This window comes from Podarcis vaucheri (assembly GCF_965113315.1).
Source record: "Podarcis vaucheri genome assembly, chromosome: 6".
Lineage (NCBI taxonomy): Eukaryota > Metazoa > Chordata > Lepidosauria > Squamata > Lacertidae > Podarcis > Podarcis vaucheri.
In genome coordinates, this window is record NC_138764.1 from 45,895,987 (window position 1) to 46,472,702 (window position 576,716).

Sequence of the window (576,716 nt, forward strand, 5' to 3'; positions counted from 1 at the left end):
ATGCATCTTGTATTGGGTGGGATTGCACTCTCTCTCAAAACTCAGGATCACGGTTATTCTCTTCGATTCATCTCGATGTTTAGGTCATGGCTCTAGCCAAGAACACTTTCCCCAAGCGTAGGCTAGTTTGCCAGCTGCTCCCATTCCTTAAGAAGAACGACCTGGCCATTGTAATTAATGCCCCAGATTAGATGTCTGCAATGTATTCTATGCAGGCCTGCCTTTGAAGGGTGTCCAGAAACTATAATTAGAGCAGAATGTCGCTGCCAACAAGGTCAGCTGGTTTGGAACACATATAACACCAGTCCTTCAACAACTGCATTGGCTGAGCAAAGTATTGGATAACTAGCACATATAACATTGTTATCTCTTGTGTAGTTTACAGAAGCAAGAGGTAATCAAGACCACAACAATGAGAAATGGCATCTAACCACTTTTTGCTCAGATGAAACATGTGCTTTCCTATGCTTCTAGCGACTGATTTCCCCATTACAAATTGTTTCCAATTTTCTGGTACCCACCAGAGGCACCCATAATGCATACACTATAACGAAAGTAAACTATCCATTGTCTCTTAAAGTGCTAGATTAATTTCCATCCACTAGGGTGGTCAAAATGGGGTATATATGTGTCATTATTTATTTCCATTGAAGCTTCTACTCAGATGTCATTCACAGAACTTTAAGTGTCAGCTATATTTTCATTTGCAGGAACAATAACACATAGGCAAAAGTCATTTAACAGTCACCACTTGCCCTCTTGTTGATTCTTCTGAACCAATTTAAAAGGCACCAAAAAGCAGGACACTTCGGGAAGTATCCTACAGTCTCCGTGAGTTAGTGAACTTTAATAGATACTTGATGAGCAATTAAGATATTTCATTGAAGCTTTCTGATACCGTGAAAAAGTAGAGTAGAGTAGAATCCTATAGTGGCCTTCAAATCACTTTTTTTAAAAAAAGCAGTCCCTTCCCACAGGCTTTCAATATAACAATACACGACAGAAAAGAAAAATGGACTGGGAGGGAGGTTGAAGAAAGCAAACTCAGGTTCAAGTTCTTAGTTCCAAGCTGCTCTAATGACAAGCTCCCCATGCTCCCTTCTCATCCCTCCTGTGCTGCCACTGATGGAATATATGTCCCAAGTATACGGAGGCTGCTTGCAATTGCTTTGTAATAACCATGTGTTAATACTTTATACATGGGCAGTGACACTGTTGCTGCTCGAATAACCAGGTGAATAAGTAAATAACTATTCAAGCAAATGGGAAAATAAAAAAAGAAGATGCCACTACCTTCAGACTCTAGGCACTACTATATTCCAGATGACATGGAACCTTACGCTTTTGCTGAACAGGATCTTCTCATGAGCTACCAATGGCAAAAAAGTCATGCATTCAACCCTCAATACCTGAAGTGCTTTGCGATTTCCAATACTGAAGGACTATTCTTTTTGCTGTTAGCATGGCTCTACAAAAGCATCCCTTCTGCTCTTCAGACAACCACCATTTAGTAGGTACATGTCCTAACATTGAATGGGCACACTCTGAACACCTCCCCAGGCCCAAACTAATTCAGATTTGAACTTCCCTCCAAAATTGTTTCATTAGGACTGTCAGCAGCAGCTGGCCAGGTTGGGCACTGAAAACTGCATTGTTTAGACAGGCCTTTGCAATATTAATTTCTCTATTAACCAAACAGTATTTACTGGCATTTTAAATCAAGTTTTCATGGATGCTTTTATTTTGTTATATTTTGTAAGCTGCATGCTGCCTTGATATGCTTTTATGCAAGTGTGGATTATAAACCTTTCAATAAGTAAATAAATCATATCATAGCCAGGGTGTGTGGATTCCATTATCTTGCAATCCTTTGTGCAGAATTGTGTACTAGTTGCAGAACTTAGTATCTTCATAGCCTCTGCTTCATCCTTTTAAATAGCAGGTTTATAGTCCAAAAAGCTGTGAAAATAGGCTTGTAACCCTATGGATCTCTCAGAAACCAGAGGGAAACCTTTCCAAGGGTCATCCTTTTACTGTCCTGCATACCTATTTACCCATCTTCATAATTAAACAGGAACAGAACCACTGCATATGTAAATTGCCATAAATGACTTGGGCTGCAGAACTGAGAATCAGTTTTCCTTGGTTCAATTTTTTTTCAGTGCCAAGTATGTAGCAATGATGATACTGATCACTGGCATCAGGATGGTATTACTCACATCCAAATGAACATTGACACCTTGCAGAGAAAGCTTTTGTCCATTGTAAATTACACCACCAAGTTTAATTTGCTCCCTAAATCAAGCAGTGTATTAATCCTCCATAGAAAACATGTTTCAGTTGCACAAACAATATTTAAATGCTATGATAGAGACATCTTTTATAAGCATTTGTAACAAGTTCTGCAGAAACTAATGCACGGAGCTATAATTAATAGAAACACCAAGTGCCAGCTAAAGCAGAAAAACTCAAACATCATAAATCTGTCCTCAGCCCTCCTGCATATACTGATGGATGGTTACTCTGTGCTTACATATTTCACAATCAATAATTCAAATACAGGTCCTACCCTATTAAATTTGTCATGTTTATAAATAAATACAATATTTAGCTGACTTTCACATAAAACTCTCGTATACTTCATTCAGTAACCAAAATATGCCATTTTTTGAAAGAGAACCCCCCCCCTTCCCAGGAACACCATATTTAGCATCTGGGGTGTGTGTGGGGGGGGGGGTGAGGATCACACAAATCAAGGCTGCCTATTGAAAATACTTCATATCATTTCCCCCCGTATAGCTGACATGCAAATCTACCCCAAACCAATCTCTTTTAATGTACAGTAAGCACACTTAAGGCTAAGGATACCTAGAGTTTATCAAAACCAGATTGGCAGCTGGGCAGATGAAATCGAACACAATATTGAATGAAATGGTGAATTATTTACACTGAGTTCTGTAGCTCTTTGTGCCACTCAGCAAGATCACATCTCTCATTGTTATTCAAGCCCCCTTTTTTCTCCTGTGAGAAAAAGGAGTACATGGGAGAGAGGTCCCTGGCTACTGGCCTTGGGAAGCTTCCCTTCTTGGTTTAATTATGCATTAAGAATATTACTATTGGAATTTAACCATTTTAATTAAATATACACACAAAGAAAATAAATAATGGTGAACTGTGATTGATTCTCCCTCCCAGTTTACCTTCTGCTTTCACCTTTTGATTATTTGACTTTGTAAAGTGTGAAAAGTTAAGAGAGTACCAAATTGGCTTGACTGTTGTCAGGGGCTTCTACTTATTTGATATTTTCTTCAGAGCTCTGTTGTTTTGGAAAGTGGATGAAGACGATTCCTGTGATTATTTGTCCATTTGTAATTTAGGATTTCTCCAATTACAGTTGAAACAGTTTCAAAACCTAAAAACCCAGATTGCCAGATAATTGCAACAGCAATTTGCTATAGTACAAAAGCCCAGATGCTCCTGATATTCTCTGGCTTTTTGCATCTTCACACTGCTGAACAAAGCCAAGGGAACTATTCTTGGCAAGAAGAAATCCCCGCCAGACAGGTAGCTGTCTTTATTCTGCTAGAACTTTTTGCTCACCAAGTTTGGGTGGGGCAACAGGGAGGGTATTCAAACCTTAACAGGAGGCCCAAGTTGACTCAGTGACACAGAAGGCCTATGCCCAGCTCCAGTTCATTTGACACGTATAGCCAATTTTGGACCAAGATAACCTAGCTACAGTAACCCATTCTCTGACGGCTTCCTGGCTGGAGTACTGCAATGTGCTCTATGTGGGATTGTCTGTGAAGATGCTCCAGAAGCTGCAGCCAGCGCAGAATGCCACTACCTGCTTGCTATCTGCAACAGTAAGGTACAGGTTCATGATACACTGAACCTGAAAGCACAGCTCCAGTTTAAGGTGATGTTTAAGGTGATGGTACTAGCATACAAAACTCTTTAGTACTCAAGTATCTAAAGGAATGACCAGCCCTATTGTTTGTGTTTTTGTTTTTCCAACCTGTGTGTGTGTGTGTGTGTGTGTGTACATAAATTGTTATTGCCTTTTCAAAAGAATAAGGTACCCCTGCCCGTACGGGCCAGTCTTGCCAGACTCTAGGGTTGTGCGCCCATCTCACTTAAGAGGCCAGGGGCCAGCGCTGTCCGGAGATACTTCCGGGTCATGTGGCCAGCGTGACAAAGCTGCATCTGGCGAGCCAGCGCAGCACACGGAAACACTGTTTACCTTCCCGCTATAAAGCGGTACCTATTTATCTACAGTGGTACCTCGCAAGACGAATGCCTCGGAAGACAAAAAACTCGCAAGACGAAAGAGTTTTTCGTTTTTTGAGTTGCTTCGCAAGACGAATTTCCCTATGGGCTTGCTTCACAAGACGAAAACGTCTTGCAAGTCTGTTTCCTTTTTCTTAAAACCGCTTGAAGAGGTACAGTTGCGACTTGACCGTGCTTCGCAAGAAGAAGAAGAAGAAGAAGAGTTTGGATTTGATATCCCGCCTTTCACTCCCCTTCAGGAGTCTCAAAGCGGCTAACATTCTCCTTTCCCTTCCTCCCCCACAACAAACACTCTGTGAGGTGAGTGGGGCTGAGAGACTTCACAGAAGTGTGACTGGCCCAAGGTCACCCAGCAGCTGCATGTGGAGGAGCGGAGACACGAACCCGGTTTTCCCAGATTACATGACTGCCACTCTTAACCACCACACCACATTTCGTCTTGCGAGGCACCACTGTACTTGCACTTAGGGGTGCTTTCGAACTGCTAGGTGGGCAGGAGCTGGGACCGGAAGACGGGAGCTCACCCTGCCGCGGGGATTTCAAAAGAATACACACACTCTATTCAAAACGATAATTTCAAAACACAAATCACATGGATTTGTGAACTTATTAGGAATGACATAATAAAATATGTAAATCCAAATTAATAAAATAAAAGTTTTTTTAAGTGAATTTCATTTTCATTTTAACACAATATGTACGGGTCAATGCTCTGCATTGTAAGCATCCACCAGCTGAGGAGTCATCAGGTGAGACTGGGGTACAGAAAAGAGACTAACAAATTAGGTAAAATTTATGGAGTCTCTCCAAAGTCTACAGAGAGCCACTTCCGCCCTTGAAGGAGGTGGAGTTGCGGGCTTCACGACCCCACCACGCGCGGGGTGGCTGGAGCCCAGCCCTGCGTGATTGGGGGGATTCCCGGCCGCGTCACCCCCCAGCCAGCCGGGGGCGTGGCCTGCCCTACTTAAGGAAGGATGCGGCCGGGGATTTCCCTCTTTCCCCTCCTGCTTTTCCCACCCTCCCGCCCTATAAGGTTTTCGTTCCTTGACCCTGCTATGGACCTTGGTTGGTTGCCATTGAGGGGCCTGGTAGGAATTTTTCCACTTGGTAAATTGGCACCAGCTACTTGGTTTTTGCCTACCTCATAGCAAATCGTCACAACTTTCCTGGTATTGGCAGTTAGGCATTGGTATTGTTCTATAGTTGGAAGAGGGGAGGAAGCACCATCACCTGCCCTGCATATTGAAGGGTAGTTCAATAAAGGATTCCGGGGGGCGTGGCCCTGTCCGAAACCTATGGAGGTGAGGGCCTAAGGCACGCCCCCGAGTGGTGACCCCGGGGGAGTTCCTAGTTGATGTGCATCAGCAGGACTCCTCCTACTGGTGGTTAACCCTTCCCGGACTTCAAGCGGATAGGCTGAAGTCGGATATAGTCGGTTAGGACCAATGCCTAAGCCAATACCGCTCATCACCTGTAACCAATAAAGTTGTGGCCTTATTTAGCTCATTAACCTTAATAATTGTGTCATGTCTCTTTATTTCCACTTGGGGGGCGCGGGAACTCGCCACGCAAATCATCCCTGGTGAGTACAGTTCTTGGAGCTATCACATGAAGCTATCATGGAGCTATCACCTTCTCTGTGGCGGGACACCAACAATGGAATTTCTTTCCTGTAGAGATCTATTTATCACCACTTTGTTCACATTTAGGTGACATCTGGAAGCATAACTGCTTTTGCAGGCCTTTGATTGGGAGCCGCCCAGAGTGGCTGGGGAATCTCAGCCAGATGGGCGGGGTATAAATAATAATAATAATAATAATAATAATAATAATAATAATAATAATTCAGGACATAGTGCATGCAGTCACATTCACATTGTCGTCTATCATTGTGCATTTTAATTGTATTTTATTACGTAGTGAGGTGTTACTTTTGTTTTTAGCGTTGGATCTTTTTATTGTTGTAAGCCACTCTGGCCTCTTGCAAGAATAAATGAGTAGTGGTAGTCAAAGGTAAAAGGTAAAGGACTCCTGGATGGTTAAGTCCAGTCAAAGGTGACTATGGGGTTGTGGTGCTCATCTCACTTTCAAGCCAAGGGAGCTGACGTTTGTCCACAGACAGCTTTCCAGGTCATGTGGCCAGCATGACTAAACTGCTATTGGTGCACAGAGGACCGTGACGAGTGACAGAGTGCACGGAAACGCCGTTTACCATCCCGCGGCAGCGGTACCTATTTATCTACTTGCACTGGCATGCTTTCTAACTGCTAGGTTGGCAGGAGCTGGGACAGAGCAACAGGAGCTCACTCTGTCACGGGGATTCGAACCGCTGACCTTCCAATCAGCAAGCCCAAGAGACTCAGTGGTTTACACCATAGCGCCACCTGTGTCCCTATTATTATTATTAGTATTATGTTTACATGTAATCTCACTTCTTGTCACATGGAAATTATAGAACCTGCCTAGGTTTGTACATGAGATGTTCCCTAAATTATGAAGTAAGAGAAACCAAGGGATACATATTGTATAGTGCCCCCAAAGTTAACTTAGTCCCCAGATGCAACTTCATTCCAATTCAAATATTTACAGAATAAGGCTTATCTAACCAAGAAGAGAAAGCCAAGCATGTATGAATGTAGCCAATTTGAACATAATGCTGCTTACTTACATTATGAGTTTCCTGAGTTTCCTAAAGTAGCAGTGACTAGTACCTGTCACTGTCAGGGCAACCTGATGCATGTTTATTCTGTTTCAATGGGACTTCCCCCCCAGTAAGTGTGTTTAGGATTATCATCAGCTTCTTTCTCTTCCCCCCGCCCTTCCATGCATGACATTTGGAGAGAGCACATTGGCTACTTCTGTCTTAAATTTCATCTGTCCTCTAGAAATACTAGTTTGTTGGAGGAGCAGGGACGAATCCACATGGACTTTTTGCAAATACGGCCACTATTCATTATCTGGCAGTTCATAGCTCACACTAGTTTACTGTAACGTGCGGTAAGAATGCATCCCTGCAAAAAGTCCTGCACCTTGTCTGTTAGCTAGCATGTCAGCTTGACTTGCATTTCTGCAACAAGCGGGAAAACATTAGGTGGATTAAGCCCCACGTAACAGGGTCACTGAAAGAGTACCTTTCTTTCCAATAGGTCACAATAATGCAATATGTGGGCAGGTGCTATAATAAGAAATACATTTATAGGGCCACTTTTTCAATTTTGTTGCTGCCTAAGGCTGTTAGCTGTCATTCATTTCTTTCCGGAGATGAATCACTGGTCAGAAAAAAAAGGCTGATTAAGGGAACTTATTCATGAAGGCCTTTAAAGGCTTGGCTAGCGTGACTTCTGTGCAATGAAACAAATATCCCTACTTTGAAGGTTTAGGCCCTAACTTTAGGGTGTTCTATATTTAACTCTCACCCCCTCCCATCTTTTTTCACAGGAGTACGATGACATGTATAGTTAGTACCTGTCTAAGTTGTGAGTAAACAGCTGCTTTGACTTTATGCCTGTGTGGAGTTAAGCCTGCTGAAAGCCCCACTTCTACACAACTGTTAAAGGTGCAGGATTCCTGTCCCCTTCCCTAGCTGGCCACCTTGGTTCTTATCAGAGTTGGGGTTAGAGTTAGAAGAATAGTTAGCATCAAGACATTCTGTTGGGGATAACTGCTCTGCAGCAAATGTGCACAGTGGGAAAAATTGCTGACAAGTATGAGAAATTTGCATGATATTATATTATTATTATTATTATTATTATTATTATTATTATTATTACAAACTGGGGTGGGGGAATGTGAATAACTTTAGACTGGAAAAGTTAGAAAAGGACAGAGACCTAAATTAACAAGATTCAACGCTTCCTAAAAATATATGACAAAATGCAAAATAGAGAATATGGACTATAGGGTCCATATTTGCAATTACGCCAAAGCATAATTGCAGCCAAGTTTGTCTTGGGGGTAGCAACTGGCTAAAGCAAAGGGGAGCTGGGAAGAGAAGGGCGAGTGCTTAGGGAGAAGCCTAGTGTGAAGGAATCCTTAAAAATATGGCTTTTGTTCTAAGTAAGTGAGAAGGAAGATTGCACTGAAGTTATCATGCAGCCTCATCTTAGTGTGCCTACTGAGCAGAATTTGAGTTATGATTACATAAATCTCCATTTCAAATTTATTGCCATAATTTATCAGCTCATGTTGCTGAATGGCCAAGTAGTTAATTTTAAAATGAAGTGGTGCTATTTTCATTAATACCCTTGTGCTAACTACCTATCAAAACACTCAGAGGCAATTAATACCATGTTGCCGAAGTACTGAACCAATAAATATCTCCAGTACTGGCTTGTCTCTGGCAGATAAAAGGCATTAGACTAACCTACTCCCTTAATAATGCTTTTCCATTCCCTTTCTTCCCATGTCCCTAGAAACATTTTACACTTTAAGGAAGAGATTAAATAGCCCAATAAGCTAATAACATGAATTTAAAAGGCTGGTATTTTCTTTCTCATACCCACGACATCCAAGAGAATTCTTCAGGCTGTCTCTGCAGTATTAATAAGTTTGAAAGGTGATGCAAAATCCTGAAGGTTATATATCTCCAAAACTAAACATATTTAGCTCAAACAAGGGACCTTGTAATGTCTTTATTTGTTAATTTTCAAGGAGTTAAAATATACTAGGGAATTGAAATTTCTTGTTTGCACACTATCTCCTGCTTCTTTCCCAGCCGTTCTCTGGCTATGAATGGACTCAGGACTCAAGAAAGCAAGAACCATGCAGCAAGAAAGCAAGAACCATGCAAAGGATATTTGCTCCACTGTTCCACCAGTAGAGCTGCATCAGTAGGAAAAGCATGTCTGAGAGCTACCAGACTAGATTACTGTACTGAACCAACAGAGTTGCGGAGACTGTGCAGAGACTGTAACAGGAGTCTTGAATTGGCTCCAGAAAACAAATCTTATGTTTTCCCCTTATGTATTCAGGCTATCACCATGCAAAGGGGTTGGGGGTAGGGGAGGCTGCTGTTTCAGTGCTGGAAGGTTTCTAAACATATTCCAGAAGCATAACTGATGAGAAGATTAAAAAAATTCCTTCCAGTAGCACCTTAAAGACCAACTAAGTTAGTTCTTGGTATGAGCTTTCGTGTGCATGCACACTTCTTCAGATACACTGAAACAGAAGTTGCCAGATCCTTCTATATAGTGAGAAGGTGGGGAGGGGTATTCTCACTATATAGAAGGATCTGGCAACTTCTGTTTCAGTGTATCTGAAGAAGTGTGCATGCACACGAAAGCTCATACCAAGAACTAACTTAGTTGGTCTTTAAGGTGCTACTGGAAGGAATTTTTTTATTTTGACTATGGCAGACCAACACGGCTACCTATCTGTGATGAGAAGATTGACACTGAGGGAGTCCAGTTGAACCTCTTGACCTTCATTACAAGAGTGGATTACAGAAAACTCTTGACCAGATGGTTCCTGCTCTTGGATTAGGATACTCCTCCAGGTTGGTGCTTTTTGATGTCCATGACAAAAGGCTGTGAGGATGGAAGGTGAAGTTTTGTTTGTGTGGATAAGAGTGGTCTAAAGATGACTGATGCATTGTTCGAAACCAGGCAGACAAGATTTGAAGACAAAAGGAAAAATGGGATACTGTGTTATCAGGGTTTCTGATAGTGATGAGGTTTCTAAGTGAACATACTTAGCAACCTTCTTCAGACCAACCCATTCAATATGAGAAGGTCAGGAGTGGGGAGCAGATGCAGGGGACCTTGGGGGCATATTTAGCCCTTGTGTAATCAGGCTGAATGTGTTAAAAGAGGCTTTTGTCAGAAAATAATCATGCCCAGAGGATGACCTGGCACCTGAGCTTAAAACCATGACTAGTGTCCCAACCCAGGGCTTTGTTATCAACAACATCATGGATCCAACAGTCTCTGCATCAGTGGAAGAGACCTGCCAGCCAGATTAAAAATGAAATAGCGAAAATTAGTTGAGATGGCTCTCTCTCGCTCCCTCTCTCTCTTTCCCCAACAGCTATGGATGGTATTGTTCAGGCAGGAAGGAGTAAGTCTCATTTCTTACACAGGATAAACATAAACATCATAAACACTCTCTGGGCTGGGAAGACAATGAGACATTCTGTACTGGAAACTTTTCTGTAGGCATTCTGTTAAAGGATTTATAGCCGGGATAGAGATTTGAATCTCAATGCTGCTACCGTTACTCTATGATGAAAAATTTTGGGATCAGTCATTTCTCATGCAGTGATTGAGCCATTTTAGGCTTTAAAATGTGAATGTCTGTTTTGTTTTGTTTTGTTTTTTAAATTTCCATTAATTGACCCCTGGAAGTGGGACTTCAACTTTCCTTGAAGTCTGGCAGAACACTTTGCCTGCTGGTGTTAGGCCCTAACAGCTAGGAACCAAAACCTCATTCCTGGAAATGCAGCATAGTTCCCTGGGGTTTGGGAATAATGCTGCAACTGCAAACCATAGTCCTTCAAGGCAGGTTTCTGTACCTACTGAAGCTGCATCACGGCAAGTTGCGGAAAAAGTGCTAACTTCTAAGTCAAGGATCAGATGTAATAGCTGGCGTTTCTTTGTTATTGTAGTGTATATGCAGCATATATACATATAGCCAGTTTCCTTACAAAGGGAGAAGTTTCCCCTCCCAAGTTTCCAGAACTAACCATTGGCAAAAAATGTGGGTGGGAGAGAGAGAAATAAAATACGAGATATCCCAGTAAACATTAGTGATGTAGCAGAAGACTCCATGGCCCCTAAATGGACAGCCATATTACTACCAAACAGGAACAAACCCAAAAGAGGATGCCTTCACCTCAGCATGGTTCCCCTTTATTACAACAACATAAACCCCCACAACCCCCTACAACTCAAGATGGCTAATCTGACCTCTACCCACCCTCTCTCTCACACACAAACAAAATCACTGCAATCAACTAAATGCAACCAACTCTGGGCTTTCCAACCTCTCGCACCACCAACAAAAACAAACAGATAAATAAAAACCTATCCTGGCAGCGCCGACACAAAAGCTCCACACAAAAATGAAAAGTCACTACCTGCCCCTTCTCCCCCCGCTTCCGCCAACCTCACAATCTCTATGACAGCAGTGTCCTCACAGCGAATGAAACTGACCTGTAGAAAGGCCTCTATGAATTGAAAACTGCATGTACCCTTGTTAATTATGAACCTTCTTTAATAAAAACAACTAAAAAGAAAAAGGAAACAGCAAAAGCAGGGACAAGCAAACCTGCCAATTTCAGTCTTTTACCTCCCCTGCCCCTCTTACCTTCGGTTCTCCGCATTTCCAGCTTGCAATTTTTGAAAACCCATATACATGTTTCCCTTAAGATACAACATGTCTCTTTGTAGCCTAATAGAGTTTTCTGCTCTTTGTAGTGGAGGTTGGGGGTCTAACTGCTGCCTGAGTGACTGCAGCTGTGGGGCTGGGGTTTGGCCAGGGCCTGCCTTACTATAACAGCAGGTTCTGCCGTGGGGTGGGATCAACTGTGGCTGGGTTGGCCCCATGGAGACGCAGGGATGGCCTGTGTTTTCAGTCGGGCTATAGAAGCGTAGGCCAGGCACTGTGTGAGACAGGCCTGTGGCCTTCAAGCAGGGTGAGAGCCTGGTTGAGGGGAAGTTTGGTTTGGTTGCATTCCCCCTGAGAGGCAGGTGGAGGTGAATAGCTAGGGCTTTTGACCAGGCCCATGCAGAAGGGGGCAGCAGCCAGGTACCCTTGCCCCTGGCCTCAGGGGGTCCTGGAAAGGGCCTGCTGGACTTCCCCTGTCGTGCCAAGAAGGCCCTGTGCCTCCCAGCCAATCACTTGAGGCGCTTTTAATAGTTCAGCACGCCAGCGCTGCGGAACTGACCCAGGAATAGATTTGGCCAGATGGAGGAAAGTATCCCAGTACGGACTCTTTCCAAGCTTTAGAGATATTTGATCATCTTTTACTGTATTCAGCAGAGGTGGTGTTCCTCTTTCACCAACACGAAAGTCACTGCTGCAAACACATTTCTGCTGGAGAATAAAGGAGAGAGGGGCACGTTTAGCTATTTCCCCTCATTTGCAGGGAAGGATGAAGTAGAGCGTATTACTTACCTTGAGACAATGCAGGACAGGAGGGAAGGCATTCCTCCGCTATCCTCTTTTGCCAGGAACTGGGGGAACTGGAACTGAGTTGATCCTGTTTGAGGTACAGCAAGATGAAACCGCCCAGGTTTCTAATGTGTTACATAGAGTTTTGCTGTATGTTTGATATGAAACCATATCTGATCTTTATCTTTTCCTTGAGAGTGCATTCTTCAGCCCACTATAACTCTGCAGCTATTTGTATTAATAAAAATAGGAATTGTACTCATATGAAGCAGCAAGAAGGTTGGGCTGTAGCGTATTAAAGGCCCAGTTCCGTTCTGTAGTTCAAAAGGAAGCAGCTCCCAATGAACAGCAACTGAAAACCGAAGTACTGTATTTCTGTTTGCTGCAGGGGCTGGAGCTTGAAGGAAGCTACCTGACAGGGCAGAGGTAAAAATTCAGTGCCAGGCCCCTTCATCACCACAGCACTAAATGTTGAGGAAGTTCCTGGTTTATAGCTCATATGACTGGGCCACTGCAATTTGAGCCTGTGTGTTTGTGTGAAAGAGAGAGAGATGCCCCTGACTGGAAGCAGCAATAAAATGAAACTGACCTCTGTCAGTATTTTGTAACAAAAGGAGGGTTGTTTTAAACCATTATTCAAGCTTTGCACCTAGGTTACTGAAGCCCATGAGCATTCCTTGTGCTTGAAGCATTAGCATTTATTTCTGTGGCATTTGTTTAGGCTCTCCAGCGGCTGGCAATTTCCTACCCAAGAAGAGCATATTAATACAGTGAAAATTAGGCCATCCCGGCCAAGCTGTGCCAATGTTAGAATCTGGAAGCCACCCAGATACTGATTAAAATAGCCAGTTAACAGAAGTCCCACCACTCTGCTCTGCCTGAGGTGTACGGCTCTCTGCCTGCTAGGCCAAGTCGGCCAAATTCTGTGCTCAGTGTAGAGCATGCAAATGCAGCAGGTTTGCCCGATTAATAAAATGTATTCAAGCTGCAAATCATTTGTGTGTGCATGTGGGGGGGGGGAGTTGGAGGAAATGCAAAGCTCAGAAAGGGGTAAGTGAGAAGTGATGGGAAGGCATGAAAGCCGATTGCCAGGAAAAAGTGAAATCCCTTGTTAGAGTAGATACCACCCCACAAGGGTTTCATTCTTTTATAGAATAAATATAAAGCCTAGGGTATTTATTCTTACTCTCTACAAATTTTACATTTATGGGTGAAAGGCAACACCTCTGCAAAATACGCATCTTATTAAAAGCTGAATATACCATGACTCAATGTAGGGAACTTGTATGAGTGCAGGAGCTCCAATGTGCACATAATGTTCCTGGGCACATGAGATTCACCAGTCATTACTATGAAGGAGATATTTGCATACATAGCCTTGGCCAAACAGATTTGTTCCCTCCATGAGGATCAATGGAGAAACCCTCACAATTAAGCTATCCTTCATAGCCTTCTGGGTCAGGGCAAACAAATAGCATCTGGAATGAAATGGAAACTGGGTATTTTAAACTGTAATGTGTTATTTTTCAGTATGCTTCAACAGAGGGAGCTTCAGAAATACAGAAGTAAGATGCTTGAAGTTGGATCCACTAGGGCTACAAAATTATTATTTCCAATGGTTTTCTTCTGGCAGGTCTCCCCAGTGAGGCCTGCCTGGTATTGTTTCAGCAGCAGGTAAAAATTAATCTCTCTCCCCCCCCCCACTCCAGACTGTTGACAGATAAGGACGATGTCTTTGCTGCAAGTTCTCTTCTAAAGCTTTTTGTGATGGTTATCCTTCATATATGTTTTCGTATGAATGTGTTAAAATAATAATGATAATAATAAATATATACATGTACAACTGGATGCCGTTGCTGAAAAGTACATACCACCTCATGATACAGATGCTGTAGGCCTTTTACCCACTGCCTTGTGCGACATTTCATTGTCTCTCAAGACAGACGGATGCCAACAACAACAAAGTTCTTATGAAGAGCAAGATTCAGATTATACCCCAGTTGTGAGCACTGCTTCAATCTCACCCTTTTGAGAAGGACATGCAGGAGGGGGCTCCACCTTAGACTGTGCTTGACATTGGCAAACTCCCCAAGCCCCAACTGCAATCTGATCCTGGTCTTGCATGCCTTCCAGTTGGCCCAAGAAACAATGTTCTGACAAAATTTAAGAAACCTGACATGTTCTTTCTGTTCTTAAACTTATATATCCTCCCACCCAGCAACCAGAACAGTTTAACTAGATCCTTATTGCAGGTCTGTGTGATCACCTCCTAATCTCCTCATCCTCTTTAAAAGCCTAATATACTTAGGCGCCTCCCTGCTGGCTTCTTGAATTTTCTTATCTTGGAAACCTAGTATAGCTGCTGTGGATGAGTTCTGACCATGTTTGTATATAACCCCGAACACTCTGGGGGCTTTTTTTGGTGTGTGTCTGACAGAACCGAAGAGATGTTTGGTCAGAAGGCCTCCCATTTTGGTGAAAGAACAAGGGATGCAGCATGTGACTATCATTCTCACATCAAGGGCAGAAGCAACAAACCATTTCTACAGCCAGAGGCTTCAAATGAAAGGAAAGCGCTACTGTTGTCTTGTCCTGCTTTCTTGTCCTGTTTTTGGGCTTCCCAATGGCACCTAGTTGCCTACTCTGTGAAACAGAATGCTGAACTAGACAGATTTTTTTGTGTAGTCCAATAAGGTTCTTACGTGCCTGTGGAATTTGAGAAGGGCCTTTTAAATAACCTGAATGTTAAATCCTCCCCCATTCATGCATTTCTTTGCCTATGTGACGCTGCTCTGTTACAACATTGGAGCGGGCAGCAAGTAAGCATGAAACTGCGCCCAGAGCAATGGGTGATCAGGCCAGAACTCAGCTGTGGGTATTGCAGCGCTTGTCCTGCAAATTTGTAAGCTGCCAGTCCAGTTGGCTTCTGAATGTGGAGTGTGGAGTGTGGGGCAGCACAGATAGCCAAACTTCTTGGGACAGATCTACATTTACGATGGGATACTGAGATGGCAGTGCCTTGCACTGAGTGCTTGAAGATTTGTCTGACAGTTGTAGAAAGGAGGGATCTTGTTAAATTTCATAACAGGTTAAACAAAGTGTGTGAGAATTGATATGAGGCAATAATGAGGCCATTCAAAACTCTTAATGTTGTAGGTAGGATCTCTGGGAACCCTAGTATAGACTGAATATTTAGATAAGAGAACCCAAAATGCTCTCCTGAACATTTTCACTGGGCTACCTCGTTGAAACAAAATACTAATATATGGTGTTTCAACAAGGTAAAGGTAAAGGGACCCCTGATCATTAGATCAAGGTAACCCAGTGTAAATTTCAGTGGAGCATCCTGGGTTCTGTATCAAGCCGTCATACAATGATCTCAACATGTCTTGTTTCACTATATCACCTAAAAACTGTGCTCCCACTACAGTGAGTTTAAGAGATACAAAAAGATACTTGCATACACACTGTAAAGAATGAGAAGTCTTGTTAGCATTAGCAATTTTTTATTTTCCTTTTTTGTTGCATAGGAAATGCAGTACTTGCTTCCAGTAATCGTATTGTAATGTGAGAGGGTGGTAGCACTAATGGTTGAATACAAGAGTTAAACTAATCCACACCAGCTCAAAAACCTGCAGAGATTTAGTTGAAAAAAGAATGGATGCCCACAGTGATTCTCAACCAATTGCAAATTTTCACAGAACATAATAAAACTAAAATGATAACTCTGAGAGTCAATACAAGGATACTAGAGGCACAAGGGACCCGATTCATTAAAAAAGTAGAGACACAGGGGTATTAACACAGGGCTGAGGTGATTTTGCAGCAGATCTCTCACATGTCCATTTTGTTACACCAAAATGAAAAAGAATTTCTCAATATTTGAACAGAAGAAGAGCCTGCTGGATCAGGCCCAGTGGCCCATCTAGTCCAGCCTCCTGTTCCCACAGTGGCCAGCCAGAGGCCTGTGGCAAACCAGCAAGCAGGATTCGAGCAGAAGATCATTCTCCCCTCCTGTGGTTTCCAGCAACTGGTATTCAGAAGCCCTGCTGCCTCCAAATGCCGAATCAGAGTATAGTCATCATGGACCTTTGACAGCCCCCTCCTCCATGAATTCGCCTAATCCTCTTTTAAAGCCACCTAGGTTGGTGGCCATCACTGCCTCCAGTGGGAGCGAGTTGCACTGTGTCCATAAGTACTTTTGATTGGCAGAACTGAGCAAGTGAGCCGGTGACTGTCTAATTGTGCAAAGAAGCCAACAGCAGGTCAGTTGTGGGTATTCTCATTTGCTGAATGTTCCCACTAACACATTTTGCAAGCCTGCAAAGTGGCTGCAGAATCAGTTTCCTGCCTTCTTACAGTAGCAACAAAAGTGAAGGTACAGGTGGGAGACTGTCCACTCAGACACTTTGCTCTAGTCAATATTTGTGCCCTCCAAGATCAGATTAGTAGAATGCCTTCTCTACATGGAATTGCCAAGGTCTTTTTCAGCTCTTGCATTTATACTACAGATCATGATGATTCCTGGCTTCATCCTTTCTATCTTAGGGTAGTGGTGGGAGTTCACTGATTTGAGGCATTGCTGTAAATGAGGATGCAGGAATGAGTACATGAAATCTAGTGAAATACTGAATTAGAAGTATTCGCTCTAACATTGCTTTGCACTCAGAAAGATTATGAAGTGAAGTACAAAACCTCTGCACAAAGTCTAGCAGATTATGCTATGGCCAAGAGAAGTATCTTTTTGTTTAGCAGGACAGTAAAAATCCCTTATCTGTGCAAAGTGCAGAATAAGGATGCTCTCATCAACTTATTATCTTCTAGGGATCCTTCCCCTTGTCAAATGATGTGTATATTGAAGGTGTTCTGCCTCCTGATGGACATGAAATCAGGTGAACTCTTGGTAACAATAACGTGCTAAAATTTGTTCTTGTCATGGGGACAGAGGAGGGGGACCTCAAATTTGGGGTAAGAATCATACAACAAAATCCTATGTTAATGCCTAGTGACTATTTATGAATCGGGCCCAAAGTTTATACAGACTTTTGAAGGAAAAAATTGCAACGGTGCATGAAACTAAATAGCCACATGAGGTTGGGTTTTTAAAAAGGTTCTTAAAAGTTTGTTTTAATATGAGGAGGTCTGATGTGAAGAAGGGTCAAGCATGGGTACCTGGTTTAAACACTGTCAACGAAGAAACCACTTTCAATGTCAGTTCCAAGTTGGAGAATTGTTCCTTACATTGAAATGATGTCTTATTTTTCTTCTGAGATAAGCTCTTAAGAGTTCTTATGGATGCTTCTAAGCAAAGGAAAAAATACCACCAGGCATGGATTTCTGATTTCAAACCCTATGCCTGCCCTTATTAATAAAAAAAGTTGCCCCCAACAAATAATACTGAATTTTAAGTTAAATGTATATATCCAAAATACTGAAAACACCCAAAATCAAGGAGAGAAAAAAACAGAATTTGTGTTCTCAGTGAAATATCTTTAAACCTATCTGACAAGAACCAAGTCAGAAAAAAAGACTAACATAACTTTGAGTAATATTCATACAGCTCACTAAGCATTATGGAATAGCATGCATTAATATTGTACGGTTATTTTACATCACCTATATCAGAAGGTTCTGACAGACAGCGAAGGCTACTGGTGTAGAAAAAATCTTACTTCAGAAGAGCAATATAATACAGATTTCACAGGCACTACATTTTTAATATATCAGGTATTATGCTGGTTTTCTTATATTTCTTTCTGTCCTAAAGCTGGCATTTATAATAATGACCAAAAAGGCAAGGATTGAAGTAAACGGAAACTAGATACCAAAGTTGATATATTTCTTTTTTCAGATTTATATTAGTGCATAGTTCTCATGCAGATAAACACTGCTATGCATTTACATTGTTGGAAAGCAGAGTGAATTGAGCCCCAAGTTGTCACATTTTTGTAAATCATTTTGCCAGCCTGTAATAGCACCATGTAATGGATTTGCATTAAACATTAAATTGATTTCAGAATTGGTGACACAGTATTCACTACAGTTAAGTGCTATGGAATAGCTTCAATGTTACCTGCTATATATCAAAGCAATTTTCATCCCACTGCTTTTTTATTGGAAAAAATAAAAGGAAAATGTACTCGATACTAATTAGACTATTGCACAGCCTTGGACTTGATGGTGGCATAGCCGGGTTTTACTGTCAAACAGTAATACATGCATTGACTTCAAGACAAAATTGGCTTTGTAAGCTTGATTTAATGGAAACCTTGCCTGGTAGGCAGAGTTCACTTCATGAGACGTCCCACAATAGATCTCATGAAAGATGAGTTTCTTTTAGGTGCCATTGAAGCTCTCCTTACATTTTCATGCCGGTCGTGGTTTGCAATGTTTGTTCTATGGAGGCCTTCTACCAAAGTAAAATCATTTTTTTTAAAAAAAGAAAGATATTTCCAGAGACACAATGTAAAGTATAATATTAAGTGACATTTTGTTTAAAAAGAAAAAAAAACACAAGGAAAAATACCTGTTTTATGCCACGTATCTTGGTTTTTTTGTCTTTTGTTTTGTGTGTGTATGTATGTATGTGTACAGTAAATGTTAACACTGTTACTACAAAGCTGCAAAATATATGGAACAAAAAGAAAACTGTGAAAGAAAACTAGGTAGAGGAATTTTACATATTCCTGTGGGCTGACTGAATACTGTGGGGAAAAAGGGTTCTATTCCTTCACTTTTCAACTCTTAAGAGAAGAGGGAGAGATCACCAAACAGCCAAGGTATACTCCCGGTGACTGACGTTGGATATCACTATATAACATGATTAATAAATACTTTATTGCAGGGGTGTGCAGAATGACAACAAGCTAAAGTCCTATTTTGAAAAGTGGTCGAAAGAATAGGAAACTACTAGTGGAGTCAATTCACAGAGAGCAGTGTTATTTTGCAGGGGGCGGACTGAGGCGGAAAATGGGAGCGGGAGCCGGTGTTGTGCATCTGGCGGTTTTAAAAGAAAGGATCAGAAAGAAAAGTTGTTTGCACAAAGAATAAAAAGCAATTTTGAAATGGGGAATGGACATGTGAATCTGATTCTGAAGTGTGACCCAGGATTATTTCTCTATTGTAGACTGCACACCCCATGCAGTTGTCTCTCCTCAGATCTCCATTCTCTGCTCTACTTTGAGGAATAAAACTCTGTTTGTTCTCCACACCTGAACAGATCTGAACTGCTGTGTTTCTGCATGACAATAAGATGAACCAAAATTTAATTTAGTGTCTTTAATACTTTACAACCCCTGTTGGTAAACACCCTTGACCGCCTACCTAATGTTTAAAGCCTTTAAAACAATTTGTTTTATGAGATTCCGATCAGAATTCCCTAACTTTACCATCTTCAAACTTAATACGATAAAACACCTTCAAAAATACAGCATATCTGCAATGTCCATTTACAATGGTTCTTCAGTAGCCTATACTTCTCAAGCATAGGAATATGCTATACTATTGAGATAAGGAGAGAGGGGGGAAAAATAACTGTATTTAAATACATACAAAAAGGAAACAGGAAAGTTTTCAACTTAAATCCAGTTCCCAGAGGGGGGAAAAGCAATTCTATGAATGCTGCCTTTATAACGAACAATCAGAAATTCCACTAAGCTAATTTGACAGAAATTTTCCTCATTTAAACAACATTACAAAAGTCCTGCATTATAAAATAGGGTAGAATAAATCAGTGTAATCAATAAAACTATACAACATACAAATTACATCGCTTCTGAGTGGGCAGATTTGATTCTCTCTCTCTTTGCGGCCATGACTACGGCATGCTCACTAAAAACAACTAACTGCCCAAACTATTGCTTAGTTTGCTTTGTTTTTGTTTTTTTAAAAAAGGGTGCAATTTCGTTGTATATACAACCAATTTACTGGTTATACCTTGGCTTATAGCAAGGTTCTGACAAAATGTTTGTCTAGGCTTTTTTTCCCTTCACTGTGAAGCACTGAAAGCTGCTAATTTTTTTATTTTTTATTTTTTTTTAGTGCACATATGTTTTAATAAAGTAATGCCCTGCTAAGTGCTATAGGGAAGGCAAAGGATGCTGGCTAGTGGATGTGATACCATAACACTAACAATCACACAATACAACGGAGCAAATGACTACTCAACCACTTATTTGACATATATGAAAATCCAAAACATTTTTTCCTTAAATAGAGAATAACCAGTAAACAATTTTCAGAACTTGGAAGTTTTAAAAACGTGCATATAAAAATGGGCATTATATACTTTTTATTGAATGTGGATTGATTGCAATCTGCTAATAAAAATGGGTGTGGGATTTGAAGAAAAAGGGAGGTTTTTTTTTTAAGGCTTGCTTGTGAAAGGAACAGTTGTAAAACAAAAATTGCTTGAAGCAGGGTTCAGCTTAGTGCTTCACAGTTTGACTGCTTCTCTAAGAAGAGCCCTTCCTGCGTGTGCATTCAAAAATCACAAAAAAGTACAAAGACAAACATCTAAAATACACTGCGTCAAGTGCAGCACCGACTTTGGTCAAATAAAAAAAAATTAAAGAAAAATTAAGAATTGCTAAGCTTTTCTTCTACATGATATAAGCAGGTATTGCATATTTTCATATATCTGGGAAAAAACAAAAAAACAAACAAAAGGAAGACTCCAAATAAAATGTAAAATGCAGCAACATCAAAAATACTGATAATCTAGCATCTACAGATCTCAGAATAGCACTGCCACTGACCGTACAGGACAAGAAAACACTACCGCTATCTGTGGAACAACTAACATCCTACTGAATTCTAAGATGCTGAAATTGACAATGGCTGACATAAAAGTCACATTTACAAAAAAGTGTCTCCAAATGCTTGACTAGGGAAAAAACCCCTTTCAATATAGGAACATGTGCAACAATTCCACAAATAATCGCTATCCAGGGCAAGGCACATTGATATGGAATTTGTTTTTGTTTTTGTTTCGTGCAAATCAATAAAACAAAACAAAACAAAAAATTAGTTTCAGGGAAAAGATGAGGAGCAAAGTGTCTTCCCAAGAAATTCAGTTTACTTGATTGTATAGGACAGTAGTAGAAACCCTTCTGAAGGGCCGAACAAACATAGTTTAAAGGCAAGTGCCTGGATTAGGGATTACAATATTGTGTCTTAATGCACTCTACTTTACCCTACATTAACTATATAAAAATTAGTTACTAACACTAGAACATGCAGAGAATTTCTCTGATTAGCGAGACTCGCCAACCAGAACGTATATATATGTATAATATAGGAAACCTTCTTAAAGTTGCATGGGAAGCAAAGGGGTGCTCCGCTGTCTGGTAGGAAAAAAAAAACCACTTGCATTTTTTTCCTGTTTTTTTTTCCTTTTTCTTTTTTTTGTACATAAGATCAGGACATTTTGGGTCCAAACTTTTTTTCTTCTTCTCAGCAAGTGTCCTTGCTTTGAACTGGTATAAGATGTAGAATCAGCATTTTGCTTCTGTTTTGTTGCCTTTGCAGTTCAGAAAAAAACCAACGCCAGTTCAGGGACACAAAGGCGTTTTATTTTCTGGACAGCTTTCTCTTATTAGCTCAAGGGCCACAGTCCAACTCAGAGTGAAGCATACTTAAGGACATTTGTTTCAATGGGCTTAAGCACACCTACCTCCGTGTCTGTTTGTGGCCAAAGTATTTTGAGAAGTGATATACCCTATATTGCCGGAAACACATACGATTTTATCAGAATTGGCATAATCTATTATAGTGACTTTTAGCTTATAAAATTAACAGATATTATGATTTAATTTTAATTATGTGCTTTGATAACAGAAAATGATTAATTAGCATTTAATGTAGATAACATATTGTGGTAAAAGCACCATTAAATTTTGTATTTCTTTTTAAATTTCCTTCAGTTTTAAAGGGATACAAGTTTAACAATAAAAAACATAAAAAGCAAAAATAGCTCCCCCCTTTTTTTTCTTGCAAGGCTGTTTTTTACCCCGATAATTTAGAGTCCTGGGGTGGTAGGACTTGGAAAACAAAAATAGAATTTTCAACAATCTCTATCTTACAAAGATATTTAGCTATCCAATGAAATTGCACTTTTCTCAATTCAAAATTCGATTGTTTTGATTGATTCCTGTCAGTTTCTATCAAAACAGACCAACTTCCCCATTTCCGTGTGGATTTTATATCATGTTGAAAATCATAAAAAATGTTTCATGTAAGTGCAGCATTTAAACCCTTTTTTTCTTTTTCATGTGAACAGCAGTAGGTTGATATTTTATATTTCTCTGCAACTTGAGTGGAAATCAACCTGTTGATAATGCTCTTATGATTCATGTCACATATCTAACTGCCGACTGCAAAATTAAAAACAAAACAAAACACCTGATATGTTACAGAAAAAAACATGCCCCATGTCTGTCCTGTAAGTTCTATATTGCAGAATTCAGCTACTACAAAAGTTATCATGTATGTGTGTTCCTCATGATCTCTCAAGAAGTCCCACACCTATATGGGAAATTAATCAGTGAAAATACTGTAAAACAGCTAGGCGCCATGTGGAAAGTGTTATAACAGCAAGTCAGTAAGCAGCCAGCAGGCTAGCTCTACTACCCAGTGTCCCTAATGCTTACACTACCAGTTGAAACACTTCAAAAATTATGAAGCCCAAACATTTCCAGCACCATATGAGAAATTACATCGGTCACTAAGGTGTTCTTTTGTTTTAAAAAAATCCCCTCCTCCCGCCCCCCCAAACAATGTTACGGCCCTTGTCAATCAACCATAACTTTTGCCGTTTCTGAATGCGAGCAGTTGCTTGCTGTCAATATCTGTTCATCTCCCCTTCCATGGATGCGAAGTAACTGCACTGTGTTGCTGCTGCTTCCATGTTACAGAGTTGGGAAGGGGTCGGGTGGTCTGTCTGGTGGGTGGTGGGAAGCTGTGAGTTTTATCCCAGGTACCAGGACTGCAAGAAGGAAACAAAAAAGAAAGGAAAGATTGATTTATTTTTAGTATTTATGCAATGCTTTCAGCAGAATCCCTGGCATGTTCATGGCTATGTGTAAAGAAACCCAGGAATTAACAGTGAATCATTTGGCTATTTCTTGTGCCAAGGTACTAAACCAGTGAAATCACATGACATTGCACCTCTTCTTATTCTTTTTACATAGAGATGACTGAACACTAAATAAGAAAATTGCAAATCATTACATAGATGTGACGGATGTGTGTATATTTGAACATATGGAAGAGACACAAGTTGTCATGAGTGCTGCTCTATCCATGAACTGTCACTTAAATAATAAACCTGTAGGGCAGAGATTCTCAACATTTTTGGGTCCATGGCTCCCTTGACCAACTCCATTCTTTCCATGGTACCCCTATGGGGCTCAGGAGCCCAGTTATGTCACCCCTTGTCTGCAGAGCTGGCAGGCCCTCACAGCTTTTCGAACACCCTCCCTTGTGGAGTGTTCCCTCAGCCTCCTCTCCTCTCCCCTCTCCTTGGGAGTCCTCTGGGCAGCCATTGCCGCTTGTCTCTGAGCTGCCTCTTCACACTGCCCCAAAGTGGCCTGGGAAGCACCTCCTGGTCAGCCCCAGAGGCACCATTTGCCTTGGAAGCTTGTAGCCAGAGCTGCTGCAACAAACAGCTGTGCAAGCCTTTGGGAGGCAGAGACGTGAGAGGGAATCAGAAGAGGAAGGAAAGAGGGCCAGAGGCCAGTGTTGCCCATGTTGCTACTGCACACTGGTTGAAAACCACCGCTGTAGGGAGCCCAAAAGTAGGTTTAGGCAGTTGAGGAGGGAGGATAAAGCAGCTGTACAAGAAGCGTGTGGCTTTCTGCTACATAAAGATTTCAGGAGCTGCTTGGAACTTTAGAAATTCTGGCAATACAATGAGTATTATGAGCTACATATTCCATGAAACCATTAAGACCACCTTGAATTAAAGTAATCTGAAGGTTGTGGCTAAACTTAGTTTACCTATACATTTCCCACAACTGAACCACACCCCTGGATTCCATTCATATGTGTCCAAACACAGTTGGATTTTTTTTTTATTTTTTTTTGCTGTATCAGTCTCGGACCATGTGAAAATATTGTGCCATATACACGAAGGTCCAATTGCTAAAATGGAAAAAAGCTAAGATCTATGTTTTAAAATTGCCACATCAAGGCTGCCTCTCTATTGTCAGTTCTGAATTGTGGCTATAACATGTAAAATGGATAACTGTCCTCACTGTCAGTTGCTATGAGGAACACAGCAGATGAACCCTGAAATAAGAGGCAATTGGATCAGCAAAAGTGCTGATACTTCTCTCTCTGGCCAAGTCTATGTTTGTAAATAAAGGTTAAACCTGGATAAAAGCTGTCTTCCATGAAATTAAACTAAAACGTATCATAGCACTCCATAAAATACAAAGCAATGGGCATAGATGTCTGTCATGACAGACTGAGGTGAACCACAGCAGGAAAGGGGCTGGAAAGGTGAATTGCTTTATTTCCAATAGATTCAGAATACTGTTGCACACCACCCCAATCTCGGAGCGGTGCGAGCGGGTTCCAGGTGCTTACTCAGGGTTTGGTTACCTCAGAATGATGGACAGTAGAGTTGTGGTACCTTTATGACGTATGGTGTATTTGCAACATATATACAGTACAGCTTGAACCTACGATGGAGGTGACTCATACCATTAACACCCCAAGAGGGTCTCCCATAGCCACTAGCCACAGCCTGGATTCCAGCAGAAATCAAGCATGGTTCTGTCTCTCGGGATTCCCATCCTGCATTCTCCTGCTTCTATATACCTCAACACTGGCCATTGTCTTTCTAATTACTAGCCAGCTGAGGGAGAAGGACCCACCCATTTTTTCTCTGGCACAGAGTCACTTCCTTTGTTACCTTCATGACCAATACATAAGCTATTACCAAGAACATGAACAACTAAATCCTCTATTAGATTTTAACCCTGGCTGGATGCAGGCTTTAGAAGGACCTCAGGCATATGGCCAAGCCCCCACCCCCAAACTTACAACAATACATGTTGTGTTCTTCAGGCCTGATGGTTTACCTCAGAAAAGCCACCAAATCAATGAAGGCGTGAGAAGAATCAAAACCCAATAAAAAGTTATTTGATTTTGAACCCTGGTAGTGTGAAGTAACTAGATAAGGCCTTGTTACGTTCAGCTGAACAAGCAGACACAACACTAAAGGCCACCGTGAGTTCAGTTATACACAACTGTGACGTCTGTTATCCGTTTAAGCCATCCCTCCACGATCTTTCAGATACTATGATTCAAACATCCATGTGCTCATTTGAAGGTTGCCCAAACTTCTTACATATGGAAGCAGGCTTGTGTTCACTGTTTGTCTCAGAAGTCAGCCCAACTGTGAAGAACATCTCAGTGCCATTGCTGTGTGTACTTAGTGGAAATTGGCACTGGTGCGGAGGAGGAGTGGGGCTGAATCACGCTGGTGTAATGCCTGAAACTAACTTTTGATTCTGTTTTTTAATATTGTTACCATTACCTATTACAATAGTATCCTCTCATTCCTCTATGGAGTTCTGAGTGGCTTACACAGAGGCTTTCCATTTTATCTTTACAACCAGTTCTTTTTTTCCTTAAAAAAATGTTTATGGGTACCCTCATTTTCCTATCCCTATTTCCTATTGTAATACTGCCCCTCAATGAGGCCAAACTTAGATTCACAAAATGTTTAGGGGTGTGTGTCCCTCCCAAGAAAAAGCACTGTTTACAACCACCCTGTGAGGAAGGCTAGGCCATGATTAGGCCAGGATCACTGAAGTCTAACACCGCATACACTATATGTAAAGATTTTCTGGCTGTCCAGCTTTAATAATTTGCACCTTTTTTTCCTTTCTTTCTTTGGCAGAAACAAAACACATTGCCCTTGCATCACTGGATTTTATGAGTGACATAATAAATAAAAAAATTTCAGCTAGGTGACACAAATCAAAGTGGTGCTTTTACTGTCCCTGTCATTTCTCAGACAAAATGAGCTTACACCAAAATACCCAGTATTATTAATATTTAAATTGCATAATAACAAAGAAAAGCAAAAATCCTGCTGGCTTTAAGATTACATGATTTTTAGCTTTGGCAGTATGTCATGGAGGCAAGTTAAATAAATATTGCTTTATTTAAAAATAAGTTGGCAAGAGAAACACAGTCAATTCAGATGACGAGTTTCCTTTTTCATCCCACTGGCTAATTCTTTGGGTTTTTTTCATCTCTATCTCTCTCTCTCTCTCTCTCTCTCTCTCTCTCTCACACACACACACACACACACACACTTTCACCACCTTTCTTTTCTGATTTTATGAGTCGGAGCTAGACTGTTAGTAATTAAATGAAATAGTTTTTATATGTAACTTTTGTTCAAAAGGTTTTCCTGAAGGTTATGGTGCCTAGGCTCATTATTTTATAAGCAGTGCTATTCACCAGATTAATATAGATTGGCTTTGATAAAATTACTCAAGTGAGTAAAGAATGGTACATTATTTACACAACTGAACTGAGTAAACAGTTGTCATTAGGGCCACTAAGATGAGTGTTTACTAATAGTGCACTGATTCAAACACATAAATTCTATATATATTGACGAACTCCTTGTATTCATTTCAATAAAATTTGCTCTCACATTAAACCACAGAGCCTAGGGCTTGCCGATCAGAAGGTCGGCGGTTCGAATCCCTGCGTTGCTCGGTCCCTGCTCCTGCCAACCTAGCAGTTCGAAAGCACATCAGAGTGCAAGTAGATAAATAGGCACTGCTCTGGTGTTTCCGTGCACTGTTCTGGTTCACCAGAAGCAGCTTAGTCATGTTGGCCACATGACCCGGAAGCTGTACACCGGCTCCCTCGGCCAGTAAACCGAGAAGAGCGCCGCAACCCCAGAGTCGTCTGTGACTGGACCTAACGGTCAGGGGTCCCTTTACCTTTAAGTGTTATTACAGAACAGTAAAGCTTGGATGGTGCGAAACATTACCCTGCACAGCAGACATTCGCACAGCACCCAAGTTTAGAATCATGATTCTAGGAGTAGCTAGCAAGAAGCCACATGTTTTAAATTGAGAGAAAGACCATTTGTCCCTAGTTGTTAGAGAAGCTATCACCAGGACCTGCCTATCAAGTTGATAAAGGCTTCCAATCCAACTTGGTAACACACCTAACATGACTGTTATTTTAAAAGCATTAAAAGTAGCATTCCTGTTACAGATTTACTGATTTATTGAAATGAGTCCCATGTAAAGTATGCATCTGACAGAGGCAAATGAGAAGTGTTAGGCTGAACTAATTTTTAAAGTAGTGATCAAGAACGATATCTAGGTCTTAATTTATAGCGTTTTGTTGTTGCTGCTGTTCTTCTGGTTGATGTTAACTGTCAGTTAGTAACCATCCCAAAATTACAGGGATTTGATTCAGACAGTCTGGATGCCTAGATGGCCTGTTTCACTTTGGGACATGTAGTAAAACGCTTGAAACTATTTGCATTTTTTTTCAGAATGCATGGTATTTCTTTTAATAATACTCAGTGCACATTTTGGACAGCAGGGGGTGCACTTTTCCATGCCACTTCTTTCCTTTGCTACTCACTGCACAGGTTTTTTTTTTTGGGGGGGGGGAATCTGCAGTGCTTCTGAACTCCTCTCAAAACGGGGTGGGTGGGTGGGGAAGTTTCTTCACCCATCTTACTATTCAGTGTGTGCCTTGCAGACAAGGTTACCCCGGAGCAGCTCTGTAATCCTTCACTGAAATAGGCTTTATTGATTGCTCTGGTCTATTGTTCCCTTTTCAAGTCCCCCAAGTTCAAGTTCATCCTGGTGTTACATCATGTCTGGTTGCTACGAGCAACCAGACAGACCCAGACGTGACTATCATTAGCAAGAAACACTCTGCTCTCCTCCCACCAACCTTCCAGTGGCTCTGACGTAGCAGGGCCACTGCAAACACATTGAAGTATTTATTCAGCCTAATTTATGACCTACCCAGCAAGCGAGACCCCCACTCCAAAACCCAATGCTGTTGTATATTTAATTAATCAGCCTCTCTCTGGCACTTGGGAAAGTTAGACAAAGGGCTAATTATTGTGTTGCACTCCCCACACTTTTTTTTTTTTACTGGGGTGGGATAGGGGGAGAAAGAGTTGAATATTTGCATGGGAAAGAAAACTTATACGAGGCTCATGCCAGTCGCACCCTCTCCCCATAAACACCTCTCTCCCACTCTCCTGCCCTGCTGACATTTCATGAAATACTTTAGCTGCTTAAGGGAATTAGAAAAAAAAAATCTGATGTGAATGTAACTCCTTCAGAGTTGGTATTCAGTAACACAAATCAACTCATGACATGTTTAAATTTAAATGCTAACCACACACTCTGAGAGTTACTTTAAAGGTTAGTTTTTAATCAATAGAAGTTGCTGACTCCGGAGTTTTGAGCTGCGCACTGCAGCTCTTGTGCCTTTGTCTAAGCCTTAAGGGTTTCAAACTTTTTTTTTTTTAAAGATGATTTTAGCAATGATTTGCAGACAGTGCTGTTGTGTTCTTGAGGAGCAACATGTCAATAAAGGAATAGAGTTACCCTGCACTGGGGGTGTCAATATGACTCCTGGAGGCACCACTCATGTCTGACACAATGGAAAGCCGATTAACTCTTTCCTGGCCAAACTGGACACTAAAAAATCATTTGCAGAGATGTTCGACACTCAACTGACTACCAACTGACTTTTTCCGGAATAAGATGCCCCAATACACTGTTTACAAAGTCAGAGGTCTGCCTCAACCCCCCCAAACATGCAACCACACTTGATTATTATTTGTTTGCATTTCAAAGGCATTAAAGAGCATGTGCATTTACAACAAATTCATAATGTCTCACAGAAAAAAAAGTCCATAGGCAGTGGTTCTACTGTGGCAGTGTTTTAAACTTCACTTTCCCTATTTCCACCACTCTGGGTGTGAGGGTAAAATATTTTGGATTGTGTTCGAATAGCAGCTAAACTATCTTTTCGACAAACTTTCAGCCTTACAAATTGAAAGAAAATGTAAGCTTCAAAATAAAGGGGGTGTTTAAATGCACTTACACGTGATTCCACAAATATGCTCACATTTGGTCTGCAATTCACAGATCCGTCTAAGTAGTAAAAACAAGAATTTGTGCTGGAAGAACTTTTTGGCATGTTGGGTAATATGCAATCAGAAATGCATTCAATATTTCAATTTTTTAAATATCTGGTCTTATATGGGATTCCCAGTGGTCTCTAGTGCAAGGAACTACTCAGGTCCACATCTGAACAGCTTCAGAAAATCTGCAGCATCAGAAATGCCCAGACTTCTCTCTTTTTTTGCCCATACCTGGGGCTACTACAATTCTGTGTTGTCCTAAAATGGATTTTACTGTCCTTCCCCCCCCCCCATGCTCAAGGTGAAACATCAAGAAGAATTCTGCAGTCCAGTACAAGATCTTCACTTTCCTTTCTCCAGTCAAATGAAGAAGTAATCTCATCAGGTTGAAAAGTGCTGACTAAGGATTTAATAAAGTGCCTGCAGATGTGTGTCATCTCTAAGGTATTCAACTCATGTAATGCAAAACAGTTCCACACTGAATGTGCTTATAAAATTCCATTTAACCATTGCTGAGCTCTGTTTTAATGTCCTCAGAGGAGTATTATCACACTCCCCCCTCCCTAATTTACAGCACTATGAAAGTTGAGGCTCTATACTGCCAGTGTCCTAAAATCCTCACAGTAGTAAGGTTTTATGAACCATAAACAATATCTACTTGACTGAATCCTAAACAGGAAGTCTGAAATGGCAATTACATTGCTTTGAGAATGTCAGCCTATATCCAGGGCTGGCTGCGGAAGGGGACTTAAAAAAGAAAAGAAAAGAAACCTCCTGGCAAGTCTTTCTTTGGGATTCAAAGAACATTGAAAAAACACCAGTCCTGGAGTTCAGAATATTTCAAAGAGAACAGAAACATTTATTCTCTAGTACACGTTTTGACTGTGCTAGCAGCACAGAAATAGGCCAAAAGGTTATTCAAATAATCTTTAAAACGCCTGTCTTTTTATTTTTGGCTCTGAAAATTTATATTTTCAAACCCAAACTAGCCCAGTTCCAAAGATTTCTATCTGTGCATCCCCCTAAATAATGACATATTAGACAAAACAAACAGAAGTGGTAACTGAAGGATAGAAGAAAGTAAAAAGAAGTCCTCAAGGGCAAAGTTTAATGCTGCGGAAGGAGGTTGTTAATGTGGAATCCAGAACTGGGTGTGACAAGTTGGCTTGCTTCTCAAAGCAAAATGGGTTATTTAAGGACATTAATACATTCAGAATGTTCTCAGACAAACTCCATAGGCTAGATTTTATTTCCCCCAAATGCATTCATAACTAAGGCCTTTTATTGATTTACAAAAAATTCCCTTCTCTTCCAAAGAGATTGGGTGGCGTACAGGGCATGTACAACTCCCCCCCTCACCAACACAATTTCCCTTACAATAATTCTATGAAGTAGGTTAGGCTGAAATACAAAGATTAGGCCAGGTCTCATTACTATTATTAACTGTATTTATAGACAACCTTTTCTCCAAGAAGTTCAAGGTGGCACACATAGTTCTCCCCATTTTATCCTCACAGCAATGTTGTGAGGGAGGTTTGGCTGATAGGCAGTGACTGGCCCTAAGTCACTCTGTGGTCTTCATGGCTGAATGGGAACTCACAACCCAGGTCTTAGTCCAGTAATATAACCTCTACTCCACATTGGCTTTAGGTTACCAGGGCCTAAGTTGAAGTGTTGACTTTAAAACATAAGGCTCTGAATGACTTGGAACTCAGGTACTTGAAGTAGAACCTCTTCCTATATAAACCTGCCCATGTATCAAGATTGACAGTGGAGGTCCTTCCTGGGGTCCCACCCAAACTAAGGTACATTGTGTGATAAACCAGGCCAGGGTCTTTCTGTGGTAGTGCACTGGCTGTGGATTTGATTGGTGCCATTGGGGGCTATCATTCTCTAGGACAGGAACAAAGAACCTCTGATCCAGGGCCAAATGAAGCCCTCTGGGCCTCTCGGTCTGATCCTCCATATTCTAGCCCAGGCAATATCCCTTCCCACCCACCCTCTAACCAGGCTACAATCATCACAGGCTCTGCTTCACACTTTCCTTGAGTGTCTTTGCCCGACTGAAATGTGTCTTTTAACACCATAATGTTTGTTGCTTGCATGGATGGAGGAAAGAAAGAAAGAAAGAGAGTGATGTGTGAGTGTGAAGAAACTAGCGTACTGTACAAAAGGTACAGTTCACATTTGTCGTGCTGCCTATCTTTGCCTTTGGCTCTATGCATTACTGACATGTAAGCCTTCAAAGGTTGCCCATAAGGGAACATGACCTTTCGGTGAAAAAAGGCTCACCACCAGTGCCATAGAGGGAACTCTCTGGGACTGAATAGCCTGCAGAGTTCAGAGGACTGGAACACTTAAGTCTGTGTGAGTCTACCCTGTTCTTTTTGATGGCCACAACAACATTAATATAGTTGTTTAGAATGCTCATTTTTTTAAGTATTAAAATATATCAGTACTATTAGAAGATACATCAGTATTATTGTCCCGACATTGCAGCTGAGATGCTAAGGCTATGAGGCAATAGCCTATGTAAGCCTTGAGGGTCTTTCAAAGCAACCGCTTCCTGGTTGTGAAATACCATCACAACAGAGGTGAAGCTGGCGCCAACCTTAGTTATAAGGTCATCTTCTTCATTTATGGTGGAGATGACATTTGAAAAGGGGGGCCTTGTGGCACACCACAGCATAACCCTCACTTGTTCCAGGGAAACCATGACATCCCATTTTTTTCACGCGAAAGCATGGTGGCGTTTTGGGGCACCGTGATCTCGCCTCGAAAAAGTGCTTTTATCAAGGCCACATTTTGGGCTGCTATGCTCTCATGCAATAGTTGTGATCTTGCATGGGAATGCAACCCCAAAACATAGCGTCCCATTTTTTTCACCTCAACATGTTGCTCTGATGAAGGACAACTTCACAGTGGTACCTGCCATCTCTAAGAAGATTGGGCCGGCACTGATTGGGAGCATAGGAAAGTTAGGCTAAATCAAAATAAGTTGGCCTCAGCTTCTTTCCAGGCTTGAAGGACACATGCATTCATATTATATTGTTGTCTTCTTATATGATTTTATGCTATTTTGATATATTGCTGATTTAAAGCTGTTGATATTTTATTGTTTTGTTTTATTTTGAAAGTTGACTCTGAATCTAACTTTGCTAGAAGGGAATGGTATGAATCTTTGAACACATTCATACATAGGTTTAAGCTGTGCTCAGGCATTCAGCTGAGTATGTGAGCTGCAAAACCAGGGATGGGGTAGGTACACACATTGCAAGTCCCACACCCAACAACTCCAGGTGTGAAGACAAAGGTATGAAAATGGGCTTTAAGGATGTTCGATTGAACACAATGACAAATGTTTAATTTTCATGGAGGATAAGGCTATCAATGGCTACCAATGCCAATGGTTATTTCTTCCTCCACTGCTGGAAGAAGTATGCTTCTGAACACCAGTTTCTGGAAACAGCAGATGGGGAGAATGCCCCTGGTTGGGCACTGTGAGAACAGGATGCTGGACTAGATGGATGAATGGCCAGATCCAGCAAAAAGGGATGGAAGACCCCCATTTCCCTAAATAGCAATCTTGGTAATATACAGTTGTGTACTTTGAACATCTTAAAAGAAAGAGGTGAAAATTTCCCCAAAGGCACAAAATTTTCAAAGCAAAATATACACAAATTTTTGAAGGAAACTAAATGTAGTGAACTGTACTGAACTTCATCCTATAGCTCTATAACAGGACTTCCTTCCAACAACTAAGGTTGAAAGCATATATAAATATAGAAAGAGAGTGCACTACACTGGAAACCGGTTGTGAGCTCAGTTTTTATATTAACATGTCTTTAGCACACCACTTCACTGGTAACACTAATGCTGCCTTTCCCTTTTTTTCTGAATGGGAAGCGAAGTACCCCATTTCCAAGAGACTGAAGTGGCGCAACTTCTTCCTGTTTCAGGTGCCCCGCAATGGGGAGCTGTGTTTCTCAGTGGCAGCAGTCATGGAAAGCAGGTGCCCTCCAAAAACCTAGCACAAAATTTATCATGCAGCAATTCTTGCTGCTGGTTCCTAATCTACTGAGTAGTCCAGAAAGTTTCCTTTGTAACAATGCGTAAATCCAAGTCAAGGATCTCCTGTGTCTGAATTATGAAAAATGAATTAAAGGTTGGTTGAACTGCAACACAGTTGCCTTTAGTCTGAATATAATACATAGAACCATCAGAGGGAAAGGCTCTGAATGTAATCCAAGCAAGCAAGACCGAGTGTCACTTTGAATACGGTGTATACATTACGCAAAGTAATTTATGATATAAATTAGAGCTATGGGAAGAAAACTTTCACCTTTTTGCTATGAAAGAAAATGATCAAACATTATACTTTTAAGATAAAGATTCTTATGAGGAAAATCTCACATGCTTCTGCAGAAGGAAAGGAATAGTTGTGTTTATTGCCAAGTTTACTTTAAATTAATGGCCCAAACTTTCATGTCACACGTTCAAAGCCAGTCACAGTAATAGTTAACTTCAGATTTTTCAGGCGGAGGTGGCGAGAAGGAGGAAAAGAAAAAGAAAAAGTAGTCAAGCAAACAAGAGAAAGAAACAATCCTATTCTGGTTTTGTTATAGGACGGCATACTACATAGATCAGAGGCTTTGGGGAAAAAAATACAAACCCCCACTGTACACAAAGCACAGGAAAATGTGAGGGGGGAAAGGGAAAAACTAAAAGCAGCTTAGGATGTGTTAACTCTGCCATTCTGTCAGCTTAAAGAGTATTTTATGCTTGATCAACAGCTCCCTTTTATTATGCTTTTCTTTCATTCATTCAAGACATCAAAGAAGTGAACCACCAGTGTACCTGATCTGCGGGAAGAACTAGTAAGGGTGTTCTAAAGAAACTGGGATATTGGGAGCCAGACACCCCTGCGGACAAGCTAGTTCAAAGGGAATATTTCAACAATGATTACATTTTGTAAATCTTTCCTCCTCCCCACGAAAGACAGCTTATTTCCTGCTTTGTCATGAAAAATAGATTGTACCCATTAAAGTGAGCCTGCACTATCAAAGTTACTTGAGAACTCAAGTACAGCAGCAAGGGGATTAAGTGGAAAGCAAGATGAAATCTTTCAGAGACTTCCAAAGTGTTGCTTACGAGCTGTTGTTAGTCATAAGGTTTTTCTTACTGGAATACAAGCACTCTGCTTCCATCTACTTGCAGGACGCTCTAAAACACAGATGAAAAGTCGGGATATGCTGGCATTCTAAATGGTATGAGGTTAATGCACTAAAAATCTCATGCCCTTAATTTAAACTACAGAACCGCAGACTGAGTCTTTTCAGAGCCTCCACTTAATTGGCAAACTATACAGGGATTCGATGCAGGTGCACAGGCCCTGGCAAGGGACACACACGCACACTTTTTTCTTCTTCACCCGCTACATAGAAAGTTTAATGGCAAGCTCTTGTTTGATGAAGAGCATAAGTTTAAAAGTAATAAGAAAAGGTCTCCCTGAAATAGAGGCGCCTTCTGTGTGCATTGTTGAATGGTGCATAGCGCTCCTCTGAATGCCCTGGTGGTATAGGACCAGCACGCCTATGTATGGTGAACTAGATAATCATATATAAAGGACCACTGATCTGGGCTGTGCCAAGTGTCAATCTGTCATATGACTCTCAGCCTGCAACTGCGCTCCTTTTCAATATGGTAAGATTAGTAGTAACCAAGACTTGCTTTGAATTGCAGTACTGAGAGCACATGTCAGTGCACAGTACGTTCCTTCACTGTAAGAGTTCAGTCATACTGTACATGGCAGTTTTGTTTTGCCATATATATACATACATCCACACACATGCTTTGGTTACATGCCAGGGAATCCTGGTCAAATGCGCCTCCCCCTCTCCAGCCCATCACCTCTTTCCGAGTGTTTGGAAATGTGTCTCCTCTTCACACTTTGTGTGTTTTTATGGAAGTCTGGGATATAAAACTAACCCCCCCCCCTCACTGGCTCTGTTAATAACCTATTTTGCAAGGAGGCTGTACTCGGAGCAAAATGGTTTCCCGCTGCACCCAGCAATACTTTCTGTCCAGTTCCATTGGAATGCATTTAAAAGTTCAAGTTCAAATTTAAACTAAATAAAATGCTCCTTGGGAGCCTAGAGCCAGCCTTCATTTACATGTGATCCCTCTGAACTTCTCTTGTGCTAGCTTGCTCTGTTTCCAGGGCCCACCAAAGGAATGTTCTGCAGTTACAGCCTGCAGTGCTTTCTCAGGCATTTGAGACCCAGAGGCACAAATTTCAAGCTCCAGTATTAAAAGTTTCCACATAACCAAGAGAAGAGGAAGGAAGGAGGTAGAACAATATATCCTTAATTATTTGCATATAGCATTGCAGTTAAAATATTACACTTTTTTAAAAAGGAACATAACTTATCCTAACAGCCCCAGTGTTATAACAACCAGCTTGTACTTTAACCACAGTCTAACCCTTTGTTCTTCATTGCACTTTCTGCTTTTGTTAGTTTTGCAAAATCCTTTGTTAGCAAGCTCTCAAGACTGTACTTGCAGTTTTATTCAGTTTGAACCAAAGGCTGGACTCCCAAAGCAAGTTATCTACAAACAGACTTTTTTTAAAAAAAACCCACTATGCATCTTAGGAGTACAACAAGGAAAAAATGTCTAAATACAGCTATTATTCTTTCACAAACAACTGGTCAGTACACATCAATAGACTATCGTGTTTAGACATGTGATGAGACATATCAGAATGTTGCCTATTTTTCTTTAGTTCTGTACCCATGAATAGGAAAAAATCCTCAAGGCCCATTTTTTGGACCCAAGGGAGAGTTGAAGTATAAGAGAAAACAAACAGCAGTTCTCAAAATAGACGTTTTTGCAAAAAAAATTAAAAATCTAGCATTTTGTCAAAATCAGCAGTTTTGCTGTAGGTACAGAATAAGGGTTATCACCTTCACTGAAGGTAGGAAATGGTGTTATACCCAAGATGACATTGATGTGGAGCTATGTAGATTTAATTGGATGTGATAGCAAACATACATATCACACACACACACACACACACACACACACACACACACACACAACCCTGAAGCATGGAAGTGTCCTAATACTTGTAGCATTGACACCAAAGAGTCTGTTTTGAAGACTGGACTCAATAGTTTCTAATGATTTCTAGTACAAGATGAGCGTTATGAAAATGTAAGAAAGTACAGTGTCCCTCTCAAAGAAATAGGCAGTCAACGTGATGCACCAATGACTAAGTGGCTAAAGCCTGTCATTTTTAGCTATACTACCTAAAATGCTTTAGAGCTTCCGAAACGGTGGTCCATGGACCATCAGTGATCCATAAGCTTCATTCAGCTGGTCTGCAGCATGTCCATATTAAAAATTCATATTGATTTTTAATTGCTTCATTATGATTATGATTATTACACACCACCACCACCACCACCCATCTTCCAACATAGTGCATTACAACTGCTGCAACAGGCAGAAAAAATAATTAAGTGAACTGCCAAGACTCTTACTGCTTGGTAACACATTTCCATGGTAGAAGGGGCAAAGTGTGTGCATCGTGTTAATGGAGCAACTGCTTGTGTTAAATAATGTTAAATGTGCATGCGAAAGGGTGGAATTCAGACTATAATTCCCTTTGAAGCACACCCTGCCCCTATAAAGCTACTTCTGCTTTATTTGACTGCTTCTAGTTGGACCAAGGACATGATATTAGTCCAATCTTGTACAGTTTCTGGGTGTAACTCCCCCCCCCTTAGGTCTGCCTAGATAGCGGCAATATGCAGAGCTTTCAGGGTCAAAGGAAGCCACATCTCACATTACACTGCAGTGACTTTCTGGTCTGGATAGAAATGTCTAGAGGAGTCCACCACAGCTGTCCTTGGTTATCAAAGGACACTGTGTAGTGAAGATCCTGGAACAACATGAAAAACGTAGGCAGTATTGAGGGGCAGGATCTGGAGAGTCATCCATAAAGGACAATTAAAGTCAAGGGCAATTCATAACAGACATTTAACTGAACACGCCCCCCCCCCCAAGTTAAGACTGACCATTGTCCATTATTAGAGCTGTCATACAATTAAAGAAATCTTAGGATATTTAATGGGTTAAGCTTCACTCAGTTAATGATTAATCTATGAAATCTGCATATTAATAAAGTAAACAGTCTGGGGAGGAGAAGCAGCATCCATTTCTCTGCTTTTAGGTGATACACACACAACATCCTATTAGCTGCAAATCTTTTAAATAATTTCACAGAAAGCACTAAACTATTTTTAAAAATAAAACCCGCTGCAAAATAAATCAGTCCAAAGGTTTTTAACTGATAACTGACTAAACATTGCAGTTCTAGTTATTGTTTATTTATTAATTGAAAACTTTGGAACAGTGGGACATGGTGTTGGGTTCAGGGTGAATAATTATTCTGTAAATGGAAGGAGGCCGTATTTCAACATAAGGTGAAGTCTGCATCAAACCTATCAGTCATCACACGGGGTAAAGTCAAACTATTTATTAGCATTAAGTCAAGACTAATTATTAGTGCTGTGTTTTAACAGTATGAAGCATACCAAGTAAATTGAATTAATAGTTATTGTTATGACAGTAATCATAATTATACTCTTTGAAGGGATCAACACACACATTTCCACTTCCAGCATCTATTAATGGTCACATCTCATGATTTTGAAACACTTCATTAGCTTATATCAGATGTTTGAAATTCAAGATCTTGCTGTCAATTCAGTCAGTTGCAAGTTTGGACAAAAATGACCTGTCCACTTATAGTGGCATGGGGTAAATCACAATCCCACTAATTGGCTTCAACCAAGTGCATACTTAAAGCCCTAAATTTTAAGAAATGGGGCTTGGTCACAAGAAACTGAGTGCAATATTTTAGGAACTGGGCGCTAACTAGAGAAATTAGACAAGGCCAAATCCCAACTGAAATTAGACAACTTAAGCACTTCCAGAATTTAAGCATGTACTATTTCCTCTGCGTATTGCCTACAATTTTTAGCTGAGCAAACACAGCTTGCAATCAGCTGGCTTTCTATATGTTTCCAAAGTTATTTCTGATTGCAGAGGGAGAGGAGAACCTGGCATGCTACTTATTAAGTGAGGAAAACTGTTCTGGAATCCTTGAAAAATAATACATTATGGTGTGCCACAATACTGTTTTTACGGGGATGGTTTTTAGACTATAACTGTACTTGTGGTTATTGCCTGCCAGGAAAATGGGTATTCTGACCTTTGTCCTTACTTCACTGAAAGATGGAAATTACTCAGTTTTCTTTGTACATTTATTTTCAAGCAGAATCTAAGCGCTGAATTTTTTTTTTAAAGGAAAAGAATTTGTTGCAAAAATGAACCAACTGTATTTGTGGAATTTAATAAAAACACACCCACTGACTTTACAGTGCAACTTAAAATTTCCAGTAACTTTTCATATCCCAAATACACCAGAGATCCTAGTAAATGTATAAAAAATACTGCACAGATTAGTACATTAAAAAAAAGAAATTAGCTAAAGAAATAAAAATATTGTTTAGCTTGTACATTTATAGGTAATAATTCATGTATCTGGTTTGCTTTGCAATCATCTATTTTATCAGTTGCATAGCCTGAGAAATCTTTACGAAGGCTGCTGGTGACCTGATAAGAAGTGTTCCGTACAAAAACCTAACATTCATATTTATTAGAATATGAATATTATTGACTGCAAGCTGCATATTTCTATCACCAGAAGACAGTTTGAACAACAGCTTAATTCTGCTGGTTGTTTGTTATTTTTTCCAGTCTGTTTTTCCATACATTTGTTTTAATGTACATTGGATTTTAAGGCAACCAGCTCATGGAGTGCTTTGGTAAAGAAGAGTGGTCTTGTGAAAATCTTCACAACACACATTCCAGTCTAAAAAATGGGAATAATTGTGACCAACTGAACAAAGGTATCTTTGCTACATAAAATCTGTTCTACCTCATACTCACAGGACTGTAATTTCAGTCATCTTAATTCATTCTAGAACAATGATGTATATACAGTGGTACCTCGGGTTACAGACACTTCAGGTTTCAGACGCTTCAGGTTACAGACTCCGCTAACCCAGAAATAGTACCTCAGGTTAAGAACTTTGCTTCAGGATGAGAACAGAAATCATGCGGCGGCAGCGGGAGGCCCCATTAGCTAAGGTGGTACCTCAAGTTAAGAACAGTTTCAGGTTAAGAACGGACCTCCAGAACTACCGAATTTTTTGCTCTATAAGACTCACTTTTTCCCTCCTAAAAAATAAGGGGAAATGTGTGTGCGTCTTATGGAGCGAATGTAGGCTGCGCTGCTATCCCAAAAGCCAGAACAGCAAGAGGGATCGCTGCTTTTGCTGCACAGCGATCCCTCTTGCTGTTCTGGCTTCTGGGATTCAGAATATTTTTTTTTCTTGTTTTCCTCCTCCAAAAACTAGGGGTGTCTTATGGTCTGGTGCGTCTTATAGAGCGAAAAATACGGTAATTAAGTTCTTAACCCGAGGTACCACTGTATTTTAATAGCATTATCTTAATATTATTATTTAACATTGCTATCCCTCTCTTCTGAGCACTCAGATTTTAATTGTGAGCTTTTAAATTACCACAAACTCTGGTGGAGCTCTTTTTAAGGCCAAATGATAGTCTACACGCATGCATGCATGTGTGTGTACACACACACACACACACACACACACAACACAACACACTCTTGATACATGCTTTCTTTTTTTAAAAAAAAAATATCTCGGTTCACACCTCTTGACTCTCTTTAAATACAGTGGTACCTCGGGTTAAGAACGTAATTCGTTCTGGAGGTCCGTACTTAACCTGAAACTGTTCTTAACCTGAAGCACCACTTTAGCTAATGGGGCCTCCTGCTGCTGCTGCGCCGCCGAAACACGATTCCTGTTCTCATCCTGAAGCAAAGTTCTTAACCAGAGGTACTAATTCTGGGTTAGCGGAGTCTGTAACCTGAAGCGTATATAACCTGAAGCGTATGTAACCCGAGGTATAGCCATTCATTTTGAAGCCCAAACAAGACATGATGATAACTGTGAATGTTTAAATTTAATCTGCTGTGGGGTGGAATATAGAGTCAGGAACGAGGTGTGGCACGTGGGGCCGGAGGGTAGCTCTCCCCCTGTATCCCAAGGTCTTTATGAAAATTCCCTAAAGGTTCTATTCACCCCAGATACAAGCATGTTTCTGTTTTGTTTCTGTTTTATTATGTATTTTGTATTCCCATTTTGTAATTTTATGTTGTGAACTGCCCTGGGATGTTCAGATAAAGGTGGTATACAATTGTAATAAAGAAGAAGAAGAAGAAGAAGAAGAAGAAGAAGAAGAAGAAGAAGCTTCCAGTGGAGCAACGTCATAGGAGTGGGTGTTTCCAACTACCCAACCCCTTTGCCCTTGAAACCTTACAAGAAACTGCTGCAGGAGACTGACTGTGAGCAGCATCATGGAAGGGGTGTTTTTAGGATGAAGGTGAAATGGTGAAGCTCACATGTTATTTTTGCTGTTGCGATGCTGCTTGTTTAAGTAATCTTGTTATATTTATAGTATTGGATGTTTTGTATTGTAAGTTATTGTATAGTATTGTATGTTATTATATTTTTGTTTCGCTATGTTATTACTAAATGTTATTTGTTTGAAATGCTTCCCTGTTTTTTTGTGGCAAGTTGCTTTGGGAATGATTTTGTGTGTGTGGAAAAGTGGCATACAAATAAAATGAATGAATGAACGATTGATTGATTGATTGATTGATTGAATGAATGAATGAATGAATGGTGCCAATGGAATCTTCACTCCCAGATGATTTCACTGGAACTGCTACATGGGCGAATGCATTAATAACCCTTGTCAAGTGCTTGGTTTCTTAAAGTCTAATCCTGGCAAAATTGTATGCCGGGGAAAGCGTTATAATTTTTCCTACGACCAAGGTGTATCCTGTGCTGACTAACCTGGCACTAAATCCCATTTAATTCATTGCGTCTCATTTCTGAATAAACATGCAGTTTGCCAGCGGCTTTCTCCTCTGAGCAATAGCAAAAGCGAATTTTTAGGATTCCTAAAGTATGGCATTTGATATATCTTCTTATTTATGTGCAGTTTAATGAAAGCTTCATTTGTATCTGCAATAATAAAAAATAGAATGTGCCAGCATAACATTATGATCTATGGCTGGTGTGGGCTGATCCCAGGACATCACATTACGTTAAAGCAGAAAAACAGTTCTTTGGCAAAAAAGGTTAAAAAAAAGAAAAGAAAAAAGATTATGGATGATTCATATTCAACAAAGCCTAAACACATTTCAGCTATCATAGGGCTAGAACTGTAACAGGATTGTGATGAACACACAGCACAGGGTGATAGGTCTGTTCTACTAACAACAGTGCAGGTTGTCATTGTACCAACACAGCTGCAAGCTGCTACATGGCCCATTGCAGTTATACAAACATAGGACTGGGGTTTCAGTCTCTTTATTGCCATTTTATTGGGATTCACTATTTTATGCAGTTCCAAGATCTTTCATATTGAAAACCTAATGCTAGCAAGGAAATGTGATTCAGTGATACCCTGACACAACCATCAGAGAAGCTGGTCCCCCCCAAAAAAAAAACCTACTAAAATGCACCCCAGTAGAGCGAGATCAATGTTTTCAATAATATGTTTGTAATCATGTAGCACCCCAACTGTCACAATTAATAATGTAGAAGTAATGGGTTAATTTAAGTGGTCTCTTGTTGCGTATACACATAAAGATCTATAGTGTAAGGAAAAAGAGGAAGGTAAAGAAAGAACAAACTGTCATTTTTATTTTTTATGTGGACATGTTCTTGCTTTCCATTCTGCTCTTGTAACAATTACTGTACTAGCCTCTCTGACAGAGTCAATAAATTGATCGGGATCTGATGCAGCAGCAAGGAAGGCTAATCCAATACACCATTATCTGCAGTGGAGGTTGGTGGGGGAGGTGAAAGTGGAGAGCAGAAAATCAAAAAGGAAAAGGAAAAAAATGTAGCCGAGAATGCATAGCTGCAGTTCGACTCTCTCATGTATGTTCGGCAGGACAATGGAGGTATATGGCAAAAAGAAATTGCAGCTGCGTAAGAGACGATTTTATGCAGAAATCAGAGAATCTATAAACTCTGTAGTACTTTAGCTGGCCACAACAATCAAACACCAAACAGACAGTTCAGGGTGGATTTCTAGCCCCATTAATCATTAACCTGCACGGCTGACAAACCAATACCTTTCATAAAGAAAGTGCTATGAAGTTTAGAACTTCCTTAGAGATACAGTGCTAACTTGTTTTAAAGCTGCTTTGATCACCCATACAGTGTTTATTTTTATTTTTAAAGCTTTATTGATTTGACAATAAATCAGTATTTCTAACAATCGACTGGGAAGTTCTTCCTTGCAATTAATGAATATTCACAGAAGGACTAACAGTAGATTGTGCCATTAGTTACCACTTTCTTGGGAAGAGAAATGCCTTGCACTTAATCATGTCCTTCTTGACGGGTGCTCTCTAGAATAATGATTCTTTACAATATTTATGGGAAAATCCACTGGGCTAGAACTTAAATACCAGAGATTCCGGACAGAACCACCATTTAGACTTCTTGGCTGGGCAGTAAACAACCGATTATATTCACTACTAATACCACAGGCACAATTTAAGATATGAAAGAAAACAGAAAACAAAAGAATACAGAAAGGCTACCCATTACTTCCTTATAAATCTGACTTTAGTGCTATAGGAACAAAGGGACACCAGAAGCTGCCTGATGTGGCTAGATGAGTACGGTCTACACTGACAGACAGCTGCCTTCTAGGATTTCAGACAGGGAATATATCCAGTCCTACAGATGCCAGGGATCAAACTTTGGACTCTGTATAGAAAGCCAATGCACCAGCACTGAGCCACAGCCCTTCCCAATGTTATTCCACATTTATCCCTGATAGGGTCTCTTTCCTTAAATGCTTCATCATCCTCAGGACTTTTTCAAGCCAGAACTCACCAGAACTGAGCTCTGGCATCTTTGATGCGTTTTGGCAGCTTTTGAGGTTGGGGCTGTGCAGAGCCATGATTGTGTTGGTGTCACGGTTGTGGCTGTGTAGGTGGAGGCTGGCAGAAGGTGGGTGCTCAACAACTTTGGCTGCTCCTTCCCCCCCCCCAAAGCTCAACTTTGGGTGGGTGCTCAGCAAATTCCCCCACCTCTTTTTCTAGGGGGGAAAAACCCTGATCATCATTCATATCCTGCACCATCATTTTTGGGGTTTGGTCTGTGTCTCTGAATCTCCATGAACCAATGGCAAATTCTGTGTCCTTTGGCAATTTAACTATTGGTTTACCTTGCCCAGTAGGGACTGGCTGTGACTCTCAAGGCTTTCATATAGGGGTGTTTCTGAGCCCTACCTGGAGACCCTTTCCAAGCACATTGCAGGCTCTATAACCAAGATCTAGCTGTCCCCGTGTGTTGCTGTGGTAAGGGGGCTGTTGGCTCTGAAGGCAAACACTAAAGTAAGTTTCTTATCTACTTGAAACTGTGGATTCACACAGTGTCTGGGAGTCACTATGCTACTCTCACACAGCTGTTTTTCCTTTTCATCTTCTTCAGGTGAGGCAGTGGATGTACTTAAATTAGTGCTCGGTTATGATAGTGGACTGAATGGTGGCCAATAAATTGAAACGGAGATGTCGTTAGTGGGTGGTTCCTCTGTCTAGCTGGGTGCTATGTGACCTGCTTTAGATGGGAGTCAGTCACTCTGAAATTCTTAGTTTGGAGGTTCTTCTGGATCCACTTCTGTCACTTGAGGCAGTGGTGGGCTTGGTACTGTGGAGAGTTCTCCACTAGCTTAGGCTGGTGTCCCAAGCTATGACCCTATCTGGGCAGAGATCATTTGACTTTAGTCATCTATGCTCTGGTAAGCTCAGAACTGGACTGTGCTTTATGTGGGACTGCCTTTGAAAATGGTTTGGAAGCTTCAGTTAGTGCAGAACACAGCTTGCCCAACTGTGTTATAATAAAACAGATAATAAAGCATCCATTCTATTCCAGTTACACTATTCCAGTTCAATTTTGCTGATTTTGACCTTTAAAGCTCCTCGTGGCTCAGCACTGGATTTAGGTCAGTGCTGGTGGTCGTCCTCCACCCCCGGGTGCTGAGATGAGTGGGCACAAAAAAAGGAGTTATTGCAAAAATAAGATATATTCAAAGGGAGGGGTCCTTGCTCAGGACACCATATTAACGAAGTCTGTCCCTGCAATAACTTCTGGAATGCTTCTCCCAATATTAACCTACCTGGACCCTTAGATCTTCATCTGAAGCCCCTTTCAGATCCATCCTCTCAGGATAATAAGGGACAGGGCCTTCTCTGTTGTGGCTCCTCATCTGTGGAATGCTCTGCCTGGCATCTTTACTGATATCTCTGTATTGTATCAGGTAAAGATTTACCTTTTGCCCAGGCCCTTGCTTGACTAAGTTGATTCTGTTTTAGTGTTAGTGTGCTGCCCAAGCTCCTATGGATTTATGGTTTTAAAAATAAGTCACTTAGGGACATGTGACTATTAAGTTTTAATAATAATAGTAATTTATTTTCGGGGCTGCTAGTGATACCTGCGTCTATGTGCAGTTAAATCAAGTTCTTATCCTGCACAAAGCTTTGACAAATACCTGAGTATTTGCCACATATTAACAATACAAAACTGAGTGCGATGTTTGTAAAAATAATAGTTTAGTTAAGAGAGGTTTAGGCTGCCTAAGGAGAATTACTATGGAAGAAATTGGTCCATTCATTATATCTGCTCATTTCCAACCTTCACAATCATTGAATATAGGTTGGAATATAGAGTTGGAAGGATCATCAAGTCCAACCCCCTGCAATGCAAGAATATGCAGATGGACCATATGGAAACAGAATCCACAACCTCGGCGTTATCAGCACTACACCCTAACCAACTGAGGTAACACACAATAAATCAGACAGAAGTTTATTGTTCCTAATTTGCTATACAAATAAATGTCTGCAGTAACCAAAAAAGGGAAAAAGGGGGGGGGGGGAGGAAAAGCTGCTTGAAAAACATAAAGCCAGCTTAGAAACATGAGCGTAGCCAGGGTTTTTGTTGGGGGGGGGGCGGAAGCGAGACTTTGCTGGATGGGGCAGGATCTTTGTTGGGGGGGCAGAACCAATGTGATTGGTCAGTTAAGTAATTATATTGTTTTACTTGATCGGGGGCGGTGCGGTGCTCCCCCTTGGCTACGCCCATGCTTTGGGGTAGGGGGAAGACTCTTCGAGTTTAATTATATAGGAGGCTAACAGAATCCGGTTTCAAATCAAGTGCCTTACTCTAACATATATTTTTAAAAATATTTTATAGGCACATTACCAACCAAACAGAGTGGGAAGGTGAATGGGGCAATAATAAAGAAAACTTGAATAGTTTAACTGTTGGCAATTAAGCTGGCTCCAATCAAGAAAAAAGGTGATGAGTGTTGCTCTGAAAGAATAACGCTTGCCCATAAAATTAATCCCAAGTGTTATTATTTTAAAAGATATTTGTGGCATATATCTTCCCTGCACCTTCTATATATAGACTAAGTTCATATTCTTCCCATTTCCAAAGTGTTGGCTGCAAACTCCATAGTGGTATCAAACTTCCTTTAGTAGCTTCCCCAAGGTGAGAAAAATGTCTAAGCCCTCACAGACCAAGCTAGACAGAAACATCAGCTCCAGAAGTACTTATTCTTGTGCTGGAATTTAGAAAGGATAGATGCATGTGATGCATCGTATGTTCCTAATCTCATGGTGAGATAGAAACCAAGGAAGGAAGCGATAGAAAACGTGGGGATTTTTCAGTGTCTTGTTGACTGTCCATGCAGCTGCTCCTGATGGCCTGGTGGAGAAGGACCACATAAATCACTATTCCATATGAACATGTTGTGGGAGGGGGGCAGTCAAGGTAGAGTCTGTAGTTTAGGACTCAGTAACTGGAGAGTCTGCCATTTCCGCTTGACTTTCTATAAAGGAGTTGCAACACTTCCAATATCACTTGGGTTGCATGTGGTACATTCCTTGGTATTAGATGTCAGGGGAAAGTGGACTGAATATTTTCAGTGGATGACTATCTACATGGGATAGTATTTCCTTTACAAATAAGACAGCTCTCTCTCTCCCCCCTCCTCTCTCTCACACATACAATTTCTCTCACACATCCCTTAATTGAAATCTGCAGCAACCCCAGCCCCTCAATTATTTGGAAGGTTTGGAAGAAAGAGAACATCTCCATTTTGAATTTAGATGTTGTACTATAAGGAAATATCTGGTATAATTTAAAACTCAAGATAAACTGCTTGCAGGTTTTCGTTTTACCCCAAATTTCAGAATTAAATTATTTAAATCTTAACCAAAACAATTAATCATACCAAGGTTATCTAGTCAATAGAAATATGCACTATTGATTACTATCATGATCATAATTGTGTTAATTCTGCGTCAGTTTGTTTACAATTGCAGCCATTAGTGCTCAAACACTTAGTGTCTTGCTCTTTGAAGGCAAATTTACAATGAGTTGTTAAAATCGGACCAATGGAAATACGGTTTGTCTTGTCTACCCCTAAACAGTAAGAACAAATATGAAAATTATAGCATCCTAAGCAGTCTGATCTGGAAGCCCCATATAATCAAAGGGACTTACGTCTGTTTAAACAGAATCAAATTCAATGGGGCTTATTTCAAAGTAAGTGCGCACAGGGCTGCTGAAGTATTGAATAACTGAGCACAGGACTGTAGGTTCAAACAGCTTGCTTTAAAATACCTCTCTGCTTAAAGTTATGAGGCCACAAAATAAACATTACAATTTAAATGTAAAAGCATGTGAAAACTTTTCTTGTACATCTGTTAAATAGGAGGTACTTGAAGGGAGGCTGCGCGGGGGAAAAGCAGACAGCCAAGCGGCTTTCTACTGCCTAACCAATAAAAACAGACCCTGAAGAGTTAAAATATTCTCCGAGTTGCTGGTGTACTTTCTGTGACCTTGTTCAATGCGGAGAAGGCTTGAAATCCAACACAGTTTAACCACTTCTATCCATGTAGCTATAAAGGAGAGCCCTTACCAAACAGTGCAAATGGAGAAGTCAGCAAGAAAGCAGACAGTGCTCTCACAGTCTGAGTCCTGGAATATATCGATTTCATTACTGAGGGTAAGTTCACATGCTTTGTGAACATGATACAACTTGCAGTTTTCTGTGTGATGAACTGCAGCTACTGTTTGCTTGCTTGTGAAAAGCCATTTCTCAAACAGACCATCTTTAACCTCTTGTATCAACTCACCTCAAGCTGGGGGAACGATAAGGTCCACTCATCCATGAGAGCAGTCCCGTTATGACACCTTCCACACCAGCAAGTTATACCCCAATAGAGGGGTGGCAAACCTGGGGCCCTCTAGACATTGTTGAACTGCTACAGGCCCTTTTTAAATTTTATTTAACGAAGTCTGTATACTGCTTACTCAATTAAAACAAACCTCTAAGGGGACTACAAAGGGAAATTTAAAATATTCATTGAAAGTACCAATAAAAACAAACCAAGTCAATATATATACATTTTTCAAAAATGAATTAAAATCAGTAATCCTAAAACCATTATCTTTAATAAAATTACATGCTTGGGGCAGCTTGCGGAAACAAAAAGGTTTCTAGCAGGTGCCAAAACCAACACAGCAAAGGGGCCAGCCTAGCATTGGGAAGGGAGCCCCCCAAAGTAGGGTGCTATCACATTGAAGTATTGTATCACCTCTGACTTTTGGCTCTGTTGGCTGAGGCTGATGGGAGATTAAGTCCAACAACATATGGAAGACTCAGATTAGCCACCACTGCTCTAATAGCTATAGTTTGTAACATGAGATGTGGTAGGCTCAGAGTGCAGTAAGCTTATGGTGGTGAATTTGTTGCAAGGGCCACAATTAAGGTTAGTTTCTGCAGGCTACTCTCCATACAAGTATGTTGCTACATGTCACAATTTGCTATTGTGGTTTTGGTAATTGTCACCAGACCTGCAAACCGGGAAAGGGAGGGGGTGTTTCGCAGTGAAATGGTGAATATCGGCACAACTCAGTGGTAAGCTGCTTCCCACAAACTACTTTCCACACTAAGCTAAGCAACAGTTGAACTGTCATCTTACCAGAAAATGGTATTTAAGACCATTGGACACAGGCTGTATTCCATGTGTGAAAATGGCAACAGAATAAAAACATTGTAGTAGGTGCTATTAGGTCCATGTTGTATGTTTCAATTTTATGGAGGAAGAACAGAATTGCCGTTTGTCATAGGTCTTCATGCTAAATGATTATATTTGAAATTTCAATTGTCAAATGAAACCAAATGCTTCTTGCTCTTGACCTTTAAAACATTGTACGGTAACCATTACAACATTCTAAATAAAAGCTATGGTTGTCCTAAACACAAATTCCTCTTGTTAATTCTTCCCTTCCTCATGATTATGGGATATTAAGTACAGCCTTAATATTTTTCAACATCTGGCTCAAATTAGTCGCTAACAAAACTGCCAACAACTATTTTCGTAATTGACAATTGGGAATTTGAAATGGCCCAGAAAAAGCACATTCAGTGTCCTTGTCTAAGATTAGTCTTTAAAAAATGGTCAAGCTTCTGATTCAGCTATAAAAAATGCCTTCGTAGGGTAGGGTTATTCCAACTTCACTGGGGTCAAACTAGTGTTGGCTGAATTCTTGATGCTCTTGGTGGTTTTTCACTTTTATGTTCCACTTGACATTGGAAACAAAATCTTTAAAGACATTTCTTTGACCTCCACAGTATCTTTGAGGTAACTTTGTGTTCTGTTAGCCACTCCTATGATCCCAGTCTCATAAATAATTTTTCTCCCACCTGTAGAAATCAGATGTATTCCAAAATTCTTTCCTCAGTTCCTTTGTTAAAGTTCTGAATATACTCCGTATGCATCAATATGTTACACTGAGCAGCACTGAGGTTTTTGTGAAACTTTTTACTCCCTAAATACATATACTGAATATCAGTATAGCAAACCAGTTGGGTAAAAATATCCAGGGAATCTTGGGTCAAGTTATCTCCTGTAAAACACACACATACACACACGAGAGTATGTAGGTATTTTATAACGGGGCTTCTCTAATTTGATGAAGTAGCCAAACCTTCCTCTTCTTTGGGTGAAATTAGAAAATACCAGAAATGACTCTTTGGGAGGGATGTGTGTGTGTATAAGGAACTGCTTGTGGAATTTTTATTGCTGTGCAAGTGCCACAGCAGCTGCAATGAAGATGCTTGGTCTGATAATTTATGGGTTTTCTGTGCAGTCGAGAAATCATGAATCTTGGCGAAAGCACCAGAACGCAGAATCATTATCTTCCATCTCAACCTAGATTCTGTGCTCTGTTTCCTCTAATGAATTCCTGATCCACTGGGTCAGGACTGTCAAAGGCAACATCACTTCCATATGTAATAAAGCCTTTAGAAACTGCTCTGAGTATCACCTGGCCTAACTGACGAGGTGCTGGAACAAGCTCAAACTCCCAAGTACATTTAAGTATATTTAATCAGACGTATGTTTCAATTATCTGGACATATTTCCAAAGTACGTATGCTTATAGCTAGCCTTAGGCTAGTTTTTAGAAATGTTAATAATGTTGTTTTGGGCACTATCCATCACTCCTATTCCACTGGAGCAAGAGGTTTGAACCTCTTCTCCTTGGCAGCCCCAAACATGTCTTCAAAACCAGCTCCAGAGCAGAAGGAGACAAAACTGAAGTAGGGCTGTAACAGTGGAACTCCATTCACACTACTTTGGATACAACCATATATGTCTCAGTTTGAGGGCTTTAAAAACAATTTAAAAAATAATCTGTAAATTTGGGTTAACACAGCATATGATGCATGAAGCAGCTGCTTTTAAAATATGGCTATTAATTTAAATGATCTAATAAATTCAGCTGCTGACTGTCATGTTTATCAAAGAGAAAAAATGGCCCTGGGGTTCTTCTCTTGAAGATACAAAGTCCCTCTTGCACAAGAAAACAGTGGGCATGGTATAGCTCAGAAAGAGGGGAAAGATTAGTGTTTGAACACGTATAATGGCATGTGATGTACCGGTAAGTGTAGAAAACGGGGCATTCTATACATTTTGATTTCCCTTATGGAAATGACCACAAGTGACCAGTGTCTTGGCTTGCCATAAAAGACCCTGAAAAAGTTGGCTGCAGGAGAAAAAAAACAATTCTGTGTGTCAGAAAGAAAATTGTGAGTGTCAGAAAGACAGAATTAAAGTTTATAAGATTGAATTTGATTATAGCATTGTTGCCACAAGATTTTTTTGGAAAAACAAAACATACAAACAAATACTGGCAATGACATTTCACTGTTACTCAGACCATGAAGATGAACTGACTGGTGGAGAGACACACGTCACTTTCCGTAGCAACACCAAAGTGCACCAAAGAGTTAACAAGCAGCACAGCAAACAAAGCAGAAGTCGAAAGCTTCCCACCTGTGTCTGTTGAGGGATATTTACAAAGCTTGGATCCCGTGGTCCAACAGTGACGAATCGGTTTGCAGGGGAGGTGCTGGGTGTCGAGTAGGCTGTGAAGGGAAGGGACACATGCGTTCAGGAAGCAGCACTAGATCACAGACAGACAACACCAAAAACAACACCGGTCTTGGAGCCACCTAAACAAATGCTGAACACAGAAATGAGCTCATGTTGGAGGGGTCAAGAATCTGACTTGGGGAAACTGGGTTTTGAATGATGGCAATATAAATATGGACATAATTGGGCAATAAGAAACAGTATTTCTTATCAACACAAAATGGCATGGTAAAAAAAAATCTGGAGTAAGACACACAAACTTTAGTGAAATAATTATGAAAAACAAACAATTTAAAAGAAGGGAAACCATTCATTCTATGGAGACCAAGCCCTTAGTTACATCACTTTCTTCTAATATAATTGTTGATATTAACAAGATGGTGCCCATAGCTTTCAAAGTAACAGGCACAGGGTGCAATCCTGTGTTCTCACTTGAGAGAAAGCCCCATTGTGCATAACGGCACTTACGTCTGAGTAAACACACCAAGGATTGTGCTGTAAGCCTTACAGAAGGTTAGTTAAGTCATCCAAAGATGCAGTGTGATTAAGCAGCCAATATACAGTCGTTGGAGAACTGCCATGATTTTGTGTGAGCTTTTCATCAGAGTACTATTGGACAGATGGCCAACTGTTCATATCCCATTAAACAATAAATTTCAATGGAACTACTTTTTTTTTTTAAAAAAAAGCATTAGCACAAGAATTAGACACACATGATGTCTGATAACGCACATAGTATGTTGTGTGTACAGTATCAATCTAGCTTCCTTATGCAATGTGAAAGTTCTGCTTAAAATCAGAGAACCACTGCCAACCAGAGTAGACTTCCCGTCCCAAGGTCAGGAGGACTGTGAATCTGGCCAGCATCAGGAAAAACAACAACAATGGGACATGGTAGAACGGAAGGCACTATGATCTACCAGCAGAATGCTGTACTATGGTATATTCTACACTGTTCTATTAAGGTACATTATCCCACCTCAATCAACTGCAAAGCATCCCCTTGCAATGGAACAGAAGAGCTGGTTGAGAACAGGGCAAAATCTTATTTGCAGTGCTCAAATGCTCTTCAGGAGTCAATGTTTAGAAGGGGCTTTATTGTCTCCTGACCACAGGTGCTGTAAGTCACATTTTTATATAAGTTTCCAAATATTTATTGCATCTATAACAATAAGTTTATAGCAAATTTTGAAGTCAAATCTTAATTATTTCTTTTTAGAAACTCTTTTTCTATTTCTGAATGTGTTTAGCAGCCATACTGTAAACATCGTCTATCGCATTAGGCTCTTTGTAAAGAAAAAGTAAATGTAGAGCAAATGGTCTCAGACCATTTACACAGCAGCAATTCATTTTGGCCCATCTGAAGAAAGCTTCTGAAATGAAGATATTTTTAACATTACACTTGGAGATCAAAGTCACAAACTTTTTTCACCCTCAGGATCATGCTTCAAAAGGCATGATTATTAGAAAAACAGGAATAAAAAGACACAAGACAAAAGGAAATGTAATTTACAGGCTTTACCATTTCCAAACCTTCCCATCGCCAAAGTGTCTCCTACACCATTCAGGTAACAAAGGAATTACTGACTTCAGACTTCAGGTAATTACCGACCTCACAAGTCAATGAAGTCAACAATACTGATCTGCACTAAGTCTTTGAAGGTTAAGTATATTTTGCCTTCTAAGCTGTGTGAGATGATCGATAGACACATAGCTCTAGTGCTGCTGTGATGCAATAGAAATACCTGTTTTTTCTGTTTTTATTAGGAGTATATGACCCATATTTCCTTTTGCTATGCAATAGGGAGAAGCCATAGCTCAGTGGAACAGCATCTGTTTTATGCATATAATATCAAGTGCAACGGATGACATTCCTAGCTGAATTATCCCACGTAGCAGAACTAGGAAGGATCTTTGCCTCAGGCCTTCTAGAGTTATTACCTATCAGAGTCTGCAATATCAAACTTGAAGTCTGAACTCAGTATATAGAAAGGTGCAAGTCACAAGCAACTTCTTCAGTATGAATTACTTTTAATTTTCTGTGGTGTGAAGGGTAGTCTTCAAATTCCTTACTTTTCTGGGAGAATGATTACTGTCAAAGAACTGGAGAGTCAACAAGGATAAATGCTGGCAAAGCAGAATTCCAGGCAGCAGTAATCTAATACAGCGTGCAGCTTCTTCCTCACAAGAAGGAAGGTATGTATGATATGAATAGCTACACTATTCTGATATGACTGGTGCTAACACTTAACTCCCTTCAAACACTTTTTTTTACTAAGATGCAAACAACAGAACTTGACAGGACACATCTGAAAGACCACAATTTTGCACTAGATCAACACCTTCTACCATAAAGCATGCTGCAAACATAAGAAAATGGGCTTGTGCCAGGAACGTGCTTTAAGTACCAAGGCCCCTGCATAAAGGAAATGAAAGATCAGCAGCATTTTACAGTTGTGGAAGAAGACCATATTCTTCTAAGAGACAAAGGGCAAGTGTCTGGTAAACAGATCTGCTGGCCTTGGGGGCAGATTCTATCCGCTCACCTGATTTTAATTTTCCTCTTCTGCATGATACATCTACTATGTCCAATGTTAATTTATTACTGGTTTGTGATTATGGGAAATTCCCACCTGCAGCTCGCAGGAAGATTCTCAGGAGGTAAATGTGGAGCAGCCTGTATCCTTGCATCAGACTCTACAGCTGTTCAACTATGGAAATTGGTCTGGACTATAGAATTCAGCATCCTGGGAATCATTTATTTATTTATTTAAAACCTGAGTTTCTTGCTCATAACGGCAATGAAGACACGTCTGGAAATTTGCATGGTGAAATTCAAGAAGCTCAAAGGGAACTAATAAGGACTACAAAGAGTGGGATTTCAGGTCTTGCATAGCTTCATGCCTAAACAACTAGCAGAAGCTGAAATAAATTATGGACAATGTGAAAACAGGCTGAATTTATGCAGGTCACAAAACTGTGCTATTAGGTATTTTGTAAATTGGGTCTATTTTACATACGCACATGTGAAAACCCACTTCTCCAGGCCTATGCATAAAACAGAGCAAAATAAAACTCTTGTATCAAGAAAACCCAAGCTATGCATAAAGAAAAGATATATTCTGATGGTTTTGCAAGTGGCTGCTTCACACAAATGTTTCACCACAGGCAGGCACAATAATATTTCAAGCAGATTATTATGTACCCAGGATTCACCCACATTAGCCCAGTATGGAAAAACCCTTCAGCTAGATAAACTTTTACTAGATAGCCCTAGGAAGACATGATCCTCATCTTCCTGCCTGCCAAAGTAGGTGCTTATCTCAGTTTAAATAGTGTTTTTTAAATCTTCCTGTTGTTAGTATACGATTAACAGTTTACACCCACTTGGAGAGGAAAATAAAAATAAAGCCAACATGCGGGAATTCTTTATTTACTCATATGGACCTAGACACTTTTGAGAGCCAATGTGTTACACTGCAAAGAACATTGGGCTTCAATGAAGAGGCTGTGGTTTATCCTTTCTTTGCTCAGCTAACAACTTGACTGTTAGACCTGGATGACACATAGTTTCTTATGCTGATTCCAGACTGCAGCTATATAAGAGATATCGCTCAGTTGGTAGAGAATGAGAGTGTTAATCTCAGGGTTGGATACTGAGATTCAGCTATGAGGCTCTTCTGGCAGTTCCCTCATTGTGAGAAGTGAGGTTACAGGGAAGCAGGCAGAGGGCTTTCTCGGTAGTGGCACCCACCCTGTGGAATGCCCTCAGATGTCAAGGAAAGAAACAACTATCTGACTTTTAGAAGACATCTGAAGGCAGCCCTGTTTAGGGAAGTTTTTAATGTGCTACAATTTTTTATAGAGGCTGTAAGCTGCCCAGAGTGGCTGGGGAAACCTAGCCAGATGGGTGGGGCATAAATACTGTATTTACTTGAGTCTAGTGCTCCATTGAATCTAATGCACACCTTAATTTTCAGAACCTTGAAACCAAAAAAAGTATTTGCTGGTGAATGCAAATGTGCCATTGAATCTAATGCACACCTTAATTTTCACAACGTAATTTGGCCCAAAAAAGGTGAGCATTAGATTCAAGTAAATACGGTAATAAAATAATAATAAAAATAATTAGGGGTTTGGGCTAAAAGATTCCTGCATTGCACGAGTTTGGACTAGATGTCCCTTGTGGTACCTTCCGACTCTACAATTCTATGATTCTTTAGTGCTGCAGTAATGTTACTTTTGCTCAATAGGGTGAAAACAGAATTCCATCTGTGGGTCCACACATCCCCTAAGAAGTGTGCAACTTCACAGCAGTCTCATAATTTTGCAGCACCATGGCAAGGCTAAAGTTGCTGCTCCCTTACTGAGTAGCAAAGGGAGATTTTAAACTTCTTTACACAGAAGTGAGTCCTATTCTGTTTTCTAAGGACCATTCAGAATTGCAGCCTTCACTCAGTGAAGAGTTTTCCTTTGTGGATTAAAGCAGCTCCTGCTTTTCTGCAACAGAATATCCTTGGAATTAAATAGTGAACATGTGTAATGCATCAAAGCTGCTTCTAGAAGCAAATATTACTCTACTGTATTGACCACTGCTGTAGAACAGAAGAGCCCACTATCACTGCTACCTGTATGAATGATTTAGATCATGCTTAGATCTCTGCTGCAAGGTAACTAAAACCAATGATAATGGTGATGGAGGTGGTGGTGCTGATGGTGGTGCTGATGATGATAAAGAATTTTACATAAAGAATACTGTCAAAAAGTTTTTTAAATCAACATAACCAAAAATCCACAAATTATCAAACAAAATCCCCAAAACCCAGGTTAACCATGTCTCAAGATTCTTGACTATATCATGTTTCTGTGTGACAATTAATATAATAAAGAATTAATAGCAAGGGGAAAAGAAACACAGAAAACAAGGCATTAAATTCATCTGCTGTTATTTTTAAACACACTCCAAAGCCGTGCTGTATCTTCGTGAGGCACAGGATATTATAAAACATTTACCAAAGCAAAAAAACCGTTTTGGGAATCTATCTTACTTCTGTCCAGAAGGAATTAATGTTTGCTTTTTGTTGCTGTTGTGGCCTTAATGTGTGCTCTTAGTGTGCACTAAGTAGGTGAGTTTAATGGCAGGAATGTTGTTACTACATTTTTGATTCCCTTTCCAGAACAAATGGATAATGAAGCTGCAATTATAGTAGTCAGCCCTTTCCTTTCCTCCTTGCAGCTGTACTTACTTGGTGAAGTGGGAGAGGCGGCACCTCCTTCTGTCGACGTGGTTGGAGGCTTTGTGTCTGGCACTGGCAGAGGCACAGGCCTGGCCATTGGTGGAGGAGGTGGCGGCGGCAACATTGGGGTAGGAAGGAATGGATTGTGCACCTTGCCTTGACTGCTACCATTGGGCTGCCAAAAACATAAGAAAAGAAAAAAAATGATTAGCTGCCTCTTGTCCCAAGAGAACAGTTGATCAGTGGTAAAGAAAAACACAAACAGGTAGCTGAAATTGAAATGGATCTTTTTATAAATGTCCTTTCTATAAATGGAAGAAGCTATACATTTATGAAGAAGAACATTCACCCCTTCTCCTCCCCTCTTCAGCCCCCTGAAAATCTATTCCCAAGATTTGGGTGGCCCTTGGGAACAGCATTGGATATGGTGCAGGGAACTGCAGATGGACAATCAAGTTTATGGAAGCCACTTCTTTGTTAACTGAAAAAAGGAGAAACTTATCAACTCCCCCACCCCCTTTTCCTTATATGAAAACTGAAGGCATCAGGCAGATTTGGACATATGAGCCTCAGAAAGGCTTGGGCTTGTGTGCTCCCCTCTCCTCCTATGCTGTGGCTTCAAGAGCAGTAAGGAAACTTTTGCTTCCATTTTAGGCTGACCTTAGTTTAGTATGTTGTCCAAACCCTATACTTGGGGTGATTTCAATTATGGCAACTCGAAACAATACAGTTTCATAAACTATGGTTTGAAACTGGTTTGTTTTAGCTAACCACAGTTAACTTTAACCACCATTTTCTAGATTTGGACAACAGACAAATGGCAGTTATTCTAAAATAGAAGTTTGAGTTTCCAAAATAGCAGTGGGAGTTTCTATTCTTCTCCTCACTCCCATGCCAGAGGAGAAAGAGGTGCATGAACCGAAAATGTGTTGCAGCTCAAACCTCCTTGGTTTGGCATTACTTGCAAACAAGGTCATTGCCTTCTATTATTTTCCTGGAAGTTTGTATCTTATGCACAAGAGCAGATCCCTGAACCGATTATAATAAAAAACCTTAAGCTGCATCATCTTTGCAGTGACAATATTCTTATAGCTCTACTGTTGTTAATCTTCACTAGGACCTTGGATTTGCCTCTAAGAGCTGGGGCAACCTCCATACCAAGGTTTCAAATGGACTTAGGCCGCAATCTTCCAAATTACTGAAATCAATTCTGGGTTTAAGACTGCAACCTTACATTATACATTATTTTTACTAAGAAAATAAAACTGACATCACATTTTGAAATAATCCCAACTATTCTTTTAATAATTAGCCATCGTTGATCCTCATAAGAGCTGTACAGCTCAGAGTTTCAATTTTTTAATATCATTCTGTTAGAAAACACAATCTGCTTTGTTTTAAATATTTAATATCATATGATGGTACAAATATGCACCATGACACAGCTGAATGAGAACAAACTGTGAATGAATCAGGTGGTTTGATTTTGTGAAAAATGCTGACAATATTCTTTAGTATTCTGTAACTGGATGAAGATTAAAAACTCTTTCTTTAAATGTAGAGAATATGCATAGTGGAAATGTTTAGTTCCAGGATGCTGCAGAATGCATATTTCACATGGGATCTGAAGCTTAAAACATGCTAAATCCATTTAATTCCTTTGAGAGGCTTTGTTGACTTCAAGGAATGCTATTACTCACAAGTTTGCAAGGCTATGATACTGTTCCGAAGTGACTCATAAGAAATAATAAGTCATAAGTTCAGCCAATTTTTGTGGCGTTAGGTGCTTAAAGAAGTGGTGTAGCCAGCATCATACCAGACCACTTTGACTTCCTGTATCCAGTGAATGAAATCTCCTGAGTAGAGTGAAGTCAATCATCTGATTAATAATGACTTAAAGAATATAGCTCTACTGCTTATAAGCAATGGGTGGTATCCAATTGATTCTCCTTGTGCTACTCCTGGAAGAGTCATCTGGTGGAAGAGGAGAACAATTTTTTTGAGGATTACCCTTCTCTACTGCAGTCCTTAGTATCTCCCACTCTGATCTGGGCAACCAGAAGTCCCTCAAAGTAGATTGTGGGAAGAGAAAGCAGTAGAAGTTCCTCTAAATTGGGTTTTACTTTCTAGTAAATGTGTAGTCCAAACTTCAATATGTTTTTCCACTTTTGCCATATCTTGTGTAATCTCCTGCCCAAGCAGAGACATGAAAACTGCTACAGAAGAACCTACTTATTATAACACTGCATGCACTCTTAAATATTTGCAGAACTGCTTTAGTGGATATTGTTTTTCTGCTTATGGCTTTTAGATCCAGCATTATAGTTTGGATCCAAAGCAATGCTGTTGTTGTTTTATCAGGTTCAGGTAACAAACTGGGTGCTAAAAGCAACTGTTTACACTGTATTATACATATTGGAAATGTAAAGGATAAAAACAACTGGGGAAATCATTACTCTTCAGTTGTGCCCTACTGTTCGCAAGAAAGCCAAGAATTATTTTAGATAAGGTTGTACACAGAGTTAATCATTTCTGCATACAAATGGAGTGTTATTCCAATAACCTGAAGATAATTACTAAGTTTGACAAAAAACAACAACCTGAGATTGCTCAACCAAAAATCTTGGAGCACTATTTAATTTTTCAGAGAGATAAGGAGAAAAGATAACAATTCTCAGGAATAACAAACTATAAGAATCTGTACTTTTATCTTCTTGAGTTCAAGTACTGGTCAGCTTAATCTAAAGTGCTATAAGAAAGTCATTTTTTAAAAGAAAGTGAATGTGGCTGATCTGAAACAGCTGTTCCTTACTCTCCTGTCTAAAGAAATAATTAATAAAAATTACAAGGTATTTTGTTAACCTTGGAAGTGCTGAAGTCAGAAAGCATGAAGCTGAATCTTTGGGACCACGGCAGGTGAAAGTCTTCCTAAAGGATGAATTAGAAGTTCAGTTCACACAAAATGCTGTTATACTGGATGTTGGGTTGGGATGCCACCAATTACTGTCATTTTATTCTCAATTACGGTAATGCACTCGAAAATGTGGCTGCCTGTAGACTTGATCCAGAAGCTAGTCCAGAACATGACTGCTTGGCTGCCAACTGGAAGAACCTATTGCCTGTACTGAGGGCACTACATAGCTGCCAATATACTACTAGGTCAGATTTAAGTATTGGTCTAAACGGTCCTTAATAAATTGGGGTTCGGGTTCCTGAGGACTACCTTACTTTCTCTATATTGGTATGGTCACTGTGCTCATGAGGGTAGGTTCTTTTTGAAGTGCTACATGCCACTGAGGTCACCTATGTGGTGACATAGGTGCAGAGCTTTAGTATAGCAGCCCCTATATTTTTATTTTACCAGACCTTCCTAGAAGGACAATCCAGGTCATTGCTAATTTTGAAATAGGTTTTTATCAGATTACCAATAAATTGTATTATATTGCTTTCTCTTTTTGTACATCACTTTAAGATTCAATATAAAGCAATTGAGAAAATTTCTAAATAAGTGAAATATGGCCTAGCTTTATGTGACCAAATCTCAGAGCTAATGTGATTTCCCCTCTCTTCTTTTCTGAAGTGGATGCTAAGAGATTAGAAGCTTTTGCATACATTATCAATTAATTGCAATTTAGAATTATATCCAGGCCCTAAATTGTTGTTCATCTTAATCATGGTTTATTGAAACAATGGTTTCATAAACAATGGTTTGCGTAAACCATGGTTAAGTCTAACCTCAATTTGCCTTGATTAGGACATAACACCAAGCTGCTGTTAGTCAAAAGAAGCAGCAGCAATACCTTCTCTGAGCAATCCCATTATAAAAAGGTAGTGGCTGCTGCCAGCATTATATCCTGGGTTAACACACAATATTCTATGATATGATATTTTGCCTGGAAAGCTACAGTTGCACTAACGACCAACATGGCAACGATCTGCTAATACATCTGGCTACAAGTCAGAAAGTTTAGCATGTAAAAATAAAGCAGTTTAAAAACACATTAACTGAACTTCAGTCACATTCAGTGGGACCTGAACATGCATATCTTTGGCTGGATCACTCTTCATAGTCAGTTTGTAGCAGTGAAAAATTAAGGCCCTGTTTTTATGTATGTAAAAAACACTTGTTAGCATAATTTCATGGTTATTTGGCACAGAAACAAAAGCATCTGAAGAAATAAAATGGCTTCCTTACATTTAGGAACCCCACCTGTCCAGCCTGCTGACCAGCGTCGGGACAGACAAGTTGGACAAACTCTTTCAGAGTCTCCTGAGGATGATAGCGGATTGCTGGGTGTGAGAAGTATGGCCCAGGCTGCTGAATAATGGGTGATGTTGGAAAATGAAGAGTCGATGGTGTTGCATGTGGACTTGCTATAAGAAAGAAAAGAAGGCGTTATAAGTGATTGGTTTTTGGACTTAGATAAACACAGTTAAAATTTATAAATTTATTTATATATAAACTTCAATTATTTTAATATAGCTCTTTATTTTTAAAAAGAAAAAAATCCTCCCCACTCAAAAAAAAAAAAGTCTTCCCAAAATCTATACATCCCAGAGTATGTGCCTGATGTTCTAGGTACTGATTTTTATAATACATCAAGTCATATTGAGTTCTGTAGCACTTCAAATATAAAGGCAGAGCTTAAATGCAGCCAGATTTTAAAATGTCTTTTCTGCATTTTTAGTGGTCATCATTTATAAAGGAGCCAGAAGTCCTTGGTAAAAGTGACGACTATTCATTACCTTAAGAGCCTTTCTAATGAATCGAGCAATAAAAAATGTATTTGGGAGATTACAGTTGATTTAATTGACATTCTGCATAATTCTGGTTTCCACATAGGGACCAGTTTTATTTTGGGCTATAAATGGGCAATAATATAATGATGATGCTCTTGCAGCCCTTGTGCATGTCACTTTTTCGGCTCAATGGAGAAATATGATTTCTAAGTCATTTGCTTTCATGTAAACTAACATTTTCATTTTGTCCTTTCTAAGTGAAACTGGTCATTCAAATATGACTCCAGGGCAATTTTAGGAATCTAAGATAGTGAATTCACATGCAATGGATTAAAATTATGTATAGACTGGCTCTCAGTAACCCCTACAACAATACTACAAGCAGAATTTTTGTATTAGGGAAGGTAAAGGAGGCTGAAACTAAGATACAGTGGTTTGACTACTACCTTTCCGTGAGTAACACGATATTCCTGTACAGTGGTGCCCCGCAAGACGAATGCCTTGCAAGACGGAAAACTCGCTAGACGAAAGAGTTTTCCGTTTTGGAGGTGCTTCGCAAAACGAATTTCCTATGGGCTTGCTTCGCAAGACGACAATGTCTTGCGAGTTCCTGCTGGGTTTTCCCCCTCCCCCCCTTTTTCTAAGCCGCTAAGCCGCTTATAAGCTGATCCGATCAGCAGATAAGCCGCTAAAAGCCGCTAATAGCGCTAATCCGTCAATGGGCTTGCTTCGCAAGATGAAAAAACCGCTAGACGAAGAGAATCACAGAACGGATTCTTTTCGTCTTGCGAGGCAGCACTGTATGCCTCTCGTATGCATCTCATATTTCTCCACACTGAACAGGAATCAACCCCTGCACACCAATTCCTCCAAAATGGGCAAGTTTATTCACTCCTCCATAATTAATGGCAGGAGACATGGGCGGCACACGGAACAATGAAATATGCATGGATACTCAAGTGACAATGATAGTAATTATAGAAGAAAATGTGGCAAAGACTCAGATATTTTCTTCTATGGTACCATGCAGTTAAATAGCCCTATGGTACAGATAACAGTTTTAAATTTTATTTGCTGTGTCTACCGAGTAGATCTATACTCTGTTACCTTCTTCATGAATAGGGCACTATCCAGGTGGTTTTCCAAGTAACTCACACAAACCTATTGAAGACAGCACTCCAAAATGCATCTGCTGGGAGTGGGATGTACATTTACCCAGCAACAATAATATTGGAATTAGAATACTGGGGAAATGTCATATGTTCACATTTACCGTATTTTTTGCACCATAACACTCACTTTTTTCCTCCTAGAAAGTAAGGGGAAATGTCTGTGCGTGTTATGGAGGAAATGCCTACGGGTGGCATACCTACGGATTTTCCTCCTCTAAAAACTACGTGTGTGTTATGGTCGGGTGCGTGTTCTAGAGCGAAAAATACGGTATTCCTCTATAAGCCAATGTATCTGGCATTTTTTTGAATTTTGCTGATTTTCTTCCACTTCACCACACTGCATCACAGAAGTCCATTGGGGTTGTATGCTATCGCTCCTCTCACATTAGGGTTTATTTCTGACCAAGTATATAGACATCCTCTCTCAACCAGCACTATTAAACTTTTATGTCTTTCTATGCCTATGCACTGCATTTGTAAACCACAAAGAACTGCTTCAATAAAAGTTTTGAAAGTCACTACGTGAACAGGAGAATAGACTGCATTAGTCTGGAAGAATGCTTAATACGTTGGGTGTATATACAACTTGGCAGTACAAAGCAATAGTTGAATGAAGATTAAACCAAAATAAAGTAGCAGCATTTTGCATTGGTGTTTCACTGACATTAGACAGATTGTAACAAAGATTTCTCTTTTTAGCAAAATGAAACAAATCATTTCATACTAGTTGGGCTACAGGCGGGGGTGACTTGAATAAAATATTGAGGGGGGGGCAGGTAAGTAAGCCCTGCCCCGCATAATCGATCATGTAACACGGTGCACACACAGCATTTGAATGACAATGCCCATCAATTTGGGGGGTGGCCCTATCAAATATTTTTATGGGGGGCCCAAATGGTCCTCAGCCCCTAGGAGTTGGCTCCTATGTTGCGCTATGAGTGGTATTCAACTAAGTTTTACTCATGGCAGATCTATTGAAATTAATGGACTTATCTTAGTTGTGTATACATTCACTTTAATTTTAATTAAGTAAAACTTATATACTCCCCTATATTTATTTTCCCCATGAAGAAATAGCTCATAATATCTGCTACAACACACCCAGTAGTGACAGAAATCCAGCTACGTATTTGGAGCCCAGATTATCATAGAAGTAGATAACTAAACCTGCATGGTCACTGAGGGTACATACCTTTTCCACCTCCAGAAAAGAGCTGTCAAGTTGCTAAACATGACTTTGTCCCAAAATACATTCACTTTGTATTTTGTCAGCCAGTAGTAGCTATTCTGTTTATATAAGTATCTTACAGTCATCCTAAAACATCACTTCTGAATAGCTAGAACAAAAGGAAGGTGCCTTCTGCATATCTCATCTACCACATTGAGCATCTAGCTGCTCAGACATGTTCCCGTGTTAAAATCTTACCCTACTATTATTTCAGACTACATAACTGCTTCATTTCCAGACTCCGTACAACTCTCCAAACTCACCTGGGCACCATCTATTCTTTAGTTTCAAGCTGTGCTAAACCCTGCTTCTTGCTCTGATTCTGACAAGCCCATCCAACTATATCAGTTTCCTTTTCCACTCCACTTTCCTTCTGTTTCTATAAATCCAGCTCAACTACAAATTGGAACACCAGTTGCAAACTAAAGGGACTGGGCCATGACTTTGGCTAGGCCCTTTCATTTGGTAATTGTGCAGACTGTTAATTGTGACTATAAGAACTGTCTTGATCATAGGCTTCATAGCCAAGTGCAACATATCCAAGCCACATCCTGAGAATAGTTTGGTTTCTATTTGTATGTGTTCAAACAGCAAATGCTAAAACAACACTTCCTCTACCCACACTGTTGAATGGTAATAAGCCTTGCAGTATTTCTTCTTTTTTCCTTTTCCTTTTCCTGGAACTGAATTGAGTATGTTCTACAGTCCTCATCATATGTTACCAAATAATAATTTCTTCTACTGAGAAACTGTAATTTTCATTACTAGATGAAATGTTTATCACTGCCACACTCAGAACTCAGAGTTGTAGTCATCTAAGTTCTACTTAGAGTACAATTGCTGAAATTAATGGACACAAGTTAGTCGTGCTTATTAAATTCACTATGTCTACTTCAAGTTGGACTAGCACTCGCTACAACCCTAAAATCCCACAAATTATCACCCCATGTTTGCATGTTGCAGCTTAAAGATCTGTCAGAAGAATATTGATACACATGAAACGATGTGTCCAAAGATGTTGCATTAATCAGGAGAAAAATCATAAAATTGTAATGCCTTTAAGCCATTGTGTAACATGTGCCGTTCTCACTTTAACCACCCCCCCCCCCGCTTTCCTAGTTTTTCACTACCTCTATATACAAGTATGGTGAGAAAGACAGGGTGGGTGCAGTTAATATATTTTTGTGATTTGTCAATTGTTCCACAACAGAAGAATCCTATGATTTATTGCACAATTTTTTATCATCATAAAAAATAATTCACAGTAAGTGGCTTACGGTACCAGGGTATGCTGGTCATAAGTCATTAAAAATAATTACCAAGGATACCCTAACAATAAAGCTCAATATTGTAAGAAGGGGGTAGTGATGTCAAATAATAAAATATGTGTTGGAATGTATCTAAATTAAAATGTAAAGATTTGTAAACGGTAAAACTGGAGCATTATCATTACAAAGTAACCTTAAAAGGTTGCTCTGAATCTGTTTCTCTCTAAATAAAGAATTAACTTTCACTCTGATATACTTAACATAAACAGTTCTATACTAACATTTTGTCGACTTCTCTGATTTCCTACTGTAACTCTGCATAACACAGTGTAAGAATTCTATTAATATGAATTCCTTGAACTGGCCTAATATGCTCAGACTCCAGGGCTGACTAATTTGGTGCCAAGTTTGCTTTGCAACAATGCTGCAGGATGATGTCTGTTTAGTCAAGTACTGTTTACACTCACTGACAGCCGCTCTGCAGGGTTTCAGGTAGGGGACATTCCCGGCCCTACCTGGGACCTTCGGCATGTGAAGCAGATGCTCTGCTACTGCTGGTCAATTTCCAGGCTTCTGTAATATTACACAGTGCACCTCCCTTTACTGAGACCCTCCCACCATAAAGACTAGGAAGGATTTGATGCTCTCTCTCACACACATGCACAGACATTTTTGGTCTATGTAAGCTGCAAGCCACCTAGCACAAGAAGAAGATAGCACAGTGTAGCCTATATTTTACAAAATATTGCAGTATGTCAGAAATGATGCAGCAGCAACAGCTGGAATTCCCAACAGCTATATTTGTGCTACTAACAAAAAGTGACAATCGCTTGTCCTTGGTATCCTGTTAAACGGGACATGAAGTGAACAGCTGCATATGAACTTTCAGGAAGTGACATTTACAAGGAAAGCTATTACCAGTTCAAACATTTATGAAACCTCTCCACCTGCTAAAGGCATCATTATTGACTAGAGATGCTGAAGCACTGGAGAACATGCAGGGCACTATAGCTCTAGATGTACCTGCAGCATGCACCTGTAACGTGTGACTGAGGATAATAGGCTAAGTAAAAGGTAAAAAGGTAAAGGAACCCTGGATGGTTAAGTCTAGTCAAAGGCGACTATGGGGTGTGGCACTCATGTTCGCTTTTCAGGCCAGGAGAGCTGGCGTTTGTCCACAGACAGCTTTCTGGGTCACGTGGCCAGCATGACTAAACTGCTTCTGGTGCAACAGGACACCGTGTTGAGTGCCAGAGTGCAGGGAAACACCGTTTACCATCCTGCCGCAGTGGTACCTATTTATCTACTCGCATTGGTATGCTTTCAAACTGCTAGGTTGGCAGAAGCTGGGACAGAGCAACGGGAGCTCACCCCGTCACACTGATTCGAACCACCGACCTTCCGATTGGCAAGCCCAAGAGGCTCAGTGGTAAAACATTTCAGTTCAATCTTATGCTTCCTCTTTGGTAACCAGTGTAACCATAATACTGACATTTATGGAAACATTAATAAATTTTATTGTTTAAATATTGCAGCATGTTTTTATTCAGTAATTTTGCATCATAGGAAACAGGGATGTTTGTCCCTCCAACCTAACTTCCACCCAGCAAATGCTCAGAAAGCCACACCCATAATTTTAAACCAGTTTTGATGAAAGAGGGAGAGAAAGTAACAGAAGCAGCATTTTCTGGAAATACCCCTCACTATTTGACTCCAGTGTACCAACCCTCTGCCTTTTGCCTTCACTGGAACTGTATCTGCCATCACAACCAGTCATAGAAAATGCCACCCTGCCTCTTCCTCTGCAGCCTAATCTCCTCCTCTACTGTACATCTGCTTGGTGGAAGATGGGGAGATTAAAGGAAGCTGGACAGGAGTGGCTGCCAGGAAGCAGAGGTAGGGGCAAGCAATGTGTTCTGGAGACATCTTCATGGTTTCAGTCCATTTCTGATACCCAAACCCCTGAATCATGACTCCTGAACTCCATATCTGCTGCTGAGCCTGTACTGTCACTTGCCCTGAACAAATATCCCTTTCTGACTTACACCTAAGAGCCTCTTTCTGCATGTGTTAGGTGGGAATCAGGACACCTTCCCCACATGGCAGTGCTTGTCTTTCAAAACCTCCTAACATACCAAAACAAGTGAGGTTTCCTCAATCTCTGTTTCCCCAACTTCTCAACCAGAACACTCCTTTCAGCTGTCTTCTTTTCTACTATTCAAAGGTGGTTCCCCTTGGTTCCAAAAAGCTGGAAACTGCAAATTTCAGTCTATACACACTTTGGCAACAGTGCTCTTTATTTAAATTGGTTGGGAAGGAGGTGATAGGGCAAGAGAATGGCCTACCAAGGACTCCTATGTAATATCCCAGTCCTTAAGATTATTTAGTCATTGTGTGGAGTGTGGTGGTGATGAGGGCCAGAGACTGCCTTTGGGGCTTTCAAACGTCAGATCAGGTCCCTGTTTAACACTATGGTTACTTCATACACATTTGTAATCCTTATAAGTACTCTGTACGGAAGGCCAGTATTTTACCTTTCCAATACTGCAGACAGAGCTTCAAACTGACAGCCAAAGTTGATGTGACAGATGGATGCAGTGTGTTTAAACCCAAATCTATCCTGGTTACATAGAAAGAAAATGATGGAGGGATCTAATGCCAACAGGAATATGGATGCACAGGTGAGGAGTACATGCACACCTCCATTTGCCCCCTCTCATGAAGCATCTTTTATCCAAGGTCAGTTCTACAGTCAGAACCTCAATGAGGACAGGTGTGCAGATGATATAAAATATTCAGTGTTGTTGGTTCCCCCCTCCCAAAAAGAGATATTGTGAGGAGCTCCACAATGATCTCTCCAAAGTGAGTGAATGAGCAATAAAATGGCAAATGCGATGCAACGTAACCAAGTGCATAAAATTATACATGGCATGAAGAAAGTGGATACAGAAATGGTTTCTCTCTCTCTCTCTCTCTCTCTCTCTCTCTCTCTCTCTCTCATAAAAGCCAAAGAACCTGAATGCTGGAAGATTCAGGACAGACTGAAAAAAGTACTGAGCGGTGAATAGCTAAACTATGCGACCCGCTCACATGGGAGGCAGTGATGGTCACCAACTTGGATGGCTTTAAATGTGTTAGGCAAATGAATGGAGGACAAGGCCATCAACGGCTACTAGCCATTATGACTATTGTCCTACCTCCACTGTCAGAAGCAGTGTTCCTGCGAATGCTAATTGCTGGTGGGCAGAGTGCTGTTGTGCTCATGTCTTGCTTGCAGGTTTCCACAGGCACATGAAGATATACAGGTCAAATTTCAGACCCCCATTGGAAATAACCCTGTTGTCAGGCCTTCCTTCTATTGTATTATATTCCAGTATTCAATAACTATGGGAGCTGCATGGGATAGAATGGAAGCATGAGCAATTCCCATGTTATGATGACAGAATAATTCCCTGGGATGCTTTGTTTTATTGGTTTTAGAGGTACAAGATAAAAGCAATGCAGAGAAATATATCTAAGTTTATTAACAAATTCATTAAAACATGAATTCCTCTTTCTAAAAATAGCAACAGCTAAGTCACAATGAAGCATGAGAATGTACCATCAGCTCCTTTTTTTATAAAAAAGACCTAATTAGCCTCATTACAATTGAAAAGTATTTGTTAAAAGGCATTAAAGTGGAAACATTGTTGTAGTTCGTTTCCTTAGATACTTCCTTTTCAATCTTTTTGAGATGCTTTAGCTCACTGTGATCTGCAACCTCTCTCATAACATTAAAGCAAAGCAAGTGCCAGTTCAAATTATGTAAGATGTATCCCACCCTTTCTACCCTGAAAGTACTTGTTTTCAAAAATGACCGTATTAGAGTACTAATTGGCTAAGCCACCATGCTGGCTGATGTGAAATGCTTTGAAACGCTCTGCAACAGCTGTGTTGATCAGAAATAAGAAGAGTGACTTTTTAATAAGGAAAGCTGGCAAAAGGCCAGGAGTTTTGAAGGGAACTTGAACTTCCATATATATAATGCAATTCAAGAGGTGCAGAACAGAAGTATGAACCAACAGCTTGAAAAAATCAAAGCTTTTGGGCACAATCCAGCTCCATTAATCAATGGTAGTTTTGCCACCGACTGATATGGGAGGTGGATCACAACTGGCTTCCCGACTCTTCCTACATTCTACCAATCTAAGATTAAAAGAAGCACCAAGTAACAACAAGGCACCTCTGAAGAACTGAGGTTTTAAAGATTGTTCTAGCTTATTCTTATTCAAATGTGCTTAAATAAAATGTTTACATCTAACTCTTTCAGCAGTCCTAAAAAGCCCTGCAGCCTTACACTTTCTGTTCATTGAATGTAACTTTATATACACATAATTCAGATGAGCAACTAGCGGTAAATAAAAGGCATAGGGTATGCTACTATTTTCTGATTTATGTGGAAACCGACCTAAATGAAGACTGTGCACAGAATGATGTTAGGATCTTATTCATTTATTTATTTCATTACATTTCTATCCCACTTTCCTCAGGAGCTCTCAGTGTGGCATACCCGTATTTCCTCCACCCCATTTTATACTCACAACAACCTTGTGAAAAGGGTTAGGCTGAAAGAGAAGGACTAGCTGGTTAACTCACGTTTTCTGAGGGTGTGTGCTTTGGGGATAAGCATCTCTCTCTCTGCCAGGACTTCCTCAGTCAGTCCATTTCTCCTCTACATGTCTATCTCTGTCATAACCTTGCTAAACTGCTCTCTTAACCCTAAACGACATGCAAATGAGGATGGCCTAATTCTCCCCACAGAGGCAGAAGCTTGTGCAAACAGTCTGTCTCTCCAGACTTTTAACTCTCCTCCCATTCCCAGGTTTTTCTCCATGCAACCATGTTTAAATGAGGGAGGAGGCCTGTGTGGGCTAGGATTTGGAGGCTGGTGCCCTCTTGTGCCTAGCATGCACTCCTTTAGATAGAAGGGGCAGCAGGGAACAGCAGAGGTTGACTTCTAAAGGGAAGCCGAAGATCTAACTAAGGAGCTGGTATTACTGAAGCAAAGAGGTCTGCTAAGATGAGAGCAAAGTTCTATGGTAGCCTTCAACAAAGAACTTTTGCCAAGTGATAATTGTTTCTTCAGCTTTAAAGAAACCAGCTACTTTGGGCCCAGGTTGAAGATGATCAGACAATTTTCACTCAGTGGGGCACTCACTGGGCAACCTTTGACTATCTGTCAGCCAAATCCAACCCACAGAGGCTAGAGTAGTTGTGTAGGCAAGAACCATTAATGCCACCCAGAGCTTCTGGAGGAAGGATGGGATAAAAATGTAACAAACTCTGCTGAAAAGATGGAAACTGCTATGCATTGCCAAATGAATTGTTCAGATATTTGGGTGAGCTCAATGGACTCCTGACTACCTCTTGAATAAAGAACATGATAGATTAAGGCCTGCTGCTGCTGCAATTGTTTGTTTAGCAAAATTCTACTCTTTCTACTTATAGCTGTCACGAGGAACCTGTGGCTTCCCATATGTTCCTGGTCTCCAACTCCCATTAGCCCTAACCAGCATGACTAATGTTCAGGGACGACGGGTGTCACCATCAAAAAGATCAGGTTCGTTATGCCTGATGTACTGAATACAGAAATATTTGTGTAGACCCCCAGAATTCAATGGGACCTAAGTTAGTCATGGCTTGTTTTCAATGAGTCTGCACTAAGCATGACTAAGTCTAAATCCAACCAAATATCTTATGTACTGTAGGCTCGTATTCAGACTGTCTGTACTGGGTTTCATTAGTCGCTTCAACGAAAAAAATTCAAAAAATAATTTCTTTCACACTTGAATGCAGTGTATTAAATAAAAACTTGTAAAATAATGTCATATTTTGTTTGTGCAATGATAGAATTCTGCTTTGATACTAAAATGGGTATATTAGTGGAACCAATGAATCCAGAGTGATAGATTGCTGCTAAGTTATTAGGACTCCTAGTCCCATTTTGAGTATCAGTGTTTCTCCTCACTTCCATTCTGCAGATGGTAAGCTGATACTACATAAACATTGTTAAAGCTATAGTTGCATGGTACAGTAATTCACTTAACTTTAATGTGATTTATGGTTCTGTCAATACGAGAGGTTGGAAATCCTGAGCTCTGGTGCTTAAACATGGGTTCTGGATTTAAATATAATAATGGACTTTGGTGTGTGAATGTCTGAGCAGGATGGAAAATTTAGCATAAAAGGAAATTTAGCATAAAATACTACAGTTCAATACTCTGTTCAAAGCATACAGTTTAACTCCATGGACAGATCAAAGAAAAGCAACGAAACTGAATATGTAATCAGCAAAAGAGCAGGCTAAATACTGTGGTCTAAGAGTATTCAATTTTTATGTTATTATTTTAGATATGCATGAAATCCTATTACTGTGTTCAAAAAAAAATGCCTCCCCGCTCTTCCTGCCCTCCCCACTTCCCTTATATAGGCGGAATCGAGTCTCTTTTGTCAGGGTAACTTTAAATCTAGGTCCAATTTGTTAATCACCCCCATTCTTCTCCCTGCCACTTTCCTCTCAGGGCATTTTTGCCTCTTTAAAAGATTAAGGGACCAAGTCATCTTGTTGCTCTAACATGTCCTCAGTGGAACAACATATTAACACAATTCCTCACTAAAAAGGCCATCTCTAGAAGTTTGCTGCAGGGATGACAAATTAACCCAGCATGGTGTCCCACACATCTATCTTTGCGCAAATTATTAGTGTAATAGAGCTTTTAGTTATGCATTTATCTAGCATTTTATTGAATGGTTGCATATAATGAAGCTAAGCAATCAGGATCCTTTACGAGGCAATCTCAGTGGGTGGCCTTATAGTTAATTTAGGGTAGTAGTCCTCTAAGCTGTTCACTCACATACAAATCAGTTAAATAAGCTACTCATCTAAATATTTCCTATGTCACAGGGCAACTCTTTAAAATCCAATAAAGGTAGAGTTTTAATTACACGGTTCTTGACTTTTATTTAGGTCTAGGTTTAACTATTTGCCAGCGTCTTGCTTGCAGAGTGGAATCTAAGAGCACAAATACTGTAAGTCAGAACAGGGAAGAGTTTCTAATCAAATCCTATAGCAATATCTTCCCCAGCAGCTGTCATAATATTTAATTCAGTAGTCTTCAAACTTTTCACATCTGAGACACAGTTAAACATAAGTTATGTCCTGGGAACTCCAGGTTTGAGGGGGGACACTAGAAAAGTGGGTCCCCTCCTACGTTGGTGGAACTCCTGTCCCTATCCCATGAGCAGGTAGCAGTTACATCCCACAAGGCACTGGGGTAATGCTTCTTCAGGCATTCTGGGGAATTGTGGGAAATTTAAGATAGGGAGCTGACAGAGGGGGCACCTGTACTGAGGTTGCCCAGCAGCTACTTGAGTGTGGGTGCTGGTGGTGAGCTCAATACCCATTTATATCAGGGGCTTTGCACAGTGTTTTTCTTTGTCAGTTTCTCACCCTCTCTCCCTACAATTGCCTCTTATCTTCAAAAAACAAGCGAAGAGAAGAAAAAATAATGTTGATGGCTCAATTTAGGTTGAGCCTCAGGGCGCCACCAGTCGAAGACAATAGTAGATGGAGCAACCACATATGGTAACCATGCACTGTTTACTCTCCAATGACATTTTATTTGTTGATGGTTCTGAAAGTGGTAGGCACAGTTTCAGCTGGGCATGTGCTGATGATACACTATGGATATGGATGACAATTTAGGAGAACAGCATCAACTGTAGCTCATCAATTTTTAAAAAGTCAACAATATACTGCAAATTCATTTAGTCCTTCAGCTTCCCACAGTCCAACTGAAGGCAACTTATTTTTTGCCACCTGAAAGCACAAGATGCCAACAGGTCTATGACAGCAGATTCTGCAACAAGCTGCTTCCTAGAGCTCTGACAAGATAACCACACGTTTACTAAGGTGGCCACATGCAATGCCAAAAAAGAGGAAAGGCATCTCCCCAAAAAACTGTTTACCATTCACAGCAAGATTTTTGTGCTCATCTGAGAGTCCACAGAGTGGCAAGGCAAAGCCCAAACAAGATGTAAGACAAGGCAAGGTGGGACAAGGTTCAGATATGAATACAAGGCAGAGTTCAGGATGTGCTGTGGGTAATATAATGCTCAGAAGTTCCTCCAGCAAGAAACAGGGCTTAAACGGAATCCTTATATAGCAGTAGCAGCAGGAAGTGCAGCCCAATTGTCAGCCCCACTTGTGCTGCAAGATGCTGCTTTCCTTAAGGGAACCAGGCTTCTCCGGTAATCTCCTACAGCAATGGAGAAGGGAATCTTCAAGTTTTCCTGGGTCTTCTGCAGTGGAGTCCTTCTCAGAGGAGAGCAGTGTCACATCTTCACACCAGGCGCAACTGGCCCTACAGGTTCATCTGAGAGCTCTGCCTGTAGTTGAGGAATCTGACTCCAGGGCCATGATACTGAATATGATTAGAAACCCACTTCATATTTTGGTGCAATGTGCACAAAGACTCAAAGGATGACCTTCATATTGGGAAATGTTTTTTGGGGGGTGATTTTGGTTTGTGCCCCCAAGCCCATCTTCCTTTTAACATCTCAGATATTCAGAGCCAGTGAGAATTCAGATCTCAATACCCAGGCAGGAGAAAGTGGCCTGGCCCCAGCTCACAGACATCAGGGATCAAAGAGAATGCAATTCTGGTTCCTGATGTCAGTGATTTCAACCAGCTAAAGTTATTAGTGGAAGAAGTCAGCAGGACAGAATAAGATTTTTCAGGGCACTGGATGTTACATCCAGGAATGTTTCAAATCAGCACCTTTCTCTTTAAAGATTTATTATTGGGAGGAAAATGGCATCTGGTGGAATTTGGTGCAGCTAAGCTATTGCTGCTGGTATCTCTGAGTTCCCTGAATGAACCCTGTGAGTTAGAATAAGCTGAAAGATAGTGACTGCCTCGCAATGATACAGTAAGCTTCATAGTTGAGTGAAGAAGGCACAAGACTAAATGCGCCCCCCTCAAGAGGAACATAAAAGGGTTAAAATGCATGAGAAGAGCTTTAGTCAATGAAAGGCTCCAGCTCTGTTGGACTAGTGCTTATATTTCTGCTGGAAATTAGAGATTCACACAAGCTAGAAGTACAGAGGTCTGTTTGAAACTATCTACCTCCTGCATGTGTGAAAGGATTGACATTTTGCTGTTGGAGCAGAAAATCGTGGCTATCCATTCCATTCCTAAATCGAACGCTATTATGATGCCTCATCTGCCTGGGATAAGTACAGACAAAGCAGGCAATAAAACACCAGGACTAGTGCATACTGCTCAGCTGATACTTTTGATAGCCAAACCCACACTCTCTTTCAGATGGCTACATCACAGCTGCGATGAATAATCGAGAGGAGCACTGCCATGGGGCTCAGCTTCCCACATGCAGCTCTCTATAGCACAGGTGTTTGCTGGAGTCTCTGCCTTGCTCCTTTCTGTATGAGAGCCATGGCTTTCCTGCTGTTTCATTCAGCAACCCTTTGTAGCAGCAAGATCGTATTGTGGAGCCATGTTCATGCATCTGGTGCTTTGCAAATAAAAGTGTTTTAGAATTTAAGAAAACTGGACTGCCAGGTAATTTTGTCCAGGCTTAAGAAATGTTCACAGAAAGTGTTCGCATATATGCATCAAATGAAGTCCCATATGTAATGTTTTAGGCTAAATCCACAGGCTAATTCAGGCTGGATTCTACATTATTATTAAGATGCCTTCAGTACACAAGTGCTTTAGGGAGTAACAAAAACAAAAAGAATACAGGTCTCTGCCCCAAGAGGATTACAAGCTATATTTCAACATTTGGTAAGGAAAGAAAATATGAAAAGTCTAGAAAAAGGTGGACAGTGAAAAGGTCACACAAAAAGGGATACATGAGATAATAGGGAAAGGGGACAAATGCAAGTAGGAATTAAAGTTACAAGTGCTTAGGCTTTGTTTCAGTTGTTGAAAATATCCATACACCCTCTTTCTCTTATCTAATAATATATGAAACATTCACACACATACTTTATGAGAATATCCACAGTACAGGATGAATCTAAGTAATGATACATGGAGATATTAATTTCTAGGAAGTCTCCATCCGACATGGAACAACAAACCCAAATAGCTTCATGTTTGGGCAGAAGGTGTTGGTCTATGACCGATCTTCAGTCACATACATGTTGACATACACTAGGTTCTCAGTGTAGATATGCCATGTCTTGCCAAGAGATGTAGCTTCGATAACTCTATTTACATCTATACACTTCTATAACTTTTATGGCCATTACATGTTCTCCAGTTTGTCAGCTCTACCTTTGGCTGAGATTTTTATCTCCACATGCCTGGGGCTATTATCTTGTAGGGAACAGGGTTCCTTTGAGAGGAAGGAGGGGAGAATTAATAAATAACAAACATTAAAAGTGTACTGTATTGAGCAAATGCAAAACTAGTCCAGAAAGTTGCATGATTATTGGCAGCGAGCAATTTAATGGAGCCTCTTGAAATCTGAACAGGTGAGCATGAAATCCAGGGATAAGAATGCATAAATCCTCCTTAGGCTGAAATTGCTGTTGAAGGTTCCAAGATGGTTTGAGCCCATTGATGTTGAACAATGACACTTACTTGCTAAATCAGGGTCAAACTACATGTTATGCTTAATGTGTAGCATGCATTTATGTCTCAAATTTTTCTTTTACCTTATCAGTAGGGGTGGTGAAGGGATGTGGTGTGGTGAAGGGCTGTTATCTCTTCCCTACCCAGCTGTGACCCCTGCTGATAATTACCACCCCAGGTTAAGAGAGTTGGTGCCTATGGAATCATTTTCTCTTTCTTTCTGATCCATGTTGCTGCAGGGGGAAGTGGAGTGTCTGATCCTACCCCCACTTCTAATTAAGTTTAAAAGAACACCCAGAAACCTCGCTAGATGCCACCAGATTTTTCTGACGGAAGCAACAGACAGCGAATACGTGAGAATATGCAGTGGGAACCTCCATTTCAGGGGCAGAAAACAGTAGATGCCCCTTCTGACCAATACACCTTCAAAATATAGAACTTTTTCAGAGAAAATGCTCTCTGAAGAAATACAGAAAGATTTTCTAGATTTCTTCTATAGCTGTTCAAGATTTTTATTGAAAATACCTTGATAAGGGGTTTATAATTGAGAAATCCATAAAATAGGTGGGCGTGATACATATTTGCTTTCTTTCCCCCCCACTCTGCAGGAGTTTATTTTTTGGTTTACTTTTTGATATAACCTTGGTACTTTCTATTATTTGCACACATAAGAATTAGAACTCTGGGGTTGCTGCCAATTACCAGGATGCTGTCAATTACGGGCTGAGGTTGTGCAGACACACTGGTGGGAGTGCAGTATTGATTCCAGTGGTGCATCTACACAACACTGGCCTGGCCACCTCGATTAAGTGGCAATGAGACCACCCCAAGGCTATTGGCGAGGTTCTGCCCCACTGAGTAATCAGTTGGTTTAACTAAGAACTTGCCACTGTGCATCTGAAAGACAAAATGTCTACAAAAGCCCTAAGTTATGCCTTGCTGCAGATGATCAAGGACTAGACTCTAGGGGGCATCTTGCCCCTTACTTCTGTTCAGGAAATTCCAGGGCAGGATGAAACGTCTAAAAGTTGTAAGAAAGTATAAAGTGTGGCACCTATACCCACTTAGCACTGGATCCTAAGGTCCCTAGAAGTGGCTCTATCCTTTAGCCTGGACAAATGTTTGCAAAGCCAAAACACTGTAACTGCTTGAAAGCTTTTTCTGGACCAGCAGCACTCAGACGGACCATCGCCACCATCTTAAGCCTGCCTATGCCACTTTAGCTATGGCACTGCAATACTCTGGTGCAGCCGGGACTAGGCTGCCCTTGAGTTTCAGAGTCAGCTGGTGTACAGCTGAATACGCTGTTAATGTAACTTTGATCCTACGAATACCTTTCTATTTTCACCAATTATCAGGAGCATTTTTAAAATGCATGCTTGCCTCCCAGCAACCTCCTACCTAATTAACTGCAAATAATTCCATTCTGCTCTGTCTGAATAATTTTGAAAGCCATGCAAAGTTTCAGAGTGGTGGCATCTTGCACACCAGTGCTATTTGGTGGGCTCTGAGTTTATACTAAAGGTCTTGGAGACACCTGATATCTGTGTAGCACCTTAAAAGCCTTCTTTGAAAGCAGGGGTGGTTCACCTGGTTGCATGGAGGCACAGCAATAACCTTTCAGCAGTGAAGTCACTGCTACTTATCAGGAGAAAGTGAAGAGGAAGCAAGGGCAGGGCAGGGCAGATACATTGGCGGACAGACCTGACCTCACTGCTGCTTCAGCCCTCATATTGGCTGTGATTCTGCAGCCTTCAGCTTCCCCTTTTATTTACAAATTTTTCCAAGTTCTGAAGAACTCTAAAGCTTACACACTATTTTATGATGCTTTGGTTGGCCTACATATAGATTTATACTAGTGCAATTTACAGGACAATAAGGCTGTACTCTTATACCTACCTATCTGGAAGTAAGCTCTATTGAACCCAGTGGGGCTTACTTCTGAGTAGACATGTCTAATATGAACATATTGTTTATCAAAAACATACCAAGAAGCGTTATATGTGTAACAGGTTAGTATGTCCAATAAACCAAAATGCTGCAGGAAGAAGCATAATTCTATCACAACTGGCCATTTTATTTTGTGATCGTCTGGGATAAAAGCTATTAAGAGCAAAAGTTTATTTATGAATGCCACTAAGCAGGGAATAAGGTATTTTTTTAAGTTCCTAGGTGCAAGTTCCTCAAATTTTGGATGACTCAGAAACCAAGTGATTTTCCTCACCTTGTTACTAAGCACAGACGTGGTCTTTGTGAATTAACTATGCAGCATTCCTCATTTTCTGTTTCAATCTGAAGATCTATTTCTAACCAATTATTCACCCCTTGGAAACTGAGTGGTCAAGTGCTTTATTTTAAGTCACCCACAAATACACTGGTGAAAACTAACTAAGCTGCTAAAAGTCATCTAAAACCTTAAAAGACGATGGTGATGAGGGCCTGTGGACTGGAACAATGACTCCTACAAACTAAATACAAAATGTCACACAATGCAAAACCAGGATTGTTGAAAGATTAAAATGATGAAGCAATAGAATGCATAGCTCCGTGCTGAATGAGACACAGTGAACACTTAAGACTTATACCCCAAACTATTAAAATATAATTCACTCTGAATCAAAACACAGCCACACTCCTTCTTCAGATTGACTCCTAGGCAATCAAAACCACTTTAGATCAGACTAAGGTAGCTAATCTTCGTTTACTCTCTATCCAAAACCTTCAGGCACTTGAAACAGCAACTCTATCCATATAGCACACCCTGATGGCTAGGGGCACCATGGTTAAAGTCCAAGCCCATTGGTGCACTTTCGTAAGGCCTCACCTCTGGGTCCTGTAATGACAGGTCGATGATGCTGTGTGAATGCCGTTCCAAGGGAGGAGGTCTGCGAAGGCGAGGGACTGCTGAAACCAGACTTCTCTGACTTCTTTAATGGAGTTGGCGATGGCATTCCTGGCAAGAATGATTGATAAGTGCAATTTAATAATGCTAGGTCATGGAACAACAGCCTATGCATTGTGAAAGGGGGTGCGAAAGCAGATAGAAAAACTTAAAGGACAAATTAAATTGCATACAACAGCAAGCTTGAAGGTTCACTTTTATTTATGATTGTCTTTGGGGGCAAAGGGTGGCCATCACTGGCGTGAAAAAATATATATTAAGATGCATCCAAATATATATATTTTTAAATCTCTGAGGGAAACTTGCTGACATGTTATTAATTAGCATTCTTATTAGGCCCTATTCTTTACATTTTTTCAAACTACAGTAGCTGCAATGCTTAGATTTTATATATACATTTTTTATATACATTTTAAATAGATTGTTATGGCTTATGGACAGGTGTTGAATATGTCTCATAAACTGCCCAGAGTTTTGAAACCACAGAGGCTGAACACCAAGAGTAGATCTGCCTCCTGCCCACAGGTTCCTGCTTCTGTTAAACACTTGAGTGAGAGTGAGGTGAAATGTACATGTATCCTGGCGGCAAGGGCAGGAAAGTTCTGGGGATATGCGCAAAACTGAGACAGTGTTTTGGGAACTGGGTGGGTGGACTGGATGAATGCCTTGAAGAGTTCCAGATGTTTCTGAGTTACAAACAGCATCCATTTCCCATTGTGTGGGAGATTTTTTATTTATAAAATTTAAAGAGCCTTTTAGTGTTGCACAACCTGAATGGTATTTTATAATATTGAAATTGTTCGTTTGTTTTATAACTAACCACTAATAGAGGCTTTCACTGGAAAAAAGATCTTTCACAGAAGTGAAGATCTTCTTCTGACATTGTATCATCAGGTTCGATGCTAATAGGAGAATAGGAAACTACACTATGCCAGGACAGATTATTTGTCCATTCATCTCAGAATTGCCTCCTTTTAACTGGAGAGGTGAGGGGCTGAACCTTAGACTTCCTGCATGCAAAATATGTGCTCTGCTCATATAAATGATATGACTGATGGGGTTCTAGTCAATGCTGATGTCCTGCTACTTGCACAATGGAAGCTCTCTCTTCCAGCCCCATCCCATACACCCTCAAAATCTGCTCCAGAGGGTTTGGGGACCATCCCCCGAGCAGATTTTAGGTGTGCATGGGGAAAGGAGAGGAAGGGAAGTTCCACTCACCGAGTGTTGGATACAAAACATTAATTTTTATGTTGGTTTAATATCAAGTCTGTAGTCTGTACTTCGTGCATACAATTTATCCATAATAAATGAATGTTCCGTTTAAAAGATCTTTGATAAACAGAGGCTACAGACAATGCACTTTTCTCATCTTTGGTGTCTGTATGCACAAGCATGTAGATATGCAAAAAGAGAGAGGCAGCATTATTAGAACAGAAAATCAGTGAGGTAATTTAAAAAGTAGACTCCTTCGAAGCAATGAGAATCCTGTATTATTACTGTATTCTTTATAATACACATGCTGCTGGGATGAACTGGGATTAAGTCCCAGATAAACAGGATTGCAGCATGTATATTATAACAAATACATTAAAAGGACAGGATTCTCATTGCTTCAAGGGACTTTACTTCTGAGTAGACATGAATAGGATTGTGTCGTTAATACCTTTTATGGTTTTCCTTTCAAACTGTTGGCATTTCCTAACTCTACTACTATATTAACTGATGTGTTGGATTTTATTGCTTTAAATTACTAAGCAATACAAATCTGATTGTTATAGTTTAGATAACAGCATTTTTACAATGGGCAGCTACAGAGATCTGTACAAACAGTGTAAAGTTCATAGTCAAAATTTGACAGAACAGAAGCGCACTGGGTCAAAAGGTTATAAGGCCATAGTTGCTCTACCTCACACAAGGCAATTCTAATCACGACCTATGTAGTGACAGAAAATATCAACTGTTCTCCTTGTGGTTGCTAATTGGCCATATTAGCTACGTTTTAACAGTGTCATCCTATGCAGTGCATGTTTACTTGGAAGTAAGACACAGTGTTCAAAGAGGCTTGCTTTCTAGTAAGTGTGTTCAGGATTACAGTCTAAATGTGGTCAAGAAGAGCAATTCATATTGAGATTACTGAATTACAGAAACATGAGGTTGAGTGTTCATGGCCAAAAATTTCTGAGGGGCAGCAGACTGGGGAAAACTTCTTTGAATGATAGCTGGTATAGCACAGTGGCTAAAATATAATCCTATGCACATTTACCTGAGATTAAGCTCAAATGAACAGAGTGGGACTTCCTTTGGAGGAGGGGCATGCAGAGAATTGTGTTGCATGAATACTTATCAAGAAGTCGCTTTCAAATGCCACCACAGTTCAGTAGGGGGTCTCAGCCCCTGGGTACTTTATTGGAGATGATGCTTTTTTTCTGAGTTGTAAGAGCTGCTAAGATAATGTATGTGACATGATAAGTATTTAATACTGAATATTCCAAATTACACGCACATTGGTCCAAATCCAGAGGAAGCTAGTTTCATTGCAATGATGGACATAAATTAGTTGCCCAGTTGATTTCAATGACATTTAAGCACAACAAACTTATTCTGAATTTGAACTACTAATATAATTTAGTGCAGGATTTTAAAGTAAAGTATAAATGTGCAAACTGAAATCTCTTACAACCATCTCATAATAATATGTATTAAATGAGGTGGCTTTTTAAAAAAGTGTTTGACAGCTTGTATGACATACTTGACTTTAGGAATAATCTATTAATTAAATGTAAGTGGTGGCACCCATTAGATCCAAAAATATGACTGCTTCATCATTCAGAAGAACATGAAGAACATAAATTTTGAGAATTTAATTTAAATGTTTTGAGGGACTGAACAAGAACTGCTAATTTCTAAAAGCATATTTTAGGGCCTAGTGAATGGTCTTTAGCAGAATCTGATGCTGCTGTATTACTGCAGCTAAGGAATTGTGGAGCTAATAATTTCTCTGGATAAGAGATCACTGAAAGTACCAAGTGTGTACAGTATATAAACAACATCATTATTATCAATAATAATAATAAATATTTTGTCCTTTAAGAGGGGAAAGGTATGGAAGACAAGTTAGATGTTGCAAAGCAAATAGCATCATTCACATTTTATGGTGCATGAGCATGGTGCTCTGTCTAAGCAGCAGAACTGAAACATTCTCTGAATGGGTTAATAAAAGCAGGAAAAGAGCTTGCATGCAAGTAGAAAAGTTCTAGGAACAAGCCAAAATAAACCTAGTTTTTTCTAAAATGATCACAGCCACATGACATTATTCTTAAGACAGCAAAGATTGTCAGTATTTGCAATTAAAAAATAAACTTAAAACTAAAATGCTAGTTTAGCACATCTTATGCTAATGTTCCTGATATCATGTGGTATCTGACTAATACGCAGAGTAAACTGAATGGAATCAATGGACATAACTTAGTCTTGACTAACTTAAGTCCATTTTATCCAATGGACTCTGACTATGACTAAGTCAGGTAACTCCCACAGCCTGCATATTTCTGAGAATATCCTCTTTCATTTAGTTATAGTGGCAATTTATAAATGTACTTGAGTTCCTGTACTAGTCTACATCAAATTAAAGGTAAAGGTAAAGGTACCCCTGCCCGAACGGGCCAGTCTTGACAGACTCTGGGGTTTGTGCGCCCATCTCACATCTATAGGCCGGGGGCCAGCGCTGTCCGGAGACACTTCCGGGTCACGTGGCCAGCGTGACAAAGCTGCATCTGGCGAGCCAGCGCAGCACACGGAACGCCGTTTACCTTCCCGCTGGTAAGCGGTACCTATTTATCTACTTGCACCCGGGGGTGCTTTCAAACTGCTAGGTTGGCAGGCACTGGGACCGAGCGACGGGAGCGCACCCCTCCGCGGGGATTCGAACCGCCGACCTTTCGATCGGCAAGCCCTAGGCGCTGAGGCTTTTACCCACAGCGCCACCCGCGTCCCCATCAAATTAAGCATCCATTATTCTTTGGGATGCATATTGCAGTGGCAACTACAGGGCATTGGATTCACAAATGGATTAGCATTGTTTGGAGGCGGCTACATGCCTTTGCAACTCATCTAGTCCTGAAGCATATGGGGGCACCAGAATATTAGCTCAATGGGCACCCAATGGTTTTCTTGTAAAGCAATCTAATGGTACAACCCATGCCTACAGTGCTTTAATGTAACAATTTAAGAAGAGTACATATGAATGTTAAAGCACTTTCAGCCACTTACAGTGTTCTAACTGCCCTAGTGTGAAGGTACCTTAGGAGCATTTGGACTCCCATGGTTTTATCTTCTGTCAATATTTAGTGGTAGAAGTAATGGGAAACACACTTCACTAATGTAAAATGAAAGTTATGTGTTTTTAAAACAAATTCAACAGCTGGAACTTTGGGTTGCTGTGTTTTTTAATTCTGCTTTTTCATTGAAATGCACAACAATTTGTCAATATCAGTTCTCACTTGATCTAAATTAAACTAGCTATGTTTCTCAGGCTCACAATGGCAATAAAAAGAACAAAATAATTTTATTTCAAGAAAACAATGCGTTCCTTACTCTATTTTTAGTTAATAGTTTAAATATAAAAGGTAAGGTAAAGGTACCCCTGCCCGAACGGGCCAGTCTTGACAGACTGTGGGGTTTGTGCGCCCAAATTGATATGTGTACACCCATCAAGATCAGTATTGTCTAAATTTTCTTTTTATTGTATACTATAGTTTAAATATAGTATACAATAAAAAGAAAATTTAGACAATACTGATCTTGATGGGTGTACACATATCAATTTTGTATTACTATAAGTTGGAGCAATTTTTCCAAATTAAAGCTGTCTAAATTTTCATTCATGTGTCATTTTCCTAAGTATAAAGCTATTTTGTTCATTCCAACTCATGCATGTCATGTCCATCCACCAAATGCACAAATGCAAGCAAAAATGGAATCATAGGTTAGTGGAGTCATGGAATAGATGATGAAGTCTCCCAGGAAGGCCTTTCAGAATTCTGCAGTTCGCAAACCTCCAACCCAACTTAGTAGTGTGGGTGCAGGAATATTTCATATTCATCGTCTTCTATGGATCAGTAGAGCAGCACAATAGTTTAAAATCCTGAACCTTCTTGTATTCGCTAGTCAGGAAATATCAATGCTTCCTATTACATAATAGGAAAAGATCCATGGGCATTCTCCAAATACGGTAAATGACAGAAAGCTGTATATTAATTCTGTTCACAATATCTGTCTGCTCAGTGGATACCTTTACACATTTTCCCAAGCTGAAGAACAGTTCTGCTAAGGGTAAATCATCCATCACTACCAAAAATGACAACGTCACAATTTCTATTCTCTTCCCAAAAGTAATACAAAGATTGGGGGTGGGGGGTGAAATTCAGTGTACTTCTAGATGCTAAATCCAGTGTCACTCTAGAACTATTATTTTTATCATTTATTAAATTTCTATACCACCCTTTATCCAAAGATCACAGGGAAGTGTACAATATAAAAACACAAAAATGCATACCATAATAACAACCAAAAACAACACCTCTCCGGTTTAAAATGCCATAGATTGATTAATTAACCACCTCAGAATACCTTTCTAATCATGATACAGCACAGTTCCATGTTTGCTATATGAATGAAAGTTACTGACTACTCATGTCAACATAAATAAGGGTATTGATAGGTCTATCAACAGGAGAAATATATGCAAGAGATGAAGGCATGTAGCCTAAACTAATGGTTCTCAACTTTCTTGAGTATGAAGAGCCCCTTTTTAACCCTTCGTCCAAATTTTGCTGAGCCCCTGCTCCTGTTTGACCCTCTAGAGACACAACAGGAGTAGAGTGAGATGGGTCTCTCTTAAAGCTCTTTGAAAAAAGTGGTTCTTTAAACACATCTCATTTAAAGGAGGGGAGAAGCTACTCCAATGGGACTTAAAGCGCCTGCCTTTTGAAGAAGCCTCCCCCCTCCCTTAAATGAGCGGACCCTCTAAGGGGCAGGTGCCCCCAGCTTGGGAACCATTGGCCTCTATACTATATCAATTATAGAGGGGCTCTCTAAACAAGAAAACCTATCTGCACGAGAAAAATGGAATGCCGTAAAAGAAAGAACAAAATAAAAATAAATTTCAAAAACAATGCCATATGCTAACATAAAGTTAATTTAATTATTAGTTAAGCAAAATCTATCAATTATGAGGTGGGCCTTACTGGCATAAGATAGGTGTGATTGTTAGAAAATTTTTAACAGATGTCTGTCCAGCTTCTGCTTGAATGTGCATATGAATCAGCAATAGAAAGTTGCGTGGAGGATTGTTTTGACCCATACATTCTTGGGCTCTTAACTTATTACTTTTATCTACCATATTAACATTACAATAACCATTGTGCAATGAAAGTTAAAAATAGTAACCAAACCTATTACACCATTTATTCAACTATACACATCAACCAAAATGTTGAACCTTCTTTTTCTTTCTTAAAACACCTAATCTATTTACCGGGCTCTAACAGCGGTTAACAACTATCTCAGCACCCAACTGATGCCACTATGCATGATAACTGAATTCATCATAATCATTATTTTAAGAAACATAAAGTTGAATAATTAAAACATGCAAATGGCATATAAAAGAGAAATTAAATGGTTTTCTAGTTCTCTTAAAAAAACACCTGGGCATGTTAGCAGCTTCCTTTTGGAGCAGCTACTGAAACACCTTTTCAAGAAGCATCAGCATTCTTACTAGCCTTCTCCCCCACCGTTCCTGGGTATTACTACAAAACATGAAATGTCTTTCATTCATTCATTGAGAGCTTCTCCTCCTGCATTTACAACCATTTTGCTTCATTTTTATTAAAGCTAAACAATCTAAGGTTGGTGGAACCTTCTGTACCCCTCCCCCTCACATACCCCCATCTAATTTTATGTCATTAACATTTTCTTCAGATGCTATAGTACCACAACACTTTGTGCCATTATATTTTACAGTTCCTTTTCCTCAGATGTCTTACTGTTAAATTTCTGGGTGTCTCCCAAAGCCATTTCTGCAACCATGATTGTACTCTACTGGATAGATTACATACAGCAGTAAGAACAAATCATGGCTATTCAGAATACACTGGTTTATGGAAGCCTTGCAGGTGGAAAATACAATGACAGGCAAATGATACAATCATAAATTCAAACACCAAGTCTTTGCCTATTATTGCAGCTGAGGCATGAAACTTTTGGAAATCAGTGATCAAAAATAGGCTTATGTTTCAGCCACATCCTCACAAGATGCAAATGGAGTGTAAACTGCAAGTGAATGAAAGGATTTGAATATGATTCTCTTCTCTATTATTTCAGATACTGAACTTTTAGAGGATTAAAAATGTTGCAACAATTTCTGCTATACTAATAAGGACAGATAACCTAAACAAATTCAAGTTTATTTAGAACTACAGCTTTCATTATAGCAACATTTTAAACACATTTTACTTTAGCAAGGAGTCTAGGATAAAAACATCTGGAGAATTTGTTGTTATGTGAAGCTATTTAATATACATTTTGATTAATGAATGTGTTATATCTCAACAGGATTAAACATAAATCATAATTGTTCAAAATTAATCTTATCAGCACAGAGATGCACTGTCGGTTGACATGATTTACCAATACTCTTGAGGAATGGAGAAAAGGGAACCAGAAAAAAGAGCAAGTTAGGAGAGAACTACCCAACTGAATCTGCATTAATCCAGGAACCACAAACATGACTGAATTCCTTACTCCATTTGCATAGTTTTCGTATTGACTGACTACACAATCAATAGTTCTGTTATGATGCCAGATCACAAATGGACACATAACTTCTAGTTGTCCCCTTCCTTTCACCATACTCTCTGAAACCACTTATTGGAAACAACTCTGTGTTGCCTTACTTTAATCCTTTCCCTAGTACAGTGATACCTCGGGTTACATACACTTCAGGTTACAGACTCCGCTAACCCAGAAATAGTACCTTGCGTTAAGAACTTTGCTTCAGGATGAGAACAGAAATCGTGCAGTGATGGTGCGGCAGCAGTGAGAGGCCCCATCAGCTAAAGTGGTGCTTCAGGTTAAGAACAGTTTCAGGTTAAGTACGGACCTCCGGAACAAATTAAGTACTTAACCCGAGGTACTACTGTACCATTTTTTCAAATGAAAGTAGCACTGCCCCCTCCATTAAATCCTTCCCTTTTCAGCACTGTGATTCTGATCTGAACCTTACCTAGGTGGCCATAAGACAACAAGATTCTAAGTTAGTATAAAAGGGGTTGGGAAGTTTCTCTATTTTCAGATAGCGCCTGAAAATAGTGCTTAGGCGATCGTGTTTCCTAGGTTCCCAACTGCAAGGACTACTGTACCCAAGACCTTCTGAAGTATTGCTCCTTGATCTACCACTTCCCCCTTTCGAACAGTGTGCGTTAAGCCACATCAGGTACAGTAACTTCATCCCAAAAGGTGCACTCCTCCATTGTCTCCTAAGACAGATGGACGGCAACAAGTGTGCCTTCTAGCTTGCAAAATTCTTGCCTTGCACACCTCTCTGACTGCTCATGGTTCTGTCCCTATATAGTTTGAGTAGTTTGCTCTTCCTGCTTGCAGCCTTGATCTATTACTTCTGCTCATTCTTGCATCCCCCCAGATAATTTTGCCGTGGCTTGTCCTGAGCCACCTGTCCTGTTCATTTGGAATGGTTTTGACTCCCGTCTCTCCCTAGAACAGGAATGGGGAACCTGTGGCCCTCCAGATGTTTGGGGGCACAACTGCCATCAGCCTCAACTAGCATAGTCAGGGATGATGGGAGCTGTTTTCCAACATCTGGAAGGCCACAGGTTTCTCATCCCTGCTCTACAACAATGCTTCCCAAACTTCAGAAGGTTTGCATTTATCACAGCACAGTAGCAATATTATTGTAGCACATTTTTGTGTACTGATGAGTTATTTCAGTTTCCCTATCCTACATAGGTAAAATGTTGCATGGGTTGGTGACTTTGTCTGTTGCATCCCTTCTTAGAGGACCACTTTTGTATGTATACTTCTATCAGGTGCCCAAAAAGTGTAGAGAGGGGCCCAGCCAGAATGTGATTTTTTTTTTTTTTTTACAGAACATTAACTGGTATTACTGCATAGAGGTATGGAGGAATTTTCAAATGAATCACTAAGAGTAACATAAACTGTCACAGGAAGAAAAGAAACAACACAACTTTCTAACAGCTCACCTCAGTTTCTTGTACAGTGATTATATATTGACTTTACGGAAACTTAAAAAGTGGAACTGTGTTTGATAGTGGACCCCAATAACTTTATTTAAAGCAAAAATTAGAAAGCGATCAAAACGTTTTATAGAGGAGACCAAGAATATAATGCTAAGCCTCTTAAAATTGCCTGAACTGTGAAATCAAGTAATGAACACTAGAAAAGGTTCTGTCAGCTGGAATCAAAACTTAGGCCAGTCAGCATTTTCACCTAAACTCTTATTACAGAAGGGCATTTGATTTTTCATCTCTACATTCTGTTCTGCCCAACAAATAAACCAACTTGACCTCTACCTGTTACTTTGAGAAGTCTGCCTATCATCTTTTAACTCGATCCTTTCCCCTCAAAGCCTTCTGAGCTACTCAGAATGAAAGGAGATGTCAAACCAGACGTGACTTTGATCATGTTTTTGGATCTGATGCTTGAGTCCTGTGTTTCCTTTACAAAAAGCAGCTGTTGGGGGCCCTGATCTGGTTGGAGAGTGGAACAAGGGAAATTTAGCTCTTTCCCCCATGCCATTTTCCATCTGAGAAGCACCGCACCTAAAGCAACTATTTGCTGCAATTTTTAAAATTAAGGTTTGAACAAAGAGTATCTATTCCCCCTTACCCATGCCACTTCCACATTGTTCTGGAAGGAAAGCAGATTTTTTCCCACAGTGTGTGAAAAGGGTTGCAGGGAGGAGAGGGAATCAGCAAAAGCTGCCTTCCTTCCCTTCCATGAGAATAACTCAACTCACTGGATCTCTGCATCCGATCCAATGCCATTTAAAATAAGAAAATCAGGGCAAATGAAAGCCCCAGGTGTGTGTGTGGGGGGGGGTAGGGAAAACAAAGATTAACCCCTCATGGCCCCAAATCTACCTGGAGACCCCCCCACTGCCATTGCCCCCACTTGTAACTAACAGAACGATAAATATATAAACAACCTGATGTAATACAGTGATTTTTTTAACCTAATATATCACGCAGCCACACAAATAAGTGACAATATGAAAAAATAAGAATGCTTTTCTCATATTAAATGGTCCATCATACAAACCCAAAGAACTGTAGCTGTCATTACTACAAGTACGGTGTCCTGACAAAAGAAGTGTAAGCAGCTTTCTAACACAAAGGCATATCAGGAAAAGCTCTTTTCTGTAAAGTTGGAGTTTTCCTTCTGATTAATGCTACATTCAACAAAAGAGACACTGTCTGCCTAATTACGTTAAATACTTATCTTCAGGGGATTAGCAAGGTGTTTCTGCTCAATGTCACTCTTCCTGACAACCTAATGATAGATCTGTTTACTTAAGAGAGCAATTAGTAATTTTTTTTACTGTTTTCTTAACTGCCTTCATATCATGAAAATATTTGATTAACACACTCCAGCTTATCTTACACTGAGAGCAACATATTCCACATACTTCTTGCTCTTTCTTCAAAAGGAGCATGACTGCAGCTTACAGTTATCTTCCAACACCCTCACATTCCACTTCACAAAGCCTAATGAAACCAATGCTGTATTTGTGTTTTAATCATTTTACTCTACGTCACAAAAAACTATTAAGTAAAGTAAGAAACTAAAACACAAAAACAAGGAGAAATTCAGACTTCTTAAATAGCTCTAAAAAGACAATTGATGCCCCTGTTATTCAACAGGGTTAGCAGGATGTGTCCCAAACATGCAAACTACATCTTTTAAAAGGCACAGAATAAAAAAGAAGAGGTGCTTTATATTTTAAAAAGTGATTTATTTATCAAAACAAGACCTGCCCTGTAAATCTTGAGTGTGTATGACGAAGTCAATCTATGGGTAGAGTTCTTTTTATTGTGAGATTGTATTTTATAATACTGACGTGGTGCTTAAATTTTATTTTCATGATTGTTGGCTGCCTTTGAGGGCCTGTTGGGCTAGAAAAGTCAGCTAAAAACATTTTGACAATTGTACAAATAAATAGTGTAACTATGAGAAGTCTTACAATAAAAAAGAAATTTAAATATAGGAGAATTCTGCTGCCAACACAGCTGATCTGAAAAGACAAGTCATTGGGGTTCTATTGTACACTGTTTCTTGCTAATTATGAGAGAACATTCTATATAAGCCCCAGGATGAAATTTGGGATTGTATTTAAAACCACTTGCCTCAGCAACAATCTAAGAAAAAATAGTGACTGTTTTTACTTTGGGATACTAAATTCAGCATTTTGAAGTGTAGCAAAGGGCAAACAAGAAAGTATTTCAGATATCAGAGGCAGTATTCTTCAGCAATTTGCTGTCCTAAAATAAAGATGTACTTACATTCTGCTCTACCTATAAGTTTTTCAATTGGTTTTCAAGGGTACCTGCATTGCAGTATTCCAGTGTGGAGCCCACAAGGGCAGCAGTGATTGTGACACAAGAACTGCATCAGCAAAAAGGGTCATAGACATTCAGCTAAATTTGTACTTCCAGGGAGGAGGCATGAGTAACTTTTTCCATCTCTTTCACAGCTGGCATTGAAATAGGTTACAAAAGCAGCATCTCTTTGGACCGGCCATATGGATAGTTGTATGTTAAAGGTTTGATGGAACAAGGACACCTAGGCTATTACGCTCAGCTGAAACGTGGCAATAAATCACAACACCATAATGAGGTTTAATTATTTCAATGGATTATAATACATGCTGGACTATCTTGAAATATATCTATACCTAGGGCTTTTTTTCAGGGGAAACTCACAGGTAGTCAGTTCTGGCACCTCTCAGGTGGGTGCCAGTGTCATTCTAAGAGAACGAGGGAGGCGTTCATGGGTAAGTTCCAGCACCTCTTTTTCTAGAAAAACAGCACTGTCTATAACTGTTTATTAAATTCATTACTTTTTTTAATGGTAAAGGAGTACGTAAGCAACTATGGAGCCAGGTGTGCAGGAAAATAAAAGTTAAAATGAAATGTTATTATGGAACATAGGTTGTTACGGGCACATTTAAAAATATTGAAGACAAAAGAAAATACTTCTATGTTTTCTTATTGCAAATCTTGTACTACATTGAAGAGGTGGGAACTTTATTGCAATTGGTCACAAAACAGAAAATTTGTGCCAAGTTTCTTCCCAGCCCTACACTTCCTCCATTATTAAAACCCTTTTCTTTTTCTACTCTAGGGGTGTGGAACTTCAGGCCTGGAGCGGGGGGATTGCGACCCACCAGGCCTTGGCCTCTGTCCCTCGGACGTCTCCCTACACCCCACCCCACACTGGCCCTGCTTTTACCCCCAAGTGTTTACGCATGCCTGGAATGTGTCCCTGAACTCTGATAACGCCTCTTGCTCACCTGATAGAGAATAAAATTAAGCACTGTGTGAAATTAAGCTACTGTACAATTGTAGAGTTTACATTTGTTGCTCCACCCACTTTTGCCCCTGGCCCCACCCACCACTCATGTGACCATCAGAAGGTTGTTCTGAAGGGAATGTGGTCTGAAAAAGGTTCCTCAGCCATGTTCTACTGAACTGGAGCTGTTGCAAGTATGCTTCCATTTAATTTCTTTTCTAATGTCAGTTTCCTGGCTACTTAATCATCCTGGAACCCAGATTCTTCCTGATCCCCTTCTGAGAAGACAAACTTTACAGCACATGATACGTAATACACTGGATTGTGCAAGGGACCAATTGTAGCATTATTATGGCTGCTATCTTTGACTCCAAGCCCACAAATCTGCCCCAATCCAGCTGTAAAGAAATCTATGATTGGGGGGGGGATACATCTCTTTCTGGATCATGTAAAGGTAAAGGGATGCCTGACCATTAGGTCCAGTCGTGACCGACTCTGGGGCTCCGGTGCTCATCTCGCTTTATTGGCCGAGGGAGCCGGCATACAGCTTCCGGGTCATGTGGCCAGCATGACTAAGCCACTTCTGGCAAACCAGAGCAGTGCACGGAAACGCTGTTTACCTTCCCGCTGGAGTGGTACCTATTTATCTACATGAACTTTGACGTGCTTTCAAACTGCTAGGTTGGCAGGAGCTGGGACCAAACAACAGGAGCTCACCCCGTTGCGGGGATTCGAACTGTCGACCTTCTGATCGGCAAGTCCTAGGCTCTGTGGTTTAACCCACAGCGCCACCCGCATCCCTTCTGAATCGTGAACCTCACCCAAATGTGTATCTGCTTATTTGGGTGTGGATGCTATCTGTCTATACTGCATTGCACCCAATGGGATGAGTATTTTAATGTTCTGTTGCAACAGTTCATGTGTTGCATTTTACTAGAACTCAAACCAATACATTCAAGTTACAGAAAAGGAGATTCTGACTAAACATCAGGAAGAAATTTCTGACAGTTAAAAGCTGTTTGGCAGTGGAACAGACGCTTTTGGAAGAAGGTAGACTCTCCTTCCTTGGAGGTTTTTAAGCAGAGGATGGAAAGCCATCTGTCATGGATGCTTTAGTTGCAGGGGGTTGGAGTAGATGATCCTCAGGATCCCTTCCAACTCTACAATTCTATGAACATCTGGTAGGTTCTTTATTTGGGAATCACAAAAGGTCTCTCTGAGAGGCCAGTGTTGCCTCGGAGCCAACAGCAACCTAGCTTTGACGATTAAAAGAAAATAGACAAATTTAAATAAGGTAGGGTGTTATCAATGGACAAATGTCCAATAACAGAGGTAGTATACCACTTTCCATTGTGGTATTTGTTCCAGGGTCAGGCCATAGGCCTTCTAGTCCTGTATTCAGTGTGCAACAACTGCATGCTATATAGCTTACAAGCATAGTCCCAAGCTGACAAGGAATCTATGAGTGTCCTCTAATGCCCACGGCATTTTGTATTCAAATACCACAATGGAAAGAAAGTTTCTGCAGCACTGCTCTGATAAAGTGAGAAGCTGGCAATGCATCTATCTTTACAACAGGTCCATACTGCCCTGGTAGTTTGGGCAATGCTAGCATGGGAAGGTGACGTATGGAAGTGAGAGCTGGACCATAAAGAAAGCTGACTGCCAAAAAATTGATGCTTTTGAATTATGGTGCTGGAGGAGACTCTTCAGAGTCCCATGGACTGCAAGATGATCAAACCTATCCATTCTTAAGGAAATCAGCCCTGAGTGCTCACTGGAAGGACAGATCCAGAAGCTGAGGCTCCAATACTTTGGACACCTCATGAGAAGAGAAGACTCCTTGGAAAAGACCCTGATGTTGGGAAAGATTGAAGGCACAAAGAGAAGGGGACGACAGAGGATGAGATGGTTGGACAGTGTTCTTGAAGCTACCAGCATGAGTTTGACCAAACTGCGGGAGGCAGTGCAAGACAGGAGTGCCTGGCATGCTCTGGTCCATGGAGTCATGAAGAGTCAGACATGCCTAAACAACTAAACAATGACAACAAAGCATGGGAAGGAGCCACTGCATGGACTCCTCCTACAGGACTAGGGACTTCCAATGTCACTGGGGTGGTATGGGAAGGACACATGCTAGAACGAGTGTCATACTACTAAGGTAATAATGGAAGAGACCCAAAGATTGAGGAAAGCCAAGAAGACACTGTCCAATATAATAATAAAAAAAGATGGATGCAATTTTCAGACAGTTCTTCCCTCTATAACTTTTGTGGTACTAAGGCAATAATGTCAATGAAACAGATTATTGTCACAGATAATGGTCACCAGCTCCTTCATAAATTGCAGAAGAAAGAGAGACATATTGATCCAACGGTCACTTTCTGTCATCGTGTCTACGTCTATTACAGCAAATGAAGGGTATTTAATTATTTTACTTAATGGCTACAATGGAGAAAGACTATGATTGTGTCTCAAGTACCTCTATTGACCTGCTGCATTTTTTGTAGCATCATATTCATTAATAGATTTTTGTTGGCTGCAGCCTGTTGGATATAACAGAAGTGAGGCTCTGTAAAAGTAGACAGTGTACAAAAAGAAATACATCATCATGGATTTCAGCAATGATTCTCTAAGCTCTGTATAATATATCTGACTAAAGTCAGCTCAACTAGTGCTTCTAGTAGCTACCAGTTGGACACAGAAAGAAACAGAAAAAAGTTAACACGGTAGTCAGGAATATATGGCGGAAGAACTCTGGGCTCCTCCTGTTCCTGTGCAGATACCAACACCCACTCCAGAGGGTGAAGAAAACAGTACAGCTCAGCAGAGTTTATTACATGTTAGTGTATATCCATTATGCAAGCCCCTTCATCAGCCTACAATGGTTTTGTGAGGATGGTGTGGTGGTGGCTTGTTTTTTTCAAGATATGTACATTTTGGAGTGCCATGACTACCGTTTTATAAACTCTTTTCTACACAGCAATTGATATAGATCAGGGGTGTGCAATTGGTCAAGGGTGAAGGTCCACAGCTTTGGTAACCTCCCCCTAAAAGAAGCTCATCAACTTTGACCTGGACTCCTAAAAATACCTCAACAACTTAGATTATCTTCCTACGAAATTTTCTAACTGTTTTCAAAAACTAGCTATACTGATCGCAGTAAGCAAAGACCCTATGTTGGTGAGTTACACAGAGGAAATATAAGCATAGGGGGGAATTGTTGTTTTTCAACATGCTCTGTGCTTTTATCATTGCTTGCATCCCAATTCTTGCAAGTAAAAAACATTGGCTCTGATAACCGACCACTGGGTCCTCTCCCCATCAGCTGGCATTCCAGCAGGCTACTTTAGTGGGGGAGATGGACAGCAGGGCTCATACAATCAGATCTGCTGCAAGATGAGGCTCCTCCTGTCACTAACTGTTTCCATTCCAGCTAACCATTACAGGAGCTACTATATAACTGGTGTATGCTTGCCATTTTCCTCTTCCATTCCCACCCCCCTTTCCTTTTGTGTTGTGCCTTTTATATTGTAAGCTTGCAGACAAGGGACTATAGTATTTCAGTTGGTTTGGCAGCCTTTTTTGGCTGAAGAATGGGGTAAAAATTATCTAGATAAATAAATAAATACATGTTTGTGCTGTATTGATGACAAATCCAATAGCAGTGCAGCATTCTGAGATTGTAGATAAGAAACAAATCACTCAAGAGTGTGAAAAAGAGATCTTTAATGTGCTAACACAGCTATCCTCTTTCATGTAGTAGCAGTTGAGACTAATGCATTGTGATCTCAAGGTCCTAGTGAGCTTGCTCTTGAAAATGCATTAAATGTTTAGTAGCAAAGTATCCACGTTGCCTCCACACTGGACATTTACTGTGGAATAGCTAGGCTTTCCACTCACTTTTTACATGCTCCTCCCATGTTTTCCCTGTTCAGCTTCTCTTCTCCTCCTTCCCTGCCACCAAGTGCAGAATATGTGATTATTACAGTGGTGTGAGAAATGTGTAAGGCAGTTTGAGGAAAAGAAAGGAGAAACAATCCAGAACAACACATTTGATAAAGCGTGTTCTCCTTCATGGTGTTGCAGTGGGGTCTAGCTGGGTGGGACCATTTAGATGGCCAAGCTTGTGATTGGGCTATGTTGGGTTGTTGGGGAAATTTTGATGTTGCCAATTTGTGGGATGGACCAAGGGTTTTATATACTGAGCACACAGCATTGAGCGTTCTCTTTCGCTGTGTGCACCGGATCACCCGCCCACCTTCCCTAATTTAGGGCTTTTGTATTTGACCTTACTATGCCTGTCATGGGGTCATCTGCTTTTGGGGCAGGAGCCTGGTAAGAATTTTGTCCATTTGGCTGATTGGCTGGTACCATTTGGTTTTTCCCTACTGCATAGCAAATTGTCACAAGTTGTAAGGTTGCGTTTGGCATTGGTTAAAAAATTGGTTGGTGGAGGGGTAAGGGTTGGCTGTGCCTGCCCTTCCAATGCTGCTGCTGCAAGGGAATTCCGTTAAAGGAATCCAGGGGCTCACCATGCTTTCGTCCGAATCCCTGGTGTGGGGCTTGGGCAGCGCAATCCCCTGGGAGCATGCGGGGAGAGGTGAGGGTCTGGTGCCCAGCTCCATTTTCTCCCCAAAATGTTTTCCCTTACAGGCTTTCGCAGGGTTGCGGAAGTCAGTTCTGTCCCTGGGCGGGGTCAGATAGTCGTAACCAGTGCCTAAGCAACCACTCACATTTATGTATATTAATAAAGTTGTGGCCAAAATTATGCCAAAAACTTTAAACAAAAATTCTGTGTGAATTGTGCTTTATTTTGGGGGATGGCTTGGGGACCTCGACACGCAATGGGTATCTATCATGAATTCTTATTTCATCTTTGGAATTCCATCCCAGTTTCATGAGCCTTGTATCACAGTCTCTTTTATATCCACTGCTGCTCATCTGGGGACCAGAGCCTAACAGAATTTAAAACAACTTTCTTCCCATCAGGTTCAAAGCTTGAAATTCAAAAATAAACTGGGGGGAAATGTTAAGAGAGTGGGAGGCCAGGTAACTCAACCAGTTATACCCTTGTGCTGCTATCAAATAACAAAGGGTTTTAAATATATATATTATTATTTTTTAAAAAAACCATAATTTTAATCAGCACTGTCAGCTCACTATTTTGTGGGCTTAAAGCCTCACAAAAATATTAATCTGTGGTGAGAAATAGTGAGAGAAGATTATTAATTCTAAAGTTAAATATCTAGCAGCCCGTTTGACCTATATATCAATTTAAAGATATCTAGAGAAGCCAGTACCTTACAGTATATGTCAGCCTTCAAAAGGGCCACATAAGTTAAAAAGGACATCACATCTGTGTTGGATTACAGAATGCAGTTGGAAAGAGAAAGCGAGAGAGAAAGAAAAGGAAAGGGGAAAGCAGAATGTTTTATATCATTCAGCTTCACGGAGTGCATTTGATCATGGCAGATTAAAATAAAACAAAATCCCGAAGCCAAGAGCTTTTAGGTGTATTTATGGCTATATAACAGTTTATACTAGTTTAAAAATGGAGCCTATGCGGAATTGCACCATAGTACAAACTCAAGCCTGACGCCGCTTGATTTCCTTACCAAGTATCCTCATTATCTCCTCTTTCCTTCGTTCTCCGTTAGCAAGAGTTATGTGATGAAAGTGCTGAGATAAAGTAATGGTAAGGAGGATACCGCAAGTGGTATTTGAAAAGCAGGAATAATTTACTACGTGTCGGCTTTGTTTTACTTCCCTGTGTCTTCCTGTGGTGAAAGGAAATTCATCTTTTCTGGCAGACTCCAGCCTTTTTAGGCCTGAGAGCTCCCCAAGCACACTGGAGTGCAGGTAAATGGATGTGAGTCTCCATGAGTACAGTATTAGGAGCAAGGATTTAATGCTGTGTTTTGCTTGGTCTATCATGCCCAAACTACAAATAAGGCAACACACACTTGTTTGCAAAAATTGCATCAGATGTAGCAGTAACCATAGGGCAGAACCCTTCCTTATGGGCATTTTGCCTGGAAGTTTACAGATGCATAATGCTTCAGCAGAGAAAAATGCAGTGATTGGAGTGTGAAACTTTGATTCTAACAGTGTTACTGCATGTGACATGGAGATAGGGGCTGAATGTGTAGATACATGAACAGGAATTGCTGGTAGTCATGTTGATCTTCTCAGCATGGTGCCATCTACATAATTTCTCCAGTATTATGCATGTACCGTATTTGCTACAGGTTACAGCTCTGTGGTTTTGAGGTAGCCTTGAATATAAGTATGTTGGCCATTGGATCAGAGCCAAAACACTAGCTTCCTGGCAGTAGCATGTCTGCCATTTATAGGAAAGGAAACCAATGAGGCTAGGTGGTGGAAATCAGGGCTATGTGGGCAAACCAGTGGAAATGCGAGGTTGGGTCTGCCGGTGTGCCTGTACAGCCCCTAAGGTCCGGGCTACCTCCACCACCCATAAGCAACACCTGTGGGAGTTCCCCCTAGAATGCAGTTTCCATCATCCCAAACCATTGGTCATGTTGGCTGGGGAGTTCAACAGTATCCAGAAGTTCCCCATTCCAGCCTAGAATATGAAACTGAAATAATCTTAAAACATATATGACTTGGTGAAAAGCAGGCTGCCTGAGAATGAATGGGATTTTTAACTTCCTTTCTAAGAGAAACTGGGAAAGCACTTTAGCTTATCCAATATTTTATATGGTTTTGTTAAAGTAAGTGGAAACTTTTTCATACCTGTGAACTCTGCCTGCCCAAGAAAACAGCTGTAAATGTCTTACGTTGCTTTTGCCAAAGTGAGGATGGGGGCTGGGTGACTTCTGCTAAATCATTTTTGCCAAACTGAGCAGTTAGTTTAGATTTCATCACTCTTCTAGAATGCATCCTACCATCTCTACATGCTAAAACTTCTGATACTCTTTTGTATCATTAGCTCTTCCCTTCTTTTACCCCTTTTTCAGCAACCCCACTTTCATGACTAGAAATTTGCCAAGTCACTTTATTCCGGCACCCCATTTCACCTTATTATTTTCTTTCCCCCTGAATTATGAAACAAAGGCACTACAGTGGTACCTCAGGTTACATACGCTTCAGGTTACAGACGCTTCATGTTACAGACTCCGCTAACCCAGAAATAGTACCTCGGGTTAAGAACTTTGCTTCAGGATGAGAACAGAAATTGAGCTCCGGCAGTGCGGCGGCAGCAGGAGGCCCCATTAGCTAAAGTGGTGCTTCAGGTTAAGAACAGTTTCAGGTTAAGAATGGACCTCCGGAACGAATTAAGTTCTTAACCCAAGGTACCACTGTATAGTATTCCTTCCTATTCTTCTAAACAACAGTGCTCTTCCTTAAGCCCAACCACTCATCCTTACATTCCCTCCATCTTTTACTATTAACACATTATTATTATTTTTATTACTACTACTACTAGTAATACTTTGAATTACCCGCCCTTCACCCCATGTTTTCAGAGAGGGTAACAGCAATTTAAGAACTTAGACCTTGCCACAATACATGGCAAGATCTAAGTTCTTTAGTTCTCTCCGTATTGTTGGCCTAAGAGTTTGCAACTGCTTCATGAGAATGGAGCAGCACCAGAAGTGATAATGGGATCACCAATATTTGTGAGTCCATTGGCACATTTACAAACAGCAGAAACTGTTGTGGACACCACATACACACACCACAATCAAGAACACAATGCTACCTAGCCTATTGGCTACAACAGAATACTTCTCCTGAGTCTAAATTCAGTTGGGGAGGGGACTCTGCGGGCACAAAGGAAGGCCTCTTTGGCTGCACATGCACCCATGGATACCATATTAGCAAGCCCTGGTTTAATACAATGGACTGCTTTGACAAGTATTTATTAGAATGACTGTCTTTTAGCTTGCTTGCTCACAAATTCAAAATCAACATATTTATTTCAGAATTGTGTGCAAATTAGAAATAACAATAACAAAAGAATCACTTAGATCAAAAATCAAGGGGCCTTTTGTCCATAAGCTGCAATTATACTTTAAAAAGTAATAATATAATTTTCTTTAAGAGGCAAAAGATTTTGTGACAAGTGGTAAGATATTTATGTAGCAGGAGACACCAGAAAAGTTAAGCCAAAAGGATGACTTGAAAAGTAACTAACAAATCCAGAAGTGGAACAACAGTATCAATGGTATGTAGAAAGACTTCATTCAAACTTTCCAACATTTAAATCGACAAAACAACCTCTCCTGCAATGCCATTAAAAAGCCATTACAGAATAAAATCAATTCACGTTAACAATAGTTTGAAAGGGTCTCCCACCTGTCATTTTACAACATAATATAAATTGCAGGATGCCACTCTTTGGGGGCAAGCCAACCTAATTCTCAGTAATATTTTGGAATAAAGAAGCCTTGAGAGTCACGGAAACCATAATGCAACACTACAAATGCTTGCCTAAAATACTGGAATGAATATTATCAAAATATTTACAGCTGCAGAAGCACTCAACTTCTGTAATCTAACACACACTACCTCATACATTAAATCTGAAATGCAGTCTAATAATTTTTAAATAAATACATACATGGAAGATAGCTTTGAAATCCTAAAAAGCCACCTGAGTGACTCTATTTACCTGGCTCCACTTCATGCCATCCACTTGACTGGCTACCACTTCCTGGAGACCGCCCTTGGCTTGTATAAAATGGCTCTTCACCAGGACTGTCCATTTCATCCTCTACAGATTTGAGGCGCTTTGTAGAGCTGGAATTGAAGGAAACACACACACACAGAGACATTAATGCAAGAACTAAAGTGAGACAAAATGTCAGGCTGCATTTTAGAGTTGGAGCTCTGGAGAACTTCCTTGCTCTGAAGCAGAGGTGATGGCAACTACTCTGCTTCTTCTGCCCTGTTAATCTTCTGTCTCCCTTGAGTGCTTTGCTCCACTCTTCCAGTCCTGTGTTTTGGAACAAAAGTCAACTCCTGCTTTCTAATAGCAAGATGTGTTCAGAGGCCTGTAGAGGCCTGGGAGAGAAGGTAAGGTATACTGGCTGAAGACTTGCTGGTGTTTTCAGTTCCGTTTGCCATTTGGTGGCATGCGGAAACTCCGGGCCAACAATCCCACTTCCTCTACAGTCTAGTCCATAATCCATCATATTTATTTTGGAGACGGCCAACAAAGAAATGTAAGAGGATGAGAGCTTAAGCATGTGGGCGTATATGTGCAAGTGTGTTTCCCTATAGTTTGTCACACCAGAGCCTAAGTGAACAGGGTTTCAGACATAGTATTCAATCTGTAAAGGCCAACAGTACAGATGCTCAGTGTGTGAAACGGGACACTATGCATGTACATGCCTGTGGAGCTCATCCATGTAAGGTGGGGATCCTGATTGCCACAAGATCTCCTCTTGCATAGAGGAACTGTATGTATGTATGTATGTATGTATGTATGTATGTATGTTGGTATGTACATAGAACTCCTCACGAGAGGATGGAGGATGTGGCCACAGGGTGCAGGAGGTGGGTTGCCTGAACTCTGCTTATGTGACTTCCAGCTGCAAAGGTAAAGTGTTTTAGAGCAGGTTGCATAGTCCAACCATTTCCATCCTTCTTAAGAATTCAGCTTTAGCAATAACTTGTTTGCACGGTGGCCCCATTTTCATTTTTACAAAGCTTCAGTGGTATGGGAGGAGGAGGATTGTTCTGACATTTATTCCATGAAGAAGTTTAATTTCATAGCAACTCTGTAAAAGCACCATGCACAAAGTGTTGCAGGTTGGAGTGTTCTCCTTTAGGGTTCCAGCCAGCCAACCAGCTATTTCCTCTTCACCCCATTTCATTTCTTTCCCACTCCTCTAGCCTCGTTTCCATTCCTGTCTGCCCCAAAGTCAGTTAAGCTGCCCATAGCAAGCTCAGTCCTCATTGAACTACCGGTATGTAGCCCCGGCCCCAAAATGCCTTGAGTCTGCAGGCACTTCCCTCTTGTCTGTTGCTGGTGTGAATTTCAGTACGTAAGGATCCACTTATGAGGTTACTGTTAGTCTATGCAACAACTATAACTACAACAACTATAACAGCAGGAACTACTACAATTACAGCAGCAGCAGCAGCAGCTACAAGTAAGATGCTGCTACAAGTAAGATTTTCCATTCCATTTTAACATGGACTGGTCTTTTACGTGGAACAAAGTCATTACGTGATCATTATGAGTAAGGTTTTATAGTTCTCCCCCTCTTTCACATTAACAAACCATCACAGAATAGAACTGGATAAGCAAAGCAAATTCTGTGGGAAAGGAGGAAAAGATTGAGAGAACAAATTTGACATAAAGGCAGCTTCTTTGGGGAGCCAGAAAAGTGCTTTGAGGATTTTGCTAAATAGTGTGGCTAGGCAAGGAAATCTCTCTCTCTCTCTCTCTCTCTCTCTCTCTCTTAGCAATTCCGAATTCACTTCATAAGCCAAAAAGATTTTTAACTTGAGCGATGCAGAGGTGAAACGCAGAAAGACTGTTACTCATCACTTGCCACATACATTCCTCCCTCATGTAACATTCAAGCAAAGCCTGAAAGGAAAGATAACCCTTATGCTGAGCTCTGAAGGTCAGTCGACTCGGACTCTGGCAGAGTAATGTGGAGAATTGCAGAGCCAGGAGCCCTCGACTTCTTGAGCTATAGTATGAGGAACAGACTGCGGCTGGGAGGAAAAATGTCCTATTGAATTCACTTTCCAAGACAGGGTCAGCAGATATTACATCTATTGTCAGCTTTATAGAGTCTATTGCACATTTCTATGTACAAAGGAAGCAGAAACTCCCAAGGGTAAGCTACCTGACTAAACGCCCTATTCAGTGAGCCAGAGAAGGCTGTTTTCTGTATCAGAGATCTATTGCATTTGGATGGTGGTGGTAATAAACTGCCATAATTCCTCTCAGGCGGAAGTCTTTATAGAGATAATTCACACTGAGTCTTCTTGGATTTTGCCACAGTAAGGATTTTCTTATTTGACGTTTGAAGCAAGATCTCTGTGGTATCAGAAGATACTAGAACTTGTATCTGAGAATAAAGTTTGCCTCTTCATTGTGCCTCCTATTTTAGACCCTTTGTTTACTGATACCCATGGAAGTCTATCCATGTATGAAAAGTAGCTACAGTGTGTCTGGACAGGATCATAAACCATGGGTTATTGTGATGGGAATGAATTAATGCATGCCTCACGCTCACACATGCCCTGTCTCCATCCACTATGGATGAGCGGGGGCAATAAGACACTTTTCTATTAATTTTAGATTATCCAAACCTGAAAATGTGTGGTTGCTACCAATCTGTTCCTGGTCACCATGCCAGAGAAGGAGGGAAGAATAAGCCTTGCAAAGGGTTTGTTCACACTGTTATGAACAGCTGAGGTGCAGGAGAGTGGGGGAGGGGTCAATCCTGCTCAATTTGGGTACATGGGAGAGTTCCCAAACCCAGCCCTAAGCAGGTTGGAAACTGCTTCCTTGAGACTTCATAGCACTGAATCATCTGATGTCATTGTGATGCCAGGTGACTGACACGTAGGGGGCCCTACCCACTTGCTAAATTTGACTCATGATAAGGATCTGGCCCATGGAGCCAACAAGGTTCCCCACTGCTTTGGAACTAACAATTTATCATTACTCCCAAATGCAATAAACTAAGCTCATGAGGGCCAGACACTTATTTTTCAAAACATTAAAATCAAGATTCTTAATATTCTGCCCATAATCCAGGAATGCAAAAAATAATTTAAAAAAATTGTCGGAACCTGATCAAGGCATTTTAAATGTCGACACAATTCATTTTTGCCTATAACACGGTCCTTGCCTTGATAATCTTCCCAGCACTATAGTCTTAAGCTTATGTACTTACAAGTAAATATTAGCAAAATCAATCAGAACATACTTTCATATAAAAATGTTTAGCTGTAAATAGCAAAGCTGTAAGTGGTAAGACATTTAAGGAGAAGTAACCTATGTGAGAGAAAAACCCAAATATATTGTGCAGTTATTAACTACTGGTGTTGTTTATAATTAGCTTCTTATCTGTGTAAGGTATTTGTAGAAGCATACAAGAGTGACAACTGAGTTTTACTTTTAAGTACCATTAATAACCTGTCTATTCCTGTAATGGAAATAAGTATAGCCTGATAAATGAATGATAATTGCCCAGTGCATTCACAAAAATGCCAAATTTGCAAATAAATATGCTGATTACTGCTATATAATAATTAGTTTATTTGCCAACTTTCAGAATTTTGACTAAGTAAATAGTATATTCTCTTAGTCATCGCAAGTTATTAACCATACAGAGGTGTATTTGTAGAAAGTAAGCACAAACTCTTCATATTAGCTTCAGGTGTCAATATATTTTTAAAAATCTGACTGCAGCTGAACAGAACCAAGGCTACTTCACACTACATTATTTTGCATATCAATTCCGTGTAGGAGCAACTGGGTGCTCTGTCATGTGTAAACAATCCACATGCTTATCTCTGCTGAGTGTAACACATAGTGGGAAGATGCAGTAAGCCAGAGTAACCTATGTGAATAACTATATAAGCACATGTGTATTTAATATACTTTATCAGCTTGCACACATTACCTAACAGTGAAGTACTATCTTCGAAGGAAATGATCAAAAGTGGCAAGAACCATGGTAAAGAGAGGCATGTTTGCTAAGGTTCTGAAGGAAAGAGCTGGCCAAGGTCTAATGGAGAGCTGGCAATCACTTGACTAAGGCCCAGATCATGCAAGGTGCAGAATTTGCACTGGCATTGTTGAAATTACCAAAGTTGTACGGGAAATTGCCTCCAACAAAAAGCCAACTCCATGAAACTGCCTCTGCACTGTTGTGTTTCAAGCATCAGTCACACTGCTATTAGCACGTCTAAATTAAATTGGGTCTAATCCAGGAATACTCAGTTTGTGAACAACTGCTCAAGTGGCTGGTTGGGTGAGAACACGTCTAATGGAACTGAGAAGGCCATGCAAATGCATAGCAGACAGCCGTTTGGTTACAAACCTATTCAAGGGATCTGGTGGACTTTTATCATTCTTTTTTATGTACAAAAATGAGCCCAACAGAGTAGTCATGACTTTCATTGACAAACCATGTAACATTATCATGTGGAATGTCACTCCACTATCTGAGCCCTGGAGAACTGTTATAAGTAATATCACAGCATAATGTTTGGTTATTGCAGCAAGCGGACCCTTCTGAAGTAAACTGGTACTAGAAAATATAATTAATGATCAGTCTGTGAGTGCTTAGAAAAAGATACTCTGATTATTAGGACACCAGATTGGGATAGGAAGCCAATGCTGCTGAAGATTTGGGATTCAATAATACTTTAACAGATTGGAGAACTGGGCCAAGACTAACAAAATGAATTTCAACAGGGATAAATTTGAGGTTCTACACTTACGCAGGAAGAACTAGTTGCACCAATACAAGATGGGGGACATCTGGCTTACCAGTAGTACATGTGAAAAAGGTATATAGATGTCATGATAGACCACAAGCTTAACATGAGTCAACAGTGTGATGCAACAACGACAACAAAAAGCAAATGCTATTCTAGACTGCATCAACAAAAGTATAGTGTCCCGCTGTATGTTGCCTTGATCAGACCACGCCTGTAATACTGTCCCCAGTTCTGGGCACCATAATTTAAAAAGGATATTTGTTCTAACACTGTTTGGGGAAACTGACTGGACCTGAGGGATAGCTCAGTTAGTAGAGCATAAGACTTCTAATTTTAGGACTGTGGGTTCGAGAGCCATATTGGGTGAAAGATTCCTGTATTGCAGGAGGTCGGACTAGATGACCCTAGTGGTATCTTCCAACTCTACAAGTCTGTGATTCTACTTTTAATGAAAGGACTGGTGCTGAACTGTTTTTATTGTAACTATTTGTATGGTTTTAATTGATGTTTAGTATATGTGTGTGTGCATAGATGGAAGGATGGATGGATGGATAGACAGATAGACAGACAGACAGACAGACAGACAGATAGATAGATAGATAGATAGATAGACAGATAGACAGGCAGGCAGGCAGGCAGACAGACAGATATAGTTATAATTCTATCAATGTGTAATTATTTTTTTCTACATTTTTAGCTTTTAAAAAATCTGTAGGCCACCTTAAGTCCCTGTCAGGGATAAAGGCATGGTATAACAAACAAACAAACAAACAAACAAACAAACAAACAAACAAACCAACCAACCAACCAACAAACAAACAAACTGTAAAGATATATTACTTCTTAGACAACAGGTTGCATTACGTTGCAAGAAAGGAGATTGAACAGCAGGATCCAGATAAATCTGTAAGGGCATTAACAGAGAGACCAATGCAAGTTTGAGGAATTGCCCTTTAGAAATCAACTTACAGACACAGCTTTAGGAATTTAGTGACTTAACCAAGCAGGTGATTTTTTTAGTCTGGGTTCCTATAAGTCTTGATTTTGAGGCTTAGATGCTAATTTGCAGCAAGGATATTTTTTATTTCATACTGTGGTCCTTTTCTTAAGCATCCATGAGATTGGATTTACAAGTACGCCCAAGCCTGTTGCCATTTTGAATGATATTAATGATCCAGATTGATTTTTTTCTTTCAGCTAAAGTGGATCAGTCATTTGCCAGGCATGATAAGAAATGGCTCCTTATTTACATCAACATTAAGCAGAAGAAAAATCTATTGTATAACTCTGCAAAGCGCCAGAGTGTATATGGGTGCCACTTTATTTTTACAAAGGATCAGTATCTCAGGCAGAATATGTCAGGCAACATAAGCACTAAATGACAGCATTACTCATTTTGAAATGTCCATGTAGTCAGGGGGATTGAACCATAACCCAATATCATGCACAGATCAAATTACCTGGTAGAGGAAGTGCTTGGTAGGGATCTCCTCATTGCTCCTGGGCTCATGCTATAGTATGAGGAACTTTCCAAATCTGAGAGTGAGAAATTAGGCCCTGTTCCGGCAGCTATCGGTGCTGGGAAAACAAAGGGAAGTAAGTAAGTAAGTGATGTGGAAAAGGAAGAATTACATTTCAAACATTCACTTTCACCTTAATGACCTACCAGCATGTAGGTAGTAAGGTATGAGTTAATTGGCACTGTAATCAGCAAGATTAAAAGTTCATTATGCAACTTTATGATTAAGGTCTTCTTTGAAGGTCTTTTACTGATGGCAAAGTCTGATTTTGTACCATCATGTATTTCAATGGCTTCAGAAACTGTAGGAATGCTTCTTCTTCTTATATCTGTTTCCTCATGTCTGGCATTACTGAGCACCTTAGCAATGTTCTCCCAAGCATTTCTCAGTGTTTGCTGTCCTGTGCACATGATAAGGTCTTCCTTTGTTACATTTTTCTCTTGACTTTTACAAATGTGTGTAATGAGCTAGTTTTTCACAAAGATATTACGAAGTCCTTTCTCTGCAGTGTTAAAAACAGAAGGTCATGAATCTCTTGCCATCAATAATATGGATCTGGTATCATCCACATAAGAAGTTGCTAAAGGCCTTTCTAGAGATTTTTTTATTACGCAATAAATATGCAGCTGTTACTTGGTTGTTGAGGGGGATCCAAAGCCTTCTCTCACCTGTTGTAGAGAAACAGCATCCCCCCAACACTTAAACAACAATTATTATTTTTTTGCTGCCATTATATGAACAGCTAGTGCAATAGTGAAACTGTAGAATCCTGTAATCCTGAACTCAGACTAGAATGAAGGGGAAGACACACTTCAATCTTGACATGAGTTCGGGATAACAGGCAGAGAGGCAGCAGCTTCATCCTCTGCAATTCAGCAACTGCCTCCATTGCTAGGAGGAATCACCAGGCAATCCCCAGCCAGGCAATAAACAGACAAGGCCAGGATGCGCCAGCTGGTGTTACCACAGTTCACCCTCAACAGTAACTTTATGTATATTTTCTGTGCCAGTTATGGATTGATCTGGGAGAAAAACAGACAGCTCCTCTCCTCCCTTTCCAGGGGCTCCAGGAGTCCGTTAACTGCTTCATGACATCCTGTGGCATAAAATCAGAGCCATTCCCAAGAATTTATTACATGACAGCAGACCACATATCAGTTTTCAAAGTGTTATTTTATTTAAATCTCCATTTCCTCCAGGAGTTAAAAGCAATGTGTGCAATCTCCCCGTTTTTATCTTCGCTACCAGTGAGTTAGGTTAGGGTAAGATGCAATGATTGGCTCAAGCCCATCAAGTCACCAATGGGTGTGAGTGTGTGCCATATACTTGTTTACCCAGCGTGCAAAATGTCTTGGGCCACTGAACGGAGGCAAGTCATGTTGGGTGGAATAGCCAAACCATAGTTAGGGCATTAGATCTAAGCCAGATTCCCAATTCTGGTTTCAAGGGCAAGTGGAAACTATAGTTTGCTAATTTGGATCTAACAATGACCTAAGGTCTGCCAAACAAGGAAATCAGGGTTTGAATCAGGTGGAGGAAGCATGCAAGCCTAAGAATAGCCAAACCAATGGTTTGACACTGTGTATGAAGCAACTCATTGCCTGCATAAATGATTTGCATATGTGAAATATCAATGTACTACAGTTCTCATACATCTAATACATTCAGCAAGTGGTAAGCAATCAAGGTTGATTTACATGTTCCTTTAGCGTGTCCATGGCCAACAAGGGCCGTCTCTGTAGCTAATTGAGAAGAACTGGTTGGAGGACTGTCTTTAGCATATGCACCACTGGCGTGCAAAGATCCGCCTAGCGCCCCCAAATTTAGTTTAGTCGTTCCCAATTTTTTTAGGGGCGGTGAACTCAAAGTTGTTGAACTTTTTCTGGGAGTGGGAAAGCCAAAGTTGTTGACTTTTGGGGGGTGGGGAGGAAAATTGCTCACCTGTAACAATGACACAGCGGAAATACAGTGGTACCTCGAGTTAAGTACTTAATTCATTCTGGAGGTCCATTCTTAACCTGAAACTTTTCTTAACCTGAAGCACCACTTTAGCTAATGGGGCCTCCTGCTGCCGCTGCACCGCCGGAACACGATTTCTGTTCTCATCCTGAAGCAAAGTTCTTAACCTGAGGCACTATTTTTGGGTTAGCAGAGTCTGTAACCTGAAGCGTATGTAACCCGAGGTACCACTGTAACTGCTTTTGTTTCCTTACTCATTGGGAATATTTGACACTACGGAGTAACAGAGCAAAGGGTGGGGGGACTTTCTCTCCATTGCTTTTCACTACCGCCGATCAAGAGGGACAGTAGGTATACACTTGGTGCCCCCCCAGAGTACATTTGGTGCCCCCCAGAATCCGGTGCCTGGGTGCCCCACACCTCTTGCACCCCTGGGTAAAGACGGCCCTGACGGGTTGCCTCCTGTACAACTGTGACCGGGGCAGGAAACCTGGTGTCCTGTCGATGTTCTGAACCTCAATTCCCATCATCCCTGCTGAATGGCCACATGGGCTGGGCTGATGGGAGTTACAGAACAGTATAGTTGGAGGACATCAGGTTGCCAACCACCGCCTCTGTGCAATGCCACTTTAGCTGCATATGCACAAATGTCTGTTTTCAGTGCTAGGATTAAAGTGGTGCTATAAACATAACATTGCCTTATAGCAAGTCCATCCAGCCCAGTTGACAGTGTTTACTGGCAGAGGCTTTCTGGGGTCTTGGGCAGAGGTGCTTTCCAGCATTTATCAACTGAGAGCTTTCCACATGTAGAGTATGCAATATGCTAAACTGCAATCTTCAGCTGAGGAGCAACTATGTACTTAGTGTTTTACAGACTGCAGCTGAAGTACAAGAATAATGGGCAATACAAAGAACAAAATCCTCACACAGCTTACTTATATAGTTCTCATGTAAACTATGGCGTACTCTCAGCCGTGGTTTAAGGACAGCCACTGAACTGAGATGCATTGATAGCAATGCATTTTTAAAAGCACAGGATGGAAGGAGTGCAATGATATTAAAATGGGAGCCAGCCTTTAATGATCTTTGGAAGAAATTAACTTGGGAAATAATTTACAAGAATACTCTAGACTCATTTGCTGTCTTCCTTTAACTACAATATGCTTCCTGTGCAACGGGTGAATGAAACTTTAAAAAAAACCCAACCATTGTAAAATTAACTCATTTTATCAATTTGTGCTGTCTGCTAGAGTTTCCTGACAGCAGAGACAAGAGGCTGTAAAACTGATGAATTTGCATGGAAAAAGAAACCAGTGTAAGTAATTTGTGTAAAAGGTAACACGGACATGGACTGCTATAATTCAGACACCCTGCGGATAGCAAACTGCTGCAGTGTGAGCAGTTATGGGTTAGAAAAATGACCACACTGCAGTCAGTCTGACTTGAATGGAAATCAATCATAAAGGTACACTCTGCAGCATCCACTCTACAGTTTTAGCAGTCTTGGCCAAACTTATTTCTGCTTTTAAAAGCCTTTGCTTGATAAATTTTCATTCACACAAGACCTATGGAAGTCCAAACTGAAAGGTTAATAATGTCCTTTCGAAGCAGGTACATAGAAATCTTGCTCCCAAGCCACTATAATATTTATTAAACAGGATTATTGAAGACAGAAAATGTGTGGAGGGGGGAATGATACACAGCCCAAGTCTATGCATGTGTACTCAGAAGTAAGTCCTACTATATTCCTATGGTATTACTTTATTAATTTACTCCAATCAGCATCTGTTTCTCTGTGTTCTCATTTTACTAGGCTTAGCTCTCTTAAATCTAATTGTTCCTCATGAAGAAAATACTTTTGGAGATATGCAGATATCAAGGGAGGCAGGCGGAGAAATAGGTCTGCATGAACTTAGCCGAATACAATGTGAGAAAGAGTAAGGACATGATAGGGAATAGCAACTCATGCTATAGGTAGTATTTGTATTTGTTACTTTACTAAATTTATGACAATTATATTTGTATCCAACCTTTCCTCCAAGGAGCTCAAGGTGGTGTACATAGTTCTCCACCCCATTTTTCCTCACAACAATCCTGTGAGCTAGTCTAGGCTGAGGGTGAGTGACTATTCCCAGGGGAACTGAAGGAGGCGGTGGTGCGTCCGCTCTTAAAGAAAACATCATTAGATCCCTCAGATCTATCCAATTACCGCCCGGTCTCGAATCTTCCATTCCTGGGTAAGGTGATTGAGAGAGCGGTTGCTGAACAGCTTGGTAGGTTTCTGGATGAAACATCTGCTCTGGATCCATTCCAGTCCGGCTTCCACGCTGGTCATGGGACCGAGACGGCTCTGGTCGCCCTAACAGATGATCTCCGCAGGCAGCTGGATCGAGGCGGGTCGGGGCTGCTGATTCTTCTAGATCTGTCAGCAGCCTTTGACATGGTCGATCACGAACTCCTGGACCACCGCCTTGCCGACGTGGGGATCCAGGGCACAGCCCTTCAATGGCTGCGCTCGTTTCTCTCTGGTCGGGGACAGAGGGTGGCGCTTGGGGGGGAATTGTCATCACGCCACTCCTTGGTGTGTGGAGTGCCTCAGGGTGCAATTCTCTCCCCGATGCTTTTTAACATCTTTATGCGCCCCCTCGCCCAGCTTGTCCGGAGTTTTGGGCTGGGTTGCCATCAGTATGCTGATGACACCCAACTCTATCTGTTGATGGATGGCCATCCTGACTCGGCCCCAGATACACTGACCAGATGTCTGGAAGCTGTGGCTGGATGGTTACGTGGGAGCCGGTTGAAGTTAAATCCTTCGAAGACAGAGGTCCTCTGGCTGGGGCGGGACGATATGGGATCGAGGGGGCAACTCCCATCTCTTGCAGGGGTGCAATTAGTGCCAGCACCGGCCGTTAAGAGTTTGGGTGTAATCTTCGATACCTCCCTCTCTATGGAGGCGCAGATTACAGCTATAACAAAGGCGACATTTTTTCATCTCCGCCAACGACGTGGCCCAGGGAGAGAGGGGAAAATAGTGGAAAAATAGTGGAAGTGAACAGCTGGCTTCGCAAATGGTGTAAACAGGAACGGTTTGGATTCTTAGATCACGGACTGCAGTTTCTTGAAGATGGACTTCTGGCAAGTGATGGGCTGCACCTCACAACGGTTGGGAGAAATGTTTTTGCAAAAAATCTCAGAAACCTCATCAGGAGGGCTTTAAACTGACTAATGTGGGGGAGGGAAACAGTGCTCCTGAAGGTAGGAGTCTATCAATTAATGAAGATGATCATCCAAATGTCATAGACCAAATGGAGCAAACAGCACGCGGACCTAGTGGTGGGAGGAAAAAATCCTTAAATAAGAGACACGGGGGAATGATTAATGGACTTCAATGTCTGTACACTAATGCGCAAAGCATGGGAAATAAACAAGATGAGCTTGAGCTCTTGGTACAGCAAACTAAATATGACATAATAGGCATCACTGAAACCTGGTGGGATAAGTCCCACGATTGGAATGTAATAATGGGGGGATACAATCTAATTCAGAGAAACAGACCAGACAAGAAAGGAGGAGGAGTGGCGTTATATGTCAGGGATGTGTATACCTGTGAAGAGATCCAAGATTTAGATCCTCAAAGCCAAAGTGAGAGCATTTGGGTCAAAATTAAGGGAGAGAAGAATAACAGAGACCTCATTGTGGGAGTTTACTATAGATCCCCAAGCCAAACGGAGGACATAGATGATGCCTTCCTGGTACAGATGGCCAAGCATGCAAAAGGAAGGGAGATAGTAGTAATGGGGGACTTCAATTACCCAGATATTTGTTGGACGTCAAACTCAGCCAAGAGCATAAGGTCAAACAGATTCCTCACTGGCCTTGCAGACAACTTCATTGTCCAGAAAGTGGGAGAAGCAACAAGAGGAACAGCCATTTTAGATCTGGTCCTAACCAATGTTGATGACCTGGTTAGTGGGGTAGAAGTGGAAGGATCATTAGGCGCGAGTGATCATGCTCTTCTGAAGTTTACTATACAGCGGAAAGGAGTAGCCAAGCATACTAGGACTCAATTTCTTGACTTTAAGAAAGCCGACTTCATAAAACTTAGGGAAGTGCTGGGTGAGATCCCATGGACAACAATACTAAAAGGAAAGGGAGTTCATGATGGCTGGGAGTTTGTTAAGAGGGAGATACTAAAAGCACAACGTCAGGCAATACCAATGAGACGGAAACATGGAAGGTGCCTAAAGAAGCCAGGGTGGCTATCTAAAGAACTTTTAACTGAATTAAGATTAAAAAAGGATGTGTACAAAAAATGGAAAAGGGGGGAAACCACCAAAGAGGAATTCAAACAAATAGCCAGCACGTGTAGACACAAAGTTAGAAAAGCTAAAGCACAGAATGAACTCAGGCTTGCTAGAGAGGTTAAAAGCAACAAAAAAGGCTTTTATGGGTATGTTCGTAGCAAAAGGAAGAACAAAGAAATAATGGGGTCACTCAGAGGAGAAGATGGTGAAATGCAAACAGGTGACACAGAAAGGGCTGAACTTCTCAATGCCTTCTTTGCCTCAGTCTTCTCCGATAAAGAAAACAATGCCCGACCTGAAGAATTTGGAGCAAATGATTCAGCAAAGGAAACACAGCCCAGAATAACTAAGGAGATAGTACAAGAATATTTGGCTAGTTTAGATGTATTCAAGTCTCCAGGGCCAGATGAACTGCATCCAAGAGTATTAAAAGAACTGGCAGATGTGATCTCAGAACCACTGGCAGTCATCTTTGAGAATTCCTGGAGAACAGGCGAAGTCCCGGCAGACTGGAGGAGGGCAAATGTTGTCCCTATTTTCAAAAAGGGGAAAAGAGAGGACCCAAATAATTACCGCCCAGTCAGTCTGACATCAATAGCAGGGAAGATTCTGGAGCAGATCATTAAGCAAACAGTCTGTGAGCACCTAGAAAGGAATGCTGTGATCACCAATAGTCAGCATGGATTTCTGAAAAATAAGTCATGTCAGACTAACCTGATCTCGTTTTTTGACAGAATTACAAGCCTGGTAGATGAAGGGAACGCAGTGGATGTAGCCTACCTTGATTTCAGCAAGGCATTTGACAAGGTGCCCCATGATATTCTTGTAAAGAAGCTGGTAAAATGTGGTCTTGACTATGCTACCACTCAGTGGATTTGTAACTGGCTGACTGACCGAACCCAAAGGGTGCTCATCAATGGTTCCTCTTCATCCTGGAGAAGAGTGACTAGTGGGGTGCCACAGGGTTCTGTCTTGGGCCCGGTCTTATTCAACATCTTTATCAACGACTTGGATGATGGACTCAAGGGCATCCTGATCAAATTTGCAGATGACACCAAACTGGGAGGGGTGGCTAACACCCCAGAGGACAGGATCACACTTCAAAATGACCTTGACAAATTAGAGAACTGGGCCAAAACAAACAAGATGAATTTTAACAGGGAGAAATGTAAAGTATTGCACTTGGGCAAAAAAAATGAGAGGCACAAATACAAGATGGGGGACACCTGGCTTGAGAGCAGTACATGTGAAAAGGATCTAGGAGTCTTGGTTGACCACAAACTTGACATGAGCCAACAGTGTGACGCAGCAGCTAAAAAAGCCAATGCAATTCTGGGCTGCATCAATAGGAGTATAGCATCTAGATCAAGGGAAGTAATAGTGCCACTGTATTCTGCTCTGGTCAGACCTCACCTGGAGTACTGTGTCCAGTTCTGGGCACCACAGTTCAAGAAGGACACTGACAAACTGGAACGTGTCCAGAGGAGGGCAACCAAAATGGTCAAAGGCCTGGAAACGATGCCTTATGAGGAACGGCTAAGGGAGCTGGGCATGTTTAGCCTGGAGAAGAGGAGGTTAAGGGGTGATATGATAGCCATGTTCAAATATATAAAAGGATGTCACATAGAGGAGGGAGAAAGGTTGTTTTCTGCTGCTCCGGAGAAGCGGACACGGAGCAATGGATCCAAACTACAAGAAAGAAGATTCCACCTAAACATTAGGAAGAACTTCCTGACAGTAAGAGCTGTTCGACAGTGGAATTTGCTGCCAAGGAGTGTGGTGGAGTCTCCTACTTTGGAGGTCTTTAAGCAGAGGCTTGACAACCATATGTCAGGAGTGCTCTGATGGTGTTTCCTGCTTGGCAGGGGGTTGGACTCGATGGCCCTTGTGGTCTCTTCCAACTCTATGATTCTATGATTCTAAGCTAAGCAGTTGGCCCCTTATCTCTCTCGTCCTGACCTAGCCACTGTGATCCATGCGACGGTCACCTCCAGACTGGATTATTGTAACTCGCTCTACGTGGGGCTGCCCTTGAGACTGACCCAGAAACTCCAGCGGGTGCAGAATGCCGCGGCGAGACTCCTTATGGGGTCTTCGCTGCGAGAGCACATTCATCCAGTATTATACCAGCTGCACTGGCTCCTGGTGGAGTACAGGATCAGGTTTAAGGTGCTGGTTTTAACCTTTAAAGCCCTATACGGCCTAGGACCCTCGTACCTACGGGACCGCCTCTCCTGGTATGCCCCACAGAGAAACCTACGGTCTGCAAACAATAACATCCTCAAGGTCCCAGGCCTCAGAGAGGTTAGGCTGGCCTCAACTAGAGCCAGGGCCTTCTCGGCTGCGGCTCCAAACTGGTGGAATGCTCTGTCACAAGAGACTAGGGCCCTGCGGGACCTGACATCTTTCCGCAGGGCCTGCAAGACAGAGTTGTTCCGCCAGGCCTTTGGTCAGGGCGCAGCCTGACTCCCTCCTCTGGCAACCTGCACAGAATTTTGCTTAATTGGTTGCCATCAATTTGATTTAATTAATTTTTATAATGAAATATTTTTAGATTTTGTGATCATTTGACTGATTATTTGATTGTTGTTAGCCGCCCTGAGCCCGGCTTCGGCTGGGGAGGGCGGGATATAAATAAAATTTATTATTATTATTATTATTAACCCAATGTCATCCAGTGAGTTTCATGTGGGAATAGGAATTGGAAACCTGGTCTCTCCGGTCCTAGTCCAACACACTTTACACTACACTACACTACACTACACTACACTACACTACACTACACTACACTGTAACTTACTTGGAATTTAAGCACTTAAGTGCAACTTTTATTACATAGTACTAGACTCTTTTTGAAGAGATAGATGGGATTGAATATTTTTTCAACTGGCTCGTCTGGTTTTTCAGTTTTCAGAAATAACAATAATAGTATTAATTCTATCCTAACCTTCCCCGCAAAGGAGTCCAGGGTGCAAACACCAAAGTGGTAAAAGATAACAACAACAACAACAACAACAACAACACAACAACAACACCCATACAGCATATGCAAAGGTCAGGGTTTATGGGAGCCCAACAACACTTGGAGTGGACACAGGTTTTCTACTACTGCCCCAGATGAACAGAACCTTTTCTATGGGTTCTGTCCTTTTCCCCTCTTGACCCCATCAGGCTCCAACCAGGGGCTCAAAGAGTCACAGCTTCTCTTAAGAAACCTTGGAAAATCGGGATAGAAAATTCTTCATTTGTAGGTTCCTAAGCACCTCACTTAATTTTTGTGGTAAAAGACACATAACCTGCTTCATACTGTAGCATATGTGGAGAAGGTAAGACTTCTGAAAGCAAAATAAATACATTAATCAGAAGCTTCTTTTTATAGTTAAAATGTGGGTCCTTGCCATACAGAGAACTAAGAATTAAAGCTTTTCCTATTATGCAATAAAATGGTCCAGAATGTGCACATTTAAAAGGTTCTACAGAATTTTTAATAAGTGAAGCAGGATCATGGTAGGAGCAACCCAACGTCATAAAAGTTAGTAGCACTAGGAGAATTGTTTATTGATGGAATGAAATAGCTTCTCTCCTCTGTATTTGTGTGTTTAACTGGCAATAAAGGGCTTTGTGTGCCCATTTTCAAGTTACTTATCTTTGTAAGCACCATTTTTCAACTAATCATGTAAGGGACAAGGGAAGCCTGTATCCAGGATGTGTTTAGAACTTGGTTAACTTTTCTCCATTCCCTGGGAAGAAAGGAGGCTGAAACTGCAAAGATGTGTGTTTTAACTCTGAGGCTGAAATACACAGTTGTCTGCTTTACCTTTTTGTGTTAAAGCTTACAAGGACAGACAAAATATCATGGTAGAAAAGGAGGCAAGGACGCTGGCCTTCTGCCATCGTAAGTCCATCTGCCAAATATGTCTATAGACCCATTATAGCTAGAAGGACTCAGCAGTTTCTTTTGCAGAAATGCTTCATTCTGGTTGCCCCCAAGGTGCAACTGAAATCTCTGGCTCAACTGAGCTAATCCCTCTTCCAGAGTGCAGAGGTTTTCCACATGCTAGAGGTGGAAGGTACAAATAGCCATATGAAGAACTGGACCATTAAGTCGGCAATGATAATCTTCAGTGATCCCACCATTTATTTATTTATTGTAGCCAGCATATAAACTGGCAGCTATATTTCAAAACTAGGAATCCCAATTTTCATTCTTTGGAATATATTTTTGAAAGAGAAGGCTTGTAGGCTTTGTAGTTTTAGGGACATTTGAAAGAATGAAAGCAGTGTCCACAAAAGATTCTAGGAATGGCTGTATGTTCTGTGACATGCATTAGTATCTGTCTCAAAAGCTTGGCTTAAAAAATCCTCTCCTTCGCTTTATGATGTGAACCCTGGAGAACCTATTTTAATTATGCTCCTTTTACAAAGGAAGAATTCTGTTTTTAAAATCTAGTTTCTTTACTAAGTGGCATTTAGGGTAAGGAAGCTACACAGAAGATGTTATACCATGGGACCATACTAAAATTCCATGTGTTCTCCAGCACAAAGACTCCAGAAACAACCATTGTCAAGATTAAGAAAGGATACTGAAATCTAGGGAGATATCTCTAAATGTTTTGCATCGATTCCAACCCAATGAATAGCCCACCTGTACAAAGATCCCATTTGAAATGGATATCTGAACACACAGTAAGGTAGCTTTACTGAAGACTTAGTCTCTCCTTCAAGCTCTCCTTTGATTGATGTGTGTAAAGTTTGTCTAACTGAACTAATGCTGCCTTGGGATCCAGTTTCAGCTGACTAGGTGGTCTGGTCACAAACCTTCCCTACACATGGGATACATTTCAATCACTGGGAGTGCCATATGAATCTGCCTGAGTCACCCCAGTCCAAAGGTTCCAAAAAATATGCTACTATCAGTACTATTAAATCTTTGCCATTTTATTAATAAAAATCATTGATATATGCAAATAAAGAATTGGAAAAAAATAGTTTGAGTATTTGTCTAATGTGATGCAATGATCAGAGGGAAGAACAAGACAAGCTCAGGTTCAAGTCCCCATTCAGCCAAGGAGCTGAATAAATGCTGGCCACTTGTCCTACTCACAGGTTTGTTCTGAGGATCTGCATTTGAGTAGGAGACCCAAAGATATCTACCTGGAGCCATTTCTTTTGGAAATTTTTTTTTTAACCCAACCAGTATTTATTAATTCTTTAAATTATGTTTCATGGGGAACCATGTAGCTTTTATTTTTATACACAGTATTCCACCTTGTTATTTTTTACAGATTTTTTCTAGATTTTTTTATAGGCTTTGTATAATAATTACAAAAATGTCACTAATTCTGTCTATTCCTTCTCTGCTGCATCCTACTCAGCACCAACAGTTAGACCCCTATGGCCCTGGCCCTCCTGGGATGATGCTTTCATTTTATTTTTTAACCAGTTAGAATGTTCATAAGCATTTCCATAACACTTCAGCACCTGAGACAATGGCATCGGAGGGCTAATTTAAATCAGATGAAGTCAGATCTCTTACAGTTAGCAGCTCAGGAGGTTTTAAAGGAAGGAGGCGTGTTTATATCAGTTTTGCTGTTGTTGTATTTACCTGTTTCACTGTGGCAAGTTGGCAAAAGCACCCTTTTCTGGAAATCAACATGATCTGTGCTCTAATTAGGCACTTACTTAATCTCTTTAAAAGTGTGAAGATTAGCCAAAGAAGGGTTTGACTTCACAAATAGATATATATTTTGATAACTACAGCAGCAAAGTGATGGTGTCTCTAGGGTTAAATGGAGGTAAACCTGAGGAACAAGCGTGCCTTTTAACCAGCTAGCCTTTTCATAAACTGATTAGTAAGCATGAAAGGAAGAAGTTGTGGGAAATGTGGCTGAAATCTGTGGCTAGGCCTTTATCTGCTGTAGACTGTTATGTTAGCTTTTGTAACAAAGCCTTGTAGAATATCACAGATATTAAATTTGTGGTGCTCATTTCAACATTACTAGTGCAGTATGTTATTGACCAGCTAATTATGCTGAATTCCATTTATAAACATAGCTAACCACTAAGTTTATGGAGACTTTTTGTGCTGCTTTAATAGGATATTGATTGAGAGCAAGGTTTGAGTGGGCGGCCATTGAATTGTGTAATGGCATACAAAAGGCAAGGTCACTGCAACGGTTGATTCTAAGCCTGCCGCCTATTTTGTATTATATTTTTTCTTTTTTCGCGTCTGCCTTTTCATAGCCAAACTCGGGTTGTAGCCTGTGGGCAATGGTGCTTTGCTATTGAATATGAACTTAGCTTCTTTAGCGTTTAGTTTCATGCTGCTGATTTTTAACTACTCCTCTTACAATATTGATTAGCACAGCGGAAAACTCAAAGCCTTGTGCAAGGAGAAACAGTGTAGCTATCTTGCAGCAGAATATAAGAGATACAACCCTTCAAAATACTGGCTGGTCAATCATCTTTCATTCAGCACTTCTCATACAAAATCAGCTCCTAGCTGAGATTGCGTTTGTATGAACAATCCTGAACACCGCTTAAATTGAAATGAAGTCAGTGACAGTTGAGAAGGTTGCATAATTTCCACCAAATTATTCAATATAATACAACAAGTGAACCCTTTCCACTAGTGGTTAACTAGTTAAAGAGGGGGAATTGCATAACCACAGGCACTCTATCATGATTTTATTTATTCCAAGCACAGTAAGAGGTTCTGAGCCAAACCACAAAGGTCCCTGGCTAAGGTCATACCCTGTTTGCCATTTCTACCTAAAAGTGCTCTGGCACTCATATTTATTGACTAGTGACTAATTGCCGGTAGCCATTCTACATTTTCAGGTTTCAGCTATTGAGAAAACTGCTGCTGCTCTGGATCCAGGGATCTGTTGCAACAGGCTGCATGATCCTAAGGTCTGCTTAAATCACTCTATACACACAGGTCTGGTTCACGGAACACAGTAACCCAACCTTACCATGTGGATGTTGCAGGTATCCAAAGGCGAACGCGTCACTCTGCTCCTCCCTGACCTTTGCATGCTGTACTGAGCTAATCCAAGATTTCACTTAGCATGTTGTCCAAACCCAGGCCCATGATTAAGCTCTCTCCTCGCTAACCATAAGCTGTAGTCAAAACCAAACCATGGTTAGAGCTTGTGGTTAGTCTGGACAGAACTTAACCACAAGCCTGCATTTGGATGACATGCCAACTTGCTCAGTGCAGCAAGCAAATAAAAAAGATCAGGGAAGAGCAAAGTGCTCCAAGTTCCTTTCTGCAAGCCCACATATTTGTGTGGTCCTGGTAAACCAAAAAAACAAACTGTGCCTTTCCTGCCAGCTTTCAGCAGTGTGAATAATTCAGGGCATGATTCAGTTAATGAGTTCCGTCAATGGAAGCCTGAGCAATGACTTTCACCTGTGCAATGGAGCTTTCCCATCTCTCCTTCCTCAGTATGCCCCACACCCCTGAAATTGGCTTGGGGGCGATCAAGAAAACCCCCAGAACAGTGCATGAGTGGAGGGGAGGAGAGAATCATTCCATATGACAAGCTGAAATGCTTGCACTGGCAAAACAATTGACACAGTATGATGTTGAATCCCTCTCATTGTTTCTTGCTTAAACAGAAATGACCATGTTAAATCCCTGTGTATGTTAATTTCACAACAACATTACATTCTAGTCAGCAGGCTTAGGTGCCTCAAACTAGATTTGTTGGATTTTTTGTAGAATCAAATATCTTAAGCCAGAGATAAACTGTGTCAACTTCCATACTGACCACTTTATAGCAGACTGGGATCAATGATGATGATGATATTACCCTATACTTGCTGGTCTCAGGACAGTTCACAGGATAAAATCAGAATATAAAACTACATAATCAAAATAAAAACAACAACAACCCAATAACCCCCCTCCCAAGGTTCTACCAAGTTCAAAACTGCAATGGCAGTAGTCACAATGTACCACCAGTTCACTGGGACCTCTTTGTTGCAATACCTTTTGCTCCCTCCCATCCTGCACTTTCAGCCTCTGTGATACAGCCCAAAACAAGAAATCTGTCTAGCCTTACAAAATCTTCAGGTCAAAAGGTGATATAAGAGGAGGTTTGACCTCCCAAGGTGATTGTGGGGAGTCATGCTGTATATGAGAGCTCGCTGCTTTATTGCTTTTTAAGCAATAATGATTCATGCTGTACAGTAGTTGAATTATTGCAAGTTTCAAACACTAGGGTGCCACCTTATGCCAATCTAAAACATAAATTCCATTTTAGTTTCCTATTGCCAGAGATGCTACATACAATTCACCTGTTTGTGTGACAGTGAAACAGATTGTTCTCTGTTGCTATAATGGAAGAGTCTAACCAAAGGCTGCACACCTAGACAGTCAAATGCCAGGCAGCAGTACCACAAGATTCACTTTTTCCTAGGTTTTCTAGTTGCAATAAATTATATCATCCTTGTCGTGTTTGGTTTACTGTTTGAATAGACTGATTTATAAAGTAAGATATTGACTAGAAGTTTAATAACTAGAGCAGGTGAAAAATAAGCTTATTAATTTGATGTGTGGATATGAGTAGTGTGGATGCGTGTGTTTGAGTGGGGAGGATCCCCCTGTCAGTACTTTAAAATTATTGCATCAACACGAGCATCTAAGTGTGACCAGATGGGCATATAGATCTCTTATGTACACAGAGATCTCCATTTAGTTTAATGGGATAGTGATCCATATGTGTAATAAACTATGCATATAGATTGGCACCTTCCACTGAAATGAATATGGACATTTCTCTGAATATGTGTTGGAGCAAATGAAAAATTAACACCCCCCCCCCCCGCAGAATTAGAGAAAAGTCTGGCAAAAGCATTCCTAAAATGGCAGTAATAATTAACTGGCGTTAGATTATGATTTAAATGTAGTTTTTCACTGGAGATGAAAATCAGCAAAGCACTAACTTCTTGAGCCCTGGGACAATGGAGTCCATTTCTCCTTGGACTGTCTGGATTATGTCATAGTAAAATACAATCAAGGAACCTTTGATCAATTGAACAGGGTGGTGACAGGTACTCCTAATTCACTGTTGTTAGTGAATATTGACAAACTGGTAATGATCATACTGCAGAATGTCATTCAGATCAAGAATATTAGCATTCTTTAAAGGTCAAAAGCAATAGCTTCATAGAGACAGAATTCCATACAATTCCAGCATCAGATACTTCACATTCTACATAGAACGACCGTATATTTCAGCACAAGAATCATTATTTTCAAAAAGACTGGGCATGACCCCATATTTGTGCATGAATCTGTATTTAAAGGTTGCTAAACCACTGGTTGTATAAATCATCAGTGTTACATCAAACAGATATTGCACATGCATGTACACAGGTGGTGCAAATGCAAAGCCTATGCTATTGTGCATTAAAAGACCGACTGTTTAAAGTTTGGTTAAACATTAATGTTCTAATTTCAAAAATGTAGAAATGGGCTCTGAAAATATTTGCAATGTGACGCAACTGTTCTCCAACTGTGGGTCCTGACACATCGGTGAGTTCCGACCTGTTCCTAGGTGTACTGAACAATCAGCATTTGTTTCCCCTCTATTCTGAGGGCAAATGGATAAGAGCCAGCCATTTATATCTTCTTCCACTAAGCCTGTCAATTCTCGAGCACATTCTACACAGAAACATATATGCAAAGTTATGCCAACTTTCTAGCCCTCAGGGTTCCTCGTAGTTGGTCACCCAGCTCCTCTCTGCTTCAAGTCACAGTGTAGAAGTGTTTTTGTGTGTGTGTGATAACACCTTTATTGTGCTTTATGTAAATGGCTTAGGCAGGCATGGCCAAACTTGGCCCTCCAGCTGTTTTGGGACTACAATTCCCATCATCCCTAACACCTAGTCCTGTTAGCTAGGGATGATGGGAGTTGTAGTCCCAAAACAACTGGAGGCCCAAGTTTGGCCATGCCTGAGCTTAGGAATTCTGCATATTATTATTATTATTAATTATTATATTGTTATAAATAAATAGCAAACAACAGTGGCACACAATAGCAATGCAGAAACACAACAGCAGCTCCCTCCCATCGATTGGGACGAGCAGGACAGAGCAACCCAATCAGTTGCAGTTTCTTCTAGAGTGCCGTTCGGTGGCCATATATGTCCTTAATCAGTGTAACATCACAAATTGCATCAGGCTAGAGTCTGCATGCATGCTTTGCTTTTCTACTACAGCAATTTGTAGGACAGCAGGTTTCAGAATGAACAACGTCCTTTTGTAAAATCAGGACCCTATGACTATAATATGATACATCCGACCTAATTAGAAATATAGCATGATTTACTTGATGTAAGGCATGGTGAACCGGAGAATGAATGATCAGTTTCATAAAACGTTTTGCATAGTAATCATGAGGGATGGAGGAATCAGAGAAAGAAATATGTCAAAGTAAGATATTCTAATGTAACTACAAATTATACTTACTTTGTGAGACCCTTACTAGCTCAGTCACACTGAAAACGCCTGATGTGACAAAACTGTCTTGGAAGCCCAAATGTCCTACAAAACACAAGAAAATTATAGATGTGATTAATTTTAAGCACTTAATGACAGTATTCTTAAATACTTCACTATCTGTTTAATGTGAATGAAATTGAATATTTAATTTTCCACTTATCACTAATTGCTGTTTAGGTAGGCAGATATATGGTTAGAGTTTAGGAAAGTTAACATGACAGATTAACAGGGAGAATTGTATATATTAAAGCATCACAGCTGGAAATCTGAAACAAAAGAAGCTCATTTTAATAAACAGTTACCTCAGATGACCCTAAAGACTTAACAATTGAAATTAAAATACTGTACCTAGGAATCAGATGGGACAGCTAAGTTCTTTAATCGTTTTAAACATTATTCTCTAAAGAAACATCTGATCAGGATTATCTACTCATTCATTCAAACAAAACAAGATTTAAAGACGTACTCTTCTTTTCTGAGGTTACATTAGGGAAATCTTAAAATAGCAGCTGTTAAAAAATCTTGAAAATGAATGCTTTTCACATAAAAAGAAAAAAAAACTCTTTAAAATGAGCTTTTCAAAACAGAAACCAAATCTTTGCATAAGAAAGCTTTAACTCTAATCCTCTGAATTTCTTTAAGAGACAAGGCGTATGCTTGCTTGCCGGTTTCATTTGTGTAAGGGATATTTTATATCAAAATGTTATTACACTTCCCATAACAGTATTTCCCTTTTTCTATGAAAACATGTCTATCACCAAATGTTAATTTAATTTTCTGGGTATAATCAATTACAAAACAAGAAGCCTTCAAACTGCAAATCGGGTAACAAGGAATTCTGCTGAACCAGATACTATAGTTCATACAGTACATATCAGGACTTCAATTAGAGGTCTGTGGCTGATAGGGCAGCCTGACCTATTGCTTTTGAAATCAGGGTCAAAGAAATCTGAGGATAAAGGGATTATTAAAAGAACTGTAAAGTTGTTCTTGTCCATAGGATAAGTGGCATACATTTTAAGGTTGTTCTAATTAAGATTACCAAGTCTAACACACACACACACACGTATATTATTTAATGTAATATGAAGCTTTGCTATGCCCAGACATACTAAATTCCTTCAGCTTCAGTTTCATTGATTTCATTTCCAAATTACCGAAAATACTTTTTATTTATTTAAGTTCTTGCATAATATAACTCCCCCCACAAAAAAACCCATATGCACACAATTTTATATTTATTTTGCCTGCAAGGTTTAATTGAACTCGAATGATTTATTTTGATTTATCAAAAATTAAAATTGCAGGTCCATTACTGTTAAAGTGTTTCAGTATTGATATAGCATTATTAGAAGCAGCCTTTGTACATTCTCCATTCAAGCAACACATTCAAGCTGATTTCCCAATAAATAATGTAGGGCTGGAAGCACATTTCTTCAGCCCACTGGCACCAGCAGAATCCTGAATCTGCCAGCATTATTTTCATTTCTATAACCCAGGTTTATAGCGTTTGAGCAAACAGTAAAGACCAGGTGTTATTAGCTAACATTTCTCCTAGATAGGTACCCAGCTAACCTGAATGGCAGAGTATCAAGCTCAGAAGACAAAATCAATGCAGGCTTTACAGTTGTGAACCGCATTCACAAATACATAAATTACTTCCCAGTGTAAGCCATGTGCATGCTCACAAACTCATAGGAAATGTTTGCATCCACAAGCACTACTGAATGTAAGCCTTACGTATATTCTCATCAATAAGGATTATAGGAAATTGTATAGAATAGCCATGGAAAGATGTGCATAATAACCAGCAATTATGCACATTCACCATGGTCATTCTGCACATTCTCTACAGCAGGGGTAGGCAACCTAAGGCCTGTGGGCTGGATGCGGTCCAATTGCCTTCTCAATCCGGCCCATGGACGGTCCGGGAATCAGCATGTTTTTACATGAGTAGAATGTGTCCTTTTATTTAAAATGCATCTCTGGGTTATTTGTGGGGCCTGCCTGGTGTTTTTACATGAGTAGAATGTGTGCTCTCTGGGTTATTTGTGGGGCATAGGAATTCATTCATTTCCCCCCCCCCAAATATAGCCCAGCCCACCACATGGTCTGAGGGATGGTGGACCGGCCCACGGCTGAAAAAGGTTGCTGACCCCTGCTCTACAGTTTAGCTATTTAGAGTAAAAGGTATAGTGTGCTGTCCTTTTAATGAAGACGCTCAAAGCTGCTAACAAAACATACAAAACAAGATAAGAAGAAGCCAATCATTAAAAACAGGTTCATACATAAGAACCACAGCAGCCCAAAACAGCATTAAAATGCAAGCACACACACACACAGAGAGAAACTGACTTGATGAATAAACTCTTACAAAATGAGACTTTTAATATTTGTTGCACAAGTTGTAAATACTGCTTTTCTGTACTGGAAAGTAATGCCAGCATTGAAAATCCTTGCCATGTAGAGTATCTTACTTTACAGAGACATCTTAAAATAGTAGTGATCAATTAGAACTTCAAGCCTATTATCTTAACCAAATGCCTGATTAGAAAGAAAAGCCTTCCCTACTCTAATTGCAACTTGATTCCTCTTGGTTTCATCCCCTACCTAGATAATCCTCTGTTTCACAAACAATGTCAAGCAAGTAACTTCTAATAATACTTACAAAATAGGTGTCTATGATACTTGTTACAGGGGCACCTGAAAAAGTTGCTGAAAAGATTTCTGATCTGTCAAGCAGTACACCTACTAACTTAAGTATTAGCCATATGTTTTGATGTGACAGTGAAGCTGGAAAAGATTTGAAATGCAATGAAATGATTAAATTTGGATAATGATGTATGAAGTACATGTCTGGTGTCTTTCAGATTATACATTGTAAACTATCAATCGAAGGGGATACATTCTGGGACTTTATGCTGATGATGTTGCTTTATGTACACAGACCCAGTTGATGCTGGAAGGTTACTGAGTATAGAATCGGAGACCTTTTTCAATGTCTCTGGACAAAAATGGGAAGTATTGTTATTTCATACTTCCCCACAATTTTCCAAAATATTACAAATCCCAGTAACTAGAAAAAGCTCCAGATACTGCAACTAAACTAATGCTTGTTTCAAAATTATTATTTTTATTTCAGATGTTACAAGCATTAGTTTAGTTTGGATCCCACCTGCCCATATGTTCCGGTGGGGAAGAAAACAAACTCTTATTTCAGACAGACAGACAGACCATGCATTTAAAAATATTTGCTGTACCTTCACCCAACTGTTGGAGGATGGGGGCTCCAAAATCTAAACAGCTATTACAATGCATGTCAACTCAGCAACATGACAGACCTAATGTCTGGCAACAAAGAAACTCAATGGAACATTTGAAAACTTAGAAATAGATGGTGTTCCTCTAAAAGTAATACCTTTTAAAAAAAAATCCTCTCTTTGCACTGGCTTACAAATCTGTTCACACTTACAACTTTGAAAATTTGGACAAAATAGGCGAAGGTTCTGGTTTTAGGCCTCTCACCTATTATTTCATTACAATTCCACTCTGTTTTCAAAAATAAATATAGTGTCTATACTACAGATATATGGAAATAAAAATGTTTTTATTGGAATTTATATTTACAAAGATGAATGACTGCTTACCTTTAATAAGATGCAATTTAAATAGGAAAATATTGAAATAATAATGGCTATTAGGCTACCAATTAAGGTCATTTTTCACATATTCCCAGATTTTTAAAAAAGCCACAAGACAATTAATAACAGGTGAAGAAATAATAGTCAAAAAAATATAATAGCAAATATATTAACATCATCTTTGTATAAATATATTACAGAGATTGAGTTTTGTCCTCAGCAAAATTTGACAAGGTTGTAGGAACTGAATTAAGATTTAGAAGTTGAAATAGAGGCATGGAACAGAAAGTGGACAAAAGTGCCATACAAATCCATTTTGGCAACAATGAAAGAAAGAGCCCTTAACCAGAGAAAGAGCCCTAGACGCCTAGCCTATATAAAACTGGACAGTTCTCCTATGTGTTGTAGAGGATCTCCCACTATAAGGACATATCAGCACATGTGGTGGGAGTGTCCAAAACAGAAAAGCTCTGGGAAAACATATTTACATAAATATATTTGATTATAAGGCAGGCAGTCCTCATGACCCCAGGAAGGGCTATACTTAACTCGCATGTTGCAAATTAGAAACGAAGAACTTATAACATAGCTATTAACTGCTGCAAGAACTATTATTAACTATGAACCAATGGGTATAATGCAATTTGCCAAACAACATTATTGTAAAAACTGACACAAAAATTAAAAGTAGCAAGAGGTGAAAAGAAACACGACAATTTTCATGCAATCTGGTGTGACTTTATTGACTACACACTTAATGAGGCATATGGTAGAAGAGTACCCCTAGTTTACACTTCTGGTGTAGGCATTGAACAGATCCCAACATATTTAAGTTTCCTCAAAGGTTAAGTGAAATAAGCCACTATCTGCACTTGAAACAGAACTGTCAGATGTTTCTGAAGTCACTAGAATTGTAATTCACTGTATTTAAATTGAATTTGCGGCAGGCTAGAAAAGATTTCAACTGTCTTTACGCTTAATAAAAGGTGAAAGCTGTGAAAGCGACGTATCCCTCTGTGGAATTCCGACTATTCACTCACATGCTCCTATGTGATGGTGACAATCAGCATGCTGTGAATTATATTCTTCCCATGCCAGTCTATTTAAAAGTTTCACAGTTTGATCAATGCATATTTGCAGTGTGTGCTTGTGTGTGTTTAATAAAGACATTTAAGTATGGACTTATTATCCAAATATCTCAGCGTTAAAATAAAGTTAGATGAAATGAAGGCTTTAAAAATAACGGGCCAATTGCTATTCCTAAGAAATCACTTTAGCTGTACTGCATGGGTTTCCCCTCTATTGCTCTTGCTACCATCATTTGCTGACAGTTGCTTTTCATATCAGTTCAGCATCACACTAATAACTAACTAACGGCCACTTCGTTAGCCATTCATATGAAGCATTTCCTTCCAAATAACCACTAAGCCACTGGGTTCACATGCCCATATTATCCGAAGCTTGCTTGCACATATGGCTTTAGAAAAGTTTTTAAGAACCACCAACACATTCTTTGAGGCATATAGCAGGAAAAAAATTAGACTATCTGGGATAAATCATGTTAGCACAATGGATGGACACCTTAAAGACTTTAAAGTCATGTAATACAATCCTAGGCTGGATCTTTCTTGTTGAAAAAGGCAGAATACAAGTGGCCGAGAGAAAAAAGAGCCAATATTTGACAACACAAATCAGCATAACCTTTTAACTGCAGCAGTCATGGATGACTGCCCTTTGACCTGGAGAGATTATGTGGGATTTCAATGACAACAGCTGGAAGTGAGCATGTGTGAATAGAGAACAGAAGATCTTAGGCCTAACACAAAAGCCTGTCCAGATCAGAGCATTGATTAGAAATTGTTTCCTGGTCCCAGTTTAATAGAGTGTAATAATGAAAGTTTTGTTAACTTCATAGCATGCACAAAATTAGTTGGAACTTGTTCTTTGTAGTATTCTCATAAATTTCACAAATTCATCTCGTAAGAGAGATCATTTCAGAATAATTGCAAATGGAGATAATTGTCTAAGAATTCTTTGGACTGCACATTGAAATAAGAGCAACATCATGTAAAATATAATAATCTTGGCTTCAAAGGACACTGTGAAATTCTACACCTGGAATAAATATAAATAAAGCTAAAATGAAATACTCCCATTTATCCCTGTTTTGTCTCTTACAATGCATGATAACATGGAATAATAGAAAATTATCACTGAACCAAAACTTTATATCTAGGGTACTAAACTGATTTCACAACATTCAAATGAGAGATTCTTAAGTGGGTCATGTGGAACTTGTTAACATGAGTAGTCATAATATTTACAATAATTATTGGAACAATATGACGCATAATCCTAAGAAGAAGAGGGATTGCAGCAGGGCGACATCAGGCTAGTTCTCAAAGGGGGAGAAACCTGTGGTGAGCTGTACTTCTTGATACTGCACATGAAAGCTCAGATGTATATATAAAACTAGATGTCAAAAAAAGAGATTTCTAATGTAGCCTTCTCCCGAAGAGCTAGTTTTCCATGTGCAGGAATTCTATTTTGTATCGAGAAGAACTCCACCATATAAATCCTCACCTGCTGTCGCAAGTGGCATAGTCCAATTGGTTTGCCATCTCACTGAGTTGGCCAGTACAGATGTGAGAAAGAAAGGGCAAGGAGGAGTCCATTATGGCAGACCTTAGGAAAGGTGGCTTATAGTGAGTTAGACCAGTGGTAGGTACATCTAGTACAGTAGTACTCTTCAACATTTCAGGCAAAGGTCTATACTAGGTGCTACCTGACATGCCTTAATTGAAGATAGCAGAGATACCTGAAGGAGCGTCTCCACGCCCATTGTTCAGCCCAGACACTGAGGTCCAGCGACGAGGGCCTTCTGGCAGTTCCCTTGCTGTGAGAAGTGAGGTTACAGGGAACTAGCCAGAGGGCCTTCTTGGTAGTGGCACCCGCCCTGTGGAATGCCCTCCCATCAGATGTCAAGAAAATAAACAACTATCTGACTTTTAGAAGACACCTGAAGGCAGCCCTGTTACAGAATTTTTTTTAAAATGTTTGATGCTTTATTGTGTTTTTAATATTCTGTTGTAAGCCACCCAGAGTGGTTGGGGCAACCCAGTCAGATGGGTGGTGTCAGGGAACTGACATCGGAGCAGAGGGGAGAGGCGTGCTTCCCTCTTCTGCAGAAGAGGGGACGAGTAAGGGTAGAGAGAGAACGTCATCTGGGGAAGAATGTCCAGGTGACACCAGGAAGAAGGAAGAGGGAGAAAGCATCTCGGAGGAGAGGCTCCGAGACTCTGGCAGTGAAGAGAGTGGAGGGGCACCACTGGGCACGCCTACTCTGCGCAGAAGGGTTACGCACAGAGAGGCGAGGCGAAGGTTGTCCGTCAAGGAGCTTTTATGCTGGAGGAAATTTAGGAGACGCCCACTCATGGATTCGTCAAGCGACTGAGCAGCAGCAGCACCCAGGCTGCTCAGTCAGGGAAAGACACAACCGCCCCTAAGCAGTTTGGAACAGCTAGAGGTTTACACACAAGCAACCCCAATTCCCGTGACAGGTGGCATACAAATAGAAGAAGAAGAAGAAGAAGAAGTAGAAGAAGAAGAAGAAGAAGAAGAAGAAGTGGAGGAGACCGTCTTAATGCAGAGGCACAGTCTACTATTGAGCTCTGGTCTCCCACAACAGGGTAAGGATTTGCTACATTTTGAGTTGTTAGCAATACTTCTGACAGCCTTAGATCACTGCTGGTGGCCTGACCCACCCAAGGGTGATCCCAACATGGCTGAAACCTGGAACTCCCAATTCGTTTGGACTTTGGCTGAATCTGGCACACAGCACTAGTCAATGCACATGCCCACACTATAAGTCAGAGTTTCTTTTCTGTTCATTCTATCTAATATCAAGGTATATGATTAAAGCTGGAGCCTTAAAATGTTAAAATAATGACATGAAAGTTAAGTAAGCTAATGTTATGTTAAAAGTCAACCAATATTTTTGTGAAATAAAAATTAATAACCTTTTTGTTAGAAAAATCAACAGCATAGATACTGTTTGGACAACCACATCTCTGAAAACAACAGATGTCTTCGCATTTTTTATAGCTTTTTCTTATTTCCAATGCAAAAAGGAAATGTTAAAAGGGGAAACATAATTATAAATAGACATATTCATTTTGTAGATTAGTTTACCACACATTCCTCAAAACCCTTTCAAAGCAAACGAGATGGAATCTATAGAAAGTTAATCATTTTGGAACATGTATGGCCTCTGAAAAGACTGTAATAAAAAGAAAAGCCACCTTTAGAAAATAATGAAAAGGAGTTGTTTATCTTCTTTTTCCTATCACTACTGCCATAATTTCTTTTACTGATCGCAACAAACAACATAACTGAAATCTCTGGAATTGCTGTAGTGACTTAAAATTCAGGTTTAGAGCTCAGTGATCAAGTCAATAAATAAATGAACAGTAAGTTAACATTAGGAGTGCAGACAATCCTGACTGCTCAGTAATGGAACTGATTCCACAGGATGCTGGATATAGGCTTAGGGCCTTTCCACACTTTGGTCTCATTTGGATACAAAGCTGAACTACTGTTATGTACCAGCCGAGGAGTCATGTGCTGCTCCACTCACCTCTTCTTCTTCAGAATGTTCTTTTCCATTTTTAACTAATCACAATTTAGTGTTATATCTGAAGCCGAATAAACTGTGATGATTCTTAATTACAGTTTACCTTGGCTTACAAAAGTTGCTTGTTTCAATAAACCATAGTTAAGCTTAACCATGGTGTAGGGTTTGGTCATAACACCAAAATTTCAATATTAAACTTTGGTTAATCAAAAATGGAAGTGAAAGTTTCTGATTTTCCCCAGGGACATCTCAACTTTAAGCTTTCTCAGGCATGTTTTTGAAACACTAAACTAGGCCAGTATGTCCTAGTTCTCTCAAGGGTTTATCTGTATGATATACCTGTATTCAAATACATGTTGTCTCCTTCACACATTATGTTTCACACACAACACACATACACACACACACACAGAGAGAGAGAGAGAGAGAGAGAGAGTTTAAAAACAACCAAAGCAAACTGGACCTGCAAATATGTTTCAATAGCCATTGAATAGCCATAAGCGTGCTCATATGTTTTTAACTTGGCTAGATATTGCAAACATTAATCTGCTTCAATGCTCCCTGTTTATAATAGTTCATTCTGATTTTGACAAATGTGAATTTTTGGACTGATCTTAATCTGCAGCAATGTTATGTCCAGAAAGTTCCCAATTGCAAAACTCTGTTTGTGAGTGTTGGATAGATAATGTAACTAGAACAACTCTCATTAAGCTAAATTTTGTTAGTTTACTCAGTATGTGTAACTGTTACTTCTAAAGCATATAAAACCGCAAGAAGGAATGGGTAACTCGCTAATTCCTTATTTTGCTCAAAGAAACATAAATTTAAAGTCATTTTAATTTTTTGCACTATTTACATATTCAAACCAATCAAGAGCTGAAATAATCACATTTGTTTCAGCGCCTTGTTTATTGCTGCCCAGCCCCTCCCTCCTTTAAATCTTTCCCTTAGCCAGAGTGATTTTTATTGAATACCTGTCATTTCTGCAGCGGCTTGTGCCAAGAGCAGCTTACCAATGCCAGTCTTACTGAAACCCCTTCTGTTTCATATTCTCTAAGGGGCTTCCTTAGATCAGCTGCTCCCCATACCCAATACACAGAGACCTATAAATTTGCAAGCGCTGCAGTCAACGTCCTTAACAGCAAGTGGTACCCATTTTGCCCAGTGTGGCAGACTCTTGAAGGGACAGAAGAGATACCACATGGTGAGCAGCATTCCTCACCATGTGTAAACTGTCAATTTGATTTGAAATTAAAATTTTTGATTAACATGAGCGTTTCTGAGCCTCCCACTGGCAGCAGCCTAGTTACTGAAAAGTGACATGATTTGTGACATGCATGCTGTACAGAAAGCCCCATGCCAGGAACTGAAGACCAGTTTTCATTTTGTTTAAATATTGACACTGGGGTGTTTTTGTGTTTTTTAAGGGGGTGGGAAATGAACTTTTGTATTTTGGACAACACCAAACAGGATGTCGATAGTGAGTGGTATCCTGTTGTTTTTAAAAAGTGCCCCATGAGTATTAAAAGATGAGAACTCTGTGCGTGGTTGTATTTGTGGGGTCTACACTTTAAAATGTCAGCATCAGGGCCTCTTCCACTGGGTGAAGGAAAATAAGGTATTAAAAACATGTTAGCTTGATAAATATTTCACACATGACAAGAAATGCTAGGCAACCCACCCCCAGGGGCTGTGATGAGCTACACGGGTACCCTTTTAATCTAATCTGTTCATGAACACCTACTGGCAACCTGTAGGAAGCCAATGAGATGCAGTCTTCAAATAATCTACAGTGGTACCTCAGGTTAAGTATTTAATTCGTTCCGGAGGTCTGTTCTTAACCTGAAACTGTTCTTAACCTGAAGCACCACTTTAGCCAATGGGGCCTCCTGCTGCCGCCACGCCGCCAGAGAACGATTTCTGTTCTTATCATGAAGCAAAGTTCTTAACCTGAAGCACTATTTCTGGGTTAACGGAGTCTGTAACCTGAAGCATATGTAACCTGAAGCGTATGTAACCTGAGGTACCACTGTATCTTTGCTGAAAATTGGGCACCTAATTACAGCCCTATTTGACATCTATCAGCAAGCTATATTGTATCATTTCCTAGGGCTTAGCTGTTCCAAAATGCTAGTCTTTCTGGCAGGAAGACTTCATTAAGGAAAATGGTTCTCTGATTCAATCTGTCATAGTTTGTAGAAAGTGAAAAGAACATTTCACTTGGGCCCAATTCAGGGGTGGCTAGCCTATGGTCCTCTAGATATGGTTAAAAAACTACAATTCCCATCCTCTCTGGCTGGGGCTGATGGGAGTTGAAGTCCAACAATGTTTGCAGGGTCACAGGTTGCCCCATCCCTGACAGAGCTCACAAGTTCAGACTCTCCTGTGTGAGTGTCTGAGGGCCCTGCTCCTTCCTGCCACTCACCACCTGGCCCAGGGCGGGGCCTGAAGCCTCACAAGGACTGCTGCGCTCTGCTGCCCAGGAGGACTCTCCTGTGTGAGTGTCTGAGGGCCCTGCTCTTGCCGCTTATCACTTGGCCCGGGGCGGGGCCTGAAGTCTCACAAGGACTGCTGTGCTCTGCTGCCCAAGAGGACTCCCCTGTGTGAGTGCCTGAGGGCCCTGCTCCTGGCACTCACCACCTGGCCCAGGGTGGGGCCTGACAGGCCTCACAGGGACAGTTGCTGTCACTACTGCGGCGGCCCAGGGAGATCCGGAGGGGTGCAGAGTTCTTTTTAAAATGTTTTAAAATTTTCCTTTTCCTTTTTTTTTTTTGTATATGCTGGGACGGGGATGGGGGTGGGATGGGTGTTTAGTTGGGAATTTGTTTGAATTTGATGGATTTGTAATTTTTACAGTTTTTTATTTGTATTGTTTTTTGTTTTCTGTTTTTTTGTTTTTGTTTTGTTTTTATTGTTTTAAGGTCTTATTTTGTTCTTAAGGGGAGGGGTCAGGGCTGCCGGGGAGTGGGTCCCAGCCAACAAAATGGTTGGGGCATGTTCCACAGAGGGGGATGCGCTGGGAAAACCAATCTCAGTGATCATGCGTCGAAGGAGGAGTTACGCTAAGACCAGACCATGTCATTACAGAGGAGGCAGGTTTAGTCGTTGTCTGAGGACTATCCCTGCCTCCGGGTCTGGTCCTGACTGGACGGATACTAGAATCAGCAAGGGATACCCACATGACCTGAAGGTGCTGCTGTGCAATGCCAGGTCAATGATTCATAAGACCACTGCCATCCATGACTTGATCATGACTTTTGATTTTAATTAATTCTTATGATGTTTTTATAATGTTGCACTATTTTAGTGTTGTTAGCCCGGCTTCGGCTGGGGAGGGCGGGATATAAATAAAATTTTTTTAAATTATTATTATTATTATTTGACCTGGCATGTGTAACAGAGACTTGGTTGGATGAGGCAGATGGGCCTGTCCTTGCCGCTGCTTGTCCACCAGGTTTCTCTTACGCACAGCAACCCAGGCCTTGTGGGCGGGGAAGGGGGGTTGCAGTGATTTTTAGGAAGCCATTAGTTTGCACCAGGCGTCCTATTGGGAAGACCCAGTTCTCTGAGTGCATGTTCTGGAAGTTGGGCAATAGGGGCAGTACAGGATTCCTTTTGGTGTACCGACCTCCCCGCTGCACCAAGGATTCCCTGCCCGAGCTGCTTCAGGTCGTGGCGGATGTTCTCCTGGAGACACCTTGTTTGGTTGTCCTATGGCAGTGTTTCCCAACCGGTGTTCCGCGGCACACTACTGTGCCGTGAGACATTGGCTGGTGTGCCGTGGGAGGGAGGCGGGCGAGTCGGGCGGTGAGAGGCGGCGGCGAGGATCCGCGTAGAGCCGGGGGCGGCTCCACGGTGGTGGTGCCGAGCGGCGGGGCAGCGCGTGCAAAAGGGAGGGGCGCGAGACAGCGGAGGAGGAGGAGGCCGGCATGTCCAGGCAGCAGCAGCAACAACAGCAGCAGCAACTCCCGGCGACGGCTCCTCAAGCCCCGCCGCCGCCCCCTCCTCCGCCCACTATCGCCGCCACCACCACAACAGCCGCCGCCGCCTCAGTTGCCGCCGTCCCTCAGTCCCTCGCTCTGCTGCCTCCTCCCACCCCCAAAGCTTGGAGGTTCCCCGGCAAGGGGGAGGGAAAAAACTTTCACTTTCGTGCGTCCCTCCCGGCGTGACGCTGCGTGCTGACGTCACGGGGCGGGGCTTTAATGGTGGTGTGCTGCGAGATTTTTTTTCAGTAAACAGGTGTGCCGTTGCCCAAAAAAGTTTGGGAAACACTGTCCTATGGGATTCTTTTTTTAAAAAAATATTTTATTAAGGATTTTCTTGTTTTACAGAAGTGTAGTGCCTCGTATTTTTTTTTTCATGTAACATTTTTACAAATCCGTTTCATTTGTTGTGGCATTAGGGGGAGAATAAAAAAGAAAGAAAAAAGAAAGGGGGTGGAGAGAGGGAAAATGGATGGGGGTGGGGTGGGGTGGCGGTGTTTCTCTTATGTTTAATGTATGTAGAGTTTGGTGTCAGCATTGCTTGTGTTGTTCACTTGTGTTCCTTTGGTGGTGAGAGAGGTTGGGGTTGGCCTAGGGTGTGGTTGTTTGCTTGTGATTGGCTGTGGTGATCTTTGTTTTTGTGTGTGAGTGAGGTGGGTGGGTGTTTTGGATCAGGTTAGCCATATTGATTTGTATGCTGTTGGTGGATTAGTCCTATGGGATTTTAATATCCATGCCGACACGACCTTACAAGGGGCCGCTCGGGACTTCGTGGAAAGCATGGCCTCCATGGGGCTGTCCCTGAATAAGTTTGGCCCAACCCATAGCCGCGGACATGCCTTGGACCTGGTGTTTACCTCTATGGATGTTGGTGATCTGACACTAAGTAAAAGCAAAACGAAAGAAGTGCCATGGTCAGACCACTTCCTGGTGCAACTTGACTTCTCCGCGACCCTTCCCCTCTGCAGGGAGGTGGGACCGATTCGGATGGTCTGCCCCCGCCACTTAATGGATCCAAATGGTTTCCAGAGAGTGGTAGGGGATGCTTTATCCCATGTTGATGGCCTTTCAGCTGATTCCCTGGTGGCCCGCTGGAATGTGGAGTTAACCAGGGCTATTGACTGTTTGGCTCCAAAGCGCCCTCTCCGATTGCATGGAGCCCGGACAGCCCCGTGGTTTTCCACGGATCTGAGGGCAATGAAACAATCGTTGAGACGGCTAGAGCGCCGGTGGCGGATGACTCATTCTGAAGCTGACCGGACACAGGTTAGAGCTCAGTGTCGAGCCTACCAAGTGGCGGTAGCGACGGCGAAGAAGACTTTTTTCACCGCCTCTATTGCATCTGCAGAAAACAGCAGCAGGAGACTTTTTCAGGTGGTCCGGAATTTAGCGGAACCACCTGCTACATCGGGGCCCAGTACGGGCCACATGATCTCCTGCAATGATTTTGCAAAGTTTTTTGCAGATAAAGTCACTCAGATTCGAGAAGAGGTAGACGCCACCGTGGGAGCAGGGCCAGGGAGGGAGAGTGCTAGAGTCCTGTCTAGTCAAATTGCGTGGGATCAATTCCAATCTGTTACCTCCGAGGATGTGGACAGGCTGCTTGGACGAGTGAAACCAACCACCTGTCTCCTTGATCCCTGCCCATCCTGGCTTATAAAAGGTAGCCGGGAAGGGCTGGGCGATGGGCTTCGTGGGGTGGTGAATGCTTCCCTCCGTGAGGGAGCCTTCCCAGACCCGCTGAAAGAGGCAGTTATTAAACCGCTTCTTAAAAAACCATCTTTGGATGCGGCCACGATGGCCAACTATCGCCCAGTCTCAAATCTTCCATTCTTGGGCAAGGTGATTGAGTGAGTGGTTGCTGAACAACTCCAGGCACGCCTGGAAGAAGCGGAACATTAGGATCCCTTCCAGTCGGGATTCAGGCCTCATCACAGGACTGAAACTGCCTTGGTTGCACTGGTTGATGATCTCCGGTGGGCTAGGGACAAAGGTGAGAGCTGTTTCCTAGTTCTGCTGGATCTCTCAGCGGCGTTTGATACCATCGACCATAACATCCTTCTGGACCGTCTTGAGGGGCTGGGAGCTGGGGGCACTGTCATACAGTGGTTCCGCTCCTTCCTCCTGGGCCGTGTTCAGAAAGTGGTGGTGGGGGATGAGTGTTCAGACCCCTGGGCTCTCACTTGTGGGGTGCCTCAGGGTTTTGTCCTCTCCCCAATGATTTTCAACATCTACATGCAGCCGCTGGGAGAGATCATCAGGGGGTTTGGGCTGGGTGTTCATCAGTATGCGGATGATACCCAGCTCTACCTCTCTTTCAAATCAGAATCAGTGAAGGCGGTGACGGTCCTGTGTGAGTGTCTTGAGGCGGTTGGAGGATGGATGGCGGCTAACAGATTGAGATTGAATCCTGACAAGACAGAAGTACTGTTTCTGGGGGACAGGAGGCGGGCAGGTGTGGAGGATTCCCTGGTCCTGAATGGGGTAACTGTGCCCCAGAAGGACCAGGTGCGCAGCCTGGGAGTCATTTTGGACTCACAGCTGTCCATGGAGGCACAGGTCAAATCTGTATCCAGGGCAGCTGTTTACCAGCTCCATCTGGTACGCAGGCTGAGACCCTATCTGCCTGCGGACTGCCTCGCCAGAGTGGTGCATGCTCTGGTTATCTCCCGCTTGGACTACTGCAATGCGCTCTACGTGGGGCTACCTTTGAAGGTGACCCGGAAACCACAACTAATCCAGAATGCAGCAGCCAGACTGGTGACTGGGAGTGGCCGCCGAGACCATATAACACCGGTCTTGAAAGATCTACATTGGCTCCCAGTACGTTTCCGAGCACAATTCAAAGTGTTGGTGCTGACCTTTAAAGCCCTAAATGGCCTCGGTCCAGTATACCTGAAGGAGCGTCTCCACCCCCATCGTTCTACCCAGACACTGAGGTCCAGCACCGAGGGCCTTCTGGCGGTTCCCTCATTGCGAGAAGCCAAGTTACAGGGAACCAGGCAGAGGGCCTTCTCGGTAGTGGTGCCTTCCCTGTGGACCGCCCTCCCACCAGATGTCAAAGAGAACAACAACTACCAGACTTTTAGAAGACATTTGAAGGCAGCCCTGTTTAGGGAAGCTTTTAATGTTTGATATATCACAGTATTTTTTTGGAAGCCGCCCAGAGTGGCTGGGAAAACCCAGCAAGATGGGCGGGGTATAAATAATAAATTATTATTATTATTAATACAACTAGTTCAAGCATTTTGGAATAATGGCATCACAGCAAGGGACCCACAGAGTCAGGAAAAATACATTTAAAGAAGCCTTAATTTGTTTTTTAAACAAATTTTTAAACATTAAAGAAAAGACGCAGGAGAGTTTCCAAAATCTCTTGGGGCAGCTGCAACCCAGAGCCTGCAGGTTAGCCACCCTGTTTATATGCCCTTCTGAAAATATCTACACATGGAATGGCATGGGAGAGGAAGGAATGACTGCTCTCTTTAAATGGCACCCCATGTTTAGCCCAAAGGCAGTGTTTAAAGTGGGGAGGTCTTAAAAAGCCAGTGTTGGTGTTTATTATTGCTTCGCAATGCCCACACCTTACTGAGCACCAGTTCTCCTCACAAAGGAGGAAAAGAAGGGGCAACCTTTCCTATTACGGCTTGCTTGTGTTCATCGTGCTAATTTGAATGCTTACCTTTATTCCTGGCACACAGTTTTAACCTAAGACATAAAAGGTTGTAAAAGTCATGTACTGTACTGCCAGGCTACCCTTGTGTTCCTGTCCATCATCCTGTTCAGACACGGAAAGGGCTAATGATCTGTCAGCTAGGTAAATTCATTACCCAGGAGAGAATAGCGCGCCACTGCTTTTGCCCATTCACAGCAAGGATTTCTTTCGGCATGATGCTGCATCTTCCGAGTCTCACGGGAACAGTTTATGGTTGGCAGAATAGCACTAATAACAACAATTTACATTTATGTGGTTCAGGGCATGCTCTATATTTCTACTCCTAGATTGTTCATACTCCCACTGGCAGATTCATCAGTCAGCATGGAGGAGATGCTGCCCTCCTACTCTCAGGACCAGGTTTCCCCTAGTTTTTCTTTAATGAAAATGGGTCAAGAAAGCTACAATTTGAAAGGAAGGGAAAAGGGGGGTAGTGAAATAGAGCAGTGATAACCAGCTGCTGCCTTGAAGAAAATAATCTTCCAAGAGCCAGTTCCAATGAAACATTTTCTTCTATTCGTGGAAGGAAGAATTTTAAACAAGCTGGGCTGTGTCCAAAAGGTTCCCTAACTTTGACTCACTACGTCAGAGAAAAAAACCCTACCACTGCCAGGAGGGAACCTTTGAAGCCAGCTCCTTATTTGCTGATTTGATTTATTGTGTGACCCCCCTCAAATACTTGGGATGGATAAAAGAAAAGTTAAAGCGTATAAAACACAAAATGTGATGTAACCCTTCTACTACCTTGCCTTAGGTTACAAAAAGTCAACTGAAATAAATAAATGAGTACTTAAGTTCCAATTTCCAAAGTTAGATTCTGGCTGTTTCCTGGTAGAGATCATTTGAGAAGCAGCCAATAAGGCCTCTTTGTGCATATTTGCAGTCCTTACATAATATTTGTAAGAGGGCATTTTCACTTGATGTGGTTTTTATGGATTGTGATGGAACATAAAATTGGAAACACTGGTTCACTTTCATATGCCACTGCATATGCCATAAGCAGCATCCTGAAATATGTTGGAAGGTGGACCCACACGGGAGTTTGCAGCAGTGATCTATAAGTATTTTCTGAAATTCCTGTTCTGCTGCTGCTTTCAGATTTTTGAGGAAAAATCCACGATCTTTTGAATTTTGATGTCTGCTGAGATCTGAAGGGGAACCTAGCTGTACTAGTATTCAGGAGCCCTATGGCGGGTGCCTTCTCTGCCGACTTTTAAACAAGTGCAGAAAACTTTTCTGTTCTGCTAGCCCTTCACAGGCAGTTAAGATTACATCCCCCACAATGGTCTATTGATGTTTATTTTATTTTAACTTTTTAAAAACTTTTTATGATTTTATTGTTTGGTTTTATGTTTTATATTGTTGTAAACCACTGTGATATATCTTTATGACACAGTGGTATACAAATAAATAATAAACTATATTGTGATCATTTCTAGATGGCTTGATTCATAAGTTTGCCCAGTAAGTTTTCCAGATCACAAATGAGAAACCTAGGTACTGTCAGAAACTTATTTCATAGTTTTCTACAAAGTCCTCCTTCAACCACTGAGAACCACATATTTAAAGTACGGTAAGTGACAACTGCTAAGGTTGATGTAGAGGTGGGATGGAGTGAATAAAACCAATGTTCCGTTAGAAAATGGGCTAGTTGCAATAAGGACCTGCTCTATAAGAATTAAACTTTGAGAGTATAAAAAAATGCATTTGTTTTGCTACTGAGATAAACAGGACACTGGACTAGATGAATCTTTCCCCTGATTCATATTGAGTGAATTGTGTTTTTATATATTGACTTTACTTGGTGTTTTACTATTTCTGCTTCATTAAGCACTATTGGTATATTTTGCATTTTATACTTTTGCATTGTTGTTGTAGTTTTGAAATTTTATCATGTAAGCTGTCTTAAGAGAGACTTTTACTGAGAACGGCAGACTATAATCATTTTAAATAAATAAACCAATCAAGCAGGGCTATTTCTTATAGCCGCGCATTACAGTGCTCCGTTTTCTCTACCAGTACTGCTTCCCACAGCATAAAACACACACAAATGAAACAAATCAGGAGCAGGAAGGATTTCCTGTCCAGAACTGACATTATTAAGTAGCAGGGAAACAATTCATTGGTGCAACAGTAAGATCAACAACCGAAAATAAAGTTAGTTACAGATTAAACTGTGTTAAAAGCATTAAAAAGAAATGAAAAGGGAGATCTGTAGCTCGAATCACTACCTCTTTATTATAAATGACTCCAAGGTTTATTCTAACAAGTCACAGGAGCAACCTTTCTTTGTGAATTCAATCTCCCAATCTTGCTTTTTTGGTACTTTCTGAGAAACACACACAGTAGCTTAGAGTTGTGCTTCCCATCTACTTCTAAGACTCCTGACTAAACTGCCTGGAGGTGATTGTAAGAACTTGCTCAAGAATCATTTGACAAATCACTTGGCATCATTTAGATGAGACGGAGGAGGAGAAAGAAGTGGCATACTGTATTTCATTGCATGCATTCAGCAAAATTTCTTAGTTGTCAAACACCCACATCTTCTAGGAATACTATAGTATGTAACACATGCAAACAAACACAGGAAATGTGATGGACGTGATTACCAGCATACATGCAGCTAAACGCTACAGTGCTGCTTTGGCTGCTGCAACACAAGGAGACACTTCTGCCACTGCAGCTAAAGTGATAAATTACGCTATGCAGTCTGCCTTACGTTACATTTGAATACTTGGAAACTTTACACTCTCCCTTATTACAATGGCATGCCACAACCGGGGAACCAAGTGACCCTGACCCTATTCTATTTTATCTGTTTCCTTTTGTTGTCTTTGCACTCAATTTTTCTGCCAGTATAAGTGACCATACTCTGTTATATCATGCATCTGTTGATAGATCTTGCAAATTCTTCCAGCATCTCACAACTAATAAGCGTGCTGCTATAAACAAAATGATAAGCATTTCCTCATATGGAATTCTGACATTTTGGCCACTAAAGATTGATAACATTAATTTTGGATCCATCTGTATTTCCTTCTTATCTATATGACTTACTCCAGTTTGGGGCTTCCCAGGAAAGTGCAAGAAAGCATCTGATGTGGCATAATGGTGTCTTTACATTGTACAGGGCTGCTGCACATGCCTTGCTAAGTTTAGCTACCATCCTGGGCTCTGTTTTGAAGCCTGCAATGGACTTCAGAATCCATACAGGGTGGAGGAATTTAAATAAAAAATAAAAAATTAATTTTTTTTATTATAAAAAATGGTTCAACAAGACATTTGAGCAAAACAGTTCCATTTATTGCTATCCCCATCATAACCCCAAACTGTGCTCTCATTCACTAAAACCAGATTTCAGTTCCCTTTTAGGGTTGTTTTAGTACCCAGTTTGCAGACATTTAACATGTAGAAGTCCAGTATACACACTGACGTAGCCTGGCCTCGCTTTCAGCACGCCACTACTAGCTCACATTTTTAGGCGACTTGTAGAGAACTGGCGAAGCCCTAACACAGCCACTTGACACAGGATGAAGTGGCATCTGTTAGGCTTTCCCTGTGACTGCTAAAGCTGAATGTGAGCAAACTTTAAATCCTCTCTAAGTCAAAACAGAAATTCCCTTCCTTCTTTCTCTTTCCCCTCATTTTGGCTCTTCATGTGCAGAGGTATAAGAGGAAGAGTCTAATGTAAAATTCCTCACAAGATGACAGGCCTGCTCATGAGACAATAACCTCTCAGCACCTCTAAAGTCAATGGATAAGCTTTTTATAAGAGGAAGTATAAAAATGGATGAGGAAGGAAGAAACCTATAAAACTTTTACACATACCTCTGTCTCAGAACTCTTCCTTAATTACGACCAAGTAATGAATACTTCTATTAACTGACTGATTTTTAGAGTGCACTTTTATCTACAGGTTCTATATTTACAGTGCAAGCCCTTTCAATTAATACACGAAACAGGAAATAAGTGGCTAATTACTGTATTTCACTGCAAGTAACAGGTCTTTCATTGGACCTGTTAAAGGAGGGAGTTAAAAAAGAAGCTATGGTATGCAAATTGAGGACAAGGGTTACTGGGTTGACAGCAAAAGATACACTAATTTGTAGCACAGCTTGAGACATTTTTAAGGAAGAAACTTTTTGGGCTAACTGTTTTGGGAGTCTACTGCTGTAGAATCATATTACATATGATGTAAGATTTAGAACTCAGTTTCATATCTGCACAACCATTTTGAACTACAGTCACAGTAAAAAAACGAAAACAAAAACAAACAAACAATAACTTATGTTTATATTATCCTCCTTGGAATTCTTGCTGAACAAGTACAGTGATACCTCGAGTTACAAACGCCTCAGATTACAAACGCTTCAGGTTACAAACTCTGCTAACCTGGAAGAGTTACCTCAAGTTGAGAACTTTGCCCCAGGATGAGAACGGAAATCATGTGCCGGCAGCGCAGCGGCAGCAAGAGGCCCCATTGGTGAAAGCATGCCTCTAGTTAAGAACAGTTTCAGGTTAAGAGCGGACATCCAGAACGAATTTAGTTCGTAACCAGAGGTACCACTGTACAATTTTTCTGATTAAATCTTCTTTATTACCTGCCTACAGCATTTTCTCCTGCAGGTACCCACTTCTGGAATGGCCCTAACACCCAGCTATCTTCCTGTGTGGGTACAGGACTGTTCTCAAACTCTCCTTCCTTCCATCATTTATTCACTTACAAAGATTTATACCTTGTCTTTTGATAAGTGCCTGCAAACAAAATCCATATCAGAAACATAATAAATAATAAATTGGATTAAAACACCAATAAAGCCTACAATAGATAAACACAATAAACATTCAGCAAGATAAAAATAGAAACTAAACCAATTAAAAGGTCATCTCTAAAAGAACATGAAAACTGAGCACACGTCTCTCAGTGCAATGAAGCAACCATCAGCCATGCCTAGGAGGAAAGTTCCAGAGTTTGTTTGGCACATGAGAAAAAGCATGTTCTCTGGTAGTCACTCACCTAATTTCCAAGGAGGAGCCACACTTAGAGAAGATTATCTTAACTGATGGACAGGCTATAAGGAATAAATATGTGTTCTAAATGCCTTGACCCCAGTTGGTTTTGAACAAAACCTGCACTTTGAGTAAGTTGAGAAGCAAACTGAAACAGCATGGAGGTGTCCTACTGGATATGTAATAAGTGATTCTTGGATTGTGACTACATATATATTCATGTGTGTGTGTGTCCTCTCCTGTCTTGAGAAACCAGATACTTCTTTTTGCTACATTGCCTATTCCTTCACAGAGACTGCTAACTTCAAAGTGCAATGAGTATGTCATGTCCTTCAGGCACCATGTGGTCAGGCCACAAACATTTGCTTCATGCTATCAGTACTTTGTGTCAGTATTTGCTTGGATGATTTCTTTTTTATCAGAATGTGTTTCTTGCGGAGGTTAATGGTTAACAGCTGTGACATCCAAAGTGCTCTGTCAATTTGCAGCTCTTGCAACCTGTAGGTCACTGGTGAGGCAGCCTTCATGATTGGCCTGAACATTGTCTTGAGAATTGACCTTGAGTGACTCCCCCATATGACGTTGGATTGACAGCCAACTTGCACAGGAGCTCTACAGCAGAATAGCAGTGATGCCAACAGCCAGACTATGGTTAGAATCCTGTGCACACTTATGCCAGGGAAAGTCTTGCTGAAGTCAATGGGAGTTATGTTACCAGTAAACCTGCACAATATTTATGATCAGGGGGAGTAACTGTATAAGACTGACTATAACACAAAAGACCTTTGCAAATAATTGCATACTTCTGACTTTAATACGAAAACACACTAAATATGCAATAGCATATCCAAGCTATCTGCATTTTTTAAAATATACAGTACAGTGGTACCTCGTTTTAAGAACAGTCCTGTTTATTAATGATTTGGTTTACGAACTCCGCAAAACCGGATTTTTTAAAAGAATTTCAGCTTGGTCTAAGAACAGAATCCAAATGGTGGAAGGGCACCAGTGGCAAGAGGCCTCATATGGGAAAGCACGCCTCGGTTTAAGAACAGTTTCGGTTTAAGAACGGACTTCCAGAAAGGATCAAGTTCGTAAACCGAGGTACCACTGTATGGTAATTTTCACAAATAGCCAATATACAAAAGTACTTATACAGCAGGGGAAAAGTTGCTCAGTAGTTTTTCCAACAGTTTTCTATGTAGTTACCTCCCCCTGTCCTTCAAAGTTCTAGAAATAGGATTAACAACTTCAGAATTTGGGATTAGAAGCAATAAAGGAAGGGAAACACTTTATTATGGCTGGGTTATGCATGAAGTAAAGAGTGTTTGCTGTTCTTGTGAACAATGCTACCATGGTAAGCAGATTGTGGCATAGTGCATTGGTGGGCGCCAGTGACCTCTGTACCAGACAAGAATCAGTAAGGGTGCAAATCTAGGGAGAACATACTCTTTGCACAGAGGTGGTTTTATGGTTCATGTTGGAACTGATCTTCACCTAGTACATTTATCTTATCAATTCAGTTCTGGTGCTTTATCAGTGAGAAGCCACTTGAAACCACAATAAAGGTGAACAGATAGCCAACTATTGGTTATGTTAGAGATGAATCATAAGAGCAGGAAATTGATTTATACAAAACCAAGAGTCAAAGTTTTTAATCTCCACTCCTCATGCATGAAGGACAAGAGGAAAGGAGGAGCGAGCAACCACAAGGCTTATAGTGGAAGTCTTACAATGGGAAACCATGGTTTCCTGTTAGATTTGTAATGAATAAATCTCTATATCCATAATTCAGCTCTATTTCTGAGTCATGTGACTGGGCACCCTTTCTGCCTACTTTACTTGTTATTAACTCTTTCCTCCTACTAATTTATCTTAAAGGAATAGCTACTCCAGAACTTGTAGTCCTCAAACTGCAATTTAAATGATATTATAAGCCAAACTGTTTGCTTCCATATTGTGATAAATATGGCAGCTTTGAGCAAAACCTTCTCCTGAACCGTATTCAGAAGCATGGGTATAAAGATGAGGTTCTGTAAGAATGTTAGCAAGATGACACGAACCACTTTTTAACTGCATTACTTATCATTTCAACATGCATTCAATTGAATTATGGCAATGTAGTATGAGACTGGGTTCAACATGCAAATGCCAGGAGAGTCATCCTCTGATTTCATCAAAGTCTCTTTGAGATATTGATCTATCTTCTACAATGAAGGGGCAGCCTTAGGAAAGACAGTCATGCATAGCAATGACATTATTGTAAGGTTAGGGCCAATTTATACATGATACACAACTGCATCTCTCTCTCTCTCTCTCTCTCTCTCTCTCTCTCTCTCTCTCTCTCTTAAGAATGCAAAGCAGGAATGGAAGTTGAGGGTGGGAAGGAGCTATTTAACACTTTCTGTTTGGGCTATTTTTCTGCTGCAAAGCCAGTCCCTCCAATGTATCTCCCAGTGAAGAGCAGCTTCAGAGTGGTTTTTAGAGGGGAAATAGTATGAGGGGAAAGGATTAAGCTCTCTGTTTCAGCACACCTTTCTCAGGCATAAAATTGGGACATTACCTTGAAAAGTATTTGCATATCCTTCTGGGTTCCATCAGTCATATGGTCTGCATCCTGACTTTCTTAGGAAAGGCAGGATGGTCTTCTAGTATCTTTGTTTGCCATGATCACAAAAGTATCTACAGCCATAATGTCTTTGATGTCCAATAGGTTTTTTTGGACCACCATTCAGCCAAAGTTTAACAAATTTAAAGTCCCATTGCTTCTAATGGGAAGGTTTGAAGTGCCCTCTTACTGATTTAAACCTGCTTAAATCTCATGCATGCGCATCCCTATCTAAATAAATAAGTGGGTGGATGAATTCTTAGGCCACCTTTATAAATTCAATACTATTATCACAAGGGTTTACGAACTACGGTAGTTCCATGAGTAGCTGCATGCCATTATTTAGCACTTTTTACTGTTAGGAAGAACAAGGTGCCTTTCCTTTACTGAGGTACAGTTAAGGAATTGCAACTCAAAGCACAAAGAAAGCACTGGAATTACAATTAGTATCAATTTAGATGCTAAATAACTTTTTTTGGGGGGGATCTAAAATCTCTACATTTGTTTAATGAGCAATTAATTCAGTAAACATTGGTACACAGCTGCACTAATGTATACTGTCCTGTTTGCATTTACGTATAAAAGCAGCCAATTCCTTGAAAAAAACCCAACTTTTAAATTTACGATTCAAACTTGTACTATCAATTTCTGTCTGTCAAATGACAGTTACGCATGATGATTAAGAGCTTTGCTGGACTTGAACTCCTGTCATTTTCTATTTCACTATCCCAGCACTAATCTTTGCAGAGTTCTATAAATAGCATCTCCCTCCTCCTTCAAGAGGGCTTGACTTCTTTTCAAAATGCTGAAGTTTGAAAGGCATACCATGTCCCCATACACATTCTAATAAATTTGATGCAGTTTGATGGGGGAAATTATGAATCATCAAGTTTATCTTCTTCTTCTTCTTCTTCTTCTTCTTTAAAAAAGACAATGTTAACAAAATGTTTAGACAAAAGCATTCAATGGCATGAATTCACCATGGAGGAAAAACAGTTCTGCTAAGAGAGGGGCCCAGGAAGCAGGATGACACAGATCTATCAAGGATGAACACGGGTTAAATAATGTCTCCTGATACATTTTCATTGCTGTCTTCTGCTTTTGTTTGTTTATGCTTTTTAATCTAAAAGAAGTAATAGGAAATCAGGATTTCAAACAACTTCTTTTTGCTGCTTTTTTTTTTAAGGACTCGAGCTCCTGCGTTCTGTCCGAGTCCTTGCATGAGAAACACAATTTCCACTTGTGCAGTGGAACATTCCATTCCTTCCCCTTGCTTCCCAATCTGTTCTTCAGAAGATTTAGGAGGGGTTTGGGAGGGGGCTTCCAATGCACTAGTGGGATTCATTCCGCTTGCACAAGGACTTCCTGGGATTCAATCCTCTTTGACTTGAAATGGCGCCCAGCTCTTCAAAGATTGCGTGTGTTTTGCTGCTGCTTTTACTCTCCTGTGGCACATTCAAGGAATAGCTGGTGCAGTTTGCATCTTACTGATTTGTGTTGCAGAAGCTACTCACCCACAGTATTCTATACATTACGAGGAATGCTGAACCTGTTCTTAATGAAGATCTAAAGAAAATCTGCTGACCGGGAAAAGCTATGTTCAAAATGGCACATGCTTAAGTCTCTTGAGGGACACGGGTGGCGCTGTGGGTAAAACCTCAGTGCCTAGGACTTGCCGATCGCATGGTCGGCGGTTCGAATCCCTGCGGCAGGGTGCGCTCCCGTCGTTTGGTCCCAGTGCCTGCCAACCTAGCAGTTCGAAAGCACCCTCGGGTGCAAGTAGATAAATAGGGACCGCTTACCAGCAGGAAGGTAAACGGCGTTCCGTGTGCTGCGCTGGCTCGCCAGATGCAGCTTGTCACGCTGGCCATGTGACCCGGAAGTGTCTGCGGACAGCGCTGGCTCCCGGCCTATAGAGTGAGATGAGCGCACAACCCTAGAGTCTGACAAGACTGGCCCGTACAGGCAGGGGTACCTTTACCTTTAAAGCAAATCTGCTGACCGGGAAAGGCTATGTTCAAAATGGCACATGCTTAAGTCTCAGCGAGGAAAGTAACAAAGTGTCATCACCCACCTGACTCCCCCCCCCCAAATCAACTGAGCTGCTCAAGTGCTTAAGTCAGGTTTTTTTTTTGAGTGTTCATCTTCAACACTCGAACAGTACAGTTCTTACATGTCCCATTCAGTTCTTGCATGTCCCAGCCAGCTGATCCCCTTCCTCAAGAAAAAAATAAATACTCTTATATTGGACGGGTGGTGGTAACTAGCGGTGAAGGGTGTGTGTGTGATCAGTAGGTGGGGATTGTTGGGCTCTGCCGACCCTGCTAATGACAACCAACTCCACACAGCTCAGCTGAGGCACTTGCTGATAAGAGACAGTACAAGTCTAATTTTCCCTGGGGAAAACCCAAAGAGATATGGACTAAAAGAATCTAAGGCAGCAACAGGTACATACTTACCATTTTCTGGCTGGTCCTTGATATCAGCTTCACTTGGCTGGCTTGGACTTTCAGACTGACTTGAATCTAAAAAACATAAAAATGACCAAAAATTATAGGAATCGGTTGTGGAAATAAGATTTCCAAGTTCCAGACTTTAGATGATATATATTGCAATCTCTCTATATTTCCATCCGATAGAATATACAGTATTATATTTTCACTGAACTTTAATGGAGTAATCAGATTACATTACATAGTTTTCCATTAATCAAACTTTGTTGTAGAATAAATTCTACAAAATCTGAAACCAAAATTCGTAATTATAGAAAACTTTGAAAAACCATGCCGTTAGGCAAAGAATTTGGCTTTGTAATCCAGTGTGGGTTTGGGGCATGTGAGATTCCCTAATACTGCAATGTCATTATTTTTCAATAGCCTAACAACTTGTTGTTGAGACATTAACCTTTTCATGTTTGTATTATTAACTACCTTTGTATGAAAGTGCAGGCTTAATCAGCTGCTTTAATTCATAGAAGCTTCTGAATGAATTTCAGCCTGAATAAAGAGCTATGCCTGTTCCTAAACCCTAGAAACCTCTCTGTTTCATGATGCCAATGCCCCAGGTTCCCAGAGCTGCAATTCCCAGGGTTGGCAGACCTCGAAACTTCAGAAAAGCTGGGGATCACACCTGCTATTTTCCTTTCTTCTCTTAACCTAGATAGTGTGTGAAGCTGGGGAGGATGAAAACTGGGGGGAAAGACAGCTGGTGGAAGAGCTTCCCATACCTGTGCCTTTCTGAGAGTTAGCCAAAAATGCTCAGAAAAGCCATCTATTGCTCTCTTTAAGTGGTGAACTCAAGTGGTGAATGGTGATAGATTCTGGTACTAAAACAGGACCTTGGTGCCAAAGAAGAGCCAATGAGAAACAAGAAGGAATTATCAGCAATGCTCTGGGAAACCTTGAGGTTTCCAGAAGTACAAGGGACATTGAAAATATCTGAAGTGGGCAATCCCACGAAAAAGAAATGGACCAATGTCATCTGAGCATGCTCAGTGCTCAGTAGTCATGACTGCTGAGTGTCAGCTGGAAGAGAAAACCAGGAAATTGTATGTGTGCGCCTACAGAAGGAATGAAATGCCCTGCTTCAGCCCCCTGCAACGTATAATATCATGGAAGAAAGCATGGCTGGCTGAAACTAGCATTTTGTTACAGATCCCCCTTCTGTCTAATTGGCATTGATAGAGAGAAGCTTATGCTTGTGGCAACCCTTGAGTTGACTTCACCTTGAATTTCCAAGGTGCAGTGAAAAAGTCTGAAATTTGACCACATTTTAGAGAGAACTCCACACAAGATCAAAAGGTCATAACACCATACTGTGATTAAATTGAAAATCTTACTTCTATTGCTATGAAGTGATAACACCGCCCTTGAGGTATTAACAGCATGAAAGAAGAAGTACTGCTGATGACTTTGGGTCAAACTATGATAACGTATTATTTTTTGAAAAGCGTGCTAGCTTTTAAGCTAATGAATATTTTAATTATCAGACTACCATAAAGAAACTTTTGATACTCCATATGGATCCCCCCCCCTCCGCACCTCCTGTCAATATGCATTTGTTATACAATGGTACCTCGGGTTAAGAACTTAATTCATTCCGGAGGTCCATTCTTAACCTGAAACTGTTCTTAACCTGAGGTACCATTTTAGCTAATGGGGCCTCCCACTCCTGCTGCCCGATTTCTGTTCTCATCCTGAAGCAAAGTTCTCAACCCAAGGTACTATTTCTGGGTTAGCGGAGTCTATAACCTGAAGCGTCTGTAACCTGAAGTGTCTGTAACCCGAGGTACCACTGTAGAGTAAAATCGGCAAGCCCGTATCAACTAAGAAACTATAGCTAATTAAAGTACACGAAACAATGTGTGTATTTACAATTGTACATCTAAACATCTAAAATAAGTTTCATTCAAATGCATTTTTTCAATGTGTGTTCTGTTCAACCAAACTGTTGGTGACATAGTGGATTTCAGAATTAGTGTCTTTATTGCCAAACATTAACAAATAATTTTTCCTTGATTTTTCTAAAGGAAACGAAAATGATTAAAAAAATAAACAACTCATCTAGCACTGTGCCAAATTTCAGTGTTGTGAGATAGTATTATTATACTGTCATTTAAGATGAAATGGCTTGCACGTTAAAATTCTAATTCTGTAATCCTATGCACCCCTACTTAGGAATAACCCACATGCGACCTACATCTGAGTAAATGTGTTTATGACTGGGCTGCAGGAGTTGCTAACTATTTGTATGCTATTCTTTTAAAGGATGTTCATGCTATTGGGTCACACTGTTTTGTTCTGTTTTTAAATTTACATATAATTGTATACCACTTTTGCCATGGAAGGCTTAGAGGACACACTAGTCAGGAAACAAGACAAGAACCTTATCATTTTTCTTAAACAAGAACAGAACAGCAACATGTTATAAGGTTGCAATAAGATGTGTGGTTTTCCCACCTGACTACAGCATCATTATGCTTTTTCAGATCTACAGACGTATTTATTTTCTCAGTTGTCTTGATATCTGGGACCAATGGTTCATACTACAATACTTCCTATTATTGCATTCCTCCATCCTTTCCAGCTTAATTTCCATTTTGGGGGGAGAAGGGTATGGAGATTCTGCCTGCTCTCCGTATGATTCATGCTTTGGTGTCAGGTATTAAAACAAAGTCCACAGGATCAATGTCCCAAAACATTCTTTCTGTTTCTCCAACTCTCCATAGTGCCATTTCGACAACTACTGCATGATTTAGGAGATTATCCAGGTTATGACTTCTGAGCTCTTTGATGGAAGCAAGTCCTCCCATAAACTACATTTCTCTTGTGGATGAAATGGGCATCAAAATTGGTTAGAACAGTCTCATAGTTGTGTTTAAGGCCTACTTCAGCAAAGATGAAAGATTTGTAAGCACTGCAGAGTTTTGTGGGTGACATGGTATTTCTATTCAAATCAAGCCATTACAGGATTATTAAAGCGAATGTGTCTGCTGCAGAAAATGGTGCTAATTTTCTTTGTCAGAAATTGGTGCATTTAAAACTTTACCTTCCATACCATGGCATGGAGCACTTAGAGGAAACAGCTAGGAAGCTAGACAATATTTATTGCCCCTCAAAACAAAAACAGCAGCAACAAGAAACACCCAACTATACTGGAGTTCAGTGCCTTCTAGGGTCTAAAATATATAATACTGATTGACATGTACAATTACAATAATATCAGAATGAAGTATTATATATAAACAAGTACTGTAAAAGGATATTATGATATTATGTTGCAAACAAGGAATATAAAATTATACTATGTCGTTCTCGGCTTTGAAATACAATAAAGCTTGGATGTCACAAATTTATCCCAGTGTTTATACTTTTTCTGACCTTCTTTTTTCATCCTGGCTATCTTTAAATTTATTCTGTTTTTGAAAAGACCCTTCAGTCTTTTCGGCTACCATCAGGATTAAACATGGGAACTATGGCTCTGAAGAAAGCAAACTACCAAAATGTTTCAAAACAAAATATAATTCTGTTTCCTTGATTTTTATTCAGATACTGAAGATGATTTGACACAGTCAAGAGTTTCAGTGTTTGGTTATTAAAGAGGAAATTCACAGAGCAGTCCTAAAAATGCAAAGTACACAGCAGAGGATTTTCATTTGGTTCACACACCACGGCCCTATTCAATAGTATGCTGACTGTAACGTCCCTATTTTGGATTGCTAAAAAGATAACTCAAAATCCAGCTTTTACAGTATATTACACACTTTGTGTTCTGATGCACACAAAACATATCCAGTGAAATCAATGTGCAGAGTAGATAACATTTAATTTATGTAAATGAAAGAAATTTTCATCTACATTTGATTTAAATTAATATTACTTAATATTATTACTTAATATAAATTCAGGTTAGCCATTCATTTATTTATTTTCTCCCTCCACACACACACTCATATACACAAACACACAAATGCAGAGTTATATTCCACCACCTACATAAATTAAGAATCATGCAAAAATGCATAACCATATACATACTAAATTGGTGTTCCCCTCAAAGCAGGTTTTATTGCTGTTAGGGCAGGTAAGAAATAATTATAAAATTATTATGAAAACAGGGCAGTTCTGATCCAACTAAACATAATAATTTTAAAATCTCATTAACGTCAATGGAAGAAAGTTAAACATATACATAACTCTGCCGCTGAAATCAATGGGATTTAAAAGCAGATTGTGCCCGGTATTATTAAAGTGAGACTTTAATTTATTACAGATGGAGATAGAGCCATTATAGTGAAGTAAATTATTAGTCACACACATCCAGTAATCTAGTTTGAGGAAACGTTTGCTGGTGGATTCCAACAAATCATAAACATCACAGTATTGGAAGGTGAAAAAAGCCTATAGATAAGCTTTTCCGGGGCTGTATCAGCTAGTTATATGGCGCTGCTCCCAAGGAATTATACTGTGGAGTCTCTAAGTGGACTTTCTCTTCTCCATTCTCCTTTCCATTGTCAATGGTGGCAGCAACAGGGGGATCTTGGGATGCATTGCAAGGGGAGAGTTTTGGACAAACTGAGAGGGAACTGGGTTGGCAATGGCTTGGGAGGGGTTGGTAGGTAGGCTGGGATGGTGAAGGAGAAGGGGATGGTGAAGGAGATGGTGGGATGGTGAAGGAGAAGTGAAGTGGGTTGGAGGGAGTTGTGAGGGGATAGGGCTTGGGGCAAGGTGTAAAGGGAGGGAATTAGCAAGGGGGGGATGGGTAGGTGGGCAACAACAGAAAGGAAGACAGCCCCTAGTAATCACATATATTTCCTCTACTTTTGATGAATATACTGTGTCTAATGAGAGAAATGGCATGACAGACGAGCCAAACTTTCTTCTTCTGATGCAGCATCTGATTTCATGATCAGGTTTTCTGAGACTTTTTAGCCTTTAGACAGGATTTCTTGACTTTCACAGGCACAGTAATATTATATCAAAATCCTAACTCGGATCCTGAAACTTTATCAGTCTCTAAAAACCACAGAAAGCTGCAGCCTCTTTCTCTAACATAGAAAAAGCCTTTTGACCTTTTTGATTCAAAGAATTCTACTCTCTATTTTTCCCCTGACAACTTGGGGATAAACCTATAAACCCATTAACAATTGGAACTGAGAAGATGGCAGGTGATCCAAACCCAAAAAGTCATTATTCGTAATGAATAATAATGACATTTATAAATAAACATGTGCAGAAGACTATGAGTAGAAGATTGAAGGAAAATAATACTATGGGCTAGTTTATGGCTACAGATCACATATTCATTGAGCAAAGTATGTCAAATATCTCCATTGAAATTATTTTGGGGGGAAGAGGAATATATACTATCTCTGATCTTTGCCCAAATGTGGCTTTTCTTTCACGCATGGAAATTGCTTTTACTGTCATGAGTTGCAATATTGAACATATACATGGTGAAGGAACTCTCAGTGAACCCAACAGCACCCAACTATGTATGAATAAACATGTTTAGGACTAGGTTATACATATTTTAGTTTCATGGAGTCAAAGAACGATGCTATGGGACAACATTCATGTCTCTTAACATCTAAAAACCCAATACTGTAGGTAGCACATTTGTATAGTTTTCTGAGAGTAGTAGTCACTGGGAGTGTCAATTGGGAGCCTGATTTGAATAACAGGCAGAACTTTGTGGGATGGCTTATTTCCCCCATGAATGCTTTTCAGAAAATGGAGGTGTGATCCCTTGCTACGTATATAACCAAAGGACTCAGAAAGAAGTATGGCGAGGACAGGCATTTCCAGTTTCAGTGATGTGGATGGAGAGGACAGAGCCATTAATGGCAAGAAAATGAAGCTTTACACCGTGGAGGAAACTCTGAGATAAGTCTGTGCGCTTTCTTGGGTAAGTATAAAGAGATGCAGGACTGCCTGAGGGTACTCCAACAGTGTTCCCTAACACCCCCCCCCCGCAAATCCCCATCCCTAGCCTAAGGTGGGCATTTGGGAAAAAAAATAATTAGGTGGATTTGCTTACCACCTGCAACTTACATCAGCTTCCAATTTTCCCTCAGCAGTATAGATACAGGTACAGTATATTCAACTTGTTGCTCAAGTGCTCTTCACTGCTCTACCCTACCCCTTAACTTCAAAGTCCTTTCCTTTTCAGCAACTCTATTTACCTAAGTTGTATCCCATTAACTCCTGAGAAAAAAGGTTCCACACAGTGGTAAAATCACAGCAACCCTAGCCTCATTTTTGTGAGAGGACTCTTAATTCCCATACACTGGGAAAGAGATTATCTTTGATAATAGAAATGTAAATCAAAGCTTGCTGTTGTTTATTCCAGACAGACATTTCTGTGTTAAGTCTGTTTATCAGGCAACACTCTGTCTAAGCCAGGAAGCAGTCAGCCTTTGTGAGAAGATGTCTGCAAGTATATTTCCCAGGAGCCCTTGCGGCAAACTTTTGTGGCCAATCCCCCCAACCTCCCACTCCTTGTTACCATACCAGAAAATTGTACTAAGACAGCCCATAAGTAGATGAGCAAAAACAACTAGCTAGACTATGCTGATGAGCATGAATGAAACCAAAACATGTGCGCACAGTCTGCTGCCCTTTATTCTAAGCAGACTTTGTGTATTACATCTGTTTAGCAAGCAACACTTTGTCTGAGTTGTTGCGCTTTGTAAAAAGGAGTTCCCAGAAACTCCAAGGTGACTTTTTTGGGGGGGGGAGGGGGCTGCACAAAAGATCCTTATTGCAGGCTATATCTCAAGAACTGTATATATAATATGATTATGATATTTACAAGACTCAAAAAAATATAGAATTTGGCTTCCGTTTAAGTTATTCTATTTTTTTGCACGAACAATGTACTGGTATGGAGTGATAGGCAACAGAGTTTCAGAGGGGAGGGGGAATTTGTTACTAGTTTTTAATACACTTATAAATGTTTGCTTTTTTAGAGGTTTGCTCCCTTTGTTTATTACTAGACCATATTTCTTTTGTAGCAGCATACATTAACTTTTGACTTAATTCATACTGTCATAAAAGGCTTCCGGCTTTATGAAAATATTCTTAAAACACTGCACAACTACGCTAAAAAAGAACAACACAGGAGGAGAAAATCTGTTGCCCAAAGGAATTAAAACCCAAATTTTCAGGCTTCCCCTCCCCCGAAGACAAAATAAACTTAACTTGTTTGTATTCTCCTCAGTCGTGTTGTATGCATCAGCAACTAAAAACAAAGAAACTTTTAGCTGCTCAGACAAAATGCAGAAGCTCCCCAAACGACAAAGCAAGTGGGGTGGGAGGAGGGGGGGGTAGCTGGGAAGCATTCAAAAAGTCTGACAGTCCATTCAATATACGGATGATGGCCATAATGCATCCAGGGTCCCCTTGCTAATTAAATATGCATTGGCACAGTTTTGATCGATGCAAGCCATGGATCAGATGACACACCTGCAAAATCGTGAGCCCAGAGCTCCCAGGGAAAAAAAGGGGGAAAATACAGCCTGTCTCCTTATCTTTGTTTTCAAAGGCTCTCAATTTCTGTGCTTAGATATCTAATTTAATTCTCTCACCCCTCAGCAAACTGGATTAGGAAAGTCAATACTGCCTTTGTGCATCGACAGGAACACACAGCTTTCCTTTTATTCAATTTAGCCGTGACCTTTAGACAAAGATAATGACAACTGTCTAAAAGAAAGGTACAGCTTCAAGGAAGGAGCTCTTGAGGGGCCTCCTGCAGTTCCACCACTCTGGATTTGCCTGCAAGACGTGAGCCAAGATTGGGAGTGAACCCTTAAAAAAACCCAAAAAGAAAAACCCCTCTTATACGCAACCAACATTAACCTGAACCTTAAAGCACTTCATAAAGAACTTTTTGTTCAGCACCCAGTCTTGCGACTTGCACTCACTTCCTAACTGGTTGCCAAGGAAAGTAACAATGGCTCCAATGGTATACTGATTAGGGGTTGGCAGTTTAGAAAAAGGAGATGAAGCAAATTCCAAAGGGGGGGGGAGAGAAGAGTTGAATTAGCGTAGGTATGAGTACTTATACCTTTGCAGCAATAGGTGGAGCTGAATAAAAGTAGTGAAGATTCTACAACCAAAAATTCACCATGAAAACATTCCAAATTTGAGATCATTTATGGCTCTCTCAAAAGAGTTGGAATTAACCTCATTTCCTATTGGTGTTCCTGCTATCACTGGTTAGTACCAAAGTGTTCATTGGTGCTGGCACGTTTATCATTTCTTCATAATACTTGGACTGGCTCTTCATTCTTCTATGGCAATAAGTTATCACCATTGTGTAGCATATGCAAAGTTTCTAGGCTGCTTTTACTTTATGGTAAAATATGTTTTGTGGCTAGTCATAGGCTCCTATTATCTGAGTCATGACAAAGGTATTATGCTGGAAGGAGGTAGGGTGATAACAACACAACCCTTGTAATACAGAAAAAAGTATTAATGGAAAATTGCATTCCTGAGCATCCACAATATGAAAAAATAAAGAACAACACGGATCAACAATTGATGTCCTCCTTATCTTAGAGAATTTAAGATCACATTTCATCATTATAAACTCCAAACTGAAAATATATATCTATTCAAATTAGAGTCTCCGTCCTCTTATCCATTTCCTAACCTGCCCTTACGACTGATTTACATTATCCACTTCTATGAATTCTAACGTGATTTAAATTTATTGGGCCATTTAAAATTTTAGAGAGCTTCCAATTGGATCTGTATGGCTTTCTAGACATATGCAGAGTTCAGTTATTTAAAATTAATTGCAGTACAATAATTTTAAATTACTTCACACTGTACTAATCTCAAGTGCTTTGAAATATCTGAACTGCCCTATTTAGAGCCATCATAGTTCTGCTGCATATGTGCACCACAGAGCAGTTTAAAATGCTGATTGGACCTGTGATGATTTATGCCAACAAGCAGGCAGACATGGTGTTAATTATGGTGTCCAAATTTTAAAAATTATTCCAGATCATTTTTTACTCTAGATCTTTCCCTTAAACCTGTCATCTCGGTGTAATCTGAAAAGTGGCTGTAAAATAGTCACAATATTAACTGTATTATGACAAAGATAGATTCTAAAATATGTAGGGAGAAATTCAACACTGAGCTAGTGATTTCATCATGGCAAACTTTTCAGCTTGCCAGATAGAACAATCCGTCCTCTTTGCACCCAGCAGACTGTTCTGTGTGTTCTCCCAATCCCTCTCCCAAGCGGGGCTTCTCCTGATGAGAATGAAATTGCAATAGCGTTTTTACACTAGAAGGACATAATATAAATGTCTTACTAAGTAAATAATAAAACAGTTGACCAAATGTGAGGGAAAGGGCCAACAAGATTCTTACCTCTGAGATGAATTATCTCACTGCTACTCCAGGAGTATAGGATATGCTTCACTGTTCAGGATAGAAAGTGTACTGGTATCAGTACACGGCCTTGGCCCAGTATATCTGAAGGAGCGTCTCCACCCCATCGTTCAGCCTGGACACCGAGGTCCAGTGCCGAGGGCCTTCTGGCGGTTCCCTCACTGCGAGTTGTGAGGTTGCAGGGAACCAGGCAGAGGGCCTTCTCGGTAGTGGCGCCTGCCCTGCGGAACGCCCTCCCATCAGATGACAAAGAAATAAACAATTATCTGACTTTTAGAAGACATCTGAAGGCAGCCCTGTTTAGGGAAGTTTCTAATGATTGATGTCTTTTTAATATTCTGTTGGAAGCAACCAAAAGTGGCTGGGGAAACCCAGCCAGATGGGCAGGGTATAAATAATACAGTGGAACCTCGGGTTGCGGACGTAATCCATGACGGAGGCATGTCTGCAACCCACAGCGTTCACATCCTGAAGCACTGTGTGTGTGCAGGCGCCGGTGCAATTTGGCGTTTCTGCGCATGCACGAGCCGCGAAACCCGGAAGTAAACTGTTCTGGTACTTCTGGGTTTCCCGCAGTCCGTAACCCGAAAACACGTAACCTGAAGCGTCCATAACATGAGGTATGACTGTAAATTATCATCATCATCATCATCATCATCATCATCATCAAAGACTGCCTCAGCGACCCTTTCCTGTGGTTTCTCTGTCAATAACTTCCCAAGCAGCAAGCAAGAAACAGCACTTCAAAAATCTCAAAAAATATAAACCAAAACTGCAGCGTCAAAACCAAAGTTTAGGAACAGGGAAGACATTTTCATTCCCCTTCAATGTAGCAGTTTTCTTTCCTCAAGGCTATACAAATCTCAGAAACTACACTAAGATATTTTCCAGCTTTGTTTTCTCTTTTGGTTTATATATACACACACATTCTTTGTTCTTAGAGGGACAACCAACAGTGGCAGCAGATATGGCTGAAGATCAACTAATAGGGAAGAACCACTTGGCTCTTCTTTAAGTTATATCTGTTGTCACTCCAGGTGAATGGGGTGTACCAAAGCAGTACAACCCCACAACGTAGTGTGTGCCACTGGGCAGTAAAGAAAGGGTATACTCCAAATAAAGTGAACACTAACTCTCCTGTTAAGAAGAAAGAATTAGTCTAGGATAGCCTGAAGTACTGTATGCCCAAACACAGCATTTGCAGATGAAAGTGTCTCAATTCTGTAATATCTTACAAAGAGATATGAAGCTTATCTACACGCCTCCAGGGACACTCCAGATTGCAGGACACAGCAAGATGCTGGTCCCTCTTGCAAATGAGATATGACATATAATGCAGAGGAAGTCCCATGGTTCTTTTTTCTTTTTCAAAGTTTCTAAAAAAGCAGGGCTTGAGCAACTTTGCAATGGAGGAAGTAAACACCTTCATACTCCTATTAACATGTCACAGTTATGAAAAAGAGAAATCTACCAGGAAATGTGTTGTACTGAAGAAAAATACCTTGAGGGCATTTTGTACATAAGGGGAATCCCTACCTTTTCCCAATAATAAATAAGACCAGAAAAGAGAGAAAGAGAACCATGTCAGTTCTTGCCAACAGTAAAAAAAAAAAAGGCACCAGCCTATGTCTTCTTCACACAAATAGATTGGTTCTTCACCTCCAACTAGAATTTAAGACTGACAGCCAAATTGGACAGAATGGGGACACAATATGCACTTTTCTGTCAGCCCAACTCTGATAGCAGTTTGGGGTGAAAAGTGTCAAAAGCAATGGAAGAGGTTGGGGAGGAGCCAATATCAACCTTGTGCTTCTTTTGTTGTAAAAATCAGACCCAACCCTCCACTTTGTATGTGAATGGTGTGCAGAAACAGAAGGGGCTGGCCAATCATGTCTTAAAGCCTGGATTGAGGTGAAGAACCATTGCGACATATGAAAGGCATACTCGCTCACATGGAACCCAGCTCCAACACCCTCCTGGCGGAAGAGATAAGGAATGATATTTTCAATGCATAATAAATAACACAATACTGTGCATAATGTATCAAAGGAAGTCTTGAATATAGGTTCTAAAAAGAGAACAGCACTTACCCTTAAAAATCTTAATATATGAAGAAGTCTGGAAATTATGCTCTCTAGGACTTCAAGGTGTCTCTTTACAGTATTCAGTTTGAGAACCTCATCCTGACAATCTTGCAAGAAATCTCAAACCTTGACTTTAGCAGGTTGGGTACCAAGTGAATGACACCATGGTATGAGAATTTTTCCTTTCAGAAGAAAGTCGGCAATCTACAAATATGCCTCCTTGTCAGAATAACCTTGAATGCTTCCTGCTCAGCTCCTGGGTGGATTTATGGATTGGGATGGACCAATGTACTTTATCATAAAATGTTCATCTGTGACCTTAGCAGGGTGACTGACTACACTCAGGTCCAACAATCTTGGGAAGCAAGGGCTGAAAGGCTAATGTGGAATGTTAATGCTTATTTGAGTTTCCTCCACCTTGTTCTCCTTGATAGCCCATTTGTTGGAGTCCAGTTCTGATTACTTAGCTAGCCCATCTGATAGTTTAGAAGACTTCTGATGTGGACAACTGCAACCAGTTAGGCCCAGGAGATCTGCTGCTGGCTCTTCACTTCTTCAGTCTCATGTTGTACAACTGGACAAGGAAATTTCTTCCCTGTGCTTTGCAGCTAAATGACAGAAGGCTTACTGTATCACTCTGAGTTCTGGCATACATAATAAAAAATACTCTTCCACATGGGACTACCTACTCTGAATCCAATGTGAAACCAGAGTGGCTTCCTTCAAATTCAGACTGGTATCAATATTTACCAAAACCCCTATCTGGTTCTACAAGTGATATCCTTAAACCAGTAGAGAAACCAACAGTCAATTAAAATCAGTACTATCAACCCTAACTGGGGCTGTCTGTCTGGTGTCTCTTAAGAAGAGGTCTTTCTAAGACCCATTTTCTGAAATATTTTTAATATTGGAAGTCTGAGGACCCACACAGGGTATTCTAATTGGGCAAAAGATATGCAATCCATTGGGTTAAGTTATCTTCATTTTTAATAACAAACTCCACCATAATGAATGAGAGGAACCTCATCTGTTCCAATATGCCAGAATACTTAAGGATAAAAAAGACACCAAACAACAACAACCCACACTCACTGTTCAGGTTTGTTGGGGTGGGAGGTCAATCTTTATTTGATCAATTCTTAGCAGCCCAATAAATCAGTGAGAAAAACATGACTCTAGCAAAGTTATTTTTAAATGATAGGTTCCTGTAGTGGCTGAAATATTTATATTTGCTAGAGTATGAACCTAACACCTTTTGATACAGCTTCTACGTCAGTTTGGCTAAATTAATATTCAGTTGCAGTAGCCAAAAGCATTTCCCTCCCCCCCTAATGACTTGCCATTTCTTGGTCTTTATTTCAAACAATGTGCTTCTTTTTCAAGTGTTTTTAAAGACCTTTTTGGGGGGAACAAACTATTTGAAAATATACTGAACTACAGAAAACAGATTTGAGCACAATTTCTAAGTTCCTAATTTTGCCAGTCTTACACAATTGCACTGTTTCTTATATCTGTCTCATACCCAAACCAACACTTTTTCTTTTAATCAACTGAGACCAGAGTAGCATATTTGTCCTCCTAGGGCGGCTGCAGCCTAGGCCCTTGGTATATAGTAAAACAAAAGGTCGTGTCAAGTTCATATGGTGTTCATGCGTGCATAAATTTCCCCCTACACCTTTGCATACCCATACAGGTAATAGTCAAATACACAAACATCCTTATTTCACACAGAATCAGAGGGAGTTGCTTACAAGAAAACTGAATTGGAATTTAGAAACAAACCCAAATGTCATGATATTAAGGGTGCATTATAGTTGCATCTGTATCATTACAGGCATTCCTAAAACAGATTTGTTGTGCCGTGATAAAGTTCCCTCCCCCTTTTAATCTGATAGCTTGTCGGTAAGTTGCTCACGAAGATGCTAGAGTTAAAAACTTGGAAAGATAATAGTATCCCGCAGATTCAATATGCTGCAGTAGATTGTGCCAAAGCTCAAAGTACTAGGTTATATGTTAAGAAACTCGCCATTTTAAAAATAACTTCTCATTGGAAGGGCAGCAGATGCTCACCAATGTGAGTGAAGTAGAGAAAACTATGCTACTCTCTTTTTAATATAAAGCATATGGGATGGAGAGAAAGCTTTAAAATGTTGCACTCAAAATATTAAGTAAAGGCTATTTTTCACTTGATGTCGTGCTCAGCAACTGCAGCTTGGAAGGGAAATTAAAAATAGCAAAGCTTTAAGAGACCAATTTAAAGATTGGTCATGATACTGGCAGAGAGCATCACTTTCTACTTCTGTTTCAGAATGAAAATATGTAGCATTGAAAACTACAACCAGGGAATGCTTCTGCAGGCTTCAAAAATGAGCAGAAGTGCAACTCCCCACCTCTACTAAGTTACCATTGCCCACTTTCTGAATAACTGAAACTTTACTAAGAGAACTAATTTATTGCATTAGGAAAGTCACTAATTAGTTTTGTTGATTTTCATTATTATAACTGATGTTATTTAAGCTCCTTGTTTAAATCCTTACACTGAAGTAAAAGAACAACGCCATTTTGTTCATCTGGCTGTATCATCTATAACTCCTGATAATATTTCCACAATAAGCTCTGTTTTACTTCTATTTTTCCTTTACAATTCTATATCTTTAATAAATTAAAAATCTGTAAATCCTATGCCATGCTGAGACTAAAGAGACAGAATACAGTTCAAACATATGAAGTCTTAAAAATCATTGAAAAAAAAATCAAAGGAAAGAAGATAATTTTGAAGGCAGTTTGGCTGAAATCTATATTCCTTTGAATTACACAAGTGTTTTATACTGTTAAACACACAAAAGAGCAAATATTGGATGTAGAAGAATGATAAGTGTCAGTTATATACCTAAAACTAATTTGGGATACTGTGGCCCTGTAAATGATAACCAACAGAACCAACAGTTCTTAATACATGCAACAATGATTAAGGGCAGCATTTTAACAGTTTAGGAATTGTAAGGGGTTTTCTCAATGTTTCCACAGCCCAATGTTGCATATTTATAAAGTCCCAAAATGAGGCTTTCTGTGGGTAGGGAGGTGATGAGGCTGAATTGGCCCAGGATCCACTGTATTGGCCTTCCTGCTGTTACATGACAGCACTGAGGCAGACCAGGGCCAGACTGCTGTGGCAGCTCCAGGCTCACATAGCAACCTGTCTGTACCCCACCTTCCACCCTGGCTGTCGTGTGTTCCCTTTTCTGCTGCTCCCTTTTCTGCAAGAGCTCAAGCAGAGAGGAAAGTGTCTCAGCCAACTTGTGTCCCTTATCAATATGCCAAATGTACACTTCACAATTGCATGCAATAAATTTGCTGGGTGCAACTGCATTTTAAAGCTTTAAATAGCCGTAAAGAGGGATTGCATTTCTGCTGTGCACTGACCTTATTTGTATTCTTTCACAAAGAACACATAGGATTAAATATACATTTCTATGGAAAATTTGTTTCTTTGTGCAACTGGAATGTGGCCCCCAACAGTTTTCCATTGGACAACGTGGCCCTCAGGCCCCAAAATGTTCTCTACCTCCATTTTAGTCCCAGGGGTGGCAAATAGAGGAGGAAGGAGATGCCCACACAAACAAATTAATTGTGCTGAGGGCTATCCACCAATGTAATGGGAAAAACACATACAAGATCAATGTGCAAAAGCCAGTACAGAGAGTTTGTGCCTTGGTAGCAAATTGTTGGTACATTCTATACACTTGGGTCACCGCAGGGACAAAGAACCAACAAAGTATGCACAGGAAGTTAACCTCTCTGTGGTATACAATAGAAGGGAATAAAATGTTTGCAGATCCATTGGACAATTAAATCTACAGTTCTGTAAACTGAAGTATCTGTTGGGCAATGCTGTGGATAAATAGATTAATAAAGACACATTGTATCTGTTCACTTCAAATCATCATAGCAGTTGTACCTTTCAGAATAAGAACACAAAACAACAGAATAAATAGCCATGCTATGTCTGAACGATGGTCCATTGAAATCAGTATTTCATCTTTGACTGTAGCTATCTGGATGCTCATGGGAAGGTCACATGCACAGCAAGATGGAGAAACCTATTCTGCATTTGACCCTGCATATCAGAGCTGAGATTTTCACTGCATGCGTAGGATGCATTTCTAGATATTATGCCTAGCAGCTTCAGACAGTCCTATATTTCTTTTAAAAGTTCTTTAAAATGTACTGTACTGTAATGGTAATTATGGCAATGGTATCCTGTAGACATTTATTTATTTCTTCTTCACATTATACTTGCTACCTCTTATTAGACACTTTCCATTTTATTTTTTTGATTTAGTTGCTAATAAATCTTAAACCATGCACTGGCCATTTCTACGATGGAGCACACTAAAGCTAATGTTTTCAGCAAACTCTACAGATTCTTGTGAACACCAAGGCCTAACACTATGAAACAATGATACAACAAAAAGTATCTATTTATCTATACAGTATCATGCCATGTTTAGCAACTTCATTAATCAACCTACTAACAAAAAGACACTAACAAGGGTCTTTTTGTATATATAGGCTTACAGTATGTATGGACCACGTTTGCTTGTCTTCTTTTTCCTTTAGATATATGTAAATGATTAGCAGTGCACAATTTTGCCTTGCAGAAGTCATGCTGAGATTGCTACTTGGACAGGAATATTTATATCCATTTAAATAAACAAAGCCTTAAAAATAAATCCTTTGCAGGTTTACTCAGAAGAAAGTTCCACTGAATTCAACGCTGCTTGCATTAAGAGGAGTGTGTTTAATAATGCTTTCTACCAATCTACCAAGGACAAATATTTCAAGGATTACACACACATCGATCTTGGATTTTTTCCTTGTATGTTTTTGTTGGGAGACGTCAGACTGAATTGTATCACACCCACGGATACCCACACCCCAGTCTGCTTTATTTATCAGGGGAAATGGAACTTACAATTTTAATTCTTTTTTCCCCAATAGTAAAAAATAAATAAATGCATGTGCAGAGCACCAGTTCTGGAAAAAGTTTAATTCTCTTCTGATCTATGTATCTTATAAAGCTCTGTGACTTTGTACCACAGGAATGGCTGGACAGTAAAGAAAAAGCATCTGAGGTCCCTTGACTGCTCCTTTGCAAACAATACAAAGCATAAGATTCAGGACATATTGCTGACACAGCAACATCCCTGCCTCAAAGAAACTGTGGGAAATGTCAGATTTATGGTCCTATGGGTGATGGGTGGAAGGTTGTTTTTTCCCCCTTCAACAAGCCTCTGTCAGAAACAGAGCCTCTAGAAAGTTTTTGGCTATATCCCAGCAAAGCAGAAGGAAGCTGTATTCCTCATTTCCCCTGGGACCCAATGAAATATACAGCCTCTAGGCTTCTTTCAATTTGGTCTTTCAGATTGCTAAACCAGTGAAAAAAGGATCCTAGCTGTTAGGGACATCACATGTTGGGGGTCACCTGCTGCTCAGGGGTTCTCATGCCAGTTGTTGATATAATAAGCACCCCTTATACTTTAATTACAATTCACAGTGTGCAAACTCTGCAATCTGTTTTTTAAGCCAACTGAAGTTGTTGTTGTTGTTTTTAAAAAAGCACCACAGTGAGCTCAGAAATGGGGTCTGTGTCTAGGTAACCAAATAACTTCTTTAAAGTACTTGGGAGGAAAGCAGGCAATATCTATTCTGTACAAGTGCAACTATACTTCAGATCAGGTGATCAAGCAATAACTGTGTGAACTAAGAGTTTTCAACTGATGGGTGCGTCTGATAAATGACTCCCCTATGAAAACTTATCAGGACCTTCTCTTCTCAGCAACAAAATAAAAGCACCTTTGTGTTTACTGTATCTTTGAATGTTCATAAGCTCGTAAAAGGCAGGCACTTCTGACATATCTATATACACACACATTATTATATGGGTAATGGAATTTGAACCATTCCATTTCCCTCGTGACCAGTGGGGTTTCAGCCCCTTTACCTATTTTTCTGGAATATACTCCACTCACCTGCCTCCTGATCTTCCTCAAAGTAGATATAATGATAAGGGCAGATTCTGGAAAAGATCTACAGCACCAACACATGGTCTCTGGTAACGAAAGACAGGATTCTGCTCATCGTACACTATTTACTTCTCTCTTCTAGGTTTTCTAGTCAATATCCACTGGGGACACCAGGGTTTCCTGGTTTTAGATTTGATTTGAAGTTTTGGGTATTTAGTCCATTCAACAAGTTGTGAGGTGAAGGGAGTTAACTCTTATACAAAGGAGCAAGGAAGGGAGACCAACAGACTGTTTTCCATAGGATCAGGTGAGCAACAGCTCTCTCTGCCATTTCAAACTTTTAATCAACCTTTTCCCAGCACATTCTGCCAGTCTCAGCATTTCTCTCTTTTTGACTGAGAGACAAGGTGTGTCCGGACAAAGACCTCTCACACAACAGCGGGGTGAGTGGGGGTCATACTCAACAGCCATGTCTCCCTGACCTCTGCCATAGCCAGTGGTGAAAATTAGGTCTAGTCTGTACAGCTTTATGATTCCACCACACATTATTTGAACATGGGAGGAGATTTGTCTGAACAGTGACCAAAAAGGGGACACCAAGAGAGGAATGATGAATTTATTTTAAATGCATAGCTGGAAGGACACAAGAATACTGAATTCAAGCTTAGTTACAAAAAGAACATTGAGAGCTCTTTTTACACAATCAATAGGTGCTGTTAAACTCCATGAATCTACATTCCTGCCCAGTTTCAGGAAGCTGACAACCTTCACCCCCTACTCTTCCTTTCCTCAGATCTGCAGGCAGAACCAAACTTATACACCCTGGATCCAGAGTATCTAAGGTACTGGTTCTTTTCCTCATCCATATGGCTTTAATGTTTATTCATCTTCACTAACTGTAGATACTGCTTACTTTGACAGAAAATCCCTAAGTGGTTTACATACTGTAGTCTGGCCACATCTTCCCATCCTTCAGAACAGATGAATATTCCAAAATCACTATTGCATTTCCTTGCAGGTATCAGTTCAGATGGGACTAACATGATATGAATATTTTGACTGGGGAGCAAACTGAAGCCCCGATTCCTCATACACTTCAGTGCAGCCAGATCTCAAAACAGTTGCTTGGGACTTGGTGCACAGCACCTGGCCCGTTTTTCCACCATGTTGTTGCAACCTGACAGGTGAAGCTGGGAAAGCTGCTTCCACTGGAATAACTGGAGTACCACAAAACTTCAAGGGTTGCCCATGCTACTACTTTGCTGCAGATTAAGTATTATTTATTTTTAAAAACTTCTATCAAACTTTTTCCCAAAACCCAAACTCGACACAGCTTATGACAATAAAATATGCATTGTCAAAGACAATTCAAAATAAAACAAAAATGGGAACGCATAACCACGATTGCCCCCAAAATCCCCAAAGTGAAGATACAGAAATAGGAAATCAGCCTTATCATATTAATAATGAAAATATCCAAGTTCTCCAGCATACTTGTACTGACAGATAAATATCACTGCAGGCCCTAAATTATTGCAGTTAAGACAACCCAGGATTGAAATGTGGCCAAATTAAACACCATCCACTTAAAGCACTATATCACATTACTAACAGACACTTCACATTATCCCTAGGCATCTGCCATCACATTTGTAGTTCATTGTATCCTAGCACCTAGCTCATCTGCTCCTCATCTGGTACAAAATGAGAACTGAAGACCCAGGAGAACCAATTTTTCACTGTTCCCACCTTTTGTCATTGGCCAATCCCTAGGCACTGACTAGTTGTTCCAAAATAAACCAATCCATACAGACAAAGAACATGGAAAAGAACATATATATTAGCTGTGGGACTAAGAAAGGAAGCAATCAATACAGCACAAATATGTTCATCTCTGGACCAAACTACATTAAATGAACCTAGGATTGCCAAGCTATGTAGACACACCCTTAGCATTACTTCTTGGTGATTTTATTTACTGTGTACTGAAGTTGTAATGTTATATTTTCAATTGCCCATGGAATATTTCTTAGGTGACCAAATAAATTTAATAAACAGAATAAGTAAAAACAGTTATTTTCTGTGGTTGCAATCCTAACCCTGAGCTGTGCTGCTGGAGGCAATTAGGATCTGGCAGAAGTCCCCATCTGCTTGCCTCTGCCACCACGAATGATCCTGTTGCCACCATGGTGGATGGTGGAAACAACACCAATGCCAGAAGTGGGCCCTGAAATTGGGCATTCGGGCTGGGGCAGCCATGGGTCTTCTGGATTCTAAGCCAGTCCAGCTTCCTGGAAGGTTGCCATATTTTGAAGAGCAAAAAAGAGGACACATCTGCCAACTTCTACTTTTAACTATGGATCACTATGAAAACTCTCATTTTAGGAAAGAGGACGTGTCCTGGAAAAAGATAGCAACCCTCTGCATATAGCAACCCTCTGCAGCCCTATTTGAATCTCTCTACTGTGCCAGTCACTAACTGGTGCAGCATAAAATTCCCATATATTGATACAGAGAGAAAATACCATAGCTATTTTTAGCAGAATGCAATTGCAGTTTGTGAGTAAAAAATCTGTCTCTGTGACCCCAGGGTAATTGTTTAATTTGCCTTAACGGTGTAGGAGTAATTCATGGAAATGTACTATGCATTTGGTGGACTAGCTGAGATGTGTTATCACTGTAGGATAAAGCATGATGACATGAAGTATGGAAACGTAGTTCAATGGCATGAGTTCACAACATCTTTCATGTAAGTAATCCTGGCAACAGGCATTAGCATTACTATGAAATGGCCTCAGTGTAGGATGGAGAATAAAACTCTTTTGCTTTCCCTTCCCAAAGGCTCAAGTCTCAATCACATAAACAGACATAGGCAATATGTGGTCCACATGCTCAAAAGAGCCCATACAGGCATCTTGGCTGCTGTCTTCCTTAAAAGTCAAGGTGCAGCAAAGGGTTCTTTAGCTCTATCAAAGTATGAAACAAGTAGACAGGTAGGCACTTTAACTGTGGCCCACATCATGTCTGTTTTGGTCCTTAGACTGCCATTAAAGCAGTGGATACCATGGTCCAGACTGAGTATTTCAGGGACTGGTCTGACACAGTGCTTATAAAAAACACACACAAAAAAACTATCTTGAAAACTTAAGGACAGCAGGCTGCATAAGCAAAAAGAACACAAACTCACTGTTACATATAAAGTCTCTCTCCCCCTCCGACAGTGTTAGTGGGGGTGTACAGTACACAGCGTGTTTGGTTAAACCATTTCATGTTCAAAAGGAAATGAAACCAAAGAATAAGTTATTAAAAGGAGTCTTTGAAGCCAAAAGCAGTGATGTGTGAAAGGCATAACCAGAAGAGTTTATTTAAACACAGAGCTGAGAAAACAGGGGGAAACAGGAATTAGGAAATCAGAGGCACAGTCATCATGGCACCCAGCAGCCCTTTCTTGGTACTAGAAATTTGTATATCTATGAATATTTGATCCAGATTCCAAATACCTTTTTCAAGTTTTCCATATCAAAATCCCAGACTCCTTCTTCAATAAATTTAGAAACGCGTCTCCCAAATTTATCAGGCCTGGTGGATGATGCACAATTAGTTGCATATGGCCATGACAAGTAAAGCTTCAGGAAGTCTTGTGCCCTTCTGTTTTCATGCATTTTTTTTAAACCATTCAGCAGAACAATAATTAAATCTGCAATGGATGGGCTTCGTGTTTATTTCACACCAAAAGGAAAAGAGGGAAGAAGAAATGAAAGAGAAGAGAATATAACCATATCATTCCTTTCCTATTAGGCTTTGACACACTTTCCCTCAAATATTTTAAAATGTGCTTCTTGTCCAGAATCAATTACTATAGGAAAAGATACCAAGTAAGTAATAATCAATGTGCAGTGTTTGTTCTTCCCAAGAAAAAAACAAAGAAATCATCTTTATTGGACCAGACCAAATACTGGTCATCCCAACACTCTGATTTCAAGAGTAATCTAGGTATTATAGATGATGTCCTTTATTTTTACATATATTATAGCCACTCTACTTTTAACCTGCCTTTCCTCAGTTAAGATTACAGGGTAGTTTCTAATAAAATAACTAAAGCAATAAAAATAAACAAAAAATACATTTATTAAACTCATAATTAAAACCATCATATCAATACATGCCTGTGCATTATATAAACAGATACATTACAAAGGCCTTATCTGTTACATCAACCAAATCGATTTCTCCCAAAGTCATGAGTGAAAGGGTGTTATCTTTAGGTGGTACTGAGAACCCAGCAAACACAGTACCATATACACAAAAGGAGGGAGTTCCATAAATGGAGTGACACTGTAAAAATGGTCCTATCCTGGGCAGCCTGATATAGGGAGACGTGCTTCTTGAAGTATTTTTGTTCCAAGTCATTTAAAGCTTTATAAGCTAACAACAGCACCTTTAAATGGACCTGGTGGTATGTTGGAAACCAGTGTAGAACCTGCAGGATTGATGCTATACAATTCTGATTAGATGCATTCCTCATAAATCTGGCAGTCACATAATGCACTAGCTGCAGCTCCAGACCATCTTAAACAATAGTCCTATGTAGAGTGCATTACAGTAATCTAACGGAGAGGTTACCAGGGAGTGCATTATTGTGGCAAGGCTCTTTCACAGCAGGAACAGCTGGAGCTGACAAACCAGCTGCAACTGGAAACAAGCACTTCTAACCACTGACTCCACCTAGTCCTCCTGAAATAATGCTGGATCCAGGAGTACCTCCAAGCTATATTCACGGGGAATGGGCCTGATCTAGAACACTCTGTCCTCGCTTCCCAACAGAAGTATGAGGACAAGATGAAACTCCTGATACTGATGATATGGAGACTTAGGTCATCTGCATGTTGATATTAGCGAAGTCCACATTAACTGAACAATCCAAATCCATTAAATTATCTGCCATCAAACTGCACGGTCAAACTTTTTAATTAAACATTTTCACATGTGTACTGCAGCACCAAGCACCATCCCTAGTCACACACTTGATGCATGGCTTTATTCCAGAACTGGACCAAGTAAGGCTTCAGTGTTCAAACAAGGCTACTTGTATTAAACTGCAGCAGTTCTACTGCTCTGCTGAAAAACCTGCTCTATCAGGCCTCTTCACCTGGTAGTAGTCATTCCCTTAGACTGCCTCAGTGGTAAAAATAAGAAGCAGAAACATTCCACAGAAACATTCCAACAGCTTTCCCCAAAGGCCAGCTCCATCAGGCGCCTCTTGGGCCCAAGTCGTTTTTTTCACCAGCTGGTCATCATAAGAGATGTTAGAGTTGGTGCTTGAGTTTGCTTTTTTCATCTTCCCTCCCTGTCCATTTTCCTTGTGCGCTGTAATTAAGCCTACAGGCCTCTTTTCTTTTCTTTTCTTTTCTTTTAATTTATTGTATGTAAGCCATCCAGAGTGACATTTAGACTGAAGAGTGGGATATAAATGATCTAAATAAATAATAACAGCATCACAGATCTTAACAGATTTGACAATTTATTAATATAAACTCATACTACATAGTAGTATTTGTCTCTCTCTCCCCCCCTCCCCCCTTCTACTTCTCTCTTCTTCAGGAGCAAGGTACTGAAGATTTTAATGGGATTTCACCCACGCTTGAGCCATTCCTGCAAAGGCTAGAAAAGCAGATACACAGCCCACAGAAAGCAGGTTATTCAAGGGTACAAGTTCAGCACATCCTGTGAACTTCAACAGCTTTAGCACACCATGATTTTGACAAAGAAAGAGATTCTACAAATATTTTCTAATTAATCAGATGCAAGATCCTGATGAAATGTTCTTTCCCTTTCTTTTATCCCTTTCTGTTATCAATTGTGCACTTCCATGAGAATTTCATTGTACAATTATTTTATTACTTGTTATGCTGGAAAAAAATATATTTGTGAATGGCTCTATTATCTGGATAATCAGCCTTCTGGAGACCAGAAAGAAACTTTCTGAACAGCCATTCACTGAGCCTGTTGTACTCTTTTACATTCTGTGGTTAGGCACATAGGAAGAAAAGGCCTCTATTTTTTTTTCTTTCTTTCAGTGTTTCTAATTTCAATAGGATTTTTTTTTTTTTAAAGTAGCTTCTACTGTATTTATACCATATCAAATGAATGAGCGTAACTTCCAACAATGCAGTCCATTTCTAAAGGAGGGCTCTTATGGAATGCTGCATCTAATAACATTCTTCCGGATTTTGAATTTTCTTCCACAATATATTAAAAAATGCCCCTTTTAATTAAATAATTTGTTCAGATGATGAACACAAATCAATAATATTCTGCTTCTATTAAAACAACACTCCATTTACATTAATTTGGTGCAAAAGCTGATTATACTTTATAATACACCAATGGCTCTTTGCCCTATCCCTATGTTGCAAAAAAGAAAACAGGAAAAGAAACAGTGGCAGTGGCAGAAATAATCAGTAGAATCATAGTAGAACCAGTAGGATTATCAGGAGGGGAAATAATTGAATTACATTGGTCCAGCACAGAATGAGGCTAAAACAAGTAAGAAAAGTAATCCTAAACTTAAAACTAAGTTAAATTAATTTGGGGGAGCTCTCAAAGCCAAAACAAAGAGAGGTGTTTTCAAATAGCGATCAGAAGAGAATTGAGTGAAAAAACACCTGACCACCCTTTGAGGCATGAGCACAATGCAAGAATTTCTCCATTGAAAAGTTCTAAAAAGCTCTGGAAGTTTTGGAGGTGTTGCTCTGAACAGGTGCAGATCCCATGTGTGTGACTGCACGGAGGCAATGAAGAAGATAGAATAAAAACAGAATTGTGGACCATTTGAACTGCTGTCCCTTAAATGCAGGTTTCCACGAGCCTAATGCCAAAGAATAACAATAAAATATTGGTAGATGGATTCTAAAATGTAAAAACTGGGGATACCATATCTCACAAACTATTATTCACCCTCCCCACAAAATTAATGCACATGAACAAAATGTTTATAAATGTACAAAAATGAACATGGGGTCATGGGGTCTGCTTCATAACCCCTCATAATCTGTTGAAGGCTCTACTGCCACTTCTCTATATCTTTGCTTATAAACCTTCAGTTCCAGGAGTATTACTAGTTTACTAGGACTGCCTGAAATGGGAGTAGGATACAATTTTGGTTGGGTTTTTTTGGGTGTACTTAAGGTCTTCTGCTAGTTGTCAATTTTATCAATGTTCTTTAAATTGTCACCCTCTCTGTTTCAGAGGTCCAAACATATGTCACTATACCTGAAGATACCAGTAGCTTACTGTCAGGGTTACTTCCAGATCCTAGCTCACAGAGGATCACGCTAGCCAGCGATCGTTAAATAAAAGTCTTTATTGAGTTACAGTCTCCATTCTCGAGCTGCTGCGTGCAACCCTACGTCTTATGCTTAGATCGGCGAAGCTCCGTCTGAGTCTCCGCCCCTTGCGCACCAACTTAATATCCTAGCCCTGCTCCACCTTTTCCGCCTGACAGTTCTCCTCTGGGTCCCTCTGCCCCCCGGGTCTCTTCCTTCCGGGATTCTTCTGACGCTGACCCCCCTGACTCTCCTGTCTCCTTGCGCCGGGCTTTAGGACCTGGCTCCCTTTCCGGGCTGCCTACTGCACCACCTTCCTGTGCATTTGAACTTGGCGCGCGCGCCCAACCTTCCACTTTCCGTCTAACCGTCACTTCGCTCCCCGATGAAGGTGTGGCCACTCCTGACTCGTGCCCTCCCTCCTGTTGCGAGCTGCCAGCGCTTGCTCCCTGGCGCTCTTCCTCTTTCCTACTCTCTGGCGGTGACGTTGGTCCCGATCTCCAACTGCTCCCCTCTGAGTCCCCTCTGGCTCTTTCTTCCTGGGGTGTCCCCCTAGTCTCCCCCCTTGCCCTGGCCACTGGTGCTCCTTTTTGTGAATCTTCTGATTCACTGGAAAGACTCGGAGATCTCGGGTCGTCGTCATCACTCATCCTTTCTTCTGCCTCCTCCCCCTCGCTCTCTGTTTCCTCCCTTGCCCTCGCCTCTGCTCCTGAACCCCTGACATCCATCCCCCCTCGAAGCCCCCTCTTCCCCCCTCCCCTCCTTCCGGTGCGGGAACTGGGTGCTGCAGTGTCAAGGGGACGAATGTCGGGTACAGTTCGCTTCCCGTGGCGGGCCTCCATCCGAAGTCTTCCGGTTCTTCCTCCCTGCTCTCGTCGACGACGGTCTCCTCTGCTTCCATCTCTGTGCCGCCGTGCTCGAGACCCTGGTCGTCCCCGAAAACGTCCATGTCCGTCTCTCCCTCGCTTCCTTCTGGAGGCGTTGCTCGTCCTGGACCCTCCAGCCACTTCCTGCGCCACTGCTCCTCTGGTCGATCATCCCACCAATACGAGGGTTCTGAAGCAGATCCCGAGGGCGACCCCTCCGGGGAACGGGCGTCTCGTGTCGGTTCCTCATCCGAGTCGAACCCCCGGAACGTGCTGGCTGAAAGCGTGGGCGTGAAAAGCCAGTCGTCGAAAAAGTCCGCTGGCATTGGCCTATGGGGGAAGAGGGCATGAAACTCTTCCTTGAGCAGAGGTTCATCTAAAGCGTAGCCCGGCACCCAGCTGTTGGCACTGGCCGGGGTGCCCTCCTTAGCGAGAAGGTATTCTACCCCCTCTTCCCCCCATCTGGAGTCCAAAATCTCCGTGACTTCGTTGAGGCGCACCTCCTGTGCCACTCCCCGTTGCCTGGTTCCCTCTCGGAGCGGACTCGGCGCCGTTCCGGGTTCCTGAAACCTGTGCGGTGCCTTGTAGGGAGTGAGCACCGATCTGTGGAACACCGGATGCATTCTGGAACCCTCCGGAAGCACCAGCCTGAAGGCCACCGGGTTGACCTGCTCTTTGACTTGGTAGGGCCCCAGTTGCTTATGCCCTAGTTTCTTCTTGGCCAACGACCTGGCCGGCACTGCGTGGGCTGCTAACCAGACCCAGTCTCCCACATGGATCTCTTCGACAACCCTTCTGTGTTTGTCTGCCTGCACCTTGTATGCGTGTTTGGCCAACTCCAGGTGCCGCCGCAGCTGATCGTGGACCTCCTGCAACTCCGACGCGAACGCATCTGCTGTCTGCGGCTCCCCCTCCACCAGTCTTTCCAGTCCCGGGAAGGTTCTGGGGTGCCTCCCGTTGTTGGCGAAGAACGGCGTGACCCCCGTGGACACGTGCTTCGTGTTGTTGTAGGCGAACTCGGCGAGCGGCAGGTAATCCACCCACGTCCAGGCTGTTGATTCGCATAGCATCTCAGGTACTGCTGCATGATGGCATTGACCCGCTCCGCTTGCCCGTTGGTCTGCGGGTGTCTCGCCGACGCCAGGTTGATCTTGACGTTTAGGAAGCCCATCAGCTTCTGCCAGAAATTCGAGATGAACTGCCGCCCGCGGTCGGACAGAATAGACCGTGGCAGACCGTGAACCTTGAACACGTGGTCTATGAACAGTTTGGCGGTTTGTTCCGCCGTGGCCACCTTCGCACACGGGATGAAATGTGCCATCTTGGAGAACAAGTCCACCACCACCAGCACGGCCGTCTTGCCCCTCGAGCTGGGCAGATCCGTGACGAAGTCCAGGGCGACTCTCTCCCATGGCTCGACCGGAGTTTGCAGCGGTTCCAACAGTCCGGCCGGCGGTCTGTGCACTGGTTTGGCCCTCTGGCAGGTGTCGCACCTCGCCACGTAGTCCGCGACCTCCCCTCTCATTCCGGGCCACCAGAAATCCCTGGCGACTAATTCCACCGTCTTCTCCTTGCCAAAGTGCCCGGCAGTGGGCGCGTCGTGCAGCTGATGCAGTACCTTGGCGTGAAGTTCGTCTCCCGGCACGTAGATGGCCCCTTTGCGGATGAGCAATCCATCTCTCAGCTGGAACCCGTCGGTCGCTGCCGTGCCCCTTTGCATCTCTGCCATCTTTGCTTGCGCGAAGGAGTCATTCTGCAACGCTCGTCGCACCGCCTCCAGGTCCACTGTCGCCGCAGCGCACGCCCACACTGTTGGTGCGAAGATGTGCATGGCGGCCGCTGGCGTGGCGTCCTCCAGATACTGTGGCTTACGGGAGAGCGCGTCCGCCATGATGTTGGTGTCCCCCGGGACATACTCTATTCGGAAGTCGAAGTTCGCAAAGAACTCAGCCCAACGTATCTGCCTCTGGTTCAGGAACTGTGCCGTGCGCCAGTGCTCCAGATTCTTGTGGTCCGTGCAGACCTGCACCGTGTGCTTGGCTCCAATCAGGAAGTGCCTCCATGCTTTGAACGCTGCATGAATAGCCAGCAACTCCCTGTCCCAGATGGTGTAGTTCTGTTCGGACTTGCTGAGCTTCCTGGAGTAAAACGCTCCGGGCCTCCAAACCCCCTGCGGGTCCTTCTGCAGCAGGACTGCTCCGACGGCCCTGTCCGAGGCGTCTGTTTCAACTCTCATCGGCCTGCTGGGGTCGACATGAAGCAGCTGTTCCTCCGACGCGAAAAGACGCTTGAGTGCCTGAAAGGACTGCTCCGCCTGCGCTGTCCAGATGAACTTCTTTTTCTTGGAACTGAGCGTGTCCGTGATGGCCGCTGTCTGCATAGCGAAGCCTTTGATGAACTTGCGATAGAAGTTCGCGAAGCCGACAAACCGTTGGACCTCCTTCCGGTTGCGTGGGCTTTTCCAATCCAACACCGCTCGAACCTTGGCGCTGTCCATGGCGAGCCCCTTGTCAGACAACTTGTAGCCCAGGAAATCCACCTCCGTCACGTCGAATTGGCACTTCTCCAGCTTGGCGTAAAGCCTATGTTGCTGGAGCCTGCTCAGCACTTCCCTGACGTGTCTGTCATGCTCCTGCTGCGATTCCGAAAAGATCAGGATGTCATCCAAGAAACAGACGCACGTCTTGTAGAGGAGCCCCGCCAACACGTGATGCATGAAAGCTTGAAAAACGTGGGAGCCATTTTGCAATCCAAAAGGCATAACTCTATATTCGTAGGTGCCCAGGGGCGTGAACATGGCTGTCTTCCACTCATCTCCTTCCCGCATGCGAATGAGGTTGTACGCCCCTCGCAGGTCCAACTTGGTGAACACGCTGCCCTTGCGTACTTTTGCGAGGAGGTCGTCGATTCGGGGCATGGGGAAGTCCGATGGCTTGGTGACACTGTTCAAAATGCGGTAGTCCACTACGAGTCTTTTTTGGGGCGTGTCTCGCTTCTTCACAAAGAATACAGGACTGCCCCCCGCTGCCTGGGACTCTCGGATGAAACCGCGCTTCAAATTATGATCTATGAACTCTTTGAGTTCCTGCAGTTCGTCTTCAGACATGGAATACAGCTTCCCTTTGGGCAGCGCCGCCCCCGGCAGCAGGTCAATTTTGCAGTCATATGGTCTGTGGGGGGGTAGCTTGTCTGCCTCCTTCTCGCAGAAAACCTCCAAAAATTCTGCGTACTTGTGGGGAATCGCTTGCAGCGTGCCTAGCAGCAGCTGTGACTCCTCTTGCTCCCCTTCCTGCTGGGGCATGATGCAGTGTTCAGCACAAAAGGAAGAGCCGAAGGTCAGCTGCCTCTGGTACCAAGCCAGCGTCGGGCTGTGCTTGTCCAGCCAACTCATGCCCAATACAATAGGCGTGTCCGAGAGTTGAGTGACGTTGAAGCTGATGATTTCCCTGTGATTTCCAAGCCGCAGCACCATAGGTGGCGTCTGCTTCACCACTCGCCCCCCTAACAGCTCCCTGCCATCCACCGTGACAACCTGCAGGGGCAGCGTGGCAGGCAGCAACTGTATGGCGTGCCGGTCGACAAAGTCCTGCCCTATGAAGTCTGCATTGCTTCCCGAGTCGACGGTGATTGGCACGTCCATGGTGATTCCATTGGGTAGCTGGAGCGATGCGGTGAGCCTCACTACTGGCTTGGGCGGGAGGGGGTCCATGGGCGGTAAAATCTCTGGGGACTGCTTCACTGACACGTCTGGCTGGGCCCCAGTGCCTCTTCCTCCAGCCAGACATCGTCGTTTCCCTGCTGTGGTTCTCCGTGCTGCGTTGCTGCAGTCACCATTGCTGAGGCTGCAGTGTGCTTGTGGAGCCTCCGGGGACACTCTTTCGCCATATGCCCTGGATCCTCGCAGATATAACACTACCTGTTCCCTCTAGGAGGCTTCGCTTTCACTGCTGCCGGTGCTAGGGCTCTGGCTGCTGACTGAGCCCTTGCACTCCCAACCTCCATCGGTTCCACCCCTCCCCCTGTTGGAGGCATGGATTGCGCACGCGCTGCTTCTCTGGGAAGGAAGGAGGAGCCCCTGGCTGGTTCGCGCCCGCTGCGCCCTTCGTCCCTGCTCCACGGACGTTCTTCCAGCCGCACCCCCACCGCCAGCGCCCTCTGAACGATCTCCTGCGTGGTCCGGGGTCTCTCCCCCCTCGCAATCTCATCTTTAACCGAGTTGTGCAAGCCCTCCCAAAAAAGGTCTCTGACAGGAGCCGAATCTCTGTCCCATTCCAGGGCACTGACCAAAGCGAAAAAGCGGGCATGATACTGCCTTACGCTGGCCCTCCCTTGCCTTAGTCCATGCACCTCCTTTCGGGCAATATCCACGTCAATGCTTGATAAAAAACAGCCATCCATCGCTTTAATAAAGGCGTCCGCATTTTGGAGCGCAGGATCCTTATCTCTCCACAAATTGCGCAGCCATGCTTTTGCGTCTCCATGCAAATGGGACATGATGAACCCCACTTTCTCTTGTTCATCTCTAAAGTCTTTGTGCAGTAGTTGCAGTGCACACATTACGTCTGCTCTAAAGTTGGGGTACTGTTGCAAATTCCCATCGAAGTGAGAGACCAGACTGCCTGTGCGTCTCCCCAACCCAATCCCCTCTGATTTGGGTGTCTGTTGCCCTTGCTTCGTAAGCACGTCCAACCTGACCTGGAGATCCCTGTAGGCGGCAGCTGCTTCCTCCTCTCTCTTCCTGGACGCCAGCGCCTCGGCATTCAGTCGTGAAACTGCTTCTCTGAGTTCCGTTATTTGCTGTTCGGCCGTCATATTGTTTGCCGTTCGTGAGCTCTCTTGTAGGCACCCGCTTTCCCTCCTCTCCGCGAGGCCGTGGATGCCCACAATTTGATGAGAAGGAGCTTACTGTCAGGGTTACTTCCAGATCCTAGCTCACAGAGGATCACGCTAGCCAGCGATCGTTAAATAAAAGTCTTTATTGAGTTACAGTCTCCATTCTCGAGCTGCTGCGTGCAACCCTACGTCTTATGCTTAGATCAGCGAAGCTCCGTCTGAGTCTCCGCCCCTTGCGCACCAACTTAATATCCTAGCCCTGCTCCACCTTTTCCGCCTGACAGTTCTCCTCTGGGTCCCTCTGCCCCCCTGGGTCTCTTCCTTCCGGGATTCTTCTGACGCTGACCCCCCTGACTCTCCTGTCTCCTTGCGCCGGGCTTTAGGACCTGGCTCCCTTTCCGGGCTGCCTACTGCACCACCTTCCTGTGCATTTGAACTTGGCGCGCGCGCCCAACCTTCCACTTTCCGTCTAACCGTCACTTCGCTCCCCGATGAAGGTGTGGCCACTCCTGACTCGTGCCCTCCCTCCTGTTGCGAGCTGCCAGCGCTTGCTCCCTGGCGCTCTTCCTCTTTCCTACTCTCTGGCGGTGACGTTGGTCCCGATCTCCAACTGCTCCCCTCTGAGTCCCCTCTGGCTCTTTCTTCCTGGGGTGTCCCCCTAGTCTCCCCCCTTGCCCTGGCCACTGGTGCTCCTTTTTGTGAATCTTCTGATTCACTGGAAAGACTCGGAGATCTCGGGTCGTCGTCATCACTCATCTTTTCTTCTGCCTCCTCCCCCTCGCTCTCTGTTTCCTCCCTTGCCCTCGCCTCTGCTCCTGAACCCCTGACACTTACACATAAAACAGATTATTATTGAGGAGACAATGTGATACCTTTCAAGTTGCATGACATAACTTTGAGAAACCTCTCTATATTGGCTGTAGCTATCTTTTTAAATTAATCATAATTTGGATTCTTTTCTTTTTTGCAGTAGCTAATACAACGGTTAAATAAAATCACTAGGACTTAAGCTGAGCCTAGCAATGGCATTTGGAGAGTTCGTCACACTCTCTCACCTATGCTGGCAAACACATAGGTCTGGCTGTGAAGAAAACCACAATGTGGGAAGGAAAGCCTACAAAAGAACGAAAACAGAAAGTGTCTAAGGCCTTGGCAGAAGGACACTAAATAAAATAGAGAGCGGTGACTCATTCTGGCAGGGAATCCACCTCAACCCCTTCAAAGGTTTTGGCAACAGTCCTCGGAGGAGACCCTCGGCTTTTGCCAAGCCACAAAACACCACAATTATTATCGCAGCAGTCATCAACAAAACAGATTTTGTAAACTGACTTGCTGGCACATAGATTAAAGAAGCTATAAAAAGGAATAACAGCTGTTCGGGCTACCCTGCACTGAAACTCACTCTACAAAAAGTATGTTCTGCATGAGCCATGGGCATACATGTATGTTAGCGCACTATGTGCATGCAGGCAACCATAAGCATTCACTACATCAAAACTAGTTTAAAAATAAAGAGGATAACATTGGAAGCCATAATGTCGACTGCTGCCAGTTCAAAAATAGTTCAGTTACAATTACATTGAAGGGAAACGGGCAAAGTCTATTTCCACAGACTCAAAACTGAAGTGACTGCAGCTCAAATGTTAAGGGCAGCAAGACTGCCCTCCTTCTTATAATGGTGTAAGTGAAGGAATATTAGTAGGTGAAGCTTGTCATTCAGGGGTATGAAAAGCAATGGCAGCTAAAATTCCGATGCCACAACTATTAATGGTAAAGAAGTTCTTTCCGTGTCCAAACTTCTGTGTCTTACTGATCCAGTTTACTGACCTCCAGCTCTGACACTGGCTTGGTAATGCTGAATGTGAGCCTGTTTTGTTCAGTTTACACTGTTTCTGTTGGTAGCCTTGTCCCACAAAAGGTATGTATACTCAGTGATTGTCCTCTGCACCTGGTTACCCATTGGTATGGGCAGCCCTGAGAGCACAATGTCCAATATAGTAGCCAGAAGGTCAGGAACCAGAAAATGAAATAATGTTGTATCAAAGAGATATGGCAGTAGTTCATCGAATGTATGCATGGTGGCCACAATTCCAATCTGCACTAGAACAAAGAAAGATATGCAGAGGGCTGGAAGCAGGATAGAAACCGAGCTTAGGAGGTCCAAGAGCAAAGCATTCAGGCAATAATGCAAAATTCAAAATGAAATACGGAGTTACTTCTATGGAAAATAGTCAGTGAGAAGGAAAGTTGGAGGGTTGGGAAAATGCCTTCTTAGAGAGACAAGGCACCACTTTTGCCTGTTTTGGTTTGGTGGGAGAAATAAGTCAATTGGGAAGCCAGGAATTTACAACTGATGTGGGTATCCTTCAACTTGACGAGCATGAAGGAGCTTACAGTTGCAATCCTACACACACTTATCTGAGTGTATCTAAACATAATGGGACTCATGCCTAAGTAAACATACACAGGGCTGCTCTCTATGAGATATTAAAACTGTATTTAACAACCAACTCATTCTTCAAGAAGATGGGTGTAGGGAACACCCCCATATAAAGCACTCCATGTAAAACAAACATTTCTTTTGTTAAAACTTATACAAAACTTTATACATTCCAGAGCATATGTGCACATGCAACCCCCATATAAGACATTCAAAAATCTGTGAATACATCCTACACTTTACTAAATATACTTCAGATATTTTACCCAATGGTGTATTTAAAGCTTGTCTTTTAGAGAAGCGTTTAGACAACAATGCTTAAGATTTAAATACATTCCAGCTTTTCAGTGTTCTTAGGGACCAATATGTTGCATTATCTTATTCCTTTTCTTCCTTCTTTACAGCTTCCAAGGAACCATATAGCATATTATTCAACTACATAATTAACCAGCACACTAGCAGAAGTAGCTAAGTTCTACCTCTCCAAGTCTTTATAAAAGCATTCAAGTACACACTGTCTTCTCTATAGCCCAGAGATCCCTGTTGAGTCTTTGCCAAGTCCGGAAAAGTTGGACACAACATCCGGTATTTACACTAAGCTAAAATTCTAATCAGCACGAACAGCAGTGTGTTTTAATTCAACCTTATGATTTTATTTCAATCTGCTAAGTAGTTCTACTGCCAGAATGCAACTTGCTATAAATGTAAGTAAACAAATGCAGCAACTAAAATACGTTTGAAGCTTGCAGTATATATAAAGTTTGCATTTCTTTAGATGCATGTAACAAAAGAAAACAGTCTGAAATATCATTGATGGCTGCTTACTTCTGAGTTCTTTGAAAATAATACAGCCTTCCAGTTCATGCTTGGTATACTGTAGCCAAGGAAAGAAAGCTCTTAACGTTATTTTACACTAGCTAGTTCACCTCACGTCATCCCTTAAACAGCTTTCTGCCAAGTACTGTGAAAGAAGAACACAGTTACTACTCGGATCTCTGGATGACTCTATAAATTGTAGTGCCAAGAGACTGGTGCCAAGTTCAGCATCTTCGTTGCCTGGGCGGGGGGGATACAGGAAAATTTTGTGAAGTTGGTCACCATCTTGGACCTGTTCTATGTATTCAGTCCTTGGCAGCCATCTTATAGCTTGGCAACCATTTTGAGAATTTGTCTGGCATTCATTCAGAAGTCGCAGACACTATTTAAACAGAATGGTGGTTAAATATAGTCCAAATTAACCAATGTAGTGTGATATCGAGGGACGCGGGTGGCGCTGTGGGTTAAAGCCTCAGCGCCTAGGGCTTGCCGATCGAAAGGTCGGCAGTTCGAATCCCCGCGGCGGGGTGCGCTCCCGCTGCTCGGTCCCAGCGCCTGCCAACCTAGCAGTTCGAAAGCACCCCCGGGTGCAAGTAGATAAATAGGTACCGCTTACCAGCGGGAAGGTAAACGGCGTTCCGTGTGCTGCGCTGGCTCGCCAGATGCAGCTTTGTCACGCTGGCCACGTGACCCGGAAGTGTCTCCGGACAGCGCTGGCCCCCGGCCTATAGATGTGAGATGGGCGCACAAACCCCAGAGTCTGTCAAGACTGGCCCGTTCGGGCAGGGGTACCTTTACCTTTACCTAGTGTGATATCAGGTAAAACGGTTCTTTGTAATATCAAACAAAACAGCGTTTTTTTAAAAAATGAGGGTTATTCTGATTTCCTAGAACACATGTTTTATTTAGGAAATTCAAGCTGCATGGTCCTTAACCCTTTAATGTTTTCTTTTGCTGCAATACAAAACACACACACACACACACAGAGAGAGAGAGAGAGAGAGAGAGAGAGAGAGATACAAAGAGGAAACAAAAACATGCTGAATGGTTATGATCTCAGATAAGGTACCCAGATCGCAGGTATAGCGTCCAAGTACTACTGACATGTACATATACTCTGCTATCCAGCTATTACGGATATACAATAAAAAAGTGACAGATCAAGAATTACAAAATGCAGAATGCACCTTCCCTTTTGTTAATGTTTAATGAGGCCATCGAAACTCTAGCTGGAGTCAAAGTACAGGATCATTCTTTCTTTGTATACATTTAAGATCACATGAAGAGAGGAAAAGATTTTAACTAGGTTATTTAAGAAAAGAGCAAGTGAAAGTTAACTATTTAAAAGAGGCACTTCCCTGAAAGAGAACATTGTGTTTTTCATTAGCTACTTTAGATATTTCCCAAGTGTCAATGAAAGGGGAAGTACTCTCATCAGTTAATTATCTGAAATCACTATTTTTTATTAGGAAACTCAAAGTTTCTTCTTACTCATAAACAGGATTCTACCCCAATTTCCTCCCAATTTATAAAAAAGGATTATATGGCTACTGCACGCAATCCTCTTCCAAAAAACAAATTCTAGCACAATCTTCGCCAAGCTGATGCCCCCTATATGTTTGGAACCACAACTGCTGGCCCCAGCATGATTCTCTACAATCAGCTAGAAGCAGAATCAAATCAGAGCTTCCACACAACACTTAATACAGTATAATATTAACCAGCAAGGTCCTTCACCATGGCATCTACTCACAATAAAGTTCCATTCACCAAAGATACTTTCTAACATTAATTTTAAAACTCCCTATTTGCAAGTTTAGTCTGTTTTATTGCTTCCCTTGTGTTAGGAGAGTGTGTGTTGAATTGCCCCTTAGTTGCCCCATATTTAGTCAACTTTTGTTGCCAGCACCAGTGGGGTATATTAAATCATTGGTTTCATTCCATTATCTTTTCTTCTTTCTTTCCAATGTAGCCTGCTCGAGAAAACAGTATCTAATTTTTGAGTGATAATTTCAGTTTCAAACATATTGTGAAAATCAGTAGGCCCCTGCAACAAAATGTTGTCATATGGAGTGCTTCTGTTCAAGGTTGGCAAATACAGAATTATCTGAACTGGGTCAGTGCTGCCAGAAACTTCCCCCCTTCCTGCATTTCATCTATTGCCACATCTGCACTATGCATTTATAGCATTATTATATCACTTTAAGCAGTCATGGGCTCCCCCAAAGTATCCTGGGAACTGTACTTTGTTAAGGGTGCTGAGAGTTGTTATAAAATTCATAGTGCAGATGTCTATCTCACTGGGGAATAAGTTGCTTGGGAGCTGCCTGGACTAGACGTTGCTTGAATAGCAGCAAAGTGGCAAATACTGTCCTGGCACAAATATGGAATTCCACCATTTTCAAAACTGCAAATTTCAAGGCTAAAACCAAACCAAACGAAACCGCTGATTTCAAACAAAAAAATCACTTACTATAGACAATGGTATCATATTATCAAAGTTTACAAAGTTAGACTGCAACCCTAACACTCCGATGGTGACAGTAGCATTCTCAATGCCTGAATTAGACCAAATTCCAAAATTTAAACTATTTGGGATTTTTACAATCTTGCAGCACAAAATACTTCATTTTTACCCTTATTAAAAATACATTTTAGCAATTGGAATATAAACTGTCTAAATTAAGTATAATTTCATAGTGAATACTAATTACAGTACTTATGAAAATATTAAATAAAGAGAAAAAGATGGAAATAACATCCGGGTTGTAGGATATCTTTAGATTGAGGGATAGTATCTGCAGTTGCATGACGTCAACTGCGCTACACAAGTTTGGAATGCATTGATAAATTGCTCCATCGATTCTGTTCTGCTTCACTTACCATAATTATAGCACAGTAATGGATGGCATGAGTGATATATTCTTACTTTAAAGGAAAGCCAGGAGTTTGCCTGTTTCTTTATGAGATTAGACCAAATCCTTTCAATTAATACAGCATGATTGATATCTGAAAGTGTAGTGGGTTAAGATACTTGCTTTAAGTGTGCATACTTGAAGTTTATTTGTATAAGTATTCACTTGAAGATATATACCATGTTTGAAATATTTAGAAAGTCACACTGTGACAATTTCCCAGTCTCTTCCAAAGCTTAAATCCAAAAGCTGATTTTGCAGTTATTGTTGGCATGCTGTTTGCATAGTTAGGCATAACACAGGAAGCTCATGTATTTGGGACTACCCCTCTACTGTGATCTTGACATTTGCTAGGCTCATCGCTTCAGGCTGGCCTTTAATAGCATCCAGTGCCTTGGTAAATATTTTATGTATTTCCCATTTCTTCTGCTGTCAGATACAAATAAGTCCACAGCTGAGCACAGTTATTCTTGACTGTCTAACAAACTTTATTTGGACCATCTGAATGGAGCCTGTGGTCCACCGAGATTTAAGAACCTCTGCTGTAGGCTCTTTGGACCTTCAAAGAAAAATTCTGTTTGGAATATGATGTGTGCAATAAAGATGGAAATATAACAGAGATTGAACTTGCAAAACGTCTCATTGCTCATATAGTCATTCTCAACTAGATCCAAGTGAAGAGGGGCAAAGTGATAAATAAGTGAGTCTGTAGAAATAAGTGAGTCTTAGATGGAAAGAGAAGATACTTACATGTTGCTGCTGGACCTGTAAGCACCATGTCTAATAATTAATTGTTGAATTAACTATTTGAGCCCTATCCTTATGTTGCTTATAAATGGCGAGCACTCTATGCAGCAATTCCCATGCATTCAATATGTAACAATTCTATTACTTTGTCATGCAATCATTTTAGTGGAAAAGAGCTTCGAATGCATAAAGTAGAATGGAAATAATATACCGTAAACAGTTTCAGCGCTACAGTATTTCTTCTGCAGCAAGCAGAACCATATTCTGAGTTATTTCCCCAATAAGTCAGGAACTGAAGTCATTTGATGCTGAACTCAGCACCCCTGTGCCAACCAGAGTGGAACCAAAAGAAGACCCCAGAGAAACAAGAGGGAGGTACACTCAACTTTGCTTAGCTAAAAAAACACACCAAAAAAACCCTTAAAAGTTTTTCCCCTCACCAGATCAACAGCTAATGCATTACCTTAGCTGCTGCTCCACAGCCTCAAAGGACCTGGTGGCAAAGGCCATGGAAAGGGGCAGAACTGGGGAAACCAGGGTCCTGTCAAACACAATATTCACCTTCCACACTTCTTGGAAGTCTTGAGAGGACTGCCAGAAGGCAGAAGAAGGTAGGCTGAGACCTAGTGGTCTCAGGAGGCCTCTGAAGAATTCACAATAAGTCATCAAGCCTTAAAGGGATGCTATTTAATCCACAAAACATTTTGTCAGAGGTTCCCACTTGGGTTTATCTACAAAACAAGATTGTCTGAAGCTGGTACTCAGTGTTCCTATTTATCCAGAATTAATGTTTCCATATCAGCTACTCAGTGTGTAAATGAAGCAACTGTTTTAATAGATATTTCCCTTTATCCAAGTGTTGCTGGTTTTTGCTTCGCTAAAATGTTTACGTTATGCTGAAATGGGTGGGTGAAGGAAATGGAGAAAATCACATCACCTTTGAATTAAATGTACGTTCAACTGTTTAAACAGAACTGGCTTCTCAAAAAATTTGCTCCTCAGCTATTGCAGTAGTGTAAAATTGATCTGTACTTAGAAATGTTGAATTTCTTCCCTTCTCATCTTACAAAGCCTGTCACTGGAAATAAAATGTAATCTGGGATGACTATAGCAGCTATCAAAGCTCCTTTGACACATTATAATGTCTGAAACCCAGACACTCACCGTTTACATCTGAAATACTTCAGCATGTCGTGAACAACTCAAAACCAACCATTGATCATATATATTGATTTTTACAAGGGAAACCAAGAAGGAAAAGGCCCCAGAAAAGATAGGATTTCTTTTCCCCACCCTTGTCTCTAACTTATTGGCTGCCAAACCCAGGTCTTCTCAGGCTAAAGGCATCAGAAGTTTGCACTGCAGCTAGCCAGGATGTCTGCACAAGATAATTCAAGCTGAAGGCAGATATTCTGTAGTGGGGAATGATTAGCCAGTGAATTCCACTGTGATCTGTCGAGATCCCAAAACAAGCTCCCTTACCGTAGGTAGGTGGACTTCCAAACAATACAAATAACCTATTTGTGTTTCAGTGGTATTTGAATATAACTGACTTTTCTAAGTCAGTAGTTAAAATATTTCTAAGAAACAAATGTGAATCCTAGTCTTCAAGAAGGTTTAAACAACAGGCTTAAATCAAACTGCTACCATTAAAACAAGAGAGAAACTGGTGAAGTTAAGAACAACAAAGACTAATGATGCCCATGTCACTGTGTTCAATGGGATTGTATAGGACTGCAGCCTGAAATTTCAAACAGTTCTTTGGGACATTTACAGGGATGGATAGGAGACTGACAAGACTGGCTCAGAGGGACACTTAATCCTATAGTTCTGATGGTGGACATTGCCCAGCTCCAACATTGGTGCAGCAGTGACAGCTGGGGAAGATTGGGTAGGTGGGCACTCAGCAATCCCCTACAAGGGTGGCTCAGGATTCATTCCATGGGTGCAGCCATTCCCTCCTCTTTCTTTATAAAAAGTAAGTGGCTGGGAGTGGGTTTTAAATGGAAAAGGAGGCAGAGCTGTAGGGTTAATAATTATATACAAATATTTATGAAAGCTTAACTAAGGCATCCTTCCATCAAAAGATCAGAGAGACAACGAGAAATAAAATACTGCTGATCTTTATTCCTTCATAATTCAAGAACAAATTAAAATGCATTTGTATCCTAATGTTTTGATATCTGATTTTGAAACAGCTTGGCCAGTGTTCAAAATCCAGGAAAGATTCAGAGTCCTATGCTACACCACTAGAGAAACATTCCCCCCTCCATTTCTACAGAGTATGGTGTGAGTGTAAATCCTTGTACATATTTTATACACTGTTAGCACAGCATTTTGAGGAAACCTAAACAGATAACCTTTTGAATAAGTATTTCTAACAAAAAATACGTTGAAGCATCAGAATTGTAACAATAACATGCTAGATTTTGTTTGTTAGCAAACCCTGAACTTAAATAATGCCATTATTCTAGTGCACAAAAACGCTCAAAACCACTTACTTGGCTGAAATCTTCCTCAATAGCTACACTGTGTTGTTGCTCTCTTTCTATAACTCATATTTCAAGTTCCTACTATTCTACATATTAATTGTATAACAAAATGCTCAGTTCTGGGAAACAATTATTTCAAATGCAATATAGACCTGTGTATCACACATGGGGAGGGCTGCAAGTTTTCTACACTAAATATTGCAGAAAATTTGTTGTTAATTGACACAACGACAAGTTGAAGCTGTAATGATATACATGGTGTTATGTGCTAATGCTTGCTACTGGTGAATTGCATTCTTGAAGTATGGGAAGCAAGACAGAGGTGATAGGCTCTGTTTGGCCTTTTTTGACACCCCACCACCACCAATTTATGAAGTAATTTTTAGCCAAAACACAGTGATGCATTTAGATGTCTGGAAACACACAATTAGAAAATGCAGAAGGAAAGAAAAGCAGTTTCAAGAGCTGATTTGAAGTGTAGCAGTGGACATGTGAAGGGTTCAGTAACCTTTAGCTGACATTTCTATGTTATAAATTGGCCCCTTCCTAAAGTGGATTTTAATTTCAAAACTCTGCTATTATGTGCTTGTGTGTAACCATTGTACGATTCTCTGAATCAAGTTACAAAGTTTTAAAACTAATTCAAAGTTAACTGAAGCAAACCTAGGTGACATAGTTAGCAGTTTATCTAATTTTCAAATCTGGAAATCAAGTTATTAAGACTAAAGCCCAGTCCCTATCTGCAGCTGGAGAGACATGTAAAATGGAGAGCTACCTAACCCACAATACAAATGAAAGCAATCTGGAAGCCCAAAACTAATGCCAGCAGAGCCACTACTTTAACTGACCATTTGTGTACTTTAAATATAAAATGTATATCAATGCACACAGAAATGAATCCTTAGGTTAAAGCAGAGAAAATCTGGCTGAAGACAACTCATAATTTTTAAAAGAATTTTTTGCATTACTTAATACTCACTAGTGAATTGACCCCAAAGTAAAATCAGAATTGGTTTCTTCATCAATCTGTTTGTCAAACTGTGCCATATGTTTAGAGCACAGCTAACCAGCTTCATTTTCAAAAATTCCCTGATATAACAACCTGAATATCATACCTACACACACACACACACAGAGAGAGAGAGAGAGAGAGAGAGAGAGCGCACCTTTTCTGTGTGTTCCACTTGATAGTATTCTGAAAAAGGAAATCACATCCCTTGTCCCTGCTTATACTGGGAGAGTTACATTGTACATAATTTTGACAGAGACAATTGGTGGGACTCTGGATGAATATTGGTGCACCATTAACTGGCTGAAATGAAACAGACACTGAGTGAAAAATGTCCATTTCACAGCAAACAGAATACTGAGAAAAGGAAAAGGTTAATTACGAGCTACAGGAAAAGAGATTTACAAATTTAACATTTGCTGGTTTATGACAAAATGCACCTTTTATTAGGGAGAGAGAGGGAACCTACCCATCCCTATCAGGTTGACAAGTATATCAAAACTGCATGCATTTATTTCAAAAGTACAGGGGCAAAACAAAATTATTTGCTAGGGTCTACTTGCAAAATGCTTTATTAATTCTGCAGCAGGACATGACAACTAACCTTGAGTTGTCATTTTTGAATGGACAGAAGCTCATTGAACTACTGTGCAGAAATCAACAGTCAGAGTTTCCTCCAGCAGTGGCGAGCCAATGATGAGGAAACTGTTATCTATAGTATTCTAGTGCTGATATTCTAGTGCTGAGGCTCCAATACTTTGGCCACCTCATGAGAAGAGAAGAGTCCCTGGAAAAGACCGTGATGTTGGGAAAGATGGAGGGCACAAGGAGAAGGGAACGACAGAGGACAAGATGGTTGGATAGTGTTCTCAAGCTACCAGCATGAGTTTGACCAAACTGTGGGAGGCAGGAGTGCCTGGTGTGCTCTGAACCATGGGGTCACAAAGAGTCGGACACGACTAAACGACTAAACAACAACAACAAGTGCTGATATTAAAGCCCTCTTCACGTGTTTTGTATGTAAAGGAAGTACAGTGGTACCTCTAGTTACGAACTTCGTACCGGAGGTCCGTTCTTAACCTGAAACTCTTCTTAACTTAGAGGCGTGCTTTCACTAAAGAGGCCTCTTGCTGCCGCTCCACCGCCAGCACACGATTTCTGTTCTCATCCTGAAGCAAAGTTCTCAACTCGAGGTTAGCGGAGTTTGTAACCCGACGCATTTGTAACTTGAGGTACCACTGCAAGTGTAGCAAAAGGGGCTGTGAGGCCATGTAGTAGACCCCACCCCAAAGTTTTGCATCTCCTCTGCCTCCGCCGTTGCCGTGTTTGTCATAATTTCTGAAGTAGGAGCCTGATCTATGCATGCAGGCTCCCCACATGATATAGAAAGACCCAAGAGGCCTACATTGTGCAGGGACCACCAATGTGTAAAGCAATCTTCCTGCTGCAGAAATTATGGAAAAGAAGGTGATGGCAGGAACAGGAGAAGCTGTGTGCCTCTGGGAGGTTGAGCCTCACAGCTCCTGTATCTATGCTTACCCTCTTCATGCAAGAAATGTGAGAATATGGCTTAAAATACACTGACACTTCTCTGTCCATAAAAAAGTGACAACCTACTTCCAGCTACGTATATATACAAGACTCCAATAATCTTGTGCACATTAGCCATCTTTTCTCATGAGAGAGATAAAAGGTAAAGGGACCCCTGGCTATTAGGCCCAGTTGCGGACGACTCTGGGGTTGCGGCGCTCATCTCACTTTACTGGCCGAGGGAGCTGGTGTACTGCTTCCGGGTCATGTGGCCAGCATGACTAAACCGCTTCTGGCGAACCAGAGCAGTAAAAATGCCGTTTACCTTCCCGCCGGAGTGGTACCTATTTATCTACTTGCACTTTGATGTGCTTTCGAACTGCTGGGTTGGCAGGAGCTGGGACCGAGCAACAGGAGCTCACCCCATCGCGGGAATTCGAACCGCCGACCTTCTGATCGGCAAGCCCTAGGCTCTGTGGTTTAACCCACAGCGCCACCCGCATCCCATTCATGAGGGAGGAGTGGACCATAATTACTTTGGTATGATTGTAAAAGCATACGGGTGAGTCAGGCATTAGTGAGAGAGTGGCAGGACATTCTGTGTCATGCAAACACTGATTGGTGCTTTCATCCTAAAACCGCAAATTCAAGCAATGTTACTAACTTTTTGTCTAGCCTTTTTAGGTGTGCCTTTAAAAGCAGATTCATCCATGCATATTAGCAGGTCATGATTCTTATCTCCACAGTGTGAAAAGCTTCAGCTGATGATTTCAGCATTTCAAGCTGCTGTTAAAGGCACATAAGCAAGCCAGGCCCAGTTTTTGTGGTAAATTGCTCACCTCAAGCCTCAGGGCAATTGTTTACAAAAGGAAGCATAACCTGTAAAGTCATTCATTCAGTAGGTACTTATGTGATGATTACTGCTATTGGGGAGAAACTCCATGGCTCCATTTCTGTTTGTCTTACAGTTAAGGACCATAAATTAAGACACCCTTAGAAAGAGAAAACCCACCTAAGATTTTGTTTATTGTTAGGGAAAGAGTGAGTTGGACTCTGGAGATGCAGGGGAAATCCCAGATGAGCAAAAAATTTACTACCTGACAACACATACCGGTAAGTGTGCTCCCAACATTCAACTTCCATTTCCCATCAACAAAATGGGTAAAAGTGATCTTATTTCATGGCACTGCTTCCGGGATTAGAAAGATACAGTCTACAAATTATTTTGCAGAGTTGCATTATGTAACTTCCTACACAACGATAACTATTACTCCTACTTGTTTCAACATTAATCATAGCTGCATTTTATCAAATAATTGCTGAACTGGATTTTTCTCTCAGTCCCTTTATTGGTCTCCTAAAGTATCTCACCGTGTAATTCAAAAATAAATGCCAAAAAGTTAGCATCAATAAGGCATCCATGCATAAAAACCTAAGCTACATCTAACTAGTTTAGTACTTGCAGAACATGCATGCAAATGCTCTATAATAAAAGAGGCAAACAAAAATGTTTGATAGGATCTACTTACAAAATAGAGTCCCTACAGTCTTGGGAATAACACAGTGGCATATGGGTAAAGGTTTCAGTCTGCTATCCCCACACTCATATTATGGCCCTGGTTCAACACGACTGAACTGCTCTCCAGACAAAAGAAACACATTCAGAATGGGTGCTGAGAGCTGTCTGGCTAGTATAAACTACAGAGCCTGTCTGTGCACAAACTACTGGCAGTGGAGATGTGGGATGCAATGAGGAGGTCTTTAGAGCTTTCTAAGAGCTAAAAAAAAGAAAGCTGCCTGAAGGTTAAAGCTGGCTAGTCAGAGCGGCATACTTGGCTGCGCATATAGCCAGGTGGCTTAGGCATATTGGCAAACTGCCCAATACATATGGCTTGGATTGTTTTGCTCTTCCCAAGAAGCTTTCCTAGACTCTTGAGCAGGCATTTCATTCAGAGAATTAGGCATACAGGTTTTAAAAGAAACTTTCCCCTAAAATATGAATGATTTTGCTCTTTTATTTTTCCTCAAAAAGAAATGCTGAAATATTTCACAGAGTTTAAAAAAATTATTTTTTTGCTCCTCGGGTCACCACCCTTTCTCCAGTTTACTCACTTTATTCAACGTTAGGCTCCATAACAGGAATTTTACATTAAAGCCAAAAACAAACCAATTCTGAAGACACTGGGACTGCATCTACATCAATTTTTTTTTTTAATGACAGGGTTTGTAATCAACTTTTCAGCTGAATATTCTCAAAGCAGAAAATAAAAAGCAGTAAATCAAGAACAATGTATTTATTAAAAAAAACAATAAAAGTCCAGCAGGGAAAATTGATATATGACATCACAGATGACAAAAGTAAATTAATAGACTATAATAAAAAGAAGTCTTAATGGCACACCTGGCCGGCCAAAGCTCTTAAGATTCAGCAAATCTCAGGATGAGTCAATAAAGTTCTATTAAACAATCATGCCGACAACACAAGCAGCACCTGCAAGAAAACCATATTGATGCATTTAGCACATGAAGTAGTACATATGGCAAAAGGCACTCACATATGGCATTCACTCTGGTAATCTAGACCAAATCTATATAGGGTTTTAAGAGGTAAGAACTAGCACCTTGAATGTGTTCTCAAAATGTTGATTCATTCTTAAGCTTTCCGCATTAGAAATCAAGGTGGCTTACAACAGTACAAAAACAGATCCTCAGAAGACTAAATTAAAAACACTACATAGAATACAGTACAAGAGCATATAAAACCAATCCGGTATAACAGAACAAGAAAACAGAGCAACAGTCTGCCGTATGTCCGGATTTTCCCAGACACTATTGAGATTGCAATGGTGGAATTGATGTCTGGTTTGGAATTTCCGAAAGGCGGCATATTGTCCTGGATCTTAGGCAAGTAAAGACATTTTAAAACAAAGAAAGGTCTTTGACCATTGGCAGAAGTTCATTAATGAAGGGGCTAGATGGGTTTCTCTAAAAACGACATTTCAGGCAAGTAACAGACACTGGAAAGGCAGAAATAAGGAGTTTCCTGGAAACCAGACAGGTTCGTATAGGAGAAGGGAGTTATTTAGCTACATTGATCCTCAGCTATTTAAGGTTTTAATCAGCACCTTCAACTGTGCCTAGAAATGGACTGGTGAAAATGTTTTAATGGTGGTAGGTGGGGCAGGTAGGTAGTATGTTTCTAACAGCTGACTCCAGTGTGGCTGTAGCATGTTTAACCAGCTGAAGTTTCTGAACACTTTTCAGAGACAGCTCCACATATGAAACAAGATGGAACTAAGGCATTATCACCACCAGATCTAACACGTCCAGAATGAACAGAGTTGGCACACAAACCTCAGCCACACAAAGATCTGGTAACCCCTGCCACCTAGATATCTGGTCCCATCGTTGGATCCATCCAAACCGCAAATCTGAGCCTTCAAGGGAAGCACAAACCGATTACAAATAGGTTGAAGCACTATTCCCAGGTCTGGGAATTCTTAACCAGTGGGGTTCTGGCAAGATTAGTATTATATGCTCCCACTGACTAAATCCAGAGAAGGGCTTGATCCAGCTGCACTGCCAAACACCAAACCTGCACTTGTGAGAAGGATGTGATACGACCCCAATCAATCATTTATACTGCTTCCCAAGTCTAGTAACATTCGCCGTGTGTTATTTGAATTGGATATCAATTCATTCACTCTCATCCAGGTCATTATTGACCTCAGGCGGTCATTTAAACCCATTACACCTAGTTTAAAAGTAAAGGAAAATAGTCTGCATAAGAATGAGCAATTCACTGCTAAATTCTAAACAGCTGGCCAACAAATTATCTAAACTCCCCCCCCCTTTTTTTTACTAGCTGTGATAAATGATGTGAAGCGGGCATGTCGTGGCATGAACTAACCCAACCATTCTACCCACAGGATGTTTTTCTTCCTATTCTCTACTCAACCCTTCTTTGTCCCAATAAGTTCCCACAGTGGTATTTCTGGGCTTTCATTCCACATTGCAAGAGACACGTGAAAAATGTGTGAGAAAGGGCTCTGGTTAAGTGGCAGGATAGGTTTACTCGTCAGACGATTTACTTGTCAGGAGGACTCCTACCCACCGCAACAGGCAAGCTGTTTCTGTGCAGTGCTAAGGAGTGCAAGTATTAAAGAAGCATGGCTCTGTTCATTTTTAGATTCAGTTCCTCTTGAACCACATCCGGGGAACCATTCCTCAGTGGGCATTTTTGTTTTCTGTTCAGAGGTTGCACAGCCTTTTCCATTCAAGAAAATATGGTATTTGTGCCAAATAGACCACAGGAATATCTGAACATCCTGATGTAAACTAAACCTATAAAATTATTATAAAATCAACATGTACTCAAAAAAGAGTGGGCAGTTCCTGCCCCCCCCAAGAAAAACACTTTTAAAGAAGCTTAGTGAAATTTTACCAGTCCAGTCATATTTTCTTGGAAGTAAATCTACTGGTATAGAAAGTATCACAAAAGCTGCAGCTTTAATCTGTTAGCATCTCTGAATTATAAATCTTTGGTCATGTCCAGCTGCACAGATAACTGGCAGCATACTTAGAGGCCAGTTCTTCTTCTGGCCCTCATTTTGTATATTATCATGATTAGGATAGATCAGGCAGATCTATCCTCTGCTCCCACTTTCCCTTTCCGTACATTGGCTGAGTTCCCACTATACCTTCCGTTCTATGGGTTGCATTTGCATACCGCACTAAATGATGTGATGAACACAAGCTGAAGCAAATCTTGCATGCTCTCCACGCCTTCCGCCTACATGATGGAAAGGAGGACTTTGAAACTTGTGGCTTGCTGTTTTATCCAAACTGGGGGTCATGGTTTACAAGAACTATGGTTAGTTTAAAGAAGAAAACTTCATAAATAATGGTTTGAAGTGGACAGTTAAAACATGATACACTGTTCGGACTACAAGCCATGTTTCAGGGAAACAGAATAAAAGTTTTCGACGTCCTCCTCTCAACCATGCAAGAGTAGGAAAGTGGAGCAGAGTACACACAGTGGCTTGTGCACGTCACACTAAATCCTGGTTTCATATTATGTGAAAATGTAGGTGTGCTCAGGAGAAATTCCCTCATTTTTTGCAGGATCTTTGTTAATACCTAGGTATTCATCTTAAAGCAAGAAATATAATATTATTTGCTCTTCCCCCCAGCCAAAAACTCCACAACTCTTGCCACATCAAACCATGTATGGTGGCCTGTCAGGTGCATAACTTACCCGACTATTTTTATGGCTGCAAAACCAGGAGGTCTATTGAGCCTCCTGTTGGCTAGTATATATGCTGGAAAAGGCGAAATTTGCCTGTTAAGATATACAGACCTGGCCTAGCCCATGTCTCGAGCCAAAGGAAGCTCTCAACTTCTTTAAAAAATGCATTTGGTGAATACAATGTGGTACATTATTTCAAGATGCCTACTGTAAGAGAAGTAGGGTACCTTGCTTTATGTGTTGGTGAATAAACCACATAAGGTAAAGGTACCCCTGCCCGTACGGGCCAGTCGTGTCCGACTCTAGGGTTGCGTGCTCATCTCGCTCTAGAGGCCGTGAGCCGGCACCGTCCGAGGACACTTCCGGGTCACGTGGTCAGCGTGACGAAGCTGCAGCTGGCAAGCCAGCACCAGCGCAGCACACGGAAACGCCGTTTACCTTCCTGCTATAAAGCGGTACCTATTTATCTACTTGCACTTAAGAGTGCTTTCGAACTGCTAGGTGGGCAGGAGCTGGGACCGAACGGCGGGAGCTCACCCCGCCGCGGGGATTCGAACCGCCGAACATACGATCGGCAAGTCCTAGGCACTGAGGTTTTACCCACAGCGCCACCCGGATATCTTGTGCCAAATTTATACCAGCTAAAACCACAATCTTTTTGAAACTGAACGTGTACATTAGTATATTTATTATTAATCTACAAGATCTAGCCCAGTAAGCAGAGATGTGAACCATGTGCATCCAAAAATAATATTACTGTAAACCTTCTGGTACTTGCAAATAGAAAAATCTGTTCAAAATGGGAGGAATCCTTTAGTTTTGAAGTATTTTTATTTACTGTAAATACTGGATCAATGTATTTTGAAAAATTAAGTATCCTCAAAGAATAACAGTTAGGAATGCAATTCCATTGTTTTTGTGAGGTACAAAACACAACAAAAATAAGATCTGGAACTGTTTATTTATGCTATTGGACAAAATAAATGTAAACATGTTTGAGCAAATATAAACTTCATAAGGAGCTAATTATTGTCACAGAATTAACCCAATTATATTGAGTGGGAGTTTTTTTTTTAACTCTCTACTTCCAAGCTGTGCCATCTAAACAGAAAAAAGGTTATCTAAAGGAATTAAATGTGTGGGGTATCTGTCCAAATCTGCACCAGGCTTGACAAATCCAATGCTAGTTGAAACCAGCGTGTGTTTGTTACTTAAGAAAACAGAATGTATCCCTAAATTTTTGCCATTGGCTCTGAAATTAAATAAGGTTGCAGAGGCCAAGGTTCTTGGTAACATTCCCAAACATATGAAAAGCCGTGAAACTATATTTAACTTATGTTTAAAGAAAGAAAGCTCAACTTCACTAATGAAGAACAAAGACAACATCTATAATCCAGCTGTAGGGTTCTTTATAGGATTCATGATGTCCTTGGGGATATATGCAAATTAGTCCACTTATTTGCAATATGATAGTCTCTATTGTATATTCAATATTGTAGATCATGGTTAACACTGTTTTTTTTAAAGACACTGTGTAATGTTTAAAGTTCATGACTATCATGCGCAGAATGGGAAAATACAAACTAAGAGGCCATGTCCAAACTTTATGTGTCACCCTATTCTTGGTATAAGTCTCAGATAAATGTTGTCTGCCTTTATATTTAAACTTTTTAGAGCAAAATGTTTCCATGTAAGTTTTGCAAGTTCCTGAAACCCAAAGACCCAACTGTTCAGTTTTTCAGACTAACAATGTCTGCTCATTTTGTCCCAATCTTTCCAGCTTAAATATTCACAATGTGCCATTATTATGGAATCATTATCTGCCTTTAGTTCTGACAACAGCATCATATGGGCTATGAAAGGCTTCTTTCTTCTCATGATTAGTCTCTAAAACATTTCCTCATCTTACAGTGCTTTTCAGCTTCCCAGAATGCACTGCTCAATTACAGTGCTGAAATTAACTGTATGCCACTCTTATTTATCGATAAAAGAATAATCAAGTGCCCCAGCCCATATCCTGCTTTAGCCATAATTTATATATCAAGTTCCAAGTAATGCATTTAACTCTTTCCAAGTCTGAAATTTTCTAACATTTACCACATTTAGCATTGGATTTTCTTGCTCCTGTGTCAAAAAAATTATTACAATTTGGCTCTGTGTTTTAATACATCAACTCTGAAACACAAAGATGTCAGACCACCCACCTACCCAACATGCACCAGTTCCTTCTGCTTTGAACGTGGTGGCCGGAGGTTTAGATACAGAAACGCAAGTGGTAGGATGGAGCTGGCAACCTAGTTTGCATCTGCAAGGGAATCCACAGTGGCTGTCTAGACTAGCGTAGTTCTCCTACGTCCAATGGAACTTCAAGAACGAAGGATGTTGACAAGCTAAGGATGTTCACAAGTTACAAGAAAGGAGGTTCTGACTAAACATCAGGAAGAACTTTCTGAGAGCTGTTCAGCCGTGGAACGGACTCCCTCTCCTTCCTTGGAGGTTTTTAAGCAAAGGTTGAACGGCCATCTGTCATAGATGCTCTAGCTGAGATTCCTGCATTGCAGGGGTTGGACTAGATGACCCTTGGGATCCCTTCCAACTCTATGATTCTATGACTCTAAGTTGCTGAAAGGAAATCACACTCCTCAACCATTGTGTCTTAACATCTGTACCATAAATCAAACATATAGGCATATTAGTGTACAAACGGTTATGATGCATGTAAATGGTTTTATATTTTGCATTCCTAAAGTATAAATATGTTTATTGGTATTCAAGAATGTCAGCCACTAAATACAAGACTTGTATATACTGTTTATTTTATTTAGTTCAGGGCATTTGTGCACTGTCCTTCTTCCTAAAGGGAACCCAGGGTGGCACCCAAATATATCACTAGAACAGCAGAAAATATATCAACAACCCACTTAATATGCCAATAAAAACATACAAAAAAGTGATAATAAAATAGAACCTAAAGGAAATAGAAGGAATGTAAGTGGAAAAATTATTACACCACAAAGGCCTGGCAGAATAAAGAAAGTTTTGATGGTGCTAGTAATTAGTCAAAGTGGGGAATAACCAAACAGATATTGAGACCAATAATCTATGGCCCAATACTAATAATGCCTATTCCTTGTCACCTCTCAGCTACCAAAAACTACTGGTGGGACAGTGAAAAATGCAGTCTCTGCTGTTAATAGCCCAGTCCTATGAATCCCCACTTTGATCTGCTCATCCTTGCTGAAATCACAGATACCCAGTTACAAAATATATGCTTCTTTTGTCATTTGTACAGAACACACACATGCATTAATTGTGGTTTTGTTTATTCTTATTAGGTTGTCCCATTTATTCTAAACTGGAAAGCAGCTATTTACACACGTTTCCACTTGTTAAGTGATATACCTGTGTGCTGGGATATTTATACCCAAGCCCCAAATGAGTTCTTGTGCAGCACCTATTTATTTTAATGTCTTGCTCAGGACGACTTCATGATAGATTGTGACCTAACTGTTGATGCACTTAAATAATAATTCAAACAACATCAGCATGTTTTCAGGACACACAAATGAAGAAAGGGGGAGTGAAGGTGCATAATTTCAGGAGATTAGAATCAAGCCATACGTGCAAGTGTACTTTACGGAACGGGAAGCAACTTCCTTATGCTATCTAAAGGTCACCATTTAATCACGGCATGTCCCTTGGCCAACGAAAGAATGGGAAAAAAGAGAAAACACTCTTTAAACCTCAATGATACTTGCTAACCCATGCCTACATTAATCATTTATACCACATGATTATTGCTCAGCATTTGTGCAACAACACAGGGGAGGGGGCAGGGGTTATTGTGGGTTTTAGCAAACCACATTCTATTTAGGCAAAGCCAACTATTAAACAAAGGACTAACTTGCCAAACCAAGATAAATACATGCCATTATTATGATGACATAAAACCCACTGCTCTCAGCATTACATTTTCTCTTTATAATTTGCACCATTACAATTAAATGAATGCATATGTTTATGGTTTGTCTTTGAATGGTAAAGTGATTTAGCAATGATGGCGTCTCTAATTTCTTTTAACTGTACTGGCAGACTTCACTTAATCAGTGGTATAAATACCACACTGCCGCAATAAATTGGTTAATCATCTAGTAAAGTCGGTGTTGCTGTCGAGCTTAAATACACCATGATGTAAAAGCTGGTTGCCATTTAGTATGCACTCTGAGAAATGCACACTTACATTCATTCTGGATAACCAAGAAAACTACAAAGATCTTAGAAAAATCATAAACTAATATTATGATTCTATGACTAGATGTAGGGTTACTTAGGTGTATCTGCATATACAGTCATACCTCTTGTTGTGTTCGCTTCATTTTGCGAATTTTCAGGTTGCAAACGCGGCAAACCCGGAAGTGTATACTTCTGGGTTTTGCAGCATGCGCACACTTTGCGCATGTGCAGAAGCATTCAGTGCGCTTTGCACATGTGCAGAAACGCTCTGTGCTTGCGCAGAAGCACCGCTCTAGTTGCAGACTTTTCAGGGTGCGAACGGCACCCCGGAATGGATCATGTCCGCAACTAGAGGTACCACTGTACTTCTTGCCTGAACTAAAGGGAGTATTAAAATCTATGAAACCTTAAAGCTTCCCACACTTTCTACCTAACCAAGCTAACTTAGCACTAGGTATCATCAGAACAATTTTGGATTCTGCTTGTATTTGAGACTAGCAGAAAATCACTTTCTTCTTCTTCTTCTTCTTCTTCTTCTTCATTAAAATTATTATTACAATTTCTATACCACGCTTCATCCAAAAATCATAGGGCAGTTTTAAATATAAAACCCCCAGAATATATAACATTATAACAAACAATAACCTGCCTCCCCAGTTTAAAAAGCCATGGATTGTTTAATTAGCCAAAGGCCAAGGAGAAGAGGAATGTTTTTGCCTGGTACCTAAAGATATGTAATGAAGGGGGCAGGTGAGCCTCCCCAGGGAGAGCAGTCCACAAAAAAGGCTTGTTCTCGTGTTGCCACCCTCCAGACCTTTCCTGGAGGAGGCACACAAAGAAGGGCCTCAGGTGATAATTGAAAAGCCTGGGTTGGTTCATATGGGGAGAGGCAGTCCAAATACATAGCAAGCAGTAGCATTTCATGAGAGATGTCATGTAATAATAAAGAAGCCGCATTGTTTTGTCAAAACCTACTGGTGCATGTAAAACTATCGAGAATTATACTGGAGACCAATAGTCAGTTACAGAGTGGAACAACCCTCAGAAATAAATTGCCTTGAGAGCTTGCTTTATGGGGCATATACCAAATTAAACAAACATACAAACAAACAAATCCCACACATAAATGCCAAGCACTTTTGTCTAGCCACGATTTCAACCCAACCCCAACCCTATCATGGCACAAGGGGTGGTGGTGGTTGTATTGCTCTGTCCCTTAGAATTAACTCAATGAAATTTACTTTTGAGTAGACATGCTTAGGATTGCACTGTAAGGCATATATCACTCCAGCAACATCTTCTTTCTATAGAAGCAACCCTATTATTCAAAGAAAATGCAGCCTCATGCAAAACAGATTGGACCCCTGGCAGGAGCACTTCTGCCTTGTCTGAAGGAAGCTTCCATTTGTTAAGCCACAACCAGTTCTTTACTGAGTTTATACATTGGTTCGGAACCATTACTGCCTGTCTAGAATATCTGGGCTTTAAATTTTTTTTCCCTGTGTGTTGTTCCATAAATAGGAGCTTTTAGATGCTTTGCTACATTTTATAAATGCAAGGCATTACTGTGGTTTCCTGTTTTAATGTGCATTTGTAAAGTAAAGCAGCCTAGAAACATTTTAAATATCTTCTTCTAGAGCTGACCAAACAGTACAATTGGATTGCAAATTAAATCATGACAGTCACCTTAGTTTTACAGTCTTGGGAGTCTGAACTAGCATAAGATAGCCAAGTTGAAGAAACCACAGATATTTTTACTTTGGTCCAAGACTCTCATTTTCACATGAAAGCCTGAAGTTGCTAAACTAAAGTAACAAACGAATGAGCCAGCAGGGGAAAGGGGCACAGGGAGAGATAAAAGCAGCTATGGTGACTTCAGTGTTGTACAGTGGTACCTCAGGATACAAATACCTCAGGTTACAAACACTTCGGTTTACAGACTACACTAACCTGGAAGTAGTACCTTGGGTTATGAACTTTACCTCAGGATGAGAACAGAAATCACACAGCGGCAGCGGGAGGCCCCATTAGCTAAAGTGGTACCTCAGGCTAAGAATGGTTTCAGGTTAAGAACGGACCTCCGGAACGAATTAATTTTGTAACCAGAGGTACCACTGTATATGCCTGTAATCCATGGTCGCATATCAACATATAAATAGGTAAATGGTTCAAATAAGAAGCTGAACATACCTTTGACTTTGAAAATTTTTGCTACGATTTCATTAAATGGAATTCTTCAAATGAAGACATCAACTAAACTTGCTAACAATTTTAAATAATAATTTCTAGTATGCACTACTTTTTCAAGGAAATATAAACAAAGATATAACCAGTTCCAACTGATATCAGTAACACCAATATTTTTCCTTTGGTAGAAGATTTGCCTGTGCATTTGAAGCCATCATAAACCTTATACTGGAATGGCTCCCCCCTGCCTTTAATCGGAGAACTGCAGCTGAAGACAATATCTGCAATGTCTAGATCAAGGATCAGCAAACTTTTTCAGCAGACCTTGTGGGGGGCAGGAGTAGATTTCGGGGAGGGGGGTGAACAAATTCCTGTGCCCCATAAATAACCCAGAGATGCATTTTAAATAAAAGGACACATTCTACTCATGTAAAAACACGCAGATTCTCGGATCGTCTGCGGGCCGGATTTAGAAGGCAATTGGGCCGCATCCAGCCCCCGGGCCTTAGTTTGCCTACCCATGGTTTAGATCCACCTATCCCCAACCTCCGTTACAGCTGGGAAAATCTGTCTTTGGGAACATTAACACATAATTAGCAGCTAGCAAAAAAGCACATATTTGATAATCATTCTATGCAAAGAAAAGAAGACTAGCAGTGAGCCCCAAATATTCTATATACTATAGCAAAGGCTGGTACAAAGGTTGTTATGAACAGAAACAGGTGCAAAGCTTGGGCGTTCAGTTCCCTGCTTCTCTTCCTACCTCCTTAATGCATAAAGTATAGTTCATTCTCAAACCAAGGATCTGTGTGCTTACAATTGCACATGCATGGTTTGTTGTTATATCAAAATTTGGCCCAAAGGTCACTACTGGAATGAGAAGTGACGGTATGTGAAATCATAAATACACATTGTAATACAGTTAATAGTATCAAACAGCCATAACCATTTGGTAATCAAATTCAACTATGTATAGTTTTACACGCCAAATTCCAATGACTTACATAATGGATGGATGACCAGTATAAAACACCATTTTCTAATTATAATCTTAAGAATAGCATAGGTCAGAAAAGGAAAGGCCTTGAAAAATCAAAATATATCCCATACTAATTAAAGTATGTACTTCTTGACAAACCAACTCATACAATCTGTATTTGTTTGGTAGTGCCTCTCGAAGGAGACTCTTCCTAGACCTTAATTGGCAAGCTGACAACACTGCTGCTTAAAAAGTTGAGGGTTGTTGTTGTTTTCAGAGAGTAAATCAGTAATTTTGTAATGCCATTAGATTTTAGTAAGAAAACAGTTTATGAAGTTGCCATATTTGTCAAAATACCCAAGATATTTTGTGACAAGAAGCCCCGCATACAAAATAGCAAATACATTTCTGCAATTAATATTCTGCCCATCGTGGAAGCTATAAGGCAACAAATATTGCCTGTTTGTCATTAATTATTTCTTATGCTCAACAGATGTTAAATCACTAAATGTTGTGTGTGTGAGGGAGACAAGATGACTCTCCATAACCTAAATCAATAATGTTAAAATGATATATTAAATATACAGTATACTATTCATGAGCACTGTACAAAGATATTTTCATGCAGTTCTGGTTGTACATCTGAGGCAAAACGAACTATTTTATTTTTTTTTAAAGTGGGGTAGCAGGTGAAATAGGGCTCAGAAACTAATGGTACAGTGTTTGAATAGGTTAATTCACATTGGTACTTGGGACACATGGACACACAGCTCTATACATGCAGACTCTCTAAAGTGGCAAGTCACACTGTGACAAATGAGGCTTACTCCCATGTTAATGTGCAAAGAATGTTAGCCATAGCAAAAATGCTAAGGAACACATAGTTAATTCAGCTGTGGAAATGTAAAGTGGGAAATCTTTTAGTTTTCTTCCGCTACTAAATTTAAAAGTTGCCTGTACACACAAAACTCAATAGCATATGCTTATGTTGTATTTTTTGTGGCATAATATCCAAACCATGTCCCCAGTACCCAAGAAGCAAGTTAGTGGCTGATGTCCAAGAATGAATCAAAGCAAGACTTCATGAAACTTGTTGTTTAAATTTCTTATTAACTGATGTCATTACTTTCTAATGTTTTATGATTACAAGGTGATGTTGTATGCCTAGTAGGATATGCTTTATACAGAGAAACTAAATTTTTAATAGCATTACTTGACATTTTCAGAAGATAAAATAAAAAAAGGTTTTCTGAGAGCAGTTTATATGCTTTTTAATCAAATGTAGATTTGCCAAGCTAAATGCTGTCTAATCACAAAAGCAATAGTGGATTTGAATTCCTCACACCCCAAAACCTATTTTTAAGACCCCTCACTGAACAAATCTGCAAAAATTACCATAATTTTTACCCCCAATGTCCTAGTGCCTCACCTACATAATATGTCATCCTGGCTCCAACAACAACTCCAAGCTCCTGTACATTATAGCCTATATTTCTGGATTCACACACCTAGAATAATCACCATCAGCTTCATCTGTACTCATAGATTAAATATGTTAAATGTGTGTATGTCCTGAATGTGCCATTTTCATTTAAAAATAATAGCTGCTAGAGCTTTGACCAAGATTGGGACTGTTGTAGTATGCAGAATTTAGCCCTTTCTCCTGAGTAACTACTCCACATTAAGTTGTTACAGTGGTACCTCAGGTTACAGATGCTTCAGCTTACAGACGCTTCAGGTTACAGACGCCGCTAACCCAGAAATAGTACCTTGGGTTAAGCATTTTGCTTCAGGATGAGAACAGAAATCACACGGCGGCAGTGGGAGGCCCCATTAGCTAAAGTGGCACCTCAGGTTAAGAACAGTTTCAGGTTAAGAATGGACCTCTAGAATGAATTAAGTTCTTAACCTGAGGTACCACTGTATTTGCTCTGGGAAGTTGGCCTACAATTATGCTCACATTAACATTAAAAGTGAGAGGAAAACATAGCCTTTACCCAGATTGTGTGCTCAGAACCATTTCAAGTTTGTAAATGGTGTGTATTAAGAGATTCTGTAAATGGGCCCCACTGGGGAACCTTAACATGGAGTAAATTAATTGTATCTTTTATTGTTTTCCTCTTTCCTGAATATGATACACTTTGGCAACAAAAATGATGGTTTTATTTTTTGTATGGTGTTTAGCAATTTAGTTTTTAGATATCTGAAGTGCAGGCAGATAGAACTTTGAAACGATTGTGCATAATAACAACTACAATCTCAATAATACTCTGTAGTCAATTATTAGCTGGCTTCATACAATGTTTGTCAGTGTGGTGTAGTGGTTAGAGGGTTGAACCAGGACCTGGGAAACGAAGGTCTGAATCCTCTCTTGGCCATGAAGCTTACTGGGTATCTTTGGGACACTCACTGGCTCTTAGCCTAGCTTACCTCACAGGGTTGTTGTAGGGAATTAAAAGGATGAGGGGAAGAAGGAGAACTGAATTTGTAAGTGACAAACTACAGTAACTAGAATTTCTTTAAGGAAATGGTACTAGTTTTATCCAGTGATGATCAAGGTTTCTACTAGTAGAAAAGTACACCAATAGTCCATTGGCTGTGCCTCATCTGAACTGTCTTCATTGCCGTAAGAGTAGCTGCTGCTTATCTGTTGAGCTTCAGTTCTATTATGACTTGCTGCGGCTTCCTACTTTGCAGTTCCAAGTAAAAGGGAAATCCCTGTGGCACTCAGCCACTGTCTCTCTGGCTAAAAAGCACAAGGCATCTAGGCCAGGAGGAAGATCCCACTGCCCTGGCATTCCTGGGCTGATAGAACAGTCCCTTGAGGCTACTGGCAGGCAGAGAATATTAGGTCAGCCACTCTGAGTCTGACAGTACTGAAAGTGGGTATTGAAGCCTCCAGCATAGCAAGTAGAGAACAAAGAAGGGTTTCTGTTTTTGTTTTCTGCTGTTCCCAAAATAAAGGAGCTATGCAACTGGACATGAAATCAACAGCCAGATATTTTAAAGTCAAATGAAAAGAACATACACACACACACACTAAACAGATCAGGATAGGAAAGAGCCATAAATGAGCACTAGCTAAGATGCTTAAGGAAAAAGATAAAAATGTTTAATTCAACTTTTGCTTGAAGCTGGATATGAATGACTGGCAATCGATCATCCAAGCATTTGCATCCCCAGGCCCAATAGAGCTATGACCTGAAATGGGATATTAGGACTAGGTGGACTAGGAAAATGTTCTGTGAAAATTATCACATGCTTAAATTACAGTCAAATAAATATTCAACAGGAAATAAGTTCAAAGAAATACCCTATTTTAAAAGATACTGTGAATTGTGGTAACCTGCTGCCATCCACATTTAACATCCATGGAGATGTATGCCAAAAATAAAACTTTACATATCCGTTTAGTATTGTGCTTTGTTTTCAGATTGTATGGATGACCATGATTTCAATGACTGGGAGAAACATATTAAAATCTTTCTATGGCTAATAGTAACTAGGTAGAGTTCTTCTTTTCCCAACAGCTCTACCACTTATTTATCATTCTCTCCTTCCACAAACACAGCATTTGTTTTCAGGAATGTTGTATAAATGACCGTGTGCCTGACTCCTTGCCATATCCAATTTTTAAAGCACACTCGTAATCAAAGGCTAACTATTCATCAATCAAACAAGGCTCATTGTTTTAAATTATGTGTATCTCTGTTCCCAGCAAATAGTTCAAACCCCTAGATGAAACACTCCTGAAAGCACTGACTAGTGGGGTTTACAGATAACAGATGAACAATTTCTTAACATCTGTTCTTAACAACACTTTGCCAATTGTCTTGGAAAAGTCACAGATGTACAGAGGACAAAGGGCAGAATAAACCATTATGTGAACAGATATAAATTGCTGTTGGTGTGTGAGCGCCTCCCAAACCAAAACCGCATCCAGTAATATTGCTGTTCGTACAGTACAGACCGATAGTTCATGTAAGGTCAAATCTGATTTGCCTCTTGTGGTCTTGTATCGTTAACCCAAAAAGCTCCTATCTGATAATATCTGAATAGAAGGAGATTTGTGTACTTTAAAGCATCCTGGACTGCTAAGGGCAGATCTACTGCCTATGTACAACCTGAGAATAGAACCAGAGGCTGAATTTACTCCAGAAAAATAAGCTTGTTCTATTGCTGGGAAGAAAAGAAAGCAACTTTAGAAAAAAAATCCTTTGCCTAGAAGAATCTTCACATGTGCATAAGGCACTTGCCTATATCTCCACTTTTTCTTTCCAGAGAAAATGTCTAATTTAAAAACATATTATGATATTTCTTTTTACAACCATTATGGTTAGATTAAGTCATAATCTTTACATATCTGGTTTTGCTGACAGACCTAACTACAGTATTAACTACTGCAAGATGTTCAGCTGCTACTTAGCCTAGAATTCTATGGCATCCACCTGTCTTCTACCTTCTCAAGCCTACAGAAGTAATACTGGAATCAGCACAACACTGGACCAGGACATGAGCCCAAAGTATAGCATATATAGCTTTACTATGTAATTTATTTGAGGTTTCTTCCCCCACCTAGCAAGTCATATTGTTTTATCCCTTTGCATGACAGGAAGTCCAGGAAGCAGCTGAAAGAATTATTTGAAATGAACTCAGAACACTCTGTGAAAGAAATATGCACACACAAAAAACCTTGTTAAGCAAATAACAGGGTATCTGTTCGCTGGCTGGCTTTTAGAATTTAACCCCTTCAGGTTATATTCTGAGTTTTCTGTGTGAATTACAGGACTACCCTTCGCTTCCCGCTTTGGAGGACATTAGCTGCCAGAATGCTATCCAGAACTAACAACTGACTGTGGCTAAAACTTCCCAGAGAAATCCCATATTTGCTGTTCTGCAAGGGAACATTGAATGAGTATACAAGTATTTCAGCAGCAATAGATTAAGGTCAGGGAAAGCATAAAACTTTTGTAACGTTTATATCACTCTTATGACTAGTCAGGCATTTAATCACAGGAACAACAGAAACTGATGATGCCTAAGTTCTATCAGCAGCAAAAAGCAAACTATGAGTTACTGGGACAGTCAAAGCCAAAAAGGCTATACTGGAGAATTCCACAGATGTAAGGACAAAAACATTGCACTAAGAGAATTACATCATCACAGGAAAATGGGCAAAACTGGGTAGGTGGAGGGAGCTTTGCAAAACATATGTTCCATATAGCACAAAGAAAAGGGATTATGCATGAAGGTACAACTGTGTGTACAAGTTTCAGAGCTCACCCAAATTTATTAGAAGGTCAACATCAAATCTACCATGAAGAGGACAAGTGCTTTCCTTAAATGTCACATCAAGGCATGACATCAAGCAGCATTCTGCAATTGGCAGTGCAATCATATACATGCCTACTAGGAAGCAAGGCTCACTGAGTTCAATATGGCTTATTTGCTGGTAAATGTACACAGGATGGTAGCCATAAGCACTTAGTAATCTTCATTAAGGTAAAGGTAAAGGGGACCCCTAACCATTAGGTCCAGTTGTGGCCGACTCTGGGGTTGCCGCACTCATCTCGCTTTATCGGCTGAGGGAGTCGGCATACAGCTTCCGCGTCATGTAGCCAGCATGACTAGGCCGCTTCTGGCGAACCAGAGCAGCGCACGGAAACACTGTTTACCTTCCCGCCGGAGCGGTACCTATTTATCTACTTGCACTTTGAGGTGCTTTTGAACTGCTAGGTTGGCAGGAGCAGGGACCGAGCAACGGGAGCTCACCCTGTCGCGGGGATTCGAACCGCCGGCCTTCTGATCGGCAAGTCCTAGGCTCTGTGGTTTAACCCACAGCGCCACCCACGGAAGAGCCAAATTCAAATATACAGCGGGCTCTGTATTTTATTTATTTATTAAATTTATTTATTGCATTTCACAGAATCATAGAAATGTAGGAAGGGAACCTGAGGATCATCTAGTCCAACACCCACCACACTCTAGCCAACTGAGCTATCTTTCCTTTTCTCCAAAGAGCACAAGGTGGGGTTCAATTGTTTTCCCCCTATCCATTTAAATACCTACAACGACCCTGTGAGATAGCTTAGGCTGTGAGGCTGTGAATGGCCCAAGGTCACCCAGGAAGCTTCATGGCTGAGTAGGGTAGAAACAATATTGGCCCTTTAATTTGAAGGAACAGTTTTCTGTCTATGGAAAGATACTGGCTAGTAAGGTAAGTCTTACAAAGATGGAATCTAAACCCATGATCTTTTCTTGTAAATGCAGTGCAAGTTTTGTAGTGCAAGCTCAGGATTTCGGATTACTGATTAATAGGAAGCATGGGAACAATGGCAGTAATAGCAATGTTTGTGATGTGCCAGTAGCCAATGAAACAAACTCAACAAAAAGTAGAATTGGAGCTCCCAGCTCTGCCTGTCATGGTGGATTTACACCACAACTTTTGGTTTTCAATTTGGAGGTTAGATTGGCCTATGAGGGCCAGAAACCTCTCAATCTCTTCCCCAGAAATTGTTCATTGTTGATGCCTTTTAGTTCTAATTTATCTTGTGGCTACAGTTGCATATTCTATTTGAATACTTTTGTTGTTTTGATGGTAAACTGCCTTGAAATGTGATTTACAAATTTAGTGGGTAAGTTAATAAAAAAGGAAAAATAAATAAATAAGACAATTTACCTGTAACAATCTGTTGCAAGAACTGGAGATAGAAGTCTCTTATTTTGATTTAGGAACAGGATGGTTGCATGAACTTTACCGAGTAAACATGGAATGCAGAAAGAACTAGGAGTTCTTAAAAAACAACAACCCTGCTTTCATTGCTTTCAAAGCAGTGTGTAAGTGTTATAGCCTTAGACCAGACCTAGTAAGAAAATGGTCTCTATGTTTCTTTGCTTAGCACAGTTATATAAAAGATTTATATACATAATTCAATGTAGAATAACCCTTCTCTTAACCTGCACTTTTAGAGAGTTCCATTGGGTTTCTGTGGCTGCAGTTCTGGCTCCACTGAAATCAATGGCTATGCTCTCTGACTTTGGTACAGGCAGTATTTTTTCTTTAGCACATAGCTTGGGGTGTGGGGGGGAAATATACTTGGCTTAAAACAACTAACAGTGAATTGCAAAATAAATTATGCACTCTACACATATACACACACAACAAAAGAAACATTGAGATTAATTTTGTTTTTCAGTAATCAAGTTTCTTTATGTCCATGTTAAAACGGCAGGTCTGTAAATCTGATTCTCATAGACTGGTATTCTTTGGGGAATACTTCCAGTTTTCTCTGAAGTGGATCCATTAAAAAGCAGTGATAATACCAGTGCCTTTTATTTGTATTGAATTGCAGAGCTAGAGTTTGGCTGTCAAGAACGGACATGGCCTCATTGAATTCCCTGAGAAATCAGACCTGACACAACATTATTTTATTTGCATTGGTATTGATCTGTCCTGAAATATTAAAAACCTTGCCACCGATGACCCATGATGTCCAATGCACTCCTAGTTTATATGTAGTACAGCTATTAATAACAAAGAGAGAAGAAAATAAATGAATATGTAGTTCCTAGTGTGAATTATAATATATTTTTGCTTAGACAATCTTTGGTAGTATGGGAGTTCTGCCACACAATAATTTGAAAATATACTTATTACTGTGCATCTGATGCTGTTTTCATTCTGTTATGGCTTTTCTCTTAGGACAGTTTGAATGCTGAGGTGGCAAAGTGGTTGAATATGTTTTTTTTTAAAAAAATAAAATTTATAATGACCCATTTTAGTGAACTACTGAAGTAAATGGCTATAAACTAAATAGCTTCTTCAGGCATACCTAGTGGTGCACAAGTGATGTTCCACTTTTGCAACAAAGCTTCTCCTCCTCCCCCTGCAAACTCCCAAAATCTGCTCCAGAAGGTCCCTCAGCTCTGGAGCAGATATTGAGTGTGTGGAAATACAGATGGGGGAAAGTTTCATTGTGCAAGCAGAACAGCCGCATTGGATGCACCCAGGGCGTTTTTTCAAGGAGAACTCACAGGAACTCCGTTCCGGCACCTCTCAGGTGGTCACCATTGCCATTCTAAGAGAACGAAGGAGGTGTTCATTGTGAGTTCCAGCACCTCTTTTTTCTAGAAAAATAGCACTGGATGCACCCCAAGTTTGGATGCCCAAACTATTTTCAGAAGGTCCTTCAATTTCAGACTCGCCTAGTGTCATGGTAGTCTATCATTCAAGAAACACAGACTCAAAGCCTTTTAGGGAGCACAGAGCTAGTAGCTAGCTGAATGTTCCTTTGGATCTCAGTGATAGATTTCAACACCTCAGCATTCAATTCATGACTATCAAAAAAGGAGGGGGGAAGGACTGCTCCTGGAAAAAGAATGTTTCTTTCTTTTTCTTCTTTTAAAAACTTATCCTTTATTTTGAGAGAAAAGGGTGATCTGGAATTATTTTTGAGGACAGTTATGTACTTCCTTGGCCTATCAGTAGGTCCCTTAGCATGAAAAATTAAAAAGTCCCCAACATCCTGTCTGTGCATATCAAAGGCATCAAAATGTTTTGATGCTCAAAAGCACTAACTTAGTGTCCTAGGTAAGCAGGAAAAATAGAAAAGATAGACAGGCAGTCTTTATTTTACTGTTCTGTTTGTCTTGGTCTGTGCCATTGCTGTGGCTGAAGCAATTAATAAAGAAGAGGATAAAACAAACCCAATCCTTAACAGCCATGCCTCTACGAAAGGCTCACTCATATAAAACAGAAACAGTTCACTTGGTTGTACAAGTGAATAGATTGTGCTCGGAAATACAAGTCTGTATTCCTCTCCTGATCAAGAACTCAGAATTGCTACCATATTGTCAAATTTGTTAATGATGACAAACGTCTTCTCTCAGCAACATCAAAGCCAATAGAAGCCTGACGAGGATTTTGAAATGGAAAGCTTGCTAAAAACTTTGGTGCAACGCCTATAATTACACCCTCAATCATATTGCTCCAGCAGAAGCATCTCTGTAGAGAATGAATAGGATTGGCAGTGAAGAGATTTCTTGTTACACAATGGGTTAAGATCCATTTGTGTGGATGGAAGAATGGACGTTATTTTTTTTTAAAAAAAGAATCAGGACAGCATATGTTCTTGACATATGGCAACGCACTGCCATCTGGGTTCAGAAGCAGACCTGGGTTCCCAAGCTGTTGCTGGCCAAAGCCAAGAACATTGCTAGGTGCTAGGTCAGATTGGCTGGGGAGGGTTCTGTTAAAAGGGGAATGGGAGGAAATCCCTTGGATGTGTTATTTCCATCATTAAAGCAAGCTGCCTCCTTGCCCTTAAAGGTGAAGGTCTATGCAAAACAAAAGGAACCATTCAGAGCAAAAGCAAAAAGCTGTTAAGCTGAAGTAACCATTTATCTTTCAAGCTTCACAGATATATACCCAATGAGTTATATCATACAAAAAGCAACAATTTGGAAAGCAGGAGATGGCAAGGAAACAAGAATCATTCAAATGGCCTACCTGATTGCTACTCAGCCTGTCCTGTCTTACACTCAGTTATCAACCAGCCACAAAGAGAAAGAAGAAGAGCAAAGTCCTTTCTAATGTCCTATTTTGACTCACTTGTTATTTTAACTTTCCCTTGTTACCTGAGCTGGGTTGTTTGGTTGAAGAACTGGAGGAAATAAATAAAATGTGGGCTCACAGCAACGATGATTGGTGAGAGTACTTTCTAAAGGTTCACATCAAAAACAAAGCATTTGCATCTTAGCATTCAACTGTTTCCCGGCTTCTGAGGGAAACCACCTCTCAGCAGAGACATATGCATATTACTGCAGCTGCCATTTAATTTGGGAACAATTAAATAACTGTAAGATGACCTTATGACAGATCTACTGAGTTGAAACTAAATGCTCCAATTTGCACATTAACTGCAAGTGTATTCTGATTCACACTGGACTTGGGATTTTGAGAAACTGGGAACCGATTATGACTTTCGTCCCTATGAATCTACAGCGGTCAGAATATTTGTCCATGATACTCCCATCTTAACTTGTTCTAGGAAATATCAGGCAGGAAGTGTTGGGCACTGTGAACATTCCAGGGTAAGAGCAGGGTAGGAAAAAGCAAATTGACTTAGAAGACTTAGAAGATAAAAGACTCAGAAGATAAAAGGTACAGAAGAGACAGTTTCACCTTAAAATAGCAAAATATTTTCTCTCTCTTTTTGGCCACCCAGACATCAGACTTTGCACGTACCAGTGGGTGAAATACTGTTGTCTACTATCGGGCAAGATTTTTATCTTACGAACTTAGTCTAAAGTAAATCCTCCAAAAGTATACTAGCATCCTCTCCTTTAAATGTTTTTGCCAATTTTGGAGACAAATTGGAACAGAGCAACCATTTACATTTCTGTTTCATCTGTTCTGGTGCAGAGAAAAGGGAGACAGCAAATTTATGTGCCCTACACAGTGGCAGGTCCTTTAAGGGATCTAAATTCCAGAGTCTTTACTCATTGTCAATCCTACCAATTAATCGGACGCCAAATTTTAATCTGCTATTAAAGCTTCACTTGATTAATCGCATTGATTAAAGCTTGCAGTCCTATTTAAAATGTTTTCAAATACTCTACAGTCAGTTCAAGAGGATAAGCAGAAGTTACAATAAGCACCAAAGTGGGAAATTCTGAGACCAAGAATGCAATTAACAGATGATGTATTTGAATGTTCATATTCTTTCATACCAGGGATCTTGTTTGGCTTTTTAAGTTCCATTGAGTAGCTTGCTATATAGACTAGATGTTGCCTATTGCTTTCGATTACACATTTTAAAATGAATGGATTTACATCACATTTTATTTTGTTTCAAGTTAATTTTTGGAAAGCCACAAAACAAAATGGAGATTAGCATCAGTTATCCCAGACTTCAGAAACATTACTGCAAGCTGGGAAATATAGATATTACAGTTTTATGCTCAACAGTTACACAGCCGTTAGCTTGGCTGGATAGCAAAAACATATTTAGTACATGCACTCCTTAAATGAACCATCAGTTATATGTGTGCCTACATAAAATCTACAGTGCATCTCTATTAGACATTAATTTAAATAAGATGGCGAACACTATTGCCAGGACAACTAGATAGTAAATAAACATTTCAATCTCGCCAACCCACACATCCAATTATTTGTTGTGTTAATGTAACACAATATGAAACAGAACCCATATCCCTGGAACATATCATAAACATTTTCATTATCCCTTTTTGTATTACTATGAGGCCCTGATGTAACACATAAAATCATCACCTAAATGTGTCACTATAAAGCCACATGGACAACAATCCACAAAAGGATTTTCTATTATCACTTATTTTAAATTATTGTTCCATACTTTAGAAATCCCTTAAATCAGGTTCATTCATATCTCATTCACAATGAATATACAGTGGTACCTCGCAAGACGAACGCCTCGCAAGACGGAAAACCCGCTAGACGAAAGGGTTTTCCGTTTTGGAGGCGCTTCGCAAGACGAATTTCCCTATGGGCTTGCTTCGCAAGACGACAGCCCATAGGGAAATATCCGGGACAGCGGGGAAGCGCAGCGCGTCTTCCCCACTGTCCTCGGACCTCCTCCGAAGCCGGGCGGTGGGGCGGGAACGCCTCCTCCCGCCGCCGCCGGGCTTCGGAACGATGCTCCGAAGCCGGGCGGCGGGGCGGGAACGCCTCCTCCCGCCGCCGCCGGGCTTCGGAACGCTGCTCTGAAGCCGGGCGGCGGGGCGGGAACGCCTCCTCCCGCCGCCGCCGGGCTTCGGAACGCTGCTCCGAAGCCGGGCGGCGGGGCGGGAACACCTTCTGAAGGCGGGCGGGGGGCAAAAGTCTTTGTCCCCCCTGCCTGCCTTCCCAGGGGCTTTTAAATCGCCCCGGACAGCGGAGAAGTCCTCCGCTGTCCCGGGGCGATTTTAAAATGCCGCCCACCAGCATTTTAAGATCGCCCGGACAGCGGAGAAGTTTTTTAAAATGCTGGGGGTGGAAAGAAAAGCCCTTGTCCCCCCCCCAGCCTTCAGAAGAGGTCCGGGGACAGACTGTCCCCGGACCTGGTCTGAAGGCGGTTTCCCTAGGAACGCATTAATTGATTTTCAATGCATTCCTATGGGAAACCGTGCATCGCAAGACGAAAAACTCGCAAGACGAAGAGACTTGCGGAACGAATTAATTTCGTCTTGCGAGGCACCACTGTATATTAACATAACTAGGGAAATGTTTTTCTGTTTGTGTGGATTATGATCACCAAATGAGGATGTAATTTAGAAATAGCTCCAAGATGGAATCAGATTCACCTTCTGCTCCTTTTAAATGGGCCCACTGGGACCAGAGGTATGCCCCCCTCCCCAAAGCTCTCTGCCACTGAACTCCAATGACTTGACTTCAAAATCCTCAGAAGACCAGAGAAGTCCCAAGAGGTCCTTGCAACTTGAAACCCCACTGCCTAGAAGTATCCAACAACTACATAAAAAGGCACCAGCCTTTTAACTGGCCATTTGAAGCATTCTAAGAGTAGGGTTTCAGTTTTGACTCCATAGCTCAAACTATAAAGTTCTGCTAGTTGCTCCAAGGCAGTGCTCAAGCAACTTGGTTCTTCTGTCTCAGCTGCAGGATTGCTAACTGTGGTCCTGCCCTCTAGCTACTGAACTCTGAATTGGCATCTCTGTTCCTGTCCAAGGTCCTGACCTTGCCTCCGTGCCGTTAACTCCTGAGCCTCAGGTCTACTTGCCTCCATCTTGTGTAGGCTGTTGCCTCTTCTTAGTAGCAGAAATTGTGATGGACCGGGACAGCCCAGGTAGCCTCGGTGCAAGGGTAGCCAACCTTTTCAGATCAGCTGGTACATTTTGAATTAAAGAAGTGATTTTCATGTCTGCTAAAGAGGCCTGGCATAACACATGGCTGCCATGGGGAGTAGGACATAGTATAACACAAAATTAGAGAGAGTGTCATTGTTACTGCTTCCCCCTGTGTCCACCCGACAATCTCATGCTTGCCAGTGGAAGTCACCTACAACCTGCTGGTCCTAGCTGTGAAAATCACACAATAATGATGACACACATAGTGCTGCTGTTGTCTAATAACAGCAGGGAATATTGCTAAGTACCAAGAAAAACATGCGAAGTGAACACACCATACACTTTTTCTTGTACAAAAACAGAACACACACTCACTGCACACATAAAGAACACAGGCACACACGAATCTCTCTCACACACATACACACACTTCACAAATACACAACCACACACATATCTCTCCCTCTCTCTATCCAAGTCCATCTCCCTCAATCTCCCCCCCCCACAGTATACTTGAGCACCCTCCTGCCCCCCTCCAATTTCAGAAAAGCTACTCCATGGGCGAAGGAAGTGCCTGCCATTTCCCAAAAATATAAATAAATAAATAAATAAATAAATAAATAAATAAATAAATGAGGGTCATGAACCTGGCACTCATGGGTGTGATCCATGCCTTAGTAGCCCACTTCCTACCTCAGATGGTGCCCCAGTCATGACCCATTCCTGGACACGCACTGCCTTGCCACCGTAGTCCAAACTTGGGTGACCTCACAATTGGACTACTCCAATGTGTTGTATGCAGAGCTAACTTTGCATCTGATTTGGAAACTGCAGTTAGTGCAAATTGCAGCTACTAGGATGCTGAGTGGGACACCCAGCTTTATGCATATCACACTAGTGTTGAAAAATTGGCACTGTCAAGCAATTTTCAATGTTTTGTTGCTGACATTTAAAGCCTTAAACAACTTGGCACCCTGCTCAGTTTTATTTGTGACATGCAAGTTCCTTTTGTTTTTAGGAAAGGTTATTGAATATTGTTGTGTTTCTTAGACCTATTTCAAAAGAGAACTGGTTTGGGCACTGAAACAGCGTTGGTCAGCCTAAGGGATGACCTCCGTCAGGAAAGAAATGTTGGACAGACATCCTATTCATTCCCCTTTAACTTTTAGCATGGTTGTGCATATCTTGCCATTAAAAAAACAACAACAAAACTTCATTGGCTGCTTATCACTTCTGGGCTGAATTCAGGATGCTGGTAATTGCCTTTACACGAAGAAGTGTATCTTCCCACATTAATTTACCCATGTTTTAAGATCTTCTAAGGCACTTCTCAAGGTGTCACCATAGCACAGGTATGCTACTGAACAATAAAGGAAAGGGTTTTTTTCAGCAGTAGTGCCATGATTGTGCAATGCCTTTCCCAAAGATACTTGATTTGTGTCTATGCTGCAATCTTTTCAGTACCAGGCAAAAAGTTTATGGTACACCCAAGCATGTTAACTTCTTATAGTTTTAATTATTTTAAGGCTCTTATATGATGTTTTATCATTGTGATAAAATTAGTTGTATATCACTCTGAAATCTGGAATGGCATCAAGGGCAGTATACAAATGTTTTAAATGAATAAATGAGACTCTGAAGCATACTGTGTTGGGGAAACGGATGCCAAAGATGCCATGTGGGCTGCATTACTCCACTATTTATCACACAGGCCATAGAAACGTGGTGCTGTAACCACACTGACCCACTGAGCTGGCAACAGTTCAGAGTGGATGATATTTTATATATAAAAAACCATTTATCTCAGAGTAGGTGGTTTACAGAAATAAAAGACTCCTCTCAAAAACCTGTTATTATTCCCCAGGAGCTTCCAACAAATATAATCAAAGCCCATAAGTATCAGTTACTAAAACACAGACAAATCATCTCTCTCCCCAGCTATTCACACTGCTTCTTATCCACTTCTCTTTCCTAACCTTCTGTCTACCTTTCTATCAACCTCTCTCTCTTTCCTCCTCTCTCCTCCTGTTCCTCTCTCCTCCCTCCTACAGCTATTTCTTAACCTTCAGGTACTCATTTAAGCAACCCACCAACCAGCAATAATGATCACATATAGTTACTAGATTGCTATGTAATCACCTTGCCTGCTGCGTTAATGTCAGTTGTCTTTTGCTTATGTACATGACATTTCTTTATCCTTCCCGTATGTTAAACGTGAATTACTGTTTGTTTGGTATCAGCTATTCTTAACTGCACCTGGGCTCATTTTCAATCCTTAAAATAAAACAAAATTACCAAGGCGCATTAACATATAAAAAAACAGAAGAAGAATAAAATGTCTACTTTCATCCTTCTATCACCTCAGTGTGATCTACAGGGTAATAACACGTAGGCAAATACAAACCTACTTCCCTTCCCTGACTAATAGAAAATACTATCATTATTCTTAGAGTTCATTCTGATAGGTTCTTTTATTCTCAGTCGGATGATGTGTAAACTTGAAAAGACTCTACCTGCAGCCCAAGTCCAAATGCCTAACTCCCACAAAGTGCTGCAGCTGTAAGAATCCTCAATAAATGAGAGATGTGGGCAACCAATACTGCTTATATGATAACACTGGTGGAAGAAATGTCACATTTCTCAAACCTGGTGCCCTTCAAATGTTCCTGATTACAACTCCCGTTGCCTCTATCCATTGCTAAAGCTGTCCATGGCTGTTGGAATCAAACATTATCTGGAGGACACCAGAATGGAGAAAGGTTATTCTAGGATTGAGAGGCAGCAAGTTCTAGCACTCAGGAAGGGGAGAGGAGTCTAATATTGTATGCTAAAATACTATCAGAATTATGAAGTAATTAATGTGTCCCACTGACAGTCTACTACCAGGAGTCTTACAGTACCGAGTGACTAAGATTTATTATGGCATAAACTTTAGTGAACACAAAAGCTTATACCATAATCAATTTGTTAAGTGCCATAAGACTCCTTGTTGGTTTTGCTGCATCAGACTAAAATGGTTACCCCTCTGGAAGTCGCTGCTGACATCCTAGTGTGTTGAAAGGACAAAGTGTGAATCATATATTTGGCAATATATAAAATTAAGACATAACTTTGAGTGAAAGCCAGACATAGAATAATAGAGTTGGAAGGGACCCCAAGCCATCTAGTTGAACCCCCTGCAGTGCAGGAATCTCAACAAAGGCATCCATGACAGGTGGCCATCCAACCTCCATTTAAAAACCTCCAAGAAAGGAGAGTCCACCACCTTTCGTAGAAGTCCATTCCACTGCCTAACAGCTCTTAATGTCAGAAAGTTGTTCCTGATGTTTAGTCAGAATCTCCTTTCTTGTAACTTGAAGGCACTGGTTCGGGTCCTAGGCCCTGGAGCAGGAAAAAACAACTTTCTTCCCTCTTCTGTGTGACAGCCCTTTAGATATCTGAAGATGGCTATCATATCTCTCCCCAGTTGTCTCTTTCCGAGGGTAAACATACCCAACTCCCTCAACCATTCCTCATATAAAAATGGGAGTTAGTTTCAGGCTAAAGCATGCTTCAACCCACCCTATCCTTATGCCACTTGATGCACATATAATATAATGTTCGATCTCTTATTCAACAGCCCCCTGCCCAGACTGAAAGGTATGGTGGATTCCCTTTTCCATCCACCTTGGCATCTGCCCATATGACTAGATTCTTCCAGAAGAGCATGACAGAACTGCAACATTACTAATGATAAAAGAAACCCTTTACCTTACTGTTCCAGAACAGAAAGATTTTTGAGATTGATGTTTGTATGTTGTTTGAAGTTGTAGAAAGGAAAAAATGTGGAAAGGGAAGGTTGGCAACAACACCCACTGAGGCTGCACCATGACAACCCCTCTGTGGCTCCATATTGCCCTCTGGTTCTAAGATAATACAAACTTAATTTAGAGCACTAAAGTGGAATTCAATGTGGAATATAAATAAATGCTTGAGTACAAATTTAGAACTCTGAAAGTGAATGGAAAGGGTTAACATGGACGAGCACAGAGCAAAACCCTCGCAAAACTAATTTCAGCTCCACTCTTCCTTCCTCCTCCCCCTCCTCCCCTTCCCTCCTGCTTTATGTTAGAAACTGTATGATTTTATTCATCCTGTACATCACAGTTATATTTCATCCCTTGTTCCTCTGAAATAACATTTTAAAAGTGCCAGTTCAAGCTTCTGTTATAAAAAAGAAAGAAAGAAAGAAGCACTGGCGTTCAGTTCCTGTGAGCTTTTGCTCACTTTGAGTACTGTTCCTATTACACAATAATGTGTTATTTTGTTGAATTCTGGCATCTATCTCACTTGTCTGGTCAAGAGCCAAAAAATTAGAGTGTGTCAGTCCACCAGTTCCTCTGCAGAGAAGCTCTCTTCTCGCCCAGCGAGTGTTCTGTGCTCTTGGATTGAGGCCAGGAGGGGAAATCCATTTTACATAAAGAATGCACACAGCTCAAGTGCTCGGAGACTTTTTACCTACTAAAATAACTTTGTGGACAAACGCCAGCCTGCTAGACACGTTCGGCGAAGAACATTTGGCATCAAAAACAAGGTAAAGTAATCTGTAGAGGTAACAAAGTTTTTAGAAACAAGGAAATGACTGTAAGTGCATTCGTGGCATGTCACATGATTTGGCACAGACTGTTCGATTGGCCGGAATTGAAGTAAATACAGCCGCCATGTAAGGAGTCTGAAAGCTTCGCCCTTTGCTGAATTCTTAAAATGGCGGACTCACTGCGCTCCATGAGAGGCAAAACGAGAGCCAGTCTCAGATATTTCTCCCCCTCTTTCTGCCTCTCTGCTGAAGTTTTTATAAACCTTACAGATTTGAGTAGAAACAGATTTCTCACAACTTGCTCTGCTTCTCAGTTTCACAGTTCAGCATACACTCAGGCTCTGTCAAAAGCTTGACAGCGTTCCAGGGAAAATATTAACTGTAAACTTTCCAACAGGAATTAAAGGAACAGAGCTCACATCAGGATGTCCCTTTTTAAAAAATACATATATGACTAATGTTTATACAAATTTGTAAAGTTTATGCTACAGAATATAAAGTTAACACTGAAACAGACTCAAATGTGGTTCCACTTCACCGTGTCACGAATGCAATTAAAAAGGACACACATCCTCTTTGGTTAAGAAAGCCCACAGTCCTCTCCCTCGTTCCTGCAGGCCTGACCAGTTGAACACTGCATGCTCTGATGTATAAATATTTGCCTCTGGCTAAAGTTCAAGCAGCCCAGTGTGGCTGCCAGACACAACAGAAAACCAACTTCCAAGGGAAAGTGTTTACTGCAGCACTGGCCAACGAAGCCACTGCCAGCAAACAATCAAGTCTGATTGGCCCAGTCCTGCAAGTGCTTATCATAAAGTACCTGGCCAGCTGCCACGGTGGGACTCCCACCCCTTTTATTAATGGCTGATTTATCTAACACGGCTTTGCCACAGTTAATACATTTATTAACTAATGACGACCCAGTCTTGTCAGTTCTGGGAGGTAGGATGAGTCACTTTCAACATCTGTCCTGCCTCCTCACCTTCAGTGCACTTTTTGAAATTAACCCTTTGTTCACTGGAGGGGAGGTGCACTTCAATTCTGCCTCGAAGAATTCAGCGGCTAAAATTAACAGGAGGCTAGCAGTACCAGCGATACATATAATGACAACAAGTTTCTTGGAGGCTATTTTTGCACAATTATTCAACTCAACCTTGCATGTAAGCAGCAACCTAGTAGCCACAGGTGACCAGGGATTCCATACAGGAAGTGAGTGGGTTGGCAGAGGAGCCTTTGAATGTTTTGCCCTTTCTGTGCTTCCAGCATAAAAATATCCATGCTGTTGAGGGAGGGAAGTCCCCCTCCTCCCTGCGCAGAAATGTGGCTATTCGTTCTCCTCTTCTGCCAGCTCACAACAGGCTTGTATAAATAAATAAATAAATAAGGCAGTACCTTTTGGGTGTTTACCCACAAAACTGCTTTGACTTGTTGGACTCTTCTATTTTGCTTGCCTGATGAATCTGAATTTGAGAAAGGCACTAAAAGGATTAAAAGGGTCTCTGGAAAACTGAGGCAGTTCTCATCTCAGTTTTTTGTTTAGGAATCGGTGGTGCTTCACGCGGCACCGCGATCAGCCATGTGAAGAGGTAGCAGACCATAATGGCTGAAGAAACCCTCTGCCTGAAAGCAGAAGATAAGGAAGATGTTTTTGGTAACAGTCCCAAAATTAAGCTTTTAAGTACATGTGCTGAGTAAAGCTGAGAGGAAACAAAGTGCACTTAAAGCCACTGTGGTGCAGTGGTGAGACTGAATGTCAGATGAGGACCAGAAGACCAGGCTGAAGCCGCCACTCAGCAGCACAGATTGCTGTGTGACTTTAGGCCAGTCACCAATTCTCGGTCTAAACGTCCTCACATGATTGCTGTGAGGACAAAATAAAGAATATGTTCATGTACGCCACCTTGAGCGAACAGGAGGAGAGGTGGGCTGTGCATTAAATAAATAAGCAAGTCCCACTGCAATCAATGGGTTGGTCTAGAGAGCAGAATAAATTATGTGAGCCTGTTCCTCAAACTATTGCATGTGACTTCCTACAACAAATACTTAGCACAGTCACGTATGTTGAAGCCTTGAGCAGGTGCTTGTGCAACATCTTGCACTAATGAAGAAAACTATTAGATTTCAATTCTCTATTCTTGCACAAGGATCTTGCAATAAGTTGAAAATGGTTCCAACCTCATGTGACTTAAGTCTACTGGCTGAGTATTTTAAGTAAGCTACATTAAAAATACCTGGTGGGAACAGAGGGAAAGATAGGAAGCAGGACTGCTCCATTGGTTTGGCTCACAAGTCCAGTTTAATACAGCCCCAGCTCTTCTCCCTCAGATGCTTCCATTCAAGCTGATCCTTCTAACAACTTTATAACTTTAAGAACCTGCATCTGAGTTTGTTTGCTTCTTCTTCATACCTCCCAACCCCCTTCTCCATGTGTATAGTGTCTTTTAGACTTTAAGCCTGCAGCAGGGATGGCCATGTTGGTTATCGACTTTATATAAGCCACTCTGGGAAACTTTCTGAGCCAAAGAGTGGAATAAAAATGCTAAAAAATAATAAATCCCATCACACTGAATTGACATGGAACTTGAGGAGCCTTGCAAATAAGACCATAATATGTTTGACCCATCTATGCACACATGCCAACATGGTCTACTATTTGTGATCTAAATGAGAGAGAAAATGAAATTTCCTTGCCTGAAGGCAAGATCCTATTCTCAAGACTAAACTTAAGGCAAGTTTAACTTTCTCCAGATTGTGTCCAGTGTGTAAACAAATCCTGCCTCCTCCAATTGCAAAACAACCAGGAAAAGAAAGTAGGCATGCCTCAAGTCTCAGAAGAATTGTTCAACCTCCCACATCTGAACATGTAAAGTATTCAGATAATCAGATACTTAGCTCAGCATAAGCACTTTCTACATACAGTCACACTTTCCAGAAGCTTCAAGAAATATATATACACTGGTTTGTGTAGCTATGTATTTCAAATAAACAAGACTCAGTCAGGGGGTTTTCTACTGTATTTTAATATCTCCTCTACTCACTGGCAACATAATCCTTCAATAAATAATGCAATGCTCCATGCTTCCCCCCCCCCCCGCTTTTTCAATCTCTCTTCGCTATCAGTATTATTCTAAGTCAATGATGTAAATAAATAAATTTTAATGGGGCACGGGCACGTCCCCTGCTTATTTATTCCTCCTCCCCTCCACTGCCCAGTGCCCCAGAATGTATTTTCCTTATCTGTCCTTTTGCTCCCCCACTTTCCAAGGGTTTTTAGTCTGTAGCTATGTTCCCTTGCTTTCTCTTCTGCTACAGAATTTAAATGGCCGATATCTCTTTAAAGCCTCAAGTGAGGCTGTGCAAACACTACTGTAGCAATTCCTGTAAATGAAGCCACGCTCCAAATTCTATTAATTGTAGATGCCCGGCTATCCTTAGTAAGGAACAGTTCATTTTATGTGGTGGCCCTGTTCTGTGGAACTCTTCCTGATTGGATGCTTGACAAGAACACTTCTCCTCCCTTTTTAGAGTACCGTGGTACCTCGGATTAAGAACTTAATTTGTTCTGGAGGTCCGTTCTTAATCTGAAACTCTTCTTAACCTGAGGTGCCACTTTAGCTAATGGGGCCTCCCGCTGCTGCGCAATTTCTGTTCACATCCTGAAGCAAAATTCTTAACCCGAGGTGCTATTTCTGGGTTAGTGGAGTCTGTAACCTGAAGCGTCTGTAACCTGAAGCATCTGTAACCTGAGGTATCACTGAATAAGGAAAGCTTTCCCACCATGCCTTCAGCGCTTAGATGAAGCAATTCATTGGTGCTGCTGCTTTGCTTATTCTGGTACAGTGGTACCTTGGGTTAAGTACTTAATTCATTCCGGAGGTCTGTTCTTAACCTGAAACTGTTCTTAACCCGAAGCACCACTTTAGCTAATGGGGCCTCCTGCTGCTGCCGTGCCACCGGAGTATGATTTCTGTTCTTATCCTGAAGGAAAGTTCTTAACCTGAAGCACTATTTCTGGGTTAGCGGAGTGTGTAACCTGAAGCGTATGTCACCCGAGGTAACCACTGTATTGCATATTGGTTGTTCTGACTTTTTCTTTTTTGCTCCCTAGATTTATTTTTAGATGCCGAATTGTTGGGTGTTTCTTTAATAGCACACTGCCTTGGAAGCCATTATGGCTGCAAGGAACTATATAAATATATTAAATAAAGAATTAAATGAACACTTCTGTAGCAATTCTCTGGCTAAAGAGATCATCTGAAACGGCAGTAGCACCCAAAGAAAATGCAAGGTGGGCACAACAGCGGCCAGAGAAACAGGTGTGGTAGTCATCATAAGCAGTGGGAAAGTCAGGGAGGAGGATGTGGGAAGGACAGGGTGCTAGTCTAGAGGCAGCGTTGTTTGTTAAAAACTTACCTCGGTCAAGAAGACAAGTGGGAAATTATCAGAGTTATAACAGAAATTATCTCAGAAGTGATTGATTCCAAGCTGATATCATCAGGAGTGATACTCCTCTGCCTTTTACCGTCCCCTATAACTACACTCCCTTGCTCACCAGCTAGGGTCACTTTCAGGTCAATGTGTACATAAAGCCTTTTTTTAAAAAAAAAAACCCTGCTTCATTGCAATGACAAGATAATGACTGCTCTAGTGTTGATGAGGAAAGGTACTCTAAGATGAACCAAAGGGCAAGAAGAGCATTCTTAATAACCCACTGGACCTTAAGCCAATCAGGAACGGCTGGACCTGCTTCATCATTGATAAATAATTGTGAAACTAAACAGAAGGCAAGCAAATAAAAACTGTTGTACTGTACTTTTGGATTCCAGAGGTAGAACAAGACACGAGTGTTAAAAACAAGTGTAAACTGAAGAATCACTCCTACAAAACTTGGTGACATCCTATAGACAGATTTGCAACAATTTCTTGGTATTTATTTACTGTCAGTTTGAAAATACAGCAACATTTATTGTGTTGCATCAGAAAGAAACAGAGTATAGTATACACTTCCAAGTTTGTTTGTTTTCTGACTGAAAGAGATTCAAGTAATTTAAGGCAATTTAACTTTCATCCAGTCTTCCTATATCAAAATTTTTTTCTTGGAAATAAATATAGCTTCTCATATTGCTGTTGGAATTGTTTAAATAAAATTATATATGCTGAAATACTGGTTGCCGTTTTATGTGTTGTCATCTCTTAACTGGTACCAAATATAGCCTAATAAAGGATTTCATCATCAGGTTATTTAAATCAGGTTGTTAAGTTCATTGAAATCTCTTGTTTCTTTCTTAAATATGTGCTTAAGTAGATGAAAATGAAAACTGTAAAAAATGCAAAAAAACACTCTACTATTTAATCCCATTTTCTACTGTTTCCTTAATATGAGTCTTAACAACTCCACTTGCCTGGTTCAATCTGTCTCTAAACCACAAATGGTCTGTGATGTCACTACTGTCGATCTACTTTAGATCTAAGTATCCCAGCACTAATAGTATCAAGAGTGGCTTCCAGGAGGCCTGAGTGAATCATGTGAAAGAGGATCACAGAGGAATGTTCTGTTCCCACTGAGAACAAGACAGAATTAACTCTGAGAGATGCATCCTTCTGTTGCTCTGTTTGTCAGAAAGGTCAAGATGATTAGCTCTTGTATACTCAGTACCAGACATCAAAACAAAATATATGTAAAACCCTAATCTATTTTAAACAGACCAGGAATACACACTGGGAAAGGTAACCTAAGTTATGTGTACAGAGGGACAGCTTAAAATGAAATAGCTCTATTTAATAGGTGGCCTACAAGATCAAAAAGATGCTCACCTCTTACAATTTCAAACACCACAGAGAGAAAAAGTTTAATCCTCTGGTGCAGATTATCTATTAATCAAATTACATACACATCCCAATTTTAAATCATAACTTATTTAATACAAGTAGAATCTGGGTCCTTTCTTTTTTATCAGTAGTATCATGTGCAGTGCAATCCTGTCCTCATCTACTCAGAAATAAGCCCCATAGTCTCTAGTAAGCATGTTCAAAACTGCAGCTTCTGAATTGCAGAATTTACTTAACAAATAACCATATAGTTTAAAAGCACACTATAAACTGTCCTCCTGTTGAATAAGCATACTGAAATGATCAAAACAGTACATGGGTGTTGCCAGGATTTATGTTAGGGAGGGGCAGACTTTATGTTGGGGGGGCAGAACTTCAGTTAGTTAAGTTTTGTTATTTTTACCGTTTTTTTCGCTCTATAAGACGCACCAGACCACAAGACGGAGGAGGAAAACAAGAAAAAAAATATTCTGACTCTCAGAAGCCAGAACAGCAAGAGGGATTGCTGTGCAGTGAAAGCAGCGATCCCTCTTGTTGTTCTGGCTTCTGGGATAGCTGCGCAGCCTGCATTCGCTCCATAAGATGCACACACATTTCCCCTTACTTTTTAGGAGGGAAAAAGTGAGTCTTATAGAGCAAAAAATACGGTACTTGATGGGGGGGCAGTTGCCCCTGTCCCCACCTTGGCTATGCCTATAAAACTTTATAAAATGCATTGGTGGAGAACTCAGATCTGACTGCAGAGGTGTTTCTCAAATCTTAAATGGAAATGGTTGTGATCAGACCTTGAAAAAATATATTTTAAATTCATAAGCACCAGAATCAAATGACCACGATCTAAAGCAACAATGCATGTAGGAATTTTCCAATTCTACATACAATGCACCAAGTACATGTGGATTGGAAGAAAGAACAAGAGATTGATCAGCAGAACGGAGACTGCAGAAGGAAAAGGAGTGGCTTGTGCAGCAAAACTGGTCTCTCAGCAGCTGTTACTGCTTCTTACCTGGTGGGCCAAGTTGGTAGTAAGGTTGAAGTTGCCCAGCCCTGCCCCTGCAGTGACACCATTGCCAGGGCGCTGGCTCTGCGATGGCAGCTCCCCATACTGGCTGCTTTGGGGCAGAAAACTAAGGATAGCAGGATGTTATATCCCCTGCCTCTGAGAAAGAATATCACAGCGAGGAGAAGACTCCCTAGTCCCAGAGCAATTGGAAGAAGCATGCTTTCTCCTTCCCTGCCAAGAAGTACACTCTAAAGTACAGACCTAGAGAGAAAACACTCTATGGCCCCATTCATCAGCCAGAGGACTAAAGAGAGCTGTCAGTGTATGGTGTGTTTGTTTTTGTACTGTTGCAATCTGTTCTAAGTCACCTTGAGAATCATTCAATCAAAATCTTCTAAATAAATAAATATGTATGGATTTTTTAAAAGATGGAAAGTTGCTCAGAAGCAATAATTGGTAGACTGAATGGTCCTAGTCTATAAATCCAGAGTTTGAGAGATTTCTCAGTGGATATATATAGCTGGGATGAGGAGCTGATGTCCTCCAGATGTGGTTGGAGTCCAGCTCCCATCAGCCTCAGCTTTCATGGTCAAGTCTGATGGAAGGGGTGGTCCAATGCTATCTGGAGGGCCATGGTTCCCATGCCTATGTAGAGTTTCATAATAGCAAGGACTCCCCCATTGACTGTGATGAGGTACGAAATGGTCATGTACACATATAAATGTCCCAAGTATTGCTTTGCATAGGAAAACCTTTGAATGTGTAGGAATGCCCCATATGCATTTGGGCTCCTGAGCCCACAGGGATCCTCTAGATTGGGACTTTTATTTTATTTTTGAATCACTGAAACAGCATATGCAGCAAATGGATACAAAATATGATACTGCATAAAATCCTACAACATGTGCACCTAAAGGGTACTTTAAAATGCTCAAACAATAATCAAATAAAACTAACAGCATCAATATTCTATCCAATTGTGTTTTTCTTCATTGTGCATTAGTGTAAATATAGACAGAAGTAATCAAAATGCCAGAAATATAAATATTCGCTTTAATGCCACAGAATCCATCATTTTACTAGGAAAAGGCTTAGCTATGTTATTTGCAATTCCCTCACTGCACAACAATGTACATTACTGTCTGTAAGCTCTAATTTGGCATAGCGCATCATTAATGACCTGAATGGTGGCTGTTTCACACATACATATTTAATTACAACAGCTGAACAAATTACATATTTATGCTTTATAAAGGGGATTGCCAGTCTAATTCATTTGCTATGCATGCAGGTACAGGGCTCCATCTGCAACAGCATCTGCACAACAAGAGCTAACAATTATCCATTGTACAGTGAGTGTATCTGGTGAAACCTGTAAGAGATGCAATCGCATTAACCACTCCACTACATACATGTCATTATTTTTCTCAATGGTCCCAAATATTTTAAATAATGGATTATTAACCATAATGATGCCTTGCATGTCTCTCAGCCATGTTCCCCAAAGCACTTTACAAACAATAATGAACAAAACCTTGGAAAAAGCCCCTTGGAGGGTGGGGGGTGGGACCTCAGTGCCACTCTCCTTTATGGGCGAGGAAAAAACGCAGAGATGACATGACACCAAGGTGGCATGGAAAGAGAAAGGGCAAGAAAACAGTCACATGTTTCTGCTTCTCAAACTATTAAGAATAGCAGCCATGTTAATCTGTTGCAACAAAAACAACTAGGAATCTTCTTGTGACATCTTAAATACTAAGTTTTAACTAAGAACCACACCAGCATAAATTTCCAGCCAGATACTTTGGCCTGCCAGGTGCTTGAAAACCCAGTTTTTGCAGTTCTAGTAAGGCAGATAAAAACAGACAGATGTATGGGAGACATGGTGAGCCAGAATGCATAGCCGGTGGGGTGCTAGATCAATCATTTATATGCTTCACTGACACTTCTATGAACCTTGACATCTTGCTTACTTTCATTAGAAAAATAGGTGGCATAACCTAAGGGACTGCTTCACATCCATTCACTGAAACGAACAGTGAAATAACATTATGGTTCTTGGCCATAGAGAACTCTGCCAATGCAAGCTTAAGGGTGCAATCCTATGCAAACTTTCAGCCTCAGTCATTTAAAGCACTTTGAAGATTATGGAATCACAAAATATAGGCATCATGCTTTGATTTCAAATATCAAATGAGCTGGTGCCTTCCTTTGAGCCAGATATTTTGACACAGTTTCAATAATATGTTTACTTTTGTGGGCATCTGTAATGTGGCACAGAATTTTCAAGGTGGAAGGGATTTTGGAGGCCGCCTAATTAAACCAATGCAGTATCCCTGACAGGTGACTATCCATATTCTGCTTAAATACCCCCAGAGAAAGAAAGCTCAGCACCTCCTAAATTGATCTGTTTCACTCTAAAACAGTTCTCACCATTAGGAGGTTTCTCCTGATGCTTAGCCAAAATTTGCTTCCTTGCCACTTCCAGCCATTAGTTCTAGTCCAGCCCTCAGGAACAACATCTCAACATCTTCATGCATACTTTGTTTCTGCCTGATTCATACTATGTTAAGAGGAATGTGAGCTAAGAACTTTGTAGGATCCAATCCACTGTATTTAATAGAACTTTATTTAGGTAATACCAAATAGTAATTTCATGAGTTGGGTAGGTATGGCTAATGTGGATTAAAGGTGGGAAGGGGGAAATGATGTAAAAATGTAAGTCCTATCTTTCTTCTTCAGCATTCTCATTCATTTAATGGTACAAAAAACTTTATCATGAATTTAAACTGGTATATTGTATAAGCCAAGGGATACAGAGAATAATAATGTGAGAAATGTGAAAAGGTATCCAAAAAGCAAATTACTTTTAAACAAGGAGCTGGAACAATGGAAAAGCAAATCAAGAATAAGGTGAAAAATTAGAAAGTAACAAGGCCCAAACAGATTACAAACTAGGGGGAAATGATACATTCTTATGATTCAATATGGTATCAAAGGTCAATGCAATTTCTGCACAAGAACTACAACAAACCAGAAAAACCATCATTTGATCTAGTTGATTTTCTAAAATATTTTTCTTAAAACCCATATGATATTGTTGTCAATCCACATACAATTGTATATGCAGAGTGACTAACAGAGGGCCTCCTGTACTCCTTCATGTACTCTTCTCCTGCTTTCCTCGCCTCAAGCAGAAGGGAATGGTCCTGTATTCATTTGAAACCAGGAGAAATGCCCACTTTCTAGGAAAGGGTGGGAGAGCAGTATGGATATCAGGAGACATAGGCATGCAGACTGTGTAAACAAGTACATCAAAACAAAACCACAAGGAGCACCACCAGGTGTTTAAGATACACCTGTCTACTCCACTGACATGTGGTCTTTTCTTTCCACTGATCTATTTAACAATCAACCTACACAAATACTGAAAATTCCTAATCCTTCAGCTGATGCTCAGTGTTGTAGCCCAGTACGCAAAGTATCAAAGAACAGCCACCAAACTAATTAGGGGACTAGAGAAATGGATTAAATGATGAACACTTCAAAGAGCTAAACGTTTACAGCTTGATTATACAATAACATCAGAGAAGACTCTAAATATTTAATAGTATAAACATCAAGAAGAGTAATACGGGATGATAAAACTAAGAACTAAGTGATTAAATTAAGAAAGGAAAAATTATTGTGGAGATTTAGAAAACTGTCCTTGCAATAAGATAGACTGGGCTGCAGAAGAATCTCCCAAGGGAAGTGGTTAAAAACTAAGCCGGACAGTCAATACACAGAGTAAATATGCTGTAGGGAGCAATCATGTAATAGCAGGACACAATGACCTATTAGATCTAAATTCCATGGCTGTATGAGAATATTAAATAGCACTAGAACATTCATATAGTCCATTTAATAAATTCAGTGTGTAGCATGAGAATGTTCCTTCAACAAAAAAAAAGAAAGGAAAGGAAAACATGCAGCAAATGAATCAAATTGTTTCTCATTATCAATTAAAGGCAGTCTTTAGAAACAAATAGCTTTAAATAGCCTTTTTCTGCTGGGTTAGCTGTAGGTCAACATTTTGCTATCATTGCCTTAAATGTGCACGTGCTCATTAATTAAGGGTGAATTTGAAAGTATCACTCAGTCTTCTTGTTCTGGTGGTCATTCAGAGAAAGCAAGGGCATTCTCCCTGAGGATCCAGCGATGCTGATGCTGCTCTGAATCCCCACTGGGAAGTGCACTATGCTCTACAAAACAAAATATCAGCTGTCCTAGAATAGATGGTTCATGTGGAAGAGCCTGTCTATCAAATCATCAGTTGTAGAATTCTTTTGAGGAGGGCACCATCGTTTCTGGTTATTCTCCTTTGGTAGTTCCAATGACAGTGACCCACTTGGTCGACAAAGCAAAAATCCCTCCTGCAGTTAGAGTAAACTGCATTCAATGCTTTTACTTCCCTTGGTTGCAGATACTAACAAGTCCTCAGTCATAATCAATGCGCCAGAGAAATCCCACCAAGGAACATACAGGAGGGACCATGGTCTTGCTGTATCAAAAACCTTCCCACTTCTCTAAAGTAATTATACATAAAGGCTTTGCCAAGGAAACCTGGATTCTGTTCTCAAAGTTATCCCAACCTACATACATTGTTTACCTTCCAAAATTAATGCTATGAATGTTATCTTTCGAATCTATAGAGCTGGTTCTGAGGATAATAAGTGGATTAGAAGAAACAGGAAGGGTCTGGAATTTGATAAGAGTTCCACAGATTTTGGAGGAGTCTGGCTGAACATTTCAGATTCATGAGGGCTAGAAACTTACATTTTGAATGTGTTTAAAAACACAGAGAGATCTTTTCAAGAAACCAAACACCGATTTCCCTATTCCAATTTCACTACTATATTTTAGGAGTACTCTAAATACAGACCACAATAACACAAAAGTCTTTTACATCTTGCTGTTCATTACTAAGCAACAGAACTAATTCATTGGAGCATTCAAGTATTTAAATTTGCTGAATAAAAATCATTATATAATGTAAAATAGAGACAAGTGTGCTGAGACGTAATTGTTTAAAAAGAAATGGCTTTATCTGCGAAAATCAAAATCAAAACTAATTTCTCCAACATAATCCAGATTAACACTGCATAAGATCATCTTCTTTTACCTACATGCCCTGTTTCAATACCTCAAGTAACCTTCTCAACTCTCTAACCAGTTCACTTAAGGAAGGGGAGTGCATTCTACAGCTGCTGAACTGAGACAGGGAGGATTGTTAGTTAAGTGTATAAGAATAATTAAATCAGCCTCTTACGTTGTCTTATATAAAGGACTTTGAGAAATCCAAAAGAACTGACAAATGAACCCTTGTTAAAGAATAGCACATCTCAAACTAAGGTCACCTGCAAACTGGGATTAAGAGGGAATACTTAACAAAGCTTTCTGAGAAGCTAGCATGAGGTCAATGCTTTTTCAAATGTCTGTTTGCCTGAAATATGCAGTAAATCAAGTTTAGACAGTGTTCCTTCCACTAAATGCTGAACAATCTGTGGGGCTATGCTTCAAAAAACCTGATTTTAATTTTCCAGATAAAAGCAGGCTCAGAATTGTACACACTCACAGCTGGAACATAAACTAATTCACTATTTAGATTATCTCCCAAATCAGATGTACATTATATTATATGTCAACTTCACACTACAGTATGTTAATGGTATCAGGAAGCAAACCAAGTATCTTTTTAAAAGTATAGTTATGCCCGACTACATTATGCTATCAGCAGGTTTAGGATTCTCTGTATAAGATTTCTAAATACCCACTTATCCATTCTGGAATACTCAGAAAATTCCTTCTATTTATAGAAATAATTCTATCTACAGAACATTTCTTCTGCCCCTCATTCACTGAAATTGCTAAGAACACCTGCATAACTAAAAACAAGAAGGTGGAGGACATCTTGAATGAATTCAGGTGTTCCAGGTTTTGTCTATTTTAAGAAATCATCTTACTCTTACTTATTGCATAGATGCATAGGACCATTCACAAACTGGGGTCTACTTGATGTGATAAAACAGAGACATACTATTTTGTTAGACATATCCTACCCTTCTTTCTAACAAGTAACAGGTAAATCTACAGTGCAACCCTATACATGTGCTTTGGGTGGGGCACTCCAGAAGTTTCAACTAGTTCAAAATGGTGCTGCCAATATTTTTACCACAACCAGAAGACTGGATCATATTGTAGCACTGTAGAAAGTATGCAGATTACCAATTTGTGGAACCTTTCATATGCCAAACCTGTGCTCTATCACTAAACTATGGCCCCTTCCAAAAAGCAACTTGTTCATAGACAAGTTGGAACTTTTGAAGATGCGTTTCCTTGTTCCATACTTTAGAGAAGCTATCGACTCCAAGACACACTGCATTCATTTTTCCCCCTTCCAGAAACAATCTAGTGAAGGTTCCAAATGGAACCACAAGGGTCACAGGCCAGAATGTCATCACACACTAGTAGACAATTGACAGTAACTCCTCATAGCATATACATTGGACCTCAAATAAATTGCAATGGAAAACACTATCTAAAATAATAGGAAGAATTGATCCTAACCCCTTTACAATGCAATGGATTATTTGCTTCAAATCACAAATAATACAAAGGTTCTTCTTAATTCAAGCTCCTTTGCATACTCCTGATTAAGCATTAAAGCTAAACTTCCATTAACCCAAGGCCTATTCTGTGAATTAATTTAAAGGCATATATGTATCCAATTCCCCAAGTTCTTTAATGATCTTTTCAGATAAACCAATTAGGCTAAAATGGATAAATGTATTTTATTTGTAGAATAAAAGAAAAATGTACACCCTATGGATATAAATGGAGATGGTATTAGCACAATGGTTGATCGAGACAAGCAATGTCAAGCTTACCATCTTAATAGGATATGCATCCCTAGAATCTTTGAGTTAATGAATCTGGTTGGGATCTTTTACCTAAAAAGCAGGTGTACCAGCTTGGAACTACAGAATAATATTGGACTTGGACTCTGCTTGTGAACTCTAGAAGAAGCATTAATGATAGTAAACTAAATGTTTTATATTGGACAAAACTGGAATTTTTCCTTCAGCATGTTACACGACAGATATGGCAGTCACAGTTTATCAATTTTATTGAATATATTGTGAGTGATGCATTGCAATAAATTGTCTGGAATGTAAACAGAGTACCTATTAATTGTTAAAGGAATTTGTGTTTCTACTTGTATATGGAATAAGATCTAAGGTTGTACCTTCTGTCCCTTTTATGTACAGAGGGTATCCTAAAGAAAAAACGAATTCCCATAGACTAAAGTCTTTTGGACAAGCCTGATACAAATACATTAACAAGTACTGAGTACTTTATTGACATGAGGTAATACTTGTAAAAAATAATAAATAAATTGTCATTTTGAATGAAATTCTAAACATGTACATGAAAAAACATATACATGAAATAATAACTAAGGGCCAAGTCCTGTCAGTTGGAGTACTCCAACAAAACTCCTTCATTAAACTGATTTATTCAGGTTGTAAAATCTGCCCTGAACCCCCCTCCCTGTTTTTGATGTGTTGCTTTCCTGCTTTGGATTTGTTCGCATTTGAATGCTTCACTTCCCCGCCCCACACTAAACAATATGATAACTGAGGCATTGTTTTTTAAATAAACGGACAGCTCCCCATCAGCGAGCCAGCCATGCAAAAGGAAACTGATAACTGACTTTAAAAGAAAGATTCTCGACTACCGGCCACAATTAACATCTTTTTTTAATGAACCGAAAATGCACACACAGTGGAGATATTGCTGTGGCAAATGCCACCAGGCCTTCTGCTATATGGTTGCCCAGAGTTAACTGGGTAAACCAAGCCTCTTCTAATCTTTCTGAGAAATACAGTATGCCTGAGGTTTCTGCGTTTCTGGGCAATGACTACTATTTTAACAGACAGCCTCCAAAGAAAATGAGCAAGAATACCGCTAAATACGTTTACTTGAACACAGTTTATTGCTGTTGTTGTTTTGCAAAGTAAAGCCTAGCCTGCAGTTTTTGCTATTGTTGCTTATAGGTCCCCCCCCCCTAAATCTAGCGCCTGTTACTTAAACGTGACCAAATCACAACACTTAGCAAGATTTACATTGATTATATTAGACATTATGATATCATCACTCGTTCTGTGCTTTCATTTAGTTAGTTAGGATGTATGTGAGCAAGACGTTTGGGAGTGAAGGAGCATCAAATTGGTAATAGCCCAGATACTTCTTGTGAACAGTTATATTCTGGACAGCTACTTTTTATAGGCTTCTTCTCTATAAAGAAGTGCTTTTTTGTGACAGTACTCACTGGTTCAGAGTACCATCACCTATTTCTTCGCTGCCTATGACAGCCATTTTGTGTTGGCACCTACAGGCACTTTTATCAATATATGAGTACCAGCACCTCCCCCCCCCCAAAAAAAAATCCCCCACTGCTATAAAGAAATAATGACAGCAAGTGTGATGCAGTGTAATGATGCCAGTTAGTGTAATGCAGTAATAACAGTGCTAGGAGTTAGACCTCAGATACCCAAGTTCAAATGTTCACTAGCAACTTTAAGCGGGTCACTTCTCAGCTTGACCTACTTCACAGTTTTGAAGTTAAAAATGGAAGAAACCCATGTATGTTGTCTTTAGCTTCTTGGGGAAATTGTGAGATACAATGGTAATAAATAAGCTACCTACTTCATGTATAATTCCCTCCAATGGAGAGAACTATCTGGGCCCCATCTGGACCTATCTGATCATTAGTTCTTTCCCCTTCCAGCTGACAGTACATTACCCAATAGCAAGTTTGATTTCATTATTTACTCATGGATGGTTTGTCAATGAACTGTAAATATTCCATTATTGAAACTAAGTGTGGTCACCAGGATTTCCAAGCTTTGAGTATCTAAATAAATGATAAAAGGGGTGGATCAATAACTAATAAACATCCACAATTTGTGGAATAATGCATTTTGTGGCTGAAGTCAAAAGGAGAGCTAGGTACAACACACCCTGATTGGAGGGGGGGGGAGGAGAAAACTCTAATACTAAACCTAACGCCAGTAACCAGGCACCATCTAAATCTAAGACACCTTAGCTGATATTGCAACTAAGGAGAGAAATAAACTTGCCTTCAAGACGCTCACATGCTAAAACTGTTCTCAGTACCACAGTGAGTGAATGGCTCTAGGCCAGAGAGCTGGAGTGAACCTGTTGGTGCTTTGTTCATGCTACCCACTATGAACCACTGCAAGATCTGTTTCACCTCTCAACTCCACCATAGGGTAATGTTAATCAGATCACCACTTTTTATTTATTAGTTAATTTTCTTCACAGAGACTGTTAGGATTAAATTTCAATAAATCTGTGAACTCCCCCTCCCCCAAATTTAATCCCAACAGTCTCCATGAAGAAAAGTAAATTTTAAAAAATGTGCAAAGTATTATTGATTGGGATATCCTCTCAATCTACAGCTTACTTTAAGAGCCACATACTCCCTTGTGAATCTCTTAAATTACATTTATTTATTTCATTTATGAATAATTTCATGTGAGGCATCCCAAAGTGATTTACAGTATAAATTCAGAGGGCCTGCTGCTTTGCAAGGTTAGACAGATGGGGGTGAGAGTCAGGGCCATCTTGGCCATGGTTCCAAAGGTGTAGATTGCATTCTTTTTTAGGGTTTGCTAGATTTCCTCTTTTTTGTGTTTGAATGCTCCAACAGGCCTTCAGTGTGTGATTTTAAATAAGCAGCTTTAAAGGTTTTATATGTGCTATTTTGAATGCATTATGCTACGATGCTCTCTGTATGTGTTTACTTGAAATTGTTTAAACTGGAAATTTTATTGAATGATGTTTTAGAAACAATGGTAAATAAACAGATGTAGAATGGAGTCATAGTGCATTCATGGATGTACACAGACTGCTGGGATTGAATTTATGAAACTTGTATAAACAAAACAAAGCTTTAAAACACCCTGCAATCATCAACTTTTGTATTAGAGGGAGTAGGCTTTCTGACATGACTTTTTGTGCGACAGTTGACTGAAGTGTGAAGCATTGTCCCTATTTAACTCATCACAAATTTCAGTAAGGTGACAACATGTTATTCTGTGCCTAAAATGGTTCCATATGTTGTCAAAGCAGATGATACAGATGAAGGGCAGATGCATAATGTAAATTAATACAGCTGAAGCTGGGCAGATGAAAGTTTCAGATACTTTAAATCAGAGTTTACCTGCAGCAGACACCTGGTACATGCCTTCTCTTAATGGAAGCTTGATATAAAGAATAGGGATAATGGGTAAAAGTAAAACAGCTAAATGTGGAGACAAATTTGAGAAATGTGTTTAAGACACATTCAGAAAAGCAGGAGAAATGGTGAGCCCCTAATGCTTTATAAATGCAATCAAAGTGACAGCCTTGCTGCTTATTTCTACTAAAATCCCTTTCAAGCTGGTTTTCCTAATGAATATAAGAAATATTGATTTTAAGCTATGTACATTCCCAGAGACAATACAGACGAACTTAATTATAATCAATAAAATTTACAGACAGTGATGCAACCCAGCAGAAATGTTCTTATCCAAAATAACAGCAAGCATATTGTTCCACATGTGGGTTTTTTCTACTGCACTACAGTTCTATGACCTTAATAAATATTTTATGGTATATAGTGAATAACCAAGTATCAAGATGGCATATTTTAATGGCTAGGAAACAATAGCCTGAAAGAGTTTACTAAAGAAAATACATCTGTTCATGCTAAGTGACTTCTTGCCTCTTTACAGTTCTGAGTACAGCCTAAGCATCTGCAAAATCTGCACAACCAGTAGCAAAGGAGTTTTTAATCCTTCCCATTTTGTCCCATGATTGTTCCGAGTGCTTTCTAGAATAGTAATGTAAAGGATACCCTTCCACCTTCCCTAATGTGGAAAGATAGTAAGTTCCTGTGTACTGAAGTAAAGCTAATTCACTGTTATTTTTCATGACATGGGACCTTGAAATTTTAACATTTGGAAACAATTTAACACGTGAATCTTGAGAGGAAAATCACTTTGTGATTAACTCTTCCAGCGAATATAAGATAAAGACTATATATACTATATATCCTAGCACCTGGTAGTTCATTATTATTACCATAGTAATAGCTACTTAGATTAGAACACCCAACACTCTTCTCGCACCCCCACCACAAAAGGCCACACAAGTCTCTTATTACTGGATATAAGATAATTCCTTTATGTTTTCTTCCTCATACACCCATGCAGTAAAGGAAATAATTTGGCCTCATCCTAATTGCCTTGATTACTGCTATTGGTAATTCTATCAAAGTCAATGGACTACTGTATAGAATCTTACAAAGTGAAACTTCAGAGAAGACAGTGATCAATGGATTCAATTTGTTACTGTATAATTCCTCAGCAGTGAAAAAAGATCAAGATGCAATGGAGGTCTTCCAGGGCAGCAAAAACAAATTAAGAGAAAGCTTTCCTCATTTCTTTCTACTTCCTGTGCTACCAAAGCACATGTGAACAAAGAGCAAGCAAGTAAGGATAATCTAGAAACTCTCCCTATCAGAAGGAAACTGTTCTACAGGTGGAGATATTTATGTATTATTAATTGACTACAAATATAATAGGACTACATAATTACGATACACAAGAAGCATTATGTATTTAGAAATATTGTAACAACAATATACAAAAACTGCACATGTCATGCCTGGTCAGGACTGCACTATATTTATCAAATGGACAAATGGTTTCAATTTATAAAACTGTTATATTTCAATATTTTCAGAATATGTGTTACTAAATATTTGCAATGGTTATGATAGTAACTACATGATTACAGTGGTACCTCGGGTTACAGACGCTTCAGGTTACAGACTCCGCTAACCCAGAAATTGTACCTCGGGTTAAGAACTTTGATTCAGGGTGAGAACAGAAATTGTGTGGCGGCGGCACAGCAGCAGCAGGAGGCCCCATTAGCTAAAGTAGTACCTAAGGTTAAGAACAGTTTCAGGTTAAGAACGGACCTCCGGAATGAATTAAGTTCTTAACCCGAGGTACCACTGTATAATGATCATGTGCCACTCCAAGTACATTTAGTTCTGGGATGAATATGGTTAAATATCAGCTGATTCAAATCCAAAACTGTTTCACAGAATTATAAAACAGGACTTGAATGCAAAAATCAATTAGCATACTCGAACGGCTTGGTTCCTAAACAAATCAGCTCCCAAACGCCACAAACCCAGAAGTGAGTGTTCCAGTTTACGAACATTTTTCAGAAGCTGAACATCTAACATGGCTTCCGCGGCTTCTGGTTGAGTGCAGGAAGCTCCTGCAGCCAATCAGAAGCCACACCTTGGTTTTTGAAAGGTTTCGGGAGTCAAATGGACTCCTCGAACAGATTAAGTTCAAGAACATGTAATGCTTAAAAATAAAAATATGAGACATCAAAGGAATAGGCCTGTTTTCATGTAAGAAAATAGCATTAGGGGATGGGCTGCAGCTCAGTCATAGAGCATCTGCTTTGCATGCAGAAGGGCCAAGGTTCAACCCCAGGAATCTCTAGGTAGGGCAAGGAGAGTCCCATGTCTGAAACTATGGGCAGCCACTGCCACTCAGCACACACAGCACTGAGACAGATGTACCAACAGTCTGACTCAGTCTACAGCAGCTTACTATGTTCTTATATACTTCAGGAGGTATGATTTGCTTGCAAACATAAGAACAGTCTGTTGGATCAGGCCAATGGTACCATCAAGCCAAGCATCCTGTTCTCACATTGGCCAGCCACATGCCTGTGAGAAACACACAAGCTCCATCTGAACAAAGCAGCACTCTCCACCCACTGTGGTTTCCAGCAATGGATATTCAAGAAGCATTGCTGCCTCCAATTGTGGAGGCAGAACACAGCCATCATAGCTAGTAGCCACTGATAGTCCTCACCTCCAGGAATTTGTCTATCTTTTAAAGCCATCTAGGTTGTTGTTGTTGTTGTTGTTGTTTTACCCCACCCATCTGGCCGGGTTTCCCCAGCCACTCTGGGCGGCTTCCAACAAAATATTTAAAATACAATAAAATAAATAAAATCAAATATCTCACACATGGAAATATGTGATGTCACAATTACATATAAAAGCACACACACTGTCAATTTTTAGAAGAGCTGGTGAATAAGGAAATTTGGACAAATGACTAGTAAATTCAATTATTCAATAAATTCTTAATCTTATTAGTCACATAGAATAAAGGGCTCTGTTCTATTAAGAGTTGGCTTTGCCTGTTTCATTAAGCATAACTATAGTCTATCAGCCAGTCAAGATCTGCCAACTGCCTAGAGTGTTCAAGGCATATTTTTTATGTTTCCTATCCCTCCAGCAAGTAGCACAAAGCTATTAGTGGTTTGCCCTGCTAAAAGCTCAGCAGTGGGCGTAAACGAATTTAAGATGCAATTTAGAAAAGCCTGGAACACAATGTAATGCAAACTTGTACTTGTTTCAAGATGTCTAAACTCTGACCACACCGTCAATCTGGCAAGAAGGCAGGGAGGGAAAAAATCCATATAAAAAGTTCTCACACCCTGTTGGCTTAAGAGACAGTGGGTATTAATCCTAGCCTTGCCATGCCTAACTTCCTTTTTGTGGTCAGCAGAGAAGCTGTGTGGTTGGTCTGAAGGAGTCCAGCTTCCCCTCCCCCGCTTCTGTGTTAAAACAAGAGAAAGTTGGTCTGTTATACAGCAAAGGAAAAACCACAGCCAACCCTTTTCTGCTGTTGCTTTCCCTCAAAATGTGGCCTGCAGCTATTCTGCTTTCCAAAAAAAGGTTTAATTTAAACCATACACAGTACTATGAGAGCTGCCACGTTTCCAAACGGCACATTCCTTCCTAATCTGTGCTCTTCAAAACCGACAGATTCTGTTTCCACTGATAGCTAGACAAAATGCAATGGCCAGGGCCCAAATACCTGGAACCAGGCTAGGCTAGAAACTTTCTCCCTGACATAAAGTTTTTTGTGCAGTAGATTTATAATGGGGGGGGGGGGCTTGCAATCACGTGAGACCCCCGCTTGCATTCTGAGAATTAGGCCCAGGTCTTGAGCTCAGTGGGACCTTAAGCTTGTTTTTCTCAAATAGCTGCAAAACTGCTTTTGAAACTGAAGAACATTGAAAAAGCAGAATATTGGAAAACTCTTATGGGGATCAGCTATTTACCACAAAAAGGGAGGGGGCGAGAAAAGCCACGGATTCCAGTGGACCAGAAATAGCCTTCTGCATGAACCTGCACAGCTCCTTGAATTACCTGCCAGTTAATTAGTGTGCTAATCAATACTAAAATAATAATCCTTCACCCCTCACCAGATAATATGTGATCTCCTGGTATCTGAGGGGTGGGATGGGTAAATATTATATTTAACAACTATTACCTATGAAGTAATTTTTAACTGCAATCATATTTTAAATCAGTTGGAGGGCCAACAACATTGGCTCTGGCCACTGACCCACATAAACCAAGAGATATGTAGATAGTTCTTTAACCCCCATTCTTCCAGTATGAAAAGTATAAGAAGCTTTCACATCAATTTTTCTTTAGTCACCTTACTAACCTACTTTAATTTGCCCATGACTTCTCTTGCACCTGTAGTGTATGAGGGATGAATGGTTTTTACATATGTTTCAAGCCTGAGGAAAAGTGACTAAGGTACATAACAGTTTGGAGGAGACCAACTATGCTGGCCAGGTGAAAACTCTTCCAAAGCTTCCTGTTACCCAAGTTATAATTCTCTCTCTCCCCAATTGTGGATGTGCTGGGTGCACAGATGTAGAGGAAATATAACAGGCAAAAACTGACATCCTGATTCCCACAAATACATAAGAGTTTCCTCTGCCACTGGCAAATATCCCTAGCAGCAGAGGGAAGAGGGCAAGCACTAGCTCAAAGCAGAAATGGGAGCTGTTCTGGTTGATGTGAGCTGGTACAAGTCTAACTCCTTGTGCAGCCCAACCATGTTCCAGAGGGAACCTCAGCCAGGAAGTGCTGTGAGATGACACAGAGACCCCTGGCACAACTGAAGAACCTGCTGTCACAGTAGAGCAGCCCAACTTTTCCACCCCAAGGAAACCCAGCATCCCAATAAACCCAAACACTGAACCTCAACCCTAACTCTACCTCTTTATCTCTCTTACCCATGAGAAACTGAGGTGGCAGACAGTCTGGGGGGGGGGAGTCCAGAGCCAGCAGAGGAGTGGTCATGCAATTGCCTCATCTAAAGCCAGGGAAAGACCAAGTACAAAGTGGGGCCCCAGCAGTGGATTGTCATTATAAAAGAGACAAAGCACTGCTGGCTTCCAGAAATTATTTCTGTCTTCTAAACCCAAGTCTTGACCCAAAAGGATGAAACTGAGCATTTTCATCTCAGAAAGATACACAGCTCTGAAGTTATTCTGGATTTTTTAAAATGAAGATTATTTTGTATGAAAGACACTCATACCAGCAAGGTCATTAATTTAATACCAGTAGTCTCCAACAACTTTCTCTATATAAATATGCTACCTAGGTTGGTCAAAGTTCATAAACTTTCCAGGTAGACTATTTAATTGCTCATTGTTTAACATTGTGTATGCCATCAAATGCCAACAGTGTCCTTCAGCTCTCTATATTGGACAAACAGGCCAAACCTTACGCCAAAGAATAAACAGACATAAATCTGACATCAAGAATCACAAAACAGAGAAACCAGTAGGAGAACACTTCAATCTCCCAGGACATTCTATACAAGATCTCAAAGTAGCTGTTTTACTACAAAGGAATTTCAGAAATAGACTGGAAAGAGAAGCTGCTGAATTGCAACTCATTACCAAACTTAAAACCATGGAGAGACCTGGTCTGAACAAAGACATTGGATTCTTATCTCATTATACATGACTAAGCCATTTCTCACCTTCTCACCCCTTGCCTTTTCCTGTAAGACCTATTACAGTCGTTAAGAGTCGGCAACAGGCTCATCTCAGCTATCTGCCAATCTCCCATTCCCACCACCCTTCTGAGTAATACCCCTCCCCACCTTCTCACTATATAGAAGGGTCTGGCAACTTCTGTTTCAGTGTATCTGAAGAAGTGTGCATGCACACGAAAGCTCATACCAAGAACTAACTTAGTTGGTCTTTAAGGTGCTACTGGAAGGAATTTTTTTATTTTTTCCAGGTAGATGAAAAGGTCTCTGCGTTAAGTGTTTATCCCACTGTTTTTAAAGCACTGTGTGTTTTGTACTGCTTTAAAAACTGTCTTAGCTGCTTTTATTATTATTCATAAATGAAATAACAACAACATATTAGCCTAGGTAAGCCACTTTAATATAACTTCCATGCACTTTGTTGAAAGGGGAGAAATTTTGAGCATTGTAGGGATAGAAATTTCAAGACTGACACTAAGGATTTGATTCTTCTCAACATATTTTCAGAAAGAATTTTGCTACTTCATAAGGATACAGAACACCATATTTACTAGTGTTTAATAATTTCCTTTAAAATAGTATGATAGATATAAGTTTAATTTGCAAGTTGTATAACTTGCCTCTTATGACTACAGCCAAAAGAAGTTCAGACAAGTTGCAGTGTGTCAGCTGATATCATTTATCATAATTTGTCCAACAGGTAGTTCTCATAATGTTTTAACATAGCCAAAAATTTAAAGGTGGCACATTTAATTTATTCTTGCTTTTCTGTGAATTCCATGAGAATTAATGCTTTTAAGTGGCTGCATTTCTCTTTGAGCCAACTCAGTGTCCTTTGCTAATATATCAAGGACCTGTTTGTATCTGAACTGAATAATTAAAACACCATCCCATTTTGGAGTAGATTTTGCCAGCTGGGTGGGGGAGCTACAACACATTACTCATTGCAAGGCTGACCTTGCTCATGACCCAGCTTTTCAGTGTGTGCTAGCCCTGTTGGGAAGGATGGCTTCTGCACCAACAGGGTCTTCTCATGTGTCCTGACTCCCACATTCAGACACAGTACTCACTCTCATCTCAATTGTTCCTGAATAATAATAATAATAATAATAATAATAATAATAATAATAATAATTTATTATTTATACCCCGCCCATCTGGCTGGGCCTCCCCAGCCACTCTGGGCGGCTTCCATAAAAACCAAAAATACAATAAAATATCACACGTTAAAAACTTCCCTGAACAGGGCTGCCTTAAGATGTCTCCTGAATGTCAGGTAGTTGTTTATCGCTTTGACATCTGCTGGAAGGGCGTTCCACAGGGTGGGCGCCACTACCGAGAAGGCCCTCTGCCTGGTTCCCTGTAGCTTTGCTTCTCGCAATGAGGGAACCGCCAGAAGGCCCTCGGCGCTGGACCTCAGCGTCCGGGCAGACTGATGGGGGTGGAGACGCTCCTTCAGGTATATTGGACCGAGGCCGTTTAGGGCTTTAAAGGTCAGCACCAACACTTTGAATTGTGCTCGGAAACGTACTGGGAGCCAATGCAGGTCTTTCAAGACCGGTGTTATATGGTCTCGGCGGCCGCTCCTAGTCACCAGTCTAGCTGCCACATTCTGGATTATAGAATCATAGAATCATAGAGTTGGAAAAGACCACAAGGGCCATCGAGTCCAACCCCCTGCCAAGCAGGAAACACCATCAGAGCACTCCTGACATATGGTTGTCAAGCCTCTGCTTAAAGACCTCCAGAGAAGGAGACTCCACCACACTCCTTGGCAGCAAATTCCACGGTCGAACAGCTCTTACTGTCAGGAAGTTCTTCCTAATGTTTAGGTGGAATCTTCTTTCTTGTAGTTTGGATCCATTGCTCCGTGTCCGCTTCTCTGGAGCAGCAGAAAACAACCTTTCTCCCTCCTCTATGTGACATCCTTTTATATATTTGAACATGGCTATCATATCACCCCTTAACCTCCTCTTCTCCAGGCTAAACATGCCCAGCTCCCTTAGCCGTTCCTCATAAGGCATTGTTTCCAGGCCTTTGACCATTTTGGTTGCCCTCCTCTGGACACGTTCCAGTTTGTCAGTGTCCTTCTTGAACTGTGGTGCCCAGAACTGGACACAGTACTCCAGGTGAGGTCTGACCAGAGCAGAATACAGTGGCACTATTACTTCCCTTGATCTAGATGCTATACTCCTATTGATGCAGCCCAGAATTGCATTGGCTTTTTTAGCTGCCGTGTCACACTGTTGGCTCATGTCAAGTTTGTGGTCAACCAAGACTCCTAGATCCTTTTCACATGTACTGCTCTCAAGCCAGGTGTCCCCCATCTTGTATTTGTGCCTCTCATTTTTTTTGCCCAAGTGCAATACTTTACATTTCTCCCTGTTAAAATTCATCTTGTTTGTTTTTGCCCAGTTCTCTAATCTGTCAAGGTCGTTTTGAAGTGTGATCCTGTCCTCTGGGGTGTTAGCCACCCCTCCCAGTTTGGTGTCATCTGCAAATTTGATCAGGATGCCCTTGAGTCCATCATCCAAGTCGTTGATAAAGATGTTGAATAAGACCGGGCCCAAGACAGAACCCTGTGGCACCCCACTAGTCACTCTTCTCCAGGATGAAGAGGAACCATTGATGAGCACCCTTTGGGTACGGTCAGTCAGCCAGTTACAAATCCACTGAGTGGTAGCATAGTCAAGACCGCATTTTACCAGCTTCTTTACAAGAATATCATGGGGCACCTTGTCAAATGCCTTGCTGAAATCAAGGTAGGCTACATCCACTGCGTTCCCTTCATCTACCAGGCTTGTAATTCTGTCAAAAAACGAGATCAGGTTAGTCTGACATGACTTATTTTTCAGAAATCCATGCTGACTATTGGTGATCACAGCATTCCTTTCTAGGTGCTCACAGACTGTTTGCTTAATGATCTGCTCAAGAATCTTCCCTGGTATTGATGTCAGATTGACTGGGCGGTAATTATTTGGGTCCTCTCTTTTCCCCTTTTTGAAAATAGGGACAACATTTGCCCTCCTCCAGTCTGCCGGGACTTCGCCTGTTCTCCAGGAATTCTCAAAGATGACTGCCAGTGGTTCTGAGATCACATCTGCCAGTTCTTTTAATACTCTTGGATGCAGTTCATCTGGCCCTGGAGACTTGAATACATCTAAACTAGCCAAATATTCTTGTACTATCTCCTTAGTTATTCTGGGCTGTGTTTCCTTTGCTGAATCATTTGCTCCAAATTCTTCAGGTCGGGCATTGTTTTCTTTATCGGAGAAGACTGAGGCAAAGAAGGCATTGAGGAGTTCAGCCCTTTCTGTGTCCCCTGTTTGCATTTCACCATCTTCTCCTCTGAGTGACCCCACTGTTTCTTTGTTCTTCCTTTTGCTACGAACATACCCATAAAAGCCTTTTTTGTTGCTTTTAACCTCTCTAGCAAGCCTGAGTTCATTCTGTGCTTTAGCTTTTCTGACTTTGTGTCTACACGTGCTGGCTATTTGTTTGAATTCCTCTTTGGTGGTTTCCCCCCTTTTCCATTTTTTGTACACATCCTTTTTTAATCTTAACTCAGTTAAAAGTTCTTTAGATAGCCACCCTGGCTTCTTTAGGCACCTTCCATGTTTCCGTCTCATTGGTATTGCCTGACGTTGTGCTTTTACTATCTCCCTCTTAACAAACTCCCAGCCATCATGAACTCCCTTTCCTTTTAGTATTGCTGTCCATGGGATCCAACCCAGCACTTCCCTAAGTTTTATGAAGTCGGCTTTCTTAAAGTCAAGAAATTGAGTCCTAGTATGCTTGGCTGCTCCTTTCCGCTGTATAGTAAACTTCAGAAGAGCATGATCACTCACGCCTAATGATCCTTCCACATCTACCCCACTAACCAGGTCATCAACATTGGTTAGGACCAGATCTAAAATGGCTGTTCCTCTTGTTGCTTCTCCCACTTTCTGGACAATGAAGTTGTCTGCAAGGCCAGTGAGGAATCTGTTTGACCTTATGCTCTTGGCTGAGTTTGACGTCCAACAAATATCCGGGTAATTGAAGTCCCCCATTACTACTATCTCCCTTCCTTTTGCATGCTTGGCCATCTGTTCCAGGAAGGCATCATCTATGTCCTCCGTTTGGCTTGGGGATCTATAGTAAACTCCCACAATGAGGTCTCTGTTATTCTTCTCTCCCTTAATTTTGACCCAAATGCTCTCACTTTGGCTTTGAGGTTCTAAATCTTGGATCTCTTCACAGGTATACACATCCCTGACATATAACGCCACTCCTCCTCCTTTCTTGTCTGGTCTGTTTCTCTGAAATAGATTGTATCCCCCCATTATTACATTCCAATCGTGGGACTTATCCCACCAGGTTTCAGTGATGCCTATTATGTCATATTTAGTTTGCTGTACCAAGAGCTCAAGCTCATCTTGTTTATTTCCCATGGATTAGTTGTAGTTTCCGAGTCACCTTCAAAGGTAGCCCCACGTAGAGTGCATTGCAGTAGTCCAAGCGGGAGATAACCAGAGCATGCACCACTCTGGCGAGACAGTCCGCAGGCAGATAGGGTCTCAGCCTACGTACCAGATGGAGCTGGTAAACAGCTGCCCTGGACACAGATTTGACCTGTGCCTCCATGGACAGCTGTGAGTCCAAAATGACTCCCAGGCTGCGCACCTGGTCCTTTAGGGGCACAGTTACCCCATTCAGGACCAGGGAATCCTCCACACCTGCCCGCCTCCTGTCCCCCAAAAACAGTACTTCTGTCTTGTCAGGATTCAACCTCAATCTGTTAGCCGCCATCCACCCTCCAACCGCCTCCAGACACTCACACAGGACCTTCACCGCCTTCACTGGTTCTGATTTAAAAGAGAGGTAGAGCTGGGTATCATCCGCATACTGATGAACACCCAGCCCAAACCTCCTGATGATCTCTCCCAGCGGCCGCATGTAGATGTTGAAAAGCATGGGGGAGAGGACAGAACCCTGAGGCACCCCACAAGTGAGAGCCCAGGGGTCTGAACACTCATCCCCCCCCACCACTTTCTGAACACGGCCCAGGAGGAAGGAGCGGAACCACTGTATAACAGTGCCCCCAGCTCCCAGCCCCTCAAGACGGTCCAGAAGGATGCTATGGTCGATGGTATCAAACGCCGCTGAGAGATCCCCCAGAACTAGGAAACAGCTCTCACCTTTGTCCCTAGCCCGCCGGAGATCATCAACCAGTGCGACCAAGGCAGTTTCAGTCCCATGATGAGGCCTGAATCCCGACTGGAAGGGATCCAAATGGTCCGCTTCTTCCAGGCGTGCCTGGAGTTGTTCAGCAACCGCTCGCTCAATCACCTTGCCCAGGAATGGAAGATTTGAGACTGGGCGATAGTTGGCCATCGTGGCCGCATCTAAAGATGGTTTTTTAAGAAGCAGTTTAATAACCGCCTCTTTCAGCGGGTCTGGGAAGGCTCCCTCACGGAGGGAAGCATTCACCACCCCACGAAGCCCATCACCCAGTCCTTCCCGGCTAGCTTTTATAAGCCAGGATGGGCAAGGATCCAGGAGACAGAAGGCCTTGTTTCACAAATCAGTCCACAGCTTAAACACAGATCAAGACACAGGTTACATAGTCCAATAGTTCAGAAGCAGAGTTCTAAGCTAAGATGCTATCTCAACACCTGACATGCCTCCTTTGCTCTCCTTTTAAAAACCAGGACAGGCAGAGTCTTTTGCGCAGTTCTCATCCCAAGTAATTGGACTGGACAAGTAAGCTGGAATTCCTACAAGTGAGCTGGGTCTGCCCTCACCAGAGGTTGCATTCTTGGAGATGGGACCTGAGTCTGTTTTACCAGCTCACTGCCTGACTCGTGCTCATGTGCTTCCTCAGTTGCCGGAGCAACCTTGCTCTCCTGAGGCAGGGCAATGGCAGAATTGCTTGATTCGCCCTGTCAACTTGGATGTCTCCCAGCATACTACTTGGACTCTCCCCATCAACAGACACAGTAATCTCTGTCTCCTCTTCCTCTGGCAAATTCTGCCAGGATCGCCCCTCCACATTTCTTGCCATGGGGCTCATGACATTAGGGTCATAGGAAATGTCCCTCTTTTTTATTTGCTTTTTAGGATGTTTACATGAAGTCATGAACAAAACATTCTCCTTCCCCATTTTCCCTCTTCAGCTTCCTCCCACCCGAGCTTTGAAAATCTGACCCTTTTTTTAGCATGATAGAACAGCTGCACCATCTCCTCAGGTGTGAGTGTCCCAATACACAGCCGTTCAATAGCTTTTTTGGACAGGTTATCGCCTGTATAGATTAGCCTGTATAGATTCGAAATATAGCTCTGTTGTTTCCGTCTGTCTCAAGTTCATTCTGTTTGACTGCTTTATTTCATTTCAACTGAAATGCATGCAGGGATGGCAAAACAAATTGGTGTTTCTGCTATGGCAGCTACCAGTCAGCCACCAAAACAGTCACCAGGTAACTCTGCCTTTTTAAAGGAAAGGAGGCAGCAGAGAACAGGGCCTCTCCCCTCTGCCACAATGGCAAATGACCTGCTTGGGCTAAAGATGCAAAAGTGCTGGAATCTAGGCTTCTGGTAGGACCAGTGTGGCTGATCCGTGGAAAAGCTCCACACCTCTCAACAAAAATGATCAGAGAAGAAGGCCATCCATACACAATATACCAAATGTATGTAGAACTGGAAAAACTGGAAGTGAAATGAACAAGTAAGATTAAATTGTCAAAGCTTCAAAACTGAAACAAATATGCTCCTTCTTAGAAGTCAGAGCCAAGTACTGGGAAGGAAGTCTTCCACAGAAAGGTATAGTGAAGTTGAATTGGCCTTGCCTTTTGAGAAAGTGAATGAGTTATCCTCTCCTACCAGCTCTCCTACAAGAAGCACAAGTAGTAGTCTCCATCTCCATCATACATAAACACCATCTAACACCACTTAAAATTACTTGCCCCTTTTTCATTTATTTTGTTTAATTACATTTTTGTCAGCAGGGGTTGTTCACATACCTAAGCAAACACCAAATAGATTGGTAAGGGAGCAGAGAATTCACAGCAGTTGGTGTCTGACAGGGTTTCCTTGTGGCATTGAGCTTAGTCCCATCACCACATGCACACAGTGTGTTACACAGCATGAATATCTTCATAGAATGAACCCTGAATCTTTTTGGAACAGTAGGCATGATATAGAGTATGGCCCAATGCCTCATTTGTAGGCAGCATAACTCAGAGAAGTCCCCATGCCTTCTTCTACACTTGTCCACTGCGATATTCCTTGCTACAAGATTTTTGCGGTGTGATTTGTTGCTTGAATTTCGAGACAGATGTACAAGCTTGAAATGTGCCTAGGACAGTAGTTCACTTCTTACTTTCCAAGGAATATTAAGCATTTCAGACTCTCAGGCTTCTGCTCTCACCTTCTCACCACACAAGAAGCCTGAAGAAGGGATGTGCTTCATTTATTTCAGTGTAGAAGATCCCTGACCCTGCAACCCAGTCTGCCTTTCAAACTAGGGGCGGAGTCAAGGGTCAGGAACATCAAATAATTGTGACATGCCAAGTTCCATATTCCCTTCGCAGTGATAAGATGGTATGAGATGATGGAGGGAGGGGAAGCAGGTGGAGTGTTCCTAGGACTCATACTGAGTTGAGATTTCAAGAAAATAACAAGGATGGAAAATGAACAAGGATTAAAAGTGATATACCGTATTCCTTTCTACAAGTTAACAGATGGAAAGCTGGTTCTATACACGAATATTTAAAAGGTCGTTTTGCAACAAGATAGAAGGCCTCTGATCTAGTCTATATTACATCTCCATCATGACAATACCATTTAACAGGTATTTGTGAGAAACAGCTCCCACAAACTGTGTATAGCAATCCTTTTTTAACTATTTAAAAATCCCTGTTTTATTTTATACTCAATTTTATATAATGCTGATTTTAAGAGAAAAGGTAAAACAAATAAATAGTAGCACAAATGAACATTTGCAAATAAAATATGGCCAATCAGTATTTAAAACGACAAGTTGGGAACAAGAAGAAAAGAATCTTAAAGACTCATAGCTCAGGCAGAGCCAAATGTCACGAGCATATTATAAATCCTTGAAAATAAAGGTTTTACTACTGAAATGCTGTCAGATCCTTATGGTAAAAATAGTGGACACTATAACACAGCACAGTCCCTGCCTCCACCCCCGCTAATTAGTATCTATAGGATGCATTAAAATAATCTTCTAGGCAAGTGTATGTATCTGCAAATGAAGTATGGGAGGATTATATGTTTTTTAAATGGAAGAACTGATAGTATGGTGTGTTTTCTTAACCAACAAGATTTACCTCCTGGTGTTCTAGCAGCATACTAACCAGAGGCTTCGGCATTGACTAATGTTTTTACTGTTCAAGTTTGTATAAAAGGTTGAAGTTCAGTGTGGTGCAGTGCAGCCTTCCACAAGATCTGCTGCGTCTTTAGGCAGGTGATTAATCACATGATCAATAGACCATATGATTAGGCACTAATAGCTGATAGGAGGAGAGAATAAACAACTATAAATTTGCTTTGTACCCTGTAATCCAAGAGTAAAAGAGGTCAGATAATGGCCACATAAGGTCATGTTGCCTTAGGAGCCCATATGGGAAAGACGGAGGATGCATGCATTTTTAAAGATCTTCAATTACTGTTGGGTTGCCGAGGACAGAGGTCTACCCAGCCCAGCAGCTCTTCCATCATTGCAAAGTGTGTGTGCAACGGATTTTGTGCTTTGCCAAATTAGACCTATATAAAAATACTAATATCTGGGTAATATATTATCTGGTTGTATTGTATTAAACACCTGTGTCAGCCGATCTTCGTGTTAACTCTTTACATAATTTAAGTAACCTAGCCTAGCTCATCAGGTTATGAAAATGTTCCAAGCCACAACACTCATAATTTAAGTGAAATAAGATCCAGTCTCAATGGATCGGGGGGGGGGGGCCAACAGGAGGCAAAGAAAAATTACTATGCAGCATATAATCCTGTGCATGCTTTCTCAGAGGTAAATCCTACTGTGTTCAATGGTGATTACTTTGTAGCTACTGGGTTTAAAATTACCTCCTTAATCTAAAATGTATTTGCTAAATTCTGGTTGTCATTTTCCTCCAGTTATTCTTGAAAATGAAGTATTAGGTCACTTTATTATGTTACCATACCATGTCTAACAACTACTACTGTTGTACTCTACTGTTTTTAAGGGTATCAACAGCTCCAAAATTCAAGCACAAATGTTTGGGATGAAAGCTTGATTTCAAATGGTTCCATATATATCAGTGCCTCTCCCTATACCTCATTCCAAGTCTTCCCAGTTTTTCTAACTCTCCTATTCCTCCCTTTTATTCATTTATTTTTTTTAATGGCCTGAATAAAATTCAAACCAGGTTTACAGTAAATGCATTCTTTGTATAGTAGCTGGCTGAAAAAGAAAAAATGGGAGAGTGGGTGGGTGGTGGCTTCACTTCGCATCTACACAGCACAAAAACAACACATCTAGAAATTCTGTCAATGATCAAATCTAGGCAAAAAGGGTTTCTTTTATTACTGTGAGATTCAAAATCCCATTACTGAAAATTACAGCTCTAGGACTATGCAAGACGCAATCTGTTCCAACTGTCCAGTTAACTACCACTAGCCCTTTTCCTGTGGCACAGGAGGTACATATAAATATTCCTTTCATAAGGCAAGGAAAATGTACAGTGAGAATGTTAGGCCAGAGCCAGCTTCCTTGTGGACAACTTTTTTCCCCTAACTACATCCAGTAAACATGCAGAAAGAGATTGCCACTTTATGTAGGAAACATATTTCAGTTTTGTGCTGAATAAATTTCACCACCTGCCTACCACCCACTAACCACATTGTGGGGTTGCCTGGTTCAGACACTTAGAGGGTTCTTGTGCCTACTTTTAAAGAGCTCCATAAAAAGGGAAAGTCTGCAAGATGTGGCTATTCCCATAACTGCAACTGACTGTGATGGGAAAAATCATACTTAGTGAAACTCTGTACATTGGAATTATTTCTTAAACATACCAAAGCCGTCTCAGAGGCTAAAGCTAGAAACTCTACCAACCTGCCATACATAACGCAGTTATTGAACACAAATGGCACAACAGTTAGGCTAAGATATACAAACATAGAGATGGTGCTAACCTCACATACTTCACACTGCTTCTCATTATGAATCCCTAATCCACAGCATAACAGGTTCAATATATGATACCAGGTGGCACTCACCACAGGGCCTGCACTGTGCCCGAGCCACACATCTCTCCTGGGAGTGACACGGTGGCTTGGGTGCCCACAGGCTCTGCACTGCCACAAACGGTCCGCCTGCTGCCTCCCCCTCAGCTGTAGGGCGGCTGAGTGGGAGGAGGCATGCAGACTCCTCCGAGGCCCCACGGAGCATCCTGCCCCATCTCGCCCCGCCCTTGCAGGTGGCTGGCCCCGCCCCTGGGTGCAGGGCACGCACGCTGCCCCAGGCGCCCAATCGGCTTGCTTCACCGCTGGGCAGAGTCACACTCACCCAATTCTATTCTCCGGAATTAACCCCATAAGGAAGACTGGGAATTTAGTAAAATGGAGTCCACAGTGGTCCAGAAGGATAACATGGTTAATCATATCAAAAGTTGCTGACAGATCCAGGAGAAGCAACGGAATTAGTAGATTGCGTCTCCAACCCTGAAGATTAGACCAAGTGTATGTCCTGCCCTTTGTGGTAGAGCAGTAACAAGCTGACACAGCCATGCGGATGTCTATGAAAGCCATGAAGTCCTGAGCTAGCACTACAAATGTGGTCTCAGCATGGATGTTAAAGTTCCACAGATTGCCCAACAGTACAACCAAATCCACCTCATCTAATTTGGTGAACAAAACCACTGGACAGCAATGTGGATGGTACACCAGTGGCCACTCCAATGTGCTTTGCGCACCACTAGGTACAAAGTGTCCTGATGAGCATGATCATACTTTCATGGACCACAAAGACTCCCCCTGCCCCAGTCTGGCTTAATGCTGCATTGAGTACTCAGATGAACAAAGCCCAGACAGGTTGACTCTGCCCTGCACACCCACCCAGGTCTCAGTAATACACATCAGCTTGGCTCCCTCAAATTGTGGATGAGTAAATTTTTATTGTGAACCAACCCTGCATTCACCGACAACACCATCAGGCCAGAGGGCACAGTAGGCAGTCTACCAGTTGCATGCAGAATAGGTAGAGAGGTTCCACCTCTCCCCCTGTTATGTTTTGTTACAGTAGATTGTTAGAAAACTTCAGAAGCACAGCAAAAGGCCTTCAACATCTTATCAGCTACGTATGACCCAGCCCAGTCAACCCAATGGATTTAATATTTATATACATCATCATAGAATACAACCAACCTCTTGATATGACTAAGTTTAGGGAATGTGGCTGATTGCACAGCCATTATTCATGTGTCCTCCTTAACAGCCTTATCATGAGCTTTGGAAATAACAGGAACAATATTTTGTTCTGTATATTTTTAGTACAGAACTCTCTGCACTGCACTTTCAGTGACCTCTGTAGCACAGACCTCTCTGGTAATGGTGTTAATTCCATCTTCAACACAAGTCACAGTAAACCGTGTGTCAAAGCTAGACAAATGGCATTAACTTTGTGCACACTCAGACTAAGAGTCACTTCAAACAAATCTGCAGGGTGACTGCTCTGGAGGAGTAATGAAGCAGACCTAGATAGGAAATGAGAACTTTTGTGGCATTTAGTGGAATTGGCCAGAGGGAGTTTAAAGAGGCAGGAGGGAAGCTATCCTGAACAAAGTTTGCCTCTACTGCAACTTCCTGCAAAACAAAACACACACCACTGCTTAGGAAGTCTTTAATTGCTTATGTGGTCAGGATCTTTCATCCTAACAACACCATCAGTGCTGCGGCAGAATAACTATTTGATGCTAATGTAGAGAAGGACACTAGCTAGTAAAATACTATCATTGCTTCCTGTATAAAATCACTTGTCCTTGGAAGGCTCCTTCCCAAATCTGGATTCTAAGCACTTGGTACATGTGACTCAGTTCAGCTTAGCTGCAAAATATAAATTCTTCTTAAACATCAAATTACATCAATTTTGCATATGTGCTTGGTCAACTTAACATTTGTCGAGCCATTTTGCTATTTATCCTATAAACGTCAAGGCACATTGCAGTATCTAATTTCTATGCAAACAGCAACACAAAATTCTCTTTATAACCCACACAAACACGCCAATAGCATTCATAAATATAATTCCATCTATGCCTGTTATTAGAACTTTCTTAATTATCAGGTCATTGGTCGATTTATACAGTCTGAGAGACTGATACTGCTTTTGGTAACTGTTGAATTTGAACCAACCCAAACAGCCCCCGCCCCTGTTATTTCAAGATTTAATCACTATTAACAGATAATATGCATTAAACTAGAACAGAATTATCAATATGTTTTGAATCTAACCACAACTAACTTCAGTAAGTATGTATTGTGTCTAGTTCCCTTGATTATACTGAAGGCATGACAAAAATTTCCCACATGATCTTCTAGAACAGTGACATTTATTTAATTAATATCTTTCCTCTCTTCACAGCTCCAACTAACACAATAAGCCTGTATTCAAAGCAAGGCATGAATAATTCACATTTTAAAACCTCATTATTACAAAAGATGTCAAGTTCACACACTGTCAACACTAATAAACCTTCCAACCTTCTAAAACCAAGACCTCCCTCAACACTGTGTTCACCCCCTCAGAGAAGTTGGGGCAAACGCAGAGCTAGATATCCCTTGCAGTGAGCCATGACCGCCTGCAAACACAGCTTTGTGTTGGTCCACGAAGGGGGTGCTTCAGGAAATTAAGACCTCCCACCCCTCACCCGAAGAAATATCCACTTTTTTCCATTAAAAGGCTGTCAGTTCAAGTGCTCCACAGAAACCAAAACACCCAGAATAAATAAAGAGGCTCACTTATGGGTCGCTAAAAACATCATTCTTTAATTTAACTGCTATCATTTTGTCATATTGTGGTGGAATCAGAACAGACCAGATGCAACAAAGAACTGAAGTGCCACCTTCACATACAGTGGAACCTTGTGTAACATACCATCCTCCTTGCAAACGCTTTGGGTTACAAGCTCTGCTAACCCGGAAGTAGATGCTCCCAGTTGCGAACTTTACCCTGGGATGTGAGCGGAAGTCACGCACTGGCAGCGCGGCAGCAACGGGAGGCATCATTAGCAAAAGCACGCCACATGTTACAAGCAGTTTCTGTTACGAACGGACCTCCGGAACTAATTAAGTTCATAACCGGAGGTACCACTGTACATACTTTAAGAAGCACCTCCAAAATGCTATAACCCCAACACACAACACCTAAATTTAGTATAGTCTCAATGAGTGTTTTTACAAAGATCTGAAATGCATTTCTTCCCCACTCCAACACTGATGACCTCTTTACTAAAAGATCAAAGATCTATCATAATACAGTGATACGTTGAACTCCACTTGGTTGGCTTTTTCAGCCTGAACCATAACTTACCATTGTTATCCATCTATGATTGTGTCAATAAGGATTTATTGCAACAACAAAGTCATTGATGTCTCCAAGTGGGTTCTTGGGGAACTAAGAGACTGTGCTATCTGAAAAATTTAGGCTATGATACTGCACTTTCTGGAAAAATTGCACCCTGCCTAATTTTTTAAGCAACTCATTCTTGTCCATTTAAACTAGCAGGGTATTTCTCCCCCTATCCACTTGCTGTTTTGCACAATTAGGTATGGGCTAGTAGACAAGTTAATAGGCAAGTTAAGATTTTCAAGCATTCATGACCAGGTTAATAGGGTGCATCTTTTAACAGTGTTTACAATTGCAGGTGAGGAAAATAAAATAAATAAAAAATCAGCAGAGGATGAACCCTGATCTATCAAAGTCTATGTGGTTTTGAACAAGATATAAACATTGGCAGTTCTCATTAAGGTTAAGGAGACTTAGCAGTGTCTGTGTGCTGCTTTAGGATTGATTCCTATATTGCTTTGATATTCCTATATTGCTTTGATTCCTATTTGCAAGCTTCACAAACAGTTATCTAGCAAGCACTGCCTACACTATGAAATCATTAACCACCCATTTTTTATAGCAGATACTAGTAGTAATTGTCGAAAAGTAAGACGAAGAGATGAGAGATGCTGTGACACCAGCTGTGTCTATAGCATAGAAGAATTGTGCCATTTTAGGATGAATTAGCAGTCACATGGGAAATTATACCATTTTTCTACTCAGCACTGGTAAGACATCATTTGGGAGATCATGTTCAGTGTTAAGAAAGGACAAGAAGCAATGATTTTAAATTTTAGGATAACTTTTAAAAGTCCTCCAAAATCATAAAAAACTGTCAATCAATGAAGAAAAAAACCTGCCTACAGCAACTATGGGATTTCCTCTCTCAAAGACACTCAAGAAAATGTCGGAGAGACATCTGTCTGGGATGCTTTAGATATATGGTATCACACTGGCCAGAAATTAGGTAGCTTTGGAGACTATTTCAAATGCAATGAGTACATGAAAAGCACTGTATGTGCCACAGTTCTCTCTTAATCTAGGGTATATATTAAGTGTCATTAACTCATATCTTAACTATTATTATGTTGAAGTATCATTTTAAATGATTAAATAATTAACAGTACAGTATTCCCATTGTCTGAGCTACAATAATCCAAAATTCTCATTATTGACCCAGAGGGTATATTTCCTGTGCAGTTTATTTCAGCAATTGCCATTGTGACATCCATGGGTGCAATGATGCCCTTGAGGTCTTCCCATGGCACCCGTGAAAGCTTTGAGTCTCCCCCTACCCCTGCACTCACTGCCTGCTTGGTCCTAAAATGGTAAGGGTTCCTTTTTCTCCCTTGAAAAGTATGCTGAGCTGAAGAAAAAAGATGGAAGAATGATACCAGTAGTAGATAGGTAGCCGTGTTGGTCTGCCATAGTCAAAATAAAAAAATTCCTTCCAGTAGCACCTTAAAGACCAACTAAGTTAGTTCTTGGTATGAGCTTTCGTGTGCATGCACACTTCTTCAGATACGAAGAATGATACTCTTTCACACTTACTATTTCATCTCTCTGTGCTTTCAGATTGATTTTACTGGAACCAGCTTTTACCCAGTTCCTTTGGAAAAGGGAAGTGTGTTTCTTGGAGGAGGGGGCGGAAAAGCGACCACAGGGCCTGGCACCCCTGGCAAAAATCCATATGTATTCATGGGGAAAAGGTTGGTATCCCACAGTCTAATTCAAAATTTATAAAAATGGCATCCCCCTTTAGCCAAAAGTCTGGATGACCACTGTGCCATTTGACAGATTGTACTGGAACCCCCCCCCCCCGAATAACCCCAAACCAGAAGGTCTAGTATTTTGTAAAATCCACAGGTTGGATTATAACTATTAAGAATCATCATATGACACCAGTCTTTTCAGGTGCTGGAAGGGAAAGGAGAAAGAGGAAATGTGTCAATCTTACATCCACAAATAGGGCAGCTGACATCGAGAATTTCCATCTGGACAGGATAAGAAGAGATCAGAAGGTCAAGAGGTTACAGATCTAGATCTTAGCAAACAACAATTCACCTCCTTTCCTAACCCTTCATATTGCTGTTGAAGAATATATCAAAAAGTAATGTATATACACCAAATCATGGGAATACAGCCTACAAAATTCAAATTGATATAATAATGGGGAAATCCTGTCAGAATTTTATGAGAGAAATAACAATGTATTCATTATTAAACATAAACACTATTGCACTAAGTTATAGTGAGAAAGGACCAAAGGTCAGTGGCAGAAAAGATCCATCTATATGGCTAAACCCTCTTTGAGGTTTCTTTGCTGTTGCCAATCAAAGTAGACATTAATGAACTAGATGAACCATTGCTCTGATTCAACACGACAATTATTTATAATAAATTCTTATACTATGTGGACGCTCATGTATATTTATTCAGTCAAGATTTTGTTTCATATTGTAAATTCTGTGTTTTATATATAAGGCATTATTATCCAGACATAGACTTTGAGATGGGACAGGCTAAAAAGAGAAATAAATTACTACCCATGAATGAAAAAAAAATAGGCATATATAGTCAGTCCACAATAGTAGTCAAGTCAATTGCATATTGAGAGCTACTGAGATGGTTTGAATTTGCAGTGTTGATTATAGCACATGCAATACAGATTCACCAACAGACAGTATCAGCAAGAAAGCAATGAGCAATGTCAAGATTTTTATTACTGTTGCTTCAGCAAATTGCCTATGGATTCTCAGAGGATCAATTCATCATTTCAGATTGTCAACACCCAACTACATGCTAAAATTTTCTCTGTCCTCCTTTTAGACACAAATGATTTCAGGGGCATACAGCCAAGGGAAGTGGCAGATAAAGGAGAAAGGCTTCAGCTGTGTGGCGGATAAACCTCAGAGTTTGGTAGATGCAATCAAATGCAGCTGCTTCTATGGCAGCATATGGTTAAGTAAATCACCCCTGAGGGCAGGCTGGATGGTAAGCAGCCAAACCTCTTTAGAATGGGCACACGAATTATTAAATCATCTTATTGCCAGGCAGACCACATGAAGAAGCTTGCTGGGCTTCATGAGACCCCGTGCGGTGGCCTCCTGTAAACTAAGACTTGCTTAGACAGTACCGCAAAATTAAGACAAATTGTGTGGCTGGACCAGGCTACAGCAGTGCCAATGGCCTTATCTGCAAGCTGTATTGGAGAATGAAGTGGTGTGTATTGTGTGAGAAACAAAGCATAGGACACAGCTTTCCATGATCATCATGCCAGCAGTGCTGCCAGAACACACTCTCTTTAGAGGAGAAAAGAAAACCTATTGATAACCCATTTTCACTACATCTCATCAAGTTATTAAGAATATGAATGTGTTTGTTGAATATTGCAGACACTCTGAAGCACTGTATTTCAAGTTCAGTTTCCATCACTGACTGGCAATGCACTTCATGTTAAGACAGCTATTTAAATTTGTAAAATCTAAAATTATGCCACAAACCACATAGTTGGCCCACAGTGGTCAACCATATGCCTCTGGGAATTGCCTGCTCCTGTTGTTGTCCTCTAGGAAAATGGCAGTTCCATATAATCGTCATGGTTTGGGGCCATAGACCCCAAATCTTTGATTCTGTATAATCCCTTTTTAAAGGCAATCAAAATATCACTATATCTTATTCCAGAAAATTCCATAAATGTTGTGCTGAATAAAGAAGTGTTTATTAAACAGAACAAACTGTAACATTTAAACAGAAAAACTGTAAACTCCAAACATATAAAGTTCTCATCACTGTAGATTTTTACAGTAAAGCTATGTCTTTAACCTTCATAGATTTTTTTCCTGAATTATGCTAATGCGTGTAACGAATTGAAGCAAGAAAGCCAAGGAGTTGTACAAGGTCACAATAAATGTGAGATTATACAGATTGTGTCTTTGTATACTTGAATAGATGTGGGATCTGGATTAAAAATCTGGGAATTTTAACATCTGCAAGACCCTGGATCATAGTGCAAACATTGAAATGTTTATAGCTAGCAGAGAATAAGTCTACAGTTTTCATGGTTTTACCAAAATACCAAGAAAGCATGCAAGCAATTTATGTTGTGAAGGGATTGAAACCAAAGTAAGTCTATGTGAGGGAACTGGTGATAGGATGCCTGAATTATTTATTGTTCCTTCTTCCTCCAAGCAGGAATCATTTACATATCATATTCTACGATGCAGAATCTGCCTGAAGAACCACCTCCAAGACCAAATCCTTGTTTTGCATTGCCATTTTTCTTCACATTTTATTTCTACAGAAGCCTGATCCCTTGATGCTGAAAGAAATTAGGGCCAAAATGTTCTAGTACTTTGGCACAGAAACTTTTGCTCCCAAGGTATTTGCAATCAGCAATCCTGATCCTGCAAGCATTGACACATGTGCATAACCTCAGTGCATAACTGAGGTTTAAAAGCAACCGGCAAGCAGCCACTTGGGCCAGACAAGTACAGCAATACTATTCTGCACTTGGTTGACCTACAATCAAGTAGGCGATTTGTTCTCCATGACCTATGCCATCTCTCTTGATCTTTCTTTGTTTTGAACCCCTGCCTTTGCATTTCCAGCTACACGTGTAGTTAACAGTGGCATGGAAATTTAAAGTAACTCTCATTAGTTTAGCCTTTTTAAAGTGAAATCAGTGTTTGTAATTTGTGAGTACAGTGCAGACTGTAAGGGCAATGGCTTGTAGTTTAACATGTTTACATACGCACTGTGTCAGCAGAAACGATTCCTTACCACAGAAAGATGGTTGCATGTGCAAGAAATAAATAGCCTTTGACATGCTGGTTAATTACATCAGTTAGCTACTATCACACATGCATGAATGCTGCGCTAATGAAAACACTTCACTGTGCAAAATGGAATAGATCAAGATGTCTGCAAGTACTTAGAACAGTACAGAGTCTAATTTAAAGCAATGGGGCTCAGTTAAACACTCAGGCGTTGAATGCAACTGGGGGGAAAAGGATTATATGGAGCTGTAGGTATGCTAATAGGGTTCAGCAAACCCAAGTACATTGGGATTACAGATATGTGGGCAATAATTTTTAACCAGAAGCCTAGGGACTGCCAGCTGCTCTCTGGGGCAAGTGATCTAGCTCTGCTATTGAGTGAGAAGGCCTGCTCTCTCCTTTGTCCCAAAGCAAATGAAGCTCAGCCAGTTCAACAAGGAGGCCCAATGGTTGTGTGAAAATGTGTGGTGTTACTACTGCCACTTGAGTACACAATGAGAGGGGACTGATATTAGTACCCAACACTGCACATAAATAGATACCGGTACGCCAAAGTAATATTGGAACAACTATGATAATGGTACACCACATTCAGAGAACAGAAATCTAGAAGTCTGTGGTTTCAGTGGACACAAGGAGCAAGCCATTCCAGTGCTTAAGTACATGGTTTGCCTTGATGCATGCATTCTGTTGAAATCAATAGGACTGAAAGCAACTGTCTAAAGCAGATGCCTGCTTAAGAGCTTTGCTTCTAAAAAAACCCTGAAGTAGGCACCCCCAGGGATGTAGCTAAGGGATGTAGCAGCAGAAGCAGAAAATGTCACTTAAAGTGGTCACTTGGGACTCCTAAGTATTAAGAGCCATTCCAACAACCCCATCAGCCTCTATTTAAAGTGATATATGGATAACTGTGAATATACCTATAACAAACAATGTTTTAATTAATTATGCAAAATAATAATATGCTTTTCATGCTCATCACACTTAAAAAAGATATTGGTCATATCATTTTAAAGGTATTGTATCTTCACTGCCAGAGTTAGAAATATATTATTGGATCCCTATTTTGCTATGGCCAGTATCAACAGATTAAGCTGAAGTGAATACAGTACAAAAACTATGTCCACACCCATACAGTTTCCTTCTGTCTTCCATGGTTTGCAAAAATCATAGTTTTTCATGACATTCAAACCACTCAAACTATGGTAAGAACTAACGAGGGATTGCTTTCCAAGTCCAAACCAAGGCTTCCAAACTAATTTCCATCCATGGCTTCAGATCATGCTGTTGAGGAAATTCCCCGTTTGTTTGCTCATGTCCCATGTTTAAGATAAACATTGCTCAAAGATATTTAACAACAGCATTGTAAAATAATAAAATCAGAAAAATAGTACAAGATAAAAATTATTAAAATACAAAACCTACACAAAATGAGTTCAAAAGACCTTGCTGAACAAAATACCTATTAATACCACATCTAAAGATTGACAGAGAGAGGGCTTGGGCTCCAGGGAAACAAAATTCAACAATGTGGTGGGGTGCACCACTGAAAAGACCTTGCCCCTGTTACTCATCCACCCAATCTTCTCCAGTAACTGACCAGAGAGCAGGACCTCTGATGTCAGTCTTAAGACCTGGGTAGGTTCATGTGAATGCAGGCAGTCCTTCAAATAACACTAGCCAAAGTCACAGCAAACAAGAGTTATCACAAACAATGGAAGGAAGATGAAAAATGTGTATGACATTAATTAAAGGGAATATCTAAATCATGGCACTAATTCTTATGCTTTATTTCAGCTGCTAGTCTTTTAGTACTTCTATCTACTCATCTCCCTAAAATGTCCATAGTTTATATGGGTCAGTGGCTTCTCACTAAAACTGCAATCTTATATTCTGATATGCACACTGAAATCAGCAAGACTGAAGTTGATGCAGCTGAATTGCTGATTCAGTGGCTGAAACCACAATAAGTTTCAGAGTAAGAGCTCTGAACCACAGACTTTACCATGAGTGACCATAATGTCCACAAAAGTGGGAAGGAACTTTCAATAATATTTTTTATCTTTAGTTTCTTCTGCCTTTGCACACACATGTGCCAGTGAAGAACTCAGCTGCAAATTTTCATTGCATAATTTTAAATATAATTTTAATCTGTTGTATCTATCCCTTCCAAGAGTGAAATAATCTTCCACCGCTACTGACACAGAAATAAATGGGGGTGGGAGGGGGAATCCATCCTCAGTGTCCTTTCCATTGCCAGGCAATTATGTTTCACATAGCAAAACCACAACACAAATATACTGACAGTTAAATTGCTTTTATCACTTCTATTTTTCATAAGGTTCTCATGTACTAATCCTGCTTAGTCAGATCTGAACCAATAAAAAACCCAAACTGCTAATATAGTGGCTAACTTTACAATGACACATGCTATTGACTTGTAATTACTTCCACAGCAAAACAGCAAATTCTTAACAAATTCAAGGCTTTTTATAGCTCTTGAATTTAAAAACCAAACCCAAGTTTACCAATTTAACTTTTATTTTACTTTTTGCTTGCTTGTATTGTTTATCTGGGGGGGGGGGGGTTAGAGTCCTTGTTTGAGATAAAGTAATAACAGGCATCTGTTGAAAGGGGAAAGTTTCTCCCTGCTTTATCCAGGTCCTATTCAGCTCAGATGTCTTAAAGTTCAGAAGGTAAGAAGGAATAATAACTGTTTGTTTGAAAAATAAAAGTTTTTAATTAAATTTAGCACTTCTGAGCTTGCATTTAGTGGCAAGGCTTCTTGTTAAATAAATTATATCATTTCTGACCCTGACAGCACAGAAGCATAATGAAACATCATAAGCAAGTATGTGTTTCGTTTTGGTGCTCTAAGAACAATTACTAAAGAAAACAACAAATGTTGACAAGTTGTGTCTCAGTTGTGCCTTGAAGGCGCCCTCTTGTTTTGTGGGGATAGGAGCACCAAAACTCATTCTACTCAAGAAAGTGCAAAACTTGTTCTCTTTCAACAAGCCCAACCTTCTTCTCTTCCTGCTCTGAAACCACAAGAAAGAAGCCGCAAGCTGCAAGTAGCAGAAGCTGCATCCCATTTCCTTATTTATTATTGTTAGTTTTTTATTTGCAAATTTCACAAGGAAAAAATAACACGCAGAGAAAGCAGGAAGGAATCGCAGGAAAGCAAATCAGTTGTGGGCCACCTTTCTGCACTCCATATTTAGTCCTGCTTATCATATCTCTCTTTGTTGTGTCTTCTAATTGTATCTAGAAGCTGTGAGGAGGAGGAGCAGAGCAATTAGCCACTAAAGGAAAAGATAAGAACAGATAAACAACAGGCAGAAAAAGGTGCCCAGAGGCTCCACTTTCCCTGCCTGTTTGCCTATGATTCCCTAGCATCCTCTACCTTTTCCCAGCCTTCAGAATTCTCAGCAATCAAAGCTGAGTGGCTTGGCTTGCACATAGCTACTTCTGCATCCCACCCCCCTGGTCTTATTAAATAAAATATATCAGAATATAATAAAACCCAATCTCTTTCCAATCTTTCATGTCCATAATTATTATTCCAACAGATAATAAATGGAGCCCATTTACAATTAAAGCAACCTGAATATGCATTCAATTTCTTTGACATACAGTATTGGTCAGTTTGTCCATGTCTGCTATTTCTGTGGCCTTGCTCAGTCATTCTGTAATTGTAGGAGGAGAAACAACTTTCCAGTACTGAGCCTATTTAATTCATTCTCCAACTGAAAAATTCTGCAGTAATAAAATAACTGCACTGGACGTCCTAAGAAGAAACGTCTCTGGTTATATGCATAGACTCAGTTCACAGGAGGGCAGGCTTTAGGCATATGGAATCTACTTGCAGGAGCTACTTTGTTTTTTAATCCTAAAATGCACCAGTTGGACCTTAATACTTCTGAATTCTGAGCTCAATAATTTGTTTTAAAGTCCAGAACTAAATGGAAGTCAGTGTCCTTCCACATAAAAACCCATTCCTGGCAAACTCCTGCTTTCTTCATTTCAACAGTATAATGCAGGGAGGGATGGGAGTCACTTTGCTGCTAATGTTAAACAATTGGGAATTGGAGCTCTGCTTGATTTGCAGTAGATTGGCAATGATTTCTATATTCAATGATTTCACCAGAACAATCTCACAATTTTCACGGATTAAATATGTATTTACAGAGGAAGCTTATCAAAAACTAACATATGGTTGAACATAATGTACAATATGTGCACTTTTAGAGCACAATGGAGTATTTGGGGGCAAGAGGCTATCTACAAGAAGTGGTACCTTGGGTTACAGACGCTTCAGGTTACAGACTGTGCTAACCCAGAATTAGTATCTCGAGTTAAGAACTTTGCTTCAGGATGAGAACAGAAATTGCACGGCAGCGGCACAGCAGGAGGCCCCATTAGTTAAAGTGGTACCTCAGGTTAAGAACAGTTTCAGGTTAAGAACGGACCTCCAGAACGAATTAAGTTCTTAACCCGAGGTACCACTGTAACAGAATAATATTGGAGCCGTTCCACATATGGTAAGTGGTATTCAATTAAGTTTTCCACAAAGTAGACCTACTGAAATCAATGGACCCAACTTAGTCATGTTCATTATTTTCATTAAGTCTACTCCATGTAAAACTTAGCTGAACACTACCAATTGATTTTCTACATGGATAACACTTCCATGTAGAAAAACCACATTTAGACCATATCTATCACCAATGACAAAGCGTTTACTTGCACATGAAAACCTGGTATATACGAACTACTCTAGGCTGCGCTGTACGTATCACACAGAATGAGACTACATGTAGTTTTCCAGAATGGAAATAGTACACTGTTGCATATGGCATAGTCCTGAGTGACACAGTACTCAGCTTTTAAAGGCTCTTGAAAACCTATCCACAAATATTCCTTGTTTTCATGAAATCTGTACATTAGGATCCTATTTGGCTGTGCTGGCAAAATATAAAGTGGTCAGATTAAGTGCTTCTCAAACCATACCCTGATCTACTGAATTTGGCATACAGCTGTTAAAAGTACAGAAACTCTTGACAGGAGAAAAACATTTGCAATTCTACTCTGGACATATGGAATCTAGTATGTTTAGTAGGCTAACACTAAACACACACACCCCTATTCTAGAAATTAGTAAAAGCCACAAAGCAAATACAGCCCTGCAGTGAAATACAGTTAATTATAATGTACTGATTTCCTCCTTATCAAGGGTATTCATCATGACCTGAAATCAAATTTTACTCTGTCGCTGTATCTCTGGCTGGGCAATAAGATGCTTCCAACATGAACAAATCATTTGTTTACTTTAAATAGCCCTGGAGTTTGTGAGAAGGTAGCCAAGACCCCACCACTCTAGCCCTAAAGGAAAGAAGTTTGGAGCCCCTGAATTATCTATTTGTTTGAGCTACAACACATCCAGGGGCAATGCAATAAAAAACAGTGGATTATGTCCCGTCAGCAGCCCCTTGGAGAAAAAAAAACATTAGAAAAAATATAAGCCACAGATTATGTCTGTTGGCTGTTTAGCTGATAAGCCTAGTAACAGACACAATGCTAATGAATCTGAGGGACATCTTCCAAATGGAAGGCTGCACGACCACATTTTGTCTGCATTTCCCAGCATATTGCCAAACCAGTCGTAGCATTTACTCGGAGGGGCTTTCCTTCATTGCTTTCATTCTCCCATTTGCTTGTCCAAAGCAGCCAGAATTTCACTGACTCTCCATGAGTCAGCATCAACTGAGGGCAAGGACTGAACAGAGAATAAAAACTCAGCAACTACAACTTTCCTTTACAACATACTTCAGAGCAATCTATTTGCACTGAGTATAGGCAAACCTCAAACAGAGTTGAGGAAGGTCATAGTAATTCCACACCCACACACCCTCAACTTCTGTAAGAATACCATATGATTACTATCCCAATCAATACTGAGATTCATGTTAGCTTTTCCTTTTTGGCTCTTAGTGTTAATTTTCTTCTTGGTGAAAAATTTAGGGTTTTCACCCTCCAAACACTCCTTATTAACCCTAATGTTGATTACATTCCCAGGGTATTTACTGGGTTGCATATAATTTGTCTAATTAAATGTAAAGCCAATATGTTTCATAGTGCACAGTTTGTCTCACACGTCCGTGTGTGTGTGTGTGTGTGTGCGCACACACACACACACACACACACACACACACACAACACACCTTGTGCTTCATGCTGTGGACTTTAATGAGGATCTAAAACACCAACTTAACTTGGCTTCAGTTTCAGCCAGATGAGCTTTGCTTGTTAAGGCAGTTTTTAACTTGTCAAGAAAAATAGCTTTATTAAGGTCATGGAACTCTGAGGGTTTAAGGCTAATCAGAGAGAGAAAGAATGGCAAGTCAAGCAGAAGTCCAACATGTTCAAATTAACTTAGCCTCAGCTATCTGGGAAAGGGGGACAGAAATGTGATCCTGACTGATGTGTGATAAATTTTTGTTTGCTGAAATGTTTCATTTTGGCATACATATTTTCTTTTTGGTAAATAAATGACCAAACCAGTTCCTCCCTGTCTGGTTACTTTTTTAGAACTCAAAAGGGTATTATGGGGTGCTCTGTTCCTTCAGACCAAGATAATCAATGCACACAGAACCAATTGATATATCTTGTATCTGGAAGTATGCAAGTGGTAATCAGTTTCACAGCCTGCACTTATCATTGACTTGTTAATCTGAAGGGGTTTGAAAATCTAAATAAAAATGGATTACTGTGAATATCACATTCCTGGTCTGATTTAATGTCAAGCAGGTGGTATTCACACCATTTTACAGTGCCCTTTCGACTTTTTTCCCCATGCAGTTTTGGAAAGGTGATTGAGGATTAATGAAAACCTGAAGTAACATTCGAAACGAAAGACCTCTTTCAAGTGCAGGACACTCAGTTATCCTTAATTATTATCTAGTGTTTCACTTGCAAGCATAAGTTGCATACAAGAGATATCCAGGCAGATAAGTTACAGAAATGAAAAATCCTAGTGTTATATTTCCATATCTTTTTAACACATTATTTACACATAAGCAAAACAATGACTGGGGGCTTTGCAGTTATCGGGACTATACCGCTACTAAACTAATATAGCATAACACTATATCAAGCACATAGCAGTATAACAGTATATCAAAGATGTGCATTTTTTAAAAAAATCATTCATTTGCAATGTTTGAAGAGTCCTTTTAAAATAGAGGGGGAACAAGAACTCAGATAAAAGCTAGGAGTAGTAGCACCAACGTATCTGTCACTTACAGTCTAACCCAGCACAGGAAACCATTTGCGCACATTCTTAAATTCCAGAAGTTGGGGCTGAGTGGTCAAGATGGCAAGGTTACTCCATTACATTGTTAAAATGTGTCTACTTGAATGGAACTTTAAGGTGGTTTATCATATCAGTTGGTTCCAGTGAGACCTTCTTTTCTGGTATAACTACAGTCATAATCTCATATTCAAGGGTGCAAAGCTTAGGAGCCTAATTCCTGACCTAGGCAGCAACTCATCATCAATTTTTTTTCAGGCACCAATATTTATTGGCTGCCTAGATTTCTGCACCCTTGCTCAAACTAGATAGTCAACTCCAGCTCACTAAGCTATAGACCACAATTACACAACACAGTAAACCAAACTACTGCTTACTGGGACGTGAACATGCAGGTTTTTATTCCTATGCCATGCTGAGCTAAGACAAGGTTTGGCTTAGTATGTCATCTGAACCAAAGTTCACAGTTAACCACAAACTGTAGCAAAGAACAAAACTTGATGTATTCACATATGTGTCCAAAAACAGAATGTCTATGTATGAAAGAAATGGCTGATTAGACAATGTCCTTAAATTAGAAGTCATTGTATGTATGTATTATGTACTTTTACAGGATGTATTTCCATCTAAGGCCTTCAAAGTAGGCCTTAGATGGAAATTTAAAATAATAAAATGGGTAAATATAAGAACAATAAAGCAACATGATTATAGAATTAAAAAAAGATGCCTCAAAACAACCCAGTAAATAGTTCCACAATAAAAGTTAAATGGTAAAAGAGACAGAGGCATAAAAAGTCATTCAAAACAAAGGTACAGAAAAATAGCAAAACCCTTTATAGCTCAACAGAAGACCTGTAATGTGTGGCCATATGAATCTCCCTGGGAGGGGAATCCATAGTCTGGACACTACCAAATAAATAGCTGCAGCTTAGTGTCAAAAACTGATGAGCCAGGATCAGCACACCACCAACTAACTAAAATTCCATCAGCTTGCTTGCTGCCTTAAGGTACACCCTTTACAGAAGGCAATGAAACAGGTATTATAAACAAGAAGGGGAGAAAAACAGAACACAGTGAATGTTGAACAACCAGCTTTTACAGACAGAATATGAATAGACCTATGCAAAAGGTCACAGTTAATTTCCTCCTATCCTTTCTTGTTTAAAACAACATTTTGTAAAAGTTCCCAGACCAACGGGAAAGCGGCTCACCTGATCATAGAATCACAGAGTTGGAAGGGACCCCATAGGCGCCGACTCCATGGGGCTTGAGGGGGCTTGAGCCCCCTCAAAAAAATTTTTGGGGGGGCTCAGCCCCCCCAATAATCTCGGGCGCCGCCGCCGTCCCCCGCCTCCTCCCCACCTGCTCCCTCGCCAGCCAGCCAGCCAGCCAGCCGCGCGCCCTAGCCGGAGAGCCCCGGCCGTCCCCCGCGAGATTAGGGAATCCCCGGGGGCGGGGGCTCCTGCCTCTAGCCCCAGGTTTCCCGCCTATCAGCTGTTCCGGAGCTGATTAATAGGCAGCAGCACGCTCTCCCCCATTTCCGTCACGAGGGGGCGGTGCCACTTTATTTGCATATTCATGAGCTTATTTGCATATTCATGAGCTTATTTACATTTCACGAGCTTTCCCGGGCCCCCCCAATATTTTTTATAAGTCCGCGTCCCTGAGGGACCCCAATGATCATCTAGTCGAACCTCCTGCAATGCAGGGATAAGCAGGGATCGAACCAGGCTCTCACCAACTGAGCTATCCAGGCTGAATAAGTCTTAATTTTATTTACCTTTTATATTTTTACCTTGCCTTTCCACCATCAGTTCAACTACAAGAATGACAGCAATCAGTCAACAAAACTATCAACATAAAACAAGAAATAACAAGTTGCACAACACTGCCCCATGATTGTCACATCTATGCTGGAATCACATTAGAGTTTCTGTGAACATGCAGACACCTTCCTAGTTGCATCCAGTACAATAAATACTGCACTGAATTGTAAAGACTGAATCAGTTCCATGTGCATTATTAGGCAATGGAAATAAAAATCAGTACAGCTATGTCCTGTAATAATCCAGCACTCTTTACATATCAAATCTCATTGAAGGACTGGAAGCACTATCTAATCCTGGCCAGCCATCTAAATCTTGTACAGATCCCAAAATGTTCAACTGGGTCTCTCATAGTTTCAAAGTTTTCCTTTTGCCTTTTCCTGGGTAAATCTTGTGACAACTAAATTCGATCTCCCCCCCCCCAAATGCTCTATGGCAGTGTGCATGTCACAAAGTCGATCTAAGGCAAATGCCAATGTCACTACCAGTATCTCTAAAACAAGAAAACTAGTAAGAACATCCACATGTGTTTATGAATAGAAACTGGGTTTTAAAAATAAAAGAAGGTATTGTGAGTAAGGCTTCTTAAGGTTAGCTTTCTTAAAGAAAAAAAGTCCCGGAACTTGAGGCATAAACAAGGATATCCTGCTAGGAACTGGGCTTGGAAAATATATGTATATATAAATAAATAAAAACACAGCTTAAACAAAATAATAATAATAATAAACTGCTCCCTTGTTTTAGCTCTGTGTCCAGTGAAAGATAGGAAATTAACAACAGTATTTAGAACTCCTTGCCAAGAGTGAACTGAGGCAAAAGCCCCTCTATTGTGTAGGGAAGCCTTGCATCCATACTTTTTGCTATATTCTATAGTTCTTATAAACCTTTTATAGAACTCACTGTTTTTTTACACGTAGTGATCTGATTTTTCTTATCTCTTCTGGATAGGCACCAATCAGAAAGTCAAAATAAGGTGCAATTGATTAGGTAAGCATAGTCTGCTTTAAAGCATAGTATTGCTTCAACTTGAACCAATCTAGATATCTCATCTAGTCCTAATTGGACTTGCATTCTCCCACACCAGGGGTCTGCAATCCGCGGCTCCGGAGCCGCATGTGGCTCTTTTACACCTTTGCTGCAGCTCCGGGGCGGATACTAGCAAGGGAAGGAGGAGCATTGTGCACCCCGACACTCCCCACTGTGGCGGGCGCTGTACTGGCTGTGACGTCGCATGGGGGTGGTGCGTGCGTTAGTCATGCACCGTCCCGACGTCACCTTCCCGCCCACCCGCCCGCTACATTGTAAGGGGCATGTACGCTGGTCACTGCATTGAAAGGGGGCATGTACGCTGGTCACTGTTTTGAAGGGGAGTGAAGAACACACACACAAAAAGGTAACTTGTTAATTTAACATTTATTTCTATCAGGAGGAGTAATTCTAAGGGGTCAAACAAAGAAATAATAAAAAGTGACAAAAAAGTTATTTTTATAATGACGAGTTTTGCGGCTCCCAGTTGTTGTTTTTTTCCTTCGGAAATGGGTCCAAGTGGCTCTATTTGTCTTAAAGGTTGCAGACCCCTGTCCCACACCATTAGGATCCTGTGAAGGAGCGTGAAAATACATTTGTTAGTCCAGGTTCCTCAATTCCGTCCTTCAGCCCAACCCAGCTGCACCCTACATATTGGAGGGTGAATGTGGGATGCCTCCTGTATTCTTGGATGTTGTCTGTGTGCTTTGGAATCCAGTGCACAGTGTTTAACTGGGCAGGGCATCTCCACAAATACAGCAGGCTTCCAGCTGCAAACATTCACCCTCCAATGTAAGGACAGTGTCAGGGCCGTGCTCGGAAAATTGCACAGGAAGCTACTCAAGAGGAGTGGGAAGCGCGTGGAAGCAATGCCCAGATCACTTGAGCAAGGAAAGGGTGGATTCACCAGCTGCTTTGTTGCCAAAGTTCTGAACTGCTTTGTTGCCAAAGTTCATAGCCTTCTGAAACTGGGGAAATGAAGGACAGTAGGTCTTCTGCAACCGACCATAGTTAATTCTGGCTGTGGTAAAATATACTGTATCATGGGATGGGCAGCAGAGGAAAGATGTCATGGATGGACCATGACATAGTGGCACCCTGTTCCTATGGGGTTCCTTCAGGTGCTGCAGCATTTGGGCTGCAGCAGCTGTAAGACTCAGGGAAAAGACATGGAGCTCTGTCCAATTAGCCACTGACAATATCCTGCTACAGGTCCATGGCGTACTATGGTAGCTCCACAATGCAGCCCCAGAAGTGCTTTTTCATCCTGTAGCTATTGCCTTCCTCAATACCCCATGTGATTCAAAGCACTACTATGCTAGGTATGCAAGGGAGCAGTGAACACGACTGCTGCAGTTCTTGGTATGAGATTAGGTCCGAGTGTCATCCCCAGGGAATTGGTATCCTAGGAGCTAATGCTTCAATGTAGCGTCTCACAGAATTGTGCCCTTACATTTGCACAGAAACCACCTCTCACAAATAGTTCTGTGTCAGCTTTAAATATATATAAAATTAATTGTGGTTATCATGGTGGAATGAATACAGATCACCCACAGTGAATTATGGTTATTGATGGGGATTTAGGGATGCAGGCCAATGCAAAATTCTATCCTTTGGCTATTTGAAGAGTTTTAACTGAGGAAAAGGAAAAGAAAGGCGAGCTCCTCGCTAGAGTATCAGCTGTGGAAGTTTGCTGGGAACATTCCAAAACCATGTATCTGCTTGGCAACAGCTCCTATGGAGATACTGTTCCACGTTTAACTGTAACAGAGCTTTCCCAGGATACGCTATATGAAGAACAGCTTGCTCTATCCCTGAAAAAGGCCAAGCAGAACTTCAAAAATACATACTACCCTCCTGCACTGCAATAAACATCACTCTTGTATAAATGGAGTAGGTTCGACAGCCATACAACATTTAAAAGTCTGAATTTTGACAGCATAAATGAGTTAAAAATAGTGGTTGCTATTTTGCAGTAACTTACCTCAGAAAAATGGCACCGAGATTAATAGGACAACTCTGGACTAAGTACCTTTCAGTTTAGAGCCAAAATACTGGCCTTTCGGGGGATACTGCAGTTGCAGTATACAGCCTGCTAAGGCAAGGGTATGTTCCACTTAAAAGTGTCAAATGCTTTAAAATAAGTTGACCCAGACATTAGGATGTTCTTTTCCAACTCCTGCAAATGTGTAGCTCTCCTTTGCAGTTTTTAACAGTGAATGGTGATCTATTATGCTGTTTCAAACATGCACTCTGCAACTGAGCAAAAACAACATTTTTACTAATTAAGGACACCGTGCATCACTTGGTTCCTCAGCAGTATCTGCAGGGAAGCTCCTGTTTGTTTGTTTGTTTGTTTGTTTGTTTGTTTGTTTATACAGTTAGCATACTGCTTAATCACACTTAGTACAAAATAAAAATTTGTTCCCAGTGCAGGGTTCAGCTGTGAAAAATATGCAGGACTTAGTTACTCAAATTTAACCTTGCTCCCCATTATCTTTCTCTTTATCCATTGGCTATACCTATTAGCACTGTGGAGGCGTCTTAAGAAGCAGACTCGGCCACTGCAACAAGTGCCTAACTGGGTTCTCCATCTGCCTTAGGTGTCCCCTTCCTAAGGCATCTCAGTTCATTTGTGCCAAATAGGACATAGGTGTGGGCAATTCCATTTCTTTCTGGGGTTTAATAGGGGTATGAATTGTCCAATATCTACTTGATTTTTTTGGAAAGTCTCACCCTCAAAACTGATCTGAATACATTGCCTCTCATCACAGTGCACCATAACACAATGCTGAGCAACTGTTGACTGAATTAAGCATAATTCCAAGCAACTGAGACAAACATTTTCTACAGTTGTTTCCTTATGTGCACACATACATGCACATGTACATTATGTCACTTTGACAGAAAATGAAGGTGCCTCTTGAGGACCTTTATGTAAATAACAGCAAAGGCCTGCATAGATTATTAGAGAAACACCACACATCATCAGTGAACAAAGTAGTTGTCACATTCATTCACCACAAACAACCGTTCTAAACACACTGTTTTTAATTATAACATTAATTGATCTTTTTTTCCACAGCACTAATTAGCAAGATAACATCATGGTAACTTTAGGAGCATTAGAATTATTTTGCTTAGTGAAGATACTTCTGGAGAGAAAGAAAAAGGGTAGGATTTAGTGAAACACAGGCTGCTTCGCTTTTAAAACAGAGGAATTACCACAGTTGGGTGAATTTTTAATATACCAATTAATGCTCTAATCTTACTTTAGGGGGAAGGATTAAGATCTAATTTATTATAGGACTTTGTCTTCAGCCTGACCGGCTCAAACAGACAAAAGTAAGAGAATGACACCTCCATCTTTTGAGCCATTCTTTCTTTTAAAAAGGTGATAAAGAGATTTTCAAGATGCCTCTGCATCAATGCAAGTGTTTGACTGGATAGTTTGGGCATCGGGTTAAACAGAAAGGTTTTACTGTTTCCCCACACACTGGGACTAGACAATGTTACCCTATCCTACTTGTTTCTGACTCATATGAATTGTTACTGCTTAAATGAATCAAAACAGTTGGACACTGTAACTTGGACTAAAATAGATGACAACTTAATTTAACTTCCAAACATTACCACGGAAATGAAAATAGGACCAGAATAGAGGGGTGCTGTTTAATTTCTTATTTTGTGCTTAGGGTGGCTGTCTTGCCACAATTATCTCCTGGGGCCCCAGGCTTCATCCCAAATCACTCTGGGCCCCATCAAGAACCCTGCCTTACACTCTAGTAACACAGAGAATATTTTCTAGTCCTTGTAATGCTTTCATATCTTTCATTAAATTAAAATTTTAGGAGTCCTTTTCCTGCTTTTCCATGCCACTAGTTTGCCCAGCTTGGTTCTCTATACCATCTCCCACTAACCTTAAAGAAAATCTTGTAATACCCTCTACAAGTCCTTTTGGTGACAGGTCAATTCCATCACCCTAGTACATGTGAGCTGCATTCCTTACTAGCTTTGGCTACCAAATGGCCATGTTGCCCCACTAGCAGACAAGTTGATTCTAATGCTAGACTATCACAAAACTCCCCACAGCTGATTTAATGGTGGTATACAGAGATGCTGCCACCACTCTACAGACAGCACCATGAGGGCAAGTGTTGTTTCTTTTAAGTTTCTCTCCCAAATGCTTGTTCTCAAAGTGGACAATTTACTGGGTACTGAAGCAATGCCACTCAAGTGAAATCAACAGGATTTGAGTGAGTGTGGTGTTAACTGAAATGATAAATGTGTGTAATGGGGCTTACTTTCTTGCATCTACTAAAAAAACATCCCTGCACATAGAAAAATAGAATCATAGAATCATAGTGTCAGATTTTTGTGTGTACAGAAGGGCAGTAAATCTTATGACACAAACCCCATCTCTGTAATCTTAAGCAATGTAGCCCAGGCACATCATTTGGGGAGAACGAAGTCTAATAGATAAAAATGGCTACTCAGTCATTCCTATGGCAGAGTATAGGCTAGTATATAGGATGCATATGTAAACTGGGACAAACATAAGCTTGTAATAGAACCAGAGCCCTTCATTCACTCAAATAATAAGAGATGTGGAATTGGCATCTTAACCATACAAACTTTTATCAACCGTTGTAATACAACATTTTAAACATTTTAAATAATGTAAGAAAGAGGCAGGGATTGCAAAAGCCAGAAACTTCTGAACTCCTGTGAGTTCAGTATAAATTTGGAGTTTACCCCAGAAACTCAGAACACACAGTGGGGAAAGATTGGGATAATAAAATAAGATGCCTACTGTGGGATTGGCATGTCTTGCACATTTTCATACTGGCTGTAGCAAGTCAGCCGATTCAACTGTTTGAGCAAGCAAGTGCTATGGTCCTCTGTGGAACTCTACTATCTCTGACTGCCTAAGAGGTGTTTTGGTGGGTTTTCTATAAAGCCTTCAAACTAATGCTTCCCTGCACATGGAAAGACAGTTGTCTCTAATATACTTGTAATCACAGATTGAAATCATTATCTGGGCAAACTGATCCTCCACATGTATTCTGAGATGATGCCCACTTGAATATCTGAATTCACTTTGATACATGAAATTTGCATCACACATTCTCCCCTTAGCAGCATGGACCCTGTAATGATTGCAGAAGGGGCAAATGTATGTATGTATGTATGTATGTATGTATGTATGTATGTATGTATATGAGGTCATGGACCCAGGTCTCTCATTCATCAAGTCTTATTATCCAAACCATTCTTATTATCTAAATGGTTTGGATGTATGCAGACAGGTTCTTAAGATATTCTCTTTTTTTTTTAAGCAGCAGCTCTGTACAGATGCCAACTCTACACACACTAATGGGGCTTGTAAGGCCAAGTACGCTGCGGATTGGGTTTTCCAGCTGTAAAGAGGCAACAAGCTCATCAAATGGGTACAAATTGGTGTAGCTCCCCTGAAGTCAGGCATATTCACTACGCAATCAGATGAGCCCAAATTTAGATGCCGTTTTACTGCAAGGCAAATGTTCTATAAGCTGCAGGGATACCCTGCCGGCGCTGCCTAGTGTGACCCATTTCTAAAATGATTGCAGCATGAGTCGGAAACCTGTTAAGACCCAATTAACAAAAATGTTATGCATCACTGGTGCATGTTTCATCTGGAACTTTAATTCCACAGTTTTCCCAAGCAAATTCTCTTTTATTTTCTAGTCATTAAGTCACTTCTTCCCTAGGGTTCAAGAGGTAGCTCCCACCCCCCTACACTCCTGTGTTCCAAAAAGTTGGTAATAAATAACTTAATTAAATAACTTAATTAAATTACATAAGGAAAAAAGAGGTACTTGTTAGTTTATCCTAATAAAACAGAATGGAGTTTTTGTTGTTCTTTGGGACACACAGAATGGGTGTCAAGCAGAGGGACTTACGGCTACCCTCAGAAAAGGAAGAGCTGGCCAAGGTTCCCTTCTGAAGAATGACCTACGGAAAAGAATCAGACCGTATCAGTCCTGGGCATGCTTATTTAGTCAGGCCTTTTTTGACAATAGAAGGCAGCAAGGAGGATTTTATTTGGCAGATGGGTGCAGCTAGTGAGCTTATGTGGCAGTGAGTTTCTGGCTGCCTGAGTGGGTAGCCTGTTATTTATTGTTTATGGATAAGTCAGTTTTAATTATTGTGAAGAGGACAGATGCTCTGGCATCTAGCACCATAAACATTTTGGATTATATTATATTATATTGTTATTATCTACTCTTCTAGAGTCTTAGGAAGCACAAAAGTCATACCTTTCAAAGTGTGTAACTTCTATAGGATGGCTGATTGTAAAATATAAATGAAAAACTGGATAAATACCAGCATATGACTTGAAGTATATATCTCAAAGGGTGTGTATGTGTGTAATATTTCTTACTGGTGCAATCCATATTCCTTTTTCTATTGAATAATGCTGCTAGCTCATTCCAGTGCATTTCAAAAAGTTTTCCACTGCCCCTTAAGTGTTTCCATATGACTCCAAATCCTACAGGTAACTTGGGTTACTGCCATTCCTCAGTGTAAAATTTTCCACTATCTCAGCAGCACTCTATGTATAGTCATTTAAAGCTAAAAGCATATATTTCAGTACAATCATCAGAGATTTTTAGCAACTCTCATTATTATTATTTTAAAAATCTCCTTATTTATATAATTTGCCTATTTGCTTTCTGATGTCTTCATAAGATCAAAGACTAACAACTTTCCTAACAACGGAAGAAATTTTAAAATTGTAGCTGTAGTATTTTTTTGGAAGGGGTGGTTTACACAAATACATGCCCCATACATGTTGATGCAAAAAATATCAGCAAAATATTATAGTGCCACTTCATGCCCTCAAAATGAACTAATTGTCTAAAAATTTCTCATAAAATGTACTGGACAAGAAACCTGAAATCTACTGGCAAAACAACGTAAGGAATGGAAGATGTATTTTATTCCTGAAAATGGGAACACTCACTTTTGATCAGCAACAGTCCTAACAACCATAAATGAAACTTTTTAGGTCGTATTGATACCAGAGTTATACATGTTCTTCAATTATTCTAAATTAAATCCATGGGACTTGAAGCTTAAATTTTGCTGGATTGTGCCCAACATTAATATGTCAAAAGATTTTAATCTCATAATTGTGTTTTCTCCTGATGTCTACTGCATAGGCAGAATGTGAACCATTGTGGGTTGTGATGCAAAGCCCCTTCATTGTTTAAAGGGCAGTACTCTTGTGCTGCTTTTTCTAAAGTCAAGCCTCTTGATTGGTTAAAAAGAACTACTCAATATGAAACTTGAATTATCCTACAGCTGGTATTTAAAGCCCCCTGTAACTACCTGTCTTAACCTTTAGAGTCAAATTGGTTGATGGATCATGTCTCTATTATTCCTCTATGAGTCATGAAAAAGAATACAAAATGTAACAGTTTGCACAGAATCCTTGACTATGTATTCTGTGAACTAAAATAACTCTCTTGACAGTGGTTTTTAAGCATTCTTACTTTACTTTTTTAAAAAACCCCAACCTTCTAAGAATAATGGCTAGCTGGAAAATAAGTGTATTTTGTGTTAGGAATTCCTCTCAGCGAGAACACAAAACAATTAATAAACTGCCTGTTAAAAAACTATTAAATACAATGTTCTCCATTCTGGGTTCTTTTTCTTTTAATTCATGCAAATATACCCCTAAACAGTTTTAATTCTCTTATTTCCCTGATCAATGTTTTTGCTTTCCAGATGGACCATCAGCTTTATGCTACTGCCAGCAACAGCTTGTGTATTATTGTTTAAAGTTAACATGATGGATTAAATATCATACGCAATGTGAGGAAAGAGGTTAAGAAAAATGCTCTTCAGCTGAAAGGCATGGATATAAGCAAGTCTGAGATATATCTTTATTTTTTAAAGGCTGACAAATATGAGAAAAGAAGAAAGCTGTACTACTTGTTTTTGAAGGCAAATAATTTCTCTCTCCAAAATGAGAATTCTTCCCAATGCTTATGAACTGAAACTTGTGCTGAGATAGGCCCCCCTCTCTAAATTATACAGACTAACCAACAATTATGTCATTTCATTCAAACATTCATTTGCACGTCATGTGCCCAGATTAAACAGTAACACTTTGTTTTAAACATTCCGCTCAAATTAGCAAAGTAGTGCTTCCGTCACCTAAATTTAAGCACTTGGTGAAGCACTCAAAGTTGCCTCATTTGAACTCAGACATGTTCAAGCAAGAATCTGGAACTTGAGTTTTAATAGCAAACCAACAGATATCTTTCTTTTCTTTCTCTCTATTCCTCATTCTCATCTTCTTCGTTTGACTAACACTGAATATCTGATGCTGGCTTTGGGCAGACAGCATTCTCTATTTATGAAACTGTTTATCAGCTGGGCTATCTATATGTAGAGATTTAGAAACAATTTATTTGCCTTAGAGAAAATGGATAACATTTTCTTTTCAAAAAAGTAAACAGGAGAATAACGCATAATCCCAAAAACTATGAGCATGCACATTTCCCGTAATCATATATGGAAAAGAAAATGCTCACCACTACCATCCTTTAAAGTCAAAACTTTCCCTATCACTGCGCAAGTACAGGAAACAGCCAGTTCTTGGGTCTAAGGGCATAAGTCTGTACTTACAGTATGCTATTATGAAACACTTATTTTAAAAACCTATGCCAGAGTGCTCCTTGGAATTTTTTTATGTTAAACCCTTATGATGATTATTTGCCAAGATACACAGCAGGCAGTAAAGAATGTTTGAAAATTTCATTTTTCATTTATCAGAACATGTCTCAACCAGTATGACTGGCATTAGAATTAAAATCTATAGCACTATGATCACCTCCGAGATGTTAGTTTCCTGCCATCCATTTTGAATGACAGGCCAGACTACCAAGCAGGATGTGCATTTAAGTAGGCGCACATACTGCAGATCTATAGCGAACTCTGCAATACATGTGGATTTGCCTAAAACTCTAAAATATGGCCCTTATGTTCTCTTGACTGCCAAAACCACAATTAATTCAGTTTTATTACCACTAATCTTCTTGCATGTTACATATGGTTGACATTTTTTTCTGTAACTTGAGTACTCTTTCCACATGTGGCTATTTAGAAGTAGAATGAGAAAGTATATGAATTGACCAAAGACAAAAGACTAAACTATGGAACAGAATGTTCCCACTTACTAATTTGGTGTGCGTGTGTATGGGGAAGCATCTTTGACAGCACTCTGTACGATGATCCTTCTCAGAACAAGACAGTCCACACACACATGGTGTATGCAAACACAATGTTATCTGTACTTTAAAAACAACAACTAAAATAGTGTGGTGATGAAATGAAATCAAAGCAGCGCTACTAACACTTTGTTTCCCTGACAGAAGAGAGCAATATACAGTGGTACCTCGGGTTAAGAACTTAATTTGTTCTGGAGGTCCGTTCTTAGCCTGAAACTGTTCTTAACCTGAGGTACCACTTTAGCTAATGGGGCCTCCCGCTGCCGCTGGAGCACGATTTCTGTTCTCATCCTGAAGCAAAGTTCTTAACCCGAGGTACTATTTCTGGGTTAGCGGAGTCTGTAACATGAAGCGCCTGTAATCTAAAGTGTCTGTAACCCGAGGTATAACTGTAACTTCGTTTCTCCCTTCCTCACAAATACTTAGTTGCACACTGCATTTGGTCAAATCTGTCATTCCCAGGGATGTATGCCATATACAGTGCCCAAACCAGGAAATAACCTATCCAGCATAATTCACTGCTGAAAAAGGGGTCAGTCTTTGTGAATGCTCCAAGTGAACATCCAGAAAGGCCCATGGGTTTTGTGACAATTCAAAGCAAATGCTTACAGAACATCTCCCTCCATGGTCACCTCTCCTGCTCCCTACCTCAGATCCCCTGAAAAAACATTTTCTTATGTATCGGGGGCGGGGGGGGGGAAATAGACTGGAATCCTGCTCCCATAAATCTAGTCTTCCATATATGCATTATTATTATTTTTGTAAGGGGTAGCATTCAGTCCCTGCCTGCAGTTGAAAATCCTCAAGGAAGGAAATACTCTCAATGACCACCAAGCCCTAAAGACTTCAAGTTTAAAACAACAGAGCAAACACAGCTACTTGCACATGCAAGTATCTCATGCGTCCAATTGTTGCACTTCTGCAGAAATGTCTGAAAGAGGCTTGCCTATCTTCAGATATACATCTAACTCGTGAAACTTGGCTGAACAAGTCTGCTTTGGAAACTACAGCAGCAGTGCAATAACCAGAAATTTTATTGGAGAAAATGGAGCCAGTGGCTGAACTTGTCATAATGTCCAAATATGGGGAGGCCTTCTGCACTCTGTCATGCCAAAACTTCTATCAAGAGAACTGTGGGACGCAAGAGGCAGAAATAAGAGCTGATTACTGGATATTACAAAAATGGGTGCTTTGCAGTTTAGAGAGTTAACCAACAAATACAGTATTGGGAGGTGGGAGACATTACATAGGTGGATGATGAGAATCACTTCTGGGAATACTAGGTATGTCATATTTACAACTAATCTGCATTCTTGAGATATTTGCAACTCCAGTTATTATACACCAATATAAACACTTGAAGCAAAGTTCTCTAAAACCAAATGAGGTAATAAAAATGTCCCTGTGCAGGAATATTTTTATGCCCAATCAAGCCTAAAGCAGAAAACTGGCAATGCTTTTGATAAAGCACTGTGAGTCAGGATATTGCAGTTTGGTACTTCGTGTCTATAATTTTGGATGAATGGTTTTGCTTTTTTTTCTACACAAAAAAACCCTTGCTAATAATTAAATATCAAAAGTAGCTTTTTCAGGTATGCTAATTGCTTAAATTAGCAAATGTCAGACTACTCATGCCAAATAAAAATAAAAAGTGTACCATAACGACAATTTATTTGAGTAAAATGATTATAAGTTGTATTCCTTTACAGCTGCTTCTAATGAGGGACAAACAGAAATTTCACCCCCCTAAACACTTTACAGCATCACTTAACTTAACTTTACTGTGCTTCCCTTGTAGTGTTCTGTTGATAAACAATATCCAAATCTATTAACCAATATTTAATTATCAAGCCTAGAGGAAGAGCAATGATGCTTTGCACTGCCATCCAGAAAACCTAGTCTGGACATGTAGGAAAGGATGCTAGCCATAATAATGACTTGATTTGCACATGCAATTTCATAAATTTGGGTCAGAATAAAAGAAATAACATACTACAGGCAAGCATTCTGGACAGTTTGAGTTCTTAAGCATGTCCGTATAATAGAATAGATAGATAGGGTATTACCAGAGAGAATTGTGTTCAAATTCCACATCTGCCATGAATATAACCCTCCTGAGTTCTTGTGAAGATCAGTATATAAGACCATATAAGCTGTCCTGAAGGTGGTAAAAGTAGGTTGGGATGCTAATGTGATAGAGAAATAAACATTTCTCTAATTTCATGCAGATTATTTTCAGTTCAGCTGGACATCAACTTTACTTAAGACCACAAGCAGTTGATTATGTTAAGAATTACCTCCTAGTTGTTGCTTCCTGTTGTCAGCTTCTTCCAGCAGCTTTCTTTCGCACCTTGTTTGTTGCTACATAACTGTAACGCAGAACTGTGGGCACTTTTGCATTTGTCAAAACAGTGTCAAGCATGGTGGTGCTGAGCCATGGGAGGTGTGTGTGTGTGTGTGTGTGTGTGTTGGGGTAGGAGCAGCAGTAGCAGCACCCTCCTGGCAGTCGCAGCGGGGCATTTACCAAGATGGGGCATGGTGAGGCCAAAAGTGCTCCAAATTGGTTGCTGCCACCAACCTGGAAAGTGTGAATACTGTTTAGAATCAGTTTAGGTTACTCACTTTTTAGCTTCTCTAATGGCTTAAAGGGAAAATGTGTATGTAAATATGGAGAGGGCAGGAACCTGGATATCATGGACAATATACTCCCTACATTCTAGCACATATACAAGTTTATGAGCTGAATATATGACGAAGCAGAATCTGAAGCCAGGTTGTTTGGAACTATTATACAATGCCTCTCCTTTTTATTCTTAATTATCTATCTCCTACTACTGTAACATTATAACATACGATTCTAGTACCAATACAGCATACCTTGTCTTCTTCGTTTTCTCTTTGATCTGCTTATCCCCAGGCTGTGAGTTGCTTTGGATAATACCTTGTTGTACAGGACAGGATGCAGACATTTCCCATACTTCCTGTTCATCTGTGACAATGTCACACCCAATATTCATCCCCCCCCCCACCTGGAAGATGTGCAAGCTCCTCACATACACACAGTTTTTGCATGTCCCTGGTAATAAAAGTAACAAAGTTCATATTTGAGACATGATAATGTTGTGAACGGACGCGGGTGGCGCTGTGGGTTAAAGCCTCAGCGCCTAGGGCTTGCCGATCGAAAGGTCGGCAGTTCGAATCCCCGCGGCGGGGTGCGCTCCCGCTGCTCGGTCCCAGCGCCTGCCAACCTAGCAGTTCGAAAGCACCCTCGGGTGCAAGTAGATGAATAGGTACCGCTTACCAGCGGGAAGGTAAACGGCGTTCCGTGTGCTGCGCTGGCTCGCCAGATGCAGCTTTGTCACGCTGGCCACGTGACCCGGAAGTGTCTCCGGACAGCGCTGGCCCCCGGCCTATAGATGTGAGATGGGCGCACAAACCCCAGAGTCTGTCAAGACTGGCCCGTTCGGGCAGGGGTACCTTTACCTTTAATGTTGTGTAAGAACAGGAAGCACAGGGAGATTGTGCATCCTGTTCCTGCATATCAATATACCAGCCGAAACAGCTCAAAGAATCTTCTGTCCTTGTTTGTTTTAGTTAACACATGGAAAACTGGACAGTTATTTTCTTTTATTGGGGATTTAACAGGCTGTAAGTTTGAGATCTGAACAAAAGAAGGAACATTTCTGAAGCAGATGCTTTGATGACCATCAGACTCATACATTACATTTAGGCACTACAAGCTCTTGGACTTAAAAGCACCAGACATTTACGTACTCTCCTCCCATTAGTAATAACAGTGGTTAGAATGCATAAGGTATGTTCACCCAGTGCTTCAAAAAGATAGGAAAATAGTGTGGATCAAACTTCTTCTATTAAGGATTTGTAGTTTAATGGAAACACTCTGTCCCTTTTAAATGGAGTATAGTTCTATGTACAAACAGTATAGATATGGAAAACTGGGATTTAGTCTGATTTCATTATATATACCTTTCCGGTAATATTCCTTAATTTCAGGTCTTACATGTTTGAAATGAACGACCATCACTAAGTCTGCAATCCTATGCACAATTAACTATAAGACCCACTGAACTGAATGAGACTTACTTCTGAGTAGACATATGCAAATCATGCTGTTAATGAATGGTACTACAGACTAATGATGTGTAATCAAGAGAAAAATCAAAACTAATACCCTGTAAACACATAAAATATAACACCAATTATATGTTTTAAATTAAGTTTTATAGCGATAGAACTGCAGTTCAGCTCTGGTCAGCTGGTTCACTATTATTAATTCACTATAACCTTTGGTTTACTAAATTCACACAATGTATGATTAAATTGTGAGTTAAAAGCAGAGACTGCACTAAGCAATTGTTACTTAGAACAATACATGAAAACCAATAGTTAATAATGTTAAATTGGGACCAATGAGTGGGTAGGTATTAAATTATTTCAATGCACCACAATTTTCTTCAGGTAGACTAAAATTTATTGCGTTAAATAATGACAAGTTCTAACAAGATAATACAGGACTTAAAACATTCAGCAATATCATAACCGTCTGTAACTATAAACACCTCTAGCAGACAGCTTATCAAAAGTAAATGCCATCATAAAGAGATCAACTTCCAAAAAAGGGTTTGTACTTGTATAGGATGAAAAACACATACCTCCCTTTAGACATAAACACTGAAAAAGCCCTGTGATTATGTTTTGATTTTTAATATACTAAGCCCCAATTCTTAATCCATTCGTTTTTATTACCTTGATATGGTACCTTGAACGGAATTAATCAGAAATGAAGTGGAATAAATGTGATTAGATGTTATTCAGGCCAGTTCACATGGTAAGAAGTTTTTTGAAAAGCAGTCTAACCAGGTCAGTGGTTGCACAGACACTATAATCAGTTACGGAAAGGATCAATACTTCATTAACATATATGAGAGAGAGAGGGGGGGGGAGAGAGAGGCTGCTACCCTATCCATTCAGTGAACTGATTTTATAACCCTTAAGGAAAAGGTGCAACTGCAGCTTAATATTAATTAGATTTTTTAAATGGTCAGATCTCATCCCAGAACATCTTTAGAATCAGCAGTCTCAAATAGTAAGGAAGTCTCTGTAAGGAAGTACCAACAGATGCTAGGCAAAGCACAGACACCTCCTTTATCCACTCTGCATTCAGCAAATCTTTTGTGTATATCTTGTTCAGGCCAGAAGCTAAAAGAATCAGCTTTGCATCCTAACTCTGCAGGATTAAGAACTGTATGACTTTACCAAATAGTCAGTCAAAAATTTCACTTTCCTAGGATGTTTCCTGCTTCATCCTATCGTGGGGAGGCCAATACTAAATTCTACCAACTGCATTGTGTTTTGGGGGTGAATGGGGTTGGCTTTGGCTCAGTTCACACATGCAGCCACCAAAATTGGTGGCTAGTTATAAGACATCTGCATAGACACAGGTCCATATAGTAAGCCATATGTGTGAAGTAACCAGGCCTTCTTGCAACCCTGGAGGCTTTGCCATGCCTGAACAGCATGGAAAGCCACTTCACACAATCAATCAATTTTATTTATTTAATTTATATACCGCCCTTCATCCGAAGATCACATGGTGGTTCACAACATAAAAATACAAAATGAGAAGACAAAATACAACATAAAAAGAGCAAAAACAAACCAATAACCTCCCTCCCACAAACCCATGTTGATCAGCCAAAGGCCTGGTTACAGAGCAGTGTTTTCGCCTGGTGCCTAAAGATATGTAATGAAGGGGCCCGGCAAACTTCCCTAGGGAGAGCATTCCACAAATGGGGAGCTACTGCAGAAAAGGCCCTTTCTCACATTACTACCCTAGTCTGGACCTCTATTGGAGGAGGCACTTGAAGAAGGGCCTCAGATGATTACATGGAATGCCTATGAGGAGCTGTGCCACAAGCAGCCGTTCAAACAGATGTCTGCATGTGTGACTTGACCCTTTGTTTCACCTTAATCCCATGAGTCACTGCAATGGAGTACTAATCTCTTAGCCAGCCTGCCAGAATGCTGCACTAGATGTGGCAGCACAAGCTACTACTTAAAGAGTTCCTATATCTCAACAGGATAAGGCTGCCTGTTACGCTAAGTACAGGGAGGCCCATACCAAGTTTTCCTTGTCTTCCTTCTTCCTTTGGGGAAGGTATTATTTTGATAAAAGTATAAGATGCCCTGATTTAAGAAGTAAGTGAGAATCTGCAGGGAACACTTTTACTTATTTCAGGAGCCTTTGATCAAACTCTAACTTTATCCTGGGCAGTATATTCATTACAAACTAGAGGTTTGTTTCTCTCCCAGTGTGGCGTAGTGGTTAAGAGCAGTGGACTCGTACTCTGGTGAACAGGGTTCGATTCCCCGCTCCTCCACATGCAGCTGCTGGGTGACCTTGGGCTAGTCACACTTCTCTGAAGTCTCTCAGCCTCACTCACCTCACAGAGTGTATGTTGTGGGGGAGGAAGGGAAAGGAGATTGTTAGTTGCTTTGAGACTCCTTAGGGTAGTGATAAAGCGGGATATCAAATCCAAACTCTTAGGAACATAGGAATCTGGCATAATGGCTTGGTCAATCCACCTCAGTATTGTTTACTCAGACTGGCACTGGCTCCCCAGAGTCTCAGACAGAAGATATTCCCAGCCCTACCTAGAAATTGAAGGCATTGAGTCTAGGACCTTCTGCATGCAAATGAGATACTCAACCACTGAGCATTTCCCCCAAAAGCCTGTGATCAGGTTGTATTAGCAGTCAACGTATGGTTTCTATAATTGAGCTGCTGCTCTTAAGTTAGGTATCTCAGGAGCAATGATCACAAAATTCATGCTAGTCAAAGGCCATAACAATTACAATAAGATGTACCTAAATGGAAACCTAGTAATAATATAACATACATCAGCAATATAAAATAAGAAAAATCAGAAGTACCATCAGCTAACTCAAGAAATAATCACAAAATATAAATGTACAAGACGGAGGTTCCACTGAAGTTCAAAATTAATCTTTTTCATCTGCACCTACTTCCAATTGTATTCTTCAAGTTTTATAAATCTAAACACACACTTAAAATTAAAGTTTTTGGCCCCAGAAGCAGCAAACTGTTTCATTTCTGCAATTCAGATCCTGTGATCCTTTGCTTTTGGAAAAGCCTTTTCTGAGTAAGGATATATGATAGGTGGGATTCAGTATTTGCAATGACCTCAGGAAGTCTGAAAAAACTTTCAGAATCAAAAGTGGGCCCCAGCCTACAGTGCTATAAACATCTCACTTTGAGAGTTGAGAAAAGAGAAAATAACTCCATTGTACTATCATTTTAAATACTGAGCTTCAGTTCCTATGAATATTTTTTGAAAGAAAAGATTTCAAACATGACTCTCATGGTCCAACCACTTAATATGATTGGAACTAGACTGGCACCCACAGTATTTTTGCTCATACAAAAAAGAAAAGAAAAGAAAATTAATGCTATTTTTGATCAACGAGAAGGCTTCTGTCATCTCTGAATAATAGTTTAAAAAAATGTGTGACAGTTTTATTCCTGCAAGATTCCCTCCGAGATTTAACAGCTAGTAAGTAAAAAGGGGCATGGCCAAATTGTAATAAAAATATTAACCATAGATCTTCAGTTTATTTTATTATGCCTGAAACTTTAAACATAATGGCCTATATTTTCCAAAACACAGTGAAAACACATTTCTCCACTGGGGTTCAGCTTCTAAGGCATTTCTTTGTTGCTCTGCTTTCAAGTATTTATGCAAATAAGATGTTAATTAGGGTAATTGTAACTTAAATTATGCTTGTGTAAACCTCTCCATTGGTAGGGAAGTGTGGGAATCCAGACAACTGGTATTTAAAGCAGCTGTGCTAAACTGTCCTGAAAAGTAAAACATACCAAGATCACTTTCATGTCTTTACAATTTGTTTTTATGAGGTGTAACATTTTTTTCAAATACCATCATTTTTGCTTTTTTATATTGCAAGTGACAGTCTGACATTTTACAACCAGCTTATTGAAAACAAGAACTGAGCACTCTTGCTGTAACGGACATCAACTACTGAATAGAGATTGAGATGCTAATGAGATGAAAGAAGCTGCAGAAAGTTTTGATAAATGCTGTACACACTCTTAACCACTACTGAATATAGGTTAACAACCACCATCGCCACCACTGTTTGACAAAAAGTAACCCTTTAAGATAAATTAATCATAGTGTCAGTACTTAATGGCATGCAAAATCTGAGGGCCATAAAGAATTGCAGCCCCTGTATTCTGCTGTTGCATTTCATGTATAATATTGTTCCTTGTTTTCATCTGAACCTGTAACCGTGTTCAGAAAGAGAAGAGGGGTTGGGGAAAACAGTGAGCAGCAAAGGCCTGGTTCTCACTTCAAGTTAAAGTATATAGTTAATGTTTATCGATGATTTAAAGTGAATGAGCAATGTGCTGACGTAGAAAAGTCCTCCTTGCTCCAGGTTGCTCCATGCCAGGAGCAACAAACCCACAAGCCTTGGTTTGCTGTACCTCCTGAGTCTGGGCTTGTGGTTTGGTTTACACACAAGCTATGAGCCGCAAATAACCAATGCAAAAGATTCATGACTGAACAACAACAAATATCAGCACAACAATTATGTCAAGGGAAAGCATCAAAGAAAAACTGCTATAAAATAATATATTGTGCTAGTTTTGCCCTGAAGTCTTTGCTGTGTTCTAAAAATAGGTAACATGAAAATCCAATATAACTCTCAACTGCATTCATATTTTGTAGATGCAATGGTTGAGTCCTCCATCCCGCAAACGTTCCAAGGAGATGGGGCCAAGCATGCACATTTGGACTTCACAGCATCCAGCTTCAACGTAGCTGTTTCGTGCAAGTACTGTGTTGACTTTTCTTCCGCTGTGCTATGTTGCAGGCAGTTAGCATTCACAATGGAATCGGATTGATTACTACACATTAGCTCATAGGATTCCAGGAAGTAAAACAGTTCAAGGGATCACATTTCTTAAACCAATGCAAAGTACTACTCTGTTATTTCTTCCTAAAGTGTCAATCCCCAATATCCTTTTTGGTTTTAGCCAATTTTCATCTTGGCAGGACGTGTAAATCTGTGCACTCGGAAACATTATAGGCTTGCTGGCTGTCAAAATTTTATCTTGGCCAATGCCTGAATGGTATTCCTGTCATTTCAACAGAGTAAGAAACTCTTCATCCTGGAATATAGCATGTCCTTAAACATCAAGTTAAGCCAAGAACATCAGCCTACTATCTGAATTTGAAATCATTTCTCTCAGTATTATGCAAACAGTCAGCTAATAATACTGGGTTGGTAAATGCAGCAGAAGCAACCTGGTCCCAGCAAGTTTATGGGCTGATTAAGACCCCTTTAATAAATAAAACATATATCAATCAATGATAAAAAAGAAACAGCCAATGGGACCAGAAACCCTATGTCTCCCTTTCACTGACTCCAAACCTTGTAAGCTTAAATTTGTACACCCTTTCAAGCTGATTCGCTGCTATCATATAGTCCTTTGAGACTGATTATTTAAACTGATATCTTTGCCCTTCAGCAGGCTCCTTTTTCTTCTTTTTTAGAAACAGGGGCAGAGTGCGTGCAGAAATTCAAACTCTTTAAAAAGGGAACAAGCAGAGAAATGTGTGTGCTGTCGTTTAGAAATAGCCATTTAGCCAAATTGCATACCTGTGCTGTGTCAGCTGTATAGTAGATTCATCTCATTCCATTGGTCTAATGGATGGCAATTGAATTTAATTAGCAAAACTACTTTGACTTAATCTCATACTGTGCTGAATGTAATGAAATCTTCCTCTCTCTCTCTCTTTCTCTTTGTTCAGCTAAAGAATGTCCTTAAACTGCATTCCACTGTAAGAATATTTAAGAGTAACATATATATTAAGACATATTGTTTCAACTTCCTTTTGTGGGATTTATAGTATCACATAACAAAATAATTTTAGAAAACACTTTGATTGCTAACTGTGGTTAGAATCTAAAAAGTTTAGGCTCTAAAAAAGTTGAGATTCAATTACCACACTGCCTCAATTAGAAGCGCTTTTAAAATATGAATAAAATGAAAATCCTTTTTGTGGATCAATACTTGATATATAATTCCATGATTCATTCCTGAAGAGGAAGTGAACATTAATAGTCTTCATATAGTTCTCTCAAAAATGCTATATGTATGTTATGTGTGTGCACTGGTGTATGAAAGTAGTTAATCAAAAGTTAAATTATACTCACTTTTCCATAGGTACAATCAAACAACCGTTCTGGCTGCACCTGTGAGATGGTGTGTATGACTGGATCTGACAAGGAATTAGCTCCCTTGACATTATGAGATGAACAAGCCCACTTTTTCAGGCTTCCTTAACATTTACAGATAAAACAGTCCAGCCCTCCATAACTGATTTCATCATAAGGTAATTGTGAAGCAATTCTCCATTGGCAGGGCAGAAATGGCCTCAAGGGAGCAGTCCAACTTGTCCAATTCTTGCAAGATATCTCTTCCTCTGAGACTGCAATGCCAAATATCTTTTCTCTTCTTCTCTTCAGCCTCAAATGAGGTTCAAATGAAAGACTTCCACAAAATGCCTTGTTTAGCAGCCTATTCAATAGTTAAAGTGATCAGGAAGCTCCTCCCAATGTTTAAGCTAACACTAACATTCCTTTGGTCTAAAACCATTGCTTGCCTTTATCTTTGGTGAACTAGATGGTGAAAAAATTGTGGTTTAGAGAGAACAGCCATATAACGTCCACACCATGTTTTTCCTTGCACCAGCTATTCAATTGCAGAAATGCATCTGTCGTTAAAAATGTGATTGCCCAAAATGCTTACATTATCTGAATTCACAAGGCATTTCCCAGTATGTCAGCCTATGTACACTATGCAAGCAGCACTTCTGGTTTGTATAAAACTTCTGATTATCCAAATAAGTAGCATGCCAAAACCACCTCATTCCACTCTCCCATTAAGCTCCTTGGAAGGCAAGACCTCCATCAACAGTTATTGCTATTATTTCTGCAGCAGAACACACATGGCAGAGACCATATATTCAAAGTTACCTTCAGATTACAACACCACAAATTATACACATGGTAATCACTATTCTGGTATTTTACACCCCACTTTCTTTCTTTTTTTTTAAAGACTAACCACTTCCACTCTTTCACAGGATGAACAAAAGTACAGTTGAGTCCTTTTTAATTTAGAAAAAACAGTGAGAAGATGAATCTGTATAAAATTACGAACAGCATGAAAAAATAGATAGAGAGCAGCTTTTCCTCCCCCCTAATACAAAAACCTGGGGACATTAAATGAATATGAGTGCTGGAAAATTGAGGGCAGACAAAATGAAAGTGGAGTTCACTAACACCAGATACATCTATGGCCACCAGCTTTCAAAGGGGTTTATACAACTTCATTGATAATAAGGCAGTCAATGACTACTAATCATCATGGTTGGATACTACCTTCAACATTAGAAGAGAGATATCTCTCTGAACACCAGATGCTGAAGATCACTAGTGGGAAAAGGGTTCCCATAGGCATGTGGTTAGCCAGTGTGAAAATAGAATACTAGATGGGTCTCTGGTCTGATCCAACAGGATAGGTCCATCTAATCCAGAAGGATCCCATTTTTCAGAAAGGTGGCTTATTCATCGGAGAAATCCTGGCCAGGATACCAAGAGCTGCTAGACTCACAAATGTATTGTAAAATGACATTTTTGACCTTTAACAACTGATTCTAACATCTCAGAAGCTCTATAACTGTGGCGTTGGAGTGTGAGGCTATAACCCATTAAGCTTATGAACCAGTTTCACAGTTCCATGGATGATGACCTTGTAATTATGTTGACAAGTTCTACTAGATCCTTTATAAGAGAAAACTGCACTTGATAATTTTGCAGAACATCCCAGCTGCCACCATAACTAGCCTCCTCAGCGACTCATTTCTGGGGTAGATCCAGAGTGAACAGGATTCATACTAACATTACTCTCCAGTCAGAGAACCAATACAATGCAAAATACACTCATCAGTAGCTAGTCACACATGATATGGCATGTTTCTGGGAATCAACAACTGACAGCAACTATGCTAAGGAACATAACCAGTCCTTAGGCTTTACAGTGGTACCTCGGGTTAAGTACTTACTTTGTTCCAGAGGTCCGTTCTTAACCTGAAGCACCACTTTAGCTAATGAGGCTCCTGCTGCCTCCGCGCCACTGGAGCATAATTTCTGTTCTCATCCTGAAGCAAAGTTCTTAACCCGAAGTTCTATTTCTGGATTAGCGGAGTCTGTAACCTGAAGCGTCTGTAACCCGAGGTACCACTGTAATTGTTTTCTATACAAACATTTCTGCTACACAGCTAAATATTAATAGGCATATTCCCACCTACAAAGGACTAGATATCTTCCCTTGTTCAGAAACATTTTGAAGGTCAAGACATAAACTTAGTTAGTACAGTGAGACAAATTAAACCTGCTTGTTGTTGTTGTTTAGTCGTTTAGTCTTGTCCGACTCTTTCTGACCCCATGGACCAGAGCACGCCAGGCACTCCTGTCTTCCACTAAATCTAATCTATCTCTTACGCATCAGTGTATGATAATTTGAGATGTGGTTTTCACATGCTGCAGATGACATGATAGTATCATTTTACCTGAAGAAGATAGACCATTTTTAATGCTTCCTTATGTGTGAAATTCCCTGCAACAAATTAGTATGTAAAGGAGCAGGGTTCTATCACAGTACACTCCCAACTATGCTAGTTTTCTAACTGCAGAAAACTGTTTATATGGGGAACATTCAACAGCAACTCTCATCTTCAGTTTGTAGCTGAATCACTTTCTACTGTATCATAGACCAGACCTTAGCTAGAAGCATTTTAGAACTTTGGCTATCAGCCACAAACTAATATGGACTAGTAACAAAATATTGTTTGAATAAACCATTATATGTCCCAAAGAGTTTTGTGTCTACCAAACAATGTTAAAGCTTATTCAGTACAAAATAAATTACAAAAAATACTGGAATATTTTCTTTGCTGAAGTTAAAATTAGAAGAAGAAGAAGAAGAGTTTGGATTTGATATCCCGCCTTTCACTCCCCTTCAGGAGTCTCAAAGCGGCTAACATTCTCCTTTCCCTTCCTCCCCCACAACAAACACTCTGTGAGGTGAGTGGGGCTGAGAGACTTCACAGAAGTGTGACTGGCCCAAGGTCACCCAGCAGCTGCATGTGGAGGAGCGGAGACACGAACCCGGTTTCCCAGATTACGTGACTACCGCTCTTAACCACTACACCACACTTAATTGATGGGGCTGTTCTGTAATAAAAATAAATGATCTAAGACCTGCTTGAGTTTAAAAAATCACAATGCTTCTTCTACACAACCTTGGTAATATTTTGTAACAGATATTTGGAACAAATTTGTAGGGAGTAATTATTCTTTCTCACTATTTTATTGGTTGTTTTATTCTACCCCTCTTTCTAACTGCAGCTTACTTTTAGAAAACTGTTGTGCTGGAATAATAAACAGTTTTTCAGCAGTTGCCATGCACGTTCCTCTTATTGCAGGCATGGCCAAACTTGGCCCCCCAGCTGTTCTGGGACTACAATTCCCATCATCCCTGACCACTGGTCCTGTTAGCTAGGGATGATGGGAGTTGTAGTTCCAAAACAGCTGGAGGGCCAAGTTTGGCCATGCCTGTATTATTGGATGTTCCCTCACTTTAACTGTTCTAAAAAAATGCAAAAGGATAGATGTTTTTCAGCTGCATAAAAAGATAACAGTTGCACTTCACCTTAACTGCATATAAGAATAATGATGACTTTATAAACAGACAGAAGTATTATCTAAACATGCAATCCCATTGTTTCACAGTTGTCTTCAGGGAACTTACGTGGACTGCACCTACGTTCATTAGAAGAATGGGCAACCTGTGGCCCTACAAATGCTAGACTTGAACTCCCAACAACCTCAGGCAGCAGCAGCATGGCCAATGGTCAGGGATGCTGGAAACTGTAGTCCAACATCTGGAGGGCTACAGATCCCCCACCCTTGGTTTATCGTGACAAGAGTTTTGGAAAACTTATAAACATTTGTGTGTTAATTTATGCTTCTGGACAAAGGCAAATTGTAATAAATGAAGGTTCATATGACACTCCAGTGGACAGGTTATTCTTTAAGATGTGGGTATCCAGTGGCCCTCCAGATTTTGCTGAACTATAATTCCCATCATTCCTGACTGTTGGCTGAGGCTAATGCAAGATAAAGTCTAACAAGATCTGGAACACCACAGTTTCCCCATCCCCGCTGTTAAGAACGTGTTTCATTTTCCATTTGTACAAGTAGGACTGGCTGACTGATGCAGAATGAATAGTAAAACCGTGACGTGTGGAACAGCTACATCATTCATCCCGTTTAGCCTACCTACCAGACTGACATTTTAAAACCCAACTTTCATGGGCTAAGAAAATATTTTTTATCCTATGTGCACTTTTTTGCATATGAACCATAAAGTTAGCGGGAAAATTAGACCCTCCATAACTGAAACTCAGCATCTTGCTCTGAACTTGCACATATCTCTGGCTTGAACTCAAAGTACCAGAGATCAGAAAGTCAAAACATTAAAGCTGATGCATTAGTATATTGAACTGCCATGTTGGCAGGCAAGGCTATGCAATTCTGGATGCGTTCCAATCTAAAACAAAAGCAATCAATCTCCAGGTGTAAGGCAGGGGGCTGGAAATATGCTATTGTAGAGCAACTCGCTCTGAAGCAAAACACAGAGAGGAAACAGAAGACAAATAAGATGACATCACTGGATCTCATAATGCGGTAGGACAGAATGTTTGTTTGTAGAAAGGTGCAGCGTAACTAGAGCCTATTTATTATTAAGGAAAATGCTTTCATCTGCTGATCATATCTGCAACTGTGCACAGAGGCACCAAGTAATGGACTGAAAAGGAGAACTGAAGAAAGGCCGTCTGCAGTGATTTTGTTTTGGACTACGGGGAAAATTCTGTTTTTCCTGCCTAGCTGAAAATATGCTGTTATAAAATAGGACTAACTATGCATTTGCTAACAAAAATGGAGGCTTAAATCCAAACACAACTGATCATGGAAATCAATGGGTGATTACTTCTAAGACAGGTGGCCAAGGTGGTGCCTTCAGATTTATGGACTACTGTTCCCATTGTTCCTGCTCATTGGCATGCTGGCAGAGGCTGATGGGAGCTGTAGGCCAAAACATATGGACAGCACATGTTGGCTATCCCTTTTCTAAGCAGACGTTCAAAGGCTTGCAATGCACAAGACTTAGAACCGTAGAATTGTAGAGTTAGAAGGGACCATGGGGGCCATCTAGTTCAACCTTCTGTTTCAAAAGCTAGCAAAGCAAAATAATTATTAGAAGGGATAAAAATATATAAGCAAGAAACCATCCAGGCCTGATCTTGAGTCCATAACTCACAAGCAAAGAATACTGTCCTGGGGTTTTCCCCAACCCTTGGAGGTGGCATAGGGTTTTACTTTTGCTGTGAATTGCCATGAGTGAATTTTTCATATGGAAAAGTAATATACAAATATATGCATTGATTGACTGATCAGGAGAATGACTGTGTGACAAGATGTTGATTGTCAATTAGCAATATATAACCCATTTTTGAACTTTGTCAATACACATGTAGACAACTGATAATTGAAATTGTGGAGTCAGGCAAGGTCAACAAAAGGGCATTAGGACAGAAACTTTATGCCATTTCTGAGAAAAGTCTAGTGGTACTTACTATTGTTTTCTGAGATGTCTGCAATTATTCTACACAATATACAATAGACCCCTGCCAGTGACTTACAACTAAAGGAGAGAAAAGTTTAAAGATCTTCATGAATGGGCAGGACAATATTGAGCACCTGGCCATCTTGTAGATACAGTCTTCACAGCATCTGGATAGGGTAAGGAATTTTGATTCAGAATATCAGATGTCCTTTTAAAAATATATGTAAAGCATTGGAACCCATGCAACTTTCTCTCTCTTTCTTCATTAGCCAACTTTCCTTTTATCCTGACTCAGTCCCAGAGGTGGTATTTTGAATGAGGTACAAACAGTAGTTTATATTGTAGCACATATATATATATATATATATATATATATATATATATATATATATGCAGGTTTTGGTGTCTTCGGGTGTCTTCCCGTGTAAGAGTCGGGGTGTCTGTGCGACGTTTCGACGAGGTCTCACTTGTCATCTTCAGGCTGGTGCTTTCGGCTTCTTGTTACTGGAACAGAGCAGAGTCTGGTGTTTGAGTTCCTATAAATACTGTTGAGGGGTGTGGTGTATAGCCTCCAACGTTCTGGGCAGAGAGGAAGTTCCTAGATTAGTGTGCCTTTTCTTCTTTTGTTCCTTAATTACTTGAGGGATATCTTGGGTGATTTCATGAGTGATATTCTGAATACCACTGGGTGGGTCATTAAGTGTAGATTAGTTGCTAAAGCTTTCGTGTCTTGACCTCTTGAGCTTGTGAAGAGTTTTTCTGAGAAGATGGCTGTGCTGCATTTAGTTGTGCTCTGGCTTGGCTTCGTGTATAGGGGCGAGCTGTGGTTTTGTGCCTTGTGCCAGCCAGATCTGTGTAGGGATTGCAGGGGGGTGCAGCATCCGGAGGTGCCACTATAGTTTGGCTACTGGATGGAGTCTGTAATATGTCTGTGGAGAGGGTCTGGGTTTGGGTCTGGTGTGGTTGATTGGTGACGGCGTTCTGTGTGCCTCTGGTTCTGGTGTCGGTTTTTGTGGGGAGGGCTAATTTCCAGATGTCTGGCAGGCGGGACGTGTCGTCACGCTTGTTCATGTTGTGAGGGTGTTTCTCTATCTCGATGGCTTCCATGATTATTCTCTTGTGGTGATGTTCCATGTTAAAGAGCAATTTGGAATCTGCAAAATTAATTTCGTGTCCTGTTTCTTTCATGTGTTGGAAAAGAGAGGAAGTTTTTTCTTCTTTTTTGACGGCATTCTTGTGTTCTGCGATACGTGCATTTATTCGTCTGTTTGTTTGTCCAATGTACGTGGCTGGGCAGACTTTGCAGGGTATTTCATAGACCCCTTGGTTTTCCAGCTGGATTTTGTCTTTTGGGTTTCTGAGGATATTGGCTATTTTTTGGTTGGTGCAGAAGGCTGTTTTGATATTGTGTTTATGGAGGATTTTGCTGATTTTGTCTGTAGTGCCCTTGATATAAGGAAGGAGGGCCATGCCATTGTTTTCTTCTGTGTCTTGGTTTTTGGGGGGTGTTTCTTTTTGGATTAGACCACTTGACAACTGAGTTACAGAATCTCTCAAATGTGTTAATCGCCAATGGATACCAGAAAAACAGGGTTACGAAGCTAATCCAAAAAGAAACACCCCCCAAAAACCAAGACACAGAAGAAAACAATGGCATGGCCCTCCTTCCTTATATCAAGGGCACTACAGACAAAATCAGCAAAATCCTCCATAAACACAATATCAAAACAGCCTTCTGCACCAACCAAAAAATAGCCAATATCCTCAGAAACCCAAAAGACAAAATCCAGCTGGAAAACCAAGGGGTCTATGAAATACCCTGCAAAGTCTGCCCAGCCACGTACATTGGACAAACAAACAGACGAATAAATGCACGTATCGCAGAACACAAGAATGCCGTCAAAAAAGAAGAAAAAACTTCCTCTCTTTTCCAACACATGAAAGAAACAGGACACGAAATTAATTTTGCAGATTCCAAATTGCTCTTTAACATGGAACATCACCACAAGAGAATAATCATGGAAGCCATCGAGATAGAGAAACACCCTCACAACATGAACAAGCGTGACGACACGTCCCGCCTGCCAGACATCTGGAAATTAGCCCTCCCCACAAAAACCGACACCAGAACCAGAGGCACACAGAACGCCGTCACCAATCAACCACACCAGACCCAAACCCAGACCCTCTCCACAGACATATTACAGACTCCATCCAGTAGCCAAACTATAGTGGCACCTCCGGATGCTGCACCCCCCTGCAATCCCTACACAGATCTGGCTGGCACAAGGCACAAAACCACAGCTCGCCCCTATACACGAAGCCAAGCCAGAGCACAACTAAATGCAGCACAGCCATCTTCTCAGAAAAACTCTTCACAAGCTCAAGAGGTCAAGACACGAAAGCTTTAGCAACTAATCTACACTTAATGACCCACCCAGTGGTATTCAGAATATCACTCATGAAATCACCCAAGATATCCCTCAAGTAATTAAGGAACAAAAGAAGAAAAGGCACACTAATCTAGGAACTTCCTCTCTGCCCAGAACGTTGGAGGCTATACACCACACCCCTCAACAGTATTTATAGGAACTCAAACACCAGACTCTGCTCTGTTCCAGTAACAAGAAGCCGAAAGCACCAGCCTGAAGATGACGAGTGAGACCTCGTCGAAACGTCGCACAGACACCCCGACTCTTACACGGGAAGACACCCGAAGACACCAAAACCTGCATTCCTGTACCCGTGAAAATCTACGAAAGCATATATATATATATATATACACACACACACACACACACACACACATTTCACATGCATGTAATTTTCATATATAATTGTCATGTGTACATTTCTAGAAAGATGGGAGAGAAATATTTTAAATAATAAAAAAAAAGTATTTTAGAGATTTCATTATTTTAAAAATCCTTTCTTTTTCAAAATTCTAGTATCACTATTAGCCAAATACAAATTTAATACATCTTTTCCATTATTTGCAATACAAAACAAACAAATCTGTTTCACAAAAATCCCACATGTTACTGTGACTAATTCACGGTCAATTTTATTTGGAGGACTATGGACACCATTATGACAATCTCATGACATTCTAAATGTGAAGAAAACCATATGTTTACTTTTCTCCTCTAATAATTACAAGGCATACAATTTATTAAACACTATCTTCATCTTGTAAACAAAACCAGACCTGAAAAAAAATGTGCAGACAGTTTTACTTCCTGGCTAAATGGTTGGCAGACCAAAAATTCTACTGATCTACCCCAAAAATATATTGTTTACAAAGATCACAAACATAATGCATATTCTCTCTCTCTCTCTTTGGTATTTCATTTATCAGCCATGCCGTCATCATTCTCCTCCCTACCACCATCTGTACATACTTTCCCAATAGACCATCACAGCTGTCCTGTTTTTCACACACACAGAACCTTTTATATGCTTTCCAACTGTTTTTAAAAACTGTTCAGTGCTTCACACTGTACTTCCTTTGTCTTCTTCACAAATATGAAAAGATACCATCCCAACAAACAGGTTATCACAGCAAAAAGCTTTAAAAACAACAACACTGCAGTACTGATCTTTCCAAGAGCACCAAACATCTTAGATGCTAGCCTTCTGGACAGAAGGTGTTAAGAATGCAATTCCACAAAGCTGGGAACTTGAACAAAAGTCACTAAAGCAAAACTAGTCACCACTTTTGGTATCACATGGGTTGGTTTTTTTATAAAAATGCTGTAATGCATATCTGGCTAAAGGCCCAGACCACATGCTCATGTCCATCACCAGGAATGGATAAAAGAAGTAGGGGACCAAAACAACCTATTTCAGCTCTGCAGCCAGGTACAGGGAGGGGAAAGGAGAAGTACGGTCTTGTAGGAGACTGGTAATAGTCCCTATTGTTGAAGCACCCAAGCTATGGTCCATGGTTGAAAGGCAGTATCAGTGTCCCTTGGGAAGCCTAACATGTGCTGAGACTCTAGAACAGAGCTTTCCAAACTTTTCATGTTGGTGACACACTTTTTAGACATGCATTGTTTTGTGACACAGTAATTCAGTTTTACTAGCAAACCGGAGGTTCAACTAACCCCTTTCCATCCCCAGGTGGAGCACAAGAAGCATTCGTGTGACACACTAACGTGTCACAACGCACAGTTTGGAAAGCTCTGCTCCAGAATAGGAATCATTTGATCACACACACACTGCCAAGGCCACAGAATACAATCCCTCCATGGTCACTGCTTCTCCCATTGTGGAGAAGCAGGGCTGATATTCTGCTATGCATTTGTAAAACATTAATACAAAACAATACCTGCCAAACAAATCTCTTTAAGGTATTCTATTAAAGCACCAAATGATATTCATAGACCTGAATGTGTTCAATAGTTGCCATGAGCTCCATTTCTAGTATCCTGGTAAAAGAAACAGTAGCTGAGCTGGGAAATGTATTTGCCTGAGTGATCATGAAAAGCAGCTGCCAGAAAATGCAGCCACTACAGGGTAAAAGGGACTTTTGGTCCAACTTAGTACAGTAAGATTTCTATTAAAACATGATTATATGTTTTTACAATGGAATGAGGCTTAAAAGAGCTATGTTGAACTGAGATGACGTATGGTGCCTTTGAGGAAGCAGTTCTGTCAGATAACTAAGATTCAGATTACTTTCATTTCTCACAGAATATTCACTTCAAAGTGAAATTATGGCATCAGAGGTACCTATCTTCAGAGCTGAGCAGCACAGTTACAAAATATTGATTTCTATTGTTACAATACTTAGACATATATGTTCTATGTGACCTCACACACGCAACCATGCTAACATTCCTGGAACCAATTAATTTACTAGCAGATACACAATGTGAATGTGGGTGAGGGGGTGACTTAAAAAAATTGAATCCTGAGGAATATGGTCAAGTGCATTAATATGGTTGACAACTGCAGCTTACTAACCAAGACCAACAAACTTCAGACACAGTTGAAATCAAGTTGATTCTTTCTACTAAGTGTTATACATCAGGTTGGGGACCTCAGGTCCAGGAGGCAAATATGCCCCATGAGCCCTTAGCATTATCCTTAGACTATATCCCCTCTCCCCAGGCCACACCCACACCAGCCCTGCTCTGCACCCTTCTCAGGTGGTTTTGCCTGGCTGGAGTGTGATAATGCAGCAGCAGATGGAAAGGTAGGGGGGTGGGGTGTAGAAACCTATTAGTTTTTTCATGGCTGGAATGTAGGCCTCTGTACGAAAGTCTTATATGTTGCGTCATTCACTTTGCGCCTCTGCTCAATCCACTACTAGCATGCAACCTCTCTTCATTAAATTAAATGGCTCTCAGGTTCAAAAAGGTTCCCTACTGGCTATATCTAGAGATATAAACCATAATCCACAAGTGTTGCATTCTGGAATAATCTCCTTTATAGTTCATATGATCATGCACAACAGCTCCAGAGTACAAATGGAGACCACAGTAACTGTCATTCCCGAGAATTCAACATCATTAGGCAAACTGTAGTGTAAGTAAATCACGCAGGAGACTGCAAACATCTGGAATGCAGCCCATCAGCAGCTGTGCTCCATCGACTGCTCCCCCAGAGTGCAGGACGCTGTGCAGCAAATGTATCTGAATTTGGGCCCAGTGTAGCAGGCCCAATGTTGACACTTGAAAAAATGCCACAGTACTAGTTCTAGATGTGCATGTGCAAACAACTACAAATGGCCTTTTTGTGTGGTCATGCCAATCAGGGATGAGGCACGTGCATAATATGTTTAAAAGGAGGGGAACTGCCTGCTTGATTCAAACTGGAGATTCCATGGACTCTTGAGACCTCAGTCTAAACCAATAGGCCACTGTTATCCTGAGACACAATGGCTTATTGTACTGCTGCAAGCTTCCAGCAGAGAATCAGGTGTTGTCTTTCAGATTCCTCAAAACTCCAGATTTGGCTTTAAAAATAAAAGGGTATAATTCAGAGAAAGGTTTTGTTAAATATTGAAGACAAAATCTGTTAATATTTTGAGAATAAAAGTGTTCTAGGCATGAGAATCATACAGCCATGAAGGAAAACATACTCAGGTCACATATCTACTTATATCTACGGCTCTTTTCCTACAGACCACCAACATCCCTTATTCTGTTCTATATTATGCTGCTGGAATTTATTTTAATTAGAATAGAGTATCTAACCTTCTATCAGCAACAAGATCTACATAAGCTCTTATTCTGCTTATACTGTGTAGGGGTTTGCTTTCACAGTCGATCAAGCAATCAAATAATCTTTGTATAACTTGCAGATTTATTTGGTATATAGTTAATTTTGTAACTACCAAGATTTGTAACTACCAAGGAGTCAGTGTGTCCAAACCATTAGCAAGTGAACAAAATGCATCTTCTGAAGTTGTAGGGCCAATAACAAAACAAAAACAAATGAAAAAGGATATTCAGGGAGAAGAGGCTTGGAAGACCTAGGCAAATTCAGCTACTGCATCATCTCTTTGGAGGAACAATCCATTATGAGCCTGCCACTGAGCATGATACAGGAAAACCCAGCCGTGCAGTTTCTGATAACTGAAATCAAAGGGAACACAAAGTTATTAAAAGTACTGTGAGCGACACTGAAACCGGACACACAGATTTTTTGCATTCTGACAGAGATTAAGGGGAGCTAAGCAACACAGACAATAAAGGAACAGATAAGTATTACAGACAGATCTGTAACTAGACACTGGGAAATAGCAGCACTGAGATCCAAGGCAGACTAATGCATGGAACTCTTAGGGTGCAGGTCCAGCAACGTAAAAGGTTATTTAGAAGAAGAGACTTCAGTCTTTGCTAGGGTTGGGGGAAGGGGCTGGTCACAGACAGAGCACATGGTTATGGCAGTTTTATGCTGAAGATTAGGAAACAAAAGGGAGCAGATCCTGGGAGAGGCGTTTATTCACCACACAGATCCTGGCCCTTCCTTATGTCTATTCATGTCTGCATCTCTGACCCAGCTGTCACTTTTCTAACATGCCAAAATGAAAAATATTTTGATAAGGCTGGATGGCACAGTACCCAAACAATGGAGTGAGTGAATGAGAGAAAATAAGCAATGCTTGTGGGAGACAGAAAAATTACATAGTATAACGATCAGTAAGAGTGATTCCAGTTCAGTTTAGGAATATGGAGCCCATTTAATGGTATGTCTTCCGAAAAAAGAACACGGCTCCCATAATTTGTATATGAGGTCATCTGAACACACACACACACAAGCCATAAACCACTGAATCTTCAAGTGGTGAGTTGAGACGCATTATCAGGTATCAACCTGATCTAAGGTGGGTCACAGTGTTGGTACGACTATGGACTTAGAAACTTAGTTGGGTCCTGTAAATGTTGAGAAATACCGTACTAAGGCACAAAACCAAACTTGAAAATCCTGGGCAAATATGCCTCTAGAAAGAATAAGTTCAGCAAATGTATGTATGCATGTAAATCCTTCTATAACACACCACTTGTTGGCTCACCCCTAAAAGTGTGGACAGTTCCCTCCCTCAATCTGAAACTGGAACAGTTCTAGTGTCAGAAGGAGAAAGTGTGTGCTCCTTCCTCATGGCCCACGGCTTCTCAAGTAACCCCAGCAGCACAGGAATGTGCTATGCTACCATGGTTCCTATGCTACATGAGAGCGGAACTATGTTGGCTTGTTCACACATGTCTGCATGTTAAATGAGAAGTGGGTAACTTAATTACTCATATTTTATGTCTGTGTTGTAGACATTTGCTTTTTATGTGTATTGCATGCAATGGCCTATGGCTACAAGCAATAAATATTTATTGTATCATATTGTTCACGCATGCAAGTCATCACTTGATTCTGCAATAATCAAGTGCTACCCATTCGTGCATAAACTCAGTCATCATAGCTATGTGACCATGAAAGCACTTGGGAGTAACAATTTTCTTCCCATTTTAAGGTATATTGTTTTCCACCCAGTAGGGGTATGCAACATCTTTAAAGACTTGTTCTTTAATCAAGACAATCCAGTCTTTCAAGATCTGACTCCTAGTGATCTTTCTACAATTTATTGTGAGTGTATGCACAAATATATTCTTTTAAAAAGAATATGTGGGCTGCATTTTGACCAGTTTGATAAAGCCTGGCAACCCCTCCCCCTTCTCTTTTGTACATTGCATATATGCAAATAATAAAAACTGTTACATTTGTAGCCTTCCCTCTCCTGAGTCCCTGCCCCTCTGAACACATTGATCCCTCACTTGCTGCTATAGCTCACAAACCATCATTGCCCTCACTTCAAATTTCATAGCAGATCTCTGATATCATTCTCCAAATATTTTATATACAAACATACAGACAGAATATAAAATAAAATTAAGAACTGGAAAGCAAAGTTAACAAGATTAGCATATTGGAGTAATAGCTAATGTGTTCTGCAGGATATCCTCCTATCTGCTCTCTCCAACCATAATTAAATGACCACAATTATATTTTAAAGGACTACAGGTCACATAATATTCATGTAAGACATGCTGATTATTTTCAGAGTAAACATTACACATATATGTATACTTTTAAATAGTCTAGGTGACTTTTTTCAACCCAAAATGATACAAATTAAATATGTTTTTAAACCTCAACTGTTGCCTTTTAGGTTTACTTTCATTCAGAAAAGCTAAGGTATCAGTTGCATGAAACAAATGGCTTTGGGGATGGGGGAAAGGGAGTCTACTGGGCAAATCTGATGATGCAGCACTTTAAATGCCCCCATCTGGCACCCATTAGGCAACCTGTCACTGGATTGTACTGACTGGTCCTTTTCAGCCTACCTCAGCACTCACTTGGTGAATGATGCCTGAGCACAGTGCATTAGGGAACTGCACAGCAGGCTCTATTTGTTTAGAAAGTCACACAATAAGGGATGAATACACTCTATGATCATCCAGATTACAGCATATGGTGGATAAAGTGAGCAGGAAGGACCATAGTACCAGAAGTGATGGGAGAACTAGGAATGCAATCCATATTCTTCAACCCCTGGATCAGGCCAGGATACTACCAAGGAAAGGAACATATAACCAAATATCGTTTCAGCTTATTGTCAGTGGCACTAGTTCACTCAACCCATCTTCTTGATGATTATTACTGAAAAATTAGAAGACGATAACACCAAACACACACATGGCTACTTTGAAATAATTCCTTGACTTCATTAAGCCACTTTTATAATAGGAACTAATATACTTCATAAACTTATCAGGCAATTATTCCCAGAATGAAAATTTTAAGAATACCTACAAAATCACTAATATTCATTGAGTTTTGTATTTACCTTTGATGAAAATACAGACCCCTCAACTCTATTAATGCCTAAAATGGTAGGGTTTTTGAAAAGTTCCTCATGTGTTATGTACAACTGCAATTAAAAAGATTTATCTTGGAGTACTGGTAATAGCAAGCAGAAAATGGGGGGTGGGTCTATCATGCCAACTTTACTTTTAGCTGAACATAACTATGTGAAGAGCATTTGCTTACCCTCCAGGTTTAATTAAAATCAAAAGTTGAAGTTACAGACCTTAGTTTAAACACAATGCAGCTGTATGCAAGCTTTTATTTGCACTATGGATCAGAATTATATGATGGCATTTCAAAATACCCATTTTTATTAGATTATCATATTAATCATTTACTTTTATAATGTTTGATGTTACAAAGAGCCTTCTAAAGACTGGTTATGTAGGGCTAAATCATCAGAAAAATTTCATTGGTGCACATGAACAATGTGCAAATAACTAGAGTGGGCAACTGTAATAATAAAAACTATAGGGGGAGAATGCAATGCTGCAAAATGGTGTTTGATCCAGTTGAGACACACAGCAGTAAGATAAAGGGAAGTAATTTTATCCATTTCCACCTGAAGCCCTGTCCTATGCTACCTTCCACACTGGTCTTGAGATTTTCAAAGGTGCAGGTAGCCACAGAGAAAAGGGGGAACTGAAGAAAATTGTCTGTGTTAGTGGATACTGGAACCTAAGACATTCCACAGCACAATGGATTTCACTCTTGGCCTGCAATCCTTCTTGGATTTACGTAGGTTGTTTAAATGTCGTTGGCTTCAATGAGGTTTAAGAGACCTTGGATATAGGCAAGGTTTATTATTGATGGTAACACAATGAAACAGCGATAGATTCTATAGTAAATACAGAATTAATATTGCCTATCAATGTGAAAGCTCACCTCAAGACCTTTTTATGGTCTATGTTTCACCTTCTTTGCTTCTTAATCAATGTGTTTCTCATATCGTAATCAAACCCCTGACACACAGTGACACTGTACATAAGAAATCTTAACTTAGGCAAAAGTTCAAAGAGTGACACTAAAACATTTTCTACACCCAATCATAGTTATTTGGATTCAATCCCAATCCTTCCCTCTGACAATAATGAGGAGTTTGGGTACCAACTGATTTTGACTAAAATTGACACAACAAAAAATGAAGCAGCGGTTTCTACATATACAGACATTCCATAGGTATGCAAAGATATATATTACAGTGGTACCTCAGGTTACATACGCTTCAGGTTACATACACTTCAGGTTACAGACTCCGCTAACCCAGAAATAGTGCTTCAGGTTAAGAACTTTGCTTCAGGATGAGAACAGAAATCAGGCTCCGGCGGTGCGGCAGCAGCAGCAGCAGGAGGCCCCAATAGCTAAAGTGGTGCTTCAGGTTAAGAACAGTTTCAGGTTAAGTACGGACCTCCAGAACGAATTAAGTACGTAACCAGAGGTACTACTGTAATGTAAATTAAGAGAAAGCAACTTCTTTTAAAAACTCAAAACAGCTTAATAGGGACCTGTGAGCTTCCAGGTTTACAGAGAGTGTGGTGCGCAGGTCAGAGAGCTGAAGGCAGAGAGTGGTCTAAAGCAGTCTGTCACAAGCCGTCTAGATGTTTTGGACCACAATTCATAACTGTATGATCTGAATGGTAATCCAACACATCTGGGAATGACACTAGGCTGAGGAAGACTGGTCTAAAGGAATTACAAGTCAGGCTATGTGGATCTATCAATCTAGCCTATGGCTGACAGCAATTGAGACAGAATGTTAGAGTGCTAGTTGAAAACAAAAACGAGAGAGAAATAGGGGTGCATAGGGAGAAAGGGAATTGAACTCTTTGAACACCTAACAGTTTCTTGTGTGCATTCTGGAAGAGAAATTACAGTATATGTGATGAGGTTAAAAAAACCACTCTCTCCTCCCAGCAGTATACAGTGGTACCTCGGGTTAAGAACTTAATTTGTTCCGGAGGTCCAGGGACGCGGACTTATAAAAAATATTGGGGGGGGGGGGCGGGAAAGCTCATGAATAATAAATAAGCTCATGAATATGCAAATAAAGTGGCGCCGCCTCCTCGTGAGTGAATAGGGGAGAGCGTGCTGCGCCTATTAATCAGCTCCGGAACAGCTAATATGCGGGAAACGTGGGGCTAGCCGAAGAAGAGAGGGCGAGCCCCCTCCGCTCCGGCCCTAAACCGCTGAAACCGCCAGGAGGAAGGAAATTCCCCCCGGCAGTGCCTTGGCAGTGGCGGTGGTGCTGCGAAGCAGCGAGGCAGGAGCCCCCGCCCCCGGGGATTCCCTAATCTCGCGGGGGACGGCCGGGGCTCTCCGACTAGGGCGCGCGGCTGGCTGGCTGGCTGGCGAGGGAGCAGGTGGGGAGGAGGCGGGGGCGGCGGCGGCGCTCTGCTGGAAGGGCGCCCGAGATTATTGGGGGGGCTGAGCCCCCCCCAAATTTTTTTTGAGGGGGCTCGAGCCCCCTCAGGCCCCATGGAGTCGGCGCCTATGCGGAGGTCCGTTCCTAACCTGAAACTGTTCTTAACCTGAAGCACCACTTTAGAAGCAATCCTGCTGCTGCCGCGCCGCCAGAGCCTGATTTCTGCTCTCATCCTGAAGCAAAGTTCTTAACCTGAAGCACTATTTCTGGGTTAGCGGAGTCTGTAACCTGAAGGGTATGTAACATGAAGCGTATGTAACCTGAAGTACCACTGTAATTTATACCTTTGCATACCTATGGAATGTATGTATATGTAGAAACAGAAAGCATCTGTAACCTGAAGCATCTGTAACCTGAGATACCACTGTACAAGGATCTTTCAGGAGGAAGGAAAGCAAAGTGGATGGCATTTCCTGTTCCCACTGCCCAGAACCATGCTCCCCTTGAAAGCAAGAAAATGTTCAAGTGTAGAGTTTCCCGGCAGATCTTGGGGGATGGGGGGGTCCTTTATCACATACACCTAGAGCACCACCTATTCTGATACATGAAGACTACAAGATTTCAGGTCATCTGGAACACTGAAAAGGAGAACTCTTAGCAGATGAGGATACACAGCAATGTTGTGTTGCAGATCGCATTACAGATCCCATCAATGAGATTACATAAAGAAACAAACTACTATATTATGAATCTACATGAGATGCCAATCTTCATGGGCAGACCCATGTTGAGCACATTTTCTTACTGCATTTATTAGTGTCTATCATTATTAAATCCGTTGACTTCAAAGCAGCTTACTAACAGCTGAAAACAACACCATTTCTTGATTAAAAATAAATAGTGGAGGGGGAACTAAAAATCAAAGAATACCAGATCATAGAATCATGGAATTGTAGGATTGGAAGGGACCTTTAGGATCAGCTTGTCCAACCCCCTGCAATGCAGGAATAGGCATACGGAGATCAAACCTGCGTCCTTGGTGTAATCGGCACCACACTCTAACCAACACGCTTTAATTCAGAAGAGATCTATTAAACTTGCATTGCCTCAAAAGGTCTAGAAGGATCTAAAAAGCCTGTTGAACAAAAATGTGTTTCACCTGCAATGAAAAGATAGTATACTAGGTGCCAGGAAAGCCTCCTTGGGGAGGACATTCCACAGATGGAGTACCATGACCCAAAGAGTAAGCAGCCAGTGCTTCTCAGAAGGTGAGAGCATCCCAGAAAAGAACCTCAGACAAAGACAGTCACTGAAGATATTGCAATACTCAATCCTCTAGTTTCCAAAGACATGGATGTTTATTGCTCAGTCCTCTTTCCACAGGAACTGGCACAGCTGGAATATCAAATGAAACTGATAAAAAGCATTTCTGTCCAAGATTGCCACCTGTGCTTCTAGGAAGAAAGCCAGATACAAGAGTACTCCTAGGCTATAACCTTCTTTATTAGTGACAACGAAATCCCATTAGAACAGGCAGACTCACCTATTTCAGATCACACAGGCTACCCACCATAATCACTTCCATCTTGTCTGGACTTTGCTTCAGTATGCTTGTCTACTTCAACAACAGCCCTCCAGTTAAAGGCAAAAGAACACTGCTCCCAGGATTAGAGGGGAAATGAAATGCAGAATCAGATGTTATCCATAAAGCGATAACATTACAATACAAATTTAGGATAGAAGAGAAAATGGGTAACTGTGGAACCTTCACAACAATCAAATGAAAAGAATGACAATCACTGTCCACCTGGGTCCAACTAGTTAGGAAGAACAAGAGATGGCACCTTTTAATTCAGGGGTAGCTAACATGGTGCCCTCCAGCATAGCCATGGTCAGTGATGATGGAAGTTGTGATCCACCAACACTAACTACCCCACTCTAATCCTAGCCATACAATTAAATAGTTCAACAAAACATGATAGACAAATTATTTTACATAAAGTTTCATACAATTTAACTAATAATTTGATAGCAAAAAGGAAGGCGGTTCTGGTAAAAGTCTAGACTATTTGCTGGCTATGTTTAATTCCTTATCCATTGCAGCTCTTCCCTGCAGTTGGCCAAGCTTTCCCTGGCAACTCAGTAAGAACTGGCACAATAGATAACTGCACTCACGGTGTGAGTTATCCCTTGATCACCTGAACGTGTGGAACTACTGGTCAATCACTACAATACAGTATATTGTCTCAGTTTTGCACAACCAATTATTGTTGGTTGTACTACTATAAAGCACCTCCTGTCACTTACTCAACCCTTAAAGAAACAAACAAAAAGTTAAGTATGTGGGACTAAATACCACTCTCCTAATCACCACATACATTTCCAGGCTTCCTACCAAAAATATACTCTAAGCAGCAAATGCTTCATGTCCTTAGCCAAAGACTGTCCACCTACAACCACTCAAACAATTTTCACCAATTTTGCAGACATAACATGCAGTTAATGTTAATGTAAGAAGCATTGCTCATGTCCTTCTCATCATTCATCTCCGTAGCCTGAGACGGCCTTGTCATTTTTCACATCAGAATTGGTAAACAACAACAGTTAGTGAGGCTCTGGCACCACTCTCTACCAAACCCCACTGTGACACTATTGAACATCATCCACTCACTGCCAGAAAGATACTATTAATCCTAGAAAGGGTGATGTAAGGATGGTAGCTGTATAGCCTAATACTGGCCCAATGCTTGACAGCACTTCACAGGACCACACTTAAAGGTCCCAGGAACAGCAGAAGAGCAGCAACCTGCCTTGCACCACCAGGTTTTCCCTGCAACTGAAGCAATGGCTGACTGCTGTATAGCAATGCTTGGGGCAGGATGAATAGAGGCATTGCAGACTTCGTGCATAGCATGCTATTTGCTTGAACAGGACCTGGGACACAGACCTGATCCTTCTTCACTGAGGTACAATAGGCTTTGGGGAAAACTTTGCTAAATCTGTATGGTACTACCTTTCAATCTGTATCAGAGCTATTGAAACAGCTTTATAATATCAAGATATTACTCTCCTTTGCCAATGCACAAATCTATTTCTGATCATCCAGTGGAGCCTCAGTTATAGTTCATGTCTGAGCAACAATCCCTTGAGGATAGTAAATAACTCATTGGCAAGGCAAAGTTTAGGACTATTCTCCTAAACTTTGGCCAAAACCCTAAAATCAGTTGGTATTTGTGATGTGCTATAGTGAACATTTCACTCCTAGACCTTGAAGGAATGAGAGCACATCTCCACAAGTACTGCTTTAGATTATAGGCTGGTTACATTAATTTGATTTAGTTTGACTATGGGCTCTTTTAAACTGTAAGGTGGCTGCTTTCACAGAAACTGACTTGGGTTGCTTTTGTTGCTGTTGTCTTTTACATTTAAATTTGGAGGGGTCTGAAGGGACAGTAAGTAGCCATCATAATAATGGTTATTGACATTGCAGAATATTTGAATTTACGTACACTGCTTCTTTTGCAATACTTCGAAAAAGCTGACATGATGTTTTAGGTCTTCTACAGTCAGCTTTCAGGCCTCAATCAAGTGAAACATCCAGCCCTGCTGTGTACACCACTGACCACAACAAAGATTGTGGTTTCTCCCACACTTGCCTTAAATAGATTTAAATTAATGCTATTCATCACTGGGTGGAAAAGAAAGGAAATATAAAAAGTACAGTAACTTAAGACAAGTTAGGCCTGGCCAGCAATACTGGGCAGTTTTCATACTATTGAGCTAGCCTCATGGCTATAAATGCAGTGGGCTCCACTCAAATACTTCTCTTTACATTTATACTAGGAGCTCTTTTTTCTTACTGATTGGGTACATCTGCTATTTCAGGATACAGGAAACAGCATTTAAATCATGCGATACTTCTTTCCTGAAAACACCTGGAAGTATTCTAAGAAACATTAAAAGGCTATATGCTGCTCTGCTTTATTTGTTTCTGTTTTGGAGAAAGCTTAGCCACATGACTGAACTCGTGCCAGCAGTTCATGATATAGCAAACACTCATAAGTTCCACTACCGTTAGGGTTGAAATTAGCATGGATGCTTACCATCTCAATTACAGCAGCAGGGGAATGCAGTTGTCCCCATCTAAATCCTGCTTCTGTCAACCACAGTCTGTTACAGCCAGCAATACAAACTACTCCTCCACTGACCGAAACAGAAAGTCCCAATGAATAGAGATCCCTTTCTACACTGTACTGCAAAGCAGTTATTCTCAGATGGGTCTGAGAGTGCAATGTAAGTTCTTCACCAGTTATGGTTGGAGACATAGTTGGCTGTCACATCAAAGTCGAGGGCTGGATCTGGCAACTGGACACAGGGAACACTGGAATCCATGGCGGGGTTATAAAAACAGGGATCCCTTGCTTCAGTGAATCATAAAACAGTAACTCCCAAAGATCATTTGCACCAGCAGAAAGAGCTTCAGCAGTATGACTGGAGAAGAGCTGGATGCAAGCGCCTCAGTTGCATAGTGCAGCACAAAGATCTTGGAAGGCGGGAGGATGATAATAATCAAGAGAGATTGAAGTGTTAAGACACAGGACAACTCTGCTATTGTTTTGTCCCTACAGCTGTTTCCAGTTCTCAAGATGCCAGATAACAATCTCTGAAGGGACAAGATACCCTTAAAATTTCTTTTGAGGGAAGATTCTCCCATATCAAACCACCAATGCAACTCTCTTCTCTCATGAACTGCTACGCTGGCTGGCTGGCTGGGGTCTGCATGTCCTTTCCCACGAGCAGAAATAAGAAGCTGGAACTTCTCACAAATAAGGGAACAAGGGACAGCAAAAGAGCATCTTGCAACAGTAGCAACACACTACAGGGACTTAGCATCTTGGTTTTGTGTAAGTTTAACTAAGGCAGACAGGAGCTAGCTTTATAAAAGGAATAAATACATTTAAGTACTGAGGGCAATATATTCTTATGCTGTGGAACATGCATACAAGTCCAGAATAACTCAGAAAAAATTGCGTACTGCAGTCCTGATTAAATCAATGAGGCTTAAGCACACACTCAAGCACAACGAGTACTTGATCACCCTAATCTGATGCACTGATATACATTGCTATACTGCCTGATCTGATGCTGCTGTGTAGTGTCACACAGATACCACCCAAGGGCTGCTGCACTTTCTGCAATAATGAAGAGTGCTCAAGGTCAGATGTGGGAACTCTCTCCAGCTATGCAGAGAACAGAGCTACACATGCTCAACAGAGCTTCATAAAGTTTTGACCGCACAGAAGACATCTAAATTAAGATATTGCATCAAAGCAAGTGATGTTTATGAAGCGCAATGCTAGAAAGGAGTTCCACTGGGGACACAGTGAATCTTGGTAAAGGGAGCTACGTATTCAAGGTTCCATTATTGAGGATCAAATGCACTTGATGCTGAAGTGTAAGTTAAGTTCTCTATGAAATAGGGTTACATACTGAGAAGTCGGCACACCTAGGCTACAACTTCACACATTGATCTGGGTGTAAATCTTGTTGAACTTAAACCCACTTTTTTCTGAGTAGACATGCGCAGGATTACACTAAAACTGTAGATTAGGTTTAAAATAGAATATGAAATTCTTTTTAGTGAGTCTTGTTTTACCCAACAGATACCGTTCTAACTAAAAACCTTTGTGATCTTACACATGCTTTTTAGTAATAGGGAGCAGGTTCTCAATCTGTTACTATGGCCATCTGGTTAATCAGCAAATCATGCATAACTGTACAGTCATATGAAAGAATGACAACAGCAGTCACAAACCAATGAAAGCACATCATACCTAAATGGCATTTATTTTCCTCTGATTTAAATGAAATAAACACTGAATTTTTTAAAAGAACATTTTTTTAAAAGGCTACATAATTAGAATAAAGTATGCACTGTCACAGTCATATGGAATAATGTGGTGTGATCAGAAATACTTTATATGGAATATATATACTTTTTGCAGGAAGATATCAAGGGTTACAAAATCTTGTGCCAGCTCTGTTTGAAGTGTTCAGAATTATTACAACAACTTTTACATTATTGATAAATACCCAATGTTCTGTATTGCAGGATGATTGCAATAATGATCAATTGTACTAGAAGTATACAATGTAACTTTCAGATTTAGAACAAAGGTGCCCAAAATTTTGCAAAGGTATCTCACTATGCTTCATGACCGACTAACTCACATGGTGCTTCTTTACCAGCTATGGGGTAAATATCACCACCCTCCAAAATAATATACAATATTGGTTTATTATAGATGAAAAAAGGTGCTCTTTATATTACACTGTCACTTATCTCCAGAACTAAACACATTTTCACAACTACCAAAATAAAATCAGCCTTGTCATGACTTTGGCTTCAATTCTTAATAGCATTACAATCTATAGGAAAAGGTCTAATTCAATTACTATATCTTGGTCAGATTTTTAGATTTTAATTCAGCATTTTTAAACACACACACAGAGAGAGAGAGAGAGAGAGAGAGAGAGAGAGAGTTTTCAAAGCATTTGCTATGTTTAGGCTGCAAACCTTAATATACATGTACTTGCTAGAGAGTAAGGTTGTGGGACTTACTTCTGAGTAAACATGCATAGGCTCATGCTGTTAAAACCATGCCTAAAACAGATAATGGTCAAAAACATCAGCCATTGTATGTGGCAGACAAAACACAAGCTAGCTTTGTCCATTTAAAATATCCTCAAAAAACAAAGAGAAATCTTTAACCTCTCACAGAACCCAGTGCTTGAGCTTAGAATCCCCTTTTACAATGTGATCATGTTAGCTGAAGTTGCTCTGCTGCAGTAAAAAACAAGGAAGTTCTCGCTTGAGTGCCTACTAATGAACAAAGGTTAACTTTATCTCAAAGGTCAAATGCCTGGTGGCGAAGGTTATGACCCTAACAACTTAAATGGTGACCCTGCCACGTGCCAAGTATATTGCAGATTCTGATACAGATCATCTGGTAAAGGGCTGGTCATAAATTTACTTTGGTATTATACTCCCACAAAGAATACTGTTTGTCACAACAGTTTCCAAGTTGCCATTTGATACATGGGCTAGAGAACTAAGAGGGGAAAAGCAATCCAAAGTTAAAGGTAGCACTACTGTATTTTGATGGCCTTAAAAAAGAAAGCTAAAACTCCGAATTGAAACCAATGTTTTAATTTCAGTGTACTTTAGCCACCTCTTTGCTCATAAATTCTTTTATTCACAGTTTTCTTTCAATCTTTGCAAGCTAGTTCACATAATTGTCAAATTTTACATCCCTGTTTCTACATGATTTCCTTAGGTGAATAATTTGTTTTTGTGGCTCAGACTTACTTCGCAGGCAGGAGCATTGTTTAGATTTGAGCACATGATTTTCTTGCAAATGACTATGTCCTGGCACAAGGAGGGGGCGAAGAAGAAGGAGGGAAAGAGTCCTCTACACAATTGTTATAAATACATATTTAAGAAGGAAAGGAACATCATACTGCAGAAATCATCAGGAATTAAAGTATCTTGGAACAGTACACGAAATAATAGCACTCTGAGTGAAAAGGCCACAATGGTTTTGGCAAATATCTGAAAGCACGTTTTGGAGTCTGAACCTCTTGCCAACACTGGCAACCTCTCAAAACTTTTAAGTAGAAAGAAACATTTTCTGTTTGCAGACCTTTGGGGATATAGAAGACGCTCCTCAGCTCAGCTGTATATACGTTGATCAACCTGCCTATTAGTTTATACATTTTTATTGGCAACTATTGCAGCATAACTATAAGGTCAGTAAATCTTTTATAGCAAATCAGGTTGATCTGAAGACAAAGGGCCTTTAAGATTTTCTTCCGAAATGCTCTTGTTGCGCATACAGTACAAGTTGCCATTACTGCAGCTCTGCAAGAGCCAATCACTATTAACTTGGCCAACGTTCAGGTTTAACAAAGGAGTCTGGGATACATCAGCGCAAAAAAGAAAGAAACTACAACCATTACCCCCAATGAAGGTTGTCCGATCGCAATGCAAATTGTTACTACGTTCTCCAATACACAGAGTCATTGAAATATTTTCTACAACACAAATGAACTGAAAAAGAGTGTGATATATTACACCTGCGGAAAAAGTAAGTTAAGATGTAAAAAAACACATTTTATAAGGATCTGCAAACATGAATACTCCCCCAAAAGCAGTTTACCTATATATGAGAATACCATTGGCATCCTTAAAAAGAGAGTCAAAGCTCACAAAGGTGATCATTACCAGATTTACTAGGCTCTATTGTTAGCATAGCAACACAACCGTACCACAGAATATTGCCAGATATATATTCCATAATGGAAGCAATTGATTATATTATGCCTGATTGCATTAATATATAACAGTAACTTTGTTAAGGTGATACTATGAGTATTTGTAATCAATATAACAACTACTTTCAATTAACTGCCATGGATTATTTTAAAAATCAATCTACAATGCATGTCCTGAGTCAACAGATGTATGAAGATAGTTTGCAACATGCTGTTAGCACCAAACATTTTTAATGAAAGCATCCATATTTTAAATCTTTAACCGATTCTCAGCTTTCCATAAAGTCTCACAGAAAATCCTACAATGAAGTTGGGTCTACAGTCTATCATAGGCAGTTCTTAATTAACAAATTGAACACTGGTATTTATTCTTTTAAAAAAATAAATGAAAAAGCATCCACACCACAGCACTTCAGAAACACATCGCATATTCACCAATATTTTTGGATGTGTCACTCAGCGTAAGTACACAATGCAAATAACAGAATCACGTATATCTGCAAACTTAAAGCAAGCCATCCTTTCTAGGAGAAAAGCACAAAACCTCTTCATAATCATACATGCCAATGATTTCAACAACATTACTAAATGACAAGATGTCACACAACAAAGACCAATTATCATTTTCCATAAGACCATCCAACAGCCACCAATGTACCTAGCACCTAAAAATGCTAGATCAAAGTAAAACTGTTAAGCTTATTAAATTTCCTCTCCAATCTGATCCAAACTGAAATATTGAAATGTCTGAGTCACAGAGAGACAAGTGGCTTGCTTTGAAACTGCTAGGCCTAATTACTGAGAAACTATGAATTTGACTAAAACAAGGTTACGGGAAAATGCACACTGTCTTGATCAGTAACAGCACTTATCTGTTACTAGTGGCAGGTATATGATAGTCACAGCCAGAAGTACAGTTGCAAACAATGCATGATCCATTTTCCTGAATCTCACGTGTTAAACTAGCAACCCATCCTTTAAAAGCAATAATATTCTACCCACAGGCGGAGGTTACCAGGAACTTTTTGTTTCCCCCTCTTTCATTAGGCAGGTGTTTTCTTACCAATGGCAACTAAAATCGATAGTTTGTGTATCTGTGAGGAGTCATCACTGTGTGCTCAGTGTTTTTTCTTAAGGCGGCCAAATTTTGGATATTTAACCATACTGTATTACAGATTGGGCTTGTAAGTTTTTTTATAGTTATTACTGATTTACTCACAAAATAGTGGACTTTGAACATGTTGAGCAAAATAATCACTCAGAAATACACAGCACCCTCATTTCCAATCTTTAACCAGGCCTAGAAATATTTTGTACATACAGTCTCCATCTTCATACTACAGTTCCGTACTTATGAAAAAGCTTCAAAAAGGCAGAATGTTAGGTTACAATGTAAAAAAACCCTCATGTTTTTGCAATCCCCTTTTATTAACAGCTTTGCAATACAACACAGGATGTCTATATCCTTTCCACTACTGGTTAAACTTCAACCACTATCACAGCCATGCTGCCAACCAGCATGGTGGATGCAAGCACAGATTAAATCGTTTGGTTCAAAAAGTCATTAAAAGTTGAACAACTGGGATAAAGCCACTTACCTGCTGCGTGCACAAAGTATGCCAAATATAAATCGAGTTCCTTAACAGAAACCCCTATATGATGCGGCTGTACGCACAGCCCTGGATTTGAGCACTGTGGGGACTTTACAAGGCGTTCGCCATCAGTACTTTCAAGCGGAATACCTTTAAATAAAATCACCATAACAAGGTCCAACCTCCAGACCTTATCTGCCTGGCGTAAGCAGTCAATTCTTCTCATCTTGCCCTTCTGGTCTGGATTGGAAAGAACACAACATGGAGGTTTTTTCCCCGTGACAGTTAGAACAAAATCCTCCCGATACTCAGGCCTGATGTCTTTCCGTAGTTTTGCCAGAAGTCTGGACGCCCATTTTTGTTTGACCTCAGGTTTTTCACTTAGCAATTCATCCTTCACAGCTCTCTCTTCTTCTTTTGACATGCGTTTCTCGTGTTTTTTAAAGTATTTTCGCTTTCGAGCTTGTAGGTTGAACCATGTGTATGCAAATGCTCGGACGTGGGGAAGAAGTGCTTCAATGAAGGGATGGAATTCATCCTGGAAGGAATTAAAATAAAGAATTATTAGAAGGAATAATTAGCATTGCAAAAGCTTTGTTTGTTTCAGTAGTAGTCATCATAACTTACAAGCAGGCAATTTTAAGTCATCAGAACACAGGGAGGACCAAATCATTGTAGTGGATACACCAGGTAAAATCATAAACATATCCAATAACGCAATTTTCTGTAGTCACTAGGCCTCATTCAGAAAAAAATAATAAGGCAAAACCGCTTAAACACAAGTGCTGAAAACATCCTGGCATGCCAATCCTAATCACATTCGCTCAGAAATAAGTCCTCCTAAAATCCATGGGATGGACTTCTAAGCAAATGTACTTCGGATCAGGATGTAAGGGTATAAGCCTAAAACCACTGACTTTACAATAGTTCCCTTTAAGCCAATAGACAAGTCCAGAATCAGTAACCTGAGGTTGGCAATAAGTTTTTGTGTGATCTTAATCCCAACTGAAAGTAGGGATATATTTCTTTGCTCTTTCCGTGACCCTTCTGTGAATGGTGCGGCCACTGTAGCATATGCCCACTGATTTGGCAAAACCTAAACATCTGGATGCCAATTAGCACTGGTATGTCAAACCTGATGTACAGTACAAACTTTTCCTAAAATGTATTTTAAAGTATTGACCTGTAATGTAACAGAATTTCAAATTAGGATTATGTAAATAGAATCGAATATATGATTCTTTTAATAGTAAGGAAACATAAAATGCTATCACATTTTCTAAACCTATGCAATAAAATCCTCAAAATGTGGAATGCTGAAAGGTTTCTTCAATCTTTATATATAAAACAAAAACTGTATATCACACATCGCGAGTACAATTCTCTTTTACTTAAGTTTGTTTAAATGATAAAAAGAACCCTGGAAGCTACAAAGTTTGTATACAAATCCAGAAAGCTATTAAGTAAAACACCTAGATTTGTACAGTGTAATAAAATGTGGATAATAAATCATTGACATTATACATATTACTTTAATTTGCCCTTTTATAAAAATAGAAAAAGACATTTAAACGTTTCTCCCACGTCAATGAACATATTGAAAGAGAGGTCATGGATCAAACTTTTAAATAAAGGTGTGCACACTGCAAATGCTGCAAAGGCCATGCAGGTCATTGGAAATGTATTATAATCATTATGTATATTATTTATATGCACGCAATTAGTTATGGAAGTACCTATAGAAAAGCATATGCTATTAAAATATCTGATCCTGTAAACACACAGCTGCGAAATGTGATTATTTCTCCTACTGAAACTGGCATGCATTTGGAAGAGGTGCTATCACTGTCAACATATGTTTTTATAAACATGGACTTTCTCCTATGCATAAAAGTACACAATAAGTTGGCAACTTATTTTTTCGTGTAATTCCTTAATTTATGAAATGTGATACTATAACTGTTACCAAAATAATTTCATATTTTTTTTTTAAAAAAAGAAGCAACTCTATTTAATGCTTTACAAGGTCTCTTTTTTACTCAATTAAATACAGGTGTGAAAGAAAGAAAAAGCACCCAAATGATTCTAAAAACTGTGGGCCTCTCTGGTCCTCAAATGGTTAATTGCTGTATACTGTATCTAAAATATAACAGACAAATGACAATTTGTTACGTATTTCAGTAGAAAAGATTCTTAGAAAGTACATAAAGGGGCCAAAACATATTGCTGGGAATGGAAGGGATAGGCATTTGCATGAATGTTTAGCTGGGTCTAATATACTAAATAGACATTTCACAAAATGATGATTTCTGACACTCTCTTGAAACAACCCTGCTTTATATTTCAAAGAAGTACAAAAGACATATTAGGATAATAGCAGTTCCAACAGCAGTAGATCAAAGGCAGAATGCTTATTTGCATTTTCAAAAATGAACTTTTAAAAAAAAACCACACACACCAAATGTGTCACTAATAGAGGCTGCCACTAAGAGCAAAGTAAACTATCACGCAGGATACAACACACCAAGGCCTTTTCCACACGCAGAAAGAGACACAGTTCAGAATAGTCAACAGCATCACAAATGGGGCCTTTTATAATCTTTTATTTTCTATGCTGTATAAAACATTTGCTAAAGTAATTCACTGCAAAATAAATGATCACTTCAGATATTGGCTTTATCCTAAAAACTGTTTTCTACATATTATTAACTAACCTTGTATGCTCGCAGTCCTTCCTGGCTCTAACTTGAACTCCTTCCCAACTATACTTCTTTTATTCTATTGTAAAGCCGAGTCAATAGCGCATGGTTGAAAAAGGTAAAAAATAGCTAAAAGATTTATGTAAAAGCTTCAAAAACCACCAAATGGCCTTGAAATAATGATACAGTGAAGAGGTCCATCATTGCTGATATAAGGACTGTTAAGCAAATAGGATTTGTCAAGATTGTAGATGGGAGGTTTACTGCTTTTTCAAAATAATTCTACCTCACGTACAAATATACCCTTTTTAAAAAGACAGCCTCCAAAATCTCACTGTGAAGGTATTAGAAAAGGAGCAATAATATATATTCAACAACCGAGATGAATTACAGCTTTATATTTTATGTTACAATACGGTTTCTTCAATTACCAAGGTTTTCCTGGTGAATTTAAGAAATGTCCAGGTATGTGTGCATAATCACTTTAAAAGATTAAAAGTAGTCAATACAAAAAGTGGTAATGGGGTCTTTGTCCTAAGTTAGGATTAGAACCAAAACTTCTAATAAAGTTTAGTAAGTTGCATTCTGAACAAGGAAGATTGCTTTAAAAAGAGCATATGCATCTTCCATTATTATTTTCTGGGGCTGGGTAAGGGGAGATAACAAAAGTGAGTTTATAAATCCTTTCTGCGGCTCGTAAGTATTGCGCTTCAACAAGCACATTGCCACAACTGCACAGCTAAAGTTTGGCTCACAGAACAAACAAACAAAAAAAAAATTGGTGTATATTTGTAAACGAGAAAAGGTGACCGGAAAAAGAATCTAAGCCCCTCTACAAATAAAAGCATGCAACATTCTAGCAATCTTTGGAAACACATTTGCGCTGCTCCGTTTGAAAGTTAGTCAGCTCTATAAATTCTCAAAGCATCAATACTTCTATAAACCATAAGCCAACGTATATTTGCCTGCTCATCTATGATGAGCTGTTAATGTAAAGCCAGGACAATGTTAGATAAACAGCAAGTAGGTAAATCACCTATAGTGGTGTGGAGGGGGCCACGGAGTAGATAACCCTTTAACAGGTACTTTGTCCTAATCTTCCAGCTCCATTAGCCGGGTATATGTGCTTTATGATTATGTTTTAAATCATACTAGACAAATTTAAAGGAGACAAGGGTTTTGAAACGCTAATACAACTACTTAAGCCTTTCCTAATAGTATAACTTATGGTTTATATGTGATTGGCTCTATATTCGAAACACTCTTGGTGGGTTGTATAAAGACGCCTTTGAATACCTAGACGCTATTTCCAAATGTGCAATGAGAATGCAGAGCGCTTTGCAGCAGAATGTCTCTTATGTTAAGATTTCCTTTTTATATGTGCTATAACTATCTGAAATCTGCATGTTGTATGGTTGGGCCTACTAAAAACCAGAATACCCAGATACAGTATGCATACGAGTGAGTGTGTGTGTGTGGTGAGGGGGAGAGTGGGCAGCTTGAGGTAGGTGTATGCATGTGTTTTAGAGAGCGGGAGATCTGTACTACCCTCTGTAAATAAATCAAGGGAGGGGGGATAACTGGGCTGAGTTCTCCATGAAGTAAGACAAAACTTTTCACTAGATCTAGTCTTCGGACGACGATGTACAGAAGTTCCAAACACATTCCAGAGTGTATGTTTGTGGCATCTGCCTATAATCGACTTTGAGGTTGTTAACATAGTTAAGCTGCATTGTGTAGCAATTCTGGTTGCAAGTTCATGGATTACAGGTTAGGTAGCGAGGCTCTGTCAGTGTCTGAGTGTTATCCACACCTAAGCATTTACTTGGTCATCTTGCAAAATCCACTGTGAAGCCCTCTTTTAAAAGGAACCCACACATGCACTTCAAAACCCATACAAAGGCAGGAAATAATATTGGACGCTTGGGTCCCCAAGTGTTTCACCCCAAAATCATCATCACATCCTGCTAACTGAAGGTGGGTAGCAGCACTCTGTGCCAGAAAGACGTCTTGAAATGGTAATGAAAGAACTTTATCTAAATCCTCTAGAAACTTTCACCGTGTAAGACTGGGAGGCAACAAACTTCCAACCAAGATTACTGAGTTGCAGAAAGAGAAGGGAAAGGGAAGAGAAGGGGAAGGCACACACACACACACACACACACACATATATAAATGAATACATCTTGGGGCAATGTTTCTAAATTGTGGCAATAAATCCGAGAAAGATAGGGTGTGTGACTGTTATCTAAAGATTTGGCGCTGCCCTAAAGTTTTCTTTGGCCGGGGGGGGGGCACCATGCGGGGGTGGGTAGGATCGTGTTTGAGGTTAGAAAGGAAAGTTGTCCGAAGTCTCAGGGAGCAGTTTCCCATGTGTTGCATAGGCGTCAGGAACAGTACCCTTCCGATTCAGAGCAGTGTAATCGGAAGGGGATCTGGAGAGGTGAGTGCGAGGTGGGGGTGGTAGGGTGGGAATCAGGTCCGAAATTATTGCCAGCCCACGAAGAACTTAAGAGCTGCTGCGTTGCAAACAAAAGGGGTCGAGCAACTTTATGCGAGAAGAAACTGCCTTCCCCGCCTCCCCTTTCTGCAAGCAGGACGTTGCAAGCCCAACTTCCCAAAGGAAACAACCCCAGGCGAACGTGACACCCGAGCAAGTGACAAGGCGCACTGGAGGCAGCCGGGGAAGCAGTTCTGGGCTGGGATCGCTGGGCAGGGACATGCAAGGGCTGCAGTGCCCGCCGAGGATCCCGAGCTGGGTTTGGTGCACGAGAGGAGCGGGAGGGCAGGCGCTGCAGGAGGCGCTGCAGCAGGAACCGGAGCAGCAGCAACGCGGGGCTCCGGCTAAGAAACGCCCGGGGTTCCCTGAAACATCCAGCTAGCCGTGCAAAACCCCCGCGCAATGTCCGGAAGGGCCAGAGCCCTAGGCATAGGTGCAGTGCATCTCTCTCTGGCACTACGCCTCCGTCTGGGACTCAAACCGAGGGAGCCGCTGCAAAAGCACCAGCCACACAAATTCGAGGCTGCTGAACAAAAAGTGTGCGAGGAGTTTGGGGAGGTAAAGCAATGCAGCTCGAGCAGTGGGGAGGGTGGGAGAGAGATGCATGCAGCACGCAGCTACTCAACACTACACTTTAAAAACAAAACAGAAAGCATCTAACTGTATCTGTGTCGTGTGTTGCTCCATTTGCATGCATTCGTCGCCTCGGAAGCACAAACAGTGAGTATTGATTTCAGATGACCAAGCATGTAATGGGGTTGCACGACTGCGAAACACGTGCAGATCGTCCTCGAACGCGCGCACACGAACACGCACACACGGGATTTCGGCGCGACCCCCTCCCGCCAGATCCCCCTTCCCTCCGGCAGAGACGTCTGCGCACCCCAATATTAATTAAACCCTTAATAACGAGGCGCCATTAGCCATGTGTCGCTACAAATGGCCGTGCAAGAGCAGGAATGCAAGCGAGTGGGAAAGAAAAGTTACTTTCCGCCCGCGGGATTTCACCCTCCCGCCCTCTGCGCCCCCTTCCCGCCGCCAGGCTCCCCCGAACCCCCGGCCAAGACAGACAGACGGGCGGACAGACAGACAGACAGAGAAGCCCCTTGCCCTCCTCCTCGCCCCCCCCCCCCAATGAATCCGAAGAAGCTTCTTACCTGGGTAAGACAGAGAGGAGAATACATGGTTGCTGCGGGGGGGTTTGTGGCTTGGAGGTGTGTGAGTGAGAGGGAGAGAGAGAGAGAGAGAGAGAGAAAGGGAGGGAGGGAGAGAGGGAGGGAGGGAGAGAGAGAGAAGAGAGAGAGAGAAAAAGAAAGAGGGGGGAAGAGCCGAGCCTGCTTCTTGCTTTCACATTTCCAACTCTGCTCAACTGCAGCCAGCAGCGCTGATCAGCTCCATGAGCTGAACTTTAACCCCGCCTAGAGTTTCCCTAGCCTACACGCTAGACATGTCTCCTGTGCCCGGGCGTTAAAGGCATAGCGCGCACTTCCCCCCGCGCTCGCAGCCCGGGCAGCCTCTCGACAGCGCCCGGCTCCCTCCAGCTTCCCCGGGAACCTGCCCGCGCGCCTCCTGCTCCTGCTGCTGCTCCGCTCTGCACCGCTCCGCCAGCAGCAGCAGCAGCTCGCTCGCTGCCTTGCCCGGGGGAGGGGGGCTGCGGTGCTACTGCTCGGCCAGCCCTCCCGATCCCCGATCCCAGGCTCTCAGTGCATTACTGGGTAGCGCAGGCAGCAGGAGCCGTTTGCAGGCAGGGCTCCCGAGCGGCGAGAGGCTCTGCAGGATGTGCTTAAGCAAACAAAACTACTTTTCCATATTTCTGCCGCTTTCGCGCTCCCCTCCCCCTCCCCGAACGCTCTCGCTCTCCCCCACCCCCACTTCTCTCCCCACCCCCACCCCCATCCACAAGACCTTCAAGGAGATCGTCTTAAGGACTTTGGACTAAACTTTCGCCATTCGTCTCATGCGAAAAAAGGCTTTCCGAAATCTTACAGTAGCAGCAGCACCCATAGAAAGCATATAGATACAGAGCATTTTTCTAAGGGCTGGCAGACAAGTCGCGGCGCACTGTGGATTTGAAACTTTGCAAATTGTTTTTCCAGAAATCGTGTCCCCAAGTAAAGCTCTAATGGGTGGGGCTTTCTACATTGTTTTGTTTAAATATGAAGGCTAATAAGGCATTAAGTGTGCAGCTTCTAATAATTGTGGATATATTTGTATGGACTGCTTTGTATGAGAGCATGATCACCAGCTGAGAGCAGAGCCAAACACATTTGTTCAGAACTTTCTAGCTCTTGGCATATGAATGTCGGTTAAAAAACAAGACTCAGGGCACTTTATAGCCAAGGATGCTTATTTTACTAATAATGCACAGCTTCAAAACTGCACTGCAACCCTCAAGCAATAAAGTTACTACTTAAAGTTGCTCAACTTTGAATTGAGCCTTCTGTCCTTTATTTATCTTATAATGCATTGTTTTGGCACAAGAAAGGTTTGGTTTTGGGGGTTTGGAAAGTTTCCAGTCAGACAACTTTTCTTTTATTGAGTCTTACATTTTCTCTCTAGTCTTTCTTCAGTCTCCTAAGTGGCATCCTCTCTAGTCTTCCTTTCATTTCCCCAAATGCTGCAGCTTTCAGACACTTGCATATCCACAACCATTCATAACTTAAAAAAAAACCACGTAAAAAGGAAGAGAATACCACAAGACATACCACATTCAGCATGCATGACTTCTGATGTGGACCAGAGATCTAGGTGTTTCGAATTTAAGAATGTTTTAAAATACTGCAAGGACTTTTAGAGGAAAATACATTGCCCAAGGCTATTAAGGGAAGAGGCCTTAGTCGCTATATCACTTTTATCTCCTGGAGGCCCTTCCTTTTCCCAAGTTGAGTGCCTCACTAAAATTATCATTTGTGGATTGCAGATGTCTAAGCTAAGTGCAAAATTACCTTCAGTTTTCATTCATACCTTTGAAAAAAGAATAAAAAGAATGGCCCAATACCTGTCAGTGATATAATGACATGGAAACACACCCAACTAAACATTTTCTGGGATCTCTCAGCTTTCCAAGTTTCCTTGACAGAACTTTCTGGCTGACAGTCTTACAAAAAGCTAAAACACTGAGGAAAAAGAAGTGACTAAAGTACTGATTTTTTTTAAAAAAAGAACACCTCACTTATGATTTACGACTTTCAATTTGTTCCCTAGCATGCTATGTCTTTCCTTTATTTACTCATCTGCCCCTCTCTCCCAAGAGTAGCTAGTGGTCCAATGGTAGTCATACATTGACCTCCTTTGTGCTCCCTACATATTGTATACATACTGCCTACTCCCACAACCAATTCAGCACATAGCAGTCACCAGAGAGTCCTGCATGTGCCTACTCTTAACTGGGCTAGGCCAACCAGTCACCGCATTTGCCACCATGCACAAGTTGTTCGAAATGTACAGAGATGCTGCTACAAACACTGAGAAAGGGGTGTTTGTCCTGAAACTGACAGTGGAATGTGAACAGGGAAATAAATGCACCACTGCTTTAGCCACAGACTTGTAGCCCGGCCTGACTTTTCAGCATAGTTGTGCGAATAGTGTGAATGGTGGCATGACTAGGCAGACACGCTAGCTGGGAATAGTACTTTATAAGACCCAAATGTCTGTAGGATATGTTTTAGCAACAGAGAACACAAGCATTTTACACATATACTAATGTTTCCCACCTTTTCCCAGTCTCACGTGCCATGAAACATTAATCCCCTCTCTGTGTGTGTATTCATCCCATATACATACATGCACGCACGCACATATGCATCCCTACAAATGCTTAGGGAGATGTTTTATGATTTCCCTTAATCCACAAAGCAGACAGGGGAAGGCTAATTTGTCAGCGAGGCAGGATCGGGCCCTTGGCTCCGCTGCCGTCGCTGGCAGACGGCTTTGCCGTACGATTTCCAGCTCTTTGTGGTTAGGAATATTATCTTAAGTAACTTTTGGCGCCCTTCGTAAGACTTTTGGACGTGGGATGATTGTTTGCGCCCTCTAGGCAGACGTTGCATCCAAGTTCAGGCACTGAGCCTTTGCACATCCGCTCCCTCCTCGCCTTCCCCACCCCCTCCCGAGAAGCCTACACAAAAATGCTCTCACATCCGCGCGCGCCCTCTGGATCCCCCATAAACACACACACGAGTGTGTAGCTGGGGAAGGCACTCACATAATATAAACTTTAAGCTTCCCTCCTCAAAAGAGGCGCAAACCTCGCTTGAAGCCCCCGAAAAGGTTTCCTCAGGAAGATTCCCCTACAGAGGGGAGGAGGGGAAGTCCGTCGTCCCGAGGGTATAAAAAGAGATATAACAAGAGGCGGGGGAGAGAGGCGGTCAAATACACTTAGAGGATCCCGCTTCATTAAAAACATTGCAGACGAAGATCTGGCTGAAGCCAACATTGTCTCTTTAAAAGGGGAACTTCGAAAAGTGCTATAGGCTGCTGCTGCTACCGTGAAATGGTATATGTCTCTCTGTGAAGAGACTTTCTGCCGTGAGCCCTCCTCCTATCCATATTCTACCTGGCACGCTGCCCGGCATTGCATTTGCCATGTTTTATTTGCAGAAACTTTTACCTCGCCAGCCTCGGTGAAATCCTCTTAGATATATAAATTACGTCGCGGAGGGTTCACTTATACGGACCATCTTGAATATATATCAAGGAGAGACTTAACGGGAAATCGCATTAATATGATTTAAAAACTTTTTAGGCAAGAGAGATCTTTAAAACCACTTCCTCGGGGTTAGTTCCGCCGGTCGAAAGCGGGAGCTTGCTCCGGAGCAGAGTCGCTTCGGAGGGCCGCTCGACCACCGGCAAATGACAAGGGAAGTCACGGCTAGTCGATACTTCCCATGCCATTCCCCTCCCCCAATTGCAGTGTTCTTTACTTTAAAGCAATTGGGGATAGTCTCCCCCCCCCCCCGAAAAAGAGTCAGAGCGGGGTAGTTTCCTCGCAGCCACTTTTCTAGTGGGGATTTCGCTGCCTTGGCTCTTAAAGCGAGATCTGCCTACTCGAGCGCCCTGACCCCTGAAAAACTGGGGGGGGGCCCGTTGGCGTCCATTGCCCGGCGCGAAGAAGACGTCCAAACTTCCGCTTTAGAAGAGCGGGCTTAAGGAGTCTGCGGGGAAGTTCCCGAAGCGTTTCGGAAAGCCCTGGCCCTGGCCAGCTCGAGGACTCCAGGACCTCCCGCACGGCTGCAGGCGAGGGTTTTACGCCGGAAAGGGCTGCCAGAGGCTATTTCGAGCGCGCAAGTGTGTGGTTGGTTATGTTGGACTTGGTTTCTACTGAGAGCTCCGGTCCAGAGGAAGACAGCCAGCCGGGCTCCCAACCAGCAAGTTCTACCTCTCCCAATTCTCTGGAGTTCAGTGCAGGAAGGCGGAAAGAGAAGAGAGGGAATATATATCATGCCACCTACCTACCCGTGCGCGCGTTTACGCTCTCTCTCTCTCTCTCTCTCTCACACACGGATCTTACAATTCTCAAAATAAAAAAATTTCTTCCTGTAGCACCTTAAAGACCAACTAAGTTAGTTCTTGGTATAAGCTTTCGTGTGCATGCACACTTCTTTGGTATCTGAAGAAGTGTGCATGCACACGAAAGCTTATACCAAGAACTAACTTAGTTGGTCTTTAAGGTGCTACAGGAAGAAAATTTTTTTATTTTGACTATGGCAGACCAACACGGCTACCCATCTGTAACTTACAATTCTCACAATCCCTCCTCACATAAGCAAATTTCACTCGCTGGGTGAGATTCAGAGTTCAGCACTTCTCAGTCCCACTGATTTAAACGGGAGTCAAGTGAGTGCCTAAAACTGCAGCTCAGAACAACAACGAGAGTTCAAAGTGTTTATCTTTGACTGGTCCCAGTAAATGAAGGGGGGGGCACAAACTCCAGACGTGCCTACCCAATAGGTAATGCATACACACGTTCGAGGGACTCATCCAACGGTCAAGCATAGAAGCATAGTTTGCAGCAGAGGTCATGAAGAAGAATTCAACAGGGCAGGGTCCTCCAAAGCACTTTGAAGTCTTCCGCCCTAATCATGCCTACTTGGGAGTAAAACCCCGTGCAATGAGTGGGACCTGTAATCATGTTAAGGGGGGGGGCACTCTCGATTCCTCCAAAGCACTTTCATATCTTAGGATGCCCCCAATCACAAGTAACAATGGTTGGAACCAACAAAGGATCGGAACACACCAGAATAAAATAGCAAACAAACAAAATCAACAGTGCAGTCAGAAAAGGGGGGGCCTCACTGGTGTCATCTCCTCTCCTGCATAAGAAATATCGACAGCAGAGTTTAAATTTGGGACAGAGTTGCTGCAGAAATGCTCAAGGGTTTCAATCACAAAGCACAAAGGTGAATGTAATGTTAAGCAGAACTGATCGCGCCATGCACTTTCACTGAGAGAAAACTTGTTTTTGTTATTAGAGATCTCTCAGCAAAATCCAAATGTATTATATAGCTCTGCGCTGGTTTGACAGCTCCCAACTATCCCTCGGTGCGCCGAGCAGAGAGAACTTTAGAGAAGAGGGAGGGACGAACGCCACTCGCTCTTTCCCACCTCCTTCCACTTTGGATATTTCGAACATTACAACATCCAGCCTGTTCTCTTATTGGATGGCGCTCTAGTCCATCATAGACATTTGCTACATTGATTAGAGAATGGGCTTGTCAATTACATCCCTAGTCTAGACGCTTCCTTTTGTGTTGGGCTGGCTGCCGATCCCAGACGTCTTTTTACAGAGCTAAGCACGTACATATTTTTTTTTTGGGGGGGGGGGTGGTACACCGAGCAAGCTCAGCGGTTTTCTCAGATCGCTGGGGGGCGGGGGGGGGAGGAAAGTCTAGCGCACGCAACAAAACCCACCCACTCTGCCTCTTATCTGGTATATAGTGCGCACACAGGCAAACGCAGTCCGTTAAACCTTACTTTGCAGCAATTAAAACAGGTTACAAAGCAAACATCTGCAATACAATAGCCATTAAAACCTCACGTCAACCACATTCTCTTTTCCGTTTTTGAAAGCATGGAAATAAAAGGCTGAAGAAGACGCGTCCACGTACCATTGCAATGTAAATAAAGAGTACGTGAGAAACTTTAAAAGGTCGAGTCAATGGGCTTCATCATTAGTTCTGACACGTTGCTCTTTTCCATAAAAATAAATAAACTAAACTTGTAACAACTGAAAATCAGGAAGAATTTTTTTAAAAAGGTAGTTAATTACCAAGCTGCTGGGTGAGCTTTTTAAAATATAAATAAATAAATGACACCTTCCGAATCAAAACGATTTGTGATGGACTCTCTCTAGCCTCTCTGTTTTTGAAAGCGATCCAAGCCGGGTTGGCTGGGTTCTCAGATTCTCTCTCTCTCTCCCTGGCTTTGCCTTGTGTGCGTTGGATTGTGTTAGACTTTGCAGAAGTTGCAATCGATTCGACAGACTTCCCCTCCCCCGCTTCCCAGCCCGCTGATTTCCGCAATCGCTGCAATTTGCATAGGAACCACACACACGGGGAGGAGGTCCGTTCTCACGGAGGCCAGCGCCGGGCCAATCGCGGCCTCAGGAATTCCTTTCAGCGCGCGCTCCGGCCGGGAAAGCGCTGCCAGCAGACTAGGCCTCCTTCCAAACACCGCAGCGGCAGCAGGAAGGAAGGAGAAAAGGAGGGGAGCTCTCTCTCTCTCTCTCTCTCTCTCTCTCTCTCTCTCTCTGCGCAGTGCGAGCCCTTTCTGCAGGCGGACGCCGCGATGAATGGAGGGGGGAGGAGCAGGAGGCACGCGGGGGGGGGTGTTAACTGGGCGACTGCAGATTTGCTGCACGGCGCAGGACGGGTCTCTCCCGAAATGTAATATTCTGCCACCGGTTCCCTTAGCTGAATAGTGCGTGCACTGTTCCATCCTAGGTGCATCCATCCTAGGAAGTGGCCCCCTTTGAGTTCGCTGGGAATTGCTCCCAGGTAAGGAGGCGTAGGCTTGCCACTTAAGGGGTCAGAAATCCTCTCTTGCACAAGACTGCTCCATAGACTCAGGATCCCATCCGGTGGAAGTAAGCGATCAGTTTTACCCATTACTTGGAAGTAAGTTTCCTTGCAATTAATGGACTTCCATTAATTAACATGGTGCGTGCTTGAGGAAACTGTGTCTGAATGCTTAAATTTTAAGCGCAAGTGTTTGGGAAGAAGCACCACTGAAACCAATGGATACACTATCGTGCAGCCCTTGGAGTAACTTCTCTCTTTCCAAAATCCTTTGGTCATTTCATTCATTCGTTACACCATTCAACCTGAAAAGTAGTTGCAAAATGTCCTGTATCTACAGTACCTGTAAAAACAGACCACTAAAGGATCTCAACCATCTGCTGGTGTAAAACAATTTTTTCACTGAAATTATTTTAAAACTACTGCTTGCAATGTGCCTTATGCTCAGTTTCTGTGATGCTATTTTGGCCTGTTTAGATCAGGAAGGTTTCTCCATTTGTCGACAAGTCTTGTTTGTGTGTACGGTCTCACAGATCAGCATATTTAAGGCTTGAGGCATGCATATCTAGGAGAGAATGCAAATATAATGCTTTCTTAAATTGCATGGCAGCTTGTTCCTCTCCAGCAGTGAGAATTCTGCAGCAAAATCAGGCAACTCTATGAGAAGAAATTTTGTTCAAAGTTAAATCTTGTCTTTTCTTTTTCTTCTGTGTCTGCCCCTGCAATCTGAGTTTTGGCTTATTCACAGAAATTTGCTTTGCAAGTGGCCTTCTGCAGAAAACTTGTTCTATGCTTGTGACATGTGATCCTGTTTTGATTGTGGCTAGCATATGAGTGGATGGAGTAGCTGTGCCTTGCATTAGGACAGAGCTTAGGAACCTGTGGCCTTTCAGATAATGTTGGCCATTGACCATGCTAGTTGGGCCTGGTATAAGTTAGAGTCCTACAACATCTGGAAGACCCCTGCATTAGGAGTTTGGAATAAATGACATCTGGGAAATAGAGAGAAATAGAGGTTTTCTCGCTTTGGAATAGAGAGAAAACCTCAATGCAGAAAATACTGTTTTAGTTGGCTAACTTGTTTCAGTGGCATTGTAAAACACAACACTGATCATTTGCAAATTATTCTTAGATCCTCCTCTTAGGTCTTGGATCTTTTAGCCCTACTCAGCTCTAAGATTTTGCCAGCAGGGGAGACAATACGTACCAATACTGGATTGGATGGCATGGTGAGGCAGTGGCACTCACCCAAACTTCTGGCTGCTGAGTTGCTGCTGCTTGCCGGGAAGGAGAGGGGTGAGGCAATAGCGGTGAACAAACTGGCAGGAACACCATTTTTTTCCTGCCATGCGCTGATCCCACCCAGTAAGCAGCAGTGATGCAGGTGCAAGGAGGTCAGGTAAGCACCGCTACCCCACCATGCTGGCCTCTAGTGGTCAGTACTGTGCTACATGAACAAATAGATTGAATTGGTATCTGATAGGTTCTTCCCTTGGCCAATAAAGTGAGATGAGCGCCACAACCCCAGAGTCGGTCACAACTGGACCTAATGGTCAGGGGTCCCTTTACCTTTACCTTAGGTTCTTATTAGATATAGCAATGAAGGCATTATCTGTACCTATGTTCGCATTATGAAGGAACAATGTAGAAGTGCAGTCTGTTGGGCAGAGGAAGGAATTCACGCACTTCTGAATGTTTCATTGCTTTCCCCCCATTTAAAAATTTGGATTTTTAATGTAACAGACACTGAAATGGAGACTATTCAATATTTTGTCATGATGAAAGTTGATTTAGCAATCATGCATAATGTCCTATATCATAGTCCACGAACTCAATATTGAGTTCTGCTGAATCCTAGTTATAAAAACTTGAACATATTTATTCTATATACCGGGGGTCGTCAAGGTTTATCTCGCCTGGGCCGGTTCACTCCAGTGGAGATCCCTCCGTGGGCTGGATTGTGTGCGCGCCTGCGATTTCCGGCGTCTGCGCAGGCCTGATTTCTGGCACCGTGGAAGCGAGCCCACGCTCTGCGCTGCACTGGTTTAGCGCAGCGTGGGGGACTCGCTGAGCGGGCAGCTCAGTTCGGGGGCGGCTCATGGGCTGGTTAAACAACCCACATGGGCCGCTTGTGGCCTATGGGCCTTAGGTTGCCAACCCCTGCCATATACTCTACAAGTGTGGATCCTTATGTAGACACCATCCATGAACAATGAGTTAGCAACAGATACAGGAGAAACTGTGTGCAGAACAACAAACTTGTGGGGTGGGGGCAGAATCCCAAAGGTGCAAAAAATAAAATAAAATTGGCCCATTGCAACTGGCCACAGAAGCATCTAACTGGCCATTGTGGAAAGAAGATGCTGAACCTGGTGGACCATTAGATCTGATTTAGGAGACAATTCCTATGTTCTCATATCATTCTTTGCATCCTGCCTTCAATATTTAAAATGTAAAATTGTTCTATATCTGTTTATTATTATTATTTTAAATTGCTATGTCTTACTGAAAGTAAGCAGGTCTTGTTTATCAACAAAGAGTACCAGCTGCAGTCCAGAGCTTGTCCCATCTATTGGACATGCAGGGTGGGGTATTCGTCTGACTCTTGGAAGTGGAGCATGAGGACATTTGGACATGCACTAGCTGTTTGTTCCTGCTACTGTTGTCGTCTCTGTTAATGCTGATTCCTGTGACGGCAATTGCTTCAACAGTATTTTTTGTCAAGAATGGATGGCAGGAGTGTGCTTTGCATCTTCTTCCAGCCTGACCATATCCAGGTTAGCAAAAAGCATTGGTGACTAAGCAGCAATATGAGGATGGTGTGCATATGTGATGGTGCACTGCTGGCGCAACTCAAAGGAAATGGCACAGGGGGATTCATGAATGGCTGAAGAGTAGGTGTGTGTGGGGGGGGGAGTAGATTGGCAGGCTGGGAGATGTGGTTGCCCTAGTAACTCTGGCAAGTTTTGGGACTAAAGGCATTGTGATGCAATGTTCACCTTTATACTTTCAAATTCAGGACACCTTTTTCATCTTGAAAGAAATTGTTATTGAAGCTTAGATGTTTAGAGATTTATTTATTTTTTACTCTGGTTAGCTCTAATCAAATTGGAAGATCAAAAATAGGTAAAAGTGCACTGGAGTAATTAGGCTTATGTAAAATTATTAGAGTGGTGGCAGAATCTTGAATTACATGGATGAAAAGTTACATTGTTGATAATTGGCTATTTGCACAACTGGCAATATGCATTGATCACTATATATTCCTGAAACTTTCCTTCCATTTCCTAGGTTAAGAGTGCAATAACATTCCAAAGTTTGCACATACATCACACCAACCTGAGCTGCTCATATTTTATATCTTCTGTCCACTGGGATCAAAATATTGCCATCCTCTACTGAATTGATCAAGCAAGCATTGTTAAAAAATTAAACTCACCATCCAAAATGTTAGTCTAAAGTTTTGATTGTTGCTAATATACTTTAAGGTATGGTACAAATTGTGTCAGCCCACCACCATCCAAAGAGTATTCTTCTTGTTAACTTCTTTTACTTCAGCAATTAAAAAATAGAATTAAAACTTCTGTTATAAACTGTAAGAAGGACACTATGGAGCAAAGTGATAGTTCTTGTTCGGGAGGTTAAATTTTATTCATTTATTTCACAAGATTTTTATATCATTTGATTGTAATAAGCGCTCAAATCAGTTTACAAAAAGAACAAAACAATAAAATTATCAGTTCAAAACAGTTTAAAACTATTCAGAACATTCAGAGAATAAAAATAAACAATAAGCTAAATACCAGATTAAAACACATGTTAACATTCTGCATGTCTGGATAGGCTTGCCTAAACAAAAATGTTTTCAGCAGGGGCTGAAAAGAATACAGTCATACCTCCTTTTACATTTGCTTCATGATACGTTTTTTCAGGTTGTGTTCTGCAGTGACCCAGAAGTACTGGAAAGGGTTACTTCCGGGTTTCGCCACTCACGCATGCGTAGACGTGCAAAATGACATCATGCGCATGTGCAGAAGTGGCAAATCGCGACCCGTGTGTGCGCAGACGCAGGTTGCGTTCCTTTCGGGTTGCAAATGGGGCTCCAGAACGGATCCCGTTCGCAACCAGAGGTACCACTGTACAGTGACGGTGCCTGCCTGAAGTCAAATCGGCAGGGAGGTCCAAGGTGGAGGTGCTGCCACGCTAAAGCACTGATTTCTTACAGATGCAGAACAAGTATTATGCAGCATATGTAACCATGCCAGTTCCACAAATCTAAGTGGTCAAGTGGGCACAAATCAGGCAAGATGATCCAACAAATAAACTGGTCCCAAGATGTTCAAGGCATTATATACTAATAGCAACACTCTGAACTTCAGGAACCAGTGCAGGTCTTGTCAGCAATCATTTCAGGGTATTCTGCACTAACTGCAGCTTTTAGATCAAGCACAAGCGGAAACCACAACTTCCCCCCCAAAAGGGGTATTTGTAACTGGTTGATAGTTGTTCCAGTCTAAAGGATCCAGAGCTGGTTTCTTGCAGAGTGACTGCGCCACTGCCCCTTTCAAGGCAGCAGGGAACACCCCCTCACACAACCATGCTCTGGATTCAACCAATCAGACCCCCTGTGCTAGATTTTAAAAGCCATGAGGGACATGAGTCAAGAGGGCATGTGGTCAGATATATTGCTGCCGGCACTTTGTCGACATTAGCAGACTAAGCTACAACTGATCCCACAACACATAATTCTGGCCCTGGGTTCTTCAACCAGAACTGCAACAACTCCAGCGTCAAGATCACTCCAAACTCAAGCACCTTTATCCTTTCCTCCATGCACTTTTGCCTGTGGTCCCTGTAAGGTTGCCTAGAAGGGAGTGTGACCCCCAAGGCTTGGGTCCTTTTTTCTAGTAGCCACTGGCCCCACCAATGTCCTCTCTCCCCTGCCACACTTAACCTCTTTCCAGCCTTTCTTACAGCATAGCTTGGACCAGACTGTTTTCTCTCACAGCTCTTTCTTGGGCTCTCTGGGCTGCACTTTTAGCTCCTGTAGCTCCACTGACTCATCCTGCTACCCCTACTGCTTCTGATGGAGCTATGCTAACGGTTACAAGGAAATGAAGCCTTGCACCATGGGGCTTGGGGAAAGCTAAGGCATATAAAGAAGGATTTTCACCAAGCTGCTGCTGAAGGTTATTGCTGAGAACCTTTGAAGGATTTCAGAGCTCTGAAAATCAGAGGGGACATGCATTGTGTATGCACTGCATAGCTACAGCATGCCAACAGAAATTTCTAATTTTATAAAAATCAAAGACCAGTCCCTATTTAGTCAACATTTTGAAGACACTGGCCAATTGCTGCCCCCACAATTCTACCAACACCATGTGCCACTTTGCTTAATGAAACAAACTGTTGCACATGATTCTGTTCGAATGAAAATAAATCTCTTGTAGGGGTAGAGTTTCAGAACATGTCTGTAGGGCCTGTCTAGACAGAAATTATCTTGCATTACAGATAAATTTACAGATTAAGCAGCACAAGTTTCTGCTGGGGATAAACCTATATTAGTTTTAAACCATATTTGTTTTGTATTTTTAAGACTCAGTTTAGCGTTGTGCATTTATAGCGGAGAATAAGCTGAGAGAGGATGCCACATAAAGATATCACTGCACAAAGTTGTAGAGCATCCTTTGCCAACCTGATATCCTCCAGGTATTTTAGACTACAACTCGCAATGCCTGATGGGAGTCGTAGTCTAAAACATATGGAGGTTATGGAGTGTTATTGCACTAGTTCAGCTAAGCTGCTAAATAGATTAAACATAACTGCACATTCAAATGATGGTGATTATCTGATTTTAAGACAGAGAACGGGAGAAGAGAGAGAGCAATTGAAAAACAACTTTACAGTCATACTGAACATTATCAGTGCTCCAAAATTCTACTTTTGATGGTCTATAATTCTATTATTTATTAACATTTTAAAACTGTTTTAATCTGAGAGGGTCTCTGGGTTTATCACCCAGTAGAGTGGCCATTCTAGGGAGGCTAATTCTAAATTCTGTGCATGGTTTGTGACTAACTCATACCCAGAATAGACTCATTATAATCAATTGACTTAGGTCCAAATTCTACAATGTGAGATGCAGCCTATAATGTGCAATAGCTACAGGGACCTGCTTGCAAGGCACTTGCTTGCCCCTTAGTTCATGTTGCTTTATAGATTTGATAGCATAATTTTGCTCAAGGACTGCTTAAACAACAGTTTTAGATATAGCAGCATAAGCAGTTCTCTTTTGTTGATAAGGGAGGTTCACAGCATCAAATGGCCCCTCAGCTTTCTACCTGGGAGCTTAGGACAGCTCCCCTAATTCAAAGTCAAATTTGATGGAAATCAGCTGACCAGTTTAAATGTGTTTTAGGCTGAAAAACCCGTAGCTTGGTAGTAAAACACATGGTTCATGTGCAGAAGGTTCCAGTTTAATCCCTGGCATCACTTGTTAAAAGATCTCTGCCCAATATCTTGGAGTAACACTACCAGAGTAGAAAGCGTTGGTCTGGATAGATCAAATGGTCTGGTGATAGAAGACAGCTACATGAAAATAGTATGCGTTGTGAGTTTACTAGTGAGAAATATTCTAGTTTCATTACTTTAACATTGCAAAAGTGCAGTAAATAATGCATTCAGTTCTTGATTTGCTGATGTATGCTTGTTATCAGAAAGTAGAAACTAAGAGCTTTTCCAGATATATGTACATACTGAAAAACTAAACAGGCAGATAGTTATTTTTATTCAAGATGGTACTTCTATTTCCATCTACAATAAAATGTGTCACAACAATCTTTAATAAAAAAAAACTATTAGAACATCCATTTGAAAGTTATTATGACATCACCAATTATACGTGGCACACCTCACTATTTTGTACACTTTAAACTCCTTAATTCATTTAAATATTTTATTTTTTAAAGGCTGAGGAACCCCTCACTGCAGCACTCAAATTATGGATGTTATCAGCTAGATCTTCAGACCAAAAGGAGAGAAGAGTTCTAAATATTTAGCTAGCCCCTTTGCAATGATGCTACCATTTTATTGGCCTTCTCCGTATAAAGAATATAAAGCAGCTATGTATTATGACTTCCCTGCACAATAGCATTCTAATATATAAGAATCCTCTGAAGGTTTAAACAAAAAATCAGGCTTGTAAATTTCTTTTTTTGTAATAGAGAAACTGAAGGCTCAGTGTTGCTCATAACCCATCATATAAATACTGGTCTCTCTCTCTCTCTCTCTCTCTCTCTCTCCAGGTATAATCTCTAATCAAACTGGTTTTGTAGGTTTTTGTGTTTCAGGCTGGGTCCTAGCAGCACACATGTTGGTAAGTGCAGCCATTAGGAAATAATCATCAACGTATTTTTCTTCATTGTGCGCACATAGTGAACGTTACTTATGAGAAGTAATATTACAAAAAAATAATAACAGCAACATAATTTTACATATAACCCATGTGTTTATAGCCCTAACAAGGCAGATTATAATTAAAAAACTTAAATATTAATTACATTTTAAAAGACTGCTGGGAGATGGAAAGGTGACAAAGTTAAATATCAGAAAAAATGGAGCTTCATTGGTGGGTGATACGAACACAAAGGTTGGCTTCAGATGAGACAGTGAATATCTCTTAACATTGGGTGGCACACATTTTCTGTAGGTGAGGCTTAAAAGCAAATTTCAAATATGGCCAGTGCTCAAACCATTCGTTGCCTTTATTATGACCTATGTCATTCTAAATTCAATCTGCCACTCTTTAGGAAGCCAATGGAAAGAGCACAGAGCTGGACTAATGTGACTCTCAAGCTAATAAGCAGTTATGCTGCTGCAGAAATTCTGTAGAAATTGCAGACAATGGGGTACCACTACTGAAAATAATAACAACACCAATAGTCAAAGCGACATGGACTGCTGTGACAAAGTAGCTATTGAATAAAATAAGGATGTGGCTAATGCAAGTTGCACAGCTGAAAAGAAACACTGTTGCATCATGTCTTATATGTGATATTTCATGAAAGAAGTTACATCGTCTTGACTTAGTTCAGCTCCAAATGCACTTGTAACAGTTATAGGTTTTCCAGCCTCAGCGAAGCGGAGATATAAAAATAAGGGTTTGCTTACCATAGTTGTCCCACAAGTCTACCCATGAAATACTAATGACTCCTTTCCCCACAAATTAGTGATTTAATTAAGCTGTGCCCTTCCTTTTCATTGCCTGTATTTTCATTTGTAAATAAAAGTCTGTGTTAAAAAGGGGAGGGAATACCATAACAATCATACTAACCTACATCAATCATAGTTCAATTTACAAGACTTACACCTAAATTTATTACAGTTGTATTTTGTCTTTTCCCAAAGAACTCAGGTAAGTTAAAGGGACATTGCTCAGTGGTAGAGCATCTGATTTTCATGCAGAAGCTCCTTGGTTCAATCCTCAGCATTTCCAAGGGGAGCCAGGAGAGATCCCTGCCTAAAACCCTGAAGCTTGCTGCCAGTTACAGTATCCAATACTGGGTGGACCAAGGGTCTAGCTCAATATAAGGCAGTTTCCTGTGTTCCTAAGTAGGAATTACCCCATTTTTCTATCAGCACAATAACCATGCGAAAAACAATAATGTCTGGCCCAAGATCATTCCGTGAGCATCATGGTTAAGCCGGGATTTGAACCCAAGACTTATTGGTCCAATTATGACTGCAGTGTACAGCAAATTATTACATCAAATTACTGCATCTTACTGACATACCCAACAATTTGATGGGTACAAAACAAAGTTGCAGGCTTGCAGCGTTCACATGGCAAGAAATACTTAATAAATTGTGGCTAGGAGCAGGTTATGTATTTAACTATTTCAGATTCATACCTAGGAACCATTATCAATGTCCTTCTAATGTCCTCGGTCAGTAAAGTGAGATGAGATTTAGCAACCCCAGAGTCGTCCATGACTGGACCTAATGGTCAGGGGTCCTTTTACCTTTACTAATGCTTCCCAATGCCCATTATTATATTTTTTGTATCCTGATCTGGATCAGATTCCTCCAGAAAGTACAAATTTGCACCATTAAAAGAGTTGGTATTTTCCCACATGTGAACTGAGTCCTATAAACATAGGGGCATGATCCACAGAGTTGTCAGTGCTCTTTCAATGCATCACCGTTGGATGCATCACATTCTTATGACAATAATACACTGAAATGATTTATATATATCCTCATAGTTATCCAGATCCATCACAATTGAGGTGTCCTAAAGCTTTAGCATGACCATCTTTAAACAACTTTTTCCAGACCTGGAACTTGGGTGTGTAGCTAATGGTGGCACTGATCTTTCACACTGCAGGTGTTAGTAGCTAGCACTGAACCTTGCAAAGTCTACTATCCTACGGGGAGGCTGGCACTGATCCTTACAAATGAGATATTTCTATAAATAAATGTCTCATTTGTTTCCAGCCTAAAATAACCAGATTGGGGAACAAACAAAATAGGAAACAGTAGGCCTTTGTAGTAATAGGACAGACACGTCTTCCTTCATAACTTCATGAAAAACTTACAAAGAAACTCATTCTTATCCTTTATGATCAAAAGACTTGGCATCCCTCATTCAAAGGTGGAGATTATCACCACCACCCAGCAAAAGATGCCAACCTTTTCTTAGAAGATAGAGCAGGCAGCATTCTCTAGGTAGGCAGCAGTCCCTGGAAGAGCTCTAATAAATGACTTATTTGTGTGCTTAAAGGGCAAACTACATGTTACACTGCAGCCACATATATGGGACCCCCAGATTGTCCCTCCTCTGTTGCAATGCATTCTCAGCAGGAGGTGATTTGCACTGGAGAACCCTTCCCTTGAAACTTAGCCCTCTCTAGCCACCCTTAACCCTGAAGGGCTGAAGTTCTGTTTTTCACAAAAAAGTATGGATCCCTGAAGGATGAAAGCAGTTGGGAGTTTCAGGGAGAAAGCAACTGAATGGGGAAGAGTTAAGCACTCTCTCACTTCTGCCCCTTGTTCAGTGCAAATCATGCACTCCAGAGGCATTGTAATATACAGCTGCTGTCTAACATGTAGTTTGCTGCTTGGGTAGTATTTTGAAATTAGTTTCCATCTGGAAAGCTATAAACCCAAAGTGTAGCTTCACAGAAAAATAAAAAAAAGTACATTTGAAGATTGAACAAAAATTGTGGTGTATGGAGAATATAATAATACTTCATTAAACCATACCATCAATAAAATACACCAAGCCATCTTTCTTTGGAGAGGCTTTAAAAACAACAAGCCAACCAGTCAGCCAAGGGCTGCACTATTTCACAAACAACTCTACCATATCAATGGTTACTATTTATTATTTATCTGCACTTAGAAATTTGTATTCTTACGCTACCAATAGGCCTTGCTTTCCAGATCAATAATTTTATATTGTGTCAAGTTATAAATAATTAGCACTAAAAGCTAATTATTACTATACTAAGAGCATTTATCAGTTATTGGTACAAATAATCAATGAAACCTTTCATTGCACATTTAAAAAATGTGGGTATTTAATCAGGACTGTCCCTGTAAAAAGGAGATCAATGCATATAGCATGGTTATAAATCTTTTGAGTCCAGCAATGGGGTTGATAGTTTTACATAGAATTTGCTATTGTTTCACGAATAGAAATTATATCCTCAGGATAAAATTATGGAATGTTGTGTTATTTAATAATAAATTTTACATTTTTTAATTTATTAGTTAAAAGCAAGTTACAACTCACATTTGTCAAACTGGCTTACAAATCTATACATAATAAGATAATCTGAGGCCTGCTCTTATATATATTCACTGCAATAAGAAAACAAACAGAAAAACTGCAGTAAAATATGTTTCAAAATGCACAATGTTTTTAAGAGGCATAATTACTGCAAACTGTATTTATGGACTATGGTGATTAAATGGCTGATTTATGTGACTATTTTGCTACAGTGTCAAAAAAGCGAACCGACTAGTTTTGTCTGCCTTTTAAGGTTGTTTGCTACTTTATATGCTACTGAATCTGAAATTCTAGAATTGAGGCAAAAATGTAGATTGTAACAAGATAACTGATATGCAAGATAATCTCACCCAACAGAACAGTATGGAAGAGCAACATGGATTTGTAAAAACTGGGAAATATCTAGAATGCTACCTTTCAGCCCTAATTATGATGATCCCAGCCAATAACAAAGAAGTGACAAACCCATCAGGTTACTATTTAGTTGTCCCCATATTTGCTACTTTCTCAAAAATAGACAACAAAATTCATATGAGAAATGGCAGAGCATTTTTCCAATGGCGATGATCTTCAAGACATATTTTCAACTTCCTTAAGTACCATAACTTAATGGGGCAAACCTTGGGCCCTAAAGAAACTTGGTAATAAATTATACTCAAGAGTATTTCCAGTTAAAGGACTTAAGTTGTTTTCAGTTTGTCTACTTGAGAGTATGATACAGCGGATACCACCCACTGTATATTCAGGGAGAGATAAGTTCCAGCAGTTATTTTATCACTGCTGGTTATGTATTACAATGCCTGGCTCTAAATTGGCTTTTAAAACTAGAAGTTGAATCAAACTTATATATTGAGATGTATAACATGAAGGAAGTGTGTAAGTTCAAAGTGTGAAAAAGAGTCTATTCTCCTCCCCACCCCATTACGGAAATAGGAAAAACTATATATTTTAGAAGTCTTATTTTCTCTAATTCAGAACCTAAGTTATAAACAGAAATATAAATTTTTGGTGCAAATTTCAGTGCATAGAAAAGAAAAACAGTTTACCATACAATGGAGTTTAAGAAACTTGAAATGTGCTAGACTTCTTAAATCAATAAAGTTAATATACATGTTAATGATATTAGCAGGATTAGCAGAAAAACACAGACAGCTTTTACAGATAGACATTTGATTCCATAGACACACAAAAAATTATAATATTCCTATACACACCCTATGCACATCTCATTTAATTCAATGAAAGCTACTTCTTAGTACACATGTATAGGATTGCACTGTAACTCAGAGCAAGACGAAATAATTTTTATAATATAAAGGTTTCTTTAAAAAACAACAACTATCATTGGACATACTTCTGACTTCTGCCTTCACATGACCTGGTTAATGCATTTATATAAAAATAAGAATTAAACGTCTATTTTTTTAAAAGTCGCATTCAATTTTTCCATATAGATTTGCTCTGTAAATATATTTTCAGAAGATTCAATATTTATATTTTAATATATGCATCTCCTTCAGTAGCTAAGATCATGACTAAGACATTTTATAAATGAATGATGCCTGGGGCTATGATCCTGAGAATAATTATGCAGGTGTAAATCCCATCTCAATCAATGGGATTTGCATCCACTTAAATGTTCTTAGGATTCAGGTGACAAGATAACATCTAAATCAATGCATGTTAATTTCTGGGTCTGAAATGTTTGTCTCAGGCTTCATTCCTGTGCACACCTACATTAGTCAGCCCCATTAAATTTCATGGACGTTACTGCTGAGGCAATATGCATACAACTGAGCTATAGAATACTTTGAACTGCTGCACTGAAATGCCTGGTACTGTCACGGTCTGGCCTACAAACACAGCAGTTGCGTCATATGCAATATTGCATTCTGTGATGGAATATTGCATTTTTGAAAAATATTTTAAACTAATTTCAAAACTATACTTTTTGAATATGTATCAGTACCTAGCGACAGACAGAGAAAGAAAGAAAGAAAAAAAGAAAGAAAGAAAGAAAGAAAGAAAGAAAGAAAGAAAGAAAGAAAGAGTCAATTGGTGGTTAACTTTCATTTCAAAGTAGAATATTCCAGTGAAAGCATAATTTTAAAAACATCCCCCCAAAATTCCTAAAAACAACATAAATATGCAAAATGGCAGGCCCCTGTGTACCACTACAGATGCTAGCTACACCAGTGCAACACAGTTGTACCACTGGCACAGCACTATGAGGTTGCTGGTGTTGGTTCATCCAGTGCTAAGCACCTGCAGATGCAGCAAATCTTAGGAATGGGCCACATAGGAATTAAACAGGGACAAATTGGCTCTTTTTGTGTATGTTGATTAAATTTGATACACCAACATTCACATACAAACAGAATTCATCTTTTAGGTCTATTTATTATTATTATTATTATTATTATTATTATTATTATTATTATTATTAAACTTCAAGAATCCATTATCCAATTTTTGCGTGCAGCAAAACATATCCTTTAAAATGGTTAAGTGAGAATGTGCAGCTTTTGATTTTTCAGCAGGAGGGGGATACCCACTCCCCATCCCCAGGTCTTTCTTTACACCTCAGCCATTAATTATAATCCTCAGATTTGGACGGTTACTCGAGGAAGAAACGCTGCAAGCCTTGGAGCCTGCAGATGGGTAGAATTGGCAGGTGCTCGCTTCTAGTTTGTTCTACAGTTCAACTCTCTTAAAGCCATACTTACATTATTTTGTTAGGGAGTTGACATAGAAGTGAACAATGAGGTGGGGTTTAATATTAGACTTGCCAGTGTGTTATTAGGTTTTACTGATACCACAATTAGCTCTTGCGGCTGGCAGTCTGCGGCATGCTATCTACCTAGTAGAGAGACTCTGACATTCTTTTTTGTGAATGGGAGACATTTTTACCCACTGGATTTTTTTTCTACACACAAGGATCTACCTTCCAGAATGGTTTGACCTGTCACTTAAAAGTATTTCTATGGAATTATCCTTTTCAACATCCTTTTCTTTCCCATTAGGTCTCTCCCCCCCCCCACCCCATGGCCAGTATTAAAGAAAGTGGGAGTGAAAAACAGCAGCTTTTTAGTCCTCATGTCAGAAGAGAGTGGTATATATTCAAAGGAGAGGGGGAAATAGCTGGGTCAGCATTATCCTCTATAACCTCTGCGCCTCTCCCTAGTATCATCAGCATCAAGGGGATATTGACCAGGGAGTCGCATAGGTCACAGCATATGATTATTATTATATTATTTTATTTTATTACACAGTCATTGGATGTGCAGCAAGGGCATTTTGAATCGATCGCCCTGCAGCCCCAGGCAGCAAATAAAACACCTCGCTCCTTAACACACACAGTTATATTGACATTTCCTTCAAAGTTGTGTGTGTGTGTGTGTGTGTGTGTGTGTGTAGGATTGTAGTGCTTAGGATCCCATCGCCTCCCTATCCACCCCATCACAAACCCCCAAGAGAAGAGTGGGTTTCATTTTTTTTAAAAAAATAGAGAGTTAACATATAATTGCCACCATCTGAAATATTTTCCAAAATCGGTGGGAAAAAGCGATACAGAGAACATAAACGAACGCAAAAGACAATAAGCGACACACACACACGCCACGCACATACAACAATTGCAAAACACATAAAACGGAGCTTCGGGTACAGAACCGAATCCTCGTGTAAATCCCAGCGCTTGTTCTGCAGTCCCTTGGAAAGGCAGAGCCGAGAATACCCAGGACGAGGAAAGGGAAGGATCCAGTCCGGGCTGCTGGTTTGCCCCTTCACTGCCAGCCGTTCCTGCTGCTGCAGAATTCAGGGGGCTCCATCAAGTGCCTTTTTTGCCGCAGTCCATCGTGCATTTATATTTATATATATATATATATATATATATATTTAAATATATATATATTTTAAAGCCCCAAACCACTACCCACCCGCCAACATTCAGCTGAATAATGGAAGTTTAAGCACGGAGGAGAATCGCCCAGATGATTGATCGCAGCAGCAAGTCCCGCATCGCTCCCGCCGCAGGTCGCTTTGGAGAAAGCGAGAGCGAGGACGCTGGACGGGGCGGGCGGCTGGGCGCCTGCCCCGCAGTGCTCCCCTCTGGAGATTTCTAAACAATTGTTGTTTTTAAGGAATCCGAGTAGCTTAAAAGTGGGGAGAAAAACACGAAAACAGTCCTTTTCCTTACTGTGGGCAAGCGCCTTGTAATGCAGGTTGAATTGGGCGGGGGGGGGGAGGGAAGCGGCGGCGGCGGAAAAAAAGAAAGTCTAGACGGAGCGAGCGAGGCACGTAGGAGGGGGAAAGTGACGTTCACGGCGCGGCTGCCGGAATCCGGTCACTTGCAAGCAGAGCACGACTTTTCTGCAGCGCGCTTGTCTCTAGCAGACACACACACACACACCACGGGCAAAGGGAAGGCACAAAACCTACGCTCTGCACGGGCTGGCGAAGGTAAGCAGCCGCTGAGCCTGGGGAGGAAAGTCCCTGAGAACAGGGGTGCTCCAAGGCTGCTTGCCCCAATAGCCTCTTCGCCTCCTCCTCCTGTTAATGCCAAGGGGGCCATCGCCAGACTTTTAAACCAACACCATCACTACCACATTTGTGTTACCGCTGCACTGTGTGTTCCAAATGTATCGGGGTTATTGGAGAGTTGTGGAAGTGGATGGGGAAGAAAAGAGAGCAGGGACTTGTGTTTTAAGCAAAACAGACACACAGGAAAATAACCACAGGGTGTGAAAAGAATAGGCACATTACAAATACACACGTGCTCTGCATAAACTTGTTCAGTGTTATTTTTGCATCAACATTGTTCATTAATGTCATTATCCCTTAGAAATAAACATCATCTCTAGGCCATCTACGTATTATGTTATTCTCTTGAAGGTCCATTGATTTCAATGGAAGGAGACATAAGGATTAGCTTAATTCTCTCCTGCCTTGGCTGGGTCATGCCTACCACCATCACCTAATGCACCAGCTGTGCACCTGGTACTGTACAAACAATAAGCAAACACACATTCAAAATGTGGTGGACATGGTCTTGACACGCGTTCTCTGCCACAGAGTATGTGTCAAAACCACTTCTACTACACTCACTTTCACCCACAGAAGCTGAGATGGGCCCCTAGCAGTAAGCCACTTAAAATCAGCAAAGGACAGGGCATTCACCGGAAGAGGAAAGAGGGAGAGAAAGGTGTTTCAAATACAGTGGTACCTCAGGTTAGGAACTTAATTTGTTCCGGAGGTCTGTTCTTAATCTGAAACTGTTCTTAACCTGAAGCACCACTTTAGCTAATGGGGCCTCTTGCTGCTGCTGTGCCGCCGCCGCACAATTTCTGTTCTCATCCTGAAGCAAAGTTCTTAACCTGAGGTAATATTTCTGGGTTAGCGGAATCTGTAACCTGAAGCGTATGTAACCCAAGGTACCACTGTATGTGCAGTTACTGGTAAATGACTATTAATGGCGCATTAAAATACTGCACATACTCTAATGTGTTTATGGTACTTCCAAATCCTTGAATATCACCTAAGTCTGTTATTAGTTAACATTAGTTTCATTAATGCAACCTTCCAGATAAGTACAAAAACTTTTCAATGCACTGGAGGAATTGGGAGCACAGTGTGCTTCGCAGAGTGCACCTGGCTAACTGCTTGCCCAGAAGGAATCATTACTTACCATGGAGAAATGGGGAAGTGGCTAATTAATTGCAAGGCTGCATTAGGATTCAATGTCAACTTTTGTTGAGTAGCATAAGAGCCAGCCCCAAGAGCACCTGATGCTGGTGCTTGGAGGAAGTACATCATCATCCTCATCATACTGATTACCAACCCTTCACCGGGTTTTGGAGCGGGTTACAACAATCTAAAATCCAGAATCAAAACAGTTTAAACAAATTATAGTCACAGGAGTAGGGTAGATTCTGAAAACACACATCTCAGATGTCAAAGACCAGGGTAAACAGGTGTGTCTTTCAGCATTCCCAGAAAGATGTATAATGCATGTGCTAGATGCACCACTATGGGGAGTGAATAGCACAACTGCCCTCTTCTGGGCCTCTGCCACCCTTCTGAGAGCAATGGAACTACCAAGAGAGCCCTATCTGCTGATCATAACACCCAAGAGCAGGGGTCAGCAAACTTACAGCGCCCTGGGCCGGTGTCTCCAACGCTGATCACACAGCGGGCCGGAGGGCGGGGGAGTGCATGCCTATATGTGTGTGCACATGCTATTTCTGCCACACTTCTGGGTTGGAGGAGCACCGAAAATAGCTTGTGCGCATGTGCATGGGCCTCCTCCGACCCGGATGTGCACAGGAAATAATGCTTGCGACCCGGAAGTGGGCAGCCACTCAGCGCAGCGCCGGTAAGAGCGGGTGGCGGCAGCAGGCGGCGGGGGTTGCCGCGGGCTGGATAAACAAGTCCCTTGAGCCTTATCCGGCCCACAGGCCTTAGTTTGGGGACCCCTGTCCAAGAGGGTCTGTAGGGAAGTAGACATTTTGGGCCTAAGCCGTTTAGAATGAGCACCTTGAACTGGGCTCAGAAATGAACCAGCAGCCAATGCAGCTGTTTCAGAAGAGCGGTTGTATAAATTCTAAAGACAACCCCAGCCAGTAATCTGGCTGTTGTGTTTCGAAAGAGTTGAAGTGTCTTCAAGGGTAGCCCCGCATAGAGCACATATTCGTTATCATTTGTTATTCCCAGAACAGGGCCATTCAGAATGCAGGTTTCCCATGAAGAGCTGGTATGGTGTAATGGTTAGCATTGAAATGAACTGAAGTCAACAAAACCTGGGTTCAAATTCCTTCTCAGTAAAGCCCACAGAAACATTAGCTCACAGGGTTGTTGTGAGGATAAAATGAAGTAACCTCACAAAAAGGTAAGGCTGGGAAACAAGAGACTGTACAACAGATTAATACAATTAGGCATACAGAATTATACATAGCTGCTTTAAATGTTTCCTTCCCTTATAAACACCTACTTGTTTAAAGCTAACACACCAGAGGAAAATCTGAGCTGAACTCCGAATAGGATCAGGCTGCCTGGTTGCAACCTCATGCACACATATTTAGGAGTAAGGCCTATTCAGTTCAGTGGGACTTACCTTTGAGTAAGCATACATAGGCTTTATCACTTGAAAGGCTGGTAGTCAGTAGGATGGTTGTTCTGAATCAGCACAATCCCAGCCCAAATAAACCATGTGTTATCAGTATGGTTCTTGTTCTGCTCTGTTCCTGGCCTCAGTAAGAATGTGAGAATACAGCTAGTGATTTCAGGATACAGTCGTGAAAGTATTCTCTCTCCACATACATACGCTTATACTGTAGCTCATTTATAAAGTGCTGTGTTATTATCTTTTAACGGATAAGTAAAGTCCCTGCTAGTCTTTAGTGCCAATGAATGAGCCACAAGTGCTATTTGCAGCTAAAAACTGCCACTCTGCATTAATTACAAACAGGTGCACAGTTAGTTTACATTCTTACTACTCATACTTAATAATTATGAGTACTAATATAAGTTGGGGAAGTTTCAGAACTCTGATAACCTAGAGCATTGTAAGCATTGAATAAATCACTGGTGTCTGAAATGACAAGCCTTTATATAATTTATGCCTCCCAGTATAGGAAAGGGAACAAATTTCAGCTAAATGTAACTTTTAAGCACTGGAAGCCAGCAGGAAGGCTGCCACAAACAATATATTTAAAGCACATCCACCCAAAGAATTCTGGGAACTGTAGTTTGTTAAGGGTGCTGGGAAGCGTATCTTTGTAAGGAGTAAACTACAGTTCCCAGGATTCTTGGTGTATGCGGTTTAAATATACAATGTGCGTGTAATCTGAAGTAATATGCTTTGTGATAGTTACGTTTTTCTCATTTCCAATTTTTTTAATGCAATTTTGTTGCAAAATGGTACATGAACCCAATTGACCCATGTTTAATTTCAACCATACATGAAGGACACATTTTCCTGGGATCCTCTCTGGCACAAACTCTGTTGGAATGAGAAATGTGCAAGTATGATTAATAGTGCCAAATGCATTAAATATATATTGGTAACATAGGTGGCCCTCTAGAAGTTGCTGAATCACAAGTCCTATCATCCCTGACCATAGCCCATACTGGCTGAACAAGGCTGATAGGGGTTGTAGTTCATCAACATCTGGAGGCCCACAGATTTCCTAGGCCTGACATATATGAAAGGGTGATTTATATATTGTAATATGCAACTGAAAACAGTATACTGTATAGTTCCCACTGTTGGAGAGTATTCAGAGTTTGCCCCTTCTCCGCTAGCTGCCTTCATCTACACAAACCCACAGCTAATTTTGAAAATAATACAGAATTAGAAGCAGAAAAAATGTGCCTGCTCTAGTTCTGCTTTTGAATGCAGGCTGCTTTCCAGTGATACTGCAATTTGTGTTTCTGAAATCCCCTAAAATCTCTTTAGGGAAAAATAGGCCCTCCAGTTAGAGAATGGCAAACACCTTCCTCTTTGCCTCAGAAATAATTGGATTTTTGTGAGAATTCCCCTAAAGTACTTGTGAGTACCCCTCAAAAAACTTTAAACAATCTCAATTGTTTCTCTCTCCCTGTCCCCAAATTAGAAGACATGTTTCTGGGAAAACTGGTTATGGGGAGCAAAAGCCCACCCCTGACAGCGTGTGTGTTTTGCTCCCCAACCTGCTATGCCGACCAAGCAGTGTCCTACACTGCATCTGAAAGGAGTAAAGTCTGTAGAATATTTGTTCACCTTAAACAGTGTAGCACATGTAGCACACATAGCTCACCCCCCGACCCTTTGCATCAGCCATCTGAGGCCCTCACCAATGGCAGCTTGCGAAGAGAAGTGGAGCCAGTGGCATCCTCCCAGTGCCCCTATGCTTATCAAGAGTGGGGGGGGGGGCAGGGTGGTGGTACTGGCAGCGAGGTTGAGAGAGCTTTGAGTTGGTGACGGTGGCCCAACAGGTATGTGCACACCTGTGGGGTTGTCACCATGAGGCTCTCCTGATTGCCACCACTATCCCCATCCTGACAAGTGCAACACCTCCACTGTCTCTGTCCCCCTGCACCAATAGAGCTAGTAGTAGGGTCAGCTTTGCAACAATAATCTTAAATAATTGTGGAATCTTAAAAGAGGCCAGTAAGTTTGGCATCTCATGATTCTATTAAGGAGGCTGGATCTGAAAGTAATTTCCCCACGTCACCTAATGAGTTTGTGGCTGTGGCAAGTTTTGGAGAAGAGACTTCCTGATTTACATTTTAGCTGCTAGACTTGGGATCCATGTAAAGTCGTTTTCAAAGACACTAAGTTGCTTGGGAATTTCAGAACTCTACAGCACTCTGCAGGAAGATACCATAGGTTGTAAATCTAGGCCTAAACCAATAATTCTATTCTTACGAACTATCACAGGATTTGGAGAACGCAGGGCAGATGGAAATAATTTCCAAAAGACTGGAATAAAGAACCCTGCTTAAACTAATCGACAATGGGGAGCTTCCAGCTGGCTTCTCAACATTACGTGTATGTTGAGCATTATGATGGAGCCTACAGCTAGAACATATGTGAGGGCTTCATTCCAACTTCTCAACTGACTTTAGTTATGTTTGCCAAGCTCAATGCATAAGTCAAGACTGGAGAATTATGTGGATGCAATTAAAAATGCCTGAGCGGATTAAAAAAGCCGAGACAAATATTGAGGGAAAAATAGAATCTCCCCCTCCCCTCTCACACACAGATGACAGGGCTGCAAACCAATATCCGCTTCCATGAGAGGAAATCTCACTGAACTCAGTGAGTGTTATTTCTGAGTAGACATGAATAAGATGGCCTCTTTAAAATAAGGTTAAATATGCTGCTCCTCGAAGCACCAACCTGCACTGAAAGGATGATCCTCCACTTCCACTTGAACAGTACTGAGACCAACTTGTCCATGCACACAACAGATCATCAAACTCTCTTCTATCCCCAGGTATGAAGTTTTTGCCCACATGCATGTACACATTAGCACACACAGGAACATACGTCAAAGCAGTGCTGGCTTTGTTTCCCTGTTTCATGGCCTCAAACAGCACTAGTGGCATACCAATTTTTATTTTTATTGTGATACATCAGTGTATATACAGGCCACTATGGTTTCACTGTTTCTAAGACAAACTGCAAGGCTTCTGTTTACCTTAATGGCTTATAAAAGACTTTTGTTTAAAGAGAAACTGGATACACTTTTTTATTGTGCGTATTCAGAACAGAAAAGTTTGGCAGACTTGAGGTATATATATTATACACAACATTACATTAATCTTTCCTTTACAGATGCACAATTAAGCATTCACAGAAACTCATATTTTATAGACAGCAGTAGTCTAATATTAAATTTCCCTAAAGGCCCAAACATTCTTTCTTTATTTCAAAAGCTAGAAAGCCCCGAAAAATCCCTGGCTTGCATGACTTCCAAGGTTGACTACAAAACACGACCCACAGTTAATAACAATTAATATTTGGAGTTTGGCCAAAGAATTATGAAAAGGTATAAAAATGAAATACTTTCTTCATTGCATTAAAAAAAACCCATTGTTAATTTTTGATCATTGTGTCTACAAAATAATTGATATGCACTTTAGTTCCACTGCATGTTTGCATTAACATATCACTATGTATAAATTACAGTTGATGATCTCCTATAATTACATTATGTTGCTGTTGTTGATATACATTACTAAAAGGTAATTTTGGAGCCTAAGGATGTGCCCACATGTTTGTTGTTAACTGTATAACATCAGTACTGTATATGAATTGCATTTGTCTCTTTGTATCACCGACTTGAGAAACTGTAGGCTGTGCAAGGATCGACTGTGCTCCTATTTCTAGATAGTACTTCTGTTTTGCAGTGAAGTACAGGACAAGTGAAGTAAACCTTATTGCAGATGCACCATGAGAAACTGAACCACAATGATCTGCCACAAATTCAGGTGAAAACCTATTAATTAATTAATTAATTAATTAATTAATTAATGTCATCTATAACTTGTCTTTGGGGGCCTTAATAAAGGTTCTCAAGGCAGCCTGGAATCACAAAAATATATGAATGCAAAAAGAAATAGTAAAGATACAAACCATTGAAAACACATTTAAAATAGCATCAACCACCAGAAGGAACTATCTGAGTAGTATCCAAATAAGCTCTTATCTGAGCAGACTCATTTAAATTAATAGATTTAAGTTAAGCATTATGACAAACTTATGTCAATTGATTTCAATGTGTCTGCTCTGAGTATGACTTAGGTACAACCTTAAAACTGGACTGCAAATCCAGAAAAATTTAGAACAAAAGATTTGCCTAACAATCATGTTTAAATTATGTTGTCTATTAAATTGTGTTGTCCTTTAAAATTAAAATAATAATTCTGAATTAATTAAATTAACACAAGTACCAAAACAACATAGTAAAAATAATAATTATTAGCTATGGAATATTAATATGTACTTTGCAGACTACAAATTTGAGGGGGGGTTTATTGCACAGCTAATCAACTTTTTGAATTAAAACAACCAACCAGATCGATAACTTATTTGCCTTCTAGCCTAACATGCCTCTATTATCTTATTTACTAACCATTTTATTCTACATTATAATAAATATAGTAAAATCTTTATACTATTATTTTTAAGTCACTGTTTCAGACATGGTAACCTTGTGTAAAAATATATCTAGCACAGCTGAGGTAAATTAGCATTGAAAATTGCATATTCCAAAGAGTATTATTGAGATAAATCATGCCCAAATTAATTTCAGGCTGTAACAATATTGTGCAAAGTAATTTCAACCCACTTTTAAACGGATGGAAACATGCTGATGCTATTATTTTTAACAAATTCAATGCAAAAGATAGTCTTGATGAGAGAGGCAACAGTATCTTCCATTGCTATCAGTAGCAGCCTTGAAATGCAGTGCAATCCTATGCATGTTTACCCAGATGCGAGTTCCACTGTATTCACTGGGGCTTACTTTCAGGTAAGTATGCATATGTTTCAGCCAGGAAAGAAAAGGAACGGTATAGCCTTATCACGTTCACACCATCCTCTACAACCTGAATTGCTGCTGACTGTATTCACAAATGTCTAGTTTACACATTATAAATGTCTGCTTGTGTGGGTGTGCATGAGTGGAGGCTGCTTGCACAGACAAAAACAGTATAGTGTGAATTAACACTTAAGATAACAGATTAAAAAAGAGAAAAGTTTCCTACATAGCATAGGGAATGAACAGAAAACTATTTCTGAGTGTTCTGTAGGTGGGCTTGTGCAATTAATTTGGATGTAAACACCATTATTCACACACAGAATATGCAAAGAGAAGACACTTGTGTACGCACACACACACACAAACAAACAAACAAACACAAAAGTAGAAAAAGCAATTCTGAAATTAAATTTCCAGCTTGCGCAGGAAACGCTCCTTGTCTCTTTTGTATGGCTCTGTTTCTCATCCCGCGATTGCTTCACACAGATGACTGTAATAGCTAGCCGACTTATGGAGAAGCAGAAAGGACTACCTGCTTACCAGCTTACCTCAGCAAGGGGTACTGAAGCTAACGGATTAGCTGAAGAAGCTTTAGAGAAAGATCGGGTCTAAAGATCTGCCTGCCTGTGGATGATTATGAAGAATCTATCATTAAACCATTAGGAGTACAATTGTATCTTTCATAGACTGAAAAGAAGGGGGGGGTGTTTGAGTAAGAGATGGAAAGTTTGGACTTTTACAACTTTGCAGAAAAGTTTTTCTGCTGTCCTGAAACTAAAAGGAGGCACACATGTGTGGACTCTTGTGTTTTTTGGTTTTTTGTCTAATTGGACTGATACTGAAAGCAAAAATAGCCGTGCATGTTCATTTGAGCTGCCTTAAGTTTTGTGAAAAGTCCTGCCAAAGATGTGGAATGGGGAAGGTTGTGTATGCGTTAAGTAAAATATAATCTGGATTTTCCAAAATTGTATGTTGGAGGAAATCTGTGATAAAAAGGTGAGAAAGACCAAGTGAATTGCTCCTAAGAATACTGAAAACTAGTAGTAACAGACGGAACTCTACAGGTGTTTCAGTGGAGGCAGTACAAACAGAGATTTGCTATTAACTTCTTATGTTGCTGATGGAAACAGATCTCAGTCCACTCAGTATACTAATACAGAAATGGGGAAAACATGTACAATTTGAGGTATTAACAAATTGTTGAAAGTTGTTAATTTCTCTTCCTGCCTCTACTAGTTCATATAAAGATGATTTCTAAAGTACACAGTCTTGTTCATTTGATTCCGGGCAATCTCTGTTCCCTCCTCCCCTTTCCCCTTCTAGCTCTAAGCAGGAAATCTGTCTGGGATGGTGAATGGTATGCAAAAGCTAGCTAGCTTGCATATTAATGGGGCTTTTAGCAGTCAGGGTGTCAGTCCACTTTACAAATAACTGTGTTTTGAAGTGAAAACATTCTTCTTCATCAACGGCAGCTCTAGGCCCAAAGGGTTTGGATGTATCTATATATTTAAACAACAACAAAAATCAATAGTGGAAGCTAAGGGAAACAGCTAAGTATTTCTGAAGCCATGCATGCAGAGGACAGTCAAAGGAATGCTTTGAGTTATTATCTAGCACTTGAAAAATTGAGCTAGGCGATTGGCACGCCACCTAGAGGTGAACCCATAGTAATGCCCCTTCAAAGGCTGCAGCTTAGTTTTCCTGAAACAGTAACATGAAAACAGCAATAAGCAAATTTATCAAAGTCAAAGGAACATTGAATCAAAACAAAATAAGTAGTATGTATTAACTGATGAATTAGTAACAACAGCAACATTTAAATGGAAATGGAAAAGGGATTTCAAAAGGCAGTTTTCAAACTTATTAAAATAACAACAGGGCTGATACATCTAACAAGACGAACATTCTCATATTCAAACAGACAGGCATACAAATAATAAAATCCAAATTCCATGCAAACCATTCCTCATTTCTGGAACAGCATCTCTTCTACTCCCCCTTCCTTCATGGCATCTTTAAAAAATGTCCACCTGAAGGTAAGGGCCAGTACAGATGATAGAACATCCATGGAGCATTAACTGATACAAACTGAATGGATGTGTATTTTGTCTACAGCTATGAGCAAATTCTATGCTTCCCATTTTGCACAGTGACAGGGAAAAGACACAAAAATCAAGGGACTGAAAACACCTGGAGAATTCTGCAGTCAAGCTCAACACCTTGGTGTAGTGTTTTCTAAAACAGCAACTAAGTTTGTGTAAAGGAGGTGGATTATTACTGCACAAGAATGTATGCAGCCAGTTATTCCTTGCTGCGTTTTCTCCATATGATCCTGCTTCTGGGACAGTAGATAAAGGACTGCAACCATTACTGAAATCACTGCAAAAATATATCTATGTTCCATTAGTTCACACTGTGTTGCATTTTCAGGCACAGTAATTTAACTGCGTACTACCCACTTAAGCTCCATTCAGCTTCTAGGCCTTCCTCTCCCTCTCCCTCTCTTCCCTTGGACTGCCAAGGAACTGCATAGAGCCCAGTTAATAAATTAGTTAAATTATAAACATCTATTGGAGCCTGAATTCCATAGTCAAAGTTCATCAAACAATGCACACACTGTACACTCCATGAGATATCTGGCAGATACACGGCCACATGGTATAGAGATTAGAGACTAGGATGGGGAAGATTTAGGAATTTTTTTTTAGTATTACATTTATATCCCAGCTTCTCTTCAGTGACCTCAAGGTGGCATACATAGTTCTTCTAACCCCCATTTAATCTTCACACCAACTCTGTGAGGTAGGTTACGTTGAGAGACAGTGACTGACCCACTGTCACCCAGTAAGCTTCATGGTTGAGCAGGGATTTCCCAGGTCTTGCTCCAACAAATCACAAAACTACGCTAGTTCTGGTCCAGGGCCGTCTTTAGCAGATGCAGCGCCAGGGTGCAAACATCTGCCCATCGCCCCCAAATTACCATGGATGGGGGGGGGGGGAAAGCTGCGCACTGCCAGCCATTGGGGGGGCGCAACTCCCCCCCCAAGCTGCTGCAGGAGAGAACTGCCCGCAGAGGCCTGGGAGGGAAGTTGTGCCCCTCCCAAGCCTCTGCGGGAGGGAAGCTGCATGCCTGCCAGCTATATGGTTGTCGGGGCGCAGCTTCCATCCTAAGCCTCTGCAGGGATCACTCCCCCCCCCACAGAGGCTTGGGAAGGAAGCTGCTTGCCTGCCAGCCATATGGTTGGCGGGGTGCAGCTGACGGGCGTGCAGGGAAAGGGGAGGCCACCAGCAAAGCCGCACAGCTCCCCCACTCGCTGGGGCACCCCTGAGAGGCTGGCGCCCTGGCGCAATGCACCACTAAGCCCTATGGGAAAGACGTCTGTTCTGGTCCAAACCCTACATACCCATGAAGTGACCACGAGCTGGTCACCATCTCTCAGCATAACCTACCTCACAGAGTTATTGTGAAGCTAAGCTGGGTTGGGAATTAACCACGTTCACCACCTAAGCTCCTGCAAGAAAGGTGGGATGTAGATGTAAGTGTAAGCAGCAACTGAAACAAAATAATAAGTGGAGCAGGCAACACAATGCTATGGTGTGGAGTGTTCCTGTTCAGGGTTTCAGCCAGTCAGCCATGTCTTTTTCTAGGATCCTATATTCTATTATCATTCGCTTCTAGTTTTCCTTCCATCATCACCCTTTAAACCATCAGTGAGGAATTGTGACCACTGAGAATTAATCAGGCCTTGGCTTTCCAACTCTATCCTCCCCTTTAAAGCAGTTTTAAACCAATTTTCTAAAGTGTGATACTTTCCACTTTAGCTCAGGTGATACAATTTTTGGATTCTTATTTGGAGAAATGACTTCACTATGAGAATATTGGGTGTGCAAGTGGTATCAGCAGAAATAACTGTAAACAGCATGTGTGAATAGTGACTAAGAGAGTGAGGCCATCGCTGTGTCCCAAACTCCACTGGCAATCACTTCATTTGGACACCGAAGAAGGTGGTTGAAACTTTAAATCACACTTTAGTGTCCAAGGCAGAAATAGCCTAGTCAGAAGAGCATGAGACTCTTAATCTCAGGGTCATGGGTTCAAGCCCCATGTTGGGCAAAGGATTTATGCATTGCAGGGGGTTGGACTAGATGATCCTCATGGTCCCTTCCAACTCTACACCTCTCTGATTCTACGATTCTGTAGTAAGGTCAATGAGAAGCAGAAATTCAACTACTGAAGTGTTTCCCGGTATTTATGTTAAGTTACTTGTCCCTATTTCAATTTTTGAAAATGATAAAAGAGAAGAATCAGTGAAGAAAAATTCTTCTACTATGAAGAAAACTTTTTCCTTTTCTTTTTTTTTAAAGCAATCCAATGCTCCTAAGGTCGCTATCTCCCACTGTTCATTTATCGCTACCACGTTTTATTAGCTGTCCAGTTTGAAACTGACATAACGGTAATAATATACAAATTCCAGCTCACTTCTGCAAATATTAAAGGGATTTTTCATGTAAAGAAAGGGATAAAATCCACTTGCAGAAAAAAGGTTAACAAAAGAGGAAGTGACTTTTATCTTATTTAGGAAAACATGTAAAAGGAGCCACATCCTTCTTGTTACACTTACAATAATAATACTTTTGTTATTTATATTCTGCCCATCTGGCTGGGTTTCCCCAGCCACTCTGGGCAGCTGACATGTTGGCTCTTCCTTTATAAAGCTCTTATGAGCCCCCCAGTCTCCTATCAAGGAACTAACCAGCTCTATAGCTGCTGAGCTTCAACAGTATTACATCATGACGTGTTCCCAGACACTGCCAAGGAACTTCATCCTTAGCAGTGTAAATGATACTGCATTAAAATTTCCACAGCAAATGTTCTTTATTCACATAACCAGCCTTTACCCATGCAAATTTCACCATTATAGTGTAAACTGAACCTCTTGGCTAGCATTTGCATGTATGTTCAAAAACTTCTCAAAGTTTAAGGCATTAATCTTTTCCATTATTTCAGTTTCACTATATTGCTTAACTTATACATGCACAAAGCGACAGGATATCGACTACAGCTTAATTAATGCATGATTATAGGAAAGACTTTACACACACACCTCCAACTTGGAAAACGAATTCCATTGAGTTTTTCATAAGCGTCAAGGTGCATACCTTGTGTTCGTTCTGATTTTAAGTAATATTTCACTGATTCCCCAGAGTGCAAAACTCTCAGCCTTAGTAGATTATCAAGTTACTTTGGATGGTCAAATCTGATAGAATGCACTCACAGGAGTGCTACATACCAGTGGAACTGTATAACTAGAGGAAAAAATGCTCATTTTAAATAACCAATCATTTGAACTCTAGTGTCGCTCCCCTTTACACACTTAATATAATGTGACAGTAGAGGGCGCCCTTTTAATGTAATTCAGTAGTGAAGTACTGAATACACTTGGACACAAATACACAGAACGTAATTCTTATGCAGTGGCTCTCAGGGATTCTAATTGGAAACACACCTTGCCCGGATGCCTCTTTTGCCTCCCAGGCGATCTAAAGCATAATTCATTGATCTAAGCAAATGGGAGTGCTGCACTATAGACCTAAAACGAGAAGCAAAGGAAAAAAATATAATGCTTATAAATGTATTAGGAACCATCAAAGTTTCACAGTTGGTGCCTGGCAAATGTGTACAGTACTATGTGGGCACATTTAATACGTCAGCAGAATATTCCAGTTGCAGGGATGTGAACAATGGTAAGCAGACCATCCAAATAAAAGTGTTAGTGGATGAGGGATGCTTGGCTGTGATTGATTTGTAGTTGCTGAAAGATGCCCAGGGACACCTCCTGCTGTGAATAACTGCTGCTCTGGCATCCTGAACAGAATATTTCCTTGCTTCTCATCTAAGTATATATTTGGTGATGGGCATTTTCCAGTGGACTAGTTGTAAATATGCCAGCAGTAGGTCTCTAGAGATTAAGTTCAGTCTCTAGAGATTTATCAAGGTGTGCATGAAGAAATGACCCTAACATGGGAAATAGTTCCACAGATTATGCTAATAATCTAATTCTGGCTTCTTGTGAGGTTAAGGAGTTTCTATACACTTCATGTATAGAATGGGATGATTTGTTCAGTAATCATTTCATTTAAGGGATAATATTTTGGTCTTAACTGTCCTAAATAGTGTCAACAAGATTGCATAGCACAGATCTGTTGTTTAGTTGTTTAGCAACTAGTATACAATTGGTACAAAATACGTAAACCATTATGTATAGAGCCTATTGGTTCAAATATTAAAATCAATTGCATTCTATAGTTTAACAATATATCAAATAAAGTCAGTCCATTCTAGATTTCACTGAAGATTCAAATATCTAGATTCATTTTTCTGACTTCAAAAGATAAGGATGAACAATTTTGAATCAGAGTAGTTGCCACATTTTTTTTAATCAGCAAGGCTTCTGTTAACAGCTGTCTGACAGCTGGTTCTTTTTTATTTATTTGGAATCTGCACCCCACACTGTTATGATGTTTTATGTTGCTGTACACCACCACCCGGTTTTTCAACAGGGCAGTATAGAGATACATCTATAAATAAAATAAATAAACGATTTTGAGAAGCTAATTTTTAGTCATATTTAATTTCCAGCAGAACTTTTTCCCATCCTGGAAATGTGATGCGGAAAGCTTGAATTTTAAACTTTGTTGTTGAATGTAAACTTTCATGTAGCTACTAAAGGCGCTAGAAAATAGATGCAAACAAATTCAGAATGCAACATGTTTTATTACACATGTTCAAATGTAACATGAGCTAATACTGAATGACCCTACTGAGCTGTTTAATCATGAAGACTTGTTTCCAGTTATTTACTCTTCACTACTCCTTTGAAAATTGCTTGTATAAATCACTGAGCTCTTGCTTCCCATGACGTTTCATGGGTCATGCCTGCTGCTATCCAGAACAGAATATGGCCCTAAGTTAGTGAAGAAAGCAAAAAACTAAATATTGCAGAGCTCTTGTTTGAAAACTGATGTTCCTTAACGTCTTGCAATAACATATCCTCGGTCTTTGCTAAACTGCAAATTAGTAATTAATTTTCTAGCACTTGTTCGGCATACTTTAAAACTAGGGTGGGGGGTGATGAGGGAAAAAGAATGTCGTTTATTAAAATGAAGCTTGATGATATGCACCTGCCATTGATGTATTGTACACAGTGTCTCCGACTCATTACAGTGATGATTTGGGTGAGAACAAGAGTCATATAGTCAGAATCACTTCAACACGTGCCTGTTCATATGCATAAACTCCTGTGTACCAGATGGCAAAATATAATGACATCTTAAACAGCTAATTGCATAAACCTTGTAATGCAGATAATTGCTGAACCAAAGTACAAGTTAATAATTTCCCACTGTAATGCCTGGCTTGAAATTAATCCTCAAGGAAAGTTGTGACAATCCTCATACGCTAAAGTTCACCAAGCGGTAATTAAAACTAGCACTCAAATCATTTGCCTTTCAAACCTTCAATTATGACTCGGCAGACTCACTTTTCAGAAATGCAGACACTGATAGCCAATGTTTTGTCATGTTCTCTTTTGACAAATAGCCTGAGGTCGCCTATGTTGTAGTTTAAAAGAATACACATGGTTAGATTAAGGGGCAGGAGAGACTTTGGGCTGAGGCATATTTTGGACTCAAGAAACCTTATGAAAATAACTTACTGGTCCTGATAAATGTTTACTAGCTTTCTTGCTTTGTTAGACATTGTGTCACAGAGAAAGCCTGAAAGGAAGGGGGTGGAAAGACAAAAGAAAAAAGAAAAAAAGGACCCCTGGATGGTTAAGTCCAGTCAAAGGCGACTATGGGGTGCGGTGCTCATCTCGCTTCAGGCCAAGGGAGCCAGCATTTGTCCACAGACAGTTTTCTGGGTCATGTGGCCAGCATGACTAAACCACTTCTGGCGCAACAGAACACTGTGGCGGAAGCCAGAGCCCACGGAAACACCGTTTACCTTCCCACTGCAGAGGTACCTATTTACCTACATGCACTGGTATGCTTTCGAACTGCCAGGTTGGCAGAAGCTGGGACAGAGCAACAGAGCTCCCGTTGTGCGGTTTTGAACTGCTGACCTTCCAATCAGCAAGCCCAAGTGGGTCAGTGGTTTAGATCACAGCACCACCCACGTCCATAAGTGAGCGGAGAGGAACTACCAGCCAATTTGCAGAAGCTTCTCTTGGTGATTACCTGAGGTCATTTGTGATTTATTATAAATTTAATTACATTAGGCCCCATTTCAATCCCCGCCATTTCTAGAGACAGCTGGGAAAAACTGCTGTCTGAAACCAAAGACACTGCCAGGCTGAGTAGACAATACTCTGCTAGTTGGGCCAGCTGCTTGACTCAGTATAAGGCAGCTTCCTATGTTGAAGCTCAAGAGAACAGGCATCAAGTTTCCAAGTGGTCTCCCATCCAGGCACTAACCAAACCCAAATCTGCTTAGCATCAGCAACACTGCTGTAGTACCTGTCTCCAGGCCACTGCGGACTAGATGACTGGATATTTTACAAATATGCATGGGACCATCTCCTGCCAATATTAATAAGGCAAGTGCAACTATTTTTACTGTTAAATTGCTTTGAGATGTTTCATTGGAACTGATGTATAAGTGAAATGCAGTGAGATAAATAAAAAAGGGTAGATATTCAAGCTCAAGTGGGAACTACCCCCAGCATGTGTGTTGGAGTTTGGGTGAGCAGTCAGTTATGCTGGTTTCACTCTCTTTAGGTCCACTGCAATGGAAAGTTAATATCATTTTGCATGTGTTGTATTTAAAAAATGATATTGTACCTAAAAGACCGCTCAATGGGAGTTTTCAACAACACATGATGGTTGGTTTTGTTGTTCCTGCATGACAAACATGCATTGCAGCGTGCATTGCCACTGTGTTTTTTCACAAGGCATTTGGGACAGGCTGACACTGCAAGTTAAATTTGTGCTGGGTGTAACCCTTTCCTGCCTTTAGGAAACGCAAAGGTGCCAAGTTTGTTGGTATAGTGGCCTGCTGCCAATGACAGCAACACACCACGAGGAGTCAGCTCATTAGGATTAGTGAAATAGCAAGCGAAACACTGCTATCTGGAGTGGTGAAAGCTGAAAATAACCACAATGTATGGGAGTACATAAGTAATAATGGGGGGCAGAAAGGCCTCAGTGTTGCTGTTGCTTTAACACTAGGAGTATTGTGAGGGTACTGTGTTTGTGTGTGTGTGTGTGTGTGTGTGTGTCTGTGCGCGCGTATCCAACACTGTAGAACCCCAGGTGTGAGAAGAATTAAACCCTGCAGAGAGCAAGCACCTCACTGGTTTGAATCAATAACACCAACTGCATTCATGAAAACTTTATGTGTCTTTGTGGAATCAAGCTTCTAATTAGTTCCTGAGAGAACCTTATACATCACCTGCTACTGACCCTTCACAAAGTCACAGCTACGTATACTCTTGGCTGAAAGGATAACCATTTTAAGATAAATATAAATTCTGCAAAATTTGATAACCCAAATTTTGAAGATAAAAAAGGTTGAGTTATGCAATCCATATGAATGTTAGAAATCAATCAAATATGTACATAATTCCTTATTTCACACAATTTTATATGCTTCTGCTAGTCATGGGGCAATGCAAAACATGGAAGTTCTGTCCCCAGAACTCTGGAATTCTTGCACAGTCCACCTGACATCCAAGTTTTCACCAGGCATTACCCACATGTTTTGAAGTTTTAGAACCAGAAGGACTAGTGCTTTAAAGAAATAAAAGATCTCAGAGATTCTTAGCATATCAAATTCTGCATCTAACAATTAATTCCAAGCATACACAGTGCAATTGCAGAATACACACTGGTAATTGCCTTGCCAATCAGAAACTGCCACTCTTAGCTGACCTTAACCGAGTCCACAAAACTCAATTTTACAGATACTTCAGTTGAACTATGAAGTTCAACTGAATGGGGCCATGCTTTGGGGCTCACAAGCTCCTTTCTCTTCCTCCTCATGCACTCCAATTTTCTCTCATATTTCCTGTGAGGGAAGGTATTTGAGCACATGAAGAAGGGAGAGAACACAAGTCAGCACAGCCCTGACAGACAAACCATGAACCAAGCTACTGAGTTACAACCACTGAACCCTTTACATTTTGTGATCTTAGTATCTGTAATAGTCATGCTCAAGGTATTTTAATGCTGGCATAGTTAACTTGACAGCAGCATAGTAGAAAAATATTATCATTATATATATATATATATATATATATATATATATATATATATATATGCTTTCGTAGATTTTCACGGGTACAGGAATGCAGGTTTTGGTGTCTTCGGGTGTCTTCCCGTGTAAGAGTCGGGGTGTCTGTGCGACGTTTCGACGAGGTCTCACTCGTCATCTTCAGGCTGGTGCTTTCGGCTTCTTGTTACTGGAACAGAGCAGAGTCTGGTGTTTGAGTTCCTATAAATACTGTTGAGGGGTGTGGTGTATAGCCTCCAACGTTCTGGGCAAAGAGGAAGTTCCTAGATTAGTGTGCCTTTTCTTCTTTTGTTCCTTAATTACTTGAGGGATATCTTGGGTGATTTCATGAGTGATATTCAGAATATCACTGGGTGGGTCATTAAGTGTAGATTAGTTGCTAAAGCTTTCGTGTCTTGACCTCTTGAGCTTGTGAAGAGTTTTTCTGAGAAGATGGCTGTGCTGCATTTAGTTGTGCTCTGGCTTGGCTTCGTGTATAGGGGCGAGCTATGGTTTTGTGCCTTGTGCCAGCCAGATCTGTGTAGGGATTGCAGGGGGGTGCAGCATCCGGAGGTGCCACTATAGTTTGGCTACTGGATGGAGTCTGTAATATGTCTGTGGAGAGGGTCTGGGTTTGGGTCTGGTGTGGTTGATTGGTGACGGCGTTCTGTGTGCCTCTGGTTCTGGTGTCGGTTTTTGTGGGGAGGGCTAATTTCCAGATGTCTGGCAGGCGGGACGTGTTGTCACGCTTGTTCATGTTGTGAGGGTGTTTCTCTATCTCGATGGCTTCCATGATTATTCTCTTGTGGTGATGTTCCATGTTAAAGAGCAATTTGGAATCTGCAAAATTAATTTCATGTCCTGTTTCTTTCATGTGTTGGAAAAGAGAGGAAGTTTTTTCTTCTTTTTTGACGGCATTCTTGTGTTCTGCGATACGTGCATTTATTCGTCTGTTTGTTTGTCCAATGTACGTGGCTGGGCAGACTTTGCAGGGTATTTCATAGACCCCTTGGTTTTCCAGCTGGATTTTGTCTTTTGGGTTTCTGAGGATATTGGCTATTTTTTGGTTGGTGCAGAAGGCTGTTTTGATATTGTGTTTATGGAGGATTTTGCTGATTTTGTCTGTAGTGCCCTTGATATAAGGAAGGAGGGCCATGCCATTGTTTTCTTCTGTGTCTTGGTTTTTGGGGGGTGTTTCTTTTTGGATTAGCTTCGTAACCCTGTTTTTCTGGTATCCATTGGCGATTAACACATTTGAGAGATTCTGTAACTCAGTTGTCAAGTGGTCTTTGTCAGCCAGGCGTTTGGTTCTGGAGATGAGAGTCTTGGCTACGGAGTTTATTTGTGCAGGGTGGTGGTGTGATTGTGCATGTAAGTAGCGGTTGGTGTGTGTTTTTTTCCGGTAGACACACTATCTTTTCCAACACATGAAAGAAACAGGACACGAAATTAATTTTGCAGATTCCAAATTGCTCTTTAACATGGAACATCACCACAAGAGAATAATCATGGAAGCCATCGAGATAGAGAAACACCCTCACAACATGAACAAGCGTGACGACACGTCCCGCCTGCCAGACATCTGGAAATTAGCCCTCCCCACAAAAACCGACACCAGAACCAGAGGCACACAGAACGCCGTCACCAATCAACCACACCAGACCCAAACCCAGACCCTCTCCACAGACATATTACAGACTCCATCCAGTAGCCAAACTATAGTGGCACCTCCGGATGCTGCACCCCCCTGCAATCCCTACACAGATCTGGCTGGCACAAGGCACAAAACCATAGCTCGCCCCTATACACGAAGCCAAGCCAGAGCACAACTAAATGCAGCACAGCCATCTTCTCAGAAAAACTCTTCACAAGCTCAAGAGGTCAAGACACGAAAGCTTTAGCAACTAATCTACACTTAATGACCCACCCAGTGATATTCTGAATATCACTCATGAAATCACCCAAGATATCCCTCAAGTAATTAAGGAACAAAAGAAGAAAAGGCACACTAATCTAGGAACTTCCTCTTTGCCCAGAACGTTGGAGGCTATACACCACACCCCTCAACAGTATTTATAGGAACTCAAACACCAGACTCTGCTCTGTTCCAGTAACAAGAAGCCGAAAGCACCAGCCTGAAGATGACGAGTGAGACCTCGTCGAAACGTCGCACAGACACCCCGACTCTTACACGGGAAGACACCCGAAGACACCAAAACCTGCATATATATATATATATATATATATATATATATATATATATATACACACACACACACACACACACACACACACACACACACTAACTATCAATTAAAAAAAATCTAATATATGTATAGCAGCAGTTTTAAAATTATACATCAGATCAAGTCTCCACCAGGAGTATTGAGTCAGCATCTCTGGTGCAGTGATGTATTTTTAACACTCTTAATATGGGGAAAAGGAAAGTCAGGTGTATAGTCCATGCCTAATGAAAAATTCAGAATGAAACATAGAAGAAATATAATCATGGAGACCAGTATGAAGCAATCTAAGCCTTTGAATGGCGTGGTGGTTAAGAAAATATCCTCTATATAATGTACAAAACAGTTGCATAGTCGCACAAAGGGGAAAGAAAGTTGGAAATCAAGAACAAGAAAATCATTTTCAGCACAGTTTCTGTCTGTACTCTTAATTAATCTGGTTATCCACCTTGGTTTTGGCTGACAAAAAATGTTATCACTGTTGCCTTCTCTGTGTTTCAGACCCATCCTTTTCCAGCTCTTTACCTGCATGGATAGGCAGAGGAGAGGGAAGCTTCACTTACTCAATTTTGGCCCGTCACAGAGCTGTTGAAGGACCACAAGCTTTGCCAGAAAAGGATGTCACGCCTTCATTGCACTCCCATTGAATAATCAATTTCCTCGCCTGGGAGTCCTCCTCAAGCAGCTTCTGCGGTTAGGCTTGTTCATAACCAGCTTAGGCTGGTTCAGTAGCCACAGCTGCTCCTGGCCTGGGATAGCCTGGCCTCAGTTGTCTATACTCTGGTGACCTCTGGCTTTAGCAACTGTATTGTACTCTACGCAGGGCTGTCCTTGAGGTCAAACCGGAGGCTGCAGCTAGTGCAGAATGGGGCTGCTCAGTTGCTAAGTAAGCCTGCTGGCTGGGATCATGTGATGTTGGCAGGGTCAGCCTACCCATGAAGGAAGGCAAGGCAACTGCCTCAGGTGGCAGGATCCACCTGGGACATCAGATCCTAGTGTCAATCTTTCCCCCCTGCCCCTGTTCCTCATGTAGATCTTCCCTGGCAAGGAGGGTGCCAGTTTAGGGTCTGCCTCAGGTGCCAGAATGTATTGGGCCCGCCCTGGACATTGGTCCCAAAAGCACTGCAGTGGCTGCCAGCGAGCTACTGGGCCCAATTCAAGATGTTAGTACAAACATATAAAGCATAGTTGTGCCCACTTCCATGTATTTAAATCCATTTGATTTCAGTGGGACTATTTACGTGTTACGTTAACGGAGTAGCTGCTAACACAATCTCAAACATCTCTGCACAATTTATTGCTTATATCAAAACATGCCCAAATGCTTCAACTTGAGTTTCACTATAGGAAATCCTTCAAAAATAAAGGGTTGCCAATGTGTGGTTATAACAGAACAAAATTTGGTGGGTACAAACGTCTAACTGAGCAGAGAGGAGTTGATATGGGCTTGGACTGGATAACTAGCCAGACTGTCAATAAAACATATAAACTCAGATGTAAGAATGCTGAAGTAAAAATTCTGTTAGCCACAGCAAATTTATTGGGGCATTTTTACTTGCAGAAAGAGTAAAGCAACACTGATTTCAAATTGCTAATAATTTAAAAAAAAATATTTTCTGGAATATCCTATGCTCTTGATGTGCTTGATTTGTATATATGGAGAAACTAGAATTCTTAAGTAACAAATTCTGACATTGTTTTTTCCCCCTTTCGCACCTGATCACCAGAAGCAGAAAGGTCTCTGTTTCACCACAACATTCCTCAACGCTCATATTAATCCTGGCCATTGAAGCAACATCTCTATAGGCACAGACTAGTTTATACAACTCCCATAGGGACTATTCACTTCTCCATATGTGCAAGCAGTTCCCATTAATGCCTGTCAATAGGAGTTAACACATGAGTACAGACAGGAGAATAGGCCCCTTGCTGTGCTCCTGACTAAATGGCTATAATATGGATTCAGATCACTTATCATTAGAAATCACAGTATTAACAGAGGCTGTCCCTTGTATGTGCTTGTGCTTTAATATTTGTAAGGCGGCTTGCAAAGGCTACAAAAATTAACATTTTGCAGAGCAACAAGATGGACAAAACATTGCATAGACAAGCATGTGTGTGCAGTAGCATCTATGCAATGAATTGTCATACAACACTCATATTACATTACAGAATATTTTGCATAGTATAAGAGAATGATAAAATGATCATCACTCTTAGTCATTGCACTCCATCAAAAATAGTTATATTGCTATGTTTATGTGAATAAAGTTTCCATTTTAAATAAGGATGGTACAACTGATTTTTAAAATTATAGTATTAAACTGATATTCTCCAAAGAACCAGTGCAGATTTATGCAATTTAAAACATACTGGGCAGTATCCAAGAAATTATGTTAGCAAAAGGATTTCCGTTTGTGCAACAGAACTTCCCTTCATTCTCCTCCGAAACTGTTCCGGAGGGTAAGAAGCCCCCAGAACAGATTTAAGGTGTGCACAATCATATAAATTTTTATTCAGAAGTTCCACTGATTTCACTAGGTATTACTCCCAGGTATATATCTTATTTAGTAAACCACACAATTCATGCTTTCCATACAGTTGCGTTGAACTAAGAAGGAGCTCAAACAGTGGCTGCTGGTTGAAGCCTTCAGTCAGGCTAGGATGGAGGTGCCAGTGTGATTCCATTCTGACGTCCTCAGTGGCGTAGCGTGGGTTGTCAGCACCCGGGGCAAGGCAAGTAATTTGCACCCCCTAACCCGTGGATTTGCGCCCCCTAACCTGTGGATTTGCGCCCCCTAACCCCCAGATGTTGTGCCCGGTGCGGCCGGGGCCCCCCCCTGCACCCCCCACGCTACGCCACTGGACGTCCTTTGAGACATAGCAGTCAAGTATGAACAAGAGATTTAGAGGCAAGAAAATGTCCTAATGATGTGATCTTAATATGAAACCAACATATGGTAGCTTCAATTGAAAGTTTTCCTATTGCTTCTGCTACCTGCTGAGTGTTGAAGCCATCACAAACAAGTGCATTGCAATGTGATGTATGTTTTTATTAACAATAAATGTTGCCAAAGATAATGATCTGAGAGAAGCCTGGATAGCCAGACTATGTTAGTTCACCACAGAATGTCTTAGGACCATCTTAGTTGAAGAACTGTGATTAGAATTTTGGACATATAACCACAAAACTACTTTTATAGATCAGGGAAGCTATTAAAGAAACACACAGACAGGCATATGCACGGATGAAATTAGCACTTGTAGTAGTATTTAAGCTAAAACAACTGACCAAAGGAATGCTGCTTTATGGTTTTAGAAATGTATAGGGATTTAAGATGGTTTCAGGTCAGACTTTCTGAAACCAAAATGAAAGTGCAAAATGATTACAGTTATATCTTGTATCAAGTGGTTTTCTACTGATAACCTACCACTAAGCTGACTTTGCAAATGCAGCCATGCACGTCTATTCTGTCAGTATGGTTCAGTGAGAGAACTGTCAATGTTCAGTGGCCCTGAAAATCACACATCCTCTGTGGTCCAATTTGTTTCAATCAAAGGTGCTTAAATACTTCATTACCTATAGGTGAAGCCCATCTCTCCCCCCCCCCCCCGATAGATTAATTGTATATTGCTAAAACTGGTTTTATTTTTTGGATTTAGTTAGCAGAGGGCACATCAGGTTGACTGTATAATGCTGAAAATGTTATTTTATTTTATTTCTAACAGGACTGGGAGGGGAGACTAAAATATGGACATTCCCAGCACTGCTTAATTGAAATATATATAAAGGTAATGGGACCCCTGACCGTTAAGTCCAGTCGCAGACGACTCTGGGGTTGCAGCGCTCATCTCGCTTTACTGGCCGAGGGAGCCGGCGTTTGTCTGCAGGCAGCTTCCGGGTCATGTGGCCAGCATGACTAAGCCACTTCTGGAAAACCAGAGCAGCACATGGAAACGCCGTTTACCTTCCCGCCGGAGCGGTACCTATTTATCTACTTGCACTTGATGTGCTTTCAAACTGCTAGGTTGGCAGGAGCAGGGACCGAGCAACGGGAGCTCACCCCGCTGCGGGGATTTGAACCGCCAACCTTCTGATTGGCAAGCCCTAGGCTCTGTGGTTTAGACCACAGTGCCACCTGTGTCCCGAATAAACCCACCTATAAATTTTGCTATGTATATTGCTTTCTTCGAGAGACAAGTAAAATGATGAGGTGGCTTGGCAAATTCTGTTTATTAGAGTTGGTTTTTCAACTTGGGGTCTAAACATTTGCAGTGCTGACTTGTTCTTGTATGGACAAGCTGAAAGATTAAAGGTGATGATAATGCCAACAAGTTGAAGACAGCTTATAATGACATACAGTGGTACCTCAGGTTACAGACGCTTCAGGTTACAGAACCTTCAGGTTACAGACTCCGCTAATCCAGAAATAGTACCTCAGGTTAAGAACTTTGCTTCAGGATGAGAACAGAAATTGCACGGTGGTGGCGTGGCAGCAGCGGGAAGCCCCATTAGCTAAAGTGGTATCTTAGGTTAAGAACAGTTTCAGGTTAAGAACGGACCTCCAGAATGAATTAAGTTCTTAACCCAAGGTACCACTGTAGTACCATAATAAATCCAAGTACCATAAGGTATCCTCTTAATGGACCTACAGATTCTGCCCCCCAATCAGTCTGGAAAGCTAATTCAGCGAGATACCATTGTTCCACATAACTTGGAAAGTTCTGCAAGCTCTTGGCAGAGACTTTTTTCAGAGTTTGCTCCATTACGCAGTTGCAATAATTGTCAACATTACCTCACCTTTCTTTACAGTTCATAACTCATTCTAATCTGGGAACATCTAGATCCTAACTACAGTTTGTAGTAGGATGACATAAACTTTTGGATGCACATGACACTTTACTTTATTGAAGCAATCTAGCTAATGCTCAGTTTTGTCTACAAAAATCTCAAGGGATTTTGAATGGCTCAGAGAAGGCAGACAAACAAAATCACAGATTGTTCCCTCAAAAATCACCATGCTTATTCATTATGACAGAAGGGGACAAGCAATTCGTAGCAGATTCATTTATATAATTAGTCATTCTTAATTGAGCAATGTTTCACCAAATCATTGACCTTTCAAATTCATAAGGTACCAAAAGAAACCTCTGCTTAGTTGATGAAATATTTATATATCATTGAAATACCCGACATTTATCTCTGATATGAGTGCAGAACAAATCATAAGAATAATCTAGAGAATTCAATTAAAAGCAGTTCTGGATACCTGAAAGTAATTACACTATCACATTCTCCATAGGGTTTAATTCAGGCCAAGCCACAACTACTGTGTGTCCAAAAGATAATGAATTAAAGCAATGCTTTGGCATATCCCCTTACTGAAATGTTAGCAGCCTTCTCAAGTGACGTGAAAAATAGGCTTCAATAAAATGGGTAGGAAAATATATGCAGTTAAATTCAATCAATAAGCTGTCCTTGACCAATGTCCAACTTTTAAAAACAGCTCCAAATGAATTATGAGGACTCCCACTCTGATTTTAAGTGTATTAATTTTGCAACGTATATGCTGAAAGCTATGTGCTGTTTGAAAAGAGGATTTCAATAGAAACAGAACATATTGCAAATATATCACACGTTCCATTTCTGATGCTAAGGATGCCTAGACCAGCTAGCATGAGGATGGAGAACTCTGAGCCCCTTGAGGAAGAACAGGATAAAAATGAAATAAATAACCATTTCCTTTTAAATCCTATTGTTTCCACCACTTGCACACGCAAAAAAGTCAAGGAAAAACACTCTCTTTCTCTATCTCTGTGTGTATGTGTAAACACGTACACACACTTTGATAAGCCTAGGTGTCTGTGTGAAAACTGAAAAGTTGGGGGTCAGAAATGGGAGCAGTACCGACCTTCTGCCCTTATATAATTATACAGAGTTGGCTAGAACGCCATCTTAAGAAGAGCCCTGCTGGATCAGGCAAAATACCATCTGTTCTCAAAGTGGCCAACCAAGCCACTTTCGGAAGCTCACAAGCAGGATCTTCCTGAGCCCCTCTCTACTGCAAATGACCCCTAATGAAAGTTGTGCATACGCACTTCTCTCATACAAATGGAAAATGTTGCTTCCAAGAAGTGGGTGGCACACCAACAATAGCCGAAGAATGGGTTTCAGTTGTCCCAGTGTAAGGTAGCTCAATCAATGTTCATCCCTTCCTATAATACAGGAAGCTCTTGTAAGTCACCAGAGAACATTTTGTTATTGGCTGGTATATAAATACGTATTTATTTACAATGTAACACACAAAGCTGTTTCCTGGGACAACTCTCCCAACAGCTCCCATAATGCTTTGCCAGCCTTCCCATAGTTCTCTTGTAAATGGGGTACCTGAAGCTGCTAGATGGCAGGGGTTTGGTGGTGAAGGAAGGCTGCTATTTCATGACTAAAGATTTAGGCTCGGACACATGAGGTCCAAGATTTAGGCTTGGACACATTGCACAGTTTTGTATTTGCCACCATAAGGGCTGAGGGAGGAGAACTAACCACAATGGGTGTGCACTAAGGGTGTGTCTCCTGAGCCTGATTTCTTAAAATCCTTTCAGCCAGGGTTGGCATCAAGGTGAACAAGGCTGGACACCTGCTGAGGAGGTCACTATTGATCCCCACTGGGCCCAGAGGGAACTGCAAACGAACAGGCAGCAGCAAGTCATGAGAAGGAGGAAGACACACTTAATGGATGGTCTATGATTTCAATATTCTAAATGACATACAAACAAATATGTGGTATGTTGACGGGCGTTGAGCCAAGGCCAGATATGATAAATCTGAACACAACCGATGAACACTAACTCATCCTGCAGAATGGTTTCATTAAAATCTATATGTCACTATGTCAACAGGACTGTAGTTATGCAAGCAGTCTGTATATTGAGTTTCCAAACCATTAGACAAAGGATAATGCTTGAGTTTACTAGGATTAATTTTGTTGCCACACATTCCTAGAAATGAAGAAACTCAGCTAGTGACAACAGTGCTGTTGCCTCATGCAACGTTTAGCTGTGCACTCATATAACACAAGGCCAACACTTCTTTTATTCCCGAAGCAACAGAAGTTGGCACCTGAGATGTTTGTTTTCAACAACCATAGCTGAAAGTCTGAACTTGCATCTGCTTAGTTGAGTTATGGTAAAAACAAGCAGAAATGGAAGTTCTCACTCTTGGACAACACTGAACAGGTCACTTCTAAGCTGGCAACTGCATCTGACCACTTTCCACATTCCATCCTGGAAATGGGAGGGGAAAGTACACTGGAAACACTGGATGTAAATAGGTTTGCTGCAGACTGGGGGCCCAGACATTTCAGCTTATTCCCTCCAATAACATTTGCTGATGACAACTCCCCGCCCCCATGTCTTTTTGAGTTCATCTGTGAAGGATTGTCCACCTGCTGCCTTCTCGTGGGCTCTGGAAAGATGCCAGAAGATGGCAATGGCATGTACTACTTTGGGGGATTTGGGTGTGTGTGGAATAACAAGGAGTCTGTTATGACTGGGAACGTTTGCAGTACTATAAATAACTCTATCAATATTGTGATAATGGCACTTTAAAGAAGTCTATTTTACAAGTGTTGAATGTAAGAGACTGCAGCTGTGCTCATTAATTCTGAAGTATGCTTCTCTCTATGTACAATTTGCAGGTGTAACAATAGGGATGTTGATTCATTGGAAGCCTAGATTGTGATTGGAATTCATTCGTATTTTAAAGAAGAAGAAGAAGAAGAAGAAGAAGAAGAAGAAGAAGAAGAAGAAGTTACACTAACATTGTCAGTGCCCAATAAGTCATTATTGTGCTTGGCAGAAGAAAAGCAAATTACAGCAGTTTAATTGAAAACCTTAAGAGGTAAAAGAGAAGAAGACTGTTAACACAATTTCAGCAAGACTCAAACATCTCCTTTCTACCAAAGAACAAGTACTACAAAGGAGAGAAATAGATTTAAAAATAATCATTAATTGAGGTAAACTTGGCACAAAGATGGCAGAATTCTAATTAACTTGCAACCTTTCTTATCATAACATTCGGTTAGAGAGATGGCACTGTTCTATTTCCCCTTGCAAGCTAATATGGAGCTGAAGTATAAATTGACACTCCACAGCATACATAAATTTTCTTTATTCTGAACCAAATTTAATTTCTGCTATGCTATTTCTGGCATCCTGAAAACATCCAGTTGCCCCACCTGGACTTGACATTTCCTACTTAGCTTGAGTTAATTGGCTGTAGAGTGGGAAAATCGTGTTAATTGGGTCTGCTTGATTGAAGAAAACAGTTCTAGAACAGGCCCACTTTACAAAGGGCTATTGTAAAGTGCCATAAGGCTCAGACTGGAGGCTCAGGGAGCAAAGCCCAGATGCCTCATTCTTTGTACCACTCTGTCCAAAGGGTGATACTGCAGCTGCCAACAAATCAGGTGGCACAAGGGGCCAAAAGGGGTTCCACCATACTATCCTGCTCTTCAGCTGGCAAGACTCCCAGATCAGCTTACATAAAAATATTTTTCAAAACACAAGTACTCAGTAAAAACAACAGCAATATAAGCAGCAGAGCAGAAAAATATCCCAGCTAAAAACAAAAAAGGCTATTGACTCGAAAAGGTCTGGTCTGGGCAAGTAATTCACCTGACACCAAGGAAGAAAAGAAAGCAGACTTGGTACCACATGGCCCTCTCTGGAGAGGGACTTCTAAAGATGGGGCACTATAATCAACAACAACAACAACACCCTGTCACAGGTCACCACTCACCTTACTGTTGATAGCTTTGAAGGACAATTGTAGCGTTCAGGCAGCTTTTCGCAGAAGAAGGTGGTTCTATAAAGATGTTGACAATGGCCTAGTCCTTAGTCTGAACAACTCATCATAAGGGCAAACCTGTCTTAGTACTGCCTGTCCACACCTACAATTTTGATCCCATGCTTGCATTCAGGATTGTAGCTGAGGTGTGCAGCAATAGGACCAAGCCTGAATTTTTTTGCCACCTCATGCAATAAAAGAGCTGTGCTGAGCGGAGATCCCGCATAATATTGTATAAGATGCTATGGAGCAGCTCCTGAATTTGCAAAAATTGTGGCTTAACATCTTTGTGGCACTGAGGGGAGTCAGGGCGTGTGCGTGTTACACCTTTCAGAATGCATGCTGCTTTACTGGCACTGTTAAAAGCCCGGCCTCCTAAGAGACTGCTTGGCTTGTTTGTGTAGCTGCCCAGCCCTTGACAGCAAGGGATAGCAGATGGCTCCTACAGTATTTCCAGCAGAGACCTTGGCCTACCCAACTTACTCAAGGAAAGTGTAAACAGCAAATTAGCAATTACTGCTAAGGTGCTGAGGTTACAGATAGAGGAAAAATCTAACCCATACAATTTCAGTTCTGCCGTAAGGTTCATGCAAATTTATACCTTACCTTACTAATGTTAAGATTATTCTCCTTAACCTTTTATAATGTACGTGAAGCATGAATAACTCTTTTCCAAGTAGTAACGGTGTTTGTTATCTGTTGCTGCTCTGAACTAATTTAGGTGTTGCCCCCATAGCACAATAACAGAAGACAAGGTTTAAGGATATAGCAAGAACTTTGATGGATCAGAACCAAAGGCATATCTAGTTTGGCATCCTCTTTCTCAAAGCAGCTGGCCAGCTGCCTATGGGAAACCCACAGGCAGCACAGAAGGGCAAACACCCTCTCCCACTGTTCCCCCTTCCGCCTGCAACTGTCCATGTTATTTTGGACGGACATTCCTGTACTTTCCTTTATCCTGGCTGTTGACCGGCCCTTTCCCCCTTACCATTCAGAGTTGCTTTGTTATATTTATTTAAGTGTAATTGTGCACACATCCACCTATCCCCACATTTCTCCTAGTTATCTTTCTTCTCCTTGACTTTTAAAGAACCATTTTGCAAACCCATAGGCGTTTATTTTATATACCTTGTCTTTCCTTCAGCATGTCTCTATAATGGAAATATCTGTAACCTAGTTCACATTTATTTTGGCAGATACGTACTTTGAGATCTCTCAGTAAAGCTGTTATATAAGAGAAACTATGATTGTGCATTAAGCCAAACCAGATGTCTAGTGAGAAGAGAATATTCGAAATAAAATGGGATTGAATGGTTCCCCTCCCCCTGCTACATTGGTTCTTTCCTCTTTTCCTGATTACTATTAGACTTGACAATAATGATCTCACCAAAGATATAAGCAGCACAGTCCATTCTATGATTTAATCTTGATCCCAACAGATCAGGGTTCGATTTAATTGCTCTACAATTAATTAGAAACAGAGGCAAAATGTTAAAAAGAGAATTTTCACATATATCCAAGAAGCTGTTTACATTCAATTGGAACTCATGTTAGACCGAATCATTAAAACTATAAAAGATTACATCTGGGCAAGAATTAAAGCCAAGCCGATTCATTAACCCAAATGGTGGCCTACAGATTACTGACACAGTATTGCTGCTCTAGCGATCAAAGGATCAAGGGATACGTGACCAGATGACCCTAATTGAAACAGTCTCCACTGAATTTCGTAAATGGAAAACTTGAAAGGATTAAGACGATATTCACCAACTTCTGTCAACATTGAAAATAAATTGGTTCTAATAGCTTAACTGCATAAATACTGTAATGAAAAAGAGGGAAACAAGGATAATGGAAATCATTTATACAAACCACAGAATATTTTATTTATTTATAGAAATATTTCTATACAACCATATCACAAAATGTCAAGTTGGCATAAAATGCTAAAATCAAAAACATTATTTCACAAATTAAATTTAAATTTTAAAATACAGATAATCATCAGGGTGAGTGATGACAGTGTTGGAAGTGTTAGGTATATTGTGTTAGATATCATGGAATAGTTTACTAAATTGTTCTTACTCATCTGATTAAGACTAGAGGAGCTCTGGAATTTACAGCTGAAGAAATCTCAATCATTAGTCTGTCAAAAATATGATTTCTGATCTTTGGAAAGAAATCTTTTTGGGAACCATTATTCAATTAACCATTTGACACACACCATCTTTCCCAGAAAAAAGAAAAAGAAATTAACGGCCGGTTGGGTTGAAATAGATATCATAGTTTCATACTGTGCCTTACAATGCAATATTAAGCATGTTTATTCAGATGGAACTTTTACTGAATGCAACGGCACTTGCAATGCAATGTTGATGGATCACATCCTGTGGTTTACAGACAGCAGCCTCCCCCTCTTTAAGGGATTTCCACATAGCGGATGAAAGGTTCCTTTTTGTGTGATAGTAGTGCATCTGTGTGGGATGTGGGTGGCACTGTGGGTTAAACCACAGAGCCTAGGGCTTGCCGCTCGGAAGGTAGGCGGTTCGAATCCCCACGACGGGGTGAGCTTCCGTTGTTCGGTCCCAGCTCCTGCCAACATAGCAGTTAGAAAGCATGCAGTACAAGTAGATAAATAGGTACCGTTACGGCAGGAAGGTAAACGGCATTTCTGTGCGCTGCTCTGGTTCGCCAGAAGCTGCTTAGTCATGCTGGCCACATGACCCAGAAGCTGCCTGCGGACAAACGCCAGCTCCCTCGGCCAGTAAAGCGAGATGAGCGCCGCAACCCCAGAGTCAATTGCGACTGGACCTAATGGTCCCTTTACCTTTTCCTAGTGCATCTGCAAGCAGGGCATTCACTCTATGAATAGGAAGATTGATACTATCCTCAATTAATTTATGTAATATATTGGTAGTTTTTAAAGACCATTAACAGTAATGGTTTTCACAACAACCTGTGGCATCTATCATAGAAGAAACACTTTATTTGTTCTGAAAACTGTGCCACTGGTTTCTTTGAATGATTTGATGTTCTGAGACAAAAAGAGAATCATTTCTCTCTTACAGCACCTCCATGACTTCCATGCTTTTATAAACTTGTAAACGAAAATCAGCCTGAAAACTTTTGATGCTAGATTTTTTTTCTGTTTAAAGCTGGCATTTACTCCTATTTCTTTTCATTTGTGTTATTGTGAAATCGCTGACTGATCATTACTGTAGGTAGCATTATTATTATGGATTTACTAATCACTTTGTTATCATTTAACGATTTGTACACAATGCTTTACATGCAATACCATATAGGACTAATCAGAAGTAATTCCAACTGCTTTCAATTGTGCTTATTCCCAGGTAAATGGATATAAGATTGCAACATAAATCTCTTTGACTGAATTGTGCCCAGTGCTTTTTTTTCTGGGGGGACGCATACCCCTAAACATTTTGTGAATCTAAGTTTGGCCTCATTGAGGGGCAGTATTTCAATATGAGTAGGAAAATGAGAGTACCCCTAAACATATATATATATTTTAAAAAGGACTGATTGTGCCTATTGATAATAGTGGTTGCTGCTATTATTTGTATTATTTAAAAGTGGCAGAGTGTGCTAAAGGGGGGGCGGGATATCACATAATGAAGTACAACTAATCCCTAATGCAGGATAAATTACCTTAACTCCTAGGAAACTAAAGCTCTTTAAATTAATCCCCATTATTTGGCATATGAATGAATATGTTTACATTTGGAATAAAAGCCATATTAAACTTCTCACCTTTCCATGGTGCTGATTTACGATTTAGTCTTTCTGGAGGTATGTGAATAAGAAATCTCAGCATTTGTGTGTGTTTTGCAGAGCAAGAAATTCTTTTCATTCCCCAAGACTAGAATAATATTCCACTGAATTTCTATTATTTTTTCTTGGTTTATTGGACTAGTTGCACAGATGTCCACTTTTCCTGTGCCAGCTGTGCAGAGGGCTGCTTCAAGCTTAGACCAAAATGTTGACAGAATAATATAACTCAGGCCAGACATACTGCATTTTACATTAGAGGTCATATGAAAAGTACTGGCAGCCTATAGCACAAGCTGTTTTACATAAGCATACATTTGGTATGTGAATTACTCAAAGAATGCTGTGGGAGGGAGGGGGTAAGGGAACAAACTTCACAGCCGTTGTAGAAGATGTAACAATTGTTCATCAAATTACCTCAGAGTCTGTTTATGCCTATTTAAGAAGTGTGAGATATCATTACCCACTAAAAGGTGTCAGAAACAATAGTCTCTTCACAATACACTATGCAGGATTCCCAAAGTAGGATGGAAACTGTTTCAGATAATCTAAGTTCTCACATTTTCTCCTTTCTCATGGCTCTGATTCACCCACAAAAAGAACACGCAAAAGAAATAATGTAAAGGCTGTGGGCAAATCTTCTAGGATAATTCAGAGAGCAAGAGTCAAATGGTGACCTCGCCCTGAAATGACAACAGAATGCCAGTTGCAAATGTTCAGTTCTCCCAAATCAGGCAAATTAGGGGGTTTCTCCTAACCCCAACAGGCTTCTTTTTCGTTCCAGAATAATCTCCATATTCTTAAACAATAATGGGGATCCCAAGCCCTGATTCTCATAGCCTGGTGTTTTTATTCAGTAACCCTAAGCCAAGTGTTAATAATTTGATGAAATGGGGGGGGGGGCAGTCTGGATTGGTCTTTAAGCATATGTTAATAAATCTGTTCCTAAATTAGAGAAGCAAAGGCTAAGGAGTAAACCCTACACAAATCTGGACTGGAGTCCCTAAGATGCTTGAATGGTGCCTTGTACACCTCCTTCCAACAACGCCTGCAGTCAGGCTGGTGCTAAATGTATTGCTATGCTTTCCTTTGGACCACATCAGTGAGGCCAAGAGGGGATCATGTCATCTGGGCAGCCCAGGACCTCCATACACACTGCCCAGGTTTGTGCCCTGGGGAGGTCACTTTGGTGCTGCTAAAACAGCAGCTTGACTTCACTCCTGGAAGCACACTCCATTGCCTCTCGAGACAGATGGATGCCAACAACACAACAACCTGTGTTGTAGTAAATCATGCTCAGTTCTTTTATTAATACCTGGGAGCAGTGGCATAGTGTGGGGCCTTGCCCCAGGCGCAAAATTGTTAGGGAGTGCAAAAATTCAACACCCAGTGCTGCCTCAATACAGCTGCATGCTTCCATTGCTGGGCTCCGTTGAAAACGGCTTCTCCATGTGAAGCAGGAAGTGACCTCTCCAGACAACGGGATGACTCTTTTTATCTCTGCAGCTGTGATTTCCTGGGTGATGCGGATGCCATTAGCCAGCTGAATGCACATGTGTACACCGTCTGTTTCCCTCCCTCCTGTCCCCCCCCCCATGGCCCCAGGCACAGGCAACCCATGCTACACCTTGGAGACAATTATCTGTACATCAGTTAATTAGTCAGGGCGAAAATTCTTCTCAGATGAAGGAAGTTTTTTTTATTCTCCCTATATATCACCTATATATTATGTCTTTCCTCCAAGGAGACTGGACTGACATAAGAGGCACTACAGGAAAGGTGAAAGCATATGGGAAACATTCGCCTACCATCCATTTTTAGCCAAGATTCGTTAGCATGTATTTATCACAAGTTTTCATACCTATGAACAGGGAGGGAGGGTTCATATAGTACACAGAGAGGGGCCTGCCTCTCTCATAATATTTCATACACCAGCTAATTGAATATAGATATATATTGAAAGATTAATGTAAATGTAAATATCCTATCAAATTGAACTTAGAATCCATCACAGCAGTCAAAAGCATGTAACTGACCACAAATAACCACATTCCACTGGTTTACTCTAACTTATCCTGAATAAAATAATGCCACAAAACATGGAATATTTGCTCAAGTGAAAGATCTGTTGAGTTTAAGGGTATGAAGTTGTAACATAGCCAAGGGTTGGTACCCTTGCCCTCCAAACATCACAAGCAGAAAGATGTTAAAGGGTGAATGCAGATGATCTTAAAGATCATTAGGTGACTAATTAAACATTTCAGACAAACTGAGTTTGTTAATAAGAAAAGCTTACTTTCTGGAAACAGCGTAGGATGTATATTTTAGATAAAATAAAAATTGTGATGGTTGAGTTTGATGGTTGTTAAATGTTTGTTCTTACCCAGGTTTCCCTGCAAGTTCTCATGAAAGATGGTTGTGCTCATTCCATTCAGCTATAAATGGGAGATTTGATGTGTTTTATCGAGGAACTAATACATGACAGCCATATATGGGGAATCACTCATTACTTGTGAATAGAAAGTCATTTTCATAAGGAGCTGCCTTGTACCAAGTCAGACCATTGCTCCATCTCATGCAGCATTGTCTATATGACTGGAAGCAGCTCTCTAGGGTTTTGAATTTGAACCTTCCACTGCCTAACAGGAGATGTCCAGGATTGAACCAGAGACCTTCTTCATGCTAAGCATGTGCTCTACCACTGAAAAAGAGTCCTTTCATCAAATGCCATTTTCCAAACAATAATATGTTTTTAGGTATGACCAATAAATTAATATGCTCACATTAATATAGTTACAGATAGGTAGCCCTGTTGGTCTGCCATAGTCAAAATAAAAAAATTCCTTCCAGTAGCACCTTAAAGACCAACTAAGTTAGTTCTTGGTATGAGCTTTCGTGTGCATGCACACTTCTTCAGATACACTGAAACAGAAGTTGCCAGATCCTTCTATATAGTGAGAAGGTGAAGAAGTGTGCATGCACACGAAAGCTCATACCAAGAACTAACTTAGTTGGTCTTTAAGGTGCTACTGGAAGGAATTTTTTTATTTTCACATTAATATAGTCACTCAGACGGATACTTGCCAAATATTAGAAACAGAGAAATACTAAAACAGAGAAATAAGAATGCTTTCCCCAACTTGCAGTACATTTAACAATAACATTAATTGCTTAAATAAAAAAATTCTTTCCAGTAGCACCTTAAAGACCAACTAAGTTAGTTCTTGGTATGAGCTTTCGTGTGCATGCACACGAAAGCTCATACCAAGAACTAACTTAGTTGGTCTTTAAGGTGCTACTGGAAAGAATTTTTTTATTTTGACTATGGCAGACCAACACGGCTACCTATCTATTAATTGCTTACTTATCTTTTCAGCATTATTCCTTCATGAAGACTCAGTCTCTACATTTCCTTATCATTACACTCTCATTACAGTATGACCAGGATTTATGAGTTGATTACTGTGTGAATGTTAGACCACAGATTTATGAGTTGATTACTGTGTGAATGTTAGACCACAAAGTATCATTTATGTTCTACCCTGACCTTTACTGTGACCTCTGAGGGATTACAGTAAGAAGAAAACGTGTGAACTTGGCATAGCCAAAGGGTGTAATACAACCCTACAGAACTGATAATAAAGCAAGGCTTCACTTTTCAGTGACAAAGGACAGTTTGAAAAGAAGGCCACCAAAGAACCGCAAGAGAATCTGATGTTTTTAGTGTGCATATGTCATGTGTATTAAAATAGTATCCTCAGCATCTTGAGATATTTTCAGTGGACCGTTATTGTAATACTGAAAACAGTCTAAAAAATGGCAAATATTGACATGTTTTTAACTTATCATAAATACATTCTAAGGATCTATAAGGAAAAACAGAATTTTGCAGCTTGAAATTTCTGATGCCCACACCATAAACATAAATACTTGTGTTCCTAAAAATTAAATACTTTACTCCAGATAAGGTCTAGCAAGCACTCAGTAGACTCAGTGTAGAATAGTGAGTTTGCAGTAGGCATGTTATCTGTTCCAAAGGATCCATTTTTCCCATCCCATCAAGCACTATATGATGCAACAAGTCCAATATATCACCCTAAGAGAACTCAGGCTCAAATGATATCAGAAGCACAAAGTAAGAAATAAGAAATTGTCATTGCATACTCCATGCCAAGTTATATGTCAAAGACACATATGGGCAGTATATTATTAAAGTGAGCATTTAGAAAACATTTACCCATTTTATAGATAGGAAAAACTGAGGCAAAGAGTCTATACTAAAGAGATTCCATGACCAAGAAATCAAGACACATGTAAACAAGACTACATGGAAGTGAGCAAACTTTCAGATCAAGTGAATCTTCACAACATCCTTCTGCATGACAGAATTTGCTCTGGTCGCTATATGACCCACCCAGCTAACACAGACCAATATGGCTTCTCCGTGCTATTTCTACTGCTATTGTTTCCAAGTAAATGATTATTGTGAATGAAGACAAACAAACAAATATACCAACCCAAAACAGTAACTTTTTATTCATCACCACTACAAACATCTGCTGCCTAGGGCCACCTAGTATTAGGCCTGTCTTATGGCTACAGATGAAAGGGATGTAACTGAAAGGAAATACCAGCTAAGGGAAAGAAGAGAAATAGGATATTTTGTTCAGACACACTGAAAGTACTACAAAAGCAAATCTGTATGGTTTCCAGAATCTGCCTGTCAGTAAATAGAAGATAACTCAGTTATCCTATCTGATACAACATTGCTGTCTGTTATTTAATTTGATGAAGGTAGCTCTCTATTAGCATACTAATAAATGTCTACAATATTTTCCTACATAAACTATGAGCTTCTGCATGTTATTAATTAACCTTATGTACAGAAAAGAGAACTTGAGCCCCCCCCCAAAAGGATGAATACTACATTTGCTTTTTCTGTTGTATCTAGTATATGACTATTTGCTGTTTTAATAGCCTTAACTGAGAATTACTAGTGGCAACTGCTAATTTTTCCAGCTTCTATTGATAGTTTATCAGTTTTCGATGCCCTTTGTTGAACTCCTTCAAGGCAGACCAATACTAAGCAAACGAAAAGAGTGATTTGTACTAACTGTGCCACAGATACTTTGGAATTGAAATAAACTTATATCTTATATGAGTGTATAGAATGATGACAGGAGACTTCTAAGCATATACAGTAGCTGTACATTAGCAGTGTTACTGGGAACCTTTTTTTCTGTAAAAGGACTGATTTTGAGGGACTGCAGTTGGGACCTCTCTGTGAACTTCATGTGTAATGAAAATCTCTCTCCCCCCCCCCATACTAATTTAAAAACACTGCTTATGGCTCTTCACACTATGCATTTAATGTAATGTGTTGTTAGTTCATCAGCAGAGGGGTGTGTGTGTGTGGTGAAATGCTCTGTTGGTGCATGGTTTGTTTTGAAATCTTGCTAACACTTGCTAACACACCGTTCAACAATTACACTTTTCAAGTAAATATTTTGCCAAAGGAGGAACAGCAGATAAATCTTGATCCCTTTGTGGTTTTTCTGTATATCCCTGTTTCCAACAAAAAGACCCCACTAGTGGCTCTGCCTTATCACTAGGCCTCGGCCTTGCAGAATGACTAGGCCACAACCATGCCAGGCTATGCACTAATAATAAATCAACTGTGTTCCTATTTAATATACTTAAATAACTTTAAAAGTCCAAGTCTACCTGCATTTAAGTGCCTGGTGTTCTGCGCAGAGTCTCTGTCCCCCTTCGCAAACTCCTCGAATAATTCTTTCTGCCACAAAATTGCTGGCTGTGGGCCTTTGTGGCATTGAATCCGGCCTGGGCCCCTTCTCTGACGCCGGCACCAACGCGGCTGCCTCTCCTCATACCCTCAGCAGAACAGAGGCAGAAGCCAAATACAACGGGCTTCCTAGCCTAGGCAGAAGGCCAAAACCAAAGCCCACAATCCCTGAGGGTAAAGGGCAGAGCAGGCCAAGGAGGCGAGAGAGAGGCCATTTTGGATGTGTCAGGCGACAGGCAGCCTCACGGCACTGAAGTAGGCCGTAAAAGCCTGGAAATATATCACAGAAGGTTATTTCGTCCTCAGATTATGTAATCATTAGAATCAGCCCAGCTTCCCAGGCTCACTTTTGAAGCATCCCTGGTACAGAGGCAGGGGGTTAGGGGGCGCAAATCCACGGGTTAGGGGGCGCAAATTACTTGCCTTGCCCCGGGTGCTGACAACCCACGCTACGCCACTGTACAGAGGTGACCTGTTCCATTGCTGAGCGGTGGTGTGGGTGTTTCAATGCCTGGGGTTTCGAAGGGTGTGTGTTGTCGGGTGTTTGGGTATTTGTGGCGTGCGGTGCGGTTGTGGGTTTACAGGGAGGGATACATGCATGGTTGTGGTCCCCCTCTAGGGCTTGGACTACTGGAAAGTTTTAACACCTGGCCTGTGCCTCGCAGAGATGCTTTGCTGCAGTTACTATTTCTCAACATGGCCCACCCCACAGGGGTGTTGTGATATAAAATACTGGAAGAGAAGCACCACTGTTCCTCTCCCCAGGCAAACTTCTTCTAGGGTGTGTTTTTTAGACCAGGGTGCTGTGTTTGTGAGGGGTGTGTGGGACTTGCTCAGACTTCTATAATGCACAGCCACTTATATATATATTTGTTATACATATATGTTGGTTTGGAGTTATATAAACACAAGGCTATGCTGACCCAATACGGAAGTACTTAAATTTTTTTGAAAGTGATTTAAATGCCACACGTCATTGGTATCATACAAATAATTGAAGGCGTGTTCCTCAGTTCCAGCCCCTGCTGCTGCCTTTGCTCCAAAATGCTTTGGAGGGATATGCAGAAGTTTTGAAGGCATTTATCCTACTTTGCTTCATACTGTCCCTTGGCAAGGAGTTCCACAGGTAGCTGTAAGCATGAAAAAGCAACCATTAAATTTGCTTGTTTTAATTCGTGTCCCATTAATTTTTTAAGTCCATCCCCATTTCATGTGTGTGATACAAAGGGAGTATGTGTATGTTGTGTGTTTCCCTTTTGCTACAGATGCAAAATTGAAATTAAAACCATGTTACTATACAAGCTAGCCATAATGTACTCTGTTGTTGATAACATTAATGAAGCACCACAATGTGATAATACTTAGCATTGAAGGGGGAGGGAGGGGTTACTGGTTTGTAGGGTTTTTTGTTCTTGTTTCTATCACATATTTTGTGCTTTTATGTTGCATTTTTATGTTGTGAACCTCCCGGAGATCTGCGGATAGAAAGAAAGAAAGAAAGAAAGAAAGAAAGAAAGAAAGAAAGAATAATTACTATCCCATTTTGTCTCACTGGTGCTTTAACTTCAGATATTTTGACTAGGCAGGAAACAAGGAGCCTTTGTATGTTTTTTCTTCCAAAAGCACTAAGAATGCTTGCAATATACTTTCAGAAGGGAAAAAAGAATGCAACTCCAAATATCTTGTCATTTCTTTTCTTTCAAAGTAGAGATTGTACATCCATGGGAAAGAATATTTTTGCAACCATCAAACACCTTCGGAACACGAAAAAAACCCATCTGTGAGTTTGAAAATGTTAGCTAAATATAATGACTCAAATATAGGCTCCCCCACCCTTCTATAAAATTTTGTCTGTGTCCAGAGTAAAGTGTGAACTCTGTTCTGAATGTCATTATAGAAGAAAACTGTGGTTAAGCTATTCATTTTAAATATAATTGAATTGCTTGGGCACATTAAAACGTTGAAATGTTTTAAGCAGAGGTAGGAGAAATAATTTAACGATGTTCTCTTTCAGATAGTTAATTAGCCTGCCATGTATGAAAGTGTAACAAGAACACCACCTACTGTAAAAGGGAATGTTCTACACTCAGGATGCTAATTTATTCATGTCTGCACAAAGAGGGAAGACCGAGACTGTTAACCCTTGTCTGCCAGAGACTTTTGGATACTCTCTAAAATGAATATCACTGAAGACTCCTGCAAAGTTTATTTGCTAGACATCATGATGAGAGCAGAATAACCAGTGTAGATATCAGAACAGCAGAATAACATATGATATGTTTAAAATTAATATGGACTGATGTGTGAAGTGGCAGTAATTTACATTCCAAATAAATCTTAAAGCATCTATGAGTATTTGCTTGGAAGTAAGCCCCATGCAGTTTTCTCATGTAAATATATATTGAACTGTAGCTTCAGGTGGTATTGTTACAGAAACCAACATGATAATCAAATGATATAAAGGTACAGAAAATAATCTCTCTCATTTTTACTGACAACTGTCTTCACTACAGTACTTGTTATTAAAGGTAACTTTTATCAGCACGTCTAAATCAGGGATGAGGAATCTTTGGCCACCCAAGTACTATTGGGCTCCAAATGTCATCAACCTAGTCAGTGTTGGGGGGGGGGCACAGATTCGCCATATAGCACAAAAAATATATTTCTCCCTTGTTTTCAGGAGACCAGCATTGGAATGAAATGAAATTATGAAACTGTACAGACATGATTTTTTGCTATATATTTTGTTTGAAAGTCAACACTGAGGGGCACCTCAAACAAGTACATTTCAATGTTTGTTGTTTAAGTAAGGAAATAAAATCAATCAATAAGGAAATAAAAGCTTTCCAGACTCAGCACTTTACATTTCATATTCTGCATCCCCTTAAAGTAGGGCTCCTGCTGAATTTTGGAATTTGGGAGTGGGTAAAGGTACCCCTGCCCGTATGAGCCAGTCTTGTCAGACTCTAGGGTTGTGCGCTCATCTCACTCTATAGGCCGGGAGCCAGCGCTGTCCGCAGACACTTCCGGGTCACGTGGCCAGTGTGACAAGCTGCATCTGGCGAGACAGCGCAGCACATGGAATGCCGTTTACCTTCCCGCTGGTAAGCGGTCCCTATTTATCTACTTGCACCCGGGGGTGCTTTCAAACTGCTAGGTTGGGAGGTGCTGGGACCGAACGACGGGAGCGCACCCCGCCGCGGGGATTTGAACCGCCGACCATGCGATTGGCAAGTCCTAGGTGCTGAGGTTTTACCCACAGCGCCACCCACTTCCCTTGGGAGTGGGTAGGTTTGGATATAAACATTCCTATTTGTAAAAGCCACACCCATAACAACCTGAGACAACTTTCAACTGGAAGTCATTTCTGGACACTGGTTTTACTCATCTGCCCTCTTCCCCAAATTTAGGACCCAAACTGGAAGTTATGATATTAATGAAATTAGTAGCAGCCATAAGCAGCTACTGATCTGCATCAGAATTGTGGCATAGGGTAAGGGAGCTGTAATCCTCCCCTTCTGTGGTCTCATTATGGATTGTTATGGCAAATAAATGCTATTTAAAATGTTGAAGTAGAGAACTGTAGAACTGCCACCCCACACACAGTGCTTCACTCTGAGGAAGCACCTTTTCTCAGACTAAAAGCACTGGCAACCTTGAGGAATCCACCTGCAGGAATGCCACTTAGCATTTTTAGGATTTAGGCAGCAGCTGCTGTTCTGTCCCAAATGGGGATTGTTTTATTTGTTATATTGCCCCTGCTCTCTGCATTTAGAACTGTTTTCTTTTCCCATTGTCAATCAACTGATCATGCCTTATTATCATGCATTGATCAGCTATTCCTATGTAGAATGTCCAATGCTGCAGACGAAGAAAAGTCTCGTTCTGTCCTGTTCTCTGCCACTCTGAGTTGCAGCCTGGAGGGCCTGGTCTTTTGTTATCTTTTTACCTCTTCCATACCACCATTTTTATCCTAGTCAGATACTTCCTATTCATTCCGTTTTTTAAGCTAAGTACAGTGGTACCTTGATTCTCAAACATAATCCATTTCAGAAAACCGTTTGAGTTCTGAAATGTTCAAAAACCGAGGCACCAAGTGCTGTCTACAAATTCAATTGAGAAAATTGAAAAACACCCAGTGGAAGTCGTTCGACTTTCGAGGCACATTCGAAAACGGAAGCATTTACTTCTGAGTTTTTGGCGTTCGGGTTCTGAAACGTTTGTCAGCGGAGACATTCGAGAACTGAGGTACCACTGTATTTGGTAATCTGCATTTGTAATTTGTTTGCAAATTTGAAGTTGTGTTCAATTTACCAATAAAGTTGAAGACTGATTTCCATGAAAGCGTGGCTTGGATGGAAGTTTAGTTGACACATATTAATGTGCCCTGAAGCTGGAACAATGGCTAGGCCTGAAGGAGAAGGGGTTTGTGTGCTAGTGGTGGTGGCAGGCAACCATTTGTGAGTGGCCAGAGGCAGTGGCCAGGGTCAGCCTAACATATTTTGCTGCCTGAGGCACAGGGCAAGTTTCAGATACAAAAGATGATTGGACTGGGAGTTGAATTTTACTTTGACACTAGTGATGGGACATTGTCCTCCTGAGGGCAGCAAACTAGCCTAGTGGGTACAGGCAGGCGTCATTCCAAAACCATTCATCACACTCTGCTGCCTCACTCTGTTTAATGTTAGGGCTTGGCCTTGCAGCAGCAGACAGTCCAGGGATACTCATCTGCCACCCCTCATGATCTGCCACCTGAGCCAAAGGTCAAAGATATTGCCTAATGGGAGAACTGGCACTGTTTACTCTAAATATAATAGTATCCAAAATTAGGAATGTTGTACAAGATTGGAACTGTGAGAATATAAATTCATATTTTTCAAAGCAAACAGGATTTAATAGGATTTACTTTAAAAACAAATCCTGCAATGAGAGATTTCATTCAGGCCAAATGTTGATTTTTCCAAAATAAAGAACTTAATCTTTATAAAAATGATAATCTGTGATCAAAGGCACCTATGCCCTTCAGACAAATTCCACTAGGTCTCATTTGTGATGGAATAAAATGTTACTGAATCAAGCACACCTAACCAATTAAATTAGAAAATGTTAGTTGATTTGCTGTTTTGTTTATCTAGTTTTATCCAGTATATAGCAAGAATATGCATATTATTTTGTTGGTATTTTTATACATATTATTTTGTATAAATAGATTCATGCATGAACTGTAGTGGATTAATATTGTTAACCAGCCACTTTAACACAGATGTAGTTGATCTTTACCATCAAAGGGCAGAATAGGAGTGAAAATGGTTAGCAAGCAACCGAAAGTTGATTATCACAATTCTAGTCCTAAGAGTAGACCCATCAACATTACTAGACATTGCTAACTTGGGTACATTAATGTCAGTGGGTCTACTCTGAGTAGCAGGGGATACAACCCAAAATGTATAAATTGCTCTCTTATACTAGGTATTGTTCTTTCAATATATATGATGCCATTTAAAGACTTGAACTGTCTGTGAAAGGTTGATTACTTTCAGCTCTTGCTCTTTAAGTCCCATAGCATTTGGCATTTTCAGGGATGAAACCATGTAAATTTCCCATAGGGGCAAATCTATAGCTTGGACAGTAGGCTTGGGTCATGTTGTGCAACAATTAGGAGTTGAGATACATTGCAAAATCAGAGACCGATAGGTTGTAAGTCAAAGTGGCCAGGGGATTATAAATAACTTCTGTGGTTACTATCAAGATTGGATAAGAAACAAAGTATCAGCTCCTGTTAGCTATGGATGAGGAACTGAGCCCTGGGATTTGCTCGCTAGTGGGACCTCAGAGTGTGAAACTTGTTGCTAGATATATGCAGAGTGTTTTTGTTGAAGAAATAACTTCTGAACAATTCAGGGAACTTACGAGAGTTGGACAACTATGCACTGAAGATCTGGTTCTTTTCGATATATATCAAGCAAGCACTAAGGAACTCTACAATAACTCCTTCATACTCAGTAGAGGGCAGATCTACTTTACAAAACTAATTCTGTTTCATACCAGTTCTACTGTCATTATTGAAAGAATCCTGGGAATTGCAATTTGGAAACAGTGCAGCAATTTCTCTGTTAGAGACCTTCACACCGTTACAGTTTGCATCGTTCCCTGAGGGCAGACAGTAGTTACTGTATCCTGACATGCACTTTAGCATCCTCTGTCACTTGCACACCTGGCTGGTATGTGGAAGGGCCCTACATGCATACCAATGTATGTGTGTGAACTTCTCCATGTGAAGGAGACCACGCAGGCAAAACATGGATCGCAAAGGGACATATTCTCTACCCTGACAACAAATGTCTCTTGCATGCAGCAAATCGGTTCCGCTTCTGAGTGGGACCTGGTTGTGCTCAGGCCTCCAGGCAGGGAGCGGGATAGCATCCCGCATAACGCTGAGGGTGACTCAGCCACAGCATTTGCCAGGTGGCCAATCAGGGCGCTGGGGTGTGTGGCTGGGCCAATTTAAACCACTCTGGCTGCTCGAATCAATCCGCAACGGCGGGGCTCCCCCTACTGGTGGTTTACCCTTCCAGGCTTCCTGCAAGGTGGGCAAGAGTCAGATATAGTCTGTTGAAGCCAATGCGTAAGCCAATACCGCTCACATTCTGTAACCAATAAAGTTGTGGCCTAAATTTTGCCTATTAACATTAACCTAAATTCTCTGTCCTTGACTATTTTTCCTGGGGGTGGCTTGGGGGTCTTGAAGTGCAAATAAATGTGCATAGAATGTATGCCTTGCTTCATCTAGTGTTGCTTTGATCAGTGAGTTAGCTGAGCATGAATTCTCGGCAGATGCCCAATGGTACTGTAGTCATGCATGGAATGCCCACCTAACATGGGATATCCAGACTAGTATGATAACTTGTAAAGTCATGGAGCTGGGTTTGATATGTGTTAGTTGGTGAACATCTTAAACTCTGGGCCCTGGGCCGATATTGTTGATTCTCTAGAATTGTATTAATGCACCATTAAATTATCAGGCTAGGGAAAGGTCTGCACACTTCCTTGAGATAAACCCACCTGAACGAAACACAGCTTAATTTCTGACTAGATATGCATAGGCCTACACAATCAGCCTGCCCCATCCAGCACCTGGAATAAAATTTGAAACTAGTGGCTAATTTCTATTCAGAAATAAATATCTCCTACAGTAAGCTCTTGTCCTATTCTAACTTGCCAGACGTCCTGATTAGACTTGCTTGAGAATGTAAGTCCTTGACTGGCTTGCTTTATCTCTGAGACCTCCCTTGCTTATCTTCCTTATTCCAGTGTCCTCCTCAATCCTCTGCATAATTGGATTAGCTCTGGAAATTGCTGCAAACAGTTGTGCGTCATCTCAACAGATGCTAATCTGATCACTTACCTTGGGGTAGCCTCTCAACTTGGTGTTAATATGAAATGCTTCTACAGTGAAGTAATCTGTAAATATATGCTCTGAGTTCAGCATGGAGTTAATTCCGTTTTTTAAATAAAAAAGAGAGAGAAAGAAATTTTTTAATTTGTACAATCATAATTTCTCTTATCCCCTTCCCAATCACTGATGTTCCATGGTTAAATTATCTGTATTTAATAATTTATTTATTATTGATTGTAGGTATTTTATATACCGCACTTCCAGTCATGTTCTCAGACTGGTTATTTCAAGTAGCAGTTGTGACAGTTCTGTTTTCATTGGCTCAAACTGAGCCCAGGACTCATTGCACTCTGTATCACTGAGGTTATTAAAGTTATGTACCAGTGCAATTACCCCCCCAGCCCCAGTTTAAAGCAGAAACAAACCAGGAAAAATAATACGACAAAGAAGAAGGAATAAAATACCAGCACCTCTGGAAAATGTGTGCTTCCCCCCACACCCCCGGGTTTGTTTTTGTTTTTACTTCATTTTTGTTTAAAGATGACAGAGCTTTTCCTGCCGGTTGGGAGCCCATTCTCACTTTTACAACGATATGGCAGCGCTGACAGGCAGAGTAGCCTTCCTGATTAAAGCAAGCCCCTAATACACAGAGTCTTGTGCTGTCAAATGCACATGCATTATTGCACAGGGGGCCAGCCATACTTCAGCCATGATGATAGAGTGGGCAGCGCTGTGTCAGATCAATTATGTACAAGGCCCATCTTCTCTATGATTCCCTCAATTTTTCCTCCTGACACTTCACCTTGGGCTCAACCTTCTGTTCTCACGGAGACAAACCTGCAGACAATAGTAAACCTAAGACAGTTCTCTCCACCCCACCCCCCATCCTCACAGGAACATGACACAGAGTAACCCTTTCCTGTCATACTTTCTCATGACTTTTCAGACAAATGTGGTTTCCTTGCTTTAGATGATTTGTGGAAAGGTTTGTAATGGACCGCAAGAAAAATGTTCTTTTGTCTATTTGTTCACCAGCTCTGCATACGTGCCCATATGCTTGTGTGACAGCTGAATAAAAGTTTTCCTGTCCATGCTTCCCTGTCACCTGGAAGTTTTGCATACTTCCTTCAACATATACGTGTAACAGAGATAACTAGTTTAATAAAAAAAAATATATATTGCCCTTCAGTTCAAAACTTCCATACAGTAAGTAGTTTGTTATCTTTTACAGTAAGTTGATCAGCCCATTCCACATTCCAGTTACTCTGACCACCATTTAGAAATTACCACTGGGAATTTTATGGTGCAGTCCTATGCTTCTTTATTTATAAGAAAGTCCCACAATGTTCAACAGGGCATATTCAGGTAAGTGTATTTCAGACAGGTAGCACAAACTAGTATCCAGTTGTCGGGGAGAAAACTGTAGCTTGATGGTGGGAAAGAACACTTAATTTGTAGTCTGCTATCCACTCAGGAAACATCTACTATAATAATAATAATAATTATTATTTATTATTTATACCCTGCCCATCTGGCTGGCTTCCAAAAGAATATTAAAATACTATAATACATCAAACATTAAAAGCTTCCCGAAACAGGGCTGCCTTCAGATGTCTTCTAAAAGCCTGGTAGTTGTTGTTCTCTTTGACATCTGGTGGGAGGGTGTTCCACAGGGAAGGCGCCACTGCCGAGAAGGCCCTCTGCCTGGTTCCCTGTAACTTGGCTTCTCGCAGTGAGGGAACTGCCAGAAGGCCCTCGGTGCTGGACCTCAGTGTCCGGGTAGAACGATGGGGGTGGAGACGCTCCTTCAGGTATACTGGACCAAGGCCGTTTAGGGCTTTAAAGGTCAGCACCAACACTTTGAATTGTGCTCGGAAACGTACTGGGAGCCAATGTAGGTCTTTCAAGACCGGTGTTATGTGGTCTCTGCGGCCGCTCCCAGTCACCAGTCTAGCTGCCGCATTCTGGATTAGTTGTAGTTTCCGGGTCACCTTCAAAGGTAGCCCCACGTAGAGTGCATTGCAGTAATCCAAGCAGGAGATAACCAGAGCATGCACCACTCTGGCGAGGCAGTCCGCAGGCAGATAGGGTCTCAGCCTGCGTACCAGATGGAGCTGGTAAACAGCTGCCCTGGATACAGATTTGACCTGTGCCTCCATGGACAGCTGTGAGTCCAAAATGACTCCCAGGCTGCGCACCTGGTCCTTCAAGGGCACAGTTACCCCATTCAGGACCAGGGAATCCTCCACACCTGCCCGCCTCCTGTCCCCCAAAAACAGTACTTCTGTCTTGTCAGGATTCAACCTCAATCTGTTAGCCGCCATCCAACCTCCAACCGCCTCCAGGCACTCTACACCGTATTTATATATATAACAAGGTTTAACAGTCATTCCCATTTACTGTGTGGTTGTGGTGGGAATGTTTGTTCATGGAAAATATCACCTCCTCTTTTTTTATCAGGAACTCACAACGATTTACAGCTCCCCTATGAAATAACCAAAAGGAGGCACTTTTTGCAACTGCAAAGGTTTTAGAAAAAATAATTCCCTTCTGGATCACCTCTATTTTTATCTCTCTCACATTGTTATGTGACACCACCCAGATTTCTGCACTACTCTGTTTTGATTGCACCTAAATTTGATTGTACCTAAAACATCAATTTATACATAAATGGTTTCAACGGATAAAATAACAATACGCATAGAAGCCTTGTTATGGTAGGTGGAAAGGTTTCACCAAAAGCCAATTTTTAAAAGAAGGGTGAAGATCCACAATTCTAAATGGTCTCAATATTCGCAATGTAAACCATTTGTTGTTTGAATGTTCACTTTTGGAAATGATCCTCAAACCCTGATGTCTTATTATTATTGTAACCCTTATTCAAGAGCTGTTCCCTTATTCAAGAGCTGAGGTAAACTCAGCACCATTTTTGTTTCTTTAAATCAGGGCTTCTTTTTCTGGTTGTGTGACTTCAGGTAACTGGGGATTGTGTAGCTACAGTATCATTAATTCATCATGTAGCTAATCTGACTTAACTGTGTGTGCCAACTGCACCAAACCCATTCCAAGATGGAACTAAGGCTCCCTCGTTTTTGCTCTTGTTCACAGCCCCCTTGAAAACCCACTGAGAAGAAAGCACTTTCACAGAAACCCTCTCCCACTTTTGATACTGAATCCTTGGATACGAACCAACTTGATACAGCTAAACTAGTTTAAGAATGTAATTTTAGTCAGCTTCATGGTTAGGCTGCCTGAGTTCTTTGAAAGCAATGTCAACATTTTCATGGTTTGTTGTATACGGATAATATATGGGAAGGCTAGCTGGTAAGTAAAGCTTAGCCCACAAGAAAATTACTTGGGCAGTAGTACATAGTGCAATTAAATGGCATACTATGCTTTTTCCTAGCGCTTTGCTGTTAATCAGACTTCTGCAGAACGCTTTAAAATCTCATGTGATGTGTTAGATCACATTTGCTAAGATGCAGGAAGCAGATTGAACAATCATATAATACTCACTTTACTTTTTCAGAGAGAAGCATCAGCATATTTGGGGGGTTTATGCAGAGTTCACCAGCTTTACAATGACACCTATTGGAGTAGTGCTCATATAATAACTCTAAAAATGCAAAGCTGCACCTATAAAAAAGTGCAAAGAGAAGGGGCCAAATCCCCCCCCCTTAATACCTGTACATTTAGCAATTCTATTGTGTTAGGAATTCAGTTTGAAAGATATTTAGGAATTGGAAGAAAATTGGGTTTGGAAGAAGATAGAGATAGAAATAGAAATAGAGATAGAGAGATAGATACATACATACATAAACACACACACACATATGAAGGGATGCTGTACAGGACCTAGTTAATAGTAGCATTATTATTAAGCATACCAAAAGAGTGGGGTTGCAATAACTATGAACAGCCACAATTTGAAGGCAGAGGCAAACCAACAACCTAGTAATTGTGTAGGCTAGATTAAAGACTGAGCAATATGTATTCAACCAGAAATTATAATGACTGTTGAATGAAGAAGCTCGATAGAATACAAAAGTATCATTTTTTGAGTAACAACTCATGTTATATTCTAGTCTTTTACTTAAGATTTGCAAACAAACAAACAAACCCGTCAGAGTTTGTGGCTTTTCTTTATAATCTTCTCTACCTCAAGCAAGGTGTTATCCATAGAATTTAGAGACTTTATTTTAAAAAGACAGGGCATGGATAAAATGAATTTTCCTTTAACTTAAAAACAACCAGCATACAAGCCCATACAAAGAATACTTTAAGTAAGCAGGGAATAAAATCACCAGGAAGACTCAAAGCCATGCACTAAAAACCAGCAGCAGAAATAAATGGTCAAAAATATTATATAGCAAAATACAAGTTGTTAAATTTAAAATATTATATTAGTAACTCTTGGCATAGGCTCTTTATATACAACTTATACACAACTAGGGACATGGGTGGCACAGTCGTCTAAACTACTAAGCCTCTTGGGCTTGGCCATTGGAAGATCAGCAGTTCGAATCTGCACAATGGGGTGAGCTCCCATTGCTCTGTCCCAGCTTCTGCCAACCTAGCAGTTTGAAAGCATGCCAGTGCAAGTAGATAAATAGGTACCACTGCGGCAGGAAGGTAAACGGCATTTCCGTGAGCTCTGGCTTCCATCACGGTATGTCATTGCACCAGCGAAATGAGTTCCACACCCCATAGTCATAGAATCATAGAATCATAGAATCATAGAGTTGGAAGAGACCACAAGGGCCATCGAGTCCAACCCCCTGCCAAGCAGGAAACACCATCAGAGCACTCCTGACATATGGTTGTCAAGCCTCTGCTTAAAGACCTCCAAAGAAGGAGACTTGACCACACTCCTTGGCAGCAAATTCCACTGTCGAACAGCTCTTACTGTCAGGAAGTTCTTCCTAATGTTTAGGTGGAATCTTCTTTCTTGTAGTTTGGATCCATTGCCCCGTGTCCGCTTCTCTGGAGACCATCTTCGTCACCTTTGACTGGACTTAAACGTCCAGGGGTCCTTTACCTTACACAACTATCATATAGCAATCTAAATTTCAGAGACTATATCCTATGAAGAAGATCTGGGGGAAAGGAATAAACAGAATTCCCTTCTGTGATAAGAGAATCTCAAAAATAGGTTAGCACATTCTTTTGTGTAAGAGCAGATAGCAGCATTGACTGTAGCAACCCTGTGCTAGGCTTTCAAAGTGCTTGAGTGTATTGTAAAGTGAATTTCTTCACTACTAGATAGTACATCACACCATCTTAAGCATTTTCCCACTTGTAACTCAACATATGTACTTTATGTCATCAAATGCCCATGTGGCAAATTATATGTAGGCAGAACAAGCAGAGCTTTCAAGAATAGGATGGATTTCTTTCTTTCTTTTACAAGATGCCCCCAACCCCATAAATATTCCATTTTGCGCTGGTAGATGGGTATAGAAAAAAAAAGTTAAAACCAATCTAATAGCATAACTCAAATGTTTCCCAAATCCTTAAATTTATATCAATAAACAGAGGGGGAAATGCTTCACCTGTGGTCAAAGTAAGAACCTTTCCAATATTTTAGGCTTAAGGCAATTTTATATTTTCATGAAAGTACCTACACACACATAATGGAATAAAAAAATCACACTTAAAAATGCATAATAGTATACAAAGAGAATGTCACCAATCCAGCTGTAGTATAAGTCAACTGCTGTGTGTAGCAACTGATAGCCCAGGATATAGTTATGCATCCAGAAAAAGGTAGACTCATCTAAAACCTCTAGTGTTGGACCTTTGGGACCTGAGCAATCTTTGTTACACAAGACTTGTCACCATTCCCTTGGTCTTCAGTTGGTGGAGCAGGAGAAGACCTGCTGCTGGTCCATAGCCTAACTTGGGTGGGTCACAACAGCATTACCACCAAAGATATGGCAAAATGAAAAAGTGCATCTCCAAATGCATGTCTGGAAAAAAGGTGTCTCCCACTTTTGAAAAGGCTGACCACTAGCGATCCATCCATGAGTTACATTTCTAGATGGAGGGAGTTGGAGGAAAGACCATCTTGGTATGTGTGCTTTGGGAATGGAAGGATAACACAGGCAATTCTTCTATATATCTCCCAGACCAGCTGACAGTTTATCTAAGCTAAAGAAGCCATGCTGCAATCTTCCCTTCCAATATCTTTCTGCTCTGAGCATTTTGCACACTGTTAACAGGCAATTGATTGTGCGGAAATAATAAAACACAAGACAAAAATTTGGAAACAGAACAATGTTTTTTTAATCCACTATACTTCAATGGTTTTAACAGGCAACCCTCGTTTGCAGCTAAGGCCTACTTTCTAGTACTTGTCTGTTAGCTCCTTATTGGAATAAGAGGCACAATGGCCCATGACTGGATAGGTTAGCATTTTTATTTCCTTTCTGCTTTCTCTAATGAAAAGCACATGTGTCTAGTAAATCTTGCCTTTCTTCTTATTAAACCAGTCAGTGTTCATTATTGAGGTCTGGGCCTAGCTGGGCGGGAATCAATAAGATGATCCTTTTAATCACTTTACTAATCAACAAGCTATTTCTTATTTCACTCTCTCTGCAGCAGTCACTGAAATAAAAAGATTTATCTGCCTCTGTGTACACATAAATCATGTAGATTTGTCCTCATAAACATGTGTGCGCAAGTAAGCTTACGGATACATATTTGCCTACACACAATATTTTAACTAGTTTATACAGTAATGCACTTGGAGATTCTGAAAGTGAAATGAGCTATCTGTATAAATGAACACACACACACACACACACACACACACACACTTGTTCCCTTTAACACAATGTAATTTTGCATATCACAAATTCAGTTTCCTGGGATAGAAAAAAATGGAAGTGACTTGGGCCAAGTATGCATACTTTAAATTCAATAAAGAGGTGACAGCATAGAAGGAGGCAGCAGGCAGGTGCTTAAATGCTATATGTATTATTATTTTTTGCAGAGCAATCATAATAATTTGCCATCATTCATTCTTGGCCCAAGTTATTGAATTTCAAAAATTATAAACCTGGCTCCTTAGCCAACCTGGGACCAAATCTATCTATTATCTATCTATCTATCTATCTATCTATCTATCTATCTATCTATCTATCATCTATCTATCTATCTATCTATCTATCTATCTATCTATCATCTCCAGTTCAGTCCCAGCTGCTGCCCACCTAGCAGTTCGAAAACACGTCAAAGTGCTAGTAGATAAATAGGTACTGCTCCGGCGGGAAGGTAAACGGCGTTTCCATGCGCTGCTTTGGTTCGCCAGAAGCGGCTTAGTCATGCTGGCCACATGACCCAGAAACTGTCTGCAGACAAACGACGGCTCCCTTGGCTTATAGAGCGAGATGAACGCCGCAACCCCAGAGTCATTCGCGACTGGACCGAATGGTCAGGGGTACCTTTAACCTACCTACCTACCTATCTCTTAGGGGCCTTCAGAAATGTAAAGTGAGAGGCTCATGGGACACCTCAAAATTTCTCCCTTCCATTCTTCACTCATTGCTTTCTTACCAAGGGCTATGGGCAGGGCTGGCCCAAGAAATTTTGCTGCCTAAGGTGAAGAAGAAGAAGGCATCCCTCCCATTCCATATACAAAAGCTGACTTCACTGACTTTCCCCACAGCACCTGAGCCAGCAGGTTAGTTTAAGGGGTTCAGGAGAGGCCATGTGGCAATAAACAGAAGTGTATGTGCTCAGGGACTGCTGTTCCTACCCTCAATCATTCTCCACCTGAGGTGGTTGCCTCACTCTGTCTGTTGGTAGGGCTGGGCCTGGCTGTTGCAGGGAACACTATCACATTGATTGAGTGATCATGGAGTTCTTTTTTTAAAAAAACAGGCAGTCTGGATGTTTTAAATAAAAGGGAAAAATAGAAAGCAGGTAGCCAGAAGTTAGAGTGATCTAACAGGGGGATTTGGTGTGCGTGTGGGGAATGGAGATGTGTGAAAAAATACAAGGAAATTACTGAATAATTTGGAAAACATGGACAATTACAATCAGTCTTGAGTCATGAACAACCTTCTGTTTCTGAAGTTTGCTGCCTTGGAATGTGTTTCCAGATGGTATCACTGCATATACAGTGAAACATTGGTTCTCGAACTTAATCCGTTCCGGGAGTCTGTCCGACTCCTGTAACTGTTTGAAAACCAAGGCATGGCTTCCGATTGGCTGCAGGAGCTTCCTGCACTCAAGCAGAAGCCACGTCGAACATTTCTCTTCCAAAAAACATTAGAAAACTGGAACACTTACTGTATATTTCCATGTATTGGACGAGGTTTTTTTTACACAAAAATCATATAAAAAAACTGGGGTCGTCCAATACACGGATAGTGACATTGGGGGGGGGGAGATGCTGCTGCTTGCAGGGAGCAATCTGGGGGTGCTGGCTGGCAGCGTGCAGCTCCCCCTGATGCCGCTGCACATGGGAGACACTCCCTGGATAGTTTCCCATGCATGGGGGAAGGTGCCCTCTGGCCAACCGACTGGCTGGCTGGAGTGCAACTTCCCTCAATGTTGCTGTGCAAGGATAACACCCCCTACCTGTGCGCAGGAAATGATCTAGGGAGTGTTTCCTGCCCACAGCTGCGTGGGCAGAGAGGCTCAACAACTTTGGGCCATCTCCCCTCATTTTCTTAAAATTGAGTCCCTCCAAATAGGGGTGGGTGGGTCTTATACATGGGGGCGTCTAATAGACAGAAAAGTACGGTACTGTCTGGTTTTTGGTGTTTGGGAGCCAAAACGTACAAGTACCAAGGCGTTGAAGAACAAAGGTACAACTGTAATATGAAGAGAGAATTCTACCAAAGAAGAGATTTTAGGTGCAATTCAAGGATAGGTAAGCCAGCACATCTTTCTGTATACCTATTGCTCCCCAGTTTAGTCTCTTTGCCCTAGCATCTAGCTTCTCAAAAAAACAACAACAAAAAAACAACCCCCCCCTTAAAAGTATGACTTCTTATTTATATGAAACTTTATTGATTTATTTGCATTACTTATGGAATCCTATAACAAAAGTTCTCAGAGTGACTTGCAGTAGAAATAACCACACTGCAATAAAAATACAATGAAGGCACCAAACAACCCCACAATATTAAATTAAAACAGAGAACAGAGAAATAAATCCACAGAGACAGATCTATTTAAAACAGAAAGCTGACGGATAAAAATTCAGAGAGCTGAGACAGTATAAAACAATGATGTCATTTAAGAGGTATTTGTCTTGTGCCAACTGGACATTACAACAGGAACTAGGTGGGTCTCTCTGGGAAGGGGAGTTTCACAATTGGGGAGGGAACTACCATTTGGTGATAGGGATAGCTGGGCCTAAGGTTGTTCCATTCTGCTTCTGCCTGTGCTGAAACCTAAGTCTATCCTGTCCTATTTCTGTGCAGATTTTAAAGAGGGTGGGAATATACAAAATTCTTTAAAATCTGCACAGATTATTTAGTTTTTTAAAAAAATCACATGCTTAAAAAAGCCTGATGCGACTACTGTGTGCAACTGTTGCCATGCATGTTGAAAATAGGCTGCAATTCTCCCTAGGAGCAACTGGACCGGATGCTGTGCCATTGCTGTCAGAGAGAAAAAAATTATGGCTTCACCCATGGAGCAGATGTGATTTTCTACATACAGTCTCTCTGGGATCCTTCCAGGGAGAATTTACATGCAGAATCAGGCAGGTTGTTGTACCCTGAAACTAAAAGTGGTACCCCTTTTCCCATTTAACTCCAAACCTGTTCTAAAAAGAAGTCCTTTTCCTTTCCTACTTATCAATTAAAAATGGTTTTCAAACTTCTGAAGTTAGGAAAAGGGACTGTCAGATGACACCAAAGATTCCTGTGGCTAGGGCACATGGGATATCATTTCTCATGAATATGGGCCACCAGAAGAAAATAGTGGCAGAGCTCAATGGGGATGCTTTAAAAGTTTGTGGCTCCAGCAGATGTCTGACCCTACCTATATAGACTTCCTGCCTTCCTGCCTTCCTTTTGTTTCTTGTATTTACAGTATAAGGGAAAAAATCATGAGAAGGGCAAAGAATGAAGCAACCACCTGAAATATAACTGCAACACATCATCAACTGAAGGTGAGAAGTTCCAATAATTTCAATGTGATGCACGCTTGAGTAAGAATTACACCCATAAGTGAGAATTGCAGGCTTAAGTGAGGTGCTGAAGCCATATATTTTTTGGCAAATTATATTATGAATGGTTATATTCTGCTTTATTCTGGAAAGCACCCCTTATTGAATGTTGAATGATCTAATTTGCCACCCCCTCTTTTTGTTGGCCACAAAAGAGACAAAAGATGAAAAAAGTTCAAACTTGCTGTGCACATCGTTCTTTGAACATCTTTCATCTGTGCCTCTTGTTACGTAACAGTGAGATGTGTTTGGCCTGCAATCTGACACCAGCCGTTCTTTCCCAAACAGAGGTTTTTCTCATAAAATCCACTCAGGCCCTTCTTCTCAAGTTCTTCATCCACTTTTCACAAGAAAAAAGAAATCATTCATATCCAACAAAGAGAGTCTCGGATTCTTTAGATATTTTCCATTATAAGCTTTTGGTACCATTATGAGCTTCAGCTCAAGTTACGTTTCTGATCCCTCTTCTTTCATCTGGTAAAAATGGATTATTTCATTATTAGCCTGGAACCGTTACTGTTCACAGAGATCAGGTCTGTGTATGAACAATTCTTTCCCCAGTGTATTACTGCTAATCCCAGGGTTGCTATAAACTTTGCTACAAATGCTCAAACTCTTGTTGGTGAGATCAGCATGGTAGCTATCTTTACCCAATGTCTCTTTACACTGAAAAAACCCTCCTTTCTATGAATGTTATGGAGTAGAGAAATGACAGAATTGTTCATTAGTGAGAACCTTTACAATTCAAAAGTTTAAATGTTCCAAATTCATGAGTTTGGCATTACTTTAAAAATGGCTGATGCGAATGATGATGGGGTAGATATGATAGCATACACTGTTGGCAAAAGAAAGAAACTTACCCTCACAACAATAGCTTCAAAGCCTCTGGAGAGAATGGAAGTGGAATTGTGAGGAAGTAAAGACAAACTAATGCCCTGAATTGTAGCACTCAAAGTTAAATTCAAGGTGAATGAGAGTAAACCATCCAAAGAATAAGGATTAGACCTTGAGAATCAAAGACAGAGGAAAGTAAGGGCGGCGGGGGGGGGGAGAGAAGAAATGGTCAGAAAGGAAATAGCTGTATTAAGTTTAAGTCAGTGGTGTCCAAACTTTTTTCAAGGAGGGCAAGATTTGATGAAGTGAAGGGCTGTGAGGGTGCACCAAAGGGCCAATTGAAGTTGTTGAGCTTTTTTATGATTTTACCCCAGGAAATAAACTGCCACAGGGGCTGGATTAAACCGACCGGCGGGCAGGCTTAGGCCCCCCACCGAAGTGGACGTTGGACATGCCTGGTTTAAGTGGTCTACATCTCATGAAGAACTGGAAATATAGTTTAAAGAGGAACCCATAAGGCTCCACAATCTAGTGACTGTAAAAAGAATTGAATTGTGCTGGGATCAGTCTGTCTAATCCAAGGTGTCTTCTGATTATGGGCCAACATCACTTAACAAAGGATGGTTTGAGCATGTGTCCAAATGCAACATGTGATAAACCAGAACCAGAACTTCCGGACTGGTAGGTGTGTTGAAGGAAAAATCAGAAGACACGCTTCTTCCAAAAATCTTGAGGTGGAACTCAGTGTGGTGATAGGCGAGATGGGGGAAATCGGCTGTTGGAACACACACTTTAAAGCACACTCAAAACATAAACAGAGTATATTGCTTGGGGTTTGAGGGGACAATTGAAACAAATATGGAAAAAATCCCAAGCCTTTACTTACGCAGTGTCTAGCATACAGGTTAGAGGCTCTGTATTCCCTGACATACACACAAGAAATTTGGGTACCCAGGCTTGTGCCCACAGCTGTTTTATTGCTCATACTTTGTGTTACACAGGAAATATTAGTGTTAACACTGATGAACAGCAATTAGGTAGTAATCTGTAAAATGAGGGGTTGCCCCAATTATGGCAAAATTAATAATATGCTCATTGGCATGAGGGGATGTGCACTAAAGAAACAAGAACATTTATCTCAGGGTAAGTTCACATATTTGAACTACTTTTCTCAGTCAGCCCACTTCGATTAACTCTGAAATAACCTATATCATTGCATACTACCCATTCAAAAAGGAATTAAACTTGAATTCCTCCATTATTACACAGAATTAATGTTTAGTCGAGTGAGTAACATCATCATGGAATGTAAGCTTCTCCAGACTCTTTGTCCTCCATGGTGAAATGCTCCCAAATCACATTTGACGTGTTCCCCAAAGGGCAAGGACCATTTAAGCTTTATAAATGCTGTCTTCTTCTTCTTCTTTTTCTTTTTCTTCTTCTCTCTCTCTTTTTAAAAAACGCTTCACATAAATGTTTCATGTCTCTCCTTAGTGATGCACAGGCCCTGAACATTTAGCTGTGAGGGTGTTTATATTTGTGGAACTCTCTTGAACATTTGCTGTGGATTTCAAACAGCTGCTACACTGAAGCACTGGGAATAGCAAGATCATGAATATTCAGGTGTAGCGACTGGAATGAACAGCCGTTAATAGAATAAACGCCTAAACAGTTGTGTAAGGCTTATTAAGACCTATTGGGGCTGAGATAATAAATTCCCAGCCTGACATGTTGCAACAAAATGTAGTTGAAACATTTTGGACCATCTCTTCAGAAATTAAGGGGAGAGAGTGAAATAAAAAAAGTTAGTTCTGTATCATAGTGCAATGGAACACCTGGAAATCTTGGCACTTGCGTTAGATTTGGCAGATATGATTTTTACATGCTAGCTCATCTTCACTTTAAATTGATGACTCTGTCTATTCTGTAGGATGCATGGGATGTCTGGTATGGACATTGCTCTCCACATGAGACCATTTACTAGATCACCTTCCAGATTCTACAAACTCCAGAAATACACTCTGCTTGGGAAGAGCAATGTGGGATAGAATAGCACAAAAGAACCAACTTCTGTGTGTCCGAACAAAACCCCATTCCAATTTGTGGCCTCTCTTAATTTCAGGTATTTGTCTGTTGCTTGCCATCCATTCTTTTGCTGCCAGACAGAATGAACAGCTTAGAAGTCATCACGTCATAGACATATTCAAGTAGTTGATGGGCAAATCACATGAGGGAGGTTGCATATATAGGTACCACATTATTCAGCAAGGCCAATCAACATTGGATTTTTGCTTAAGGGACTAGTATTTAGTATTTGTTAGTATTTGACTGCAGTTACAGACTTGATCCTTGTCATGCCTGACAGAGGAGCTGTGCTTTCTACAAGGAGAAAGTGTATGTCACACAGACTGGGCAGTTTATTATTCTATATATTTAAATTTGTACATACCAAGAAGAAAAAGGATTGTGTCAAATATTATCAGATTTTGATCTTAAAAATAGTTATTTTGAAGGGGCAGAATTATTTCCCACATACATTATATTATATGTAAATATTCATTTCCCCCCAATCCTGTTCAGTGTCTTTGTTTCTCCAGACTGCTGCTTCTTTCTCCTTCCTGGTTGATCCCAGCCAATCAGGGCTGTTATGACACAACACTACATAGCTAATAAGATTTTGATGATGTAACTGATGAAATTGAGAATGAATAGAATGCTTCTGGATCACCAGGAGGCACCAACACTGCTGTGTAACCAATCAGCTTTGACCAGACAATGTAATTCACAATGGCAAGAGAAATAATTTGTCACCGAGATAAATATTCATTTATTTAGTTCTATGTCACACTTTAATTTGCAACTAAAGTGGTGCTTGAAGTAGTATACAGCATAATAGCATTACAGTGGTACCTCACAAGACGAATGCCTCGCAAGACAAAAAACTCGCTAGACGAAAGGTTTTTCCGTTTTCGATTTGCCTCGCAAGACGAATTTCACCTATGGGCTTGCTTTGCAAGACGAAAACGTCTCGCGACTTTGTTTCCTTTGTCTAAAAACAAAGACATGTTTTGTTTATAAAGTTAATTTATTTTCCCTTCAATTTTTGAACTGCTCTTTACAGTATGTGTGACTTTAAAGAGCAGTTAATAAACTGTTGTTGTACCAAATTTGGCTTTGTTTGGACTTTTTTTGACCATAGGAACGCATTAATTGATTTTCAATGCATTGCTATGGGATTTCATGATTCGCAAGACGAAAAATTCGCTAGACGACAAAACTTGCGGAACGAATTAATTTCGTCTTGCGGGGCACCACTGTATAAAAACATTATGTCATTAAAACACAATTTTTTCACCAAAGATATGAAAACCAACAAAAGCCTTTTGACAGAAAAGAAAAACTAAATTGTTTTCTTGCTTTAATGTTACCTTAAAAAATTATCAAACTGTGCACACTTGTTGCAAACTGAGGAGGGTCTATTTTCAGCCACTCTTCCTGGGTTACTGTCTCCACTAGTCCAATTAATAGCAATACAATTTTGTTGCCACATGCCTTTAGCTAAATTTTTAAATTCCTTACAATGATCTGAATTGCATTGTCATGCTGTACCTGCAAGATAGTTAATTGTTGTAAGAGAACAGGAATTTTGCCTGTCATGTTGCATTATGTTCTGCCATACTGCTTGGTTCTGTCACAAAGCATTGCACGCCATTAAAACACCATACACTGAAAAACCTCCCCGTTTCAAACCTAAAGGCAAACTCAGTAATATTTGATCTGTTACCTGCTGTCAGTTCCAATGAACAGCTCGTAAACTTAAACTGGCATTTTCCAGCACCAGATTCATGCTACTTAGTTCTGTGCAAACACAGGGAAACCCCCCCCCCCATTATCATGGCGAACTCAACCGTACTCATTAAACTTAAGTGGTCACATGGAGTTGCAATAGCTCAGGTGAATAAATGAAGTCTGTCATTTATAAAGCAACATGCACCTAAGAAGTACATATTGGGATACTTTTTGATGCTGCAAAGAATGCTGGTTCACAGTTCTTGCATGATGTACAACTGTGTGCAGTCTGGAAGTTCTACTTTGGAATTGACATAAACTCTGGGTATGTAAGGTATACCTGCTTGGGATGACAATGGTTTGGATTGGTCAAGCTGATTATCCACAATCATGGCTACCCATTATGAGGCTTTCCTTGTCTTCCTGGTTAGTCTAGCTGAAGTCAGCTTCATCTGGTTTGGCAGCTGCATTTCAAAATTCACTGGTTGTAGTTGGTACACAATTTGGAGATAGGCGGGTTGTAACTGCCCATTGCTTCCTATGAACATTGCAGAAACGGGATCCAGTCCAGAGCAGTTAGAGCACAATGCAATGTATGATTTCAGGGCTTGGTTGTGATGAGCAAAATGCCTGACTTCTTTGTCAGAAGCCTAGGCTGCCATTTTTCATGCTGATACTCTGACTCATGTTGAAAGGGGCTAGAGTAGTAGGCAAAACTGTAGTTTCGCTTAGTGAACATGTATGTAGACCCATTAGAAATAAGAGAAATCTCTCATGGAAATGGAAAAATTCACCATAAAGGGTAAGACAGAGAAAATGTTTAAAGAGTAAGGCAGTTCGGTGTTTTAATTTTTAGATTAAAGAGGTATGTTGTGATTTTGACAGCTTATACCTATTCAGATTTTACTCAGTGTTATATACGCCACTAAATATTTCTGGGTCTTTGCTCTTGTATATCATATTAAATATATTTAAATGTGATTTGCTAAATGCAGGTTAAAACAATTGCAGATTAATATGGAAAAGGATGGAATATACAAAATCAACACGGACCAGAAACAAGCTGATCATGGTCTGGCCTTGACACTTTCTCTCTGTATTCTGAGGCTGAAGGAAAACTCATGGTTCAGTGGGACTTAATATAGAACTGCTCTCAGGATTATAGACTATGATGTTACTTGTATCATAAATAGATCAGTTCAGTGGAATGCCATAGGAGAAATATGGTGCCAGAAACAAGTAAACAATTTCTCCAACATATATAGAGCTGTCCCTTCAAGGATGTCATGAGATGCAAGTAAAGATGACTATCCCATTTTTGTTAGGTAGGATTGCTAGGCTGTTATGTTGTGACTTGGCCAAGGCAACCCAGTGCGGTTCATGGCTAAGTGAGAATTTGATCCCAGATCTCCGCTGTCCAAATCCTCTACTCCAAGTCCATTACCCCACACTGCCTCTCAGGGGAAAGATTAAAATACAGATATATTAGAATGTTACAGTGATGTAAAGCAGTAGCCAAATGGATGCAAATATTCAATGTGTTCTTTGATGGACTGTCATCAGTATGGGATGCACAATGACGTCTGAAAACACATTTAGGCCTTGTTGAGTGTTAGCCATTCATTTTTACCCCAAGGCAGAAACCTAATGGCAGATGCAAAACAAAACTATAATTCTTTTAAACAGCACTATATATTTCAGACCCTTTCCTAAGGCATTCTAGATTTCCCTACTTGCTTAAGTTGCATGAATGATGTCAGACGTGTTGACTGCTCTAATGTATTCACCATACTGTGGATATCAGCAATCTGGATTAAAGCCATTCAGAATGAAAATAATTACCCACTTCTTTCCTCTTCAGCCCCTCTGTCTTCACTCCCCCTTTCTCCATACCCTTTCATTCTTCTATGACCTGGTTATCAATATAAGAACCAAATCTGTTTCGGAAATTTCTATGTCATGGTTGCACTGGTGGAGGAAAGAACAGATGGAATAAATTAATTAGTCAAAGTCTGTTTAAAAGGAAAAGCATTTCTTTGCCCAAGCTGCCAGAGGGTAGAAAAGAAGAACATTTAAAGAAGTTAACAGACTTCTTGTTAACTTATCAGAACCCTTTAGCTTATCAGACCTGTACATTACCATCCTCAACACAAAGCGATTTTGCATGTGAAAAGGGAAGCCAGGCGGTATCTCTCCAAATATAAAATGAAGAGCATTACCTTTTCGGCAAAATGGAAAGTGGAATGCTCTGTCACAAGAGACTAGGGCCCTGCGGGACCTGACATCTTTCCGCAGGGCCTGCAAGACAGAGTTGTTCCGCCAGGCCTTTGGTCAGGGCGCAGCCTGACTCCCTCCTCTGGCAACCTGCACAGAATTTTGCTTAATTGGTTGCCATCAATTTGATTTAATTAATTTTTATAATGAAATATTTTTAGATTTTGTGATCATTTGACTGATTATTTGATTGTTGTTAGCCGCCCTGAGCCCGGCTTCGGCTGGGGAGGGCGGGATATAAATAAAATTTATTATTATTATTATTAAAGTTTATTAAAATTATCTGCATCAAATGCATCTGACACAAAGAGTAAATAGGCATGGCACACGATTATGCTCCTCCTTCAGCACTATCAGTCATGTTGGATCTCATTATTGTCTTGCTTGAAATGTGGCTACAACCTAGAACACACCTAACACTCCTTTATAGCTGCCTATTACAGAGGAAGATTAGTAACTGCAGCCTAGCTGAAGCTTAAGAAAGATTGTGTTGCCCTGGGGTGGCTGTTCTGTGGGCCTCCAGATGTTGTTGGACTACAACTCCCATCATATTTGACTATTGGCCATGCTGGCTGGGATGGTTGCAAGTTGGACACTAGCACCATCTGGAGAGCCACAGGATAGCTACCCTGGTCTACAGAGAAACTGTAGTTAAAAGGAGAGGATGTAGCTTAATGCTAGATATTGGGATTTGCATACAGAATATCCCAGTGTTATTCCCATCAGTCCCAGCCAGCTTGGCCAAATGCAATGGATGATGGGAGCTGCAGTCTAGCAACACTGGGTGGGCAACTGGTTCCTCATTCCAGTGTAGACAATATGGAGCTATATGGACTTCCCTGTTTCAACAAGCCATACAAGCGGAGGTTTTTTTTACATCCCATTTGGTATCTGTATTGGTTTTTAAATTGTTTTTATATATGTAATATTTTAATGGTTTTATATATGCAATTCATATATGTATTATTGTATTCTGAAAACATTTCAGCATGCTGACAAACCAAGATATAGTTGGTGATGGGCCAAGGGTCTGATTCCCTATTAAACAATCCCAAGTTCCTGTTCCTATCATTACTGATTTTTCCCCATTGAGAAATCTCTGGTTATCTTCCAAGGGACCCTAGGATTTCCCACTATCAGCTGAGAAGGAAACTGCTTCATTAGCCTCTGGCTAGAGGAAATGTGCTGGAACAGCAGCCAAACAGAGTGAGATGGGGAAAGAAAATGTGGCTTGAAGCAAATGCAGCTGTGTGTGTTTACTGCTGACAGTGGAGCAACAAAACTAGAAATGACCACCAAAGATTAGCCTGTCATTTGGATGGGTTTCTTAGAGGGAGATTGCAGACCGTTTTGGGATTCTAGACATCACACAATATAAATGGTAGGGGTGAGGAATTCACACATTTCCCAGCCAAAGCAAAAGCCCAGTTCATTTAGGCAGCATGAGCTCTTATATGCAGACCACACCAGTGATTCTACAAATTGTCACCCAGAAAAATGCAGAGGAATGTTCAAGACAAAGCCCTGTTTTATTAAAATCAGTGCAGAGCAGAATGAGGCCCACCATAATCTTTCATGCTGCCTGACTTAGTAAAACCTGAATTGGAGTTACTCCAGGTTTTTATACAGTAGGCCTACTGGAAAACATGAAGTGGATTCCGAAACATTATAGTTATTTTGGTTTCAGGACCTTTCCAGGCCCCTTCATTAGCAAAAGTCAATGTTATATTACATGCATTTATGTGTGTATAAATATTGCTTTAAAAAATACTCTTATTTTTTCTCCTTCAATAACCACCTATGCAACCATTTTTGTTTCTGTCCTGTTGGCACCACTATATTCTCCTGATACCTTTCAAATGATACCTTATTTGTTCCAGTTTTGATTATATTGTATCATGACATGGATATGGCCCTGGGAGATTAGGACAGGGGGAGGCCCCATAATTTCTTTAAACTTCTGCAAACAGAAAGGTACCACCCAAGCTTTGCCACCACAAGCATGCCCAGAGAAAAAGCCCTGCACCAATGATAATTCTGACTCCTGAAGGAAGGAAGGATCACAGTTAATCTACCTGGGTAGGTTTACAATAAGGCCCCATTAGGCAGACCAATGGCTAGTGTAGTGATTAAAGGTATGTTATATGATGATCTGGAAGTCCTCAGTCCAAATCTCAGACCCACCTACCCTCTAAATGATAGGAAATAAGCCTGGAATGTAGTCCAATTTGTGTACTAAAGTGCCCCACAAAGTGGGATTGACAAAACTGCAAGCCATACAATCATACCAGCAAATCCTACAATTTTATTGAGATTAGTCTAGCTGTTGTGCTCATCTAAAAAATGACCCCTTCTCTCTCTCTAAAGGATGGTAACACTCTTAGTTAGTTTTATAACCGCAAAAGAACACAACAAGGGGCTATGGCTTCCTGGCTACGCTTGCATTTTCAAGAGGCTTTGGAAAACAAGCACATGTTTCATTTGCATTCCAACTGCATCTCAGGTTCCCATCTCCCAGTAATACTTGAATAGACTGTGTACAGACCTGACAATCAGTACAAACAAGGGTGGGTGAATGCCAGGGAAGCACTTTGACATTCTTCTTCTTCTTTACTTTTTTGCCTCTTTATTGTTTCCAGAAGGAATTTATTTGTGATTTTGCATATTGCCCCTAACGTTCATGTGTTGGAGGGAAGCAGTGGAAATAAGGCAGAAGCCATTAGGTAGATATTTGGCAAGCCCATACAAATTTGCAAAATCCTGCTAGGAAGTCTGTGCCTGCCATGCTGCATTTGTTTTAAGTACCAGCCGCCTTTAGACCAACTTTTCTCCCACTCCAGCCACAGAGAAAGCACTTGAGTCAGCACAATTTGGAAGAAGCACAAACCCGCCTGTAATAGCCTTGTGCTGCTATCAATTTTCCACTTCAGAACATGAAGCTCCTTTGTCTATTTTCAGAAGCTAGTTCCAGGGACATGGCATAAAATATATGATGCTATGGCCCATTTTCTCTTCTTCCAGATTGTAACTTAAAAGATATAAAATATGGGGAATGCAACAAGCCAAGGCATAATGATTTTAGTTCTGGAGGATATGCAGCTACCAAGCACAGTATACATTTTTAAAAATATATATTTGTATTAGACTTTCAGATCTTTCTAATCAAAAAGGGAAATGCTCCCCGAAGGTTGTCTTTCCCCCCGTCCCAGTAGGAGTCTAAAAATATGTTTTCACTTAAAAATGAAATAAGGGATGCATTTACATTATGTATCAAAAATAGTTGAATTATACAATTATATGATTTAGGAAAAACTCAACCCATGTAAAGCAAGCTAATCATGATCCTAAATTGAATTTTCAAACCTTTAATTGATCCCATCCCACAGGTAACATTCTATTTTAATTGCTAGGCCGAGATGGTTGCAATTAAGTAAATTAAAAACTCTGCTCAGTGGAAACTGGGAAAGCCATCTAATTGAACAGATGATGGCCAGGTTTTCTAACAGTTGATTGCAAAAGGATGTAACCACTTTGCTCATATTTCCTATTCTGGTTACATCCATATGAATTTGCATCCAGTTCATACTGAGACAGCCACCACAATGAATGAATGGAACATAACACCATCAGGGTTTTGTGTGTGTGGTTTTTCTTTTTTAAAAAACCTAAAATCGAATTTTCAGCCAAAGATAACAGGTTTTAAAGTTCATGTACAGACGAGATAATCTAGCTCTGTGGTTCTCGTATCTTTTTAATATTAAATTAAGAAAGCCCATTAATGGAATGTTGACTTTTTTCTGGGCCTGCATATTATGTTTAACTCCTCAACACCTGATTGGGTATTGTGCTGAAGCAGCAGGGATACATCACTGTCACCGTGCCAGGAACTCTCAGGATCTGCTACCATTCACCAAGAAAGGAAATTCAAACATGGCTCAAAGCTGTTATATGACAGGAAATGGTTGGAGTCAGAGTACGACAGGAACAAGGCTAGAAGCACCTCTGCTATGCACTCTCCTAAAATCGTTTTGGCTGCTTATTATGATACTAAGAGTCAAACTGCCCATTCTACAATCAACCTGAAGTCCAAGTTGCAGTGGAGCTAAGTCATTTTAACTGCAAAGTGCTTAACAACCTGGTATTCTATAGTATGCTGCTGCTGAATTAAGCTGCACTCCAATGGATTAATGGTGTGATGGAGACACTACTGTATACACACTTCCACCACTCCTGTCATCTGTGGCAGAAGGTGAGTGGGGCAGGCAAATCACAGTGCCAGCCTTGAGCCAGAGCACTGGTTGGGCCCGATGCCTTCATATGATCGCAGTTGGGACAACTTGGGATCAGGGCCGGCCCACCCATTAGGCAAGGAGTGCGACCATCTCAGATGGCCGGATCCAGGGGCAGCAGGTTCTGATGTGGATCTTTATTTCCTCCTTCTTCCCTGATGAGGAGGGGGCATCATGTTACCAAAGTGCTGGTTTTGACCTATAAAGCCTTAAATGGCTCAGTACTGCAATACCTCAGGGACCACCTCTCCCCTTATGAACCAACCTGGATCCTGCGATCATCATCTGAGGCCCCTCTCTGTGTGCCTCCTCCATGAGAGGTCCAAAGGTTGGCAACAGGAGAATGGGCTTTTCTGCAGTGGCTTCCCGCTTTGGGAATGCTCTTCCCAGGGAGGTTCACCTGGCACCTTTGTTACACATATTTAGGCACCAAGCAAAATCATTCCTCTTGTCCCAGACCTCTGGATAATTAAAGAATCAATGACCTTTTAAATTGTGTGTGTGTGTGGGGGGGTATTTGTTCTTACTATGTTATGCATTTTTGTGTTTTTGTACAGTGGTACCTCAGGTTAAGTACTTAATTCATTCCGGAGCTCCGTTCTTAACCTGAAACTGTTCTTAACCTGAAGACCACTTTAGCTAATGGGGTTTCCTGCTGCTGCTGTGCCACCAGAGCACAATTTCTGTTCTCATCCTGAAGCAAAGTTCTTAACCCAAGGTACTATTTCTGGGTTGGCGGAGTCTGTAACCTGAAGCGTATGTAACCTGAGGTACCACTGTAATGTAAACTGCCCTGTAATCCTCAGATGAAGGGAAGTATAGCATCTATCTATCTATCTACCTACCTATCTATCTATCTATCTATCTGGTGCTAAAATGTCTTGGGTTAGCCCTGCTTGGGATCCATTAGACCCTGGGCTAGTTCAGCCCATCCCTGGCTTACCCTGTTTTAGGGTTTTCTATGGGCAGTGATCCCAATGTTAGTAGAAGGATGCTGGCAGGGCTGGGAAGAGGTATACCAAGCCCCTACTAAGGCACAAAGGAGAACTGGACTTCTGAGTAACTTTTTCAAGATTATTTTATTTCAAACAAATTATGTTGCATTAGTTGCTCTGATTGGCTTTCTTTTAGTGCTACTGATGTGGCATATACATTATGAAGGGAAGTAAAAAAAATAAATTTCCCAATAGCAAAACTACAAATCCCAGTGTTCTGTGGTTTGGAACTATGCTGTGTCCTTGCATTCAGGTTAGGTGGAAGAAAAGGAAAAATGGACATCAGTTCTCCTCTCTTCCTTGTAATGGAGCATAAGAAACAGGGGTCATAATGTAAGGGATGTAAGAGAGGGAGTAAAGTGAATAGCCTGGTTGCAGCAGAAATGTTTTTAGTTCAACAGAACCTTTTTCTTTAAATACACATTTTATATTTTACTGACAATAATAAAATTCAGCCACCACCACAGACATTCTAGGATAAACCTTCTTTAGGTCAGCAAGTTATGTGGCTGGCTGTTTAACTGGCTGCTTCCCAGCTCCTCTATTGATCGACTTTGCAGTCAATACAATTAAGATGATGCTTGGTTGCCTGATTTATAAAAGAGAATGAGCCAACCTTCACCATCTTTAAATATAATTCCTTTTATTCTGAAAGATCCCTGAAGTGTATTCAAAATTCTGAATGTCATGGGTGAGACTTCAGCTACATTTTAGCTTTAAAGCTTCACTCAAATTAACTTTGGGAAGCTATTTCTATTCTCTGTATGACCTTGGTCTTAATGTCAGTTGAACAGCAAACCTGTGACAAATGTGATCTCTCATATGCCTCTGTACACAAGAATTGCTGGAGCTTAAGGAATACTTTTGTCTCTCAGGAAAGCTCACAACGTTTATTAACGGGTCAAAATTCCATCAAGGATAGGCATTTAAAAGGAAGGAAGGGCTGTTTACAGGTTATTTGGTTTCATTATGTCTAATTTTGGGAGTGGGTGACATGTCATGCTCCTTCTTGAGTAGTTGGTCGACCTTTGGTCCCCACCCTGCACTCAGCTCTCACCTGCGGCTTCTAGAAGCTGTCAGTGTGTGACAGCGGCCATACCCCAGGAATGGCTTCAACTTGCTGGCTGAACCAGGTGAGGGTAGCTGATGGGTCTCAAGCCCTCAGTGAGTTAGGGACTTCCCCTGCATGCAGACACAGCCTCCAGTGGATTGAGTGGACGAGACCAATAGTGGGTCCAACGGTCAAGAAAGTGGTTTCTGCATGTGCTGTAGAGGGAAGTGAGGGGCAGATGGGGCTCATCAACCTGGGAAACAAGCCCATATAGGAGAAGGAAAACTCTGATCCTAAACTTCCACTGTGTTGTGGGATAGCTTCGGGAGAAGGAAAGGCTAAAGAAGAAACCCTACACAAATCCGGAGTGGAGTCCCTAAGATGGTTGGATGGCACTTTGTATACTTCCTTCTGGCAACTCCTGCAGCCAAGCTGGTGCCAAATGTATTGCTCTGTTTTCCTTTGGATCATATCAGCGAGGCTGAGAGCAGGGTCCTGCCCTCTGGGCAGCCCAATATTTCCATATGCACTTCCCAGGCTTGTGTCCCAGGAAGGTCACTTTGGTGCTTCTAATGTAGCAGATTGGCTTCACCTGTGGAGGCACACTCCGTTGTCTCTCGAGACAGATGGGTGCCAACAACAATGTCTAATTTTGGTAACACGTATTTACTTCTGACAATACCTTATAATGTTGTGTGGCATACACAATTTAAACTCAGAAATGTGTGTTGCTCCCCCCACTTTTAAATGTCTCTCTCATGTAGACATAGCTTAAAGAAATCCTGTGTGAATAGTACTCCCTTTTATTCAAACTTCTGCGTACCAAAAGAACTAGAGATTCCAGGCCTTTCCAATAAACGAGGCAATTGTGTATTATTTGCTCATTGTGCAAGATAATGCTGAATTGCATGCCAACGTGCCATTCCTTTGAAACCTTTGGCCTTGTCCACAGGAAGAAATCACAAACAGGTAAAGCAGCACACTAAACCAACTAAGCCTGTTAATCAAAAACATGGTTGCAAACCTTTTCCTATGATGAAAAGTTAGAGTACTTCAGACATTTTAGTTTAGAAAGAAGGCAACTAAGAACGGGGGGCGGGGCGGCGGGGCGAGGGAGAGACATGATAGAAGTGTGTGAAATGATGTGTGCTGTGGAAAAAGTGGATAGGGATAAGTCTCTCTCCCCCCATCTTTCATAATACAATGGTACCTCGGGTTACATACGCTTCAGGTTACATACGTTTCAGGTTACAGACTCCACTAACCCAGGAATAGTACCTTGGGTTAAGAACTTTGCTTCAGGATGAGAACAGAAATCGTGCTCTGGCGGCACAGCAGCAGCAGGAAACCCCATTAGCTAAAGTGGTGCTTCAGGTTAAGAACAGTTTCAGGTTAAGAATGGAGCTCCGGAACAAATTAAGTACTTAACCCAAGGTACCACTGTACCAGAAGTAGGGGTTAATCCAATGAAGCTGAATGTTAGAAGATCCAGGACAGACAAATGGAAGTATTTATGCATGGGGCGCATAGTTAAACTATGGAATTTGCTCTTACAAGAGGTAGCGATGAACTTGGATGGCTTCACTTGGCTTTAGTTGTGGTTTGCATCCTACATTTCTCCAACTTCAAAAAAGGAAAAGAAGGAAGCCAGGTTGAAGTAACAAAAACAAAATAAAATAAAAAACCCCTTTGTATGACCTGTGCATTCCCTTGCAGATGAGGGTCAGTGGGAGTTGATTGAGAACGATGAACACGTTATTGATCTCATGCACATTTTATTGTAACGCTGACTGGAGAGGTTCCTCTGTCATGTAGCTGCATATCTATACCCTGCGTTAATTAATGCCCCACATTGTTTGTGTTTTGGCTTGTGCCATTTTTTATAGAATTTGCTCACCCAGAGGATCTAAGTTGGGGATGGCTAACTTTCTGGCATGATGGCCGCATCTGGGGTGGCTGACCTTTAAGGGATGCATGTCAGCATGCCTGCATGAGTGGTCATGACCAAAGTAGTCTCACTCACTCACTCACTCACTCACGCATGCACACAGATGCGTGCCACACAAACACATTCACCCAACATATGTGCTGCACACCCTCTTTTTCAGTCACACACAAACGTGCAGGCACACATCACACATTCATGTACACACCACACTCATCTCAATCATTGCATTGGACTGAGAGGGGCATAAATCTTTTCACTCAGCTCAGTGCTGTGAAGGGACAATTTCTGCTTGCCTTTGGCCCATCTGTTTCCCCATCCAAGGCATCTCTTCTCTCTCTGGCACAGCATCATTGCTAGGATATCTTTGCTCTCAAGTGGACCCAAGTCCTTCCCGTTTACTGACAATAAGACCTCCTATAGGAATGGTATTGTGCCAGAGGCAGAAGAGTGCCCAATTTTGCTGTGGGGGGCCCTGGGGGCTGCTTGGAGCAACTTGGCAGGCTGCATGTGAGCCAAAGACTCACTTCCCCACCTGAAATAGAGAAGGCTTTTTGTTTTATATCTTCCCTTTCTCTCCACACATGTATCTCAAAGTATGCTAACTTGATTTACTCTGTCATCCTTTTGTGCTTAACATGTACCTCATCTCTTTCCCACAAACTACCAGTTTCTTTCATTCCTCCTCCTTGCCCTTTCTTGCATTCATGTTTTCTCCCTATAACAGTTACAGTCTCTTATCGCTTTTCTTTTTATTCTCACTTTATTATTTTTAAAACAACAACAACATTCCTTTATCACACATTCCAGTTTTCTTCAACACCCCCTCTGACCCCTTCCCCTAAGAGAAGGAAGACCTTCTTTCCCTACTCTCTCTCCTGTTCCAAAATGTCAAGGTTTCCTGGCCAACATTTCTCATTGTGCAGGGTGTTGCCTGTGCTGGGGCTGGTCTAGCCAAAAGGTTTAAGCACAGCCAGGCACTGGGCAGGCTATGGCACTGAGACCTACCTGAAGGTGGCGTGAGGACCAATGATGGGCCGTGGTCCACTGTTTGAGGAACAGAGGCTAAGTGGTTGCACAGAAGGTTGTTGCTGTTAATGTGCCATTCCATAAATCCTACCTGCATCAGACCAGATATCCTTCTCTAGGAGAAATCTCACAGCAACAGCCTTTATCCGTGCCCCTGTTGTAATCGCTAGGCCGAAGTTGTGTTTTAATTGACGAAATGTGCTATACAGCATGACAAAATTGGGAGGGGGCTGGGGAGAATCTAAGAAACCTTTTGTTACCCTTTGGAAATGTGACGAAAGTGCCAGAAGTTAAAACTCTTAGGGCTGAAATGAAATAACAGAAGCTCTCCATCCCTTCCTGAAGACACTCATTAGATTTCACTTATCACATTCTGTTTCCATGGATTTGATCCAAAATAAAGGATGGAAAGTTATTAAGCAAGTGATAGTTTCAAAGCTCCAAGTGTCATCACTCATTGTGGATACACAGATACTTGGGGAGGGAGAGTCTTCATTACTAAGAGCTTTATTAATACTGTCATTTCCACAGGGGAGGCGCAGTTACTGTGGTGACAGGAGCTCGAAAGATGCAAGACAAGATTTTGACTAGGTACATGAATATACCAAGAATGCTTGCATGTTCCTATGGTGCAGTATGCCAGTCATCACAAGGAACCATGTAAAATGGAAAGCAGATTGCAATCTAAGACAAGATGCAGGTTTAGGGGGTTCTAGGTTCAGCTTTAACGTTAAGCAACACATTTAATACAACGGGATATGTTTCCACTTTTGACTTGCTCCCACTTGCAATTCCTAGGGGAATGATCTTACCAAAGTTCCATTCACTTCAATGTGATTTTTAATATATAATTACCATTTGAGGATTAAGATTGATTTCCTATGCCCAGTTTTTTTCCTGGGCATTCATTTGCAGTTGGTTATAGTATAATGGAGGCGTAACCATGTGAAAGTCAAAGAATGTGAAAATGAACATTAGACCCCCCCCTACTTCACAAGTAGCCATTCATTTATTAATTATTTAAGGCATTTATCTGCTGCGCTTCGTAATATTTATCCCTGCACGATTTACAATGCAGTTAAAGCAAAACCATAATAAAATATAAAACAGCTCAGCTTAATAAACAAACTGCACAATTAAATATCCATTAACACAGCAGAATAGAAACTTCATACCCAGACTTCAGGAAATGACAAGAGGGTCACAACAAAACCCTCCACTATCAATCCACTTTCTTCACTAACACCAGATCCAGACTGTGACCTGTCACATGTTTGTGGCTGTTGACTTTATTGGAACAACCTCACATTCAGCATGGTGGTCATAAGGTAACCTTTGAAGAGACTATGGTGAGGGAAACTTTGAGCTTATGCTGGTACTGTCCCCAAAACCCAAGTGGAAACATTTGAAAGAGGGCAACTCCTTAAGGTTCATCTGCTCATGGCTTGGTATGTATAGCAGGTTGGTTCCCTCCTCCAAGATCAGATAATAGAAAACTGATTTTTTTTTATTACAAACTTAGTGGCATTAAGCAACAGCAGCACTTGTCAAGTTGGCATGACCACTCACATTCCCCAAGGTAGAGAAGAAGACTGGGACAGAACTTAATAGTCCCTCCCTCCTCTTTCCCTCACCGGACATGTGTTGTATTGTTTCTGCAACCATATCACCCCTGCCTGTTTCCACCAGAAGAAAGATGCCCCTCTCTCTTCCCCTCTCTTAACTCACCTTCCGCAGGCACATAATAATACAGTTCAAACACTGTAATAACAGATGTACTAATTTAAAGTGCTGTTGACCATAAAAACAGACCTTCAAAACTCTTTCTTTCTTTCTTTTTGCAAAATTATTTTGCCATAGTTGGGGCTTTTGTTTCCCATTATGTAAAACCTAGTCGTTGCCTCAGATTTTTTTTAAATGCAGAAAAATATTTGGATCCAGATATTCAAACCAGCCTCACTTTTTTAACAGAAGTCATGATAAACTTTTTCACTGTGATGTAAGAGATACGTTCTGTACATCTGAGGCTACGCTAGAGGAACATAATAGAAAAGCACTGCTTCTTTCATGTATCTGGTGCAATTGCCAGAGGCCTTTACAGATGATAATAATTATTATTAGCACCTCCCATACAACATTACAATATGTCCTTTTAAATAAATTGATTTATAAAACTTTTTGCAGATAAAATGGCACTAGCTTTAATGCTCAGTCTTAACAAAATCAATAGCTAGTGGGCATCTGCAAAGGTGTGAGGACACAATTGCACTTGCTCATATAGAAAAACAAATACGAAATACAAATGTGGCTTGTATCAAAGAAATCAAGAAACTTTATTTTTTAAAAATCAAAATACATTTCTACACTACCTTTCACATTCGTCACAAGGCAGTGAAAAACGACTTTTAAAATATGTAAGCATTAAACAAGATTATTGATCACAAACAAACAAACAAGGATTACATGGAGTGAAAGTCTTAGGTTTCTATCCAATGTAGTATGAGGCGACAGTCAGAGCAATGGGACTTTTGCCCCACTCCTCCCCTACCATAAACCCTGTGTCATCCCCAAATGTGCACCAGAAGATTGGGGAAAACCCTAAAATAGATTTTTGGGACACATCAGGGGAGGAAGTGGGGGAAGACCCATTGCACAAGAGAAAATATTTTCACCAATGAGACGGTTACTCAGCGCTGCATTTGATACAAGCCTCACCGTCCCCCCTCACGCCAACATCCCATGTCATTTGTGATGTGACTGTAGCTTGGGATCCTTCTCTTTAGAATAGCTTAACTACTTTTCTTTGGAAGCAATAAAATCTACTTTTATCTTAAAACGCTTAATAAAAACATTGATTGAGTGTCAATTAAAAACACAGTCTTCCCATTAGTATGAGGAAGCTTCTATTTTCCATTGGAAAACGACTTGGCCAATTTTAAATTGGCTCTTCATTTAGAAAACCAAAACCAAGCCGTAAGTGCTTTTGTATTTGCCCTTGTAGTGAAGTCCTTGTCTTAAGATATCTTTGAAATATTAGACACAAGAGACATCACAGCATTAGCCTAAGTTAGGCAGCTCTTTGCAAAATGTGACACTGTGGGCTGCCTTGATAAACAAATGGAGTTGGACATTTTCCATGCATTTATTTACATGGTCACCTCATCTCCTACATGAGATGCAACTGCATAATGCAATTATGAATGGCAAGGTGTACATCCTGTACTACTCCTAAAGACAAATCCTCACAAATGAGGATTAATAATAATTTTATTAAATGATTACAAACGACAATCACAAATGATGATTAATTAGTTTCATTTTAATGTATACTGATTTAGTTCCATTTCTTGAAGCTTCTATTGTATGAACCTAGGTTCCAATTTCCATTCTATTAAAATGGTGTTAAGTTTACTAGCACACAAGAGTGTCTATTATTAGGCATGGACCTATCAGATGGCAAACTCATTATTTGCCACCAGACAAGAATGTTTGGGACAATTAATCTTTATCTGCCCAAATATTTTTCAGATTTTAAGAAGTGTCTGTGGCGTTCTCTCTCTCTCTCTCTCTCTCTCTCTCTCTCTCTCTCACACACACACACACACACACACACACAAACAGAGAAAGAGAGAGAGAACTCCTGTCATGTCAACACTTCTATGAAAAAATTATTTCCACTTTAAATATTTCCCCCCTCTGGCTAATAAAAACAGACTGCAGTCCAAGTGAAAACAAGAAACATAATGATGTCAGGAGTCTGGTTTGAACCAGCAAAATATAGGAAATTCAGAATTAACACTTAAACGGTCTATATAAAAACCACTTTCTGCTCAGAGACCAGAGTGCTAAATCTAAGCCAGCAGAGCTATTTTAACCAGTTCCATCCATAGTCCCAACAGATGCTGAGTATAGAGAGATATTTAAAAATATTTCAAAGAACTTACCAAAGCCTTAAAAAAGAAAATCAAGCATATGTGTGTTAATATTAGCATATATCTTTTGAGGTCTGAAAGTAAAATTTGTATATTCATAGTTACTAAATAGCCAAATAATACTTTCACCAAACTCACTGCTTTGTTCTCTGAGCTCCTAGACAATGTCAGCGATCAAACTATAGGGGGAAATGTACAAGCCCCTTTCCCTGACTCCTTCCGGTTTTAGGCAAATGATACACTTTCCATTGTAGCCTTTTAAAAATGGTAGCTTAGGAGCATCCATAATCTTTTTTTTTTAAATGTAAAAACAATATTGTTAATAATAATAATAATAATAATATAATAAATTTTTATTTATATCCCGCCCTCCCCAGCCGAAGCCGGGCTCAGGGCGGCTAACAACACTAAAAAAGTGCAACAATATAAAAACATCATAAGAATTAATTAAAATCAAAATTAATGGCAACCATAAACTAAAGCATTGTAAAGATTGCTGAAGGAGGGAGTCAGGCCGTGCCCTAACCAAAGGCCTGGTGGAACAGCTCTGTCTTGCAGGCCCTGCGGAAAGATGTCAAGTCCTGCAGGGCCCTTGTCTCTTGTGACAGAGCGTTCCACCAGGTTGGAGCCGCAGCCGAAAAAGCCCTGGCTCTAGTTGAGGCCAGCCTAGCCTCTCTGTGGCCTGGGACCTTCAAGATGTTTTTATTAGAGGACCGTAAGTTCCTCTGTGGGGCATACCAGGAGAGGCGGTCCCGTAGATAGTTGAGGTTCCATCAACTTTTATCTGACACTGGTCAAGTTGTGGAGGAAAAGCTTGGGTTGCCCGTGTTTCCTCTCCTGTGCTCCTCACTTGAAATAACTATTGGTGGCCAACATATATAATACTATACCTCAGGTAAGCTTTAAATTAATCCTATTCTGATGGTATGAATGTGTGAAACTACTAACATCAATTCCTGACTGGTGACTGATGCTATCAAGTCAGCTCCACCCCACCACTGCCCCCAAATTAAAACAAACTGGTAGATAACCAAAAGCAACAAACTAGAACAAGTAACCACTTAGAAAGCATGTGTATGCTCACTCTTGAAAAGGCTATCGGGTGTTGGTGGTGGGAGTCACTTCAAAATCATCTAACGACATAAACAGAAAGGTCATAGTCAATTTTAGCCGTGGCCACTGATCTCTGCAGCACTGACTGTATCTTGCTGTTTGAGGTGAGGCCAAATATGACATTCATTCCCATGCCATTAAACAAAAACAAACCAGAAATATCCTACTACGACAAACTCGCTTAAATAGCTGGTCTTGATGGATCATGTCAGCATGACCAGTTATTTTGCTAATTGGCTAAAAAGAGCAACAACTGGAGGACAGGTGGTGTTTTCAAAATGTTCATGTCATTACATGAACTCATTACTTCTCTGCATCTTTCCTGTCATAATTATCTGATCACAGGACTGTTCCTAGCAAAGCACAATCTTGCCTGCATCTTGTCATCTAGGGCCTTTCAAACTGTAAAGCTCTCTCACGTAGGCTTCCGGTCCCACCTGCCTTAATGGAGGCAGCCCCCATGACAGCGGGGGATTGTCGACGAACGAAAAACAAGGATGACAGAGGGTAAATCATCCTTGCAAATTCCTCCCAGGTATGGGGGAATGGGCTTCGCTCGCAGGTCATCTCGGTATCTGGCTCTCACTCTGGCATGGAATATGGAAGGCAGTGAGGCGCTGAGTGCAAATGCACTTCGCCTGGCAAAAACCCTCCTATGCCACCATTAAGAAGCAGAGGTTCTCTATTGAATCGGATCTTTAATTGGCTTTAAAGTACTGGTACATGATGGGAAAGGGTTGCAACAATATACTAGCCGAATATACTAGCTACGTGGAGCAAAAGTTTGAATTGAGATAAGATTTTCTTCAGCATGAGAATCGGTTGGGGAGAGGGAAGCCCATGATTTGTTTCTTCTGAGCTTCTTTTATAAATTTAGGATTTGGCAACCCTCTCCGGAATATAAGATAAAAAGATATTTGTAAGTGAGGAAGGGACATTGGAGTAATATTGATATTAAAAAGCAAAAATGGAAACTGCATTTGATCTGAAATGAAGAAAGGAGGGGGAGAGGAAGCTCAAGTATGACTGTGTTGGAAAGACAGAGTCATTCTCCTCACCTCTACCTTCCCCCACCTTTTCCTAGGTTGAGTGGAAAATGGCGAAGATCTGTGGCAGTTTAACTAGTGAGACAGAATGGTTTCCAGCAGACTTGTTGCCTGTTCTGAGACACTGAAGCTTTTTGCTGGCTGAGAGAGTGGCTGCTTCTTGAAAACACTGATGTGCTTGACTTAGAAGGTTTCAACAATGTATTTGGTTGGCATGCATATTTGTGGTATGACAAGGTCAAAGCACATAAAGCGTTTAAAAACCATATTGTTAGAAAAGCATTGTTTAATGTCTGGATACTAACGGATGCAAAGGAAAGAGGTGGATTTGCCCTGCCAGACCTTAGACTTTATTATGAATCAGCAGCTTTTTGCTGGCTGAAAGAATGGCTGCTTCTTGAAAACACAGACATTTTGGATTTAGAAGGCTTTAATAATGTATTTGGATGGCATGCATATTTATGGTATGATAAGGTCAAAGCACATAAAGCGTTTAAAAACCATATTGTTAGAAAAGCATTGTTTAATGTCTGGATAAGATATAAGGACTAGTTAGAAAATAAAACCCCAAGATGGTTGTCACCAATGGAAGCGAAGGCTCAGAAAAAACTCAATATGGAGGCCAAATGGCCGAAATATTGGGAAATTCTGGAACAAGAGGGAGACAGAATAAAACTGCAGAGCTTTGAAAAATTAAAAAACAAAGTGCGAGACTGGCTCCATTATTACCAAATAATGGAGGCATATAATTTGGATAAAAAATTTGGCTTCCAGGTGGAAAAATCAAAATTGGAAACAGAATTGTTAGACCCCAAAATTAAGAATTTATCAAGAATGTATAACTTGCTGTTGAAATGGAACACTCAGGATGAAACGGTGAAATCTGTTATGATTAAATGAGCACAAGATGTTGGAAACAACATTATGATGGCTGACTGGGAACAGTTATGGACCACAGGTATGAAGTTTACGGCATGTAATGCCTTAAGAGAGAATATTATGAAAATGATTTATAGGTGGTACGTGACACCAGTCAAGCTTGCAAAAATTTACCATCTGCCCGATAATAAATGTTGGAAATGTAAAGAGACTGAAGGTACATTCTTTCACCTTTGGTGGACGTGCCCAAGGATTAAGACATTCTGGGAGATGATCTATAATGAAATGAAAAAGGTATTTAAATATACCTTCCTGAAGAAACCAGAGGCCTTTCTCCTGGGCATGGTCGGCCAATTGGTGACAAAGAAGGATAGAACTTTTTTTATGCATGCTACAACAGCAGCAAGAATACTTATCGCAAAGTATTGGAAGACACAAGATTTACCCACCTGGGAAGAATGGCAGATGAAGTTGATGGACTACATGGAACTGGCGGAAATGACTGGCAGAATTCGAGACCAGGGAGAAGAGTCGGTGGAAGAAGATTGGAAAAAATTTAAAGATTATTTACAGAAACACTGTAAAATTAATGAATGTTAGAAGGATGCTGGAATGAAGTTATATGGGTTTAGCAGAAATGTTATAAAGAATTAAGTAAAGATAGACTGTTAATGGGCCAAAGGGGAAAAAAATAAGGTTAGATTGTGATAAGATAAATTATAGGACAAAAATTGAGAAAGATGGAAAGGATTTGCTGAAATAGCTAATTGAACTAGAATACAAAAAATTGAGGTGTGAGGAGGTCGTCGAAACAAGTAAATGAAAGACAAGATATGGAAATATTGGATGTGTTTTTAATTGTTTCTGTCTTTGTTTTTGTTTTTGTTTTTTCAAGATAAGCAGTGGTTTTTTTAAATGTATTGTATTGTATTGCTTTGTTTAACTCTTTTTTCCTTTTTGTAATTTTTAAACTCTTAATAAATATTACTTAAAAAAAAAGAGTAATGGATCTCTGTGACTGGGAGTGACGGATGGATAAGTAAATCTTCTGATGAATCACTACTAGGAGACTGTATGTTTGGAATGAAGGGGGGTGGAGGAAAAAACTTTTTCTTCTTCTTTGCACGATGTGATATTAATAACCCTTCACCCCCAGATAGAAATAAGATCGTTGCGTTTTTATTAATCACAAGCAGAAATTCAAGAACTGTGTGGGATGGATTATAACAGGAGAGGATTGGTGAACGGTGAGAACGAAGAAATTTTTTATGACGCAGTTAAAAAATGGCGTCTCGCCAAGACAGGCTTGCCGGAGAAAGAAGGACAGGGGGAGGAGAATCAGGATCGTTCGAAAGAGAAGGAATGTTGGAACCCAAGTTTGACCTGACAGAGCCTCCTGACTCTTTTGATTTATTTCGCAAGCCTGAGAAAAGTAAAGGACAGACCAAAGATTAATTTTTTTTTATGGAAGCGTTGAACAGAGGCTGTCCCTGGACGATATGATTTTGGAAGGGTACAAAACCCACACAGAGGATGCCTGCTAAACTGCTTGTGAAAATTATCAGAGATCGCAAAGAAAGGAATATACGATAACAACAAGAAGAGAAAGAAAGTAATAAAGGACTATCTGGATTGAACTGGATAGAACTGTGTAATTAAAGCAGTAATATAAGTGATGTTTGGACTCGTTTGGAGTTTTGGACTCGTGCAGAGCTTGATGTATGGGCACCCCCAACAAAATTTAAAATTTTGGAACTAATGTGATTTGGATAATGTGATGTGATTGGCTTGTTAATAAAAATTAATTTTTTAAAAAAAGTAACTGACATTCATTAAGATTATGGAACGCAGCAATATAAGATCGGAAATGCACCCAGACCATCATGCGGGGAGCCACTTTAACTAAAATGTATTAATTGGAAGTTGGTTGGTGCTTTGATAATTGTAAAATTTGGGAATTAATTGTTATTGTTATAATTTGGCTATTATTGGGGGTATATTGGAAAACTAATAAAAATTATTAAAAAAATAAAGCTCTCTCATGTAATATCAGTTTGCATGTACAAGTGTCTACCACAAGGAAGGTTTCACTATATTTCTAATGCAGAACATCTCTCCATCACCTGTGCTGCAGAAGGAGCCTCAGTCTAATGTGTAGGAACATACAAGCTTACCAGAAATCATACAGTTTAGCTATTTAGAAGGCTATTTGAAATTGTAATTCCAGCCTGTTCCATGCCCCCTCTAATAGGGCCACGCACCTGTGCAGTCTTGGCAGGTGCATCTGGGGCAGAACTGTTCACTGAGCACACAAGTCTCTCATCCAGCTAGGGATACAAATGTGAAAAGCCTATAAAGGAACCTCCACACTTCAGCCACATATGTTAAACCACGGACTAAATCCATAACTGAGCATAGATTAAGCACAAACTCACCAAGCTGGGACCACAGACCAGAGTTAAAATTAGTGAAGCTGACTGATGTTTTGGCTTTTGTTCAGCTAACAAATTGTGCCAAGAGGAAGCCCTGCCTCACAATTTTAGTCAGTTTTGGATAAATCTCAATCCGGGTCTTAATGCTTGGCAAAAGAGAGGTTTTCCCTCTCTCCTGTCTCTGGCAAGGAGAGGTGTGGTTGGCTCCTTCCAATGTCCAAGCAGGTCAGCAATTCAAAGATAGACAGTTCTCCTGGGGAAGAGAACACCTGTAACTTGGTGTAAGATATGCATCTATTTCCAGCTTATTTATTCACCTGGGCTTTTATGACAGGAATCTGCATGGTGGGATCAGGTGGACAGAGTTCAAATAAATGCATGTGGTGGCAAGCTGTTCCATCTGCCTTGCCCCACATTCCTTCATTAGGGAACAGTTCCCAGGACTTGGAGGTGACTTTTAGACTAAGGCATTAAAAACAGACCCTATACTGTAAGCAACAAATACCAATCTGTCAAGCACCAATGATTTGCTATTTAGTTTCCAAACTTTTTAAAATCTGTTTTTTTTTCCATCTGAAGGCCCATGGTACACTATGTTTATACAATGGTACCTTGGGTTAAGAACTTAATTCGTTCTGGAGGTCCATTCTTAACCTGAAACTGTTCTTACCCTGAGGTACCACTTTAGCTAATGGGGCCTCCCGCTGCCACTGCATGATTTCTGTTCTCATCATGAAGCAAAGTTCTTAACCCGAGGTACTATTTCTGGGTTAGTGGAGTCTGTAACCTGAAGTGTCTGTAACCTGAAGCGTCTGTAACCCGAGGTACCACTGTATAGTTATATTCATATTCATATTCATATAAACAATAGTGTTTAGTTTCCCCCCACATTCCATTTATCACCATTATCACTTTATTACTTGAATCAAAGTTGGAAGGAACCACAGATCTAGACCAACCCCCTGCAATGCAAGAATCTTTCACCCAGCATTGGGCTCAAACCGACTGAGCTATTCTACCGGCTGAGCTATCCCTCAGGGCTACTTTCCCATACCATGGCAAATTACAGTATACAGAATAAAAATAGTGGGTTAATATTTAGTTGCTGGGCCCATAGCTGCCCTGTCTCTTTGTGACAACAGAGCAGGAAATCAATAACAATAAAGCCAAGCTCGATGACCCCATAATACCTATATTGTTTGCCAAGCCTTATTGTGAAAAAATAATGGATTGGCCACTCTGATAGAGAAGCCTTAACTTCCATTTGACTAGACTATCTGGGCCAGTACAAAATTGCCACATACCTTTGAACTGGCGTGGTTCCACACAGAAGCAGTGACATCAAAAATCATATTTGTCTGCAGTTCTATTACACACTTACCTGGGCGCAAGTCACACTGAATTCAGTGGGACTTACCTCTGTGTAGACATGTATTAGCCAGGGCTGATGTGAATTGTAGTCCAAGCCGTCTGGAGGACAACTGGCTGGTGAAAGATGATGTGCAGGATCGCACCATCTTGAGGGTTGATGCCTCAAGGAGAACTATATTAATGTGCCTCCATGAAAAGTTGCTACTGAAATGCATTGGGGATCTAACTACTTACATAAAGGCATTTTATCATTTTATAAGATTATATTTTATATTACTGTTTTGAGGCACCCTTCCCTTTTGCTTCTGTTTGTTTGTATTTGGAGAGGCCTGCGTGGCAATAAGCTGTTAGATGTTCTTCCTTCCACATGGAACACTGCAAAGGTGAAAAACTTTTTTAGTGACCCTTGTGTGGCAGTAGCAACATTTGGACCAGCCCTCTGTAGGACATAAATACAGTATGTACAAGGTTTTTAAAAAGTCATTAAAGACTTTCCCATTTTGGGTACAGAGAGGACAAGCCATTTCTTTCAGCTACCCCGAATATACAGTTTGCAGAATGAAATCTCTCTCACAAAGAATAATTTATGGAATAACACGTTTTAGAATGTTTAGGCTGCTTATGAATAAATCAAAGGTTGTGTCTACTAATTTTGAGTGTGCCAGTCTTAAAACCTATTTCAAATGTTTGAAAGCATGGTAAGAAACTTCAAAAGCACAGCAAAGGAAGCTTTATAAGGAATCATAAGTTAAAAGAGGATTGCCCTCTGCATTCATGATGATAAATTATCTACTTTGAAGGAGAGGACAAAAAATAAAACAAATATGAAAAATTGTCCTGATATAATTAATAGAGTAGCTCTGGACACCACATGCTAAATGACTCTTATTTTAAATATACTTTGGTTTAATTTTGCTTATTTTGGTCTCTTTTTAAAAAAACAACCACACAGACAGAACTTACACTGAAGAATTTGCTGTTGTTCCCTGCTGGGAATCCACCTGTTTCTGTCAGTCCCTTGATAGTTGTAAAAATTCTGGATTATCTTGCCTTGCTACAGCAGGTCAAAGGGATAAACTTCTGTGAAGCTAACATTTGTTAGGTGAAACCACAGAGATACTTTAAAAACAACCTCCCACATTCTGAAATTCATAATTACGCATACTGTAGCGGATATTGGAAGCACCAAGGGTTCTGCCAAATATGTAGCTTTAACCCAATGATTTGTAAGGAATAAGGTCAAATGTAGCTATATCTGGTTGACAACCAGATGTTTCTAATGCCATATTCACTTTGCTGCATAGTACAGGGTGCTGAAACCATGAATGTAAGCTTTTATCCTGCCACCTTTATGCTTGCTGCTGATGCCCTTTCTCATAGCAATCCTACTCCATATATAACTGCTCACCCAAACTCCAAAAAATGCCCTCTGCGTTTTGTAAAATAGCATGCCAGGGATCATGCAGAAAATTAGCAAATCAGAAAGATTTAGTATGGCCCTCTGGGGAATGCAGAGGATGCATTTATGCAGGGGTCTCATTTGCCCACATGAAGCTCCCTGGCTATTTAGATACTTTTCAGAGGACCCCCTTTCAGGCTCCACTGCTACAGAGATGAGACAGGTAATAGGGCCTTTGAGTTATGGTGCTCCAACTCTTTCCCTTGCGATGCATTGAACTTGGTGAGCTTTTGGTGCTCATTTGCTGAGGCCTTGTAGATGTTGAGTTTTTGTGCAGTCTGTGCAAGCTTCATCTGCTTTATTATTCTTTTTTGCTGCTCCTGATTTGTGCTGTACACTTATCTCTCCTTCTAATAGTAACCTCAGGAGGTGAGCGCTGATAAAAATGTAGCTGAAACAGGGACACTGAGAAACAAAACAGGGGGTGGGAGAACCAGCAGGCTCAGTGGAATTCCAAGGTTTACAGAAGTACAAAACTGAACGAAAACTTTAAGGGAGGGGGACAGCCCAGCATGCTTAGTGGCCCCAGGATACTGAATATCTGATGGGTGTACAGTAGATCTAGAATGCCATAGCAGAATACAAGGGAGTATCCTGGAAGGGTGAATGGCTGGCTGGAACACTGCTACCACTGTTTGTTGCAAGGCCCACTTGGTTGTTGTTTTTTTTAGTTTTCATCCTGTGGGCTGCTATGAGAAGTTAAATAAATACATGCAAATTCTAAAAGGTTCAAAATTTCTTAAATTTCTTAAATATATTAATGAAAAATGAGAAAGTCACTCCCCTCCTATGTCTGCAATTGAAAGTGGTATTGACCAGAATTCTTCCACCACATTGTGTTACACAATGACTCTTTAGTCTGTTGCACAAAGCAAAGCAAGCAGACTTTGGGCACCTGGTATGCAGCGCCCAGCATACTGTGGCTCATAGGTACTACTGTATGTACTTCCCTTGTTCCTAACACCTGTCGACTTTATCAACAATTCTGTAGTTGTCATAACATATTTGTCACATATACTTGTGGCAAGCCTTATCTTTGACCTACCCTCATATGCTGGGGAATCGCAGAATAGACTGCAAAGTGAGGATCAAGGGGTTTTCCAGCACGGGACTACTGTTTTGTACTCCATCAGTGCTCCGTGCAAGGAATTGTTGGAATCCGTTAAAAATGACAATTGCAGCTTGTGAATCTAACCAGCCGGGCAGATTTCAAAGAGAACACAAAACTAAAACAAGCCACCACCTCTATCGGGAAGCACTGAACATGTTAGCTTGGTTTGTGGAGGGGAAGGAAGAGAGGCTCTTGTTGGAACTGTTGGCCTCTCGGAGAATGACAATTTACTTCTCAGGAGGAGATAAGCCTGATCACAGCCTGATAGAGGTTTGAATGCTGTGCCAACAACTCTCCTCGCAAGCACGTCCACCTCTGCTGGCAAGCTTTGCGCAGCTGTAACGTGAGCAGAGATCTGTATGTGAGTCATGCAGAAAAAATAGAGGACACGAGCATTTTTTTCTGTAAACAAAGCCAGGGATCCGTTGAAGTCATTGCTTGTTGGCAAATGAATGGAAATGCACAATTCGGAACCAAAAGGTGAGTCAAATAAGAAATATGTCCAAGGAAGCAAGACTGCCCAGACTATTCCCCACCCCCCTGGAGCCAAAACATGTGACAGATCCAGAAGCAAATCCAAAGCAACCAAACCCAACTGCCTGCTGAGTCTCTGCCAAGCAGCCAGATGCTGCTGCTTTAAAAATATCTTCCACAACTGAGTGTCTGCACGATCTGATTGCCATAAAATGAGTTACAGGAATTGGAGTGTGGAACAGCAGGGAGATTACTACTGCTTTTTTATGTTCAGTTCAAAGTGCTCCATGGTGAAGGGAAGCAGAGGATGCAGGGCTTATGAGCCACATGATCATATGGACATCTGGTAACCCTTGGTATGGGTCATGCGTAGGTGCGCTAGACAAATATTGCTTTTCGTGTGCCCAAACTCACCCACATTCTGGGTGATCTGCAACTGCATACAGTGTGCTGGCCACTTCTGCCTGGACCATACAATCCTGTAGCCACTAAGGGCCCTCCAAACCCTCCAAGTGTCCCTATTTGCCAGGGACAGTCCCAGATTTATAGAAGTATCCCAGTTTCTGATATGATTGTCCCACTTTTCCTTAGGATACCCCTATTTTCATTGGAGAAACGTTGGAGGGTAAGGAGATAAGTAACCATACAACTTTTAGAAGACATCTGAAGGCAACCCTGTATTAGGAAGGTTTTTTTAAAAAATGTTTAATACATTGGAAGCCACCCATAGTTGCTGGGGCAACCCAGTCAGTTGGGTGGGGTGCAAATAATAAAATTGTTGTTATTGCTAAACAGGATGTCCGCATTTTCACTGGAGAAATGTTGAAGGGTACGGTCTTCTCGTGGTGCAGGAGAACTAAGCAAGACAGAACTGGTTAGCCATGGGTGCCCTGTTCTCATATAAACATGGGAAGTGAGTTGGATATTCTACTCTTTGTAGAGAAGGGCAGGGATACCACCCCCACCCTGCCTCATCTCATTACACCAGGGGAAGGTGAGGCCCCCCAGAGCACATTGGACTGCAACTCCCAATATCCCTCAACAATGGCCATGTTGGCTGGGGCTGATGAGAGTTGTAGTCCAACAACAGCCCTGCATTACACACTGTTACTTTAAGCCAAGAGTAGAGAACTTGTAGCCCTCAGATGTTAGGCTACATGTCCAATCAGCCCCGACCATTGGCTTTTTCTTTCCCCTGGGCTGGGAAAGAAAAGAGCCAGACAAGGATGTTTTGGGCTTTTTTGCCAGCTCTTTTTCACTCAAAGAATTTATCCCACTCACCCTTTATCCATGAAATGAGGCAAACATATAGACACATTTTGACATCACCCTAGTCCTGAGCAGGACTTAGACTCAGAGGAGGAGAATCTGTCAAATTTGCAAATGGTGGAGGCAAAACACAGATATCATAGTTAATAGTCATTGACAGCCTCATCCTCCATGAATTTGTCTAGTCTCTTTCTGAAGGCATCCAAGTTGTTGCTCATCACTACATCTTGTGGTAATATGTTCCATAGTTTAACCACGTGCTGTGCAAAGAAGTACTTGCTTTTGTCAGTCTGGAACACGCCAAAACATTCAGGTTTGCTGGATGACCCCTGAGTTCTAGCATGAGAAGTGAGAGAGAAAAACTTCTTTTTGTCCACTTGCTCCCCATCATGCCTACCTCTTGCCTACCTCTTCCATGCCCCTCTTACACATTTTCTTTTCTTTTCTAAGCTAGGAAGTCCCTATGACTGTAACCTTTCCTCATAGGAGAGGATGCTATTGCCCTCAGCACCTGCTTTTAGTTGGTCACTGTGAGAACAGGATGCTGAATTAGTTGGTACTGCTGGCCTGACCCAGCAGGCTCTTCTTATTTTCTTATGCTCCACACTATCAATCATTTTCATTGTTCCTTTCTGCACTTTTTTTTTCCTGGTGGCACAATATCCATTTTGAGATGCTACAACCCAAACCAGCACAGAATCAAAAAGGTGTGGTGGTACACATAGAATTGTATTATGGGTATGCATTATGATATTGGCATTTTTAGTTTTTGAACCTTCCCCTAATTATCTCTTAACACTGAATTTACTTTTCTCATAGCTGCTGAACAGCCCTCACTCAGCAAGGTTGGTGTGAAAATAAATCAAGGTGTGAAGAGATATATGGCATCATTTGGAGCTAGGACTCTGTGGGAACAACTTACCAGAGCAAATGAAAAAAGGAAAGGAGTGTGCCTTGATGACTTGCATATGAATGTGTGAACTGACTAAATTGAAAGGCATCTCTTTTATTTCTGTTTGCAAAAAAAGAGAAAAGAAATAAAAGCCACCCAGGAGCCAATCCACTGTTCCCGCTGGTGCTTTTGCACCATGCCAACCTTGCTGCAGCCGCCTCCCCAATCTCTCTGGGCAAGCAGTAGTAATATAACTGATTGGAGGTCAAGTGAGCTGTACCACTCCGCCATGCCGTCTACTACTGCTAGCATGGATGTTCTATCTGTGGCATGTGGGGCAGGAAGACTCACATACATGTACAGTGGTACCTTGGGTTACAGACGCTTCAGGTTACAGACGCTTCAGGTTACAGACTCCGCTCACCCAGAAATAGTACCCCAGGTTAAAGGGTGAGAACAGAAATCCGGTGGCGTGGCAGCAGCGGGAGGCCCCATTAGCTAAAGTCGTACCTCAGGTTAATAACAGTTTCAGGTTAAGAATGGACCTCCGGAACGAATTAAGTTCTTAACCCGCGGTACCACTGTACAAGTCATAATATGCATGCGTAGGCCCTTATAGCCACTTTTTGTGTGTTAATCTTTGTACTTGAGTATGTGCACCGCTCCTCCAGGACAAAATACACATGGATCACATCAAATGTGAGTGCATATATAATGCACCACTTTCCTCCTTCAAGCATATAGAAGCAGCAGTATTGAGTACAACATGCATAGTTTATTTTTTATGCAATCCATGTGTATTATATGTAAATTTAGAATAGCAGGTTTCATTGCAATTATACATTTAATTAACTTCATTCTAAAAGCACCAGGATTTTAAACATCCTGGTTATAATTATATTGGGATGGATCCAGTGGTCCTGGGTTGATATTTTTGCTGATTCCCCCTTCCCCTTTTTTTTTTTTTTTTTTTTTGCATTTTAAAATTTTATTGGTTTCCAACCAATTATACATTTTATCCATATTACAACATTCTTATCCATTTTTGACTTCCTTCAACGTTACTGACAATCATTCGTAGTTATCCTTTCTTACACATTCCATTCTTACATATTGCCATTTTTCCTCCTTTCTTTCATTATTTCTAATAGACAATACTTATTGGGTCTTTACAGTGCCTCTTTAAAACCCACTAGCATTGTATTTACATCACAGTTATTTTCCAGATAGCCCACAAATTTCTCCCAGTCTTGAATAAACTTTTGGTCTTTGATATATCTAATTTTCCCTGTTAACCTGTCAAGTTCTACATATTCTGTCAGTTTTTCTCTCCACTCTTCCACAGTTGGGATTTCCTCCTGCTTCCATCTCTGGGCTAACACAATTCTAGCAGCCGTTACCGCATACTGGAAAAGTTTGCGATCTTTCCTTTCAATATCCTTTCTTACCATACCCAATAGGAAGATTTCTGGTTTTTTGGCGAAGGTGTATCTCAGCATTTTTTTCATTTCGTTGTATCCCCCTTCCCCCTTTTAGCCTCTGGTGCCACCTCCATTCCGTGAAGCGGGCTTTCAGAGTACACAGGAACTTTCATGGGAAAGGGGGAATCAACAGCAATTGCTTCCACCTCTGTCACACCAGTGGGATTTCTTTGCTGAATCAGAAGCCTTCCACAGATTGAAGGAGCCACTCTGTTCATGACGACAAAGTCTGGGCTATCATATATATATAAACAAAACATATTAAAATGTGAATGAGGTAAGCACCATCTCCATCACATGCACACATTTGGGTTTTGGTGAATCAGAGAGAGATCCCTCTGAGAAGGAGTCCCTATTTATACACAAGGCATGGAAGGCCTGAGCAAGACTGCAATGGAGGAGAAAGAAGAGAGGAGTTGGTTTGCAAGGCAGACAGGCCCAAGCCATGTAGTGTTTATTTTAAAATGCAGAACCCACGTTCTAATTTTATGTAAATCATGGCTCAGGCATTTAGATGGTGCATATTTACATAGCTATATATTCAAGTAGCAGTAGCAGGGTGCAACTTATCATAAATTAACATCACTCCATCTCTTTTGCGCTCAGATTCCTAGCTGCAGCCCCCCCCCCCCGTGACAGGTGATTGCAGACTATAATATCAAAATGAAGTCATAATGAAGATTATGAAAACAAAAAAGTAGACTTATGCTTCCCTCTAACTCCTCAAGATAGTATGTGATTTCAGAACTGAGTTTCATGCATTGTTTGCAAAATACAGAACAGGTAGCAAAGATGACGAAGACAGAGAATGCAGGACAGGTTCTAAACGTTGCTTTCGACTGGACTGGTGCAGAGCTTTTAACTTATTTCCCTGCTTTGAATAGGTCAGTCCCATGCCAAAATCCTGTAGTAATTTCCTTCTCTTTCAAAAGCAGTTTCCCATAAGGCACAGGGATGGAAGGAGAAGGGGCTGCAGGGGAGGAAAGAGCCCTATCACCAAGTCTGAAGTCTCCCTACAGTCTTCCACAGTGCTTTGGATCTTGAACTCAGATTGCATCAGATAAATACTGTTTAGAATGGTCACAGATGACCTAAACAACATGGACTTTGCAATTTCGGGTGGATTAGAAGAAACCAATGGTGGCTTTTAAATGAACGTTTGGATAAAGCTTGTAAAAAATCTAATCATTGCAAATCCACTTCTAATGCATGCTGCAGCTTTAAAGACAGACGTGCCTCAATTTCAACTCTTATCTCAACAAGCTGATTCTTCAATTTATTCTCCTCGTCTTAGTGGTTCAATAATAACCTTTACGGTTGTTTAATTTGCCCCATTAAGAAAAAATACATTTGTAAAAACAAGGATGTCCTGAAAATGTCTCGTGTGTTTGGTTTAGGACTCATAGAGTTAATAGGCTGGGGAAGGAAAAATACCCACTTGCCTGAAGCCTGTCACCTTTCCTTGGCAATTACACTGCTAATGGCTGGATCCCAAGCAAAGTGGCAAAGAATATCTCTTCTCACGTTCCCAACTCACAGTGCATTCCCAAATACCAGATGGTGTTTTTGGAATCCATTTCACCATGTTTGATATGACAATGCTTCTGTATAACGTTAAATTATATATAACAATTTCAAGTAGCTGATATCGGAACAAGTGACGAAACAGAGTATCAGGGACAAATGGAAAAAGACAGAAACCAAAGACTCGGGGGTTTTCACCTCCCCTATTGTGTCTCATCTCCCTAAGATTTTGACTGTAATTTGTAACAAAAAAAGGAAGAAGAATAAGAAGAAAGGAAGAAAGAAAGAAACAGAAGTGGTTCTTCAGTGGCATCTTTGATCATCATTTGCCATTGCCTGCTTCCATTTAAAAGTTAGTGTATTTTTCAAGAACCTTGCAAGCCACACAAAGAGGATGGGGGGAAAGCCCAAACAATTACATATATGTAATATGGCTTCAGTGCAAATAATAAAAAAGTATGAAGAGTCCAAGAACGCCTTCTATGTTTTCTCATCCTTTAAATTAATTTCTTTCTCCCGCCAACCACAAAAAATAATAAAAATTTATAGGATAGAAAGTGAATTCAATGTGAACAATGTAAATTTGTTATAATCCATTGATGGCAATGGGATCTAGTTTCAAATTGGGGCTGATGCAGATCTGCCCCAGTGTCTTCATTATGGCTATACAAATTTACACAGAAACTGGTACATTAACATATAAAATTAGCGATATGAAATCTATGCTACCTAAATTGAAATTTAGCTACCTAAGCTAAAGTGGCCAACAGAAGGAGAGAGAGTGTCAGTGCCATTTCTACTGCTCAAGAACCACACTGAATTCTGTTTAAAATATGGAAGAACTCATTTTAAAAAGCCTGAAATATTGCTTTTCTATGTTGCAGCAGGGGAAGAGGATTTATCCCTCCTAACTTTCACTCAAAGAGAATTTCAACTCCTATGTAGGCATTGGGCACGATGGGCATCTGGGGGAAAGGAACTGAAACTCCGCGGCTGGGCGTCATCCTAGCCAAAATAGTCCTTTCATTTGGCTCAATAGATCACAATAGATCTGAAGAAATAAGACAAAAGAGTGGGAACATGCTGTGTGTTTGTTGTGTGTGGCAAAACCAACCCAAAAACTTCTCCTGCGGTCAGGATTACGGTGTTGCCTTTTCCATAAGAAAATCAAGTTTGGATGATAGCTGCACAAATTGCAGGAGAAATAGGAGTCATGTTGCCTGTTTTTCAAAAATCATTTCCCTGGCTCTTAAAGACACTTGAAACAAGATTTAAAACAATACCCTTCCCCCCACTTAAATGGAGTATGATTGGTGTCATTGTTGATTGTGCTACTGGTCACTAATGATGACCTGGAGGGAAAACGTTTCTTTCACTTTTGAGAATGCTCAGTGAATTAACATTAATCTATTTATATCTATATCTCTGAACACAGAGCAAATATTTGATTCCCTATTGATTGCACCATTTCACACATGACAAAGATGATACCATTGCCCCCAGAACAGATCATACAGATCCAGTCACCGCTACATTATTAGCAATAACTTGCAGCCATGCAGTTTAAGAGGTTTGTTTTTTTTAATGGGCATAGATGGTAGAACATATAGCCCATCTTTCTTTGTCATCCTGCAAATGGGGCCCCATGTGAAGCTGCTGGTTGCTGAGTGATGCTTTGTAGTCTGTACCAGATAGTTGCACAGTACCAGCTGCATTGGCAGGTAGCCGAAGTGCAAGGAGATAGCTGCCAAACTATGCTATACAAAGGAAACAGTGCCAGAGAGAAAAGGACCTTTGCATAAGATGACCTTTGACTCTTCCGCCAGCATGGATCCCATATTCATCACTTCCAGACAATTGCATCTTTCATTCCACCGCAAACTATGATCAGAAAGGGACCATTTGTGTTAGCAATTGTTAGTTTACAGTTCCCAGAGCCTGGATAGTTTAGCCTTTTGTTTTGGTAGTTGCAATATTCCCATTGATTCCTTATTAACAGGATCCAAATAATCATTTAGCAAATTATTATTAATATTTTTAGAGCCTGCTTTTTTTTTCTTTTTGTCTAACTTTCTTGTGATACAGGAATTCAGCATGTTAACAGCAACAAGGAAGTTTGAGGAAAAGAAAACGGGTTCTTAAAACATGATCCCATGCTATTAGTCATTTTCATGTGAATTGTTAATTGCAGAAGGGGGAAAAAAGCTATCACTACAGTATCTGCATCTATGACATAAATCAGTTTTAAGTGTGAACCATTGGAACCTTATTGCATTATGTGGCTTTTTAATAGGAAAACATTTATTTTAGCAGCTAATGTCATATGCATTGCTTTCAACTGTAGATTTAATTTTTCATTTGTTAATTTTTGTCATGAATAATTTTGCTTACATGTCCTAGCAAAGAAGCACTATTTATCCAAAGTGGAACAGATTAATCTTACAGATAAATTGCTCTTTGGACAGCATTTAGTCAATGTGTGTGTGTGTGTGTGTGTGTGTGTGTGTGTGTGAGAGAGAGAGAGAGAGAGAGAGAGAGAGAGAATATTTAGTTGGCAATTCAAGGCAATTAAAAAATCAACTATTGATTCTCAAAGTAATTGTGAAAATTGTTTCTGTTTTACTCAAATACAGACCCTCTACAGGTGAGTAAGTAATGTACCTCTGTGAAATGTGAGCTTCCAGAAATAGAAAAAAATAATAATGCTTGGTTTCTCCTTGCTAGTGCATAAATATAAATATCAGAAAACTGGAATCATATCTGACCTCTATTTCTTAGAATGAGAAAACATGTATATGCATGTACGTGGAAAGAACATTTGAGGAAGAACTGAGATTTATTCTGTACTGGATTTATTCTGTACTGGCAAAGAGGTGTCTTAATACAAAATTTGTACAGATGTTTCTCTGAAACTCCTGCCCCCATTACTCTTCCCCCATGTGCATTTGATCTTTTCCCTCTTATCATGAAGAATGTTTCTTTGAGGAATGGAAAAAGTCTTATACCTGAAGGCGAGCTTCATTGTATTGCACCTGACTTCTGGCTTGCATGTGAGACCGTCTGTTCTTTATTTTCACTCTGTATGAAGCTAATGGAATTTGCAGTTGATTAACCTCAGATTTTGACTAATGATCCAGCCTGGGATTGCAGCTGGCAATGCCACAGCGCCTTGTACTTCTTAACTGAGAAAGACAGCAACAAGTACAGTGGTGCAAAAGCAAAAGATCCAGGATGGATCAAATTGTCAAAGATGCATAATGGCATTCAACCACATGAAAGCTGTAGAGGGAGGATGCCTCAGAGGAATTAATGTAGAATGAAAAGTTGACATAAAAACCCAGCTAGGAAACAGATTTTTAGGTTATGCACTGGAGTCTGTGGTTCTGCAAGTACATTTAATTCTAGCATTTCTACTTAATTTACACTTGACTGTTCTGTTTCTAAATGTGGCAGATTGACAGTTGCAAAATGTTAGCGCAGTAAACACATAAAAGCCTCAAGACCCTCTGTAGCCCACATCCCACTGAAATCAACGAGAATACATGTGGGCAGAGAGAACAAAAGGCTTGCAGGAGGGGAGTGGGAAATCTGATATACCCTTCGGAAAAAGTTGATACTATTTTATCCTGAAACACATGAAGGCATGCATGTAAACTGAAGGGCAAAGAGAGATGTAACAGTTTGTAGAGCCCCCCCCCAGAGACAATTTGGAAGCGCCGTCACCTTTTTCAGCCCAAGTGTACCTTTTACGCTGGCAGCATGAACTATAAAAAGACTCATACGGCAGCTTTTCAAAATGTGTCTCTTTGAACAGGGAAATGCTAGCTGTGGACAGTGGTTAGTACCTGTGACTTCACAAACACACCTGCCATGTCAAGGGCCAGTGTGGTGTGTGTGTGTGTGTGTTAAGAGGTCCATTTGGCCCAGGGTCTCTATCTCCATAGGTGGTCTAAAATTTGGATACTTTTTAATAATAATGATGATGATGATTTATTTTTTGCACCCCACCCATCTGAGTGGGTTGCCCCAGCCATTCTGTTTCCCAACCTGTTTTCATGTATATCAGACCAAAATGTGACATACAGTGGTGCCTCGCAAGACAAAAAGAATCCGTTCTGTGATTCTCTTCGTCTAGCGGTTTTTTCGTCTTGCGAAGCAAGCCCATTGAAGGATTAGCGGATTAGTGCTATTAGCGCTATTAGCGGCTATTAGTGGCTTATCTGCTGATCGGATCAGCTGATAAGCGGCTTAGCGGCTTAGAATAAGGGGGGGAAGGGGGAAAAAACCGCAGGAACTCGCAAGACATTGTCGTCTTGCGAAGCAAGCCCATAGGAAATTCGTTTTGCGAAGCACCTCCAAAATGGAAAACTCTTTCGTCTAGCGAGTTTTCCGTCTTGCGAGGCATTCGTCTTGCGGGGCACCACTGTACTCTCTCCGGCTATAAAAGCATTTGTAAACTAAACTAAACTAAACTAAACTAAAAACTAAACTAAACTAAACTAAACTAAACTAAACTAAACTAAACAACTAAACTAAACTAAACTAAACTAAACTAAACTAAACAACTAAACTAAACTAAAATATTTTTTATCTATTTTTTGATGCCTTATTCTGTTTTTAGGTGTTGTCATTTTTATTTTTATTATGACTAGGAGCCTCAAAAGCTGGCTGTGGCCCAGTCCTTTTTGAGAGGGCCTGGGCCCTGCCCAATTCCCAGAGACGTTTTGGGATTGTTTTAAAAATATTTGCATTTTTAAAAATAATTTTAATGATCAATAGACATACACTTAACATAGATAAAAGACAGGGGAAAGGTACAACTGACTCAGAGGTACACACATTTGCAAAACAGGTTGCAAAGTCAGGCGGAAGTCAGGCTTACACCACAGGTGAAGAATCCAGTGTGTCCATTGTTAGATCACTTGTGCTGCCCCAGGATATAGTGACCTGGCAGAATGAGAAATGTGATTCACATCTGATTGGTAGATCCCTAACCTTTAGTTCACAACCTGTACACCTAAAGGCGTATATAGGGTTGTATCCATTGCTATTGTTCTCCTTGTGCAACAAATTTTCCCCCTCCTCTCCCCTAAAGGTCCTGCTGGTTGGTGGACCTTCAGGATTATGGGAAGGGGGCACAGGGTGAGGAGAAGAAGGGTAAGTCCTGTTGTATGAGTGGAACTCCATGCACACAGTGCTGGATGCTATAACCCATAGAGTCATGTGTGAACTTGTCCCATGAAGAGCATGCTAAGATCTCTGCTCCTTTAAAGTGCCCATCCTCACTAGACTTCCAAGAACTTTATATATATATATGTTTTTAAAGCCTGCTGATCTTCTGACGATATCTAATTTTCCCAAAGCATCTGCGGCCTGCAGGTAGTAGAGACTATAAATCTGAAATTGAAACTCATCCAAGACCTGCCAAAGACATCAATACATGCTGTGAGGCTAAGATGTGACCTCCCTCACTCCCCTGCCAAATATGCAGCTTCATTGTGAGGGAAAAACACAAGAAATCAAGGCAGAAGGTACCAAGATAAAAGGAAAGGTGTTGCTGAGACTGGTTCTTTGGGGAAGGCCTGCAGTTTAGTGGTATAACAACTTCTTTGCATGTAGAAGATCCCAGTTGCACTTCCTGGCATCTCCAGGCAGGCCAGAAACCCTACAGCACCTCTGCCAATGAATGTAGATTATACTAAGCTAGATGGACCAATGATCAGCTTCCTCTGCTGCTATGTTCTGCCAACACCTTTGTGGCTCTGTTAAGTGGCACCCACATGGTCCAGTGGTTGTGTGTGTTGGGTTGCTGTTGGCCCTAGATATTCTGCAGCAAATCCTCCACCACCCAGTCAAAGTGCATAGTACTCAAGACCAGTCAAGTTGTGTGTTTTTCACCTGAAGCAAAAAAAATTACAAGTTTCTTTCTCTGAGATTGAATGTATAATAATAAATAATCAGGTGGTTGCCCCACTCTGCATAATACTGGAGTGGGGCCTCCCTGATTGCACCTTTTCAGGAGGGACTCAAAACCATGATGCAGTTTTGGTTCTAGGAGTTGCAAAGTCAATTTGCCATCACCCCGAGAAAACAGTGCCATCTGGATACACCTTAAGTGGCTGCCCTCTGATATATTTAGGAATTGGTAGGTTTTTTTGGGGGGGAGGGGGCAGAGGGGAGATACTGCTCTACAGAGGTTTCAACATCTTTGAGATCTTGCCAGAATGATCAGGTTTGATAGTAATGAGATATTGTGTTTATGGCAGAGATGGGGAGACTGTGGTCCTCCATTAACTCCATTATATCTGACCATTGTCCATGCTGACTGGGGCTGATGGAAGTTGAAGTGCAAGAGCACCTGGAGACCAACAGGTTCCCCTATCCCTTGTCTATGGCCACATAGTGATGCATCTAATCTCTCTTTCTATGCATTCTGAAGTAGATGCAGAATTTTCATTACACCAGTGTAGTGTTGGACGATGACCTGTGAGACCAGGGTTCAAATCCACACTCAGCCATGGAGCTCACTGGGTGACCTTGGACAAGTCACTCACTCTCAGCCTAACCTAACTCACAGGGTTCTTGTGACGATGAAATGGGGAGGAGAACCATGGACACAGCCTTGAGCTGCTTGCAAGAAAGGAAGGTATATAAATGTTACAAACAAACTAACTTTCATTAACCTTATTTACGAAAGTTCTACAAGATTTTACAACCTAACAGACTATAATTTAAATGGTTTGCAATATCCTTGTTTGTTTTCTGCGGTGATATGTGTCCTTTGATCCAGTATTTGGTCTCATTTTGCAGAATTCTAACTGAAATTAATCTATATGGTCAGTGCAGGTTGAGGACAGCACGTGTTTCTGTTGAAGGAAGGTTGTTGCAATTGTTGGTAGTAAAAGTCTATGAAACATGTGGGGTCTGTATTATACCACGCCATGATGTGTCTGTAGTTGGACGATGGTTAAGTTTATACTCAGCAGCCCTGTGGAAAATCTATGTTTACATGTAACAAATGGTTTGAATTCAGCTCCATTAGTTAATATAACTGTTTTGTCTCTTCTAGGAACGCATAGATTAGCCATAGCCATGTCTCAGCAATCTGGTATATGGGAAATAGTCCAGAACTTTGACTACAGTGGCCGTTAAATTCAAAGCTGTTTAGGATAGGCTCTTACATTTGCAATATGTTGAAACTCCTAGACCCTCTGACCACTTGGTCCTTAAGTAAAGTTTTGATATGTGTCAGGGGTTCAGAAGCAGAGACGCAGAGAAGGGTGGAAACAGAGAGCGAGGGGGAGGAAGCCGAAGGGAGAATGAGTGATGATGACGACCCGAGATCTCCAAGCCTAAGCAGTGAGTCAGAGGACTCCCAAAAGGGAGCCCCAGTGAGCAGAGCAAGGGGGGGATCCGGGGGAACACCCCAGGAGGAAGGGAACAGAGGAGATTCAGAGAGCAGCAGCTGGAAGTCGGGACCCACGCTCAAGACTGAGAGCAGCAGGGAGGAAGGCAGCCAGGCATCGGGTTCCGGAGGCCGTCAGCAGGAGGGAGGGCACGAGTCAGGGGTGGTCACGCCCTCCTCAGAGAGCGAGGCAACGGTCAAGAGGAAAGTAGAGAGTTGGGCGCGCGCGCCAAGTTCAAATGCAGCGGAAGCTGGAGCAGTAAGCAGCCCGGAGAGTGAGCCAGGTCCCAAAGCCCGCCGAAAGGAAGCGGAAGGATCAGGGGGGTCAGCGTCAGAGGAGAGTAGAAGGGAGGAGTCCCAGGGGGGCAGAAGGACCCAGAGACGTAGGGAGAGGCGAAGGAGGTGGAGCAAGGCTAGGGTATTAAGCTGGTGTGCAAGAGGCGGGGACTCAGATGGGTCTTCGCCGACCTAGGGCAGAAGGTGTAGAGCTGCACGCTGCAGTTCGGAAATGAAACCTGTAACTCAATAAAGACTCTTTTAAAGTGGACGCTGTGTGGCGTGGTCCTATGTGAGCTGGGACCTGGTAGCAGCTCTGACAGTAAGACCCATCTCCGAAAAAGCTTCAGAAACCTGAAACCTCGCAGCGGGAGCAGAAGCCGCTAGGGGAGGAAGAGGGGTGTCTGTAAGCAAGCTCACAAAGGTTAGCAAGATGACGGAAGAACAGAGGATCTCCGCGTTGCAAGAGGCAGTGACCCAGTTGTCCTCAGAGGTATTGGCTTCCAAGAAACGGGAGGAGGAGACTACAGCCGCCTACAGAGACCTACACGCCAGGTTTGAAATGCTTGTTAAGCAAGGGCAACCGGGACCCAGACCGGAGGGCGTGGGATTGGCACGGAGAGCAGGAGGGCTTGTGGCTCACTTCGATGGGGCTTTGCAACAGTACCCTAATTTTAGAGCAGACGTAATGTGCGCACTGCAACTGCTGGCAAAAGACTTTAGAGATGAGGAAGAGAAGGTGGGGTTCATATTGTCCCATTTGCATGGGGATGCCAAAGCCTGGCTGCGCAATTTGTGGAGGGATAAAGATCCGGCGCTTCAGAATGCAGATGCCTTTATCAAAGCGATGGATGCGTGTTTTTTGTCTACTATTGATGTGGATCTTGCCAGACGGGAGATTCATGGACTAAAACAAGGGAGGGCGAGCGTCCGGCAGTATCACGCCCGATTTTTTGCGCTGGTCAGTGCTTTAGAATGGGATCGGGATTCGCCCCCTGTCAGAGACCTCTTCTGGGAGGGTCTAAGTTCTGCGGTTAAGGATGAAATTGCAAGGGGGGAGAGGCCCCGAAGCACGCAGGAGGTGGTCCAAAGGGCGCTGACTGTGGGGGTGAGGCTGGAAGAACGTCCATGGTGCAGAGATGAAGGACGTGGAGGGCGCGAAGCAGCGAGAAGTTTCTCTTTCGTTCCGAGGGAAGCAGCGCGTGCGCAATCCACACCTCCGCCAGGAGGGGGAGGGGAACCGATGGAGGTTGGAGGTGCAAGGGCTCAGTCAGCAGCCAGAGCCCTAGCACCGGCAGCAGTGAAAGCGAAGCCTCCTAGAGGGAACAGGAAGTGTTACATCTGCGAGGATCCAGGCCATTTGGCGAAGGAGTGTCCCCGGAGGCTCCACAAGCACACTGCAGCCTCAGCAATGGTGACTGCAGCAACGCAGCAAGGAGAACCACAGCAGGGAAACGACGATGTCTGGCTGGAGACGGAGGCACTGGGGCCCAGCCAGACGCATCTGTGAAGCAGTCCCCAGCGATATTGCAACCCACGGATCCCCTCCCACCCAAACCAGTAGTGCAGCTCACAGCGTCTCTCCAGCTACCCGACGGCGTCACTATCGAAGTGCCGCTTTCTGTGGATTCTGGAAGCAACGCAGACTTTATAGCGCAGAGCTTTGTGGAGCAGCACGCTATACAGCTATTGCCTGCCACTCTGCCCCTGCAAGTCGTCACAGTGGATGGCAGAGAGTTGCTAGGGGGGCAGGTGGTGAAGCAGACGCCACCGATGGTGATGCGCCTTGGCAACCACAGGGAAGTCATCAGTTTTAATGTCACCCAACTGTCGGACACGCCCATTGTGTTGGGCATGAGTTGGCTGGACAGGCACAGTCCGACACTGGCTTGGTACCAGAGACAACTGATCTTCGGCTCCTCTTATTGCGCAGAACACTGCATCCTGCCCCGTCGGGAGGGAGAGGAGGAGGAATCGCAACTGCAGTTGGGAACGTTGCAAGCGGTCCCCCACAAATACGCGAGCTTTTTGGAGGTCTTCTGCGAGAAGGAGGCGGACAAGCTACCCCCTCACCGGCCATATGACTGCAAGATTGACCTCCTACCGGGGGCGACGCTGCCGAAGGGGCGGCTATACTCCATGTCTGAAGATGAAATGCAGGAACTCAAACAGTTCATCGAGCATAATCTGGAGCGTGGCTTCATCAGAGAGTCCAAGGCAGTGGGGGGCAGTCCCGTTTTCTTCGTGAAAAAGAAAGACACGCCCCAAAAAAGACTCGTTGTGGACTACCGCCTTTTGAACCAGATGACCAAACCGTCTGATTACCCCATGCCCAGGATTGACGACCTCCTCGCGACGGTACGCAAGGGACGCGTGTTCACCAAGTTGGACCTGCGAGGGGCGTACAATCTCATCCGCATGCGGGAGGGCGATGAGTGGAAGACGGCCATGTTCACACCGCTGGGCACCTACGAATACAGAGTTATGCCCTTTGGATTACAAAATGGCTCTCACTGTTTTCAAGCTTTTATGCATCACGTGTTGGAGGGACTCCTCTACAAGACATGCGTCTGCTTCCTGGATGACATCCTGATTTTCTCTGACTCGCAGCAAGCTCACGACCGAGACGTGAGGGAGGTGCTCAGCAGGTTGCAACAACATAGACTGTACGCCAAGCTGGAGAAGTGCCAGTTCGACACGACGGAGGTGGATTTCCTGGGATACAAGTTGTCGGACAAGGGGATAGCCATGGACAGCACCAAGGTTCGTGCGGTATTGGATTGGAAGAGCCCGCGCAACCGGAAGGAGGTCCAGCGGTTTGTCGGCTTCGCCAACTTCTATCGCAAGTTTATCAAGGGGTTCGCGATGCAGACGGCAGCAATTACGGACACGCTCAGCTCCAAAAAAAAGAAATTCATCTGGACGGAGCAGGCGGAACAGTCCTTTCAAGCGCTCAAGCATCTCTTCGCATCGGAGAAGCAACTGCTGCATATCGACCCCAGTAAACCGTTGAGGGTAGAGACAGACGCGTCAGACAGAGCCGTGGGAGCTGTCCTGCTGCAGCGAGACCCGCAGGGGGTGTGGCGGCCGGGAGCGTTCTACTCCAGAAAGCTCAGCAAGTCGGAGCAGAACTACACCATCTGGGACAGGGAGTTGCTGGCCATTCATGCAGCTTTCAAGGCGTGGAGGCACTTCCTAATCGGCGCCAAGCACACGGTGCAGGTCTGCACGGACCACAAGAATCTGGAGCACTGGCGCACGGCTCAGTTCCTGAACCAGAGGCAGATACGTTGGGCGGAGTTCTTTGCTGACTTCAATTTCCGAATAGAGTACGTCCCAGGAGACACCAACATCATGGCGGATGCACTGTCCCGAAAACCGCAATACCTAGAAGAGGTGACGCCAGCGGCGGCCATGCACATCTTCGCACCGACGGCGTGGGCGTGTGCCTCAGCTACAGTAGACCTGGATGCGGTGCGACGTGCATTGCGGGACGACTCATTCGCGCAAGACAAGATGGCGGAACTGCTCAGAGGCACGGCTACCACGGACGAGTTCCAGGTGCGGGACGGCTTGCTCCTACGCAAAGGAGCTGTCTATGTACCAGGAGACGACCTTCGCGCCAAGGTACTGCAACAGTTGCACGACGCACCCACGGCCGGTCACTTTGGCACAGAGAAAACGATGGAATTAGTCGCGAGAGACTTCTGGTGGCCCAGGCTGAGAGGGGAGGTCGCGGACTACGTCGCGAGGTGCGACACCTGCCAGAGGGCCAAGCCGGTACACAGACCACCGGCGGGACTGTTAGAACCGCTGCAAACGCCGTTTGAACCGTGGGAGAGGGTGGCCCTGGACTTTGTGACGGATTTACCCAGCTCGAGAGGCAAGACAGCTGTGCTGGTGGTGGTGGACTTGTTCACCAAGATGGCACATTTCATTCCGTGTGCGAAGGTGGCCACGGCGGAACAAACCGCCAAACTGTTCATAGATCACGTGTTCAAAGTGCATGGCCTGCCACGGTCTATCCTGTCCGACCGCGGACGCCAGTTCATCTCGTCTTTCTGGCAGAAGCTGATGGGTTTTCTAAATGTCAAGGTCAATCTGGCATCAGCAAGACACCCGCAGACCAACGGGCAAGCAGAGAGGGTCAATGCCATCATGCAGCAGTACCTGAGATGCTATGCCAATCAACAACCTGCGACGTGGGTGGATTACCTGCCGCTAGCCGAGTTCGCTTACAACAACACGAAGCACGTGTCCACAGGAGTGACGCCGTTCTTTGCCAACAATGGGAGGCATCCCAGAACCTTCCCGGGACTGGAGAGAGTGGGGGAAGGAGAACCACAGACGGCGGACGCGTTCGCGTCAGAGCTGCAGGCGGTCCACGATCAACTCAGACGGCAGCTGGAGCTAGCTAAACACGCCTACAAGGTGCAAGCTGACAAGCACAGGCGGGTTGGCGAAGTGATCCAAGTGGGAGACTGGGTCTGGTTGGCAGCCCACGCAGTGCCGACCAGGTCACTTGCCAAGAAGAAGTTGGGGCACAAGCAGATCGGTCCGTACCAAGTCGAAGCGCAGATCAACCCGGTAGCCTTCCGACTGGCGCTGCCGGAGGGTTCCAGAATGCATCCGGTGTTCCACAGGTCGGTGCTCACTCCCTACAAGGCACCTCACAGGTTCCAGGAGCCAGGGACGGCGCCAAGTCCGCTTCGGGAACGGACGGAGACGCGGGGGGTGAAGCACCAGGACCACATCAACGAGGTCACGGAGATTTTGGACTCCAGATGGGGGGAAGGGGGAGTCGAATACCTCTTAGCCAGAGAGGGCACCCGGGCCAGCGCCAATAGCTGGGTACCAGACTACGCTTTGGAGGAACCCCTGCTCAAGGACGAGTTTCATGCCCTCTTCCCACACAAACCCATGCCAGCGAGCTTCTTCGACGACTGGTTGTTCACACCCACACTTTCTTCCAGCACGTTCCATGGATTCGACTCAGAAGGGGAACCCGCACGGAGCACCCGTTCCCCAGAAGGTTCACCGGCAGGTTCGGCATCAGGCAACTCGTATTGGTGGGACGATCGACCAGAGGAGCAATGGCGCAGGAAGTGGCTGGAGATGCCAGGTCGAGCGACCGACGCAGAGACTGACATGGACGTGTTCGGGGAGGACCTCGGGTTCGAGCACGGCGGTACAGAGATGGAAGAGCAACAAGTCAACGTCGACGACCGCGAGGGGGAAGACTCGGAGGTCTTCAGTTGGCGGCCACCCACGGGGAGCGACCTGTATCCAGCATTCCCTCCCATGATGATGGAGCACCCAGCACCCACACCTGACAGCGGGGAGGGGGGAAGGGGGGGCTTCGAGGGGGGGATGGATGTCAGGGGTTCAGAAGCAGAGACGCAGAGAAGGGTGGAAACAGAGAGCGAGGGGGAGGAAGCCGAAGGGAGAATGAGTGATGATGACGACCCGAGATCTCCAAGCCTAAGCAGTGAGTCAGAGGACTCCCAAAAGGGAGCCCCAGTGAGCAGAGCAAGGGGGGGATCCGGGGGAACACCCCAGGAGGAAGGGAACAGAGGAGATTCAGAGAGCAGCAGCTGGAAGTCGGGACCCACGCTCAAGACTGAGAGCAGCAGGGAGGAAGGCAGCCAGGCATCGGGTTCCGGAGGCCGTCAGCAGGAGGGAGGGCACGAGTCAGGGGTGGTCACGCCCTCCTCAGAGAGCGAGGCAACGGTCAAGAGGAAAGTAGAGAGTTGGGCGCGCGCGCCAAGTTCAAATGCAGCGGAAGCTGGAGCAGTAAGCAGCCCGGAGAGTGAGCCAGGTCCCAAAGCCCGCCGAAAGGAAGCGGAAGGATCAGGGGGGTCAGCGTCAGAGGAGAGTAGAAGGGAGGAGTCCCAGGGGGGCAGAAGGACCCAGAGACGTAGGGAGAGGCGAAGGAGGTGGAGCAAGGCTAGGGTATTAAGCTGGTGTGCAAGAGGCGGGGACTCAGATGGGTCTTCGCCGACCTAGGGCAGAAGGTGTAGAGCTGCACGCTGCAGTTCGGAAATGAAACCTGTAACTCAATAAAGACTCTTTTAAAGTGGACGCTGTGTGGCGTGGTCCTATGTGAGCTGGGACCTGGTAGCAGCTCTGACAATATGGATTTTCATAATTAAGAATAAACACCTCTTGCACCCTTTCTTAAATGTGTACATTCAAAGAGATAAAACGACATTGATATAGCAAGCCATTTTACACACACACACACACACACACACACACATACATTTCCTTTTCTATTTCAAAATAATTTATTGCCACTGCAATTTTTCAGAGCCTTTAAAAAGGAGCCCCTTCTGTTTCCACCTGCTTCTCCCCTTTTCAGCTAGAAATATTCATAAGATTCTCTATATGTTGAATTATTCTTACACAGAAGCAGTCCAGAACATGATTCAGTGACTTGCACCGCACCACTGTGGCCTATGAAAAAGGAAAGGGCCCCATGTACTTTGCAGATGCACTTGCCATAGAGACATAGGCATGTGCTGAGCTCTAAATCACAGCCAACATCAAAGTGTTAGGCCTGACATGGCAGATAAGCATGTGCTTAGGAAGTTACCTTATAACAGCAGTTTTGAGCCTTCTGAATTCTGGGGGGCACCTTTAGCCCAAACAAGCATTTGGGGACCCACTTCTTAATATCTTATGGTTCATAGCAGTGGTGTGCTTACAATCTACCTTAGGCTAGGTTGCAATTCAGGTACAGTGGTACCTCTGGTTATGTACTTAATTCGTTCCGGAGGTCCGTTCTTAACCTGAAATCATTCTTAACCTGAGGTACCACTTTAGCTAATGGGGCCTCCTGCTGCTGCTGCGCCGCCGGAGCGCGATTTCTGTTCTCATCCTGAAGCAAAGTTCTTTACCTGAGGTACTACTTCCAGATTAGCGGAGTCTGTAACCTGAAGTGTTTGTAACCTGAGGTACCACTGTACTGGGTTCTCCTCACATACCTGCTGAAGACCAATGCCTTTTACCAAGCCAGACCACTGGGCTATCTGTCAAGGGCCCTCTCAGGTTTTAAGATGGGAGTCTTTCCCAGCCTTGCTTTTCACCCAGAGCATGTGCTCTGCCACCGAGCTTTGCTACAACAGTTGCAAAGCCTTTTTTCTTCTTCAAATAATACCAGCAGCCAGAATGGAGCCCCTCAATGGTCCACCTGGTGTGACCACAGCATCTCAAGCTGTGATAGATTCTTCTGTCTACAGATACATAAGGCCCTACTAGAATAATCTTTCCTCATTGTCCACTTGAGCTCCTGAAAGTTTGATCACACCCTGTGTGTGGGTATGGGCCTACTAACTAACTTGTCCTGGCTACAGTAGTTACCAACATATATCAATGGTGGTCATGGACTTGGGTTGGCAGGCCTGATGCAGGAGGAGGAGGAGGAGGAAGAAACAAAAGAGGGGCTGTTTGGTGGGTACCAGGGGTGGAGGTCTCTCCCTATTGTACATTAACTTCAGCCGCATCAGAAGTAAATGGTTGGGACACCATCAATGCTTTTGTCCAGTTCTGAACATTTTGCCTGACTCTTGAATTCCTAAATTATAGCTCCTGAACACAGGGCTCACCTACTTCCCTTTGTCCCGTGATTTCTTCCATTTGATTTCTAGACACAGGTCTGAGAGGTTTTTCTATTGTCCCATCACTTTCCCTGGGAAAACTCATTATTTACCACTAAATCGGGGGGAAAATGTCAATCTGCAGAAAACCCTATTGACATTTGCTTCAGTTCAGAAGTAAACAGTGGGCTTTCCCAGGGAAAGTGTCAGGACAATAGGATAAAACCTCTCGGACCCATGCCTAGAAGTCATGGACCAAGCAAAAGTGTGGATGAGCCCACACTGTCTATTAGCAAGTCTGTACAGTTTTGTGTCTGAATAAAGATCTCTTTCTTACTTACATATAGGAGCCTCTGTCTCTGTGTGCTGGGTGCGAGGCAGGATGACAGCATACATTTAAAACACATGACTTCCCCCCAAAGAATCCTGGGAACTGAAGTTTGTTAAGGTTACTGGGAATTGTAGCCACAGTTCTCAGCATTCTTTGTGGGGAAGGCTTGTGTTTAAATGTGCTTCAAATGTGGATGTGATGGCTGTCCAGTTAAAACAACAGGAGAAAAGGATATTAAACCTTCTATAGTTGCCGGTGGCCATTTCTATCTCGCACATGTACTATTGCTAGGCATGATATAAGCAGCTTCAATTCTGAGCTTGCCGTTACTTAGCTACATTTTTATCTCAGATTTTCTCTGCAATTGAGATGAATATTTAAAATATTTTCAGAAAAACCAAACTTCAGAACTACTGTAAAAATAATGCTGTATAGGAAACCTCAATAACATCTAAAATAAAAAACCTCATCAAAGGCTCCTGCCATTTAAATATTAGAAGCTAACACATACATAAAAGTTATTATAGATTGGAATGGAGTAAAGGTCTTTCAGGTATGAGCAACAGAACCGCACAGTAGTGGTAGTTTCATCTCAAATTTTGAACCAGTGCAATAAAGGGCTTCGCCATTCATAGGAGATTCGCAATATTCAGGATGCTTCTATTGCAGCGACTTGGTCAGTCAGCTCTTGTTCTCTGTACAGCCAATGGGATCTTGATCTGGGTCTGAACTGTTCACATTGAGCTATTAACAAGAAATGCTTCCCAATGTTTTTCTTTTTTGCTTTTGAGCAATTGGGGAAAAACAAGCTCCTTCTGCTGTCAAGCTATGGTCTGGAACAATAGCCTAGTGATGTCTCCGTTAGGGAACCTTGCTATTCCTTTGCCAGCATATTGCACAGCTGTACCCATGGCATTGCAATTTTTTATTTTTTCAACATTTCTGAAGGGGGAATTAAGGTCTGAGTAAGGATTATCATGCTGCATTTTCCTCTTACTAAATAATGTTATTTCCCTTGGAAAGTACGATATGATCTGATGCTTGATTCAATGTCAATAGCTGATATGGCTCATATTAAACACATCATGTCTACATTATATCTACATATCGCAAACACAGTACACACTCAGATTCCGGCAAATCCTGGAACGTAAAGGGGAACAGATCTTTATAATATCCATATTTATTCGAATCTCCTTTACCCAATTGCTGGAAACAACCAGTCTTGGCTCAGAGTCATCAACTGCCTAATTTCCAGATTGTCTAAAGAAAGAAAAATTAAGCACAACAGGGAAAATAACATTGTAACTGTTGTTGAGTTTATAATCCAGTGTAAGTTACAGAGTGCTGATAAGTAAAGGAAGTTCAACCAGACAGTTTAATCTTCCAATTTCCTGTCTTCTAATCAGCCACTGGCTCTTTCGACTTTAAATTAGAAACATTCCTAACAATATTCAGGGCAGGTGAAGGAAGAGGGTAAAAAAGAAATGGAGATAGAGCATATATCTGGAAAAAGAAGAAACTAGGGATAGTACAATTAAAGAACAAGATATACAGCAGGACAGAAAGTATGTATTGCATGCAGGTCATCATGCTGTATAAAGCAAGTTTTGCTAGTCAGCTGGAAAACATTTCTAAAAGAGGATTCAGAATTGGATTTCACAGATGCTGTACACTTTCAGACAATAATTTTGACACGATAGTGTGATAGTACACACACACACACGCCAATGCAATAATACAAGAATTCTGAACTGGTCTTTGACCGTAATAATAAATTACTACAATTATACAAGCAAAATCCTATGGTACTTGGTGTATATCCTTCAGAAATACAAAATGAGAGTAGTGAAGTATAACTTGCCAATGCATTCAGACAGTTGTACATCAAACGAAAAGTTGCAATGCTTAATGGAATCTTTTCAGACTATACCATGAAATACAACACTTACGAAACATGCTGTGGTTTAGATTTTTCTTTGTTGGTAATACTTTACTTTGAAGATGTGCACATTCTTAAGCCAAGAGTTACACATTTTCACTTTTTGTGTATGCACTTTAGGTGCTTCCAAGGTTTTAAGCACTTCCGTGGGAAACACAGAAGGAACGCAACAAAAATACTTTTCAGGAATCATGTTGTAGAAGGCCTAAATATGTTTAATGTTACATTTCTAGAAACTATTTTTTATGATACCGGTAGTTATAAGAGAGAAATGACTATACTGAAATGAAGATTTTGCAGCATAATGGTGGGTATTAGAAAGGTTTACATTGGTGTAATCCTATTGGTAGCTTTGGTCCCTGAATTACTGTGTTAAGCTTAATAGTGGCAGGTACAAGTAGCTTGTAGGTATCCATTAAAAAGTTGTACCTGTTACAAAGTTTGAAAGCCTGGAGGATTTATTTAAACTCAGAAGCACCTGCGAGTATGTCTGTCCCCACAAGTGAAGAGCTTCTTTTATAAGTCTTCATTTTTAAAGATGCAAAGTCATCATGAAGACATTAGGATGAACAGTTTGCAAGAAATATTTCTTCTGATCTCACCCACAGCAAGCTAGACTGAGATTCACTCTATTCATGCCTCTTCTGCAACTCCATCTTTACATCAACCTGGTTTTGGGTCCGGGTTCAGCATCTGAAGTCAGTGCAGCATTCTATACAAATCTGAAACTCTTTTATCACTTGTACCCATGTGATAATCCTCTACAGGATATTTTTAAAATTGAAAAACCAGGAACTAACATTGATAAAGCTAGCAGAGCTGGTAGCAGTCACATAAACTTTGGATACCTACTTCAATATTTTAAATACCTGTTGGATATTACATGTCCTCCCCCCCTTTCAAATAGAAAATAAAATGTCCTTAACCACAGTGCCCAACTTTACAGTCTTTTAACCTTGGGGAGGCAAATTCATTTCACATAGGTTTGCTGTATGTCAGAAGTTTGCAAACCAAAGATGTCATATGAGTGTTAGCCTAAATTAATATCTGTTTCAAGAATGGCATGATTAAAGCATGAGGGAGAGAGGGTTAGATTTCAAAAGATTTCTTGCCAGTCATTACAACAAATGTAATTATTCTTAAAATGTACACATGTACTGAGTCTTGCTTACAGTACTATGAAGTGTCTGATGATACTGAACATATCACTTGGCAGCAAGAGCCACCAAAATAATAAAATTACCTACAGTCTGCATTTTACTTAGACCATAACATTGTTCACTCCCATGAAGATGAGACCTAATATATACACCATGGCATCAGTTGTATGTAGATCAATTAAGAAGAAAGATGAAATGAAAAGTTTGCATTATAAAGCCAAAATTCATTCATTCTTCTTCTTTTTACACACAGAGTGTTTAGTCCAAAAGTAAAATAAGCTTTTCATCCCCCCACTAGACATCCATTCTAGCAACTATCTAGCTACAAACACACTGTAGACTGGAGTGAAATCATGCCAGGGAGAGGGAGAGCGGGAGAGAGAGAGAGAGAGAGAGAGTCCGAGCCTAAGAGATTACTGTGCCCACCCTTTCATACAGCCATTTCTTTCATTATAATAGGTCTTTTCATCAAAATGACACAGAACCTTTAAATTTTGGACAGCATACTTCCATACAGTAAAGACGGCAGCCACTTCAAACCGATTCTGAACCTGCTCCCCGAAATAAAACAAACTCGCTCCATTGACACACATAAATTGTTTACGACTCATTAAAAAGCAAAATTGCATATCCCAGTGTTGGCAGCTGAGTCCAAGCGGGTGGAAAGAGGGCATTCACTCATCTCTTTGTATGCTGGCAGTACCAAACTGAAGTTTAGCAGTAGGCAGTAGCCGAGATTTTTTGTGCAGCCAGACGATGCATGAGGTAACTTTCAAAGCTTCCTTTTTTGTCTTTGTATATTAAAATGCATTGTGTAGCTGAGGTTTGATTAAAAGAACTTAACAGATGTGATGAGGTTTTGGGGGCTAAAATATGCTTTATATTACAGAGTGTGCATCAAAACTGCTTACTTTTGTATCAATAATTGAATCCTTGTCTGAAAATGGACATGTCTGTTGTACAAATCCTTGTATGGTTCATTTCAATGATATTTTTTTAATATAAAAAAATGTCTTTTTCTTGTAGTTCACTAACTTTTAGTGGGTTGATTTTAGCATCTGTACATTGAGGAAATAAGTTATGTGGCATGTTAAAAGTTTTACAGGAACTTTCTGTAAGGTTTCATCTAAACAACAGCTTGTCTGGTTATGAAGCTTGTTTATTTTCTTGTCAAGTGCATTGCTAAATGTTTCCAGCATTTTTTTTTTAACATATTATATCCACAACAGTAAGACTTCTGCAAAGTAAATGCATTTTCTTTAAAATGAAGCCTTTTAATATATTTTCAAAAGGAGACAATGTTTTAAGATTCCTGGGGAAAATATAAACAGTCCCCCCACCTCACCATAAGAACAAGACAATAAAAACAGGAGCTTTATAAGAGCATAAGTGTGGCATCTAATATATGTACTGAAGAAGAACAGTTTAGGGCTATTCCCTGAAAATAGATTTGCATCAATAATCACATTTCAGTATATAACAAGCTAATCAGTCAAATGAATAGACAATTTCAGAGCCTCCAAGAACATCCCTTCTGCATTTTCTGCTGGCAGAAAGTCTAATTGGAAAATCAGTGGTATGAATGAAGCGGTTAGACTTCCTCTATTCTAATTAACCCAAATCGGCATGTAATATTTAGCTAGCAACCACCAGTTAAACCTTTCTAACGAAGAAAAGTTCAAACAAATCTAACAGCTCAAACACCTTTTGATACAAGCAATGAATACCACCGAGTCGCTGAATGAAATCCTTCCATATTGCACTTTTTTCATGTCTTTCAAGTCCACAGGCATCCTAAACTTCTCCGAATGACATCAAAATTGATCTGGGAGACGTTTCCTCTGTGTGTGCGTGTGTGTCTCTGTGTGTAAGCCTCACTGCTCCCACTTACTTGTTTCAGCATATCATACAAAACAATGGCACGATCAGTTTCATTGTAATTCCATTCACCAGTCCTTTTTAAAAACAGAAAACAAAAACAAGCCGTGATATCTATGTGAACTGAAACGGAGGGGTTCACGGTCCAGCTAGGAGCACATAATGCGTGTATTGTCCTGGCAGCAAAAATTCTCTCACTTAAAAAAAGAAGAAGAAAAATCACGCTTTGCCACAAGAATAATAATTACAGAAAACTTTAAAAAAGAAAAAAGAGATGAGAAGAGAAAAGAAGAAGCCCTGCTAACAAATTAATCCCTAACGGACAGCACGCTAACGAGGGCAGTAATGATTTGAGGGCTCTCTTCGACACAACAGGGCTTGCATCTTCTGCCACAATGGGCTATTGTGCATCCTCCTAACTCACTGTACCTCTGATAGATTCAAGATGTCAAAGGTTGTCTGGCCCGAGTGACCATGACATGCGAGTTAACTCATTCTGAGAGTGCCTGTCGGAACTTTATTAAAACTTTTAATTGAACCCAAAAGACATTCAAATGGGATCTGTAACACCCAGCTCCAGATCCTAACAGGACAGGAATCAATTCTAACAGAACCTTACGAAAGGATAAGTTAGACCAGGTCCTCTTATGGGACATTCATGCCATGATCCATACACAGCAATGCGAGAGGGGGAGAAAAACCACCACCAAAGTTTTCCTAGAAAAGGCATGTCCTGAAATGTCTCTTGAACTTCCTTAGCCCATTACGTGTTAACATTGCCTGGCAAATATTATAAATCAACAACTCTAATAATTTGACAGAAGCAGCCACATGCCCAACAGGGAAACATAAAAACGAGAATCTGCAATGCCACAGTACAACAAAGCACATCACCAACGAGGACCCAAAGGAGTTGAGGAAAAGTTGTTATTCGAAAAGAAAGCTTTTCAAACTACTTATCCATGTACTTTTATATTTTAAAACAAATAGAACCGAAAGGGGAGGGAGCAATTTTAAATGTAGGGCACATGAACAGTCTCTTATTACAGAGGAAAAACACACAAGCAGGACAAGTGGAAGGCTACTCCAGTGAAGAGTGTGAAAAAAAAAATCAAATGTTAATTTGATAAATGTGAGGTCTGGGACATTTTGTCAAAGAGGGAGGGAAAGTAGAAAAAGGAAGGGGAGGGAGGAAAAAAAAAAAAGGCAGCCGTGCTGCCAACTCACCATCCACCAAGTTCTGGCCGAGATGTCATAGCAGAGCTGCCATTTGATGGATCCGTCGGAGGTTTTCCCTGCCATTATGCTGTCAGCAAGCTTCATCTGATGCTAACTCACGGGAGATAAGACACCTAATTGAGAAAACATTTGCACTGGCATGTTGGGCAACATGTAGCCCAGTCCATACCATATGGAATCATGGGTAAAAAAAAAAAATCTCCTTGACAGTGAACCAATCTCTCACAGACCCAGTGGCAAGGTGAAGTAGGGATGAAAAGTCATCTGCTCCCAGCACTGTCTTCTCCTCTCCCTCTCCCTCTCCTTCTCTCTCTCTCTTTCCCTCTCCCCCCCTCTTTTTTTTTCTAAAGTAAGAACCCACCGCTTAACATCAAAGAGAGGCGGATAAAATTAGGGCTTCATCACTCAGATGATTTTGGTCTGCTAGGTTTTCCCCTTTCCTTTCTCTCCCCCCCCCCAGCTTTTAAAAAAATATGAATAGAGACTTAGTAGGACAAAGGCAGGTAGTGGACTGCGGAGGAAGATCGCCACAGGCTATTAGCCTAAAATTTCTGCTTGACAGATGGAACTGCTTAGAGACTATCATGCAATGTTTTAGGTTCTGCTCCCCCCCCCCCCCGAAAAAAGAATTTGCAGTCTGATTCAGTATCTGTTTATCACAGCTACTTTCCCCATACATATAACCAAGAAGAAACAAACTGGAATGAAGGTTTCAGATGTGTGATTTTTTAACATTATGCACACAACATAATCATTTCAGGAAATAAAAGCAAAATGCAGGTCTAAATAGTTTAAAGAAAGAGTTTTATTCTTCAGAAAATTAAAAATGCTCTCATGTAAAAATGAAATCTAAGATTTGACTTCACCCCTCTGAGTATTATACAGGGGTGTGTATGTGTGTGTGTGTGATTGTGTATTTGATAACGTTTCAACATAATCCATTGGCCTACAAACAGATACCCAGACAAGGCAGTTTTGAATTAGACGTTTCCCTTTTAAGGTTTTAAATTTAATTTCGTAGAGTCCTATTTTCCATACGCTGAGTATTCAAAACACCAAGTTATCCAAAACACCACATGCCCGCCATATCTCCACATCAGGCTACACCACAAAGAAATGGCATGCCATTGACCTGAATTTACAGTGAACCATCATAATATCTATCTATCTATCATTCATATAGCTATACATCTATCTCAGTAAAGTCACTTCAGTGAAGGAAATCATTTCATATTTTGTATGTCATCATTTTTGTTACAGCTCACAAATGTTTGCCACTTATATTTGTAGCACCTGCACCACTGATATACATCTCCTGTTCAACAAAAGTCATGCCATAGCACAAAAGTAGAAGACCAATTCTGCGATGTTATGCACCAAGTTGCATAATCTGTGGAACACTTTGAACTAAAATGAAAACTCAACCATATAATTTGTATCCTCTGTTTTTTTGGTTTATTGGCAGCCAATCCTGTTCATGTTTACTTGAAAGAAAGTCCTTCTAAGTTCTATGAGGTGTGTTTCCTAGTAAGTGACACATGTTATTGCCATGAAGCTCACACATATGTATTAATATAAGTACTTTTACCTGTTACTTGTATTCTTGAAGAAGGGATCTGGAAATGCAGGATCCAAACCTACTTTATGAAGATATTTCCTTCAGTGACACATGAATGAACATCTGAACCAACAATAGAGTGTTTCATTTTGCGAGTCAATCAATAGATTTCATTCAAATATTTAATTTTAGCAGATTGGTGGTCATATTTTTCAATGGCTGAAATTTCTCCCCCTTGCTGGAAAATAGTTTTGATAATTTTTGTGGAATAATAAGAGTTTGGTAGCTAAGCTTCATTAAAATGCACTTCATCAGTGTAAAATTGTTCAAAATTGATTTTGAAATGATGGAGAAATATTTTGCCTATTAATAAGAATTCCATAGTTTAGCTTCCTGAAAACGCAGACTTTTCTAACTTTCCCACCTGCATGACAGTTATTCATTATGGGTTGGAAGTAGTTTTTACTCAGCTCTAACAGCACTGAGGAATTTTGTTATACAATGTGTGTGTGTGTGCGCGCGCGCATGCATGTGCATATCAGGAGATGCCAGATAAGATTTGTATAAATATGCATGGACAGAATAAAATTATATGTGTATGTATGCACTTCTGAGTGAGATTTCCTTTTCTTTCTACATGTGGTGTGCGCACAGATAAACGTATTTATGTATATCCTAAATGTACATACATACAAGTTTGTGTGTATTTGATAAAATCATCACATCCATGGTGCAGGTGTTTGACTTGTCCTTAGTGTGCCCTGTATGTTCACGCACATTCTTTATTACGGTCCTAAGACCCACAAAAACAGTTTTGAAATTAAAAATGCAGCAGAGATACAAGGAAAAGATTTCAAGGCAGTCACTATGTTTTGTCCAGAGCATGTTGACTTCTATTTCTTATAACCTCTGAGAGAAATTTTGCCATGGCCAGGGTAATATCATTTGACTTATCCTCAAGAAGACACTTGAGATAGAAGATTTCAGAATTTCCAGGTAAATTTACCAATAAATTTACCAATGAATGTGTTTATGTATATCATAAATGCACATGCATACAAGTGTGTAATGATAAAATCATCACATCAGTGGCGCAGGTGTTTGACTTGTCCTTAGCATGCTCTCCGTGTTCAGTATCAGCTCCATTTACAGGTGTAGCTTTAGCTAGTGTAGGAAGTCTTAAAGTTGTGCTCAGAATCCAGGAAGAAAATGGATGTTGTTAGCAGTGGCCTTTGTGATGGGTGGCTGAAATATCCACGTCTGTTCACTCTGGCGTCATCAAAAGTACCTGTTCTTTCTTCTATAGGCTGCTTGGTGCTCTTAAAAACTGTAATGCAAAATATAAAGTAAGATGATTAAGCAACAATCAGCATCTAACCAACATGAGATTGAATTTCATCCTTCCCTGCTTCCCTTTCTTTCACAGGAAACAACTAGCCAGCACTTGTGATAATTAATTGAGTAGCACTGAGCCTACATTGCTTTCTGTCTCTTATTAAAAATGTAGGTGAATAAACGATCAAACCTGCCCCCCTCCCCAGTATGTCTATAAGTTGGTGTGATCTTGTATGATTATATATTGACTGATTACGTTTGCAGTTGGTGTGATCTTGTATGATTATATATTGACTGATTACGTTTGCAGGAAATTCTTTGTTTTCCACTATGTGGATAGGGTCTTTTGCGCCCAGTATTGATATTATTGGCTCTGTCTTTAACTTAGCTATGAAAAACATGCCAAACACTTGAAGTGATTACAGGAAAAGAATATAGAGTTCATTTTAGCAGTGGAAACAGCATGAAATCACTCCATTCTGGACAGTACAGTAGTCTGATGTAAAGAATCAATGCTGTTGAATAACTGTGTTTTCGATCCAGAACAATTAGGGTGCAGTTAACTTTACCATTTTTCTTTATGATGTGGGTGGCAGCGGATCTTTTCTTGTCGAGCAACTACTCCTTTTCTAAGTGAGCTGTTACTAATAGCCTTGAAAGAAGATTAAATTCAACATGTTAAATATTACAATTATTGTGGAAAACAAAATTATTTAGTGAACATAATGGGGAGCAAATCAAGCATTTAACATGATCCAGGAAATGCTACTCTAAACAATTGCATTTGTTTTATGCATTTTTCCCCCTTTGATTGCTGACAGATGCCGTTTTGGAAACAAACATCTAAACAGTTTTCCTTCAATCACAGAAAAGGGGGGGGGGGAGGAAATAATAAACCCCCACACTAGAGAACGACTACATGTTTTGAATTTAACTCTTGTCAATCACTGTTCTGCAAAACATGACATGTGAATGACACCCATGCAAAATCATATCATTAGAAAGCTAATAAACCACAAAGACATGTTCCCTTTAAACCTCTCTGTAAAGTAAGAAAAACTGCTCAGGACTGAGATCGTCGTCAACATTCCCCCCCCCCCCAATGTGTAACATTGTACCTGCATATCCAGGTCCCTCTGGCCCCTTTTCGTCTTCCTGATTAACACAGGATTATATGTGTATGACAGTTTTAGCATGCATGTTTACTCAGCAAGATGTTGGATGAAAATTAGAACACATTTGCCTATGGAGATTGTTATGAATGTGGACTACTTCCTATACAAAACACAATGTGTCCGATATTGAAGGCAGGGAAAGAATTAGTGAAGTGTTTACTAAACTTGAGTGGAAATGCCAAAAGACAGTATCTGCAAAGCACATTAAACCCCCTACATAAATAAAGTTGACTTTCTTAAAATTTACTGCTGGGACCATTGCCTGCTCTATTTCGGTTACTATTCTTTCAAGCACTCCCCTATTTGCCTACTTAGATTTAAGCCTCACGGTCAGAGAGTGTCACTTTTGTGCTCTAAATAAGACTTAAGCACACCTACTGTACATTGCTATGTGAGTATGAAAGTAGTAGCTGTGCTAGCAGTTATAATAAGAAATCAAGCAGCCCATACACATCAGAATTACAGAACACTTGTTGAGAGATTGCCCTAAGGTTCCAGCATTCATTCACGTAAAGGATAAAACATCTAGCACGAAATGAAAGAGCATAGGGAGAACCTTCCTGGACCAGGCCAAAGTTCTGTCTAGTCCAGCATTCAGTTCCAGAGCCAGTGTGGTGTAGTGGTTAAGAGCGGTGGACTCGTAATCTGGTGAACTGGGTTCGATTCCCCGCTCATCCACATGCAGCTGCTGGGTGACCTTGGGCTAGTCACACTTCTTTGAAGTCTCTCAGCCTCACTCACCTCACAGAATGTTTGTTGTGAGGGAGGAAGGGAAAGGAGAATGTTAGCCACTTTGAGACTCCTTCGGGTAGTGATAAAGCGGGATATCAAAGCCAAACTCTTCTTCTTCTTCTCTCTAGAAAGCTCACAAAGCAGGACATGTTATAGATGGGTAGCCGTGTTGGTCTGCCATAGTCAAAATAAAAAAAATTCCTTCCTGTAGCACCTTAAAGACCAACTAAGTTAGTTCTTGGTATAAGCTTTCGTGTGCATGCACACTTCTTCAGATACACTGAAACAGAAGTTGCCAGATCCTTCTATATATAGAGAAGGTGGGGAGGGGTATTACTCAGAAGGGTGGTGGGAATCGGAGATTGGCAGATAGCTGGGATGAGCCTGATGAGCCTGTTGACGACTCTTAACGACTGTAGTAGGTCTTACAGGAAAAGGCAAGGGGTGAGAAGGTGAGAAGTGGCTTTTAGTCATATATAATGAGATAAGAATCCAATGTCTCTGTTCAGACCAGGTGTCTCCATTGTTTTAAGTTTGGTAATGAGTTGCAATTCAGCAGCTTCTCTTTCCAGTCTATTTCTGAAATTCCTTTGTAGTAAAACAGCTACTTTGAGATCTTGTATAGAATGTCCTGGGAGATTGAAGTGTTCTCCTACTGGTTTCTCTGTTTTGTGATTCTTGATGTCAGATTTATGTCCGTTTATTCTTTGGCGTAAGGTTTGGCCTGTTTGTCCAATATAGAGAGCTGAAGGACACTGTTGGCATTTGATGGCATACACAATGTTAGACGATGAGCAATTAAATAGTCCCGAGATGGTATGTGTGATGTTGTTGGGGCCAGTAATGGTGTTGTCCGGGTGTATGTGGCAGCAAAGTTGGCATCTGGGTTTATTGCAGGCTCTGGTGCCAGTGTCCGTGTTAAGTCTGGTTGTAGTATTATTGTGGGTTAGGAGTTGTTTAAGATTGGGTGGCTGTCTGTAGGCAATGAAAGGTCTTCCTCCCAGAGCTTGAGAAAGAGAACTGTCATTGTCCAGGAGAGGTTGTAGATCTCTGATGATGCGTTGAACTGTTTTAACTTGGGAGCTGTATGTGATGACTAGTGGTGTTCTGTTATTTTCTTTTTTGGGTCTGTCTTGCAGCAAGTTCTCTCTGGGTATCAGTCTGGCTCTGTTGATCTGTTGTCTAACTTCATCTGCTGGGTATTTTAGTTCTGAAAAGGTTTGCTGTAGATCTCTTAGGTGAGAGTCTCTGTCTGTAGAATTGGAACAGATGCGGCTGTAACGTAGTGCCTGGCTATATACAATGGACTGTTTGGTATGTTTGGGATGGTAGCTAGAGGCATGTAGATATGTTTGTCGGTCAGTTGGTTTACGGTATAAGGTGGTGTCTATGCGTCCATCCTGTATTTTTATAGTAGTGTCCAAAAAATGTATTTCTTGCATAGATTGATTCATTGTAAGGTTGATTGTGGGGTGAAAAGCAGGACATGAACACAGTAGCCCTTTTCTGCTGTTCCCCAGCGACTGGTGTTCAGAGGCATTCCACCTCTGATCCCAGAGGACACATATAGCCATCATGACGAGAGATGATGCCGAAAATCGAAATTAGGCATTTGGTAGTATTCATTTAATTATTTCATTCATTAATTGCTTTCTAGGAAGCATCTCAGCAAGCGATTTCACAATACAGTACAATAAAAACATATAGAAAACAATTGCATCTATATAAAAAAAGTCCACGTGGTGTAGTGGTTAGAGTGTATGACTATGAACTGGGAAACCAGAGTGCAAATCCCCACTCTGCCAGCCATGAAGCTCACAGACAGGGCCCTCTTGGGCAGTCACAGTTTCTTTCCTTGAAGGAAATGTAATAAATAAAATAAAATAAATGACATCAAACTATTTCAGATTCAATACACATAGCAACTAGGGTAAGAATCTTCACTTTGAAGGCTTGTTGAAAGAGGAATGTTTTCAACAGGCACCCAAAAGACAACAGAGATGGTGCCTGTCTGGTATGTAATGGGAGGAAGTTCGAAAGGATTGATGCCACGACAATAAAGGACCAGTTCTGACATTGTAGGCTATATCTTTTAGGTTCCTCAATGCCCAGATGTACACATTGAGTTAACTAACATTCTTTAATATTTTCACAATTCAGACAGATTTTTTTAATGTTAATTTCTGTTTTCTGTGCATACAAATTTGGCAGAACTAAACATTCAAACTCAGTCATCTTTGCTTGTGCTCAGATGTTGATTGCTGCAACCTTTTACTTGTTTAACGAACTCGAAATGTCCCAATTGGCATTCATATCCTCATGGAATTACTGTGTTTTAACCCTTTAGTTTTTGGGACGCAGGTGGCACTGTGGTCTAAACCACAGAGCCTAGGGCTTGCTGATCAGAAGGTTGGTGGTTCGAATCCCTGCGACGGGGTGAGCTTGGTCCCTGCTCCTGCCAACCTAGCAGTTTGAAAGCACGTCAAAGTGCAAGTAGATAAATAGCTACCGCTCCAGCAGGAAGGTAAATGGCGTTTCCGTGCGCTGCTCTGGTTCACCAGAAGTCGCTTATTCATGCTGGCCACATGACCCGGAAGCTGTACGCCGGCTCCCTCGGCCAATAAAGCGAGATGAGCATCGCAACCCCAGAGTTGGTCATGACTGGACCTAATGGTCAGGGATCCTTTACCTTTAACCCTTTAGTTTGCTGAGGCAGTCTGTTTAAAAATTTGGATCTGAAATCTTTTAATAACACCATCCTTAAGAAGAGCTGCCTGAGTTCTGCTAGGTATCCTCTTGTGTATTTCTGCTGCCTATTCATCTGTGTCTGCTTGTGCCACAACCACTTCCTTTGGTCCCATGTCAACCTAACTGTAAACACAGGACCCATGAAAATAGCCAGGCATAGAGAGGGTGATACATGACTCTAGGACACCCATCTTGACATTGGGATGCCATACTACACATTACACATTTTTGAGATGCACTCTGTTGATGCGCAGATAATTGTATAAACTACAGTATCCCCAAATAATGGAGAACGCTCACCTTAGATTGTTACACGTCTTTTGTAACACGATTAGATAATTATGATTTCTGGTGGGATAATTCCACCAGTTACTAACCATTACTAAGAGCCACTGATAAGTTTATGTCCCATGAATTAGCATAATCACTTGATTGTCCTGATTTTTTTCCCAAAGCAGTCCCTAGAAAATTACAGCCGGTGGGGAATTCCATATTAATTGTTTGTGTGTATTTGTGTAGAGTCCTTCTTCAAGGTTCAAGTTTCTAATCTGAGTCTCTAGTAGTGAGATCTTGGAGTACGGTTGAGATGCACCATATCCTATGTCCCTATTGTCAATGCATGGATGAATACAAAATAACCTGTTATCCCACCCATTATGAGTTCCCTCTCCATGGCAGAGTTCTAAATGATTGTTTCATTCGAGTCAGGAGTCCAGGACACATTAGAGCAAAACAGAACATGCAATGCACAGCTAATTTCCAAACATGTGAAGTAACCATCTCTGTTCACGTACAGAGTACAGCACACCAGACTTAATATAATCAGCTTCTGTTATGTCTGCGGTTAGGGAGAATATCTTCTAAGTTTGGGGAAGGATGTAGAGTCATAGCCAGAAAGGCATAAAGCCCAAACTTTTCATTTTTGAAATGAAATGGCAAATTCACAAAACAGCAAGCTCAAAATCATAGTGACAACATTCCCCTCCATCCCTCTGCATTAAAAATATTCTCAATTTAAGCTTGAGGAGGGGCATGCTTGAAGCAGACCCACACACCTTTTCTGCAAACGCTCAATGAAGTTCTATGGAAGATCTATATGCCCTGTGCCTCACAGTTGCTGCTGCAGCTTTTAATGGGCAAATGCAGGGAAATTGCTAATACAGAATTTGTTGCAAAACAAATCCATTATTTCTCCTTCCAATTTCCCATTTCAAAGAATAAATAAATACAAACTGATTAAGTAAAAATAGATATTTATTATTGAAAGAAACTCACTGTCGCATTCTTTCGTGGATGGTGTGATACCTGAATAAAACAAAAACAACACATCTGCCTGCTATGCAGACAAGTCAGTCAGTATATGAAGATGAAATGGCTATATTCTTTTCTGCCACTGTCTGCCATAGTTACACACCAAGAGATCCTTCAGTCCTTTGGCCTGTGGTACTACTGGATGCACTGAACTGTCCTTCCAGTATTGTCCATCTGCAAATCTTAAGGATACTTCAAGGACCATATTAGTGCAGGTGATAACATCTAAACAGAAAGGAGCTACTACCAGGCAGGATCAAACCATGTGCACCAACGATCAGCCATAGATAGCATCCACCAGATCATGAGAGGTATTTTTTGAAAAAGATGCTGGATCACCCAATATCTTTGGAGTCTAAGGCCCCTATATCTTGTGAACCTCCCTGAGATCTTTTGATGAAGGGTGGTATAACAACAACAACAACAACAACAACAACAACAACATGCTGTCTGCAAGCACAAACAATGCTTTACACAAAATCAGAGCAAAAGCTTTGACCAGGTTTCCATTCCCCTTTGTGGAAGAGACCTGCTCAACACTGTTGGTTTTTGTTTGTTTGTTTCATATATAGGGTGGAGGGATGGGAATTAGGGTGACATAATCCCCTTCGGTAGCATGGAAGGCAGCTGAGATAAGTTTCTTCTGATCCAGCAGAACATGCCTAAAGTGACCAAGTCTTCCAGCTTGGAAGGGAAACAAAATCACAATGGGATGAAGCAGTACATTCAACGGTGCATTGCCTGTGGGAGAAAATCCAAGGGCAAAAAAAAATCCCACCAGCTATTTTTGGATCCTTGCTCAAATTAAAGGCCCATCCAATCACATGTCTTTGGTCTTGTGTTGAATATGCACGCTAGCATTGTGCAACTGAAGACAGGTTTTTCTGATTAGGTCTCTTAAGGAACTATGCTGGTGTAATTGAATCAAACCCCCTGAATTTTCCAAAACTGTGCATGGGCTCCAAGGAAGAGTTCACATCCCAGGTACGTTCTTATTTTGACTAATTAGCCATGTAAATTTAGAACAATCCATACTTTGCAATGCATTATGGAAATAAGTATTTTCTTCAGTATGATTAATAAATATACCACAGTCCTCAATTCTTTTTTTTTTCTAGCCCAAGTTAAACTTCCTGAGAAGTTTTAGAACAACCCCACTCCTTCCTCCCATGATAAAGAAAACTAACCATGTCCAACACAAGCTCAAAACTCAGTGATGTCTTTTATATAGCACATAGTCATAACCTGGCCACCCAAGTAAATACGGTAGATCATAACACAGAATCTAAAATAGGCACGCTGGACATTTATTATATAAATGCAATGGTAAACCACCAAACTGCATTTCACTATGTTTTTTTGTTTGGCTGCATTTGGGCCTCATCTCTACTATATATGGGACGCGGGTGGCGCTGTGGGTTAAACCACAGAGCCTAGGGCTTGCCGATCAGAAGGTCGGCGGTTCGAATCCCCACGACAGGGTGAGCTCCCGTTGCTCGGTCCCTGCTCCGGCAGGAAGGTAAACGGCGTTTCTGTGCACTGCTCTGGTTCGCCAGAAGCGGCTTAGTTATGCTGGCCACATGACCTGGAAGCTGTACGCCGGCTCCCTCGGCCAATAAAACACGAAGAGCGCCACAACCCCAGAGTCGGCCACAATGGGACCTAATGGTCAGGGGTCCCTTTACCTTATACTATATATTGAAAGCAGTATCATGCCACTTTAAACAGTCATGGCTTCCCTCAAAGAATCCTGAGAAATGGGGCATGTAAAGAGTGTTGACAGTTGTTACTAGACCCCTTTCCCCCTCATAATGCACATGTCCTGATGCACAGACAAACACAAAAAGTGCGGGTGGTAGAAGCTGAATAGAAATAGGAACAGCACAGAAGAGAGAAGGGGAAGTTCTTTCAACTATAGCTTCTCCGGGTCATATTCAGTCCAACGCCCTGCTAAGTGCAGGAACCTTGCAACTGCAGTATTCCTGGAAGATGAAACATAAGCTAGAGTGTTAATACATTCAGCAAAGGAGATCCCAGAACCTCCAGGTTTCAGAATGAGACAGGTTTAGCAGTGGTTAAGAAAGTCAAATACCTGGGGATTAATATGACAGCTAAAAATGGGAACTATTTAAAGACAATTATGAAAAATGCTGGACTGAAGTGAAAAAAGATCTAGAAATCTGGTCAAATTTGAAGTTTCACTGCTAGGCCGTATTGCTGCGATAAAAATGAATGTATTGCCTAGAATGTTGCTTCTGTTTCAAACATTGCAAATTTTGGACAAAATGGACTGTTTCAAGAAGTGGCAGAGAGATATTTCCAGATTTGTCTGGCAGGGCAAGAAGCCTAGAATAAAATTTAAAATACTAACGGATGCAAAGGAAAGAGGTGGATTTGCCCTGCCAGACCTTTGACTTTATTATGAATCAGCAGCTTTTTGCTGGCTGAAAGAATGGCTGCTTCTTGAAAACACAGACATTTTGGATTTAGAAGGCTTTAATAATGTATTTGGATGGCATGCATATTTATGGTATGATAAGGTCAAAGCACATAAAGCAGTTAAAAACCATATTGTCAGGAAAGCATTGTTTAATGTCTGGATAAGATATAAGGACTTATTTGAAAATAAAACCCCAAGGTGGTTGTCACCGATGGAAGCGAAGGCTCAAAAAAAGCTCAATATGGAGGCCAAATGGCCGAAATATTGGGAAATTCTGGAACAAGAGGGAGACAGATTGAAATTGCAGAGTTTTGAAAAATTAAAAAATAAAGCGCGATATTGGCTTCATTATTATCAGATAATGGAGGCATATAATTTGGACAAGAAAATTGGCTTCCAGGTGGAAAAATCAAAATTGGAAACAGAACTGTTAGAACCCAAAACCAAGATTTTGTCAAGGATGTATAACTTGCTGTTGAAATGGAATACTCAGGATGAAATGGTGAAATCTGCTATGATTAAGTGGGCACAAGATGTTGGACATAACATAATGATGGCTGACTGGGAACAGTTATGGACCACATGTATGAAGTTTACGGCATGTAATGCCTTAAGAGAGAATATTATGAAAATGATATACAGGTGGTACATGACACCAGTCAAGCTTGCAAAAATCTATCATTTGCCCGATAATAAATGCTGGAAATGTAAAGAATCTGAAGGTACATTCTTTCACCTTTGGTGGAAGTGCCCAAGGATTAAGGCTTTCTGGGAGATGATCTATAATGAAATGAAAAAGGTATTTAAATATACCTTTCGGAAGAAACCAGAGGCCTTTCTCCTGGGCATGGTCGGCCAATTGGTGACAAAGAAGGATAGAACTTTCTTTATGTATGCTACAACAGCAGCAATAATACTTATTGGAAAGTACTGGATGACACAAGATTTACCCACTCTGGAAGAATGGCAGATGAAGGTGATGGACTACATGGAACTGGCGGAAATGACTGGCAGAATCCGAGACCAGGGAGAAGAGTCGGTGGAAGGAGATTGGAAGAAATTTAAAGATTATTTACAGAAATACTGCAAAATTAATGAATGTTAGTATGATGTTGGAATGAAGTTAAGTGGTTTTAGCAGCAAAGTTTCAAAGGAGTATGTAAAAATGGATTGTTAACGGGTGAGAATTTAAAGTTATAATATATTAAGTTAAAGGATTAAGATAAAAACAAAGAGGGAAAGGATTTGCTGAATTAACTAATTGAGCTGGAATACAAAAAAGGGAGGTGTGAGGAGGTCAGGGAAACAAGTAAACGAAAGACAAGACATGGAAAGATTGATTTGTTTTTAAGTGTTTTTTCTGTATTTTGTACTTTTTCTTTTCTTTCTTTTTCCCTTTTCTTATTTTTGTAATCTTTTCTGAAACTTTAATAAATATCATTTATAAAAAAGGAGATCCCAGAACCTCCTGAGGAAGTTTATCCCACTGTTGAACAGCTCTTATCATTAGGAATTTTCCTCAGTTGTTTAGAGAAAATAGTGTTACAAAAGTTGGGTGCCACTCCCACCCTCTACCAGGGGGTTCCAGGTGCTCACCCAGGGCTCGTGCACCTTTGGAGAATTGAAGACACAGTGGAGATTGTCATAGTTTAAGAGGTTTGATTTATTTCACCTATTCACACCTTCAGTCCGCATGGAGGGAGTCCAGATCTTACAGCATGGTCATTTCAGGAGGGACTTGTACCTCACAGCAGTGCAGCCCTGGAGTCTCCCAGCCAGCCTTCAGCCAGCCTGCCCAAAATGTATCCCAGTCTTTGTTTTGATGTCAGGTGGGTGACCCCACTCACCTGTCAAACGTATGAATATCTTGGGCTGCCTGGCTGCAAGGTTTCCTTACCTTTGGTTTAGGCAACTGTTTGAACAGGTCTTGCTACTTCTTATCGGGGCACTAAGCTTTTGTTAATGAAGTCAAGGATGGCATTAGTTTTGAAACAATTCGTTTAGCTGCCTTGCAGGAACACCTGTCCTGCTGAGTCTTAGGAGCAAGCTCTCCAACATTTTCCCTCTCTGAAAATCCTGCATGCTGTGAACTTATTGAAGAGTGCTCCCACTTTTAAATAAATGTCACATTATTTATAACTAACCCATCCCCAAACTAAGTACAAGTTTGACCACCCTTTTGCATTTTGAAAATATCAGGAATGCTTCTGCCTCTTAAAGTTACTTTCTATGTATGAACCCAATTTTGTGCTATAAGGGTGTAGGTTTCTCCTATTTTGCTAATCCACTATAATACAAATGCAGGAAGATGCTTTGGACTGACCTGCTGGGAGCCTGAAGGGCCCTGCCCTGCCTCCCTCCACCTGGCTTGGGGGGGGGGCTGACAGGCTCCAGAAAGGTCTGATGCTGCTGCTGCTGTTGGGCAGAGAGGGCTACATTTTTTATTTATTTTAAAAAATTGCTTTTTTATCTATGTCATTTTAAATTGTAATATCACTAATATTAATACTGTATTCTACGTTTTAGATTTTATGATTTATGTGTAAATTGTTTTCCATTCGGCTGTGTATTTTTTGATGTGTTTTATTTATTGTTTATGACTTTTGTTATGTTGGTAATTATGTAAATCCTGTCATGTTGTAAGCCGCCTTGAGCATTGTTTTAACTATGGAAAGGCGGCATACAAATAAAAAATGTTGTTGATGATGATGTCAGACCATTTCTTCATCTAGCTTGGTATTGTTGACAATGGCTGGCAGCACCTCCAGAGGTTCTGGCAGGAGTCTTTCTCATCCCTACCCGGGATTGAATCTGGGACCTTTTGCACGCAAGCCATGCACTCTACCACTGAGCTTGCATTTTCCACACTGGCTCCACAGACAGAGCGAGAGGGATGCCCTTTGTTGTTCTCTCTCAAAGTTTTCTCAATGGCACGTAGCATAGGCACTGCCACCTGCTGTACTCATCTAGAAAGTGCTCCTAAGCAGCAAGAGCTGCTTAGTCAAATAATCAGCTTGGAAACGCCACCGAAACTAAAGCAGTACACAGTTTGCATCTGTGAGTTTGAGGAATTTCCTTGCCCACTGAAGGTTTGTGAAAGGGTGGCGGCAGGATAGAAGATGAAGAGAGGCTTGGAAAAGAGGCAAGGTAGACAGAAAGTTCTGTATTTGCACGTGAGACCACCTTTAATTTATTTTTATGTATTACATTTCTATACCGCCCTTCAACCAAGGCTCACAGGGCAGTTTTCAAAGCTGCCATTCTCCTCTGCCTCTAAGAACACCCTTGCACACAGATAGTTAAATAGATAGTTTGATTACTATAACAAGAAAAGCTTTGCCTGCTGGCTTTCTTGCATCAGAGCACGGTCAAAGCAAAGAAAGGAGGTCTTGTGAAATAGGAACTGTTATGTTTCCAAGGGGTTGCTCGAGAGCAAGCAGGCAAATACCTCCCTGCTCGGCTGGGAAGCCTTGCTTTTGCTGCAAAAATAAACTTTATCTCTCCGGAGCGCCACTCTCCCTTGGCTGACTCATTCACTGGCAGAATCCGTGAGTGGGCGGGGCTTAAACTTTCCCCAGCAAAGTAATTTCTTGACGCCCAGTCTGCGCCTCCCCTCTCTACGCAGAACCTTACTGCGCAAGTAACGGTGGACCTCCCCCCTCCCCACTTTGCCCAGGCAAGGTGTCCTGGCAACGCCTCGCCTCCTCCAAACCCTACAGCTCCTCTCCACTGGAGGCGTGGTTACTCTCCCCTGCCAAGGAGGAGCTGCTTTCCACGACCTTTGGGGGCTCTCTGTAATCCATCCGGCTTTTCCTCTCTCCCTCCTGCACTGATGGCAGTTCCCTGACAGGAACAAATACAGAAAGTTGCCTTCTATTGAAGAAGACCGTTGGTTTATCCAGTTCAGCAATGCCTGCACTGACTTGTAGTGGCTTTTCAGATGTTCAGACTAGAATCTCTCCCAGTCCTGGGGATTGCCTGGGACCTTCTGTATGAGAAGCAGATGTACTGCCACAATGCTATGGCCCTTCCTCTTATATGTGGGAAACGGTACCAATACAATACATAGAAGGGAGTCTTTTCCTATAACTGTCACGTGGCGAGCTAAGTTTCAACTAGTAAAACTTTCCACAGCATGCAGATGAAGTAATGGGGAAATTATTTTTGAGTGCCAGGATGCCGCTAACTGCAGAGGACCAAGGCCACTTTAAAAAAAAGATGGTAACTCTAACAGAAAGTGGTAGGGATAGGGAAGGTCTAACCAACATGGTGTCTGGAAGATGTTGCTGGACTGCCATCCTCATCATGCCTGGCAACTGGGCTGGGACTGGAGGGAGCCAGAGTCTGAACACACCTGCAGGATTTCCTATAGTGCAATCAACTTTTTTTTTAAAGATCCCTCATCTCACATGCAGGCTGGCAAAAGAGTCTCACAGAGCAAGTCTATATGTGGCTACTTGGCTGTAAGTGCCACTAAGTTCAATGGGAGTTGCTCTCAGGTTGGTATGGCTAGGACTGCAGGCTAAAAAAGTTATTGGGGGGGGCACTAAAAGGAAGAAGAGAGAAGAAACCACCACTTGTTTAAGTGAGTAAACATAAAAGGTCAAAAACCGGTCACATCCAGTTACTTATCTAACATAAATCTGAATGCAGAAATTTGGTTCAGGCATGGACCCATATTGATATGAAAAGTTGTGCCACCTTAATTTCTGTGTCTTGCTTTGCAGTGATCTGTACAGGAGTGTTGCTTAGTTCCTGGGAACCTTGCTTACGAGCTATACAGTATGTGCAAAGTTTTCCATGCCATACGAGTTCATGCTTAAAATGCTTTTGCTGGGGCCTCTGAAACTTATTAGATTGTCCTGGCTATAGAAGACCCAAACATTGCTTACACTGGTATAGCAGTCTTGAAATTAGAGTAAAAGAGCATTTAATTACGTCTTTAGGTGGCTCAACAATTAAATGTTTGTTAGCAGTTTAGGTCTATCCTCTCCTTCTCCTCCGCCATCTCTCGGTATGGTCCCAATTCAACAAAGCACATATGTGATTACCTCTAAGCAAATGTTTGATTAGAATGGTGTTTTAAGAAGGGCTTTGAGTAACCAAAACCCTAAGTGACAGCCAACTCAATTACAAGCAAAGTGCTACTTCTAATGCCTTAGGGCCCAATCTTTTTCAGGCATAATGTGAGTCGTTCTCTTTTCATCACTTTGAATCCTTAGTGCGGTGTGCATTAAATCAACTAATGTGCTAGCAGGACCAAACTCTAAATAAATGTGGTATTGAGGTATAATTAAAAGAGATTCGAGCCGAAAATTGATATAACTTAGTCTTCAAGGACTGTCATTATTTTCCTGGGTTGGGCTCTTATTCCCCTAGCAGATGCACAGGAGGCAAAAATTCAACAGGATGATGCTTCTCAGTAGGCCAATATGCACAACAGGCAGAAATTCAGTGGGCGTGTACCTCTCAGCCTGCTTATGCAGCGAAGAGGGAAATGTGCATCTGTTCAAGTTCTGCTTGCCTTGTGGCTGTTAAACAGGCACAAGAGTCCTCTTTGCCCTCTGAAAGAAAATCAAAAAGTTGCCAGCTGTATTAGGGAGTTGTCCCTAATGTGTCATATGATGGATGCATGGCTAGAAGACTTTGCATTGTTGGGAACGCTGTAGCAAGATGGCACAGGTGGCATAGGGCTGTGGGGCTGGCATGCATGCTTTCAAGTCCCTCTCACGCTTCCCCATCTCCATGCCCTCATTGAACACATAATAATACACTGTAACTACTACTATTCTGATCAAAAGGGATTATTTTCAGTGGTGGCTCCCAGTTTGCGGAATGCAAACTGGCGCCATCTCTTCCTACTTTTAAACAACAGGCAAAAACATTCCTACCTACCAAGGCTTACACTTTGCAATTGGGAGGGTAGTTAGAAATGTCAGTGGGCTTTGTTGTGCTTGTCCGTTAGACAGGGTAGGTAGACCTTGTCCCTTTTAAATACGTTGTCGGAGGAGTCTTTTAGCTTTTGTTGATTTTATTATTTACTATGTAAATAATTGCAAAACGTGATGAAGAAGCAAACAATAATTGTTCCCCAAATATGTGGATGGAGACTTGACACACTCACCCTTTGTAACCCACTGTGTGTCAGCGTAGCTGATCATATTTGGATACCTGAGGAAAAAACCTCAAACACTGTGGAGATAAGATGAAATAAAAGCAGAACAATGTGGCACAGGAATGTGGAAAATGCAAATGTTCTGTACAGATGAAGAGAATGAAAGCTGCATGAAATATAACCGGCACATCCTGCAGGGCAGATGTGTCCTAAGGGCACGTGCAGCACATGGGATTGTTCTCAGTGCAACTTGCCTCTGCAAAACACACTTTAAGAGCATTTGCTAATCCCTGGACAGATCTCTACTAGGCCACAAAGAGCAGGCTGCAGTAATCACACAACTGGTGTGTGCTGGGTACAAGTCTACACAGAGGAATTTTCCAGGATTCTGTTATGTTCCGGGCTTCTCACAGTTTTTCTTCACAGAGGACTTCCCCACCCCGCTAGAAGCTTCCCAGGAGGAGAATCTTATGGGAACAGACTTTGGCTACATTTATACATAACCAGAGTCCAGTGGTTGGCTCAGGGCAAAACTACAAGTGAGGTCGAATCTGCGATTTGCAAACACCATGTGTGCTTTACAAAATGAACTACCAAGCATGGGTGGAGATCATACGGTATGGTGTGGAAAGATTTAAGTCTTCCTCCCCCAGCCACAATCTCCTTGACATCCAGCCACCCCCAAGGCACAACTAGCTTTAAGAAAATGAAAATAAAAACACCTCCCATATGTGCAAACAGGAGTTTCCCCACTCTAAGATTAAATCCCATGCAGGGTGGGCGTGTGTATGTGTGTGATGAATTTAATAGAGACTGCAGATGTTGAGGGAGACTTAACTTTCACTTCCCCCTATGCAGTGAACTTGATCATCACCCCCCCCCCCAGCAGTGCACCTGGAATTTTTTTTTTTAATGTTCAACACTAGTCACATTGTTAATGGCATGTGTATTTGGGTCCTCGCTGTGGCTGCATTCCATCCCAGTCTCATAACATTTAGAGGCCAAGATCACAATACATGAGTGAATCACATAGGTGCTGCTTGCAATGATCACTCCCCAACACACACTTCCAACTGTAATTTTTGTTCTCCACATTTCCACATCAATTTGCGTTTTTTCCTTAGAAAAAGTCCTCGTGAAAATTCACCATCATTTTAGTGCAAATTTCTCCAAATATACACCTTTTTTGTATGCAATTTTGCCTAATATACAGATTTTCACCAAGCATTTCCCCTCTAATATAATTTATTTTTAAATGCTATTTTCATAATATATATACATGCAGTTATACAAACACGTTACTCTTGCATATTCATTTTTCTCCGTGGTCCTTGGCACTAAAGAATGTGGAGAGGTGTGACTTCCGAAGGATGGCTGTTTTCTGGTTCGCTCCTTGTTTTGGAAAGTGTGTTTGCTTTTGAATGCGATCTGAATTTAATTTCTCCCCATGTTTAGATGCGTCCTCGGAGACTGGTGGTGGGGCTGCATCCGCCTGATTCCATCCTGTGGACATTATCAGCCTGGCTGGGGATCCAGCTCCTGGGAAGCGGCAGCTCTGCCACACGGAGAGTGTATGAGCTGGGCATGGGATCACAGCTTCATCACAGGCCAAAGCTCGATTCCAGAAAGATTAGCCAAGCTGAGGCTCCTGGCCAACAAGAGCAAGCAGACTTGTGGCATGAAAGCCAAGCTCAGGCAGGCACAGGAACATTCCCTTAGTCAATAAAAACAAAGAATCTTATTTGTAGTCAAGATTCTTAGGGGAGGAGGGAAGAAATAAAAGAAAAAATATACCAAGGCTGTAATCCAATACTCATTTTCCTGGGAGTAAGTCCAATTAAAATCAACAGGGCTTACTTCTGAGAGCAGACATATATATAGGATGCACTGTACATTTACAAAAGCCCTTGCATTTTTTTTTTTACCACTTGCTGTTTGGTTTTCTTCCTTGATTGAACTGCAACAGATGCTGATGCTACCAGCTTAGGGTTTGGCCTGCTTTAGGGCAGGGGTTCCAAACTCAGCGTCTTGTTTTTCTGAATGCAACCTTGCCGTTTCTAACAACTTCAGGGGCGGGGGAGCATGTGGAAAGGGTAGTCTGTAGTTTTTGCAAAACGTTTCCTTGTCCCAAAAACTCTTTACTGAGGGTGGCTTCGTAACTTGTACAAGAGACGCTTAAGAAAACGAAAAGGTTAATATATTCTAACTCGATGTTGGGTATAGAATGTCAGATCTGTCAAACCACATTAGTGTGCGCTGCTCAGTGAAAAAGATTTGATTTCTTCTGCCACTGTCCTACTATGTTCAAGTCACACAGTGCCAGCAGCAACCAGCCAGCGACCATGGGCTGGCACTGAGTGGACCCGAGTGGGACGCCAGCCGCAAGGACCATCTGTTTCCGATTTCTAACTGAGCCAAGATGTGCAGTGAAGTGCATGCCGTTTGCAGAGCCAGCCTCCGCCGTGCTCAAGTTATTAGGGTTACAAGTGAAATTATCTTTTCCAAACAGCAGGGGAGCCACAATCCTTATGGAAAGAGACTTTAAAAGATTCAGATCTCTTTTGTTAAACTTGTCGGGAAAGGCAGATTGCTTGTGCATTTAATTACAATCTTCCTGGGGTTTATAATGTAAAAAATGCATCGTGTTATTTTTTTTTTAAAGCATGGGATCCTTTGGAAACAAGAGAAGTAGATGTTTTCACCTGGCTCAGTTGAATAAACCAATCAAATAAGTTTTAAATTGCATTTGCTAATAACATTTTTTTTTTAAAAAAAGGGAAAGCTGCTGTTACATCACACAGCCACTTTAGATTACACTTACATCACACTTATAAAAGCATTACAATGTATAGCTTTGAGATAATGAACCTTAATTACATGGTATTTATATACAGATTTTATTTAAATCTCAGAGGAGCTGTGGATTCAAGTGCATGCAAACTGGGCATCTACTTTGAACATCCCTTATTTTATAACATCAGCCTTTCGAAATACATGCTTGGTAAAGCGCGTGTGTGTGTGTGTGTATAAAGCATATCAAAGAAATGACAAGTTTAGTCCAAAAAGCTTATTTACAAATGCAGAAACATTTATCTTTTGACACCATTCTATTCTATTGACTTTACTTCCAATGTACTGTGTGATTAATGATGTAGTAACTGTCATTGTGTTAGATAAACACTGGCAAAGTTGTGGAACAGTTGCTCTCTCTACTGTTATTGGACAACATTCTTCTTCTCCTTCTCCGGCAGTGCTGTGGCAGTGGGAGGCCCCATTAGCTAAAGTGGTACCTCAGGTTAAGAACAGTTTCAGGTAAAGAACGGACCTCCGAAATGAATTAAGTACTTAACCTGAGGTACCACTGTACTAGAAAGCAGCTTTCCTTCTGGGATAATAAAGCTCAAGGCACAGAAAGGTGGACTGAGCCGGTTTTAAGTTGATTATTGATCCAACAGCTCTCTGAATCCATAGGCAAAGATGCACAGTTCGTTTGTACCAGGGCTGCATATGATAATCAATGAACGTATTGTACCACCTTCATGACATTTCTGAAGGTGGTAAGATGCTGTACTGTAATCGACCCTGTAACTAAGTCTAAACACATGCACATCTTGCTTCCCTGCTTACCACTGTATCTCTTTTCCTCCTTGTTACCTGTTGTTCCTGCACCTCAGAGCAGGAACCTTACAGCACCTTATACGCCGGTGTTGTTATGCCATCAAATAAAGGCAACACTGAAAAACAGGCATAACTTATGCACAAGCTGACCCTGCGGCCCTATCAAACATACAAATCAACGAAAATATGTTCTACACGGGTGACTAACCATCAGTGACAATCAGTCATTAAGTCTGCAGTTCTAACCCCACTTATCTGCAAGTAAGACCCACTTAATCCAATAGGATTTAGCTTTGAGTAGACATGGTTAGGATTGCACTATTAACCTCACAGTATCATACACAGCCCTACAGTTTCAGTACCTGCCAAAGGCCTGAATGAATAAATGTATTTTCAGGTGCTGCTGGAAGGACAATACTGGGGGGGGGGGCAACTGTATCTCCAATGGAAAGGAGCTGCATAATTGGGGTATCACTGTGGAGAAGGCCTTGCCACGAGTTACCACTGAATGGGCAACATATACAGAATAAGGCACACAGAAATGGCAGCACAGCCCACCTTGAGTTCAAAGCAACCTGGGCAGCTCTCCCAACAATGATTGTGTCTCAGGGTTCAGATGCCCTCACAGTGTGATCTCAGCAATGAAGAACGACATTAGAGGCCTCGTGTATGGGCACCATACTCAATTTACACAGGAAGACCAACCTGAAGAAGACTCTGGAGAAGAAGAAGAAGAAGAAGAGTTTGGATTTGATATCCCGCCTTTCACTCCCCTTCAGGAGTCTCAAAGCGGCTAACATTCTCCTTTCCCTTCCTCCCCCACAACAAACACTCTGTGAGGTGAGTGGGGCTGAGAGACTTCACAGAAGTGTGACTGGCCCAAGGTCACCCAGCAGCTGCATGTGGAGGAGCGGAGACACGAACCCGGTTTCCCAGATTACGTGACTACCGCTCTTAACCACTACACCACACTGGCTCTGCCTATGGGACCAGTGGCTTGGACCTGTCCAACGTAGAACGTGCGCCATTTTGCCATTCAACAGGTAACTCTGGTTCCTTTTCAAAGCCTTCCGGCAAAATGGGTGAAGGCACTCCTAGAAGTCCAGAGACACTGGGAGCACAATTCCAAGCAGTGCTCTTCCAATTCACAGCTGAGGAGAGGGGCTCAGGCTGCCATCAGTCTCCATGTTTCAGAAGTGCTTCAGCTCTGATTCTTATTGGACCAATATATGCACTTTGTAGTGGCTGTCCTAGGTCCTGCACATGCAGTGTTTTGGAGGCCAAAACCAGACACTGCTTTAATTGTATGGCTCATAGCTATATATGGGGCTTAAAAAAAGAAATCCATGGTGCATCCCACTGTAATTTTCATGGCCATCTCTCCTTAGCAACAGTCCAATGAAAACCCCAGGTGCCCCAATGTACCTGGGTAAAAGCTGGGTTATTGCTCCTCCTGGGTCCTGGTAAGCTCAAACTATGATGAAAACATGGCATGGATCTCTAAACATTGCAAGCAGTTGTCTGAAAATAGAGTCAGGGGACAGAGTTAAGGACACGCTTTCAAGCTCAGCTCTGCATTTCTTGCATACTGAGTTCTCCGTGTCTCCTCTGCAGTTGCGCCTGAATGCTAATACATAGAATGTTGTCGTTGGAACAGATAAGTTACCTCCTAGTCAGTTTTCATTGGACTAGCTTGAAATAGTAATAGGGGGAAAAAAAGCTGGCAGGAAGAGGTTTAAATTACATAAACTGGTGCCAGTTGGACCCTTTAATTACCTGAGGGACCGGCCATGTCAGGCAGAGCAAGTGGTATTGTTACCACTCACCCGTTGGGTGGCTGCCTAAGATGAGCGCATTCTTAATCTGCCTCCGAGTTCCATAGGACCTCTGCCAGCAGGAAATGCTTGGCTCGCACTCTCCACCAAATCGCGATGCCCATTGCGTTCACCCTACCCATCGCTGGTCTCTCCTTCCACGGCAGAGAAAGCAATAGCCCCCTTTGCAGTCAGCTGCTCAGTGGTCGTTTTAACAGCGTCTGTTGGGTGACCCCTAGAGAGAATCTAGGGCCTATCCTTTTATCTCCTGATCCTGCAAAGTGAACTGGCCTCTGTGGCCGGGATTAGATGTTCTCTGTGCCGAAAAAGGCTCCTGAAATCATTCCCGACAGGCTTTGAAGCTTGTGCTGTAGGAATGACTGGAATGTATATATCTAGGTTACCAGCAGGCTGCTTTGATGGCACAAGAGAAAATGTAAGCTGAGTAGCAGCAGTTGACAATGTTCTTTGGCGAGAGAGGGGAGATTCCTGTATTATTTTAGCATGGCACTTTAAATACTTTTTTTTTAAAAAAGCACCCACGCTTATTTTGAATCTCAGCAGACAAATTAGAACACAGGGGTTCTAATTAACAGGGTTAATTAGAATAATCTTTGGTCTTGATGTGCACCAGAGTGCTAAAAATGAATAATACGTGCAGATTGCTGCCTTGGTTAATACATGTCCCAAACTACCACAAATCATGCATCTTAGTAATTTTGCAAAGAGTCAGGGAAGGGGAAAGGCAACCAAAAGAATAGGATTTTCTCTCTCTCCCCCCCCCAGCCTGATCAGAATGTGTGAATGTCTTCTGAATGTTATATCCTCCCTATAACAAGAAATCAACTCCTTAAAATAATTCACAGTTCTATTATATGCTAGAAACAACCGTTACAAAAAGGGGAAAGACTCAGACATTTATGTTATGTATGCACCACCCTCCAGACAGATTTGAAAAACCTCGAGATAATAACTAGGTAAGTAGAGCACACCCTATAAAAGAGGTAGGTCCAGACTCCCTTGACTGCCACTCTGGCGGCTCTCACTCAAAAGTCTTCTCCTCCAGTGTGCCTCCTTCCTCCATGACCCAGGCTGTACCCAAGAGTTCGAAAGCCTTGAATTTACTTAAAGTAACAGGTTTAATGAAGCCATATAGATTACATATAGGCACAGGTTTTGCTTAAAACAGGACTGCAAATCTTAAATCACAGAGTCTAGAGGGAAACATCTAAATCAGCATTTTGTTTTCCCCAAACAGAATTTAAAGGGCACTTGGGGCAGGGGATTCATAAGGACTGCAGGAATTTTGCCCACACTTAATAAGTTTGATAGAATACCCCAAATACAGGAAATGCAAGTCAGTTCAGTAGTGCCAACTCCAGAAAATGATATACTGCAAACAACAGTCCCCCCCCCACTTTTCCTCTCTCTGTGTGTGTGTGTGTGTGTTGTGTGTACACACACACACAGTGTTTTTTTCTTCTGGGGGGACAGACACAGGGTACGCATACCCCTAAACATTTTGTGAATCTAAGTTTGGCCTCATTGAGGGGGCAGTATTTCAATATGAGTAGGAAAATGAGAGTACCCCTAAACATTTTTGTTAGAAAAAAGGCACATATATATATATGTATAATCTCTGCAGACACCAGAAAAATGTCACCAGGAAGTTGGGCCAGTTTGTGAGAAAAGTTTAATCTCAACAGAGATCAGGAAAGCCCACCAGCATCATTTTCACTGGAGCACAAAGTGCCTATTCTTGATGACTTGACCAAAGGAAGCAAAAGCAGGGTGACTCCTAGCAAAGCACATCTGTGGGGCTGTATTTCACAGGAAGCAACTCAGCTCCTCTGCAGATATGTTTCACTGAGGAACAAAGAATTATTTTGTTTGGGGCCTCTGGAATGATGCAGTGAACCTGGTTTTAGCCTTTTTTCTTTCTTTCTTTTTAAAAAAAAAAGTTCCTGAAAGCAAGGCTCAGAAAATGAAAACTATTCTGCCCCCCCTCCACCTTAGGCTAAAAACTTTTCAAATTAGCATCTCCTTCCCACATGAAGCAAGCTTTTGAAATGCACTAATCTTTTTCTTTAACCCAAGAAAAGACCATATTGGAGAAAAACAATTCTGCAATAATAGGAAAGTCATTTATTGAAAATATATCCAAACATTCCTTGGGTAACAAAGTAGTCACAATCAAAAACAAGGAAAGAAGCGTAATATATTGTCAGAAAGGGCTGCTGTAGATTTTGATACTTTTGGATTTTAAATTGTGTCTCTATAGCATAACTTCTGAAGTAAGTACCATCTATTCGAACAGGCTTTTGGGTAGGTCAGTCTTTAGCCATTGGAAATAAGGTGTGCTTCTGCATGCTATAGGTAGCATTTATTCAGTAGTCTGATGTAGTTGGGAGGCAGAAATATGATCATATTAAAAGGAAACAGAAGGGCAAAGACTACCTCCATCTCTCTTTTCTCTCACACACTTTTTTTTTGCTTGTACAGCATCTTATGATTGGTACTGAAAACACACTGTCAGGTACTTCTTTATAGTTTCATTTCCCCTTTTCATCTCCATTGTTTTGCAGTGCCCTTGCCCTCTAGAGCCTGAAAAACAAAATTCCTTTCTCGATCAATTTTGTCCTTTGCTTTTTTGCAGGAAAGTGAAATAAAGCATACTTTCCCGAATTGCATTTATCGGGTTTCTGCTTTTTAAAGAGGGGTTAGAAGCAGTTGGGTGGTTAATGTCCATTGTTAAAGAAAAACAAACCAGGTTTTTCAAAATTAATACAGTTCATCTCCTATGCAAATATATATATAGTGTGTTTGTATATTTAGCTTTTGGGGTTTAACATATATGCAACTTCAGAGAAGTCTCTCCACATTATATCTACATCCCCCCCCCCAGATTATCACACAATGATGCATTTCAATCCAGCTTCAACCCTGTTTTCAACATCCTAACAGTTGTGGTTGTGTTGACCTTTGTCAGGTTAGAGGCAAGAGTGTGTGGCCCTGTTTATTCCTGATCTCTCAGTAGCTTTTGATACTATGGACCGTGGCAAACTTCTGGATCTGCTCTGCAGTTTGCAAGCTTTGGGCATTGTGTTACAGTTTTCTGTTGCTGTCTGCAGGACAGATACCAGAAAACAGCATTCTGCTCTGGTTGTGGGGTTTCACAAGGTTGTGTTCTGTCCCTTTAGGAAGCCACTGGGGAAAATCATCTAGGGATCTGAAGTGTCCTCAGTATGAGATGCTGTTCAGGGGCTGGATCAGTGTCTAGAGACAGTAAAGGATCGGGTGAGGGCCACCATTTCCTTTTGTTGTTGTTTAGTCGTTTAGTCATGTCTGACTCTTCATGATCCCATGGACCAGAGCACACCAGGCACTCCTGTCTTCCACTGCCACCCGCAGTTTGGTCAAACTCATGCTGGTAGCTTCGAGAACACTGTCCAACCATCTTGTCCTCTGTCGTCCCCTTCTCCTTGAGCCCTCCATCTTTCCCAACATCAGGTTCTTTTCCAGGGAATCTTCTCTTCTCATGAGGTGGCCAAAGCATTGGAGCCTCAGCTTCACGATCTGTCCTTCCAGTGAGCACTCAGGGCTGATTTCCTTAAGAATGGAGAGGCTTGATCTTCTTGCAGTCCATGGGACTCTCAAGGGTCTCCTCCAGCACCATAATTCAAAAGCATCAATTCTTCGGCGATCAGCCTTCTTTATGATCCAGCTCTCACTTCAATACATCACTACTGGGAAAACCATAGCTTTAACTATACGGACCTTTGTTGGTAAGGTGATGTCTCTGGCTAAGATCAAGTGTAGTACCATTTCCTTTACTGCCTCTCAATGCTGTCTTTGGAAGATGTTGACTGTGCAGGGCCCCTATCTGCCAGCATATATATTTTTAAAACACACACATTCCATGGGTAAAGCTCCTCCATGCATTCTGATGGTGGTTCTACTCTGTGTCCTCCTCCTCCATCAAGCTAATGTGGTTTTCATTTCAAAGAGGAAATGAAGCCATAGGCCAAATTAGTAGGGGAAATGGAAACTCCAGTTTGCCTGGACAAATCAGTTTTAATGTTCCATGTGGGCTGGATATCATTAGGGGAAAGGATAGCTCTGTTCACTTGGATCACTTTTTCCAAAGATATCCATATTCCGTTGGGGGTGGGGAAGAGGGGAGGAAAGCATGTAGAGGCTTTAATTAACACAAACGTAACATATACTGTAAGTTAAAAACTCTTAAGAACAGACTGATATTTCAAAATAAAAATATACATGAGAGGATTCTCACATTACACAATATTGACATTGGGCCAGGGTATATAATATTTTTTAAAAAATTTTTTGGACAAGATGGTTGAGCAGACAGCTGCAGCAGTTCTTGGATTTTCTTGACTCATACCAGCTGGACACCAGGGTAAGATTCAGGAACAAGACTGCTTGGGTTACCCTGATTGACAGTCTGAGACTGCATTCAGACATGTGGTTCGTTGTGTTAGTTTTACTGGTTATAACGCTAGTGCTTCTGTGCTGATTACTAATGTTCCTTTTAAACTGCAGTACCTGCAGACGCGGGTGGCACTGTGGGTTAAACCACAGAGCCTAGGACTTGCCAATCAGAAGGTCAGAGGTTCGAATCTTAGCGATGGGGTGAGCTCCCGTTGCTCGGTCCCTCCTCCTGTCAACCTAGCAGTTTGAAAGCACGGCAAAGTGCAAGTAGATAAATAGGTACCACTCTGGTGGGAAGGTAAACAGCACGTCCGTGTGCTGCTCTGGTTTGCCAGAAGCAGCTTAGTCATGCTGGCCACATGACCCAGAAGCTGTACCCCGGCTCTCTCGGCCAATAAAGCGAGATGAGTGCCGCAACCCCAGAGTCGGTCACAACTGGACCTAATGGTCAGGGGTCCCTTTACCTTTACCTGCTGTGTCATAGAACTGTGACTGGAAGAGAGCAGGAATGAATGGACCATTCTCCCAATGGAGGGGTGTAGAAAGTGAAGGTCTGTCCTCTTTAACATGTTTATAAATGGCTTAGATTTAGGGGTGAGTAGCGAAGTGGCCAAGTTTGCTCAGGATCATTAAAACAAACAAAAATATTGTGAAGATGCTCCAAAAGGAATTCTCAGAATCGAGTGAATGGGTTGTAAAATGGCATATGTAATTCAATGTAAACAAGTGTAAAGTCAAGAAGGTGTTTTCTGCAGATGCTGTAGAGCAGGCACCCCCAAACTCGGCCCTCCAGCTGTTTTAGGACTACAGCTCCCATCATCCCTAGCTAACAGGACCAGTGGTCAGGGATGATGGAAATTGTAGTCCCAAAACAGCTGGAGGACTGAGTTTGGGGGTGCTTGCTATAGAGGGAAGTGAGGCTAGTCAACCTGGGAAGGTAGCCTATCTAGGAGAAGGAAAACTGATCCTAAACCACCACTGCCTTGTGGGATGTCTTTGGGAGAAGAAAAGGCTAAGGTGTAAACCGTACACAAATGTGGGGTCCCTAAGATGCTTGAATGGTTCCTTGTACACCTCCTTCCAACAACGCCTGCAGTCAGGCTGGTGCCAAATGTATTGCTATGCTTTCCTTTGGACCACATCAGTGAGGCCAAGAGGCGGTCATGTCATCTGGGCAGCCCAGGACCTCCATACACACTGCCCAGGTTTGTGCCCCAAGGAGGTCACTTTGGTGCTGCTAACACAGCGGTTCACCCCTGAAAGCACATTCCATTGTCTCTTGAGACAAATGAATCCCCACAGCAATGGAGGATGTGAATAGAGAACAGTTTTTTTCTCTCCCTCTCTCACAACATTAGAACTCTTGGACATTCAATGAAGATGAATGTTGGAAGATAAAAGGAAGCAGCACATAGTTAAACTACAGAGATTGTTCTAAGAGGAGGCAGTACTGTCAGAGATGGTATGTTTCTGAATATCAGGTGCTGAAAACCAAAATAAATACGAAAAACATTGAACAGGATGTAATTGAAAGATTGCAGCAACAATTAGGGATTGAAATGGTGAAAAAAGTTAAATATTTAGGGATTACACTAACCACTAGAGGTATTGATTTATTTCACTGTGTGAAAAAACGTAAAAGTTGTGTCCATTTTAACTTCAACACATTGTAAACTTTAAAGGTGCCTATCACAAAGACCACTGCAGCTATCCATCTGAAATATGGCAGGGTTAATCTCCTCTATTGTGGCTGACTGTGTCTCCAGTGTGACACAGTGTGACACCACACTCCAGCCAGTGTGGTGTAGTGGTTAAGAGCGGTAGTCTCGTAATCTGGGGAACCGGGTTCATGTCTCCACTCCGGCACATGCAGCTGCTGGGTGACCTTGAACTAGTCACACTTCTCTGAAGTCTCTCAGCCTCACTCACCTCACAGTGTGTTTGTTGTGGGGGGGGGGGAGGGAAAGGAGATTGTTAGCTGCTTTGTGACTCCTTAGGGTAGTGAGAAAGCGGGATATCATAGCCAAACTCTTCTTCTTCTTCCAAATGTCATGTTCCTGTGTGAAAGAACAAGAAATATATCACCTATGGCCCTTTTTTTGGTTTTGCGATGCAAGTCAACAGGATTTCTGGAGATTTGTATTTTCCCCAGTCATGATCCAGGCTGAACTGAATCTATATCGGTCCAAACCAAATAAGGTCAGATCTGAATTTTAAAAATCAGGTCCATGAATCGGATCTGGGGGGTGGGGTCTGTGCACATCTGCAGGGGAAGTGTTGTTTCAGGTTCTGACTTTACAGAGGAAAGCTCCTATGGCACGGACTTGTATTTTGTGGTGGACCCCACACTTCATAATACTTCCCTTTAGAGGCTTCCATTTTGGCAGTATTTTAAGATTGAGGCATTACTGGTTGTTTGTACTTCTGACGGTTTTTAGGATGCCTTTTGGAGCTTTTTTTTTTTAAGGCATTTCTGAGTTCTCAGTCTGTGTGCTACAATTTCCCCCCATGACTATTTGTTGCTCATTGTGTCAGATGCTGCTTTCAGCAGAGAAGCAAGACAGTTATGCTAAACAATCGATCAATAAAGTATAATATCTGTATATTTACTATTGTTTGCTATTTGCGGCAAACATCTTACACTGTGGTTAATAGGCTTCTACAGATTTTAGTTTAAAATGAGCCATGAACATTCTGAATGATACTGTTTTCTTTATGGAGCAATCAGAATCTGGAAAGCAAAGTGCGAATCTGCTTATGGCGTCAGAAACTGCAAACCACAAGGAGTGGATGTGGTTATGCTGACATAACCGATGTTGGGCACACAGGAGAACAATGTTTGTCCTGGCTTAGACATTAAATGCTGGGGAAGTAGAAGAACAGAAAAAAAAGATAATTGTGTTTTATCAGCTTTTGACGGAGATCATCAGCAAGATTAAGGACATGAAGTGAATATCAGGGGAATTTGTATATATTTCAGTGGAACTGGTACAAGCGAAGGAAGCACGTGCTCTCCTGCATCACCTTGACTTTCCCAACCTACCTATTGGATCACATCCACATTTGACATCGTGAGGAATGCAGCCAGTTGTTTGATGTGATCTAAGGCCTTTGTGTGTGTGTGTGTTACATTCAGTTAGCTGCCACACCTCTAACAACCACACCACAATCTTCTCTTTTATTGAATCACCCAAGAGAAGAGTTTCCTCCTCTGATGGAAAAACAAAGAGGGCTTATTGCTTATTTCTGGTTGTTCTCCAGGAGAACAGGAGGACTTGCCCCGCCCCCTTGTCCTAAAATTTACTTTATTTATTCATTACGTTTATATCCCACTTTTCCTCCAAGGAGTTCAAGGTGGTGTACATCACTTTCTCCATTTTATCAACGCAACAACCCTGTGACTGTCCCAAGGTCTCCCAGTGAGCTTTATGGCCAGGTGGGAGAAGAATCATGGTCTCGGACACTCTTATGACTACAACACACTGACTCTCTGGGTTCTGACCCTAATATATATACCTGAAACATCATAAGCTTTGCATGCAATCATTAACTTTAAAAGAGTGGCTCTGGGCTGCTTCCAACATATATAAAAACATAACAAAACATAAAACATTAAAAAAACTTCCCTATATAGGGATGCCTTCAGGTTTCTTCTAAAAGTTGTATAGGTACCGTACTTCTCTCCTTGGCTCAAGGGTTGCCTAACTCCATACCCTCCAACCTTTCTCCGATTAATATAGAGACACCCTAAGGAAAAGTGGGGCATTCTCATATTCAATCAGAAACCGGGACAGCTTCTGTAAATCTGGGGCTGTCCCTGGAAAATAGGGACACTCAGAGGGCCTGACTGCATGTTGTGGATTTGCCCTTAAGTTGCACAGAACTCTGGTGAAGTCAAATAGCTTCTCAGATTGTCAGAACTGTATGAGTGTTGAGTTAGGGTACCTGAGCACAGCGGTGGAGTGTATGGCTGTGCTGCCCAGGGTGCGTGCATAGGACATGCCTCCCCCAGGAGAAAGTGAGCACCCACAAAGGGGGAAGGGTCTGGAGGGTGCCCTCCCAGGTGCCACCGTCCAGGGAGAGAGAGGGCTGGGGAATTTGCTGCTCACTCTCTCCCTGCTCTCCGGCCCCGGATCAGGCCTGACTCTGGTGCGTAGCTGCAGCCAGGCATGAGCGGCCCAGCCTAGGAGTAGCTCCTTCCCACATGGAACCAGGTTCCAATGAAGGAGCCTGCTGTGGGGGCACCTGTTTGCATCCCCTCACAAAATTGCGCCCGGGACCATGGCCCCCATGCCCACCATGCTACGCCTCTGCCTGAGCACAGCCATCATCATATTTCCTGTACCATATGAGAAAGCAGCTGAGGAAGATAAAATGAAGGGGCAAGGAAAAGCAGAAATGGAGGTGTATTCATATTCATTCCCGTTCCTAAATTCTACAGAGCAATGATTCTCACAAGGCCTAAAATTCTATAGTGTGCTTTCCACAGTTAGAATCCAATATCAGACACAGGATTTAAATACTGAGATCAATAGTTCCTTATAGTAATTAATTTTCAATTCCTTCTTTAAGCAGTTTAACACTGCTGGTTTTGATGGACACAGTGTCTGACTAATCTTGCTATATTAATGCGGTTCTCTACTCGGTGACACCGTTTTCTCTTAGCCCACCCCACTTTAAAAAACACACTTTGAAATAGCTACAAATGGATTTGTCCTGGGATTCTATCATGCAGAATTTGGCCCCATAAATCTTTCTATTTCCCAGGTGTTAATTAATCTTTCTCTAAGAAGTGCCTCATTAATTTCACATGGCCAGGAATAGAATTGCAAAACACTAGCTGCCTTACACGTGTGTCTTCGTCCTAGGCTGGTGACTATATGTTTATCTTCCGTCCCACTATACTGTGTCTTTAAATTGTTGGCACCGGCTTCTATATGACTGGCAGCTGGAGTCAGTTTTCTTCAATAACGTTAACAAAGGGAGCAAGGAAGAAGGAGCTGGCTGAATATAAATAAGCATCTGTATGAACAACATTGTACTGACTTCATGGAGCAGCACTGACAATTCATTTGTTATTTGCACCTAGGCTGATTCTGCTTCAGAAGCATTCCACGGTGCTGTGTAATCACCAAACCTTTGCCAAAAAAAACCTTCCTCTATTAGTTCTATTGAGCCCCAGCATACAGGAGAGAAAAAACTAATCACAAGACCCAAACAAGATTGTCAAGGTGTTCTTGGCTGAAGCACAATCGAAGCTGTGCTGCAACAGCGCAAACAGTTCTGCTGCCATTGCGAAGATTGTGTCAGCATTTCTGCTGTGAGCTCTTATTTCCAGGCATAATGGATTAACTTGGTGATAGAAATTCACTTGTGGCTGAAACTTGGCAATTGGGCTTCCAAAATAAATAAATAATACTAGTTAGTTAGTTTGTAATACATAAAACCCTGCAAAACATCAGTCTTGTGATAATACGTTGGTTTTTCTCAGTACCAATTTAAGTTGCACCTTTTTGTAGAATAATGCAAAAAAATAAAATAACTGTGTATAAGTTGCTCATTTTACCCGTTCCCTATGGATCTCCTAGTCTTCAGGCTGATTCACGCATGTCTGTGGGATTTTCCTCAGGGAGTAGTGGAAGACACTGAAGGATAGAGTTGACTACAGTGGTACCTCGGGTTACAGATGCTTCAGGTTACATACACTTCAGGTTACAGACTCTGCTAACCCAGAAATATTACCTCGGGTTAAGAACTTTTCTTCAGGATGAGAACAGAAATCATCCTCTGGCGGCACAGCAGCAGTGGGAGGCCCCATTAGCTAAAGTGGTGCTTCAGGTTAAGAACAGTTTCAGGTTAAGAACGGACCTCTGGAACGAATTAAGTACGTAACCCGAGGTACCACTGTAGTTGCTCACTAACTAAAGAGAAGAATAGTGCCTGCACATTTTGTATCATATTTCAGGTTCTATAAATGCTCGAAACTTATACTTTTGGAAACTGAAAGTTGGGAATTTGGAGAGTATGGTTCACTAGAGTGGGGGGCTGCTCCCCCACCCACAGGGCTGATTGTTAGGTCAACCTTTCACTTCCTGCTGTCATCAAAGCTCTTCAGGTTTTGAACTTGAGAAAAGATGTATTCACAGAAAAAGGGAGGTGAGGGTCTAGCAATATGGAAACGAAGCATTCTCCAGGTCTAAATGAGCCACTGTTGTGATGAAGACACAATTTCCATAATAAATAGTTCCCAAATATGCATTTTGCATGAGAGGTCAGGCTTTTGAACAGCCGGTAAAGTGTCAGCAATTCAGAGAAGATTACCTCATCCTCTCAGCCAAGTTTCCTCAACTCTGCCTGGCAACAGACTTCCACTTTTACGCAGTATAGGCTGGGAAAGGATAGAACATTTACCTGACAACTGCTGAGTAAAATCCTAATTTACATTTCATCCATTAAATTCCAGAGAGAAAGCTGACGGATGAACATGCCACAGCTTTCCCTCTCTAAGACAGATATAATTCAGAAAAATAAATGGAGCATAGTTGCACACAAACTAGCTGGAATTATCTGTTTTGCTTGCATGTTAGCTTCGGTAATAAAGTTTGGGGATTTTCCCAAATGGGAGCAGGCCAGACCATAGCAATTGTGGCGTAAAGGTCTGCTTCAAATAGCTCCCTCTTGTGGCAGCCTCAGCACACCAAGCAGCTATTGTGCAGGATTTCAGGCCAGGAGAGACAATTAAAAACGAGTTCTACATGGCAACTGTTTTATATGAATCAGTTTAAAACGCCCAAATAAGTTTTAATGAATTTAATGACAGTAATCTTTCCATATGTATTTGAGATTGTCATGGGGGGTGGGGGAGTGTGTGTGTGTGTGTGTGTGTGTGTGTTTGGAATAAGGCCCAGATAAGCCCTGGGGTATGCGTTTCTGAACTCAAGAAGAAAATTGCCAAAGAATCAATGGTTGCAACCAGTATGCATGCAGCAAGTGAAAGCATTGACTTCAGCGCAGCTATTTCATACTGAGTAGTTTTTTTATAAAAAAATGCTGTCTAGAATAAATATAAACAAAATAAAAAATTGACGAAAATTGCATTTTGAATTATTATTATTTTGACAGCACAAAAAAGGTAATGCTAGAAGGCCAATTTGGAAAAGTTGAAAAACACTCCTAAAGCTATTCTCCTTCCACATAAATAAAAATGCTTCACTTTAACTTGTGTGTGTTTAGAAACACGGTTTAAAAGAAATACTAAATTAGTAGGTTGCTATACGTCTTTCTAACGATTAAAGCTAATAAAGAAATAAAATGCTCTAACATTTTTGTCTTAGAATAGTCCCATTGTTTAGATCTCAGTGAAGCACTGTGAGTATGGCATTTCCTTGGGTAAATCACCTGCAAGATTGCTCCTTGTGTTTGAAAAATATTTGACAGTCTATTCCCAGAGAAGGATGACACAATCACTTTGATGTGGTTAATTTTCTAAAACTGCATAATATATTATACTTAGTTTATAATGAGCAAAATTATTGGAAATGTTCAGTAATTTCCCCTTGCAATATTAGGGGTGTAGAAGGTGCACTATATCTTCCAGAATTATTTCCAAGGATAGAAACCCACCTTTGTTTTGCAGACATTAATTCTTCTTATTAATATGGCCAAAAAAATCCACATGTACCTTCTGTGTGTTTACATAAGGCTGTGGTGCTGTATTCCAGGTTCAGACTTATTTGAAGGCTTGACTGATGCAATGTGTTCACTATTCGACTTCCCATGAAGATGATTCAGCCAGTACTTCATCGTGAGCAGATTTTATCACAAGCCTGGCCAGTAGAATGGTTTCCTCTAACCTTCTGGATACCAGGGCTGGCTCCACCTTTGAAAGGGTCCTGGGAAAAGCAAGCTGTGGGAGCCTTCTCCTCCACTGGTGGGCGCTAGTGGGCTTACCTGAAAGTGAGTAACAATACTCCATGGGGCACTGAGCTCCTGGGTCTTGATGCCACTTTAATTTCTCACAGTGCTCATCATGTACTGTCACTGGGCCATTGTGGTAAACCAAGATGGATGTGAAATGCAGCCATTTGGTGGGGTTTGGGGCATCAGGAAAGGTTCTGCAGGAGTCCTAGGCATTTGTAGCATCTTTTGGGGAGCTAGGTACCTGGAAGCTGACTGAGGATGCCAGGTGCTGACATCATATTCCAGATGTTGGCTTCAAATCAAATTCAAAAAGTTGCTTTAGCTTAAGACCAAGCTCATCCTCTTCCTTCACAGCCCGTCCACAGGGCCATTCATTCTGCTGTGAAGGTGGTGAAATACTGGGAAAGGTTGGTAAAAAATGAGTTTCCCTTTGAAGAAAAGTCCCCCCCCCCACTTTTAACTGAAAAAGAAGAAGCTTCAATACCACTTCATCCCGACTGAACATAAATTTGCCCCATGTGTGAAATGACACAGCCATCAACCCACCCCCAGAATGGCCCAAGAATGATGCTGCAACAGAGCACTGTGTTCAAATGCTGGCAGTTGCTAAGGGCCATCTTGAAATGCCACTTGAAATGCTGGCAAAGCTCTCCCCCTCCTGCTGTGGAAACTTTAAAAAGCAAAGCAAAAAACCCCTCCTGCCATCTTGTTTTTGAAGGTGATATTACCTGACACCTGAAAGTTGTGGGTTTTCTAATTTAAGCACCTAAAGCAAACGCTATTGTAAAGGAAGAGTCTAAAACATTTTTTGAACACTCATCTGAGCAGCACTAGAGCTGTTGGGCACCACCAGAAATGGACACCAAGCCTAGAATAACAGTGTAAACGGGGCATATTTACTGTGAAGTAAATCCCATTAGACTCAGTGGTGCCTCCTCCCTAGTAAGTATATTTAACAATGCAGACGTAACCTAAATGGACCCAAGTCCTAGACTGACACAGTCACAGCCAATTCTCTTCTATTGTAATTTCTATCATGGAATCAAGACGTGGGTTACGGATGTAGATTTATGGCTAGTCTTCTGCAATCCCTGTAAAGTCAGAAAGCGATGTAAGAATAAGAGGTATATGAGACCCCTATCACTCATCGATGAAGAAGAGGAGCCCCAAGTCATGAGAGGTTCCCCACAGCTGCAATACAGGGAGGGGTCATGTCTGTGAGTCTGCGTTCCATCTGGATACTTTAGGGGGAAAGAAAAGAAAACTAAAACAGAGTCACCATTCTACTTTTGGATAATCTTTCTAGAGTAATGTCTGAGCAATTAGTGCTCTGAGCTGAAGGACAAAATGACTTTGACAAAGTCAGGCCCATGGGCTAGTGAGTGACAAGTGCAGTGTTGGGGATTTTCAGTGTATGCCTGAAACTGACAGTGATTCAATATAGAAGGATGCATAGTTTCAGATTGGCATGTGTGATTATCTTCACTTTGTTGGCACTGTAATAGGCTGTCTTTTAAACTAATTTAAAGAGCTGTCCACACCAAGATGAAGTCCCCACCATTTTGAATATCAAGTTAGGACCAAGATTGTAGTGACAGGCGAAAGCCAGCATGTCCAAACTGGATTCTACCTGCTTTGTAATATTTATCCAGTTTTCAAGTGTAATTCTTAAAGATGTAGCTGATATACTTTGTACAGAGTTGCTGAAATCTAACAGTTTCAGTTCTTCCCCTTTACTTTTGGTCTGGCAATAGGATAAAATGTTCAAAAGTCAGTCTAATGCACTATGTGTGGGAATTGTGCTCCAGATTTCACTGCAGAGTTTTGAAACAGATTTCCAAGCAGGATGAATAGGTCTCTGCCTTGAGTGTCCAGTTCATTTTATTCTATTTAATCTTATTTTTGGTGTTGTTTTTTAATATTTTCTTAGTTATTTAATTATACTTTAGTCAAACTATGAGTCAGATGCAAAGGCAGCCTTAATGTAATTGTGGCCTTGCTTATGGGAAACCAGCCTTGGCAATGGATAAAGTGGAGAGGAAAGGAGAGGAGAAGAAGTACTGGATACAGCCTAAGTGTGATGCCCTTAGGCCACACACATTCCACCCTGACTCTGCCCACCCATTTGAGCCCTCCTGCCACCCTTTCTTCACCAGCGGAACAGCTCTTCTGATGAAGTGCTCCGCTGGCATTTTGGTATGTTCCATCAATATAATGGGGTTGTTCTGCTGGAGCACCTTTTATATTGGCAGTATATCTCTTCAGTTCTGCCCACATAGCATGGCTTCCAGGAAGTGTACGATTTCAGACTCAACTGTGAATCCAGCCAAAATATATTTCATTATTTTTGAAGGAAGCAATGGTCTTGGCCCCTGTTCTTTCCAATCCCCACCCATAGTCCCTTGGTCCTTTTATCTATCCCATCAACTGGCATTCAGTGTTAACTGAGCCAAAGTTTCTCAGAACAGGATTTTCTTTTCCAAAGGAGCATTAACTCCCAAGACTAATCAGCTCCCTCCCCGTTTTTTTGCTGCCCATGGATAGGTTAGAGAGTTTCAGGAGGCCATTTCCACTTGAACCAGATAAGTGGTGCTTTTTGTTAAATTTTGGGGCCAGAATGTATTGTCAAAATTTGGGTTTCAATCTGGCAAATCTAGGGCCTTGAAATCAAATTACCACAAGACCACCTTTTGAAACCACCTCAACTGCTTATGTTAATACTGACTATACCCACAAGCAGACAACTGCACTGTGGTGAATTTTCCTGAATGCTACGGATTTCTGCATACCTAACCCAGAGTTCTCATTTTAACTAGACACCATGTACAAAACAGGCACGTCTAATGTTCCTTCCCTTTCCTCCATTGCACCTGCAATGATAGCTATTATTAGAGCATCTTCAATGGATTTACTTCAAATAGAAGCCAATGCTACATTTCCTGGCAGCTCTTGACTTGTGATAAGTCTTGGTTTCTGTCCCTGGCCCTTTGATATACACTGCCACCTTCTAACATTCAGTGGCTACTCTGATGCTTCTACTGGTTTCCTCATTCATATTTCGCATTCCTCCAAAGCTCACATTAGTTGAGTGAGAACAGAGATGTACAATGTCTCAGAAAGAAATAACTTTTAGGTAGTGATGTGCATTTGTCCAGCAGTTAACAGAAAGCATACTTCCTTTCAGGAAAGGAGATTATGCTTCCCTTTATGCTCTTGTGCTGTTCTTTGGGGAGCAAAGTTAAAACTCTTGGCCGCCAATACCCTATAACATGTGTCATACAGCATATGGTCTCTTGTCCGTTTTCAGTGCCAGCAAACAGAATTGCAGCCAGTGTAAATGAAACAATGCATCAGCCAGACCATTAACCTTTGCTCGTACATACTCAGCTCTGAAGTGGATATTATTTATCAAGCGGTGTGCAGGGAGGCATCCTTAGCAGACCTGATTAATATGTCCAATGGCACTACATTAAATAGGTGTGCAGCACCCAGTGTAACACACGAAAGGCTAAGGCACTAATGCCTGTTTGCTTGAAATCTCTTTACAAAAATGACCAATATAACAGCAAGAGCAAGCCCAGATTCACTTTGCAAAACTGTATTCCAAATAATGTCAGAGGGGGAGCCCACACTTAACCCCCCTGCAAAAGCACACATATACAGTGTAAATTGTTGTGTGTGTTTGCATATATGTATACAGGCATCTTTCTGAAAAGCATCTAAATTAGCATTGTTTTTTAATTCCAACCATTATTGGCATACTGTGGAAGAAGGGCCATAAATGATTAACAGTCCATGACTCAAAAGTGCTCCATTGGCACCATCGGGGCTCTGTAATATGCTAACATTTGTCATATTAAACCAATGAAAGTACTTCCCCATGTTGCCAAGCCATACTTGGAGCTGTTTGACCTGTCATAAAACCTATGCAGAAGCTGCTGCAAGCAGTACGTCCCAGAGTACAATGGGTGTAATGTGCAGCACAGCTTGCTATGAGGATCCTAGTAGCTGGTAGAGAGGATCTTAGTAGCTGGTAGAGAGGATCCTACCAGATGAGGATCCTAGTAGCTGGTAGAGAGGCTTTGCTTGCTATGCAGCAGCTCCATATGGTAAGGTTTAGCCAAGGATCTGGACTGTTCACTTGTGTGGAGGAGCTGCAGACCAATTCATGTGGCCGTTGAATGCACATCCACCAGAAAGATTACCCAGCCTGCACAGAGCTACGCCACAGGTCTCTGGGATCCCCTCATGTATTATCTGATAGGCTTCAAACAGTCCATGAATAAAATGTAAACTCCATAATAATTACAACGGGAAAGGAATAATTAAAAACTGCTCTTGCAACTTATTCTCCCACTTCCCTCTCATACTTCTTTTCATGCTCAAAGGGAATGCGTGATGAAAGGAAGTGTTGGCATCCTCTTTCCATGTGCATTTGGAACTTCTCCATCTTGCTACAGAGAACCAAAATAAGCTCTGCATTTACATCAAACCATCTAGTAGTGTACAGCACATGCACCCCTGCTTTTCACCACTTTTCATAACACACCAAACAACTCTCATTCGTTCCTTTTTAGGTTTTAGATTTTTTGTTTGCAGGATCCAGATCATTACGTTTGAACGATTATAAAAGGCAACACTGGCAAAGATTCAAACCAGTTCTTTATTTAGCCCAACTCATTTGTAGTCTTCTTGTGCCCCGTGTGGAATCTGGATATAACTACAGAAACATCTGAATCGCAGTGCAGGCTGGCAGAGGTCTAAGTACCGTGATCTATATGAATGGTGGCACTCAGTAGCCATTAGATAGGAAATAATGCTATTTGACCCTGTACAGATGACATAGCTCTGAAGGACATCCAAGTGCTTGCATACAGTAAAAACTATAACTGAGACCAGCATTATTAAATATTTTGATGATCATGTCCATGTCCCACCTCTAATTCCTTATATATTTAGCTGTCATGTGCTGAGTTAGCTCCATTTATCCCCATACCAGCCTTTCCCAACCTCATGCTCTCCATATATTTTGGAATGCAACTCCCACCAGCCTCAGCCAGCAAGACTGGTTTGTGCCAACAAGCTGCAGTAACTTTCCAACATTTGAGGGAGAGGGCTTCTCTTTGACTTCCCTTCAACGGTACGGTAGAAGATCTTGGGACCTTCTGTATGACTGACATGTGCTTTACCATTGAACTGCAACTCTTTCCCTAACTACCGGAGTGCTCTGTGTGGTATTGTACAACTCATTTGGGATCTGAATATGATCATTGTTGGGGAAATGAGAGATGATGTATTTAAAGGAGCATTGATCCTTTCATTATTCTTAGCAGTCAGTACGAGCATTAGCAATTTGTTCTATACAGATAAATCAATGCAGCATAACAACAGAGGGCAAGAGTCTATAGAAACAGTAAAAATAAAATAAACCCAACCTTTTTTTTTTTAAAAAAAGAAAATATTAGCTTGATACGGTTTACCTATCCAGAAGTCTATTAATGTAAGATCCCTTCCATTTTTGAACATTTTCTTTGGGTTAGCTCTTGTTTCTTTTTCAGTTGCATGGTTGAATGTGTCATGAAACTTATGTTCAGTATTTTTCACACCTCCTTCCGACTCTTGGGTTTAATTAGTGTGGCTTTCTTTATTTTCAAACTAGCCTATTGGCTTATATCCAAATAGCACGCTTACTACTTTTAGAATATACTATGTGACTGAGAATGATAAACTGGGAGGAAATGGAAGAGACTAGATGAAGCTGAGTCTTGTTTATTATTCTGTGGAAACACTTTTGTTTGACTCTCTATCATATGAAAACTGGTACACATACTGTCATGGGCTTGAATTTTGTCTGCGTGAGCATAAATCTGTTGGTGGGAAAATTATGGCGCTCCCGATGTTGCTAGATTTCAACTCCCTTAATCCTTGACCATTAGCCATGGTAGTTGAACCTTAGTTCTATGAAGTAGGCCAGAATGTACTATGCCTTGCTATGTACTATAGCAAGGTCCTCTGGCAACATGATCGGCCAATTTGAAATCTCAGGGATGGCAGGCTATCCCACAATCCTTTGTGGCCGTTCAGGGGAATTCCCCAACTGCCATCCACACAATGGGGAGGCCTTTTGCTCTGTGGAGCTGAGGGCCTGTCACAATGGGCCGCAACCACCAGCCACCTAGAGACTGGGTGAGCAGCCATTCCAGGATAGCTAACAACATGCAAATACCAATAAAATAACACACAATGTCCAATTAAAACAATCACAAAGTTAAAAATCTAAAAACAGAAACAGCATAGCAGATCATAAAAACATCAGTTGGTTAAGGTTAATGAAAAGTCACCGGAACAATGTTGTTGTTGTTGTTGTTGTTGTTGTTGTTGTTGTTGTTGTTGTTGTTGTTGTTGTTGTTGTTGTTGTTGTTGTTGTTGTTGTTATACTGCCCTTCATCCGAAGATTCCAGGGTGGTTCAAAACAAAAATACAAAATGAGAATACAAAGTTATCTTTCTGCAGTGACAGAAGTTTAAAAGAAAGGAGGGGGGACACAAATACACCTTCCACAGGAGGTTGTTCCACAGTTGGGTTGTGGCTCCAAAAAATTCTCCTCTCATGCTTCCCAACTAAATTAGCACCCATTACCTCCATTATTATTACCTGTTGAGCCCAAGTGACTTCATTTGCATTATCCCCATCAAAATGATGGATTTTGTCCATCTGTATCTATTACATGCTGAACTGAGATCTCAAAGACAGATTTCTCCCATAACACTTTCCCATTTTAAAAACATAATAATCACATTATGTAAATAGCATTAAAAATGACACAAAACTGCTGGATCAAAAGTCAATGGTGATAACTGCTGAAACATATTTGAAGGAATTCCATTTCTAGCGACAACAGCATCCCAGAGTTTCACATTTGCACCCTGGGTCCCCATATGCTGCGATTCCTCTGCACAAGTCCATAATGCTAATGGAAACCCATGTCAGCAGGAGCCAGAGGGAGCATAGCATGAAAGTCTGATTTGTAAATATCACTGGATCACTCTGAAGTAGTCTCATTTCTGGCTTTGCCTCCAGCTCTGTTTGAAGGGCCAATTCTGTTTCATTTCTCTCTGTTTTCAGCTATTTAGCATAATTAATTTGACCAGTCCAGTGAGAAGAAGGCTTCTTTCTTTAATGCTGCAGCAGTTTGAATTCTTTGGCCCTTATTTCCTCATATATAAAGTGTGGTGCTGTGGTAGTGATGTCAATGGCGTCACACAAAAAGCCAAACGTTTTTGTGATACAGTGTGCTGGTATCCCTGCTGTTTTTCGTCCAGTCAATATCTTCACAGTATTATGTAACAATTAATATATGAATATGTGAACCAACCACGCAGCACCTCCCACCATCCCACATCCTGTAGCATAGCGGTAACTAATATGATGCATCCCAGCTCTTGGTTGTAATACTACTTCCATCATCCCTGCCCATTGGGGTTGGTGAAAATTGCAGTGCATCTGGAGGGCACTACATTGGCTATCCCATTTTTGTTATTGTTTAAGGATGCAAGGTCTTTCCCCTCTGGCTTTCCCAGTTTTCTCACCTTGGCAGTCCTGTTTTGTAAAGCCAATGTACTTCCAGTGGAGTTTTGCACCTGAAAATAGGTGGAGAGGGGTTGCCCATGTGCCAGTGATAATCTTTGCATTCCCCAATCTGGGGATGCTAAAAACGTCTATGATCCAGTATTATTTAATGGGCTTGTGAAGTTGTTTTACTGACAGCTGGCTTGGAGCTCCTGCGTTAAGCAGCCATTTGCTATCCATTCTATCCCTATTTCCACATCCCTCACATCTTGTGATGCCATAAGAAATATCCAAAACTATTGGCATATACTTGTAAACCTCACCTATCACCTGTTTTCTTGGGCTGATGACCAAATCCCATCATTCACCAAGGCATGTTGCTAAAAGTCCAAAGCAAGTCTATTCCCATAATAATGTCTGACATTCTCTGATGAATCTTGACTTTACAGAAGCCTTCAACACATGTTGCACATTGTTCGAGGAAACCTGTGGTTTATTCTCTGGGGGCGGGGCAGAGGTGTATTTTCAGCTCACGCAGTGGATTTGGCCATAAGTAGGATAGTGTTAAATGCTGCGGTAAAATAAAAGAAATGTTGTTTATTACCCCCAAGGTTAATGAAGCACTCCGTGGGGACCATTTAAATGAGAACGAATCCATTTAAGATTATATGTAACCAATGGTAACTGTGCAAGGCCCACAGGTTTCCTGGAAAGGTGCTAAAAGTGCTTTCTCTCTCGCACATACAAAATCTAATGCTACACAGCATAGTAAAATGCACTGTAATGCATTCAAGGGATAGGTACTATTTATTATCTAATCTAAGCACTTAGTACTGGCATCTGCTTATAAATCACCACATTCTGCATTAGGCATCCTTCAAAATATCTGCCCAGATGAATACTGTAGGCATTAATGCAAATAAGCTTGGTGAACAGACATGGAACATAACCAAGCATTTTTGTCATGCAAGTTTCATTGACATGAGTGATGGTCTGTTCCCATGGTTCCTACTAGCATGCAGCCTGGGTAGATAAAGAAATTTAATGTTTAGCTTCCCTATCATCTTTTGACAGGGTTTAGAAATAAGATCTAATAGCTTAAGGGGAACATGTAGATCTTCCCTCCCCATGCAAGTTTGCTTTGCAGGTTTAAATTTTTATTTTTATGTATTTAGAGATTTCTACCCTGCACAAAAATCACTAAATTACTAAAACAGATTAAAACCATAAACAGAACAATAAAATCACTATAAAATAAAAGCAGGCTAAAACAACTTTAGACACATCACACCACTTTTAAAATTCAGTGGGACAGAAAGGTCCTAGCGGCACTCCTGAAATTTGGACGGTAACGCAACATCTAAGAAAGAGGTGTTGACATGTCCCACCACCAAATCATTAATTCTAATCTAAATTTGTAGTTTAAGGCTGCATACATCCTAACTAGGGCTAGGCGATAACTGGTTTTCAATATCTTGACATATCACAATATCTGAAATAAGGAAGAAGCTAGGCAGAGGCGAACTGGACAATGTCCTGGCAACTGCTACTCCTTAAGGGTCTAAAACTGATAAATGATATTATCAATCACCTCACGGTCACTTTCAGCAGCTTTCTGCTTTAATTACAATTCTTTATTATTAGGAATAAAAAATAAATTAGCATTAGCAAGAAAACAGTGATGATGAAGCAATTATGTTTACTGGGGGGGAAAGCTGGTGAGGAAATCAGAAGCTATTTCTGAACTTAAAAAAGTTTGTATGATAGGTAAACTATTACACATTATATGGCATTGTTTTTAATGTTATACAATCCCCATTTTGTATTTATACATGTGATTAAATATAAATTTGATTTATGCATTGATACAGTGGAAATAAACAAGGTTAATACATGCAAGGTGGGGTTAAAGAGGGGTGATATAAGTAATCATGGCCTCATATGTGCTTTCCAAATGCTGTATTAGAAATGTGGCCACATAAATTGAGATGTCCCTGTTGGGCATCTCATGAAACAGTCATGCTTAAAAACTCCAGCTTGCGTTAGCCATATTGGTGCTCCTGAGGCTCTCGCTCTTCAGGATATGTTGCATTCATTGAACAAAGCTGCCTGATAGATTTTATAGTTATCTATGAGGACTCCCAGAGAAGGCCTGGAACCCTCCACACATTGTACAAAATATGCTATTTAAGACATGAGATTGTTAAAATGCTCTGAGGCTTCTGAGGTCTGCTGGTGGTACCTGCTCCCGGAGGAATTTATGTTTATATGAAATACAAAGCAGAATCGTGTTGGGAGGAGTAGGTGCTTTTATCAGACAAAGCAGATTGTTCTTTCAAATCCCAGCCTCCAAAAATTAAAATGCAGGTTTCATTCCGCTTCTACATATATAGGGAATACATTAGGTGCTCAGAACTACTTATATCTGTGATACGAAGCTGTGAGCTGACAGGAAAGTGATAGCAGTTGAATCTGCAAAGAAAGAGGGGAAGGAAGTTTTAATGAAGCCAGAAATCAAGGACACCTTCCATGTGCTAATTACCTGAAGAAATTATAATGGTCTGCAGTGCTGCACTGCTGGCCCTGCCCGTGAAGCACCACTGACTGTGCTTCTGATATCCACACAGTGAGGGTGGATATCTGCGAGTGGGAAGCCACTGCACTTACAGGTCTATGGTTGAGAGTAGTTTCGGGCACCAGGATTTTTTAAAGGTAGATTTTGTTGTTGTTGTTTAGTCGTTTAGTCGTGTCCGACTCTTCGTGACCCCATGGACCAGAGCACGCCAGGCACTTCCGTCTGCCACTGCCTCCCACAGTTTGGTCAAACTCATGTTCATAGCTTTGAGAACACTGTCCAACCATCTCGTCCTCTGTCGTCCCCTTCTCCTTGTGCCCTCCATCTTTCCCAACATCAGGGTCTTTTCCAGGGAGTCTTCTCTTCTCATGAGGTGGCCAAAGTATTGAAGCCTCAGCTTCAGGATCTGTCTTTCCAGTGAGCACTCAGGGCTGATTTCCTCAAGAATGGATAGGTTTGATCTTCTTGCAGCCCATGGGACTCTCAAGTCTCCTCCAGCAAAGGTAGATTTTACAACTGCCCAAATTACTCAGACATTAAAACCCCCGAAACATTAACAAACAAATGCAAAATGTGCTTGCTGTTTCAGTGTATGCTTCTCCACAGCAATCAGTAGTTCTTATCTACTGTATAGTGACAATTGTATTTACAGAATAATTTACCACAATTTGCCCTCCCAGGTTACTGTGCCTCCCTGCTCTGTGGCTAGCCAACTTCATAGCCATTTAACGAGAGGCTCCAGCACTCTGGTTTAATTCTGAAGGGCTGCATCACTAGACTCTGGTCTGACTCTGCTTACAGCTGTAGTTTAGTAATCAGCTTTCCAATGAACAACTTACTCTAGTCCTTCCATCTTGTCTGGATTCAGCTGCAGTTTACTAGCATTCATCCAGTCTATTGTTGCAGCAAGGCTCTGGTTTAGTGCTTCCACTTTAGTGCTTCATTTGAATTTGATGAAAAGCAGGAATAGATCTGGGTGTCATCTGCATACTGATGGTACTTCATCACAAACCTCTGGATGATCTCAGTAGTTTTATGTAGATGTTCATTAACATGGGGGACAAAATAGACCCCATGGGATCCATAGCATAACTGCCAAGTAGCAGTCTCCCAGAGCATGCTTCTGGAACTGGCCACTCAGGTAGGAACACAACCACTTGAACACAGTGCCCCTAATTCCCACTGTAGTCAGCCCATCCAGAGGGATAACATGCTTGAAGGTCCTGAAACTCCCTGAGAGGTCTAGAAGCATCAACATGGTCATACTGTCTCTGCCTTTCTTCTGCCAAAGCAATCTAGGGCGCCCAACACAGCCTGAATCCCAACTGAAATAGATATACCAACACACACATCCAAAAAACATCCAGGATTGAATAGCAGGCATGAGCTCAAGCATCCAGTGAAACAAGGAATTATTAGCAACTGGCCAACAATCATTGAAATCTGCTGGGTGCAGAGTAGGTTTTTTCAGGAGCAGTTAAAAAGCTACCGGTACCTATTTTATAACAGATGGGACCGCTCCTTCTTGCAAGGGTACATTTATCATCTCCTGAACCCAACCAGTCAATCCCTTCCTGTTTGATGTAATGAACCATGAGGGAAAAGGGCTGATCATATACTAAATGGGCCACACTAGTCCAAGCAGTTTCGAGTACACATGAAAGGAAAGGCAGTTATCCAAGAAGTCTTCAGGCCTCAAAAACGGATATCCATCAACAATATAGGACAAAATGGTGCTCTGGACACTTCCATAGACTGATCTGATTCAGTTCCTGCGCCTGAATCACTTGATTTTATCCTCAGATGCTTTGTGAACATGTCACAGCAGAATTCTGAGAGCTATCTGAACATTAGCAGATGATGCATATTGCAGAAGTCCCATACCCCTTGGAAAAGCTCTGCTGGAGACCACAGTGAAGATGTGATGGTATCAGACAAAAACTGCTTCAATAATGAGAGTGCTAAATAGATGTGATGATAAGGAGTTTGAATGTCCCATATGGCTTTTGACTTTTACTTGTTAAAAGGTCTTCATTGGACCTGACAATGTACCCAATCTAGTATTACTGTTTTTTAAAATCCCTAAAAGAGTACACCACAGATCATTAGTACAACATGTAAGAATGCCAGTTTTCCACATTTTTAACCTGTGGTTTCATGCACTAATTAATAAATCATGCATATGAATTGCTTAATAGTTATCCTAATTGAGGTACATGGCTGAAATTACAGAAATGTTAGAAAACGTTCTGGGTGGCCCAGCTAAGTACAGGGTATCAGGAGGAATAGGAAAAGCACAAAAGGCCATGGATTCTTGAAATTGAAATACAGATTCCACATCAAACGTACATTTGTCATTTTCTAGGCTAAGTTGTCAGGTTATATCGTCAACTTTGATGTGGATTCTGTATTTCAATTGCAAAAACATAAAGCCTATGGCTTCTTCACAGAATGGTTTCACATAGCAAATCTGCCCCATTCCAGTTTCTTTTTCTTTTTAGTGCTAATTGAAATAAACAAAGCCTTCTCAACAAAATACCAGCACGGAGAATGTGGCATTAAATTTATAGAGGAAGGAAAGAAATGGCTTAGTTGCCCTAAAGGGAATGTGAGGCTGACAGTAGGAACTGAGCAGCGTGTTCAAATTATGGCAATTAAATATAACTGTAGATTTGGTTAATCTGTATCAGGATGGCATCATTCCACTATGTTCCTAGGAGCTTCTTCTATAATTCTATGAGCTATATGAATTTAGCGAAGTCTCCTGAAGAAGTTCAGTTCCAGGTCTTAATATCTACTCTAATTCTGCATGTCAATTATGCTGCAGCCAAGAGTTCAAATAAAGGTCTGGGGATCTAGAGGACGCAGCTATCTCTATTAAAGCGCCTCTACTGTAAGCATATAGATAGGTCAGTAGACGGTTGATGGTTTGGTCTTATTATTTTTTATGAGCCTGCTGCTCTTAGACAAGACCCCTGTGTATCATGATTTAGATGTGCAATGGAATCCTCTTTGGAAAGGGAATTGCAAAGTACTTTAGCAAAAACATTTGTCTCTCCCTCTTTTTGGCTGAATCCTTTTGACCTCTATAATGCATACACATATACATGCCTTTAACAATAGTGCGCTATATCTCATCTATGGCTCCTCAGTGTTAAATTTCCATGCCCGTTTTTGGAAGTCACACAATCTGACATGGAATCCTATTTTACTTAGGGATAAACTGGACAATTGTTATGTATTTTGCCCTTGTATTGTGGAACTTTTTCTTTTCTTTTAAAGAAATATCCAGCTTTGTGGAGTGGGATAATTTTGATCAGGAAAATGGTGTTGAGTGTGGGGTGGGGCAAGGGGAGAGAAGCTTTAGCTTGGCCCCACCATGGTACCAGTGGCGTAGTGTGGGGGTGCAGGGGGGGGCGGCCGCACCGGGCGCAACATCTGGGGGTTAGGGTTAGGGGGCGCAAATCCACGGGTTAGGGGGCGCAAATTACTTGCCTTGCCCCGGGTGCTGACAACCCACGCTACGACACTGCATGGTACTGAACAGCACTGCCCCACTCCTGTATAGTTTGCAGTGGGAGGAAATCTCCCAGTGGTGCTAATTCTTCCCCTGTGTTTGCATTTTTTAATTAAAAAAAATACTATGAAAGGGCAACCTACATGGCAAACATCAGATCTAGTTCAGCCCTAATTCCAGGAACATTCTGAAAAGTCATTCTGCACAGGCTCAGTTGCACTCTTTTTTATTGCCTCCTTTCCCTCTTGGATCACTTTCCCCTGCCTCCTGCTAATCCCGTATTCCTTGTTTTACAGAATCCTGGCCCAGAATATGGCAAGAATGCAGAATGAGATCAAAGTCCCATCGTGCCCTCCTAACAACAGGATATTTCTTTCTACAGACAGCACATGCTCTTTATTTTAGTGCTATATCTGTGAGTGTCTATGTGTCCACAGAATCTGGGTCTTTGGATGAAGAATGCTTGTTACAAGCCCTAATGAGATAGGAAGTAATTACTTGGACCCAAAACAGGCTTTTCCAGGAAGTGGCTTGGATCCACTGGTCATGCTGTTGAGGATGTGTCTCATCGTTTTCAACAGGAAGGGTAATTTTTTAAAAAAAGTTTTTTAAAAAATCAAACCCCAGAAATGAACGGAAGAATACAGGGCATTCCTCAGCTCACATTTCTGCCCTGCCATTGAGCAGTTAAATTCCCTTCGTAATTATCCCCCTATCAGTGATAGGACAGCACCCCAAAATCCACCCTCGACATTCTCCCTTAAATGTGGTGATATTTGTCTTTTACAATCAAAAGTGATTTTCAGTACTCTTATTAATTTCTGTCTAACCATGTGCACAGTAACCTAATCATCTCAATGCATCACTTTATAGGATATAGTAGAGAAGACTATAGTTTTGCAATACATCTCAGAGCCATTTCCCCTCTCTAAACTTTACCAGACATTGTCTGGTTTAATTTATTTTTATGGCTGGTTCCTTAGCTTCTGGCAAAGCAAGTATTTAAAAAATGAACATATGTTGCATAAAACGACAATGCATTTAAATTAGGCAAAAGTTACTTAGTTTTGACATGTGTTGCCAGCATAACCCTGTTTGTGCAGAATAAAACTATGGTTTTTTTGTTTTTTTAAACCACATTATTTTATTAGGTTTGAGTTCTTCCAGCACTCTGTCTTATGTTTAAAGTTACATATTGAAGAAAAAGAAGAAGGGGGGAATCTACAAATCAGTCATATATAAGTTCCAAGGCACATTTTTCCTCCTTGCATGTAGAACTCATATATGTTTAGGGATAAGTGCAATAATTTGTACAACGCATACATTTTTGCTTTGTACAAGAGAACAGTAATAAGAAACTGGCCTTTTACCTGCAGACTTAACATCTGAAAAGGGACGAGAAGGAAAAAAAACACAGAAGAGGAAAGAAGAGGAAAGGTCTTGGCAACAAGATAATTCTTCCAAATGTTGTTTAAACATAATAATACTTGATCTGAGCTTAAACTGAGTGAAAGTTATTGGACCATTTAGCTCAGAAGCATCTACACTCACTGACAGCAGCTTGCCAGGGTTCCAGGCAGGGGTCTTTCCTTCAGAATTCTGGCGGTGCCAGAATTGAGCCTGGGACCTTCTGCATGTAAATCATGCCTTTTGTCACTGGTCAAAGGAATGGCTCTGGTGAGCTGTGGCGGCAAGTAGCAACCTTAAGTATTGATAGCTGGTTAGAGTAGATAGTGGTCATGGGTTAACACAGAGACACTCTGATTCTAGGCTAGACTGTGATGTAGTTGTTAGTACTGACAATGACTTTTATTTTACTTTATTTGTTCTACAGTGTGCCTGACTCTGCAGTTGCATACCAAGCCAAATCATTGTTTTCTTTCACGCTGAAATCATTTCCAAGAGATCTTGGACTCTTTGGTGTTGTTCACATTGAGCTGTAGTACTGGGGAGCAAAGTATGACTTCATTATTTTATGCTTAACTGCACTCCTTTAAGCAGAAAGGAATTTTTTTAAAAAATTGGCAAAATCAAGAAACCTAAGTCCTTTCACAACTTAACATACAGTGGTACCTCTAGTTACGTACTCAATTCATTCTGGAGGTCCATTCTTAACCTGAAACTGTTCTTAACCTGAAGTACCACTTTAGCCAATCGGCCTCCTGCTGCCGCCGTGCCCCCGCCGCGCGATTTCTGTTCTCATCCTGAAGCAAAGTTCTTAACCTGAGGTTCTATTTCTGGGTTAGCTGAGTCTGTAACCTGAAGCGTATGTAACCTGAGGTACCACTGTACTCCTCACACAGAGGTCTTATCTGGATATAACAGTTTGCAGAGAGGTAGCTGTAGTTGTCTGTTGGAGGAAAACAAAGAACAACAGAGGGTAAGATTCAGACTTCACATCTGGCAGTGGAAGCATCTCTGCAGCAGAGTCTTCCGGAGATGCTGCTTCTGATGGACAGGGGAAGTGACTTTTGTTGATTCATCTTCCTCCCTGCAGCTCTTGGTGGCATTGTCTACCCTTCAGTTGAGGGACCTTTCAGGACAATGAAGGAAAGTGGCACTGAAGGGGGAAGGCAAACAGGCAAATGTTGTTTCCTCCATCCACCATCATGATCCTTCTTGCTGGATCTTTCCATCCATGGATGACGGAGTAAGTAGCTGAAAGTGAACGAGGGAAAACAAGCTGCTTGAAAGAAGAGGAGCACATCTTGGAGATCTGACAGATGGACGTAACAAAATGGAGTAGCGTATGGAAGTACTGAAATGAGCCTGAGCAGCATGTTAGTCGAGAACAATCAGATTCAAATTTGTATTGTTGAAGCTTCCATGCTGGTAGTTAGACCTTACAACTTTGTGATTTGGTGGATGAGTCAGATGGCAGATGAGAGCCAGAAAGTAGAGCGTAAACCACAGATGCAGCATAAGGAAAAGTGAAACAACTCACAATGATGGTTTCACTTGTGATGTGACTGGGGAAATGATTGTGACATTAACCAATACTCCAAAATATGTAAGAGAAACCATAAATAGCACCAGAAGAATCACAGAGTATTTCATTACTCATCATTGAACATAATTAAATTCTAATGAGATTAAGAAATCTCATGTATGATAAACATTAATTATAATTGTACTTGAAGTCCTAGAGTCCAGAGTGAATCTGATGTAAAATGTAGCAGCTCTGAGAGGGGAGGAGAGAATGAATGGATTTCCACTTTTTCTCTCTGGCAGTAGCATAATCTATGTCTTGCCACTGAATCACATTTCCAGCATCCTGACATTTAGGGAAAACCTGAGCTTGATAAGCATATAATGTACTAATCTTTCTTACCATTATATAGTAAGAGAGATGAGGATGGTCTTGGGTTCAGATTCCACTGACGTTATTATTTATTAACTTCTTTTTAATGACAATGATATTGAAAACAGTTTACAATGATAACAAATAAGTTATTATTTATTAAATTTCTATACTGCCATTTAGTTTAGGATTACAGGGCAATTTACTGTGTAAAAAACAAAAATACATTACACAGTAGCAAACAAAAACATTACCTACCCACCCATCCACCCACACCCAGCAGTTTTAAAGGTCATAGATTGTTTAATTAATCAAAGCCCTTGGATAAGAGCTATGTTTTTGCCTGGTGCCTAGAAATATGTAATGAAGGTGCCAGGCGAGCCTCACTAGGGAGAGCATTCCACAAGCAGAAAAGGCCCATTCTTGTGTTGCCACCCTCTGGACCTCTGGTGGAGAAGGTGCATGAAGAAGGGCCTCAGATGATGATGAAGAAGAAGAATAAGAAGAAGAAGAAGAGGAGGAGGAGGAGGAGGAGGAGTTTGGATTTGATATCCTGCCTCTCACTCCCCTTAAGGAGTCTCAAGGCGGCTAACAATCTCCTTTCCCTTCCTCCCCCACAACAAACACTCTGTGAGGTGAGTGAGGCTGAGAGACTTCAAAGAAGTGTGACTGGCCCAAGGTCACCCAGCAGCTGCATGTGGAGGAGCGGAGACGCGAACCCGGTTCACCAGATTATGAGTCCACCGTTCTAAACCACTTAACCACTACACCATGCTTAACCACTACAATTTAAAGCTGCAGGCATCAGTTGTCCTGGGATGGGGCACTTCTCCTGCAGAATCATTGCTGGATGAGCAATATTGTATTCTAGAGTCCAGCTAGACCTGATGAGAATGTTGGACTAGAAGTGTTTTCTCTGGCTATGGTCTGAAGATATACTTTCATTTATTCCATAGCTATGGCCCGTATCCAGTGCTCTAGCTCCGCTCAAGCAACAGACTTCAGTGCACACACCTGAACTTCCGGCTCCTCTCTTGGCCCTTCCAGCCCAATGTGTGTCCTTAAAATCAGCTCCAGAGAATTGGTGAAGAGCTGTTGCTTGAGCAACCCAACATAAGAGCGGCAGGTGCAACCAGATGCCTGTTACCCTTTGCTTTTCAAAGCCACCTTAAGACTGGACTTGCACTCTCTTCTGTTTCATTAAGAGACAGTGCAAAGGAAAAAGTGGTCCATACTTAGTACTTATTTTTCTTTCAGCAGAATGTAAGAAAACACACTGTCAGTTTCATAATCAGCAACTTTGTAGAAAACTAACTGGATTGGATCCTGACAGTCATACTTAGAGTAGATCCATTGATATCAGTGGTACCTCCTCCATATTCATGGGACTAAGTCTGGTTCCAACTCACCCTCATCAATGCTTGCAAAATATTTTGAGTAACTGAGGCAGCCATGGCTCACCGGAAAATTATAATAATAGCTCCGTTCAGCACAGAACACCCAGGAGAAATGCTGAGCTCTGTTGAAATGCTCCAGTTGCATTGCATAGTGTCTGGAATACACTAGGTTAAGCTGTTCCCTCTGATGTTATGTGGCCAACCATAGTCTTATGGCCTATAAAATAGCTTGTGAAACAAGCTTGCTTTAACCTAGGAATGCAGGTTGCTCAGTTAGGACTCGTTCCAGTCATTACAGGTCTGCTAAGATAGCAGTGCAAGATGGCAGAGTGTATGGGAAGCATTTAAAAAGATCTTTTGGTAGTCTTACCACAGGCTGGCTAAAAAAGAAGCCATAAAATAATAACAGCCCATGCAGAACAGGCTGTATTATACTGATTGCTGAGGCCAACATTTCTAAGCATTAAAAAAGGCAAAGAGCTATGCATGTATCATTTACAACCTGTTAGTACCTCCCCACCCCCCCACCCCACAAAGAACATATGTATACAGTGTTCTTCCCTATGAAATACAGTTTTTTAAAGTTTTTATTAACAAATTCAGCATAACAAACCAACAATACAAACCATCTTCATTGTTTTCCCCCTCCCACCTCCCCAACAAACCCTCCCTCCCCCGCAACACTTCCCTCAGCTCCTCTCTCTAATTTCTCATCTCATATTGTTATCTGCATATTATAAAATTGTGTACATCCTTATATTATCTATCTATTTACTACAGTCTATTTAAAAAGACAACCAAATGAAGTGGACTCCTTGGCAGGTTTCGAATAAACATACCCAAATTAATTGGGTTAATATGGTGGATAGATAATGAAATACTGTGTTTTTATGCATTTTCCCCTAAACCAGCTTCAATCTAAATTGAGGGGGAAAACCCAATCTAGCTGCGTTTTAAACTGGTAAAGTGTACACTGCCAGAGATGATGCAGTTTTTCATTCTACCTGGGGATTGCTAATTTGTGTACCAAAAAAGAGTAACATTTGAGATTTATGCAAAATTTGAGATTTGCAGGGGGGGGAGGAATAGAAAGGGGGGAAGAACTAATACAGATGATAATTGCTTAATTAACTGATTCAATATATTTATAGCACTATTCTTAAAAAGTTTTGCACTATGGTGCTGTAATTAACACTGTGCAGGACACAAACTTTAGCCTTCATGCTCCTTAAGAGAAATCTACTGGACTACTGGCTGCAGACTTTCCCAGTTCCCTTTGCAAACCTGGCTAGAACCAATAGCCAGGCTATAAATCAAAAGCAGATATTGCTTATTAATATCTGGAGGCTACCCTGTGTAATTCCAAGTGATGTGTTATAATTAATGAAAAGAGTAGTCTAAATTCAAATGTGTATCTGCTACCTATTGGAGTAATATACCCATAGTTTTTTTATGGCCTATTGGATTATCAGAAGGAATCTGTAAAAGATCTAATCCACTGGTAATGATATAAATCTTGAAGGTTAGAGTAAAACTTTCACCATTGAAATTTATGTCTTTATTACTGTTGATATTAAATATTCTTGTAATATGTTACTTTCCAAGGATGCCTTGTTGCATCTTATCCCCACTTTCTATTTGCAGGTTCCTTCTTGAATTTCACCTTGGGGCAAATGTATTCTATAGTGGAACACATGAGTAAGTTCCAGTGAGTTCCACTGAACTTTCTAACTAACTGACTAACTGACTAACTAACTAACTAACTAACTAACTAACTAACTAGTAAGCATGCTTAAGGATTGCAGCCTTACAGAGCAGTCCAGGCCTCAAGTTATGACCACTGGAATAGACTTGCTACTAGAATTCTGACATTAGTCTAACACCAATCCAGCACACTTAGGACTGTATCTAACAACATCATCCCGTTCCTACAAGGACTTCTGCTTGCACAGGAGAACCCTTCCCTCTTCTCTTGCTGTGCCTCCTCTCACCTGTTTGGGTGATGCACAGAGGCAGGGAAGGGAAGTTCTGTTGTGCAAGTGGAGGACCTTTGAATAGGTGGGGCAACTCTGTTGAATACAACCCTTTTGGACGTTACCCCAGAAAGACAGAAGAAGCATAATGTACTTGCCGACTCTTCCACAGCTTTGCCCCCAAATGTGAAGCCACTATTTAAATCTCTGATTTTTGGAATGAAGCAGTGAAGACAAATTGTCTCTTTTGGTTCTTTTCCAGTTTGTTGGGACAAACCTGTTTTGTGGCCTGCCAGGTTTGTAAGATATGACTCTTGAGAATGCTACATTTATTTCAGTGAATAGCTTCATTGTCTATAGATGTTTGAACACTGAATAAAATATCACTAGCTTTTCTTTTGCTGATCCAGGTATTTCTGAGCATTAAAAGGGACAACTAACTAGGTATGCATATGTCATTTACAACACATTAGTCCCGCCCCCCTTACAAATAAAAGAGAATCTCATTCAGACAGTAGTCAGGACTAATTGTAAGATTCCTTGTTCAAATGAGGCTGTGTACACCCTCCTGTTTACTCTGCACCCAGTGTGCTCCCACCACTGGCGTGGAACAGGGTGTATACATGGTATTGGCCACAATCTGTACCTATCCTGTTTCTTTCCTGTTCTTATGAAATTTTGTGTTTTGATGCCTCTCTCCTCAAACGATCTCCAATCCAAATGGAAACAGGCTGTGTTTTCAGCCAGTGATGTGTACACAGTATGAGATGCTGCAATTTAGTATTCTACCCAGGAATTGTTAATTCTTGTACTGTATACGATTTGAGACAGAGAAGGGGGGAAACTAGTCTAAATGAAAGCTTTCCTTAATTAACTCACTAGATATATTTCTAGCATTTTTTCTCTGCTACCTGCTTACACTTTCTTAAAACACACACACACACAAAAACTCACTACAAAAATATCCTGACCTCTGTGTGCAACTGTAGCACTCATCCTACGTTAAAACAATCCCAACACCTGTTCCTTTGTCAGGTTCCACAAAGCTATCTGACTAATAACGTGATGGGGCTGATGGTAAAATAATCCCTTTTGCTATGTGAATGTTTTTGATTGAGTAGGATGCACCATGGGACATGCTGCAGTTTTTGTGACAGCACGAAATGAAGGGGGAAACGTTGGATAGAAAAAGAATAGAAACGTGTGTTGGGTGCCAGCAACACAACCAAAGCAAGAGTGAAAAATAAATTATATGTTTTCAGGGTGGGATTCTGTTGGAATAGGTTTATACAGTTGCATCTCCCACAAATTTAGTTTCTACTACATTATGTGCTTATGTTGCTGTGATTGATCTACTGGGTCCCCCCCTTTATTTTAATCTTATACATAAGAGGCTGTTCATCTTTTGTGAGAACTGGTATCAACTCTCTGATCAGAAAGCTGTAAAGTGCTATGCAATCTGGAACAGCTTAGATCTGGGTCAAACCATGTCACAACTTTCCCCAATCCCAGATCACTGGCAAGGGTGATCATTTGAACTGGGAGCACTTTGCTCTGGACCTCCTGCTCAACATCAATATCAGTAGAAAATCAAACAAAACTAGAACTTGGAAGTAGAACTAAGAAACCTCTTCTTTTGCATATACCAGGCCATACACCTTCAGATCTTCCAGTCTGAACTCAGCCCAGCTCAGCTATGTAGTGTGCCCTGCCATTTGGACAATTCTGAAAGAGAATGGATTAAAATACCTAGTAATAATGATATTGCTACCAAAAACTGAGAACTCTTGTCTATCTCAGAGCCATGTACAATAAGATCCAAATCTCATGAAGACAGTGAGTCTTCCCAATCAATTTCTTTTCCTTTTGCAAATTGTGACACAAATGTGCATCCTCGGTCTATTCCTGAGTGTTCTTTTTGATTTGGCCTTTGAAATGCTTCTGTTTACTTTTTCTCCCTTCCAGAACAAGAAACACAAGGAATTAAGATTGCTTATAGCAGCAATCCCACGATGAATCTGTTGAGCTCTTCCAATTTGAGAGACTGGTAATAGGTGTTGAGATGATAAATGTGGTGGAAACGTTTGCCCACAAGGGGGGAAAAACCCACAAGGTATTGCTTGCTGACTCATTAGTTCAATCCGTATCTAGCAATGAGTAGTTTCTTCTGCATCATAAAAAGGCTGAAATGGTGACTTGCAAGTTTCTTATGACCTGGCAATCCACTTTTTAAAGTAACAGGGCCTCTTCTAATAGAGGTTAATAACATTCCATTCTGTCCTCCTCCACCTACTCAAAGGCAAAAAAAGGAAAAGAAAAGAAAAGAAAAGAAAAGAAAAGAAAGCTGCAAGAGAATGTCTTCCTCTGTCCTGAAATATAGTGAAAAGTGGTAGGAAGAAAGGAATGCTTGTTGGGATAGAAAATGGCATGGTTCAGAATTTCCAATTATGGCAACAGAGAACAGATAAGAGCACTGTGTTCATAAGTAGTGTTCAAACAGCTTCTCTGAAGAATGGCAATGCCTCAGGTAGGCCCTCAAAAGCAAGACCTCACAAAATTATTACCGCTATATTCCTAGAAGAGCCCTGGCAATCACGGCAAAGAAAGAATGATTGCAACTTGGTTGTAGCCAGAACAAAATCGTTTGTAAGTGATTCCATTAACCTGCAGCTTCTTCAATGCAGGGTTCTTCCATCAGAATCATGGCACAGGACAGAAAAGTGTTGAGCACTGTGTATAGTTGGAGGATATCCAGAAAGTGGCTGGAGGGATGTGCCAGTGACGCTCCGGTGAGGTCAGAGTGTGGGCATGGCTAAGAGAACGAAGCATCGCTGGGTATGTGTATGAAATGCTAGTTCTTTATAATGTGAGATGCTCAAGGCCAAAGCAAAAAGTAACGCGGCCTGCCTGGAAATTTGATAAACAACTACGAAGTATGTTCCATTGTATTCTTCTTGCAAAGTTTTATAGCGAAGCATTTCTAATTACTGGAAGGCACTCTAGGGCTCGGATAATCAAATAATTTACACCTAGATGCTTTGACAGCACTCGGCCTTTGGCCTTGTGCCTAACACCACAATAAAGCGCAAATCATTACAGGGTGATTCACACACTGTCATGTCTTATTGCTTAATTAATTTGTCTGAAATCACTTTCTCTAAGAAGTCAAGGCAAATGGGATGTGTTGTATGCATTTCTTTAACAAAAGGATCAACACATAGCCCCCACACTGTCATGTTAAATGAAAGACTCTTATTTCAGTCCTTCATTATTAATTTTGGAATAAAGAATCTGCATAGCCGAGTTGAAACACAGTTACAAGCACCCATCATGCATATTACTCATGATACGATTACAGTTTTATTAACAGTATTTTATTATTTACTGAGATGTAAGATCCACCTTCTTCAGTGGGACTGCCTTCTGTGCAGGTGCTATTAGGACCAAAGCTTTAAATTCATCCTGTAGCCACTCAGTCCTTCCCCCTGGCCAACCTACTCATCTTTCCCCACTTTCCCATGTGTAGGCTGGTCATGTATGCCTTGCCAAAAAATGAGAAAAGGTATCACCAAAAACATGATACAGGAGGATGCAGATTTGCACAAATTTTGTTCAGTCTGGACACTGAGGTTCAGCTTTGAGGACCTTCTGGTAGTTCTCTCACTGCAAGAAATGAAACTACAGGGAACCAGGCAGAGAGCTTTCTCGGTAGTGACGCCTACCCCGTGGAAAGTCCTCCCATCAGAGGTCAAGGAGATAAAGAGCTATACAATATTTGAAGTCAGTCCTGTACCAGGAAGTTTTGAATGTTTGATATTTTATTATGTGTGTTGGAAGCCATTCAGAGTGACTGGGGCAACCAAGTCAGCTGAGCAGGGTATTATTATTATTATTATTATTATCATCGATGTAAACATATGCATACCTACTATGATTTAAATGGAAATGCAATACATCTCACCTTATGGAGAAATGTACACCTGCCCAGTTTACCTGACGAGGTGTTAACTGTGGATGGACAACTTCAAGGTTCCTGCTCTCCTTCCACGTGATTCTTTATCTTTCAACTTGACTGGATATTGAAATAGAGGACTGTCCTCTATTAGACCTTCAGATAATGACCTCAGTAAAGTAAGACACATGACCCTACTCACGTGCTTGAATGCTGTACAAGCTGCTTTGTAGGTCACTGTGACTATTGTGGATCTATAATATTGAGGCATCTGGAAATAAGACCAAGTGCAAGTACATCCACTTGAATTATTTGAGGGTTGTCCTCATGAGATGCAAACTGTAAGCTACACTCATCGTTCACAGTCCAGGATAAAGGCTATATAGGGTATGGTCCAGAAAAAGCCATAAGATAAAGGAAAGAGAGGAGAAACAAAGGGACACTGGAAGCTTCTTTATACTGAGTGACACCACTGGTCCATCTAGAATAACATTGTCTGATCAAGTGCTGGTTCTCTGGGGTTTCAGGCAGAGAACCATTCCTAGCCCTACCTGCAGATGCTGGGGGTTGAACTGAGCACCTTCTGCATGCAAAGCAGATGCTCTTAGCTATGGGCACTCCCCATGACAAAGGATGAAGTGGCCAGCAGTAAAAAGGAAGTAAGAAGTGACTGATCTTAAAAGCCTTTCAAAGTGAAACACTTTATGGAGGCGCTTACAGTTCAGCTGTGCTTCAGGTCTAAAAAACATAGGGTGATATCCAATTATGTCATACTCAGGGAAGACCCGTTGAAATCAATGGGCTGAAGTGCATTTATTAGACCCCCTATTATGCGGGGAGATCTGTGCAGACTTTCTTTTACTTTTACTACATTGAACCATCAGAGGGTGATCAAAAAATGGCATAGAGATGGGGGCATTTATTCCTTTCTCCCTGTGCCAGTTTCCCTAAGCGAGCCAGATACTAAAGTGTTACCCTTGCTGAAGAAAACAAGAAGTTATTTGGGGCTTATTCTTTTTTTACTGTACCATTTGCAAATATTAGCATCCCCAACCACTGCATTTAGTAAAAGCAAACAAACCAAAATGACATATTTCTCTACATAGTGTACAGTTTGGCCCTTAGGAATTAGGTTTTTAAGACAGCGTTTACATAACAGTTGTGATTATATAGTTAAGGCCATTAACAGGAAGGCGGGATGAATGTTTCATGTGAGAGTCCACTGTCAGAATAACAAGCTGATGTCATACAGAACTGCAAATAAACATCAGATGTGAACATCCTTCAGTGATTATCTCCCTGGGATAAATCTAAACCAGAGACCTAGAATTTGGAAGCTTTTTATCGTGCAATCAGCCCTTCAATTGCCCAGGCCTCTTGATATTTTTTATTAACAGCATTATGAATGCAAACAACATTTTGGAGTCAGTAATAAAAAGACACAAATGTTTTCTAAGCTTGCAAGAGTCTCATTTCTTCCTATTATTTTTTTTTAAACTATATAGGTCAGAGGTACCGAGCTTATATTTAAAAATAAACACCTGCAAAATGTAGGTGTTGGCCTCTGTTTTCCCTCTGTTTCACATGTCAGCTAAAAATTGGACATCTGGTAATAGTAACCCAGAACATGCTAGTTGGAAGCTTGATTATTTTTATAACTGAATATAATTTTTTTCTTTAAAGACTGTTCCAAAGTATAACAAAATGTATAAAAGCTACTTTTAGAGAAATTCTCTCCCTCTCTCTCTCTCTGTCTCTCTCTCTCTCACACACACACACACACACAGACGCCTTAAAAAATTAACTCATTGTTAAGACTTGTTTTCTTTATCTGGAATAACATACCATGGTACTAACTATGGTGTGGCTATAACGAAAAGATCTAGGCCACAGGACATTCTCCTGCCAAGATTAACAGTACAGTGGTACCTTGGTTCTCAAACGCCTTGGTACTCAAACGCCTTGGTTCCCAGCACAATAGGAAGGTCTTCACCTGCCAGCAGCAGGACGACAAGGAGGGAGCCAGTTTAGTTTCTCCAGGGAGGGAGTTCCAAAGTCTGGGAGCAGCCACCAATAAGGCCCTCTCCTGCATCCCCACTAACTGTGCCTGTGAGGGTCGTGGGACTGAGAGAAGGGCCTCCCCTGGAGATCTCAAAACTCAGGCAGCTTCTTATGAGGGAATACGACCTTTCAGGAAGCTTGGACCTTAGCTACATAGGGCTTTACCGGTCATAACAATCACTTTGAATTCTGCCCGGAAACACACCAGTAGCCAGTAGAGCTGTTCTAGCAAGGGACCCTAGGCCTGGCTATGTCTGCTTGCAGTATCTTTCTGTGGACCCCACCCCTGTTGCAATGCATTGTAATGTATATTACAATATTTTCAACAAAGGTTAAGCCTCTTTTTTGGGGGGGGGTGTTTTCTGGGGCATTTTAAAGAAGTTACATTTGTGATTTGTTTTTAGCTTTTTTATTCTTTTAGGATACAATATAATGTTTTGTTTTTATTGTGTTTTATTGTTGTTATATCCTGCACTTACATATGTCTGGATGATGGGTGATTTATAATTTTTATATAAAATACAAATACATACAAATAAATAAAACTACATTTCCAGGGAAAGATGCATGGAAAAATGTAAGAACATGACTCTAGAGTTATTAAAATGTAACAATTGTCCAACAGTTAATAAAGTACTGTTGCAATTAGACAAATTACTGTTGGTTATGCCTATATACTGTGCTGTTCAGTTACATTTAACTTGCAGAGATAGACTGGAGCATACAAAGAGTACAGAATTTTTTTTTAAGGAGCTAAATTTCTGCTTGGAGTTATATCATTTTGATGTTGTTGTTTTTTAAATTATGGACTGTAGTGTTCCCCAAAGTGTGCTACTTTTGTAGTAAACATTTGCCTACTAAATATATTTACCTTCCTCATAGCTGTCCTTAACTGTCTTTATCCATCATTCCTCAATAGCTCATTTAGTGTTACAAGAATAGAGTTCAGGATCAAACCAGCCTCTAACAGAAACAGTTTATATTCTCTGTTGCTATAAACTATTGAGGGCAAGGAGTGTTCAGCTGATGATAGGCACATTATATTCTGCAATAACTGTCGCTGTAGTTATGGTTCATCTGTAAAAGTAAAAATAAAAAAAATAAAAGTACTACCAAAAGAACCTTATAATGCCATAAGAAGCACCAGGAAGGGGAAAAAGAAGAGATTTAAACCAGTGCTACAGCAATGGCTACAAAGATCAGTTTCTCCACACAGCTAATGCTTACAAATTTCAGTGCTTGCTTATATTTGATCTCAGTCCTGAATTTCTTGAAAGGCGACACCAACTGTATGTTCAGCCTCATGCTTTCTTTTCTTTTTCCCTGTAGAACTGGGAACCATATGGGTGCAGGCCTGGGTGCAGTGAGCCCTAGGGTGCCTTTAGCCAGTTCAGTTGAAATTTAGAGTCTGTCCCATCCTATCACCCAGCAGCAATAGAACATTTGTTCCCTGAAGGCCTGGCACGCTGCCAGCAGCAGGTGTTAGGCTGTCCTCTGGGAAGGAGGCAGCAGGCACAGGCATTGATGTGTGCCTGCGACAAGATGTTGCGAATCTGCTCTGGTAGCGGCGGTGACAGCATCTGGGACAGTGTGCTGTGAGTCACTATTCTGTAACCATTAAAAACCAGTTGCCGTCTCCTTTCCAAGAAAGAAATTAAAATCACACTCCAAAACAGCGCTAGCTGAACACAAACGTGTGTGTGTGTGTGTGTGTGTGCGTGCACGCGCACTCAGATAAGAAAAAAGTTACTTTATGCTGTAAATCTGCAGTCTGAGCAAAGAAAGCCACTGGACCACATGGTATCAGAGAGAGGTTGTTCGTAGTAACAGGAGAGTTGTTGCAGGAAATTGCTGAAAAGCTTTATGGCTGCAGTTAAGGCAGAGCATTGAATGCATGTTTTGGGTAGAAGACTGCATAGAAAAGAATGGCTGAAATAAAAGAATACAGACCTTGGCTGCAATTCTAGACAGCCAAAGAAAAGAATGGAAGAGGGCTGTGCATAGCTTGGGGCATATTGAAAATCTTTTATGGAAGCCAATCGCCTAGCTGAACAGGCAAGCTTGTTCAGTCTGGTAGGTGGCTGGTTGCAGCAAAAACCTTTTCCCTTTTCAAACACTGGAGGAACGTGTAGCTACGCTCCAAAGAATTAGAGAGCTGGAGCTCTTCTTGGAAGCAACAGAGCACACCGTCTCCACCAAGGAGGAGACAGGGGACTCCCCTGAGAAGGTGTCTAGTTCACCAACACAGGAGCCAGATATATGGAGAAACGTGACTCAAAGAAGTAGGAGGCCCAGGGTTCACTCTGATTGCTTAGAAATACACAATCGCTTTGAGGTCCTCTCCCCTAGCATGGAAGACGAAGAGCAGACTCCATTTGAGGATCTCTCCCTCATTACAGTCGATCAGGTATATGAAGACGAGCAGCAAAGTCAGTCCTCAGGGAATGTGCAGGTGACCTTGGAACGGACAGCTCACGGAAGAACCCCGACCAAACCCAAGAGGAGGTGTGTAGTGGTGATAGGGGATTCCCTACTGAGGGGAACAGAAGCAGTGATCTGTGGGCCTGACAAGATGTCTCGGGAAGTGTGCTGTCTCCCCGGGGCTAAGATTCAAGATGTAACTGAACGACTGCAAGGAATCATAAAACCCACTGACAAATACCCCTTCCTCTTGGTTCATGTGGGAACCAATGACACTGCAAGCAATAGCCTCCAGAAGATCAAAAGAGACTATGAGGCTCTCGGCAGGAAATTGAAGCAACTAAATGCACAAATTGTCATCTCATCTGTCCTCCCAGTTGAACGACGTGGCCCAGGGAGAGAGGGGAAAATAGTGGAAGTGAACAGCTGGCTTCGCAAATGGTGTAAACAGGAACGGTTTGGATTCTTAGATCACAGACTGCAGTTTCTTGAAGATGGACTTCTGGCAAGTGATGGGCTGCACCTCACAACGGTTGGGAGAAATGTTTTTGCCAAAAATCTCAGAAACCTCATCAGGAGGGCTTTAAACTGACTAATGTGGGGGAGGGAGACAGTGCTCCTGAAGGTAGGAGTCTATCAATTAATGAAGATGATCATCCAAATGTCATAGACCAAATGGAGCAAACAGCACGCGGACCTAGTGGTGAGAGGAAAAAATCCTTAAATAAGAGACACGGGGGAATGATTAATGGACTTCAATGTCTGTACACTAATGCGCAAAGCATGGGAAATAAACAAGATGAGCTTGAGCTCTTGGTACAGCAAACTAAATATGACATAATAGGCATCACTGAAACCTGGTGGGATAAGTCCCACGATTGGAATGTAATAATGGGGGGATACAATCTATTTCAGAGAAACAGACCAGACAAGAAAGGAGGAGGAGTGGCGTTATATGTCAGGGATGTGTATACCTGTGAAGAGATCCAAGATTTAGATCCTCAAAGCCAAAGTGAGAGCATTTGGGTCAGAATTAAGGGAGAGAAGAATAACAGAGACCTCATTGTGGGAGTTTACTATAGATCCCCAAGCCAAACGGAGGACATAGATGATGCCTTCCTGGAACAGATGGCCAAGCATGCAAAAGGAAGGGAGATAGTAGTAATGGGGGACTTCAATTACCCGGATATTTGTTGGACGTCAAACTCAGCCAAGAGCATAAGGTCAAACAGATTCCTCACTGGCCTTGCAGACAGCTTCATTGTCCAGAAAGTGGGAGAAGCAACAAGAGGAACAGCCATTTTAGATCTGGTCCTAACCAATGTTGATGACCTGGTTAGTGGGGTAGAAGTGGAAGGATCATTAGGCGCGAGTGATCATGCTCTTCTGAAGTTTACTATACAGCGGAAAGGAGCAGCCAAGCATACTAGGACTCAATTTCTTGACTTTAAGAAAGCCGACTTCATAAAACTTAGGGAGGTGCTGGGTGAGATCCCATGGACAACAATACTAAAAGGAAAGGGAGTTCATGATGGCTGGGAGTTTGTTAAGAGGGAGATACTAAAAGCACAACGTCAGGCAATACCAATGAGACGGAAACATGGAAGGTGCCTAAAGAAGCCAGGGTGGCTATCTAAAGAACTTTTAACTGAATTAAGATTAAAAAAGGATGTGTACAAAAAATGGAAAAGGGGGGAAACCACCAAAGAGGAATTCAAACAAATAGCCAGCACGTGTAGACACAAAGTCAGAAAAGCTAAAGCACAGAATGAACTCAGGCTTGCTAGAGAGGTTAAAAGCAACAAAAAAGGCTTTTATGGGTATGTTCGTAGCAAAAGGAAGAACAAAGAAACAATGGGGTCACTCAGAGGAGAAGATGGTGAAATGCAAACAGGGGACACAGAAAGGGCTGAACTACTCAATGCCTTCTTTGCCTCAGTCTTCTCCGATAAAGAAAACAATGCCCGACCTGAAGAATTTGGAGCAAATGATTCAGCAGAGGTAACACAGCCCAGAATAACTAAGGAGATAGTACAAGAATATTTGGCTAGTTTAGATGTATTCAAGTCTCCAGGGCCAGATGAACTGCATCCAAGAGTATTAAAAGAACTGGCAGATGTGATCTCAGAACCACTGGCAGTCATCTTTGAGAATTCCTGGAGAACAGGCGAAGTCCTGGCAGACTGGAGGAGGGCAAATGTTGTCCCTATTTTCAAAAAGGGGAAAAGAGAGGACCCAAATAATTACCGCCCAGTCAGTCTGACATCAATAGCAGGGAAGATTCTGGAGCAGATCATTAAGCAAACAGTCTGTGAGCACCTAGAAAGGAATGCTGTGATCACCAATAGTCAGCATGGATTTCTGAAAAATAAGTCATGTCAGACTAACCTGATCTCGTTTTTTGACAGAATTACAAGCCTGGTAGATGAAGGGAACGCAGTGGATGTAGCCTACATTGATTTCAGCAAGGCATTTGACAAGGTGCCCCATGATATTCTTGTAAAGAAGCTGGTAAAATGCGGTCTTGACTATGCTACCACTCAGTGGATTTGTAACTGGCTGACTGACCGAACCCAAAGGGTGCTCATCAATGGTTCCTCTTCATCCTGGAGAAGAGTGACTAGTGGGGTGCCACAGGGTTCTGTCTTGGGCCCGGTCTTATTCAACATCTTTATCAACGACTTGGATGATGGACTCAAGGGCATCCTGATCAAATTTGCAGATGACACCAAACTGGGAGGGGTGGCTAACACCCCAGAGGACAGGATCACACTTCAAAACGACCTTGACAGATTAGAGAACTGGGCAAAAACAAACAAGATGAATTTTAACAGGGAGAAATGTAAAGTATTGCACTTGGGCAAAAAAAATGAGAGGCACAAATACAAGATGGGTGACACCTGGCTTGAGAGCAGTACATGTGAAAAGGATCTAGGAGTCTTGGTTGACCACAAACTTGACATGAGCCAACAGTGTGACGCGGCAGCTAAAAAAGCCAATGCAATTCTGGGCTGCATCAATAGGAGTATAGCATCTAGATCAAGGGAAGTAATAGTGCCACTGTATTCTGCTCTGGTCAGACCACACCTGGAGTACTGTGTCCAGTTCTGGGCACCACAATTCAAGAAGGACACTGACAAACTGGAACGTGTCCAGAGGAGGGCAACCAAAATGGTCAAAGGCCTGGAAACGATGCCTTATGAGGAACGGCTAAGGGAGCTGGGCATGTTTAGCCTGGAGAAGAGGAGGTTAAGGGGCGATATGATAGCCATGTTCAAATATATAAAAGGATGTCACATAGAGGAGGGAGAAAGGTTGTTTTCTGCTGCTCCGGAGAAGCGGACACGGAGCAATGGATCCAAACTACAAGAAAGAAGATTCCACCTAAACATTAGGAAGAACTTCCTGACAGTAAGAGCTGTTCGACAGTGGAATTTGCTGCCAAGGAGTGTGGTGGAGTCTCCTACTTTGGAGGTCTTTAAGCAGAGGCTTGACAACCATATGTCAGGAGTGCTCTGATGGTGTTTCCTGCTTGGCAGGGGGTTGGACTCGATGGCCCTTGTGGTCTCTTCCAACTCTATGATTCTATGATTCTATGATTCTATGATTCTATGACTCTGGCTCCCTTGTCCACATTTAATGGTCTAGGATCATGGGCCCTGGCAATTGCAGGTAGCATTCACAAAGATTTTTTAAAACACAGAATCTTTTTTATATATGACCAACACCTATTCATTCAAGCAGCTTGAGCTGATTTCTCCCTTTATGAAGAAAGCAGAGCTTGCCACAGCCGTTCATGTTCCAGTTATGCTCCATCCAGACTGGACTGCTACAATGAACTCTATGGGTGCCTGCCTTTGGAGGCAGTGTGGAAGTTGCACCTGTGAAGACCAAGCAACCTGAGCAGATAACAGGGATTCTGAACCTGTTGCCAGTGTGCTTCTAGGCCCCATTCAAAATGCTGGTTGTTGTCACAGTTGAGTTTGTTTTAGATCTCTCACATGCATGCCACCCGAACTCAGTGATTTGTCAGTTTTTATTTAGTGTATTAGGCCCAGAACTTCATCTCTCATTCTCAGACTCACTTCCTGCAAAAGTTAGTTCAGACACTGGGATCTGCTATATATATATCCTGCTGTGAAGACAGGTGCAAAAAAATAGTAATTCAGTTTCTTTGCAATCTCCTTATCCTCCTTTAGCATACCTATGACTCCCTTGCCATCTAAGGGTCCAGCCTCACGGCTTAGGTGGTGCTCTGCTACTGATGTGTTTAAAGAGCTTCTTGTGGATGCTGTGCCAGATTTACCTATAAGCTAAACAAGCTTAGGGCCCCACTCTCTTGGGGGACCCCCAAAAATTAAAGGAAAAAACCCTCGATGTACATTTCCAAAATGTAAGATAAAAACAAATAAAATAAAACCTACATACAGCAACAGTGTTTTGTGTTGTGTAGGCTCCTATTTTGTTATGTGCAAATGGCTTTGGATACCTATTAGTTCCATAAATTACCATATAGCATATATTCAAGACAAAAAACAGTGACAATTTGTTGTTGACCAAGGACAGCTGGACATATAAAGGGCCCCATTACCTTCAGTAGTTTAGGGCCTCTTCAAACCTAAATCCAGCCCTGTGTGGATGGTCTGCATGGTGACTCAAGTGACCTACATTGTGTTATGGAGGAAGCTCTGCATGTGCTGCCTAGTGATTGCTCTAGCAGCCATTATAGTTCAACTCTGAAAACACAGTAAGCTGTCTTTCTGTAGATATATCTCTAGCTCTCTTTTCACATATGGGCTTTGAATACCGACTAAGCCTGAGGTGGGGGGGAGAATAGATTGGAAAGAAATTAGATTGTACCTTTTCAATTTAGTTGCACAGACAACTTGGCAATCTAGTTTGTATTTCAGCAACCCACTTTTATGTATCTTAGCTTAAATTCCTTACATCTTGTTGAAAGGCTTTGTTACTTTGCTCCAAGATGGGTGTGTAGTCTGATCTGCGCAGCAAAACCAAATGGTTTTTAATCCAATGCACATGAGATCTGTTTAAAACCACCTTTGTTTTAGAAAGCAGGCCATTTCGCTGGGATAGTGGCAGGCTGGATGCATAACCTATTTTTCTTCCTTTCTTTTTTATAGCAGCTCTGAAGAAGACTACTATGTAATCCAACTGTTTGCTATGATCATTTTCTGGTTGTCCTGCTCCAGACTCTAGATTAAAAACAAACCTCAAGGCATTTGGCATAGGTCATTGAGCCAGTCCACACATTCAGACATGCTCCTGAATTTCTTACACACAGACATCAAGTGGTTCTCGCTTGCTCATATTCCTGCAGAAGAACCTGCATATTATTGCTTTTATTGCTGTCGTGTAACAACCCATTTTTATTCATTTCTATTTTATTCATCTAATTTCTTTGCTGTCCCTGTGTTCAAAGAATACACAAAGTGGTGTTCAACTACTTTTTGGGTCTACCATAATCACAAGCAATCACAGTAATTGTCTGTAAATGTAGATATGTGTCCTTCTGTTTCACATGTTGTTTCATTCAAGGTCCAGGGCCTTTTACATGTATGAAACTGAAGACCCCCTCCCACAAAAAGTCCCATTTGCTTTAAATGGGGATGATAATTTCTTCATGCTAGGGCATTTTCCATTCAGAAACACAGCTTTCAAAAGCTGCAAATACCCAGAGGGGATTGATAGGCTGAGGGCAGAGTGATTTACTGTAGCAAGCCACCAGAATGCCTGTTTAATGTAGCAGCCATAGTACGACCCTTTAAAAACAATCTTTGCTGTAAATCTCGAAGCTCTGGAATGGGAATGAGTAAACGAATTAAACAAAAATATTATTCAAAACGTAAGCAGGGCTCTGTGGGATCCTTGTCAAAATATCCACAGTACACCGTAATACTGTCATATCACAAAGTATTGCAGGGTTTTAATAAAATAAATAAATTGGGGGCAACATGCTTGAAGAATTTTTTCATGTGTTATGGAGTCTCCCCACTGATATTCCAATGGTTATGTGAACTTCATATATCATGGTATATGATTCGTGTTAAATTCGTAGCTACTCTCTGCGTGTCATAACTGTAGCTGCTACACTTGGACAGAATTCAGGAAACAGTTCTATCCCTCTCCTTAAGTCAGGACCAAGAGACACCAGTGGAGAATGACAATGTTCTTCTCACCACTCATTTTCTCCTTTCACAGTACAGTCCTGTGCAGGTTTACTGAAAAGCAGCGGTGGAGCAAGCCAAGCAGGCGCCTGGGGTGCAAATACATGCCCTGTACCCAGGAGTGGGGCCAGCTACCCGCGGGGCAGGACCAGATGGGGCAGGATGCTCTGTGGGGCCTCCATGGAGTCTGCCTGCCTCCTCCCACTCAGCTGCCCTACAGCTGAGGGGGAGATGGACCGTTTGGGGCAGCGCGGAGCCTGCAGGTGCCCAAGCCACCGCTTTGACTCCCAGGACTGCATTTCCAGGCATGCTGCAGGCCTTGCCGTGAGTGCCACCCGCCATTTTGACACCCCCTCAGTGGTGACACACGGGGCAGACCACCCCCACTGTATGCCCCTTCCTCCGTCCCTGCTGAAAAGTAAGTGTTCAATGTGTTTAGGGTTACAGACTCAGTGGGCTCGTGGGCTTCAGCCAGGAACCAAATGATATATATATATATATTTTTAAGATTTATAAGGTTTCTTACCCACCCTTCAATGCCACATCCAAGGCCAGATTACAACCATAAAACATGCAATAATAAAGACAGATAAAATAATTTCTAAAATGCAAACGTTATTCCAAATGGAACAATAATGGTTCATCAAAACAAGTGACGTGTATGAAATAATGGGAAATGTCCACATGCACAATGGGATTCCCCCCTCCCCATGCATGCCCCGCACCCTCCCTAAAATAGCTCTAGAGGGTTGGGAGAACCTCTGTAACACATTTGGGGGTGTGGAAAGGAGAGGGGACGGGAGAATACTGAGCATGCAGAAATTTTTGCACTGATAGGGTGGAATCCAGCTTAGCTCTGAATGAACATTCTTCTGTGATATGTGTTGCAGACTGTGAAGCCCACCTCTGGTACAGAAGGAATCTTTAGCATCTGTGCCTATAATCAGCAAGAAGTATGAAGCTTATGGAATAACCATGTCTGCTGTACCTTACCTTCTTGTTTTGCTTAGTCAGCAGATCTGACTACTGATTCATCTGAAGACTGATGAATGGATATCACAAGAATGTGTTCCCCTGTGGTGGGCTCCTGCACTGTAGGAATGTTTACATCGGAAACCTAGGATGCTCTCATGTATGCCTTAGAATCAACTTTTTACCCAGTACCACCTCAGCTGGAACCACATTCTGAAATGGGTTCTTAAGTGGTCTTGGCCCTGACAGCAACCTTCAGTGAGAGACAACATGTATACCATCATCTCTCGACAGAACATGAAAAACAGTTTGGAAAAGAGGGTGCAATATTGGCTACCTTTGGTCAATATTGAAAGCAAATGCATTAATATCCCATGAAACAGGTTCTGGAGTTGAGCTCTGAGAGGTTGTAAATTCTTCCAAAAGCCAGAGTAAAAGGCCAAAGGTAGCCTGGGATGGATTGCCCAAGAGTGCTCCCTGCTGCATGAAGGAAGCTGCCTTGACTCAAAGCCAAGACCAATGGGCTGTGTTTATTTTGCTGCTCTGTGGAAAACTGCAGAGGTTGTGTTTCTGGCACTGAAAACTGGAAGACTGCAGGGGTGGAAAAAGAAACCCCCAAAGAAGGTGAAGAGATGAAAATGTAAATAAACAACAGAAGCTAGTATTAGCTTATTGCCCATGTTGTATGTTTTTCAAAGCTCTTTCTCCTTTTTAAAAAAACCCTCTTTAAGATCAATAAAAGCTACAATTTTCCAAAAGGCACCTATACATTTGACAGGCTAAAATTGCCTCTGGCTAATCTGGCAATGATTCTAATAAGCTCTAGTGAAAGAAACCTCTTCCCACTGTTTTAAAGTAGATAAACTGCAGTGATACCTAATATGACCCCATGTTCATACCAGAGGAAAACAACTTTCATGGTTTAAAAACCTCTATCCACAATCAAATTTGAAGTCATATAAAATCTGAGGAAGGGAATTAATTTGTCATTTGGAGTATCAGATGTAGTGATTTTGTTGTTTGTTTGTAGACTGGTTTAAACATTTAAAATATTCTGTGAAAGATCACATGAAATACTAGCTTTGTGCCTAAATGTCCAATATTTGCAAATAAAGGGGAGGCGGTTGTGACTGAAGGATTTGATATTCACTCTTTTATCAACCGCTTCTCCCTTTGCTTCACAAACTGCTAGTTAGGCCCTTCTCAGGGTGACATCTTTAGTAGATGGGAGCATAGTTTTCACAAAGTGCAGAACCTTTTCAGTGGCTGCCTTCATACTGTGGCATTTCCTCCACTAGGAGATTGGTTTGGGCCTGATGTAGTCTTCTTTTCTGGAGACAGGTCAAAAGAATACTGGAAGTCCTGTTTGCTGATAGATACTTGATCTTGTCCCTAGTTTTAATTCCATTAGTTGTTTTTTAAGTGGATTTCAGTTTGTTTTTAGTGATGTAAACTGTTTGGCAATTGCACATTGATGATAAAAGTTAAAGCACTGGCCTTATGTACATAGCTCCCTTTAATTTCACTACCCTTCCCTTCTACAAATGCCAAGATAAGAATGATGTGTTGAAGAAAAGGTTAAAGCTGTTTTTCTCAAGTTGTATTTTAATGCCTTCTCACTTAAGCTTCAAGAACACTTATTTATCAAGCAGTGTCAGCTATGGTTCCAGTTTCTCACTCAGATGTACCCCTTGTTCCTTTAACATCAGGGCAGTGAGGCACACAGGGGTCTCACTTGTAAGAACTCAAGTCCTGCTTTATATGGGGAAGGTAGGGAAACATACCATTTATAGCAGGAACAATGTGTCACGGGTTGTGTTAAAGCAACAAACTATGTCTCCAGGCCTGGATTCCAACATCAATCATTTTCTTCGGTTAAGTAGGAACATAGGAAGTTGCCACACGCTGAATCAGACCAATGGTCCATCTTTCTCCACACTGACTACATTACCTGGTAGTGGTTCTAAAGACAGGAGTCTTTGTCAGCCCCGCCTGGAGATATACTGTACTGTACTAAAGGTAAAGGGACCCCTGACCATTAGGTCCAGCTGTGACTGACTCTGGGGTTGCGGCGCTCATCTCGATTTACTGGCCAAGGGAGCCGGCGTACAGCTTCCGGGCCATGTGGCCAGCATGACTGAGCCGCTTCTGGCGAACCAAAGCAGTGAACGGAAACACTGTTTACCTTCCTGCCAGAGCGGTACCTATTTATCTACTTGCACTTTGACATGCTTTCGAACTGCTAGGTTGGCAGGAGCTGGGACCGAGCAACGGGAGCTCACCCCGTCGCGGGGATTCCAACTGCCGACCTTCTGATCGGCAAGTCCTAGGCTCTGTGGTTTAAACCACAGTGCCACCAACCACATGCAAATACACAAACAGATGTCCCCCCATCTACCAATATGCAAGCATACAGATGGTCCACACTCTTACAAATGCAGATCACTGCAGCCTGCTCATTTCAGCGGCAGCCATTTTCCTTTTGGGGAGCAGGTCTCAACAGTGAAGCAGCTATCTGCTTTTAAAATTGTATTCTGGTTTAGGCGCATGTGAAGACGATTGAGTGAACAGACAAATGGTGGATCAAGAAGGCTGTAACTGTAGAAGGAAATGAGGAGCAGATGGGGATTGTCAACCTGGGAAGGTATCCCATCTAGGAGATGGAAAACTCTAATCCTAAACCTTCACTGCCTTGAGTCTATACTCATTTGTGAGAAAGACTTTGGGAGTAAACCCTGAGGAAAAAATCTGTACTTGTAACCCTGTGGGAGTACAGTGGTACCTTGGGTTAAGTACTTAATTCATTCCGGAGGTCCGTTCTTAACTTGAAACTGTTCTTAACCTGAAGCACCACTTTAGCTAATGGGGCCTCCCGCTGCCGCCGCACTGCCAGAGCACAATTTCTGTTCTTATCCTGAAGCAAAGTTCTTAACCTGAAGCACTATTTCTGGGTTAGCGGAGTCTGTAACCTGAAGTGTATGTAACCTGAAGCGTATATAACCCAAGGTACCACTGTACAGACTTTTTATTCAGGAGAAGACTACGGAGTAAACCCTATCCAAATCCAGTGTGGAGTACCCAAGACATCTTGTATGCCTCCTTCTGGCAACTCCTGCAACCAAGCTAGTGCCAGATGTATTCTTGTGGACTACATCAGCGAGGCTGCAGAGTTCATTTCGGTGCTGCTAACACAGCAAAAACAATGTGGGAGACAGCAGTTATGAGTTACTAGTTTCTTCACCCACAGAAGATGCTGTGATTCTTCAGTGGCTTGTCTTCACCCCCAGAGGTGCACTTCATTCTCTCTCAAGACAGACAGATGCCAACAACATTGTTGTAAATCCCTTTATGCAACTTTTTGCCTGAAAAGCAACCAACACGTTTTTAAAGAATAAATAAATGAGAACCCACTGAACAGATCTGAGTTTCACTACTTGCCCTTAGCAAAACGAGTGGTTTAAATGGGAACTTAAAAATGTTAGGAATACATAATTTATTTATTTTTTTTGTATTTTAAAATAGATGGCATCACAATAAGAAATGCAGCAGTTGTCTTCAAGTTCATAAAGTTATTTCCTTAATGCTATATGGTAATGACTTTCTGCAACTGATTACCATTTCACAATCCAGGATAGGTGCTCTGTTCTTTGTTTTAAAGTTTTTAGATCCCCAAACCCTTTAGTAATTCAGGACCAGTTTACTGAAAAGACATACAGTACTTATATGCATAAATTTGCTTTACTGAGAGATTTCCCTGCATTAATTGTTATTGAATAAGGACATGATTATAGGGACGCGGGTGGCGCTGTGGGCTAAAGCCTCAGCGCCTAGGGCTTGCCGATCGAAAGGTCGGCGGTTCGAATCCCCGCGGCGGGGTGCGCTCCCGCTGCTCGGTCCCAGCGCCTGCCCACCTAGCAGTTCGAAAGCACCCCCGGGTGCAAGTAGATAAATAGGTACCGCTTACCAGCGGGAAGGTAAACGGCGTTTCGTGTGCGGCTCTGGCTCGCCAGAGCAGCGTTGTCACGCTGGCCACGTGACCCGGAAGTGTCTGCGGACAGCGCTGGCCCCCGGCCAATAGATGTGAGATGGGCGCACAAACCCCAGAGTCTGTCAAGACTGGCCCGTTCGGGCAGGGGTACCTTTACCTTTACCTTTAAGGACATGATTGTAGCCATAAATCATGTTTAAAAGGATAAAGTCAAGCCAAAGTAAATGGCTATGTCATTTGCTTGTGATAAAGTACATAATAATGCATATATCTACTGTAAAGAGCTTAATCTATATGTTGCTGAGGAGTTTAAACATAGATCCAATGGTTTAGTGGAACTGGAGCTCAGTTTAACATATTATAAAGCATCCTGCACACTACACCTTAAGAGCAATGCAAAGCCAGGGATGATTCCAGGTAAGCATTCTGCTCCAACATTTGGATTTCCCCCTCTGTTGTTTGTATTTTCAATGCCCATTTCTATAGCAACTCCAGCTATATGACCTTATTTCTTTAGAGTTTAAAAGCCAAAAAGTCTTCTCAGTATTAGGATGAAAGCCCTCATGAACATAGGAAAACCAGAACTCTGGGCAGACTGGTATATGGGGCCAGAGTGAACAATAGATGCACGAAGACTTAAGCTAATTTCATATTTCTGAAGCTTAGCCTGCTTGGATTCCTCAGGAAGCTTTTTATAAAACAGGGCTGGGCACTGGATTTGGGTTAAGCCTGAATGCCGAACAACACTGGGAAAATTTGTGACAATCTGGGCTTTGGCCAAGTAGAGGTAAGTAGCAGGGGAAAGTTCCATTCTCACAATACAAAAGACAGAGTTAAGGCAATATACTCAGTTGTGCCTTACATATCTGAAAATTACTTTTAATATTCTGTAAGTATACACTACAGAATGCATCCTTATGTTCTGCTGATAGGATAAATAGCAATTAAAAATGAGTGCTCCTTCGATGAATAGGCCAGACGCATGTCAACATAAAGTCCTTTTCAGCTGCCAAACATTTGTAATCCTTATAGACTTCATTATGAAAAATTCATAGCCTGAGTGGATATAAAACTTGTCCAAATACAGGACAGTTAAATCCCCTTTAGTTTCTTTGAGCCCAATACAGACATCTGAGTAAATGAAGAAGTTGTAGGGTCCCTGGAGTTTGGGTTGGGTCTCATGGAGAATCAGGGCCCAAGACTGGGTTGAAGGCAGAGCAGTGCACAGTCCTACTATATCAGGGGTCTGCAACCCGCAGCTCCGGAGCCGCATGTGGCTCTTTTACACCTTTGCCGCGGCTCCGGGGCGGATACTAGCAAGGGGAGGAGGCACATTGTGCGCCCCGACACTCCCCACTGTGGTGGGCGCTGTACTGGCTGTGACGTCGCATGGGGGCAGTGCGTGCATTAGTCATGCACCGTCCCGACGTCACCTTCCCGCCCGCTGTCAGATCGCGGCTCCGGAGATATATTTGTTTTAAATGTCGCAATGGTTTTGCGGCTCCCAGGTTTTTTTCCTTCGGAAACGGGTCCAAGTGGCTCTTTTTGTCTTAAAGGTTGCAGACCCCTGTACTATATAATCAGAGGACACAACCAGGCTGCAAGAGACAATAAGTGGAACTGAAGAAACTGGAAGTCTATGAGGTCCACAGCCATGAATACGAAGGACTCAGATCCAATGGCATATCCATTGTGCAAAACACAGGAAGTCACCTTCTTGCCTCCTTTCCTATTGTAGTGACACAACTATTATAGATTCGGTAACACTCTGTTTCAGAAAATCCTGGTTGAAACACACCTAAGTGATGCTTGAGGAAGAGAGCATGAAAGCAGCCAAACAGCATTATAACAGTAGGCATATGTGTGTGTTGTGTCTGTGTGTTTTATGGAATGTTACAAATGAATGTCAAAACAACAACACACTAGGCTAGAGTTTTGATTTCAGTAATTTTTCTCCCTGCATCTTGTACTCAGGTGCACAAGCTACTTTTCTTGGGGAAAAATAAATAGAAAGACCATGACATTACGGAGAATGTAGCAAAATTTCTAAGATATGCCATGAAACTACACCACTATAAGATTTGAGAGAGACGTTTTATTTTTTTTTTTATAATAATTTTTATTACATTTTTTACAGAAATAACAGAACAGTCAAAGAGTAAAAAGAAAAGATAAAAAGAAGGGAAATAAAAAAGAAAAGAAACACAACCACTTCAATGACTTATTTCAAATTTCCATTGGACTTCCCCCGTCCCCCGCACAATGCATTCTTAACAATAAATTTATCAGCAAATTATACCCTTATTTCGTGTATTTCTTTATATTTTCAATTGCAGTTTAGATTTAAATCTCTTGATCACCATATTTGAGAGAGACGTTTTAACCTTATTGTTTCTGTTTTATCTGAAAGCATCTTCTTTTATGAACAGATACCAACTTTATGTTTTGATTTATATACTTTTTGTACCCTCTGTATACCAATAAAGGAGACTGAATGATGATGATCGCCCAATTGACCATTGCATAAGAATTCAGAAAAGCCCTGCTGCATCAGACCCATCTCCTTGAGCATCCTGTTCTCACAGCGAGATGCCCCTGGGTAGCCTGCAAGCACACTCCATCACTTATGATTACCAGTCACTGGAGCAGTCACTGATAGCCTTCTCCACCATCATTCTTATGTTACTCTGTGCGAGAGATATTTGGCTACAGTCATTTGCCGTTCTTAATTGCAGACGGCATGTTTATTTATTGTCAGGTATCTGAAAAAGAAGCAAGAGCACTTCAGATGAAGCACAAGAGACCAGTAGCTAATGAGGATGCAAGAGAAATGAAAATATTTATCTTTATTTTGCTTCATTGTTCGTGAAATGACAAATTCCCAGTGATCTATGGTTAAAATGCTGCAGTCAGATTTACCTAAAATGGCAATTATACGTCCTGGTTTTTGTTTTGTCATGTAGCAGTCTGTTGTTACTTCATGCTGTCAAGGATTAACAGGCTAATAAAATCAATTATGGAGCTTACTTGTTTACTGTGTAGACAGTGTGTTTAGATAAAACTACTAATTCTTGTTCTGTGATGTGATTTTTTTTTTTAATGAATGCCTTTCTCAGAATAAGAAGTGGTTGACATTAAACACTCATTAGCTTGTGATGATGAGGAAAGTTCTTTTGGCAAAGATGCCCCCCGCCCCACTATTTTTATGCAGTCACTTACTGTAATTCATTTAAAAAAGAGATGCAAAAGAGTATAACTAATTAGAAAAAATAAGCTATTGATGTAGTTTTCCATTATTATATTATTTTGTTAAATAGGCAAAAAAATGCTGCTCCTTTGATGCAATTGTTATGGTCTTAAAACAAACAAAATCCATTTGTCTGCCTTACATATCATTGTCTAACAGGATGCAAAATTGGGAGAGAACTACCTATATTGGCCATGAATTGAAATAACAGAAGTAAATGCCTTTCATTAGTGAAAATATATTGTATATTAGGAGTGGGGGATCAATTGGTTATTTTTCTTTTTAAAAATCCTCATTAAAATTCTTCAATGCTTAAGTGCAAATTTTACTGAATAAACACAATATGCACGCAGTTTTGACTAATGTAAACCTTTTCGCAAGAAATTTCTCCTAATCGAATTTATGTTCACTTATATATTTATTTTATGCGGCATTTCCCTTTACAGCGGTACCTCAGGTTAAATACTTAATTCGTTCTGGAGGTCCGTACCTAACCTGAAACTGTTCTTAACCTGAAGCACCACTTTAGTTAATGGGGCCTCCTGCTGCCGCCATGCCGCCGGAGCCCGATTTCTGTTCTCATCCTGAAGCAAAGTTCTTAACCCGAGGTAATATTTCTGGGTTAGTGGAGTGTGTAACCTGAAGCGTATTTAACCTGAAGCATATGTAACCCGAGGTTCCACTGTATATGTATTTTTGTAAACATTGGGTGGAGAACTACATTGCAAAATTCCAGGGAAGTCTGTCATAAACCACACAGAAACCTTTTGGCTAGTGGGGGAGGAGGAATGTGACAAGAGTGGGCAACCTAATTTTGGGGTGAGACCCAGTGGTAGGGGAGGTCCTGATCTGGAGCTGGGGAATGGACTAAGTGGGTTGTTGGGGAATATTTCCACCTCACTGACAGCAGATATCCCAAGTGCAGAGGAGGGAGTGTCTGATATGGCCCTGGTCTGAGCTCCTGATGGTGAGGGACTTCCCACCTCTGGGGAGGTGCCTGAGACTAGGTCGGACAGTGTCAACCCGTCCTCCATCGCCAAGGATGCAATTTCAGCTGACCTGGCATGACCAGACCCAGCCTAAGTGTGTGATTGCTTGCCTAGTCCCCAGTATGGGACGGTTGTGACTGACTGTACCCACCCTGCTCTTCAAAAGGAGAGGTCAGGAAGTGGATCAACATCTTAGCTGTTCCTGGCCATGGACCTCACAGCTTTGGTTTAACCATTAACTTTTGCACCTGCTCCATGTTTGGGTCATGAGTCCCTGAGACAGGACAAAGTGCAAATGTGATAGATTTGGTTTTAAACTAAATTGAATTCCCTATATCCCTCACTTAAAATGGCTTAGTTCACACATCAGAGTAAGTCAAACTGTGGTGTACTGGGACCATGACAACAAACCTTGACTACAGATTGTGGTTTTATGAAGGACAGAGCATAACTATGATCCTGAGTTCAGACCCACTAATCCAAGCCTTGGCATATAACTGCTATATTACCTTGATATGGAGAGGAGCCAAGTGACTGTGATTTCCCTGGGGGTCAGCACATTTGTGCAGTATGTTGTTGCAACCCTTTCCCATCACACGTCGGTACTTTAAAGCCAATTAAATATCCAGTTAAATTGAGAACCTCTGCTTCTTAATGGCAGTGTAAGAGGATTTCTGCCAGGTGAAGTGCTTTTGCACTCAGCGCCTCCCTGCCTCCCATAATCCATGCTGGAGTGAGAGCCAGGTATGAAGATGAACTGCAAGTGAAGCCCATTCCCCCCATCCTTGGGGGGAATTTGCAAGGGTGTTTTACCCTCTGTCATCCTTGCTTTTCATTTGCTGACAATCCTTTGCTGTTGTGGGGGCTGCCTCCATTAAAGAATGTGGAACCGGAAACCCAGATGAGCAGATCTTTAAATCCAGTGTCTGATCTTCAGATATGGCAACCATGAACTTGAAAGAAGAGATAAAACCATAGAGTTGGAAAAGACCTAAAGGGTCATCTAGCCCCAGCTCCTGCAGTTCAGGATGTGGAAGTATTCTTGAAATAAAGCAACCTGATTTATGCATATAAACTCACTCATTCATGCTTAGTAACACATGCCTTGAATGTATGTCCATAGTACAGTATAAATTAATACCAGGGCTGCTTTTCATGTTACAAAAAAGGTGTGCTTTTGTAGCTGTTCCTTTTTTTGCCTCCGGGCTGGTGCAAGAGAAGCATGGATAAGACCTGGCACTGGTAGTTGGACCAGTTTAGGATCCAGCATATCTTTAGCTAATTCAATCCCCCCCCCCAGCCCCAGAAACACTTGATTTCAGGGGGTTCTACTGGCTACCACTGGCAGGGATACTGTCAACATTATCTTCCACAAGACTGTGCTTTCAGCAGGTACCTCCACAGTGATGAAGCCCACCACTGGCAGAGATGGGTAGAGGCACATATCCATGAAATCCAAGCACTGCCCAGCATGGGGTTTCTGGTTGTAAATCTGTGAACAAAATACTGTCGGCTATGCATTTAGCCCAGAAACTTCATTGCTGCCAACATTTTCTCTTTTAAAGTTGCTGCAACTTTTTCATAGTTAATTATTTTTTTGCAGATTGAATAATTAAATAAATATATCCAGACTTCATTTTAACCCAGCAGTAGTTTTTTTGCTATAAATTAAGCAACCTTAGATTCAACAGCTGGCATTCCCTTCATGCCAAATACAGGATCTCAACAGATTACAACATTAATTTTGTTGTTGTTGTTGCTTTACGCACAGCAAGGGCAGTTCATTTACAGCCTGCAAGCTGCGCATGTCTCCACTCCACAGGCACTTTTGCGCAATGAGTGGGCTCTTGTTAGGACGATAACTGCTTTGCCACTTTATTGCTTTCAGGCTGATCTATACAATCATTACCTTTCACATGAAAGCATTAACATTAAATGTAAGTAACATTTGGTGAATGGTCCAACAAATGTCTACATCAGAATTCATTATATATCACTCTGTTCCCCCTTCTGCCCATTTTATGGTTTGATACTTTGATGACTTGTGGCCTTTCTTATGCCTATCCTCTCATGTTTTGTTTTATATTGTGATGACTTAAGGGAAGTGCAGGTGATCCAGCTATTAGTTGACTACCCAACAGTCATTTGTGTGGGTTTGTAACGAAAGGAGGCTTTTTCAAGATGGTGCTAATTAGTGGGAATCAGTGAAAGGATGCTACTCAGGACCAGCTATCCTTAATTTGAAGAATGCTTCATGAGTGTCCATGAGAAAAGGAATACAGTGTTCCTTACTAAAACCTTCATTTTTGTGAGGCAATATGGCTTTCTGAATTTGAGAGCCACCCCAGGGGATGTTATAATGGCTGATTATACACACTGAAGTGCTCTTAATCTTCATGAATTCTTTTGAGATATTTTTTCACTGATGTAGATATATTTAATTCCAAGCCCATGAGTTCTAGTGTTATGAAACTTTTCCGTATTCATTTTCTCAATGCTATGAGTAATCTTATAAGCATCTATCATGTTACCTCTTACTTGCCTTGTCTCTAAACTAAAATGCCCCCAATGCTGTAACTGTTCTTCACAATGGATTCGCTCTTTTCATTTGATCATTTTCTGAACCTTTTCCAACTCTACAATGTCCTTTTTGAGATGAGGTTAGACAGAACACCCCTGCCTCTCACAGTTCTGGGGTACAATTTCCCTTTCTTCTTATGATGCTGTGAACACTTTTTTCAAAACAACAACAACTTTATAAAAATTTGATGGTGTTTGAAGGGTCTGTGTAAAAGCCTGCAGTAAATGCTCTGAGTTCCAGCCTTTTCTGGAGCTACCTGAATAACTATCTGATCTGCTATAATGTCCTCAGGCATATAAGCCAGCCCTTTATTTTACTTGTTGGCTTCTGTACCAAGGAACAACTGCTGCTTTTACCCATACATAGCTGTTGGCTGCAATGCATTCGGAAGCACTTACTTCTGAGCAAAACAAAGTCAGGGTGGTGTTGTCTGTAGCAGTATTTGATTAAGGTAGCAAAAGTGAAATCATGACTCTGCAAAATTTACAGGCTCTCAAAAGCACCAACAATACAATTGCCTTGATCCAATGACTCTCTGTATTCACAGGAGCTAGGATACACACACCTGGATTTTCACCATGGATACAGACCCCCATTTTCACATTGTGGAGGAAGCATGTCTGTGTTCTGATCTTGTTGTACATGTTGAAATGGAATATAAATCTTCCTCAAGTGAAAGATGCATAGACTGGGGCCCTGAGGATTACAAGAGCTGGATTTATTCCAATCCCTTCTCCTGGTTCGGTTGTACAATGTTCCTCCTCTCCCCCCTTCATTATTTCTAATCCCACTGTGATTTTAAACCTAGATGTGAATTGCACATTATCATGTTCAAATGCATTGCTTTCCACAAAGCAACCTCAGTCACAGTTGGATTGTTGTTGTTGCTGTTTAACTGCTACTGCAATACAAACACGGACTAATAACAGTCATTGGGAAATTGGTGCAAACAGAAATAGGAGGGATGTTTTCCTTCATTCCCTCGGTGTTGTCCCATTTCCTTTTTCTCAGAAAGCATACAGTCCCGATTAATGAAAAATTTTCTGGCTTCCTTTCAGTGTCTGGCTTTGGAACATTTGCTATTTGATATCTGAGATATGTACAACATGTTCACAGTGAATTCTCCGACTGAAAACAGCAGAGTTCAAACCAAGTCAATTAATTCACAGAGTGAATGGATTCGAGCCCAGAATCTCATGCCTTGTGGAGGCCTCTTTGATACTCCTGCCAAAAGATATCTGTTTATAAATGCAGTAAATGTAACTATTTGATACTTATAGCTCTTGCAGTCTTATGTGATCCTCCCCCCCCCGCTGTTATGGCTGATCTCCGATAATTGAGTTACATTTTGCAGACATTTCAGGCATTTTTCTCTCCCTCTGTAGTCTGCTCCCCCCCCTTTCTCTCTCCCTCCCTCCCTCTCTCTGGCACTATAACTCAGCCACTACCTTCAATGGTCTCACATTTCCTCCCCCTGCCCCCGCCCTCGTTGCCTTGGATATTCTGCTGAAGTCAGGCATAATAAAGTCCCATCCAGTATCCATACACTCAGCCAGGCTCCTTCTTGAACCTGTTTTTGTTGCTTTGGAATCTGAGAGAGCCTGGCTTATCTGGGAAAGCAGAACCATTTAGGCACATGACCTTGATGAAAGCTACCACGATAAATGCTCTAAAGCACCCATAAACTCATTCATTTACATGGTACACATTTATTCAATTTCTAGTATGCAGAGGAGCTGCCACTGAAATTCTGCCGCGTCTTGGGCAAGACAAATCAGATGCTTGGAAATGACAATTTATTCCTGAAACCTGCCATAGGCAGATGTTCAGGCGGGGGGTGGGGGAGAGGTAGGAATTAGTTAGGGAGCGGGTGGCACTGTGGTCTAAACCACCAAACTTTTTGGGTTTGCCGATTGGAAGGTCAGCGGTTTGAATGTGTGCAACGGGGTGAGCTCCCATTGCTCTGTCCCAGCTTCTGCCAACCTAGCAGTTTGAAAGCATACCAGTGCAAGTAGATAAATAGGTACCGCTGCGGTGGGAAGGTAAATGGTTTCTGTCATGGTATTCTATTGTGCCAGAAGTGGTTTAGTCATGCTGGCCACATGACCCAGAAAGCTGTCTGTGGTCTGAAGTAAGATGAGTGCCGCACACCATGGTCATCTTTGACTGGACTTACCTTTTTTCCCTACATTTAGGGATTAATCAAAGTCCAAATTAAGAGGAAATATTACCCTGCCCAAGTGCAATGGAAAAGAAAGCAACCATGTGCCCCAGTGGCAGAGGAACTAGAAGACATAAACGCTAGAAGACATGCTGTGGTGCACTTTGAAGTCCCAAGGAAGCATCTCGAAAGAAGCAGAAAACGGATGTGAGGAAGAAAAAAAAAAAAAAGAAGAAGCAGAAAACTATGTAGCCAGCTACAAGTATGGTCAATGGCATGCAAATAGTGCTATGGTGACTAGAAAGATGATCTTTAGAGCTAATCTGCCTCCCAAGGGCAGTATGGGAGGAAGCAGCCCAGATGTTGCTCTTAAGAGTGCAGTTAAAAGCAGTGACCCCTCAATTGTGTTTTTTTATCCTAAAATAAGACAGACTTAAGTTCCCTCTTAAGAAGCTATGTCTGTTTTTGATGGAACATCTGAGTCTCTTTGACCACAAGATAGCAGATCTCTCACAAATTACACGGGAAAGGGAAAGTCCATGTTTCACTACTTGAAGGTGGGCATTTTGAGTTCTTGCTCCCATGCTGTGAAAGAGAAGAAGGAAAAAGCAGAAAGTAGGGATTTGAGGCTCTTTCTGCCGTTCTATTGTTTAAATCCAATGCACATGGGTCTCTAAAAAGCTGAAAACAGTAGCATCAGGAGACCTTAGCTGCTAAGAAAATTGCTGTGAATGCCTAGGTCTTGTAAAATTCCACAATAAGGTGAAGTTGACTTAGTCTGTACCAAGGCTATGTATACACTAGTGGTTTAAAATGCAGTGAGGTTGTTTACTGCTGCTACATTTCAAGTCACATTTGCACACTCCTGAAGCCACCCAAGAGCGGAGAGGGATGTTTTGACCTGATGCACATTCCCTGTTTTATTTGACTGTCTCTGCAACCTCCTCAACTCCCATTCAAGGCACTGTCATCTGTGCTTGTGCTGTCAACTGTCCTTTCAGGTGGCAACTGGTTAGAGTGAAAATGCATCATACAGCAGCATTTCTCAAGAAACCACCGGATAGCTGTGCATTGTGGGCAACATCGTTCAAAAGCCAGTGATGGGAGCGCACTGGAGCCAGAGTAAATGGCAATTGGTATACAGCCTAGCAGAGGTATCTTTCCCCTGCCTGCTAAAAGGTAGAGGAAAGCCTATTAGAATTCCTCTAGCATTCAGACACAGACAATGGGTGATAGATATCCAAGGAAGATCCTTGCCTGCAGCTTAATGCCTGGGAAGTCATGGTCACAGTTCTCCTAGGACGCTCTATTGAACTGATCTCCACAACAACAAATTAGGAATCCATATTGTTTTAATTACAACAGAAAGGTTACTGTTTAAATAGATGGGGGAAATACACTGGAGAATTTGTGTTATTTAGATGAACTCAATGCATCCAAGTCAGTCCATCTACATTCCAGGCCCTTTGACCGTAAATATTTGCTGGCTTGTGGCCATTCACTTTTGCATTTGGCCCAATAACTAAGCCCACTCAGCTCCTCATCACGTTTGCATGCCTGGGTGACTATAATGGCAATTGCAACACACTCTGGTTATGATGATCCTTCATTAAACACCAAGGATTTATTTCTGGAAAAGATCTGAAAGACTATAACATTCAGCAAGTTGTCATCTCTTAGGCAAAAGGTCTAGGAATCTGACTGGCTGAAATCGCACAGCAGCTAACATGAATTTCTAATGCAAAATTGGGCATCCTGCAAAGAATCATGAGTCAGATTCATTTAGAACATAAAGTGAAGTTTCTAGTCTTTGTGATTGCCAAGTAAAGCCTGAAAACTTGTGGAAACTTTCTGCATAGGCAATTGTTGTTTTTTTGTAGAGAACGCCCTTCAGTGTGGATGTAATAGCATTAGATGGAGAGAAGAAAAGAGCTATTTTCAAATTGAATGGACAAGCTAGCCAATGCAGGCTCTTCATTTTGCTTAGAGATACAGAAAATGCAAAACCAATGTAACTTTCATGTATAGAAAGAGCCACACGCTCCATCTTCTTTCTTGATATAAAAGTATGAAAACAGGGACTCTATAAAACAAGACAGAACTTTGACCTGACGGCATTTACCCATAAAGCTTTAGAAGCCAGTGGTCATCTTAGCTGATATCTAATTGCACAGCCAAGTCCCAACGTTCTATATAGCATTGTCTCTAGCCCAATAATCCAGTTGCTCTTTCTACAAATTTTCTTGAGTTGCAAACCATTCCTCACCCAGTCCCTAATAAACTGGAAGAGAGGCTGTCCAAATGAGCATAAATCTCAAATAAATGCAGTGTAAGACTTTGTCATATGACAAATGAGTCTGCAGCATTCAAGAATTGAAAATGGTAATCTGATGGAGGCACAGGTACAGTGGTACCTTGGGTTACAGATGATTCAGGTTACATACGCTTCAGGTTACAGACTCCGCTAACCCAGAAATAGTGCCTTGGGTTAAGAACTTTGCTTCAGGATGAGAACAGAAATCATGCAGCGGCAGTGGGAGGCTTCATTAGCTAAAGTGGTGCTTCAGGTTAAGAACAGTTGCAGGTTAAGAACGGACCTCCAGAAGGAATTAAGTTCTTAACCCAAGGTACCACTGTATAATGTTCCAAATTAGTTATACAATTGAGAGCAGGCCACAAAACTGCACTAGTCTTCATCCCCCGCCCCACAAGTCCATTAGGAGGTGTTGTGGTTAATGTTGTTAGCTTGGATACTGACAAAGTTAACTGAATCTTGGCCAATGGGATTGAAGTTGAACTAATTCTGTCGGGGTCCAACCCAAAATGAATAACCACAATTAGACCCAATGACATGGGAATTGGAAGGAATTGGAGAAGTGATGGGGGGGCAGCACCCACTCACAGTTGCTTACCCACGATTAAGCAATCAAGAATGTTTTATCTGCATCAGCCCTGTAGACACCACATTTCTTGAAATGCCTAATGGAATACAAGGCTCATAAACAGGATGCATTTCAAACAATGCCACAGATTGTATCATAGTAGCCGTGGAAGTCCCAGGATCTCAGTACCAAGTTAAAGGGTTCACTTTGAGGAAATAAAAGCTTAATTTCATTATCATAAGGATGATTATATGCAGCTTTGAACTGCACTGTTTCCTGTTTATCTTACTCACGGCCTTGATCTAAGCTGCATTTACTATTTAGAGATAATTACTTATTTTTATTTTTATTTTTTTTCACAGTTAAGTGGAGCATTTTAGCACAGCTGAATTGCTGTGAGCCTTGGTGGAACAAATCTATTAGCGGTATGGCTTGAAACAATACACAAAAGAGCCCTGTGTGTGGTCTGCTCAACATGCTTTTCACTTCCTTATGTTAAACAATAAATCTCTGAGTCAGCTAGAAGTTGGGAGCCCAGCTTCCAAGGAGAGCTGCATTTTATCTTTTATTCATTGGCAGGAGCATAGCTGTAGGAGGTATTCAAATCACACTTTTATTTAAACAAACACAGCTGGATCACATCCTCTTAATATAGCAATTCTCTAATGAAAAATAACAACATAGTAGTTATCTCCTTTCTTTTGTGCAGCTCTCAATTTGCTAAAATTAGGCAGGCTTCAATCCCATATAAAAATTGGCATGTTTTCATGACCAGAGCTCATAGCAACTAACTGCAAAATTATAATGGGGATGCAATTATAATGAAGCATGTGAAATGCATGTCCTTGTGCTGCTGTATGCTATGCAAGGTTATATGATTATGTTGTAATAATAACCCTTCCTATAAGACTTCTTTGTCAGACAGCTCATTCCATTTACTTAATGTTGAGTTCTCCAGTTATATGCAAAATTGATTTAATATTAACTATGAGCATGATGTAATCCAGTGCTAAAAATCTGGAGCTGCCCTAGTTGAAACGCTCCTATATGCTACAAAAGCTGTACACTCTGCCGGCTAAATCTTTGAGCAGCATTTGATTAGCACAGTTATTAAGTAATTGCAGATTACTGTGTGTAGTTGGAGACTTGGACTCAGTGAGCTCATTCAGTGCATCAACTCCCTGAAAGGCTGCCTTTCCCACACCAGGGATGAGGAACGTGTGGCTTCCAGATGTTGTTAGACTACAATTCTCATCAGCCAATGGTCAGGGATTGTAGACATTGTAGGCCAGCTATATCAGCATGGCCACAGACTCCCCATCCCCGCTAAGAGGTTGACACTGGTTCTCTGCCTTCATGACAAAAGTGGATTAGCTTGTGGTGTGTGCATTTTTTCCAGCAATCCAGTGTGTGGTGTATAGAAATTTAATAAATAATAATAACAACACAAAAATACATAACATAGTTAGAAACAAAAACAACACCCCTCACAGTTTAAAAGACAATAGATTGTATAGCAGATATAGATATAGATATTGATGGTAAGATAAAGGACCCCTGGACAGTTAAGTCCAGTCAAAGGTGACTATGGGGTTGCGGTCCTCGTCTCACTTTCAGGCTGAAGGAGCTGGCGTTTGTCGACAGACAGTTTTCCGGGTCATGTGACCAGCATAACTAAACTGCTTCTGGTGCAACAGAACGCCATGACAGAAGCCAGAGCGCACGGAAACACCGTTTACCTTCCTGCCACAGCAATACCTATTTATCTACTTGCACTGGTGTGTTTTTGAACTGCTAGGTTGGCAGGAGCTGGGGCAGAGCAACAGGAGTTCACACCGCCTTGGGGATTTGAACTGCCGACCTTCTGATTGGCAAGCCCAAGAGTCTCAGTGGTTTAGACCACAGAGCCACCAGTGTCCCTATTATTATAGAAGATATATTGTTATGCCAACCACACTTTCCTGAACTGTAGGGTTTGTATGATAGAAGGAGAAACCAAGAGGCTTTATGTTAGAAGCAAAACATATTGGAAGCAAGGAAACTCCTAAAAACAAGTAGCAGATCTGCTAATCCCACTTCACATTCCAAATAAGGAACTACACCCAAGAATGCTTCAGGTTTTAGACAACTCCAGCTAAAAACTCTCAGTTCTGTCTCAATTTGTGTCCCAATCCAACTTGCTTTAGCTGCTTCTCTGTCTCTCCTGCTAGCTGAAGGGTGTCCTCTCCAAATAAGGGAGACAGTTTGCCATCCATCAATGAGCATTAATATTATTTTACTCAATCCATGACCATCAATTAGTTGTCCACTGATATGCATGTTCACAGTAATCAATACAGTAAAAATTTATAGCAGCAATACCAAAACCTATCAAAGCGAGATGAATCATTGTGATAACCTTATTCAATCACTTTGTATCCTGTTCAATACCTTTAGTGCCCTGTGGAGATATAATGTCTATGTAAATGCAGAATTTGAATAACAGCAATCTAGGATAGCAAACACATATAAGGGTTACTTTGATTGCTTGTTTTAAACTATACACTATTTAACAATTTATATACCACTTAACTATATTAGTCACTTGCAAGGATAGAATACAAAAATAAAAATCAATTAAGCCTTAGAAAACCCAAACATCGGTTAAAATGTCTGCTAGAAGTTAAGTACTTCAGTATGTATTGGAGGTTCAGTAGGGAGGAGGGCCTATCAGTCCTCAAGTGGAAGAGAGTTCCATAAAATTGGACCTAGAATACTAAACACATGGCTCCTGGTGGATGCAAGCCACTGGAGAAAACTATTAATGACATTGACTCCTCCAAAGGCCTCAGTGATCAGGCAGGAATATAATACATTTGGCTTCACGCTCAGTTTATTAGATTTCATTCAGTCTACCACTGCACCCAGACAACAGTCCAGCTCATGCACAGTCTTCCCTGACTCAGGTATTATGGGTAAGTAGAGCTGTGGTCAGACGTGGTCTCAACCCCTAGGAACAGATGTCCTAGAATTACCACCTCTTCTGTAATCAGGTACAATTTGGAAAGTATGCTTTTCTTTGGAAGCTATCTGTAGCCCATGCATGCATTTTAGTCTAAAGAACCACAGTGTCCAGGACTGAGACACTGATGCAAATTGGCAAGACACAGAGAGGGGCATGGTGGTACTGATAAGAAAAAGAGTTAGAACTTAGCAAGGTTCTTCGAAAGAATGGACAGACTCCGTGTGGCTCAGAGGCCACCCATTGAAGAATAGGAATGTGCAGGATGGCACCATGCAGAAGATATTTGGCAAAGAAGACAAGTCTTCCAGCAATTGTCCACCCACGACTGATGGCGTAAAAACAAATAAGTAACCTTGGCATTGACCTTCAGGAATACAGCCCAGTCAAAATAATTTCCTTACAATGACAAGTAAAAAGTCTGGGCACAGTGACAACTTGTAGATTTTGCCTATTGATGTGCATCTTCTTTGGAGACAACACTCATGTCTGCCAGTATAGCCTGTCAGTAAGATCTGTGTCTAAAATTATCATGATTCTCGCCAATGGTATGCAAACAAAGAGGAAGCGATTTAAACAAAGATTAGCACCCAACAATTGTCATCTTTAAGCTCCAAAATCTTTTAAATTAACAATTCCACCGTTTAATTTTTTTACAGAATTTTTGTGAGCTCTGTATTCTTGCTTAACTTCACAGGAATTCTGTGAAGTGGGTTAGTAAGATTTTTATTTTACAGGTAAGCATAAAAGCCAAGAAATAATGACCACCCCAAGCTTACACAATAAGGCTGCTACAGAGGTGTGACATCAATCCATCTTTTCAGCAATTGAGCCACACTATTTAGTTACCCCATAGCATTGGCCATGTTAACTTGATCCTTGGAAAACCCCCAAGATTCTCATAAGCTCATGCGGTATTCCAACATAACCCAATGTTGTAGGGCTTGATGGAGGGGCACCAGAATTGGACTTTGTGCGTCCTATTGGTGGCCAAAATGCTGGTGTTCTCGATATGGAAGGAACATACTCCTCAGTACATACTCACAGTGGCCTCTGCTGGAGCCTATTCTTCTCCTTTCCTCTTTCCCTCCCTCACCAAATGCCTTCCCCACTTTAGTTTTGTTCTTTCGTTGAACTGTATGAAACTGCTAATTTCCTCTTTCCCCTTTATTATTCTGATTCATTGATTGTATAGCTGAGGGAAAACCAAAAATAAAAAGCATGTCAAAAATGCATTGCAGGAACTGATTTTTCATGTAATCTACTGGTAAGTTCATGAGCAGCTTTTCACATGGTAATCTGTCGCTTTGAAATTCCCAAACAGGAACCTCGCAAGCAGGTCACTGACTTGCAAGCTGTGCAAGAGATCAGCCCTTTGAAAACCTTACATGTGAAAATGTGCAACTTTTGGCCAATAGATAGGACCAAGCAGTATATCTGGCATAAAAACAGTGTCCTTTAGATGGGACTATGTAGCAAATACTTTGGGACCATTCCATTGGATCAGAATTATTTTTTAAAAGAAGAAAGATATTATTAGGCAGGAAAGTGAAAATGTTGTAACCGACTCCCAAAGTGTGGATGGCCACGGCAATTCTTGGGAAAGTCACCTAAGGTCTGTGTTTATGTGAGGGAGGCCAAACACCAGCGACACCAGCGACACCAGCGACACCAGCGACTTGTTAAACTCACTGGCAGGCCAATGTTGTCTTGGCTGATCTGCTTTCCAATGTCAGACAAAGAGGGAAAGCAATTGGCATCGCTTCTGCTGCAGTAAACACTCAGTGGAGCTTTGCCTGTAGATTTAGGTCATGCTTGACCAGCTTCAAAACCGCTGGAAGAATTTCTGATGTTGTTTTGCTGCGTGGATCTGAGAAATTAGATGTAGGCAAAAAGCACTGCCGTGTGTGTTCCCGGTTTTCAATGTTAACCTACCTCACTGCTAAGGCACAGAGGTGGATACAGTCATTCAGAAATGGTTCACTGACGGAAGAGTTTATTTTGTATGGATTGTTGAAACTCCACAAGACAAAAGAGCATAGAAGAACCCCTAGACAGAAAAAAAACCCCTTAAGAGTGTGTAAGTGAAAGTGTGCAGCTGAAACCTTCCTCCATTCCCCATTGACTCAGACAAAGCTGGCTCAACTTCATCCTCTTTGTATACAGAACTCTCTGTTCTCGTGCACCTTTGGAAAAATATGTAGCTGTGTTACATTTTAAAATTATGAAGTCAACATGCATGTCCCCCTCTATGGTTTTGGCATGTTGACCAGTTTTGCGCTAGCTTCAAATGCCCTAAAATCCCCTGGAAAAAATGCCTGTGGATACGAAGCATTCTTAAGGCAAATTCAACACACCTAATCCCACAGCCTTGTGAATTCATGGCTGCTTAACAGATACTGCACCCAGTTGCATCTATTTTTTCAGATTGCATGCCAAAAAGCAACGAGTACAAAGAGTAAGAAAGAAATGCTTTTTTAAAATTGGGCTTCAGCAAGGCTAATGGGGTCAGCTTTCGCCAACTAACCATTATGTTTTATATTTCAAGGGCATACTTCAAAACATGGTGCCGTACAATAAAAAAAGAGTATCAAAATTTATTGCAGAGCCCAGTATAAGAATAAGGTTCAGTTCTGACCTGGAGGGTTGCGCCCAAACTCTGGAATGATATGGGAGGTGGTACTGGGGGCTGCAGGGGAAAGGAGAAATTGGCCAAAATCACATCCTTCCCTTTCTCCTTCTGGTAGCATGCTGAGCTGAACTCCATTCAGAGCATTCTACTATAGGCAGGAGCAAATTCTGGATCCAGTCCTATATAAGTCGATACTTTGGGTAGAAGTAGCTTAATTTTTGTCGCTAGCTCCTATCAAGACTGGGCATACATAGACCATTGAAATGAATATCCATGAAATCTGCATTATGCTCTGTAGGTGTTTCCAAAGACTTCTATAGGGCTACAACCCATGTGATATTGATTATCCATTATTGAAATTATTTTAAATAAATATTTATAGCAGGAGAAAGGGGCTCCAAATTTGATCAGACTGGTGATATTAGGGGAGGGGTGTTCAACTATTTCAGAGCTATGTGGATGGATTTTGATCAGTAAAATGGAAATGAAATGAACAGTCCCTCTGCTATCCTTATTGCTCCACACACACACACACACACACACACACACACACACACGTGCCTACCAAGAGATTTAATAATAGTTCTCTTGGATCTTATGTGGTTTGGCCCTCAGTCAGGCTTCCATTCTTGATCTACATCATTGAAGCATTCCCTTCTGTTTCAGGGTTGCACGTGGCACAGTGATATATCAGGTTTTTGAGGCTGCCAATCTAATATTTTGTCATAATTGAATAATACTTGCAATTTTGTTAAACACTCAGTTCACTCTGTTTTTGTTATGCTTTCAGAATTAATAGCCAATTCAGTTTGGGACATGATAAATGACCATGTCAAACACTAATCACTTCTAGTTTTTGTTCCAACATATTCTAGGGGCAGGTGGGGGAGCATTCTCACAGTCTACATATTTTTCAAAATTTAGGAATGAAAATGGCACTTACCCAGTCCATAGAATGATATTCGTTATTTTTTTAAAAATAATAATAATCATCAGTACTGTTGGTTCTCATATTACTCCACAGTTCCCACTGTTCCTCTTCATGATAAAAATGAAGACACTGGCCTCAGTTAATGAAAGTTAGTCATACTTAAGTCCCATTGAGAGGTTGTAAATAACTTGCTTTAGCTGGGTTGGTACATTAGAATGATTCTAGCCATTTCAATTTAGACATAATGGGCTGCATCCAAAGTTCTTTGCCCATCAACTCAAGAGCCTTTGAGCTAGTAGATTGGTGAGTTTTAATGTTGTACAGCAAAAGGGTTCCAATGTAACAGTTGTAATAGCAGAAACTTATAATATGCAACAGATTGACAGTCTAGAGTCTAGACTCTATTGTTTAACAAAGTTACCAGCAGACCAAGCATACCCTGAAATTACTTCAACATAGTGTTACATTGAATACAGCCATATTTCTCTATGTATACACTTTCTTCCTAATTCAGGAACTTCATAAAATGTGGAACTGAATGCCTGTGTTATCTCTGTAGGATTAAAAGTGTACATTTCACACCATGTTACAGAAGCATGAATAGATCCTTTTAATTTCCCCTTCATGACTATGGCCTATAACTATTCAAATAATCAATTATCTACAAATTCTAGTGCAAACTAAACTGATCCACATTTTCTGGACTACTGGGTTAATGGGAACTTCATTAGCCACTAGCTCTCACATTTCCTGCATCTTCCAGTGCAGAACTTGGTAAAAAAAAAAAAAAGTATCAAAAGGCATCTACTTCAAATGCATCCACTTCAAAGGACAGAATCGGAAGTGTGCTCCTGGTTCTTCCCTTTCTTCTTCTGCAGTTGTAGATTGGAATGAGCTGTGTCCTCAAAGGAAGAGTACAAGATCCATTTGTGGAAGGGATCAGCTCCACTTAGCAGCTCCAGTTGGGAGCTCCCAAATGGAGTCAACCCCGTTTGGCTTGCAGTGAATTCAGTATTTTAATCCCATGCTGAATGCAAGGCCCAGATGCAGCAGGGATTGGGTGTTATGATTGAGAGCTCCCGAGTGGAGCTGAGCCAAGCTAAATTTAAAAGGTGCTTAATGCAAGCCCTGCTTGCAGAGGAACAATATTTTCGATTGCTCTTTTGCAGCCATTACTTTACCTGTCCCACAGCTGAAATCAGTTGTGGGGCAGGTGAACATGGCTGAAGTAAAAGATCCCTGACCCAATTAGGACCCCTGGATGGCCTAAGGTGGCCCATGAATCAGAGGTTCCCCATGCCTGATCTATTATGTGACTGCCAATTGATCCTAATTAATGGGTTATTATGCAACAAACTTCTACTATTGGGTGGTGGTGGGGCATCACAATGAGTGCCTGTGCTGCAAAATGTACTGCTGCACTGCTGACTACATGAAGATTAGTTTATCAGTTTGTTTTCATGTATAGCCATGGATATAATTCAATGGAAGTCAACTCACCATAACTCTCAGATAATGCAAAGATTAATTCAGTTAAAAACAGGTTGAAGAAGTTGCTTTACAACCTACCAGTTACTAACTGTTTGGGTTGGTGATGTTATATTTTCTATACTTTGGTTATAGAAAATAGAACCAAACTCTATACTTATTTGGTCATTGAAACACTTATATAATGACAATATAGGTGTAACTTTTACAAACAACAACAGCCAGGTACTGGTATATTCTAGCATTCTAACTCTATACATCTCCAGCATTCTAACCCTATACTTTAGTTACTACCGACAGGTAGAGGGCAAATTTGCATAATGAACTGTTTAAATATTCAGTTTTATCAGGGCTTCAAGGCACTATTTGTCCTCAGCCTCTTCAATAGCTAGTGACCCTAATGAAATCAACATCATTGTCAAATCAAATTAGTCTTCTTGTTAATTTCAGACAGTGATGTTCATCTTTTTGATGCTTTCAAACAACTCTTCGGTAAATTCTTGCGACATCATGCTACTTAAATATGCTAAATGAGTCACTTGTTCAACGCTGCAATTGTCAGAAAAATATGAAACTTTGCTCTAAGGTAAATATTGTTGGGTCACTTGAAATATATGCAAATTTGACATTTCTTAACTGATTAGCATATCTACACATCAAAGATTCCTATATATCACATCAGATATGTTTGATTCAGGAGAGTTAAGGTCAGTGACACTTGGCATACTCTTTCTTTTCCATCAGGCAAGATAGAAAATGAAAGGCCTTTTGAAGGAAATGTGAGGAATGAAATTGTTTTGCTTAGGAGGAGAACATTTTGTTGCAAGAGGATGAAAATATGGTACGTAGCAGAGGAAGGCTCAAACATGGTTTACAGCACTTAGTCATAAAGAGGGGAAAGGAACATTGTCCACTGGGCTTTGAAAATGTTCACACACATAAAGGGAGAAATTCCAAGTGAATGCAGGCAAAGCAATCCTTTGGTTCCGTTACGCTAGAGCAAATGGTGATGGAATCTAGTCACAAACTGATGAACGTCAGCATCGCAACAGTAACTATAGAAACAAAATAGAACAAGCACACCAACATCATCTTTAAAAACTGCCACACATGCCAGTCTTGATGGCAAGGTGATGTTTCCATCTTGGCCACAAAGAGAAGGGACCAATCAGCATGCAGCACCATGAGGACCTCATTGCCCTACCCATTCTACGCCCTCTCACACAATGCACACACAAGCAAAGACATGCAGAGCTCTTCATGCAAAGGAACACAGGAAGCTGCCTTCTACTAAGTAAGATCACTGGTCAGTTTCATCTGCTGTTGACACTGGTTGCAAACTCTGGGCTCCACTCAGGTAGGATTCAGCTAGTGTGCAAGACAATTCTTTTCTGCGCAGCCAGTGGTTTACTTCCAGTGTTTTCCTCTCTCTTCCTGAGCCATAACCTTCACAGAAAGGAGTGAAGAAAAAGCCACCTGTGCCCCAAGGCCCTTCAGCTTCCTATCCAGAATACCATAGTCCCTCTCTATATGTTGAAAGCTGTGTGTGGCAGTATTATTTGTACCCACATGGATAAGAAGGAAGGGGTTGTGGTCAGTGGGTATTGGCAACTTCTCTGTCACATCTTGAATCTTTGCACCTGGAAGACAACAAACCTCCTAGGACATCCTGTTTTCTCTGCATACTACTGCGGGACAGAGTTCAAGCAGCTGTCCCTCTCCTGCGGGGATGTCCAGCACTGTTGGGGCAGGGCTGTTTTCTGTCAGATTACGCAACCCTTTCCTAACGTCAAGTTCAACACTCTCATCCCCTCCCCCTCCCTCTCCCTGACCAACCCTGCCAAGAGGTCTCCATGTGCTCATGGTAGCCATGGGTCATGACCCCTGGGCTTGTCCTATCCCCATGCATGGGATAATTCAAGAACTGCAACAATGTCAAATATAAATTTTCTAAGAAATGCTTTAGATATTTAAGAGAGTAACTAACTTCAAATGTCTCCAATAGAGATTGAAAAAAAAAGAATATGTCACATGACCAGTGGCTTAGGTTTATTTTAGTTTATGTCTTGCTAGATTGTCATTCTGTTCCAAAGTTGTGTCAATCTTTTTCTTCCTGAAACTAGAGTGGGTGTACTGGGCGGTGGAACAAAACTTATATAAATATATTTATTAGTTTGGGTGGGTGGGGGTATGCTGTATGCCTAAGACCCCTTCTAATGCCTGGATCCAGCAAGGTTAAAATCTAAGCCAGGATTCAAATGATTGAAATAGCCAGACAAGTTTCTTGGTAATGGCCCTCTAAGTATGGTCCATTAACATAACAAAGGATGTGGCTCTGTGCCAGTCAGTCAAAGCATGAGTCCTCTCCCTCAACTTGCTGGTAGTTAGAAATACAAAAGTAAGAGTTGAGGTGTGTGCAAAGAAAGTAGAAGTTAGAACAGGGGTCAGCAACCTTTTTCAGCCGTGGGCCGGTCCACTGTCCCTCAGAACTTGTGGGGGGCCGGACTATATTTTGGAAAAAAAGAAAGAAAGAATGAATTCCTATGCCCCACAAATAACCCAGAGATGCATTTTAAATAAAAGGACACATTCTACTCATGTAAAAACACGGTGATTCCCGGACCGTCCACGGGCTGGATTCAGAAGGCGATTGGGCCGCATCCGGCCCAGGGACCTTAGGTTGCCTACCCCTGAGCTAGAAGCATGGCTGAAGGTTGGGGAGCTGGGAGACAGAACCATGCCTGATTTCTGCTGGGATCCTAGGCTGTGGCTATGGAAGGAGCAAGACCTTCTTGGGGTGTTAATGCTGTGAGCCCCTCTATCGTAGGCTCCGGTTGTATTTATATGCAAATAAACCATATATCATGGAGACACCACAGTCTCTGCTGCCCCTCATTCTGAAGAAACTGAACTGGAATCCATGGAATCCTGCATTGCTCAGAGACTGAAGTGGTGGAAGAGGGGAAAGCAGAAGCAAACCATTGATTGTTTTGGAATTGATCTGGTTGCTTGAAGCACAGTAGTTACACGTTGAACACTTCTGTAACCAAAAATGCTCCATTTGATGGGGATGAATCCAATCAAAATGCAACTCAATACAATGGATTTTAATCAGATGTGAATATATTAAGGATATTAAAGAACACAATATATGATCTATTTAATTATCAATACTTTCAAATCCGAATTTTTATCATGGTGAAATAACTGCCACAGTAGCCATTTTAGTTTGAAAGTCAGGGTGTGCGTGGACTTTACAAGATGTTCCAAATGAAAATAACATTTTTTTGTTTAAATGAAAAACATACATTTTTAGAAATTATTGGAGCAGAAAGAGTGTCAGACACTACTAACATATGTTTATTTTCCCTCTTGTAACTGAAATATAGGCAAACATTTCTCTACACGCTCTGCTCTCTCCCTGCTCCCCACAATCTACATTTTGTATAGATATATTTACTCACACCCTGTGACCTCGCATACTAAGTTCTAAGGTGAATTGAATGGTTGACTTACTAGACCCCAGAAAATTAAGGACAAGAATGCTGATGGATCCATTTTTACTGCAGGGCAAACAGAACCACTATAATAAATTAGTTGTTGATGTCTGACAATAAATCAATAACCACTTTTATCTTCCAAGTAAAATATATTTTATTTTTGCCTCCCCTCTCCCCAGACTTAGGGCACTGTATAAAATAAAGATATTGAATGCATATTCTTAAGGCAAGATTTCCAAATGGCATTGGTGCGAGATTCACATTTGCAAGCTGCCCATGCTTTCCCCATATTGGCAATGAGTTTGACAAATGAAAAAAGTCACTAATATTTTGACACCTTCACTGCCCAAGCATGATACCAGCTGGCTGCGAATTCGGGTGCTCATTGTTCTGCTGTATTTTAAAGACTGGTCTACAGCCAATGTACTGGACCAGCTCCATTCATTCATTTTGAAGAGTGGGGTTTCAGTAACGGCCATTAAAAAAAAAAAAGGTTTGGAAACTGCTTCAAATTTAACAGCATCCTACAGATTACTGGAACTCAAGTGTGTTTTCCGACTCAAAGCCACTTCCTCCAACGCGAAATATTATTTTTCCATCCAATATATCACTAGCTGAAGGATTTATGAATTCAGAGTTATTTAGGTTGTTTTTTTGGTTGCTTTGAAACATTCTGCTCAATAAGCACAAGAAATAAATAGTTCTTTATGTTGATTAGTTGTTTGTCATGTGAATTCAGTCCGGGGTTTTTTGTTTTGTTTTGTTTTACTTTAAAGATGGTTGGGGTGGGTTATGCAAATAAACTAAACATATATTGCACATGTGGCTTCGGGAAAGAAACTGTAAGTTTGAATGGAAGAGTTGAATTACCATCAATCCATATTGCAGTTCAGTTGGAACAAATTCTTTTTCAGAACTGTGCTTTTCTGCTTACCATGTGCTGGATAAAGGTGAAAGCGCCTTACAGAAGGAACATTTTTTTTCTTTTTTGGAATCGCTTTCCAGAATTTAAAAGAAAATTATGCTTACCTTGCAAAGTCTTCCTTTACTGCGCCTGCAAAGAGTTTTATATAACCCCCCCCCACCAAGTCAATAACCATATTTAAACCCTCTGGCTTGCAAACTCGCTGATTAAAAAACAGATTGCCAGCAGTCATCTGCTATTGTCTGTCTTCTTAAATTCTGTTTCTGGTTTAATTTACTTGATTGTCCCATACACTATTCATGAGTTCTATAATATTCCAAACTTTAATTTCAACAGATTAATTCTTGCTAATTATTCAACATATGAACCTGCACACGAGAATTCTACTGTATGTACCATCCTGAGGCACAGGCTGCAATGTCGAATCGTTTTCTGATTTCAAGTGGAAAACAAACTAATTATGTGGAAATATGATAATATATTGTGCTGCAGGGACCAGCCCTTTGTCTGTTTAGAAATGTTTGCTTATGATCTGCTCCCTGTGTTATTTCTTCCAGGAGGAGATGCCCTTTCTTAATGCATAAACATTATTGACTGGTCCATGATTCTTTACTTCATGTAAAGCTGATTTACATAATTTTATATTACTTCCATCTGACGGAAGCAAGCAAGACATCTAAGAAATCTAATAGTTGAGCTAGCCCCAAGCACTGAAGTGCAGAGATAAGGGTGAAGCCAGTCCTCTTCTAAATCCGGTATATTTTCTCTCTTGTTTCATGTCTTTCCCCTCCTTTTATGTCAATTTGCTAAGTAGCAAATTCTAGCACCTCATCACAATACTCTGCTAAATCAAAATCAGCTATCAAAAATGAAGTAATTTGTCCTATAATGATAGCAATCACTCTACTGAAATAAAATGCTGAGTTTGAGTCAGAGGGCCAAGGATTCCAATGTCAATTAGACTAGAAAACTGATGTTAATTGAACTTTGATGGTTTATACCATCTGAAGGTCTGAGACATTATGAGTGCTGTAGTTTACAGATATATAATGAACTAGTTTTAGAAAGGCAGTCAATTCAGGAAAAAAACCAAAACAATACTACAGTGGTACCTCGAGTTACATACGCTTCAGGTTACATACGCTTCAGGTTACATACTCTGCTCACCCAGAAATAGTGCTTCAGGTTAAGAACTTTGCTCCAGGATAAGAACAGAAATCATGCTCCAGTGGCGCGGCGGCAGCAGGAGGCCCCATTAGCTAAAGTAGTGCTTCAGGTGAAGAACAGTTTCAGGTTAAGAACGGACCTCCGGAACGAATTAAGTACTTAACCCCAGCAAAGCAGAAGAACGCAGAATTCAGGATACAAATGTTTTAGACCATACGTACCACAGGAGGTGCTAAATCTTAAAATAGAGTAAAGGGCTTCCTCATGCAAAAAAGTTCTTAAAAATTGGTGATTAGATGATATAATAATTTTATTATTATTATTATCCTGCCTTTTTCTTAGACCCAGGACTCAAGTTGGCTCACAAAAATTAAAACACAAACAAAACACATATAACTAAAACCAATAGGTCATTGTTAAAAAGTAACTATCCATAAACAATGTAAAAATGAATCTATTAAATTAGTACAGCACACTATTAAGAGCTCTTTCCTTAAAAGCAGTTTGTTCCCCAAAAACTACAGATTTTTTTTAAAAAAGTCTTCAACTGCCAGCAGAAAGACAAGGAGGGAGACCTTAAACAACTGAAATTACAGACATTTTTCTAATTAAAAATGAATTTCATTATGGATTAATTTCTCTCTTCTGTGCCTATGCAGTCTAAGCAGTTGGCATGATGAACTCAGACAACTCAGGGAAACTCGGGCAATGTTGCTGCTGCTACCACCCCTGACTGGGTTCTTCATGCTGATCTACTCAGTTTGTAAATAAAGCCTATCTGATAACTACATGAAGTGCAGGGATAGAAAAAGTTCATCACACCAAGCACACCACATTCCCCATATGCATTTTGGTAATTTTATCTTCAAGGAACTGGCCTTACTCATTATATTTGAATGTTACAGATGTGTGCTTGTTTTTAGTTGTAAATACACGTTTTAAGAGTTGTATCAACCAATTACTGTGCCCTTTGCTTTAGAAAACTAGCGGTTTAATTTGGTGTTTTCTCTTGCTGATTTACAACAGTGATTTATATGGCCTTAATTTAAAACCAATCAAGCTTGCTGCGAGGAAAGAAAAATATGGTTGTGCTGCACTGAGGCCCACAAACAGCACACCACCTCATTTAATGCTAGGGAATATTACCTCCTCTCTTGAGAAGAGAAAGCTTGGTCAACCATCTTCAATCCACATGCTTCTTCTTCTTCTTCTTCTTCTTCTTCTTCTTCTTCTTCTTCTTCTTCTTGCTAGCAGAGGAAAATCACAGAAATAACTTGTTTTTCCTTACAGACCTTGATTCACTATTGTAGATATAAAGGCCCAGGTCAGATGTAATAAAAAATGATGGTTCCTTGCTACAAGCATGGACTGGCACATCCCCCCTCCGCTTCGTGCATGAGGGAGATCTGATTGGGGTTCAATAACTTGGTTTGTTATCTTTGGTACAGACCAATGTTTCCTCAGCTTGGACAAAACTGGAAACTTTGATTTAAAACAAACAAGGTGTTTCCCTCAAGAGAGGGTGAAATGGGGTATAGCTAAAAGTCCTGGTGACCTGATAAATGTCTTGGAGGGCTACATTCAGCCTTCAGGCCTGATGTTCCTGACATGTTTTAGATGTGTGCGGTCTTTTTAAATGTAATTGTTCAGAAGCCAAACTCATAATGGCTGTTCCAGTGATGCTTTTCATAGCATTTAAATAATTGAAGTTTATATATCACTTCAACTTGAAAAAAACTGTGTTTCCCCCCTTCTCTCTGCATCGATGGTTAGCATGTTTAGAAATGCACTAAAAACACAGAGAAAGGAAACCATGTTTGTGGTCCCAGGGCACTCCACTGATTCTGCTATGGCCTAAAGCCATACTGTTCATGGCATACTGAGATGTCTGCTGATTTTAATCCACATGTTGCTAAATTAGATTGCGATCTGAATACGAGATTTCCAAGGAAAATGTGGGTGTTGCTGAAAGCAGTATTGGAAAGTGTAAGCAATGCTGTCCACTCATCTCTGGAGGAGCCCCAGATAACAGCCCTGGTGACCCCCTGCAGCTGCGTAACACTAGTGTCTATGATTCTGGTTGTTCCAAGTCCCAGAAATAATCTCAAAGGCCCAGGTGTACTGGGAAAGTTTTTATCCAAAGCCTTGTGAAAACTCCCATTAGATTGGCCAGATATCAGAACCTGACCCAGACAATTTAGACTCTTAACATTTTGCGTGTCAAGGTCCCCAAGCCATCCCCTAAATAAATCACTTTGTTTTTTGTTTAAGGTTTTTGGCATAATTTTGGCTACAACTTTATTAAAACACATAATGTGAGTGGTTGCTTAGGCATTGGTTACAACTCTCTGTCCCCGCCCCGGGACAGAACTGACTACCGGATTCCAGGGAAGCCAGTAAGGGAAAACAAGATTGGGGAGAGAATGGGGCTGGGCACTATACCCTCCGCGCTCCCCGAATGCTTGCGTGGCCCAAGCCCCTTGCCAGGGATTCTGACCAAAGCATGGCAAGCCCCTGGATTCCTTTAACGGAATTCCCTTGCAGCAGCAGCATTGGAGGGGCAGGCACAGCCAACCCTTACCCCTCCACCAACCAAATTTTAACCAATGCCTAACCACAACCTTACAATTTGTGACGATTTGCTACGCAGTAGGGAAAAACCAAATGGCACCAGCCAATCTGCCAAGTGGACAAAATTCCTACCAGGTCCCTGCCCCCAAATCAGATGACCCCATGACAGGCATAGCAATGTCCAACGCAACAGCCCTAAAATTGGGGAGGGTGGGCAGGTGATCCGATGCACACAGCAAAAGAGACTGCACCAAGCTAGGTGCCAAGAATATATAACCTTCGGGCCAACTCTCTAAATGGTAACATCAAAATCTCCCCAACAACCCAAAGTAGCCCAATCACAGTCATGGCCATCCAAACGGTCCCACCCAGCAACTAAGAAGGGGTGTCCTGCTAGACCCCACCGCAACACATGCTCTCCATGAAGGAGAACACGTTTTCCCAGACCACGTGAACTAAAAACTACTGTCCTGGTTTGTGTCTAGTGACACCTAGTGAGTCTATTCTCCATTGTGATTTGCAACAAGCCATTTAGTTGTTGTTTGCACAGAACACAGCAAGGCAACGTCCAGTGTTGGGGTTTGGAAAGGGAGGGGGCATAGAGCGCAAATACATTATCCACATGCTGAAAGAATCTGAAATGAAAATACATTAAAAATTTAACAGGCTGCTGAAAATGGTCTCGTGGCAGGGGAAAGAGGTAAGGGGGGAAAGTGTATTATTTTAATATGCACCAGACAAAGGCAGCCCAATGTCACATCAGCAAAGTATGCTGCGATCTTGGCTCAGAACCATGTTTGGTTGTTGTTTTTCTCCCTCTGAACAAATATCATGGCTTTAAGTAGGCCAAGGAAGCCAAAGGAGATCTGCTTAGAGTCAGTGGGCATGTGTAATGCCAGCATGCAGGGACTGTTCGTGACCTGAGTTTATGCAGCTGCTTGAAATAAGCAAGAATAACAAGTGAGAGACCACAAACATTGATGGAAAGGTTCATTCAAAATGCGGGCCTCTTCTCATTTCTTCCCACCTACAGATGCATGTGCTCCTGTAAGACTCTTCTACAGAATTAGAAGGCGCATAGGGGCTACCAGGGTGTGAAACGAAATTCGCTACAGTGAATACTGGGTGCAATTCAGGTATAACAACCAGTGTCCCCCAAGCATCTGGAATGCTATTGGAGATGATGCTGGGATGTGTACAAAGCAGGGGGACACCAAAAGTTGGAGCACCCCCTGATATAACCTATGTATTTGCACAGTTCAAAAAGCTTTGAACTGTGCATTCATTTTGTATTTTCTTTAAAGGTTTTTCCTGTATTGCGTTGCCTTGCTTTTTCAATTCCCAGACCTCATACTCATCATATTCTCAGGAGCAATTTACAGAAGTCTCATCATCACAGTCTCTTAGCTCCTTCTACAACTGAGAATGGGTTCAGCCAGCTGACATTCTTAATATGGCTTTCCCTGTTAACACCTGTTATGCAATCAAGTGATGTGTAATGCTAATAGATAAAAGTTGCAAGTTGATATAAATATGAAATACGTATTCAATGCTGGGATGAAAAAGCCTCTCTCACACGCACAACAAAGCCCAGGCTCATTTTCCTAATGGAAGGTATGCGAGGAAGAGAATCCCCAGTCCATCAAAGACATCTATTTGCACAGGGTTTCATGCACCTGTTTTTAAGGCAACAGCAAATGCTTCCCACAGTGGAAGCTGCATCACACAGTACATATGCTACTCCTGACATTCATAACACCTCTTTAAGGAAACACATGGCCCCATATGTCCCAGGAACTTGTTTGCATTTTGTAATGCTGGAAGAGGAAATATGTTCCATGATAAATGTTTTCCTCCTTTTTGTATGTGCAGAGAAAATGGGCTGCTTTATCTATACAGTGGCACCTCGATTTAAGAATGATTGGTGTGCGCGTGTCAATTCTTGTACAAATGTTTGCTTATTCATTCATTTTCATTTGCTCCGGTGACATCATTAAAATGTGATGGACTATACCGAACACTGATGTCATCCTTTTCTTCAAAAGGAGAAAGAAACAACCAGCATAGGAGAATGGGATTGTTACTAAAGTAGTAGCAACCACCAGGGAACCAATGATGCCAAACAAGGCAAATATTACTATTGTTATTATTCTATTCTGGCCTTCCTCCCAAAGGAACCCAGTCCATGTTATGTGTGTGTTGGTTCTCTAACTGAGTTCTGGTGTGAGAAGTTGGCTATTGGCTTGTGAGATGCCAAAGGCAGTAAGGGAGGTGAGGTCAGGTACCCTAGTTGGATCCTGCCCAAAGATGGTGCAAAGAAAGAGGGAGGGAGCAGAGAGAAGGAAGGAGATGGGAGAGAAGTGAACCCCATGGGGAACGTTTCCCTTTCAGAGAAAATGTGTCAAGTGGCAGAGGGAACTTGGTAGAGGGAAAAGGCATCTAGAAGACCCAGAGTCTGTTTTTTTCAATAAATCATAGGTGGAAAAGCCTGGAATCAGGAGAAGGACTGAACTAGGGAGCAAGAAAGAGAGAACATCTGGAGACTGAAGAACTGAGCAGCAGCTGTCAGGCACCTTCCTCCTTGGACTAATACTAACCTGCCCTGCCATCAGTTGGTCTCTGATCTCCAGAACACACTCTCTCTCTCTCTCTCTCTCTCTCTCTCTCTCTCTCTCTCACACACACACACACACTTATTTGTTACATTACTATCTCATCTATTCACCAAAGAGCTCAAGGTGGTTTACGTGGTTCTCTGTGACCCCATTTTTGTTGATATAGCAGAGTCCATTTGCACAACGGAATGATGAATAGTACGTGCCACATGCTTTAAGTTGCTTTATTTACAGTTCATTGTAGAGAAATTACAATCATGCATCTTGCCTCTGCGGGAGCAGAGAAGCAACCGTCCTTCTCCTCGAACACCGAGAGAGAACTGTGAAAAACAGGAAGCCAGTGTACGTCACATCCAGCTTCCCATTCCCGTGGGAAAACCCAACAGTACTCTGACTGTGGAATGTAAACATTGTCTTGTGACAAGCACTCTGCTGCACAGTGAAGAGAGCAGAAACCAACATCCTCCCCCTTTCCGTGAACATCACTGGGCAGCGTGTTCGTACAATATCAGTACAAACCCAACTTCTGTACATAGGTACAGTGTTGATCCCTTGATACAATCTTGGACAATACATCAGCAGGAATTTCATTACCTGGCATATAGGACACCGTTACGAGTCCCTTCTGAATATGTTCCCTAGCATGTTGCAACTTCAACTGCAAGTGCTTCGTGCTTTGCTTACAACCTTCCGAATTCAGCAAAGCCAAACATGCTTTGTTGTCCTGGTAAACCTGGATTGGACATTTGACAGGAATTTTCATGTCTTTGCACAATTGTAATAACCATTCACAATCCTTAAGTGAATAAGACAGTGCATTCAGTTCAGCTTCACAAGTACTTAAGCTAATTGTTGTTTGCTTCTTGCATGACCAATCAAATAGACCCTGATTGTACATGTAGCAAACTCCAGACGTACTTTTCCTGTCTGTAGTGTCACTTCCAAAACTTGCATCTGCAAAAATTTCAAGACCACCAGACTTCTGATTGTTAAATCTTAGTCTGTAATGCATAGTGCCTTTCAAATAGCGTGCTATGCGTTTCAGAGCTTTCCAATCCTTAACAGTAGGATTGTTAACTTGTCTGCTTAGCAAATTACAGCTAACAGCAATGTCAGGTCTTGAACATCTGGCAATGAAGTTTAGCTTGCCTAGCACACTTCTGTACAGTGTAGTGTCAGAAAATGCTTCTTCAGTGTCTTCTACCTGATAACCTGTTGTCATCGGTGTGTCTACAGGGTTAGCATCCATCAGGTTCAGTTTGCTTAACACATCAGCAATTTTCCGTGACTGGTGTACTAGAATGTTACCACTTTGATCTTTCTCTATTTCCAGAGATAGGTAGTTGTTTACCTCACCAAGATCTTTCATGTCAAAGTGCTCTTTCAGTTGAGCTAGGGCATTATTGTACATTGTGACATCTTTCCAAAAGAATAAAATATCATCAACATAAAACAAACAGTACAGTTTCTTTTGCCCCTCCTCTTTGACAAACACACATGGATCAGCTTTCCCTTGCTTAAAACCTAGAGAAAACAATGCTTCAGTGAGTTTTGTGTGCCAACACCGTGCACTTTGTTTGAGACCATAAAGAGACTTCTTCAGAGCACAAACAAATCCCTGTTTTACCTGTACGCCATCAGGTGGAAGCATATATAGTGATTCACCTAGAGATCCGTACAAAAACGCTGTATTTACATCGTGGTGACTAATGTGAAGATTCTCCTCTGCAGCTAGCTTGAGCATAAGCCTAATGCTCTCATACCTCACTGTGGGTGAGTAGGTCTCGTGATAGTCTTCACCTGGTACCTGTGCAAAACCTCTGGCTACCAATCTGGCTTTGTGTCTGACTATCTTGCCATTTTGATCAGTCTTCGCTTTGAAGACCCATTTGCTTCCAAGCAGTTTCATTCCTGGAACTACTGGAACTAGTTCCCAAGTTTTGTTCCTTTCTAAGGAATCAAGCTCAGCCTTCATGGCGTTTAACCATGGCTCAGCTTCCTTAGAATCCAAATCCTGGATTTCTTGGAAACTTGAAGGTTCAAATACCTTCTTGGAGCTTTTAACAGCTGCTACTGCTGTCTTAGCAAATTCATCAGCAAATCTCTTTGGAGGTCTGCCTTTTGTGGCTCTTTGTGACCTGCGAATCAGCCTTTGGTCTTCAACACTCTCCTCTTCCTTCTTAGGAGAAAATTGACCTATTGTGAACAATGGTTCTTCCAATTCCTGATCAGAGCTTTCAGAGGGTCGCATAGAGGCTTTCGCACTCTTGAAATCCTCTGACTTATCCGATTCAGTTTCAGACTCAGAATCAGAACCTTCATCAGTGGGTGTGGGTTGTTGTTGCTTATCCTCAGTCTCATCACTGTCATCAGGATAACATTGAAAAATTCCCACGTTCTCCCCCCACTTGGCATTGTACTCAACACTTCTTGTGAGCTTAATTGTCTTAGAGTCAGTCATCATTATTCTGTAAGAACCTTTCTGATAACCTAGAAAGATACCATGCAATCCACGTTTGCCTAATTTGGAGCTTTGTGGTGAGTGAATCCACATATCAGAACCAAAAATTCTCATGTGTTTGATGTATGGTTTCTTACCAAACATCTTCTCATACGGGGTACAACCAATCGCTGAAGATAACCTGCGATTGTAACTGTAAACAAAACACGAGAGAGATTCGGCCCAATAACTCTCTGGAAGATTTGCATCATGCAGCAAGGTCTTTAACCCTTGAAGCAATGTTTGATTTGCCCTTTCGCAAAGCCCATTCTGCCATGGCGAGCGAGGACTGGACAAATCGTGTTGAATTCCTTTCTCAGTCAGAAAAGCTTCAAACTGCTGAGAAGTGAATTCTCCCCCGCGATCTGTGAAAAGAATTTTTATCTTCTTACCATGCACATTTTCCAACCAAGCACAGAATTCCTTGAACCTTGGAAAAGCCTCTGATTTCTGCTTGAGATTGTACACATAAATATACCTGGAAAATGCATCAATGAGAACCATGAAGAACCTATTGCCACCTAAAGAGGGCGATAGTGGACCAACTAAATCAGCATGAACAATCTGGTATGGTTCTGTAGCTTGTCTACTAGACACCTTACCTTTCGCAGCCATTTTTACCTTGTTTGCTGCGCATGCTTTGCACTTCATGTGGTACCTGCAGGGTTTAATAGTCATACCTTCAACCAAGGTAGGCATTTTAGAAACCGCCTCAAAATGCAAATGACCAAATTTCCTGTGAAAATCATGAATACATCCTGCATGCAAACTTTTGTTAGAACCTGCAATGCAACAAGTATCATTCTGCACAACATCATCATAATACAAAACAAACAAACGATCAACACATTCAGCATGCAATACATAATCGTCTTTCTTTGTGATGGTGCATTTCTTGTTCTTGAAGGAAACGTCAATGTTGCGTTCATTCAGCTGCATCACACTTAGAAGATTGTGTGTGGCATCTGGAACATAAAGTACATCATGTATCTCTAAGTCCAGACTGTGAAGAACAACAGTTCCGTAGCCTTGACTGGGAATCGTGTGGTCATCCGCCTGGTGAATCGCACCTTCCTGCGGTGTAAAAGACACGAACAGTCTCTTATCGTTGCACATGTGGTGTGTAGCTGCTGAATCAACAACGAAGAAAGATCTAGACGTCTTCTGGACCTTTGCAACCTTTGGAGTGAAACGTGAGACCATTGCCTTGTGCTGCGTTGTCCTGGACACCGGACCTTTGCCTTTGCTTTGGCCTTTTCCACGCGCTGAACCTCCGCTGCGCTGCTCTGTCTTGGCCCTGGGATATCTGCATTCCCTCTTCATATGGCCTAGACGTCCACACGAGTAGCATTTCACTGCCTTCAAAGCTTTGGCGCCCTCTGGTGGTTCCACTGCATTCTGGGATGACGTCTTTGAAGACTCCCCCGTACCCATGCAGCTAGCACCCCGGCGATCTGCTTCTTTCTGGATCACGGCAGTAACAAAGGCTACTGTGAGCTGAGCAGTTGGTTGAACAGCAATCTGAGTGGCAACGGACTCCCAACTTGGACCCAAAGAATGTAGTATCATGAAGGAATACACAGCCTCTGGAAAGTTGAGTCCTCTCTGTTGCAACTCATGTCTCAGATTTTGCATCTCCATCAGGTGTTTACGCACATCTCCACCTTCAGCAAGAGCCATACCATGCAGCTTGGCATAGTAGTACATTGAGGAACCAGCTTCTGTCCTCAAGTGAGCTTCTCTTAAAGAGTTCCAAATTTCTTTGGCAGTGGTCTTTCCACGCAACAGACAGAGCTCTTCTGGGGATACTATCAATGTAAGTGTTCCCCGTGCTTTGGAATCCTTAGCATTCCAATCAGCTGTAATTGGAGCTGGGGGGTTGTCTGTAATAACATTAAACAGACCTTCTTTCCGCAGAATTGCCTCTGCATATAACACCCACTCTGTGTAATTTTTCTTATTGAGCTTAGGAATCCCAAAATCATTAACCAGCTTTGAGTTTGCCATTTTCTGCTGCTTAAAACAAGCTGCGTCACAGTCCTGCAGCTTCAGCCAAAAGCACTTGTAAAAGTACTTTCGATTTCCCAGCCATCCAAGCCTGTGAGCTTGTGCCTTTTGGAGCCTTGCCTGTAACACGGCAAAACGGCTTTAAAAGTTCAAAGTCCAGCCATAAAGCATAAACAAGGAGCTGGCAGGCTGCTCCGGGAGCATGAGCACATACCTTCATCAATCAAACTTGACGCGCAGAGCAGATAACGCCGATCCGTTCCTCTGTTCCTCTGCCGGCATTCCTCAGTTTGATTTACGTCTTTCTGGGCCCGGAACCAAAATGTTGATATAGCAGAGTCCATTTGCACAACGGAATGATGAATAGTACGTGCCACATGCTTTAAGTTGCTTTATTTACAGTTCATTGTAGAGAAATTACAATCATGCATCTTGCCTCTGCGGGAGCAGAGAAGCAACCGTCCTTCTCCTCGAACACCGAGAGAGAACTGTGAAAAACAGGAAGCCAGTGTACGTCACATCCAGCTTCCCATTCCCGTGGGAAAACCCAACAGTACTCTGACTGTGGAATGTAAACATTGTCTTGTGACAAGCACTCTGCTGCACAGTGAAGAGAGCAGAAACCAACAATTTTATCCTCTCAAGAAGCCTTCTGAGAGGCAGTGACTGGCCTAAGAGTGAGCTTCATGGCTGAGTGAGGATTCGGACCTGGGTCGCTCAGGTCCTAGTTCAGCACTCTAACCACTGCACCACAGTATACGTCCCCCAATAGAGGGAGAGGCCATCAATGAGATCCTCTAATCTTCCTGGAAATCGAGGCCAGACTAGGGGCATGCTTTCTTCCATCCTGAGATCCAGAAGGGGATTTCTGCCTTAATGCTCACTGAAAGGAGGATCTCTCCTTTATGTTAAATTCAGTGGTGAGTAGAATTTTTAACTGGGACTTCCCACTCCTAACACAAATACGTAATCCACTGATGGGTCCAAATCATGGGTGCATTTTCCCTGGAACAGCTAGTATCCCTGGAACAGCTAGTATCTTTCCGAAGGACCACTTCATAGATAAATGCAATTTATTTAACTTTCTTCATTTCAGTATTTTTGAACACAATAAAGAAATGGACGAACCCAAAAGGATGCAAACTAGTATTGATTGGGAAATCTCCAAAGCCATGCCTGAGAGATGTCTCACTAAGATTCTTTTTCATTGCCCAAAATGATACTCTAAGGAAGAGATTCAGTCTTAAGACTTCTGGGGTGGCGCCATCGGCAATGGCGGACTCCCTCTGAACTGGAGGGACCAGCTCTGTGCGAAATGGGTCTTTTCCGCTGCGGTGAAGCGGGGACCCCTTTAGAAATCACAGGCGGATGAAGCCTGTGACTGTGGGAGTCGGCGGGCACCCTTAGCACCCCCCCAACCCGCAAAGGAACCCACTAATGGGCTCCGAAGCGAAGAGGGGGAAGTGGCGCGGTGCTGTGAGTCAATTGCTTTTTCCGTGGAGCGAAGCTGCATAGCCGTTGCCGGAGAGCGCTGCCTTTTTTTTGGGACAATTTGGCATCTAAAATAATCACCTGTGAGTACTTAAACATTGAACAATTGGACTTCAAATAAGAACTGGCGATTAGAAAGGAATTCGACTTAAAAATCTATTTTAATTTGGTACTGAAACGGGAAGGTCTAAACAGGAAGTCAGCCTTCCGTTTCCTTGTAGTTAGAAGAAAGCGAAGACAACGTAAACTAGAGCTTAGAAAATCACTTTTAAAGGATTGGTTTTCACCATTCAAAATCGTTGAACCCCCCTTCTGTAGCAGGAGAAGAAGGGGGATTTTTTTTGACTGTTTAAACCTGCAGAAGTGAGTTTAAAGTAAAGTAACTTTCCACCGTCCTGATCCTAGAGCGGGGTGTCAGAATTGACGTTTGAAGCTCATTGACCAGAGACAAATGTTTTTGATAGACAGTTAAAAGAAGAGTAACATTGTGATTCCACTGTTTCCTTTCGCATTTTAAAGGAACAAATATTGACAAAATATCTTTAAAAAAGAAACTTTGTTGCTATTGTCCTTAAAAGAAAGAACAACCAGATGTTTTCCCCCTAGAGGGGGACTGTGAAACTGTAACTAATTCTAGGGAGCTTGCAGCTGCTACAGATTACAATCGTGGGAAAGGACTTGTGACCTTGCAGGACAATGTTTTCAGAAGCACTGTTGGGTGCTTTCTTTAAAATAAATGCCCTACTGGATCAGTTAAGTCAGAAGACGGATTTGATGACTAATGCGGCCAGAACATTTGAACAGGTAGTGGGAAACTATATGGAGCCCACCCAGGAACTTAAACAGGAGTGTGCCATGACAGAACAGTTGAGAGAAGAGGATGTTGCTGAATTTTGGGAGCCAGAAAAGGAGGAACCCTTGGCCCTGCAGGAAAATGAGCCTTTGGATTTGACAAATGAACTTGAAAAAAACCAGATTTGGAAAGATAAAGTTTGGACTGACTTGGAAATGGGGGGTTGGACTGACCCCCCTATGCAGAGATGTTTGGACTTTTCGAGTCTGGCAATGGGAGCTGCGGGGCTCCCAATTTTGGAGGGAATTTGAAACATGTCTTAAAATACCACATGGAGTCTAGTCTGGACTATGGGAAAGGGGCTGATTTGTTGAAGAGGGTCAAAAACACTACCAAGCTGGAGTTCCCACGAGTGAAAGGAAAATATGAAGAAAAGCTGCGGGAGGGACATGGAAGAGATTTGAAGGCCTCGGATATAAGATCACCAGGTTAATGTGCCAGACTAATGGGATAAAAAGGACTGACAAACCCGGGACCAGGAGGAAGGGACGCTGGAAGAAGATTGGATTGCTTTTATTTCTTTTTTCTATCATTAGGAATGCTTTATAAAATTGATGAATGTTGGGAAAATGTTGAAATGAAATTACTTGGCTCTTGTAAAAATGTTTAAAGAATTAGGTAAAAAGGTAATGGTTATGAGAAGTTGGTAAAAATAAGATTTAAGTTTTAAGCTTTAAGGTTTTTTATAAGATAAAATGAAAATAGGGTAAGGTAATGTAATGACAGAATATTATGAATTATGGAAAGGATTTGCTGTGACAACTATTAATCAAGATACAAGGGAGGGGAGGAGGAGGAGGTCATAGAAAGAAGGTAATGAAAGTGGAGAATTTGAAAATGATGGTTTTATTTTTTTTTTCTTTTTCTGTTTTGTTTTTTCTCTTTGTAATTTTTTAAAAAAATCTTTCCCCCCAATAAATATCATTAAAAGAAAAAAGAGATTCAGTCTTAAAACATGCCAGAAATATGTACATTTTCTAATAAATATTGGTTTGTAGAATTCTGGGATCCTCTAACCTTGGCAGTGTTGACATCATGCTCCCATGTTATCTAAATAATATCATTTTTAACACCATGAGATCATTTTCTTTGAGCAGAGAAAAACCATGAACATATTTCTTTTCGTTAAATATCCTCTATGTTCATAAACCATCCTGATATAGGTTCTCCTTATCCCTGCCCCACCCCTATAATAGGTTTGCTTGTGTTGAAAAGACCTGGCCCTAGGGTACCATTTATTTTTAATTTAAAAAAAAGTATGAGAAAAACACAGTTCCCACATTTCATTTGGAATTGTGATTCATGAGCAGACATCTTTTCGTTTAACCGCACACTTGACATGATTGTATTATTCATTAAGGGTCCATGAATAGAGGCCTTTATGTCTTATTTTATTGTCAGTGGGACAAATATTTTATTACATAATAGGCTAGTGTATCTCATTTCCTTTGAAAACTGGGTGAAGTTTTCAGTGCCTTCAACTACAAAAGGAAAAGAAGGTGTGGGGGGTATTCCACCAGGTGCCATTTAAAATAGTATTTATCGTTACTACATCATAACTATTAAATGTGCTACTGAAAGTAAAATGAAGTCACATATTAATTTCTTCTACGAACTGTATAAACAGAACTAATGGCAAATTACTTAGTCTTTGCTTTGAACAGTGGGGTTTATGAGTGGGAGAATGGCATAACTTGAAAAGAAAAGAGCCCACCAAAACCAAGGTTTACTCTCTAAGGAAGAGGAACATTGCAGCTTGGCCGGAGGAGCATACATTGTTCCTTCATTCTGAAGCAAACTTTGCTTGATTTATGCTTTTCCTAAAGGGAAAAATCAGGAACAATATGGTAAACACTTATGGAGACCTGGCACGGTATGAAGATAATCGTTTGTCCAGCAACATCTGAACAGGTCATATAACACAAATCAAATGAAAGGATTAAAAACAATAAGAAGAAAGACAGGAGTATTTTTGTTTTCCTTTTCAGGTGCTGCAAGGGATTTCTGGGAAATATTGTTTCTACGCTGCCTTGAAGTTCTTAATACCAAAGCCAAGTAAAAATTTTGAAAATTGTTTTTGTAATGTTTACTCAGTGAGATCATTTTTTTTTGGTCCTGATGAAATACAGGTGCAAAGACTAAACACAATGGTCCCAGTAGTCCTATTTCCCAACCATTTCCCTTCCCAGCAGATTTAGCAGCAATAGCAAACTCAGCCAGACAAGCATTAAAAAAAAAAGGGGGGGAGCTGCAAAAATAGAGAAATCTTCCTGTTCTATATAATTTAAAACAAAACAAAAACAAAACTGGTTATATTTTATTTTCAACTCCACTTTCAGCCACCATGCAGGCATCGTCTGGGTCCTAAGTGAGGCAGCAGACTCGAAGAGCGATTGTCAGTGTATGTGCCTATGTCAGCTTGCAGACCAGATGGTAAAATTGCCTGATTTTCATAGGGCTAGGAGGAGGTTCTCTTGTGCTCAAAAGAAAGGAGGCAGCACCCTCTAGCACTGAGACTTTGCTACCACTCTGGTGTCAGCAACTGCCAAGCACAAATCAAGAGCGGCAAAAGCCCTTCCTGAGGATTTTCAGCCCCTACTTCTTCCCCCACCCCTCCAGCCCTGAAAAGGAAATCTTTCCCAGTTTCTTAATTCAATCACACATCCAACTGGCAACCTGACGTATCAAAATAGGAATCCAGGGAAGCTGCTCAAGGATGCAGATCAACAGAAGCTAATTAGCATTTAGTCACAGCCATCCTTAACTGATTGGCAGAACAGCTGTGGGGACCAAACAAAACATGCTGAGTTGCATATTTCTGAGGCCACCTGCCACTTGGCAGAAGCCAAAATAGGGTAAACTACCATTTCATAGTAGCTCAGCGCCGACCTTAG

General features: G+C 41.1%; 1 protein-coding gene and 2 long non-coding RNA genes across 11 annotated transcripts; 1 reads left to right on the forward strand and 2 right to left on the reverse strand.

Moving 5' to 3' along the window:
- Window positions 1-12,235: 12,235 nt before the first annotated feature.
- LOC309535587 lies at window positions 12,236-13,379 on the reverse strand. The gene is made up of 2 exons (XR_014221306.1): window positions 12,403-13,379; window positions 12,236-12,318 (listed from the first exon to the last, which is right to left on the reverse strand). It is a non-coding gene; the product is annotated as an uncharacterized lncRNA (long non-coding RNA).
- A 2,506-nt stretch (window positions 13,380-15,885) lies between these two features.
- Window positions 15,886-461,365, reverse strand: NFIA (nuclear factor I A). Of its 9 annotated transcripts, none has more exons than XM_082228753.1 (12): window positions 461,141-461,356; window positions 319,571-320,102; window positions 148,848-148,913; window positions 122,766-122,840; window positions 105,963-106,080; window positions 99,695-99,822; window positions 78,367-78,495; window positions 60,690-60,868; window positions 59,357-59,422; window positions 56,504-56,669; window positions 51,159-51,250; window positions 15,886-23,383 (listed from the first exon to the last, which is right to left on the reverse strand). In XM_082228753.1, the coding sequence occupies exons 1-12, from the start codon at window positions 461,234-461,236 to the stop codon at window positions 23,366-23,368; spliced, it is 1,665 nt and encodes a 554-aa protein (XP_082084879.1). In that variant the 5' UTR covers window positions 461,237-461,356; the 3' UTR covers window positions 15,886-23,365. The 9 variants fall into 9 exon arrangements, with proteins under 9 accessions (XP_082084879.1, XP_082084884.1, XP_082084882.1 ...); XM_082228758.1 differs by lacking the exon at window positions 461,141-461,356 and adding an exon at window positions 386,471-386,493; XM_082228756.1 differs by lacking the exon at window positions 461,141-461,356 and adding an exon at window positions 325,921-326,377.
- On the forward strand, window positions 458,424-480,307 carry LOC309535588. Its single transcript, XR_014221307.1, has 2 exons — window positions 458,424-458,800; window positions 480,022-480,307. It is a non-coding gene; the product is annotated as an uncharacterized lncRNA (long non-coding RNA).
- The last annotated feature ends 96,409 nt before the right edge of the window (window positions 480,308-576,716 follow it).

Bases quoted from the DNA above. Each gene is read 5' to 3' on its own strand.
- NFIA (XM_082228753.1), bottom strand. From the start codon at position 461,236: ATGAAGCTTGCTGACAGCATAATGGCAGGGAAAACCTCCGACGGATCC. The intron at 106,081-122,765 runs GTAAGTATAATT...TTGTTTTCCCAG, and splicing joins GCTAGTAAGGGTCTCACAAA to CACCGATAGCTGCCGGAACA. The intron at 59,423-60,689 runs GTAAGGAAGCCA...TTCATCCTTTAG, and splicing joins GACAGGTGGGGTTCCTAAAT to GAAGACTTTCACCTGCCGTG.